At 39.8% G+C, this 576,716-nt stretch overlaps 2 protein-coding genes across 24 annotated transcripts; both read right to left on the reverse strand.

Annotated features, from left to right (window-relative positions):
• Window positions 1-15,133: 15,133 nt before the first annotated feature.
• Window positions 15,134-314,277, reverse strand: ASPH (aspartate beta-hydroxylase). 23 transcript variants are annotated; one of them, XM_064267738.1, is made up of 27 exons: window positions 273,365-277,352; window positions 271,696-271,751; window positions 245,209-245,358; window positions 244,115-244,159; window positions 242,681-242,749; window positions 214,842-214,970; window positions 211,299-211,373; window positions 206,101-206,226; window positions 202,540-202,572; window positions 201,610-201,666; window positions 201,081-201,128; window positions 200,428-200,460; window positions 180,189-180,227; window positions 179,785-179,820; window positions 174,702-174,746; window positions 158,520-158,561; window positions 93,652-93,737; window positions 85,151-85,237; window positions 76,581-76,731; window positions 75,163-75,299; window positions 72,119-72,217; window positions 67,922-68,011; window positions 62,716-62,853; window positions 37,936-38,071; window positions 30,173-30,264; window positions 29,681-29,814; window positions 15,134-17,736 (listed from the first exon to the last, which is right to left on the reverse strand). In XM_064267738.1, exons 3-27 carry the CDS (start codon window positions 245,285-245,287, stop codon window positions 17,586-17,588), a joined length of 2,157 nt encoding a protein of 718 aa, XP_064123808.1. In that variant the 5' UTR covers window positions 245,288-245,358; window positions 271,696-271,751; window positions 273,365-277,352; the 3' UTR covers window positions 15,134-17,585. The 23 variants fall into 23 exon arrangements, with proteins under 23 accessions (XP_064123808.1, XP_023401475.1, XP_064123800.1 ...); XM_023545707.2 differs by lacking the exons at window positions 271,696-271,751; window positions 273,365-277,352 and adding an exon at window positions 314,203-314,277; XM_064267730.1 differs by lacking the exons at window positions 271,696-271,751; window positions 273,365-277,352 and adding an exon at window positions 305,715-305,961.
• Window positions 314,278-511,396: 197,119 nt separating this feature from the next.
• Window positions 511,397-512,458, reverse strand: LOC100671738 (glycoprotein-N-acetylgalactosamine 3-beta-galactosyltransferase 1-like). The gene has a single exon (XM_064267688.1). The coding sequence runs from the start codon at window positions 512,456-512,458 to the stop codon at window positions 511,397-511,399; it is 1,062 nt and encodes a 353-aa protein (XP_064123758.1).
• Between the last annotated feature and the right edge of the window lie 64,258 nt (window positions 512,459-576,716).

Consider the following 576,716-nt stretch of genomic DNA (forward strand, 5'->3'; position numbering starts at 1 on the left):
CTCATCTGCCCCCTTTCTCCAAATTTCCATATTGACTGTGGCAGTCCAGTACATGACCTTTCAGGAGTTTGGGTGAACACTGGACATTTGGAAAAGAGGATCTTCGAGTATATTTATATACTGTTTTAATCATTATAGATTAAGCAATGACTGCATAACTTAAAATTTCTTAGAACACTTTTTTTCTTAATGAAAGTCTACTATTTTTTTTTTTCTGATTTCATGGGCTGTATCTAAAATAACCTTTTTATAAATAATAGATGATCATATCAACTATTGACTCATCAACATCAATGTGAGAAATGCTTCTATGATAACTTAAATATTTCCTGATATGAACATATGGATTCATGTCCTTTGGTTTCTTACCAAATTGTAGGTATTTCTTACACAGCATAACACGGTGTTTAAGAATGTAGATTACAGACTCAGGTCTGGGTTCAGGTTCTACTTCCACAACTACCTGTGGAATCTTGAGCAAACTAATCAACTTTTCTAAGCTTTGGTTTTCTCATCTGTAAAAAAGGTTATAACATCCACTTTATAAGATTATTGTAAGCATTAAATAAAGATGTCGTTACATGCCATCGGTCAGTTCAGACTCATAGCAACTTTATGTATAACAGAACACAATGTTGCCCAGACCTGAACCATCCTCACAATTGTGGCTATGTTTGAGCCCATTGTTGCAGCCTCTGTGTCAGTCCACCTCGTTGAGGGTCTTACTCTTATTCGATGACCCTCTACTTTACCTAGCATAATGTCCTTCTCTAGGGACTGGTCCCTCCTGATAACGTGTCCACAGTACATGAGACTAAGTCTCACCATCCTTGCCTCTAAGGAGTACGCTGGCTATACTTTTTCTTTCTGGCACTCTGTGATTTATTCAATATTCTTCGCCAACAGCATAAATCAAAGGCACCAGTTCTTCTGACTTCCTTATTCATTGTCCAGCTTTCACATGCATACGAGGTGACTGAAAATATCATGGCTTGGGTCAGGCTCACCTTTGTCCTCAAAGTGACATCTTGGCTTTTTAACACTTTAAAGAGGTCTCCTGCAGCAGATTCGCCCAAGGCAATACATCATTTGGTTTCTGGACTGCTACTTCCGTGGTCTTGATTATAGATCCAAGTAAATGAAATCCTTGACAACTTCAATATGTTCTCTATTTATCTTGATGTTGTCTATTGGTCCAATTGTGAGGATTTTTGTTTTCTTTATGTTGAAGTATAATCCATATTGAAGGCTGTAGGCTTTGATTTTAAAATAAATATAAAAATAAAAAACCAAACTCATTGCCATTGAGTCCATTCTGACTCATAGTGACCCTACAAGACAGAGTAGAACTTTCCAAGGAGAAATGGATGGATTCAAACTGCCAACCTTTTGGTTGGCAGCCAAATGGTTAACCACTGTGCTACCAGGACCCCTAAATAAAGACATTAGAGGCTAAATACTTAGTGTAGGGCCTGGCATTTAGTAAATGTCCAATAAATGACTGTGGATGATGATGATACTGATGATAAACAGCTGTGGAGCTGTGAAACTGTCCTGTGGGTGATAATTCTAAAAATATTCAAATGAAGTGTGTGCAGAAATCTTTTCCAAAACAACCTCAAGGTGACTTCAAATGCAGCAAGCAAGAGTCCCTGAATGCTGATTGTAGTTTCTGTGCACATCTGGAAGGCTACAGATGAGATTTAAGAGAGGAGGGTGGGAGCTGGTCTCTGCAGCAGGAGACTGTGACCTTTGTAGAAATTTGTAGAAATAAACCACTTTAAATAAACGGAAACACTTTAGCAAGGACCAGGAAAGTGGTTATTAGGTAGCACCTGGCAGCTTTGAATGCAACATTTGGAAACTTACAGAAGTGAAAAATGTTTTTAAAAAAGTAAATCTTTTTGACTTGTGAAACCTAAATGTATTGGGCAAATATTAATTTCAGGAATGGCTTTCCATGTCCAGCTGAATTTGGGTCCATCCAGAGGCACCTCGGAAGAAAGGCCTGGTGGTCTGCTTCCAAAAAGATCAGCCACTGAAAACCCTGTGGAGTACGGTTCTATTTCCACACACGGGGAGGTCGCCGCGGGTTGGAGCTGACACGTTTCCACACACGGGGAGGTCACTGAGGGTTGGAGCTGACACGACAGCAACTTTTTTTTTTTTTGGCTTTTTTGCTTAAAAGGAGGTAAAAACAAATGCTGAGGTTGAGAGGTCCTTAGGCTATTTGAGCAATTTTTTTTTTTATGAATTTTTTTTTTTTGAATGCTGAATTTTTATGAATCCTGAATTGTAGAACTTTAAAAAATGAAGTCTAGTTATTTTAAAGGCCAGATGATGGTTGTAAGCAGTCTGGTAGAGTTCATGAAATCTTGGTGCTCAGTATGTCATCTTGTCCAAGACCATTATTTTTTGTGGGGTCCCAGAAGTTGAGTGTGCTGCCCCTATATCCACAGTGAGTAGTGACCGGCGTAGTGAACTACCCTTAGTCCACTCTGTCTCTCAGAGGGTCTGCTGCACTCAATAGCGAAACACAGTTTGTATTGTTGCATAAAGTTAATGTTAGTTTTGCTATAAAACAAACATACACACAAACAAACAAAAACCCACTGCCATCGAGTCGATTCTGACTCATAGTGACTTTATACATGGTCAAAAAGGAGCTTCTTTTTTCTCTTCCTGAAGTTTTATTCACATTATTTATTCCTTTACAAATAAAATAAAGGTCTAAATGATCACAAATCAGTGGACTCTAAACTAATGAACTTTCTTTCACGTTAGACTTCAAGCAACAACAGTGATACTCAGAAGACTGCGCTCATGTCGCACAGGTGCCGTGTGAGGATTGCATGGGTGAATGCCCGTGATGGCAAGGTGGTGATGCTGTTTACAGTGTCATTGCTGAGGCTCTTTAAGATGACCATAAATTTCTAAGCGAGGGTTAATATCTTATTCTAGGCTCACCCAAAAGCGCAAGGGAGTAAATGAGGTTCTGGACCAGTGCCGTCCAATAAAAATAGAATGTGAGTTACAGAAAACCAGTTGCCAGTGAGTCGACTCCGACTGGTGGCGAGCCCATGTGTGTCAGAATAGAACTGTGCTCCACAGAGCTTTCAGTCACTGAGTTTTTGGAAGTAGATCGCCATGCTTTTCTCCCAAAGAGCCTCTGGGTAGACTCAAACCTCCAGTCTTTTGATTTGCAGCACAGCACATTAAATATTTGTGCCACTCAGGGACTCTGTGAACTATGTATGTGCTTTTACACTATCCAAAAACCACAATAAAAACTAAAAAATAGGGGAAATTAATTTTAATAATATATTTTATTTAACTAAATGTATCTAAAATGTTATAAATTCAATATGCAATTATAAAAATTATTAATGAGATATTTTATTTTTTTCATAGTAAGTCTTTGAAATTCAGTAGGGCTATTACCTTTACAACGCCTTTCAATTTGGACTGGCTTAATTTCAAGTCCTTAATAGCCACATGGTGGGAGAGTAGAACTGCTTCATAGGGCTTTCAAGGCTGTGACCCTTCAGAAGTAGATCTCCAGGCCTTTCTTCTGAGGGGCCTCTGGGTGGCTTTGAATAGTCAACCTTCTTGTCAGCAGCTGAGTACTTAACCATTAGCAGCTCTTTACTGTGCAATGTTGCTCTAGTTCCCCTTAATTGTGAGCCCAAGTCGACTAAAACAACCTGCTTTCATTCTTTCTGAAGGTGCGTGTGTTTTCTCTTGGCTCCTTTTTCTTTGTGTTAAGATGGGGAGTCGGTGCCCAAGTCCCTCACATTTCAATAGGAATATGTTAGGTTTTAAATTTGAGCTATGGTGTATATAGTTAAGAGCTGTGAGTTGAATCTTTGGCTCACTCTAAAAATAGTTCACTTAAAAGACTACTAAACTACTTGTTTTTCTTAGATTGGTTTCTTTATATTTCCAGTTCAGTAAATTGTGGCAAGTTGTATTGTCAAAGTAGAGAGAAGTTTATTTTTTATTTGTTCACTTTGATAGGGAAAAGATTTGCTGCTTTATACGAGAAATACGTAGGATTATCTCCATTTTTAATTGATTCACTTCTCTGGTTAGTAAACATTCATTGCTCCCTGTGAGCACAATCATGACATCTGCCAGAACGATCCTGATGATGAAGAATCTGGCAGCTGAATGGAAGAGCAGGCATCTTAGAAGTATTCCTCATGACTCCATTTCAAGGGCATTATTGAGAGCTTTATAGTACAGAAAAAAAGAAAAAAAAAACTCACGGCTTTACACAGTTGAAAACAACTATAAGTATATTGGACTAAAAGCTATGTAAGTATTAATCAGATAGACATTTCTGTGTTGCTTCTAAAAATTACAAGCTATAAAGTAAGGTAATAAGGTTAGCTTTCCCATGGAACAGTCTCATCTCTTATTTTATGTGTTTGAAATATGAGTCTTTAATTCACCTCTGACGTGTTAGTCCTTCCCGCAGTGATAGGACCCCTGAGGCATCAGCACACACAGTTCTCTCGGGTAACTTTTATCATGGAGATGCGGGCCCTTTCAGTTACATTCATGCTTTGCAGCTATGTCCAGACCTTCATTTTCTTGTCTGTAAATGGGGAAGAATGATGAGCTAAAAACTAACAAGCACTTACACCAAGCTACCGCTAGTCCACCACACTCTCTTCCACGCTGTCCTGTGTCCATTTTACAGATGAACAAACGAAGTCCCCTGAGATCACAAAGGGAGAGGTGGAGACATCATTCAAACCCTGCCTGGAGATTCTCCGGGGAATTTCCTAGAAGCTTGATGTTATTGAGGGAGAAAAAGACTGAATAGAATTAACCAGTGAATCCTATACAGATATTATATATGTGTGTGTGTGTGTGTGTGTGTGTGTATTTATATATACAGAGGGTCCCTGGGTGGTGTGAATGGTTAAGTATTCTGCTACTAACCACCAAAAGGTTGATGACCAGTTTCAAGCCAATCAGAGGTGCCTTGAAAGAAAGTCCTGGCAATCTACTGTCAAAAGACCACAGCCATTGAAATTCCTGTGAAGCCTAGCTCTACTCTGAAACACGTGGGTTTGCCATGAGTCAGAACTGACTAGATGGTAACTGGCTTGGTTTGGTTTGCTTAAATGTGTACATATGTATACACACGTATGTATGTATATGTGCATATATACATGTGTATGTATGTGTGTATGTATATACACACATGCACACAGCCACACATATGACAGACACAGACATGAGTGGTATGAGCATCAGCTACCAAGCCTCAGAGGTGATTCAGGCAACATCCACCATCTTGGGACATTGCCTGAATCACCTCTGAGGCTTGGTAGCTCTGGTTCTAGGACTCTTGGTGAATGCCTGGGATTTAAGGGTGGAGTTCCTGTGTTCCTATTTGGGGTCCCCAACTGAAACCAGGCAATGAGAGTTCATTAATAAGAAGAATATGTGGCAGTTGTTAGCTGTTGAGATAATGTAGCTGCTTAAAACTTTGGAGATGAACCTCTGCCAGAGAAGCACAACTCTTGGACCAGCGTAATTCTATGCAGATAGACTGGTTCATCGCCAAAGCTTTCCATTTCCTTCCTGTTCTTCCCTGGATTTAATAGCCTTTGGAATCAGTGAAAATTAAACCATAGCCATAGATCCTTGATGATATACAGTAGGGAATTTCCAAATTTTGGGGAAAAAATAAGCAAAAGGTGGAGGGTGGGAGAAGGAGGAGGAGGAAAAAGAGGAGAAGCATAAGAGGAGGGGATGAATGAGAGAATAATAGTAGAAAAACAAGATGTGGCTATCAAGGCTAGAATGTGTCCTTTGTGAGGGCTGCCTGCTACACCATTGAGATAACCATGACTGAAATAACTTAAATCGCCCCCTTGTCTGCCCTTGGGGTTAAGCTGACTTTTCGTGTTGGAAAGAGGACCCAAGAGAAAAGTCTTAGACGTTTGTTTTAGCAAAAGGGTTACGGTCTTTGTGAGAAGGCAAAACCATTGGAGCGATTATCACCAAAAAGAATCTGGATAAGGAAGCCTCACGGTGAGTGATTGGAGGACGGTGAATGTACTGAAGGCAACGTCCCCCAACACTATTTAGCAGTGGGAGAGACATTATTATCAGTGAGCCGTTTTCTCAGAGGATAATCTGACTCAGCTAAACAAACTGAGGGCAAGATTTAAGAAAAGTGTTTCCCTTTGTTTTGTTAAAAAAAAGTAGTACAATATATATAACATAAAATTTACCATTTTAAGTATTTTAAGTGTGCAATTCAGTGACATTAATTATTAATTACATTCACAATTATGTGCAACATCACAACTATTTATTTCCCAAAGTTTTTTATCACCCTAAATAGAAACTCAGTACCCCTTAAGCAATAACTTCCCTTTTCTTCACTTCCTTATTTCCTCCCGCCCCTGCCTCCCTTCCCCCCATTAGCCCCTGGTAACATCTAATCTACTTTGGTCTCCGTGAATTTGCTTATTCTGAGATAATTCAGAAGGATCACACAGTATTTGTCCTTTTGAGTCTGATTTATTTCATTTAGCCTAAAGAGTGTTTAAGGTTTATCCGTGCCATAGCATGAAAAAAAAAAAAAAAAAATCAGAATTCCACTTTTCATTGTGGCTAAATAAAAAAAAAAATATCCCATTATATGTATGTATTACATTTTCTTTACCCGTTCATCTGTTGATGGCTAGCTACTTGGGTTGTTTCTACCTGTTGGCTATTGTGGATAATGCTGCACTGAACACTGGTGTCCGAGTATCTATTTGGGTCTCTGCTTTCAATTCTTTTGGGTGTGTACCTAGGAGTGGAATTGTTGGGTCATCTGATAGCCCTGTTTAACTTTTTGAGAAAGTGCCAAACTTTTTTCCACAGCAGCTGCACCATTTTATATTCTCACTAGTTAAGTACAAGGGTTCTGAATGCACTACGTCCTCACCAACACTTGTAATCTTCTTTCTTTTTTTTTTTGATAATAGCCACCCTGGTGAGTGTGAAGTGGTTTCTCCTTGGGGTTTTGATTTGCATTTCCCTAATGAGTAATGATGTTGAGCATCTTTTCATGTGCTTACTGGCCATTTGTATAGCTTCTTTGGAGAAATGTCTATTCAAGTCCTTTGCCCATTTTGTAATTGGGTTGTTGTTTGTCTTTTTGTTGTTGAGTTATAGGTTTTCTTTCTGTGTTCTGGGTATTAAACCCTTACCTGATATATGGTTTGCAAATATTTCCTCCCATTTTTAGGTTGTCTTTTCACTTTCTTGATAATGTCCTTTGACGCAAAAAAAAAGTTTAAATTTTGATAAAGCCCAATTTATCTATCTTGTCTTTTGTTGCTCTTATTTTTGGTGTTGTATCTAAGAATTCATTTTGAAATACAAGGTCCTGAAGCTTTATTCCTATGTTTTCTTTTAAGAGTTTTGGCCCTTATATTTAGGTTAAGAGATCAGCTGCTAACTAAAAGGCCAGCAGTTTGAATCCACCAGCTGCTCCTTTGAAACCACTGTCCTATAGGGTTGTTATGAGGTGGAATTGACTCAACATCAATAGGTTTTTTTTGTTGTTGTTATTTAGGTTGTTGATCCATTTTAAGTTGATTTTCATATATGGTGTGGGGTAGGGGTCCAACTCCATCCTTTGTGGTAAGCTTTGATATCAGGAAGTGTGAGTCTTTTTTTTTCCTGGCATGTTTTGGCTATTTGGAGCCCCTTGAAATTCAATATGAATTTAAGAATATGCTTTTGCACTTCTGCAAAAAAAGACTGTTGAAATTATGATAAGGATTGCATTGAATCTGTAGATGTTGTTGTTGTTGTTAGGTGCCGTCGGGTCAGTTCCAACTCATAGCCACCCTATGCACAACAGAATGAAACACTGCCCGGTCCTGAGCCATCCTTATAATCATTGCTATGCTTGAGCTCATTGTTGCAGCCACTGTGTCAATCCACCTCTTTGAGGACCTTCCTCTTTTCCGCTAACCCTGTACTCTGCCAAGCATGATGTCCTTCTCCAGGGATTGATCCCTCCTGACGACATGTCCAAAGTATGTAAGATGCACTCTCGCCATCCTTGCTTCCAAGGAGCATTCTGGCTGTACTTCTTCCAAGACAGATTTGTTCATTCTCCTGGCAGTCCATGGTATATTCAATATTCTTCACCACCACCACAATTCAAAGGCGTCAACTCTTCTTCGGTCTTCCTTATTCATTGTCCAGCTTTCACATGCATATGATGTGATTGAAAACACCATGGCTTGGGTCAGGCGCACCTTAGTCTTCAGGGTGACATCTTTGCTCTTCAACACTTTAAAGAGGTCCTTTGCAGCAGATGGGTCAATGCAATGCGTCTTTTGATTTCTTGACTGCTGCTTCCATGGCTGAATCTGTAGATAGCTTTTGGTAATATTGACATCTTAACAACATTAAGTCTTCTGATCCATGGACAAGGATGTATATCTATTTATTTAGATCTTATTTAATTTTTTCAGTAATACTTTATAGTTCTCAGTGTCCAAGTCTTTTACCTCCTTGGTTAAATTAATTCCTAGGAATTTTATTCCTTTTGGTGCTATTGTACATGGATTTACTTTCTTAATGTCTTTTTAGATTGTTAATTGCTGGCGTATAGAAATTGGCTTCTTTTTTTATGTTAGGTTTTTGTGAAGGCAACATTTGCTTTATATATTTTTTTTCTAATGAATTTCAAATACTACACAATATAGTGTGTTCTTATATCAACGATTATTGTGTGAGCAGGTAAATGCAAATATGTCATGTTGAAAGGAAACAGGCTGGTCTTCTCAGTCAGGAAAACGGAGGCAGAGAAAAAATTGTTGTTTGGTTCCTCATGCTCAGCACCTCAGAACTGTTCTATTTTTACCTGTCATTCACCCAAGACATACAGTTTATTGGCTGAGATAAGACAGCCTGGATTCTGGATCTCTGCTCTCTGTACATGTATTGAAAGAAATAACATAGATCCCCAATTTAACCCCCTGTGAAGGAGAGAGTCAAAGTCGATTACCTGAACAAGGACTACAAATGATGAAACTGTGTGAAACGTACATTTTTCCTTCCTTTCAGAGCTAGCACCCCACCTCCCGCAAACTGTCTCTCCACTTGGGTAATGGGACGCCTGTCATAGCACCCTGTGGCTGTCTCTGGATCTATGGCTGGAAAACTGACACAATGTTTTCCCAGTCCCTGGCATAGAGCCAGAGAAATTCACAAACACTTCTTAGCATGAGTGTGAATAAATACTTTTCATTTGAAAAAAACTCATTACTTATTTGTTGATTTTTTTTTTTTTCCCTTAAAGGCAGGGAAAGTTTGGAGACAAATCTGATGCTCATTAAAATCACAGATTATAATTTGGAGGGATAACAAATGTCAAGACCCGAGAGGATGCAGATAGGGTGGAAATACAAGGCAAATCCAACAACATGGAATTTAATGCTCAACCACACGCATTCAGGATGGGAGAGAAATGGCTTAGCAGCAGCATGTGTAAATATAGCCAAATTTTGCTTGGGCGGTATTACGTGAGTGCCAGAAAGGCTAGTGCAATTTTAGTTGACCTGAACAAAAGTGTACAGAAAAAGCAAAGGAAGCAATAATTTCACTCTATTTTGAGGTGACACAAGAAGTATTTTGTTCAATTGTGGGTAATTTAGTTGATAAACAGATTCAGACGCCTGCCAGGTAGTCTGTTTTAGAGACCTGGGCACAAGAGGAATCTGGTTGGTCTCGGGGGGTGGGGGAGGGCTGGAGGGAACCAGCTAGAACTGAATACCTAAAGGGCTGTTATATTATGTAAAAGGGACAGATGACACATACTCTAGGGGCTCCAGCAGGCAAAACCAGAAGCAGTATATGGAAGTTTCTGAAAGACAGATTTGAGTTTAGTGTAAGGAAGAACTTTCTAGCAAAGTTGTCCCTTATTGGAGATTTCCTATTAAGTTAATCTAGATGAGTCAGTAAGGTTCCTTCTAACCCTGTAGCTGAGATTCACTTGCCATGTTATAAAACAAAGTCAACTTCCATGAAAATCTGTTGCCATCAAGTTGATGCCGACATTAACAGAGTGAACTGTTCCATAGGGTTTTCTTGGCAAATGCAGTTTAATGTTTCTAAAGTGGGACGGCCATCAATATCCTCCATTGTCATAAGGATCAGTGGGGCAGAGCCCTTAGGCAGGATGTATGAGGAGCTGGAGGGGGTGGCCCGTGTGGGCAGGTGTGCTCCTCTGCTTACTCATGCTTGCTAATGTAAGGTATGCTTTGAGGCACTGGTTGTTCAGTGGTAGAATTCTAACCTTCTGTGCGAGAGGAACCAGGTTCGATTCCCAGCCAATGCACCTACTGTGCAGCCACCACCCACCTGTCGGTGGAGGCTTGTGTGTTCCTATGATGCTGAACAGGTTTCAGTGGGGCCTTCCAACTACGATAAGCTAGGAAGAAAGGCTTGAGGATCTGCTTTTCAAAATGAGCCAGTGAAAACCCTCTCGATCCAACAGTCTTATCGGCAACTGATGACAGGAATGGAGCAGGACTGGGCAGCCATTCATTCGGTTGTGCATGGGGTCACTGTGAGTGGGTGGCCTGCTCGATGGTAGCTAACAACGTTTGTTCCAATGCCTTTGGGTTCCTAGTTTTTGAGTTCTTTTATATAAGGCCCTCCTCCCACCTGATAAACCAGGCTCAACAAAAACAAAAAGGGAATTGTGTAGGAAGTACGTAAAAGACCTGAGGCTAAAACACTACCTGGGGGTTCCTCTACCCTGTCCCAGCAGCAAATGAATCCATTTCACTTTCAAAGGTTAAGATTGGCCCCTTAAGTTGTGCGGGATGCACGGACTGTTGGAACGGATTCATATTTAGAATATAAGCTACTTGTTCTGAGACAATTGTACTGATTTGCTTGTTGATTTATTTATTTCATGCTTTCTGCAGTACGTGCATATCCTAAATGTAAATCAGAATCTTAGGTAGAAAATTATTCCTATGGTAAGATGGAACCAAAAAAAAAAAAAAAAGCCAAACCCAGTGCGGTCGAGTCGATTCCAACTCATAGCGACCCTACAGGACAGAGTAGAACTGCCCCATAGAGTTCCCAAGGAGTGCCTGGAGGATTCAAACTACCAACCCTTTGGTTAGCAGCCGTAGCACTTAACCACTACGCCACCAGGGTTTCCAGGTAGGATGGAAGGAACACTGAATGTTTCAGCTAAATAGCTCTGTGGCCTAAAGTACACCCAAGAGCAGTGTTGGTAGGAAAACTGCTCTTCACTCTCTATCTGTGTCACTTCTCATATACTTGACTTATTGGTCTGGTCCCTTAGTTTTCTTTTCCATCTATAAAGTGGAGACAATACTAGCACCTCCCCTTAGGGTTGTTGTGAGGATGGAATAAGTTAATACCTATAAAGCCCTTAGAACAATAGTAGGTGTATATATAACTAGTATTAGTGTTATTATACATGTAAACTGTGCTCATTTGCACAATCTAACACCACTATTCCCTTAATGTTTTAAGTGATTATTTTTAGTATGCAAACATTTATTGAATGCCTATTGTGTGCAAAGCCTTTATCACCTTTTCTATAAGCAGAATAATAATTCCAGTTTTAATCCATATTATAACCAAACCTGTTGCTGTTGGTCAAATCGATTCCAACTCATAGTGACCCTATAGGACAGAGTAGAACTGCTCCATAGTATTTCCAAGGAGCAGCTGTTAGATTTGAACTACTGACCTTTTGGCTAGCAGCCTAAACTCTTAACCACTGAGCCACCAGGGCCCCACCCATATTATAAATCCAGGGAAACTAAAGATCACTACTGCTGTTGCACTGGTGAGAAGGGACTGCTCCACACACGGACAGATGGTCTAAGGATTCTTTCTCCTGCCCGAAAAGCCATTATACTCGTATTCTTTGTACTGGCAAAGGAATTTATTTTAGCCATCAAGGCTAATAAACCAAAGAAAAACCTGTTACTGTCGAGTCCATTTCAACTCATAGTGACCCAATAGGACAGAATAGAACTGCCCCAGAGGGTTTCCAAGGAGCTGCTGGTGGATTTGAACTGCTATAACTCTTAACCACAGTGCCACCATGTCTCTATTAAGTCTAATGGACTTATGTAATTCCACCATGTTTTCCAACCAAAGTTATAAAAAATATAAGAACTCCTGGCACACACCAAATATTTTAAGCACATTATTTGCTTTAGTCCTTATCAGCAACTGTGGAAGGTAGCCAGGAGTTCTTTCTTTTTACACTTCAGAGAATGAAGGCCCTGAGAAGATCAAGATTGCCCCCAAGGTTCCCCAGCCAGTAAGCGGCAGAGTCTACACTTAAGATCTGATCTGAAACCCTATGGTCCTAACATCATTCACGAGGTTCTTCCCATGACCCCAGGAAACAAAGGCTCTCACAAGTACTTTGAAAAATTAAAAATCCAACAAAGTTTGCCTCTACTCACTTCCAGATCTACAGAATGTTTAGACTTTGGGGCCTAAGACCACACAACTAGCAAGGGGCAGAGTTTTGGCTAGAACACTTGTATTCCTTTTACCAGCATAAGAAATTTCTGCAAAGAAGATTCTAGGATACCTCTTTCCATAGAAGTGTGGCACAGAAAACACAGAAGCATGAAACACTGAAATATAAGAGAAAAAAATGGAAAAACACCTCTATGTAGTTGTTTTGAATCTTGGTTCAAAAGCAAAGTGGTCTATAGGGTTGCTGAGTCAGAATCAACTTGACGGCAACGGGCTTGATTTTGGTTTATATAAGATCTGATTTCTCTCCGTATTAGTTTCCTAAGGCTGCTGCAACAAATTACTACATACTGGATGACTTAAGACAACAGAAATTCATTGTCTCACAGCTCTGGAAGCCAGAAGTCCGAAATCAGTGTCAGCAGGGCCATGCCCTCTCTGAAGGCTCTAGGGAAGACTCCTTCTTTGCCTCTCCTAGCTTCTAGTGGTTGCCTTCCATACTTGGTTGGCATTCCTTGGCTTGTGGCAGCATAACTCCAATCTCCGCCTCTGTCTTCACATGGCCATCTTCCCTCTGTGTCTGTCTGTGATCAAATATTCCTCCTCTTATAAGGTCACCAGTCATTGGACTAGGGCCCAACCTACTCCGATATGGTCCCTTCTTACTTGATGACACTTTTGTGGACTTTCTTTCCAAATAAGGTCACATTCACAGGCTCTAGGTTTCTTAGTTACCTAGTGCTGCTCCAACAAAAATACCACAAGTGGGTGGCTTTAAAGAATAGGAATTTATTGTCTCACAGTTTGGGAAGCTAGAAGCCTAAATCAAGGCTTCGGCTCTAGGTAGTCCCAGGGGTTCCTTGGCCTTGGCATCCGCCTTCTTCCAGGGTATGTGGGTCTGTGTTTATTCTGCTCTTTTTATAAGATACCACTCAGAAGGGATTAGTTTTAGGACCCATCACCCACCTTACTCCAGTATGGCCTCATCAATATAAAAGAAAATCTGTTTCCAAATAGGGCTATATTTACAGGAACAGGTTTGTATTTCAACACATCTTTTGGGGGTTATAATTCAATCTATCACATGAGTGGACATAAATTTTGGGGGGATACTTTCCAGTCCAGTACACCCCCAAGTTCCCGAATGGTTGCCACCATGAATTATTTGTAATGGTGTCTTTTTCCCACCCATCTTACTAGATCTCAGTCTGTGGTAGAAGCTGGGACGCTGAAACATGAGGAGAAGGGAGAGAGCGAGAACACCCAGCCACTCCTGGCTCTGGACTGAACCCGAGTTACCTAGATGCTCTGCACAGCGCCAGCCTTCAGTGGTTCCAGCACCCAGGAAGCACATGTGCAACTGGCCCTCACAGACACGTGCATCCGGCTTGACCCACACCCTCCACTCTGCCATCCAGTAATGACCGTCACCAGCCATCGGTCTGAGCAGCCAAAGTTGAACAAAGACTTGAGAGACGCTCTTTTTCAGTGAGGGGATTGGAGGATGAAGCAAGGCATTCATGTAAACAACAGTCCCTCCTTCCTTATTTATGGTATTAAATGAATTGAAGAAAAGAGAAGCTAAATTTGATGCCCATTCGGCTTTAGGACAAATATTTTTCTGAGGCTTTGCACAGGGACCTTCTCAGTTTTTGCAAATTAAGTGCATTTTCAAGTAAATACATCCGAATTAAACTGTGTAGACACAATTGTCAAGTTTAATGTAGTACAAAGGTAATTTCCATTCTTACTGAATTTTTTTCTTTGACCTCATCACCAGCATCAAATTGTCCAGCCTATGAGCATGTTCTCATAGCTCTATTTGCAGAGTGTGAATCCTGCAAAAATGATTTTGATGTCATATCATTAACTAAGCCACCGGATGAGTATAATGAGCTGACTTTAAAAGAAGACACACACAATTTGTAATAAGATTATTTCATCTTAACAATGTGATTTCCCACAGGCAGCCCCTGAACCCATTAGTCCAGTGTTTGTCTGCAGAAAGGAGAATCTCACTGAAAACACATGTCAGTGATAAATGAACCCATTCAACTTGTATCACTTGGGTCACTACAGCAAAGAAAAGAGCTACCAAACCATTTAACCCTCAACCCTCTAGCAACCAGTTAAATGTGTGGAGAAAGGGCCTGGTTGTTGCTGAGAGGGTGGATATTCAATCATGGAGGAAGGCTTACTTTTGAAGGAATGGCTACACACACAAGTACTGGAAGTAAGAGAGGACTAGGAGTGCAAGATGCAATGCCAAAGATCATTTTATTTATCTATTCTCCTTAGAAATGGAGTCCCCAACTACCCATTCAAAGGGAATTAGATATAAAATACACAGATATCATAGGATATGATATCCTTACTTGTTCCATGTTTCCTAAAACCAGTTGTATATTTTTGCATATCTCTTATTCTCCCAGCCATCTGCATGACATGGACATTTATTAGTATGACAAGTTGGTGGTCAATGTCAAAAATATTTTAGTTGATAATGGGCAGTAAAACATGATTTTTAAATTTTAAGCATTTGGGAGAGTTAAGCTGTTAGCTGAATGATTCAAAGAAACAGGTGATTCATCAGGTCATAGCCACCCCCAATAAATATTATTACTTATCTTAGCCGTTTATTTAATCTCTTTCTCAACAAAGCTGATGTTTAATTTTTTTCCTACTGCTAGACAATAATAACAGAAGTAATTTTTATTTTCCAATAGGCAATACAGTCTTGAAGAAATACAACTGAAGTGAAATTAAAAATACTTCTTGACCAATTGCATCACAGTACAAATGGAACTAAGTCATCTTGTGTAGACATTTCAAATCACAAAATAATACTGAAGTAATTCTACCAATGCAACAACTAAAATACTTTTCTTATATACCATGACTTAGGGAAGAAAGATTATGAATTACAGTGAATTAGAAAATCCATTTTATTACTTGTTTTTATACAACAGTTGTGGGGTCCAAGTATTTAAAATATTATTGGAGTTAATTATTGCTAACACCTTGCAACAGTGGTAATAATTCTGGCTTCTCAACTGGCAATATTTAGAGTCCTACTGTAGTGATCCAATTTTAAACACCATACTATACTTACTAATAAGAGCTAGTTTTTACTCTATTCCATAATTTCCATAAATGAATGTAAGATGATGGCTCAACAATGAAAACTTATGGCGTGCATTTTCCTTCTGTGTATGCAACATACACACAGGAACCAAACTCAGTAACTGACACGAATGTTACAACCGGAGCATTGGCTTGTATCGTCCTTTGTCCAGTCATTTCCTCTGTTCAATAAATACTCAAGGACACAAATACCTTTTTATTTTTCAAGAGTTTGCTTTTTCTTCGGGACTTTGGTGATTCATTTTGGTATTTTTCTTCCCACGCCTCTTCATCTACTTTAGTGGGATTTTTTTTTTTTTTAACATTGGCAAAACAGAAGGGAACAAGACAGATATTTTACAAACTCTTCTACTGGAAGCTAATGTCCTTAAGGTCGAGCAAAGCAAAAATGGTCAATTTCAATGTTATTATTTTTTAAATGAGAGAAAGAAAGCCTCCTCTTTGTCCTTGTTTGGAAAAGAAAGCACAATGTGTTCTCTACTTGTGAATGGAATCTGGTCATCTGTGCGTCACTTCTTCAGCATTTTTGTTCATACTGGCTAAGAGTTCAGTGCATGAATATCATCACATTCTTAAGGCTAACATTTCTAGTTAGCTCTCCTTTAAACAAATACAAAATTTAATGCATTATACTTTACTAAATTAATGACTTTGATCATCTTTGGAATGAGTAGGCGAGACCATTTTTCAACTGTTATTTCTATGTTGTGGGTAATATTAAAACTAAACTATGGATAAGAATTGCTATTTCAAAGTGTCACTTGATGTTTCAATGGCAGAAGTTTCTCAAGCCAGGGAGATGGAAGAGTCTTTCAAACTCTTCCAAAGAGGAAAGCAATCTCTATATCAGACACACAAGACAGATCCTACACTATCCTTAATACTACAGAGTTGTGATGGGGGTGCTCTGAAGGACCAAAGGGACTTTTTTTTTGTCACCCACATGCATCTATGGTAGGTAGTGACACTCTGGATTCAGGGTCTGATAAATGGCAAATATGCCAGAAGCCAGGTGCCCTGGCACCCTCTTATCTACCTGATCCTCAGAGAAAATTTTCACTCTGAGAAATGTTACTTTTCTCCTAGCCCTAATACTTGGTATCAAAAAAAAAAAAAAAAAAAAAACACGTGGCATTTTTCTAGTTTAATATAAAATGAAGTCATGTCCTTTTTTGGTGTAAAAATTCCTCTCAGAGCTTTGACACTCTATTTGCCAATAGCACAGTGAGGGGAGAAGTTAATTAAGACACTCACTCTCAGTGAAGACAACAAAGCAAAACAGACTCAAGGGGGAGAGATCGGTACAGTTCATAGACATTCACGTAATGACACCATTGCCCTTCGTATTAGGAAATTAAAACTGCTTCTTTCACTTGAGTGTCTTTTACTAAAAAGAATTAAAAGAGGAAAGTCTGTATTTACCAGGGAGGTTACCATTAAACAGCTAGAAGTAAAACCTGTCCACAGCTTGCCGTTAAAATCAACAATAAAAAAGTAGTGGTGCCTAACGACAAAATAGTCTAGCTATCCTACAAAAATATAATTGCATAGAAAAATGAAAAAAGTACAGCTCTCCATTCACAGTTTCTACATATATTCTCATTGTATACCAATTTAGACCTCTTCTAAGTGAAAGAAAGGTCTTTGGCTGGCAAGGTAGACGCTATCACGTATTCATCTTAAATATGGGCATCACACTTGTGCTGTCAGGAGATGAAATACAGCAGGACCCTTCCTATATGAATTGGAGCTAGGCGACGATCCATTTAGTGTCTTCTAACCCTAGGAAGAGGCTTGGTATTTTTCAGGCTGCGAGTGAAGAGAACTTAGAGCCTTGGTGTTTGAACTTCTCTCCCTGTACCCAAGGAGACAAAACCAGAAAGACAGCCTTTCTCCAGCGAGTCCTGGGCCTGCAACACGGGCTAAATTGCAGGAAGGCTGTGCCTCTGCTGGGGTGTCAGCTCTGGGTGCCACACATCCACAATGAAGATCAGCCGAAAAGACGAGGCATCCTGCCACACCTCATGCTCAAAGGAGTCATCAAAGATGAGCACCTTGCCTTCTTCCCATGTCCTGGAACAGAAAACATGGACTCTTGAGCACAGCCTTGAATGGTTCAGATAGAAAAAACAATAAAAAAAACCTACCGCTGTCGAGTCAACCCTGACTCATGGCGACCCCATGTGTTACAGAGTAGAACTGCTCCATAGGGTTTTCTTGGTTCCAAACGTTTTGGAAGCAGATCATCAGGCCTTTCTTCTGAGGTGCTGCTGGCTGGGTTCAAACCTCCAAACTTTAGGTTAATAGACCAGTGCCAACTGTTTGTGCCACCTAGGGACCTCAGATGTCTGAGAATAATTCATGTCTATGTGCAGGAAGTCATTTTTATGACAAACTTTGGAATGTAAACAAATAAGTGGAACCTCAAGCCAGAATTTATTCTTATCTAAGTGATTTAAACAGTCATTTCGGGATTCTTGCTATGAACACCAATTTTCACTTTTCAACACTAAAGATGTATGAAGGGCAGGGGGTTGGTGAGGAAGGGATCCTGATATTGTTACATGTCCTGCCTTTATTCTTGATCAAACCCTAAGAGAGGCTTGCTTAGCCACAGGCATGGCACGCAGGCCCTGCAGCTCATGCCCGTTGACTAGGAAGGCAAGGACTCCACAGACAGGCTCTCTTCCATGGCCTTTCAGACACTGGGCTTCCAACTGGTTCACTTCTGTTCCAACTCCTGCTGAGAATATGCATTTCTAACAAGTTTCCTGCGGAGAATTTGCATTTCCATCCCAGACATACTGAATCAGAATCTACATTTTAACAAAATCCCTGCATGATTCTTATGTATAACTTCCAAGGAACTTGTTAGAAATGCAAATTCTCAGCAGAGGTCCAAACTGGAACAAACTAGTTGGAGGCCCTGTTCAGACCTTGGGTTAGACCTCTGGGCAGCGTCCTGTCTTGGGCGTCTCTCCACACCTTGGGCCACCTACACAGTGCCTGCACATCTCCAAGACATTCTCCTTACAACCCATTCCATTTGCTCACGTTCCCTGTGACCAGGAAGCAGGTAACCAAATTAAGTGTTTCCTAGCTAATATTCCAGCTGAGGAAAATGGGCAGACTGGGAATCAATTTTGTTTATATTTTTAGGGTCACCTGCTATGCAAGTGAGATGTCTAAGGAATAGTTTTAGTCAATGCTGCAAAACACCTTTTAAGGTCTCTAACACTACCTCACATGATACCTAGAGAGGGTCTAAGATCTGCATATAGTGCTAGCCTAAACAAGGCAGTCAAGAAAGGATATGTAAGTGGGTAATTTCACAATGCTTTCCAAATCCAAGGACACTGTATTAGCCATGCTAATGTTCTCTTTTAAAAATAGACACTAATCAGCAATCTATTAAATGCTGTTATGATTTTAAATGAAAATTTTACTAGGAAATCTTTAGGTATTTAAATTCCGTTTACACATTTGACATTTTATATCCTGGATCAGAAAAAATAATGAAAATTATAGGATGGAAAATGATAGCTCAATTTCAAGTTACTGCATTATTGTAAGGTAGTTTACCTTGAGAAATCTATTTCTACTCATTACTAGGGAACTGATCAACATTAAATTAGGTAATGTAACATACTGTGAGGTTTCTCAAACTCAGCACTAATTGACATTTTGGGCCAGATAACTCTGTGGTGAGGGCTGTCCTGTGCACTGTAAAATGTTAGCAGCATCCTTTCCCAATTATGATAACCAAAATTATCTACAGCCATTGCCAAATCCCCCTTGTTGGGGTTGGGGTGGGGAAGCATGGTCCACATTGAGAATTGCTGACATATTAAATGAATTTGATGTTCAAATTTCCAAATTAATCAAAGTAACTGGTACAGTAACTAGCATTTAAAGCTGTACTCAGCTCCCCCTCCCATCTTTGTGTTGTCTCAAGTACCCAGCCTAACATCTCACATTTGGTAAGCACATGTTGACTGACCCTTTGATACAATTCCTCTGGAGCTTCTAGAGGTTCAAAGGCAATACAGTTCCATCCAACTTAACAAAGGACAGAAATATATAGACTCAGGAGCAAATGATTGAATAAGTCAACCATGTATTCATTTGCATGCAAAAAGAAACTTGAAAAGAAAGGCAAAGCTAAGAAAAGAAAAAAAATGACAGTAAGAAAAAGAAGGAAACGGTCGATAGCTTACGCAGAGTTGGCTGTCAGCTGCCGCAGAGCCGGCCTCTGACCCACAGCAGCCCCATGCACCACAGAATGCAAGCTGTCCTGGTCCTGGGCCAACCCCGCGACCGGCTGCGGACTGGACCACTGTGATTCAAGGGGTTTTCATTTTTGGAAGTAGATCACCAGGCCTTTCTTCCTAGTCTGCCTTAGTCTGGAAGCTCTACTGAAACCTGTTCAGCATCAGAGCAACATGCAAGTTTTCGCTGACAGGTGGGTGGTGGCTGTGCATGAGGTCTACTGGCCAGGAATCAAACCTGCACGGAAGGAGGAAATTCTACCGCTGAACCAACACTGCCTCTCCCTGCAGATTAGGCAATCATTTTCTAGATTTTGGTGGTGTTGGTGGAATGTCATTGGGTACCACGGATAAGCCTACAGTACAGGCAGAAGAGAAGGGGGAAAGAGTGTATGGAAAGGGATGGCAAAGGAAAGTATGATGGCTGATACTGTGTGTCAGCTTGGCTGGCCATGAGTCTCAGTGTTTACATGTGATCACTCCCATGATGAGAGCGTCTGTAAGCAGCCAATCAGTTGAAGGCGAGTTTGCTTGGGGATGTGGCCTGCATCTGAGAATATAAGCAGACATTCTGGCTATTTGCTCGCTCTGGATCCTGCAGCTACCTCTTGTTCATCTGACCTCCAGCTCTTGGGACTTGAGATACCAACTCATCTGCTGATCTCGGGATTTGCTGATCTTCACAGCCTGGGAGCAGGAGACCTGCTCTCCAACCTGCCAATCTTGGGTTCACCACCCCCTGCAGCTATGTGAGTCAAAAGAAGCCTCTATCCTGATCCTTGGACTTGGGATGTTCCAGCCTCTACAATCTTGCGAGCTGTTTCCTTGATATAATCTCTCCCTATATATATTTATACATTTCACTGGTTTTGGTTCTCTAGAGAACCCAGCCTAAGACAGGGAGTATGTGGTAAGAGAGAAGGGGAGAGGAGTGGCCTAGCACAGTGAAAAGGTTATGGTCTTTGAAGCGAGGGCGATTAAACCTCTGCTGTTATTTCTTACGTGAATGAGATACTTGACATAGCTGAGTCTTTGTTTCTTTACCTGCAAAGTAAGTGTGAGGATTAGCATAGTGGTTGACTATGCTAATATTGCTAATATTCAGATATTCAATTAATAGCAGACATTCAATTAATCATTGAGATGATAAAAGAGAAGAAGAAAAACAGAAAAAACAGGAAAAAGACAGAATATAGAGGTGATAAAGTTAGAAAGTGGTATGATGTTACTCCAGATTACAGGGGCATTGCTCCAGATGGAATCTGCATTATCTGAGAACAGTGAAAACTTCCAAGGGGGTGAGATGTCAAAAATCTTTAGTGAATTTGTGAAATATACTCATGGAGCAACGATTCTTCAAAAAAAATTTTTTTTTAGGTGGTAGAGAATCTGAAAGCTACTTAAAACACTGGAGGTACTTAAGAAAACTAAATAGAAAACTCTAGGTTGCACGAAACAACATCTTTCATTGGATTCTGATATCTTTCACTAGATAGGTCTAGCAAAGCCAAAAATTTCAGAAGGCTTTGTGGGAGAAAAACCTAAAGCTGAGCACTCTAGTCATTAACTTGCATTCCCCGTGAACTGAGAAAGCTTCCAGATCTAGAACATGGTAGTTCACTCAAGGGACACTGGTTCCTGTAAGAGTGGAATTTGAGAACCATTGGTTTGTGGCTTTGCAGATATGTTATTAAGTCAAATATTGACAAGTATAAATCATTAATTAACCAATTTTTTAACAAAAAATCTGAAAGGTATTCCAAAAGGTTGTTAAGAAGATCTCTTTAGGGCCACGGTGGCACAGTGGTTAAGAGCTCAGCTGCTAACCAAAAGATCAGTGGTTTGAATCCACCAGCCACTCCTTGGAAACCCTGTGGGACAGTTCTACTCTGTCTCGTAGGGTCCCTACGTGTTTAAATCGACTTGATGGCAACAGGCCTGGCTTTTTTTTCTTTCTTTTCCTTTAGGGCCATAAAACCACATGGGGAGAAATGTTCTATTTGATTCCTATTTGCTCATTCTTTTTCTGTCTTATATTTTCCCCAGAAAACAGCAAAGATGCTTAATTATCAATTACTTCTTAAGTGTAGGTTGCTTCTAAATACTTAAAAATAAGTGGTGTCTTTCATTCAGTTGTAAGAGCTAGAATGACTAAAAATGTAGCCCTGATTGATCTAAAAGGGGAAAAGGGAAGGACGATAAAACTTCATCCCAGTGATGACCTGACTAGGATGGACGTGGCTCCTGGGATAAACCAGTGATACATCCCCTGCCTGGGGAAGGATAAGAACAGAAGGAGACAGAAGCATAAATGTGTCAAAGGTCTTCAGACCTCTTCTGTTCTCAAAACAAAGGTATCACTGGAGTGCCAAGAAACAGTTTTCAGGCCATGTGATTTATGAGCAAATATGAAAAAAAAAAAAAAAATTTTTTTTTTTTTATGATTAAGTTAACCTCACATTATAACATGGAAAGAGACCTCTGGCGCAAAGCTTTTTAGAGGCGCCTTTGAGTGGTCTTCCTGTGCACTGAGAGTTCATGGGGTGCACTCCTATTCCATTTAGAATCTCATCTTGGCCTTACAGGGAAGAAGGACTATCCCTGGTTTGCCAAAAGATAAAATAATATCTGACCACAAGATACAGCAATGGTATATTATCTCTCAATTTATCAAATTATTATAATTAATGAGAATGATATGATGGTGGCAGCATATACTTAATAAGTCTAATTTCATCTTAGAATTACCATCAATTTTAATAATGCTAATAATGCTTATAGAGCCTTATGCCTAAGAACTTTATAGGTAATACTTCAGTGATCTTTCCTAAATGTTCTGAGATAGGCAAATGACGTGGTTCCAATTTTCTATCAAATGAATCATATGGAAACAAGCAGTCTGCAGTGACTTTGAGCTTTAGTGGAGGAGCAGGAAGTCACTAGACTTTGACTTCCCTCTCTTGGTCTTGGGACACCCAGCAGCAGAGGGGTCTGTAACACAGAGGAGAATGCCAAAACAGGAGGAAAATGTAAGGGAAAGGGAGGGAAAAGCTCAAGGGGCCACAGATGGGAGAACCACTGCTTCTCGCCCCCAGTGTACCTAGCTACAAGGTGGAGGGATGCAGAGAAAACAGGGAGAGGGGAGGAAGGAAAGAGCACTCCACTGCACTCCCGTGGCACCTCCTCTTCCCCAACACCCCTCCCAGCCCAGGCCTTTGATAAGCAGAGTATACTCTGCACCATCCCTTCACCAGCCTGGCACTTCCTTTCTTCTCCTCCTATTGGGCTCCTCTTTCCTCACCCTGTAAAGCTCCATCCTCACCCCTATCAAAGTGCACACTCCAGGTTGCACCTCTGATGGAGTGGGAAGGCTTAGCTGTACCCCTGGAAAGGAGGAGATAGAAGTTCCCATTTTCATAGCCTCGAGGGAAGAGGACAAGAGCTCAAATTTACTGAGTGCATTTGCCACAAAGCACTTTGTAAATGCAGTCCCTGAGTGTGGCAAAAGGTGCATGTGGTTGACTGCTAAATGAAAGGACAGAATTTCTGGTCCACCAAGAGGCACCTTGGAAGAAAGTCCTGGCAGTCTGCTGCTGAAAAATCAGCCATTGAAAACCTATGGAGCACAGTTCTACTCTGACACACATGGAGTTGTCATGAACTGGAGTTGAGCCGATGGCAACTGGTTTACCAGTATTATGTAAATACAGCGCTGAGTAGATTTTATATGGATGACTTTAACAAGCAAAACCACACACAGACATACTCTTACTCTTTCCGTTTTACAGACGAGGAAACTGAGGCTTAGTGAGGTTATGCAAGCTGTTTAAAGCTACACTGTTAGTAAGAATGGATGACAGGATTTGAGCCCAGGTTGTGTGACTTTAGTGCTCTTAATCTGAAATCTGAAGTTAAAATTGGATGCATTTTTCCATGAAAACATTATTACAGTCACTGGTTTCTGTTGTTGTTGTTAGTTGCCGATTCCAAATCATAACAACCCTATATGTACAGAGTAGAACTGTGCTCCATAGGATTTTCAAGGCCGTGAACTTCTGGAAGCAGATCACTAGGGCCTGTCTTCTGAGGTGCCTCAAGGTGGGTCTGAACCACCAACCTTTCAACAAATAGTCGCGCGTTTAACTGTTTACGCCACCCACGGATTCCACACTACTGGTTCTAGAGTCCTATTAATAAACAGTCTGAGTTAAGAAGGGTCTGGGGGTCTAGTCCAGGAAACTCCACATTAGTTATTATTGCCATCGCAACAGGCATTCCTACTTCTTCACTACCCGTCTAACAGACAAATGTTTGGGACACAATTCTTTCTCACTGTGGGAGCTGCCACCCCTGTGAAGGTGGATCCATTCATGGGTACGCGTGTTTGCGATGTATGATCTGTGCGTATGAAGAGCCTTTAGCACACACCATACTAGCCAGAAAGGGGTTAAGAAACTTTGTTGACATTTCTAATTCACTAAGTTTCACAGATGAAAGAAGATGGGGGGCAAGATGCTACCATTCAGTAACAAACAAACCTCCAGGAAACATCCCATCAAGTTAAAAAATGCCATTTTTGTTCTACAATGGCAGACAGGCAGGCTTGCGTGTGACCTGTGGGTAACATCACATCACAACTCACATGGAAGACAGGTACATTTTGTGGAATGGAGATCTATGATTTCAGGGAAACTAGCCAAGAAAGATTGAAGAAGGAGAGAAAATATTTGATTCTTTATGATTTGGTAATTTGCAGCTTTCACATGCAATTCAAAAATGGTAAGACTTTATCTTTTTGGATACTGTATAAAAACAAAACAAGACAAATATTGTCCTACTATTAATATTTCAGTATGACTGCCACAAAGTCTCCCTAATTGGAACCTTGAGAGATTAATGAAAAAATGCTATAAAATAACTGAGGTCTGTGGGAAAAGGACATGATTTCTACAACAATGGAGAGAGAGGAAGTGGCTGGGTGCTACTTCATCTCTTCAGCTCCTGGCCCTCAGTGATACGATGCTGTGGCTTCCTGGCTACAAGCAGGTCTTGTCCAGCATTTCCGGCTGACAAAGCACAGGCAGGAAGGCCGCCTCTCCCAGGAGCTGCGTGGCCACCGCTCTCTGCCAGGACGGTTCCCTCACACTGTGGGAGGCCTTCTAAGAGCCTGGAAGAATGGATCCCCTGTGGGCTACCTAAGGCTCCTTTTCACAACTCACCCACTATCTACTGACTGAAGTCCATTCAGCTCAGGATCAAGATAGGTAAAAAAAATGGCCTGCCTGGGGGGACACAAATAAACAGCCAGAAATCAGGATGCCTCAATTGCTCTCTTTATTTGCTGTCCAGTTGTCTGTAAATGAAAAGCAGCAATCAAAGCAATCACTTTATAAATATAGCATGATTCTAATTTTATAGACAGCAACAATAACAATCCCCAAAGCCCCAAAGCTTACATATAGCAAAACTAAGGGATTATGGCTAGAAGCACAGAATATCAAGCAAATCTGCCTGGGATCAAATCCCAGTTCCAATATCCACAATTACTAAGCTGAGTGACCTTGGGCAAGTTACCTGGCATCTTCGTACCTCAGTCCCTTCTGCTGAAAAATTGAGATTTTAATAGTCCCAGTTACACAGGACTGCTGTGAGGATCAGTGAGTTGATACACGTAGAACACTGATCACAGAGGCTGGCACACAGTAAGCACAACATGTATGGTTACTATCACCATCATCATGAACATACATATACAGGCATTGGGGAGTGGGCAATATATCTGGTATTGGGATCAAAGATAATACTTACTTTTTTTATTATGCATCTCTGTGCCTTGGAAATTATGTACAAGGGACTTGTAGCAGCTTTGTAATCAGAAAGCACTGATTAATCTTAAATGATCATTTTATTTATAGTGATGCCATGCTGTGAACTTGCAAGCCTATCTTCAGATCAAAGAGCTGTGGTAAGTTTTGCAGAGATGGGACACTTAAGCCATCCACATGCACGGTGGCAGGAATCTCACAGCTCTGAAGAAACAGCAATTTGATTATTAATGCCTGAGAAGGACAGTGCATGAATTGCTACAACTGCCAAACTGTCTTCTGTTTGTAACCTGCTGTTTTGCAAATGGAGCAGCTCAGAAAAGTTGCTTCCTATTCCACAGCATGAGGACACCTGGCTTCTCCGTATGCACCTTTCTCTTTTCATACTAACTGTTCTACCACAATAACAGCATGAAATGTCCAGGTTTCATCCTATACTCGCTCTTCCCTCAGATATTTATACGCTGACTATCTCCTATTGAGATATCCAGCTCTTTTCACCCTAAACATGGCATGCAGTATTTTAATTGACCCACTTTTCTTACAAAAAGCCCTATTTTTGTAATAAAGTAGTAAACCTGACCCAATCACTCGAGTCAAGGATTGTTCATGATGAGAATATAGTAGAACCTAAAGCAACTATGGTCTCTGCTTGCTGGGCCTGGAAAAGGATGACAGACAGGCAAGCAGGATGTGGTGGAAGGAGACTGGTGCCCACTGACTCTTCAGGGATGACAGGACATGAAGCATTTCTTCCTCTACAAAATGACCTCACTGGCCCAACATGTAAGTGCGGGGCAAGTACTCCTACCAATCACTGTGAATGGGCTGCCAAGTTAATGTTCTTATTCAAGATTATCCTGAACGTGAATTGCAGGGTTGGGGTTTATGACAATTCACTACCTCTGGTAGGTGGAGTCAGTTAACTAAACTTGAGGGGAGGAGTTAGCAGTCATTTCTAGCTGTTAAGCATAGCCAGTCAGGTGTTTGCTGGGAGCCTGCTGGTAGAGACTGAGCCTGTGGGCTCTCCACGATTTCTTCTTTAAGTCTCAGGCACTTGCCGTCAGCTCCCCATTCCCCAGTGGCCTTCTCTTACCCCTGAGGCCACTGACGAATAGGATCAGTTCCTTACCTTTTCCTCTCCCATTCTGTTCCTAAATGGATTTTTGTCTAGTGATTCTGCCCCAAGTATCTATGAGCAGAACAGACAAGAGATGAAAGAAGGAAGGAAAGAGGGAGAGAAGAAGAGAGAAAGAGAGAGGGTGGGAGGGAGGGAGGAAGGGAGGAAAAAAGAAGACAGCAGGGAGGAAGAAAGAAAGTTTTTAAAATCCTTAGGTAGTACTTATGAAGCTACCAGGATAACTGTCAGGATAAGGTCTGCTGCTCTTTTCCATAGTCACCGCCTCATCATTCTTACTTGATCTCTAAGGAGTTGGCCATGGCAATCTCAGCCTCCCCCATCATTCCCCCACCTCCTCTCTATAGTCTCTGCCTCCCCTCCACCCATGTCCCTCGTTGGACAAGACCCTGCAGACCCAAAGAGAGAACAATATTTGCTAGTAGTTGTCAACGGAGTTCCCAAAAGCTCGGCGAGATTCGTTCCAGCTCAGAAGAAACTTCTACCTGTCCAGCCATCTCTAATTCGGCCTCCTGGTCTTTCCAACTCTGCCCTCTCCTGCCCCATCTCTCTCTTTGTTCTTCCACCTCTTTCTGCTTCCTAAATGTGGGTGTGTCCAAGGATTCTTTTCCTTCCTTTCATCACTCAACTATCTCTAGCTTCTTCTAGAACCTTTTGCTAAGCCTGACTCTCAAATCTTTAGCTCTAGACTTTATTTCTCTCCTGAGGTCTAGGCCTGTATTTCCAGCTGCCTCCTGGACATTTCGCAGCTGTGTCCCAACGGGAACTGAATTAAGACGTATGCAAAACTGAACTCATCATCCTTTCGCCTGAACTTGCCTCATTCCTCCCAGGTTTCCGATATTAGCTAGAGCATTACCATCCTCCTACTGACCAAGACTGAAACTGCAGGGTCATGTGGGACTGCCCATTCTTTGCCCCCACACACTCAAGACTCACTTGAGTCAGTCTTCATGGTACGTCCTGTATTTGCTCTCTCCTCTCCGTTTCTTTACGGCTTCCTAGCTCCAGTGTTCCTTTCTTCTTTGCTGGGCCACAGGGACAGCTTGTTCACTGTCCTTCTCATCCGCTCATCGGATTCCACCCATGGCTGGCAGAATCATTTCCCAACAAAGGTCTGATCCCTTCAGTCTGGTGTTTAAAGTCTGCTATGATTTAGCTTCTAATTGACTCTTTCACTTTCCTATCTTACTCTTTATATACCCTACTCTTGGAAGGTGAAACCACTCACTATTCCGCACATGTGGCCTATAACTGCTGGCCTTGTGCCTTTGCAGATGCTGTTATTTCGACCTGGAAGGCCCTTTCTCACAGCATCCGGTGTCCAAATTCTACCTGTCTTTAAAAAGCACTGCTTGCAGGGTTTCCAGACCTCAGCTCTAGGTGAGCTCTTTGTCCACTGACCTGTCTGTAACATTTGACTATTGCCTCTCTTATGACCTGCGTGGCATCTGATCTTGTCTTAGAATGGTTTATATCACCGGGTGGCGCAAACAGTTAACTGCTCAACTATTAGCCAAAGGTTGGTACCCAGAGGTGCCTCAGAAGAAAGGCCTGGAGATCTGCTTCTGAAAGGTCACAGCCTTGAAAACCCTATGGAGCAGTTCCACTCTGCACACACGGAGTCACCACGAGTCAGAATTAACTCGACAGCAACTGACAACAACACCTATCTTCTAAATGGACACATCTGGCAGGGGAAGGCCCCCCATCTGATTCCTCTTTGCACCTCTCACGGCACCTTGGCTGCTGCACCATGGGTGGGACAGGTACCTGCAGTGACCAAATGAACGACCCCGCTGACTTCCAGACCCTTACCTGCCACTCAGACCTCCCCCGTGGACAATGAGAAATGAGTAGGACCATGACTCGGTTTCCGCTCAAGGAACTTACAGCTCAGTTGTGGAGATCTGGCTCATAGATATTACATAATAAAGAGCAGGAAAAGGTAGAGGCTAGGCTTACTGACATACACGTTCTAAGAAGTCAGAAGAGAGGTTCCATTCTTATGGAACTAAGTTGGACCTCCAGTAATAGGTTTGTTTTAGATAAGTAAAAAGAAGGGCGATCCAGGTGAAGGGAATAACCCTAGGCACAGAAGCCAGAGTGAATGTAGTTTGTTCACAGGATCATGAATAAACCCAGGGTGATTAGGGAAGGAGGAGGCAGGGTGAGGAAGGGGTGCCCTAACATCTAGCACACGCCTACTGATCCTAGGACCTGGGCTTGGTGCCTTCCCTACATATTTCATTTTACCATACAATAACCCTGCAAAGTAAATATTCTCACTGTCCATTTTATAAGGAAGGGGTCTGATGCTCCCAGGGATTAAGGATCTGGACCAGGTTCATGGGCTCAGGTGGTAGAACTGGGATTTGAAAAAGTCAGCTGGCTTCCATTGCACCATGCTGTCTTGTCTAGAACACGACACGCAAGTATCAACAGGATTTTCTTCAGGAATGGGGAGCTCCTATATATAAGGTGTGTTAGCTGGCTCTGAATACAAGTCTGTCACCCTGGAGAGAGAAGCCAGGAGGCTGGTCAGCCAGATGAGTGCGTGCCAGGGACAAGTTAATAAGAAGGGCAGCCCTAGAGTTGGGCAGTCTCTCCAGACTAGCAGATAGCATGGAGAAGGGATGCGCTAAGAATCTGGATTAAATCCCTTCCTCTCAGTCTATTTCAGTTACAAAGGAAGATGAACAAGCAACAACACAGAGCTTTGTCATCCCTGAACACCCATCCTCCGAGGTGATGGACGAGGGTGGAAATGATGGGAAGAAACATACTTGGTCTCGCCGGCGCATCGGATCTTGCAGCCTTCCTTGGGGATCACCAAGCCCAGGTGCATTCGAAGCCTGCAATTTGTGGGCCCTGTGTGTGGCCACACGTGCGTCCCCGGGTGCATGACAGAATATTTGATCTGCGTAAAAAAATACAACACTCTGACACTCAGCCATTTATCAAGGGTGGAGGAATTGCTAAATTAAAGTGACAGTACAAAATTACTGTCAATTTGAATTAGAGCCTTTGTAAGACTCAGAACTTATTCTCATCTTATCTCTTTGTAAAGGAACTAAAAATAAGCACTCACATTTTCCACCAGGCAATAAACACGCAACATTTTCCACCCTCCATCGTGATGTCAACCACATGAAATTGTTTCATTAAAAGGGAAGTGAAAAAAGGAGGCATTCGTTGGGCCAAGAGAAATAATGTCAGCACCCCTTACCCCCAGTAAGTAACCGAGTTATTTCCAACATCGCAGACACCACCAGTACCTGGCCTCTCCTGCATCCTGTTGTCTCGGGGAATTTTTCCAGTAAAGCACAGGTTTTTGGAGCTCCTTTACAAGCATTTTCATTTTTTCTTCCTAGAACAATATTTTTTTTTTTTTTTAGAACAATAAATGATAAAATTGTTAGAGACAAATCATAGTAAGGCCTTGCCTCGTCCAGTTTTGACCCCATGTGATCTGTTTTGTCATCCTCACTTTAGGAATGAGAAGGTTGAGTAAACACAGGAAGGCAAAGTTGTTGCTCAAATAGATAGCGGTTGGCAGAGCAGGACCGGAGTTCCCCACTCGGTGCCGGACTATGTGACTAAGGACGGCTCATCTACACAGCCCGAGTGGAATGCTTTATTCCCTGCCCCCCTGCACCCCACCCCCACCCTGCCACCCCATGGTAGGCAGAGCGATGTCCCCCCAAACAAAGAAAACATGATGTCTATGACCTACTCTGTGGAACCTGTGAATATGTTGTTATAAGCAAAAGAAATTAAGGTTGTTAATCAGCTGATGCTGATACTGGGAGATTAGCCTGGATTATCCAGGTTGGCTCAACATAATTACCAAGCCCCTTAAAAGTGGAAAAGGGAGGCAGGAGAGTCAATGTCAGAATGATGCGCATGAGAAAGACTCTACCGGTCATGGCTGGCTCTGAAGATGAACCAAAAACCAAACCAAACCCATTGCCATCGATTCCGACTCATAGCGACCTCATAGGGTTTCCAAGCCTGTAAATCTCTATGGCAGCAGACTGACACATCTTTCTCCCACAGAGCTGCTGGTGGTTTCAAACCACCAACCTTTCAGTTAGCAGTCACACACTTTAACCACTGCGCCACCAGGGCTCCTTTGAAGATGGAGGAAGGGGCCAAAGCCAAGTAATGAGGGCAGCCTTTAGAAGCTGGAAAAGGCAAGAAAATGGATTCTCTCCTAGAGCTTCCAGAAAGAACACAGCCCTGCCAACACCTTGATTTTAGCCCAGTGACTCATTCCAGACTTCTAAACCCCAGAACTCTAAGATAATAAATTTGTGTTGTTTTAAGTCACTTCTTGTTGTTAGTTGCTGTCAAGTCCACTCCAACTCATGGAGACCCCATGTACAACAGAACAAAACGTTGCCCGGTCCTGCACCACCTTCACAATGATCAGTATGCTTGAGTCCATTGTTGTAGCCACTGTGTATTTTGGGTGCCTTAAAACCTAGGGGGCTCATCTCCCAGCACTGCAGACAATATTCTGTTGTGATCTGTGGGGTTTTCATTGGCTAATTTTTGGGAGCAGATTACCAGGCCTTTCTTCCTAGTCTGTCTCAGTCTGGAAGCTCTGCTGAAGCCTGTCCACCATGGGTGACTCTGCTGCTATTTGAAATACCAGTGGGATAGCTTCCAGCACCACAGCCACATGCAAGCCACCTGAGTATGACAAACTGATCAAAAGGTGGTAGTTAAGTCAGTTTGTAGTAATTTGTTCAGCAACAATAGGAAACTCATACACTCCCTGAAAAAGAAAAATAGCTTGTATTATATTTTTAACCAAAAATTTCTAGGACTATATTAAAGAGTTATCTTAACTGTTTTTAACTGGAATTGGATGTCTTTTTCAACGTATGCATCATCCCTTCTATGCTGATAAAGAACAGGATTGCTGGCTTTGAGAGATGAAGGGCCATTCCCATTCTCTCACACCAGAAACCTGGGAAAGCTACCACCACAGAGACGTCTGCTTCATTCAGGAGGTGTCCTCTAGTGGCGCCGCTCGTCCTGCACCCACTCCTGCTGCCGTGCTGATTTCAGGCAGAGCAGTCTCTTCACCCCCGCCTGTTCCCTATGAGCGACTGTGTCAGGAACACAGATTTGGGGGCACAGCCTTAAGCATCCCTGGACTATTTGAAAATCTTCCCCATCTGCAAAACTACTGCTTATTAGAGAAGACGTGCTCAGGAATGTAACAGCATCATTTGCTCTCCTCTAAACAATGGAGTTAAAAAAACAGAAACATCTAAATTCCCTATTTGAAACACCTACGGGGATTGCGGCATCGAGAGGCTGAGTTTATTTTTACGTAATTCATGTTAGATAAACGATATACTGGGAATCAGAGTCATAAGAAATGCAACTTAAAGGTATTCTCTTCATAAAAAATGGACCTCAATGCACTGGAAAACAACTGGGATATATTAGCTTTTTCTAAGTAATGTTTTAGCCTCTTAAGTGTTGGTTGCTATTTTTAATTATTAACGGAGTATCCAAAATGAGCTGAATGAGAAATGTCACTTTGAACAATATATTCCTGCACAAGCCAGCATAAAGCATGTTTGAAGCCACAGAGCTGCATGTCTTCTTATACGACAGGGTCTGGGGAAGGCTTGGCAGGAGTCCCTGATTCTGGGTTCTCATGCTGTTCACCATGGCTTAGAGCAGGCAGCTGGTAAGTGAAGCCTGGGGTCTTGAGGAGCAGACAGAGGTGGCTAGGCTTCCCATAAGCACAGTGGTGAGGGCTGAGAACATGCCATTGAGAGAACAGGTGTGCCTTACCTGAATGGTGGGGTAATGGGTAAATGATGGGTAATAGACAACCAAGGGGATAGTGCCACTGGGATTTCCACTTGGTCAGGACTAGAATGGAAAGCACCTCTCGTTACTCACCATTTAGACTCATGTATCTTTTCTGTTCTGTAAACACAGTCGGTTTTCTTCAGAAGAAAAGGGCTGTGTCATAGATGCTTGTTGCTCTTGGACTGCATTTGCAGTTTCAACTATTCACTAAAGGTCCAGGACATGCAAAAATAGTTTCATGGTGCTCGCCTGGGCCAGGAACCACTCTGTGTGCTTAGGGCGACTCACCTGATGTCCACAGCACACAGAGGGAGGCACTAATAGTGTCATATTTTACAGAAGAGGAGCTGAGGCACAGATAGGGTGCAGTCAGTGAGTGGCAGAGCTGGAAGTTAAACCCAGTGAGACTGGACCCAGAGTCTATGCTGTAAGCCATGACCATAGACTGCTTCGCCATTACTGTTATTAAAACATAATATACTATTACTGTTATTAAAACATAATATACTAGTATTATGTAATACAATTGTAGTATCACATCATTTACTGGACAACGGTATGTCAGGCCCTTCACCAAGTGCTCACTGATTCTAGTGACAACCCCACACTCGAGATAGTATTTTCACTGCCATTCTTCAGATAAGGGATCCGAGGCTCAGAGATTCAGGAACCTACCCTCATCACAGCTAACAAGCAGGGCAGCCAGGACTCCAACCCAGGTGTGCTGGTTTCCAAAGTCTATGCTTTAAAGCATAACTGGTCATTTTGTCACACTGTGGATTAGAAGGTGGAATGCAGAAACAGGAGCCCTGATGGCATACTGGTTAAGAGCTTGGCTGCTAACCAAAAGGTTGGCAGTTCAAATCCACCAACTGCTCATTGAAAACCATATGGGGTAGTTCTACTCTGTCCTAAAGGGTCACTATGAGTTGGAGCCAACTCGATGGCACCTGACAACAACATGCAGACGCAAACCATTCAGCAACTGCCCAGCCACTGCAACTCAATGTGGCTTTACTTTTGTTTGACCTATCAGCACGTTTACAGATTCTCAGAAATGATCGACTTTGTTTCTTTAGGTAAATGGCCTTGGAAGGAGATCTACCTACCAATGCTTATCTGAAGGAATCACTTGACTATTTCATTTACACTTGAATATTATGCTTTATGAGGGCAATTCACGGAGCTGGAGATTTTTAAAGGCTTTGGGCTCTATCCTTAAATTTCAACTTACTGTTGGGATGGAAAGAGGCTCTATTTTGCATGACAACTCTGATCAATTGATAACAGCTGCCTAGAATACTGTGTTGAGAAGGATTCAGAGGTTCAGCTTGAGCTCATTCAGGAAGGCTAATGGGACCAGTCAGCACCATCTCCTATGGCCTGTGGAAAAAGAATGACTTCCATATGTGTGGTATCTTTGCTGACCCTGCCTCACCTATATATTTTAGAGTTCATTGCTGGTAACAATTATTAAAATGTGGAGTCCCTGGGTGGCACAAATGGTTAAGCACTCAACGATGAGCCGAAAGGTTGGTGGTTCGAACCCATCCAGAAGTGTTCTGGAAGACAGGCCTGACGATTTGCTTCTGAGAGGTCACAGCAGTTCTACTCTGTACGCATGAAGTTGTTATGAGTCAGAATCTACTCAAAGACAACTAACAACAACAACGTTCACGTAGCAATTTAAAAACATTTGTGTGGGAAAATCACTCTTTAGATTTGCCAATTCTGTCTTTTCCCCTTAACTCTAGAAAGCTGAACATTTAAAAAATACAGTTCATACTGATTATACTTCTATGAGTCAGAATCAATTGATGGCAACGGGTATACTTCTTAGAGACCCGCCATGATTCCCACCTCCCATTTGGATACAAACAAAACTTCCAACTACAGCTTCAAGGTCTTCTACTTCCTAGCAGCATCTTTTCCCAATTAGATTCAAAAACCTCCAAGTCTTCACTCTACTATCTGCCTATCAGTTTGTCACACTGTGGTGGCTTGCATGTTGCTGTTATGCTGGAAGCTATGCCACTGGTATTTCGAATACCAGCATGGTCACCTATGATGGACAGGTTACATCAGAGCTTCCAGACGAAGACAGGCTAGGAAGAAAGATCTGGGACCTACTCCTGAAAACTAGCCAATGACAATCTTACGGATCACAACAGAGTATTGTCCCACACAGTGTTGGAAGATGAGCCCCTAGGCTGGAAGGTACTACACAACAACCACAACAACGGCCTCAAACATGCCAATGGCCATGAAGATGGCACAGGACCAGGCAACGTTTCATTCTGTTATACGTACAGCTGCCGTGAGTCTGAGCCGACTCAGCGGCAACTGACAAGTCTTCGCTGGGTCGGCTGTTCACTGGCCTCCTCGTCTTGACCGGAGCTCTCCGTGTGTGGCTTAGCAAACTCTCCTGCTGCTTTCTCCTTTCTGCCTTTCCCCCTGCTACCCTACCCACAAGGACTCTGTCTCCACGCTGATGGTTCTGAAATGTCATCTGCTTTTAGGGATATCGTCCTGTTTCTACGCAAGCTACAATACTACTTGCCTTCCAAATTATTGAAAGCTAATTTGTTTCTGGAAAATAGTGGATCCCTCTTAGAAGCCTGGAACCACAATTAGAAGGCTACAAAGAACCTTAATAAAACCTCCCAAGAGAGAAACTAAGTGAGCTATATTCTCTCATGATAATAAAATAAAACTAGAAATTAATGTAGAAAATTGCAGTAACTCCAACTTACTAAAATACACTTGCTCATGCTACAAACACATGCACGTATGTGCACACAGGGGCACACGCGCATACACTTCTGAATTATTTGGAATCAAAATGGAAATCAAGATACAAATGCAATTTTTTTTTTGGTAATAACATAGGTGAAAATATCATACAACTTATGGGATATGTCCAAAGCTGTACCTCAATGTCAGTCCATAGTCTTAAATAGGTTTATTAATAAGGAAGAAAGAATCTAGATTAATTTACTAAGGAGCTCAATCAAAAAGTTTAAAAGAACAATAAAGGGTGCAGACAAGAAAAATATAAAAGCAGGGATCAGAAAATATAATAATAACTGAGAAGTAAATTTATGAGTGTTGTTTTCTTAAGTTTGACAGAGTTCTAACGACATGGTAGAACTCTGTCAAACTAAGGGAAAAACAACGACAAATTCCATTCAATGGGAAGAATTTAACAAAGAAACCAAGGCGGGGGCGGGGGGCAGGGAGACAAACGAGATTACTCTGCATAGTTCACAGAAAATTGGGGATAATCAAAATATGTGACAACTTGAAAGTCGAAATGTTGCTGCCAAGCAAATTATTTTGCTCCATTATTTATTGTTTCCTTTTTATACATTTATAACACTTAGCATATTTCAACTTGAAGCATCAGTGGTTTTTTTGTTTGTTGTTATTTAGCAGCTGTCTGGAAATCACTCTGGGATGCCTGCTATCCTAAAACATTGTTCTAAGAAACCCAATAGCTTCTATAACACATAGGGTGTTAACGAAACTGAGGTATCAGATGTAGTGGTGAACTCTCTTTTTTTTTCAGTTGTAGTTTAGGTGAAAGTTTACTGCTCAAGTTAACCTCTCATATAAAATTTTAAACACATATTGTCACGTGACACTAGTTACAATTCCTACAATGTGACAGCACACTCTCCTTTTCCAACCTGGGTTTCCGGTGTCTATCCAACCAGCTCCTGTCCCTTCCTGCCTTCTCATCCTGCCTCTAGACAGAAGCTGCCCATTTGGTCTCATGTATCTGCTTGAAATAAGAAGCACACTCTTCACGAGTATTATTTTATGTTTTATACTCCAGTCTACTCTTTGTCTGAAGAGTGGTCTTCGGGAATGGTTTTAGTTCTGGTCACAGCATCTGGGGGTCATGGCTCCAGGGGTTCCGCCAGTCTTAGACCATAAAGTGTGGTCTTTTTACATGAATTTGAGTTCTGCTCCACACGTTTCTCCCACTTCATCAGGGACTCTCTGTTGTGTTCCCCATCAGGGTGATCACTGGCGGTAGCCGGGCACCATCTAGTTCTGGTCTCAGGCTGATGGAGTCTCTGGTTTATGTGGCCCTTTTGTCTCTTGGGTGTAGTGGTGAACTCTTAAGTGCCAATAGAATGATTCATCTCAGTGAGATGCCGAGAGGTAAATAGCACGTTGCTCACATATTGACCCTATAGCTCCATTAAGAAAAAAATCTTGTTGGCAAAAAACTGACAGTCACTTGAAAATATAAATGTGATCTCTCCTCTGATGTACATATCCTTGCAAGTATTACTGACATAGTTCTTCTTCCTCTAAGTGTAAACCATTCTGAAAGCATAATTGAGATCAAGCTGCTGTGCTTATTTGGCTATTAATGTAAGCTGATCGCTTACCATCCTCTCAATTTATTTTGTGTAGCCCAAGAAGTACAACACATGCTGCTTAGTTCTCAAAATGGATTTACTTTTGTACAGATATTTGTTAACCTAGGTTAACTTTGATTTTTCAAAAAGAGAATTGGCAAGAGCCTTAAAGATAAAATTCAATGCTTCTCATTTTAGAATAGATTTATCTATTAATCCATTGAGCACACATGTACTGGAGCCCCTTATGCCTGTAGGTTATCCTCATGGCAAACAAAGTTGAAGAGGAACCCTCCCTATTCTCAAAGAGCTTGGACACTAGTCACTGTTGAATTGTTGTTCAGGTGTGTTATCATGTCTAACAAGCCTCACACATAGTGATAAATTTTTGGCATGCAATATCACGTCCATTTCACAGGAGCAAAGGGAATGCAGGAAGCGTCTTCCGAAGACACTGTTGGCACATGGTGGACCTTTCAGTTATGCCAAAACAGCAGGGTTCCTGTCAGAAAGGTATCATTTAACACGACAGAGCAGGAAAAACAAAATACTTTTTATGTATATTTATTCAAATACATGTGTGAATATATACACACAATATATATCCACGCATACATACACACACACACACAAATAAGTTTTCATATGTAGTCTTAAAAAAATGTAAAAATGCTTTAAAATGGGCACTTCCAAAATCTGGGTTTTCTGGGGAATCTCTATTAATTCTGAGAATCCAGGTCTCTAAGTCTGGGGACTATCACCTGAAGACAGGTGCTTGCTTCTCATCAGGTCTGACTGCAGAGAACGAGCCAGAAGTCAGAGCTCACCTTGCTGCCAGAGTGTGAACTGGCTCCAGTCACCCTTCTCCCTCAGGTTTTCGTCCTCGGGCAGGAAGAGGCCTCTGGCTGTGTCCATCACTGCGAGGCCTTCGTCGCGAATCAACTTCCAGTTTCTTTCTAGGGACTAGACGGAAGACTGGTTTTAATGGGCTGAAAATATACCTGGCAGGACATCCTACAATGAGTTTCAACTTTGTTTTGCTTCATAAAATTACATAATTTTTGCTCTCACCTAGATTGCTTATTTCAATTTCTTCTGAGACCTCTTGTCAAAGAAAATAATAATAAAAAAAAACTTATTTTTCAGAACTAAATGCTTTTGCATCATAAAAATTTCACAAATTCTTGGAAACGTCAGAGAATATCCCCCTTCATAATCCGTATTTAGATTTGCCTGAAGTTTTTTTTTTTTTTAAATCACAACCACCAAGGATGTTGAGCTTCCCGACTATGTTACATCACTAATATGCAAGTTTGTCAGCAGTAATTACATCACTACTACAGTAAACTCCATGTCATAATCACAACACCCACACTGGAACACAAATCACTGACTTCGTTTTACATTTCAGTCGAGTTCCTTATAAAGATGCCATTCAGCATGGTAAACATTAGCTAAACTTTCAAAGACATTGGAAAAGCATCTATTGGAACATTTGATGTAGCAGAAAACTAAAACAAAACAAAACAAATAAAGGCCTTTGTGCTTAGAATTCAGCCAAACACAAATATTTCCTTGGCTTTTCATTCATGCAGGTGCTATGCCCATTTCAGAAAGAGGGGTTGCAACCAGCAGAGCCTGAGAGTGGCTGGGCTCGGATCAGAAATCTGGTGGAAGAGTGAGCAACCCTGACCATCTCCTGCAGTTCTCACTGCCACACTCTGCAGGTGGTTGGGGTGGGAGTGCAATGGGGAGGGAGCAGCAGGGAAAGCATGCAAGGATGAGCCTACAGAGAGGTGGGCTGCGAGGAACTGCTCTTAGGAGAAGAGATTACAAACTGTTATCCCACTCTATGAAAGGGAATGAACTGCAAGATAAAGCAGGATTTGGAAATGTTCGTAATTTCAAACATTGTGACGTTCAATGAGAAGAAGACAAAATAGTTGAGTAGATGAGTACACAATAGCTCACTTCTACAAGAATCAAGGGTTGGATACATTTGAAGTGGCTCAGGAGCATGTAACCAGAATGTACAAGTTACATCCAAAGAAAAAGATTTTGACTCAAAAAATAAAAACAGCAGTTAGAGCTTGCTGAAAATGGACTGACTTGCCTTGTGAAATGTGGCTCTCTATCATTTCAACGAGTTAAGGGAAGGCCGGATGACCAGTTATTGGCTACAGCAAACCATAGATGTTGTGGAGAATGTTTTTACCAACCCATGCTTCTTGAGTTTATGACTCTACGTAGGAAAACAGATAAGGAGCCAGGATGACTGAACAGGCAGCAGGCCCTGCTAGAGATAAATACACTCAGAAATTTGTGTGGGATACAGTGCTAACCCCAGCCAAACACAAGGAACACTCTTGATAGCGTGTGAAAACAATAGGTTTATTAAAATGTTCTAAAACAAGAAATGGATTTTAAGATTAGATATTGATTTTACAATTCTATTCCTGTGAAATCCACTATTAATTCGTGCCAAAATCTGCATCTGTTTCTACCCATCGATGCCTGGCCACTGGAAGTACAGTCATTTGTCCAAGTTCAGCGCTCAGTCCACCAACTAGCGTCAATGCTATTTCATCCCAAGTAGGAAGTTCTTAGGAAACCCTGGGCGGCGCAAACGGTTAGTGCGCTTGGCTGCTAACCCACAGGTTAGAGGTTTGAATACACCCAGAGGTGCCTTAGAAGAAAGGCCTGGTGATCTGCTTCCAAAACACCAGCCATCAAAAGCTCTATGGAGCAGTTCTACTTTGACACATGTGGCTTAGCCGTAAGTTGGGGGTCAGCTTGATAGCAACTGGTTAGTTTTTGGAGGTAGTTTTTAAACAGCAAGTCAAAGATTATTTTTCAATAACGAAGAGATACTCATCAAGTCCCCAAGTGAGACAACAGGATGGTCTGTCAAGAATCCCAAGAAACCCCAAGATCACGGAAAGGAAAAAAAAAGCATCCTAGGATTTTGCAGTATATTCACGTCTTCAAAAATGCACCTAAATCGCCAACAGTCACTGTGGTTACCGTTAACTTGTTTGAGTTGCTAGATAAATCTGTTAGATTCTCGTTAAACTGTCACACACACAAGGGGAGAATTACTTCTCTAACACATGAAATTACTTTCTAAATGAGGTTATTGGCGCCTCATATAAGCAGGCTTTTCGCTCTTCCTTCGGGTTTCTTTCATTAAAAAAAAAATTTTTTTTTTTTTTTTAGTAGCTGATTTAAGGTGCATCATTGGAAAAAGGTGATTTTTTGTTACTGAAATAGGGCACGAAGCCCTAGGGAAATAAAGTGATTACATTGCAAATGGGGGTGGGGGGGACTTTAAATGTTACTTAGTAACAGTCTGTCTTTTGTAGGTGAGAGAGTCATTCCTCCCTCCCCACCGGCTTCCTGCAGCCTTCTTCCCGGAAGTGGGGCTGAGGGGCTTCTGCAGTACTGGTTTTAAAAAAAATGCTTGTTTCTGTTTGCCCTTGTTATACAGGGCACACATGTGTTAGATGACAGACTCACATTCCCAGGAGCAAACCGATCTCAGAGGAGTCTCCCCAGTACCCGACTCCAAGCACATGTGCTAAATGCGCGGGCAAACGTCCAACCCTAACCAGCACTGCCTAGATTTCCAATTTATTTTCACTATGAACAGCCACTTGTCAATTTCTCTTTTGAGTTTAGTACTTTGCCATAGAATTTTAGAACTGGAAGGATCCATAATGTGATTCTAGTGGAAACTCCACTTCAGGGACGATGAAATAGCTCTGATTCTGATATCTCATAGTCTAGTGGCCAGCAGTGCAAAGGCCAGCAATCAGCTCTGCTGTCTTATGCCTTGATTATTTAGGGGCACTGTATGCGTGTTGGGGGACAGGGGCATGCGACCAACAGGGCTTTCTGTTGTGTGCTGAGCTCCGTGGTGTGGGCTCTGGGGCCCTACTCCCTTCTAGAGCCTGCCATGTCCCCTCCGAGGACCAACTGTGCATTCCCACACTCACCTCTGTATGGCCATTTACTGGGCTCCTACCAGGGGCAGGCACCTGTGAGGCAATGGAGAAAACATGCTCCCCACTGTGCACCATATAGACAGCATACCCCAAAGACAGCTCACCTCCTCAAAACGTCGGTTAAACCTACTGGCATTTCTTTATGGTGACATAAAGAATACAAACATAACAACAATCGTGATCTCTTACATGTTTAACGTAAATATTTCTAGACCAAAGTAATGACTACACTTGGGGTGTTCTCCAACTTTGAAAAGAAATACTCCAGTTACATTTTTGGGTTTAGGGAGAAATCTCTAGGGATGGGACCTGGGAATGTTATTTTAAAGAACAAACCAAGGAGCTACATTATATAAGATTCACAGGAGGATCACAGGAGATAAAAAAATAAACTTGATTATGTAAGATTGTGTGTGTGACTGAGACAGAGAGTATGAATTTTCTCCACCGTAGTATCATTCAGTTGTTTGAGATGGCAAAGAGTTCTGTTGGCTAGGAAATCCGACAGGCACTTGGAGGGTCATATAGAGCCTACATTTTTAAGGGTCTTCTCTGAAATATTATTTCCTTGACCCTAAATTCATCCATTTCATAAATCTGAAAACAGAAACTGATAGCGCCTGTATTTCAGTTGGTTGCCAGAAGACAACAGTTTCTAATTCACATTTCTTCTTGTGGCTACACAGACTTCAGAAATAAATGGTTGTAGTTGTTTTTACAGTACCACATGCCTCATAACCCATCCTCAGCACTTGCCTTCTGAGTTAAACCTCAGCTATATTTGCACTCTGGGCATCTATAAATGGAATTTCCAGCTGGATCTGCCAAGTCAATTATTTCTTCTGTTTTCCGTTTTCAAAAAAACCTGCTGACATTGTTCATCTGCTGTTGTCTCTCATGTTTCTTTTTTTTTTGCTTTTCTGTATTTGATTTGTAGGTTTATACCCTGTGTATCCTTTTATTATTATTTATGTGAGTTTTCTCAAGGGGAAGGTTTAAATGATTGTTCAATCTGTTCTTAATTTTTCTTCACTCGTATTTTCTATATATCTCTAAAAGTTGGTTATTTTCACTGTTTCTCTTCTTTTCTCCTAGACTGGATGGACCTTGTAATATGTAATCCAGCCTTCCAGTGAAATTCAGAAACAAAATCCTATTAGCCCTCAAATCCTCAAAATCCCTTACCAGTTCCTCAAATGTGTCTTCAACGATATGTCATATGATAGGAATATGTAGTAGAGAGAGAAAAGTAAGAAAAACATTCTCAGCACCACATTTCCCATTTTAAATGAAACTCTGGAAGCCTACATATTGATGTATTTTCAACCTAACTTCTTTAAGCCTCTTGTCCTATGCACTTTCCTTGCCTTACTTGATTGGTATAACTGTCATGGACTGAATTGTGTCCCCCCAAAATAAAAATACAGATTAATTTGTCTGGGCCATGATTCCCAGTATTGTGGGACTGTCCACCATTGTATCATCTGATGTGATTTTCCTATGTGTTGTAAGTCCTGTCGCTATGATGTTAATCAGATGGGTTAGTGGCAGTTATACTGATGAGATCTACGAGATTAGATTGTGCCTTAAGCCAGTCTTCTTCAGACACAAAAGAGGAAGCAAGCAAGGGGACCATATACCACCAAGAAAGCAGCACAGGGAATAAAGTGGGTCCTTTAGACCCGGGGTTCCTGTTCTGAGAAGCTCCTAGGCCAAGAGAAGAGTGATGACAAGGACCTTCCTTCAGAGCCAACAGAGAAAGAAAGCCTGGAGCTGACGCCCTGAATTTGGACATCTAGCCTACTAGACTGTGAGAGTATAAACTTCTGTTTGTTGGAGCCCTCCACTTGTGGTATTTCTGCTATGGCAGTCCTAGATAACTAAGACAAACCCCAATTCCACGATGTGCTCAGACGATGATAAAAGTCATTACGAAGCCTTAACCTTAACACAGAATCACTTCAAGTCTGTTCTAATCAAACAAAATTGGTCTAACTGAGCTTGAAATTTTCTTCTTCTTCAGAGAAAAGTTTTTGCTGAGGCTGTTGGTAAACACTGCAGATGGCTAAATAAGGGAAGTTGCTAAGTAAAAGTCACTAATGTAGAGTCAAGTTAGAATTAGCTCCACCCAGGAAGCAAACAACACATGGAAGAGGGTCAGAAATAAATTTATATCAAAATGGAAAAAGTAAATTTATAGGAGCAAAATAAAAACATGGTCATGGAAAAGGTGGGACAAGCTAAGCTTTTTGTTTTAATATTCAAAGAGGTGGGTTTCATTTGCAGCCTTCTCACCATGACTGAAAATGTCACGTTCATTAATTTGTCTTAATATTGTCATAATGGGGATGAACTCTTTGGTTATTACCAAGTAGTATTTATGACTGATTTGAAAACTGGAGTTCTGCTGAGGTTAAGGAATCTCTTTTTTTTAAATTGTGGTGAAATACATATAACTAAATATTTGCCATTTTAACCATACGAGAACAATTCAATGACATTAATTGCATCCACCGTGTTGTACAGCCATCACCTCCCTCCCACCCTTGGTAACCACTAATAAATTTTTGTCCCTGTGTATTTGCCTATTCTGGATATTTCATGTAAATGGTATCATACAATCTGTGCCTTACTTATTTTGCTCAGGATAATGGTTTCAAGGTTCGTCCATGTCATAGCATTTATCAGAATGCATAGCTCTTTACGGCTGAGTAAATCACATTATATATGTATATGGAGCCCTGGTGGTACAGTGGTTAAGAGCTTGGCTGCTAACCAAAAGGTCAGCAGTTCAAATCTACCAGTGGCTCCTTGGAAACCCTATAGGGCAGTTCTACTCTGTCCTAAAGGGTTGCTATGAGTCAGAATCGACTCAATGACGATGGGTTTGGTTTGGTATATGGACATATCACATTTTATTTATCTATTCATATGTTGATGGGCACTCCGGTTGTTTCCAACTTTTGGCTACTGTGAATAATGTTGTAATGAATACTGGTGTATATGCATCTGTTTGAGTCTTTGCTTTCAAGTCTTTTGGGTATATAGCTAAGAGCGGAATTGCTGAGCCATAATTGTAGTTCTATGTTTAACTTTTTGAGGAACCACCAAACTCTTTTCCATAGCGGCTGCACCATTTCATAATCCCACCAATAATGCATAATTCCAATTTCTCCATATCCTTGCCAACACTTGTTATTTTCTATTTTTTCTGATCATAGTTGTCCTGCTGTTGTTGTTAGATGCCACTGAGTTGGTTCTAACTCATTGTGGCTCTGTGTAAAACAAAATGAATCATTGCCTGGTCCGGCACCATACTCACAATTGTTGCTATGTTTGAGCCCATTGTTGCAGCCACTATGTCAATCCATCTTATTGAGGGTTGTCTTCTTTTTTGCTGACACTCTACTAAGCATGATGTCTTTCTCCAGGGACTGGTCCCTCCTGATAACAGGTCCGAAGCATGTGAGACCAAGTCTCGCCATCCTCGCTTCTAAGGAGCATTCTGGTTATACTCCTTCCAAGACAGATTTGTTCATTCTTCTGGCAGTCCATAGTATATTCAATACTCTTTGCCAATACCATAATTCAAAGGCATCAATTCTTCTTCGGTTTTCCTTATTCACTGTCTAGTTTTCACATGCATACGAGGCAACTGAAAATACCATGGTGTGGGCTGGCCAGGAACACCTTAGTCCCCAAAGTGACATCTTTGCTTTTTAACACTTTAAAGAGGTCTTTTGCAGCAGATTTTCGCAATGCAATTTATCGTTTGATTTCTTGACTGCTGCTTTGATAGGTGGATCCATGTAAAACGAAATCCTTGACAACTTCCATCTTTTCTCTGTTTATCATGATGTTGCCTACTGGTCCAGTTGTGAGGGTTTCTGTTTTCTTTATGTTGCGGTATAATCCTACTCAAGGCTGTGGTCTTTGGTCTTCATCAGTAAGTGCTTCCAGTCCTCTTCACTTTCAGCGAGGAAGGTTGTGTCATCCGCATATTGCAGGTTGTTAATGAGTCTTCCTCATGATGCAGTGTTCTTCTTTATAGAGCCCAGCTTCTCTGATTATTTGCTCAGCATACAGATTGAATAGGTATGGTGAAAGGACACAGGGCTGATGCACCCCTAGTTGTCCTAGTGGGGATGAAATGGTATCTATCTCATTGTGGTTTTGAGAAGCTATGCTTTTAATATGTGGACAAAACATAAGAACCTTAGGTGTCGCAGTCACATAAGCAAGACTAGGTAAGTACCTGTGTGATTAGCTGCTAATAAAAGGCCATTGAGAAAACAGCCATTGGTAGCTGAGAAAAGTCCCAGAGATGTATATGTAACATGAAAGGTTCTAACTCTACATTAAGAGAAGTGTGTGGCCAGAGGCTATTCTGGGCAAAGTTCAGGCATTAAATTGGAGTTAGATTGAACTGAGTAGGATGGTGAATTGTAAGACGTAGACCAAATTTAGCCTAGTTGGATACAGTAGATACTTGCTATAGTTAATTCTTTTAGAAATTATATATCTTATTTTTAGGAATAAAATCAGCTTATTAAATCTCAGCCAGAACAGGCCTCTACTTTACACCACAGGGACAGGACACGGGCAGCAGTGTACTCTGCTTTAGGAAGAACCCTGGCTGGTGCGGGGGTCCTCCTGAGCGCTGAGCTGAAGTTATGAGGTCAGGGCAAGCACCACAGTGAGTGTGATGCCCTCACAGAAACTCTCTTTGCGATAATTTTAATAAAACCCCCAAGGAAACTTGTAGCATTAAAGGAGCAAGCTGTCATTGGGTCTAATGAATTTGGATCAGAGCTCTTTGTTTTTCAAGGCTGGATAAAGAGAAAAGGAAAGCATCTGGCATTTCCTTACTGCAGGAAAATAATAAGGTGCCTTGCACGGGGGCAAGGGAGGAATCCAAGAGAACTGAATTTTGCTCTTTCTAGACAGTGTGGGGGAAAAGATTCTTCTCCTAGGAGAAAGAATACAGAGGACAGTCCAGGCTGTCAGGAGAAACGCCAGCCACGAATGAGCGAAAACACAAAAGTTCCTAATTTCACTGGGCTGAAAGTCTAAAGAGGAGACGTTCTGTGATATGTAAAATCAATCGCCTGACAGAGAAAGGAACGAGTTACATATGTGTGTGTGTATCGGAGTCTCTGGGTCGCATAGCTAAGCACTCAGCTACTAATCAAAAGATTGGTGGTCCAAGTCCACCCAGAGGTGATTCGGAACAGTCCTGGTGATCTTCTACGGAAAAGCCACAGCCATTGAAAATCCTGTGGAGCACAGTTCTACCCTGCAGACACGGGGCTGCCGGAGTCAGAGGTGCCCTGACAGCCGCTGTTTGGCATTTTTTTGTATTGTGCGTATGTATATTTAAGTCATGAATCTGTGTGCACGGATATTAAAACATAAAAAGCGTGACCTACTGGATTAAAAATTCTGGAACCCCAAATGGAGTACCCAATTGACAGGGAAAGTTTGCAATTATTCTGAAATGTCAAATGCTATACTGTTAATTTCCAAAGAGGATCACAGACAAAGTCAATCTTTAGGCTTTATTTTTTTCCCCCACGTTGACAAATAATTAAAAGTTACCAATTTTGCTGTGAGAAAGAAAATGACTTTTTGGTTTAAAATAACTTAAAGAATATAAAATACTGTATGCTTTCGGAATGCTGCCATATGTTACAGAATTATTCCTTTGTTCCTATAACCTCAGTGGAGTGCTGGCCCTTCCTAAGGGCTCCCATTTAAACAGCACACGGGAGCGTCTGTGATGGGCTCCGTTTGTTTCAGCCTTACTAAAACCTTGGAGGAGAGGAGGAACTGAGGTAATTAGTTTGAATTCAGAAATTAAAAACAAACAAACAAACAAAACTGAGTCTCAGAGAGGTAAAATGACTTGCCCAAGGGTGAAGAACCCTGCTTCTAACGGTGGAGACCCTTTTAGGAGTTTCTCCTTTGAATCACGTCTTCACCAAACTCCCTGAGTTCTCTGGACGCCCATTGTTCAGCTATCGTTTGTAGTAACAGTATTACCAGAATCCAAAAAGATTAAATTTTGATTTAGAAATATAGGATTAAACTATTCTGTTAATCTTAAGAAAGTGCTTTTAAACATTTCTTTGTACTAGGATACTTGGTTTTATTATAAATTGCTAATCCTCTTAATTACAGCTTAATCCCTCTGTAAACTCTGAAATTTTTTGCTTCTTTCTCAATCCATCCATTTCATTTCAAAAGCAGTTCAGTGAAAACATTCAAATATTTAATGACACGGAGAGAAACGTTGAACCACTAATGTATTACTGTGTAAGTCTTATTTTGTTCAGGTGACATTATTCATACTCAATGGATTTCTTAATTAATAAAAGCCACAGACTGAAGGAAAATGACAGAGAGAGTGCCGTTCTAATCCATCATTCCTATTCACTGTGTCCAGCTGGCAAAGTCTCACTGGGCACAACTCTAAACGTCATAAAATTACACTATGAGAAAAGGTAAACTTATCTACGATGCTCTTCGCTTACATTGGAGTAGCTGCTCAGAAAAACCCAGAAAAAGGGTGGAAGAGTATTCCTTTTTTCCAGAGTAAAATGCAAAGAATTACATAGTTTGGAAAGCCACCACAAAATGGGTATTTTAAACTGTAGCTTTCAATTGCTATTGACTGTTGCCCTGGTACCACTGTTACTGGTTTCTATACATGCACGTTTATATCAAAATTGGCCACAGAATTAAAAAAGAAAAACTTGTTGCCATTGAGTCGATTCCATCTCATAGTGACCCTATGGTACAGAGTAGAACTGCTCCACAGGGTTTCCAAGGAGCTGCTGGTGGATTTGAACTGCTGAACTGTTGGTTGGCAGCCAAGCTCTTAACCACTGTACCACCAGGGCTCCTCACCACAGGGTAGTGGGAATCAAAGAGGTAATCTCAAAAAGGAAGGGCAAAACCCTTAAGGTATGGTGGCTTTACTCTAGGTAGAAGAGATCTTTTACAATCTTAATCCATTTTTGTTTCAATTTCCATGTTAAATACCCCCAAGGCACTTTGGGATTTGATATTTGTGATTTGGGGAGCAATACATTCAATTTTAATGAAAATGAGCCTAAAGGAGAAAACTCCACTGGAATGTTTTTCTCTAAAATTCTGCATTGAGTTGCACAGTCTCTTAATACCCCCAGTTCACAGAGCTGCCAACTGGCAAGCTACACGATAAGGGGCAGCAAGGACAATTCAACAAAAGAGAAAAACACAGATGAGGAATTCGCTGAACACTGTCCCAGACCTTCAGGAAAATTGCTCTTTATACCTCACTGGATGTACAGTAGGAATAATTTAGTGTAAAAAGTGCTGCTAATAGTCACTTAAGGGCCAGAATCTGGGCAATTATTCTAAAAGGATTTTGTCCAAACATGGCAGCTATAAGATGTAGAAGACTTCCGCTTCAAGATGTCAATGCCTGGGTGTGGTCCAAGGTCTGATCCATAGTATTCAAATCTGTACACTGGAAAAGGAAGAAAATCTCGTAAAAGTTTGTCAACTAAACGGTCAATGGGTCCTGGCATTTCCTAACGTTGTTGTTATTAGGTGGCATTGAGTCAGTTCTGACTCATAGTAACCCTAGGTACAACAGAATGAAGCACTGCCCAGTTCCGCGCCACCTCACATCATCGCTATGCTTGAGCCTGCTGTTGCAGTCACTGTGTCAGTCCACCTCGCTGAGGGTCTTCCTGTTTTTTGGTGACTCTCTACTTTGCCAAGCATAATGTCCTTCTCCAGGGACTGGTCCCTCCTGATGACATGTCCAAAGTATCTGACACATAGTTTTCCCATCCTTGCTTCTAAGGGGCATTCTGGTTGTACTTCTTCCAAGACAGATTTGTTTGTTCTTTTAGCAGTCCATAGCATATTCAATATTCTTGGCCAACACCACAATTCCAAGGCATCAATTCATCTTCAGTCTTCCTTATTCATCATCCAACTTTTGCATGCACGTGAGGTGTTTGAAAATACCATGGCTTGGGTCAGGTGCACCTTAGTCTTCAAGGTGACATCTTTGCTTTTCATCACTTTAAAGAGGTCTCTCAAAGCAAATCTGCCTAATGCAATGCATCTTTTGATTTCTTGACTATTGCTTCCATGGGTGTTGATTGTGCATCCAAGTAAAATGAAATCCTTGACAACTTCAATCTTTTCTCCATTTGTTGTGATATTGCTTATTGGTCTAGTTGTGAGGATTTTCGTTTCCTTTATGTTGAGTTGTAATCCATATTGAAGTCCGTGGTCTTTGATCTTCATCAGTAAGCACTTCAAGTCCTCTTCATTTTCAGCAAGCAAGGTTGTGTCATCAGCATAACGCAGGTTGTTAATGAGTCTTCCTCCAGTCTTGGTGCCCTGTTCTTCCTCTACATTTACTTCGTCACGCGGTAGGCTCTTTTTTGTCAGTCATTATTGGCAAATGGTCACCTTGAAATTACTTTTTTTTTTTTTTTTTAATGTCATAACCAGATACAATATTAACATTCCTATAAATAAAGGTAGTTAGCAAAAGTAAAGCACATCACACAGCACTGAGCTGAATACAAACTGTGTGGAGCGCTTGAGATTCAATGTTGCAGGACTGTGGTTAAGGTCCAGGCCTTGTTCCTTCCTTTCCTAATGCACAGCTTAGTCCCTGGGAGGTACAAATGGTTAACTCTCGGCTGATAACCAAAAGGTTGCAGGTTGGAGTGCACCCAGAGGCTCCTCAAAAGAAAGGCCTGGTGATCTACTTTTGAAAAATCAGCCCCTGAGGTCCTTAAGGAGCACAGTTCTACTCTGAACACACATGGGGTCACCATGAGTCAAACATGTAAGGACTACTGCTTTTTTTTTTTTTTTTAATGTATAGCTTAACACAGGCAGAGTTAAAATAAAGAAGACCAGGGGAAAAGAACGTTGAAATGAACACTTGATTGACAAAAAGGAGAAGGAGATAAGACATAAAAGCAGATACTAATAATGTTGAGGGCACTATTGAGATACTACTAAATACTACTTGTTGCCATCGGGCCAACTCCCACTCACAGCAGCCCTATAGGACAGGGTAGAATTGCCCTATAGGGTTTCCAAGAAGTGGCTGGTGGATTTCAACTGCCGACCTTTATGGTTAGCAGCCAAGCTCTTAACCACTACGGCCACCAGGGCTCCACTACTGAGACACTGACTAGGATATGGAATTTGAGGACAAGGACACCTTGGTTCAAATCTCAGCCTTGTCACCATCAAATATGTGATCTTGGGAAAATTTTTCAACTTCTCTAATCCTTAATTTACTCATAGATAAACAGGCACAATAACGGCTATCTTGCAGAGTAGTTGCAAAGATTAGAAATATATACCAAAGTTCTCAGCATGCTGATGGTAAATAGGAGGCATTTAATCCATGATAGCTGTTATATTATTCTTTTAATAAGTATTTCAAAATTGTCTTTCCAAGTCATTTTTTAGAAATTAGGAAATATACATATTCCCATGGAAATAAGATAATAAATAACTTAAAATTATAAATCATCATAATAAATAATAACAATAACTAATACTTACTGAGCATTTTCTATTTACTTATTTAATCTTCTGAACTACCCATGAAACAGATATTATTACCATAGTCATTTTGCAAATAATGAAATCAAAACATAAAGAAGTGTCACTCAATGTCTTACTCAATGTCACAGAGCTAGGAAGGGATGAATAAAACATACAGAACCAGCCAATGTGGCCAGGAAACCTGTGTTCTAAACAGCTTCACTATATTGTTCCACTGATGATTACATTAGATTCTTCATGAACCCCCCAGAAGTCTGTTTATTTATGACACACATGAACTATAAGATACTATCGTAGTTTCCCATTTTTAACAGATTTATTGAGTTACAACTCACATACCATAAAATTCACTCAATTAAAATTTAATTTCCCCTTTCTCTCCTTCCCCAGTCCCTGACAATTTGTAATTTACTTTTTGTCTCAATGGGTTTGCCTTATCTGGACATTTTATATAAATGGAATTAAATAATACGTGGTCTGTCACTGGCTTCTTTCACTTATCATAATATTTTTGAGGTTCACCCATGTTGTACCATTTATCAGTACTTTTTATTGCCATACAATATTCCATTGCATGGATATATCACATTTTATTTATTCATCAGTTGATAGATACTTTGGTTGGTTCTATTTTTTGGTTATTATGCATACTGCTGCTATGAATATTCATGTACAAGTTTTTATATGAACATGTATTTTCATTTCTCTTGGATATACACCCAGGAGTGGGATTGCTAAATCGTGTGGTAACTCTGTGTTTAACCACTTCAGGAGCTGTCAAACTTTCTTCCAAAGTGGCTGCGCCATTTTACATTTCCGCCAGCCGTGTACATGGGTTTTACTACAAGAAGTTTTGTTATGCTGTTTTTGTTTTTCTTTATCCCAAAGCATTTTCTAATTTCTCTGGTGATTTCTTCCTGGACCCGTTGGTTATTTAGGAGTGTGTTGTTTAATTTCCACATATTTGTGAATTTCCCAAATTTCCTTTGTTAATGATTTCTAATTTCATTCCACTGTGGTGAGAGAACATGTTTTTAAAATAGGAGTCCTGATGGCACAGTGGTTAAACTGCTCAGCCGCTAACTAAAACGTAGGAGGTTCAAACCCACCAGCCACTCCACAGGAGAAAGATGTGGCAGTCTGCTTCTATAAAGATTACTGTCTTGGGAACCTTGAGAATGTTCCATGGAAACGTGAAAAGAATGTATATTGTAATTATATAGAGTGTCTATCGATAGGTTAGTCCAGTTGTTTTTTAATCCTGTTCAAGTCTTCCATTCCTTGTTTTTATTCCCATTTTTATCCTTGTTTTGTCCATTATTCAAAGTGAGATATTAGAATCTCCAACTATCATTGGGGAATTGTTTATTTCTTCTTTCTATCCATTTTTGCTTCATGCATTTTGGGGTTGTGTTACAAGGTGCATGTATGTTTATAATTATATGTCTTCTAAAGAATTGATCTTATCATGAAATGTTCTTCTTTACTTCTAATAACATTTGTTGTCTCAAAGTCTATTTTGTCTGATATTAGTAAATCCACTGAAGCTCCCTTTTGGTTTTGTTTGCATACTGTATCTTTCCCCATCCTTTTACTTGCAACAAGTTTGTATCTTTAATTCTAAAGTGTGTTTCTTATTGACAGTATATAGTTGGATCATATTTTCTTTATCTAGTCTGCCAATGTCTCTCTTTTAATTGGAGTGTTTGAACCATTTACAATTAATGTAATTACTGATAAAGTAGGATTTATGGCTGTCATTTGCTATTTCTTTTTCATGTGTCTTATGTCTTTTTTCCTGTACTCTTCCATTATTTCCTTCCTCTCTATCAAATAGATATTTATCAGTATACCATTTTAGTTACCTGGTTGTCCCTTTTTGTTATTTTCTTAGTAGTTGCTGTGGGAATCAGAACTAGCACACTAAATTAAAACAAATTTAGCTTGGCTTAATACTTAATTTCAATATGATGCAGAAATTTTGTTACAATATAGCTCCTTCCTCTCTCCCTCCTTTGCGCTATTGTATCTTTAAACATTATAAGCCCATCAGCGCATTTTATAATTATTGCTTTATGCTTTTTTTACAAAGTCAAGTAGAAGAAAAGAGTAACATACATTATGGATGTTTTTTATTCTCTTTTTTTATTTACTCATTTAGTTATCTTTAGCTCTTTATTTCTTCATGTGGATTCGAGATACCATGTAGTGTCCCTTCTTTTCAGAGTGACGACTTTCCTTAGTATTTATTGTAGGGTAGGTCTCCTCCTGACAAATTCTCCCAGCTTTTATTTATATGAGAATGTCTTAATTTCTCCTTCATTTTTGAAGGAGGGTTTTCTAGGATATAAAATTCTTGGTTGATACTCTTTTTCTTTCAGCATTTCAATATCATTCCACTGCCTTCGGGTTCATGGTTTCTGATGAGAAATCAGCTGTTAATTTTATTGAGGGTTCCTTTTATGCTATGAGTCTTTCTCTTGTTGTTTTCAAAATTCTCACTTTGTCTTTGACTTTTGATATTTTGACTACGATGCGTCTATGAATTTCTTGAGTTTATCCTACCTGAAGTTCGTTGAGCTTCTTAGATGTGCGGACTAATGTTTTTCATCTAATTTAGGAAGTTTTTTGGCTATTATTCCTTCAAATAATCTTTCTGCCCTCTTTTCTCTCTCTTCTTCTGATAGTCTTATTACACATGTTGGTATGCTTGATGGTGTCCCACAGGTTTCTTTTTCCTTAGAGAGGATAATCTCAATTGAAATAGCTTCAATTTCGATGATTTTTTTTTCTTCTACTACCTCAAGTCTGCTGTTGAGTAGAATTATTTAACTTACTGTAGTTTATGACTCCAGAATTTCTATTTGGTTGTTTCTAGAATTTCTATCTTCTTATTAATATTCTATATTTAGTGAAACTTCAGTAACATACTTTCCTTTAATTCTTTTGACATAGTAGACAGTTTTGTTTAGTTATTTGAACATATTTGTAATAAAATATGTAAAAAAACCACTGTTGTTGAGTTGACTCTGACTTATAGTGACCATATAGAGTAGAACTGCCCCATAGGGTTTCCAAGGCGCAGCTGGTGGACTTGAACTGACAAGCTCCTTAACCACCACTGTGCCACTGTGTCTAGTAAGTCCAACATCTTGGCCCCTCATAGGCAATTTTTATTGACTTTTTTTTTTCTTTGTGTATGTGGCATACCTTCCTGTTTCTTTGTGTGTTGTGTAACATACATATTTTTGAAGCTGGGTATTTTCGGTAATATGACAACTTTTGTATCAGACCCATTTCCCCATTCCTGGCATTTCTCATTGTTGATTTTTGTTGTTATAGCTGTTTGTTTGTTTAGTGACTTTCCTGGATTAATTCTGTGTCGTTTCTATTAGCTGTAGTGTATGGCCACAGAAGTCTCTTCATGGTTAGTATCACGGATTGAAATGTGTTTCCCAAAAATATTTGTCAACTTGGCTAGGCCATGATTCCATGTATTGTGTAGTTGTCCTTCATTTTGTGATCTGATATAATTATCCTCCATTTGTGATGTGCTGTAAATCTTAGTCTCCAAATGTTAATGAGGCAGGATCAGTGTGGGGTACATCTTGAGCTACGCCTTACAAGAGAGTGTGACTCAAGCCATATCCTTACTTAAGCCACACCCTTCCTCAAGTCACATCCTTGTTTGAGTCACACCTTTTATCTCACAAGAGATAAAAGGAGAGAGAAGCAAGTAGAAGAGGGAGGGACCTTACTATCATCAAAGAAGAAGAACTGAAAGTAGAGCATGTTCTTTGGACCTGGGGTCCCTGTGCTGAGAACTTCCTAGTCCCAGGGGAATATTGATGCCAAGACACATGGATATCTCCAGGGAACAGTGGGCCCACAGATTTTGGAAGAAGACAAAGACATTCCTCCAGAGGCAGCAGAAAAGCTTTCTTCTAGAGCCAGCACCCTGAATTCAGACTTCTAGCCTTCTAAACTGTGAGAAAACAGATTTGTTTGTTAAAGCCATCCATAAAGCCACCTGTGGTATTTCTGTCATAGCAGTACTAGATGACTAAGACAGTTAGCTTCCTGGTCAGCTAATAATTGGACAGAGATTTCCTTAAATGCCTTGAATCAATATTTCTTCCTCCCTTTGTTGAGGGCCTCCGTGGGCATGTTGGAGTAATCCTTGAATGTTGTAGCAGTTTACAACTCTAGTTTACAGCTTGTCTTAGTCATCTAGTGCTGCTGTAACAGAAATACCACAAGTGGGTGGCTTTAACAAAGAGGAATTTATTCTCACAGCCTAGTAGGTTAAAAGTCCAAATTCAGGCTGCTGGCTTCACAGGAAAGCTTTCTCTCTCTGTCAGTTCTGGAGGACTGTCCTTGTCATCAATTCTTCCCTTGGTCTAGGCACTTTTCCACACAGGAACCTCAAGTCCAAAGGACACACTGCGCTCCTGGCATTGCTTTCTTGGTGGTATGACGTCCCCAACTCTCTGCTCACTTCCCGTTCCTTTCATTTCTTGTAAGATAAAAGGCAGTGCAGGCCATGCCCCAAGGAAACCCCCTTTACATTGGATCAGGGATGTGACCTTAGTAAGGGTGTTACAATCCCGCCCTAATCCTCTTTAGCATAATCTAATCTTGCCTCATTAACTACAGGCAGAGATTAGGATTTACAACACATAAGAAAATTACAATCACAAAATGGAGGACAACCACACAATATGGGAATCATGGCCTAACCAAATTGACACATATTTTTGATGGACACAACTCAATCCACGACATTTCACCTTTTGGCCCCCAAAAATTCATGTCCTTGCTATATGGAAAACATATTCACCCCATCATATCATAGCAAAAGTCTTAACTCTAAGCCTGAAATCCAAAAATTCTTCTTCAACTGTGCCTTAGTTATCTAGTGCTGCTATAATAGAAATATCACAAGTGATAGTTTTAACAAAGAGAAGTTTATTTTCTCACAGTAAAGTAGGCTAAAAGTCCAAATTCAGGGTGTCAGCTCCAGGGGGAGGCTTTCTCTGTCAGCCTTCTCATCAATCTTCCCCCAGACTAGGAGGTTTTCTGCCCAGGGACCCCGGGTCTCTGCTCCCAGCACTGCTTTCTTGGTGGAATGAGGTCCTCCTCTCTGCTACCTTCCCTTTCCCTTTATCTCTTGAGAGATAAAAGGTGGTGCAGGCCACAACCCAGAGAAACTTCCTTTATACTGAATCAGGGACGTAACATGGTAAGGGTGCTACAATCCCACCCTAATCCTGTTTAACATAAAATCACAATCACAAAATGGAGGACAACCACAGAATACTGGGAATCATGGCCTAACCAAGTTGATACACACATTTTTGGGGGGACATAATTCAATCCATGACAAACTGTGAAATCCAGAATATGAGTTATCTGCTTCCAAAGTACAATGGTGGAACAGGCAGGCACAAGCTAGACATTTCCATTACAAATGGGAGAAACTGAAGGGAAAGAAGGAATAACAGGCACCAAGCAAGTCAGCAGAACACATTACTTTAGCCCTCAAGGCTTTGAAAATAATCCTCTGCTCTCTGAGACCCTATATACAATGTCCCTGCCCTCCAGACTCTAGGTACTGGCTACACTAGCTGAATTCTGAGTGGAGGCCCCTTGGCTCTGGGCTTCAGCTCTGCCTTCCAGGCCCACTGGAAAGGCAACTCCATTCTCTTGGCTTTAGGCACACAAGTTTCCTAGTCCATCTGAGTGGTGACTTCACCCTTAGAAACACCAGAGGCCATGGTTCCACCCTTTTAAACCCCAGAGGTCACAACCGTATCTTTTGAGACTGAGGCACCTCAGCTTCCTGTGTTCCTTGTGTCTTCAGCTTCTGCTTCCTGGTTCCTTGGCCTCTCGGCCCTGGGGCCTCACACCCACATCTGCCCTGCTGGGGCAAGTGTTCCAAAGCTCTGTAGCTCCACCAATAAGTGCGTGGAAGTACCCCACTGTGCCAAGAAGCCTCCTGTGCACAGGCACTCAGCTCTCTTGCTCTGTGGGTTGGCTCCAGTGCTGTCTGGCACTGGTCTCCTTGTTCTGGTGCTGCCGGCCCTCTGCTGCTGCTTCTTGTAGTCTGTGCTGCCTCCAGTGTAACAGCTCTCCTCACTTTCTTCTGAGTCCTCTATCCATTCACAGTTTTAAAACCACTTCTGCATTTTAGGTATCTATTTTTTTTTTTATTATTAGAGCAGTGGAAAGCCTGGTGATGTAGCGGTTAAGTGCTACGGCTGCAAGCCAAAGGGTTGGCAGCTCGAATCTGCCAGGCACTCCTTAGAAACTCTATGGGGCAGTTCTATCCTGTCCTATAGGGTCGCTATGAGTAAGAATCGACTCGATGGCACTGGGTTTGGGTTTGGGTATTAGAGCAGTACCCCACTCCTGGTACCAAATTCTGTCTTAATCATCTAGTGCTGTTGTAACAGAAATACCACAGGTGGATGACTTTAACAAAGAGAAATTTATTCTCTCACAGTCTAGTAAGCTGAAAGTTCAAATTCAGGGTGCTAGCTTCAGGGGAAGGCTTTCTCTCTCTGTTGGTTCTGGAGGAAGGTCCTTGCCATCAATCTTTCCTTGGTCTGGGAGCTTCTCCACGCAGGAACCTCAAGTCCAAAAGATGTGATCTGCTCCCGGCATTGCTTTCTTGGTGGTATGAGGTCCCTAATTCTCTGCTCGGCTCCCTTTCCTGTCATCTCTTGTTAAGATAAAAGGCCATGCAGGCCATACCCCAGGGAAACTCCCTTTACATTGGATCAGGGATGTGACCTTAGTAAGGATGTTACAATCCCACCCTAATCCTCTTTAAAATAATCTAATCCTGCCTTATTAACCACAGGTAGAGATTAGGATTTACAATACATAGGAAAATTACAATCACAAAATGGAGGACAACCACACAATACTGGGAATCATGGCCTAACCAAGTGGACACATATTTTGGGGGGACACAATTCAGTCCATAACATAACTCTAACCTTTACTTCCTACTTCTGTAAGGCCTCAAGGTCAGGCAGAAGTGAGAGACTGTGGCCCTCTCAGGTACTTCCTGGGCATACACGCTGCCCTGTAAATGCATGTGACCTCATATATCTCCAGAAATACGTTAGGTCTTTTCAGATACCTTTATGGACATATTGTTCTCAGGTCCTTTTTTTTTTTAGTTTTTCATCAGCTCTTATTTGCCTCAATTAGTATTGTAGCCTCAGGTAGCTGTGATTAAAAAAAAAAAAAAAAGCCACTGACTGTTTTGACAAACACCCTGGAGATAGAGTGTTTCTCTCAAATAAGGTCAAATAACAGAGTCCTGAGAACGGGGCTTTTCGGGGAGTGTGAGGTAGTGTAAAGTAGTGACAATGGTTTGCAGATGGGACTTTTTGAGCAGCCCCAAACCTGATTTACCTCCTCTAGTGACTGCTTTTAGTGACTGCAAGGAAACCCTGGTGTTGTAGTGATTAAGTGCTATAGCTGCTAACCAAAAGGTTGGCAGTTCGAATTCACCAGGCGCTCCTGGGAAACTCTATGGGGCAGCTCTACTGTGTCCTTTAAGGTCACTGTGAGTTGAAATTGACTCAGTGGCAGCAGGTTTTAGTGGCTGCAAGGCTGTTGGTTTTTAAGGCTCAGTCCAGTTACTATACCACAGACTTTTCTGTTTTTAATGAGATTCAACACTTTATCGTCAATAAATGCTCCTTAGATTTTTTTTTTTTTTGGGTTTTGATTGTTACAAGCTTTTGGATAACTTACAGAGTTAAAAAAAAATTTGATTTTGACCATTTTTGCCAATGTTTTAGATGGTTTAATGGAGGGGCAACTTTACAGTGATATTCCCTCTATCATTCCAAAGCCCTACCTCATCTGTAGTGTTTTTATAAGCAACTGTGTGTTCGAATTTTCAAAGGAAACACTGGACATTCTAAATATTCTTCCCTTATACAGCAACAATTTCCAGGAAACAATGCCCTTGGTGCTTGCTCCCGAAATAGCTAAGAGAAGGGAAGTTTTTCCTCCCTAGGCCTCCCTTCCACAGTGCAGTAGCAGGAATAATTTCCTCAACATTCAGGCAAGGCCAAGAAGGATACCAACTGCAGTAACTGTTCACACGTAAAGGATGCTAAATAGTAAGACTTTTATATTCCTACAACTTCTAACGCTCCTATGAAACAACTAGAGAAAAGAAGGTTTGTAGAAATTCACATGAACTCATACAGAAAATCTAATTTTTAAGCTCCTATTTTTTTTTTTTTTTTATTACATGTTAGATTCCATGCTAGACCCGCATAAGATGACACGGTCCCCTTCATCTTAGAGAATACAATGTCATGAGGCTACGGAGAAAGAATACAGTGTGTTACGCGCTTAAAGAGGACGCATAAGGGGCTTTTGGATATATGCAAGGAGGGACACTCAATTTATCTTGCTAGAAGAACTTACGTTCTTATCTAACATCTGAAGGATGACTGTGAAGGGAATAGGAGAGAAGGAAAAGAAAAAGAGGCAAAGGAAGAGTCTTCCAGGAAAAACGTAGTAGCATATGGAAGGTCTGCTGGAAGGAGGAATTTTGGCTGGATTGAAGACAGTAAAGAGCACTGGTAATAGATAAAAGACTGGTCAACCAGGTCTTCTGGGTAAAGCTGAATCATTAACCAAACACGTTAAGTTAGAAAAGAGCATTAGCCATGGGATTCCATGGTGAGTTACTTTTTCACATTGAGTACAATGCCTTTATGCAGCTAAATAAAGAATAGAAAAGGAGTTAGAAGTCAGCTTGGGGAGCATAGCTGTGGTTGAAATTTTCACAGTAGTTGATCCAGAGTGGAAAAAGCTTTCTTAGAAAATAAATGACAAGAAAAGGAAAAGAGAGAGCAGAGAGCAATGCCTGGTTCCGAGTTCATGTCCACAGGTGGCAGGGTTACTAAACACTGTAGGCTGCCTTCCCTAAGTCCACTGTGTGCCTTCCTCCTTCCTGGCAGAACCCTAGTTTTGTGTGGGCACCCACCCTTCCCCAGGTACTCCACGTAATTTAGAGGAAGTAAATCCTTTCACAGCCCCAGGGCTTCGTCCGCTGATTTAAGGATAATCTCATAGCTCCTTGCCAGTGATTAACCCAGGACGGAAATATGACTTAATTGGGCTCAATCAGCCCTAAGGAAAGATTTTTGTTCCTTGGTTGATGGAGAGGTATGTTCCCCCTTTTTCCTCCTGGGTACCCTGTTGTCCCAGTTGCTGGCAGCCACCTTGCAATAAATCAGCATAAGGAGAAATATGATCAAGGATGAAATGTAGAACCAAGGAAATCTTCCTCCTGATCATACCATACCCGAAATCTACTCTACTTCTGGGCTTCCGGTAATGTGCGACAATCAAGTTCCTTGTTGTTTCAGCTAGTCTAGAGCTGCATTTCTGTTACTTGAACTTAAAAGCATCCTAAACACTGCAATAGGATGAAAAACCTCACAAAGAGACCAAGAAAAGAGTTTAGATGGCAGAGGAGAATCAGAAGAGCTCAATGTCATGCGACCTGATGGAGAATGTCATACGGTCTCTACAAAGCAGAGAATCACTGGCAGGGCTAAATGCAGCAGCCTTACCAAGGAAGATGCTGTGCCTGCACTAGTTCTGCTTTAGACATGGGACCTCTTTAAACCATTGTTACCACAGCAGGGTTTAAAGACTATCATAGGGTAACTGAAGGCAAACCACTTTACACCTAGATTATGATAATTATAAACTGTGCCTTTATAATGAAACGCGGAATAAACAAGGTCAAGCAAGACCTATTTAACGAAAGTACATTAAAACTAACTTGTAACTTCTCTCTTCTCCCAGGAAACCAAATTAATCAGTGAAGTCTTTTAAGTCTTAGACATACATTATATTCGAGATGCTCTTTATCAAAAAAGTATGAAAATTTTTAAATAATGTCTTAGTTATCTAGTGTTGCTACAACAGAAATACCACAAGTGGCTTTACAGATGGCTTTTACAAACAGAAATCTATTTTCTCACAATTTAAGAGGCTAGAAGTCAGAATTCAGAGCACCAGCTCATGGGGAAGGCTCTCTCTCTGTCACCTCTGGAGGAAGGTCTGCGTCGATCAGGACAGCCTCTTCTCAGCCGTGTCCACATGCAGGCCTCTCTCTGGCCCTTGGCCCCTCAGCCAGACCTCTGCCCTGCTCAGCCAACTGTTACAAAGCTCTTTAGCTTTGCCTATTAGTGCCCAGAGGCACCCCACTCTGGCAGGAAGCCTCCTGCTCAAAGGTGCTCAGCTGTCTCTTGCTCCATGAATTGGCTCCCGTGCCGTCTTGTGCTTGTCTCCTGGCTCTGCTGCCACTGTTTCTTGCCATCTTGCCCCACCTCCGGTGTTATAGCTCTCTTTCTCTGTCTCCTGGTTCTAGTAGGTTCTCAGCACAGGGACCCCAGGTCTAAAGGACATGTTCTGCTCCCAGCTCTTCTTTCTTAGTGGTATGTGGTCCCTCTCTCTACTTGCTTCTCTTTCCTTTTATATCTCTTAAGATAAAAGGTGATGTAGGCCACACACAGGGGAACTCCCCTTACCTCAGATCAGGGCTGTGACCTGAGTAAGGTGTTGCATCCTACCCTAATCCTCTTTAACACAACCTAATCTTGCCTCATCAACCACAGGTAGAGATTAAGATTTACAGTACATAGGAAAATCACATCAGATCACAAAATGGAGGACAACCACACAATACTGGGAATCATGGCCTAGCCAAGTTGACACATATTTCTGGGGGACACAACTCAATCCATGACAACCATCTATCCAAAGGAAGAGAAAATAGTATAATAAACCTCTATATACCCATCACCCAGATTCTAGAATTACCAGTATTTTGTCACTGTTGCTTTTTCCTCCCTCCATTAGATGTAAAATAATTTATTTGAAAATCAGAATATTTCCCAATATAGACAATGCATAAAAGGCAGGTACATTCTCAGGCCAGACTACTGAAGCCAATTTAATTTGTAAGATGGGTGACATCTCTAACATTTTGAGCAGAAAACAATGTTATTGAAACTATGAGTTAATTAACCTCTCATTTTAATAATGTGTCTAAGAAGAAGGGGCTTACCTAAGCAAGGTAAACTTCAGATCTAGCATAATCATTAAAAAGATGGCTGAGTTACAGTTTGAATTTAATTTACCAATCTGAAGGCTTCCATTTTTTGTAAGCCATTAAGTTGTTCAAATCACCTAGTTTCTCTTTACCACAAACCTACCAGAACGTTTTCTAAAAATATTTGTATCTAATTTTTTTCATAGCCTCAGGATCAGTGGTTCTCAGAGTGGTTCTGGGACACCTGGGGGATCCCTGGACCCTTTCAGAGCGCCTAGGACACCAAAATTGTTTTCTCAGTAATATGAAGAAGTGATGTGCGCTTTCACTCTTACTCTCACACAAGCACACAGTGGAGTTCTCCAGAGGTCACATGATGTGTGGTAACACCACCATTCTGATGTGTGTGGTAACACCACCTCGTGGAGGAGGTACTGACCAGCTGCCTTCCGCTAAGCCAGGAATTAAAGAGGTTTGCAAAATTGTAAAACAATGCCAATCTTCTCATTGCATTTATAAAATTTTGAAGTTATTTATATTAACATATTATCTTTTTAAAGAATTCATAAATATCACATTTTTTTCCATTTTAATTTCTAACGCAGTAAATATTGACAAATATAATCTATAAACAAATGTTCCTTGGGGGTTCTCAATACTTTTTAAGTATGCAAAAAGGTCTTCAGGCTAAAAAGATTGAAAATTGTTACTCCAGACAATTCCCTTCTCCTCCATCTGAAATAAACGTTTGCCTAATGGGATGAAAAGGTCCTTTTTCAAGTATCAGTGGAAAGAAACGTTATACCCTCTCTGACATTCCCTACCACGATAACATTCTCTGACAACAAGCAGGACACAGACAAAGACGCAGGAAGGCTGGTGTCCGAGCTAATCCTCACCTTCACCAATTCTGTGTAGCCCGTTTCCTTCGTGGTCCACCACGGCTGAGCTTTGAGTCCTTTCACGTTGTAGAGGGATCGCTGCCAAACAGATGCAAAGTGTCCTCTCTTGTGCCCAAGCTCGTACCACTTATATGCCTGAAGTGACAGAGAGGATGAGCTCCAAACTATTCTCTAAATTCAGCATTTTAAAAAAATTTTAGAATAAAAAACACTCACAATAAGCTGTGACTTTGAGACATTTCAATAAAAAACTTGCCAGTTAGGTGCCCAAATGTATTCCACTGGTATCAATACTGTTATTTCCTTGGGCTTCTGATTATGATCTATTATAAATAAATGTGTGAATGGTATTTTCACTCTCAGGTTATAAACTCTCTGTACACAGGACTCACTCATTTTGGTCTTTCCCAGAGTGTCTAGCACAAAGAACATTTAGGACATATTTGTTGAGTGGATAAATACTTGAAGACAGCAAAGGGAGAAATATTTATATCTTAGCTTTCATTTCTTAAGTTCTAACTTTATGTTTTAACAAGAAAGAATTATAATTTTAATAATTTCTTCAAAGATATCTACATTTGTGAATTTAGTGCTAATGTACAGAGCAATTTCTTTTGACATGTGCATTATCTCCATGTCTGCTCGGAAGAAGACCACGAGGTGACTGTAAGTCATCCACCAAATTAAGCAGAGAGAAGGGAAATATTATTCTGAGTTGGCAATAAATACAGTGATAGCCTACACTAGGTTTTTTTTAAAGGAAACTTCCAAAACATTTTCTTTTGCCGTAAGGGATACCGTGTGACTCCAGGCCAGCTGTAACATGGTACAGATTGGGTCCATGCTGACTGGCCTTTTCAGGGACAGCTGGCTGCAGAGCACGCTGCCCCATAAGTGTGCCTCCAATGACACCCTGACCATACGCTCTCAGAGTCACCCTCCCCCGTGTTTCCTGCACCTTGCTGGGTCCACTGTTTCCAGAACAAAAGGGGTTTCAAGCGGCTCACTTACTACTCCTCCCTCCATTACACAAGTCTGATCTAATCATTACTTTTGAGGAATTACTTCAAATATATGTCTTCATCAATAAAAATAGATATCTCATTTCAAGCTGACTACTGCCCTTATAAAACTCCAAAAACACATTAGATGTAAAAAAAAATTTAATTTTTAAAAGTCTAAGTTCAAAGCTCAAATTTTCCTTCAGTAGAAAAATGAAATGTGATCGCAATGCTACTTGTTTTCACGTACATAATCTCAGCTGATTTTTCTAATAATTGCAAATAGCTCTATCTTACAAATGCTGAGGCTGAGGCTCAGAAAGGCTGAGTATACCCACCTAGAACCCCAGGTTCCGGGAAACTTATTCTTTGTATCATTAAAAAAAAAAAAAATCTATTGAAAGTAATTTTCTCATTTAATCTTCTTTCTCAATGATATTCCAAATTACTAATGTATATATCGTTGTTGTTAGGCGACTTGGAGTTGGTTCCGACTCATAGCGACCCTATAGGACACAGCAGAACTGTCCCATAGGGTTGCCAAGGAGTGGTTGGTGGATTTGAACTGCTGACCTTTCGGTTAGCAGCCAAGCTCTTAACCTCTGTGCCAACAGGGCTCCTAATGTATAGACTATTCATTCTCAGAAGTTTTCTTTGAAATATACGTAAGTTTTACCCACAAAGTAGTTTCCTTTAAAACTAGAAACTGGAAACAACTAAGCATTGTCTGATTTAAAAAAAAAATAGCATTTTACCTTTGAAATTTATTTGACTACCGTTGTTATTTTTGTGCAATTTAAATTTAGGATTTTATTTTCTATACCTTCTGTTGTTAAAGTCAATAACAATATTAATGGCAACAGATCAATTTTTGAAACTCTGACAGTCCATTAACTTTTGAATCACTAGAAATTAATTTTAAGGACTAGGGTTATTGTTCTGAGAGTAAGAAAAAATGACAGGAAAACAGCAGAACTTGTAGCTCTAGTTCAGGAGTTATGAGTCTTGGGTTTTAACATTCACTATGCTTGCTGTCTGGGCAAGTCACTTAGATGCAACGGCATGTCCGAACCATCTATAAGGTCTTCCCTGAGACTCAAAGGGAGCATTACTGCATCAAACGGTCCCCTTAGTTCTGCATCCCTCTGTCGTTTAACTTGCAGAACAAAGAAATTCTTGACAAATGGTGTATCAGAAATCTGTAAAAATCTTATTTAATGATAAAGAGGGAACTCAATTAATCTAGATTACTCATTTTATTCTTTTTTAATCTAAACCACCTCACAATAAAAATGGCTCTAAAGTCAATGATTTAGACTCCTCTGAAAATTTCCTCTTTACTATTTCCCTTGGAAACCCTGGTGGCGTAGTGGTTAAGTGCTATGGCTACTAACCAAAGGGTCGGCAGTTTGAATCTGCCAGGCACTCCTTGAAAACTCTATGGGGCAGTTCTACTCTGTCCTATAGGGTCGCTGTGAGTCAAAATTGACTCGATGGCACTGGGTTTGGTTTGGTTTCATTTTTTTCTATCCCTAATCAGCAATACTAACATAGGCAGTAAGCATACTGGGACACCTTAAGTCTGTTTTTTATCAATGCATTCTACACTTTCTTTAACTTATTGTCATCCACGGTTTTGACACACATACACACACACACTCAGAAACACCCAGGCTATGTCCAAGGACGGGCTTGTCCCACGTTGCCCCTGCTGGAGTCCGCTCTGCCTGGAGTATGGTGGACAGTGAGGTGTGCAGTGAGAAAATGGGAGACACAGTTACTGTGAGAAAGGCTGGTGGTGGTTTGCCTGTGCAGACAGTAAATGCCACTGCCTGGAAACGAGACTTTATATTTCCTCTGCACTGAGCATGGGGTGGACTGGACGAAGGTAAGACTAAAGTAAGAGACAAGAGCAGAGTCTTATGTCCATCCTTGAGGTGGAAGGTAACAAAGGCTGGAATTAAAAGACCTATGAAATAGAGACAAAAGACACAAGGAAGCTGAATCCCCAGAATGTGGCTCAGACTAGACTGGAGCTTTCCCAGGAGAGGGGAGAGCTAAAGGTGACCCAAATTTTGATGCTCAGCGGTTGACCACATCATCAAAAGAGAGAGAGAACCGAGGGGGAAAGACAGTTTAGAGAGGAAGACAACAGTGAGTTGTTTCTGTGACCGGCATGTGGTACACCAAGCAGGCAATAGGTTACAGGAGTCTGTACTTTGGCAGGGAGAGCGCCGGGCTTGGGAGTTATGGAAACACCGGGCACAGCTGAAATGGAGCTGATGCTCATAGCTGTATTCCTCCCTCTTCCTGTCCATACTAACACATCTGCAAGAAAAATCTTCCTCAAAAACTGTTTTATTGTCAACCTCTGTAGCACAGAGGCGTTTGCTTCTGATGCACCGATGGCCTTTGGAGCGGAAGCAGAACTCCCACACCAGAGCAAGGAGGATGGTCCTTCCCAGGACGGCAAATGCAGGCAACAGCAGTCAGCTCAGTTTCAACATATACTATCAGGGATAGGCTAAAAGGGGGTTTCTACAGACTCAATGGCACTGGGTTCGGTTTGGTTCTGTATAGGCTTGTTTTGTTATTTTCTTTGTCTCCTGTAGGGACGAATCCTTATGAACTCTTTAAATTCAAGAACAGTGCTTTTCGTTGCATATTCATGATAATTAAGCTTGCAGAACAGTCCCCTAGGTTTAAATCCCAGGCCCTCAACAAGTGTTCAGTAGTGAATTCTCTGCCCTTGAAGTAAGAGCTGTTTTCATGTAGAATGGGAGATAAATTATAGACTTTTATCTGTCTTTGCCCTGGACTCCGAAATGTTCAGAGGTAAATTAATTAGTGACAATTACATTTATACTCATCAGACCTGAGCATCTATCCAGTGTTACATACTGTGGCAAATCGTTATCACCCTCCTTCGAAGGAGGTACGGGGTGGTTTACATCTAACAGAATGGAGGGACACAAAAATGATTCCTAATCAGTAATTTCTTCTCCTTCTTTCTCCAAACACCTAATGTCTCATGCTATTTCAGATGACTGACTGGTTGGGGAGAGGGAGAAAGATACAGATAAACAGAACCATATAAAGAAAACAGTGTCAATTACCCAAATCTCTATTGCCCCCAAATGGTTTACGTCTCTAGCTGGCAATTACCCTGTTGCAAACCCCCTTGCTTCCTGAACTCTTAATTGTCCAAACGGTTCCATATTTTTATTAATTTTAGAAACCTGAAACTGTGCTTCCCTTAAAGTGACTTGATTATGTACATGGAATGTAATGATTATAAAGATCCCACTTCTCCACTTTATCAACCCACTCTTTTTTTTTTTTTTCCTAAGGAGAGCCCAGCCCAAGAGGCACTACAGGGGTGCAGGATAGAAAACTCTGCCACCTAGCAGAGTTGCCTAAGTAATGGAGGATCATTTAACAGTCTGGACATTCATAGTACAAGATGCCACGATTAACGATCAAATGTTACGTGTAAAGAAGCTGGCGTACTCAGAAAAAAGGAATAATCACAAAGAAAACACAAAGCCAGTTTCAGCTACTATATCTTTTGTGTCAGAGCTTGTCAAACGACAATCACTACATTTGTCCATCTTGAATATGCTTTTAAATATTTCAGAAGTCTATTATCCAGTAGGCCCAGGGTGTATAACAATCAGCTGAATAAATAATGCATTCTAAAGATAACTACTTTTAAAATTTCCAAATACACAAATCAGGTAAATAATTAAAATATTTTCGATAGTTAAAGCAATTTCATTGGCATCTCGTCATTTTGTAATTTATGAAACACTTTTTCAAAGAAACACCTCTCTCTACACACATACCCACAGACACACACGCACAGACACACACACAGATACACACAGACACCCATGCACTGATATACACACACAGACACTCATACACACTACCCACACTGATTTCAAGGCCGACCTTGTGATTACTCAGCTACTTTCTTGAAAGAAACTATAAAGTCAAATCCCAAAAGTTCTTTATAGGAGTAAGGAGGAATTTTTGGGGCATTTTGAAAATAGTTTAACTATAATAGTTTAAATGGTTAAGTAGCTTAAGTCACCACCTTCAAATGTTTATGCTTAAAATACTTTTCAATTGTACCTTTTTCCTAGAAATATAGTTTTTCTACTCTACCCTCTGTTAGAAGAAGTTCAGAAACCAGTTACCTCTTTGTCCCCAACCCTCTGCATGGCATCTCCCAGGTGGAAATAAAATCGTCCATCGTCAGTGCCGGGTTGGCCAGATTCTATCCCTTCCTGTGGGAACGTTTACAAGAAAAGCATTGAGAAGGAAGGGGCAGTGTGAGGATGTGTGAACAAATTAGATACCAGATTTAATTCACTGGTTTATTTAATCTTTATATGATACGTGAGCATCTAAGAATCAGAAAAACACATCTCAATATTACAGGTTGACAACTGGACAACATTTCCAATGAAAAACCAAAGCTGGTGATAAGGCTAAATTTACCAGTGTGGTTATAATTAACTAGTGGAACAGCCTGTAAAGTTAACATGATATTTTGCGAATATTCTCTGTGGGAGCAATCATATTTCAATAGTCCAAACAGTTCTCTGGCCATATATCTATCGCATCTATTTTGTTCTTCAAATCTGACCATATGGCATCTAGAGGCTTTTATTCCTGAATCAAAATGTTTAACTGCCCGTAAGATGTTTGAAGCGATAGACACCCAGTTGCAAGTCATGTTTCTTTCAACTTTAAAAAAAAAAAAAAGAACAAAAAAAGTTATCATCTTTTAGTAAAATCTTTAAAACATACAATAGGATTAACTCAATTTGAATCTTTAAAAATATAATTCTTATTAAACAAATCCTACCCAAAAGATTTAACTATTTTTAGTTAAGATTTAAATTAAAAAAAAAAAAAAGAAAATGCTAAAGCAAGGGAATGAATGTAGAAAAGCTAAAGAAGGACAAAGGTCAAATGTATTTAAATGCCAAGGAATTCTGTCTGAAAATCTGCATGTCTGAGGCTTCATCGAAAAAAAAAAAAAAATTCTTTTTTTTTTTTTTCATCACAAGAAGCCCGTTATTTCTCCTAGGACATTTTACTGCAATAACATTGGAAGCGAGCTTGATGGAATGGGAAAGCATCACTCAGAAGAGGAGAGCTGCATTCAGAGCTCTTGACTGACACTCAAATGTCCTCCCTCATAACTAACTCACTCTGCTCTCCATTTTGCCACCTCTGAAGCAGGAAGAGTACAATTAGCCTCTTATTATATCTGTGGAAATATAAGTGGAACAGTTTAAATAAGAGAAACTTACATGCCACGGGGTTCTGGCAGGTAAAGAAAGGTTTGCAGCTGCCTGAGGGCAGGAAGGACAGATTGGAGGCTGTACACCCACCTCAAGGGTGCCACTGTTTGGTTCCATGTGTGGGCATGAGGGCCAGATAGAATTTTCAAGAGAAACTAGAAATCTGCATTTTTATATAAAATGTCCAGATTCTCAAATAAGGCAAGTAATTAAAAGTATTTTTAAAAACTGCTGGCCAAATAAAACATTTGAGACAGTATGCAAGTTCAAGTTGAAGCCGAAGCAAATTAAAACAAGTCCACGAGAGCCAAAATACGACCTTGAGTATATCCCACCTGATTTTAGGGACCACCTCAAAAATGGATTGGATGCGTTGAACAGTAATGACCAAAGGCCATACAAGTTGTGGGATGACATCAAGGACATCATGTCATTAAAAAGACAAGAAAGAAAGCAAAGACCAAAATGGATGTCAGAGGGACTCTAAAACTTGCTCTTGAACATAGAGTAGCTAAAGCAAATGGTAGAAATGATGAAGTAAAGAGCTGAACAGAAGATTTCAAACAGCAGAAAGAGAAGACAAAGTAAAATATTACAATAAAATGTGCAAAGAACTGGAGTTGGAAAACCAAAAGGGCAGAACAAGCTTGGCATTTCTTAAGCTGAAAGAACTGAAGAAAAAATTCAAGCTCCAGTTGCAATATCGAAGGATTCTATGGGCAAGATATTAACTGACACAGGAAGCATCAAAAGAAGATTGAAGGAATACACAGAGTCATTGTACCAAAAAGAATTGATTGATGTTCAACCATTTTAGAAGGTAGCAAATGATTATAAAGAAAAAAAAAATTTTTTTTTTGTTTATATGATTAAGAACCGATGGTACTGAATAAGAATAAGATGGTACGAGTCTCATTGAAGGCACTGGTGAAAAAAAGACTTCAGGAATTGATAGAATACCAATTGAGATGTCTCAACAAATGGATGGAACGCTGGAGGTGCTCACTTATCTATGCCAAGAAATTTGGAAGACAGTTAGTTACTTGGCCAGCTGACTGGAAGAGACTCATATTTGTGCCCATTCCAAAGAAAGGTGATCCAACAAAATGTAGAAATTATTGAAAAATATAATTAATATCACACATAAGTAAAGTTTTGCTGAAGGTCATTCAAAAGTGGTTGCCAGAAATTCAAGTCAGATTCAGAAGACGACGTGGCGCAAGGGATATCATTGCTGATGTCAGATGTATTGTGGCTGAAAGCAGGGAATACCGGAAAGATGCTTACCTGCGTTTTACTGACTACGCAAAGCCATTTGACTGTATGGCTCATAACAAATTGTGGAAAACGTTGTGAAGAATGGGAATTCCAGAAAAATTAATTGTGCTCATGAGGAACCTGTACATAGAACAAGAAGATACTGCATGGTTTAAAATCAGGAAAGGTGTGTGTCAGAGTTTTATCCTTTCACTATACTTATTCAATATGCATGTTGAGCAAGTAATCCTAGAAGGTAAACCATATGAAGAACACCACATGGTGAGGAAGACTCATTAACAACCTGTGATATGCAGATGACACAACCATGCTTACTGAAAGTGAAGAGGACTTGAAGCACTTACTGATGAAGATCAACGACTACAGTATGGACTATGCCTCAACATAAAGGAAAAAAACCATCACAACAGGACCAATGAGCAACATCATGTCAAGGATTTTACTTGGATCCATGAACAACGCCCACAGAAGTAGCAGTCAAGAAATCTGCTGGAAAAAACATATTAAAAAGCAAAGATATCACTTTGAGAATTAAGATGCACCTGACCCAATCCATAGTATTTTCAATTGCCTTATATGCATACAAAACTGAACAATGAATAAGGACACCAAAGAAGAATTGATGCTTTTGAATTATGGTGTTGGCAAAGAATACTAAATATACCATGGACTGCCAGAAGAATGAACAAATCTGTCTCGAAAGAAGTACAGCCAGAATGCTTTAGAAGTGAGGATGGAGAGACTTCATCTCACGTACTTTGGACGTGTTATCAGGAGGGACTAGTCCCTGGAGAAGAATATCATGCTGGATAGAGTAGAGGGTCAATGAAAGAAAGACCCTCAACAAGATGGACTGACACAGTGGCTGCAACGATGGGCTCAAAGAGCAATAATTGTGAAGATGGCGCAGGACTAGGCAGTGTTTTGTTTTGTTGCACATAAGGTCAGAACAACAACCATTTGGCCAGCACAGTGGTTACTATTTGGGATCTCTGATTTAAGCCATGTGAAGACAGAATCATAAAATTTAATATACTGCTCCTTAAAAAAAAAGTTTAAAGCCAATCAAGCAGCTATCTATGCTGTCCAAAATGATAGCTACGTGTTACTCCTTAAGTTGAAATTAAATAAAATGAGAAATTCAGTTCCTCAGTCATACTAGCCACATTTCAGGTGCTCAGTGGCCACATGTGGCTAGTGGCTGCCATATTGGATGGTGCAGATAGAGAAAATTTCCATCATTGCAGAAAGTAGTATTGGATAGTTCTTAGACCAAATGTGATCAAATTGTCAAGTATTCAATAAGATATGTGAGAAAAAAGTAACAGCATATTTTAACCTGAACATTTTGAGCTATGAGGATTTGGGGGTTTCACCTGTGTGTCTGCATTTGTTACCTCACTTTACATGGGTAGTCATGATCCCTGTTTAAAGTAGACTCAAGTCCTAAGTCATCTGTAAAAGGAAAATTTAATTCATTGTCCAAACTTTAAGTCCTGTATCAATAATTCTTCTTGTCATTTAACAAGAGAGAAAACTAAAAATAACTGCAGTTTTAGGCATTCCTTCCTAAAGTGTCTTCCATATAGTCTCTGCTCATCAGGTTGGTATTTCTGTACATGATGCTCTCCATTGCGGGGTGGGGTCCCCACTTTATATAGAAGTCATGCTCAGAGGGTATCCATGCTGCTGATGAAGAGACTCAGCAGCGCATACCAACCAATCCACAATGCATAATCAAGGGTGTCCAGGTCAGTCAGAGCAAACAGAAGACGGAAGAAGAGGAGAGGCAATGACAGTTACCTTTAAGTAAGGAATGCTCTCCGCAATCTTGTTCTGTGCCTTCAGGATGAAGCCATAATGCACTTTAGCGAAGCCATCATTGGGTGTCACGTTCAGAACCTAAATTGAAAGGAAACCGAAACATATGATGATTGACTGAAGCCTACAAATTACTGTTGAAACGAATTTTAATTAGCTTTGCTGTACTTGGATCAGATTATGATGTTATAGTTAAAAAAAAACTAGTGTTCTCTCTCATTGCAATGGCCCCATTTCCTCTCAATTCATACTGCTTTCACGTCTAAACACTGGGTCCTCAAGAATTAAGAAATGAATGAAAAGGAAATAACCTTTAAAGCATTGTTTCAACAATGCAAATCAGCAACACATCTGTCAATCCGTAGGACTTCAACAGCTTTTAGTGTTTAGGGGAAAACTGCTCTAAATTTGCCAGACTTGAACACAGTTCTGAATGGTTATTAATACATTGCTTTATACATTTCCTTAATTAAGAGAAAATCTGCATATAAAAATTTCTTCAGTGCCCAGACTATTTTACGCACTGAAGATAAAATAGTGAGCAAATCTAATATTCTGTGACAAACCCGAGATAAACATTTAAAATAAATCACAGCATCGTTTATTATTACATGCATTTATTATGGTTAAAGACAAATTATGCAAAATATTAGCAGTGAGTAAATAAAACAGCAACATTTTCAACCTGCAAAGCTGCTTAGACAAAAATACACAGAACAAAGGAGAAAGATGAATAGGGTATGAGTTGGTTGTACGTAGAGAAAAGATGAATGCCTTGTATCATGCCTTCACCCTTGAACCTGAATAGAAAGGAAATTCACATCCAACATGGAATCCTTAAACAGACGGAGCACGTGTATCTTATGTCCTCGGGGAGTCTGCACAGCACACCCTGCCTGTACGTTAGCAATTTTGCCAGCTTCATCAACAAACCCTGCCAAAACCATCTTCAAAATATATTCAGAATGACAAACTACAGAATGGGAGAAAATATTTGGGAACCATATATCTGATAAGGGTGTAATACCCATGAGAGGGAAAGAACTCCTACAACAACAACAGAAAGATAAACAGCCCAATTAAAAGATGGGCAAAAGAATTGAATAGATATTTCTTAAAATAAGATATACAAATAGCCAACAAGCACATGAAAAGATGCTCAACATCATTAGTTACTAGGAAAATGCAAAACAAAACCAACACGAGATACCACTTCACACCCACTAGGATGGTTATTATTATCGAAACACCAGAAAATAACAAGTGTTAGCAATGATGTGAAGTAAGTGGAACTCTCGTTCATAGCTGGTGGGAATTTAAAATGGTTCAGTCTCTGTGGAAAACGATTTGGCGCATCCTCAAAAAGTTAAACATAGAATCACCATATGATGTATACCCAAAAGAATTGAAAACAAGGACTCAAACAAATACTTGTGCACCAATGTTAATTGCAGCACTATTCACAATAGTCCAAAGGTGGAAACAACCCAAGTGTTCATCAACAAATGAATGGATAAACAAACATAGTACATATGTACAATGGAATACTACTTAGCCATAAAGAGAACGTTCTAATACACGCCATAGCATGGATGATACCTTGAAAACTTTATGCTAAGTGAAATAAGTCAAACACAAAAGGACGAATATTGTATGATCCCACTTATACAAAATATCTAGAACAGGTAAATATACAGAGGCAAGTTTATTAGTAGTTACCAGGGGTTGGGAGCAGCAGGGAATGGGGAGTCATTGCAAAGGGTATGGTTCAAAATCTCCCATGGGTCCACTTCACTCAGAGTGAAAGGTAAAGTCCTTGGAAAGGCTTCCGAGGTCTCCCTTGAACTAGGCCTCTCTACCCCTCTGGCCTCCTCACCTACCACCAAGCCATCCAGGACTCCTTGTTGTTCTACAGCAAGCCAAAGCTGCCCCTACTTCAGCATGTTTGAACCCCTTTGCCTCAATCTCTCCTCTGTGGACATCCAAACAGCTTACCACCTTACCACAATGAAGTCCTTGGTCAACGCTACCACCTCAATGAAGCCTGACCCGAGCGCCCATTATAAAACAGATCTCCTGACCCCCATCATCCATCACTCTAACTTCGACTCAACTTATAGCACGGATCGCATGTGACCTTATTATAGTTTATTTTCCCACTAAAATGTAAGGTCTGTAGGGACTTTGCCCATTTTGCTCACTGCTGATCCTCAGTGCCAGGACAGTGCCTGGCAGGGAGCAGGTGCTCAACAGACGTGCAATGGATGAATGAATGTGTGCCTGCCAGTAGTTTCTTCCAAAATAGAGCTCGGAAGCATGGATGTGGCTTCATCCACGTCTTCCATGCACCTGTCGCTGAGCTAGGCTCTGTGCAGGAGCTCAAGAAATTCCTCCGGAATTAAAGTGAATTGGTCCTGATCCCATTTCTGCTGGCATAACTATGGAGTGATGATTACAAGGATCACAACCACACAGATGACATCTCTGCTTATTCCAGGGACACAACTATCATCTCAATTAATTAACACATCTATCCATTTAATAGGCATTTTAGAACATGCAGGACTCTTTGAGGCCCTGGACAAATAAACATGGATAAGTTCTCTTTTCTAAGGGGCTCTCAGTCAAGTCAGGGAGGCAGATTCACATGTGGCCAATTCTAAGTGCAACACAGGAACAGGCACCAGGCATGCCAGAGAAAGACCTGGTGACCTGCTCTTGTAAAGGTAACAGTGATTACAGCCTAGGAAACCCTATGGGGCAGTTATACTCTGTCATAGAGGGTCACTAGGAGTCTGAATTGACTCTATGACACACAACAACTAAAATTTAAATCTGTTTCCGATGAAGAAAAAAAACAATGTGAAAGCAAAATTTATAATATGTCAACTACAAAAATACTTAGTGTTTAACTTAATTTAAAGCAAACAGAGTGAGAGACTGGGCATATTAAATATAATCTATAAATAATAATATCGGAACTCTGTTCAAAATTACTTGACTTGGTTCACAGGAAATCTGTTTACCTCTTCATAAACCTTCTTGGCATTGTCATTATCTCCTATCAAGAGGTATCCCACGCCAAGGTCATTCTTTAAGGAAGTATCATTGGGGAAGAGCTGAACCAATCTCTTCAGGGTCATCAGGGACCCCCTCATGTGACCTGATTTGTTGGGAAGGAAAAAAAAACCAGATTATGTACATTTTCATACTGCAAATATAAATCACCAGAGACTTCAACAAGCCTAAATACCAACTTAACTCTAACATAGGGTATGGCACCCTGTAAATCTCGAAAGGGCACTGAGGTACGCAGGACAGTGTTTAACTGCTGACACCTGTTTCCCACAGGCGTGCACGCGCCTCTCCGTAATGACCCAGTTATGGAGCAGAGGATACATCATCCAGTACTATGGGGCCCTCTGGTGGACAAGAGGATAACATGCACTGCGTGAATCAGGAAAACCCTAGCTTCAATTCTGGGGCCCACTGCCGTTACTTCCTGGCAACTGGACCCTGAAAAATACTTACATGACCTTCCCATACTGACACTAACAAATCATCCAGGTACCCATCCAGCTGCTGACCACCCACCTGAGCAGTTACATGTAGCTTACACTCCTCCCTCCTGGTTTACTCACAACCTGTTAGGTGGGAGAGTCACACGCCTGGCTCAGCTGAAGGTAGGTAACAGCAAGTCTTACTTGGTCCTGGCACTGGGGATATGAGTCAGTCAGAGAGGAGGGTCTAAGCTACTCTCTTCAAAGCACTTGCAAATGTACTTTGTGATTAAATTTTTTTATCCAGCATTTTTCTTGGTGTAGAATTAAATCTTACAAGCAACATTTTCAGGGTGACTGGAACGCCTAAAATTCCTTCACAAAAATTGCTCTGCTGATAATTTCAACTTTCATTCATTTGTTAGGTTTAAGAGAGAAAATGATTTGGCATGGCAGGGTGCGCTTTTGATTCCAGACCTATTAACGTGTTAGCTGTGGTTGCTTAGGCAAATCATCGCACCTCTCAGCATCTCACTTGCCTCAGCTGTAAAAAAAACAAAAACCAAACCCATTGTCGTCAAGTTGATTCCGGCTCATAGCAACTCTATAAGGCGGAGCAGAACTGCCCCATAGGGTTTCCAAGGAGTGGCTGGTGGATTCGAACTGCCGACCTTTTGGTTAGCAGCCAACTGCTTAACCACTTGGTGCACGGGGCAGGGGGCGGGGGTATTGCCATCTACCCCTTTGTAATGATTAAGGTTAGGAGTGCTGTTTCATTTTAGAGGTAGTCAGTCTAACACATAGTTGGGTCACGTTTACCAAATGAATTAGTTATAAACCCAGGTCTCCTCCGGTGTAACTCAACTCTAAGCGTATACACGACCTCAGGGTCTTCAAGATAAAGCGTACAATTCCCTACTGACTGAGCTCTCATTCTGCCTTACCTAGAAATTGTTGTCTTTCTGACCGCCGCTTCAGACTTAGCTTCACCAGGTCTGCTGGGACATCGGGCAAACTGGCCACCTGCTGGTAGGTCTCGATGGCCCCCCGAAGCACCTCATTGCTTCTCCTCTTCTCAGCTAAATCGTCTTCACTCTAGAGGAAGCCCCAGGCTGGATAAATGTCACCTGGCTAGCTAGGTTTGTAATCACACCAAGGATTCATACACAGTCAAGTTCTGAACATGCTTTTGAAGTAATTTAAGACAAACATGAAATTTTTCCCTTATTAAGAGATAAAAAGATCAAGCAAAAGAAAGCAATACAACACACTCTTTTAATTATATGAAGAAAGGCTAGCTACTAAACTACAGATGAGAAAGACTATTACAAAAGCAAGATTAATATATACTAGTGCTCTTGGAGGCTTATATCACATTATATATTAACATTATAGAGAGAGGACTCCAGTCCACAGCTCCCGTTCTTTCCTTAGTTGACTGGTTCATTTATTTGCTCAATAACTATTTTCTGGAGGCCTTCCTCAAGCAGGACACTGTTCTAGGCATGTGGAAGACAAATGGAACAAAACAGGCAGAGCCGTTTTCTCATTTTGCTTACATTCTGGAATGGAGGGTAAGACACTATACAAATAAAGGTAACATGTTTGACAGCCATAAGAGCTGTGGATAAAAATAAAGCAGGCTTAGGAGTACTGGGGAATGTGAGGAGACATTGCTGGCTTAACCAGGAAAATCAAGGAGGGCTTGAAAGAAGTGAGGCCACAAGGCAGAGGGTATCCAAAGGAACAGCATTCCAGACAGACAGAGAACAGGGAAGGGAAAAGCTCTGAGGAGGGGTGCGGTGAAGAACAGAGTTCAACGTGGCGGAGTGGAGGGAGTAAAGGGGGGAGTGATGGACATCAGACAATGCAGGGCCTGGTAAGCTGCTGTCAGGAGGCACAGATAGTTCAGTGGTGTAATTCTCGGCTTCCATGCTGGAGACCCAGGTTCGAATCCCAGCTAATACATCTCATACACAACCACTGCTTGTCTGTCAGTGGAGGCCTGAGTGTTGCTACGATGCTGAACAGGTTTTGGTGAAGCTTCCAGACTTAGACGGACTAGGAAGAAACTTCAGAAGTAGGCTTGGTGATCCACTTCTGAAAACCATCCAATGAAAACCCCATGGATCATAATGGTCCCATGTGCAACTGATCATGGGGATGGTGTAAGATCGGCAGTGTTTTGTTCCATTGTGTATGGGGTCACCATGAGTTGGAGCCAACCTGACAACAGCAAACAATAACAAATAGTTATCAATTCTTTGGCACTAACTCTAAGTGAGATGGAAAGCCACCAGGGTGGTTGGCATGGTCTGATTTATGTTTCAAAGAGATCACAATGGCAAGGAAAACAGACTGAGGGAGTAAGGCCGCAGGCAGGGAGCCAAACTAGGATGCTCTGGCAGGAATCTAAATATGAGGTTATCGTGGTTGGACTGGGGTGGTAGCAACAGAGGTGGTGAGAAGTGGTTGGATTATAGATATATTAGGAGGGTCACAGCAAACAGATTTGTGGACAGACTGTAGGATATGAAGAAAGGGAGGAAAGTAATGGATGAATTCAAGGTTTTTGGCTTGAGCGATGAGTAAATGGAATTGTCATTCACTGAGAATGGGATGATAAGAGAGAATCAGGCTTGCTGTTGTTGTTAGGTGCCATTTAGTTTGATTCTGACATGTAGCAACCCCAAGTAACAGCAGAACTGCCCCATAGGGTTTTTTAGACTGTCATCTTTACAGGAGCAGACCACCAGGTCTTTTCTCCTGTAGAGTCGGTAGGTGGGTTCAAACTGCCAACCTTTCGGTTAGCAACTAAGTGCTCAACTGCTGTGCCACCAGGGCTCCTTGAACCAGGTTTAACAAAAACAACAAAAAAACTCATTGCCATCAAGTTGATTCTGACTTATAGTGACCCTATAGGACAGAGTAGAACTGCCCCACAGGGTTAAAGAGTATGAAATGAGGAATTCCATTTGGGACTTTGAAATTCAAATGCTTATCAGACATCCAGTGGAGACGCTGAACAGGAAGTGGCATATATGAGTCTGGAGTTCAAGGGAAAAACCAGAGTTAGCGATACAAATCTGGGAATTGCCGAGCACGTAGATGGTATTTAAAGCTACGAAGCTGGATGCAGTTGTGACTGTAAATACAGAAAAGAAGAGGCGCATGTCTTTAGCGGTCAGGAAGACAAGGCAGGGTCAGGAAAAGGAGAGAGAAGGAATGAGGTAGGAAGAAATTAACAACAACAAAAAGTGGCCTTCTGGAAGGCAAGTGAAAAAAAGACTTCAAGAGGGAGAGTGATCAGCTGTGCTAAACGTGGCTGTCAGGCTGGGCAAGATGAGAACCGAGAGTAGGTCCTGCTGTGTCAGACAGAGTGGCACCACCAGTGGCCCTGACAAGAGGATTCCATTGGACTGCTGGGGACCCAAAACTGAATGGAGTGGACACAGGCGAAAAGGAGTCAGGGACACCTCTTTCAGGAGTTTCACTGTGAACGGTCAGCAGAGGGATGGGTCAGTAGCGGGAGGGAAATGTGGACACAAGGGAGAGTTTTCATCCACAGGAAACATCACAAAATGTTTCTATGTTGATGAGAATGATCCAGTAGAGAGGGGACATCTGATGATGCAGAAGGGCACGGAGTTAGAGTGATGCCCCTCAGCAGGTGAGAGGGGCTGGGAAGAGGGCTGGGAACAGCTCGTCTCGGGCAGCAGGAGGGAAGGCAGAGCGCAGGGCCGCAGGGACAGGCGGGCTGTTGGAGGAGTGGTGGTAGCCTGTCGGGGAGCTACTTTGGATGCTTCAGTTTTCTTTGTGAAATAAGAGGCATGATTTCTTAGCTAGAGATGGAGAACAGGGCATGAAACACTGAAGGCAGGAGGAGAGAGGAGGGGTAAAATGGTCATCAATATCTAATCAGATTTGGTAGATTACAATTTAAAGATTACCATCTAAGGAAAAAGTATACCCGTTAGATGCTAAAAGTAGCATATACAATATTTTCCCTTCAGAATATCCTACTTAACATGTGTCATGGATTGAATTGTGTTCCCGCAAAATATCTGTCTACTTGGCTAGGTCATGATTCCCAGTATTGTATGATTATCTACTATTTTGTCATCTGATGTGATTTCCCTGTATGTTGTAAATCCTATCACTATGATGTAATGAGATGGATTAGTGGCAGTTATGTTGATGAGATTTACAAGCTGAGATAGTGTCTTAAGCCAACTTCTTTTGAGATATAAAAGAGAGAAGCGAGCATGAGGACCCCATACCACCTAGAAAGCAGCACCGGGAGCAGAGGCCGTCCTTTGGAAGTAGGGTTCCTGTGTGGAGAAGCTCCTAGTCCAGGGAAAGATTAATGAGAAGGACCTTCCTCCAGAGCTGAGAGAGAGAGAAAGCCTTCCCCTGGAGCTGATGCCCTAAATTTGGACTTGTAACCTACTAGGCTGTGAGAGAATGAATTTCTCTTTGTTAATGCCATCTACCTGTGGTATTCCTGTTATAGCAGCACTAGATAACCAAGACAACGTGCTACTTTGTTAAAGTGTTTGCGGTAGTCAAATACTGAAGAACAAAAATAAAGCATAACTCAGCAATTTGAGGATATGGTCAGAAAATGATCCATCCCTTTTCTACCTCCAAATGAAAAAAAATAACAAGAATTAATACCAATTGATAAAATATCTGTGGGAAGCTTTTCAGAAAATAAGACACCCAAAAAATAACTCGTCAATATGTACCCAATGAGTATAATTTTCCCAAGATGAAGAGGGCTAGAATTGAAGCAATGGGGATAGAGAAAAGTGGATAGATTTACAAGGCATTTAGAAAGTAAAATTGATAGGACAGACAGTCTCTAGATTAGAAAAGAGTAATTTACCGTGGCATGATGGAAATATGCTTCCGACCACTCAACTACCTTTTAAAACCTGTAAATGGCCTCTGGAATGGACTTATCTACTCCAAGAGAAAGGTCACTGTCAACAGACCATGACTACCGGTTATTTTGCCTGTGTGACCTTCCATTGTACATTCATACCCTGGCTCTTCTGTTTAGGCCGCGGTTTCTTATGAGTTGGGCTATGGCGAATTAACTCCCCAGATTATGGTCATTCATAGATGAATTGGCAGAATCACAGAGTTCTAGAGCTGACAGCATTCTTTTGAGACTATCAAGTTCAACCTTATCATTCTGAACCTACAACACTTCCAAATAGAGTCTGGAACTGAAGGGGCTCTGCATGGTTAATGGAAGGACAAATGCCTACCAAGAACATACGTCTATGTAGAAACCCAAAACCCATTGCCGTTGAGTTGATTGCAATTTGTAGTGACCCTATAGCAACCCTATAGGACAGAGCAGAACTCCCTCATAGGGTTTCCAAGGAGCACGTGGTGGATTTGAACTGCCGACCTTTTTATTAACAGCCATAGCTCTTAACCACTGTGCCACTAGGGTTTCCCATCTATGTAGAGATAGCATCAAATACGCTTTACCAAACTCAGTCTAAAAAGACCGCGTGATAATGCCTTGTCTCCCCTCCCCCCCACCCAAGGGCTCTCATTTTAACAAAGTATAAATATTTTACAACTTCCAGAATTGGGAAAAGATCAGCTTTAAAATGGTATATAATTCTTTCGAATCCCTTGACCAAAACTGATAGGCATTTGCTTTGAAAACGAAAATTGTGCAGATTGATTTTTATCAGTCTAACATCTGTAGCTAAAATGAGCTGAGCTGAGACAGAACACTTGTTACAGGACGTTAACACTGGAAAGCCTTTTGTTGACTCTAACTAATTCATCCACCCACCCTTCCTAGGAGAGGTGTCAGTTTCTGCCTTAGAGGCATTAATGGTTTGTGTAAGCCAATAAAGTGAATTGGGTTTATAATTCAAGATTTTGCATGTGATGTTCAGGGAACTTGGTCAAAATTGATTTTCCCAGTGAAAATCTTGCCTGTTCCCCAAGAACAGGCAATCTCAGTGCTACTTTAGAAACGACAGATACTCCAGTTTGTATCTAACTCAATGTTGTTAACTTTTAAAAAATATGTTGGGATATTCCAAAGTAATTAGTAAATCTGCTAAAAAAGAATGAAGATGTCAATTTTTTTCTTCCCTATAACACCCACCTTCTGCCTATTTTTTATACTTAAAACTCCTATGAATTTAAAGCTTCTTTTAAATTATTCTATTAACATTTGGAGCCCTGGTGGTGCAGTGGTTAAGAGCTTGGCTGCTAACCAAAAGGTCAGCAGTTAGAATCCACCAGGTGCTCCCTGGAAACCCTACGGGACAGCTCTACTCTGCCTGACAGGGTCGCTATGAGTTGGAATCAACTCCCAGAAAAGGGGATTAATATTTCACACATACCTAACTTTTGCTTTATGCCATATCACTGTTAATATCAATAACACCTCATTGCATAACAGTTTAGAGATTAAAAAATATTTATTGAAGACTAAATCTTAAGTTTTCACTGCCAAAAAAGGACATACATACAGCCATCACCATGTTTCAAAATCACTTCATTTATTTAGACTTTGATATCCACCGTTAATATCACATATAAAGAAAAATGCTAAAGTAGAAAACATTTTGCCATAATTAGCATTTACGTCAATCATTTTTCTCTGTAGGTAATATGCATTCCTTCATGAAATGACTATTAATACTAATGGCAAAATGCATCACTTATTTGAATAGGGATAATCTTCTTGTGACAAACCTGTTCACTCTGCTTAATAGTGATGTAATTTAGTAATTTTGGAGGATTACTGACCAAATCGATTTACAAAAATGGAACAGTCATTGCCTCCTAAGCCTGGCCTCTACCATGGAGAAGTGGGACTTATCTGCATTAATTTTAAAACCTGTTGACGTTGTGGTTAAGGGCTACGGCTGCTAACCAAAGGTCGGCAGTTGGAATCCACCAGGTGCTCCTTGGAGACCCTGTGGGGCAGTTCTTTTCTGTCCAATAGGGTCGCTATGAGTTGGGATTGACTCCGTGGCAATTGGTTTCAGTTTTTTTTTGTGGTTTATCTTGATATTTATTCAACTCTTTTTCATATTTCACAATAAATTCTGTTTACATCATACGGATCCTAACCACTTCTTCGTAGGGCCCTTTCTTAAGATTTTTATGTCTTTGGTAATTGTCAGTGGATTTTTTTTTTTTTTTTTTTTGTCCATTAAATCTTATAAATGGTTATTGTTAGGGTATTAACTCTTCTGAAACTTAATTTATTACATTTTAATTAATAAAAATTTAATTACTTTTTAATGGGGAGATAGGGAGAATATGAGCATCTGGCTCTTGAGTGGCTGCTCCCGTGCAGCCACAGTGAAGCATTCTTGCTTCATCCATAGTAGGGCCGGTGCCTGTGTAGGTGTCATGCACAAATGCCTGCGTGGCCCTCCCTCCAAAGGGGTGTGGTGAGCCCCTCCTTGGTTCTGGAAAATTTCTGTCGCTCTGCATTCATTGTGTCCTGGGAAGAGGCTGACAATCTCATCCCCCTGGCAGCGCCAGAGGAGCTTTACTACCTGACACATATATAGATCCAGCCCTGATTTTACTCTGAGATCCAGACTCTGTAAATCCCATGGTCTACTTGATATTTCCACAAACTCAACCAGACCAAAGAGAATCTTGATTTATCCAACTCCCCAAACATGCTCCTCCACCAGTCTCCCTGGTTAATAACTGGTACCATCATCTCCTCTGTTGGTCAAATCAAAACCCTAGGAGTCATCCTGAGTCCCCTCTTTCTCTTCCCCTTGCATCTCATCCATCACCAAGTCCTTTCAGCTCCATCCTCTGCCCATTTCTCCCCATCTCCCAGGCCATGACCCTGGTCCATACTACCATCATCTCCTGCAAACACTTGCAACGACCTCCTATTATTCCTGCTTCTATTTCTGCCCCTACAATCCATTCTCCACCCAAGAAACCAAAGCAATCTTTATAAAAAACAACTAGACAGGTCACACCCTTGCATAAAATTCTCCAGTGGCTTCCCGGTGCACTAGGGATAAAGTCTGTAAGAAAAAAACCTGTAAGACTTAAGTCTGTAAGCAGTCCAGTCTGTAAGGCCACTGTGCCTTCCCTTACCATGCCCTTCCTTCTGCCGAGCTCACGACAACAAGATGCTTCCATGCAACACAGCATGGCCTTTGCCCTTGCTCTTCCCTCCACCTGCACAGATGGCTCCTTCTACAGTCTGTCTCAGCCCAGATGTCGCCACCTAGAAAGGCCTTTTGTGACTACCTCATCTAAAGTGCTGTCTGCCCTGTCATTTGCAATCACATTAATTGCAGCCAAAAAATATTAAGAGGTATACTCTTTATGTTATTTTCTTTTCTTTATGGCATGCATTATTTTGCTAAATGATATACTTATTTTTAATGTTTATAGTATTTTCTAAGTATATATTTATTTACAAAGAATTTCAGGGCTTTACTCAAATGTCACCATTGCAGTGAGCCCTTTCACTGCCATTCCAATCCCCTCACACATGTCCCTGCATTATGTCTTGTTCTTTTTAGAGCTTATCACTAGCGAGTATGTCTATTTCCTTACTTATCTGATGCAATGAAAAGCCCATATGGACAGGGATTTTTATGTGTTTTGATGACCGTTGTGCCTCCAGTGCCTAAAACAGGGCCTGGCACATAGGAGGCTCTCATTACATATCTTTTGAATATTTGATTTTTAAAATGTTTTCCATTGGAATCTATGAACTCTAAGGGAAAGGGCCTCTCTAGTGCTCATTGATATTCCCAGGGACTAGAACAGTACCTCCACACGGGAGGCTTATGTAGTTCCAGGTGAATGTGGAAAAGGTTTACAAAAGATGGAGATAAGAAAAGAGATGGCAGAAGTGGGAGGTGGTGAGAAGATAGCTGGGTAAGAAATCAATCAGCTGAGAGAAACTAGAGAGAAGACAAAGTACATTTCACTTTAAAATTTTTTTAAGTCTTTCCTGAGGATAATTTCCAGTTATAAAATTGAGGTTCTTAAATCTTTGAGAAAATTGTTGAAATGGCATATGTCTTGCTATGAATATTTTCACTGCACACACACAAACTTAACAAAAGGAAACAGACATATATATTAAAATATATCACTAATTAACTATTTAAAAAATGATCTCTGAGGAGCCTCAACTAAAACCACGTGGTGAGCCTAAATGAAAAGAAGGGTTGTGGAGGTGGATGAAAGGAAATTTATCACCAAAGTGTTCACCTCCAGTTTCTTTTCAAAGCCAGAGAGACGCCATATGGAGGCGAAACAGAAAAAAAAAAAAAAAAAATTACTAAGTTCAGCAGAAAACAGGAGCAGTAATTGTCTTATTTTAAAAAGTTTTTCTTCGGTTTTATGCATATACATAAATGAGACAGGGATTCTGTAAAGAAATTACAGGAGGAAAAGACAAAATACATAAAGTGTGGAGTGAAAAATTCAATTACATAAAACACATGGACAACAAATAAACCAAGTTTACCTGCGCCTTCCCGTATCTCGCACGTGGACTATGTGGGTACTTGCGCACTAGTTCTTCAAATGCATTCACCGCTTCCTCGATTTTTCCCTGTTAGGAAGAGACAGTGACATAAGTATGATAAAGTCAAATGCGTAATGTTACACAATATTCACCAAGCAATGATGTCAAAATTTCCTGGATACCGTCTGGAGATTTAAGACAATTTTATCTAAGATTTTAAAAAAATTCACTGTATTATGGCAATCATAAACCTAGAAAGGGATATAAGCATATTTTATTTTTGAAAAAGTAGACACCTGACATACAGTGTACTGTATGTTTTTGTTAAAGAAGAAATTACATTTTCCCTTTAATATATAAGAACAGTTTCTACATGTATTCCTAAATAAAATATTTAAATTTTAAGTAGAGAAAAAAACAATACTGCTTCCAGCTAGAATGTCTTGGAGGGGCAATGAGAAATCTCATAGATGCTCAGAAGCACCTGTTAAAACGGTGGGAGATCAGCATGAAGGAAGCACGGTCCGCTTGGTTCTGGCATCTGTCACCCACCGAACGTCAAGGTTGATTCAGCTCATCTGGCTGATGGGAGCTGGCTGACTGCAGCGCCTACTGCCTCTGTGTCGTGTGAGCCCTCCCCCACCCAAAGCCCACGTGAGTTCTTGAGAAGATGACTCTTTGACCGTTACTGAATGAAAAGACATGGAGGAAGCGCCACAGGTATTCTTGGTAGAGGTCTTGGTATTGGGGTGAAGAACCCTATCCTTGCCTCACCCCTTTCAATGCCATTCCACAGCATAAAGCAATGTCTCCTGGTTTCTAATAAATGGGAGCAGTTCAAGGATATTAGGAATGATGGGGTAGAGACAGATTTTTTTGCAAAATGAATCTTCCTAGATACATTGGCTATTTATAAATTGGTGAATCCATTCATTCACAGGTAAATGTAAACTCATTGTGATTCATATACTTTGACCTTCACTGAGTGAGTTTTTACACAACAAAATTTACCTTACAAAACTAGCTGTAAAAAGCAAACCGCAAACTACTACACAACTGTTACTTTCACTTTCTTCTGAAAGCCTTGATTAAATAGTAAGAAGTCAGGCCACATGTTATTAAAGTTCTGTAAAATCATTTTTTTTTTTCCAGGTAGGTCATCTGAGGTTTCCTTTTTGTTCCCATATGCCTCCTGGTGCAAACCACAGCCAGGATGACTGGCTAGGATCTGGGCTCTACCACTCATATGAGGTATCTGACTTACAGTAAGTTACTTGTGACTGCCTCAGGTACCTCATCTGTGAAACGGGGTGCCTTAGTTATCTAGTCCTGCTATATCAGAAATACCACACGTAGATGGCTTTAACAATAGACGTTTATTCTCTCACAGCCTAGACGGCTAGAAATCTGAGTCAGGGCACCAGCTCCAGGGGAAGGCTTTCTCTCTGTCAGCTCTGGAGGAATGTCTTTGTCATCAATCTTCCCTTGGTCTAGGAGCTTCTCTGCACAGGAACCCTGGGTCCAAAGGATACACTCTGCTCCCGGAGCTGCTTTCTTGGTGGAATGAGGTCCCTGTGTCTCTCTGTTCACTTCTCTCTTTTATATCTCAAAAGAGTTTGGCTCAAGACACAATCCAATTTTGTAGACTGAGTCCTGCCTCATTAAGGTAACAGCCACTAATCCCACCTCATCAATATCATAGAGACAGAATTTACAACACAAAAGAAAATCACATCAGATCACAAAATGGTGGACAATTGCACAATACTGGGAATCATGGCCTAGCCAAATCGACACACATATGTTTTGGGGACACAATTCAATCTATGACACAGGGATAATGATAGTACCCAGCTACCTCCTGAGGTTGTTATGAAGATTCAATATGATAATATACATAAAGTGCTTGCAGACACAGCAGAGAAACTATTGAAAAATGTTACCCATTATTATTATTGTGGAGGGTGGGATGTACGTGTGCAGGCACAGGAAGATGGGGCCAGCCATGCAGAAGTCTCTGTTAAAGACAGGCGGGATAACGGAAAGAGAATGGATAATGGAAAGAGAATGAGAACTTGGACACAGAGATAAATCAAGCCAGATACATATTCCCTAAGTTATATTTATTGTCAAAAATAACTATATCACTATTTAAAATATACTTCCCTCTCACAATATTAGTTTTTAAAATCACCATTTTCTTATATGGAAGATTTTAAGAAGTGCTGAAGAATTCATGTTAACTATCTTATCTTTGTGGGACTTTCTTATAAATAACCTGTATTAGTTTCCTGAGGCTGCTGTGATAAATTATCACAAACTTGGTGGCCTAAAACAATAGAAACTTATTCTTTCACAGTTCTGGAGTCCAGAAGTCCAAAATCAGTATCAAAGTGTGGAAATCAAGGTGTCAGCAGATCCATGCTCCTTCTACAGGCTCTAGTGGAGAAGCTGTTCCTCGTCTCTTCCAGCTTCTGGTAGCTGCCAGCATTCCTTGACTTATGATCACTTCGCTCCACTCTCCGCCTCCATATTCACATGAGTTTTTTTCTCTGTGTGTGAGTGCCTTCTCATCTTCTGTCTGTATCAAATCACCCTCCGTCTCTCTCTTATCAGGACACTTTCAATTGTCTTTAGGGATTACCTGGATAATCCAGGATAATCTCCCCACCTCAAAATGCTTAATTTAGTTGAATCTGCCAAGATTCTTTTTTTCCCGAATAAGGTAACATTTAAAGGTTCTAGGGATTAGAATGTGGATATCTTCATGTTAGCCATTTTTAAGTCTACCATAGTTTGCCTTTTGGCTCCCAAAGATTCACATCCATCATACTTGCAAAATATTTTCAGTCTATCCCAACATCCCCCAAAGTCTCAGCCCATTAGAGCATCAAGTCTAAAATCTCAGGTAAATATCATCAGCTCAAAAGCCCTAAATCTCATCATCTAAATCAGGTATGGGTGAAACTCTGGGTTTGATCCATCCTGGGGCAAAATTTCTTTCCATCTGTGAACCTGTGAACCTAGAAAACAAGTTATATGCTTCCAAAATATAACAGTGGGGTAGGCACAGAATAAGACTTATATACATTCCCATTTCACAAGGGAGAAAATGGAAGGGAGGAGTCATTGATCTCAAGGAATTTTAGTTTCCAGCAGGGCAAATTCCATAAGATTTCCAAGTTTGGGAACAATCCTCTGTGGCTTGAGGCTCGACCCTTTGGGCCCATGGCTCTGGCCTCTCCGCCTATGATTTTGCCCTCAGTACTCTTGGCTCTGGCCTCTGGACCCAAGGCTGTGCCCTAGGAGTTATCTTCCCTTCTTCTTGAAGCATAGTGTCATGGATTGAATTGTGTCCCCCTAGAATGTGTCAACTTGGTTAGGTCATGATTCCCAGTATTGTAAGACTGTCTGCCATTTTGTCATTTCATATAATTTCCCTATGTGTTGTAAATCCTATCACTATGATGTTAATGAGATGGATTAGCAGCAGTTATATTGATGAGATCTACAAGATTAAATAGTATCTTAAGTCAATCTCTTTTGAGATATAAAAGAGGGAAGAGAGCAGAGACAGAGGGACCTCAAACCACCAAGAGGGCAACGACGGGAGCAAAGTGCATCCTTTGGACCCAAGGTTCCTGTGCTGAGAAGCTCCTTGACCAGAAGAAGACTGATGACAAGGACCTTCCTCCAGAACCGATAGAGAGAAAGAAAGCCTCCCCTGGAGCAGAGGCCCTGAATTTGGACTACTAGCCTACTAGACTAGATAATAAATTTCTCTTTGTTAAAGCTGTCCACTTGTGGTATTTCTGTTATAGCAGCACTAGATAACTAAGACAGGTAGCACATAATTGAAGCTGAGTAGTTTTGTCAGCCTATTTTCTGCTTGGAAACCCTGGTGGCATAGTGGTTAAGTGCTACAGCTGCTAACCAAAGGGTCGGCAGTTTGAATCCACCAGGCACTCCTTGGAAACTCTATGGGGCAGTTTTATTCTGTCCTATAGGGTCGCTATGAGTTGGAATCGACTTGACAGCACTGGGTTTGGTTTTTTTGGTTTTATTTTCTGCTTGCAAAATTTTGGAAGTCTCTCAGCCTTCCTTTATTTTATGCTGTCTCCGTCCTTTTCAACTGGCAGTGTTTCTGTTAGTATAATATTATCAAAAGCCTTGTGGCTTTCCTGTGTATATAATGGGAATTCATGCCATAAGACAAGAGGATCATCCACAAGGCCTTCCTGGATAATCAGCAAGAAGACACTAGGCCACATCTTGAACACTTTACTCGGAAATCTCCTCAGTGAAATATCCGAGTTCATTGCCTCTAAGTTGTGCATTCCACACAATTTTAGGACATAATTCAGGTAAGTTTTTGCCACTATATAACAGGATCATCTTTCCTCCAGTTTCCAATACCATGTTCATGTTTTCCTTCTGAGCCCTCAGCAGAAGCACCTTCATATATCTACAAATACTCTGTTTATGATGACATAGGTATTCTCTAAAATGATACAGGCTTTCTCTACCATATTCCTTAATTCTTACTGAGCTCTCTCCAGAAACACCTTGAACATCCACATTTCTACAGTCTGTTTAAGGGAATCTAGCCTTTTAAATCATATTCCTCAAAATTATTCTGGCTTCCATCCATTACCCAATTTCATAGTCACTTCCACATTTTTAGATATTTGTTATAGCAGCAACTCACTCCCCAGTACCAAAATCTTTATTAGTTTCCTATGGCTGTTATAACAAATTACCATAAACTTGGTGACTTAAAACAACAGAAATTAATTTTCTCACAGTTCTGGAGTCCAGAAGTCCAGAATCAGTTTTCAGTGGGTTGAAACAAAGGAGTCAGTAGGGCCATGCTCCCTCTGGGGGTTTGGGGGTTGAATCTGTTCCTTGCCTCTTCTACCTTCTGGTTGCTGGCAATCCTTGGCAATTGTTCGTTTGTGGCTATATCACTTCAATGTATGCCTTCATCTTCACATCACCTTCTCCTCTGGGGGGGTGTGCCTTCTCCTCTGTCTGTATCAAATCTGCCTCTGCCTCTCTCGCATAAGGACACTTGTGATTGTCTTTAGGGCTTGCCCAGATAATCCAGGATAATCTCTCCATTTCATGATTCTTAATTTAGACACATTTGCAAAGACCCTTTTTTTCAAATAAGGTAACTTATATAGGTTCCAGGGATCAGGACGTGAATATCTTTTGGGTTGCCACTTTTCAGCCTACTACATGCCGTATGCAACTTAGATTGCAAATGTTGATACTACTTTTGTGATAATCATACTGCATGTAACATTACCATATTTAAAACATGGGAATAACAATATTCATAACAAATTTGCTAAAATGTTTTGTTCCTGCTTGACACTCCACTAGTTGCCCACCAAGGCTATAAAAATGGCAGCTTCCTTTAGCTCTGCCCTAAGCACTCCTTTTGGTCCCCTCCACACACTGGCTGTGTGGCTACCCAAGGGGCCATGAGCTCTTCTCTCACCTCAGCTGGCAAAGTCAGTGTACCTTCTTTTAGTTTTAAAAAATTTACATTTCTGTAGGCCCTTGATAAAAAATATTGCTCTAAACACTACTACTGTTCAGTTCTTATTTAAAAAACTCAAGTACAAGGTACAATATTTGAGAAGAATTGCCTGGACAGTATCTTTTCCTCAATGTAACTTATATTTAATCCTAGGACAGTTCACAGGAGATGCACATACTTGGATCACACTGTTAGGTGTGATGCCCCTTGGGCTGCACTGAAGGACAGTAAGAAACATCCCTGGAAGTGTGTTACAGAAGGTGTCCAGTCATTCAGTACACTCTCTGGAATCCACAGCAGGTTTCTCTCTGGACTTAGTGCAGAACAGCTATGCTGATGAACACTATTATTCTTACAGCAGAAGTCTGTTCCCTTTGTTCTGCCCATTAGGAAGAGTAGAGCTGAAATCACTGCTAGCACTGTTTAGAGTCTATGGTAGGAACTGTCACATGTTGCTCTTACTCTAGCTATATCAGGTTTTCTCTCTCCCCTTTTTTTAACTTATAATACAATGAACACTAAATGATTCAATAACCTAATATATTTAGTATATGCCTTCATATCTTTTTTCTTGGGATGGGAAGGTATTTTTAAAAAATAAATACTATTTAAAAAAAATAGATGATTGAAATGTGTGAATAAAATAGACAATCGACACATTTTTGGGAAAAAAAACCAACCAGTGACCATATTCTCTCATGCAGTGTCATACTTGAGCCTGAGCCTGGACAGCTGTGACTAGGGCACGTCTCCGCATGGCTAGCCCAGGCCTCAGCAGTCCCACATCATTTGAAAGTACCAGCTGTAAACATACCCCTAAAAGGCTTCATTATGCTGATGATTCAGTCCATAATACAGCTCCCCGCTGTTTCAGAAGCAAGAATTGCCTCCGTGGCCACTTCTTCCTCCTTCGTTTACTCAGTTATAGATTCAGGGCGCTCCTCAAGGAAAACATCGTAATTTCTCCCAGTAAGTAAGTAAAAACTGGAGGACATCCCGTGGACTGTTGCAGTGCATTTCCGTCCCACTGAATTACTGACCCTTCATAACTGGACCCTTCTTTTCATGCACAGTCATGACATAAAAATCCTTCCCTGAAGCTGTTTGTTCTTTATCCCCAAAGTCACCTGTGACATAGGAATCTTACATTTTCAGATACGGCATTTCATGCAGAGAAAGTGGAGGATGCCAAAAAAAAAAGATAGGAAAAAAAAAAGGAATCTTGCCTAATTTCTATTAAGAAATGCAAATTTCCCACAAGTGGAAAATGCCTACACTTCAAAAAGTTAAACAAGATAGACTTAAAAAGAAATCATTCCATATGGTTAAACGTAGGGACAGTGAAAAATGCCTTTGTTCCAATATTGTTTGGAGTCAGTACGTTTTTATCTGCTTGGGGATAGTGTGAGTCAAGCCTTTGCTCCGGAGTCGTCTTCAGCGCTTGTTACGGAGGCTTTATATCTGTTAGTACATTTTCAATAACCGTGTGGGAAATACATTCTTCTCTCATTGTAGTTACTAACCTGAGCTTTTTTTATTGCTGTTGTTTTCTACTAACAGCCCTCCTTTCTGTTTTTGCAGCCAATGTCTACTTGATACAAAAGCATGTTACGGGAAAACTAACGAGCAATACAGAGTCCAAATTCAAGAATGGAGCAGAGAAAGAAATTTCTATGAAAAATAAGTCGATGATTAAGAGACGACGTGACTGAACACATTATAATAGAAATGTTTCAGCCTAATAATCTGATGAATATGACTGAGTCAAGGAACCAAATAACTTAAATCTGGTGTCAATTCATTGCAGACAAAACTGTAACATGTAAAAGAGAATGCAAATAATGTTTCGAATTAACTGATGACAAAGTAAGACATACAACAGTCACCCTGGACACTAGGGATGCGTGAGTAAAACTCTAAGGGAAAAGAAGTTAAATCTAATATTATTTCATCTAAAAGTAAGAATATTCCTAAGGATACTGGACTGACCTTACTTATTCTTTTTGCTTCAAGGTGCTATAAAATTAACAATTTCCACTTGGGTGGTACTTGACAGTGTTGATGCTTTCTTTTTTAAATCTCAGTTGATCTTTTTTGCCCATTGTGTAATTGGGTTACTTGTTTTCTTATTGCTTGTTTCTTACTTTACGAGTTCTTTGCATATTTTGAATGTTAAGTCCTTTTTCAGATGTGTTTTGCAAATATTTTCTCTCAGTCTGTGGCTTTTCTTTTCATTCTCTTAATGGAGTCTTGCACAGAGCCAAAGTTTTCAGTTTTAACCAAGTCCATCTTATCAATTTTTTTCTTTTATGAATCATGGTTTCGGTGTTGTGTCTAAAAAGGCATTGCAAAACCCAAGGTCACAGAGATTTTATCCTGTTATCTTCTAGGAGTTGTATAGTTTTGCCCCTTCACTTAAGTCTGTGATCTATTTTGAGTTAATTTTTGTGATAGATGTAAGCTGTGTCTAGAGTCATTTTTTTCTGTATGTGACTGTCCAGAACCATCTGTTGAAAGACTATTCTTTCTCCATTAAATCCCCTTTGTTCTCTTGCCAAAGATCAGTTGACTAAGTTTGTGTGGGTTATTTTTATTTTTACAAAAACTAAGTAAGAAGTAACAAGAGAACCTATTATCCTCATTTCTTAAATAAGGAGATGGAAGCTCAGCATCGGTATGTGATTTGCCCAAAGCCACACAACTAGAAAGTGAAAGAGGTGGACTAGAACCCAAGTCAGCTGGCCTGGAAGTAAGCTCTATTTCTATTTTGCTATGCGGCTGCAATTCTTTTCAATTTAATTCATTTCACAGGGAATGCTGACACACCTGGGGTAAAATCCACTCTATTCAAAGATTGTTTCTCTTGTATTTATTTTTTAAGAAAACAATAATACTGGAGTTTCAACAACTAAACCATTGCACGTTTCTGCACAAAACAAAAACATCAACCTACCCTTTTACGAAGTTTTTCTGCAGCATCGAGTTCAGCTTTAATAGTCTTATCAAATTTATTTAAAAGTTTAGGCTTCTTTTTCTTAACTGAAAGAAAAAAAAGGAGGTTTTTATTTTTTGTCTAGAAATAGTTATTTAGAATAGTGTTTATAGGTAGTGAGAAACCCAAATATATAACTGAGGGAGCAAACATATCCCAGCTCACCTGCCCTGTCTCCCCCCCACCTCCCAGCAGTCTGAGGAGGTCAGCAATCACCAAACTGTAGGAGACCACTGGGCACAAAGGCCTTCTTGGAAAACTGGATGGATACTGGCCTCCTAAAACTCTCAAGCCTATTGGCTTAGTTTCTGGAACGAAGGTGGTAGGTATGATTTCTAAACTCTCATAATCTTTTTCTTAGCTAAGTCCAAAATGACTGCTTAAAATCACTTTTGAATATGTCTACAAAATCTTCTGATACTGATACTGATAAAGATAAAAATGGAAGATACTACCATGGGAGTCAAGTAAAACGGAATTTCTTCGTCCAGCATTCCAGGTCTTTCCAGCGAACCACTGACCTGCTGCCCTGGCGATGTTCCGTAGTTCAGCCGACCTGGATTGCCCTGTGCTCCACAGATAAGCATTGTGCCATTTCTTATCCTACTTTCTTGAAATAAAATGCCTGTTCTTTATGTTTGCCAGTCAAAAATATGCCCATTCTTCAAGGACTAGCTCAAGACTACACTCCTTATAAAGCTTCCCCTGATGTCACTCACACAGTACACGTACTCTCTGTTTCCCTCTCACCTCCCCCTTCACAGTACCCTGCACATCTCTATACTGTGGTACTGTCCCCATATGTCTGTTATTATCTGTGTACTTATCCTGTCCTTTGCTAAACCATAACCTCCTGCAGGGTGCACCTATGTGTTAAATACAGGCTGAATGATTCATGTACTTTACAACCATTTTTTGAATACATATTATGTGCCTGGCTCTGGGTAAGACCCTAGCGAACAATGAATAGGAGGCCTCTTCCCCGAAGCTCTGAGTGGGCAGGGCCTGCTGGTACTGGAGTGGACAGCGCCCAGGAGCCTAAAGCAAGGGGTCCTGCCTGAGGAGTCAGGACAGTGATGACAGGCTGAACCTTGAGGGGAAACAGGATGTTCCACACAGAGCAGAGACTGAGGATGGGGAAGGAGGAGGAGTGGGAGGAGCGATGGAAGGAACTGAGGTCAGAGGAAAATTTCCTCAATTTTCTAGAACAAATCCACAAACTTAATTGCTTCTGCCCTATCCTGCCACAAAAGAAGAGGTTACACTGACCCCCTCCACACACACCTGCCCTCTGCTTGCTACATTTCTGAATGCCTCCTTCCTGAGCCCTCATCAGCTTAAAAATGTTAAGTCTCTGCCACTGTAAAACAAACAATACAAACCTTTGGCCTGCCCTCCTCTATCTGACTCTCAATCTCTTTCCCCTCAGGTCACACCTCTTCACAGCCTCACCCTCTCCTGCCCTCTCCCCTGGCTCCCTCTCAACTCACAGCACTCAGCTTCCAGCCACCATGAGGACCATCACATGTCTTCTGGAAGGAAGGAGGGCTAAGTGGTTAAGAGTAAGATGACAGGGGTCCGAGTCCCAGCTCTATCACGTCCAAACTCTGTGACTTTAACCAAGGTGCTAATTTTTCCGAATCTCACGTCCCTCATCTATAAAATGGGGATGGTGTTTTGTGAGAGCTGAATGCAGTGTTGGATGGTGAGTGTGGAGTACTTAGCACGGTACCTGGCAGAGTGAGTGCTCCATACAGGATAACCAAAAATGGCTCCCATCCTCACTTTAAGTCCGTTTGGTCCTTTTTCATCCTAATCTTACAGACCCCTCTGTAGCATCTGACACAACCGACAGCTTCCTCCTTGCTGCGGTGATCCTTTCTCTTGATTTTCGTGGTGCCTCGTCTCCTGGTTTTGCTCCTTGCTCTCTGGCCTGTCTTGTCTCCTTTCAGCCTCCTCTGTGGTTCTGTCCCTCTGCTGAATCCAGAGATGTTATGTTCTTCAGGGTTCAGTCTTTAGCCCTCCAAAATGCTTTAGCTACTCAATTTTCAAACTGCACTAGGAATGAACTAGTTATTTTCTTCTGGCTTGCAAAATTGTAAACCTAACTGCCTACTATATAAAAGAAAAAAAAATTTTTTTTTTGATATCTCAAAATCGGTATATCAGAAATGGAATTTGCTATTCCTCACAAATCTATCCTTCCTCATATTTATCCTAAGCATCTAAATCAGAAACCTGGCTGGGGAAGGCACGTAAAATGAGGGCAAAGAAGGAAGGTATGGAATCACACAGGAGAAGACAGAAGGGAATAGCTACTAATTATTTAACACTTTACTCTATGCCAGGCATCATCATGCCAAGTGCTTGACATAAATTGCCTTTTATTCTCTCACCATCCTGGATACAGTGAAGTTGAGCTTCACAGATGAGGCCATTGAGGTTCCGAAAGGGTTAGCATCTTGATACTTGCCCTCTCTTACCCTCATGGAAGGAAGGAAACACCTACTACTCAGTATGGTTTTCAAGAGGAAGAAAGTTTCCTAAAAGTTCTTAGGCTTTTGCCTCTCCCCTCACTCACTGCCTTCACCCCCTTTCTCCAGGGGAGGTGGTGTGGCTCATCTGATTGGTGAGCTGGGGAAAGGCGCAAGCTTGGGCAGCTCAGTGCCACTCCTCTCCTCCCTGAGCAGACGCTCCCACCACCCCTCCCACAGGGACAGGCCCCACATAGGAGAACTGGGGTGATTCTGGGCTGCCTGTTGTGTGTGTGGAGGTCAGATTCTAGGGTTCAGTATTAAGACACCTACTATCCCTGCTCTTCTAAGCCCCATCCTTCAATTCAGCTCTTACCAGTAATGGAGCTGACACGTTAATCACCTTTTTCCTTTGCTTCATTACACTTTTAGGCATTTAAAAAAATGGGAGATGTTCTTTTGTTTATTACAACTTCCTCTTTCCCCCTCCTCAAACTCCCAGTCCCTCCGTTGTTGCAAATATATATGTGTAAAGCAGGCACTGAAAAAAGAGTGAATAATGGGCATTTTCAGCTGTGTGTCATTACATATTTGCATATATGCTGAGAACACAGAAATGAACTGACATGTGACCGAGATGTAGATGGGGTGGTGGGTGTTGGCTTCCTGTCACTCCTCACTGACTGACGTCTCCCAGTTGCTCCCTCTGCATTTGCAGCAGCGTCTGTCAGCTGAACGACAGCAGGACCTCAAGGAAAGCCCAGCAGACACCTGACCAGAGAGTTTTACTACCGGTATCATCGTTCTTCCAACATGGCGCCATGTTATAGAGTTAAGGCTAACAGGAGATTTATTTATAAGAAAAAGATGTTCACAGTTTAGGACATCCAAAACAGTCAACCATAAAATAATTTTTGTTAAACAACCATCCTGTAAGTCATCTCAGTGTCAAAATATTACAATAATATCACAAAAAATAGACGAAATATTAAAAAAATTTTAAGAAAATCGCATAGCATCTGTTAGCAGGGAAATTATTTTGTCCCATCTTTTCATATATCTTCCTATTTAATAACTCTTAGCTTTTGCTCCCCTCTTTGAAATTCCCCATGTTTTATCCTATCATTACTATTTTTATTTTAAAATATACAAAATGCCTGAGGCGATTTTCTCAATTGTGAGAAAATATAGACACATCTCTTCCTTCTTGTTCTGGGAGGAACATGGTCCAGCTGTGGAAACAGCAATAAATTGTCATTATGACTCTGGCACCAACTTGTCAGGGGCCCTGGTGCACTCCCCAAGCACACTGGGCCTCAGTATTCTCTTCTAAAAAAGTAGAGTCTTGGGCTGTATCCCTTGAAAACCCTGTGATTCTAATTTTTAGCCTCGGTGGCACAATAGTTAGGTGCTTGGCTGCTAATGGAAAGGTTGACAGCTCGAACCCACCCAGTGGCTCTGAGGGAGAAAGACCTTGCTATCTGCCCCCATAAGGACTATAGCCTGGAAAATCGATGGGGCAGTTCTACTCTGACACATGGGGTTGCGAGAAGTCGAAAATTGACATGATGGGACAGAAAAAAAAAAAAAAGCAGCTAATTTCTAGTAATTTAAATAATGTTAATAATCCCTTCAAAGTGGACCTTTAAGGTACTGGAAGTTTATTAATTTTGCTTTTTAAAAAATGGTTTCAGAGTAAGCTGTTTATGCTATATTAATCTTTTTAAAAAAATGAATCGCTGCCATTACAAATGTTTTACTCTTTACAAAAAACACAAAGAACAACAACAAAAGGACCAATTGCATTTCAAATTCTTACTTCCCTTGCCATGCTGAGGGTGAAATAGCAAGAGCAAATGAAATGGCAAAGGAAGGAAAAGCAAAAGAATTAAAGACATGAAAAAGCATTAACTGTATATACTTAGACTGTATAAGAATTAATGTTGACTCTCTTTCATTTCCGCTTGGTCCATAGAAGATACAAAATAAAAGCTAAATTGCTTAGAATGACATCCTAGCAATCCTACTCCTAGGTACATACCCAAGAGAATTGAAAACATATGTCAACATAAAGACTCATATGCAAATGTTCATTGAGGCATCGGTCATAATAGCAAAAAAGTGGAACGACCCCCATGTCCCTCAAGTGGTGAATGGATAAGCAATCAGTGGTACCAGGCAATACAGCTCAGCAATAATACTGATGCAACAACATGGATGAATCTCAAATGCATTATGTTAATTGAAAGAGGCCAAAGTCAAAAGGGTAACCACCATATGATTCCATTTATACAGCATTCTGGAAAAGGAAAAACTGTACAAATAGAAAACGGATCAGTGGTTGCTCGGGCCTGGGGTTGAGCAGAAGGGTTGACAACAAAGGGCACAAGAGAATTTTGGGGGATATAATAAACATATGCATATGTCAATACTCATAGAACTACACACTAAAAAAGTTGAAATTTACTGTATGGAAATTATACCTCAAGAAGCCCTGGTGGCACAGTGCTTAAAGAGCTTGGCTGCTAACTGAAAGGTTGGTGGTTCTAACCCATCAGATGCTCTGTGGGAGAAAGATGTGGCAATTGGCTTCCGTAAAGATTACAGCCTTGGAAACCCTATGGGGCAGTTCTACTTTGTTCTATTGGGTCACTATGAGTTGGAATCAACTCGATGGCAACGGTTTTGGTTTTAGGTTTTAAATTACACCTCAATAAACCTAACTTAAGAAAAGTTTATAAAGAAGGGACAGGCCCCACGATTCTCAGTAAAGACTCTTATTACAGGTTTAACAGGTATAAAAAGAAAAACATTTGGACATAAAATCACATTTTTTAATAATAAATTTAAAAACATATCTTTTTAAAACTAAGTTAAAACTTGGTCCTCAACCTTCTGTGAACCTGTTGGGATGTAACTCAAATTTAATCATGTTTCTTCCTGCTACAGAAAGGAGGGAATGAAGGGAGGATGGAGGGAAGGAGGGAGGGAAGAAGAGAGGGAGGAAGGAAAAACAAAAACCCATACCATTCTAGGCCTAACTAGGCACTAACTAAACCATCCAAAACCCATTGCCATTGAGTCAATTCCTACTCATAGCAAGCAACTCTATTAGGCAGTCACTAGTATCTATATATACATTTTGTTTAATATCCCACCTGCCATTTCTACTCCCAACCCTCCATCCCTTCCCCATCCATTCAGCCCTCCCAGCACCCTACTGTGGAGCTACACCAAATCACTGGCCATTCTTCAGTGTGGGGTTCTGTAAGCAGCAGAGATGTCCTCAGACTTTGGATTGAGACTGACTTTGTGTATTGGTTTGTGCACTCATTTGAGTGTTTATTAAAATACTACTATGCTCCCGGGATTGTGCCAGGGGCCAGGGATTCAAAAGTACCTTCCTCAAGGAGGCAACACTCTTGACGGTGGGAAAAAGATGCAAACGGATAATTAAGATTTAGAGGAAGGAGGGTAATGATAGGGACTAACCAGGAGTGGTAGTAATCCATATGGGAGGGAAAGGAAGTTTCCTGTGGAAACTGAGAACTTAGGTACATCTATAATGGCATTCTGAGCAGAGGAACAAGTCTTTATTTTGTAATTCAATCCCAACTGGGAACTTGTACAATTATCTTGGTTCTTTCTCTTACAAATGAAAGGCTAAAAATCTCCTGCTTGGGTGCAAGGATTTGGTGCCATATATAAAATTTTCTTATTATGGGAATCTGGGCACTCCAGAATTTTGGAAAGTGTGTGAGTATGTGGACTGAAGAGCCAAGAGAGTCCAGAAACACACAGTAAGCACACACTGGTTTTGGAGGGGATTCCATCCGACTATATAAGGGCAGTGGCATAGCAAGAACTGGGCTTTAGACAACATGCAAGTCAAAGAGTGAGCAGCTTGGGGCTCCCCACTCCACCCAGCTGAGTGGCTCCAAATGCCGAGAAACCGCACCCCAGAAGGCTGTCCTGAGCTGCTACTTTGCCTTTGATACAATTTTGTATGGCTAATTAAATAAGGATATTAATTTAATTTTGCTCTCTCTGTGTGTGCGCACATGTATGAATTTCACCTACCAACTCCTCACCCACCTGGAATGTTACAGTGATTCAAGGGAAATAAAGTTCTTTACTTCCTGAGTTCTTTCGCAGTTGTGTTTCCTTGAACCAGCCCTCTAGCTTCCTTTTTCATCTCTTGTTACTTAGCTGGAAAGCAGTTTACATTCCTTTCATACAGCCTTTTCACTGCCTGGAGAACCCTTCCTTACACTTCTACCAAGTTATACTCTGTGTTTCCACTTTTGAGATCTAGTTTAAATGCCATTTCCTTTATCATGTCATCTAAGATATCCTCATGCAAAAAAGAGTCCCTTCCTCTCCTGTGCTCATGTAAGTTTAGAATCAGCAAACTTGCCATGCTGTGTTTCACTGAGTTTTATACATAGCTCACTCTATCTCTCTGTTGTTACACTGTTAATTTCTGAGAGTCAAGGCCTGTGTCTTACTCATATTTTATTTCCAGTATTTAGTGCACTGCCTGTCCTATAGAATGTTCTCAACAAATGTTTCTGAAGGTATGATTGAATACATGCTAGCATGAATGAATCAAGTCACTCTAGAAAGAGACAGGACAACGCCAATTTGTAAGTCAAGTGTGTCCCTTCAAAAAAAAAAAAAAATCAAAATTTTAAGCAAACAAGATAGTGAGAGACCAACTGAGAATAGCTTGCTTTATGAACAAGCTTTCTTCCAAAAAGTCTCAATGGACAACAATGGAAAGGATAGAGGAGAAAGATAAGAAAAAGAAATGAGGTACAGTTACGAGACAATCCTTGTGAAGACCTTATATAGAACACTGATATTTATTTCACGTCTTCTTCCTTTGAAGTTATTCAATATACTTAGCAATTTAGAACACAAATATCAGAATGCTAGTTATAAATATTCTGTAAGTTCTTGGACTGCAAAGTTCAGCTAATTTTGTTGTTGTTAGGTGTCCTCGAGTTGGTTCTGACTCATAGCGACACTACGTACCACAGAACGAAACACTGCCCGGTGCTGCGCCATCCTCACAATCGTTATGCTTTAGCCCATTGTTGCAGCTACTGTGTCAATCCATCTCATTGAGGGTCTTCCTCTTTTTTGATGACCCCCTAGTTTACAAAGCATGATGTCCACCAGGGACTGGTTCCTCCTGATAACGTGTCCAAAGCATGTGAGACAAGGTCTCACCATCCTTGCTTCTAAGGAGCATTCTGGTTGTACTTCATCCAGGGCAGATTTGTTCATTTAGCTAATTTTAGTAGAGCATAAAAACCTCATAAAGCAGCCTGCTTTTATGTTCTGAGTCAATGCTTAATGGCTTAACAAATTCTTTGCTGATGATAATAATTGACATTTATTGAGCTCCTACTCTGCCAGACATATGTGACTACCCAGGCTACACACATTGTAAACAGTAGGAGCCAAGATTGGAGCCTGGGGTTGTCTAGACTCCAATGTTAACCATTCTGCTATTTCTCTGGAGGCTGGCCCAGAAGTTAAAAAAACTAGGGTGTTCCGAAGCACTTGAGAATGATAACAGAGTGGAATTATGTATCAGTATAAATATTACAGGAAACGCTGGTGGCGTAGTGGTTAAGTCCTACGGCTGCTAACCAAAAGGTCTGCAGCTCAAATCTCCCAGGCACTCCTTGGAAACTCTACAGGGTAGTTCTACTCTGTCCTATAGGTTCGCTATGAGTCGGAGTTGACTCGACGGCAGTGAGTTATAAATATTACAGTGTGTAAAGGAAGTAGGTGAATTCTGTATTACTTGTCTCTCAGAATAAAGGTAGTTAAACGACCACAGTACTTTTCCTTCATTTTGTATCTCAGAGATCCTGTGTTTACATGTTACACAGAGACAGCCTGGTGGAGGAGGAAGGTCACAGGGTATGGACTCTGGAGGCCAGGGTCTGAGCCTCAGCTCCTTTTGAGGTGACTGGCTTCATCTCACTGGGCCTGCATCCTCATCCATGAAACAGGAATAGTATCTGTTCCCCCATCTATCTACTATAAAGGATAGTCGAGGAGCATAAAACACCATAAAATGGTTAATGATGACTTCCATCGCTAATGTCTTATTTTCGCTTACTTTTAAATTCTGCCCTCTAATGAAATGAAATGGGTAATGCATATGGCACACCTAGTTAGTAAATGTTTGGGGAATTGTTAGTATGATCACTCTCAGATGTCAGATATGCCCTTTGGTTAAACACTTCCCTCCCTGGGAGAGATTTTGGGCAACTAAAAACTTTACCACCACTACCTCTGCATCCAATTTGTATTTCCCAAGCTGATGAAGGACCGAGGAGCTATGGGGACAGGCCATCTTTATCCTCCCCAAACTCTACTATGTGTTTTCAAGCAGGACCACATAAACTATGAAAGATTTCTTCTTGTTACAGGTATCCAAAAAGGTGGAATTTGATTAGCAATAACCCAAAAAAGGTAGAATTTGATTAAAAAAAAAAAAAACTGAATGAAAGAAAAAATAAGACCAAAATAAGATACTGAAGGAAAAAACAATATGCTCTGTATCTGAGATCCAATCTGAAGCTTAGAAACAGCCAACTAATGCAACTTTACTGGAGTATTATTCATATTAAGTAACAGTTCCAGAGCCTATCTGTCGTTTATCATACTGTAGTGGCTTGTGTGTTGCTGGAAGCTTTGCCACAGATATCTTAAATACCAGCAGGGTCATCCATGGTGGACAGGTTTCAGTGGATCTTTCAGACTAAAACAGGCTAGGAAGAAAGGCCAGGCAATCTACTTCTGAAAATTAGCCAAAGAAAACCCTCTAGATCAGAACAGAATGCTGGAAGACAAGCCCCGTAGGTTGAAAGACACTTAAAATACACAATAGCTCCAACAATGGACTCAAACATACCAAGAATCATAAAGATGACGCAGAACCAGGCAATGTTTCCTTGTGTTGTACATGGGGTTGCCACGAGTCAGAGTCAACTTGAGGGTAACTAACAATAACAAAAATTAACAGTTAACCCTAAACAAACCTCACTACATATTTTAATCTCTACATATTATAATTGGAAACCCTGGTGGCATAGTGGTTAAGTGCTACAGCTGCTAACAAAAAGGTCGGCAGTTCAAATCCACCAGGCGCTCCTTGGAAGCTCTATGGGGCAATTCTACTCTGTCCTATAGGGTTGCTACTAGTTGGAATCGACTAGATGGCAATGGGTTTTTGGTATATACTATAATTAGAAGTAAATTTTTCTGTCCTTTAAAAAAAATCAATGATAGACATGGATTGGACTGGACAATGGGTTGGAGAGGGATGCTGATGAGGAGTGAGCTTCTTGGATCAGGTGGACACTTGAGACTATGTTGGCATCTTTCCTGCCTGGAGGGGAGATGAGAGGGTGGAGGGGGTTAGAAGCTGGCGAAAAGGACACGAAAAGAGAGGGAGAGAGCCGGCTGTCTCATTAGGTGGAGAGTAATTGGGAGTGTGTAGCAAGGTGTATATGGGTTTTTGTGTGAGACTGACTTGATTTGTAAACTTTCACTTAAAGCAAAATAAAAATTATTAAAAAAAAATCAATGATAAATTTCAATATATAAACAAATCTCAACTCCTCCCCAAGATGATGTTGTAAGCAGAGACGCATCCCAACTCCCTCGTAATAACTACAGGAAAAAAATCGCAGTAAAAAGACGGTAGAAACACAAATATAGAACTCTGAAACCAACCTAAAACTTAAAGAAATAAGCTGTAATCTGAAGAAAGAACAGGCACCCTACAAGGTATGAATCTTTTTTCTTTTCCTGCCTTTGGCACTTGGGAAACTGCCCACCCAAACCCCACCATTATAGAGCCAGCATCTCTCAAATGGGAGGCAGCCTTGAAGAGAGGCAGACTAGGAACCGCAAAATAAAATTAGTAGGCTGTACTCCCTAAAAGCAGGAAAGCAGCAGTAAGGCTTAGCTTTGGCTGACAACCATAAACAAAAATTAACTAAAAATGGACAAAGGAGCTAAATGTTAAACTTAAAACCATAAAGATCTTGGAGGAAAATATAAGGGCAAAGCTATGGGACCTATTTATCTATTTATTAATGATAGAATATCAAATACAACAACAAATGCTCAAGTAGCAGAAGATAAAATTGATAATTGGAACCTCATAAAAATTAAATACTTCTATTCATCAAAGGACTTTATCAAAAGAGTAAAAAGACAACCTACCAATTGGGAAAAAAAAAAATCTTCAGGAACCATATATCTGATAAAGGTCTAATAGCCAAAACATAGATAAAACCTCTACAACTTAACAAAACAAAAAAAAAGACAAATAACCCAATCAAAAAATGGGCAAAGGACATGAATAGGCATTTCAAAATGTATCGTGAAGTACGATGTTGTCAGCGATAGATAATATCCATACGCCTACCTCGAAGACCGGTTAATATGACTATTCTTAAAGTTTACACACCAACTACTAGTGCTACAGATGAAGAAACTGAAGATATTTACCAAATTCTACACTGTAATTGATAAAACATGCAGTCAAGACACACTGATAATTACTGGTGATTGGGATGAGAAAGTTGGAAACAAAGAAGAAAGATCAACAGTTGGAAAATATGACCTTGGTGACAGAAATGATGCCGGACATCACGTGATTGAATTTTGCAAGACCAACGATTTTATCATTGTAAATACCTTTTTTCAATAACATAAATGGCGACTATACACATTGACCTCACCAGATGGAATACATAGGAATCAAATCAAATACATATGTGAACAGAAATGATGGAGTTCGATATCATCAGTCAGAGCAAGGAGAGGGGCTGAATGAACAGACCATCAATTGCTCATATACAAGTTCAAGGTGAAACTGAAGAAAATTAAAACAAGTCCACAACAGCCAAAGCGTGACCTTGAGTATATCCCACCTGAATTTACAGACCATCTCAAGATTGAACACCGATAACTATAAAGACCAGACTAGTTGTGGGATGACACCAAGGACATCATACATGAAGAAAACAAAAGGTCATTAAAAAGACATAAAAGAGAAATGATCAAAATGGATGTCAGAAGAGGCTATGAAACTTGCTCTTGAATGTAGAGTAGCTAAAGCAAATGGAAAAAAAGTGATGAAGTAAAAGAAGTGAACAGAAGATTTCAAAGGGTGGCTTGATAAGACAAAGTATTATGAAATCTGCAAAGACCTGGAGTTAAAAAACCAAAATGGAAGAACACTCTCAGCATTTCTCAAGCTGAAAGAACTGAAGAAAAAAAATCAAGCCTTCATTTGCAATACTGAAGGATTCTATGGGCAAAATATTAAATGACGCAGGAAGCATCAAAAGAAGGTGGAAGGAATGCACAGAATCACTGTACCAAAAAGAATGGGTCACTGTTCAGCCATTTCAGGAGGTAGCATGTGATCAAGAACCAATAGTACTAAAAGAAGTCCAACCTGCACTGAAGGCACTGGTGAAAAACAAGGCTCCAAGAACTGACTTGCTCTGATTTTCTTCAGTTTCAACTTGAACTTGCATATGAGCAACTGATGGTCTGTTCCACAGTTAGCCCCCGGCCTTGTTCTGACTGAGCTTTTCCATCATCTATTTCCACAGATGCAGTTGATTTGATTCCTGTATATTCCATCAGGCAAGGTCCATGTGTATAGTCACCTTTTATCTTGGTGAAAAAAGGTATTTACAGTGAAGAAGTTGTTGGTCTTGCAAAATTCTATCATTCGATCTCCAGCACTGTTTCTATCACCAAGGCCATATTTTCCAACTACCAATCCTTCTTCTTTGTTTCTGACTTTCTCATTCCAATCATCAGTAATTGTCAATACATCCTGATTGCATGGTTGATCAATTTCAGACTGCAGAAGCTGATAAAAATCTTCAATTTCTTCATCTTTGGCTTTAGTGGTTGGTGCATAAATTTGAAGAATAGTCGTATTAACTGGTCTTCCTTGTAGGTGTATGGATACTATTCTATCACTGACAACGTTGTACTTCAGGAAAGATTTTGAAATGTTCTTTTTTTTTTTTTTATTAACTTTTATTGAGCTTCAAGTGAACGTTTACAAATCAAGTCAGTCTGTCACATATAAGTTAATATACATCTTACTCCTTACTCCCACTTGCTCTCCCCCTAATGAGTCAGCCCTTCCAGTCTCTCCTTTCATGAAAACTTTGCCAGCCTCCAACTCTCTCTATCCTCCCATCCCCCCTCCAGACAGGGGATGCCAACACAGTCTCAAGTGTCCACCTGGTATAATTAGCTCACTCTTCATCAGCATCTCTCTCCCACCCACTGTCCAGTCCCTTTCATGTCTGATGAATTGTCTTCAGGGATGGTTCCCGTCCTGTGCCAACAGAAGGTTTGGGGACCATGACCTCCGGGATTCCTCTAGTCACAGCCAGACCATTAAATATGGTCTTTTTATGAGAATTTGGGGTCTGCATCCCACTGATCTCCTGCTCCCTCAGGGGTTCTCTATTGTGCTCCCTGTGAGGGCAGTCATCGATTGTGGCCGGGCACCAACTAGTTCTTCTGGTCTCAGGATAAGGTAGGTCTCTGGTTCATGTGGCCCTTTCTGTCTCTTTGGGTCTTAGTTGTCGTGTGACCTTGGTGTTCTTCATTCTCCTCTGAAATGTTCTTTTTGATGATGAATGCAACACCATGCCTATTCAAGTTGTCATTCCTGGCACAGTGGACTATGTGACTGTCCAATTCAAAATGGTCAATACCAGTCCATTTCAGCTCATTAATGCCTAGGATATCAAGGTTTATAGGTTCCATTTCATTTTTGACAATTTCCAATTTTCCTAGATTCATACTTCGTACATTTCAGGCTCTGATTATTAATGAATGTTTGCAGCTGTTTCTTCTCATTTTGAGTCATGCTACATCAGCAAATGAAGGTCCCGAAAGCTTTACTCCATCCATGTGATTAAGGTCAACTTCACTTTGAGGAGGCAGCTCTCTTCCCCCATCGCCTTTGGAATCCCTTCCAACGTGTAGGGCTCATCTTTGGGGACCATATCAGACAATGTTCCACTGCCATTCATAAGGTTTTCACTGGCTAGTTCTTTTCAGAAGTAGACTGCTGGGCCCTTCTTCCTCGTCTGTCTTAGTCTGGAAACTCAGCTGAAACCTGTCTGCCATGGGTAATACTGCTGGTATCTGAATACTGGTGGCACAGCTTCCAGCATCACAGAAACACGCAAGCCCCCACAGTACGACAAACTGAAAGACGGGGTGGTGGGGGGAGGAATCAAAGCAAGTCCATGAGAGCCAAAATATGACCTTGGGTACAACCTACCTGAATTTAGAGACCATCTCAAGAACAGATTTGACTCATTCAACGCTAATGACCAAAGACCAGACAAGCTGTGGAATGACATCAAGGACATCATACATGAAGAAAGCAACAGGTCATTGAAAAGATGACCAAGAGGGATGTCAGAGGAGACTCTGAAACTTGCTTTCGAACGTCAAGCTGCTAAAGTAAAAGGAAGAAATGATAAAGTAAAATAGCTGAACAGAAGATTTCAAAGGGAGGCTCAAGAAGACAAAGTAAAGTATTATAATGACATGGGCAAAGAGCTAGAGACAGAAAACCGAAAGGGAAGAACACGTTCGGCATTCCTCAAGCTGAAAGAACTGAAGAAAAAATTCAAGCCTCGACTTTCAATCGTGAAGGATTCTATGGGGGAAAATATTAAATGACGCAGGAAGCATCAAAAGAAGGTAGAAGGAATACATAAAGTCATTATACCAAAAAGAATTAATCGACATTTAACCATTTCAAGAGGTAGCATATGATCACGAACCGATGGTACCGAGGGAAGAAGTCCAAGCCGCCCTGAAGGCACTGACGAAAAACAAGGCTCTAGGAATTGACGGAGTATCGAGATGTTTTAACAAATGGATGCAGCGCTGGAGGTGCTCACTCATCTATGCCAAGAAATTTGGAAGACAGCTACTGGCCAACTGACTGGAAGAGATCCATGTTTATGCCTATTCCCAAGAAAGGAGAGCCAATCGAATGTGGAAATTATAGAACAGTATCATCAATATCACACACAAGCAAAATTTTGCTGAAGATCATTCAAAAGCAGATGTAGCAGTAGATCAACAGGGAACTGCCAGAAATTCAGGCTGGATTCAGAGGAGGACATGGAACCAGGGATACATTGCTGATGTCAGATGGATCCTGGCTGAAAGCAGAGAATACCAGAAGGATGTTTACCTGTGTTTCATTGGCTATGCAAAGGCATTTGACTGTGTGGACCATAACAAATTATGCATAACATTACAAAGTATGGGAATTCCAGAACACTTAATTGTGCTTATGAGGAACCTGTACATAGATCAAGAGGTAGATGTTAGGACAGAACAAGGGGATACTGTACATTTCAAAGTCTGGAAAGGTGTGCGTCAGGGCTGTATCCTTTCACCATACCTATTCAATCTGTATGCTGCGCAAATAATCTGACAAGCTGGACTATATGAAGAAGAACAGGGCATCAGGATTGGAGGAAGACTCATTAACAACCTGCGTTACACAGATGACACAACCTTGCTTGCTGAAAGTGAAGAGGACTTGAAGCACTTATTAATGAAGATCAAAGACCACAGCCTTCAGTATGGATTACATCTCAACATAAAGAAAACAAAAATCCTCACAACTGGCCCAATAAGCCACATCGTGATAAATGGAGAAAAGATTGAAGTTGTCAAGGATTTCATTTTACTCGGATCCACAATCAACACCCATGGAAGAAGCAGTCAAGGAATCAAAAGATGCATTGCAAATCTGCTGCAAAGGACCTCTTTAAGGTGTTGAAAATCAAAGACGTCACCTTAAAGACTAAGGTGCACCTGACCCAAGCCATGGTATTTTCAATTGCATCATATGCATGTGAAAGCTGGACAATGAATAAGGAAGACTGAAGAAGAATTGACGCCTTTGAATTGTGGTGCTGGCGAAGAATATTGAAAGAACAAACAAATCTGTCTTAGAAGAAGTACAGCCACAATGCTCCTTACAAGCAAGGATGGCGAGACTGCATCTTACATACTTCGGACATGTTGTCAGAAGGGATCAGTCCCTGGAGAAGGACATCATGCTTGGAAAAGTACAGGGTCAGCGGAAAAGAGGAAGACCTTCAACGAGATGGTTTGACACAGTGGCTGCAACAATGGGCTCAAACATAACGACAATTGTAAGGATGGTTCAGGACCTGGTAGTGTTTTGTTCTGTGATACACAGAGTCACTATGAGTTGAAACCGACTCAACGGCACCTAACAACAAGAATTGACAGAACATCAACTGAGATGTTTTAAGAAATGGATACAACGTGGCAACGGTCACAGATCTATTCCAAGAGATTTGGAAGATAGTTACCTGGCCAACCAAGTGGAAGAGATCGACATTTGTGCCTATTCCAAAGAAAGGTGATCTGAAAGAATGTGAAATTATCACGCAATATCATTAATATCACACGCAAGTAAAATTTTGCTGAAGATATTAAAAAAGGTTGCAGTAGTACGTCAACACGAAACTGTCAGAAATTCAAGTCAGATTCTGAAGAGGTCGTGGAACAAGGGATATCCTTGCTCATCCCAGATGGGTCTTGGATGAAAGCAGAGAATACCAGAAAGAGGTTTACCTGTTTTATTGACTATGCAAAGGCATTTGGTTTGTGGATCATAACAAATTATGGATAACGTTGCAAAGAATGGGAATTCCAGAACACTTAATTGTGCTCACACAGAACCTGTACATAGACCAAGAGGCAGTCATTCAAATAGAACAAATGGATACTTACTGCGTGGTTTAATATCAGGGAAGTGTGCAAAATGGTTGTATCCTTTCACTATACTTATTCAGTCTGTATGCTGAGCAAATAAAATGAGAAGCTGGACTTTATGAAGAAGAACATGGCATCAGGATTGGTGGAAGACTCATTAACAACCTGCGACATGCAGATGACACAACCTTGCTTATGGAAAGTGAAGAGGACTTGAAGCACTTACTGATGAATACCAAAGCCTATATAGCCTTCAGTATGAACACAAAGAAAACAAAAATCCTCACAACTGGGCCAATAAGCAACATCATGATAAAAGGAGAAAAGACTGAATTTGTCAAGGATTTCATTTTACTTGGATTCACAATCAACACCCATGGAAGCAGCAGTCAAGAAATCAAACAACTTATTGCACTGGGCCATTCTACTACAAAAAATCTTTTTAAGGTGTTAAAAAGCAAAGATGTCACTTTGAGAACTAAGGTGTGCCTGACTCAAGCCATGGTATTTTCAATCGCCTCATACGCACGTGAAAGCTGGACAATGGATAAGGAAACCAAAGAAGAATTGATGCCTTTGAATTATGGTGTTGGTGAATAATACTGAATATACCATGGAGTACCAGAAGAATGAACAACTCTGTCTTAGAAGAAGTACAACCAGAATGCTCCTTAGACGCGAGGGCAGCGAGACTTCTTCTCACATACTTTGGACATGTCTTCAGGAGGGACCAGGCCCTGGAGAAGGATTTCAAGCTTGGTAAAGTGGAGGGTCAGTGAAAAAGATAGATTGCCTAGATGGATTGACACAGGGGCTGCAAAAATAAACTAAAACATAGCAATGATTGTGAGGATGGTGCAATACTGGGCAAGTATTTCTCGTTCTTTGTACACAGGGTGGCTATGAGTCAGAACCAACTCGATGGCATCAAACAACAATGGCTATCAGTGGTTACCTGACATAGGATCAGGGAGGTAGAAAGGGAATTATTCTTTGGGAAGTAGTGGGTTTATGGTGATGGGAAAAATGGCACTGATTAAGTGTAATGGTTGCACAACTTGATGAGTGTAATTGGTATTACTAAGCTGCACACCAGAAAAAGGGTGAAATGGCAAATACTGTGTTATATATAATTTTACAACAACAGCAACCAAAACAAAAGAAAGAAAGAAAAAAAATTCTAAAGCTGCTGATACTACTTAGGTACATCCAAACACCCCATGAGATTAGTTCTGTTGGTTTGAAAGTTCAGGATTATGGCTTGGTGGGACTATCCAGTCAATTCGACTAACTCTGTTCCACTCCCGGAAACCCTGGTGGTGTAGTTGTTAAGAGCTACGGCTGCTAACTAAAAGGTCAGCAGTTCGAATCCACAGGCGCTCCTTGGAAACCATATGGGGCAGTTCTACTCTGTCCTGTAGGGTTGCTATGAGTCGGAATTGACTCGACAGCAGTGGGTTCGGTTTTTTGGTTTTGGTTCCACTCTCTGTTCCATGAGTAGTGTCTGAAGACTTAAAAGTTTCCGATTGGCCATCAAATATATAACAATGGGCTTCTATTTGCCTAGAGCAGTAGAGGAAGAAGGAGACCCAGGAACTGGAGAAGGAAATGGGCTACAGGTTTAACTACCTCCATGAAGTACTGCTTCCTTTGCCATGAGACCAGAAGATCTGGATGGTGCCTGGCTACCACTACTGAACATTTTGATAAAGGAATCAATAGATGAATGCTGCCTGATTAAAGGGAGAAAAAATGTAGAACAGAGTTTTAAATTCTTCAAGAATCCTGACTTACTGGACCTAATGAAACTGGACCAAACCAAAAAATGAAACCTGCTGCGATTAAGTCAATTCTGACTCTCAATGACTCTATAGGACAGAGTAGAACTGCTCCATAGAGTTTCCAAGGAGCACCTGGCAGATTCGAACTGCCAACCTTTTGGTTAGCAGACATATCTCTTAACCACTACGCCACCAGGGTTTCCCCTGAATCTACTGCTCTGAGAAAATCTCCAAACTGTGAACCAAAATTATACCCTGATGGCGTCTTTAAACTGAGCAACAGTTTAGTTAAATTAGCAAAGAATTCTTGACAAGAGAACTCCGATCTTTCAAAGAATGACCTATGTGAGATCAAATTGACAACAGTAACCCTAAAGCATAAATGAGAAGTTTAGGGGGTAGTGAGTCTAAATCAATGGTGGGGAAACAATATGGACAGAGATAGCGAGAACGGTGACACAATATGAAGAGCGTAGCCAATGTTATTGAATTGTACATGTAGAAATTGTTGAATGGATGTGTGTTCTCCTGTGTATGTTTTCACCAAAAAAAAAAAAAAAAAAAAAAACTCCTAAATTTTTCTGGCAGTGAGGCAAATCCTTAAATAAAGGCAAATGATAAAAAGAGGAAACAATAGCATGAATTGTTCAAGAATTTGAGAATTAGTACTATAGTGTTTGATGAAATTCTAACTGCTGGGTAGATATGCATAGCAAGTGTTCTTCCAAGTGTCCCCAGGCAGGCGACACTGGTGGGAGTCTTCCGTTGTTTTTTCTTTCATTTAAAAGTGGGAATTATGTGAGTTATTTCCTACTGCTATGCTTCACACTGGGGTCAGAAATAAATCTGCTATCTCATCAGGAGAGAGTCATACTATTTGTGGTTGGGAAACCCGATAAGCACACAGCCAAGTAAGTGCTCAGGCAGGAGTCTTTGTTTGTACTATCACTATATGAAAAAGAAAATTATTGTGTTTGATCTAAATGTAATCCCTTCTGAGGCTACTTTCTCTAGGGCTGTCTACCTTTCAGTTAAACAGTAGTGGGAGAAGAGGTAAATTTGGGCAATTCTGGGGAGATGCTCTTCCTGATCAGCATTTTACTGAGGACTGGTGGGAAGATGGAAGGTGTGCTTCACCCTTCCGTTGCTCCTACAGCTAAGGAATAACAGACTTTTGTTCTCCTCAGAATTAAATACCAACTACATGCCAGCAAGATTTAAACATTCAGCTCTTAAACCGAACAGTTAACATAAATATTTTTCAGCTGAGAGACACTAACTACTACCACACAGTAAACATTATATAAAGGGCGATTGTTTTCATCTGCCACCTCTGTTGAAACGATGTGGGATTCAGCTGGGAGGATTCCGTGGAGCAAGCAAGTATTTCAGTTTATTAAATGTAGTCTGCTGCCTCCCCATAGGGCTATTTTAATAAATTATACATCACTCCTCTTCTAGAGTAATAATCCTTTAACAGATGTGACCCCATATGTTAAATGAGAAATCTCAGAGACGCTAAGTGATCTGTTTTCAATACATAACACAAACCCCTTCAGTCCCAATGAAGTCCACAGCCTTACCAAAAGGCACTAAAGAGATTATGAAATTTCACCTCTATGCACGATGTTCCACAACCAACCCCAAACCTCACCTTTTGCATGACCTCCTTACTGATTAAATGGAATGGAAGTAATTTTCCCCCTTGTTCAATTTAAAGACTGACCCCTTCGTTTTGAAGAGGGATGGCCTCAAATCTCAAATCCTAATGGTAACATCACATTTATCATGGGGCTACTCTAAAGTGCAACTTTCTCTATGTCACATTGCAACTTTCACTATTCCAGGCACAGCTGGGGACTTGGAAATAAATAAATCAAATCCTCCAACTAGCCAAACCAAAACAAACAAACAAAAAAATAAACCCATTGCCATCAAGTTGATTCTGACTCATAGTGACTATAGGACATAGTAGAACTACCCCATAGGGTTTCCAAGGAGTGGCTGGTGGATTTGAACTGCCGACCTTTTGATTAGCAGCTAAGCTTTTAACCACTGTCCCACCAAGTAGCCAAACAGATGTTACAAAATCCCTACCCCACCAAGCATGTACTTTCTTCCTGGGAGACACCTGAGGGGTGGCAGACAGAGAATAGCCACTCTTCCCAGTTTTTGTTTTGGAGACAATTCTAACAATCTTGGTCATCTGGTTTTCTAGCCTTTGACTTGTTAAACTCGTTGCCATAGAGTTGGTGCTAACTCATAGTGACTCTATAGGACAGAGCAGAACCGTCCCATAGCCCCATAGGGTTTTCTAGGCTATAATCTTTACAGGAGCAGACTGCCACATCTTTCTCCCACAGAGCGGCTGGTGGGCTTGAACCGCCAACCTTTAGATTCCCACCAGGGAAACCTGAGACAAAATAGAGATTACCAAGCACCATCAAATAAGAGCGAGGATAAAAGCAGGGGCAAGAACTCATACTTAAAAAAAGAAAAAAGCTACAAGTGATTCTGCCATGTAGCCTTTTATATATGAAAACCCGTAGCTGGAAACCCTGGTGGCGTACTGGTTAAGTGCTATGGCTGTTAACCAAGAGGTTAGCAGTTTGAATTCAACAGGCGCTCCTTGGAAACTCTGTGGGGCAGTTCTACTCTGGCCTATAGGGTCAGAATCAACTTGACGGCAATGGATTTCTATGGGATTTTAAACCCGTTGCTGTCGAGTTGATTCCAACACAAGGTGACTCTATGTATTACATACACACACGAGAATATATTATATGAATCTAGTTATTTGTAAGCTTGGCTTCTAATGTTATTTTTATTTGGTTGTTCATACGTCAACAATGGTCTATATTTTAACTGATGCTTGTCAACACTGATATTGGATGGTTCTGGTGATTATTATATCATTTATGACAGAGATTACATCTGGTTAATAACGTTTTTAGACATCATCAGGGATTTTACCAAACACAAGTGAAAATCTTTAAATACAATTTGATAATCACAATGAGAGAAATGCCAGGAGTGCTTTAGAGTTTCTCCCTGTGTGATAAGAAGAAAAACCTAGCATAAAAGAATTTTTTCAACCTTGATTTACAGGAGTGGTAGTAGACATGATGGGACAATCGTCCACTTTCAACGACAACCCAATGATAAAGATCTGAGTCTCAGAGAAAGGTAGTTGAGCATACTTGGGTGATGGCAGGATGTTAAAGTGATTTCGTACTCTGATAGAGTCTCAGAGAAAGGTAGTTGAGCATACTTGGGTGATGGCAGGATGTTAAAGTGATTTAGTACTCTGATATTTCAACAAATGGAGAAAAGAGTTGTTTAAATGGCAGGCTTTTCACTGCAGAGAAATGTGACAATGGGTCAGCAATGGAGTACAGCTCTGCTCTGACACATGGGATTGCCTTGAGTCAGAGTCAAGTTGATGAGAACTGGTAAAGAGAGACATAAACCTGTAATGTAATATACTGATAACAAAGTCATTGCCTTTCTAAAATAGATGTAGTGGAATATAACAACAAGGAAGAAGGGAGATAGTATCTTCAAATACTGAGGTTGAAAGCATACTTTAAAAATGAGATCGATTTTCTAAATATTTCCATATCAAGTATGAAACAGCCTAAGACACAGTAAGTACATCAGGCCACGAAGGACAGTGATCCCTGAGAGACAGGAATCAGATTTCTGAAAACCAGTGACAAAAACCATACCCTAAAGTAGACAGAATGTACATGTTACCTACAGGGAAACAAAACTAAGAATGACTGCAGATTTTTTGTTGGAAATAAATGGAAGCGTGAAGACAGTAGGTGACATCTTAAAAGTATTCACAGAAAAAAATGTCAGTCGAGGATTCTATATCCAGTAAAAATATCTTCCAAAAACAAGGGAGAAATAAAGGCTTTTTTAGGCATAAAAAAGCTAAAAGAATTAATGATCAGCAGGCCTGTAGTACAAGAAATCTTAAATGACTTTCTCCAGGCAGAAGGAAAATGATACCAGCCAAGCTGAACAGGAAAAAGAGAAAAAATACAAATTACCAACATAGAAATGAGTCAGGTGATATCATTACAGGTCCTATAGATACTAAAAGGATAATAACGGAATATTATGAATGTTATATCAATAAATTCAACAAATTAAATGAAATAGGCATAATTCTTGAAAGACACAAACTACCAAAGGTTATTTAAGAGGAAAGAAATACCTGAATACCTTATACCTATGAAGGAAATTTAATTTGTATTTAAAGACTTTCCCATAAGGAAAATTCTAGGCCCTGGCACCTTCATTGGTGAGTTCCACTGACCATTTACAGAGGAAATAATATATAATACATGAATTGTTGAAAAGGAGAGCTACTTCCCAACTCCTTTTATGTGGTCAGCATTACTCTAAAACTAAAATCAAACAAAGACATTACAAAAAAAAAAAAAAAAAAAAAAACAACTTACAAACATATCCCTCATGAACACGGATGTAAAAAATTCTAAATGATAGCAAATCATATCCAATCCCATATATAAAGGATAACGAATCATACATAGCCAAGTGAGGTTTATCTAAGGAATGTACATACTTGGTTTCACATTTGAAAATCAACCAATGTAATTTATCAGATTAATACACTAAAAATGAAAAACCATATAATTACCTCATTAGACAGAGAACATCTTTTGACTAAACTCAATATTCATTCCTGACAAAATCTCTCAATAATGTAGAAACAGAAGGAGACTTCTTCAACCTGATAAAGGGCACCTATTAAAGAAAATAAAAATCTACAGCTAACATCATCAAGACTGAATTCTTTGCCCCTAAGATAAGGAAAAAGATGAGGATGCCCACTCTCAAATAACTTTTATTCAGTATTAAACTAGAGGTTTTAGCCATTGTAATGAGGCTTTTTTAATGAGGCAAGAAAAATAAATAAAAAGCCCTCCTGATTATAAAGACAAAAGTAAAACTGTCTTATTCACAGACAAGCTGAACACCTTTGTGTAAAATGTGACAATCTCCAAAAGAAGCTAATAGAACATATAAGTGAGTTTATTAAGGCTGCAGGATACAAGGTCAAAATACGAAAATCAATTTTATTTCTATATACTAACAACAAACAACAGAAAATTGAAATTCTAAAATAACATCACTTGTTGTTGTTGTTAGGTGCCATTGAGTTGGTTCTGACTCATAGCGACCCTATGCACAACAGAACGAAACACTGCCTGGTCCTTTGCCATCCTTACAATTGTTGTTATGCTTGAGCAAATACCACTTAGCATCCAAAAATACATAATACTTATGGATAAATCTGGTGGAACACTGGATATCTCTCTCTCTCATCCATCTATCTATCTGTCCGTCTATCTATCATCTACCTATCAATCTATCATCTATCATCTTTCTTTCTTCCTTCCTTCCTCCCTCCCTCCCTTCCTTTTTTCTTTCTTTCTATCATCTATCTACCTACCTACCTACCTACCTGTTTGTCTGTCTATCTATCCATCTATTTATAAGCGGTAGTCCATAATTTTACTATATACGAAAATTAACTCGGGAGGCAGGGCCAAGATGGTGAGGTAGTCAGATGCTTCCATTGATCCCTCTTACAACAAAAACCCGAAATAACAAGTGAATCGATTATATATATGACAAGGTAGGAACCCTGAGCATCAAAGGCAAAGTTAAGGGATTGGACTGAGTGATGGGGGAGGGAGAGACAGTGCAGAAGCAGCAAGGAGTTGCCGAGCCCACAGCAGTGCCTCGTCTCTGATTCCTTGGTGTGTTCCTTGGCCTGACTGCAGCAGGGCTGATGGTAGTTTCCTGGGACATGGCAGCTTCAGTGAAAGAAGGCAAGCAGAGTGGCACACCCCTGATCCTGTGCTGTGTCTACAGTGGAGCTGGCCGCGGCATTTAGGAAGCAGCTGCTTCAGGGAAAGAAGGCATCTGAAGTGCCAGCACCCTTACCCCCTGGTGTGATGGCCGCTGGACTGGCTGTGGAGTTTAGGACATAGCTGCTTCAGCAAAAGAAGGCAACCACAGGATGCAGCCCTAATCCCCTGTGGAGATCTCAGTGGGGACCAAGCCAGCACACACAGGCTATACATGCCTCTGGAATCTGAGATGAAACAGCACTCTTGGCACAAAATAAGTGATTTTGTCTAATTTACTGGGCACGCATCTAATAACTTCTTCTTTTGAAAGAACTCTCTCCTATTTACCTGATCCCTCCTCCCTCTGCCCCAGCCGGCTTCATTAACAATTGACTTTTCTGGGCCTGAGATAGGCCTGCCGTGCTCCCTGAGCCATTCTCCTGGCTTTGGAGAAGGAGCAAATTAACAAATAGGGGAAAAATACTCTGCCAACTCCCCTAATCTCAAAGCTCAGAGTAGAAGCAGGTCCAGCCCAGGCACAAGTGATCCACAGACTTTGTCTTTCACCCCTGCATGGGTCCAGGTGGCTATTATGTTGCAAGGGCAAATCTGTTTGAGGTCTGACTGTAACTGTTTCAGCTGTGCAGTGGAGAGACAGGTTTTGGAGGTTTGATACCATCCTGCCTATTAAACAGGGCCTTTTCACCTACCCACAGCAGGGGCCTGAGGACTGGAGGCTCCATCCACGCCACCTAGCCACCCAAGAAAGGTGTGCAAGGATAGTGGTGCCTACCAGCTCTTACAGGTATAAGCACTAGGTGCCTAAGATACAGCTGCAGAGCCCACCCACTAGAGCGCTCTAGAGAACAGGGATGCTCCTTCCTCACTGACACTTGAGGAGAGGCTGTCAGCCCCCTGCCTTTCTCAGAGTGTGACTCCCTGCTGCCACCAGAAATCTGTGCATACACCCATCACCACTGCTCCTCTAAGACAGTAGGTGAGGGCCTACACCACACACTAGGTGACCAACTATCAGGACACCTAAGCCAAATCTATATAAGAATAGTGAGTGGACTCCTACGCTTATATACCTGGTAACAGTTCTAGCCACCTGGTAACAGGACATTATTAGGACAAAAGGCTCCAATAATCAAGTTAGCTCACTCTATTACCCTATTTGGGTATATCAAAACAAAACAAAGCAAGAAACTAGGACACAGTGAGCAAACATAAATTAGTACAATAACTTACACATGGCTCGGAGAAAACAGTCGATATCAAATCACATAAAGAAGCAGACCATGATTGCTTCAACAAACTTGCAAAACAAAGATCGAGGACACTCCCAGATGAAGATGTATTCCTAGAATTACCAGATGTAGAATACAAAAGATTAACATACAGAACTATTCAAGACATCAGGAACAAGATCAGGCAACACAGAAAAAGCCAAGGAACACACAGACAAAGCAGTTGAAGAAATTAAAAAGATTACTCAAGAACATAATGAGAAATTTAATAAGCTGCAAGAATCCATAGAGAGACAGTAATCAGAAATTCAGAAGATTAACAATAAAATTACAGAATTAGACAACTCAATAGAAAGTCAGAAGAGCAGAACTGAGGAAGTGGGATGCAGAATTAGTGAGATTGAAAACACTTGGCAACAATATATTTGAATAAAAATCAGATAAAGAATTAAAAAAAAGAAACCCTAAGAATCAGGTGGGACTCTATCAAGAAGAATAACTTGCGAGTCACTGGAACACCAAAACAGAGAGGTATAACAGAAAATACAGGGAGAATTGTTGAAGATTTGTTGGCAGAAAACTTCCCTGACATCATGAAAGATGAAAGGATATCTATCCAAAATGCTCATCGAACCCTAAACAAGGCAGATTCCAAAAGAAAGCCACCAACACATATTATAATCAGACTTGCCAAAACCAAAGATAAAGAGAAAATTTTAAGAGCAGCCAGGGATAAGAGAAAACTCACCTACAAAGGAGAATCAATAAGTTCAGGGTACTTGGCAGAAACCATGCAGGCAAGAAGGCAATGGGATGACATATATAGAGCACTGAAGGAGAAAAACTGCCAGCCAAGGATCATATATCCAGCAAAACTCTCTCTCAAATATGAAGGCAAAATTAAGACATTTACAGATAAACACTGAAGGAGAAAAACTGCCAGTCAAGAATCATATATCCAGCAAAACTGTCTCTCAAATATGAAGGAGGAATTAAGACATTTACAGATAAAGAGAAGCTTAGGGAATTTCCAAAAACCACAAGAAATACTAAAGGGAGTTCAATGGTTAGAAAATCAGTAATATCAGATATCAACCCAACACTAAAACACAGAACAGAGCAACCAGATATCAACTCAGATAGAGAAATCACAAAAATAAATCAAGATTAAAAAACACTCAAAACAAGGAACCAGTGATGTCATCATGTAAAAGATGACATTAAATCAATAAAGAGGGACTAAATAAAGTAGACATAAATCTTACATGGAGAGGAAATCAAGGCCATATAGGGAGGTACAAGTTAGGTTTAAACTTAGAAAAATAGGGGTAAATATTAAGGTAACCACAAAGAAGACTTAACAATCTCACATTTCAAAATAAAAAACAAGAAAAACATAAAGACTCAGCAAAACAAATTCAACCACAATGAAAAAGAGGAACACACAATTTACAAAGAAAAACTCAGCGCAAAAAAGTAAGTGGAAAAATAAAACTGTCAACAACACACAAAAAATGGCATCAAAACGACAGTACTAAACTCATCTATAACCATGATGAATGTAAATGGACTAAATGCATCAGTAAAGAGACAGAGAGTTGCAGAATGGATAAAAAAACACAATCTGTCCACATGCTGCCTACAAGAGACACATCTTAGACTTAAAGACACAAACAAAACTCAAAGGATGGAAAAAATATATATCAAGCAGACAACAGTCAAAAAAGAGCAGGAGTGGCTATACTTACTTCCAACAAAACAGACTTCAAACTTAAATCTACCACAAACGGTAAGGAAGGACACTATATAATGATTAAAGGGACAATATACCAGGAGGATATTACCATATTAAATATTTATGCATGACAGGGCTTCAAGATACATAAAACAAACTCTAAAAGCTTTGAAAAGTGAGATAGAGAGCTCCACAATAACAGTAAGATACTTTCATACACCACTTTCAGTAAAGGACAGAACATCCAGAAAGAAGCTCAATAAAGACACAGAACAGCTAAATGCCAAAATTAACCAACTTGACCTCACAGACATATACAGAACACTCCACACAACAGCAGCCAAGTATACTTTCTTTTCCAATGCACATGGAACATTCTCTAGACTAGACCACATATTAGGCTATAAAGCAAGCCTTAACAGAATTCAAAACATCGAAATATTACAAAGCATCTTCTCTGACCATAAAGCCATAAAACTAGAAGTCAGTAACAGAAAAATCAGGGAAAAGAAACCAAACACATGGAAACTGAACAATACTTTGCTCAAAAATGACTGGATTATAGAAAAAATTAAGGACAGAATAAAGAAATTCATAGAATCCAATGAGAATGAACATACTACCTATCAGAACCTTTGGGACACAGAGAAAGCAGTGCTCACAGGTCAATTTATATCAATAAAAGCACACATACAAAAAGAAGAAAGGGCCAAAGTCAAAGAATTACCCCTACAACTTGAACAAACAGAAAGAAAGCAACAACAGAAAACTTAAGGCACTAGAAGAAAGCAAATAATAAAATCAGAGCAGAATTAAATGAAATTGAAAGCAGAAAAACAAAACAGTTAACAAGATCAAAAGCTGGTTCTCTGAAAAGATTAACAAAATCGATAAACCACTGGCCAGGCTGACAAAAGAAAAAAAGGAGAGGAAGCAAATAACCTGAATAAGAAATGAAATGGATGATATCACAACAAACCCAACTGAAATTACAAGAATCATAACAGAGTACTATAGAAACTACTCTAACAAATTTAAAAACCTAATGGAAATGGACAAATTTCTAGAAACACACTACCTACCTAAACTAACACAAACAGAGGCAGAACAACTAAATAAACCTATAACAAAAGAAGAGATTGAAAAAGTAATCAAAAAAAACTCCCAAAAAAGAAAAGCCCGGCCCTGACGGCTTCACTGGAGAATTCTGCCAAAACTTTCAGAGAAGAGTCAACACCACTACAACTAAAGGTACTTCAGATCATAGAAAAGGATGGAATAGTCCCAAACTCATTCTATGAAGCCAGCATAATGCTGATATCAAAACCAGGGAAAGACTCCCCCCCGCAAAGAGAGAATTGCAGACAAACATCCCTCATGAACTTAGATGCAAAAATCCTCAACAAAATTCTAGCCAATAGAATTCAACAACATATTAAAAAATAATTCACCATGGCCAAGTGGGATTCATACCAGGTACACAGGGATGGTTCAACACTAGAAAAACAATCAACGTAATCCATCACATAAATAAAACAAAAGACAAGAACTGCATTATCTTATCAATTCATGCAGAAAAGGCATTTGGCAAAGTCCAACACCCATTCATAATAAAAACTCCCAGCAAAATAGGAATAGAAGGAAAATTCCTCAACATTATAAAGGGCATTTATACAAAGCCAACAGCCAACATCATCCTAAATGGAGAGAGAATGAAACCATTCCCACTGAGAACAGGAACTGGACAAGGATGCCCTTTATCACCACTTTTATTCAACACTGTGATGGAGGTCCTAGCCAGAGCTCTAAGGCTAGATAAAGAAATAAAAGGCACCCAAATTGTCAAAGAAGAAGTAAAAGTATCTTTGTTTGCAGATGACATTATCTTATACACAGAAAAACCTAAAGAATCCTCAAGAAAACTACTGAAACTAATAGAGTTCAGCAGAGTATCAGGAAACAAGATAAAGATACATAAATCAGTTGGATTCCTCTAAACCAACAAAGAGAGGGACAAAGAGGAAATCACCAAATCAATACCATTTACAATAGCCCCTAAGAAGATAAAATACTTAGGAACAAATCTAACCAGAGACATAAAAGACCTATACGAGGAAAACTACAAGACACTACTGTAAGAAACCAAAAGAGACCTACATAAGTGGAAAAACATACCTTGCTCATGGATAGGAAGACTCAACATTGTAAAAATGTCTATTCTGCCCAAAGTGATGTATAGATACAATGCAATCCCAATCCAAATAACAATGACATTTTTTAATGAGATGGAGAAACAAATCACCAACTTCATATGGAAGGGAAAGAGGCCCTGGATAAGTAAAGCATTACTGAAAAAGAAGAACAAAGTGGGAGGCTTCACACTACCTGATTTAAAAAAAAATTTTTTTTAGAACCTATTATATCGCCACAGTAGTCAAAACAGCCTGGTCCTGGTACAACAAAAGAAACACAGACCTATTGAACAGAATTGAGAATCCGGACAGGAATCCACCCACATATGAGCAGCTGATATTTGACAAAGGCCCAAAGTCTGTTAAATAGGGAAAACACAGTCTCTTTAACAAATGGTGCTGGCATAACTGGATATCCATCTGCATACCTCACACCATGCACAAAAACCAACTCAAAATGGATCAAAGACCTAAATATAAACTCTAAAACGACAAAGATCATGGAAGAAAAAATAGGGACAATGCTAGGAGCCCTTGTACATGGCATGAACAGTATACAAAACATTACTAACAATATACAGACAACAGAAGAAAAACTAGATAAACAGGAGCTCCTAAAAATCAAACACTTATGCTCATCCAAGGACTTTACCAAAAGAGTAAAAAGATTACTTCCAGACCAGGAAGAAGTTTTTAGCTATGACATTTCCCATCAGCGTCTGATCTCTAAAATCTACATGATACTGCAAAAAATCAACTACAAAAAGACAAACCACCCAATTAAAAAATGGGCAAAGGATATAAGCAGACAATTCACTAAAGATGACATTCGTGTAGCTAACAGATACATGAGGAAATGCTCACGATCATTAGCCATTAGAGAAATGCAAATTAAAACTACAATGAGATTTCATCTCACTCCAAAAGGCTGGCATTAGTCCGAAAAACATAAAATAATAAATGTTGGAGAGGTTGTGGAGAGACTGGAACACTTATACACTGCTGGTGGGAATGTAAAACGGTACAACCACTTTGGAAATCGATTTGGCGCTTCCTTAAGAAGCTAGAAATAGAACTACCACATAATCCAGCAATCCCACTCCTTGGAATATATCCTAAAGAAATAAGAGCCATTACATGAACAGGTATATGCACACTCATGTTCACCGCAGCACTATTCACAATAGCAAAAAGATGGAAGAAACCAAGGTGCCCATCAACAGATGAATGGATAAATTCATTATGATATATTCACGCAATGGAATACTATGCATCGTTAAAAAACAATGATGAATGTGTGAAACATTTCATAACATGGAGGAATCTGGAAGGCATTACGCTGAATGAAATTAGTTACAAAAGGACAAATATTGTATAAGACCACTATTATAAGAACTCAAGGACTAGTTTAAACAGAGAAGAAAATACTCTTTGATGGTTATGATCGGGGGAGAGAGGGACGGAGAAAGAGAGGGGTTCACTAATTTGATAGTAGACAAGAACTAATTTAGGTGAAGGGACAACACACAATACAGGAGAAGTCAGCACAACTGGATTAAAACAAAAGCAAAGAAGGTTCCTGAACAAACTGAATGCCTCAAAGGCCAGCGTACTAGGGGCCAGGGTTTGGGGACCGTGGTTTCAGGGGACATCTAGGTCAGTTGGCATAATTAAATCTATTAAGAAAACATTCTGTATCCCATTTTGGAGAGTGCCATCTGGGGTCTTAAACACTAGCAAGAGGCCATCTAAGATGCAACAATTGGTCTCAACCCACATAGAGCAAAGGAGAATGAATAACGCCAAAGAAACAAGGTAAGTGTGAGCCCAAGAGTCAGAATGGGCCACATAAATCTGAGACTACATTAGCCTGAGACCAGAACAACTTGATGGTGCCCAGCTACAACTGATGACTGCCACGACAGGGAGTACAACAGAGAATCCCTGAAGGAGCAGGAGAGCAATGGGACGCAGACCTCAAGTTCTCATAAAAAGACCAGACTTAATGGTCTTACTGAGACTGGAGGGACCCCAGAGGTCATGGTCCCAGACCTTCTGTTAGCCCAAGACAAGAACCATTTTTCCAAAGCCAACTTTTCAGAAAGGGGTTGGACTGGACTATAAGACAGAAAATGATACTGGTGAGGAGTGTGCTTCTTGGATCTAGTAGACACATGAGATTATGACCTCTGGAGGAGAGGTCTGAAGGCCACGGGGGACAGAAGCTGACTGAATGGACACAGAAATACAGGGTAGAGACAGGGCGTGTGCTATCTCATTATGGGGACAGCAGCTAGGAGTATATAGCAAGATATATATAAGGTTTGTATCAAAGACTGACTTGATTTGTAATATTTCACTTAAAGCACAATAAAAATATAAAAAAAAATTAACTCAGAATGGAACAAAGACCTAAATATACAACCTAAAACTTTAATAATTATAGAAAAAAACAAAGGACAAAATATTTGTGACCATGAATTAGGCAAAGATCTCCTGACCATGACTCTAAAAGTATGATCCATAAAAGAACAAATTCAGAAACTAGGCTTCATCAATATTACAAGCATCTGTTCTTCGAAAGACACTAAGAAAATGAAAAGACAAGCCATAGACTGGGAAAAATATTTAAAAATCGTGTATCAGATAAAAGTGCTATGAAGAACTATCAAAACTCAAGAATAAGACATCAAATAACCCCATTAAAAAAAAAAAAAAAAGATTTGTACAGATATTTCACCAAAGAAGAGATAAGGAGGGGAAAGAAGTTCATGAAAAATGCTCAACATCATTAGTCATTACGAAAATACAAATTAAAACCAAAATGAGATACCACTGTGTACCTATTAGAATGGCTTAAAGAAACTAACCACACCAAGTGTTGACAAGGACGTGGAGTAACTGAAACTCTTACACATAGTTAGTGAAATGTAAAATTGTACATCTAGTTGGGGAAACATTTTGAGAATTTCTTAAAATGTTAATCATGCACATACCATATTATCTAACCATCCCTTTCCTAAGCACTAACCAAGGAAAATGAAAGAATACCAAAACCAAAAAACCAAACCCATTGCCATCAAGTCAATTCTGACCCATAGGGACCCTACAGGGCAGAGTAGAACTGCCCTATAGCGTTTCCAAGGAGCAGCTGGTGGATTCAAACTGCTGACCTTTTGGTTAGCAGCCAAGCTCTTTAACCACTTTGACACCAGGGCTCCAATGAAAGAAGAGGTCCACAAAAAGACTTGTACATGAATGCTCACAGCAGATTTACTCGTAATAGCCCAAAACTGGAAAAAATCCAAATGTCCATCAACAGAAGAATGGATAAACTGTGTAATACCAATAAAAGGATATTACTCATCAATTAAAAGGAATGAACTATTAATATATACTACAATATAGATGAATCTCTAAATATGTCAAGTGCAGCTTCACTGGAGAATTCTACCAAACATTCAGAGGAGAGCTCACACCAGTAGTACTCAAACTATTTCAGAGCATAGAAAAAGAGGGAATAGTCCTGAATTCATTCTATGAAGCCAGTATAACTGTAATACCAAAGCCAGGCTAAAACACCACACAAAAAAGAAAATTACAGATCAATATCTCTCATGAATATAGATGTAAAAATCTGCAACAAAATTCTAGCTGATAGAATTTAGCATCTTATATATAAAAAAAAATACAACACAACCAAGTGGGTTTCATGCTAGGTATGCATGATTGGTTCAACATTAGAAAACCCATCAACATAATCCACAAAAGAAAAGAATCATATGATGATCTCAATCGACACAAAAAAGTCATGTGATGAAGTCTAACACCCATTCCTGATAAAAAACTCTCAACAAAACAGGAATAGGAGGGAAATTCCTCAACATAATAAACGGCATCTTTTTTTATACAAAACCAACAATCAACACAATTTTCAACAAAGAGAGGCTGAAAACATTCCCCCTGAGAACGGGAACTAGACAAGGACGTCCCTTAGCACCACTTCTATTTAACGTTGTGCTGGAAGTTAAAAAAAAAAATTTTTTTTTTTGGAAGTTCTAGTTAGAGCAATAAGGCAAGAAAAAGAAATAAAGAGCATCCACACTGAAAAGGAAAAAGTAAAATTATCCCTATTCGAAGATGATATGATCCTATACACAGAGACCCCCAAAAGATTCCACAAGAAAACTACTGGAACTAATAAAAAGATTCAGCAGAGTAGCAGGATATAAGATCAACATATGACAATCAGTTGGCTACCTATATGTCAACAGAAAGAATTTTGAAATGGAAATGAGGAAAATAATACCATTTATAAATGCCCTTACAAAGATAAAATACTTAGGGATAAATATAAACAGGGACATAAAAGACCTACATAAAGAAAACCACAAAATACTATTGTAAGAAACCTACACAAATTGAAAAACAAACCATACTCAACGGTTAGGAAGACTCAAGATTGTGAATATGTCAACTGTACCGAAAGGCATCTACAGATACAATGCAATCCTGATCCAAATACCAACAGCATTGTTAAACAAGATGGAAAAGCTAATCACCAACTTTATAAGGAATCAAAGAGGCCCCGGATAAGCAGAGCATTACTGAAGGAAAGAATAAGTAGAAGGCTTCATACTACCTGATCTCAGAACCTACTATGCTGCCACAGTAGTTAAAACAGCCTGGTACTGGTATAATGACAGACACAGAGACCAATGGAACAGAATCAAAAACTAAGATGTAAATCCATCCACCTACGGTCAGCTGATCTTTGTCAAGGACCCAAAGTCCATTCAATGGGGAAAAGACAGTCTTCTTAACAAATGGTGCTAGCAAAATTGGGTGTTCACCTGTTAAAAAAAAAAAAGCAGAACCCATTCCTCACACCATACACAAAAACTAACTCAAAATGGATCAGAGAGCTAAATATAAAACCTAAAACAATAAAGAACATGGAAGAAAAAACAGGGACAACACTAGAGCCCTAATACATGGCAAAAGTACGATACAAACCATACCTAACAATGCACAAACACCAGAAGATAAACGAGATAACTGGGAGCTCCTAAAAATTAAATACTTATGTTCATCAAAGATGTCATCAGAAGAGTAAGAAGAGAACCTACAGACTGGGAAAATAATTTTGGCTAGACAAGGGTCTAGTCTCTAAAATCTATAAAATACTTCAATACCTAAACAACAAAAAGACAAACAACCCAATTAAAAAAATGGGCAAAGAATATGAATGGATGCTTCACCAAGCAAGACATTCAGGCAGCTAGCAAGACACATGAGGAAATACTTGCGATCATCAGCCATTAGAGAAATGCAAATCAAAACTGCAGTGAGATACCATCTCATCCTGACATTCCTGGCACTAATCAAAAAAGAAAATAACATATGTCGGAGAGGCTGTGGGGAGATTCAACTCTTATGCACTGCTGGTTGTAATGTAGAATGGTATAACCATTATGGAAAACAATATGGCACTTCCTTAAAAAGGTATAAATATAAATACTATACAATCCAGAAATACTACCCCTAGGACTACATCCTAGAGAAATAAAAACAATCACTTGAGTAGACATATGCACTTATGTCCATTGCAGCATTATTTATAACAGCAAAAAGATAAAAAAAAATCTAAGTGCCCATCAACAGATGAGTGGATAAACAAATTATGGTACATCCACACAATGGAATACTATGCATCAATAAAAAACAATGATGAATCAGCAAAACATCTCACGACACGGATGAATCTGGGGGGCATTATGCTGAGCAAAACAAGCCAATCACAAAAAGATAAATATTGTATAAGACCACTATTACAAAAACTCAAGAAATGGTTTACACACAGAAAAAAAAAACAATCTTTGATGGTTACTAGGGGAGGGAAACGGGATGGGGAGGGATAGACAGTAGACAAGTGTCAACTTTGGTGAAGGGAAAGACAACACACAATATAGGGGAAGTCAGTGCAACTTGACCAAGGCAAAGTCATAGAAGCTTTCCAGACACATCCAAACACCTTGAGGGACCAAGTTACTGGAGCTGAGGGCTGGGGTCCATGGACTCGGGGGACATCTAAGTCAACTGGCATAACACAGTTCATAAAGGAAATGTTCTACATCCTATTTTGGTGAGTAGTGTCTGGGGTCTTAAAAGCTTGCCAGTGACCATCTAAGATACATCTATTGGTTCCATCCCGTCCAGAGGAAATGAGAATGAATAAAGCCAAAGACACAAAGAAAATATCAGTCCAAAGGACTAGTGGACAACATGAACCACAACCTCCACCAGCCTGAGCCCAGAACTAGATGGTGCCAGGCTACCAGGGACCAAGTGCTCTGACAGGGATCACAACAGAGGGTCCTGGACAGAGTGGGAGAAAATGTAGAACAAAATTCTAATTCACAAAAAACAGACCAGATTTACTAATCTGACTGGAGGGACCCCCAAGATTATGGCCCCCAGATACTCTACTCAGAACTGAAGCCACTCCTGAAGTCCACCTTTCAACCAAAGATTAGATAGGCTTATAAAACAAACAATAACACATGTGAGGAACCTGTTTCTTAGTTCAATCGAGTATATGAGACCAAATGGGCAATATCTGTCCAAAAGCAATGACGAGAAGGCAAAAAGGGACAGGTAAACTGGACGAATGGACAAGGGGAACTCGGGGAGCAAAGGGGGGAGTGCTGACACATTGTGGGGATTGCAGCCAGTGTCACAAAACAATTTCTGTATAAATTTTTGAATGAGAAACTAATTTTCTCCATAAACTTTCACCTAAAGCACAATAAAATTAAAAGAAGGAAAAGGAAATATTTATAATTTCTCGCCAGCAAAATTTCAATCCAGATAAATCTATTTTCATTCAAATAAAAAATACTTATATTAATGTCTTTATGTTTATAGATGATCATTTTTTAAACATTTTACATTACTGAGCATACTGTCACTTGGAGAGACAGTGGTGACATTCTAAAATATCACAGACTATTGCCAGCCCAAAAGATATGATGTATGTTGTGATTATTACTGTGAATAATGTACAGTTTATTTTTATGCAACTTGCACGCCACATGTTCTGGTTTTTAACAGATGGCAAATTCTTTTTACCAGGCTTTTCAACTTGCACACTGGGAATGAAAACTATTTATACAGTAAACACTTTAGCTGATCCTGTCTTTGGATAAGTTTAATTAAGGAAAGAGATACCAATTGCACAATAAAGCAGACTCATGGGAGGAGGAAGGAATTTGCCTCTTTGCTGAATACATTACTTTACCCCAGCAATTTAAAGCATACATGTAAATTAATGGGACTATTGAGTTTTGTAATAAATCCCTTAAGCATTTAGCTTTTTTGTTAGTCGTTTTCAAAGTCGGTATAATAAAGCTTTAACACCCAAGGTAGAAAGAAAGTATAATTTACTCTTTAATGAAATGCTACTATGAGCATTCTTCAAACAGCTCACCGGTATTCCTCACACCTTATTCAGGTTGGAGATGTTCCCTTTCTGCATATAAGCACTTTCTAGCAAAATATCCCTGAAAAATCAGTATTTTTTTTTTTTTTAATTGCATTTAAGATATCAACTACATTGGGATGTCAAGAGATTTACCAGTTCATCGGGAACCTCTTAGGAAGGTGCAGACCCAAATAACTGGTATTAGATTATTTTACTCTTTATTGCATCAGGGTTAGGGAAAAACCTGCATTTTACATCAATCAGTAACAGGAGGAAACCTTAAGATAATACTTGCTGGTATCTATATAGCATGTTACCACTGACAAAGCAAAATGATCACCTGACCTACAGAAAAACTCATGAGCGTAGGTAATACCATCTCACTATTGGCACTGGGTTTTTTTTGGGTATTTTACAGGTGCCACCACGTTTCTGTCAATTTATTGCACTGTGGTGGCTTGAATGTTACTATGATGCTGGAAGCTATGCCACCAGTATTTCAAATACCAGCCGGGTCATCCATGGTAGACAGGTTTCAGAGGATCTTTTAGACTATGACAGCCTAGGAAGAAAGGTCTGGCGATCTATTTCCAAAAATTAGCCAATGAAACCCTATGAAGCAAAACACAGTATTGTATGATACAGTGCCAGAAGAGGACACCCCTAGGTTGGAAAGAACTCAAAATACACAATGGCCACAACAATGGACTCAAGCATACCAACTACTGTGAAAATGGCACAGGACCAGGCAACGTTTCATCCTGTTGTACAGAGGATCGCCACGATCCGGAGCCAACTCGTTTGCAGCTAACAACAACTATTCTACAGATGAACAGAGAAAAGCTCAGAGGGGCTAGAGGAGACTTTTTCCAGCCCAAACAGTAAGTATTAATTGGTAGAGTTGAGACTAAAACTCAGGGTGAAGGACCCCTTCCACTGCACCGTAACCATTTTCTAGCTTGGTTCAAGTGACTTCATACTTAGTAAGGGGAATATTAAATGTCTACAAGAAAATGCTCATGGATTAAAAAAACAAAAAGGATGGCTAATTTAAGGGCTGACACAGACTGATGAATAGTCATGCCTTCAAATTTCCTATAATATCAATATGGGCCTCAGCCTTCAAATGCCACATTCAGCCACATGATTTAATCTAAAACCAAAACAAAAGCTCAGGAGAGAAAGTGTTAAAAATCACTGTATCTGTGTTCCATGAGTGGAAACATCACGTGACTATTTCCATCACTCCAATTCAAGGAGCCCTGGTGGCACAGTGGTTCAGTGCTCAGCTGCTAACCTAAAGGTTGGTGATTCAAATCCACCAGCAGTTCTCTGGGAGAAAAGACCAGGTGATCTGCTCCTGCAAATTTTTAAGGTTTCCTTAAGGGGTAGTTATACTCTGTTCTATACAGTCAGTGTGAGTCAGAAGCAACTCAAAAGCACACAACAATACCAATGTACTACGTATGTTTGATACTTTTAATTTAAAAGGCGATTTAAACACACTCCTCATTTTTCTTTCTAACAAGTCTCTTCATTTGTATTTTACAGTCACAGGGAAAGACCCCAGGAAGCGCATTGTCAAGCTATTATCATACTTCTCAGGGGGTAAAAGGCAATCTGCCTCTGGCCTCCCTTCCTCACCACACACAGAGGTATGCAATTAATGGCACAAGAACACAAACCCTGCTGTGTCCTCTGCTGCTTGAATCTCCTGTCTGGAAATGCTATGAAAAAATATACTGCCAAGGAAGGCGCACGGGGGCTCAGGGCAGTAGTTAAGACGCACGATGCAATATGAATCAATGTGACAAGGCAGAGAAATAAAAAGCTCATCCAAGTTCATTGGTTTTATGTTGAAGCTCTAATTTGTGATTAATGCTACTTCCACCCTATGACTAGCTGAATGGCATTAGTAGTAACATTACCAATATGATGGTACGAACGCACAAAGAAATCAGGGAGCCTCGGAGAGAGGAGCCAAATTTCCAGGAAGCACAAAAATCAACGTTATTACCTGAAACACATTTATATTAAACCTTGCCTTTATCCCTGTAAAGGGTATCAGTTAAAGATATCATGCTGTATAAATAGACTTCATCCACCTTTACTCCAAGTTTCGTTCTGAGGGTGTTTCACACAATTTGAGCCAAGTTGGTATTATAGTCATGGTAGCTAACTAGCCCTGAATACTCCAGATAAATAATATCTGCAGCCTTAAAAGTAGGCTCTAATTAAATCCATTCCATGAAACAGGAAAGGAATAGGGGAAAGTGCCTTCGATGGTATTGAAGAATCAAAGGAGCAGAAATGCTGAAAATCACTGGATGTTAGGAAGATATGAATTATGGTAATTTTCACAAATGGCAGTGGTGTAAAAGGTTTCAAGTCAGGACTCTAATCAGTTTAACCTGGTTTATACAGAGACTCTCCCACGATACTCCAGTTATTCTGCTTCTGGAGTAAAGATGAGCTTGCTGTGTGCAGAAAACACCAAACAGCTTTTTCCATATGTGTCAACCTGTTACCGCTGTCATTAAAAGTAATTGATTAAGTACCTGAATTCAGTCCCTGGGTGGTGCAAACAGTTAATGCATTTGGTTGCTAACCAAAAAGTGGGAGGTTTGAGTCTGCCTACAGGCACCTCAAAAGAAAGGCTGGGCAATCTACTTCTGAAAGGTCGCAGACTTGAGAACCCTGTGTAGCACAGTTCTGCTGACACACATGGGCTTGCCAGGAGTCAGAACTGATTGACGGTAACTGGTTGGTTATGCAAGAAAACTACATTAATATATACCCTGCTCACCACTTGAGGACCAGCTATAATGTCATCCCTTCATGAAGACTTTCCATCTCCCCCCAAGTTCCTTATTCTCAACTTGATACCCACCCCCCCAACCCCCAGCAGTTTGTTCATAGCTTTTACTTCCTTTAAATTGTAGTTAGTTATTTGCTTTGTCTTCATGGCCCCACACGGAGCATGGCACACAAAAGCAGCTCAATAAACATTTGATAAATAAAGGACTATTCCCTCTTAGTTAGACATGTGTGTCTCGTTTGCTCTGCTCCCACTTTCATTCTTTAAGAAGGGCTAACATGCAGAGGGTTGGCTACAGTCTCAGGAGATGGCGAAAGAGGCTACTCCTCCATCTGGCACAAATGAATGCCTTGTAAAATAAAATGTGTTAGAACGAATGTAATTTGTACTCCTACCCCTTCATGTCCAGCACTGACTTCTTAAAAATTAACCAAAAGGCAAAAATCACTGTGTTGTCTGATTCTACCATAACCAACCTGACAAATCCAGTTAGAATTTTAAATTCTTTTAGAATTTAGCATATAAAAAAAAAAATAAGCTGCTGCAAATTCACCTTAAGAGATTAATATATCTAAACCAAGGCGGGGGGGGAGGGGCGGAATTCCATTGCCATCGAGTCAATTCCCACTCATAGCAACTCTATAGGACATCGGGTCTCCAAGAAGTGCCTGGTGGATTCGAACAGCTGACCTTTTGGATAGCAGCCGAGCTATCCAGTGCATAATTTGTAGAGGGGAGGAACTGTGAAATAGATGCCTTTAACCACCTTAGGGATGTTTTCTAATTACTTTTTATGACAAAAGTCGAATAACAGTTCTCCCTGGCAACCCCAGAATAGGTCTATGGCAATGACCCATTAGATGCGGAATGCCTTCTGTGTGTTGGGCACAGCCAGGGCCTGTTGGGAGAAGCCAAAAAGTAGACCAATAAAGCAGAATACCTTTGCTTTTTGCTATTAGGCTTATGTTTTTCTGAAAAAAATCTTTATCCCATATAGGAATATATTTCCACGTAAATGATTTGTCTTAGATCCCCAGATATTTTGTAATCCAGGTATGATGAGGGACAAATTAGTTGCCTCAGTTAAGGCACAATAACCCCAGGGAAGACAATTTCTATCCCTGGCTGTTGTGACGAAGATGGATAAAGAGTACAACCGGGAGATGGACTGAAGCAGCATTTGCCCAGAGGTGGCTGGCTCCTAGTCAAAAGCCAGCGAGCCAGTCGTGGTCCTTCCCAGGCAGCATATTCGCAGCACTGGAAAAGGCTCTGTGTCATGGATTGAATTATGTCCCCCCAAAAATGTGTGTATCTACTTGGTTAGGCCATGATTCCCAATATTCTGTGGTTGTCTTCCATTTTGTGATTGTAATTTCATATTGAGAGGATTAGGGTGGGACTGTAACACTACCCTTACTCCGATCCACTGTAAAGGCAGTATCCCTGCACCACCTTTTATCTCTCAAGAGATAAAAGGCAAGGGAAGCAAGCAGAGAGTTAGGAACCTCATACCACCAAGAAAGCAGCACCAGGAGCAGAGTGTGTCCTTTGGATCCGGGGTTCCTGCGCCTGAGAAGCTCCTCGACCAGGCGAAAACTGAGGACAAGGACCTTCCTCCAGAGCCGAAAGAGACAGAAAGCCTTCCCCTGGAGCTGACACCCTGAATTTGGACCTGTAACCTAGCAGACTGTGAGAGAACACATTTCTCTTCGTTAAAGCCATCCACTTGTGGTATTTCTGCTATGGCAGCACTAGATGACCAAGACACTCTGCTTTCATCCAACACTCGTGGCATCAATACAACAGTACCTCACGGTATCAGAAAAAGCTAGACCTATGAAAAGATCACTGATAAAAGTCAGGTTCTTTAATGTCTGAAGTTTGAGTCTATGTAGAAAGCAACTGACATCTTATTAAAGTTATTCTCCTAGTCTTGATTCCAATTTGCCAGGTTTAGCAATGAAATGGAGCAGTATGAGTAGGAAGGGAAACTGTGGAGACAGGACACAGGCAACGAGAGGAGAAGTGTCCACACCAAGATGCAGACAGAGGTGTCTTTATGAGCCCAGCTGACGACTTCTGCCATATCCTAATGAGGTGGCAGCACATTCCCTCAACGCAGCTGTATTAGCTTGGCTGTCACTGTTGGTAGTTGCCACTGAGTCGGTTCCAACTCATGGTGACCTCACGTACAACAAAACAAAACACTGCCTGGTCCTGTGCCATCTTCATGGTTGTTGGTATGCCATCATTGTGGCCACTGTGTGTTCTGAGTGCCTTCCAATTTAAACAACAACAACAAAAAAACCCCAGTGCCAATCTAGGAGGCTCATTTTTCAGTACTATGCCAGACAACATTCTGCGATCCATAAGATTTTCATTGGTTAATTGACTGAAGTAGATTGCCAAGCCTTTCTTCCTAATTTGTCTTAATCTGGGAGCTCCACTGATGCGTGTCTACCATGTGTGACCCTGCTGGCATTTGAAATACTGGTGGCATGGCTTCCAGCATCATAGCAACACAGAAACTGCCACAGTAAGACAAACTGAAAGATGGGTGGTAGATACGTATCTTTAAGATAGTTAGGAAACTCATGAGTTTTTTTTTTTTCATTACATAGTTTCAAGTCTCAAACAAGTCTTTTGTTGTCTTTATATTAAAAACAAGCCCTTCAAATGGAATTCAAATATTATCAAGGAATGATATCTGAACCAGGTGGTTCCAATAAAAAATCTCTAAGATGATCCTGGTACACAGGACAGACCGACCAGGTAAGCAGCATACTTACTCGCATCCTAGACCTGTGAAATCAGAACAGTTGGGGTGGGGTTCAGGGGATTCTAATATGCAGACGGGGCTGAGCAGTACTGCACTATGCACTGGGGCCTAAATGGAACCTACCCTAGTTTTGTTTGGGTGTGTCACTAGTTTATGCAGCAGTTAAATATTCATAAATTAGCTTCAGATGTTCAGACGGAGGGCCAGGAGGAAAACGGAAGGTTAAATACAAGCGATATGGCAGTATCATAAGGCCCATTCGTGGCTTACACAGTGTGCTGCCGCAGCATCCATTAATTCCTCCTAGGTGTCCATTCACTGAGTTTCTGACACGGCTGTTCCTATCTTTTCACCCAGTCTCAACAGGCGTGGGCTCTAACTAGCCCTCCTGGCCATGCGCCATATACTTCCCTGTGATAAGAACCATTACTACCTTGTAACCCAGTCCCTCAACTGCCATAGCTACCCTTTGCCCTTCCTGGCCATAACCCATGTGGTACCGATGACTAAAATGTCTCCCTTTTTCCACACTAATGCACCAGGAACTTTTAAACTGACCGATAAGACTTCAGCATGCACTAACTCCAAGGCTGCACCCTGCCTGCCATACTTATCCTTCGACAGTTCCTGCTAGTCGTGGCTTGTCCCCACGGTAGTTCTGTGTGGCCCTGAATCAAGATGTGCTAGTGTTTCCTGAGACTTGTGAGAACCAAATTCTATTTGTTTTCTGGTCTCCCTTTATGAGTCTCACTTCCTCATGGTGCACCTGACAGACAGACCACCTAAGATGCCCACCGACCGACTTTGGGTCAAACTTAAGACAGGCAGTTGATACACCACGAATGCTGCTGATATCCCTGCACCATCCCCATGCCCTCCTGCAGCCATCTTGGACCCTAAGCAGGCTTGGCATTGCAGGCCAGGGGGCCCTCTGGTATGCTGGTGCCTGTGCAGGGCCCAAAGCTCCTTCTCTAAGTGGAAATTCTGCTTTCTGCCAACAAATATCCTCCTGTTCACAGCTGGATCCCTGTGATACTAGGCTTATTCCCCTTTCTAAGATATATGTGACTGTTGTCTCCTGCCTGACCCCCCAGGCACCACTTGCTGTTCGTGCCAAATTTTCTATTCCAGCCCAAGAGTCTGCCTGATTCCAGGTCCCAGCCACCCCAACCCTGGTCTATGTCACTGCTGACCAGGTTCAATAACAGCAAAGGATTGTAGAATCTGAGTGGATGAAGAGGGAGGAAAAAAGAACATTCTAGCAAACAAAAAAGGCATGAAGAGCATCCGTCACACGGTATTAGGGAGAAGTGGCAGACTGGTTTGATGGGCACAATGTAATAAAACTGCCCAAGTGAAACCAGAGAGACTTTGACTTTCACTATTACTAATAATTCCTATTTTCAACACATTTGATTTTTAAGTGAAAAACATATATGGCAAGAATTAGTGCCATAAATGCCAGTACACTCTACCATTGTACTGGAAGAATGAAAAATGCTGCGGGAAGAGCTCTGTAATCAGACTAATGTAATGTTCAGTAATGTATTTTTTCAGAGTAATGTACTCTCCATTTTGTTTAAGGAAATGAATACATTGAACTACTCACAGCATTGCTGCTTAATAGCACATTTTTGAGAGATTAATTTTAGGCAGGTTTAGGCTTATGTGACTAGCGTATTAATCCTTAATTTGCCTTAATATACAAATAGACAATGTGTAATAAACAGTAAAGTAACTTATTCTGATTGAAAGACAGTGTCACATTTCCCATCATGGCAAAAAAAAAAAAAAAGTTTAACGATAGTTTTAAAACACACTAATATCAGAGTTTTTTCCCTTAAGAAACATATTTTACACTCCTGCTCACATTGTTACAAACATTTCACAAATTAGCTCTGTAAAATGTTGAGTGCTCAATGGGAAGCATTAGAATGGGATTTTAATGATAATGAAGAATTTGGTATTTTTGTCCTGTGGTGTGTTTGACTAAAGAGTCACTCTGGTGGAAACAGGTGTTCTGAATTAACACTTGTACTACAGTAGGGTTAAAATCATGCTGCAAAAAATAAAAACAAAGTGAATGTGTATTTCAATGCAGCACCCCCCCCCCAAAAAAAAAAACACTACACTTGCTGAGCCTGGTAATATATGCTGAGATTATTTAAATCTCTAAAATTACTGTAATTAAACTTTTCTCTAAATCAGACTTGCATAAGAGTCAGAAATCTCCTATAATTAACTTATCTGTAGAAGTAATCAGACAATAACTGCTGGCATATTTTAGGAACCCGTGAAACTCCTGTAGCTGTTGAGTGTAATGACTATAATAAATCTTTAACAGCAGTTGTCTCATAACCTTTTTTCACAGCTGCAAGGATGAGAGGGAGATGGCTTTTTCAAGGCTTTTTCCTACACTGGTTTAAATGTACTATTGCTATGTTGCTCGTCTACCATATGGAATATTCAATGACTAAGGTGAGGTGGAACCCTAGTGGTACAGTAGTTAAGGACTTGGCCGCTAACCAAAAGGTCCACACTTCAAATCCACCAGCTGCTCCTTGGAAACCCTATGGGGCAGTTCTACTCTGTCGCGATGAGTCAGAATCAACTTGATGGCAATGGGTTTGATGGGAAGGTGTAGTGGTATGGCCTGAATCAAACCATCAGCTTGTGCTACAGCATCTAGGTGGGCTGTTGGTACCAATAATGAGGAATACATAGTGTCTTAGCTACTACTAAAGACAACGAGTGGGACATTAGTGGTTCAGTGGTAGAATTCCCACCTTCCACCTGGGAGACCTGGGTTCAATTCCCAGCCAATACATCTAATGTGCAGCCACCACCCATTTGTCAGTGGAGGCCTGCATGTTTCTATGATGCTGAATAGGTTTCAGTGCAGCTTCCAGACTACAGGGACTTGGAAAGAAAGGCCCTGATGATCCACTGAAAATCAGCCAATGAAAACCCTATGGATCACAACAGTCTTACCAGCAACTAATCATGGGAAAGGCAGAGGACTGGGCAGCATTTTGTTCCATGGTGCATGGGGTCACCATGAGTTGGAAGCTGATTTGATGGCCGCCTACAACAATAGCAACTATGAACTAAAACAGCTGAAAGACAGAAGACCTAACTATATTGACCATGCAGTAATTATGTTCAAGGCAGCAATGACTTGGTTGAGCCCATGTGTGACAATGTAACAGACCCCCAGAGACTGAACGACTGCAGCTTGAAGACAGTGTCCCTGCATGCACGTACTACAGTTCTTATTTCAAAAAAATGAATGAATGAATGATTTGAGGGAAGAAGCATATTTCACAATACCAAGTTTCCCAGACAAAGCTATAAAGACCTATCTGAATCAGAGCTGTCCAATGTTTTCTTACATATTTTGTTATTTTGAAATTGAAAAATATATTAAAGCAATAGACATTGTGGGACCTGCTCAAAGTCCTATAACAGAGAACACCATTCTTTCATGTATCTACTCAGAAATACAGTTAATAAATAAATAAAGTTAATAGGTAAAGAACCAATAGGGAAAATATTTTGCAACATAAAAAACCAAGAAGGGAGGCGGGGCCAAGATGGCGGACTAGGTAGACGCTACCTCGGATCCCTCTTGCAACAAAGACTCGGAAAAACAAATGAATCGATCACATACATAACAATCTACGAACCCTGAACAACAAACACAGATTTAGAGATGGAGAACGAACAAATACGGGGAAGCAGCAATTGTTTTCAGAACCTGGAGCCAGCGTACCAGTCAGGTAACCTTTGGCGTCCGATTTAGGGCAGAGCCCAGGGGAGCAGATGGCGCAAACAAGGGCCCCAGCCCTAACAAGGGGCCCAGCCCTACCCCCCGAACTCACCCTGGGAGGGGGCCCAGCCGGTTCGCGCGGCGGCGTGGTGACGCAGCTGGTGGGAGAAGTCCCTGGGAGGCAGTGACTGGTCTTGGAGTGGGGAGAGCAGCGTCCCAGCCGGGGAACCGTCCCGCCGGGATTTTGACTGGGCGCAGGCACAGCACAAACACGGAGAGCTGCTCCACTCCCCTGAACTAACCCCGGGAGGGGGCCCAGCCGGTTCACGGAGGCGGCACGGCGACACGGCTGGCGGGACGAGAAGTCCCCGGGAGGCAGTGACTGATTTTGGAGTCGAGAGTGCACCGTCTCAGCAGGGGAACCTTGATGTTGGGCGTGGGGCTGGCAGTGGAGGATCTGACAGTGACTTCAGCGGGCCAGACCCCCCGGGGGCAATCTCCACACAGCCAGCACACATAGGCGACACGCCCTGCGGAAATCTCAGATATAATAGTCATTCCAAGCAAGACAAGCAACTCTGGCTATATTCCGAGGTGCTATTACTCTCCTATCTCTCTGATCCCTCTCCCACCCTCCCCAGGCGGCTTCATTAATGTCCAAATTGCCTGAGCCAGAGGGAGAACGGCTTCTCTGGCTCTGCGGCAGCTTTGCTTCCCTCCCCCCCTTTTTTTTTCTCTTTTGGTCTTTTCCTAATCCACTCTTTCGGCCTGAGAGAAGGAACAACAACAACAATAATAATAAAAAAAAAAATCCCAGGCACCAAAAATCCACCCCTAATTGGACTAAAAACACAGAACCAGCTACAGCCAAGCATATACGATCCAAACCTCAGACTTTCATCCTTACAGGGAACAAGGTGGCAGTTATAATCCAAAGGCAATTCTGACAGGGATCTGACTGCATTTTTTTTTGCAGATTTTCTGGAAAAACTAGTTTCCCAGTGATGGCTCGGAGACAGCAGTCCATATCAAACCACATAAAGAAGCAGACCATGACAGCTTCTCCAACCCCCCAAACAAAAGAATCAAAATCTATCCCAAATGAAGATACAATCCTGGAATTATCAGATACAGAATATAAAAAACTAATTTACAGAACGCTTCAAGACATTGGAAACGAAATAAGGCAAACTGCAGAAAAAGCCAAGGAACACACTGATAAAACTGTTGAAGAACTCAAAAAGATTATTCAAGAACATAGTGGAAAAATTAATAAGCTGCAAGAATCCATAGAGAGACAGCATGTAGAAATCCAAAAGATTAACAATAAAATTACAGAATTAGACAATGCAATAGGAAGTCAGAGGAGCAGACTCGAGCAATTAGAATGCAGACTGGGACATCTGGAGGACCAGAGAATCAACACCAACATAGCTGAAAAAAAATCAGATAAAAGAATTTAAAAAAATGAAGAAACCCTAAGAATCACGTGGGACTCTATCAAGAAGGATAACTTGTGGGTGATTGGAGTCCCAGAACAGGGAGGGGGGACAGAAAACACAGAGAAAATAGTTGAAGAACTCCTGACAGAAAACTTCCCTGACATCATGAAAGACGAAAGGATATCTATCCAAGATGCTCATCGAACCCCATTTAAGACTGATCCAAAAAGAAAAACACCAAGACATATTATCATCAAACTCGCAAAAACCAAAGATAAACAGAAAATTTTAAAAGCAACCAGGAAGAAAAGAAAGGTTTCCTTCAAGGGAGAATCAATAAGAATAAGTTCAGACTACTCAGCAGAAACCATGCAGGCAAGAAGGGAATAGGACAACATATACAGAGCACTGAAGGAGAAAAACTGCCAGCCAAGGATCATATATCCAGCAAAACTCTCTCTGAAATATGAAGGCGAAATTAAGATATTTACAGATAAACACAAGTTTAGAGAATTTGCAAAAACCAAACCAAAGCTACAAGAAATACTAAAGGATATTGTTTGGTCAGAAAACCAATAACATCAGATACCAGCACAACACAAGGCCACAAAACAGAACATCCTGATATCAACTCAAATAGGGAAATCACAAAAACAAATTAAGATTAATGAAAAAAAAATGCTCATAACAGGGAATCACTGAAGTCAGTATGTAAAAGATCACAATAATCAAAAAGAGGGACTAAATACAGGAGGCATAGAACTGCCATATGGAGAGTGATACAGGGCGATACAGAACAATACAAGTTAGGTTTTTACTTAGAAAAATAGGGGTAAATAATAAGGTAACAACAAAAAGGTATAACAACTCCATAACTCAAGATAAAAGCCAAGAAAACATAATGACTCAACGAACATAAAGTCAAACGCTACGAAAATGAGGATCTCACAATTTACTAAGAAAAACGTCTCAGCACAAAAAAGTATGTGGAAAAATGAAATTGTCAACAACACACATAAAAAGGCATCAAAATGACAGCACTAAAAACTTATTTATCTATAATTATGCTGAATGTAAATGGTCTAAATTCACCAATAAAGAGACAGAGAGTCACGGACTGGATAAAGAAACACGATCCATCTATATGCTGCCTACAAGAGACACACCTTAGACTTGAGACACAAACTAAAACTCAAAGGATGAAAAAAAATATATCAAGCAAACAATAAGCAAAAAAGGAGTAGCAATATTAATTTCTGACAAAATAGACTTTAGACTTAAATCCACCACAAAGGATAAAGAAGGACACTGTATAATGATAAAAGGGACAATTGATCAGGAAGACATAACCATATTAAATATTTATGCACCCAATGACAGGGCTGCAAGATACATAAATCAAATTTTAACAGAATTGAAAAGTGAGATAGACACCTCCACAATTATAGTAGGAGACTTCAACACACCACTTTCAGAGAAGGACAGGACATCCAGTAAGAAGCTCAATAGAGACATGGAAGACCTACTTACAACAATCAACCAACTTGACCTCATTGACTTATACAGAACTCTCCACCCAACTGCTGCAAAGTATACTTTTTTTTCTAGCGCACATGGAACATTCTCTAGAATAGACCACATATTAGGTCATAAAACAAACCTTTGCAGAGTCCAAAACATCGAAATATTGCAAAGCATCTTCTCAGACCACAAGGCAATAAAACTAGAAATCAATAACAGAAAAACCAGGGAAAAGAAATCAAATACTTGGAAAATGAACAATGCCCTCTGAAAAAAGACTGGGTAATTAGAAGACATCAAGGAGGGAATAAGGAAATTCATAGAATGCAACGAGAATGAAAATACTTCCTATCAAAACCTCTGGGACACAGCAAAAGCAGTGCTCAGAGGCCAATTTATATCGATAAATGCACACATACAAAAAGAAGAAAGAGCCAAAATCAGAGAACTGTCCCGACAACTTGAACAAATAGAAACTGAGCAACAAAAGAATCCATCAGGCACCAGAAGAAAACAAATAATAAAAATTAGAGCTGAACTAAATGAATTAGAGAACAGAAAAACAATTGAAAGAATTAACAAAGCCAACAGCTGGTTCTTTGAAAAAATTAACAAAATTGATAAACCATTGGCTAGATTGATGACTAAAGAAATACAGGAAAGGAAACAAATAACCCAAATAAGAAATGAGAAGGACCACATCACAACAGAACCAAATGAAATTAAAAGAATCATTTCAGATTATTATGAAAAATTGTACTCTAACAAATTTGAAAACCTAAAAGAAATGGATGAATTCCTGGAAAAACACTACCTACCTAAACTAACACATTCAGAAGTAGAACAACTAAATAGACCCATAACAAAAAAAGAGATTGAAACGGTAATCAAAAAACTCCCAACAAAAAAAAGCCCTGGCCCGGACGGCTTCGCTGCAGAGTTCTACCAAACTTTCAGAGAAGAGTTAACACCACTACTTCTGAAGGTATTCCAAAGCATAGAAAATGACGGAATACTACCCAACTCATTCTATGAAGCCACCATATCCCTGATACCAAAACCAGGTAAAGACATTACAAAAAAAGAAAATTATAGACCTATATCCCTCATGAACATAGATGCAAAAATCCTCAACAAAATTCTAGCCAATAGAATCCAACAACACATCAAAAAAATAATTCACTATGATCAAGTGGGATTTACACCAGGTATGCAAGGCTGGTTTAATATTAGAAAAACCATTAATGTAATCCATCACATAAATAAAACAAAAGACAAAAACCACATGATCTTATCAATTGATGCAGAAAAGGCATTTGACAAAGTCCAACACCCATTTATGATAAAAACTCTTACCAAAATAGGAATTGAAGGAAAATTCCTCAGCATAATAAAGGGCATCTATGCAAAGCCAACAGCCAATATCACCCTAAATGGAGAGAACCTGAAAGCATTTCCCTTGAGAACAGGAACCAGACAAGGATGCCCTTTATCATCGCTCTTATTCAACATCGTGCTTGAAGTCCTAGCCAGGGCAACTAGGCTAGAGAAAGAAATAAAAGGTATCCGAATTGGCAAGGAGGAAGTAAAGTGATCACTATTTACAGATGACACGATCTTATACACAGAAAACCCTAAGGAATCCTCCAGAAAACTACTGAAACTAATAGAAGAGTTTGGCAGAGTCTCAGGTTATAAAATAAACATACAAAAATCACTTGGATTCCTCTACATCAACAAAAAGAACACCGAAGAGGAAATAACCAAATCAATACCATTCACAGTAGCCCCCAAGAAGATAAAATACTTAGGAATAAATCTTACCAAGGATGTAAAAGACCTATACAAAGAAAACTACAAAGCTCTACCACAAGAAATTCAAAATGACATACTCAAGTGGAAAAACATACCTTGCTCATGGATAGGAAGAGTTAACATAGTAAAAATGTCTATTCTACCAAAAGCCATCTATACATATAACGCACTTCTGATCCAAATTCCAATGTCATATTTTAAGGGGATAGAGAAACAAATCACCAATTTCATATGGAAGGGAAAGAAGCCCTGGATAAGCAAAGCATTACTGAAAAAGAAGAAGAAAGTGGGAGGCCTCACTCTACCTGATTTCAGAACCTATTATACAGCCATAGCTGGTACTGGTACAACAACAGGCACATAGACCAATGGAACGGAATTGAGAACCCAGATATAAATCCATCCACATATGAGCAGCTGATATTTGACAAAGGCCCAGTGTCAGTTAATTGGGGAAAAGATAGTCTTTTTAACAAATGGTGCTGGCATAACTGGATATCCCTTTGCAAAAAAATGAAACAGGACCCATACCTCACACCATGCACAAAAACTAACTCCAAGTGGTTCAAAGACCTAAACATAAAGACTAAAACGATAAAGATCATGGAAGAAAAAATTGGGACAACCCTAGGAGCCCTAATACAAGGCATAAACAGAATACAAAACATTACCAAAAATGATGAAGAGAAACCAGATAACTGGGAGCTCCTAAAAATCAAACACCTACGCTCATCTAAAGACTTCACCAAAAGAGTAAAAAGACCACCTACAGACTGGGAAAGAATTTTCAGCTATGACATCTCCGACCAGCGCCTGATCTCTAAAATCTACAAAAAGACAAACAACCCAATCAAGAAGTGGGCAAAGGATATGAACACACACTTCACTAAAGAAGATATTCAGGCAGCCAACAGATATATGAGAAAATGCTCTCGATCATTAGCCATTAGAGAAATGCAAATTAAAACTACGATGAAATTCAATCTCACACCAACAAGGCTGGCATTAATCCAAAAAACACAAAATAATAAACGTTGGAGAGGCTGCGGAGAGATTGGAACTCTTATACACTGCTGGTGGGAATGTCAAATGGTACAACCACTTTGGAAATCTATCTGGTGTCATCTTAAACAGTTAGAAATAGAACTATCATACAACCCAGAAATCCCACTCCTCGGAATATACCCTAGAGAAATAAGAGCCTTCACACAAACAGATATATGCGCACCCATGTTTATTGCAGCTCTGTTTACAATAGCAAAAAGCTGGAAGCAACCAAGGTGTCCATCAATGGATGAATGGGTAAATAAATTGTGGTATATTCACACAATGGAATACTACGCATCGATAAAGAACAGTGACAAATCTCTGAAACATTTCATAACATGGAGGAACCTGGAAGGCATTATGCTGAGTGAAATTAGAGGCAAAAGGACAAATATTGTATAAGACCACTATTATAAGATCTTGAGAAATAGCAAAAAGTGAGAAGAACACATACTTTTGTGGTTACGAGGCGGGGAGGGAGTGAGGGAGGGAGAGGGTTTTTTATTGATTAATTAGTAGATAAGAACTGCTTTAGGTGAAGGGAAAGACAACACTCAATACTTGGAAGGCCAGCTCAATTGGACTGGACCAAAAGCAAAGAAGTTTCCGGGATAAAATGAATGCTTCAAAGGTCAGCGGAGCAAGGGCGGGGGTCTGGGGACCATGGTTTGAGGGGACTTCTAAGTCAATTGGCAAAATAATTCTTTTATGAAAACATTCTGCATCTCACTTTGAAATGTGGCATCTGGGGTCTTAAATGCTAACAAGCGGCCATCTAAGATGCATCAATTGGTCTCAACCCACCTGGAGCAAAGGAAAATGAAGAACACCAAGGTCACACGACAACTAAGAGCCCAAGAGACAGAAAGGGCCACATGAACCAGAGACCTACATCATCCTGAGACCAGAAGAACTAGTTGGTGCCCGGCCACAATCGACGACTGCCCTGACAGGGAGCGCAACAGAGAACCCCTGAGGGAGCAGGAGATCAATGGGATGCAGACCCCAAATTCTCATAAAAAGACCATACTTAATGGTCTGACTGAGACTAGAGGAATCCCGGCAGCCATGGTCCCCAGACCTTCCGTTGGCACAGGACAGGAACCATCCCCGAAGACAACTCATCAGACATGAAAGGGACTGGTCAGTGGGTGGGAGTGAGATGCTGATGAAGAGTGAGCTAATTATATCAGGTGGACACTTGAGATTGTGTTGGCATCTCTTGTCTGGAGGGGGGATGGGAGGATAGAGAGAGAGGGAAGCTGGCAAAATTGTCACGAAAGGAGAGACTGAAAGGGCTGACTCATTAGGGGGAGAGCAAGTGGGAGTACGGAGTAAGATGTATGTAAACTTATATGTGACAGACTGATTGGATTTGTAAACGTTCACTTGAAGCTTAATAAAAGTTAATAAAAAAAAACAAGAAGGAATTAATATCAGTAATATAAATTGAACTACTGAACACTAATATTAGTATTTAATTAAATCAATGAAATATCACTCAACATTCATTGGATTGGAAAAAATAAGAAAGATAAAGGGTAAGACAGTATACAATATTAGGTAAGTCAGCACAACTTGACCAACACAAGGTCATGGAAGCTTCATAGACACATCCAAACTTCCTGAGAGACCAAATTACTGGGCTGAGGGCTGGGAGGCCATGGTCTTGGGAGACATCTAGCTCAATTGGCATAACATAGTTCATAAAGAAAATGTTTTACATTCTACTTTGGTGAGTAGTGTCTAGAGTATTAAAAGCTTGCGAGTGTCCATCTAAGATACTCCACTGGTCCCACCCTGTCTGGAGCAAGGGAGATTGAAGAAAACCAAAGACACAAAGGGAAAGATTAGTCCAAAAGACTAATGGACCACAACTACCACAGCCTCCGCCAGGCTGTCACCAGCACAAATAGATGGTGCCCAGCTATCACCACTGACTGCTCTGACAGAGATCACAATAGAGGGTCCCGGACAAAGCTGGAGAAAAACGTAGAACAAAATGACTAACTCACACAAAAAAAGACCAGACTTACTGGTCTTGCAGAAACTGGAGAAACCTCAAGAGTATGGCCCCCAGACACCCTTTTAACTCAATACTAAAGTTGCTCCTGAGGTTCAACCTTCAGCCAAACATTAGACAGGCCCATAAAAGAAAATGAGACTTAATGAGCACACCAGCCTAGGGGCAAGGACGAGAAGGTAGGAGGACAAGAAAGCTGGCAATGGGAAATCCAAGGCTGAGAAAGGGAGAGTATTGACAAGTTGTGGGGTTGGCAACCAATGTCAGAAAACAATATGTGTATTAACTGTTTAATGAGAAACCAATTTGCTCTGCAAACCTGCATATAACCCAAAAAAACCCATTGTCATCAAGTTGATTCTGACTCATAGCAACCCTACAGGACACAGTAGAACTGTCCCATAGGGTTTCTAAGAGGTGCCTGGTGGATTCGAACTGGTGACCTTTTGGTTAGCAGCTAAAGCTCTTAACCACTATGCCACCAGGATTTCCAAACCTTCATCTAAAGCACAATAAAAAAGAAAGATAGAGGATACCAAGTGGTTTGTTGAAAATTTAATATGGATTGCAGTTAAGGTAAATAGTATTATAATAATGTTAACTTTTCCAGTTTGAGTAATTATACTGTGATAATGTGGAAAATGTGCCTGTTCTTAGGAAATACACATTGATGGGGTAACAGGGTATATTATCTCCAACTTACTCTTAAACACGCACACATTTACATACAGGTATAGAGGGAGAGAGAGACGATGGTAAATCAAATGGGGCAAAATGTTACCAACTGGTGCACCTGGGCAAAGGTTCTAAAGGGTAAATCGTAGCTTTTAGAACTATTCTTGAAGTTATTTTCTAAGTTTAAATTGTATCAGTATAAAAACTTAGAAAAAAAAATGGTAAAATGTTACCAGTTGCTGCATTTGTCAGGTGAGGACGTGGGTGCTTGCTTTTACCCTCTGTTATTCTTTGCATGTTTGAACTATCTCACTATAAACAGACGGATTGATTAAGACAAAGCTGACAGTCTAATGAGACAGACAGAGAGAGTACTAGGACAAATATCCTGGTAATCTGACACTAAGTGCTCCAAAATGTTTGCTGAATTAATCATCTATCTGCCTGAACACAATGAAAAGACTACTGGGTTTTTCTAGCTATGTACTAACTTTGTGATACTGACCAATTCTCCTGTAACCACTCTGAGCCTTAGGTTCTTCATTTTGTAATATAAGGATAAACATACTTAGCTCACAGAGGTAGGACATCTAGTAATATTAGATTGAGGAAGCTATGTGATTCAAATTAAAAAACTGGGCAAAAACATTAAAACAACTGTTTGAAGGCACCGGCAAATGATCAAAGGCAGGCCAAAACTTAAGAGTTAATTCTTGAAAGCCTGTTTCTACATTAGGTAAGAACAGCGAGTTTGTAGTTTTCTTGCCTGGGGGTGTTCCCCAAGCACCCCAGGTTAGGCAGTGAAGAACTATGGTCTTTCCCGCTGAAGGGGGCAGATGACAGCAGGAAATTCAAAGGAGAAATTTTGGAAGCAAGAAGCCACAGAAGGGCTGAGATCCAAAATCTGAGAATAAATGCTGCCTAAGCCCCTGGCTAACTGATTAACTTTCCGACTACATGGGTAAATCTTGGGAGTTTGGGGAAAAAGCTGACAGAAAGCAGAGGGGACGGATTATACATACTGCAAAACAAATTACTCCAAATTCAGTGGCTTAAAACATCATAAACATTTGTTCTCTCACATACACTCCTTGCTACATAGGGCTGAATATATGCTGGTGACATGGCAGCTGATTACCCCTGGAGCAAGTCATCCAAGGGAGAGCAAGGTGGATGCTACAGTGTCTTTTACGACACAGTCTCTTGGAGGTCACACTCTGTCACCTTTGCAGTATCCTATTGGTTACAAAGGTCAGCTGTATTCAATGTGAGAGTGGACTACACTCGGGCATGAATACCAGGGTGCAGAAACTATTGTAGGCTATCTTGGAGGCTGGTTGCCACAGGGATCTACCCTTTAAAGACAGAGCTGCACCTGGTGAAATTTATGAGTTGGCTGTGTTTTGCCTGAGTACGTTCTCCAATACTCATACCCTTTAGGCAACAGAAAGTGGAAGCCCTACTGATTTGAGGTGTAAGAGGCCAGAACTTGGGGCTGGCAAAGCAACTAGGAATTTAGATGGTGAATTCCAAAAGCAAGAGGAAATCCCAGAAGCAAACCTCAAAATCTGAGTATGAATTCTACCTAAATCTTTGGCTAGTCACTGAAGTAGACCAGTACAGGGTACTCACTCCAAGGGCTAGGTTTTAAAAGCTGAGCCAAGACATTAGCTGTTTCACACCATGGTGGGAGACAGACTATGTAGTTTGAGTCCAGGCAAGTTAATTATCTACTAGATGCCAACAATCCTCAGAAAATACAAAACAGGTTTCAGAGTTGCTGCAACACAATATATACACAATCCCACTTTCAATTAAAAAATTACTAGACTTACTCAGGGGAAAAAACTGCCTTTGAGTGTGCCCAGATATCAGGTTTATTAGAAAATATTTTAAATCGGTAATAATAAATAAAAGAATTCACAAAAAACATAGAATTAATACGTGAATGGACAGGGAATCTCAACAGTGAAATGGAAATTATCAAAAAGAAGGAAATGGAAACCTAGAGCTGAAAAGAACAGTAATGAAAATTTTACTAGATAGGTTCAAAGGCAGATTTTAAATGGTAGAAGAAATAATTGAACTTAAAAATACAGCAATATAGATTAAATAATCCAAAGTAAAGGAAAATTGAAGGGAAAGAAACAAAGTTTCAGAGACCTCTAACGTATTATCTAGCAGTCCAACATACATGTAATTGGAGTTCCAGACACAGTAGAGAGAGAGAGAAGAATGAGAAGAAAATTGAAGAAATAATGGCTGAAAAATGCTTAACACACAAGATCTTTTGGCAAGGATTAAATGAGAGCCCATGTGAAAATAATTTGAAATGTAGAACACTGTAGAAACTTAAAGTTCATTCATACTTGATTTTTCTGTTTATGAACTCTTCCTTCCCACTATTTAAGCTATTTACATCTCATTTATCTCATATTATCACCATCAAACGAAGAAGCAATTTCAGGGGAAAGGGATTCACCACATATTTTCATACTACAACTATTTATTTGGCACTGACTATATTTTTTTTTTTATGTTATAGTGCCAGAAGATGAGCCCCTCAGTATAGAAGGCACTCAAAATACTACTGGGGAAGAGCTGCCTCCTCAACGTACACTTGACCTTAATGATGTGGATGGAGTCAAGCTTTTGGGACCTTCATTTGTTGATGTGGCACGACTCGAAATGCGAAGAAACAGCTGCAAACACCCATTAATGATCAGAACGTGGAATGTATGAAGCATGAATCTGGGAAAACTGGAAATCATAAAAAATGAAATGAAACATCGATATCCTAGGTATTAGGGAGCTGAAATGGATTGGTATTGGCCATTTTGAATCAGGCAATCATATGGTCTACTCTGCCAGAAATGACAATTTGAAGAGAAATGGCATTCTGTCCATCATCAAAAAGAACATTTCAAGGTCCATCCTGAAGTACAATGCTGTCAGTGGTAGTATAATATCCATACGCCTATAAGGAAAGCCAGTTAATACGGCTATTATTCAAATTTATGCACCAACCACTAAGGCAAAGGATGAAGAAATTGAAGATTTTTATCAACTTCTGCAGTCTGCATTGATGATTACTGGTAACTGGAATGCGAAAGTTGGAAAAAAAGAAGGGTTGGTAGTTGGAAACTACGGCCTTGGTGATAGAAATGATGTCAGAGATTGCATGATAGAATTTTGCAAGACAAAGCAACTTCTTCATTGCAAACACGTTTTTCATCAACATAAACGGTTTTTATACACATGGACCTCACCAAATGGAATACACAGGAATCAAATCGACTACACCTGTGGAAAGAGACGATGGAAAAGCTCAATATCATCAGTCAGAACAAGGCCATTAATTGCTCATATGCAAGTTCAAGTTGAAGCTGAAGAAAACTAGAATAAGTCCATGAGAGCCAAAGTATAACCTTGAGTATATCTAACCTGAATTTAGACACCATCTTAAGAATAGATTTGATGCATTGAATACTAATGACCGAAGACCAGACAAGTTGTGGAATGACATCAAGGACATCATATATGAAGAAAGCAAGAAGTCATTAAAAAGACAGGAAAGAATGAAAAGACCAAAATAGATGCCAGAAGAGACTGTGAAACTTGCTCTTGAACATCGAGGAGCTAAGGAGAAAGGAAGAAATGAAGAAGAGCTGAACAGAAGACTTCTTCAAGAAGACTTTGAAGAAGACTTCAAAATGTGGCTCAAGAAGACAAAGTATTATAATGATATATGCAAACACCTGTAGATGGAAAGCCAAAAGGGAAGAAAATGCTCAGCATTTCTCAAGCTTAAAAAACTGAAGAAAAAATTCAAGCCTCGAAGGATTCTACGGGGAAAATATTAAACGACTTAGGAAGCATCAAAAGAAGATAAAAGGAATACAGAGTCACTATACCAAAAAGAATTGATCAACATGCAACCATTTCAGGAGGTAGCATATGATAGGAACCATTGGTACTGAAAGAAGAAGTCCAAGATGCACTGAAGGCACCGGCGAAAAACAAGGCTCCAAGAATTGACGGAATATCAACTGAGATGTTTCAACAAAAGGGTGCAGCGCTGGAACTGCTCATTCATCTATGCCAAGAAATTTGGAATACAGCTACCTGGTCAACTGACTAGAAGAGATCCATATTTATGACTAATCGCAAGAAAGGTGATCCAACTGAATGTGGAAATCATCAAACAATATCACACACAAGGATAATTTTGCTGAAGATCACTCAAAAGCGGCTACAGCAGTATATCAACAGGGAACTGCCAGAAATTCAGGCTGGATTCAGAAGAGGACGTGGAACCAGGGATATCATCATTGATGTCAGATGGATACTGGCTGAAAGCAGAGAATACCAGAAGGATGTTTACCTGTGTTTTATTGATTATGCTAAGGCATTTGACTGTGTGGATCATAACAAATAATGGATTATATCCCAGAGAATGGAAATTCTGGAACACTTAATTGTGCTCATGAGGAATCTGTACGTGGATTAAGAGGCAGTTGTTTGAACAGAACAAGGGGATACGGTGTGGTTTAAAGTCAGGAAAGGTGGGCATCAGGGTTGTATCCTTTCACTGTACTTACTCAATCCGTATGCTGAGAAGCTGGAGTATATAAAGAAGACTGGGGCATCAGGATTGGAGAAAGACTCATTAACAACCTGCGTTATGCAGATGACATAACCTTGCTTACAGCAGGTGAAGAGGACTTGAAGCACTTAGTGCTGAAGATAAAAGACTACAGCCTCTAGTATGGATTACACCTCAACATAAAGAAAACAAAAAAATCTCACAATTGGACCATTAAGCAACATCAAGATAAACGCAGAAAAGACTGAAGTTGTCAAGGATTTCATTTTACTTGAATACACAATCAATACCCATGAAAGTAGCAGTCAAGAAATCAAAAGACGCATTGCATTGGGCAAATCTACCGCAAAAGATTTCTTTAAAGTGCTGAAAAGCAAAGATGTCACCTTGAAGACAAAGGTGTGCCTGATCGAAGCTTTGGTGTTTTTAATCGCCTCATATGCATGTGAAAGCTGGACGGTAGGAAAGGAAGGCTGAAGAACTGACACCTTTGAATTGTGGTGTTGGCGAAGAATATCGAATATACCACGGTCTGCCAAAAGAGCAAATAAATCCATCTTGAAAAAAAGCACGATCAGAATGCTCAACCAGAATCCTCCTTGGAAGCAAGGATGGCAAGGCTATGTCTCACAAACTTTGGACATGTTATTAGGAGGGACTAGTCCCTGGAGAAGGACATCAAGCTTGGTAAAGTAGAGGGCCAGTGAAAAAGAAGAAGATCCTCAACAAGACAGATTGACACAGTGGCTGCAACAATGGGCTCAAGCATAATAATGAGTATGAGTATAAGGATGGCACAGGACTGGGCAGTGTTTCTTTCTGCTGTACATAGGGTTTCTATGAGTCAGAACCAACTCGACAGCATCTAAGGAACCTGTTATGGTCAAGTGCAACTGGGGAGAGGGGAGTCAGGATCCCAACTCTTAAGGAACTTTTTGTCTAGGACAAATTCAAAATACATGCTAAGAATCTGTAAGCATTGGTGTCTTGGGAATACAGACACGCACTTCTTCCAGTCTGGGATAGGAAATGGGGGTGTAGTCAAGGGGAAGCTTCCTGGACAAGGTTAACAGTTAAACTCAGTTGTAAGGAATAAGAGTTTGCCAGGTAAAAAGGAAGGCAAGGAAAAGCATGAGGGACAGAGGAAAGCCATAAGAAGGAGCCAGAACCTGAGACGTTTTATGTGCTGTACTAGAAGTTTAGATTTTATCTAACAGTGGGGATAATTGAGCAATACGAAATAAGTTTGCTCAAAATATGTTACATACAGCTGTATGAATCACAGGAAAAATTTCACAGGAGGTACTAAAAAAATAACAGGAAACTTCTGAATGAGATTTCATTATTACCTATGTTTGTTCATCCATATTTTCCTTTTGACCACAGAATACTAAGAATTGTCCACATGAGATATGAGTTGAACCAAACTGACTTACTGGCTATGATATAGACATGTCAGCCTTTTAAGGTGCATCACAAATGTGATGCCTGTTAGTGTAAATGTGACTTGTTTTCTAGCACCATCTGGTGTTTAATGAGAGCACTGATGATTACTTTTTAAAAGAATAAAAATAGTAACCAGGAAGTCTTTAAATGCATTTTTAAAGACAATATGTACCGCTAAAGCATATCCTTCATTGCAATGAATGACATGATGGGATATTAAGTATCAGTCTAAATCAAAAGGAAATTTCAGAGAAAGTTCACAATCCAAGTGCAATTTTATCTAACACACACACACACACACACACACACACAAGCAAAACGCACTTCCTTTTTGCAGGCATCGCATTCTGTTGCTTCTCAAATTTCCTTTAAGACTCACAAAGTACCAATTAATAACTACCATTTGATATATATTAAATCAGTAACACACTGGTTACTTTTGTGTTCAATGAATTTGTCAAACCACACATTTAGAACCTTCACATCTTTGAGTCCTCCTTCTCCCACACCCCATGTCCTGTCTATTAGCAAATCCTACCGACCTGACACCCAAATACACACATACTAACCAGCACTCACCACTTCTCCTTCCACTGCCCCAATCCAAGCTGTCGTCATCTCTAGTCTGAACTACTGCAGTAGTCTCTAAATTGGTCTCCCTGATTCCAATCTCATGCCCTTATAGGCACAAGCCTTTTAAAACATATGGCAGATCATACCAACCTTCTGCTCAGATCTCCCAGTGGCCTCCCTTCTTACTCAAGACAATACACGAAGTGTTTACTAAGTTCTGCAAAGCCCTGCAGTCTCACTCAGCTCCCACCACTCTCCCCTCATACTTTCCTCACCAGCCACACTGGCCTCCTGGCTAATTCCCAGACATACTCAGCCCATTCCACCTTAAGGTCTGAGAATATGTTTTCCCACCCCTGGAACGCTTCTCCCAGGTGGCTGTTTGGCTCACTGCCTTCTCTCTTCAAATCCTCTGCTCCAAAGTCACTGTCCAGAGGCCTTCCCTGAACTACCTATCCATATAGTAACACCCCCTGCCCACTGGCATTCTCTGTTCTCTTTCCCTTTTTTGTACTGCTTTTTATACTTATCAATGCCTACTGTATTCTAATTTTAAAAAATTACTTATTTACCACCCCCCAGTGTGGGATCCCATGTGTGCATATGTATGCACACACATACAACACACACACACTCTCTAAAATGTGTCACAAGAGCTGGGACTTTGTTTTATTGATCCTGATGTTTTGGTCCCGATGCATAAAACAGTGTCCCACACATAGTAGGTGCTCAGTAAATATGTGTTGGATAAACAGATGAATAAAAAATAATTATTTGATTTTGACATACAATGAGCCATTTTTACATTGCATTATTTTGTATTTCACACTCATATTTTGTGGTTGTGGAATATGAAATATGTGGGAAAAGATGACATCCAGTGGGGAGAAACTGATATAGCAATTTTGTCTAAAACAGACATAAGTAATCTGGTTCAATTTAAGAATCTGACATCCCCAAACGAGGGCTTATTTTGGAATAAGCCCTATTCCAAACTTATGACTCTATCGAAATAAACTAAATCTGATTCTCTAAGAGAAGGGATCATATAATTACTAATCCTGAATAAAAACGATGTCTTCCTACTCTTCACCAGTAGTTCCTTATCAATGTACTTGAGGGGGGATAATACATGTAGACAATTAGGCAACCTAGTTTTGCCTAACTAAACAAATCATAACTGTGATTCTAAAAATCTCAATTTGTTATTATGAAAGTAAAGCCTGACTATTAAACCATGCACGCTTTTACTGCATATTCCAAAAATGGGATATCACCTCTTTCCTAACAGTTAATAGCATTACATGAATCTATATGAGCCAAAAAAAAGGAATCCTCAAAACATAACATGCTGTAAGAGGACTGAATTTCAAGTAATTTATGGTAGTGTTGATTCATCATTTCTTTTAATTCTAAGACTCTTCCTCCGTTAAATCATTACTAAAATGCTTAAGTTATAAATATCCTTTGGTTGGTACTAATGTAAATTGCTAGTTTTAAATGATCAAACAGAGATAAACCAAATAAGCCAATCTGTTGCACTGATTCTCTCCACAGGTTTGATGAAGAAAACAGCCAAGAGACCCTAACCCCTGCACCCTCCTGGAAATTTCCCTTTAGGATCAAAACCTGAGGTTAGGCAGTACATAGCCCAATGAGATCTCCTCCCCATCCCAGGATCCTTTTAGCATCAAATAAAGGGTGTTTTCCTAAAATAAGGTGGCAGAATATATTTTAGTAACAAAAGAAGTAAAAGAATGAATGCCCAAGTCTGCTAATTGCTTCTTCTCAATATCCAATATTTCTTTCTTCCTTAGAACCAGAATCCTGGATTTTCGATTTAACAAAATTCTGTCTGTCAATGAAATACAGTACTTCTAAAGAAGGCCTTCTCCCTCCTGCCGGTTATCTGGATGTGGATAATAGCTGGAGCCTAAGCAGCCATTTTGGAACATGAGGCTACGTACTGAGGGTGGCCAAGTGGCAAGAGAGGAGTTGCCTCTCTAAGAGCCATAATAATGGCCCTCAGCTGCCTGTCTCTGAATTTCTATAAGAAGGTAAGCAACTTATTTGTTTAACCTGTTACCTTAATTAAGAGTTGATTGTGACTCATGGCGACCCTACAGGACAGAGCAGAACTGCCCCATGGGATGTCCAAGGAGTGGCTGGTGGATTTGAACTGCTGACCTTTTGGTTAGCAGCCTGAGAGCTCTTATCCACTGCACCACCAGCGCTAAAATATTTGTTTAAGGCGTTGCAATTTTGAGTTTTTCTATAATATGTAACCGATTTAATTGTAAAGAAAATGAGGTGGTTGGCAGACATATAAAGACAGGGGGCTGATAAGAGAATGAGGATTTTACTTAAAAGAGTTCATTTTCCTGACCAATGTAGGGCAGGAAAACAAGACTAAAGGACAAAGAGGATTTGTTTTTTTTTCTCCCTTCCCTGCTACACTCTGCAGTTTAGGCTACTAAAGAGTGAGACTCGAGTGAACTTGACCCCTGAGGCTGCCTCAGGCTGATACGCTAGACCACTGGGCTTTGCCTTGAAGTCACATAACAAAATGTTCACTGGCCCAAGGCAAGTGAGTGACAGAGATATTTTAGTGAGTTTTCCATAAAATTAATCAATTAAAAAAACTGTCTTTTATTCTTAAATTATGTGTTTCCTCCCTTTGGCAGTAAAAATAGCTTTGCTTTTAAAACTGATTATAATAGTCACTGTGGTTTTTTTTAAAAGTCCCGTTTTAGCAAAATAAAAAATTGGCACACTTGTGTTGAAACCCCCCAAAAGAGAAAGAGACACTGTAAAGTCTACAAATGTCTTATCCCATTATATTGTTTCCTCTAGGTAAAGCAACCTGAATTCCAGAGGTTTGGAGAATGACAATAGTAGCAGGCTGCATTTATTATCTACAGATATTATTTTCATTTTATCCTCATGCTATGAAGCACACCCTAGGAGGCACTGAGAATGATTATCCTCATTTCTGGATGAAGAAACTGTAGGCTGAAGTGTTTCTGAATAAACGTTTTCTTTTCCTTGTTAGTTCTGTGCTCCCAATAGCCTGGGTACAATGGCTCCACATGGATGCTGAGCTTAGATATGTTAAGTCACAGATACCACGCGATCATTCGGTTTCTTTAGGGGTGAGAGCAGCAGAGTCTCCTTATCCCAGTGGCACCCCCTCAAGTTTAGGGTTTCTTGCACAATTCAATCCAGGATTTCTACCTGGGTTGTAGCTCTTACTCTTATAATTTAGGTTAATAGAGCCATTGATGACTATTTGTATTAATTCTCATTAAGTAAAAAAAAAAAAAAAAAAAAAACCCATTCAACAAATATTTGCTGAGTACCTACTGTGTGCCAGGCATGGTTCTAGGCAGGGATGATGTAATGAGCAAAACAGACAAAAATGTGTCTTTACAGAACCTTCACCCAATGAGAGATTCAGACAATTTCTCTCCAGACACTTAGTTCTTAATGTTCATTAGATAGAATATTAGTAAATGTTCCTTGATAAAATCAGTGAAATAAGAAACCCATTGATAATTTAACTAGTGATATAAAATTAAACCACCATGCGACTCTCGGATGGTATGGCAACTTTCTCCTACGTTAAAGGCTGTTGATTTGATAATCTCACCTTTTTCTTTTTGTTCTGGATCATCTGCCTTTCTATTTGTTTCTGAAAATTAAAGATAAAACAAAATAAGCATTCTACAAGCCACCATTCAATAGCTCAAGGTATAAAAGTATATTTGAATTAATGTGAATAAACATAATTTAAAAACAGTATTTCTGGCCACATAATTTTATTGCAACTTGAATTCTTTATACATGGACTTTATTATAAAATGTTAAAACTTAGCTAATTTAAATGACTTACAAAAGTCACTGACCACTGACCACTGACTGGGTATCAGGTAAGATAAAAGAATTGGGAGTGAGTGATCTCCACCAACTCTAAGCATCTACACAAGTTCAAAGACAAGCTGGGATGGGGAGAAGCCTTCATCAAAGCGTGTTCAATATTTTAACTGTCTCCTAAAACCGTAAGACTATTTCTATAATAGCCACCATGTGCTTTAAGGAATGCAGCATGCCATTTACTTGGAACACTAGTCTCACCACTCAAGGACTCAACACACAGAACAATTCATCAGTGGCTCCTGTTGGTATATAGCTATCAGGTCACTTGTCAAGGAGCCTGAGAGCAGCAAGCTTGAGCCTCTCACTAAGTCAATCACAGTTTACATCTCTCCCACAAATGGGGCAGTGAAACCCAGCAAGAACACTCATCAGTCAAAGAGTGTCCACCACCACACGGGAAACAATAGCATGGCTTCACCTGTATTTATAACCCCATTTCTGTATTTAGAACCCTGCATCAGATCTAGTTTGACAGAGATTGTTGTTGTAGCTGTTAGCTGTCATTGAGTCGATTTCCCACTCATGGCTACCCCAAGCACAAGGGGGTCAAACCATTGAGATCCGCAGAGTTTTCACTGGCTGACTTTTGGACGCAGATGGCCAGGCCTTTCTTCCTAATCTTAGTCTGGAAACACCTCTAAAACTTGTTCAGCATCATAACAACATGCAAGCCTCCACAGACAGGTGGTGATTGTGCCTGAGGTGTACTGGTTGGCAGTCAAACCCGGGTCTCCCACATGCAAGGTGAGAATTCTACCACGGAACCACCACTGACCCCCTGATACAGGTAAAGATCTAATTTCCAAGTAGATCCAGATTAGAGTCTCAAGTACTGCACTTTCCTTCCTGGTTTTTGGGTATTTCTAGGAACACATGTGTACATGTATGTGCTGGGGTGTGGGTGGGGCAGAGTTTGGGAGACTGATTAAAACAAATCATAAACCCTGTCCTTCCCCCACAGTAGGTATGAACGCGTGTAGCTGCAGTCGGGGTGAGATCACTCAATTATGTTGGTCCTCGGATTCTCACATTCACTCCCATAAGACATTTCATTTTCAGGACATGAAAAATGAGGCAGGCTTCTGGAGTGGGAAATGGGTTTTTACAGATCAAGTGCTTTTGCTACTTTGAGACCCTAGATGAGAGGAAGAAAAGGGAACTGACTTTGAGACCTGCAGTATGCCAGGCTTAGTGTTAAGCCATTCCATGTGGATTCTCTAGTTTTCTGACACCCTCTGGGGAAGTATTATCACCCTCTTTATCCAAATGAGGAAACTATCGCTGAGAAAGTAGAGTACCCGAGGTCATCAAGTCAAGTGGTTCACATGATTTCTACACGCATGTTGTTCACACTATACCGAGCTGTACCTTTCTTGAAAGAGAAATGAATAGGTAGAGAAGTGAAGGTCTTGACTTTTGCAAAGGGCAGGTTCTATAACACACACTCCCTGGCCCGTGCTGCAGGACGTATGCAGGATACAAAAGACTTCCAGGCAATGTTCTACATCTACTTTGGTGGATAGCGACTAGGGTCCTAAAAGCTTGCAAGCAGCCATCTAAGATACAACTATTGGTCTCTTCTAGTCTAGAGCAAAGGAGAATGAAAAAAAACTAAAGACTCAAGGGAGAAATTAGTCCAAAGGAATGTACCACATAAGCCACAGCCTACGCAACCCCAAGATCAGAAGAACTAGGTGGTGCTCAGCTACCACTATCGACCACTCTGACGAGGATTACAACAGAGGACCCCAAACAGAACAGAAGAAAAATGTAGCACGAATGATCAAATTCACAAAAAAGACCAGGCTTATTGGTGTCACAGAGACTGGAAGAACCCTCAAGACTACGGCCCCCAAACACCTTTCTAATTCAGAACTGAAGCCACTCTCAAAGTTCACCTTTCAGACAACGATTAGAGGCCAATAAGAAAAACAATTACACACGTGAGGAATGGGCTTCTTAGATCAATCAAGTATACGAGATCAAATGGGCAGCACCTGCCCAAAAACAAAGACAAGAAGGCAAGAAGGAACAAGAAAACTGGACGAGTGGAACCGGGGAACCTGGGGTAGAAAGGGAAAGGGGAGTGTGCTGACACAATGCGGGACTGCAACCAATGTTACGAAACAATTCGTGTATACATTTTTGAATGAGGAACTAATCTGCTCTGTAAACTTTCACCTAAAGCACAATAAAAACATAAAAAACAAAAGACTTCTAGATCTCTGTTGAATGGTCTAGAATTTCTGACCTTTTTAATCATTACCTCCATGTCATAAATTTAGTTGGCTGAACTAGACCATTTAGTACCATGCACTGCATAAATATCAATTCAGCATCTAATGTCTACTTGACTCCTCCAGGCATCAGGGACAATACAGCAATGAAGAAAGTGGCCAACGATGTCGGTTCTCCAGGAGCTCCTTCCAGCTGCCTCAGTAGTGCCTGCAGGAAGAATATGGACCCTCCCCATTCTCTAGGAGTCCATTCCCTGGAACATGGTTGGTGTGATTTGGAAACTTAAATGCAAATTCTGTGTATAATACAAGTTCTGACTAGAGAGAACAGGTGGGAGCTTGTCATGAAGGCGAATTTAGAGCTGTCCCAGATCTTCCCATCCTTGGGGGGCATGCAGGGGAGGAGGAGCTGGTTGTAACAGCCACATTTCAAACAGGAGTGATACACACTGCTCCCAGTGTGACAGAGTCCTGGCCTGGTCTCTCCATGTCCTTTGGAATAAGTCTTCCCAGGAGCTCAGGGGATGGGTATGGCTGTCCCTGCCCCCAGGAAGAAGGGTTCCCATCTTTCTCTCCCTCCCATGCAGTGCCTGGGGTGGGGTGAAGAGCCTGAACTAAGAAGGCCTAGTCCAGACCACTCTAGGCCCTGGGGCAAAAGCTCTCCCCTCTTCGTTCTTGTGTCCCCTCTGTCCCGCACCTCCCATCAACAGGCTCAGATCTGAGACTTGTTTGGGTGTGGGGAAAATGCGCAGAGCAGGCATTTCGGCCCGCTTTTCAGTAACTAAAGTTAGTTATGAAATCCAGATTAACTCACTAGCATTCTGCACAGCTAATTATAACACATTACTTTGCCTTACTTTATTCTACGTAAGCATATTCTCTGTGTGCTTCCCTGGGAGAACTTAAATGGTCCTCACTGAGGCACAGAGAAAAATGACTGACTGAGCATTTACTACATGCCAGGCATTGTTCTAAGCACTTAACGCAGATTATTTCATTGAGCCCTTTCACCAACCCTGGGAGGTAGTTTTAATTTTAAAGATAAGGAAACTAAGGCTTAGAGGCTAAGGAATCATGCTCGGGGTTACAGATCAAATAAAACCCACTTGAGAGGCCATAATCTATAACAATACTGCTTTAATTACACCCTACATACCCCCACAACAGGCAGCCCATGAATTAAAGGGAGTCATAGATGCTCAGCCCAACTCTGAAAATTACAAAAGTACAAAAATAATAAGATTTCTATTTGTCAAGCTCACTTGTAACCCATATTCAGTATTTAAACACACATATGCAAAAAGAAAAATGATGGTACAAATTCTTTCTGTATTAACATTACTCTGTTTTTACTGCTCAATATTATTTTAAGAGAATAAGAAAACCTTGGTAAAAAGGATGACATCTTGATCTTTTAAAAATCGTCATGCGACCATAAAAAAAGAAAAAAAGTTGTATGGATTCAACTGTACTGAACCCTATTAAGTTCCGGCCTCTGTGCTAAGCTGCCTACTAAGCCATTCTGATTTCCTCCCAGGCCTATCTGTCCTTCTGAGTTCCTTACCATACTGGTCTCTGTCCATTCCCAAGACCCAGACCTGAGACTCTGCTTGCTGCCTGACCCCCTACACCATCTAGCCTTCAACTCACATCTTTCATACCTGGTCTCTCCTTCTCCATCTCCTACAGTATTTCCTTAGATGAGGCCGTGTCACCATCACCTGGACTATTACTAATTAGTCTCTGAACCAGTCTCCTGCCTGCTTGCAGGCCTCCCTCCAAGTTTTTCCGTTTTCCACACTGCCTGCTACCCAGCTGTTCTCTCTAAACTACTGGCCTCTCTGATCCTTACGTCTGAAGGCAGGCACTGGGGGTAGCACCCATCTGCTGGGAAAGCTCCGTCCCCTAACACACATGCAGTCCTCAGTAAAGTGAATGCACTCAATAAACGTGGATCTGCTTATGCTTACCTTCAAGTCTTTACTTTTATTCTTTCTTCTAGGCATGTTGGAGGTGGGGGGAAAAATCCCTTTCCAGAGCCCCAGGAACTTCTTCCCTACCTGTCTAGTTCTCCTTTTCTCCACAAAGAATTAAGATTGGAAATAAGAGAGAAGAAAGAGAATCTTTCATATGCTTTTCTGACAATCCTTCACCAAGACTCTTTAATCCTCTTCAACCACAAGGAAGTTTATATCCTCACAGTACGCTGGTCACGGAGGCTCTGAAACTTCTAGGTTCAGAACAAAAACCTCTTTTTCCAATGATGGATATAGGGGCTATTTCATTTTAACCCTGCCCCCAGAGGTGTCGTGTATCAGTAAAAGTTAAACAAAATAGATAAATATCACCCATTAGAAATATGTTAAAAAAGGGGCTGAAGTATTCCTTTGTGATTTTGGTCATATAAGATACTATAATCTTCTAAAATGCCAGGAGGTATAAAATGAACTGATTTCATTACGTAACAAAATAAAAAGTGCTTAATATAGTTCAAAAAATAATGACAATATAAAAAGAATTTGTCTGTATTTTATTGCACTCAAATAACATTAAACAGAGGACATTTACATCATTTCGAGAAAATCCACTGACATTACTCATCTTGGCACATATTTGTAAATACATGGCTCATTAATTCAGATATATGGAATTAAAACGTATTTGAAGTTGATCACAGCATGATGAATCCTCAATTTCCAGAGTTCTAGAGATCCTTATATACAAAACTCCAGTAAAACCTGTTTAACTCATTCATCAGTTCTATGCCACTACTAAGTTTCCCTACAAAAATATGGCTTTATAAAAAGTAGTGTTCTATAATTCACAATATGAACTAAGAGCTTTATCTGAATTTGAGTATCAATTCTGTATCACCATCTCACAGCTTGAGAAAATTATTGCTTTTCTTAGTATTATTTTGAGTTTCACTACACATTGATTCAGCATGCAGAACTCACTACATTGAAACTATAATCTATAATGATAAAAATATATAACTCTTTGATTTTACCTCTAAAAGCAGGGAAAAAAAAATCTTATCTTAAAATAATGTTAACGTAATCAAGAGCTACCCCAGGTTCATGTCTTATGGCTTTTTTTTATATAGCTCATGTCTCTTTCAAAACGATATTGTAGCTACCTTCTTTTCTAACAGATGAATATTCTCATCACAGCAACTATTTCTGAAACAAAAATAAACCATATTTTTTTTAAAAAAAGAAGTATATTTTCAGTGTTTATATAAAAGAAAAAAGGCTCATTCGCTGTGAAACAGCAGCAGGCTAACTCCACATCCTCCATCTACCCGCCGGGAAGCACGACCGGCCACTGAGTAAGAGCGCAGCGGCCACCAGGGCTGTGAGGCTACTACCTAGTCAGCCAAAGGCAATACAATCGTTAAGTTATGTGCCATGACCTCAAATAAGTCTTCTAAGATGTCAACAAATATCAAATAGACTGCTGCTAGGATAGGATGAACCTGAGGTGCCAAAAGGCGTTTCAGCATCCTAAGTCAGGCCATGCTCCCTTTGTCCTAACAAGGGATTTTAATTTCCCCTCCTCATTTTGAAAAATAAATTAACCAGGATAATTTACAATGTCTATTGAAATATTAGTTTTTTTATAATTAACTAATTGCTACAAAAATCTCAAAATTTGAGTTTTAACCTGAATACTCAAAGCTAATGCCGAAATTTGTGATAAGAATATCAGTGCAGATATATACAACTTAAACTGTCACAGCATATATATATTTTAAGAGTGCTACTGCCAAGCACTCTTAATGGCTTTTAAGTCAGGTTTACCACAGTCTGCACACACCAATTCAATACAGGTAGTGTTAACTTCTAACAACACATATTAAAACTCCGCCAAGACAACTGCTGCTACGTCATCAATAGTTGTCTTAACTATTGCCTGAAAAACACACATAAATGCAGGTAAACTGAAAAGCTGTGTCACAAAAAGAAAAAAAGGAAAGAAACCTAATGGATCCACTAATGCTATCAAGAAAGGACATGCAGGAATGTAAAGTTACATGTACTTTTTGTTCCTAAAAAAAGAAAAAAAATACTACAATGATGGTGAACTACAACTCATTCAAAACATCTTTAGTGTCCATTCCCAAAGATCCTGATTTGCTCAGTAATTACTTCACAAGATTTATCACAGCCATCTTTTGGAGCGTATGGTTAGGCTGGTCCTCCTGTGGTAGTAGGGGAGTCTGTTTTGAAGCTTTAAGTATCTGCAAAAATAAGGGGAAATCTAAATTAAAGGACCAACCGGAAACAGACTGTGAAATTCCTTCATCTTCATTCCACTCTTAAAAAAAACCCACCAGCAGAAATAAACTTTTTTTTTTTTTTTTTTAAGGGCAATTTGGTAAGAGACTGATTAAATACCTAGACTAGTCACTGGGGACTATCTGCCAAGTGGCTGATGAAAATGTGAGGTTCATGAGACCTCGTGAGAATTAAAACTGAACTGAAAAATTTCAGTCTTTGGAGAAATTCACCCCTCCCCTACCTTTTACAAATATTTTCTCATTCCAAACGTTGGTGTCTGATTTATTTTACTATTACCACACTGGATTTATGTTATGATTAGATTACAAAAGGTCAGGTGCATATATAGGCTTAGCCAATCTTTCACATAATGTCTAAACCTGGATTACGATAGGTTTCTTCCTCCTCCCCTCCTGAGTCCTTCCCTCTTTCTGTCCTTCCTTGCTCCGAGCCATCTATCACCTGCACATGTGTGCTGCCACATGTGTAACTGTAGTTCTTCTCCTGGCAGAATTACCTTTGGTGCTAAAATGGAGCAACTAGAAAGGATATGCCTACCTTGGTACAAACAACAGAAATGAGGGTTTACATCTACCATGAGAATATTCATAGCAGCTTTTTCATAATAGGCAAACTCTGGAGACCTTCTCTCCCTCCCCCCCATGTCCGTCAACAGTACACTGGATTAAAAAGAAATGTAGTATATTTGTAGAACACAATCAAATTATTATGTATAACAAGATGGATGAAACTCACAGACATGATACTGAGCAATAGAAGCCAGTTACAAAAAAGTGTGTGTATGTATATACGAGATTCTATTTATATTAAATTAAAAAGCAGGCAAAACCATCAATGAAAATACAAGTCAGAATAGTGGTTACCTTTGGTGGGGGTATTACTGGAAGGGAGCAAGAAGGACAGAGATCTGGGTGCTAGAAATACTCTAGATCTGAATCTAGGTAGTAGGTACAAGGGTATGAGCATATATGTAAACAGGCACCAAGCTCTATGCTCAAGATCTGAGCACTTCCCAATGTAAATTACACCTCAAGAGGAACAGTTAATTTAACAATTAATCAACTATTCCTTTAGAGAAACAAACATTTCTGTAACCTGTGGCAATCAAAAATTAAAAAAAAAAAAAAATCACAGTGAGACCATGGAAAGATGTTTAAAGTATGAGTATTAATTAAAAGGCAAATAAAATAAACTTTAGTTGCAATTCTGAATGATAGCAACATGTGCTCCTAAATGTTTAATCAAAGGACTCCACTCCAAAGTGGTCCTCAAAGTTGCAAACCCAACATCTCCCAAACTAAGCTAGTCATCTCCACTGCTTCTCCATCTCCACAGAGGTTCCCCCATTCATTCACAAGGACTCAAGTTAAAAATGCAGAAATCATCCTTGACTCCTCAGCTGCCCCCTTAGTTCCAACTCAAATCTCCATGAAATCAATCCTTCCTCTCCACCCACACCACCACAGTCCAGGCTCCCACCACTTCTGGCTGGCATTAATGCCCCCACCCCTTACTGGTCTCAGTGACTCCTCCTGGGAGTGATCTTTTCAAATGTGGATTTGATCCTGTGAATCCTGTGCTTGGAATTTTTCAAAGGTTTCCTGCCACTTGTAGGTCCAAATCCAAACTCTTGGACTTGGTATATAAGCCACTTCAAGACCTGATGCCTGCCGACTTGTCCACTTTATCTTCTTACGCCCCCAAGTAGCACACTTCTGGTTGTCTTAGCTCAATAAGCACTTGCTTCCTCTGTCCCCATCTGCCAACTCGAGTAACTTCTATCAGTGTTCACAAGTCTGCTCAGTGACATGTGGGAAGCCCTCTGAAACTGGGTTAGTTATCCCTCCTGTGTGCTTCCCTGTATATCATTCTGAGCAGTTAATGACATTGTCTTATTGCTTTACTCAGCGATATTCCCACTGGACTGGCAACCACTACAGGGCAGGGACTAAACTGCTCATTATGTATCTTCCTTGTCCAGCACAGGGCCTGGATCATAGTAGTTACTCAATGAATACTTCTTGAATAAACTGAGTCAACAACAATAATATATATAAAAAATAGTTATTAAACATTAGCTGCTAATAGCAATAAAGACAACCCCTGCTCCTGACTGGAACCTTGTGCTGCCAGCCTAAAGCTGACTAAGGACCTTACTGATCAATGAAAAATGTTGGGGTCAAAGGAGTCAAAGTTCTGGAAGGATGCAATAGAGTGAAACCACTGTTCTTGATAAAAGGATGATCAACAGAAGGGCAAGTTAGAAATGTTATCTCCATTTGCAAACACACAGGAGCAGCAGAACCACCCAGGTACAATGATGCTCAAATACCTCCATTTTGAATAATGTAATTCAACAAAACATAAAATTGATTTTTTTCCCCAGTATGGTATGGCAGAAAAACTGCTAATGGATCCAATCAGTCAATGGCCTTAAAAGTGTTGTTTGGTAGAAAATTTTACTCAGATAAATTTCATAAATGAATCCTTCACAAATCACTCAATTTGTGCTATGTATATTCATGTAATCCTACTGCTACAAATACAGTTGGATTTCAAGTAAAAATATGAGTTTGAGGAGAAAGGTGAAAATCTGATAAAGGAGTAGGGGTTCTAAAAACAATTAAAAAAAAAGAAACTGAGATTAAAATTTTACATCCTTGCCATAAGCATACCTGAAAAGCAGTTAAAATTTACAAACATAAAACATTGCAAAATTTACACTATCAGGCAATTTAACTTTTCTACCATGAATAATAATGAAATATTCAACATTTATGAGTTCCAACTGATGTACTAACGTATATTAAGTAAAAATGCCTAAGAATATAACATATCTAAGCTCATCACGCCAAAACAGCTCTAAAAACTCTCATCAGCTCTTAGGCCTTAATTTACGTAATGCCCTCTTCAGCACAACAGTTAAGAGCGTGGGCTCTGAAGACGGACTGCAAGGATCAATCCCAGTTTCACCACTTGTTAGCTCTGTGACATGTGGCAAGTTACTCTGCAAACTGTGTCTCAGTTTTCACATCTGTAAAATGGATGTACCAGCATGTGTGCCTCTTGGAGGATCGGGAAGATGAAATGCATCAATACATGCAACGTGCTCAGAACAGCACCTGACCCACCATCAGGTGGAACTGAGTCACCTTTAACTCGTGGTGACGCTGTGTGTGTCAGAGTAGAATTGTGCTCTGTAGGGGTTTCGATGGCTGATTTTTTGGAAGTATACTGCCAGGCCTTTCTTCCAAGACACCTCTGGGTGGATCTGAACCTCCAACCTTTTGGTTAGCAGCAAAGTGAGTTAACCCTTTGCACCTCCCAGGAACTCCACCTGGTCCATAAAGTTTAATAAATGTTAGCACTGACTGGCTGTGTGCTGGATACAGTGGTTAATTAAGACAGCCAGTTGGTGACTTGTAGAATTATCACACAGATAAATATATTACTATGAACTTTAATAAGTAGCATGAAACTGTATAACCTAATTATACACTGATGAAGGAAGGCAAAGTAATTACTAATTAGGTCCCAAGGGCCAGAAAAAAATGAACATCCAGCATTTTGCAGAAGTCCTCAGTTTGAGTTTTCTACTGAATAATTTTAAAGATTAAGAAGTAGTAAGGAGATGGACCCCACCACTAACGTTTCTGTAATCAGATACACAAACACTATTATAAAAGCAGTCACCTTATTGTATGAAAATATCACTCATACATATTTATTAACGGTTATTTTGTATGTCGTTGTTGTTAGGTGCCGTCCAGTCGGTTCCGACTCATGGTGACCCTATGCACAACAGAAAGAAACGCTGCCCGGCCCTGCGCCATCCTTATAATCGTTGTTATGCTTGAGCTCATTGCTGCAGCCACGGTGTCAGTCCACCTCGTTGAGGGTCTTCCTCTTTTCCGCTGACCCTGTACTCTGCCAAGCATGATGTCCTTCTCCAGGGACTGTTCCCTCCTGACAACATGTCCAAAGTATGTAAGACGCAGTCTCGCGATCCTTGCTTCTAAAGGAGCATTCTGGTTGTACTTCTTCTGAGACAGATTTGTTCGTTCTTTTGGCAGTCCATGGTATATTCAATATTCTTCACCAACATCACAATTCAAAGGCGTCAACTCTTCTTCGGTCTTCCTTATTCATTGTCCAGCTTTCACATGCATATGATGCGATTGAAAATACCATGGCTTGGGTCAGGCGCACCTTAGTCTTCAGAGCGACATCTTTGCTCTTCAGCACTTCAAAGAGGTCCTTTGCAGCAGATTTGCCCAATGCAATGCGTCTTTTGATTTCTTGACTGCTGCTTCCATGGCTGTTGATTGTGGATCCAAGTAAAATCAAATCCTTGACAACTTCAATCTTTTCTCCGTTTAACATGATGTTGATTATTGGTCCAGTTGTGAGGATTTTTGTTTTCTTTATGTTGAGGTGTAATCCATACTGAAGGCTGTGGTCTTTGATCTTCATTAGTAAGTGCTTCAAGTCCTCTTCACTTTCAGCAAGCAAGGTTGTGTCATCTGCATAATGCAGGTTGTTAATGAGTCTTCCTCCAATCCTTATGCACCATTCTTCTTCATATAGTCCAGCTTCTCGTATTATTTGTTCAGCATACAGATTAAATAGGTTATTGTGAAAGAATACAACCCTGACGCACACCTTTCCTGACTTTAAACCAATCAGTATCCCCTTGTTCTGTCCAAACAACTGCCTCGATCTATGTAAAGGTTCCTCAGGAGCACAATTAAGTGTTCTGCAATTCCCATTCTTCGCAGTGTTATCCACAGTTTGTTATGATCCACACAGTCGAATGCCTTTGCATAGTCAATAAACAACAGGTAAACATCCTTCTGGTATTCTCTGCTTTCAGCCAGGATCCATCTGACATCAGCAATGATATCCCTGGTTCCACATCCTCTTCTGAAACTGGCCTGAATTTCTGGCAGTTCCCTGCCGATACACTGCTGCAGGTGTTTTTGAATGATCTTCAGCAGAATTTTGCTTGTGTGTGATATTAATGATATTGTTCTATAATTTCCACATTTGGTTGGATCACCCTTCTTGGGAATAGGCATAAATATGGATCTCTTCCAATCAGTTGGCCAGGAAGATGTCTTCCATATTTCTTGGCATAGATGAGTGAGCACCTCCAGTGCTGCATCTGTTTGTTGAAACATCTCAATTGATATTCCATGAATTCCTGGAGGCTTGTTTCTCGCCAATGCCTTCAGAACAGCTTGGACTTCTTCCTTCAGTACCATGAGTTCCTGATTATATGCCACCTCTTGAAACGGTTGACTATCAACTAATTCTTTTTGGTATAATGACTCTGTGTATCCCTCCCATCTTCTTTTGACGCTTCCTGCATCATTTAATATTTTCCCCATGGAATCCTTCACTATTGCAACTCGAGGCTTGAATTTTTAATTCAGTTCTTTCAGCTTGAGAAACGCCAAGCGTGTTCTTCCCTTTTGGTTATCCATCTCCAGCTCTTTGCACATGTCATTATAACAATTTATTTTGTCTTCTCGAGAGGCCCTTCGAAATCTTCTGTTCAGTTCTTTTACTTCATCAATTCTTCCTTTTGCTTTAGCTGCTTGACCCTCAAGAGAAAGTTTCAGAGTCTCCTCTGATATCCATCTTGGTCTTTTCTTTCTTTCCTGTCTTTTCAGTGACCTCTTGCTTTCTTCGTGGATGATGTCCTTGATGTCATTCCACAACTCGTCTGGTCTGCGGTCACTAGTGTTCAATGCGTCAAATCTATTCTTCAGAAGGTCTCTAAATTCAGGTGGGATATATTCAAGGTCGTATTTTGGCTCTCGTGGACTTGCTCTGATTTTCTTCGGTTTCAGCTTGAACTTGCATATGAGCAATTGATGGTCTCTTCCACAGTCGGCCCCTGGCCTTGTTCTGACTGATGATATTGAGCTTTTCCATGTCTCTTTCCACAGACGTAGTCAATTTGATACCTGTGTATTCCATCTGGCGAGGTCCACGTGTATAGTCGCCATTTATGCTGGTGAAAGAAGGTATCCGGCAAGGAAGAAGTTGTTGGTCTTGCAAAATTCTATCATTCGATCTCTGGCATTGTTTCTATCACCAAGGCCATATTTTCCAGCTACTGATCCTTCTTCTTTGTTTCCAACTTTTGCATTCCAATCACCAGTAATTATCAATGCATCTTGATTGCATGTTTGATCAATTTCAGACTGCAACAGCTGATAAAAATCTTTTAATTCTTCATCTTTGGCCCCAGTGGTTGGTGCGTAAATTTGAATAATAGTCGTATTAACTGGTCTTCCTTGTAGGCGTATGGATATTACCCTATCACTGACAACACTGTACTTCAGCATAGATCTTGAAACATTCTTTTTGACGATGAATGTAACACCATTCCTCTTTGAGTTGTCATTCCCAGCATAGTAGACTATGTGATTGTCGAATTCAAAATGGCCAATACCAGTCCATTTCAGCTTACTAATGCCTAGGATATCTATGTTTATGCGTTCCATCTCATTTTTTATGATTTCCAATTTTCCTAGATTTATACTTCGTACATTCCAGGTTCCGATTATTAATGGGTATTTGCAGCTGTTTCTTCTCATTTTGAGTCGTGCCACATCAGCAAATGAAGGTCCCGAAAGCTTTACTCCATCCACGTCATTAAGGTCAACTCTAATTTGAGGAGGCAGCTCTTCCCCAGTCATTTTTTGAGTGCCTTCCAATCTGGGGGGCTCATCTTCCAGCACTATATCAATGTTCCGCTGCTATTCATAAGGTTTCCCCTGGCTAATGCTTTTCAGAAGTAGACTGCCGGGTCCTTCTTCCTAGTCTGTCTTAGTCTGGAAGCTCAGCTGAAACCTGTCCTCCTTGGGTGACCCTGCTGGTATCTGAATACCGGTGGCATAGCTTCCAGCATCACAGCAACACACAAGCCCCCACAGTATGACAAACTGACAGACACGTGGGGGGTTATTTTGTATAATTAATAAAAATTGTAGCAAAGTAAGACTAGGGAGATAACAGGAAGTAAGTAAACCAAGTGCAAACATTAAAAATAACTATTGCTGACTCTCAGCCCTCCATTCTCTCTTGGCAAGGTCTGGTGACAGCTGTGCAGCAGGCCAATCAAACTTTTATGGTGCCAAGTTATAGGTTCCATCTTTGGGAGCAGAGCTTTCAGAACGCAGCCTCTCTTGATCCACCTCAAAGATTAGTCTAATTAATAAACAATACTGGCCAGAGCTGCCATTTACTAGGAGCTTATTACGTGTGGAGTCCCTGTTTGGTGTAAAGGTTAACACATTAGACTGACAACCGAAAGGTTGAAGGTTTGAAGAAAGGCCTGGTGATCTACTTCTAAAACATCAGTCATTGAGAACCCTATGGAGCACAGTTCTACTGACACACACGGGCCACCACACGTTAGAATCGACCTGACAGCACCGTACATAACAGTTACATACTAGTTATATAACAGTAACTACCACTATTATTTGTCAGGAACTACGCATATTACCCAAATCTTCATTTTCATATGCTTCAATGTTTAAATGCCTCATACCCTTATTCCATCATCCCAACCTCTTATATTTATGTTCCAAGGAAATTACTGGGCTCCATTTATAAAACATTGAAAAAGAAAAGCACAGAATGTTTCTCCCAGAAAAAGAAAACAATATTAACTTTCATACTTTACCTAACGTTAGATCAATATTAAAAATCATGAACTGCGACTTGAAAGATAGCAATGTTATAGAAACTTGTTATTTTTTAAGAATGCTTACAAAAGTTTCCTTTAAGGGAACAGAAATCAAAATACCAATTCCATAACCTGCTCTGCCTCGCCAGATACAATCAGGCCACGTGGGAAGCACCGCTCGACAATAAAGGGGAAACTAACCGTGCGTAGTGCAAAAGATGAAGCACTGACTACTGATCAAAAGGTTGGCAATTCAAAACCACTCAAAGGCATCCAGGAAAAAAGCCCTGGAATTCTATTTCCAAAAGGTCATAGCCTGGAAACCCCTACAGAGAAGTTCTACTCTGCAGACATGGGGTCGTCATGAGTAGGAATTGACTTGAGGGCAACGGGTTTTAGCAAGAAAAGTAGGACATAAATATCAACTTTCTCTGTCCTGTCCATTTTTTTAAACACAAAATACATGTTTTCTCAGTAGTTATCATGTAAAAGACCCATTTCTCCACAGATTACTTTTCTCATTCATATTAAAGTACCAACACAGAAGAACTCATCGTCAAGTACTTTTTTCTACGTATTATTATGAATGTACGTGGTATGTCAACTATCAAAACCTGAAGGATTCCAATAATAAAATAAGCAGAAACAACCTGACATACCACTGAAAGTAATCTATGACCATAAAGGTGGTTTATTTTCCCCGAGATTCTGTATTTAATAAACTCTGAGAGGCACAACTCTTACTATCAAAATCCCCAAGAGCGAAGCTTACAATTGCTATGAAACTCACATTAAGCATAATGTAAAAAAATGAATAAAGATTGAACCAATTAAACACACCTACACACACAAAAAAATAAAAATAAATACAGAAACAAGATGAAATACATTTGGGAAAGAGGCAGGATATGGAAAATCCTCTCATCACTAAAACGTTCTTTCCCACTATGAGAACAGGAAGTATGTATGCCAATTTCCAACTGCTGGTGTAGTTAAGGTCATCTCTAAAATGCATTTGAAAGCGCAGGTCTTGGCTGAAATGCTGTTCCCATTCTTTTAAACCCATGATGACTAGAGAGAGCAGATGGTGGAAGGCAGGGAAAAGTAGGGAAATGGGTTTAATGTGACAGAGTGAAAGGAAGGCGTAGTCCTGACAGATCTTGGGAGCCTGAAATGCCACACGGGCACTACTGATGCTCTTGCGGACGACAGGAATGCGGAGAAAGAAGGCGAATGTCACAGGTGTATGCACTATTAAACTTCCACCTTAAAGCAACTCTGATTCCATATTCTCCACCAAATAGCTTATGAATCAAAAAGAAAAAGAAAAAAAAAAAAAAAAACGCTACCTAACTTCCACCCCTACCACCATCTATAATAGCCAAAATCCTATGGTCCTTTGACTGCTGATACTTCTCAAATTCTAGCTCCACCAGCATGTTCTACACTGAGCCTAGTGTGTATATTCTATTGCTGTGGCTCAACTGACCGAAACACAGAAAATATCCTTTTTCAATTTAGGCACAGTTAATCCTTCTCTCTCTGGACTTCTACCCTTCATAGATTTATTTCATAAAATTAGTGTTAATATCAATAGGAAATTTTAAAATTCAACAGCAAGGGAAAATACATCGAGGAAAATGTCATACCTGGTGGTACTTCCTGTTGCTCTTCGGCAGGGGGAGCAGTTACTTCTAAAATAAATAAAAGTGACAATTCATTACATATTGCCAACCAGCGTTTAAACACAGACTGCCAGTGCTTAAGTTACAGGGATTATTTTTTTTACAGGCTTTTAAAAAATTCAGCTGCAATTATCATAAAGACACTAGATTTTTACACCATCACAACAAAGAAGAATTAGATATAACTTCGTGCTTGTTCTGCAGAAGAGGCTTTCAAACATCATCTGCCTAACTGACTGAACTCAAACTCCACTGCTTATCAAAGAAGGTGTGGACTAAAAACTAGGGTTTCCACCACAGTGTTGCATCAGACTTGATAAGAGAGCTACGGAAAGACATTTAAAAACATCTTCTTTCTGCCTTGAAGTGTTTCTTTGTGGTTTTTACCTCATAACCTAGTTTTAAGATGAGTGAAACAATGCGAAAAATTTAATTTTACTAAATTTTAAAAATTACCGCTACTTTGGTGAAAAGATAACTCTGGTTTTTAAACTTTATTAAAGCATAATTTTCATACAATTCACCCATTTCGTGTGTACTTTTTTTTTTTTTTTCAATGAGTTTTGGCCATGTCTATACACCTATGTAACCTCCCCCACCATTAGAGAACATTTCCATCGCTCCAAAAATTCCGTCATGGCCCTTTGCACTCAAACCCCACCCTCCCACCAGGCCCCAGAAAGGTGCTGATCTATTTTCTGTAAGGACAGTTTTGCCTTTTCTAGACTTTCACATGAGTGCAATGATCCAGTACTTGGTTTTCTGTGTCTGGCTTCATTCATTTCATGTGATGTTTCTGAGATCCATCCACATTGTTTCGTGGATCAATAGCTTTATTGCAAAGTAATATTCCATTGTTTGGATGCATCACATTTTATTTATCCGTTCACCAACTGATGAACATTTAGGTTGTTTCCATTTCTTTGACTATCCTGAATAATGCTGCCATGGACATTCAGGTACAAATCTTCATGCAGATGTACTTTCATCTCTCTTGGGTACGGTAAGTACATGCTTAACTTTTAAAGAAATTTTCCCTAATTTTAATTTGTGTATCTTTGACTTATTGATGAAGATGATCGTTATTCTAGTTTTAATAACTACTACCTGTGTTGTGACTAGCTTGTTAATAGGCTTTCCCACTTATTTGGCTCCTAATAACTTACAGATATATTATGCTTTGTCAACCTTATCAGTATTTTTCTCAGAATCTTATTTACTTATGTCATTTGAAGTTTTTTTTTTTTTTGGTCCATCATAAAAGTATTATCACTTCCTTCGTTATTTCCATCACTGATATGTATTAAGAAAGCCCCACTGCTATCTTAAGATAAATGAAGTGTTCATTTAATTTTATTCTAGAAAAAACCTTGTATTTAAGTAACTCATCTAAATTTACTTTGGTATATGATGTAGTAAGAGGATATTTTGTTTTTAAGAAATAGCTAATTAATTGCCTCTGTATAACACAAAAAGCGGTCTCTTTATAGACCCTAACTCTGCTTTACTACAGAACTCTTCGACCCACTTCAGTGTGGTTTTCACTCCCATCCATTTACTCAAACAGCTTTGGTTAAGATCACCAACAATTTTTACTTTGCCAAATAGAATTTTTACTTCTCGGTCCTGAGATTCTTTGGACACTCTGCAGCATGGAACATATTCTTCATAAAAGCTTTTCTCTGCTGGCTTCCTCCTGTCTCACTGGTTGTTTATCCTCTACCCAACCTCACAATCCTGGAGCTCCTTAGCGCTCAGTCCTGGGACTGCCTCTCTACTCTCCCAGCCTCACAGTACTAGAGCTCCTTAGTGCTCAGTCCTAGGACTGCCTCTCCACTCCCCCAGCCCCACAGTACTGGGGTTCCTTAGTGCTCAGTCCTGGAACTGCCTCTCTCCTCTCCCAGCCCCACAGTACTGCAGTTCCTTAGTGCTCAGTCCTGGGATTGCCTCTCTGCTCTCCCAGCCTCACAGTACTGGGGCCCCTTACGGCTCAATCCTGGGACTGCCTCTCTACTCTCCCAGCCTCACAGTACTGGCACTCCTTAGCGCTCAGTCCTAGGACTGCCTCTCTACTCCCCAAGCCCCACAGTACTGGGGTTCCTTAGTGCTCAGTCCTGGGACTGCCTCTCTGGTCTCCCAGCCTCACAGTTCTGGGGCTTCTTAGCGCTCAGTCCTGGGACTGCCTCTCTACTTCCTCTGTACTCACTTCCCGAACGACTGTATCAGTTTCCCCAGTTAAATACCATCTTCATGATGACGGCTCCCAAATGTCTGTATCTATCCCAGGTCTTGCCCATCAGATCGGAATATCCACTCAGATATCCCACACTCATTCCAAACTTAAAATACCTAATACGAAGGCTTTGATTTTATCCCCAAACCAGTTTCCTCAATATCCTAGTCGTCTTCTCCGTAAATGGCCCTATTATGCAACAGTTATGCAAGCCAAACCGAAGCCTCTTACTCCTCTTTCCTTCACATCTATCAGAAAATTCCATTCATTGTAATTCTAAAATATACCTTAAGCTCAAAATTTTCCCTCTGCCATGATCTTATTCCAGGCCACCATGATCACTTCTCTGGATTAGTACACAATAATTTCCTAACAGGGTCACCTCTTTCATTCTTGCTCCATCTAATCAGTTCTCTAACTAGAGGTGAAGTAATTCCTGAAAATCTAAATCAGATCATGCCATATCTTGCTTCAGTGTTTCCACAGTTTCCCACTGTACATAAGAATATAATCCAAATTTCTTACTATGTCCTACAAGCCCCGAATAAGCTGTCCTGTGTCTTTACTGATTAAGGCAAATAGCACTGGGTTTTGTTACTTGCAACTGAAAGTAACCTTAATGACACAGATGAGGAGTAACAGAAGGGTCTAAGCATAGGACTAATATAGTCAAATACATATTTTCAAAGAGATTATCCTAATGGCATAGTGAAAGACGGATTTGAAGGGGACAAGTACAGCATCAAAAAGACTACTTCTATTTGTCCAGGAGAATGACGAGAGGCTGAATTAGATCTGTAGCGTGAGAAAACCAGCTGCCATCAAGTGAATTCAGACTTGTGGCAACACCGTAAGTACGTCAGAGTAGAACTGTGCACCATAGGATTTTCAATGGCTGATTTTTTCTGAAGTAGACTGCCAGGCCTTTCTTCCAAAGAGCTTCTGGGAGGACTTAAACTTCCAGCCTCTGGGTTAGTAGTCCAGTGTGTTAACTGTTTGCACCACCGAGGGACTTCCTAGTACAAGAGCTATAGAGAAAAGAATAGCTGTAAGAAATGTTGAGGGAGTCTATTCTACAGGATTTGGTATTAGCTATAGTGAGACAGAGGGAAAAGGAGGCCTCAGTGATGACTATTACATTTCTGGTTTGGGAAATCAAATGTATTTAGATGCAATCAGTTAGGATAAAGCAAAGAGATGGGGAAGAGGAGGCTGGAGGCTGGGGTGAGTTGAGTTTCCTCTCACTTGTCAGGTGCTGATAAGAGCCCAGCATAAAACCTGCAGGTTGGGCTGAAGGTACTCAGCCTAGTCTCACTGTCCACTGGAAGAAATCCCCTTAGTGGTCTCTACTCTGCTCTCTATAAGCTAATCAAAATGCCTGAAATGCTTTAAACGCAATCTTAGGAAAAACTCTATTTCTAATACGTAGTACTGACAGAAGCAGAAGCTGAAAGCAGGGGCTACAGTGTCATTTTATGACGTTAGTACTTTTACACAAAACAATATATGCAGGGGTGTTGGACGGAGTTCTTCCTTGGTTTCCATCTTCTGACTGTAACTGAATAAAAACACAGGCTCGGCCGTATTCTTCACAACATGCATATTCTTCATGAAGAACTGAGAAATGGGAGGTAGGACCTACATGGAGATGGATTCCTGCGTACACAGAGTGAGCCTGTAGTCCCCACTGAGGGGCTTCTCACAGCTAAGCGGACCAGAGGGCTTTTACCCCCAACCCCCACTCCCTCCACACCTGCTCCTGTCTTCTTTCCTTTTAGCTGAGTGCACTATTATCCAGAGTCTGCTCGAAAGCAGGCATGCTAAACCAGAAAACTGACAATTAACTACTCATAAACAACTTACATGAGTTAATCCTACACGCAAAATTCTCCTTGTTATGCTTTTTGTGGCAACCTGCTGTTGTTCAAATGCACACCCTACTCAAAAAGTCAACGTCAGATCCCACTCCTGGGTCCAACACTGCCTTAGCTGCTGAGCAGCCACGGGATCTTGGCAAATCCTTGACTTCACACAAGTTTCAGCTCTTAATTTATAAAATAAGTACAAAGACATTTGTCCTACTTCCTCCTCAGTGTCTACAGTGAGGAAAAATTGAATGAATATATATGAAAGAACTTTGTAAACTGTTAAGAACTATAACTGTTAAGAACTATATAACTGTATCTAAGTGGAGCTGAAGTATCCTTATTTAATGTATGTAACTGTTTTTATTATTCACAAACCATCCCTCAACTTCCAAAAACATTTCTTTCCAGCTGAATGATAGACAGCATAAAGGACCCAACTGTCATCCTTTCTCACCAGGCTACTTCTCAGGGGATGATGGCCCCCACCTATATAGAGTGGCCCTCCCTACCCTAATCAGTTAGTCTCCATTATGGTGCCCTGTTTATCTCCATTACCACACTTCTCATAATCTTCAGTTACTTTACCATGTGCTTCCCCACTAGATAGCTAGCTCCAACGAACACAGGAACTTGTCTGTCTTATTCACTCTATACCCCTAGCTCCTGGACACTGTATAGATAGCAAGTAAGTCCTCCATTAAATTTTTGTTGAATAAATGAACACACTTTTAATATGGGGAAACCCTGGTGGCATAGTGGTTAAGAGCTACACCTGCTAACCAAGAGGCTGGCAGTTCAAATCCAACAAGGGCTCCTTGGAAACTCTATGGGGCAGTTCTTCTCTGTCCTATAGGGTTGTTACGAGTCCAAATTAACTTGACGGCAATAGGTTTGGTTTTTTGGTTTTTAACATGGAAAGTAAACTGTTTTTATAAAATTAACTTACCTTCTGAAATTATGTTTGAATCTTCCACAGCATTATCTAAAATTATGGGGAAAAAAAAGCACGAACATCTTCCATTAACCCACCTCCATTCAGATCTCTATGTCTGGCTTTGTGTGAACTAGATTTACCTATAAGATAGACTTAAAAACATTTATACTAGAATATCAACTTTAATTTCTAAATTACATAAAAAAAATACATCAACTAGGCTGATATTAACCCTATTGACATAAAGCTTACTTCATAAACAGGGAATAATTATATTTATACCCAATTACTTTTTTGACAACTTGAAAATGTCTTTATTTCTTGGTAGACCTATTCTTTGTTCTGCAAGTTTTGACAATTTAACAAACACTGAAAGGCTGGTTTACAGGAAATATTTGCTCAGAGGAAAAATTTACCTGAAATTTCTATTCTTTCATTTTCCAGTGGTTCATATACTATAAAATAAAAAGAAAAAATAATCCATAAGCACTGTACAACTTTCATTATAATACAAATAGGACCACGGGCTTCATCTCTGAACCTCTCAGGTCAAGTCACTGGGAAACAGCAGGCTACAGAGTAGGGTTGTGAGGGGTTTGGCCTGAAGTGAACAGGCCCGGATTCAAATTCCAGGTCAGTCACATTCAGCGACAGGAGACACACACTTCCTTCCTATAAAACAGGGAAAGTAAAAGCTCCTCCCCAGTCGTCTGGTCTAAGGGTTAAACCATTCGCTTTGCTCCCAGGCAGCACTGAATTTCCTTTTTTGCTTTTCTTGCCTGTGGTGGAGGTTCTGAATTATGGGAAGCTCTGCCGTGTTTACAACTCCACATCCAAGTATTCAACAGACTCCCGGCTTTATTGAGGGAACGATTCGCAGATCTTTAACCTGGGAGCAAACACCCAGCTGCCAGCCCCTTAGAATTCGGGTTCTGCTGGCAGAACCTGAATTCACCACCCTAAACACGGATCACAGTCCATTTCTGCATCAGACTAAATCCTTCTCCATGCTGGAAAGAAAGGCTTCTGTCTGCCATGGTCCTTTGGGGGGCCTATGGGGTTGCAGCCTCCCAGTGAAGGTGATCCCTGCTCCCTCCATCTTCCCAAGAAGCCTCAAATTTCCTGACACGCTAAAAGCAAACATTCTTATTTTTCAAGCACTGTTATAAATGTATTCATTTTTATTCATTTAATAGAGAAAATTTTTGAGCACCTATCTACTATGTTTCAGTCACTATTCTCAGTCTTGGGAGGGACAAATTTAATATATCATTGTCCTTTTCAATGGCATTTGGAAGACAGAGGAGCACTAGGTGTGTGCCCACCATCACCTTGAACCCTCATCGACATTTATATATGCTGCCTTCCCTACGAACTTAACATCTTCTCACTTCCACTCCTCAATCTACTCTGTCTTCTGGCCTGACCACACAATTCTGGCCCACCAAGGAGCTCCTCATCTAATCTCATGAACATTTTTCAGCCCTTACAGTGCTGATCTCTTTCTATGTGAAAGCACTACCTTCCCTGGACTTTGCTGTGATCATACTCACTGGTCTTCCTTTTACTTCTCTCATTTGTTCTTCTTTAACTTCTTTATCGCTTCACCCTTTTCTTGTTGTTGTAGTTCTTAGATGCCTTCGAGTCGATTCCGACTCATGGCAAACCCATGCATAACAGAACGAAACACTGCCCATTCCTGCACCATCCACCCCTTACTGCAGTCACTGTGTCAATCCATTTCACTGAGGGTCTTCCTCTTTTTTGCTGATTTTACAAAGCATGATGTCGTTCTCCAGGGATTGGTCCCTCCTGATGACATGTCCAAAATACATGAGAGCTAACTCTCAGAATCCTCACTTCTAAGGAGCATTCTGGCTGTACTTCTTCCAAGACAGATTAGTTCATTCTTCTGGCAGTCCATGGTATATTTAATATGCTTCGCCAACACCATAATTCCAATACATCAATTCTTTCTGTTTGTTTTTTTATTGTGCTTTAAGTGAAACTTTACAAGTCAGTCTCTCATACAAAAGCCATACACACCCCGCCGAGCACTCCCAGCTGCTCTCCCCTTAATGAGACAGCATATTCCTCCTCTCCACCCTGTATTCCCTGTGTCCATTCAACCAGCTCCTGCCCTCCTCTTCCTTCTCATCTCACCACCAGCCAGAAGTTGCCCACATAGCCTCATGTGCCTACTTGAGCCATGACGTTCACTCCTTACCGGCATCATTGTCTATCTTATATCCCAGGCCAACCCCTGTCTGCAGAGTTGGTTTCAGGAATAGTTCCAATCTTGGGCTATCAAAGGGTCCAGGGACCATGACTGTCAGGGTCCCTCCAGTCTCATTCAGACCATTAAGCCTGGTCTTTATACGAGAATTTAAGATCTGCATCCCACTGTTCTCCTGCTCCATCAGAGATTTTCTGTTGTGTTCCCTGTCAGGGCAGTGATTGGTGCTAGCTGGGCACCATCTAGTTCTTCTGGTCTCAGGCTGATGGAGTCTCTGGTTTATGTGGCCCTTTGTCTCTTGGGCTCGTATTTTCCCAGTGTCTTTCGTGCTCTTCATTCTCCTTTGCTCCAGGTGGGTTGGGACCAATAGATGCATCTTAGATGGCTGCTTGCTAGCTTTTAAGACCCCAGACTCCACTCACCAAAGTGAGACAAATGCATCAATTCTTATTCAGTCTTCCTTATTCATTGTTTAACTTTCACATGCATATGAGGCAATTGAAAATACCATAGTTTCAGTCAGGTCCATCTTGGTCCTCAAAGTGATATCTTTGCTTTTTAACACTTTAAAGAGGTCTTTTGCAGCAGATCTGTCCCACGCAATGCACCATCTGATTTCTTGATTGCTGCTCCATGGGCATTGATTGTGGAACCAAGTAAAACGAAATTCTTGACAACTTCAATATTGGCCCAGTTGTGAGGATATTTGTTTTCTTTATGTTGAGGTATAGTCCATACTAAAAGCTTGTAGTCTTTGATCTTCATCAGTAAGTACTTCAAGTCCTCTTCACTTTCATCAAGCAAGGTTGTATCATTTGCATATTACAGCTTGTTAATGAGTCTTGCTCTGATCCTGATGCCGTGTTTTTCACACAGTCCAGCTTCTTTTTACTCAGCATACAGATTAAATGGGTACAGTGAAAGGAAACAACCCCGACCTTTCCTGATTAAATGGGTACAGTGAAAGGAAACAACCCCGACCTTTCCTGATTAAATGGGTACAGTGAAAGGAAACAACCCCGACCTTTCCTGATTAAATGGGCACAGTGAAAGGAAACAACCCCGACCTTTCCTGATTTCGAATATGTAGTTTCCCCTTGTTCTGTTTGAATGGTTGCCCCTTGGTCTATGTACAGGCTCTGCGTGAGCACCATTAAGTGTTCTCAAATTCCCATTCTTCTCAATGTTATCCATAGTTTGTTATGAGCCACACAGTCAAACGCCTTTGCATAGCCAATAAAACACAGGTAAACATCTTTTTAGTATTCTCTGCCTTCAGCCAAGATCCATTTGGCATCAGCAATAATATCATTCGTTCTACATCTTCTTCAGAATCCAGCTTGAATTTCAGGCAGTTCCCTATCAACGTACTGTTGCAACCGTTTTTGAATTATCTTCTGCAAAATTTTAGTTGAGTGTGATATTAATGATATTGTGGGATAATTTCTGCATTCTGTTGGATTACCTTTCTTTGGAATGGGCACAAATATAGATCTCTTCCAGTTGGTTGGCCAGGTAGCTGTCTTTCAAATTTCTTGGCATAGATAAATGAGCCTTTCCAGCACCGCATCTGTTTGTTTAAACGTCTCAATGAGTACTCCATCAATTCCTGCAGCCTTATTTTTCACCAGACCCTGGTGGCGTAGTGGTTAAGTGCTACGGCTGCTGACTAAAGGGACAGCAGTTCAAATCCCCCAGGTGCTCCTTGGAAACACTATGGGGCAGTTCTACCCTGTCCTATAGGGTCGCTATGAGTCAGAATCGACATGACGGCACTGGGTTTAGTTTTGGTTTTGATTTTTCATGAATGCCTTCAGTTCAGCTTGGACATCCTCATTCAATACCATCACGGTTGTTGATCATATGCTACCTCCTGAAATCGTTGAAGACCAACAATTCTTTCTGGTACAGTGACTACGTATTCCTTCAATCTTCTTCTTCTTCTTTTTTTTTTAATAATTTTTATTGTGCTTTAAGTGAAAGTTTACAAATCAAGTCAGTCTCTCACACAAAAACCCATATACACCTTGCTAAAAAAAAAAAAAAAAACCAGTGCCGTCAAGTCACACCTTGCTACACACTCCCAATTACTCTCCCCCTAATGAGACAGCCTGCTCTCTCCCTCCACTCTCTCTTTTCGTGTCCTTTTTGCCAGCTTCTAACCCCCTCCACCCTCTCATTTCCCTTCCAGGCAGGAGATGCCAACATAGTCTCAAGTGGCCACATGATCCAAGAAGCTCACTCCTCACCAGCATCCCTCTCCAACACATTGTCCAGTCCAATCCATGTCTGAAGAGTTGGCTTCAGGAATGGTTCCTGTCCTGGGGCACCAGAAGGTCTGGGGGCCATGACCACCGGGGTCCTTCCAGTCTCAGTCAGACCATTAAGTTGGGTCTTATGAGAATTTGGGGTCTGCATCCCACTGCTCTCCTGCTCCCTCAGGGGTTCTCTGTTGTGTTCCCTGTCAGGGCCGTCATCGGTTGTAGCTGGGCACCTCTTTCACACTTCTTAATTGACATTTTATACTACCCAGGGCTCCAGGGGTGGGAGAGTTGGAAAGAAAATAGAAGCCTCTGATGGTAGCACAAATTTAGCCTTTTTTTGGTGAGGTCTCTTGGCCTTTCTTGGCTTAGTGAACAGGATTCACAATGACTCCACATAGCGTCTCTTTCCCATCTGACTCGTATCTGGTCCATGGGAAACACACATCTCTTGCTGCAACAAATTCCGGAAGTGAAGACAGATCCCAGAGTGGCAGCATTCTTACTCCACTACCAAAGGTGCTTTTAGTTCTTATCAGTTCTTTTAGATATCATGGCACAGGCTACTTCAGCTTTCCCAGGCATTAGTCAGGCACTAATCCTCTGTGACTCCTAACTGCAGGAACATATTTACACTTGGGATTCTGTTCCTTTTTTATATCCCTTATCTGGTTGAGAGATTCATGTGACTTTCTTTGGCCAATGGGATGATAGGAAATATGATGTAAGCAGAGACTTAAAAAGCGTTTGCACACTGGAGCTTGACCTTTCTTTCTGTTCTTGGGAATCTTGTGATTACCACTATGTAAATAAGCCCAGGCTAACATGCTGAATGATGAGAGTAATATGGCCAGGCTCTCCCCATCACCCCATTTTTTTTTTCAAATAATTTTTTATTGTGCTTTAAGTGAAAGTTTACAAATCAAGTCAGTCTCTCATACAAAAACCCATATACACCTTCCTACATACTCCCAATTACTCTCCCCCTAATGAGACAGCCTGCTCTCTCCCTCCACTCTCTCTTTTCGTGTCCTTTTCGCCAGCTTCTAACCCCCTCCACCCTCTCATCTCCCCTCCAGGCAGGAGACGCCAACATAGTCTTAAGTGGCCACCTGATCCAAGAAGCTCACTCTTCACCGGCATCCCTCTCCAACCCATTGTCCAGTCCAATCCACGTCTGAAGAGTTGGCTTCGGAAATGGTTCCTGTCCTGGGGAAACAGAAGGTCTGGGGGCCGTGACCACCGGGATCCTTCCAGTCTCAGTCAGAGCATTACGTCCGGACTTATGACAATTTGGCGTCTGCATCCCATTGCTCTCATGCTCCCTCAGGGGTTCTCTGTTGTGTTCCCTGTCAGGGCAGTCATCGGTTGTAGCCAGGCACCATCTAGTTCTTCTGGTCTCAGGATGATGTAGTCGCTGGTTCATGTGGCCCTTTCTGTCTCTTGGGCTCGAAATCACCTTGTGTCCTTGGTGTTCTTCATTCTCCTTGAACCAGGTGGGTTGAGAACAACTGATGCATCTTACATGGCTGCTTGCTAGCATTTAAGACCCCAGACGCCACTCTTCAAAGTAGGATGCAGAATGTTTTCTTAATAGATTTTATTATGCCAGTTGACTTAGATGTCCCCGAAACCATGGTCCCCAGACCCCTACCCCTGCTACACTGGCCTTCAAAGCATTCAGTTTATTCAGGAAAATTCTTTCTTTTGGTTTAGTCCAATTGTGCTAACCTCCCCTGTATCGTGTGTTCTCTATCCCTTAACCTAAAGTAGTTCTTATCTTCTAATTAGAGAATACACCTCTTCCACCCTCCCTCCCTCCCCCCTCCTAACCACAAAAGAATGTTTTCTTCTCAATTTAAACTATTTCTCAAGTTCTTATAATAGTGGTCTTATACAATATTTGTCCTTTTACAACTAATTTCACTCAGCATAATGCCTTCCAGGTTCCTCCATGTTATGCAGTGTTTCACAGATTCCTCACTGTTCTTTATCTATGTGCAGTATTCCATTGTGTGAATATACCATAATTTATTTATCCATTCATCCATTGATGGGCACATTCATTGCTTCCATGTTATTGCTATCGTAAACAGTGCTGCAATAAACATGGGTGTGCATATATCTGTTGGTGTAAAGGCTCTTATTACTCTAGGATATATTCCAAGGAGTGGGATTGCTGGCTCGTATGCTACTTCTATTTCTAACCTTTTAAGGAAGCACCAAATTGATTTCCAAAGTGGCTGTATCATTTGACATTCCCACCAGCAGTGTAGAAGTGTTCCAATCTCTCCACAGACTCTCCAACATGTATTATTTTGTGTTTTTTGGATTAATGCCAGCCTTGCTGGAGTGAGATGAAATCTCATTGTAGTTTTGATCTGCATTTCTCTAATGGCTAGTGATCGTGAACATTTCCTCATATATCTGTTAGCTACCTGAATGTCTTCTTTAGTGAAGTCTCTATTCATATCTTTTGCCCATTTTTTAATTGGGTTGTCTTTTTGCAGTTGAGTTTTTGCAGTATCGTGTAGATTTTAAAGATCACGCGGTGCTCAGAAATGTCATAGCTAAAAACTTTTTCCCAGTCTGTAGGTAGTCTTTTCACTCTTTTGGTGAAGTCTTTGGATGAGCATTAAGTGTTTGATCTTTAGGAGCTCCTAGTTATCTAGTTTTTCTTCTACGTTCTTTATAATGTTTTCTATATTGTTTATGGCGTGTATTAGGGCTCCTGATGTTGTCCCTATTTTTTCTTCCATGATCTTTATCGTTTTAGATTTTATGTTTAGGTCTTTGATCCATTTTGAGTTCGTTTTTGTTGACTGGAGTGAGGTATGGGTCTTGTTTCATTTTTTTGCAGATGGATATCCAGTTATGCCAGCATCATTTGTTAAAAACAGTCTTTTCCCCATTTAACTGTTTTGGGGCCTTTGTCAAATATCAACTGCTCATATGTGGATGGATTTATGTCTGGATTCTCAATTCTGTTCCATTGGTCCATGTATCTGTTGTTTTATCAGTACCAGGCTGTTTTGACTACTGTGGCAGTATAATAGGTTCTAAAATCAGGTAAAGTAAGGCCTCCTAATTTGTTCTTCTTTTTTAGTAATGCCTTATTTATCCAGAGCCTCTTTCCCTTCCATATGAAATTGGTGATTTGTTTCTCCATCTCATTAAAGAATGTCCTGGGGATTTGGATCGGAATTGCATTAAATGTATAGATCGCTTTTGGTAGAAGAGACATTTTTATAATGTTAAGTCTTCCTATCCACGAGCAAGGTATGTTCTTCCACTTATGTAAGTCTCTTTTGGTTTCTTGCAGAAGTGTATTGTAATTTTCTTTGTATAAATCTTTTATATCTCTGGTAACATTTATTCCTAAGTATTTTATCTTCTTGGGGGCTACTGTAAATGGCACTGATTTGGTCATTTCCTCTTCGATGTTCTTTTTGTTGGTGTAGAGGAATCCAAGTGATTTTTGTATGTTTATCTTGTATCCCGATACTCTGCTGAACTCTTCTATTAGTTTCAGTAGTTTTCTGGAGGATTCCATAGGGTTTTCGGTGTATAAGTTCATGTCATCTGCAAATAGAGATACTTTTACTTCTTCCTTGCCAATCTCCATGCCCTTTATTTCTTTATCTAGCCTAACTGCTCTGGCTAGGACCTCCAGCGCAATGTTGAATAAGTGCGGTGATAAAGGGCATCCTTGTCTGGTTCCCGATCTCAATGGGAATGTTTTTAGGGTCTGTCCATATAGGGTGATGTTGGCTCTTGGCTTTGTATAAATGCCCTTTATTATGCTGAGACATTTTCCTTATAGTCCTATTTTGCTGAGAGTTTTTATCATGAATGAATGCTGAACTTTGTCAAATGCCTTTTCTGCATCAATTGATAAAATCATCTGATTCTTGTCTTTTGTTTTATTTATGTGGTGGATTACATTAATTGTTTTTCTAATGTTGAACCTTCCCTGCATACCTGGTACGAATCCCACTTGGTTATGGTGAATTATTTTTTGGATATGTTGTTGAATTCTATTGGCTAAAATTTTCTTGAGGATTTTTGTATCTACATTCATAAGGGATATAGGTCTATAATTTTCTTTTCTCTTGGTCTCTGTAACTGGTTTTGGTAATGGGAATATGGTGGCTTCATAGAACGAGTTTGGTAGTATTCCATCCTTTTCTATGCTCTGAAATACCTTTAGTAGTAGTGGTGTTAACTCTTCTCTGAAAGTTTGGTAGAACTCTGCAGTGAAGCCATCCAGACCAGGGCTTTTTTTTGTTGGGAGCTTTTTGATTACCTGTTCAATCTCTTCTTTTGTTATGGGTCTATTTAGTTGATCTACCTCTGTTTGTGTTAGTTTAGGTAGGTAGTGTGTTTCTAGGAATTCATCCATTTCTTCTAGGTTTTCAAATTTGAATATAGTTTTTCATAGTAACCTGATATGATTCTTTTAATTTCAGTTGGGTCTGTTGTAATATCGCCCATCTCATTTCTTTACTTGGGTTGTTTCCTCTCCTGTTCTTCTTTTGTCACTTTGGCCAAAGGTTTATCAATTTTGTTGAGTTTTTCAAAAAAACAGCTTTTGGTCTTGTTAATTCTTTCAACTGTTTTTCTGTTTTCTATTTCATTTAGTTCAGCTCTGATTTTTATGATTTGTTTTCTTCTGGTGCCTGTGGGTTTCTTTCGTTGCTCTCGTACTATTTGTTCAAGTTGTAGGTATAGTTCTTTGATTTTGGCCCTGTCTTCTTTTTGGATGTGTGCATTTATTGATATAAATTGGCCTGAGCACTGCTTTTGCTGTGTCCCAAAGGTTCTGAGAGGAAGTGTTTTTGTTTTCACTGGATTCTATGAATTTCTTTATTCCATCCTTAATGTCTTCTCTAATCCAGTCTTTTTTGAGCAGGGTATTGTTCAGTTTCCAAGTGTTTGATTTCTTTTCCCGTTATTGATTTCTACTTTTATGGCCTTATGGTCAGAGAAGATGCTTTGTAATATTTCAATGTTTCGGATTCTGCTAAGGCTTGCTTTATGACTTAATATGTGGTCTATCCTACAGAATGTTCCATGTGCACTAGAAAAGAGAGTATAGTTGGTTGCCGTTGGGTAGAGTGTTGTGTATGTCTATGAGGTCAAGTTGGTTGATTGTGGCATTTAGATCTTCCATGTCTTTATTGAGCTTCTTTCTGGATATCCTGTCCTTCACCAGAAGTGGTATGTTCAAGTCTCCTACTATTTTTGTGGAGCTGTCCTCCACTTTTCAGAAATTAATATTGTCACTCCTGCTCCTTTTTCATTGTTGTTTGCTTGATATATTTTTTTCCATCCTTTGAGTTTTAGTTTGTGTCTCTAAGTCTAAGGTGTGTCTCTTGTAGGCAGCATATAGATGGATCTTGATTTTTAATCCATTCTGCCACTCTGTCTCTTTATTGGTGCATTTACTCCATTTATATTCAGGGTAATCATGGATAGGTATGAATTTAGTGCCATGATTTTGATGTCTCTGCATGTTGACAGCTTCTTTTTACCACTTGATTTTATGTGCTGAGCAGATTTTCTTTATATACTGTCCTTTCCTCATATTTGTTGTTGTTGATTTTGTTTCTGCTGAGTCTGTATTTTTCCCTTGTATTTTATTTTGATAAATAAAATAGTAGGATAGTTTGCCTCTTTGCCTCTTTTGTGGTTACCTTATTATTTACCCTTATTTTTCTAAATTTATAACTAACTTTTATTTCTTTGTATCTTCCTCTCCATATGGAAGGTGTATGATTACATTTCTTAGTCCCTCTTTATTATTTCAATGTTGTCTTGTTTTATATAATAACATCATTCTTACCCTGTGTTGGACTTTTTTTTTTTTTTTTAATCTTGCTTTGTTTTTTTTTTTTTTTTTTGGATTTCCTTGTCTGGGTTGACTTCTGGTTGCTCTGCCCAGTGTTCTAGTCTTGGGTCAATACCTGATATTATTGATTTTCTAACCAAAGAACTCCCTTCAGTATTTTTTGTAGTTTTGGTTTGGTTTTTACAAATTCCCTCAACTTGTGTTTATCTGGAAATGTCTTAATTTCGCCTTCATATTTAAGAGACAGTTTTGATGGATATATGATTCTTGGCAATTTTTTTCCTTCAATTTTTTTAAAAAATAATTTATTTAAGTGAAAGTTTACAAATCAAGTTGGTCTGTCACATACAAGCTTATATACACCTTACTCCATACTCACACTTACTCTCCTCCTAATGAGTCAGCCGGCTCCCTCCTTCCAGTCTCTCCTTTCGTGACCGTTTTGCCAGTTTCTAACCCTCCCTACCCTCGTATCTCCCCTCCAGACAGGAGACGCCAACATAGTCTCAAGTGTCCACCTGATACAAGTAGCTCACTCTTCATCAGCATCTCTCTCCAACCCATTGTCCAGTCCCTTCCATGTCTGATGAGTTGTCTTCAGGAATGGTTCCTGTCCTGGGCCAAGAGAAGGTTTGGGGACCATGACCGCTGGGATTCTTCTAGTCCAGTCAGACCATTAAGTCTGGTCTTCTTATGAGAATTTGGGGTCTGCATCCCACTGTTCTCCTGCTCCCTCAGGGGTTCTCTGTTGTTTTCCCTGTCAGGGCAGTCATTGTTTGTGGCCGGGCACCATCTAGTTCTTCTGGTCTCAGGATGATGTAAGTCTCTGGTTCATGTGGCCCTTTCTGTCTCTTGGGCTCATAGTTATCGTGTGACCTTGGCGTTCTTCATTCTCCTTTGATCCAGGTGGGTTGAGACCAATTGATGCATCTTAGATGGCCGCTTGTCAGCATTTAAGACCCCAGACGCCACACTTCAAAGTGGGATGCAGAATGTTTTCATAATAGAATTTATTATGCCAATTGACTTAGAAGTCCCCTTAAGCCATAGTCCCCAAACCCCTACCCTTGCTCCGCTGACCTTCGAAGAATCAGTTTATCCCGGAAACTTCTTTGCTTTTGGTCCAGTCCAGTTGAGCTGACCTTCGTGTATTGAGTATTGTCCTTCCCTTCACCTAAAGTAGTTATCTACTAACTGATCAGTAAATAACCCTCTCCCATCCTGTATCCCTCCCCCGCATGTAACCACAAAAGAACGTGTTCTTCTCAGTTTATGCTATTTCTCAAGATCTTATAATAGTGGCCTTATACAATATTTGGCCTTTTGCATCTGACTAATTTCACTCAGCATAATGCCTTCCAGTTTCCTCCATGTTATGCAATGTTTCACAGATTCCTCACTGTTCTTTATCGATGCGTAGTATTCCATTGTGTGAATATACCATAATTTATTTAACCATTCATCCGTTGATGGACACCTTGGTTGCTTCCAGCTTTTTGCTGTTGTAAACAGAGCTGCAATAAACATGGGTGTGCATATATCTGTTCGTGTAAAGGCTCTTATTTCTCTAGGGTATATTCCGAGGAGTGGGATTTCTGGGTTATATGGTAGTTTTATTTCTAATTTTTTATGAAAACGCCAGATAGATTTCCAAAGTGGCTGTACCATTTTACATTCCCACCAGCAGTGTATAAGAGATCCAATCTCTCTGCAGCCTCTCCAACATTTATTGTGTTTTTTGGATTAATGCCAGCCTTGTTGGAGTGAGATGGAATCTCATCGTAGTTTTAATTTGCATTTCTCTAATGACTAACGATCAAGAGCATTTTCTCATGTATCTGTTAGCTGCCTGAATATCTTCTTTAGTGAAATGCGTATTCATATCCTTTGCCCACTCTTTGATTGGGTTGTTTGTCTTTCTGTGGTTGAGTTTTAACAGAATCATGTAGATTTTAGAGATCAGGCGCTGGTCGGAGATGTCATAGCTGAAAATTCTTTCCCAGTCTGTAGGTGGTCTTTTTACTCTCTTGGTGAAGTCTTTAGATGAGTATAGGTGTTTGATTTTTAGAAGCTCCCAGTTACCTGGTTTCTCTTCGTCTTTTTTGGTAACGTTTTGTATTCTGTCTATGCCTTGTATTAGGGCTCCTAACGTTATCCCTATTTTTTCTTCCATGATCTTTATCATTTTAGTCATTATGTTTAGGTCTTTGATCCACTTGGAGTTAGTTTTTGTGCATGGTGTGAGGTATGGGTGCTGTTTCATTTTTTTACAAATGGATATCCAGTTACGCCAACACCATTTGTTAAAAAGACTATCTTTTCCCCAATTAACTGACACTGGGCCTTTGTCAAATATCAGCTGCTCATATGTGGATGGATTTATATCTGGGTTCTCAATTCTGTTCCATTGGTCTATGTGCCTGTTGTTGTACCAGTACCAGGCTGTTTTGACTACTGTGGCTGTATAATAGGTTCTAAAATCAGGTAGAGTGAGGATTCCCACTTCCTTCTTCTTTTTCAGTAATGCTTTACTTATCTGGGGCTTCTTTCCCTTCCATATGAAGTTGGTGATGTGTTTCTCCATCACATTAAAAAATGTCATTGGAATTTGGATCGGAAGTGCATTGTATGTATAGATGGCTTTTGGTAGAATAGACATTTTTACTATACTAAGTCTTCCTATCCATGAGCAAGGTATGTTTTTCCACTTATGTAGGTCCTTTTTAGTTTCTTGCACTAGTACTTTGTACTTTTCTTTGTACAGGTCTTTTACATCTTTGGTAAGATTTATTCCTAAGTATTTTATCTTCTTGGGGGCTACTGTGAATGATATTGATTTGGTGATTTCCTCTTCGATGTTCTTTTTGTTGATGTAGAGGAATCCAAGTGATTTTTGTATGTTTATCTTATAACTTGAGACTCTGCCAAACTCTTCTATTAGTTTTGGTAGATTTCTGGAGGATTCCTTAGGGTTTTCTGAGTATAAGATCATGTCATCTGCAAATAGAGATAATTTTACTTCCTCCTTGCCAACAATCCCGATGCCCTTTATTTGTCTATCCTAATTGCTCTGGCTAGGACCTCTAGCGCAATGTTGAATAAGAGCAGTGATAAAGGGCATCCTTGTCTGGTTCCCGTTCTCAAAGGAAATGCTTTCAGGTTCTCTCCATTTAGGGTGATGTTGGCTGTTGGCTTTGAATAGATGACCTTTATTATGTTGAGAAATTTTCCTTCAATTCCAATTTTGCTGAGAGTTTTTATCATGAATGGGTGTTGGACTTTGTCAAATGCCTTTTCTGCATCTATTGATAAGATAATGTGGTTTTTGTCTTTTGTTTATTTATCTGGTGGATTACATTACTGGTTTTTCTAATATTAAACCAGCCTTGCATACCTGGTATAAATCCCACTTGGTCGTGGTGGATTATTTTTTTGAAATGTTGTTGAATTCTATTGGCTAGAATTTTGTTGAGGATTTTTGCATCTATGTTCATGAGGGACATAGATCTGTAATTTTCTTTTTTTGTGGTGTCTTTACCTGGTTTTAGTATCAGGGATATGGTGGCATCATAGAACGAGTTAGGTAGTATTCCATCATTTTCTATGCTTTGAAATGCCTTTAGTAGTAGTGGTGTTAACTCTTCTCTGAAAGTTTGGTAGAACTGCAGTGAAGCCATCCGGGCCAGGGTTTTTTTTTGTTTGGAGTTTTTTGATTACCTTTTCAATCTCTTTTTTTCTTACGGGTCTATTTAGTTGTTCTACTTCTGATTGTGTTATTTTAGGTAGGTAGTGTTTTTCTAGGAATTCATCCATTTCTTCTAGGTTTGCAAATTTGTTAGAGTACAATTTTTTGGAATAATCTGATATGATTCTTTTAATTTCAGTTGGGTCTGTTGTGATGTGGCCCACCTCACTTCTTACTCGGTTTATTTGTTTCCTTTCCTATATTTCTTTAGTCAGTCTGGTCAATGGTTTATCAATTTTGTCAATTTTTTCAAGGAACCAGCTTTTGGCTTTGTTATCCTTCAATTTTTTAAATATGTCATCCCATTGCCTTCTTACCTGCATGGTTTCTGCTGAGTAGTCCAAGCTTATTCTTATTGGCTCTCCCTTGTAGGTGACTTTTCTTTTATCACTCACTGCTCTTATAATTGTGTCTTTATCTGTGGTTTTGGCAAGCTGGATTTAATATGTCTTGGTGACTTTCTTTTAAGACCTACCTTATGTGGAGTTTGATGAGCATCTTGGATAGATAACTTCTCATCTTTCACAATATCAGGAAAGTTTTCTGCCAACAAATCTTCAACAATTTTCTCTGTATTTCTGTTATCCCTCCCTGTTCTAGTACTCCAATCACTTGTAGTTTATTTCTCTTGAAAGAGTTCCACATGATTCTTAAGGCTTCATTTTTTTTAATTCTTTTATCTGATTTTTCTTCAAATATATTAGTGCCAAGTGATTTATCTTCGAGTTCAGAAATTCTAGCTTCTACTTGCTCAATTCTGCTTCTCTGGCTTTCTATTGAGTTATCTAATTCTGTAATTTTATTATTAATCTTCGGAATTTCTGATTGCTGTCTGTCTATGGAGTTTTCCAGCTTATTAAACTTTTCATTATGTTCCTGAATACCCTTTCTGATTTCTTCAGTTGCTTTATCTGTGTTGCTTGGCTTGTTCTGCGTATTGCCTCATTTCCTTCCTGATGTCTTGAAGGGTTCTGTATATCAAACTTTTGTATTCTGCATCTGGTAATTCCAGGAATGCACTTTCATCTAGAAGATCCCTGGATTCTTTGTTTTGAGAGCCTGTTGAGGTGATCATGGCCTGTTTCTTTATGTGACTTGATATTGACTGTTGTCTCTGAGCCATCTATAAGTGATTGTATTAGTTTATGCTTGCTTACTGTGTCATAGCTGCTTGCTTTGTTTTGTTTTGGTATACCCCTTTGGGTTGCTTGAGTCAGCTAGGTTGATTATTTTCGCCTTTGGAGGTCTGGTGTCCCGTCCCCAGCTGGCTAGAACTGTTATCAGGTAAATCAGTCTAGGAGTCCATTCAGTTTTCTTGTATGACTTCAGCTCAGGTTTCCAGGTAGCTGATATCAAGTGTGTGGTATAGGCCCTGTCCTACAGTCTTAGAGGGGCAGGGGTGACTGGCGTATATACCGGTATCTGATTGCAGCAGGGGGTCATGCTCTGAACAAGGCAGGGGGCTGAGAACTGACCCCCAAGTGTCTCTGAGGAAAATGCATCTCTGTTCCCTAGAGCATGCTGGTGGGTGGGCTCTGCAGAGGGACCATGGGCACCCAAAGTTTTTGTTGTAAGGGCTGGGAGGTACCAGTTATCCCTGGACCCCTGTCACGGGTGGCTGTGTGACCCAAGTGGAGCCACCAGTCCTTAGGTTCCTGTTGTGGGTAGGTGAGGACCTTGTTTAATAGGCAAAGCGATGTCAAATGTCAAACACCCACCTCTCCAGTGCACCGCTGAAATGGTTGGAGTGTGCCAACACGGGCCTATTCTCCTGAAACAGGCCCACACAGGTCCATGCAGAAGAGAAAGGTGCTCAAGGTGCACGGACAGTTTATGCCTGGACAGGAGCTGCTTCTGTCCTGAGCTCCCCCGGTTAATGGAGCTAGCAAATTATCTTTTCCCCCAGTTGCAAATTTTTTCCTTGAAAAAAAAAAAAAAAAAAAAATTTTTTTTTTTTTTTTTCTTTTACCAAGGCCAGGAGGATGGCTCCAGTTGCTCACCAGGATCTATCTCAGGCCTAGGGATTCAGCTGCTGAAGCTGGCTTGGGGGTGTGGGGAGGCGTGGTAAAATATATGCAAGTACTTAGCTTTTGCCGAGAGCACCCTTCTCCTTGGGTTCCAGAGGTATGAGTGGGCTGTGTTGCTGGCTGCTTCTCCCTGAGGAAACTGCGGCCGAACTCTAGGACCACTCGCAGCCGCTGCCACTACCTCTCCGGGAATGGTGCCTGAGGGCTCCCTGCGATTCAGGTCCGGTAACTCCTCTCTACTTCTGAACAGTCTCTTCCTTCCCCTGCACCTCCGTTCATTGTCTGAGCTTGCCTTTGATGCTCAGGGCTCCCAGCTTGTCACAAATATACTCGTTTCACTTGTTTTCTCCGGTCTTTGTTGTAAAGAGGGCTCGATGGAAGCATCTGTCTATTCCGCCATCTTAGCTCTCCATCTTCTTTTAATGCTTCCCACATAGTTCAATATTTTGCCCATAGAATCCTTCCCTATCACAACTCCAGTCTTGAATTTTTTCTTCAGTTCTTTCAGCTTGAGAAATGCCAAGCACATTCTTCCTTTTTGGTTTTCTAACTCCAGGTGTTTGCACATTTCATTATAATACTTTGTCTTCTCAAGCTACCCTTTGAAATCTGTTCAGCTCTTTTATTTCATCATTTCTTCCATTCATCTTAGTTACTCTACATTCGAGAGCAAGTTTCAGAGTTTCTTCTGAATCCATATCAGTCTTTTTTTTCTTTCCTCTCTTTTTAATGACCTTTTGCTTCTTCATATATGATGTCCTTCATGTCATCCCACAACTCATCTAGTCTTCAGTCATTAGTGTTCAATGCGTCAAAACTATTCTTGAGATGATCCCTCAATTCTGGTGGGATGTACTCAAGGTCTTACTTTGGATCTCGTGGATGTGTTTTAGCTTTCTTCAGCTTCAACTTGAACTTGCATATGAGCAACTGATGGTCTGTTCAACAGTCAGCCCCTAGTCTTGTTCTGACTCATGATATTGAGCTTCTCCATCCTCTTGTTCCACAGATATAGTCGATTTGATTCCCGTGTATTCTACCTGAAGAAGTCCAAGTGTATAGTCGCTGCTTATTTTGCTGTATTTCCAATGAATAAGTCACTGGTCTTGCAAAATTCTATCATATGATCCCTGGCACCATTTCTATCACCAAGGCCATATTTTCCAACTACTGATCCTTCTTCGTTTCCAACTTTTGCATTCCAATCACCAGTAAATATCAATGTATCCTGATTGCATGTTTGATCAATTTCAGACTGTGTAAGTTGGTAAAAATCTTCAATTTCCTCATCTTTGGCATCAGTGGATGGTGTGTAAATTTGAATGAGTTGTATTAACTGGTCTTCCTTGTAGGTGTACGGATATTATCCTATCACTGGCAGTGCTGTACTTCGACAGATCTTGAAATGTTCTTTTGACCATGGATGCAACACCATTCCTCTTCAATTTGTCATTCCCAGCATAGTAGACCATATGATTGTCCAATTCAAAATGGCCAATATCAGTCCACTTGAGCTCGCTAGTGCCTAGGATATCGATCTTTATGCATTCCATTTTATTTTTGATGAATTCCAATTTTTCTTGACTTATAGTTCATAAATTTCACGTTCCTATTACTAAATAGATTTTGCAGCTATTTCTTCTCATTTTGAGTTGTGACACATCAGCAAATGAAGGTCCCAAAAGCTTTACTCCAACCACTTCATTAAGGCTGACTCTACTTCAAGGAGTCAGCTTTTCCCCAGTCATATTTTGAGTGCCTTCCTCGGAATCGACTCGACGGCACTGGGTTTTTTTTGGGTTTCCATACTATGTCAGACAGTGCTCCACTGCTATTCATAAGGTTTTCACTGGCCAATATTTTTAGAAGTAGATTGCCAAGTCCTTCTTCCTAATCTGCCTTCATCTGGAAGCTCAGCTGAAACCTGTCCATCATGGGTGACCCCGCCGATATTTGAAATACTGGTGGCACAGCTTCCAGCATCACAGCAACACACAAGCCACCACTGTACAACAAACTGACAGAGGTGTGGTGAACCCTTTTCTTACCAGACATTATCATGTTGGCTTCTTCAAAGTCCAGCCACAGAACCTCCTCTCCTCCCACTCTAACCTCTCTCAAGTGATCTCAGCATTTAATTATCATTGATATACTGATAATTCTCATTTCATAACCACAAATTCACGTTTACTTTTGAGATTTAAACACTATCAAAGGTTTACTTCACATCTCTTGCTTTGTCTCAAAGAATATTAACATCAGCATGTCCCAAGCTGATATCATTATCTTTTGCCCCATCAATCTCTCTGTCTTGCCTGTCTTAGCAGTCCAGCACTACTATTCATCAAGATGTCTAAGCCACAAACGTGGGCGTGGTTCTTGACCTTGCTCTTGCCAAAGCTACCTGCACACAACAAGCCCCATCAATTTCACCTTCCAAGTATTTGTCACATGGTTCCACTTTTCTCTACTTTCATTGCCATCACCCCAAATCAACTTACCATCATCTCCAGTCATCTGCTGTCCACTGATAACAGATCTCACTGAGGTCACCCATGAGGCCACTACATTACTACATCAAATGCACATTTTCAGAACTCATCTTACCTGGCCTCAGTAGCACTGGGCACTACAGAACACTATCTTTCTTAAAACTAGTCTCCTTTGACTCCTCGTTTGGCAGAGATGTAAATAAGGGAAAACTCAGGTTTGGAAGACTGAAGTAACCTATCTGGTCTCCCATACCTACTCTGGCCTTTCCTCAGTCTACCGGCTACCTGCTAGAGAAATCAATCTTCACAAAATGCTGATCCAATTATGAAGTGCCTCTGAACAGCACCTTTAAAAAAATAACTACAGGCATCCTTGAGACTTGAATCATCTCTGCCATCTCAGCCTACACCTCTCTCCTCACTCTCAGCACTCCAGAAACATTGTCCCCCCTCAAATACTTCACACTACTACCCAGCCATCCCTCCCCTTGCTTTACCTTCAGCTTACTCTTTGGGGAAGCCTTTCCTGGTCTCACAAACTAGGTAAGGTTTCTATTGTATACTCTTGTTGCACACTCTGCTTGTTCTCCACATACTTAGCATGCAATTGTAACTGAATACTATGAATTTTTAAAATTTATATCCTCCTATTAAAATAAAAAGTCCATGAGAATATGTGCCATGCATTATTTACTAGAATTACTCTAGTGCCTTATAATCTAAAAACAAGACACAAAATAAATATCTAGTATATGAATAAATAAATTAATTAGAGGGACTGAACTGTAGCTTCCTAGGTTTGTCCAGCGTAGGTCTGATGCATTTCAGGCTATCTATGATGTGGAAAGTTCATTCCCTCTAACAGCTCTATCAAGTCATACATCTACCACCAGGTTCTTAAGTTTGGGAAGTTTTGTACAGAATGTATTTCGTTCTCCTACAGAAAGTGGCTTTGTTTTCACTCTATTTTCATCTTTACTTACCTGTTAGTCACTTGCTTTCCCCAATCTGTTTCCTGAATTTCCACAAAGGTATCTGCTTAGCATATAGTGAATATTCCTCTGTTCTCTTAGGTCTATTTTGTTTGAAAAAGTTTATGTTCTATAGAAAGGTTGGCCAAATTATGTCACCAAATCTTGGTAACAACTTAGGCCATATTTATTGCCCTTCATTAAAATTTTAAATTACATTTATTATGATAATCTACATATGAAAAAAATATATATTTTATAACATCCTTTTTAGCATGGTACCTAAAATTGTTAAACACATAGAAAGTCCTCAATATTTGACTCAATTACTACACATCTCCTCAGCCTTCTTGCTTTACACCCAAAGTTATACTTAATTGATTTCTTTCCCTCTAAAGTCATCTTTGAAGATACTGGAACAACAATGGTACCTCACTGGCTCCATCATTTCTTGAGAAAATAATGACCTTGAACAAATTATTTACTGTCTCTGTATCTACATTTCATCTGAGAATTAGGGAAAATACAATCTACTTCATGGCACTCAATAAAACAGCACGTGACATGTTGGGCACAAGGGGACCTAAGGCTCCCTAAATCCGAATCTGATGCTGTTCATGCCACAGATTTGCCAGAACCATTTTCTTCACGTTGCCTTTAAACCTGGAACCTAGTCTACTGAACCTACTCAATGGTGTCAAATCATTGACATTTATTTGAGGGTGGGATTAATTTGTAGAAAGAGGTAGAAAAGCTGAATTCTACTAGCTGTTAAAGCAGAAGACATATGTAAGTCAAAAGAGATATAGCTATAAAGTAAAGAGATAAATAGTGAATAATTTGTAACCACTTCCTAAGGCAACTTTTAAAAAAGTTTAAGAAATAAACTAGGCAATGGGAATCACTGGAACAGGAAAACAATCTTCACAAGTGGAGTCTTTGAAAATTACCATTATGGATGTTTTAAGTTATGATACGCACAGCTTAAACCATCATTCGCCCTAATTTACAGTCCAATATGGAGAAATTTTAAAACAAAAAGGTTACTTAAGGCTGAGAAGCATTTTCAAACCTTGTTCATCAAAAACCTGGTATGTTACATCATCTGCAAAAGAGAGAACAGAACCAGAACTAAGTGTTAAATGAGTAATTTCATATAACTGCTTAGCTAAAAAAATACAACTTAATCTCACACACAGAATTCTATTACTTTAAACATTAATGTCTGCACAGTCTCTGATTATTGCATCTACTCAGAAGCAACCAAAAGAAAGGGCAAGTATTTTCACAAAATTTCTCAAATTGACACAATGCAAGATACACAAAAGTAGTCACTAACATGTGTTTTTGTAGTAGAGACAGTGGTAGATGAGGTGAAATATGAAAGCCTGAAATTCTTCCAGTAATCTCACTTTGTTATAAGGCAACAACAAAACCCACTGCCATCGAGTCGATTCCAACTCATAGCGACCCTACAGGACAGAGTAGAACTGCCCCACAGGGTTTCCAAGGAGCAGCCGGTGGATTCAAACTGCTCAACTTTTGGCCAGCAGCCAAATGCTTAACTACTGTGCCACCAGGGCTCCATAAGGCAAAAAGTCATCTTAAAATAACTTCTTTGACTCCTTTGAAAGAAAAACCACCATGTAAACATAGCACTGCAGTTGAAAAGCCCTAAATTATATTTTAAATTTAAATATATACATATAAACATTCATCTAATACCTGCAACATGGTGTAGTCTTTCCTCATCTGCTACTGGTTCACTGGAATCTAAAAAAAAAAAATTACCAGATACCAATCTATAAGATAAACATCTTATTTCTAATTCTTATAACCATGTAAGAATTATTGTTTACTCCTTTAATATTCTTTAATAAAACTTAAGTAAAGTTCCACAATTTGTTCTCTAATCACAATGAAAGTAGGGGAAATAGGATTTGTACCCATTCTGACTCTACTACATTATATGCCTCTTTAACTCCTAAATATTCTTTCCAGTATCCTACTTACAGAGACCAAACTCCCAATAATGATTTGAAAAACACATCTCTTTTTTCCCTCACTTCACCATGTGACATTAAACTATTATTTAGAAATTGCTATAAGTATCTGGGTAATCAAAATGATTTATGAGTATTATAAAGAGATCTCCGTGTTGACTCACAGTGAATGGCCAACCCTGGGTTAAAATGGCCTTGCATTTTAAAGTTTCGAGCCGAAACGTGTATCAATATGTTCAATATTCACAAACCTGGGTTTTCCTGTTCATATATTATCTCTTCCACATCCTGACTATAGTCCTGTGGAGCTATAAATTAGAAAATATTTAGGAAATTATAAATGCAGTTCAAATAAGAAGAAATATGATTGCTATTCAACACAAGGAAAGCACAAAGTTTCTAGAAATAATAGAAATGCAAAATGAAATCATAATGCTGTTCAAATTTACATTCACTCATGGAACAAACAGGTACTAAATGTGCTAAACTAAAGCTTAAAGATGAATAATACAGTCCCCATCATCAACAGTTTTATACTCCAATGACAAAACAGCGGAGTTAAATTCTTATTCAGCTTATGCAAATTCAACTATATTCGGCCAAACAAAACTGAGAGAAAAAACAGTACTGGTGAGTCCTCCTACCATACCATTCAGTAAGCAGATGCCAGCCAAGAGCCCTGAACAAGGAAGCACTTACCTTCCATCTCTCACTGAGACTCAACAGCTAAGTCCCTGTGGTGTTTCTCCTGAAGTAGAGTATAATTTCAGTGTTTACACACACATTTTTTGAAATAATATGGGTCCTAAATGCTAGCCAACTATATCATGTAGTCCTCAAGCACGGGAGGAGTGATCTAGTCCAACTCTGGAAGAAAAACTGGCCAACACCACACAGGCATGTTGAAAGATGATACATTAACCTCCGGTGTGGCCATACCACCTTCTAGAGATACATGACAACACATATTGGGGCCTTTCACTGACTTTGTCATTTAAGACTAAACAACAAGCAATCGCACTGTACCTTTTGACTCAGTAATCCCATTATTGGGAATTTATCCTCAGGAAGTAGAATTCAAAAGCACAAAAACTATATTCACAAAGATTTATTTATATAATATATATACACACTCTTTTATAGAAAAAAGATTCATTCTAATCAAGGAAGAATAGTCTCACCTGTCTCTTCTACTTGGTAACTGTCCTCGGTTTCTGAAAAAATAACAATGATATTACCATTTTCAGAAAAGGATATGTATATGTATACTGTATATGTATATTCTGAATCTATGTTTATCATTACTTTTATTTTAAAAGAAATAACCATTAAAATAAAACATGAAAATATCAGTTAAATATCTGCTAAAGCATTATATCTTCTATTAGAATGACATTTTGTAATGTCTCACATATTCTCTTACTTGACCCACTCAACAACTCAAAAGGTTACTAAACACCATTACTTTTGCTGAAAAGAGAAAGGCTAATTTATTCAGAGTAGTTTTTTTTTTTTTTTTAGTACAAAGGCTGGGCCTAGCGAAGATGCTAACTTCTAGTCCGTTTCACAATCCAGTATAGCATCCCATTTTCTAGACCTGTCCTACCATTTTCTAGAGCAAAAGTGCATTGTCTACAGATGGGAAACACAAAGGAAGAAAGGAAGAGACTTTCTAAGTCTGGGGGGCTGAAAGGCAAATGTGTTGATAACTTCACCCCCATCTCCCGGACAACAAAAGTGCTGCAACCAGAAGGGGCTGGGATGGCAAACTTTCTGTTGCATATATTTTATCACAATTGAAAAAAAAGTCCCACAACCATACGATCCTCATCGCTCTTATGATCTTTGTTAATTATATTCAACAGATATATAAAGTTGAAAAGGAGCCCTGGTGGTGCTGTAGTTAAGGTGTTCAGCTGCTAATTGAAAGGTCAGTAACTGGCAGCCGCTCCGCAGGATAAAGATGTGGCAGTCTGCTTCTATAAAGATTACAGCCTTGGAAACCCTACACGGCAGCTCTACCCTGTCCTATAGGGTCATTATGAGTCAGAATCAACTCGACAGCAGTGGATTTATAAAGCTGAAATATTTTTAATTTCTGAAGACTTCCAACAGGCAACTTTTAAGTTCAAACTGACTATTTGCTCCAAAAAAAAAAAAAAATTAGACCAGAAAATAAGGTTTCTTCAAACATGTGAACTTCTGAGAAGAGTTTCTTTCCACCCTAATCGATAACTCCTAACTTCAGGAATGTCAGCTTCCTCCTGTTTCTGATGATCTGAGTGTCTTAACTGCGTAAGTACACTTAAATGCACAAGCAGCATCTACAATAACCACAATTTGGTGCAACTGTGGATGCTGGAGAGCCAGCTGGCCACAGACAGGTGAGGCATCACGGACCCATGCGCGTCATCTCAGCAGCAGCCCTACTCAGAAATTAGAAACTTTTCTCCCATAGAAATCACGACACAGATGATTGTTCAAGTTCTAAGGTGAGTCTACAAATGCCTATTTTTAACATACAATGTCCTGAAATTAAATACATTTTCAAAAACATTTTGTGTATTTTTCACAGAAAATTATGCATTAAATTCTGTAGGCTGAGAGGGGAAGCAGCCATCACTTATTTCCGTGGGAAAATACACTTCCCGCTCTAAACCACAGGCATGAATATGAGCTCTGGAAACAAACCCATTTGGAAGTGAGGGTTGGGTTCCTTCAAAGGTAATTGTTAAAAATATCAACTATTCAGAGAGGTAGGAATATTTTTTGCTTTTATTACTTTTATGCTTTAAAAAAGTCCTTGCAACCACTGACCAGCTGTATTGTACAGAAGGCTACCTCTCCACTCAATTCTTAAGGGGGACAAGCCCTGCTGGGCTCCACCTGATTCCCTCTGGCTACGAGCACAAGCTTGCAAACCATAGCCCATTCACAGGCTGTGTACACATGCCACAAGGAAAAATAAAACCAACAGCCACTCTTTTTCTCAAGTCTGGGTCCACCTTAATATCACCTGGGAGCTTTTAAAAAATTACCCATTCTTGGGGTCCCATGTCCCATACACAAACATTACAATTTTCTTGGTGGGGAACAAGTAAAGGATTTTTAAAAGCTTTTCAGGTGACCTCTATTGCATCTAGGCTTGAAACCACTTATAGGAATATCAGATTATCTTAGTGTATCATGACCACAAGAGGTTCTAAGTTTATGGCTCCAGGCTTTCCTACCTTCACTAGTGCTATGGGTTTGATCTATTGCCCATCACAGTGCTGTCTACTGCTCTGAACATAATGTAGTCTTAGCTAACTCTGGAACCCAGCCAGGCACCACTGGTCTAGATGCTTTGTGCCTCATGCTATTGCTGTTGCATAAGTCTTGAGACAATTCCACCATATGCTCCGATGATTACTATATGGTGGAACATAACATGTAATATTGTGAATTTTGTGTTGTTCCATCAATGTCTCTCCCAGTTTCAGCATAGGTTTGTTTTCTTTCATTACTTTTCAGAACTGAAACATGCAATGTAACTAAACACTATTTCATTATTCAATTATATAAAATAATTTATGCTTTTATATATTTTAAATAAAGGACTACTTTAAAGTAAGAGGAGAGAGAATGATACCATAAAAACAAAGCATTATGTAGTTAATTTGGAAGAGCTTCATATAAGAGAGATAGTCCCACATTTTTTAGCATAGCAGAAACCAAAATACATGAATAAAGTTTTTTATCCTCACAGAAATTACTTGTCTCCATAGGGTCGCTATGGGTCGGAATCAACTCGATGGCAACGGGTTTGGTTTTTTGGAACTCAATACTGAATCTACCTTTCTATAATGGTAACTCCAGCTTGCCTGTTGCAAACGGGCTAAGGTAACCATTCATGTGACACTTGCGTAACCAGCATTTAATTTAAAATACTGATATACAATACCCAAAACCAAACCCACTGCCACTGAGTCGATTCCGACTCATAGCAACTCTACAGGTCAGAGTAGAACTGCCCCATAGAGTTTCCAAGGAGCGCCTGGTGGATTTGAACTGCTGACTTTTTGGTGAGCAGCCACAGCACTTAACCACTACACACCAGGGTTTCCCTGATATACAATAGGTACCAGCAAACCATGGGCTGTGCTGAAACCAGCTGCCTCCCTTTTTTGTAAATAAGTTTTACAGGAACACAGCCATGCTCAATAACTTAGGTATTGTCTATGGCTGCTTCTACAGTGCAATGACAGAACTGAGGAGCTGCAACAGAGACCGTATGGCCCACGAAGCCTAAAATGTTGATTACCTGGTGTTTTACAGAAAAAGTTTACTGACGCCTGCTATGTAAGCTAAAAACTGTGTCCTATGCACTGTCATTGTTACAGAGTTCGTGTCAAAACAAGAGTCTGTGATAGATGATCAAGTCAAACGTTTCATCAGTTCTTTGAGTTTCCTATAACAAATGGCACCCTAGGAAGGAGACTATAGTAAAAGTAATTTGTTGAAGTATTTCACTTACTTTCTGGAACATATTTATATATTCCGAGGGTTTCTATTAAACCACTTTGACTCAGAGTATTTATTTTAGGAAAAGGTTCACTTTAGTTGAACTTTTTAGCTTCGACTTAAAAAATGTCTAGACAAAAGATGAATATTGATGCTAAAGAGGTTTAAGAAAAACGTCAATAATTATAATTACAAACTGCCCACTGTATTTATGACTGAAACCAAAAAAGTTGTTCTACCTTCATGAAATGTTTCAGTTTCCAGGCTCTCAATTTTATCATCTACGTGACTTCCTGTAAGGAAGTCTTCATCTTTCAGCTGCGGATCTCTTGCTGGCTCATCCTCTTCTCGAAGCAGGTCTTCCCCTTCAACAACGATAATTAAACAAAGGAACAGCTGTCTGCATTATCAACATACACACATAAGCTTCCCTAGAATGGCTGCCACGTGCTCCCTCCCACCGTGTGGGGATGTCCCCACCCCACTCAGGCCACTGCAGACACTGCTGCACCGTCCAGACTTCGAAGCTGTTTTCTCACTCTGGCCAAGTGCTAGTCCATCTAAAGGAGGGACAGGTTTCCTCTCACTAGAATGTGAACTCCTAGAGGACAGGGACTTCATATACTTTGTCCACTACTGTATTCCCAGCACCTAGGACTCTGCCTAACCACAGGAAGTGCTCAGTAAACATTTGATGAAGGAATGAATCAATGAATGACTTAACCATTATTAACATATTTGCCTCTTCGATTCTCACTGAGTCAGAGAAATGGACACCGTAGGACCGTTCGTTGAGAACTGACAAAATTTCACCTAACAACTTTAAATGACTATGCAAAATGTATAGCAAAGAACAGCGAGCCACCTATCTAAACGGTACGGTAGTCACGGATTCACCTGTGTTATACTGGGCTCCCAAAGGTTCCTACGTTTCATCTTTAAGTTATGCGAAGATACCCATTTTCTCTTCTAAGATGAACTTTCATGATATACTGGGCTGTTCTGCCTCTTTTGTGTAATTGTTGGATATGCTACGTTAGCCCACCGCAATATGGTTTTAGCTTGTCATGGTGCTAAGAATCCTCCCAACAATAACTTGACACGGCTTCACGCAGAGTATCTCCTTCATGTAATACTCTAAAAGAAGAACTAGGGTGAATGGGCTTAGCTTGCAGGCCAGCACAGTGGTCAGGAGCATGGGATTTGGAACGTATGGCTCTGGGTCTAGGCTCTTCCACACACTGGCTGTGTGACTGTGGGAAAGTAACTAAAGCACTCTGTGCCCATAATTTCTCTTCCACAAAACGGGATAATAAGATTACCTACTTACAGCACTGTTGTGACAATCAAAGCACTCAGAGAAATGCCTGGCCCGTAATAAATATTCACATATTATTATCATTACTATTCCTATCCTGGTAATCACAGTGATTTTACTATTTCTACTGCTACTGAACGCTCCCCGCAGATTGCAGGTTTCCTTACTCTATCTTCAGTGGCACAGAGTAATGCTCTCAGATGTTTCTACCTTTAGTGTGGCAGAGTAATGCTCTCAGGCATTACTGAATTTTGTAGGTTAAATGTCTTCTGGCTGCTAACCAAAAGGTGAGCAGTTTGAAACCACCAGTTGCTCTATGGAAACCCTATGGGGTCACTATGAGTCAGAATCCATAGATGGCAACGGTGGTGGGGGAGGCGGGTATTTATGCCTACAGTCTTTGTTTTCTGCCATCTCATCACAGCCTGCTATGCGATTTCTTCTCATTTCAGATTTTCTGCTGCTCAGTAAACTAGTCCCCCATTCTGATTCCTCTTACTAACTTTACTTTTTCTTCTTGCCATATTCCTTCTTCTGGACTTACCTTTCACTCAGTCCAGTAGAGCTTTATGGTTTGGCATTTGCAGAATTTGTCTCTTGCCAAATTGTGTTCACTATTGTATTCCCAGCACCCTAGCCATCATGTTCAATAGAAAGTTTTCAGTAGGGACACCAATTAAACAGTATATTATCTTTCTGTCTTCACTATCCAGTTAGAATAGTGTGGTATGATGAAAACAGCTAGCCTTTCCCAACAGCTTACTAGACTAGCCTTGCTAAGTCCCTACATCCACCATGCCAATCCCATGAGATAGTTACTATCAGCTCACTTTGATAGATGAGGAAATTGGGATACTCTGCTAAGGTCACACGGCTAATAAATGGCAGGTACAGGATCTGAACCCAGAAGTGAAATACAGAATCATAGGGAGAGAGACATTACTTTAGAGATGGTAGCCAGGAAGGCCAGGTTTGGGCTGGTGAGTTGTGAAGGTCAGGAAGAAGCATGTTCCAGGCAAAAGATACAAAGGCCCTGTGGTAGCAATGGGCTTGGCAATCACGCAGGAAAAAGAGAAGGCCAGTTGGGCTAGAGAAAAGGAACTGAGGCAAAGAAATAGACTGGGACCAGATAAGGCAAAATTGGGTGGGAGGCCATGCCAAATATGGATTATAGAGGATCAAGGGTGGGAACAGGGAGCCCTGACTCTGATGTTGGCTGATGCACTGCTTATCCAGGTATGTGCTGGAGACTGGCAGGACCTGCTGATGAACTAGATGTGAGGAGGGCAGAAGAGGAAGGAATAAGGAAAACTCTCAAGTTGTCTTAAAGAACTACAATCCAGATGTCTTGAGTAAGTGCACGTTTATTTGTTTGTTTGTTTGTTTAGGACAGAGTGGGGGAAGGAGCTGTGAGATGGCAAGGATCAAGAGTTCTGTTTTATGTCTGTTCTAAGTACATCTGAAGTTTGAGATATCTATAAAACATCCAAATGCAGACATCAAATGCTCCGCTGAATGAAGCTGAAGGTTAGATGAGAGACCCGGGCCAGAGAAACCTTTTCAGATGTCATCAGCACGTAAGACATATTTAAAGCCGTGGACCTTAGGTGTTTTTGAAGGATAAAGCCTTGCTAAAGAAGAGGACAGGCCTAAGATGAAGCTCTGTGTCAAGAAACACGGTGTGAGACATGATTTCCCCCTCTTTGTCTTCCCCCACCCACCTGCCTGTCTCTACCCCACACTTACGCTTTCCCCATCCCCAGCTTCCCCTACATTCGGTGTGGCTAACCACTAGTTTTTTTTTTTTTTTTTTTTTAACCAGCTTGCTGACTCCCTTGCACTGACAGCCCATCCTCCCACCTGGTGCCACGGCGGCGTTGCACTGTCCCTCCCACCCATCTTTAAAGTGCTGCTGACAGAGCACACCACACTCAACACCTTTCAGTGGCTTCAACTACGCTTAGAAACAAGTAAAAATGTCTACGGAGCTCCTTCCTTCCTGACTCTCCACCTACAGATTCTGTGAGCCTCCATCCAGCACTGCTTTCAGGCCCCAGAAAGCTGTCTGCCTCCCTGCCTGCCTCCATCCTTCAACTCTGGACATCAAGTTCCTTGCTGCCTGGAAGCCTCTTCCAACCCCCAAGTCTGGGTAAACCCCACATAGCACCTGTGTCTCACCATCACAGCCTTTCCCTCATTACAGTGAAATTTTTTTTTCACATATTTAGGTTATCTGCATCATTCCGCGTTAGGTTAAAGTTTAAAAAAAAAAAGACGGAGGAAGGAAAAGCCTGTGCTTACCCATACGGGCAGCTTATGTTCAGGCAAGGTAGGCTTCCTATTGAGGAGAAGCTGAGAACGAAAGGACACAGGCTTCCATACCTGTCACAGCCATCAGTCAAAACCTCCAACTTAGCCCAATCCCGCCTCCCCAATGAGGCGCAGATGGATTTGGTTGAGAAACTTTACACATAACCCTAAGACACATAACCCTAAGACACGTAACCCTGTAACTTAGAGGACTGTTTAGTAGGCCCAATAAAGCCCAATTTGTTTTTAAGACAAACAAGTTACATTTTGGCATTAAAAGCCTTCTGCTTTTGTCAAGGAGCACTTCAAGACACAGCATTAAAAAATTCCTATATCATTTGTCACTAAACCTGTAAAAACAAACAAACAAACAGAAAAACCTATTGCCCACTGAGTCAATTCTGACTCATAACAACCCTACAGAACAGAGTAGAACTGCCCCATAGGATTTCCATGGAGCAGCCGGTGGATTCAAACTGCTGACCTTTGGGTTGGCAGCCAAGCTCATTTAATACTCTCTATACAGAACTTCGGGAACCTTGGTGGCATAGTGGTTAAGTGCTACGGCTGCTAACCAAGAGGTCAGCAGTTCAAATCCACCAGGCACTCCTTGGAAACTCTACGGGGCAGTTCTACTCTGTCCTAGAGGGTCCCTATGAGTCGGAATCAACTTGATGGTGGTGGGTTTGGTTTTTTTTTTTGGTTTATACAGAACTTCTGCCCTAATTGCGCAGTGGTTAAAGCTACGGATCGCTAACCCAGAAGCTGGCAGTTGGAAACCAACAGCAGCGCCACGGGAGACAGATACGGCAGCTGTTTCTGTAGAGATTTACAGCCTTGGAAATGCTAGGAGGTTGCTATGAGTCAGAATCAACTAGACGGCACTGCATTTGGTTTTTTTCATACACAACTTCAGAGCGCTGGTGGTGCAGTGGTTGAAAAGCTTGGCTGCTAAGCAAAAGATTGGCAGTTCAAATCCTCCAGCCACTCCTTGGAAATCCTGTGGGGCAGTTCTACTCTGTCCTATAGGGTCGCTATGAATCTCCTCAACAGCACAGGGTTCTGTTTTGGTATACTGAACTTCATGAGAAAGTTTTCAGATGTATAAGTGCTGGGGAAAATCTTCACATTCCCTGAGTGACCAGCATGTCTTTTTCCTCTCTGGTAGCATGACTATACAGTTTGAAAGTTTCTCCAGTTTTGCTTCCTTGACTAGCCAAGCACGAAGTAAAATTTGAGGGTCGACTGTAGCACCTGCAGAGCCCATTACAGCTTAGCCGGTTGTGCTCTGGTCTCCTCCTCCCAGTTCTTCCCTCTATTCTTCATGTAAAGGAGCCCTGATGGTACCGTGGTTAAAGCACTCAGCTATTAACCAGAAGGTCAGCGGCTGGGACCCACCAGCAGCTCCATGGGAGAAAAATGTAGCAGTCTGCCTCCATAAAGATGACAGCCTTGGAAACCCTATGTGGCAGTTTTACTCTGTCCTATAGGGTTGCTATCAGTCAGAATTGACTTGACAGTTGTGAGATTCTTCATATATCATTAATCTCATTTGTTTATTCTCACTTATTTCTACCATTGCTTTATTAGGTTTATACAATAAATTCCTTCAGAAATGAGGCGGTGTCTAGCTGAAATAAGTCTAATGCTATTTCAGAAACACTACCTATTCTCTAATAACTTTGAATAAAGTCATAGAAAGCCAACCAACACTGAATTAACATTTAAATTTAAAAATAATGTCTAAGTCAACTTACGTAATTTAACATTATTTTAGCAACTCGTGACAAAACAGACTTTAATTCATACCATGTTCTGTGTGTAGTGTTTCATGGAAAAGGGACTGAATTTGTTCTTTTACGTCTTCTTCGATATCCTGCGGTTCTAAAATAATTACAAAACGTAACTAAGTAAAAAGCTTTTCGACATTAATTCCAACACAATTTTCAACAAAAATGATATTCACATATACACAAAAAATGAATATATTTGGCTAATCAATTACGCATCTTTTTCATATTAGTTTAACCTTTTTTTCCTATATTGGGTAAGTACGGTAGATAGTTTTCAACTGGTTCTACTTTGTCAGCAGATAGAAATGTTAAGAGACATCTCAGTAAGATTTTTAAAGAAAGAAAACTATTTCAGGCTCAGATCCTTCCTTAAAAAAAAAAAAAGCTGCACTCAGAGAATAATTATTTCAGTCATTTTTCAATAATTAACACAATTCATGATGGTGACAAAATAACAAAGGGGAAAGATTAATAACATCAAACCTATTCAGAATACTTCCACTGGTCAATTACTGGTCCCATGTTAAGGACAGCTAATACCTAAATCGAACTTTTTGAAAACATTTTTCTTTAAAGCCATCAATAATACAAATATTCACTTTATAAAATGTTAACATGCAAGGAAGGACAAAGCTTTCACAAGAGATGTATAGGGAAATGAAGATACAAAATGAGGAAGACAGGTCAGCAAATGACCACAAATATTAAAATACGTGGTCACCGCTATCTTCACCGACAGCAGGAAGGCCTCACCTGACTGGTCTGGTGACTGGGGGATGGTCAAGGGACGATAAAAAACAGCCACATGTTGTTAACAAGCCTGAGTAGAAAACCTTCCATTATACCTGACAGCCCTGTCTTCTTTGGAGAGCCCTATCGGACAGTAAAGTCCACAGACTGAAATAAATTTGAATCACAAAAGTAAAGAACATTCTGAAATGACCATTGTGCCTATCAGATCATCAGAATTAATGGCTGCCTCACACAATGAAGTAGCAGCTATGGTTACATTGATGCTATTATACCCTTTGTCTAATAAACATAATTTCAGTGAATAAAAGTAAGGCTAGACTTGGCATTATAAATGCTCTCATACGAAATAATGCCAGTGACATCGATTATGTTGAAAGCTAATCTTTATCGAAAAAAATAAGCTAATTTGAACTTCTGGAAGGAAAAGTGTTTAAATGCAGCATTTATTATGCTAATTTAATCATAACATAAAAGTTTTTTAAAAATACAAACGTCTGCCTTATACTATTGCAGACGTTTGTGTTCCCTAAGCACTTCAGTGTAATTCTCCTGTCATTATAGAAGACTGTGTCGTCTCCATCTCTCCCTCATCATCTCTCTCAATGTCTAGGATCGATTCCTAGCTGGACTCCCAGCTTTACAGCTGTTCAAAGCACCTCTGCACCTCTTCAGGGAACACACTGTGAGTTCTGCAACACCGGGAGGAGGGGGGATGCACCTCACTCCTTTGCTAACCCTTAAATAATGGCTTCCTTTGCTATGAGACCGAATGGACTCTACAGCAATGGGTTTTGGCTTGCTCTAACAGATGAAAATGCAGGCTCCTTGGAACGGAATGTAAAATCTCCACAATCTAGCCTTCACATCTCCAGAATCTTCTCCTACAAGCACTGGCTTTGAACTCGGTAAATACACCATGCTGCTAGAGGTCCATGGTTTTGTTAATTCTCTCCCTTTCTCCTGGGTAGAGGTACAGGACAGACTGCAATGGGTTAAAGAGTGGATGGAAAATAAAGTGAAAAAAATAAGAGTGGATTCTTCCTTCAAAAGTTTGGCTAGCACAGTGAGGAGCCAGACTGGAGAGCAGACAGAAAGGAATGTAGGTATCACAAGAGGTTTCATTTTATTTCATTTTAACGAGACACATGTAACTATGTTTATACAACAGGTGGATGGAGTCAGAGAAGAGGGAGAAGTTAAAGACCTGGATAAGAGAAGGTTGAGAAGACAATATTTAAACCGAAACAAATTTTGTGAAGAAGCTGAGAAGATTATGGGCTGATAATAAATGGATCGATTAGGAGAATACGTCAGCAGTAATTTTCAAGAGTACTATAAACAAAAAAAGGAAGAGCGGAAAACAAATTGCAAGGCTTTTCAGAGTAGGTACTGGCTTTGAAAAATTCTATGAGATTTTTAAAATTATAAATGTATTCAGTATAAAGTAAAATTTCAGGCACTAAATCAGAATAGACATTTAAATTATATTATAAAGTTTAAAAAAATTGTTCAATATCCAGAGTCATGGGATGATTCTAGCAATTTTACAGGAAAGAGAGACAGTATATTATTCTGAGATTATGATTTGAATAAATAACAAATCAGAAGAACATTAAAAAAAAAAACCCATTGTCATCAAGTCAATTCCAACTCATAGTGACCCTACAGGACAGAGGAGAACTGCCTCATAGGGTTTCCTGATGGATTCGCACTGTCAACCTTTTGGTTAGCAGCCGTAGCTCTTAACCACCACACAGCCAACACAGAGAACTTAAGAGGAAGGAAAACCAAATGTTACTCATCAGTTCACAGCGATAAAAGCCTGCCACATTCTTTTCGGATCCAGTACTTGAAACTGCCAGTAATATGGAGCCCTGGTGGTACAGTGGTTAGGTGGCCGGCCGCTAATCAAAAGGTCTGCAGTTGGAATCCACCAGCTGCTCCTTGAAAGCGCTATGGGGCAGTTCTACTCTGTCCTCTAGGGTCCCTGTGAGTCAGAATCAATTCAATGGCAATGGATTTGTGAGTGTGTGTGTGTGTGTGTGTGCGTGCACACACACACACACACACACACAGGGGTTATGCAGTGTTGTACCTAACATTTCCAATAGGTGGCATAATGAAACCAAATTTCTTGAGTACAGGGTAAATGAAAATTTTGCAGAAACTAAATAGTGGTGAAAAAAAATAGTACTTTATAATAAATACCATAGTACAAAATAGTAAATAATACTGCTCAATTAGAATTTCATTTACTAATTAAAAGATTACAAGATTTCCCGACTTACTGGTCACAAGCGCTGGGGCGACTACAGAGCTACTTACAGACCTAGGAAAACATGCAGATCAAGACACGGTCACATGGATGTCTAGAAGTTTTTTCATGTGGAAAGGAAATCCTCATATTAAAAAAAAAGTTGGGAACCCGCTAGATCTACTGTGTTAAGTAATGTGCAATGACAACACTGATGTATAGTGTCTATTTTTACACTATACATGTAATTCGGCACAGCTGTTAGAACCGGAACCGAGAAAAGCACCTTAGTTCACGATGTTCCTAACAGTGTGATCCTGGACAGGGAATCTATGCCTTGGCTTCTTTATCTCAAACATTAAAATTATTCTGTGTAAATTTTTTTCTAGAAAAAAATCTCTGTTTACTATAAAATTTCAGAAGAAAACGTAATGCATTATTCTGTAAACTATGTGACACAAATTATGGGCAGCACATAATTCTGTAAATTGCAAATCAGCAGAGCTGCCAGGTGAGGACATTCCTGTTGCCCGGAGGACTAGTACGGCTTACCTGCCCCAGAGGGTGCCTGCTCCCTGGGTGCGCCCCGTGGCTCCAGCTCTTCCCACGGCACTGCTGGCTCTGAGGAGGAGCTTTCCTTAAGTCCTGCATTTCGTATGCACAAAGTTAAGCTTTTTTCTTCTTTTTTTGACATATGAAACCAGGAAAAATGATATTTTTAAACAATAATTCTTCCAAGTAATTCAAAGTTTCCAACACTATATACGACATGAAAAAGTTTAAGTGCTTACAACTTGGCATAGGAAAATAATTTAACTTCATGTAGGCCTTTAATATCCCTTTATCTAGGTATATCTTTAGTTTAAAAAATAAAACAAAAATCATTGCTTAAATATTCATCTCTAAATATATAGGCATGTTGATACCTGACAAAGGGAGCCCTGCTGGTACAGTGATTAAAGCACTTGGCTGCTAACTGTAATGTCAGCAGTTGGAACTCACCAGCTGCTACAAGGGAGAAAAATGTGGACCTTGGTTTCCTTAAAGATTTACAGCCTTGGAAATCCTTTGGGGCAGTTCTACCCTGTCCTATAGGGTTGCTATGAGGCGGAATCGACTCAAATGCACTGGATTTGGGTTTTGAGGATTTTATTTGCCAAAAGAAGTTCAGTATGAGTTCAAACTCCTCTCTTGTTCATACATATCAGATTAAGTGACTAATTAATTCCCATCCTGAACTCTGAATTCAGTAATAAGACAAGGAAGATGCACTTGAGCTCTTATTATCTCTTGTGCACTCCCTATTTTGGTTTATATTTACTATTATTGAAAAACTACAAATCGCTGAAGATGAGAAATCATACACATCTATTTAGCATTATCTAAAGGTAACACTATAATTAATGACATTATCCCGTAACAGCTAAAGAATATGAAATAAAAGTTCCTTTTTTTAAAATGTCTTAAGGAAAATATGACATCCTGGTAAATTAACATGAAAGCTACTTTTAAAGTCAATGCAAGTCTAAACTTTATCATATTAGGTTAGCTCATGTTTTATGTGTAGAACATTGAAACATATCCTCAATTAAACATAACTATTTAGAAAATGAACTAGGTTTGAGAGTTTGATGGTTTCATTTACTGAATTCTGGGGCTCTTTCCTCCTTATTGAAAATCCTGTGCCAATGGCTGTCACTAATGGGAGTAATGCAGGCTAACAGCCTAGAGTGAAAAGGTCAGAACAGTTGTTTTACGCACCTTTATACAACTCTTTTCATTTACATATACCATCACACATTGCTTAACCACCACTGTAAGTTCTGTGAAATAGGACGTTATGTGATTTGGATGTTGTATGAACACCATGTTATTTTCTTATGGCTACTTTGAGATAGCAGAATTGTTTCTTACCAAGGGCCAGGGAGGGCCTTGAGTTCTGCTCGCTGCTATATGGACCTGGGTTGGTGGCTGTGACCCAGGGAACCAAGGGGGTGGAGAGGGCACGCACTGAGCTGACATAGCCCAGGGACTGGGTCTTTAGTCAAGGCCCTCTGGAGGCCCAAACAGTCCTGCAGGCCCAGTTAGCTGATAAATGAGGTCTAGGGGCACAGGACAAGCCCAGGGTAGGTTCCCAAGCACAAGGCGGCCTGAGGCACAAAGGCGAAGAGGCTCCCTCCTGGCTACATCTGGTTACGTCCTCTATGTCCTGTCCTCCAGCCAGGGCTTCTCAACTTATGCACCCACAGGCATAAACGTGGTCAGACGTTGCCCTAACAGACGTTACGTAGCTCATGATTGTATACTTATGTAGCTTGGAAATTCTCAAGGTCTTTTACTCTTCTTGATTCTATTTTTCCCCTATCATTCCCTTTTCTGTACCTCTTCATTTCTCTCTGGTTGATAAAAACATTACAGCTGCTGCCTTCTCACAAATCCCAGAAAGACTGAGAGATACACAGGACCCCACCTCATCACTTACACTTCCTCTAGTTGCTTATTTCCAACACTACTAGAACAGAACGAGTACTGTCACACTTAGGTGTTCTACCCCTAAGGGTTTGTGAATATAAAGTACATTCCAAAGGGAATGTACAAAAATACCCATAGATCCTAACTGTAGTTCAGTTTCAGGTTGGGGTGGAAGGAATGTGCTGGGGATAAGGGCCTATTAAAACATCCTATTTAGAAGTCCAAATTCTGGGCTGAAAAGTAAGTACCCTGTCATTTCCCATTTAAATAATCCATTCTTACATGCCTCAACTGTTAACAGGATAGACATGGAACTGCCCGTTGCCAAATTCTGCTGAATGAACACGGCTGTTTTTAGGTGCCACTGAGTTGGTTCAGACTCATAATGACTCTGCGTACAACAAAAAGATACACTGCCTGGTCCTGTGCCATCCTCAAAATCGTTTTATGCTTCAGCTCATTTTTTGCAGTCACTGCGTCAATCCATGTCATTGAAGCCCTTCCTCTTTTTCACTGACCCTCTACTTTACCAGACATGGTGCTCTTCTCCAGGGCCTGGTCCCTCCTGATACCATGCCCAAACTACGTAAGATGAAGTCTTGCCATTCTCAGTTGTAAAGAGTATTATGGCTGTACTTCTTCCAAGACAAATTTGTTCATTCTTTTGGCAGTCCACGGTACATTCAATATTCTTCGCCAACACTGTAATTCAAAGGCATCAATTTTTCTCTGGTCTTCCTTATTCACTGTTCAGGCTTCCACACACATATGAGGCAAATTAAAATACCACAGCTTGGGTCAGGCACACCTTAGTCCCCATAGTGACATCTTTGCTTTTTAACACTTTAATTGTGTATCCAAGTAAAATGAAATCCTTGACAACTTCAATCTTTTCTCCATTTATCATGCTGCTACTTATTAGCCCAGTTGTGAGGATTTTTGTTTTACGTTGAGGTGTAATCCGTACTGAAGACTGCAGTCTTTGATCTTCATCAGTAAGTGCTTTAAGTCCTCTTCAATTTCAGTAAGCAAGGTTGTGTCATCTGCATATAGTAATCTGTTAATGAGTCTTCCTCAAGTCCTGATGCCACATTCTTCATACAGTTCAGCTTCTCAGATCATTTGCTCGGCATACAGAAAGCCCCTTGTTACACAGCTTTCCTGATTTTAAACCATGAGTACCCCCCTGTTCTGTTCCAATGACTGCCTGTTGGTCTACGTACAGGTTCCGCAGGAACACAATTAGTTGTTCTGGACTTCCCATTCTTCACAGTGCTATCCATAATTTGTTATGTTCCACATAAATGCCTTTGCATAGTCAATAAAACACAGGTAAACACCCTTCTGGTATTTTCTGCTTTTAGCCAAGATCCACCTAGCATCATTCCTTGTTCTAAGTCCTCTTCTGAATCTGGCTTGAATTTCTGTCAGTTCCCTGTTGGTATACTGCTGCAGCTATTTTTGAATTATCTTCAGCAAAACTTTACTTGCTTGTGATATTAATGATATTGTTCGATAATGTCCACATTCTGATGGATTGCCTTTCTCTAGAATGGGCACAAATATGGATCTCTTCCAGGCAGCTGTCTTCCAAATTTCTTGGCATAGACAAGTGAGTCCTTTCAGCATTGCATCAGGTTGCTGAAACATCTCAATTAGTATTCCATCAATTCCTGGAGCCCGTTTTTCACCAACGCCTTCAGTCTAGCTTGGACTTCTTCCCTCAAAACCATCAGTTCTTGATCACATGCTGCCTCCTTAAATGGCTGAATGTCAACCAGTTTTCCTTGGTACAGTGATTCTGTGTATTTCTTTAATCCTCCTTTGATGCTTCCTGCACCATTCAATATTTTTCCCATAGAATCCTTCATTATTTCAACTCCAGGCTTTAATTTTCTTCTTCAGTTCCTTCAGCTTGAGAAATGTTGAGCATATTCTTCCCTTTTGGTTTTCTAACTCCAGGTTTTTGTACATTTCATTACAAAGATTAGGGTAAACCTTACGAATCTTTGGAATCAGAATCAACCAGTTTATCTTTGTACTCTCAGCATATAACACCTGGCACACAGCAGATGCTCAATAAACACTTGTTGACGGGCTGGACACACCTAATGGTGAGTGTTCTGCTTTACTCTAAATGGCAGCAGAGATTCCTGCAGGGCCAGGGTTTAGTAGCTGCATGAGAGTGGCTTAGGGCTGTGAGATGGGACATGGGAATCACGTCAATTTCTCAACCACTACCATCTACAAAATTCCTCTCTCTGCCCCAGCACCCGGGATCACAGTCTCATGACTTCATCTACCTGGGACAGTCCCACTGTATGTCTGCTGTTCTAGTGTAATTATTTCATTCTCAAAAGTATCTCAGTCTGGATGAAAAATTAGCTGGCCATCCCTCGCTAATCCCATATGCAGCAGGCTTTCAAGCCGTGAAGGTGCTTCGGAAGTTCGGGAGATAATGAAGTATTTTACCACCGAACAATAAAGATTTAAATTGCCTGTAAACCCTACTCTTATTGGAGTTTGAGAAATGATTCATTTGAAAAAGAAGTTTTAAAAGTACTTGAAACTACTAGTAAACAGACATCAACATACAATGCCTCAACTCTCAGCTGGGGTTACATCAGCTGGATGTCTTGGTCTCCAAAATTAAAACCGTAAAACATGTGAAAACCTAACAGGAGAAAGCAAAAGCATATAAAAGGTGAAAATCCTGACCAGTTTTCTTTTCTGTCCAAACTGCTGGTGAATTCTAAATTTATCGATAGCTGGTCACAGCTATTTCCAGAAGTGTAATCAGAACACAGTTAAGTGACATTGTGGACTTCAGAGAAGCTAAGGATCACTTCAATAACACATCTCCTTCCCTAGATCCTTACAAGCTTTTTCAAATTTAACAAAAACACATTCTGAATTCATTATTATTCCTTTAATAATCCATCATGTCCAAGAATCAGTCCTATGAGCTTCACTCCAGTGGTTCAAAAAAAAAAAATTATTTTGCCATCCAAATTCACGTTGACCCATGAATAAGTGTCCCCCACAAAACAATGGTAAAGCCATGTCTCATATAAGATTTGTAGCAAAAAATAAATATTAGTCAAGAAAGATACATACGTATAAGGTCAATTCAGAACAAATGGAAAGGTTTTCAAATTGCATTTATTATGAAGAACAGATGGCAAGGATGTAGCACTGAAATAAATATTCAAAATTACTTTATGAAATGAGATGTATCAGTTTTGTTGCTCCTGGGGCTGTGTGTAACAAAACACCGACTGACGCTGTCTTGAGCAATAAGGAAATTATCTAACAACACAAACTGCAGGCGCAGGGTGGCTTGATCTCAGCCTTGGATTTGCTCAGCACTGGCTTCCTTCTTAGGCCCGCAACTGCAAGCTTCTCTGTCAGAGAAGATGATGTCCACGAGCAAAAGGACCACTTCTTTTTGCTTCTTTTTTGCGTTAAGAGACTCTTTCCCAGAAACTCCAGCAGTCTTTGCTTTCAATTTTAATATGCAGAACCAGGACCCACATTCATTTCTAAACCAATCACTGGCAAGAGAAACAGAATGACCACAAGTGCCTGGAGTAACTATCTAATTATCTAGGGCTGAAAGAATGCAGGGTGTCAACCACAATGGCCACTCCATGATTTGGAAAATAAATTCCCTTAAAATGTACCTTGATTTTAGTTATTTAGGCCCATCATATTAATTATGAATTTTTAAAATCATGTTTGCATTTAATAAATATGTAGTTATCCTTCTAATTTTAATTAAAAAATGGAAGTGATATAAAATAAATGAAATCATCCGCTTAAATCAACCTTTCATAGGAAATTTGATCACTTGACACAGGTACCTTAGCCTAGTATTAACCTACTTGAGGCACTGTTGCCCAACCACACTTGGCTACAATTTGGAAGAATAAATGTATTTTACTTCCATATATATAACAGCTATCATAGCTGTAAATTGACAAAACTGCATATTGCATTCATTCAACAAATATTTATTTGGACCTACAAGACACTGTTCCGGGTGCTGGGAATACAGCAGCAAACAAATGCACCAAAAGCCCTACTTCCATGGGAAAGAAGGAAACCTGGTGGCGCAGTGGTTAAGGGTTCAGCAGCCGACCAAAAGGTCTGCGGTTCAAACCCATCAGCTGCTCTGTGGGAGAAAGATGTGGCAGTCTGCCTGAATAAAGATTTCAGCCTTGGAAACCCTATGGGGCAGCTCTACTCTGTCCTATAAGGTCACTACGGTCAGCATCTACTCACAGTAATAGGTTTGGCTTTGGATTGGGTTTCTTGAGAAAGAAGCAATTAAAAAAAAAAAGAAACATGAAAATTCTACCATATATCAAATGATAATACATGCAATGGCAAAACTAAGCAATGATTTGGGACAGGATGTGCCAGGGTGATAGGGAAAGGGGGAGAGGCTTGCTATTTAAAATCAAGTGGTGAGGGAAGGACTCACTGATAATGTTGGAGCAGTCTCCCAAAGGAAATCAGCACCTAGTCATGTGAGTTATATTGGGGAAGAGAATTCCAAGTAACGAAACAAGCACAAAAGTCTTCATCTAGGAGTGTGTTGCGTGCAAGGACCAACAAGGTGGTCAATGCCAACTGGGGAGATGAGCAAGGGTAGAATGAAAAGTCCTGGGAGACGGACTGGGGAGTCCATTACCCTGCGTGAAAACTAAGGGCCCACATCTCATAAGCGTTATATAGAAACTGCTTCCTCAATACTACAAAAATATTCAGAAAAAGCAAGAATTTTAAATAGTATGTTGCTTTGTACAATTGTATATACTTAGCCCATAAAAGCTAGGAAACTTTAAAAAATTAGTTTATCAAACTTTGCTTTACTGATTCAATGGTGTAGAGATTGATGAAAATTTTTATCTCAATGGGTTTGGTTTTTTGGTTTATACAGGTTACTCCAGCTGCTATTATTCAAAAAGGGCAATTGCTCAGGCATGTTACTGCTTTATATGCAAGTAGTCTAATAGTATCAATCAATATACTCCAAGAATAACACTAGTAAGTACATGGAACTTGAGAAATATTCTAGGAAATCAATAAACCAGAAAGGCACGCATAATAATTGACCATGCTAATTCTGGTCATTTTTCCTGGCTTTTATAACCAGAGAATACAGATCTTAGCAGGTACACCAACGACAGTCCCAGAACAGATCAAAATTCTGAGATTCTCAGGAACTGAAAAGAGTAGACCCATGATATATAACAAGAGCCGCCCCAGCTTTAAAGCATCTTCACACAACCCAAGATGAACAGATAGAGTTCAGAATAAGGATGACCTCAATCAGAAATGAAGTAAAGGCTGCCAAGGTTTCAGGAACAATGAAGGGATTCCATACAGGAAAGGATGGGAATGGACTCACTTTTAACATCTTACAGAACTAAGTTAAAGTGTGTGCAATACAACATGGTATATAGGAGCTCAGGCTAGTGAACCAGATGGGCTGGGCTTTGGATCCTATCTCAAGCACTTTACAACTGCTAGAACTTCTTAGGTTCTCCCCCACCAAAAAATAAATAAATAAATAAAATAACCAGAATAAAACAGTATGTCCCTAGAAGAGTTTTAGAAATTAAATGGTATAACTTAAATCCATTAAATACACATTTTTGCACTAGTGTATATTTTCCTTTATTTCTTCTAAAAGGAACAAATTTACTCCGCACCCTGCATGCAACCCCGGGCATGTGCGCGCGCACGTGCACACACACACATACAGAGCAACATGAACACAATTTGAGGCAACTGTCAAGTTAGAACATATTGCAATTATTGAAGGGTCATCTAGGGTTTCCCTTTGTTGTTGTTTTAATTAACATTTTTCTTCTAATATTACTCAAGTTACAACAGAGATTACAGACCTGAAATATTTTAACTGTTTATATATTCATCCATAACTCAATTAACATGCACCGAATGCCTGTTACTCTGTTACTAGGCTTAGGTCCTGGTGATACATCATAGTTCAGCAGCAAGCCCATGATAACTGCAGTACACACAGGGTCCCTCCTACCAGTCGAGAGGACCAGGGAAGTGCAGGCGTGATGACTGAACTGAGTCCTGCAGGAGAGGCAGATGGCCCACCAGAGTGGGAGTGGGTTCTCAGCAGAGGGAATAAGAAACAGGACTAACCAAACCTCTAGTCTCATTATTGCCTCCCCAAGCCCCTTATTTCTAACCCTTCACTGCAGGCACTGGGGCTACCTTGATCACTTGTATCCCCAGTGCCCAGCATAGCCACTGGTACACTGTATGTACTCAGGAATATTTGTTGAATGAATAAATCAACAGAAAAATTAGATGACAAAGTGTATGGATGTTTAATATCAAAAATAACACAAAAGCTCTGAATTACATACATGTCTTTCCCTAATTTCTTAGGGTACAAGTGATGTTTGAGGCAACGAAGAGTAGATAAAAGACAGACCTCTATAATGTATCTATGCCCAACTTAACACATAAGCCAAACAAACCCACTGCTGTCCAGTCAATTCCGACTCATAGCGACTCCATTAGGTTTCCAAGGCTGTAAATCTTTACGGAAGCAGACTGCCACATCTTTCTCCCTCAGAGCAGTTGGTGGGTTCAAACCAAGGACCTTCTGATTAGCAGCTGAGCGTTTTAACCACTGCACCATCAGGGCTCCTTGCCCAACTTAAGAAAGAGTAATTAATACATAAGTGAAATCAAATGAGATACGAAATAAGAACAAAGGGAGACAGATGACTTTCTGTTCTATCGGGCTTATAAAATTAAAGCTTTTGCAGCAATTGATTTCTATGTAAAAATGATCTCCAAGCCAGTAAACCAGTAAATGATCTCCAGTTCATATGGTTATATCGTTAGATAAATGAAAGAGGAAGGGCTTTAACAATCAATCTATCGCTAAATTGTTAAATCTATTGTTAAAAGTAGGAGTAGGAGTTATAGCCCTAGTGTTTCCAAAATTTCAAACCACTGACAAACACTTTGCTTAGTTGTCACCATTATTCTTTCTATCAATGAAAAGAGAAACATGAGGTCCTACAATGTGCCAGGTACTTACACATATATAAGATCAGCTAGTTCTCATACCCACCTTGAGGGACAGGTATTACCTTCACTTTACAAATGAGGAGAACAAGCATTTCCAAGATGGATTTTATACTGAAAAAATCTGAGTATCAATTTCAAGAAGTGCTAGCAACCGGTGCTGACAGGAGAAGTAATATTGGGGACACAGGAGAAAGGAACCAATGTCAGGAGAGACAGCCTAAGTCATCAGACCCATTATTTGGGAAATGATTATGTTACCATTAATTTAAAATACCTAAAATTAAAAATCATACTTCTGTACTACCTTTCTTTTTTAATGGAAATACGTATCAGGAGCGCTTATTAGCCAAGTAACCATTATCAGAATCTCTGCTGTTACATGGCTAAGTAAACTAATCACCACAAAATATACTCCACGAATCCACCACTTGAAGAATTAACTCAAGACTTCCTCCTGGGTTAACGCAAGCATTCATCCCGACTGATTTATGTCCATTTCTTTACTAGTCTCTCCATCATTGTGAAATGCTGAGAGCACCATTTATAGACAAGGAAATCACCCATTAAATAAGACTGAAAACCTTGTTAAAAAGATTTCAAGAAGTTGTTAACACTGATGTTAGAAATAACTAAAAGTCACACACAAAGCCATTAACAAATGAAACATAGAATTTTGACAACACAATAAAGAAAAAATCCAATGACGACAGAAGTGCTTCAGAATAGTTATTTGAATATCAAAAGATAAAGGCTTAGAAAAACTGACAAACTCTCAAATATTCTTGTAAAACTGACCACCTTTCTGATCATGCTACTCAAATGTGAAATGCTATCGTACAAAGTTTAAAGAATAGTATGCCAATAATGTCATTATAAAAAAATTTTAAGTATCATCTCATAAATCCATTAAACCAAACTCGGTGCCATCGAGTTGATTCCAACTCATAGCGACCCTACAGGACAAAGCAGAACTGCACAGTAAGGTTCCCAAGGAGTGGCTGGTGGATTCAAAATTGCTGACCTTCTGGTTTGCAGCCAAATGCTTAACCACTGCCCCCCATCTCATAGTGCAATTAAATCACAGTTTTGTAATGATAAGATAAAATAAACAGTATTTAGTTTTCATTTTTCTAAGTTTTCTTCAAAACTTCTCCTGACTCCCAGCTATTTCACATTATGGAACTTTTGTCCCTATTTCTACTTGATTTATTTAAAAATGGTAGCCTGTTTGGTTTTAATTATTCTTAGGTAACAATACGAAGTGGAAGAATGTTGAAATAACTGTACCTACTGAATAAAAAGTGACTAAAACAGAGTACAAACATAATTTTAACAAATTAATCACAACCAAAAGCTTATCTTGTATTAAGTTTTAGCTGAATCCTAAGTGCCAATGCAGCAGGATAAAGCATAACCTCAACTTCAGCAGAATTCATCTGAAGGCTCATTTACTCAAAGAAAGAGAAAGGAAGACAAAAAAGGAGACAGAAAGAATACAAATCAAGGGTCCTGTCACAAGCATTCTTGAAATGTTTTTAAATATTTTAGTAGCACCTGGAACTACTGCAGTTCTGACAGTAATATTTCCCTTCAATTCTTGAGTTAATACGCACAGGAAGAATCAATGTTAGAACATTTCAAAAGGTTTTCCTTCCTAGCTACAGTAATGCTTATACACTTGGGCTGACTAAACATTTTCATTCAGTTGCTGAGAAGCTGGTATTTATGTACTTTCTGACCAATAACCATTGTCCTTCAAAAACCAAAGTAAAAACTGCCAGACTGCCCTCAAAAATTGCAATTATTCCTTTTCTTTATGCAAGGGAGAAAAAAAAAATCACCTGTTAGAGAAAGCACCACTTAATTTTGTACATAAATAAAATCAATCCATTTATTTCAGCAGCAAGATCTAAAATCAAGACATTTGTAAAAATCCATTTTATACGTGTGATGGATATGTTTTGCTTCTTGTTCTGTTCAATTCTCCGTCAGAGCCTCCCTCTTCTCCGCCTAGAAGCCTTCTTTCCTGAGGAAAATATTTCACGTATTTTGGTGGGACCAATTCAACCCCCACATCCAGCTTTCTGCACAGGAGCGAGAGGATGAGCCCAGCCCCAACCACAGGAATGGTTCACAGATGTTCACCAGGTCAGCCAGAATCCTCCCAGGGGTCTTCTCTGTCTCTGTGCGTAGGATTGCTAACCTCAAAAGGTTTGTCTGGAGTCGCTGCAGGACTTCTCCACGAAGTGGAGTACTGCCATAAAATGTCAGGGAGAAACCAGCAGAGCCAAGATTTTGGAGAAGGGCTGGGAAGAAATAGGGCTCTGATTATGGGGGAGTTTGGGTCCACTCACCTGAAGCCAGTACCCCTGTATTTGCGAAGCAAATGAACCATAAAAGCCCCTTTTTGGTCTAAGCTATCTTGAACTGTGCTCTGGTAATCTAGAACAGCAGCAACAAAATCCTGAGAAATCAACATGTTACAATTTCTTTGGGCCTATTAATCAATAAAAATAACAAGATTGGGTTAGATATTCTCTAGGGTTTCCCACTTGCTGTATAATCCTATTAAGTTGTCAGGATTTTTTGTCAGCCAGGCTTCTAAATGCTTGATTTTAAACAGTAAAAGGGGCCAGCATAAAAGTATGCAATACTTTTAGAAATATTTACACATAATTCTTACTCCTTTCTAATGTGAAATATCTTCAGCCACTTTGGCTTTGTTCTCAGGCAGGCAGCCCAGGTTGGGTCACATACACTCATCTTTAAATCTGGCCAAAAGTTCTTATTTTTCAAGTTCTTAATAGAAAATAAAAGAATTCCTTTTAAAAAATAAAATCTTTGCAGAGGCGCATATTGGTAACGTTACAAAAATCAGGCTGCTCTTGTCCAGATCAAAGAACTAACTTCCACCAGTGGTCACAATCAGCCATCTGAGACTTCACGCACAGAGCAGTACAAACCATCTCAATATACTTCTTAATAAAATTTTATTAAATGTTTTCTGATAAGCTAAATTCTGGCCTCTAATTAGATCTCAAATCTGAAATTCCTTAGAAATAGTAAACAATTATGATACAATGAAATATGAGAAACAGATGCCATCAACCAAAAGTAACTGGAAAATATGATATAAAATGAAATTATGCCCCAATTTGAAATAATTGAAGCCTTTCTTTCTGTAACTGTTCTGAGTCAGTAAAGGTGTGTCATAAATAAAAGTGTTCTAAAATGGATTTTCTGAATCAATTTGTCTCTTCTTCATGACTATATCCAGAATTCTCAGAACAGTGTGTCTGGAACATTAAAAAAAAAAAAAAATTGCCATCGAGTTGATACTGACTCATAGTGATCCTACAGGACAGAGCAAAACTGCCCCATAGGGTTTCCAAGAGTGGCTGGTGGATTCGAACTGTTGACCTTTTGATCAGTAGCCAAGCTCTTAACCACTGCGCCACTATGGCTCCCGGGCACATAGTAAACACTAAACATTTGCTGGGGGAAGAGAAGAGGAGGGGACTGGCAGGAAAAACAGGAGTGGTTGAGGACAGGTAAGTAAGGAGGAAGCATTAAGGGGTGAGGAAGGAAAAGACCTGGATGAAAAGACTAAAAAACTGGAAAGATAGGCTGAGAGGAGACGGAGAACCTGTAAAGAACTGGGGCAGTGGGAGGGACCCACAGAGAGCTGGGGGCAGGGGAAGAGAGAAAAGCAGACCATAGAGAGAAAAAGGAAGCGGTGAAAGAAGGGCATGGGAAGGAGAAGAAAGGGAAGCAGGAAGGGGAAAGAGGGAAGAAAACAAAGGGTCAATGAAGATAACTTCCTATCCACCTGAGTATCATACTTTAAAGTTGTAAGTCACTTTGCATATAAATGCCATTTAAAATCTTAATATTCTTATTTGTCAACTCCAATGAAAGTATTCATATATTAATAAATCTAATACAATGCACATTATACATATACCATTCATCGATATGAACAGATGATCAGTAAAAATGATAAAAATAAAAGTTATTACATCACATTTTATTACATAATTTTAAAAGACTTCATCTTTTAACTTTAGAAACAGGAGACAGTTTATTTAAATTTCAAAGCAAGTACTTGCTGAGCACCAACAAATACATTCAATGGCTGATTTACACATCTTTCCCAACCTGAGCAATACTAAATTCTCTATGCCCTCTAACAGCAAATTACAACCAAGAACAGTGTCATTTCCTGTGATAAAGTTGGAGCTTTAGTTCTTACTTTTCTGATTACTGCCCTTTGCTAAGTGTGCATGTCTGGTAGAGCTCCTGCCTTCCTTTCGGTCATCTTTGTTTCTGGGGAGCACTTTACTAGAGACTTCCTTTATATTTGTCAGTTTTTTCCTATTTTCCTTCATTTTGCCACTTTTATCTAGGCCTGCTTTCTCCTTTTCGCTGTCCTTTTTACCCTTAGTAGCCTCTTTCCTGGATATATCTGAATCCGCAATTTTCTTATCTTTCCAGTCAGCCTCTTTTTCCTTCTTCCCCTTTTTTCTCTCTTCACGCTTGCTTTCTTTCCTTGACTCAGGTTTCTCTTTTTCCTTTTTGATCTCTTCTTTAATGATTTCTTTAACTTTCAGGTTTTCCGACCAAAGGAAAAAATGTTTATTGAAGATATCTCATCTCTAAACTCATGTAGCAGCAATTCTGTGCAAAAGTACTGCCTTTTTACTTATCCCCCCGCCACACACACAAAATGCTCATTCAAAAAGTGACTTGAATCCACTAATTTTTAAGTTAGTTAAAAATAGATGCAAGCCTAGATAAAATATCAGCTAGAACCTTGCTGTATTTTTCCAGCTTGACATATGGTATGGCTCATCTTAAAACAAGTTTAACATGCTATATTATTAAAATGACCCTATCCGCAAAGGCAGTGCTTTACACAAAAGGCTGACACGTTTCACAACTCAAATGACATAGTTAAAGGAATATTGGCAGCTTAAAACAAATTTTTTTTATAACTTTTAAGTACTTACAGAAAGACAATTTTAAAAATTTAGCTCTAACAAAAACTTATATCCTTAAAATATCTGTGCTTACAATTCTTGAAAATATCAGTGCATGAAAAAAATGGTATCTACCATTTAATTTTCTTAGCTAAACAACAAAAAAATTTCCAAATGAGTATGAAATTTTAATTTAATTATCTATAGAGTTTAAAATGACAAAAAGAATTCCTTTTCTCCTTATATTCAACTTTATGAAATCAGTATTCCTTTAAGTATATTTCCCTGTTAACTTACATAGAGCCGCTCAAGCCAACATAAAGGATACAGCAGTTAAATGGAACACAGAGGTAATTCCAAGTATCATTTAAGATAATGTTTTCAACTTGTTTTACATAAAATTTAACAGAGTTGCTTGCTTCTTGCTCTTTCATTAGGAAATCAAAAGAGAAACAAGGTGTTTACTGTACAATGTAGCACTGACACAACAATAAATTAAAGGTATCATTAATGTGATAAAACGTGGAAGAGGTTTTGCCCGTTAAAGTCATGTAATACACTGCACAATGTGTCATTCGAAATGAGTATTTTTTCTGGTGCTCACTAAAAGAAGCACTGTATCTTTCTAGACAGTCTAATAAAATCTTGATTAACCAATAAATATATGACTTGGGCTGTCTCAATTAATTGAATTTCCTGCAAAGCAACCAGAAAATTCTTTCATTCTTCCTGAGAATCTTATTAAAATCCTATACAATATAAAACAGCATTCACACAGAATCTGCCCGAGTCTTCCTCCTATTCAGCACTCTTGGAGAGTTCCACAGGCAGAGACACTGCAGGGGCGGAATGCAGGGGCAATGCTAGCAAGTCATATGCTGCACACTGGCTTTAAAAGGTTCAATTTTTAATGTTTAATTTGCCTCTCATGGTCACATAGTAAAACTGTACATTACTGACCATTTGTTTCAATTACTTAAAGCAAGAATCAAATGGTGAAAATTCTGTTTTTATCCCAGGAATTACTCATGTAAGATGAAAAGTATAAACACTATAATTTCCTAATTCTAAAATTAAAGTACAAATTACAAAAACTCCATAAATCACACATTAAAAGGCTCATCCGTTAATGTTTCACCAAAAAAAGGGGAAAAAAAAGCAAAAACTACAAAACAATATGCTCAGCACTTGAACACAAAAGAATATTGTAAGTTTATTGTAAAGAAAAACATGCTCGTCCCCCATGCTCCTTCCCCATAAGGAAATAAATATTTACACATGAACAAGAAAAACCATACGGATATAAAGTAAGGCTGTTATAATAAGCTGTTAGCCTACATATAATAGTTAACAGGGACAGTGATATTTAAAGAATTAAAATACCAAACACAGCAAATTCTATGCCAAGGTAATGCAGTGCTCCAGGTTTAAGTTTCATTTTACTGAAATCAACAACTTTGATTATACTAGTTTTTTACTGTGCTATAAGACAACGTGCCATCTGAGCTTTTGGAGAAATAAAATCGATCACTGATGAATTCATCTTTTTTTCTAACAGTAATTCAAAAATTCAAACTAAGAAAGGTTTTACGTAGGAAGGTATGTAGGATGTGTATATGTGAATTTAATAATACAGTCTAATATACACTATATCATAACAGTAATAGTATTACATATTCATAATGTAAAGACTGTTGTAAGTATTGATAACACGAAAACAAATTACTTAAAATTATAGACTTGAGGCAGAAAATTCTTTAGAGAAGTTTTGATAAAACTATTTGACTACTGTGCACCCAAAATTAAAAAGCAGCAATGTTTAGTATTAGTAGCTGTATTTACATATCTAGAAAACATCATGCATTTTCAAGCATCAAACTTGATTCACTCAAGGCTAATTTGAAAAACAGAAAATACCTTTAGCCTTAGTTTTTCTCTTGGCTACCCCACTGGGTCCTTCTGTTGGTATTTACAAGATAAAAATAGGTTATGAACAAAAATATTAAAGAAATTCAAAAATAAGTTTTGATGAAATAGTTTAAATTAATGCTTCTACTAAGGAAATTAATTTACTTAAATTCAACATTTAAAAATACAGGTAGTCCCTGACTTACAACATAATCGAGTTATGATGAACCACACTTACGACGATCCTTTTTTTATGATTTGTATATTTTTATATGTATTAAAATATATCTGTAAGTTTATATATAATGTTTCCAACTCCCAAAGACAAATGAAGATCAGATTTATAAAGATACTGACATTAAAGGCATTAATAATGAAAAATTAAAAAAAAAAAGAAGTATTCGACTCACATCAGAACAGACTTATGACAAATTCAGCAGAAGGGAACCCCATCATATGGTGAGGACTACCTGTACTCTTCTTTCAACATCTAAGCATCTATTGTGTCATTTATATGTGATTTTAAAATATTAATTTTACTATCTGTAACAGAAAGATACGTTGTAATCAGTCTAGGATTTAGACAACTTTTCTTAGACCCAAAGAATCACTGGCTTCAGAAATACCTAATTACCCCTGGAAATGGAATTTCTCAATCGTGTCTTGTTTGACCATGTACTACTTCTCCAGCCACTGATGATAACCACCAGTAGTGAAACGGATCAAATGATCTGACTTCCCTGGTCCATCACCATAGCCATCCAAAAGCAGTATTGTATTTTGATAGAATTTTAATCTTTATCATTTGAATAATTATTGCTTTTTTCCATTACTTTAAAATTTCTGTATTAAAAAGTTATACAAGTATGTAAGAATTCTGCTATTACATGGGTACATATTAACTTTTTTTCTCTTCATCTAAAATCTTTGCAATTACTTTCTATTTCCACTTCTAATCAAGAGAAGTTCTGATAATGGGTTTGTTTTTGAACCTCTAACAAAGGTGAATACCATACACTCTCAGTATACTCTTACTTCTACCAAGCTGTATTCAGCATCCCACTCGACTGATCTTTGCAATTCTCTCTCTCCTAGTCACATAACGTTCGTTTATACTCAGACACTAGCTAACTTTCTAAAGTGGCATTCCCAGTTACTTCTTAGGCATATTACAGTGAGAGGTATTAGAATTACCGTTCATGTCCTGTCAGAGTTATTCCATGTGTAATCTGTCACAAGGTTGGAGGTGTTGTCACAAGGAAGCCCCACACCATTTTACATTTATTTCTGCTGTAAATTACAGAACTCACTCTACATATTTCACCAAACTATAATCATACTCCTTCTTCCAGTGCAAGGTGCTTATTCCTATCCTGTTGTATTGTTCAAGTCATCCCCTATTCCTGAATTCCCTCTCCCCTCTCCAAATGAGGTGGTTCTTTTGAGAATGTTAATTATTTTGGTTGAAATGTCACCATCATCATTCTGAAAAGAAAGTGTTACTATGTCTTATCACTAACTACATAAAAAAAGAAAATATGTGAATGAACAGTTCCATTTGGTTATATATGTCCAATTGATTGATGTTCAAGTGCTGTGCTTTCTTACATTTCTGTAACTTTCCCTCAGAGACTGAATATGAGAAAGAGGGAAATTCTGTCAAGCATCAGTTAGCACCCACAGAGGTTCGATTTAAGTAAATGTACAGATTTTTTTTCCAGCAATGGCATGAAGCCAAGTGGTAAAGAAAAGATTTAGTGGTGATCTAGGATTGGGATGGCAGGATGGAAGGGAGGAAAAAAAAAACGAGGTTTAGGGTATCAGAAAAGTGGCTTCAGAGGAAACCAAAAGGCAAGTATGTCAGACCTGCTTTTCTGTTTCTCCTAACTCTAGACAGAATTACATTCTCACCGTTTGCAGTGCCAGCTGATGTGTACTCTCCCTATAGTATCAAAAATCAGCAAATATGCACGGTTTTTCCCCTTTTCTCTCTTCACTGCCATAGTCAATGTCAGGAAAAACGGAACAATTTCATCAAACAAAAAACTCTTGACAACACAATGATTCCTTAAAAATAGTTTTCAAGCAGTATGGAGAAAATTCTATGGATTACAGCCTGAGAAGGGAGCATCTTTGTAATGCATTTGGGTAAGACTTGTTTTAAATTGACAGAATACATTCCAACATAAGGCAGTTATCACAGAAGTATTAGGATGCAGTTAAAGTTGGAGGGAACGGCAAGAAAGTGTTAACTTCTTTTTTAATTTGTATGTTTATTTGGATAGCTTTTAAAGTGATTAGTGTTAATATCTGTGCTGTTCGGGAATTTTTACATACAAATTTTTAAAAAGCAGGTTTATATAATCTTCCCTTAAAACATGAGCGAGATATTCGAAGGTAATCTATGTTGTTTTGGCAAGTGCCTTAGAGTCACTATCCCAGACACGCTTTCAAAATGAAACGTTCTGTATGAAATTAAAATGCCTACATCATTAAACCAGTGGTTGGACCTGTGGTTCCAAACATGCAATGGACATGATTTTAGAAGGCTGGGTTTAGAAAACTCAAGAAGCAACTGCAGCTCTTCAGACAGTCGGCTCTAGAACTGGTAGGCTGTGTCTCTCCTCATACTCAGGTCATTTCAGTCACTCCCACTAGTCACTGATGAGACCCGTGAGTCACGCTGAGCCTGTTTCTCATCTTCTGCCACCCCATACTAGAACATCATAATCATTTCAACCCACTGACTGCAAACAGCAAAAAGCGGTCTCAAATGGCAAAGTCACAGTCCCGTGAGTCAGCAGCTTCTCGTTCGAGAATAGGTATCCACTCCCGGTAAAATGCATGTCAGGACATAACCACAATTTCCTTTTTAATTTTAAAGAGATGATGTAACAAAAACATTGTTGGGGGGTTTTGAAAAAAAGGAGCCAACAAAACCACTAACCCTTCAAGAAGAGTGAGGAAAGGAGGAAGAAAATATAAGGAAACTGAAAGATTGAAAGAACAGGAGAAGATTAGGTCCAGAGACTAGATTTTGAATCAGGATAAAAATACAGATTCGAATGTATGTGCGCTATCGGGCAAGATCGTCTGCACATTTGTTAGCACAGTTCAATTTATTGTGTGACCTTCTATAAGACCTGTCATTTGTCCTATAAGAAGATATGTTCAATAATTTAAACTTGTTCACCTATTTAAACTGGCCTTTACAGTATATCAGTGTTTTATTATGTAAGTGGAGACTCCTGAGGCTCTCACTCATCAGGACTGGCCCCAGCCAAGCATCTAAGGAATATCACACACTGTGCTCAGCTTTGAGGAGGAGTTTAAACAAACACTAAGTCCTAGTTCCTACCTTCAAGGAGTTTACAATTTAGTTAATATCTGCTCCTAGGAATTATGTGGTTACCTCGCCAAACAGCAGTGGCAGAGTCTTCGGCATACTTGTTTCATCGATCAGTGTGTGAAAGTTAAGTTTGAGTCACTGACTCTTAAAAGTGCTCCAAATAGGCACTGTGACCCAAGAAGATTCCACAGCTCAAATTACAGAAAGCTTGTAGTACGCTTTATAGACTTAAATAACTAACCCAAAGTCTTACTGAGAAAGGGTCATGGAGTATTAATCCCCAAAATGTATAACCACCTGACTGAAACAATTGGGATTAATCCAAATTACCTATAAAGAGGTGTACCCATGAAACAGGGCTATGCCTACATCGGCTTTGAATATTCTCCAAAGTTACAAGCATCATGACAGACAAGCATTTTGTTCAAGTCTATCTAGCTAATTGTAAATAAAAACACACCAGAATTCAAGAAGAGAAAGTTTTTCTTACATGTCCAGATACAACTCTACAAGGTAGGATGATAATTTCTAGAATTAAGAATCAGGTACAAGATGACAGACCAGGATGACCCAGAATCGCATTACATCCAAGGCACCTGCAGGACCCCTGCCAGCAGCCAGCCGAAGCTGGGCCTCAGGAATTTTACACAGTTCAGTACCTAGAACATGCTTCGCCAAACGACTCACACCCCACCAATCATGTCCCCAAGAACATCAGGGCTGAAAGAAGCTAAAGAGCAGAAAAGAAATTCCCAGAGTGTCACTTCCTTGTTTTTGTGTCTTTTCAGTCAGGAAAATGGTAGCGCATCTGCAGAAGAAAGAACGGCAAGTGTGAGGAGACAGTACCACATACCAGACACAGAGTATATTCCATAAAGGTTCCTTGATTCTCCAAAATAGAAAAAGTACAGTGCTATACACTGCATCTGAAAATTCCACAACTGTAAGTAAACACTCAAATGTATAGAACACAATGTCGCCTTTTCCAATATGTGTCTAAGTTTCAAAGGTATAAGCCAGGAAAATATTTTCATTATGAAACAGAAAATTACAAAATAAATCCTTAGAACATTAAGAATTATACATCATAAATAAAACTTAATTTTTCTCAGCTTCAAAATGCTTTATACCACAGTTTTGCAAGAAAACAACTTTATTTTCTCTCATCAAAAAAAGCCCTAGGTGAACAGTTGAAGGAAGTCACAGAAGTCAGGGGTTCATCAGCTAGATGTATTTTATCTTTAAGAGAGGCTTTTCAATGGGGCTGGTTAGAGGTGGAACTAAATACTAAACGGTAATTACATCACATCCTTGTTTTCCATTTACAAAAACAAGGCATAATTAATTTCTGTATATAAATTATCCATTAGTATCATGACAAAAAACAAAGACTGATGAGAAATTAATGATTCCAAACATTTTCAACATACATATCACTATTAACTTTTCATAAAGTGATCAAGTATCTTCTAGAGTTAGTAATAATGACGCTTCCTGAAATAAGACTGCTTAAAAAACCTATCTCGGACATTTGGCTAAGTGAATTGCATTGGGGGCAGGGTCCAGGATTGTTTTTGAATTTAAATATAATGGACTTGGATATTTCACTGCACTCAAACTAATTCCCAGTGGAAGGCACCAAAAATACAGGCAAAGACTGAATAAACTTTCAGAGAGAACATTATTAAATCATACACAGCGACTGAAGAACAGTCCAAGTGGTAGCTTAGCTGAAGTGTTTGAATATTTCAAAATCAGCAGCTTTTGCCTGTCAGAAACATTCTTCCTAAGGAATTAAGGAGAGAAACACTAGAATTTTAATAGCCATTTAAGCTTCAGGAGATTACTGTCCAATGTCAATGAACAACATACTACAGAACTGTGATTTGTTTTTTACTAAAATTAGCAAGTTGGACAGTCTTCCCTGATAACGTAAATGGGGAATAGGACGGGCCCTGATGTGTCTTATATTCTGATTCAAGACTCTGACTTGCATGCTATTGTTTTGATAATCTATGAAGGATTTCTAATAAGGAAACCAAATTTGTCACATACCCTTCTGGCCAAATAATCGATTTACTGGAAAGAATTTGATTAAATATAAAAAATACGGAATATTTGAAAAGTAGAAATTATTAGTTAAAGAAAATGTTAAAATGTAAGAAAACATTTTTGAATTTTAAGCTCTATGGACATGCAAACCTAAGTAAAATTTAATAGATTAAAACATGAAACATCACTCCTTCAAAGAGTAATAAAAAAAAAATTTTTTTTTTTCTATTACTTTTTGATAGAAACCAAAAAGTCTTAGGCCTTATTCCTTTCGAGCTGTAATAATTTGTTTGGGGGGCGGGGGGAGATAAAATCTCACTTCCAAAAAACACATTAATATATTGTGAATAAAGGTGCTTTGGCTATTACTGAAGTAAACTCATTTTAAACCAATTTATTCAAAAGTGTCTTAAAAATATTTCCAAATATGTTTAATAGACACTTTCTAATGAGAAAAATTTATTCTCATAAAAAGAATTACCACCTTAATAAATTTAATTTACAAATATAAAAATCACTTTACATTTAAGCCAAATTGATGGACAGTTAATAAGGCAATGCAGGAAAAAATGGCAAAAGACTATTATTTAGGAATACTTTTAATATGCACATTATTTAAGATACATATTCACATTTTCCCTCAGATGGAAAGTGCCTACATTAAAAAAAAAAAAAAAAAAGGAAATTACTTTCTCTGGATGTCTATTTGGAAATTTGGAAATAAAAGTAAAAAGAAATTTTGTTTTCATAGACAGAAATATTCAGACATACTAACATCTGCATACAGTAATTTAAATACCATAAGGGAAAAACACAGGGTTATTTTCAAATTATTTTAAAAGCACCATTAATACAGAAATTTAAATTGAAATTTGTGTTAGCCTATCTGACACATCAGTTAACCAAAACAAATTACAATAAAAATATCGATTTTTTAAAGAACCACCATTTTACATATCAGTGTGTTAAAGGATCAACAGAGAAGCATTTAACTTATGAATCATGCCAGAAATATTTTTATAATCAAGTACATGATAATTATCTTAATAGCATGTTAGACAAGCATCAAGGGTTAACCACAAAAACAACTTATTAAAGTTTCCAAATCTAGTTCAGTGAATACATCAGTTGAAACAAAATGGTACAGAAACCAATTACACCACCAAGAACATCCTTTTCAACGTACTTTATGGACTACTACAAGAATGAGGAATGCCTTCGTGTTCACTAACAGTGGGAGACTAGTAAGTAGCTCTACTGGTGAAGAAGATCACATGGCAGACTTTTATTGTAAGATCATGACCGCCTCACTGAAAGTTAAGCCGTGGATAAGCAAAAGGATAAAAAAAGAAAAAGACTGCTTCGGGTTTTCATAAGCCAATGACTTCAGTCCCTGAATCAAAGTTACTGATTATGTAAATCCAAAATAACGCAAGTCTTTCCCTGAACCCCTTCATTCTGTGACGTACCATCAACACCATCTGCAGTTTCGCTTTCTTCTTCTTCTTCTTCTAGCATTTCAAAGGGAGTCATTATATCATAGAGAAATGAGAGGAAACCATAAAACCAATCAGAACTTTCCTCTGCTAAAATATTAAGGACTTCCTCAAGAGAATCAATATTTTCATTACTGCCATCTTTGGTCAGGCCTACATAAGAATAAAGGAAGAGAGAAAGAGAAAATAAGGAGAGCAGTTAGGTGGAAAAAAGAAGTTGAAGGAGAGTGAGCTCAAAAAGGGTGTGCATCATATCACAGTCATAGAGGTTCACAGAAGGATTTCCAGGAAAACAGATTGATTATGACACAGACCTTACAATCAACTCTCAATCAAATATACTAAAGAAAAGCCACAATTTGAGCTACCCGAGCCATTCTGACCAGCCCCTAATCAGGTTTTGCCTTTTTCTCATTGGAGAATCTTGAGTTGAAAAACTGACAAAATTTTATCACTCAAAATCAAATGGGATTAATGGGAAAAGTAAGTAAAAGTAGTTTGAGGGGAAAAAAAAAAAACATACTCCTGACAATCTTCAGATTTGCTCATTTACCAACCAGGTATTATCGAGAGTTGATTACACATTTACATATATCAATGAATATTCATGGACAACTAAAAGGATCACATTCTCAAAATTTCCCTGTTAGGACCTTTAACTTCTTAAGTTAATAGGACTAGCAGGATTACTGCTTACAGTACCCATGAATGGGTAATAGATTTACTCTAATTATGTAACTCAGATAATGAGCTTAAGTTTTAACACTATAAAATATGCTAGCTCTATAAAAGCTTCCTCTGGCAACTACCAGTCCTATAATTTAGGCTAATAAGAACAGTCAGCTACTGATAACAATTCACTCTACCTACCAATGTAAAATGTGATCGAGGACTTAGCCAGTCATTGGCAATACAGCATTCCAAACCACTCTCTCCGGTCCATAAAATTAGCTTATACTGCAAAGATCCCTGACTCCTGTTGCTTTTAAGTACTGATTCGAAAGCAGACCTCCATAGTGGAAAGAAATCAAAGTAGATACTATTTTTATCATTGATTTTCTCTGTGAAGAACTGGTTTTAGGTAGGAACAGCCTTTTGGCTCCAAACCCGTTGCTATCAAGTCGATTCCAACTCATAGCGATCCTATAGGGCAGAGTAGAACTGCCCCACAGGGTTTCCAAGGAGCGCCACCAGTAGGCATCAAATGCCAAACCTACACACATCCAGGTTCCATCATTGTGAGGAGTAAAAACAGGGTGAGGGTTGTGGCTGTAAGAAATGGAAACATCCATGACCACATGGTTTTTCAGATCATAGGCACCTTGCAATTCAGTCATTTCAAGTTCTGGCAACACACAAATTCTCAACATAGCATAACTGCCAGTGACTGAGATTGGCAGGTGGAGTTAATAACAAGATAACTAGTATAAATATTAAATCTTACAGTGAATTTCCTCTGCTTTAGTCAACAGAAGACTACATCATATCATTCTTCATATATTTGGGGGAAAATAACACAAAGTACAGTTTGTGTTTAAATTATTTTTCAACAGGCCCAGAGAGTCTTTTCACTGGATTTAAGAGCTGACAAGTGCTATAAAAAGAACTGCACTCCCACTCAAGTCTTTGTGTGAATAACATGTTTCTTCTTCCTGGCTTAAAACATTATAGCTGTACATTTAGAATAAACATTTTTATTTTGTTACATTTTCTAATACTTTAAGTACCTGCAAGTATTGAATATAAAACTGTACTGCCCTTTAGTACAACAGGCTGTGCAACAAATACATACACATACTTGAACAAAACTAACCCACCATGCAACCTTCCTTGAGTTTAAAACAAAAGCACTAGTCAAGAAAATATTCTGGGTACACAATTACTTCTTAGCCTGTAAGAAAAGGCCCCAACCAAAGAATAGGGGGTCAATGCCTTCAGCTGGGAAAGGCCCAAGCCTCTCCACCCCACAGCTGTATCAAGGGTCTAGCAATTGCTGACAGGCTTCCCTTCTGCTCTCCAGCCATACCTGGCGCAAGTTGTGGGGAGAAAGGATAACCGAGTGGCCGCTAAGGGACGTTACTCTACAATAACATTATCCTTGGCATTTAGTCCTCTGATCACTTTTTCTATTTCATTTGGGAAGTGAGTATTCAAAGAACATATTTACCAATGATGGAGTTTTCAATAATATAAACTAAAATCAAAGAAACTTCATTTTAGATACTTTGGCTACAAAAATAAGAAGTCATATAAACGAGAATAGGCTTAGTATATTTTGAAAGTGTATCATAAGGGTATTTGCCAGAAATAACAGAGTAATAAAATTAGTAATGGTAATTGATCTTGATTCACTCAACATATATTTAACTTTCACTACATATTTCATGAGAAAAGCTATAAAATGTAAAAGAAACATATTAAAGTGTATGTTTCCTCAAACTGATAAGGTTTACATATATGCAGATTTAAGAGTTCAGAACACTTATGGAATGTCAAATCTATGAAAGCTAAACACATCTCATCTCTTACCACAGCTACTATGCCAATATCTCCCTTCTCTCTGACTTTCTACTTTCATCCTTTCCTTTGTACCACCTCTGTCTTAACCCAAAGCCCTTACTTTGAGCTGCCCCTCCAATGAGACCATCCCCAGGGAGTCTAGTTCCTTTTTGCAATCACTGAGCGTCCTTCCTCTATTACCTCTTCCTAAACAAAGAACCCTGTACCCCAACAGTATCACTAGTCTCTTGTCTTTGCAATCATCCACCAGTAACAGAGGCACAACTAAGCTACAGTAAACTCACAAACCAGAGAAGAATTTTAGTCACACAGTTCCGTTCAAGTTAAGGATGCAACTCATGCAGAGAACTCAAACACTGAGTGAGACTAGTGGTGATGCATGACATTGACCATTGGCCTTTGGTTTGTTTCATCTTTAATAAACCCACAAGCCAACCATGAAATAGTGCAAGTGTACAATAAAATAGTTCCTCTATCTCAGCCTCAAACATTGTGCATTAAATAGGCAAATTATCAAAACAAACCCTAAGATGTACCAAATTTGGTTCTAAATCCAAGTATATAATTCTTATAAAAGGAGCAAGTTATGATCTGCCCACGCTACATATGTGTCCACCTGCAAATGGCAATCTTCAAAGTTACAATTAAATAACTCATTAATGACTAGTTAAAAAGTTTAATGGGAATAAATTTTTTAAATATGAAATATACCATATTGTTACGCAAATAATGTGCACCTTCTATGGTTTTTTGCCAACCACGCCCACTCCCCTGCAAGGTATTTTCATAAGCACCGCATACAGACATAATGTATAATGGCACTTACGAAAATACCTTGTGGGGAGGATGGGCGTAGTTGGCAAACAAACATAGAAGGCCACAATTTGAGTAAAAATACAGTCATACTAAAAATCAAGTTGCTATACAAATGGGTGCATTTCACAGAAGAAAAACTACTTTTTAACTTTTAACAGTTGACATTTCCTGCCTGGCAGACCAGAAAGGTGATTTTTAAGTTAAAAAAGAAATCAATAAAATACAGTAGATCAGAAGTAATATTATTTCTAAAAATCTGGCCCACTTGAAGTTATTTTTAAAAAGAAACCTCACTATTCTTCAAGTTGCTAAATTTTCAACATACTAAATAAGATTTAGAGGTTTATTAAGACAACATATTTGTTTATTATAAATCCGAAAGATTAGTTGTGCTAGGAAATTGGTATTTGATTTCAGAAGTTACCATCAAAAAAATATAATAAATATAATAAACCATTTATGGACAAACAAACTAGCATCATTCTGATATACTGCATTCTATGTAATTGTGTTTCCTTCACATGCCTAGGATGTGTCTTCTAAGGACAGATTTATTAAAACTCAATTTTAGGTACATAAAGACAGAATTGCATAAAAATTTTCACTAAAGTTAAGGGAAAGAATTTTCATGGACAATAGGCTTCTCCCTTACGTACCAAACACCAATTCCCACAAAGCAATAATAAGAAAACATAAACTTAGGTCAAAATTAAGCAGCCATATTATACTTTATCACAGCTAAAACCTTTTGCCTATCGAGAACTTATTGTTGCATACGGAGGTGAGAACAACCTTCTAAAGACAGTTTCACTGGTCACAGATGTCGTATCCTCCCATTTCTTCCTGTCCATAAAATAAACACAAGAGAGTATGTCTGGGAAGAACTCCTTGTGTCATTATTTTATAAAGCTGAGCATATAATACCATACCATATTAGCTTTCTAAAGATTTTAATATACAAAGTTGTAAGATATAGCGTGCTGTATACTAAAGTAACGAAAACAATGTTGTCTCACAAGAAGTACATGTCTCAACAGGTCAGATTTATATAAAACTTGTGACATCCTTTCCAGTAACACAGTATTTTAAGACAAATGAGGGTATACCACATTTTCTATTATGAGGAAGATCTCAAAGATAAAGACAAGGAACTCTGGTGACAAAAAAGAAAGGGTCCAAGAGTCCAAAATAACAAAACCTGGTCAAAAGACCACCAGGTCATATTTTATTGTGACCTTCAAAATATGCATAGGACACTTTAAGATGTCTAGAGTCACAATTTTATTTCAAAATGAATTTATGTAAAGCTTTTAGCCTTTAGATAAACATTTTTAAATGTAAATGAATTATGTCAAATGCTACCACAGAATGGCTGTAATTGCCCTACTTGAAAACAGACAAGGATGTTGTCTATATATTCAAATAGTATGTTCTGAATACAAAGTGCTTTAAATCTGAAAACAGATAAAATTATTATACTGGTTAAAAATATATATGCAAGAGCTACATACTTACCCATTTATAAAAGTAAAGTGAAATGTGAGAGTCTACGGAAAAGCAATTAAGTCATTTAACGTCTCAACAAGAAGGAAACGTATCATTTAAGCGGAAAAATATCTTACATAAAATGTATACAGTACACACAGGTATCACTGAAGTTGGGTTCCCAGCACTCTGCCACCGCAAACAAGAAATAAAACGTGTACTTGCCTAATAAAACCTTGGCATCATCCATATCAAAATCGCCATCCCCGTCAGCATCATAGACTCCTAGTTTTCCTATAACAGAGGAGGAATGATGGATATGGGAACAAAAGGGAAAACAAATACAGTAAGATATTACCACTTTCTCCAGTCCAGCACGCCAGCCATAAATGTTACCAATCAATGCATTCTGTATTTTTTTAATCCCTCAAAGCAGTGCCAAGTGAATGTCTTACGTAAAAATAATGGGTAATCCATTTAGAGATTCAGAAAATTTTCATCTAACAAATTCTAAGAAATATAACTGAGACAGTGTTTCTCTTAAAGGTTTAACAATATCCTGACCTAACCACTTCAGAATATTTTATTATATTGCTAAAAATATTTTTGGCAGAATTTTCAACATACACAAGGAACAGTATGGATCCATTTCTAATAGCTACATAAAATGCAGTGTTACTAAAATATGAAAGCGCCGCACATCATCAATACTCAAAACAACAAGATCACTTGCCAAGCCTCAAATAAAGACTGAATGTAAATAAAACAGCATAGACTATAAGAAATAAAAATAAGAGGACAGTTCATTTTTTATCTGGTAATAAGGATTTACAACAGAAACATCATGAAGCAACCTTTAAAAAGTAAGACTACCCTGGAAATAAAATATTCAAAACCAGAGGCTTCTATAACTACAAAGGAAAATTTATGGTTAGCCTGCATAAAATTTTATTAGCACTGGCCATCTATTAGCAAGAGAATTAAAAAAAGAAAAAAACAAGGCTTAAAATGGATATGCTAAGAAGGCAACACTATCAAGGCTTTTGAGACTGTGTTTTAAGGCTGTAATGCTTTATAATCCAGTAGGATTGCATTTTTAGCACTGCAAATATGAGTTAAATACATTCGATTCTTAAAATCCTTAATCACTGGACAATGGCTGTGAAGGAACACAACAGTAATGTATGGCAGTATTTTAAACAGCATTAACAAATACAGCACTAGTATAAAACAGCAGCACAGTTAGCATTTCTTTAATAAAAAGATTGCGGAAGTTCAGGTAGAAGTGCTGGAGTACGATAGTTTTGACCAATCTTTACCCTTCCAGAGCCCTTACACAACTTAAGACAATAGTTTAACTTGCTATTTAGAAGCCTGATTCAGAAATCATAAAATAATAGCAAAATAAAGAAGCTATTATTTCTAGTGCTAAGAAAATATAAATGAAAAGCACTGATGTGCAGGTCACGGTCCACATTACAGAGTTAAGAGAATAAAAAAATGGTATCAAATACTTTACTACCTGACAAACTTATATGGGGAAACAAACGGGTCCTGCCACTTACATTCTCTGATGTAGACAATAACTAAATTAGTAGAATACGAATGAGGTTTTAGAGACTAGCACAAGTATACTTAAAACGCATATCCAAGGCCTACCTTGAAGTACCTCTGATAAGTTATAACGGAAGTCCTTTGCTTTGGCTGCATGCATATAAAAACATGAAAATTGTTACTTGTGCTTAAACATACAGTTATTTTAAATCTCTTTTTTTTAATACCATTTCCTTAGCAACATATCACTGTAAATCAATAAAAGCACACATCTACCCTGAAGGTTCTTTCCAAACTAAAATTCTTCCTCTATGGTCTATCAATCTATTCAGAGACTTTTTCCTTAAAGTAAGAAGAATGAAAAACTGCAATGAAAGACAATGTAAAAATACTTCGTTTTTTTCTTTTGCCTTTTCTTCCCAAAAAGATGGCTATTATCTAACAAATAAAGTGGAAATACAGGAGGCCCAATGGATCCATAAGCCAACTGAAATTAGATGTAAAACTGTATATTTAGACGTGTGCATTTTTTCCAGTGACAGAAAAGTGACTCAGTGGAAGGTGGTTGTTGTTAGCTGCCATGAAGTGGGCTCCTGACCCATGACAACCCCATGCACAATGGGGTACAGAATCAATAATGTAAAGTATCACGAAAATCTGAGTGATTACGGGGAGAGAAAGGATAAAAGGAGGAGAAAAGGGAACACCATCAGAAGTATCTCAGCAACTTTCTCAGAACAGCTTATAGACCCCACCTACACACACACATTACCACACCTCTGTACACGCCCATTCCACCTAGATTCCCAAGAGAGCAACAGAGGAGTACGTTTTGAAACTCTCTAAGGCAGGGCTTTGCAAACTGTGGGCCCATAACACATTAGTTGGGTCCATAAACAAATTAAGTGGCTCATGACCACTGCTTTTAAGTCCATAATATAATGAAATAGAACAGAAAAAACTGTGTATCGCAAGTAGTGAGAGTGAATATTGTCTGATAAAGCTTCTCTATTTTTCACTATAAATCATGTTCAGAAAATTTCAAAGCCACTACCCTAAGGTAACCCTGATAACATCCCCGCTTTGTTCCCACCCTGCTGAGAACCACTGAAAAGATACAGAAATTAACATTACTATAGAGACGATTATGAATCTTCACGATTACAGATTCACGTAAGAAATACTATCAAAATTCTTACCTAGAACTTCCTCATAATCAACAAGATCAAACCACACGACAGCTACTGATGTCCAGACACCCAGCAAGGCGATGACCATAAACCAAGTGAAAAATGAACTTCCAGAGAGTCCTCCTTTCTTTCCATTCTTGTGTCCTCCATGCTTTGTCTCTGTTTAAAAATAAAATAAATGCAAAACGCCATTACATAAGAAATCATTTTATTTACTTGAACACCTCTTTTTGCACTGAGTTATTTTTCCAGTAACTGACAGTGGGCCTGGTGGTGCTCGGCTGCTAACCCAAAGAAAGGTTGGTGGTTTGAATTCACTCAGCAGCTCTGCTACCGTAAAGATGACAGCCTAAAAAACCCTGTAGGGCAGTTCTACTTTGTCACATGAGGTCACTGGGAGTCAAAATCAACTCAAGAGCACCTAACTACAACATAATGTGGAGGCTTCAAAATTAGTTTCACTTAAGTTCTCAAAACATGTCACACAAAAAGCTTTTAAAAACAGAAAAGCTGCTAAGTACTCAATGCCAAGTATGTAAAACCCTAATTTGGAAGTTATAAACTATTGCTGGGCTAATTAAGGGAGGGGGGGAAGGGGGTTGCTATAATAGGTATATCTCGTTCCTTTTAAGTTCTTTATCAAAACTACCTAAATAATCTTCAATGTTTAGAGCATATTAACAATCCTATGACATCATACAGAAACGTAGCCAAATACTTTTATCTGTCCCATTTAGTTTCTGAGACTCTTAAAAACCACTCATCTGATTCCATCTCACTCCAACAAGGCTGGCATTAATCCAAAAAACACAAAATAATAAATGTTGGAGAGGCTGTGGAGAGATTGGAACTCTTATACACTGCTGGTGGGAATGTCAAATGGTACAACCACGTTGGAAATCTATCTGGCGTTTTCTTAAACAGTTAGAAATAGAACTACCATACAACCCAGAAATCCCACTCCTCGGAATACACCCTAGAGAAATAAGAGCCTTCACACAAACAGATATATGCACATCCACGTTTACTGCAGCTCTGTTTACAATAGCAAAAAGCTGGAAGTAACCAAGGTGTCCATCAACGGATGAACGGGTAAATATATTGTGGTATATTCACACAATGGAATACTATGCATCGATAAAGAAAAGTGACGAATCTATGAAACATTTCATAACATGGAGGAACCTGGAAGACATTATGCTGAGTGAAATTAGAGGCAAAAGGACAAATATTGTATAAGACCACTATTATAAGATCTTGAGAAATAGTATAAACTGAGAAGGACACATACTTTTGTGGTTACGAGGAGGGGAGGAAGGGAGGGAGAGGGTTTTTTACTGATTAATTAGTAGATAAGAACTACTTTAGGTGAAGGGAAGGACAATACTCAATACATAGAAGGTCAGCTCAACTGGACTGGACCAAAAGCAAAGAAGTTTCTGGGATAAAATGAATGCTTCAAAGGTCAGCGGAGCAAGGGCGGGGGTTTGGGGACCATGGTTTAAGGGGACTTCTAAGTCAATTGGCAAAATAATTCTATTATGAAAACATTCTGCATCCCACTTTGAAATGTGGCGTCTGGGGTCTTAAATGCTAACAAGCGGCCATCTAAGATGCATCAATTGGTCTCTACCCACCTGGATCAAAGGAGAATGAAGAACACCAAGGTCACACGACAGCTAAGAGCCCAACAGACAGAAAGGGCCACATGAACCAGAGACCTACATCATCCTGAGACCAGAAGAACTAGTTGGTGCCCGGCCACAATCAACAACTGCCCTGACAGGGAGCGCAACAGAGAACCCCTGAGGGAGCAGGAGATCAGTGGGATGCAGACCCCAAATTCACATAAAAAGACCATACTTAATGGTCTGACTGAGACTAGAGGAATCCCAGCGGTCATGGTCTCCAAACCTTCTGTTGCCACAGGACAGGAACCATCCCCGAAGACAACTCATCAGACATGAAAGGGACTGGACAGTGGGTAGGTGAGAGATGCTGATGAAGAGTGAGCTAATTATATCAAGTGGTCACTTGAGACTGTGTTGGCATCTCCTGTCTGGAGGGGGGATGGGAGGATAGAGAGAGTTGGAAGCTGGCAAAATTGTCATGAAAGGAGAGAGTGGAAGGGCTGACTCATTAGGGGGAGAGCAAGTGGGAGTATGGAGTAAGGTGTATATAAACTTATATGTGACAGTCTGACTTGATTTGTAAACGTTCACTTGAAGCTAAATAAAAGTTAATGGAAAAAAAAAAAACCACTCATCTGTCACATAGGAAAATATTCCCACCAAAAGGCCACTCTATATTCTTAGCCAGAGAGAGAAGAAGGAAGGAAACTATAGGAAATAGCTGTCAGGGAAGGGATGCAAAATAGCTTAGCAATTCAGTCCTACTCTTCTAAAAGATTCACTGGGCCTCAAGAAGCAGGAAAGGCTCATTCAGACTTGGTCTCAGTGCAAGGAAAAGCTTTATAAAACCGCTGTCAACCAAAAGTTCCATTTCTGTACCACATCTGACATACTTCGTATAGCTTAAAATCTTTGCAAATACTCTTTTTACAAAAAAAAAATGAAGACAATGAAAAGTCAAGCGATATTAATACAGAACACTTAACACTGTCTTTAAAAGGAACTACAGTGGTAAATTTCTCTTAAAAAGGAATATAAGGAGTTAAATCCTCAAATGTCATTTAAGAGAAGCTTATTAACCAGGCAGAGAAATGGGATCCTGTTTTACTGTCTGCTACTGTCAAGTTGACTCCAACTCACAGCAAACCCCTTTTGTGTCTCAGAGTAGAACTACGCTCCACAGGCCGATGTTTCAGAAGTAGATCCCCAAGCCTTTCTTCTGAGGTGCCTCTAGGTAGACTCAAACCACCAACCTTTTGGTTAGCAGCTGAGCATTTAATCCTTTGCACCACCCAAAACCCAAAACCAAACCTGCTGCCATTGAGTCCATTCTACCCCTCAAGGACTCCTAATTATGGAATACCAGTTGTGATTTCTCAAAAGCTTAAATCAAGAACATACTGTGAATTCTTCTGGAAGAAAAAATAAACAAAATTCTTCTGGCTAAAAGGATATACACATTTTTAAACCAAACACTAGATCGACTTTGCAAAAGGCGTGTAAAACCTAAGTCAATTCCAGAGAGAGTCTGTGCGTACATGCTCAAACACACGTGCACATTTACCTATTTATTTGATTTCATAAAACTGTAATGACTAAATAAGAAAAAAATCCATTCTCAAAGAAAAAGTCAAGTAATTCTCTTTTCTAATATACTTTAAATTTTAATGGATCCATCAAAAAGACGCAGATTTCTAAATAATCATATGCTGAATTCACAAAAGTATATTTGCCAAATAACACGTGGCCATCTACACTTTGTTCCTAATATGATCTATATAAAACTCTAAAAGCCAGCTGTATAAAAACATAATTCATATGTTAAGAAAAAAAAAAAAAAAAAACCCTGCCAGGCACAGATCACACTGCAGTGTATTAAATCCACTTAACACAGGCTTCACGGTTTCACCACCTGAGCACAGCTATGGGGTAGGGGCAATTGGTTGAAGATCTGGCAATACTGGTGGGGGCGATGATGATTACTGTATTTTTATGTCTCTTAAGTGTACAGATTACTAAAGCACCACTAAAATAAAGTAGGTATACTTCTGTTGGCACAGGATAACACCAATGACACCTGTTGTGTGTTCAGTATCTGACACCTCTATGTACACTATCCTAAAACTATGTATTTTTAAAAAATGTTTCTATGTAACAGAGATATATGCATCCACTGCATACATGCCCATTTATATACAACACTAATTAGAATATCTTCTGGAATATCCCACCCATGAGTCCAGCTCATACTGACCCTATAGGACAGAACAGAACTGCCCCATAGGGTTTCCAAGACCGTGACCTTTACAGAAGCTGACTGCCACATCTTCTTTCTGTGGAGTGGCTGGTGGGCTCAAACTGCTGACCTTTCAGTTAGCAGCTGAGTGCTTAACCACCATGCCACTAGGAGTCCTTCCAAAATTTCCATATACTTCTAAATCCAAATATGGAAATAAAATTATTAATGACTAAGAATTTTCCTCCTTTGCCTACTTAGATTACCTCTAAGAATCAGAATTTAAATTTTCATTTAAATGAGTGTTAACACTGAGTTCTCATCTTATTTCCTCTTAGACATTTATTTCGTAACTGACATCAATATCCTATATTGTTCATTATTAAGTGGAGAACAGCAAAGCTAAATAAATACAGTTCATCCTCTTATTCATTCATTTAACATATTTATCCAGCACTTATGAGCCAGATATGATAAAATTTTTACCCAGTCATTAAATTTTCAAAATGTGTACATCAGAAAAAAAAAACTTGTAAAAGCACCCAATATGATATTATTTAAAGTAAGCCTATAATGAAACGAGGAGCACTGGTGGTACGGTGGTTAAGCACTCCTAAGCGAACCACAATGTCAGCGATTTGAATCCACCAGCTCCTCCCTGTGAGAAAGGTGGGGCAGTCTGCTTCCTTAAAGATTTAGTCTCAGAAATCCTGCGGGAGACCTTCTCTGTCCTATACGGTCTCTATGAGCTGGAATTGACTTGATACAATGGGCTTGGTTTTGGTTATAATGAAATAGCTAATAAAACAGATGAATAACTTGAATTCAAACTCAATTTTTTTCTCCATTTTTATCTCTTTTTCTTACAGCAAAAATGAGAAAGGAACATTTCTGAGTCTCAAAAGTATCATTCATCCAAATTAATTCAGTAATCTTCTCCTAAAATGAGTGACCTTCAACACGAAATATAAGAAAAAAGTGAGAATGTTTTTATTTTATTACTCTTAATATTATTATATAAATACACACACCAAAGCAGAAAAAAAAGGATTAGAAGGGGGAGGAAAAAGAAAGGCAAACACACAGTAAAGAATTCACCTTTACCTAGAATCTGCTTCCATTTATTTTAGACATAATTCTAAAGCGTCAATCCAGTTTCTTAACACTGTACAAACCTAAAGAACAAACTTTATAGACAACCTGACTCAAATGAGCGGAAGCAGCCAAGTGCTGACAGAGGGGAAGGCCAATAAAAGGCATAAATATCGGCAGCAAGAGCAGACATAGGAACTAGAAAAGTTTGGTGGAAGGAGGCCATTTAAACCCTAAATAGTCTTTAAAATAACCTTTAGTACAAAGTAATAAGTGATATTCATATCTATCATGTCATTTAAATAGTATTTTAATTTAAGAATTTAAGAAATGTATAATAAACATTAGAAAGATTTCCATTCAAAATAGTTTTATTAAATCAATTTATCACTTTAAAAGGTAAATGTTACTTAACTAGAATATTCACTTATTAGAAGACTTTACCCATTCTTTATGTCAAAAGAAATGAGGTGTTACTCTAGTATTATTAATCTTACTACTGTTATTTTTTACTAAAATCATAAAGAAACAAGACATTGGATTATACTAGGGAAACCTTCCTGAGACAACTTCTTTTAGGGGAACTTTACTATGGACAACAAATAGTACAGTCTGGATGTGTCACTTTGTAAATATGGTGTGCCTAGTCTCAAAGGGCAGATCTGTTTCTGTCTAATTAAACTTAAGAAAGCATTGTAAGACAAACTCTTCAAGAGGGTTTTAGACTCCCTAAGCAAACCTGAAACCAGTATATAACCAGTATATTTTTATCCAAGAGTATTCCGGAAGAATACCCATGTTTTCTGTGATCAGAATAAATCTAAGAATCTTCATTTCATGGTTCCATATTAGACCCAAAGTCCCAAGGATTAGTCAAAAACAGAATTTTTTTAAATTTAAATTGGAGTTAAGAATTAGCTAAGAACCATGTGATTCATTTTCTTCCATGTTGTCTCATCAAAAGCGCAGGACCTCCAAATGAGAAAACGCTGCTATGTACGACCAAACACAGGAAATTATGGCAAGCAACAGAATATGCCCCTCTCCAAATGGAAGACTGGGCTAGGAAGAATAAGTAATTTTATTCATTTGGTTGAGTAAAGGGTATACCCCAGCACCTGAACAGCAGCCAATTACTTTTTGGGTAGAGACTAGATAGACTACCACCAACTGAATTACAAATCAACCATTTACGAATTTTAGGTAGCATTATACTGTGCGATTTCCTAATCTATACATAAACTCTACACACTTAAAGTTTTAAAAGACCATTAAAACTGTCAAACAGCCAATCAAATTGTTTACATGCTACAAAATGTCGCTGTTTGGGGGCCAAGAACAGTTAAAAGTGGGTCAAAAGGAATAGCTGATTTTACCTCACCATGCAGAAGATGTAATCCACAGAAAGGGAGTCAAGTACCCCATACTGCACATTTACTAAAAACAGTATTCAAAGTGGGGACATTCTCTAACAGTAGGATCCTTTCAGTGGCTATTTAGACAGTTGGGAATTGGAAGTATCCATGTGTCTGTTATTGTTTCCTTATATTCATTTTGAACATAATCAGCAAATGCAGTTTGGTTTTAGACAATCTTAAAAAGAAAAAAAAAAATTACACAGAAAAAGGAAAGCCAACCCATCATTAAAGAATACTTGAAGGTTAAGGGCTCAATTTTTAAAATCCTAATGTCTCTTCCTTTGCATTTATTGCCTGCTTCACAAAAAGTAGGCCAGTTTCCATATATGGTTAAGTCTTTGCTTGAGGCCATTAATACAAGACTAGACTTACATATCCCTTAAATTTCCTATAATTTTATATGAAATCTGAATACATACAATTCATTGCAATTAATTCGAGACTAAGGAAGACTGCTTGTATGTTTTTCGAAATTAGTAAAAAGTCTGTTAGTGCAATATACTAAAAGAGATGCTAATTTAAGACAGCAAAACATATTCGGGTTAAAGACAAACAGAATATTCCATTAAAAGCTTCAAAACACTGCAAAGTCGATGTTCCCAGCAGTCCAAAATAGAACGCAGAGAAGACGCAGTCACAGCACTTAGCCAAAAATATTTTAACAGAATGCAACTGAAAACAGAGCTAAAAGTTTTCAGCTAGATACAAAACCACTTTTAAACCAAACAATACAAATATACCTTTATCATCAGCCATTTCGATTTCTTCAATCCATGAATAATATATATATATATAAATAACAAAACAAAACAGCTACGGGCCAGACTCAGGCAGGCTGCACGCCCTCCCTGCCAGCGCTTCAGAGCGCCCAAGGCCTGGCGGAGAGGCCTCCAGAGCTGAAATTGGACCTGGCCGCAGCCTCTCCTCACCAGCTATTTTTAGAGGACTCGTCCTCACGGCCAAGTGCTGCTAATCACTCGGCTGAGAAGCTCTCCTGACAATCAGACAGCCTTTCTCCCACTTAAGGGAGTTCTGTGTCAGTGGTTCTCTCAACTCCAAACCCTAAAATCAAGCATGCCAGAAAAAAAGGAAGCAAAACAAATTGTGCTGCCAGTTTTGTCTTCTTGGAATCAGGCCTCCGTGGCTTTAACCCCCGCACCAGATCATTTTAAACTGAAACAAAATGACTAAGACCAAGTCTTGCTATAAATGTGACCTGGGGCCTGGAAACAGCTTGACTTGGCCCTTCAGAATCTAATCAAATACCTACATAAAAAGACCAATACTTAGTTCCTTTGAATGAAAAAAGCAGACCATAAATGGTAAGACATTAATTAACGCTCTAGAATTCTGCACTGCAAACATTACCACCCCAGGAGTAATTCCTCCAACAGCAGTGCAGTGGTAAAGCAGCGGCGGCAGCAGCAGCAGCAGCAAGGACTGTCTCACTGGAGAAGGAAGCAGAGGGCTGGGGGTAGGACGGGAGGGGAAAGGAAGGGAAGGACCTGAAGGCAGATTGGGAGGGGCGGAGAGGGAAAAGAGAAAGCGTTTAGCTGTAAGAGCAGTGAGTTGGGGGATATCATCTGAGAAAGGGAAATACAGAGAGATTATACAACCAAATTCTGATTATTCTCTACTTTCCAGCACCCCTTTTCTGCAAATCCCTCTTCTGGGAACTAAAATCCATCCAATTTTAGGACCACTCATTCAGCAATCTAAGATTAGCAGCTCACACAATTCATTAGAGCTCTGATTAGTAACCCAGACTAATTTAGTACAGGCAATATCTAGAGCTAGGCAGCAATCTTTTAAAATTGTTTATAAGTTTGCTTTGTTTTTCTTCACGGAAATGTAAGCCTTTACATGCAAATTAAACTTGAAAAGTTCTGAAGAGGAGTCAGCAACCATCAGGGCCAAAAAACACAGCTGACAAGGGTCTTAGGTGTCTTCCAACCAAGCACCATTTCCCTCATTTCCTCAAGTATCCGATCCATCCCACTAAAGTTGTTAGTTGCTGGTGGGTTGACTCCAATTCATGGCAACCTTCTGCATAACAGAACGAAACACTGCCCAGTCCTGTGCCATCTTCTAGCACTACATTGCACCATATTCTGTTGTGATCCATAGGGTTTTCATTGGCTAATTACCAGAAGTAGATGTCACCAGTGGCATAGTTTCCAACATCAGAGCAACACACCAGTCATCAGTGTAGGACAGATAAGTAGTAGCCCACTTAAGTAGTGTGCTGTCGAGTCTATTCTGACTCATAGTGACCCTACAGGATGGAGTAGAACCGCCTCATACGGTTTCCTAGGTAGTAATCCTGACAGGAGCAGATTATCACCTCTTTCTCCGATGGAGCTGCTGGTGGGTTCAAACTGCTGACCTTTTGGTTAGCAGCCAAGCGCTTAACCATTGCACCACAGAAGTCAGCACTTGCTAAAATGTTAAATGACAACAAATCATCTGTCCATAGGGTTTAAGATGATCCACCATCCACCACCATACAAATTCACCAGACATATATTTAGAAAGCTTTTTTTTCTTTTGTTGTTTCTCGAGGAATGGTGAGAGCAACAGGAGACCCCTTATAGGGCCACCCAAAACCAAGCCACCATACACAGATGGGAGGCAGCCTTGTACGGTTTCAGGACCTGATTTCTCCAATAACTTTGATTTGGGGACAGTCCCTAAACATCTGAGATTCAACTCCCTCGCTTGTAAAATGTGTCTTGGCACAAATGAGGCAGGTGAGTATTTGTTGAAGTAATTCAAGAATCAAGTTTCTATTGAATCAATCAGAACTGGCACAGAAATCCCCTCATTCCCATTTCACAGCTCTTTCATGATCCTAGCCTGCCCCCAATTCTGCCATAGCTTCTAGAGTTTCTTCTCCTCTCCCCTTAACAGGCCTGCACAAGGCCAGCTGCATTCTAAATTGCAGGTCTGTGGCCAAATGCTGAACTGAAGCAAGCATCACAGCTATTAAATATGAGGGTGCCGCAGTTCCAAGGCATCTTCACCACAGCTCCTCATTTCACCTCAACAAACCCTTATCACACATCCTATAGTTAAACCTCTCCTTTTGGCTCTTCCAACAGCTGAATAGTCGTTTCAATAAAATGTCTCCTCTCCTTAGTTTCACTAGATGACAATGGGTTTTTGTTTTTGTTTTCTAATCAGCATAAACCTCTCTGAGCTATCATTTAATCTATTACAGCATGTTTTTAAAGAATTCTTAACTTCAAAGGAAAAACACTTTCTGAATTTCCAGCAACTCTTTCTTGTAATGGGCGGCAGTGGAAGTTCAGTGGTGGAATTCTTGCCTTCTAGTGGGAGACCCAGGTTCAATTTTCAGCCGACACTCCTCATGTACAGCCATCATCTGTAAATGGAAGCTCGCATGTTACTGTGATGCTGAACAGACTTCAGAGGAGCTTGCAGACTAAGACAGACTAGGAAGAAAGGCCTAGCAACTTACTTTCCAAAAATCAGCCAATAAAAACCCTACGGGATCACAATAGTTTGATCCCATTGTACATGGGGTCATATTGAGTCAGGGACTGACTTGGCAACAGCTAACAACAACAACATCTCTTACAACAGCAACACATTTTTATAATGGGGAATGTTTATGAAATGTTTAAAAATAAATTTAAATTTATACAGCAAATCATGTTTTAAAAAAAACACTACCAAACACAACTAAAATTAACTCTTCCTTGTAATGGCTGCTGGAACTAATAGCAACTCCTTGGACCAAGCAGAGACCAAAACTCTAACATGTGCCCTGAGGCTATGATTAAAAACCTGTCACCACCCGACATCACTAGAGCCAAGACCCATGTCCACTGAGCCCAGGGCTTTGTCTGCCTCCAAAGACTACCGGGTTGGAAACCTCCCGTCCCTATTCTTGTGGGTCAGTGCTGAATACATCCCTCTTCTCACTCTAATCATCTAACCCTTCTGCAGTGGTTTTCAAACGTTTGAGTGCATCTGACACCTGGAGGGCTCGTTGAAACACAGATCCCAGAGTTTCTGATTGTGTAGGTCTGGGATGGGGCCTGAGAATTTGCATTTCTAACACACTTCCAGGTGATGTGGATGTTGCTAGTTAAGGACCATACTCGAGGGAATTCACTGCACTACTACACTATTCTTCCTGAATTCTCGGGGTCTGGAACAGGGGGAAGAAGTAGCTCTTGCTTCCCACTACAACTTCCAGACCATCATTTCCCTACTCTCTAAAAAGGAATAAAACAAACAACCAAAAACAAAAACAAAACCCTGTTCCTTTGAGGCACATGCCATCCAATTATACACCCTCTACTCTGCCTTATCACTGTTACCCACCAACCTCCAGCGATTCCCCTTACTTGATGAAGTCGTCTTCTACACCTCAATTCCGGCCATAACCAAGGGATTTCAATATCCACGTGGCCAGCATCAATGTCACAGGTTCTCTTACCTTCACTTCTTCATCTCCAGTGACCTTTTCCCCTTTGTTCTGATCTTGTCATAAACCCAAACCTAATTAGCTTTCCAAATCACATCTTCATACATGCTGAAACATCTCTGTAGCTATCTTAGCACAAGAATTTTAACAGATTTCTGAATACATACAATTCATTGCCATTCACTCTTTCATTCCTACCACAGATTTCATAGCCCTTCTGTCTTAGTCATCTAGTGCTGCTATAACAGAAATACCACAAGTGGGTGGCGGTGGCTTCAACCAACAGAAATGTAGAAAGTCTGAATTCAGGGGGCCAGCTCTTAGAGAAGGCTCTCTCTCTGTTGGTTCTGGAGGAAGGTCCTTGTTGTCAAAATCTTCCCCTGACCTAATCTGGCCCACCTGACATGCACAGAAACATCAACCCCGTCCTTCCAAGTGACCCTGGAACTTTTCTCCCACCAGCGGAACCAAACTTTAGCAGACCAACATTGGGGACTTTCAGGAGAGAAGGGTCCAAGCCTAAGATCCAGTTTGAGAGACTCCCTTTTTTACTGAGCAGACAACGGAACCGCCCCAGGAACGTCTTTTTCAGGCTAGACCAAACAATGACCTTGCTCTGTTCCCCAGGACCGTTCCCTTAATACTATTTCGGCCATTGTTCAGGGAGCCATCTTGGCAGCCCAAGTCCCAGTGTGCTTCTTTGTTTGGCCCACAAAATAAAGCCTCTTCTTTCACTTTCAAAAAAAAATCATCCTTCAGTCTAGGAGCTTCTCAGTGCAGGGACCCCGGCTCCAAAGGACACGCTGCACTCCAGGTGCTTCTTTCTTGGTGATATTAGGTCTCTTTCTTCTCTGCTGGCTTCTCTCTTATATCTCAAAAAAGACTGACTCAAAATACAAACTACTGCTGTAGATTGAGTCCTGCCTCATTAACATCATAGAGATTAGGCTTTACAACACATAGGATAACCACATTAGATCACCAAATGGTGGGCAACCACAAAGTACTGGGAATCATGGCCTAGCCAAGTTGATACACATTTTGGGGGAGATAAAATTTAATCCATAACACCTGCTAAGAAAGCTCTGCTTGTTTGGGTCCATTTATAATGTAGAATATCATGAGATACTAAAAATGTGGTTCTTAAAAAAAAAAGTTTCAACGACCTGTAGTCTCCAAAGCAAATATATGAGTTAGACCGTCTAAACCCAGCTTTTAACAGCCAATACTACCAAAGCAACAAAGACAACTCAGCAGGCGCCGAGTGAAACCTGTGTGGGAGCAGCTCAAAGGCCGTTAAGGGGGGCATAATTACTCCCGTAGTTAATGTCAGTTATCACACCACAATCGTACAAACCATTTTCCTTTCATTAGTTGTGCAATAATGCTCATGTGCACCTGCATTTTCAAGCTTTTTTTGTAGCTATATTGAACTGTAAATGCAACTACTGTATTTTTGCAATACAGAAATAACACGATAATTTTTTTTTTTTTTTTTGCCAACCTCACCCTCCCCTGTGAGGTAACTTCAAAAGCGCACAAGCTAATCTGTACGTGCCCACAGGTAAAGTGGGCAGACGCGCATTGCTTGCGCAACTAATGAAAGGAAAATGGTTTGTACGGTCGTGGTATGATAACTGATATTAACGACAGAAGTAAATGCAACTACTGTATTTTTACAATACAGAAATAACACGATAATTTTTTTTTTTTTTTGCCAACCTCACCCTCCCCACGAGGTAACTTCTAAAGTGCACAAGGGTTTTTCAGGGAAGAATTACTGTCAGGAGAGGGAGACAGTGTAGGATTCTACACGCCCCAACTTTAGAGCATCCCCCCGCTGAGGCCATTAACACAAGACTGGACTTACATATCCCTTAAATTTCCTATAATTTTACCTGAATGAATGGGTGGATCTCTAGAGAATTTGCTTTCCCAGATGGCAGAGCAACAAGACAGAAGGAGCCTAGGCCCCAAGACTGTGGAGCCTGAGCCCCACAGCTGGACTCACGGCTCTGGGATGGCTGGAAGCCAGCACAGGCAGTAACATCCTTGGGGGCCGTCCCATTCACTCCCATCCTCAGCGCCCACTGTAAAGGGCAGCAGTGACGGCCGCATCTCCTAGCAGGCCAACGCCTGCCAGCAGCTTGGTGCTCCTTCAGAAGAGCATACCTGGCCTACAAGACCAGGAGCAGGTGACAGCTGGGGAGAGGAGGGCACCTGCAGCAGGCCCTGCCTGCCGGGGCTGGATTCATCTTGGCATCAGGGACAGCCTTGGGCTGCTTACACTTACTTGAAAGAGAGAGACAGCTCTGCCTCACTATTTTGGCTGTTTTCACAGGGAACTTGAGGCCAACCCCCCTGGCTTCTGATGCCAAGTATCCAGAGCTCAGGCTTGTTCTTAGTGGGAGAAGGTACTCTCCTTTGTTATTCCTGCCACAGGGATGGAGTGGGCAGTGTGAGGAGGCCAGCAGGGAGGGGTAAGAGGGCACCTCCACTTTTGTATCAACTTGCACCATGCTTTTCTTAAACATTCTCTTCCCTTGACTTTGATTACATTGCAATCTCCTGGCATTTTTTAACTCTCTAGGCTTTGTAATTCTCACTCTCCTTTGCTAACTTATCCTCCTCTACCCAAATTTTCAATGTGGAAATTCCATAAGGCTTGGTCCTATGCCATCTTTCCTAGTTGACTTCAGATACCATTTCTACAGTGTTGACTCTTTAAATTGTTCTCTTGTCTGAGCTCCAGGCCTGTCTGTCTACTCAGTATCTCATTTGAATGATTTATAGAAACCTCAAAGTCAGCATACAGAGAACTGAGCCCATGATCTTTCCCCACACACTCTCTCCTCTCCAGTGTTCTAAATCTTCGAAGCATTTTCAGCCAGCCACGTATACCAAACACCCGGATTCATCCCGGCTCCATCCTGGACTCTTCCTCTTTTCCCAAACACCAAGTTTGAATAATTTACCCACCCATCTCCCAAATCAGAGTTTCTCCATCAGGCTGTTGCAAATGGGTTACAGCTATACCAAGATATGGTGTCTGCTCAGCCCCGAGGTCATCCTTGTCCATTTACACTGGTATAATGTCTTGTAAAAGCAACTTTTGTGTGTGTCATGGCATGAAGATATGGGAAACCCTGCCTCAAACCACCCAAGTCTCTGCCTCTCTACCACAATCATACAAACCCAAGTTACCAGCATCTCTTACACTGCCATGACACCTTAACATAACCTAATTGCTCCATACAGCAGGCACCATCTTTTTTAAAAAATCTGATTATATCACTACTCTGTGAAAAATCCTTCAACAGTGTATTAGTTTCCTGGGCTGCCATATCAAAATACCACAAACTGAAAGGCTTATAAGAACAATTTATTTTCTCACAGGAGTCACATTCAGGGTTTCTGCAAGGCCAAGTTCTGAAGGCTCTAGGAAATTGTTCCTTGCCTCTCTCAGCTTCTATACCCCAGATATTCCTTGGTGAGTATATGTACCTTCACAAGGCCTGTCCTTTCTCTGTCTGTTTGTCTATGTCTCTTCTCCTCTTTTCTAGGAAACCACTCAGACCGGGTGGCATAGTGGTTAACTGCTACGGCTGCTAACGAAAAGGTCAGCAGTTTGAATTCACCAGGCAATCCTTGGAAACTCTATGGGGCAGTTCTACTCTGACTTATAGAGTCCCTATGAGTCGGAATCCATTTGATGGCAGTGGTTTTTTTTTTTTTTTTGAAGACTGGGTTAGGACCCACTCTATCCAGGTATGAGCTCATGTTAACCGATAACATCCTTAGCTACTCTATTTCCAAAAAAGGTCACTTTCACAGTTATCAGGAGTTAGGACTTCAACATAAACCTTTGGAGAATATAATTCAATCTATAATAAATGGGTTCATACTATTCTTAACGATAAAAAACAAAATTTTCAATGTGGCCTATAAGGCTGTACTTGACATGGCCCCAGTCAACCATGCCAGCCTTGGTTTTGAGTGACTTCCTCTCGTGTCTACACCCCAGCCACATGGTACATAGTCACCACGTTCTCTTCCGTCTCAGGAACTCTGCACAAGCTATTCCCTCTTCCTGCAATGTCAATGGCCTGTAGCCCAGGTATCTCCCCCAAGCCTACTAATCTTCTGCTCATTCTTTTTACATATCACCCCTTCAAGGAAGACTTCCCTGCTGTTACATGCTCTCACAATAGTCTGTACTTTTTCACTAGCAACAACTATTATTTTTTTTAAATTTTTTTCTACCTCTAGAATATAATTTTCATGAAAACAGGAACTGAATCTGCCTTGTTCATTATTGTATATCCACCTTACACCTAGTACAAACTCAATAAACATGTGTTAAATGAATGAATAATTTCCTTCTCAAATCCTTGATATGGCATGAGAACACAAGCCTCTTCTTGCCAACACATCAGAAATAAGGGAATAAAGTTGAGTCTATCAACTGCCAAGTCACTTCAGGATTCTCCATCCTCATGAATTATCCTAAAAATAATTCACAGAAGCCCTGCAAGTAGTTAAGAAGAGAGACCTCAAGAAAGGAATCCAGTGGTTCCTATGGACACAAATCAATCCGTGACTAAGCTTTCACTGCTCCACCTCAGATAAATTCCTCACTGGTTAATCTTGGGTGACTGACACCTGGGTGAATACGAGGAGCCACAAGTAGGAAGGGTCCAGTAGCCGCTTCATCTGTTTCAGTCAGACACCTAAAATTGCTTTAATACTGACCCATGTAATACAGGCACAAGAGCTTGAAGAGTGATGAGAATTTACTAAAGCAAAACTGAGAAACTTGCTCCCATTTCCATCCGTATAACTAAACGAAAGTGAAAAATTAGCAACAGCAATTTATGTCAGCCGCCAGGTTTGTTTGTTTGTGTTTTTTGGGGGGGGGAATTTTTATAATTCTTTGAAATTTCAAGTTTGAGAATAATGACTGCCCTAGCATATACCAATGTTTGTATTAACTACTAATTGACTACAGAGAACATCTGAATCAAAACACAGGTCACCAACACCCACTTTACGAATCTGTGATGTATCAAAACTCCTCTGGTAAGAAGCTAAAAATATAGTTTCCTTGAAATAATATAAATGATTTATATAATTTCACAAACTAGTTCCTCAAAGCAGGCCTAATGAGTCAGTTCCTTAATTAGTTCTCCCTACAGAACATTCAATAAAGAGAAGACTTAGTCTCAGAGAAAAAACCACTCTGCCAGGCTAGTCAGTCATCCGTATGTGTGGGAACAGTTATGAGCGCAGTGTTCAAATGGTCCTCTGGTGACCTGGAAGTGCCATAAGATACGAAGCAAGGAAGAAACCCTAAGTTGGGAAAGATAAGTTGCTAATACTAACAACAACAAAAAACAAGTTCTGAAGGCGGAGCCAAGAGGGCGGAATAGACAAACGCTTCCATCAAGCCCTCTTTACAGCAAAGACCCGAAAAAACAAGTGAAACGAGTATATTTGTGACAAGCTGGGAACCCTGAGCATCAAAGGCAAGCTTAGACAACAAACTGAGGGGCAGGGGAAGGAAGAGACCTTCTGTTCAGAAGCAGAGAGGTGGTACCCGACCTGAACCGTGGGCAGCCCTCAGGCACCATTCCCAGAGTGGCAGCAGCGGCGGCGGCTGGCACTAGCATTCGGCCACAGTTTCCTCAGGGAGAAGCAACCAGCCACACAGCCCACTCAAACCTCTGGAACCTGAGAAGAAGGGCGCTCTCGGCAAAAGCTAAGTACTTGCGTATATTTTACCGCGCCCTCCCACCCACAACCCAGTTTCAGCAGCTGAATCCCTAGGCCTGAGATAGACACTGGTGAGAACCTGGAGCCGACCTTCCGGCCTTGAGGAAGGAAAAAATTTGCAAACGGGGAGAAAAGATAATTTGCTAGCTCCATTAACCGGGGGAGCTCAGGACAGAAGCAGCTCCTGTCCAGGCATAAACCGTCCGTGCACCTTGAGCACCTTTCCCTTCTGCATGGACCCTGTGTGGGCCTGTTTCAGGAGAATAGGCCCTTATTGGCACACTCCAACCATTTCAGCGGTGCACTGGAGAGGTGGGTGTTTGACATTTGACATCGCTTTGCCTATTAAACAAGGTCCTCACCTACCCACAACAGGAACCTAAGGACTGGTGGCTCCACTTGGGTCACACAGCCACCCGTGACAGGGGTCCAGGGATAACTGGTACCTCCCAGCCCTTACAACAAAAACTTTGGGTGCCCATGGTCCCTCTGCAGAGCCCACCCACCAGCATGCTCTAGGGAACAGAGATGCATTTTCCTCAGAGACACTTGGGGGTCAGTTCTCAGCCCCCTGCCTTGTTCAGAGCATGACCCCCTGCTGCAATCAGATACCGGTATATACGCCAGTCACCCCTGCCCCTCTAAGACTGTAGGACAGGGCCTATACCACACACTTGATATCAGCTACCTGGAAACCTGAGCTGAAGTCATACAAGAAAACTGAATGGACTCCTAGACTGATTTACCTGATAACAGTTCTAGCCTGCTGGGGACAGGACACGAGAGCTCCAAAGGTGAAAACAATCAACCTAGCTCACTCAAGTAACCCACAGGGGTATACCAAAACAAAACAAAGCAAGCAGCTACGACACAGTAAGCAAGCATAAACTAATACAATCACTTATAGATGGCTCGGAGAAAACAGTCAATATCAAGTCACATAAAGAAACAGGCCATTATCACCTCAACAGGTTCTCAAAACAAAGAATCCAGGGATGTTTTAGATGAAAGTACATTCCTGCAATTACCAGGTGCAGAATACAAAAGTTTAATATACAGAACCCTTCAAGACATCGGAAAGGAAATCAGGCAATACACAGAATAAGCCAAGGAACACACAGATAAAGCAACTGAAGAAATCAGAAAGATTACTCAGAAAACATAATGAAAAGTTTAACAAGCTGGAAAACTCCATAGACAGACAGCAATCAGATATTCAGAAGATTAACAATACTATTACAGAATTAGATAACTCAATAGAAAGTCAGAGAAGTAGAATTGAGCAAGTAGAAGCCAGAATTTCTGAACTTGAAGATAAATCACTTGGCACTAATATATTTGAAGAAAAATCAGATAAAAGAATTAAAAAAAAAATGAAGAAACCTTAAGAATCATGTGGGATTATATCAAGAGAAATAACCTACGAGTGATTGGAGTACCAGAACAGGGAGGGATAACAGAAAATACAGAGAAAATTGTTGAGGATTTGTTGGCAGAAAACTTACCTGATATTGTGAAAGATGAGAAGATATCTATCCAACATGCTCATCGAACTCCACATAAGGTAGATCTTAAAAGAAAGTCACCAAGACATATTATAATCAAGCTTGCCAAAACCAAAGATAAAGAGAGAATTATAAGAGCAGCGAGGGATAAAAGAACAGTCACCTACAAGGGAGAGCCAGTAAGAATAAGCTCAGACTACTCGGCAGAAACCACACAGGCAAGAAGGCAATGGGATGACATATTTAAAAAACTGAAGGAAAAAAATTGCCTGCCAAGAATCATATATCCATCAAAACTGTCTCTTAAATATGAAGGTGAAATTAAGACATTTCCAGATAAACACAAGTTGAGGGAATTCGTAAAAACCAAACCAAAACTACAAGAAATCCTAAAGGGAGTCCTTTGGTTAGGAAATCAATAATATCAGGTATCGACCCAAGACTAGAACACTGGGGAGAGCAACCAGAAGTGAACCCAGACAGGGAAATCGAAAAAAAAAAAAAAAAGTCCAACACAGGGTAACAACAATGTTATTATATAAAAGAAGACAACATTAAAATAATAAAGAGGGACTAAGAAATGTAATCATACACCTTCCATACGGAGAGGAAGATATGGGGATACAAAGATATAAAAGTTACTTAAAAATTTAGAAAAATAGGGGTAAATAATAAGGTAACCACAAAGGAGACAAACTATCCTACTCATCAAAATAAAATACAAGGGAAAAATACAGACTCAGGAGAAACAAAATCAACAACGACAAATATGAGGAAAGGACAATATAAAATCTACTCAGCACATAAAATCAAGCGGGAAAAAGAAGCTGTCAACACACAAAAATTCATACCTATCCATAATTACCCTGAATGTAAATGGACTAAATGCACCAATAAAGAGACAGAGAGTGGCAGAATGGATTAAAAAACAAGATCCATCTATATGCTGCCTACAAGAGACACGCCTTAGACTTAGAGACACAAACAAACTAAAGCTCAAAGGATGGAAAAAAATATATCAAGTAAACAACAATCAAAAAAGAGCAGGACTGGCAATACTAATTTCTGACAAAATAGACTTTAAAGTTAAATCCATTAGAAAGGGTAAGGAAGGACACTATATAATGATTAAAGGGACAATACACGAAGATATAACTGTATTAAATACTTATGCACCCAATGACAGGGCTGCAAGATACATAAAACAAACTCTATCAGCATTGAAAAATGAGATAGACAGCTACACAATAATAGTAGGAGACTTCAACACACCACTTTCGGTGAAGGACAGGACATCCAGAAAGAAGCTCAATAAAGACACGGAAGATCTAAATGCCACAATCAACCAACTTGACCTTGTAGACATATACACAACACTCCATCCAACAGCAACCAACTATACTTTCTTTTCTAGCGCACATGGAACATTCTCTAGAATAGACCACATATTAAGTCATAATCATAAAGCAAGCCTTAGCAGAATCCAAAACATTGAAATATTACAAAGCATCTTCTCTGACCATAAGGTCATAAAAGTGGAAATCAATAACAGGAAAAGCAGGGAAAAGAAATCAAACACTTGGAAACTGAACAATACCCTGCTCAAAAAAGACTCGATTAGAGAAGACGTTAAGGATGGAATAAAGAACTTCAGAGAATCCAATGAGAACAAAAACACTTCTATCAGAACCTTTGGGACACAGCAAAAGCGGTGCTCAGAGGCCAACTTATATCAATAAATGCACACATCCAAAAAGAAGAAAGGGCCAAAATCACAGAAATATCCCTACAACTTGAACAAATAGAAAGAGAGTAACAAAAGAAACCCACAGGCACCAGAAGAAAACAAATCATAAAAATTAGAGCTGAACTAAATGAAATAGAAAACAGAAAAACAATTGAAAGAATTAACAAGACCAAAAGCTGGTTTTCTGAAAAACTCAACAAAATTGATAAACCATTGGCCAACCTGACAAAAGAAAAACAGGAGAGGAAGCAAATAACCTGAATCAGAAATGAGACGGGCGGTATTACAACAGATCCAACTGAAATTAAAAGAATCATATCAGATTACTATGAAAAGCTACACTCAAAAAAATTTGAAAAACTAAGGAAATGGATGAATTTGTAGAAACATACTACCTACCTAAACTAACACAAACAGAGGTAGAACAACTAAATAGACCCATAATAAAACAAGAGATTGAAAAGGTAATTTAAAAACTCCCAACAAAAAAAAGCCCTGGTCTGGTCCGCTTCACTGCAGAGTTCTACCAAACTTTCACAGAAGAGTTAACACCACTACTACTGAAGGTATTTCAGAGCATAGAAAAGGATGGAATACTACCAAATTCATTCTATGAAGCTACCATATCCCTGACACCAAAAACAGGTAAAGACACAACAAGAAAATTATAGACCTATATCCCTCATGAATGTAGATGCAAAAATCCTCAACAAAATTCTAGCCAAAAGAATTCAACAACATATCAAAAAAATAACTCACCATGAACAAGTGGGATCCATACCAGGTATGCAGGGATGGTTCAACATTAGAAAAACAATTAATGTAATCCACCACATAAATAAAACAAAAGACAAGAATCACATGGTTTTATCAATTGATGCAGAAAAGGCATTTGACAAAGTTCCACACTTCTTCATGATCAAAACTCTCAGCAAAATAGGAATAGAAGAAAAATTTCTCAACATAATAAAGGGCATTTATATATACAAAGCCAACATCCAACATCACCCTAAATTGAGAGAGCCTGAACACATTCCCATTGAGATCGGGAACCACACAAGGATGCCCTTTATCACCACTCTTACTCAACATTGTGCTGGAGGTCCTAGCCAGAGCAATTAGGCAAGGAAGAAGTCAAAGTATCTCTATCTGCCGATGACATGATCTTATACACAGAAAACTCTAAGAAAACTACTGAAACTAATAGAAGAGTTCAGCAGAGTATCGGGATACAAGATAAATATATAAAAATCAGCTGGATTCCTCTACACCAACAAAAAGAACATCGAAGAGGAAATCACCAAATCAATGCCATTTACAGTAGCCCCCAAGAAGATAAAATACTTAGGAATAAATCTTACCAGAGATGTAAAAGACTTATACAAAGAAAACTACAGTACACTTCTACAAGAAACAAAAGGAGACTTACATAAGTGGAAGAAGATACCTTGCTCGTGGATAGAAGACTTAATATAAAAATGTCTGTTCTACCAAAAGCGATCTATACATTTAATGCAATTCCGATCCAAATCCCCAGGACATTCTTTAATGAGATGGAGAAACAAATCACCAATTTCATATGGAAGGGTAAGAGGCCCCAGATAAATAAGGCATTATTGAAAAAGAAGAACAAAGTGGGAGGCCTTACTTTACCTGATTTTATAACGTATTATACTGCCACAGTAGTCAAAACAGCCTGGCACTGGTACAACAACAGATACATGGACCAATGGAACAGAATTGAGAATCCAGACATAAATCCATCCACATATGAGCAGTTGTTATTTGACAAAGGCCCCAAAACAGTTACATGGGAAAAGACAGTGTTTTTAACAAATGGTGCTGGCATAACTGGATATCCATCTGCAAAAAAATGAAACAAGACCCATACCTCACTCCATGCACAAAAATGAGCTCAAAATGGATCAAAGACCTAAATATAAAATCTAAAACGATAAAGATCATGGAAGAAAAAATAGGGACAATGTTAGGAGCCCTAACACACGGCATAAACAGTATAGAAAACATTATAAGGAAGGTAGAAGAAATAATTAGATAACTAGGAGCTCCTAAAAATCAAACACCTATGCTCATCCAAAGACTTCACCAAAAGAGTAAAAAGACTATCTACAGACTGGGAAAAAGTTTTTAGCCATGACATTTCTGATCAGCACCTGATCTCTAAAATCTACATGACACTGCAAAAACTCAACTGCAAAAAGACAAATAACCCAACTAAAAAATGGGCAAAAGATATGAATAGACACTTCACTAAAGAAGACATTCAGGTAGCTAACAGATATATGAGGAAATGCTCACGATCATTAGCCATTAGAGAAATGCAGATCAAAACTACAATGAGATTTCATCTCACTCCAACAAGAGTGGCATTAATCCAAAAATCACAAAATAATAAATGTTGGAGGGGCTGTGGAGAGACTGGAACACTTCTACACTGCTGGTGGGAATGTCAAATGGTACAACCACTTTGGAAATCGATTTAGCACTTCCTTAAAAAGCTAGAAATAGAACTGCCATATGATCCAGCAATCCCACTCCTTGGAATATATCCTAGAGAAATCAGAACCTGCATGAGAACAGATATATGCACACCCATGTTTACTGCAGCACTGTTTACAATAGCAAAAACATGGAAGCAACCAAGGTGCCCATCAACAGATAAATGGATAAATAAATTATGGTATAATCACACAATGGAATAGTACGCATCGATAAAGAACAGTGAGGAATCTGTGAAACATTTCATAACATGGAGGAACCTGGAAGGCATTATGCTGAGTCAAATTACTCAGTTGCAAAAGGACAAATATTGTATAAGACCACTATTATAAGAACTTGAGAAACAGTTTAAACTGAGAAGAAAACATTCTTCTGTGGTTATGGGGGGGGGGAGAGGGGTGTTCACTAATTAGATAGTAGATAAGAACTACTTTAGATGAAGGGAAAGACAGTACACAATACAAGGGAGGTCAGCACAATTGGACTAAACCAAAAGCAGTTTCCTGAATAAACTGAATGCTTTCAAGGCCAGCGTAGCAGGGGCAGGGGTCTGGGGACCATGGTTTCAGGGGACATCTAAGTCAATTGGCATAATAAAATCTATTAAGAAAACATTCTGCATCCTACTTTGAAGAGTGGCGTCTGGGGTCTTAAACGCTAGCAAGCAGCCATCTAAGATGGACTCAACCCACATGCATCAAAGGAGAATGAAGAACACCAAGGACACAAGGTGATTACGAGCCCAAGAGACAGAAAGGGCCACATGAACCAGCGACTACATCATCCTGAGACCAGAAGATCTAGATGGTGCTGGCTACAACCGATGACTGCCCTGACAGGGAACACAACAGAGCACCCCTGAGGAAGCAGGGGAGCAGTAGGGTGCAGACCCCACATTCTCATAAGACCAGACTTAATGGTCTGATACTGGAAGGACCCCGGTGGTCCTGGCCCCCAGACCTTCTGTTGCCCCAGGACAGGAACCATTCCCAAAGCCAACTCTTCAGACATGGATTGGACTGGACAATGGGTTGGAGAGGGATGCTGGTGAGGAGTGAGCTGCTTGGATCAGGTGGACACTGGAGACTATGTTGGCATCTCCTGCCTGGAGGGGAGATGAGAGGGTGGAGGGGGTTAAAAGCTGGCGAAAAGGAGAGGAAAAGAGAGAGTGGAGGGAGAGAGCAGGCTGTCTCATTAGGGGGAGAGTAATTGGGAGTGTGTAGCAAGGTGTATATGGGTTTTTGTGTGAGAGACTGACGATTTGTAAACTTTCACTTAAAGCACAATAAAAATTATTAAAAAAAATTATTTTTTCAAATCTAAACCAACAACAAAAACTTAATTTATAACTACAACTATGAGACAATGAGAATGGGTCTCAAGGCCACTAGGTATGACCACACTGATTCACAGCTTTACAGCTGTGTCCCTGAAGTTTGTTTGTTTGTTAAATTGTGCTTTAGGTGAAAGTTTACAGCTCAAGTTAATTTCTCATATAAAAATTTATACACATATTATTATTTGACACTAGTTGCAATCCCTATGATGTGACAGCAAACTCCCCCTTTCCACCCCAAGCTACCCATGTCCATTCAACCAGCTTTTGTCCCTTTCTGCCTTCTCATCCTGTCTCCAGACAGGAACCGCCCATTTGGTCTTTTGTATCTGCTTACACTAAGAAGCACATTCTTCACGAGTATTATTTTATGTTTTATGGTCCAGTCTAATGTTTGTTTGATAAGTGGGCTTCAGGAATGGTTTTAGTTTCGGGCTAACAGAACATCCAGGGGTGATGGCTTCGGGGCTTCCTCCAGTCTCAGTCAGACCATTAAGTCTGGTCTTTGTACATGAATTTGAGTTCTGCTCCACACTTTTCTCCCACTTCGTCAGGGACTCTGTCGTGTTCCCCATCAGGGCGATCACTGGTGGTAGCTGGGCACCATCTAGTTCTTCTGGTCTCAGGCTGATGGAGTTTCTGGTTTATGTGGCCCTTTTGTCTCTTGGGTTAATATTTTCCTCATGTCTTTGGCGTTCTTCATTCCCGAAAATTTTTTGGCCTTGGACCACTTAAACAGTGAAAGATCTACAGTCATCCTTGCCCCCCAGTTCATACTTTCCATGGTAAGAGGACTCGGCATTTACAACAAAATGTCATTGTAGATGCAAATGAGAGGGAAGAGAGAGAATATATGCAAACATTAGCACAAGACATATGGAAGATTCATGTATAAAATGCAAAACATGCATGTCTTAATTAGTTATGCCACCTGGGGACCTATTAGGAAGTTATAAGCCAGAAAAACAGTTGATGCAATTATGCATCACAAATCATTTTGAGGACAGCCAACAACTCTTTATTAAATAATGAAGCTGAGTAATAGGAATAAATAAAAAGCAAAAACAGCTGCAACTGAAAATCAAGGCCAATTCAACAAAATGATCCTGCAATGATGATGGTGCCCTTCCCCCAAACTGCATGTACTACAACTTTCTATAGATGCATGTAGGAGTTTTACGACTTTGTCAAAAACTGCATAATAACCACACTTCCGTAAAATAACACATCTAAGTTTTCAACAAACCTAGTAAGGTAGTTATACTCATTTATGAATTCTAAAAATCTCCTGCCTAAAGCCAAAGTGAGGGGTATTGTAAGGGACTCACATGGGACTCACATGTAGTGATTCAGGGTGCCCGCAGGAAAGGGAGACTCTGCTGGTTCCCCACCTGGGTGTCTGTGTGAGCATTGGACTCCATGACCTATCCCATGCCTGGTGGGAGAAAGAGTGCTAGAGAGGGATGGCTGTTCAGAAAAGAGGAAAACTACAGAGCAGCCAGCACTCCGGGCAAGGATGTCAGCTTTCCACAGATCAAAGTAGGCATCAAGGAAGGTACCAGGGCTTGTAACATGTTGCCAATACCTCACTCAAAGGGCCTGACTGCCAGGCAAGAGATGCTGGGAGCAAGCGGGTGTGAGGTATTCTACCAGGAGTAGAAGTCCAGGAAAGTTGGAAGGAGTTGTAGACCATGGGGGAGGTCCTCACCAGGAGCTGCAGAGAACTAAGAGGCAGGGTCTGAGTACCTGTCACATGCAGGTCACCATGGCCAGGTGATTTTATCAACCTGAGAAAGAAGATTCTGATAGGGACCTTGAGGCAAGAGAGGCCTTTCCTTCTCGTCCTCTCCAGCTCCAGCACTCCAGAGAAACCACTTGCTAGAAGAGGCAAGAAGGACACTGCCCCAAAGGCAGAGCACACTGAGAGAGCACAACCCCAGGCCTTCCCCACTTCAGGCCCCTCAAGTCTTGCTGTTGATGGGAGCCAAAAAATCCTACACAGAAAATGAGATCAGATTTAAACCGGTCAGACTTTAAAAAAAAAAAACAACACAGAGTGACTAGGATCTTTTCCTCAGATAGTTAAGGAACTCTCCTTCCCAGAGGAAATGGGAGATTAACATAGTCCAAGGAAGCACAATGTCTGGAGAACCTGTAACCCACTGCTGTAGAGTCAATTCTGACTCACAGTGACCCTACAGGACAGAGGTGAAATGCCCCACAGGGTTTCCAAGGCTGTAGTCTTTATGGGAGCAGACTATCACATCTTTCTCCTGAGGAGCGGCTGGTGGGTTCGAACGGCAGACCTTCAGGTTAGCAGCCAAGCATTTTAACCGCTGGGCCACCAGGCCTCCCTTTGTCAAATAGAGACCGCTTAAATAAAAGAGCTCCAAGATGTGGTTTGACAATGTTAGGCTTAACTGTAGGAAGCTGCCAATATTTGAACATTTTGAACCCAGAAAAGTAACAATTTCATGACTCCAACAAAGTATATTTTTCTAAACTTTACTACAAAAATTTTCAAACATAGAGCAAAGATGAAAGAATTTTGCAATGAATACCCATATTCTTACCACTTAGTTCTACTTAACATCTACATTGCTTAAGACATATCTACTCCGCCCTCTTATCTCCAACCACTTTATCTGTATAATACATTCAAGGTAACTTGTAGGCATCAGGACATGTCCCCTAAGTGCTTCCGCTTGCATAGCATAAACTACAGTTCGATACTTCTTTATAGCTTTTTTAAGTAAAATTTACATAAAATGAAATGCACTCACCTTAAAGGTACATTCCCTGAGTTTTAACCCATGTGCACACCTTGTGATCCAAATCCCTATTAAGATACAGAACATTTAACAACATCCCTTAAATTCTCTCATGGCTCTTCCCAGTCACATTCAAACTCCCAACCCCAGAGGTAATCCCATTGTTCTGTTTATTTTTCCCTGTCCATGAGTTTTGCCTGCTCTTGGAATTTCATTAAATTTTTTCCATTAAAAAAAAAAAACCTTCTTTAACTCAGCATTATATTCCTGAGTCATCCATGTTAGAGCAGGAGTTCATTCTTTATTGCAGGGTATATTCCAATGGATGAACAAACCACAGTATATCAGAGTGTATCCAGTCTCCTATATGATAGAAACTTGGGTCTCTGGTTTTGGACTATCATGTACAAAGCTGCTGTGCATATTCTTATACAAGACTCTTGTGAATATATGCTTTCATTTCTCTTGGGTAAATATCTAACAGCAAAATTGCTGCATCAGAGGGCACACATATATTTAGTATTATAAGAAACTAATAGACCTTCTGGTTCAAAAGTTTCAAAATAAAAAGTTGTGTTACCAATCACCAATCTGACACAAAGGGTCCTTGTCTTTTCCCGAGTAAGAATATACCCAAAAGACAAACTTTATCTTCACCAAGCTTTATTTTGCTTGAGTGAAGCAACAGGAGTCAGTGGGGAATGAAGCCTCTCCAAAAGACTGACTTGAAAAGGGAAGCAAGGCTAGGGCTTATATGGGTTTGGTGGAGACAATAGGGTAATGAACACTTAGTGGGCTTCTTTTAAGGGGCAGGTACTTCTCAGAATGGCAGTGCATGTTAATTAGGTTGCATGTGTATCTGGAATCTAAGATGGAACCCACTGATATTCAAGATGGAGTCCTCTCGGCAACCCTTGGCATCACTTATTATGGCATATAGTGCAAGCGCACTGATCTTTGGCACTACATTGCCATCTTTGGAGGGCTAAGGAAGGTTAAACAGAGGTTACGCTTTGTTCTGCATATGCAGGAGCCTGTAAAGGAAGAAGGGACTAGAAAAACACTAAGAAGGAGACAGCAATTCACAGGTTGTTTCAACATTATCTCTGTTGACAGGGTGTGGTTCCTGTTTACCCAACTTCTAGATGGTAATCTTTTAACAGCTCTTTTGTTCCACCAGCACTGTTAACCCTATCTGTCTCAATCCCTCCTGAGAGACTTCATACTCATGATTCTTTATGAGGGAGTAGCGGTGGAGGTCTCTTTTTCTGTAACTTCTTCAAGCTGACACCAGGTGGCTGGCCTGCGTAGCAGAATATGAATCTCTCCCTATCTGGTCTAAAGTTTTGTAAGGACTGGTGGCTTCACTTTCAGGAATGTGCTGGAAACCCGGCATCATCTTGGAATTGTAACCTAGAGGACACAAACTTTACCAGAAGTTTGAGGAGACAAGGCCCAAAATCAGAAGTAGAAGTAGAGCAAACTAGGGGGCCCCAAAAGGGTAGAAATCAAGTAATAGAGGGGAGTGCTTCCCTCACTGTCCACCAAATATTTTGGCCTCCCTCTCTGATTTCTCAATCTCACAGTTCTTTTTTTTTCACATTCTCTGTGTCTGTCTCTCTTTTCTTATGGGTTCTCTCGTCTTCTCACACCCTCTTTCAATAACTCTCCCCAGTCTCACCTTCTCTCTCTCTCTCTCTCTCCAATCTTTTGTCTCTTTTTGTCTCTCTCGTACTCATTCTCTTCTCCTCTATCCTCCTGTACCAGTTGGAGAAAACATAAAAATATATTAATCTTAAAAAAAAGAGAAAGAATGAAGTCAAGGGTCAACCTTCGTAAACAAGCTGATGAAAGAACATCTTAGTTAAGCTTCTGGTCTCAATAAAAGCCAAAGAAAAAATGTGACATTGTCATAACCCCCAAATCCAACTACTGGTCACATTTCCAACTGCTTGCTTAACATTTTCAACTGGGTGCCCTGAGTTTCACCTCAAATTAAACTGGACAGAATAAATCTCATTCCTCTGTCACATGATAGTCATTCTACACCTGAAGGGGGTCTGTCCTCGACAAAGACTCTTTTCCAGGCTAGCCATCCCCAAGGTTTTCAGTCCTTGCACACAACATAGTTAACATTCCATCACTAAGAGCCTCATTGCAAAGGTCCTCTCCACTCAGTAAGCTCCTCACTGCTCCTCCTAAACAGCCACACCCACAACTCAAACTGAGATTCCAGATGCATGGACCCAAGTGGGTGGAACTCTCACCTCCCTCGCTCTACTCTCTAGATCACTGTGTAATACCCAATGGGCCTCCTTGTCAGCTACATCATGCAGGCAACTCCTTCAGAGGGCAATCAATTAAAAACAAGAAAAAACTAGGTTTTCTTGAAAATACACAAATATCTACTACTTCAAGCCTCTTCCAGCTCATCCTAAACAGTGAATTAGCTATCCAAAAGTATGTTAATTCCGTATGCAAAAGCCCATCTTAACACCCTGACGCCATTCTTTTCTTAGCATCTCTTTCCCTCAGGGTACTAGCTTACCCTCCTAGCTTTGCACCAAATATACTTTTAATAAGCATTAATAAGGAGCCCTGGTGCTGCAGTGGTTAAGCATTCAGCTGCTAACGGAAAGCTGTGTGGTTGGAACCCAGCAGCTGCTCTGCAGAAGACAGACGTGGCAGTCTGCTTCCATAAAGATTACAGCCTTGGAAACCCTAGTCACTATGAGTCAGAATCGAATCGACGGCAGTGGGTTTGGTTCGTTTTTGGTTTAATTAGACAGGCCTCTCTTGAAAGTGACATCAACCCATTAATCAGCACCTCTGGATACAGCTGTGATTCAAACAATAGCACATGACCATCGTTTTAACATCTTGTTGTATGATGTATCATAAGCAACAGTCTTGAAAGCCTAACAAAATACGTAACAAATTTTGTGTGTGTGTGGTTTTTTTTTTCCTAATAACCTACACTTAGGAAAACTGCAGTGCCTCCTAGGGATCACAGCTTTCTTTTCCAAGTACTTAAAATAATTTTTAATTCTCTAATTTGCCGAGGATTGTCACGAGACATCGGGTTGTAGTTGCCCTGAATCTATCTTTCATTCCTTTAGTAAAAATAGAACATTTGTCTCTCGGGTGTCTTTGTCACCTCTTCTCATTTTCCTGATTTTGCAAAGGTTACATACACAAAAAGTTTCTGCTGGGGTTGTAGTTTTGAGACTTTTCAAAAACATCAAGCTCATTCTTCATCTTTGCTGTCTTTTCCCTGATTTCTACAAGTCCATGCCACATTTTTTGATTATGCACAAGTCATTCATTCAAAAAATATTAAAATATTTATTGTTCTCCACAGCTCAACCCCCAGTGAGATTCCGACACTGTCTTACTGCTAGATCCCCACCTTGACTCAGAAGGAACACAGTAACCACTCACTCACCTCACCAGTTTATATTGTATTCCCACGAAAATATAACATGTAAATTATTTTGGGCCCATCTAATCTAAGCAAATCTAACATGGATGGAGAATGAAAAAAAAAAAAATAATAAAGCCCACATAGCAGCTGAGGAAAGGGTGGTTAGAGCTAAAGCACAGAGTCTTAGTCATCTAGTGCTACTCTAACAGAAATACGACAAGTGGATGGCTTTAACAAAGAGAATCCTATTTCCTCACAGTAAAGTAGGCTAAAAGCCCAAATTCAGGGTGTCAGCTCCAGGCGAAGGCTTTCGCTCTCTGTTGGCCTTCTCATCTATCTTCCCCCAGACTAGGAGCATCTTTGCGCAGGGATCCTGGGTCCAAAGGACGTGCTCTGCTCCCGGCGCTGCTTTCTTGGAGGTATGAGGTCCCCCTGACTCTCTGCTCGCTCCTCTCTTTTATATCTCAAGAGATTGCCTCAAGACACAATCCAATCTTGTAGTTTGAGTCCTGCCTCACTAACACAACTGCCATCCTCCCTCATTAATATCATAGAGGCAGGATTTACAACATATAGGAAAATCACATAAAACCAGGAATCATGGTCCAGCCCAACTGATACACACATTTTCGGGGGGACATAATTCAATCCATGGCAGACAAGGATGGCAAGGACAGGTCAGCTTATAAGAACCCTGTGAGCTTGATGTACTCGGCTGCTCTGCTCCCCCATGCAAAGAAAGTAATGCCCCCTCATGCCTTTCCTTCTCCTCCCAAGGCCACCCCAATACAGAACCAAAGGGATGGTAAATGTCGCTACGTTCACAGATGTTCCCCAAACTCGTTTCGATCTGAACTATTTCTACACCCCTACCCCAGCTCGTTTCATCAGACTCCTACTTCCCCCAGCTGTACCCAAGCAAGCCATTAATCTGCCACTGGCAGGATGCACTGCTTCCCATGCTGGCCTCTTGGCAACGTTCCGGAACAGCCTGGTCTGCTGCTGAAGGTTCATAGGAATGTGAGCCCAAAAAGATCTGGGTCAGGCACCACCCTGACCAGGTCATGCCTTTGCCACAACAGTGGTTGAATATTTTGAATACCATCCTGGGTCTAAGTATTGTGCTAAATGGAACATTTCTTGTCAGCATATAATTCAGATCAGCGAAACAAGGTACTTGCAGTTCTATAACCAAAAACCAAACCCACTCCTGCCAAGTTGATTCTGACTCATAGCAACCCTACAGGGCAGAGTACGACTGCCCCATAGGGTTTCCTAGGCTGTAGATCTTTACAGAAGCAGACTGCCACATCTCTCTCCCACCAAGAAGCTTTTCACTTAGCAGCTGAGGCTTTAAGCACTGTGCTACCAGGGCTCCTTTTCAGCTCTATAGACTAATACAATTTTAAGACACAAAGTAAAAAAAAAAATCTAGGGTGATAATTTTTAAATGGTTTCCACATTTTTCTCCTGTCCATTCATTCATTCAACAGATACTCTTTAAGCCCCTCCCCTGTGCTACCACACCAAAGGAACGATAGGCTCCTCAGCTTATAGTCAGTCACTGGTGGAGAAAGACAGATAGACCACTGAAATTAACTTTGCTAAGTACTGTATTAGGGTAAAAAGGCTTATAGGACCCTCCAGACAAAAAATAATCATTGTAGAGAATCATAAGCTTGAACAGTAAAAGTTCAAACTGCCCCAAACTGTTCTTTATATCTGTTAGTGTCAGTCACGTCACAGTTTTATATTTTTTAAATCACCATTGGCAGATCTTCATCGCAAGCCAAAAAGAAAATACTCATAATTCTTACAAAGGAATTTAAAAAGCCAAAACCCAAAAGAGAGGAAGAGAAATTTAGCCAATTACGCTACACTTCAGTATGCACATGAGTAATTTCAGCCTGTCCCTGAGTCATGTTTAAAAATAAAGTGGGGGAAAAAACTGAAATCTCGCAAAGTCAGCAGAGTATTTCTAATTTCACAAAATGCAGAAGAAATAACATTCTGGCTTCTGCCTAACCCTCCTCCCAAAGAGAATGAACTAACTATGGATGAAAACATCAGGAATGCCTCTCCCAGGTTCATAAGAGCTTCCTATGGGTGTAACTGCAAAAGCTTACTATGTGAATGCAGCTAGCAAGAGGCTGAAGCAGCACCCATGACTTAAAGGGCTTGACCAATTTAAAAATGTTTCCAAATCAATGAAGGATAGGTATTCCTAATAGTTTTCCAGTTTACTTCTTTAGCTCTAACCCTTAAAAACATTAATAAGACTTTTTGATCCAAGTTCTTGCCTATAATATAGACCTAAAAAAAAAAAAAACAGAAAAACCACCCATGCAACAAATATTTTTGAGCACTTATTACATTCAGGGTAGTGCATGAGACACATAAGCCCATATGGTCTAACAGAGGGAAGGAAGACGTTTACATGCATTTGTTCATTCATTTGTTGATTGCCTATATGGCCAGGAGAACATTTAAGCAATAGTGATAAAAGGAAAACATGGTGTTTACCTATACCAAACACTAGGAGTAGCTCCCCCAGTCCAAGCAATTACTTGAACCTGCTGCTGTTGCTGTTGTTGCTGTCGTTAGCTGTATTCACTCAGCCCTGAACTCACGGTGACCCCGTGCACAACAGAAGAAAATGCTGCACCATCCTGTGCCATCCCCATGATCCAATGTGGACTGGGCCCTTGTGATCCGCAGAGTTTTCACTGACTGACTTTCGGAAGCAGATCACCAGGCCTAACTTCTTAACCCACTTTAGTCTGGCAACTTTGCTGAAACCTACTCTACATCACAGCAACACCTCCACTGATAGATGGGTAGTGGCTGCACGTGAGGTACACTGGCCAAGGATCAAGCCCTGGTTTCCCAAATCTGAGGGGAGAATTCTTCTACTGAATCACCACTAGGGAACTGAAGTCTCTGGGCTAAATCTGGCCCACCTCCTGTTTTTGGATGAACCAAGAACTAAGAATAGATTTTACTTCTTAAAAGAGTACAGTTAGTCCTTGACTTATGACATATTTGAGTTACAACAAACCACACCTATGACAGCCTGTTTTTTTGTACATCTTATTCTTACTACATCTTCCTGTGAGAAAGTTATGGGAAAATGCACACAGAGGAAATGGGAAAAATTGCCGAGTTACCTGAACATGCTCCAAGCATTTGATCAGGATAATATGACGTAAGAAGTCACCCATACGGCAAGGATGCTGAATTTAGAAATTGGTGTTGCTAATGTGGGACAGCTCATAGATCACAAAGACAGGGAACTGACAGATCAGGACTTAATGGATTTTGAAGACGAAAGAAATGCTGAAGAAGAAATGATGAGGAAAAAGGAGAGAAGTTGTCAAAAATTTTTATGGTGAAAGGATTAGCTGGAGTTTTTTTTCAAAACTAAATCAGGAGCTTTAATTGCTTGAAAACATGGACCCAAATGTTGATGGCTTTGCTGAAGTCAATAGATTCGGGAAGCAGGGAGATGCTACAACAAAATATATGAAGCCAAAAATAACAGGGTCACTGTCATGGATTGAATTATATCCCCCTAAAAATGTGTGTATTAACTTGGTTAGGCCATGATTCCCAGTATTCTGTGATTGTAATTTTATGTTAAAGAGGACTAGAGTGGGATTGTAATACCCTTACCGGGTCACATCCCTGATCCAATGTAAAGGGAGTTTCCCTGAGGTGGGCCCCGCACCACATTTTATCTCAAGAGATAAAATGAAAGGGAAGCTAGTAGGGAGTGGGGACCTCGTACCACCAAGAGAGCACTGCCAGGAGCAGAGTGCATCCTTTGGGCTCTGGGTTCCTGAGCAAAGAAGCTCCTAGCCCTGGGGAAGACTGATGAGAACGCCGACAGAGAGAAGGCCTTCCCCTGGAGCTGACACCCTGAATTTGGACTTTTAGCCTATCTCACTGTGAAGAAATAAATTTCTTTTAGTTAAAGCCATCCACTTGTGGTATTTCTGTTATAGCAGCACTAGATGACTAACACAATCACATAGCTCGCTCTCATTAATTTTCTGACTAGAAACCCCATCCCCATTCCCAGGGATAATCTAGATGATTCCACAAGTGGAGTTATTACCACAATTGACAAAATTCCAACATCATCCAACTCTTCTTTATCATTGGAATAAATTTTTATGATCTGAGTATTTTTTTAATGTATGTACTAGAATATATCTGTAAGTTTTTATGTAATATTCCCAGTCCCTAAAGTCAAATAAGGATTGGATTTATAAGGATACTGATTTTAAAAAGCAATAATAGTAACAATAAAAATGAGGTATTTGACTTATATCAGAACCGACTTAGGACAGAGTTGTCAGAACGGAACCCGGTCGTAAACTGGGACCGTCTGTAGTTGAAAAAAACATCAAGGAAGAAAACTTCTTGACTTCTTGACATATGAAAATTACATGAAATTCAAATTTCAGTGCCCCACAAGTAAAGTTTTATTGGAGCACAGTCAGATGTACTCATTTATGTATTATCTGTGGCTGCTTTCACACTACAATAGCAGAGCTGAATAGTTGCAACCAGGGCTTCAAACTGGTTAGTTCCAGTTCACACCCTTGTTGATCATTTGCATTTCTAACAAGGTACCTACCAGGTGATGCTAATGCTACTGGTTCGGGAGTAGGGACCAATTCTGATAACCAGCGGGTCTCAAAACTTATTATACATAAGAATCGACTGGGGATCAGACTGAATCAGAATCTACATTTCAACAAGATCCCCAGGTGATTCTTATGTATTATAAATTTTGAGACCCACTGCTCCCTTACTGGTTACCAGAATTGGTCCCTACTCCTAACCAGTACTATCAGCATAGCCTGGAACCTTGTTAGAAATGTAAATTCTCAGCAGGGGTGAGAACCTGACTGAACTGGTTCAAAGCCTTGGTTGCAACAGAGGCTGTATGGCCTGCAATGCCAACCCCTGATCTAAACAGTCATGGTAATTCCTCCCCAGCCCGTGGCTGGTTCAGACAGGCCTAAGTTAAAATAAATTAATGAGAGGCAAACAATCTTGCTCTAAGCAAAAGAGAAAAAGAAGCCCCTTCTTTTCCACTAAATGTGAACAAGGATGCAAGTAATCCCAATTGCCACTGGCTGCCATCTTAGACAGGCGGATCAGCCTTAGGATAACAGCCACACTGAGAAAAAGAAGAGAGGAACAGAAAAAATATAAGTCCTTGGTGATATTCCAGCTGCTGATCACACCGTATCTGGAGCCAGCCCTACATCTGGTTTTCCTTTAAAGTGAAATAAATTTCTTAATTGTTTCTGTGGGTTTGAGTAAGGTGTCTGTCACGTGCAAAAAAAAGGCAGCCTAACTTGGATATGCCCTTAAAGAGGTCTGATGACTTACCTAAGATCAAAAATTAGCAAGTGGCAGGGCTGGTACTTGGAACCAGTTAAGTCTGATGCTATTTTGTTATCTAATGTCATGACTGGCTCACACTTTCATCTGCTGAAGCAATCAATGAATGAATGAGACTGCTAAACAGTGATCTGCAGAGGCTGCTAGAGAAGCACATGTTGGGAGTGACCAAGCCACCAATATGTAGGAGCCAGACAGAGAAAGACAAGATGGGGGGCTGTTGTAGAAGGAGAAACAACACATGCAAACACAGAGGCTACAGAGAATGTTTTCATATCGATGGAGCAGAAACATAAAGAAGGTGAGGCAGTGTCATGGATTGAATTGTGTACCCAAAAAATTTGTGTGTCAACTTGGCCAGTCCATGATTCCCAGCGTTATGTGACTGTCTACCATTTTGTGATCTGACGTGATTTTCTTAGGTGTTGTAAACCCTACCTCTACGCTGTAAATGAGGCAGGATTAGTGGCAGTTATGTTAATGAGGCAAGACTCAATCTACAAGATTAGGTCGTCTTGAGTCAATCTCTTTTGAGATATATCAGCGAGAAGAGCAGGGAGCAGAGAGACATGGGGACCTCATATCACCATGAAACAAGAGCCAGTAGAACAGCGCATCCTTTGGACCTGGGACCCTGTGCTGAAAAGCTCCTCGACCAGGGAAGATTGATGACAAGGACCTTCTCCCAGAGCAGACAGACAGAGAAGGGCCTCCCCTGGAACTGGCACCCTGAATTTGGACTTCTAGCCTCCTAGACTGTGAGAGAATCAGTTTCTGTTTGTTAAAGCCACCCACTGTTACAGCAGCACAAGATAACTAAGACAAGCAGGGAAGGGCGGGAGGGTGTAGGAGGCGCAAGATCACGAGAGGCCACCCAAATCATGTTACGAAATGTGAACTGTAGCTTGATTACTCTGGGGAACTACTCCAGATTTTCAAATAAAGAAGTGGACATGATCCGATGTCAGCTTTACATAGGTGGTTGTGACAGAAGGATAGGTTACGACCAGTAATGAGTAACCTAAGCAAGAACTAATGGGATCTAAAATGTTCAACTACAGTTGCTTTGAAGTTGGAACTGGAATCCAAATTCCAGTTCTGATTTTTAATAGCTCTGTGATCTTTGGCAAATTAATTTCTCTAAGCTTCCTTTTCTTTGTCAACAAAAACAGAATTTAGAGAATTACTGTTTAAGTATTAAATGCTAAAAGATAATGGAGTAAACATACTTGGCACTGAGTATGTAGTATGTAGGTTTTTCCTCTATTATTGCTACTACTTTTTTTTTTTTTTTTTTCTAGACCAGGAGAGTTACTGAATTGGGAGCCATCGATAGATAGTAGTTAAAGCTATGGAGTGTTTGTAGACTGAGATGAGAAGAGGGCCAAGAAAAAATCCTGGGGAATAATTTACTGTTTGGATCAGATAAATCTGGGAAGGAAGAAAGGAAGGGTGGGAAGGAGTAAAGGAGTAAAAGAAAGCACTGGAGGGCTGCAAAGATAAGAAAGTCAGAAAAGAATGATGTTAAGACAGAGAAGTTTCAAGAGGGAGGACTTCTGTGCTATCACAGAAATACCACAAGTGGATGCCTTTAACTAACAGATATTTATTCTCTCATACTCTAGGAGGCTAGAAGTCCGAATTTAGGATGCCAGCTCCAGGGGAAGTCTTTCTCTCTCTGTCTGCTCTTGAAACTGTTGACACTGGCCAGAAAGACCTGGAAGGAAAAAGAAAAGAAGCCCATACCGCTCATTTATAATCTCTGGCTAGGGATAAGGAACTAGCCAAGAGAGTAAGTTTTTTTGTTTGTTTTGCTACATGGGGGAGGCTAAAGAAGAAAAAAAGAGCCAGAAAGTAGTACAGGTATATGCCATGTGCATCTGGGGCTAGGCATGAAGGTGGCAGGACTCCAGGAAGTAGATAAGCAAGGGCTCCAGGCCGCTAAGCACAGACTAGCTTTCTCAGACCCTTTGTTCTTCCCTTATGTATGCGGGGATCCAAAGGCCCCTAACAGCTGTGACTGAAGAGATTTTAAGTTATAACAGTAGCGCTGTTATAACTTAAAATTATAACACCAACATTCTCCCCTGGCCTCCTCTTAAGTCTAAAGAAAGAAAAAGCACTTTATTGAACCACACATTAAAGATACACAAGCTCAGTTGGGTACTTTTCAAGTCCAAGATAAAGCAGTATTATTCCAAGATTCTCAACTGTACTGGTTTTTGCAACCACCCTAGGTCCCAGACCCTGTTTAACCATTATAGGAGTAATCAGACTTACACCAGTTGGTTCCTCACCCATTGTCATGCAACTCAGAGGCCAACCCCTACCCACCATACAAGAGAAGAGGGTCTCTTAAAGGATGTCCTCTGGCTTCTCTTCAAAATGGGAAGGAACACTCTGCCAAAACTGAAAGGGAAGTGGTAAGGTATCAGGCTCAAAGAGATGAAAATCTGAAATAGGTGATGTTGAAAAAGTGAAGTAAAACAGCTAAGGGGGGAATGCCTGAATATACACAGTTCATCTCGCGATTATTCCAAACATTTACTGAAGCTAGTGAGCTGTGCTCTATCTTACTCAATATTACTTTATGCTTACTCAGTCACGTTTAAGGCCTCACTTATCACAAGAGAATTCTAAAAACCAGTTTGTAAGCTTATTAAACACAAATTTCACTACTACAAAAAGAAAAAATAAAATACAAGTTGCTTCACATACATTAACTTCACCTTAAAAATCTGCAGCCTCTATAATCTTACAGATAAAATGTGTAATTGAAACACTGGGCTATGTCTGGCACATACATCTACCAGTACCCCTCTGTGTTTGCACACAATCAGTCTATCACTGTGTCTTAGATCTGTGTCAGGCACCTAGGCCTCCAGGTGTATTTACTGGTTACAACTGAATTAACCGCTTAGCTAAAAGCCACAAAATAATAAAACAAATCCTACAGTTCAAAAAAATATATGCACTATGTTTTATTCATGACGACAGTAAATTCAATTCTGAATACTGTACCTAATGCTACTCATTACCATTTAAGGAGGAAAACAGGTACCATACCAAGTCGATCAAACCAAATTACCAGTATTAAAGGCTTACCTTCTCACAAATATTAGAATATCCAGTCTATTTTGTAAAGGAAGATTTTTCTCTTTAACGTATTCTGAAAACACTCTTAGTGTCTAAAAATCCACTATAATTTAAAGAAGCTTAATATTTGGTGATTAAAAAAATAATGTTACTTTATAGCAAGGTAATAGCAAGCATACAACTGCTATATTTTAGTTTACAAGAGGCACAGCTGAAACCATAAATAATTTTTCCCAGTAGTCTGAAAACTCGAAGACAGAAAACATAACTTAGACAAATGTGACTAAAGAAGAAACAAATAATAACTTAGCAAACCTAAGACAGAACAGAAAACTTAAGTAGTCCTATGCTGTTGCAGTTAGTTGCCCTCGAGTTGATTACAACTCATGGCAACCCCATATGTGTAAAGTAGAACTGCTCCATAAGGTTTACTAGGCTGTTATAAACATTAAAGAAAAATGAAGCAGTTCAACACCCAACTCCAGTCCCACCCGTACTTCTGGTATAGGGTAAATGATAAACAGGTTCAAATTAGTTCTACCAATGATCCATCCGATAGAAGCAATTCCAAAGAACAGAAAAAGAAGAAATACTCCTAAAATCACTTATGCAGCTAAAATAATCTTGGTAAAAAATTAAAAAAAATTTTTTTACATGTCAATTTCACTCCTGGATGTATTAACAAAATTTATCCAATATTGACAAATATATAACATCACCAGGCTGGATTTATCCCAGAAATACAAGGATGGCTTTAATTTAGAATTTATTATTATGATTTACCAATTAAAATATGGAAGGAAAAAAAATTCTACATCATTTTATTAGAAACTATGAATTGAAGCAAAGTTTTCAACCTTATAGAGAATACCTACCAAAATATAGCTATATTGGAAGGATTTTCTTTAAAATCAGGAAAAAGACAAGATTTTTACAAATATCAGCATTGGGCTAGAAGCCCTAGCCAGTATAATAAGGAAAGATAAAGAAATTACAGATATAAGTATTGGAAAGGAAAAAAAAAAAGAAACTAACATTTTTTATAGATAATGTAATTGCTCACAAAGAAACACCAAGAGAATCAATCAACAGAAAAATAATGAGAATAGGAAGATTTAGAAAGGTGAGTTAATATAAAATTATCATCTAAGAATTCACTGCATTTCTATACAACAGCTGAAAAACATAATTTTTAAAAAGATATCAGATACTTAAATAAGAAAATAAACCAAAAACGAAACCCACTGCTGTCGAGTTGATTCCCAATCATGGCAACCCTACAGGACAGAGTAGAACTGCTTCATTGGGTTTCCAGGGACCGGCTGGTGGATCGAACTGTCGACCTTTTGGTTAACAGAAGAACTCTTAACCATTGCACCAGCAGGGCAGCACCGTATTCCAATTAAAAGGCAAAAATTGTTAGGATAAAATAGAAAGACCTCATTATAAGCTATCTACAAGAAACAAACGTTAAACATAAAGACACAGGCTGAAAGTAAAGAATGGAAAAAGAAAACACCATGCACAGAGTAAACATAAGAAAGCTGAACAAAGATGTCAAGAAAAAGTGTCCCCAGAGATAGAGATATTTTACACTGACATATGGGGCATCTGGTCAGGAAGATACAACAATCATAAACGCCTATGTCCAAATAATAAGCCTTTAAAATACATGTAGCAAATGAACCAGCGACTAGATCATCCTGAGACCAGAAGAACTAGATGGTGCCCAGCTACAACCGATGACTGCCCTGACAGGGAACACAACAGAGAACCCCTGAGGGAGCAGGAGAGCAATGGGATGCAGACCTCAAATTCTCATAAGACCAGACTTAATGGTCTGACTGAGACTGGAAGGACCCTGGTGGTCACGGCCCCCAGACCTTCTGTTGCCCCAGGACAGGAACCATTCCCGAAGCCAACTCTTCAGACATGGATTTGACTGGACAATGGGTTGAAGAGGGATGCTGGTGAGGAGTGAGCTTCTTGCATCAGGTAGACACTTGAGACTAGGTTGGCATCTCCTGCCTGGAGGGGAGATGAGAGGGTGGAGGGGGTTAGAAGCTGGCGAAAAGGACACAAAAAGAGAGAGTGGAGGGAGAGAGCAGGCTGTCTCATTAGGGGGAGAGTAATTGGGAGTGCGTAGCAAGGTGTATATGGGTTTTTGTGTGAGAGGCTGACTTGATTTGTAAACTTTCACTTAAAAAAAGCACAATAAAAATTATTTAAAAAAACACACGTAGCAAAAACTGACAGAATTAAAGGAAGGAATACACAAACCTACAACCATAGCTGAGACTCTAACATCCACTTCTAGGTACTGACAGAGCAACTACCAAAAAAATACATACATATATTAAGGGCATGGAAAATCTGAACAACACAACAATCCGCCCTGATCCCTAACTGGTATTTATAAAACATCCCACCAACAACTGCAGAATTCATATTCTTTTTAAATGCATGTGGTATGTTCACTAAGATACAACCACAGGCTGACCTTAAAACAAATCTCAATTTATGAGATGAAATCCCCCAAACTATATTCTTTGACTACAATGAAATGGAATTAAAAATCAATAATAGACCATCTAGAAAACCCCAAATATTTGAAAATTAGCATAGCTCCAAATAACCTATGGATCAAAGAAGAAATCACAAGGGAAATCAGAAGACATTTTAAACCTAATAACAATTAAAATTATTGAAATTTGTATGTTGCAGCTAAAATAGTATACAAGAAAAATGCATAGCTTCAAATGTTTAAATTAGAAAAGTATAAAACGTATGACCTCAGGTTCTCCTTTAAAAAGTCAGGAAAAACGAAAGGTAAAGGGAGCCAGGCTAAGCCAGTTATGCTAATAAATTCAACAACTTAAATGGACAAATTACTTGAAAATACAACCTACCAACACTGTCAAAAGAAAGAGCCTTACATCTACTAGAGAAATTGAAATATATCTAATAGAGAAAGTGAATCTAATATTCCCACAAAGAAAACTCCAGACCCAGATGGAATCACTGGTGAATTCTATCAAGCATTTAAAGAGCAGATAATACCATTACTGTAACATTAGCAAATCGAATAAAGCAAGCTATAAAAAGGGTAATTTATCATGATCAAGTGGGATTTATTCCAGAAATGCAGGGTTCATTTAAAACTAAAAAAAAAAAAAAAGAATAAACATAATTTACCATATTAACAAAATAAAGGGGAAAAACCATATGGCCATTTCAATAGGTTAAAGAAAAAGCATTTGACAAAATTTTCAACCCAGAAATATAAAAGAATTTTCTCAATCTGATAAAGAGCATCTACAAAACACCTGTTGTTGTAAAGTGCCTTCAAATCAGTTCCAACTCATAGCAACTCTATGTACAACAGAAGGAAACAATGCCCAGTCCTGCCCCATGCTCACAGTTGTTGCTATTTTGAGCCCATTGTTGCTGTCACTGTGTCCATCCATCTCATTGAGGGTCTTCCTCTTTCTCACTAACCCTCTACCAAGCATGATGTCCTTCTCCAGGGACCAGTCCTTCCTGATAATATGTCCAAAGTAGGTGAGACAAGGTTTCACCATCCTCACTTCCAAGAAGCATTCTGGCTGTACTTCTTCCAAGACAGATTAACCCATGGTATATTCAATATTCTTCACCAACACCATAATTCAAAGGCTTCAATTCTACTTTGGACTTCTTTATTCATCGTCCAGCTTTCGCATGCATATGAGATGACTTGGGTCAGTCCTCAAAGTGACATCTTTGCTTTTTAACACTTTAAAGATATCTTTATATGCTAGCAGATTTGCCCAGTGCAGTATGTCATTTGATTTCTTGATTGCTGCTTTAGACTAAGACAAATCCATAGTTCTGGAAACTGCCAGTCCATAGATTAGCTTATGTACCCCATGTCTCAGGAACCCCAACCTAATATAAACCTCATGCAGATTTTTAGTTCCCAAAGGACAGAAAGGTTTGGAAAGGAGACCCCAGAACCAGACTCTTATAGACAACACAAGATAAGACTGAGGAAAGTTCTCACAGGGTTTTGATGAGTGACCCAAGGCAAAGTCTGTCCAAAGGACACAAGTCTGAGAAGAAATATGTAAACTTCCCCAGTTCCCACAGGCATTGACTGTGGATCCAAGTAAAATGAAATCCTTGACAATTCAATCTTTTCTCTGTTTATCACGACGTTGCTTATTGGTCTAGTTCTGAGGGTTTTTGTTTTATGTTGATGTGTAATCCATACTGAAGGTTCTAGTCTTTGATCTTGATCAGTAAGTGCTTCAAGTCTTCTTCACTTTCAGCAAGCAAGGTTGTATCATCTGCATATCACAGGTTGTTAATGAGTCCTCCTCCAATCCTGATGACACATTCTTTTTCAAACAGTCCAGCTTCTCAGATTATTCTCAGCATACAGATTAAGCATGGTGAAAGGAAACAACCCTGACACACACCTTTCCTGATTTTAAAACACACAGTATCCCCTTGTTCTGTTCCAACGACTGTCTCTTGGTCTATGTACAGGTTTCACGTGAGCACAAATTCAGTGTTCTGGAATTCCCATTCTTTGGAATGTTATCCGTAATTTGCTATGATCCTCACAGTAGAATGCCTTTGCACAGTCAGTAAAACACAGGTAAACATCTTTCTGGTATTCTCTGCTTTCAGCCATTATCCATTTGACATCTGCCAATGATATTCCCTGTCCACCTCCTCTTCTGAATCCGGCTTGAATTTCTGACAGTTCCTTGTCGAACGTACTGCTGCACCCATGTTTGAATTATCTTCAGCAAAATTTTACTCGCATATGATATTAATGATATTGTTCAATAACTTCCATATTCCATTGGATCACCTTCCTTTGGAATGAGCATAAATATGGATCTTTTCCAGTTGGTTGGCCAGGTAACTGTCTTCCAAGTTTCTTGGATAGACAAGTGAGAGCTTTCAGTGCTGCAACCCTTTGTTGACACATTTCAATTGGTATTCTGTCAATGGCTGGAGCCTTGTTTTTCACCGATGTCTTCAGCGCAGTTTAGACTTCCTTCAGTACCATCAGTTCTCAATCATATGCTGGCTCATAAAATGACTGAACACCAAGCAATTCTTTTTGGTAGAGTGACTCTGTATTCCTTCCATCTTCTTTTGGTGCATCCCATGTCATTCAAGGTTTTGCCCATAGACTCCTGAAGTACTGCAACTGAAGGCTTGAATTTTCTTCTTCAATTCTTTCGGCTTGAGATTATTGGGTGTGTTCTCCCCTTTTGGTTTTCTAACTCCAGGTCTCCGCACATTTCATTACAATACTTTTCTTCTCGAACCACCCTTTGAAATCTTCCGTTCAACTCTTTTACTTCATCATTTCTTCCAATCGCTTTAGCTACTCTGTGTTCAAGAGCAAGTTTCAGAGTTTCTTCTGACAACCACTTTGGTCTTCTCTTCCTTTCCCATCTGTGTTTTGCTTTCTTCATGTATGATGCCCTTGAAGTCATCCCACAACTCCTCTGGTTTATAGTCATTAGTGTTCAACGCATCAAGTCTATCTTGGAGATGGTCTCTAAATTCAGACGATATATACTCAAGGTCATTCTTTGGCTCTTGTGGACTTGTTTTCATTTTCTTCAGCTTCAACTTGAACTTGCAAATGAGCAATTATGGTCTGTTCTGCAGTCGGCCTCTTGCCTTGTTCTGACTGGTGATACTGAGCTTCTCCATAGCCTCTTCCCACAGATGTAGCCAATCTGATTTCTGAATATTCTATTCAGTGAAGTGTAAGTGTATAGTTGCCATTTATGTTGTTGGAAAAAAGCATTTACAATCAATAAGTCATGTGTCTTGCAAAGTCCTATCATGTAATCTCTGGCATCATTTCTATCACCAAGGTGATATCTTCCAACCACTGATTCATCTACTTTGTTTCCAACTTTCACATTGCAACAGCCAATAATTATCAATGCATCTTGATTGCATGTGTGATCAATTTCAAACTGAAGAAGGTAGTAAAAATCTTTCATTTCTTCACGTTTGGCCTTAGTGGTTGGTGCATAAATTTGAATGACAGTTTATTAACTGTCCTTCTTTGTAGACATATGGATATTATCACTGTACAACACTGTACTTGAGATGCTCTTTTGATGATGAATGTGATACTGTTCCTCTTCAATTTGTCATTGCCAGCATAGCAGACCATATGATTGTCCGATTCAAAATCATCAATACAAGTTCACTTCAGCTCACTAATGCCTAGGATATTGACCTCTATGGGTTACATTTCATTTTGATGACTTCTAATTTTCCTTCATTTGTATTTTGTACATTCTGACTAGCAATGAATGTTCGCTGACATATCAGCAAATAAATGTCCCTAAAGCTTGACTCCAACCACATCATTAAGGCTGACTCTACTTTGAGGTGAGCCCTGGCAGTGCAGTGGTTAAGAGCTTGGCTGCTAACCAAAAGGTCTGCAGTTCAAATCCATCAGGTGCTTCTTGGAAATCCTAGGAGCAGTTCTACTCTGTCCTATAGGGTCTCTCTGAGTTGGAATCGACTTGATGGCAATGGGTCTAATTTGAGGAGGCTCACCTTCTGGCACTATATCAGACAATACTCTGTTGCTATTCATAAGGCTTTCACTGGCCAGTTTTTTCGGGAGTAGGGAGCCAGATCCTTCTTCCCAGTCTGTCTCAGTCTGGAAGCTTCACTGAATCTGTCCACCACGTGTGACCCCAGTGGTATTTTAAATACCAGTGACAAAGCTTCCAGCATTACAGCAACATGCATGCCATCACAGTATGACAAACTGACAGACAAGTGGTGGACAAAACCACCTGAATTAAAATTATACTTAATGGTGAAACGCCAAACATTCTGCCATTAAAATCAGGAACAAGGTAAAAATGTACATTCTGACCATTTCTACTCAACATTATAGTGGAGGTCTTGGACGGTACAGTAAGACAAAAGAAAGCACAAAGATTGGGAAAGAAGTAAGACTAAGTTCGCAGATGACATGATATTTACATAGGCAGCTACTTAAAAAATAGTACTAGAATTAATAAGTGAATTTAACAAGGTCACGTGGAACAAGGACACACAATACATATATTTAAGCCTACATACTAGCAGCAAATGAGCGGAAGATGACATTTCACAAAATACCATTTATGAAGCATCAAAAAACATAAAATACTTAGGAAAAAAAATTTTTTTAAATGTGGAAGATCTCTACTTCAAAAACTACGAAAGGCGGCCAAAAGAAATTAAAGACCTAAGTAAATGAAGAAATATACCACCATAACAGATTGAAAGACTCAGAATCATTATGTCTATTCCCCCAAACTTGATCTATAGATTCAAATCAATCCTAAACAAATTCTAGTACACATTATCCTGTAGAAACTGACAAGCTGATTTTAAAATGTATATGGATAGACAAAGGACCTAGAATGTTCAGAACAATCTTAAAAAAAAAAAAAAAAGTTGGGAGATATACACTGTTATTAACCGTTCTTCCTTGTAGACATATGGATAGTAACTTACCGCTAACAACACTGTACTTTAGGATAACTTTGAAATGTTCTTTTTGATGATGAATGTGACACCATTCTTCAATTTGTCATTCCCCGCATAGTAGACCATATGATTGTCCGATTCAAAATGATCAATACAAGTTCATTTCAGTTCACTAATGCCTAGGATATCGACCTTTATTTGATATCTAGACTTGTTATATACCTAAAATGCAGTCCCTGAGTGGGGCAAACAGCTAAGCTTTTGGTTGCTAACTGAAAGGTTGGAGGTTTGAGTCCACCCAAGGGCAGCTGGAAAGAAATGCCTGATTACCCACTTCTGAAAAATCAGCCATTAAAAACACAGTTAACACAGTTCTACTCTGACACACATGGAGTCATCACGAGTTAGGACTGATTCGATAGCAACTGGGTTTGCTTGTTTTGTTTTGTATAGCTAATCGAGGCTTTGTTGTAATCAAGAAGCCACTGCATACCCACCAGAATGGCTAAAATTAAAAAGACTGCCATCACCAAAATGTGGGTCAGATGCAGAACAGCTGGAATTCTCACCTTTGTCAGTGGGAGTGTAAAACTGTACAATTACTTTGAAAATGTATGGTATTTTTTTTTGGTAAAACTAAGCATATACCCACCCAACAGTCGAGGATTCCTCTCTTAGGTATTTCCTCAAGAGAAATGAAAACCATGTGCCCATTAAAAAAGACTTCTAAAATTTCACAGCACCTTTCTTAATAGTAGTCAAAAAATAGGGATAGGTCAGGTGTCCATCAATAACAGATAAACAAATTTTGGTATAGTCATACAATAGAACACTACTTGTCAATAAAAAGGCATAAAGTATTGCCACATGCAACAACATGGATCAACCTAAAAAAATTATGCTGAGTGAAAGAAACCTTACTTACTATATGATTGGACTTACATGAAGTTCTAGAAGACAGTACCATATCATACAACCCATGGTGAAAACTTTTAGTAGGATGATTGCCTGTGGCAGCAGAGGTGGTGGCTGGGAAGAGGCGTGCGAGAACTTTCTGGGGTGATGGAATCATTCTAAATCTTGATAGGGTGTTGGGTTACACAGTTGTGCCCATTTACCAAAACATCAAATCATACACTGAGATTTATACAATTCACTATATGGAAAATTAACTATGGGGGAAAAAAGAACCATAAACAAATACAGAGCTCTAGTTAATGACAGGCATGCTTCAGTGTTTGTTGCTACTGAGTCGATTCCGACTCACAGTGACCCAATAGACAGAACAGAACTGCCCTATAGGGTTTCCAAGGAGCGGCTGGTTGATTCAAACCGCCGACCTTTGGTTAGCAGCCAAGCTCTTAACCACTGTGCCACCAGGGTTCCTTAAGTGTTGAGGGGTAAGATTAACTGATGTTTACAACTTACTATGAAATGCATAAAAAATAAGATTAATGGTGGATATTAATATATGGCAAATGTATCAAAACATTAATCAATGTAGAATTTAGGTGGTGAGGTCACTGTACAATTACTACATATTTTAGAATGTTCATAATAAAATTATATTCACAAATTTTGTAAATATGTAAAAAATGTGTTCAAAAACTGTTAAAAAGCAGCAACAATAAAAGTACCTATGGGTTTTTTTTAGACTAAATCTAATAAAAGTTGAACGCGACTTTTGGATAAAATTATAAAAATTAATTCTAAGACCTACATAAGTAAGAAACTATATATAAGAAGACTCAATATTCTATGCATGTGCATTTGTCCCAAATGGGTCTATAATTTCAATACAATTCCCATTAAAATCCTAAAAAGTTTTTCACAAAATTTGAAAAGCGGATTCTAAAATGTATAGACACGGATGAGGAAAGGTGCAAAAATAGTGAGGACAATGGTGACAAAGAAAAGGTAGAAGGACTTGCTCTATCAGACAGGAAAATTCGTGACATAACTATAGCGATCAGCTCAGTGTGATGCCATTCCTGGACTGCCGAACGCAACAGAGCCACCAGTGCGGGGACTTTCTGTATAACATGTGATGCTGCAGGTCGGCGCAGACAGGTGACACTTTCAAGTAAGGTTGGAGGAAACATTCATTATCCGTTTCTTTTAAGTATTCAATTAGATCCTTACCTCACAATACATACAATAAAAATTTATACTGGGTAGTCTAGAGATATAAATGTGAAGAAAAAAAATTAAGACCTTTTAAAGAAAATAAGAGAATATTTTATGATCTCTGTATTGGAAAGGATGTCTTAAACAACACGCAAAACCACAAACCATAAAGCAGAAAATGGAAAAAATTCTATTCATATAAATGAAAAGTTTAAAATTCTGTTGAACAAAACATGCCATAGAAAATAATGTGAATAATCACGGGCTGGAAGAAGACCTTTGCCACATAGAAGATCAGTGTCCAGAAAATAGAAATTTCACAAATCAAAAATAAACATACAAAAAAAAAAACCCACAGAAAAAAGCATAAAACAGGTAACAGGCAAGTCACAGAAGAAGAAACACAAATGGCCATTCTCACTAGTAAGCAGGAAAATGCAAATGTAAACCACAAAATACTATTTCACACCCATTAAAGACCAAAAAAAACCAAACCCACTGCCGTCAAGTCGATTCCAACTCATAGCAACCCCCCTATAGGGCAGAGCAGAACTGCCCCACAGAGTTTCCAAGGAGCGCCTGGCAGATTCAAACTGCCGAGCTTTTGGTTAGCAGCCGTAGCACTTAGCCACTACTCCACCAGGGTCTCCTCATACCCACTAGGCTTAACAAAAAGAGCCCTGGTGGCACAGTAGTTAAGTACTCAGCTGCTAACCAAAAGGTCACCCCTAGGGAGAATGATGTGGCAGACTGCTTCCGTAAAGATTACAACCTTGGCGTTGGGGTTCTTAAAACTTTACAAATGGCCATCTAAGATGCATTACTTGGTTCCAACCCACTTAGAGCAAAGAAGGATGAAAAGACACAAGGAAAATATTAGCCCAAGAGACAAAAGGACCACAAAAACCAGAGACTCCATCAGCCTGAAACCAGAACTAGATGGTACCCAGCTACCACCGATGACTGGCCTGACAGGGAACACAACAGAAAGTCCCTGAGGGACCAGGAGAAAAGCGCTTAGCGGAACTCAAACACGTAAAAAGACCAGACTTAATGGTCTGATTGAGACTAGAGGAACCCCTGAAGCCATGGCCCCTGGACACTCTGTTAACCCAAAACTAAAATCATTCCCGAAGCCCACTCTTCAGACAAAGATTAGATTGGACTAAAAACATAAAACAATACTCGTAAAGAGTGTGCTTCTTAGTTCAATCAGATACATGAGACCAAACGGGCGACTCCTGCCTCGGGGCAGGATGAGAAGGCAGGGAGGGACAGGAACTGTTCTCATGAACACAAGAAACCCAAGGTGGAACGGGAGAGTGTGCTATCACATTATAGGGATTGCAACTAATGTCACATAACAATACGTGTATAAATTTTTGTAGAAAAAATTAACTTGAGCTGTAAACTTTCACCTAAAAAAACACAATTAAAAAAAAAAAAAAGACTACACATTGGAAACCCTGTGGTCAGTTCTACCCCGTCCTATAGGGTCACTATGACCCTTAGGATCACTGTAAGTTGGAATCAACTCAACAGCACACGAAACAATAACACAACAAATTTAACAAGGAATCCTGATGGCGAAAAGGTTAGGCATTCCTCTGCTAATTGAAAGGTTGGTGGTTCAAACACACTTAGCCTCTTCCAGGAGAAAAGAGGTGTCAATCTGCTTCCCTAAACACTACAGCCAAAAAAAAAAAAACCCATAGGGCAGTTCTACTCAATAGTACCTAACAACAAATTTAGCTTTCCCTTTGCCAAGCGCGGGTAATGCCGTGGCACAAAAGGAAATTTTATACAGTAATGGTGGGAGCAGAAAAGGCTACAATCACTTTGAGATTAAAAAACAGTAATATCTAGTAATGCTGAATACGTGTATTTCCTATAACCTAACAATTAATTCCAATTTTAGATATATGCCCCAGAAAAACCTTCAAACACGGTGTCACGGATTGAATTATGCCCCCCGCCCCCCGCCCTCCCCCCCACAAAATGTGTGTATCAACTTGGTTAGGCCATGTGTGGTTGTCCTCCATTTTGTGATTGTAATTTTATGTTGAGAGGATTAGGGTGGGATTGTAACACCAACCTTAACTCAAGTCACCTCCCTGATCCAAGGTAAAGGGAGTTTCCCTGGGGTGTGGCCTACACCACCTTTTATCTCTCATGAGATAAAAGGAAAGGGAAACAAGAAGAGAATTGGGGACTTCATACCACCAAGAAAGCAGCACCAGGAGCAGAGCACATCCTTATGACCCAGGGTTCCTGCACCTGAGAAGGTCCTCGACCAGAGGAAGATTGAGGACAAGGACCTTCCTCCAAAGCCGACAGAGAGAGAAAGCTGTCCCCTGGAGGTGATGCCCTGAATTTGGACTTGTAACCTACTAGACTGTGAGAGAATAAACTTCTCTTTGTTAAAGCCATCCACTTGTGGTATTTCTGTCATGGCGGCACTAGATGACCAAGACACAGGCGAGGGTACAACAACGTCTAGGGCAGCATTGCTAAGTGGCCGTCAACAGCAGGATGGCTAAATGAAAAGCAGTGCTTCATACAGTGAAAAACTAATACCACAATGAAAATAAAAGTCCAGAACTAAGTATCAACGTGGAGGAATCTTCAATGGCGTCAAACTAGCATGCCAAAAACCAGTTATGGTCCAGTGGATTCCGACTAAGGGCGACCCCATGTGTGTCAGACCGGAACTGTGCTCCACAGGCTTTTCAGTAGCTGGTTTTTCATAAGTACATCACCAGGTCTTTCTTCTGAGGTGACTCTGGGTGGACTCGAACCTCCGACCTTTCAGTTAGCTGCCAAGAACTTTAACTGTTTACACCACCAATATGCTAAAAACAAGCCTATTCATAACATGTTTTAACATATGCTAAACTATACATATTTCTACAGAGATATATTTCCTAAACAAGTTTTCATACATATTCTTCTTAAAAATAACACTATGTGTACATGTGTGTGTGTGTATACATGTACACATAGTGTATACACACACACACGCACACACGTGTATATGAAATGCATGAGAATGATTATCACAATGTAAGAGTGGTTGGGAAGCGGTGCTACAGGAGAAGAGAACCGAGAATTTTGTGATGCTTTATAGCTTCACCTATAAACTGAATATACAGGTATTCACTGTAATACTCTTTATACATACTTACAGGTCTGAAATATTTCTTAATTTTTCACACAGATACAGTTTTAAATAACAGGACATGGAAATACCATTTTCTTCCAGAAGTTAGAAGGACAAGTGAGTCTCTGCTAAAAAGCAAGACCATAATGCAATTTACAAAAATCTGTAAATGGCTAGTATCTCATTCAAACTGATTCAGTTCAAAGAAAGGAAAAGTAGAGTCAAATCCTAGATGTTTTTTCAGCAAACATTTACAACACAGATATTTATCTTCATGCAAGAGAAAATTAACTGCTTCTAAATAAAACTTGCATGTGAAAAAAGGGACTTTCCTATATGGCATTTCAGTAAAACTGAAAATTAAAAGCAAAATGTGAAAGATAAAAAAAGAAACGTGCACATTACCGGTACAATAAACAAGAAACAGAAGTCAGAAACAGGATAAAAGAGCAATGAGTCTACACTATGGGATGACAGCAAAGGCTGTCAAACCTGTGTAAAATAAGAGAAAAGGTGCTTACAACAATGCTGGTGGTGGAATAAAATAATTTTGTCAAACAACGTTCTCCCACTTTAAAATCAGGGCTGATCCTAGCTGGCACCTACACAGGCTGAGTCACTGGATTAAACCTGTGGACACACACACACACACACACACACACACAGAGTCACTGGATTAAACCTGTGGACACACAGACACACACAGTCACTGGATTAAACCTGTGGACACACAGACACACACAGTCACTGGATTAAACCTGTGGACACACAGACACGTACACACACACACAGTCACTGGATTAAACCTGTGGACACACACACACACAGTAACTGGATTAAACCCGTGGACACACACACGCATACACACACACAGAGTCACTAGATTAAACCTGTGGACACACACACACAGATACACACACACACAGTCACTGGATTAAACCTGTGGACATACATACACATATACACACACAGTCACTGGATTAAACCTGTGGACACACACACACATACACACACACAGTCACTGGATTAAACCTGTGGACACACACACACAGACTGAGTCACTGGATTAAATCTGTGGACACATACACACACACACATACACACACACACACAGTCACTGGATTAAACCTGTGGACACAAGGACACATACACACACACAGTCACCGGATTAAACCTGTGGACACACACACATACACACAGTCACTGGATTAAACCTGTGCGCGCATACACACATACACAGTCACTGGATTAAACCTGTGGACACACAGACACATACACACACACACAGTCACTGGATTAAACCTGTGGACACACACACACATACACACACAGTCACTGGATTAAACCTGTGCACACACACACAGATACACACACACGTAGTCACTGGATTAAACCTGTGGACATACATACACATATACACACACAGTCACTGGATTAAACCTGTGGACACACACACACATATACACACACAGTCACTGGATTAAACCTGTGGACAAACACAAACATACACACACACAGTCACTGGATTAAACCTGTGGACACACACACACATACACACACAGTCACTGGATTAAACCTGTGCACACACACACAGATACACACACACGTAGTCACTGGATTAAACCTGTGGACATACATACACATATACACACACAGTCACTGGATTAAACCTGTGGACAAACACAAACATACACACACACAGTCACTGGATTAAACCTGTGGACACACACACATACACACACAGAGTCACTGGATTAAACCTGTGGACACACACACATACACACACATGCACAGTCACCGGATTAAACCTGTGGACACACAGACACATACACACACGCACAGTCATTGGATTAAACCTGTGGACACACACACACACACACACACACAGTCACCAGATTAAACCTGTGGACACACACACACATACACACACACAGTCACTGGATTAAACCTGTGCACATACATATACACACACAGTCACTGGATTAAACCTGTGGACACACACACATACACACATGCACAGTCACTGGATTAAACCTGTGGACACACACACACATACACACACACTCACTGGATTAAACCTGTGGACACATACACACACAGACTGAGTCACTGGATTAAACCTGTGGACACAGACATACACACACACACACACACACACAGAGTCACTGGATTAAACCTGTGGACACACACACACAGAGTCACTGGATTAAACCTGTGGACATACACACACACAGTCACTGGATTAAACCTGTGGACATACACACACACAGTCACTGGATTAAACCTGTGGACACACACACATACACACACATGCACAGTCACTGGATTAAACCTGTGGACACACACATACACACACATGCACAGTCACTGGATTAAACCTGTGGACACACACACACATACACACACAGTCACTGGATTAAACCTGTGGACACACACACAGAGTCACTGAATTAAACCTGTGGACACACACACACATACACACACACAGTTACTGGATTAAACCTGTGGACACACACACATAACACACACAGTCACTGGATTAAACCTGTGGACACACACACAGAGTCACTGAATTAAACCTGTGGACACACACACGCATACACACACACAGTCACTGGATTAAACCTGTGGACACACACACATAACACACACATGCACAGTCACTGGATTAAACCTGTGGACACACACACACATACACACACAGTCACTGGATTAAACCTGTGGACACACACACATAACACATACATGCACAGTCACTGGATTAAACCTGTGGACACACACACACATACACACACAGTCACTGGATTAAACCTGTGGACACACACACATATATACACACACACACACAGTCACTGGATTAAACCTGTGGGGACACACACACACACACACACATACACCCTGTGGACACACACATACACACACACACCCTGCCTGGAAGGGAAGGGCTGGAATTTCTCCAAGCACAGCAACAGCCCTCTCCACTACCAAGGCTGTCCTTGGAAACCTGCTCTCACTGGACCCCACCTCTAACTTTGATTTCATTTATTCACTCTGTGGAGTAGTGGTTAACTGCTACTCCTGCTAATCAAAAGGTCGGCTGTATAAATCCGCCCGACGCTCCTCGGAAAGTCTATGGGCAGTTCTACTCTGTCAGACAGGGCTCCTATGAGTCAGAATCAACCGCAATAGGTTTGGTTTGGGGTTTTTATCCCCTTTAGGGCACAAGAAGAATCTATGGCCGATGATGTGGGGCGTACCACAACAGGAAGGATGGATAAGCCACCTAGACCTCGTAAGGGGCTGGTTATGACAAAGAACAGCCCAAATCCTTCAAAAAGATCTTACGTAACTATTTTTTTAAGAGATTTATTCATCAAGTAACTCACAATTTCCTGAGTCTAACAGGTTTTTTTTTTTTTTTTTAAACAGGTTATCTATGTCAAATTTGTCCTCAGCCATCATCATTCTGATCACAGCAAAATTACATTTAGTGATTTGTCATTAAAAGACAATCAAGTCAGCCAGATATAACCAAGACACATCCCTGAAAAACAATTATCAAATGTGAACCAAACGCCTGAAGCACTCTGATCGGGGAAAACAAAATATAAAAAAATTATTAGTGACAAGAAAATACCACCCGTATAACCAGAAGAAAATAAAAGGTTCAATACAGCACTGGACTTCAGGATATGCCCCGTACAGTAGTACACAGGGAAGAAGACTAGAAGGGAATGAACATCCTTAATCTCTAGTCCTCTAACAAAACTGGCCAGAGCTGCAGGACAGACACACAGTTGACCCAGATGGATCGAGCCCATCCATGTATGCAGTGTGGAGGGGACACAGGGCAGCGGACACTGAAGCATACAAGTGAGACGGCCCACCTCCATGTCTCCAACAGATGGCTGAACCTTTCCCCCAGAGAGTCAGGTAAGTTGTAGAAGGATTCTATGTCCATACCAGTTTCATTAAAGGGAGGTTAGTTTAAAAACAAAACAAAAACATTTTGCACCTTGATATAGAACCATCACCCTCAATGTGAAGCTGTTTACACTTGGGGTCACTGCCATGAGTCTGAATCAATTCCAGGGCAACAAACAATAACACACATGGAGGAGATGCAAAAATATCCAAGGCAGAAAGTTTCCTAGCTGCATGATATTAAGACAGTGTACTGTAACAGCATCAAAAGTTTAAAATGTATCTGGGCTCTAGTAAGACGAAATGTTACAGACATCTGAGAGAACGGAGGGTAAATCAGCAACTTGAAGTCTGAGGTGCAAATGGGAAACATACCCACAGAGGTAGGCACACCTGTGTCAGGTGGTGCTCAAAGCCATAGGATCAACCTGACCTCCAAGCAACCCTTTTACTTAAAACACAGACACCACAGAATAGAATATAAAATGCACACTTCTTTTTTTAAAAATAAAAAAAAAAAAAAAATCAAGTACACAAGGTCTACCAGATATACAACTTTAGGCAATAGATCAAGAGTAAATATAATACACATTTATATGTTATAAAAAGGGGGGAAGGCTTCCATGAAGTCATATCATGTCTCTGAAAGGAAAGCGAGAGACCTGGAATAGAGATTTTTTAGTGACTTGCCACATGGCTCTTAAGTGGACATGAATCTTGGCCACCAGACTCTTTCTCCAAACTACACCGCTCTCCTAGAGGAAACGGTTTTCTTAATTGGGATCGAGCTCAGGGGTTAAATTTCTAATACTAAGAAAAAGTAGGGTGGTTAGCCCGTTCGTGGGCTTTTATCAGACTCTGTGGGTAACCAGCTGAAATTAGGGACCTCACTGATTCGTTTTCTCATCATCTCTAAGAGGCTGTTGATTTTAACCAAGATGACACTACAGGTCTTTCCTCTTACTTCTAGAGCCCATCCCTGGTCACACACTTGGTCTGTCTTAAATTGTTCAAAAACTCCCGCAGAACATTTATGAGTACTTTGTTTCATACGATCTGGCCCACTTGGACAAAAAGTTGTTCAGCTAACACAAAACAGCACACAGTTTTACAGTGGAAGAATTCTGACCTTCCTATCTTTTCATTCTAGAATGATTAATGCAACATTAAGCAACTGGCCCTGAGTCTCTGCCTACAGAACACGGATTTCACCAGAGCCTCTTCGCTCAAGGGAACCAGAATGCAATTAGTATTCTAAGTACTGTATCACTGACTTATTAATCTAAGACACTGAAAGCAGAAAGAGAAAACAAAAACTCAGAAGTATGTTTCCAAATGAGCTAATACCCATCAAATGAATCTGCTCATACATCTATCTTACAGGTAGTATATTACATAAATGCTTCTAAGTACACTAAATAAGGCTGCTACCTTATTGCTAAATTTCAAAATCTGCTATCAGAGACCATGAGAGAACTAAACAGCAGATACAAGGAATTTTAGGTAGCTGTCCATCAACAGTTCTGATTATGTACAGGGCTAACTTTTTTTTTTTTTAAAAATTGGTATTATATAATCTGAAGCCCAACATTAAAAGGGAAAAAGGTGTTCCACAGTGACACCTACTGGTAAAGGATAAGGTAGTAGGTAGCAGGACACTACTAGAATTAAACATTCAGATGGAAAGCATTTAGGAGCTACCGGGAAAGAAAGCAGGTAGTACTCGAATGGGAAAAGCTAAACAAATAAAAAATCATTACACATATCAGTGTCTGTGTACTACAAAATAAGTCATGAAAAATCACGATCATTCGTCACCAAATATTTTTCAAAAAAAAAGAGGGTTTCCTCACCCCAAATGGCAATGGCAAGTCACATTTTCATACGTACATTAAAGATAAAATGTCCAACTTATTCACATTCCTTTTATATTCTAAGAAGCAAAACTGAACTTTATAGAAAACTCGACATTTTATATTTTTTCAATTTAATCAAGGCATTAAAAAATAGCAGCAACTGGCTAAAAAAAAGAAAATGAAATGTTGTATCAGTCTCTAGAGTTTTGGTTTTCAACATCACTTTTCGACAAAATGACCACCAAGATAAACAGTCTGGCTAGATAATCATCACCTTTTTCCTCAAATGCATGCTTCAGAGGACTAGGTCTTTTCCCCCTATACTTTCACAAAAAAACTTAAGAAATAATGTTTAATGTGACCAATGTTATCACCAGATTGGGACTCTCGGTATGAAAGAAACATTTCACAAACGTTACTATGCAGACCCATGTACAGTCTGTCAGTTTACCACACTGTGGTGGCTTGCATGTTGCTGCCATGCTACACGGGAAGTAATGCCACTGGTACTTCTAATACCAACAGGGCTATCCATGGTGGACAGGTTTTAGCAGAGCTTCCAGACTAAGACAGGCTGAGAACAAAGGCCTGGTTATCTACTTCCAAAAATCAGCCTATGAAAATCTTACGGATCAAAACAAAACATTCTTCAACTTGCCTGCTTTGGCCATATAATCAGGAAGGACCAATTGCTGGGGGAGGATATCATATAGGGGGTCAGTAAGGGCAAGGGAGACCCTCAGTGAGATGGACGGGCATGAGAGACGCCATGATGGAATCAAACACACCAGTGAGTGGGAGGATGACACAGGACCAGGCAACATTTTGTTCTGTTGTACATAAGGTCATCATGAGTCTGAGTCAAGGGCTGCTATCTATCTACCTCTTCTCAAACCAACATTTTCAAATGCGGTATTTCAAACTTAACTTCCGTCAGAGAAATTTAATTGGTGATACAACAAGAGCACGCCTTCTTAAATAACTCAGTGCAGTACGACATGAAGAGAGCCAGAAGCATATTTAAAAAACAGTGAATTCCAACTCCCCGGTTCCCATAAGATCTTACAGATTAGAAAACCTAAAATTCAAGTCATACAGTTTAAGACATGAAAAACAGAAAACCTAGGTTCTAGACTTGGTTCTTCTGGTAACTGGCTGGCTTTCCACAAATCAGACATCATCCGGGCATTAATTTCCTCACCCATAACACTACAGGATGGAATTAGATGGGTCTCACAGTAATGCCACCACTAAAATTCTTCAGTACCTGATTACCCCAACAGATGGGCATCAACGTGCACACCTCAATGACCAGATAAACAAAAGAACACTTAGCTTTACCTTGCAAGTATAAGAAAGCAACATAAATAGAATCACACTCTCACACTATTATGTAAGTGTTTATAAAGGAAAGAATTCTCACATCTCCAGCCCCTTCTCAAGTGTCTGGTGCACAGTTTGAACTTAGACTTACTGAAAAAAATGGTAGGGGGGAGGGCAGATAAACAGTGATGTACCATGTAGGACTCCAACATCGTTGTCGTTGTCAGATGCCCTCAAGTCAGTTCCGACTCAAAGCAACCCTATGTACAACAGAACGAAACATTGCCAAGTCCTGCACCAACCTCATTCTGGCTAGATAATCACCTTCCAACAACACAGCAACTCGCAAGCACCCACAGTGCGACAAACTGACGTGTGCTGGGGGCAGGGGGACTCCAATAGCAACTTATTATTATTAAAACAGGTATGTCTCTCTTTTATATAATTCTCCTTCATGGTAATTCCGGAGTGACTGTGTAAAATGCTTAAAAGGCTGTAGATTCTCAAATACGGACAGTTTGCTCTAAAATGTTTGAATATGAAAATCAGCATAATTTAGTTTGTAACATTTCTTAAACTTATCACCTGCCTGGTACAAAACCAGTTTAATTATTTCTTGATGAGGGTAAGAATACCATACACATTTCCCAATACCAATTCTTAGCAATAACAGGCCATCTAAGTGACTCCCTGAAATGCAATCAGTTCCCTCCACCCAGGATCAAAAAGATTAACATGAAACGAAGATGCACTTCAACTGCAGACAGCCACAGAAAATTTTTTAAAACAATTAACATTAAAGTTTGGTTCATAAGCTTTTTTCTGCTTGGTGCCAAAGCAACACAATGGTGCTTCTCACTTAGGTTAAACAGTGTGGCTGGCTGGAGCAGGTGAAGCAGTTCCTTTACCTTCTGCCTGCCCAAGTGACTGGCATTTAAAGATAGGGGGAAGGGGAACACAAATCTTTACTTATGTCAAAGGCAAACTAATACGCTTACTTGGAACTTCAAACAGGACTCCGCTATAAGCAGGTTGTAATGTATTTCCTTCCACTGAGAATACAAACATTAGTTCTCAGAATGTAAATTTGTGCAATAACTTTAATTGCACTACTTTCACTGTTTAAATGCTTTCATTTGCTAATCAAATGTTTATTGAGCAACCGTTTTGGGCCAAGATCATTCTAGGGCTTGGGTAAGGAGTGAACAAGAGTAGGAGAGGAGACAGAAAGAAAACACACATAAAAATAAACTAAAAAATTTCAGATTGTGATAAATGATAAAAAATAAATACTTCATTAATGTATGGCTATTATGACCTGATTTATTTTCTTTACACATATGAATACGCTATTTGTAGATCCAAGCAAACAAAAAGAAACAAAATTATTTTTAAAAAAGTGTACAGTTCAAGTTCAATGCACGTGTTATCACATTCTAAAAGACTTCGAAAAGAAACCTAGAGCCGCTGAAATATGAAAAGAAACAGATCTAAAATATCCGTTCTCTCTCTTTCCTGGGTAGGCACAAGCAGGAAGAGAAAGGTGGATATTCAATATACACATATTTTTATATATATATATATATAAAAGAGAGAGAGTCGTTTAATATCTTGCGGCAAGTGCAATATATGTTAACAAAGCTACAGAAAATCAAAAATACTTAAAATAATTCCCAAGAACATTCAAATCACTCCCAACCTCCTTTTTCCCCTTTGCAGAGTGCTCTCCTTTGAGCTGTTCTTAAAAGCTGCCGGTACACAGGAACTGACTTTCCCTGACTTTGGCTCATTTTCAAACTCTGCAAAATAGGCAAAGCAAAGGTAACTAGTCTCTGTGGCTCCCCCTCTTCAAACCCCCATAAAACCAGAGAAGTCAGCCAACTGCCTGCATCTCGGCTGCGCCAGGCAGGTGAGGGAAGTGCCGGGAAGGGGCTCCCCCGCTCCACCGGCTTTCTCGGGGCGGCCACGGCCCCCGGGCGCCGACCCTGCCCCCGCCCGGCCCCTCCGGCCCCCCGGGCCCGCCGAGCGGCCTCCGCCCCGCGCGCAGAGGAGGGGCGCCGCGGAGGAGAGAGGCGGCGCCCGGCGGGACCCGGGGACGGTGACCGTGGAGACCAGAGCGCCCGCCGCCGCCGCCCCTGCCCGCGGCCCGGGCCCCCGCTCCTCCCCGCCCTGCAGCGCCTCTGACCTCTCCGGGCCCCGGGGCTGCTGCTGCTGCTGCCCGCGCTCGTGCTGCCGCTGCCGGAGCCGCCGCCGCCACTGCTGCTGCTGCTGCTGCTGCCGCCGCCGCCGCCGCCCTTGGCATTCTTGCGCGGGGCCATGGCGCGCACCGCCGGGACTGGCGAGGGTGGGAAGCCTCCCTAAGTGCACCGGGACGCGGGGGACGCTGACGGCGGCAGGCGCTGCAGCGGGTACGGGCCGCGACTGTCCGCAGCAGCAGCGCCTCCGAGGACTTCCACCCGCGTGCGGGCTGCGCGCTCGCAGCCACTCGCGCGCACCGAGCCTGTGACGCCCTCCGAGACGGGAGCGCGCGGCTCGCAGCCCTTCGGCCGCGCCCCCTCCCGCCTCGCCCCGCCTCCGGCCCGCCTGCGGAAGGCTGAGTGACGGCACGCACGAGCTAATCGCATGGGCCGCTGACGGGGGGCGTGTACATTGCGCCCTTCCCCACCCCTGCGGAACGCGGGCCGCTGTGGCGCGACGTAGCCGCCTGTGAGTGCGAGCCCCTTTCGGCTTTCCAGTCTTTCCTTCTGCTTTGGAACGTGGCAAACGCAGAAGCCTAGAGGGCTCTCGCGAGCGTTGGCGGCCAACCCGCTCGATAGTAAATAGGCGGGGGCGGGGCGCGGGGCGGGGCGGGGCGCGGGGCGCGGGGCGGGGCGGGGCGGACACGTGGCCGCGCCTGGGCGGAGCGCCCCGCCTCTTGGCCTATCACTCAGAATTTTATCCACGTTCTCAGCCCTGTCCACATAGACGCAGAAGAATGCAATACCGCTCCTTGCAAAAGAGATGTCTGTTTCTTATCTGTATTAATATTAGAAATTTCTGACATGCTGATACCAGGACTAGTTCAACGCGTTTAAGTCCAAGAGTAATAGATCCCTTCGGTTTAAAAGCAGGGTTTCCCTTCATTTGTGCGATTAATATTTTCACTGAATCAAACATTGCAACTGTAAAGGTGATACAAAAGTTCGTTTCCTTACTCTGGATGGTGCCCTTCATCTGAATCCCTGAGCTGGGCTGATGCCTACAGCCGTCTTGCCATGTGCAGTAAAAAACAGATCCACACCCAGACCCGGGCTGGAGGATGGGGATCTTGTCCTCGTCATCTTTTTATCGCCAGTAGCCAGCACAGTGCCTGGTGTGTAAGAGACAACAACTGCTGGGTAATCTTTCTAAGACTTCCCCCTATTTGTTGGCCAAGTTTCTGAGGTCCTTTTGAAGTGTCTTGGGAAGGCTCAGGAACCAGAGCGAGTAACTGTCGCATGGCATCTGATTTTATTCCTCTTCTCCAGCTCCAGGCCCGGCAATCCACCACCCATTGGCAGGTTCAGTGGCCTCCGGCCTCCTCCTCTGTGAACGGCTCACAGCTGCCGTGATGGCCAGAAGCCTGTCAATAGCCGCGCTGTAGGTGGATGAGAAGAAGGCCTCTCTTCCCTATTTGTGAAATAATCTGTTAGACAGTTATCGAGATGAGGGCGGAGCTCACAGAGTTTTTAATGAAGCAGCTTTCAGTTTTTGTCTTCTAGGATCTCCTTCTGCCTCCACAAACGCCTTCTCCCATCCAAGCCCCTATCCACCCCACTGTGGATCAGACATCATTTGCCACAGGGAGGGCAGGCTGCCTACAAGACAAATTAGACTGATGGCAATTAATATAAAATAATGACGAGCACTAACATGCAAAATAAATGCTGTCAGTGCTGAAAATATTTTAGCTCTTAAATTCTCATAACACATTATTATTTTTTTGGTCCATTTTTTAAGGAATGAGATAACAGGCCCAGAGAAGTTAAATGACCTAACTCAGGTCACAGAGCTTGTAAGTGATAGTTAGGATATGAATTCAGTCGGTCTCACTCCAGCATCTATGGTTCACATTTTCCTTCCTGAACAGGGCTTACTTTTGAGTGGAGACCATCTCACCTGGCTTCTCTTCCCTTAGCACTGACACGTCCTTGGTCCAAAGTGCAAATGAACACATACCAACATACCCTACCAGTTCACCTGGCACACAACACAGGGCTGAAACCCAGCGGTGGGTGCTGACCAAAATCCACCTTTCCAGAAAATCAAGTTTCTTTAATAATTGACTCCAGAATGCCATGAAGTGAATGCTTTGCTCCTGTGTTTCCAGAAATTGAGCTTGGCACAACTGTCAAGGTACATGGGTGTGTACCTGGGGCAGGACCAGGCCAACATAGAGGCTTTGTAAATACACATGACAGGATGTGAGATGTTACCTGATTCCTCCTTGTACCACAAGGAAGGAGCTACAATGACATTTATATAGTCCGTATTACAAAATAAAATTTCTAAGTATGGTAGTTCAGTGGGAGAATTCTCACTTCCATGCCAGAGATCCAGGAATGCTAGTGCATCCTATGCCACCACCTGTCTGTCATTGGAAGTCTGTTGTGTCTCTATGATGATGAACAGGTTTCAGCAGAGCTTCCAGACTAAGATGGACTAGGAAGAAATATCTGGCTGTACTTCTGAAAATCAGCCAATGAAAACCCTATCGATCAAAATAGTCCTACCCATAGATGATTATGAGGATGGTGTGGGACTGGGCAATGTTTCCTTCTGTTGTACATGAGGTCACTATGAGTCTGGGGCGGCCTGTCGGACGTAGCTAACAACAACAAAATCAGATACTATCTGCTATATCTAGTTTAGTTTCAGGGACCAAATTCCTCCAAGCTTGGTGTTATGGATTGAATTGTGTCCCCCCAAAAATATGGATCAACTTGGCTAGGCCATAATTACCAGTATTGTGTGCTTTCTACCATTTTGTGATCTGATGTAATTATCCTGTATGTTGTAAATCCTAACCTCTATGATGTTAATGAGGCAGGATTAGAGGCAGTTACGTCGATGAGGCAGGACTCAGTTTTCAGAATTAGGCTATATCTTGAGCCAATCTCTTATGAGATATAAAAGAGAGAATTAAACGGAGGAAAAGGACCGCATACCACTAAGAAAGAAGAGCTGGGAGCAGAGTGTGTCCTTTGGACCCAGGATCACTGCTCTGAGAAGCTCCTAGACTAAAGGAAGATTGATGACAAGAACCTTCCCCCAGAGAGCGACAGAGAAAGAAAGCCTTGCCCTGGAGCTGGTACCCTGTGAGAAAATAAATCTGTTTATTAAAGCCATCCAGTTGTGGTATTTCTGTTATAGCATCAAAAAATAACTAAGACACTAAGTTTCAGTATTGTGTTAGTTATCTAGTGCTCCTGTAATAGAAATACCACAAGTGGTGGCTTTAATGAACAGAAATTTACTTTCTCACAGTTTAGGAAGCTAAAAGTCTGAATTTAAGACACTGGCTCTTGGGGGAGGCGCAGCCCTGTCTGCGGGAGAATCCTTGTTTCTTTCAGCTTCTCTTCCTTGGTTCCTTGGTGACTGATCTCCATGTGGAATCAATCTTTCCCCATTTGTGCTTCTTTGCTTCTGTGATTCATAGTGACCCTGTAGAACAGGGTGGAACTGCCCCATAGGTTTCCTAGGCTGTAAATCTTTACAGAAGCAGACTGCCACATCTTTCTGCTGCAGAGTGGTGGGTGGGTTCAAACTGCTGACACTTCAGTTAGCAGCCAAGCTGTTTAACAATTGTTATGAGTCGGAATCAACTCAATGGCAGTGGGTTTGGCTTTTGTTTGTTTGTTTCTTTGCTTCTGTGCCTGGTCTGCTCTTTTTACATCTCAAAAGTGATTGGTTTAAGGCACATCTTATACTGATATAATCTATTAACATAAGGAAAACCCTATTCCCTGGTTTAAGGCACATCTTATACTGATGTAATACATTAACATAAGGAAAACCCTGTTCCCAAATGGGATTATATCCACAGGTGTAGGCGTTGGGATTTACAACACACACTTTTGGAGGACACAATTCAATCCATAACAAGTATTGCACCGCTGATGTTCCATTTATACTTCCCATTTTACGAGCATTAGTAAATACAAAACTTGCCTTGGATCCATGAATTTCTTTACATAGGACCTTTTCCCAGCATGGGAATGGGGAGGGTTAAGGAGTCACAGTATCTTTGAAATTAAATAAGAGTTAAAATATGCCCTGCTAGTCTGTCCTTGCTTCTGTGATTTCTGGGAAAGCTGTGATTGAAACCTGAATGAAGTAATGCTGAAAGGATCATAAAGACAAGACTTAATTAGGGCAATGTTTTAAAATACCAACTTAATAGGGCTTTTAAACTAGGCCAGAGGTGCCTTTCAGATATTTCCTTTGGCTTCACTGGGATTTGCAAGTAAGACTTAAGGACATGGTTTGTCCTAAATTTTTTATTTTCTTTTGTTGACCCTTCTTAAATGCTTTCCAGCTTAGGCATTTCCAGACTCATCCATACTAGGAGGATACTACTTTAAAGTTGCTTTTGAACCTGAGGGCAACAAAGTGCCTCTTATTTTCATGCAACCTTCCTAACGTCAACTTCCATTATTGAAAATCAAAAATAAATATTTCCTCTTCTTTATAACAGTAAGTTATGTCTTAGCAAAAAAAAAAAAAAAAAAAAGAATTTCAACAGGTCATGATTTCAACTTTATGTTTTCATTGTACAGTGATGTAATTTGATTCAATGAAGGTAATGCTAGTAAGTACAAAAGCACTTTCGAGTCATTCTCTATCCTAAGCGTTCTCAAAGCAATTATTCCTTTATGAATTATATCTCAATAAACTGTCATTTTCACCAACCAGCTTGACTTCATATCGTTGTTGTTGTTGCTGTTAGGTGCCATCAAATCAATTCCAACTCGGAATGACCCTATATGTGTCAGAGTAGAAATACACTTCATAGGGCTTTCATTGGCTGCTTTTTCATAAGTAAATGGTCAAGCCTTTCTTCCAAGGTGCCTCTGAGTGGACTCAAACCTCCAACATTTGTTTAGCAACCAAGCACATTAACTGTTTACTCCACCCAGGGGCCGTATTAAAAAAAATAAGCCTGGCTAATATCTATATAAGGAGCTTTTTTTAACAGTACAGTGGTTAGGCATTCAGAAAAATGTGGCAGTCTGCTTCCACAAAGATTACATCTTTGGAAACCCTAAGGGGTAGTTCTCCTCTGTCCTATAGAATTGCTATGAGTCAGAATTGACTCGATGGCACACAATAACAACAATAAATACATTATAATTACATAAAATAAATTTATAGGTGAAGTAAAATGAGCAAAAATAATACTAAATCTAGTCAAAGAAAGGATCAGAATTGGAAATATAGTGTTGTGATATGGAAAAATGACCCAAAAACATGTTAGCTAACATTGGCTAAAAGAAACTTACAATTTCTTTTTTCAGTTCAGTTCAGTTCTATCAGAATACGTATTTCTTAGTACCAAGATCCCTTTCTAATAAATAGTATTTAAATAATGTCTGTTGCTAGGTCTTAACAAGTTTCCTAGCATAGGGAACTGATAAAATGCACTGACTCAAACTTAATGATAGCAAGAACCTTAAGCATGGAGAAAAAGCTGAGTAATTAAGAGTACCAGCTGATTACAGGCATGGTAATTCTGTGGTACATAAAAGTAAATACTGACGTGATTTAGGGTCGCTGTGAGTCGGAACCGACTCGACAGCACCTAACAACAACAGTACCTTATGGAGAGATCAAGAAAAGAAAAACAAACTTGAGGATTCAATTTGTTTGCAAGACGTATTTGCTTTAAGGATCTAATAAATTTAATAAATCTCATGTATGTATATAACTAAGATAGTATATCTACATCTTTCATGAAAACACTCATCCTCTTCAGGTGCAAACACTTTTCTTATACAAAGATTACTATTCCTGAAACTAGCTTCTAAGATCGTCTAATTTCATCAAGCCTAAACACACAAAGCAGATGTATTTGCCTTACAATGAATAGTGTTATCGCAATATGCAAAACTCCATCAATTAGTCAGCTTGAAGCCTTGATTGTTGATATGGAATTGTGTATATCCTTTAGAAAATTAGTGCTGACTCAATCCTTTCTACACTGCCATCATTCTGACTTGACTCTATTCTGCAATTTCATAAGCACATGATAAACATTACTGAGACTGTTTAAAAAAAAAAAAAAGCCTAAGAGATTTGGCCAGAAATCTTGCTAGCATGAAAAATAGGGAGGTTCTCCCTGTATCATTGCAACAAGATTGTATTAACCGTTGCTAATGTATTCAGAATTCTACAGTCTTTCTCTAGTTTGAAAAATAAGATATCTATTACTTCTTAAATTGCTTAGCATTTTATTGTAGCTAGAAACAGTGGTTCTGAATATGTTGTCATTCTTCATGGAATTGTTACAATGCTGACTTTATCACTTGATGAATTTAAACTTCTGTTTGCAGATGCCTTGGCGTTAGACACAGGCAGCAATAATATCTGGATGCTCACTGAACCCACAGCCCTCAGCACCACAAAGCATTTCATCTAGTAAACCTTAGTGGGAATTGTTTCTAATAAGCTTTCTCACATACCAACATGATTCTATTTTCTGTGCTTCAAGCTACCCATAATAGACTTAGTTATTCTAGCTAAAACACAAAAGAAGACTTGAGGAATGCAGCTACCATGATAGAAGCAACTGAGTCTCTGGGTAATGCAAATGGTTAGTATGCTTGGATGCTAACTGAAAGGTTGGAACTTCAAATCCACCCAGAGACCCCTCAGAAGAAAGGCCTGGTGATCTACTTCCAAAGAGTCAGCCCTTGAAAATCCTGTGGAGCACAGGTCTCCTCTGACACACATGAGGTCATCAGGAGTCAGAATTGACTCAAAAGTAACTGGCTTGGACTAACTGGTGTAAAAACTTAAATACAGAAGTTTGGGCCAGTTAGACATAGCCCAAAGGATTTTTTTTTTTATTCCCTTTCTCAAATTTGAGAAAATTGAAATCAAACAGGATCAGCTTGATATAGTGCTAAGACTTAGGTGAAAACAAATGAAGTTACCAACAATATTTAGGAAACTATGTGCAGAGTACAGGCCAGGGTCCACACTGTGACATCATCATCTGCGTGTCTCTGACGAACAGCGTCTAGTGTGGAGTGGGTGTTATATACGTGTTTTCACCTCAGGCTCTTTCCACTTGCTGTCCCTCTGCCTGGGGAGTGCTTTCCCCAATTAGTCCAGAGGGCCACAGGACTCTGCTCACAGGCCACCCTCTCAGTCTAGCGAAGCCCTGTGGTATCTCTCAAGTGGAAATATTCTTGGTGAGCACTCTACGCATAGGTATGAAATGGTTAGTCATTAAAACACTGGGTAGCTTCTAGTAAGGGTTTATATTTGATAATAATGCAGAAGAAGAAACATAAAGTTAATGACTGTTTGAAAGAAGGAGAAACATTTTCAACTAGCACTCAACCTAAAAGTAATTATTTAAAAAAAAAAAAAAAGGTAAGGGCAACCCGTTTAACATTTATTCTATCATACCACTGTGGGAAGTCATGAATAGCTGAATTAAGAAATTAGAAAGCAAATATAGGAAGCCAGTGAACTATTGCATGAAACTGTGCAGTAGTCACTTAGGAAACAATGTGTCAGTGATAGCAATAATGATGTGACTTCCAGAGCAAACAAGCGTGGGACAGAGAAGAGAATTTGTGAATGACCTAAAACTAGGTTGGGGGGAAAAAAGGTTTGTCCCGTCAGCTGAGTCTATCTATTCTATTTCCAAATGAGTAGAGTACCAGATTAAAACGATTGCTTCAAGTATTAAAGATACGGACTCATCAGACCCAATGTCAGGTTCTCAGTTAAGATCTGGCTGCCCAGAAGGAGCAGATTTATAAGCAGCAATCCTCATTGAATGTGCTTCGTTGAGTCCATTTTGGTGGGTATGCAGGATAGCCCATAATATATGCAGTTACCGAAGAGGGGTGGCCCTCACCAAGCACTATGATCTTTCATCTCTTTCATCATCCTTTCTTTCAAAGCATCAAGGAAAGGTGTGTGACATCCTTCTGCCACTTCCCCTGCCTCTATTCTAGAACGACTTTTCCCCTTCAAAACCTGCCTGGATGTTAATTAACCCCCTGTCACTCCAGGTGGGCAGAAGAAAAAGGACAGATTTAGAGTGTGGTTGCCTTCTGATCCTTTACCCTCTGGTCCTTCCTCCCTGGCCTGTCAACAATGGAGGCCTAGATTTTTTAGCCTGGGAAATACTGTGGACTCAGAGCTAAAATATTTTCCATGGTTGAGGCTAGAAAAAAAAAAAAAAAGAAAGCAGGATAAAATTCATATAATTCTTGGGCAAAACCTTCACGAATCGACCTCTTTCCTTCTTTCCCCATTCTTAGGACTCCCAGTAAAAATGCAAGTTATCAGAGTGGAAGAATGGCAGATTCAGTATGACTGGCAAAAATTTGGCTTGCGGCTGGCTCTGGTCCTACAAAATAACAACTCTGCAATAAAGCGGGTGCTGTGCCAGAGAAACTGGCCAAAAAAATTACCTCGAGGGGGAGGGGCACTTCCCCGCTGGCAGGAGTGCAGGGCCTTCAAGGGGATCATGACTGGTACAATCTCATCTCTCTGGAGCCACTGCCTTCCCCAAGGCGACCACAGCAAGCATCTCAGAAGCCCTCGCTCTGGACCAGGCGTCCCTCTTGTTTATTCTAGGAGGAGTGGAAAGGGCTTTCCTGACGTTGCTACCATATTCGGGCATGATCAGATTTTAAGACAGGGAAAAACCCCATGTTTCCCCTTAAGTTACCCTCGCAGCACTAACACAAGGCCTGAAAAATAGTAGTAGGTCAGCCCTTGGGTCAGTAGTGGCTAATGAAACAAACCTTTGTGACACATTTGTTGAAAGCTTCCCTGCTCTAAAAGGACTACCAGTCCTTAAGGCCCTAATTCTTTGGCTTCTCTGAATACCCTTCTACTGTTTTCTGGATGGTCAAAAGCTGGAACAATAATGGGAAGAAGGAAATAATATTTCCCCCAAATTTTAGGGTATCAGTCCTATGACAGTGATTAATGGTTGGCTTCCCTACACACTTTCTGTAACTCTTCATAGCCTGTCCCCACCACCAATTTTTTACTTCCTTATCTCCAAACACAGAGCCCAAATACAGTTAGAAGAACTGTAAAGAAGGTCTCCAGAGGTCCTCGCCCTACCCTGTGGATCTACAGGCAGCTGGCATTGTCAAACCCTTCCTTCTACATAGCAGGGCACAGCCCCAGCAGCCCACCCCTCACAGGCCCAGTTCCCTCTCTGTCTCCCTGTGCTCAGGAGTCTTGGTGTCGGAGGCCTCCTGTCTTCTCCATGTCTGTCTCTCCATGCTCCAGGGTGATCAAGGAGGCACCAGACGAATGAGCAGTGGTGCCTCCTGAGATCCTTGGGGGAGCGTTGTCCGCTGCCTAGTAACCACAGAAGATGCGCTCACTGTGTCCCCTTCTTTTTGAAGTGGGTGCTTCCTTCCCCAGCAGCCACACTCTGACTGTTCTCGCTCTTTTCAGAACCGTGCTATGCCAGAAAGTATTTGGACATCTGATCATATTTGCTAATAGGATAGGTAACAAATGCTTTTTGGTGTTTGTTTCCTTCAGTTTTGAGATTTGGGAAGTATTTGTCATATAGATATCATACAATTGTCAGGACTTTATCTCTTAGTATTGTGACTTTTTTGGGGGGGAGCTTGTTTTGATGGACGGAGCCCTGGTAGTACAGTGGTTAAAGCTCTGGTCTGCTAAATAACCCAAAGGTTGGCGGCTTGAACCCACCAGCCACTCCTCAGGAGAAAGATGTGACAGTCAGCTTCTGTAGCGATTACAGCCTTGGAAACCCTACCGGGCAGTTTTACTCTGTTTAATAGGGTTGCTAGGAATCAGAGTCAACTTGATGGCAATGGATAGTTTTGATGGGAAGAAAATATTTGGCATGAGGATTTGAATGGAGGAAGGATCAGGAATAAGGGGTGAGGACAGATGAGCTAAACTGGCTACAGTTTTTTCACTCTTTTTTATACAAGTTAGGCATCCAAATAAATGCTTATCCTTGGGTGATATTTTTGCTGATAAGGAAATTTTTTTTTTTTAATATAAATGCTATTCAGATAATTTGGGGCAATTCCCCCACACAAAAGCATGTAATTCTGCTTATATTTCCTATCTTCCCACTTTTAACTTTGACACTGTCATCTTTCAAAATTTTTGTCCTTGGTTTTTCCATAATTTTGATAAGCTTTCTCCAGCATCTTTACTGCTGCTGTTTATATGTAAGCATTAAGGCTGTCCCAGTCACAAATTAGATTTGCTCTCAATTTTTAAATTCTTAAGTAGTGTCCTTTGCCCTAACCATTTCCAAGGAAACTGAATAGATGTGTTAATCTGTAATCATGTAACATTACCAGTTCTAGTCAAATTCTAATGTGCATCAAATTTTCTGCTTGTGAAAATGACAGCTTTTATGCAGATTTTATGAGATCGTGTAATTAAGGCAATGCTAACTCATCCAATTAAATTCTGGGTCCCCTTTTTAAACGAAGCAGGTCTCTGCAAGGCCCTTCCTTTCAGATTCTAACTTCAGAGACATACGGATATTCTCTGATCAAGGTAAAAAAAATTCATGTCACTTGAAGGCACCTGAGCAACAGGAGAAGACAGCTGGTCTTGCCTTTCCTGAGCTGTGCTGTGAAAGTCTGAGAAACTCACTTGCCTTCTCTGGACCCAGTTTCCTTACATGTAAATAGAGGTTGGCATCATGGAGCCCATCTACCCTGGTAATGTGGTGAAAACTCTGGATCATCATGAGAAGCATTCTCATGGGCATAATGTGTTCTATTCAATTTTAGGAATTCATATACCAGGGAAGAATATCTGCTCCAAGTGATAAACTTCTTCTATCCCTCCCCTTGGCATTCTGTGATGTTAAATCTTAATAACTGCTGTTAGGAATTTTCCATTCCCATTGCTATAGAGACCAATTGATTCTGACTCATCGTGACTCTATAGGACAGAGTGGAGCAGCCTCATAGGGTTTCAAAGGCTGTAATCTTTACGGGAAGCAGACTGCCAATCTTCCTCCTGCGAAGCGGCTAGTGGGTTCGAATTACTGAACTTTCAGTTAGCAGCCAAGCACCTGACCATTGCACTACCAGGGCTCCTCACTATTAGGAATAGTCTCTGACATTTTCTTATTCACAGGGTGGGTGGCTGAGGGTAGAGAATGGCAAATGGACTCTATAGTTGTTTTGTGTCCATGGCAACTTTGAGTACTATCAACTAGGGTGTGAAGGAAATGTTTACAACATCTACATATGATATAAATACAGTGGGCAAGGGCAGGATCCTATTGCTGGCTCAGGGGATTTACTTAAAGCTTTTTGCACTCTATGATAAAGTTTTCAGGAGTCTGCAGTAACATAATTAATGTGAAAATCTCCTGAAAATTAGAAAGTGCTTTATAAACATAATGAATTGTTTACTTTTTAATTTGCATGGCATAGATTTATACTGTAAGCATAAAAAATTTCAATGGCAATATCCCTGCATGTCTAATTTTGACCAACTCATTAAACCTACTAACTGAAGGTTACTAGGGGGTTAGAAGAAATGTAAAACTAGTAGCAATATGTCTGCTCTAAGCTTTCCTTCTCACTTACTCTCAAATTCCTTTCTTTTTTTTTTTTAATAATGTATTTTGTTTAGCCTGAATATATTTAAAATCATACTTCCAACATGTAATCAATACAAAAGTAATTAAGGGGTTATTTTACTTCTATTTTGTCCAAAGTCTTCAAAACCATGTGTACAATTTATACTTCAGCACATCTCACTTGGTGCTGGCTACATTGCAAGCACTTGACAGCCTATGTGGTACATAGCTCCCATACCCGACAGTTCGCTGTAGTGCCCAGTGACCTGGTAACACATTTCTTTAAAGTCCATTCTCTTGGCAGCTTCAAACAGAACTCGTCTAACCCAAACTCTGCTCTGTTTCAACCAGGGCCAGCCTCTGAATACCTCTGTGGCTTACAGGGACCTGGAGACAGTGCGGTATCTGCTCACTGAGAGGTGAGTGGAGCTGCCGATGACAGCCCCACAGTGGTGGCCACGTGCTTTGGGCACACCGTGGTCGTGCAGGACCTGTTTGAGTCTCTAACAGGTGAATCGTAAGTGTGAGCACCTTACTAATTCTTGCAGGACTGTCAGGTTCAGGCAGGCTTTGGGGAACTTACCCCCAAAATGCTTGTTTCTTTAAGTTTTTCTTTTTTTTTTTTATTCCACATTAGGTGAAAGTTTACAGAGCAAATTTGTTTCCCATTCCACAGTTTGTACATAAAGTATTACATAACATTGGTTTCATTCCCCACAAAGTGTCAGCACTCTCATGATTTCTGTCCATGTTTCCTTGTTTCCTTTTGTCCTGGTTTTCTACTCCTTCCTGCCTTCTCTGTTTTTGGGCAAATGTCACCCTTCTGATCTTGTCTAATTGAGCACGTTTCTCTCGAGTGTTACTGTTTATTTTATGGGCCTGTCTATGGTTTGACTAAAAGGTGGTCTCTAGGAATGGCTTCAGTTCCAGTTCAGAAGGGTATCTTAGGGCCATACTCTTGGGTGTTCCTTCAGTCTCTGTCAGACCAGTAAGTCTTGTCTTTTTGTGAACTTGATTTTTTGTTCTACAATTTTTCTCCTGCTGTATCTGGGACCCTCTGTTGTGATGCTAGTCAGAGCAGTCAGCAAGGGTAGCCATCTAATTCTTCTGGTCTCAGTCATGTAGGCTGTGTTCATGTGGTCCTTTAGTCCTGTGGACCAATTTCTCCCTTGAGTCTGGTTTTCTTCACTCTCCTTTACTCTGAACACTAAGAGACCAATAGTTGTATCTTGGATGGCCACACACAGGATTTAAGATCCCAGACTCTGCTCACCAAAATAAGATACAGGACTTTGTCTTTATGAACTATGTTATGCCTGTTGATGTAGATGTCCCCCTGGTTTATGATCCTCTGCCTTTGAGCCTAGGGACTTAGCCCTGCAAGGTGTTTGGTTATGTCTAAGAAGTTGTCCTGAATGTGGCCCTTGTGTGCTCTATTGTCTATGTTAACATATAAGCAGCACCTACAGTTAGGTATGTAGAAATATCCACCACCAAACCTGTATGTTCATGTGTGTGTGTTCCTTAAAGCCTACCACACCTATCGGGTTGTCTTTCTATATTCCTAAACTACCCAGACCCAGTGCCATCTAGTCGATTCCAACTCATAACGACCCTATAGGACAGAGTAGAACTGCCCCATAGAGTTTCCAAGGAGCACCTGGCGGATTAGAACTGCCAACCCTTTGGTTAGCAGCTGTAGCACTTAACCACTACGCCACCAGGGTTTCCTATATTCATAAACTAGTGTTTGTTAATACTATTGTTGCAGGACTGTCTATGCTATTGTAATTACTGTTGCCCATTGTTCTTGCTTTCCTCTCAGTGTCCTCCCATGTCTTGGTCATGTTTGCTGACCGTGTTGTGTATTGCCTTTCCCTTCACCAATATTAACACAGTCTTCTATTTGGTAATTTTCCCTCCCTCCTCCCATTCTTGAGAACCATCAAAGAATTTTTTTTTCTTGTGTGTAAATCTTTTCTGGTTTCTTCATAATAGGGGTCTCATACAATATTTGTCCTTTTCTGAGTGACTTATTTCACTCAATATAGTGTCCTTCAAATTCATCCATGTTGTGAGATGTTTCTCGAGTTTGTCATTATTCTTGATCATTGCATAGTATTTCATTGTGTGTGTGTGCCACAGTTTGTTAATCCATTCATCTGTCGATGGGCACTTAGGTTGTTTCCATTTTTTTCTATCGTAATAGTGCTACAATGAACATGAATGTGTACATGTCTGTTCATAACATAGCTCTTATTTCTTTAGGGTGTATACCTAGAAGGGGGATTGCTGGGTCATATGTTATTTGTATTTCTAGCTTTTTAAAGAAGTGCCATACTTTTTCCACAGTGGTTGCACCATTTTACATTGCCAGCAGGAGTGCATAAAAAACAAGTTGTTCCAATCTCCCCACAACCTCTCCAACATTTGTCATTTTCTGTGTTTTTTCTTTTTTTGATTAGTGCTAGTAATGTTGGAGTGAGATGGTAACTCATTGAAGTTTTGATTTGGATCTCTTTAATGACTAATGATCATGAGTATTTCTTCAAGTATTTGTTAGCCATCTTAGTGTGTTTGGTAAAGCATCTGTTCATATCCTTTGCACATTTTTTAGTTGCATTTTTGTCTTTTTGTTGTTGAGGTATTGAAAGTTTCTATAAATTTTAGGGATCACACCATTGTCGGATATATTGTAGGCAATTTTTTTCCCCCCAGTCTACACATTCTCTTTTTAGTCTTTTGGAGAAGTCTTTTGATAAACATAATGTTTAATTTTCAGGAGATTTCATTTATCTAGTTCATTTTCTGCTGTTCGTTCATTTCAGTTATGTTTGGTGTTCCATTTACGCCATATATTAGGGCCCCTAGTATTGTCCCTATTTATAGCTTTAGGTTTTATAACTAGGTCATTGGTTCACTTTGAGATAGTTTTTGTGTATGGTGTGAGGTATGGGTCCTGTTTCATTTTTTTTTTAATAAATGGACATCCAGTTTTGCCAACACCATTTGTTAAAGGAACCAACTTTTTCCCATTTAATGGACTTTGGCTCTTTGTCAAAGATCAGCTGTCCATAGGTGGAAGGATTTATGTCTGAGGTGTCAATCCTGTTCCATTGGTCTATGTGTCTGTCGTTGTCGGTACTATTTTGACTACCATGGCTGTATAGTAGGTTCTGAGATCAGATACTGTAAGGCCTCCTACTTTGTTCTTCTTTAACTTATCTAGGATCTCTTTCCCTATAAAATTGGTGATTAGTTTTTCCATCTCATTAAAGAACGCTGTTGGAATTCGGATTACATTATATCTGTAGATCACTTTAGGTAGTCTTGACATTTTCATAATGTTGAGTTTTCCTATGTATAAGCATGGTATGTTTTTCCATTTACGTAGGTCTCTTGGTTTCTTGGGGTAGTGTTTTGTAGTTTTCCTTGTATAGGTCTTTTACATCCCTGGTTAGATTTATTCCTAAGTATTTTATCTTTGTAGGGGCTATTATAAATGGTATTGCCTTTCTGATTTTGTTTTCAAAGTCTTTTCGGTGGTGTATAGATATCCAACCGATTTTTGTATGTTGATCTTGTATCCTGCTACAAGAGCAACAGAGTAGCTGAATCTTTCTATAAGTTCCAGTAGTTTTCTTGCAGAATCTTTGGGGTTCTCTACGTATAGAATCATATCATATGTGAACAGGGATAGTTTTATTTCTTCCTTACCAATTTAGATACCCTTCATTTTTTCTTGCTTTATTGCTTTATCTAGGACTTCCAGCACAATGTTGAATAAGAGTAATAATAAAGGGCATCCTTGTCTTGTTCCTGTTCTCAGGGGAAATGCTTTCAGTTTCTTTCCTTTGAGAATAATGTTGACTGGTGGTTTTGTATAAATGCCTTTTATTATGTTGAGGAATTTCCATCCTATTCGCATTTATCAGGAATGGATGTTGGACTGTATCAAATGAGTTTTCTGTGATGATTCAGATGATTTTCTTTTGTTCTATTTATGTGGTGGGTTATGTTGATCTTCTAATGTTGAACCATCCTTGCATACCTGGTATGAATCCTAACTTGGTTGTGATATTTTTTTTGTTGTTGTTATGTTGTTGAGTTCTATTGGCTAGAATTTTGTCGAGAATTTTTCTGTCTGTGTTCAGGAGGAATATCGGTCTGTAATTTTCTTTTGTGTGTGTGGTATATTTGCCTGGCTTTGGTATCAGGGTTATGTTGGCTTCATAGAATGAATTCAGGAGTAGTCTCCTTCCTTTCATATACTCTGAATTGGTTTGAGTAGTAATGGTGTGAGCCCTTCTCTGAATATTTGGTAGAATTCTCCAGTGAAGCTGTCCGGGCCAGGGCTTCTCTTTGTTGGGAGTTTTTGTTTTTATTACCTCTTCAATCTCTTCTTTTGTTATAGGTCTGTTCTGTTTTCCGATCATTTTTGGTGTTAGTTTAGGTAGGTTGTGTATTTCCAGAAATTTGTCCATTTCCTCTAGGGTTTCAAATTTGTTGGAGTATAATTTTTCCTAGTATTCTGTTATGGTTCTTCTTTATTTCAGTTGGTTCTGTTGTAATGTCACCCATCTCATTTCTTATTCTGGCTATTTTCTTCCTCTCCTGCTTCTTTTTTGTCGAGTTCACCAATTGTTTGTCAATTTTGTTGATCTTTTCAAAAAACCAACTTTTGGTCTTATTGCTTCTTTCCATTTTTTTTTCTCCCTTCTCTATGTCATTTATTTCTGCCCTAATCTTTATTATTTCCTTTCTTCTGGTGACTGTGGGCTTCTTTTGCTGCCCTCTTTCTATTCTCTTGATTTGTAGGGTTAATTGTTTTGATTTTGGCCCTTTCTTCTTTCCTATGTGCGTTTACTGGTATAAAGTGACCACTGAGTACTGTTTTTGCTATGTCCCAAAGGTTTTCAAAAAATGTGTTTTCAGAGGCGGAGCCAACATGGCAGAATAAACAGACGCTTCCGTCGAGCCCTCTTTACACAAAGACCCAAAAAAACAAGCGAAACAAGTATATTTGTGACAAGGTGGGAGCCCTGAGCAACAAAGGCAAGCTTAGACAACGAACTGAGGGGTAGGGGAAGGAAGAGACCCTTCAGAAGCGGAGAGGAGTTGCTGGACCTGAATCGCGGGGGCAGCCCTCAGGCACCATTCCCGGAGCGGCGGCAGTGGCAGTGGGCTGGTCCTAGCGTTCGGCTGCAGTTTCCTCGGGGAGAAACAGCCAGCCACACAGCCCACTCACACCTCCGGAACCTGAAGAGAAGGGTGTTCTCAGCAAAAGCTAAGTACTTGTGTATATTTTACCGAGCCCCCCAACCCCCAAGCGAGCTTCAGTGGCTGAATCCCTAGACCTGGAGCCGTCCTCCCGGCCTTGGGGGGGGGGGAAGGTAATTTGCTAGCTCCATTAACTGGGGGAGCTCAAGATAGAAGCGGCTCCTGTCCAACCAGGTATAAACCGTCCGTGCACCTTGAGCACCTTTCCCTTCTGTGTGGGCCTATTTCTGGAGACTAGGCCCTTGTTGGCAGACTTCAACCATTTCAGCAGTGTGGTGGGAAGGCGGATGTTTCACGTCTGACATTGCTTTGCCTATTAAACAAGGTCCTCACCTACCCACAACAGGGACCTAAGGACTGGTGGCTCCACTTGGGTCACCCAGGCACCCGCGACAGGAGTCCAGGGATAACTGGTACCTCCCAGCCCTTACAACAAAAACTTTGGGTGCCCATGGTCCATCTGCAGAGCCCACCCACCAGCAAGCCCTAGGGAACAGAGATGTGTTTTCCTCACAGACACATGGGGGCCGGTTCTCAGCCCCCTGCCTTGTTCAGAGCGTGACCCCCTGCTACAATTAGAAACGGGTATATACACCAATCACCCCTGCCCCTCTAAGACTGTAGAACAGAGCCTGTACCACACACTTGATATCAGCTACCTGGAAACCTGAGCTGAAGTCAAACAAGAAAACTGAATGGACTCCTAGACTGATATACCTGATAACAGCTCTAGCCATCTGGGGACAGGACACCAGAGCTCCAAAGGCAAAAATAATCAAGCTAGCTCACTCAAGCAACCCATAGGGGTATACCAAAACAAAACAAAGCAAGCAGCTATGACACAGTAAGCAAGAATAAACTAATACAATCACTTATAGATGGCTCAGAGACAACAGTCAATATCAAGTCACATAAAGGAACAGGCCATGATCACCTCAACACGCCCTCAAAACAAAGAATCCAGGGATGTTTTAGATGAATACATTCCTGCAATTACCAGATGCAGAATACAAAAGTTTAATATACAGAACCCTTCAAGACATCGGAAAGGAAATCAGGCAATACACAGAACAAGCCAAGGAACACACAGATAAAGCAACTGAAGAAATCAGAAAGATTATTCAGGAACATAATAAAAAGTTTAATAAGCTGGAAAACTCCATAGAAAGACAGCAATCAGAAATTCAGAAGATTAACAATACAATTACAGAATTAGATAACTCAATAGAAAGTCAGAGGAGCAGAATTGAGCAAGCAGAAGCTAGAATTTCTGAACTCGAAGATAAATCACTTGGCACAAATATGTTTGAAGAAAAATCAGATAAAAGAATTAAAAAAAATGAAGAAACCTTAAGAATCATGTGGGACTCTATCAAGAGAAATAACCTACGAGTGACTGGAGTACCAGAACACGGAGGGATAACAGAAAATACAGAGAAAATTGTTGAGGATTTGTTGGGAGAAAACTTCCCTGATATTGTGAAAGATGAGAAGATACCTATCCAACATGCTCATCGAACTCCACATAAGGTAGATCTTAAAAGAAAGTCACCAAGACATATTATAATCAAGCTTGCCAAAACCAAAGATAAAGAGAGAATTATAAGAGCAGCGAGGGATAAAAGAAAAGTCACCTACAAGGGAGAGCCAATCAGAATAAGCTCAGACTGCTTGGCAGAAACCACTGAGGAAGGAAGGCAATGGGATGACATATTTAAAAAATTGAAGGAAAAAAATTGCCTGCCAAGAATCATATATCCATCGAAACTGTCTCTTAAATATGAAGGTGAAATTAAGACATTTCCAGATAAACACAAGTTGAGGGAATTCGTAAAAACCAAACCAAAACTACAAGAAATACTAAAGGGAATTCTTTGGTTAGAAAATCAATAATATCAAGTATTGACCCAAGACTAGAACACTGGGCAGAGCAACCAGAAGTCAACCCAGACAGGGAAAACCAAAAAAGAAAAAAAAAAAATCAAGATTAAAAAAAAAAAAACCCAATACAGGGTAATGGTGACGTTATTATATAAAAGAACACAACATTAAAATAATAAACAGGAACTAAGAAATGTAATCATACGCCTTCCATATGGAGAGGAAGATATGGCGATACAAAGAAATAAAAGTTAGTTATAAATTTAGAAAAATAGGGGTAAATAATAAGGTAACCACAAAGGAGACAAACTATCCTACTCATCAAAATAAAATACAAGGGAAAAATACAGACTCAGCAGAAACAAAATCAACAACAACAAATATGAGGAAAGGACAATATATAAAGAAAATCCACTCAGCACATAAAATCAAGTGGAAAAAGAAGCTGTCAACACACAAAAAAAGACATCAAAATGACAGCACTAAATTCATACCTATCCATAATTACCCTGAATGTAAATGGCCGAAATGCACCAATAAAGGGACAGAGAGTGGCAGAATGGATTAAAAAACAAGATCCGTCTATATGCTGCCTACAAGAGACACGCCTTAGACTTAGAGACACAAACAAACTAAAGCTCAAAGGATGGAAAAAAATATATCAAGTAAACAGCAATCAAAAAGGAGCAGGAGTGGCAATATTAATTTATGACAAAATAGGCTTTAAAGTTAAATCCATCAGAAAAGATAAGGAAGGACACTATATAATGATTAAAGGGACAATACACCAAGAAGATATAACCATATTAAATACTTATGCACCCAATGACAGGGCTGCAAGATACATAAAACAAACTCTATCAGCATTGAAAAGTGAGATATACAGCTCTGCAATAATAGTAGGAGACTTCAACACACCACTTTCGGTGAAGGATAGGACATCCAGGAAGAAGCTCAATAAAGACACGGAAGATCTAAATGCCAGAATCAACCAACTGGACCTCACAGGCACATACAGAACACTCCGCCCAACAGCAACCAACTATACACTTTCTTTTCTAGTGCACATGGAACATTCTCTAGAATAGACCACAATTTAGGTCATAATGCAAGCCTTAGGAGAATCCAAAACACTGCAATATTACAAAGCATCTTCTCTGACCATAAGGCCATAAAAGTCGAAAGCAATAACAGGAAAAGCAGGGAAAAGAAATCAAACACTTGGAAACTAGACAATACCCTACTCAAAAAAGACTGGATTAGAGAAGACATTAAGGATGGATTAAAGAAATTCAGAGAATTCAATGAGAATGAAAACACTTCCTATCAGAACCTTTGGGACACAGCAAAAGCAATGCTCAGAGGCCAATTTATATCAATAAATGCATACATCCAAAAAGAAGAAAGGGCCAAAATCAAAGAACTATCCCTACAACTTGAACAAATAGAAAGAGAGCAACAAAAGAAACCCACAGGCACCAGAAGAAAACAAATCATAAAAATTAGAGCTGAACTAAATGAAATAGAAAACAGAAAAACAATTGAAAGAATTAACAAAACCAAAAGCTGGTTTTTTTGAAAAACTCAGCAAAATTGATAATCCATTGGCCAAAGTGACAGGAGAGGAAGCAAATAACCTGAATAAGAAATGAGATGGGCGATATTACAACAGACCCAACTGAAATTAAAAGAATCATATCAGATTACTATGAAAAGCTATACTCAAAAAAAATTGAAAACCTAGAAGAAATGGATGAATTCCTAGAAACACACTACATACCTAAACTAATACAGAGGTAGAACAACTAAATAGACCCATAACAAAACAAGAGATTGAAAAGGTAATCAAAAAACTCCCAACAAAAAAAAAGCCCTCATCCAGAGGGCTTCGCTGCAGAGTTCTACCAAACTTTCAGAGAAGAGTTAACACCACTGCTACTAAAGGTATTTCAGAGCATAGAAAAGGACAGAGTACTACCAAACTCATTCTATGAAGCCACCATATCCCTGATACCAAAACCAGGTAAAGACACCACAGGAAAAGAAAATTATACACCTATATCCCTCATGAATGTAGTTGCAAAAATCCTCAAAAAAATTCTAGCCAATAGAATTCAACAAACATATCAAAAAAATAACTCACCATGACCAAGTGGGATTCATATCAGGTATGCAGGGAAGGTTCAACATTAGAAAAACAATTAATGTAATCCACCACATAAATAAAACAAAAGACAAGAATCACACGATTTTATCAATTGATGCAGAAAAGGCATTTGACAAGGCTCAACACCCATTCATGATAAAAGCTCTCAGCAAAATAGGAATAGAAGGAAAATTTCTCGACATAATAAAGGGCATTTATACAAAGCCAACAGCCAACATCACCCTAAATGGAGAGAGCATGAAGACATTCCCACTGAGATCGGGAACCAGACAAGGATGCCTTTTATCACCACTCTTATTCAACACTGTGCTGGAAGTCCTAGCCAGAGCAATTAGGCTAGATAAAGAAATAAAGGGCATTCAGATTGGCAAGGAAAAAGTAAATATATCTCTATTTGCAGATGACATGATCTTATACACAGAAAACCCTAAGGAATCCTCCAGAAAACTACTGAAACTAATAGAAGAGTTCAGCAGAGTATCGGGATACAAGATAAACATACAAAAATCAGTTGGATTCCTCTACACCAACAAAAAGAACATCGAAGAGGAAATCACCAAATCGATGCCATTTACAGTAGCCCCCAAGAAGATAACTTAGGAATAAATCTTACCAGAGATGTAAAAGACTTATACAAAGAAAACTACAGTATACTTCTGCAAGAAACCAAAAGAGACTTACATATACCTTGCTCGTGGATAGAAGACTTAACCTTATAAAAATGTCTGTTCTACCAAAAGTGATCTATACATTTAATGCAATTCCAATCCAAATCCCAAGGACATTCTTTAATGAGATGGAGAAACAAATCAGCAATTTCACATGGAAGGGAAAGAGGCCCCGGATAAATAAGGCACTACTGAAAAAGAAGAACAAAGTGGGAGGCCTTACTTTACCTGATTTTAGAACCTATTATGCTGCCACAGTAGTCAAAACAGCCTGGTACTGGTACGACAACAGATACATAGACCAATGGAACAGAATTGAGAATCCAGACATAAATCCATCCACATATGAGCAGTTGATATTTGACAAAGGCTCCAAAACAGTTAAATGGGAGAAAAGACAGTCTTCTTAACAAATGATGCTGGCATAACTGGATATCCATCTGCAAAAAAATGAAACAAGACCCATACCTCACTCCATGCACAAAAATCAGCTCAAAATGGATTGAAGACCTAACTATAAAATCTAAAACAGTAAAGATCATGGAAGAAAAAATGTGGACAACGTTAGGAGCCCTAATTCATGGCATAAACAGTATAGAAAACATTGTAAAGAACGTAGAAGAAAAACTAGATAACTGGGAGTTCCTAAAAATCAAACACTTATGCTCACCCAAAGACTTCACCAAAAGAGTAAAAAGACTACCTACAGACTGGGAAAAAGTTTTTAGCTGTGACATTTCTGATCAGCGCCTGACCTGCAAAATCTACATGATACTGCAAAAACTCAACTGCAAAAAGACAAATAACCCAACTAAAAAATGGGCAAAAGATATGGATAGACACTTCACTAAAGAAGACATTCAGGTAGCTAACAGATATTATGAGGAAATGTTCACGATCATTAGCCATTAGAGAAATGCAGATCAAAACTACAGTGAGACTTCATCTCACTCCAACAAGGCTGGCATTAATCCAAAAAACACAAAATAATAAATGTTGGAGAGGGTATGGAGAGATTGGAACACTTCTACACTGCCGGTGAGAATGTCAAATGGTACCACGTCTTTGGAAATCGATTTGGTGCTTCCTTAAAAAGTTAGAAATAGAACTGCCATACGATCCAGCAATCCCACTCTTCGGAATATATCCTAGAGAAATAAGAGCCTTTACACAAACAGATATATGCACACCCATGTTTATTGCAGCTTTTTAAAATAGTAAAAACATGGAAGCAACCAAGGTGCCCATCAATGGATGAATGGATAAATAAATTATGGTATAATCACACAATGGAATACTACGCATGGATAAAGAACAGTGAGGAATCTGTGAAACATTTCATAACATGGAGGAACCTGGAAGGCATTATGCTCAGTCAAATTAGTCAGCTGCAAAAGGGCAAATGTTGTATAAGACCCCTATTATAAGAACTTGAGAAATAGTTTAAACTGAGAAGAAAACATTCTTTTGTGGATATGAGAGGGGGAGGGAAGGAGGGTGGAAGAGGTGTATTCACTAATTAGATAGTAGATAAGAACTACTTTAGGTGAAGGGAAAGACAGCACACAATATAGGGGAGGTCAGCACAATTGGACTAAACAAAAAGCAAAGAAGTTTCCTGAATAAACTGAATGCTTCGAAGGCCAGCGTAGCAGGGGCAGGGGTCTGGGGACCATGATTTCAGGGGACATCTAAGTCAATTGGCATAATAAAATCTATTAAGAAAACATTCTGCATCCCACTTTGAAGAGTGGCGTCTGGGGTCTTAAACGCTAGCAAGCAGCCATCTAAGTTGCATCAATTGGTCTCAACCCACCTGGATCAAAGGAGAATGAAGAACACCAAGGACACAAGGTGATTACAAGCCCAAGAGACAGAAAGGGCCAGATGAACCAGCGACAACATCATCCTGAGACCAGAAGAACTAGATGGTGCCTGGCTACAACCGATGACTGCCCTGACAGGGAGCACAATACAGCACCCCTGAGGGAGCAGGAGAGCAGTAGGATGCAGACCCCATATTCTCATAAGACCAGACTTAATGGTCTGACTGAGACTGGAAGGACCCTGGTGGTCCTGGCCCCCAGACCTTCTGTTCACCCAGGACAGGAACCATTCCCGAGGCCAACTCTTCAGACATGGATTGGACTGGACAATGGGTTGAAGAGGGATGCTGGTGAGGAGTGAGCTTCTTGGATCCAGTAGACACTTGAGACTAGGTTGGAATCTCCTGCCTGGAGGGGAGATGAGAGGGTGGAGGGGGTTAGAACCTGACAAAAAGGACACGAAAAGAGAAAGTGGAGGGAGAGAGCAGGCTGTGTGTAGCAAGGTGTATATGGGCTTTTGTGAGAGGCTGACTTGATTTGTAAACTTTCACTTAAAGCACAATAAAAATTATTTTAAAAAAAGAGAAGAAAAGGGAAGTGTGGCCCCAAGATACAGGAAACTGGTGAGAGACAGACCAGTGCGCTTGCTGGTCCACAGAGTGGGGCAGCTATAGTGGGCAGGCCGACTCACGGAGCAATAGATCTGAGCATCTTTGGGCAGGCTTGTTGGCGGAGTGGGGTGCCTCCGGGCACTTGGCAGAGCTAGGCTTGCAGACACATGGAACGAGAGGGCTGAACTCCTTCAGGCCGAGGCTTACCGGCAGAATGGGGTACCTCCAGGCATTTACTGGCACTTGCTCAAGCAAGGCAGGGGCCAAGGGGCTGAAAGGTCAAGAGGCCAAGGACCAAGGGAAAGGCCTGACTGTAGGCACAGCTGAGGAGAAGCTGTCCTGGCTGAAAAAATATATTCTGAATCATTCCCGACCCTGAGTTGTAACCTGTGTCCTTGGAAACTCTATGGGGCGGTTCTACTCTGTCCTATAGGGCCGCTAGGGGTCGAAATCGACTCGACGGTACTGGGTTTTTTACTTCCCTAATAAACCACATGTCATGAATTGAATTGTGTCCCTCCAAAATATCTGTCAATTTGGCTGGGCCATGATTTCCAGTACTGTGTGACTACCCACCATTTTGTCATCTGATGTGATTTCCTTTGTGTTGTAAATCCTGTCTCTATGATGTTGATGAGATGGAATTAGCAGCAGTTATGTTAATTAGCAGGACTCAATCCACAAGATTGGATTGTGTCTTGAGCCAATCCCTTTTGAAATATAAAAGAAGCCAGAGGAGAGACAAGGGGGACCTCCTACCACCAATAAAATAATGCCAGGAGCAGAGCACATCCTTTGGATCCAGGATCCCTGTACCAAGAAGCTCCTAGACCAGGGAAAGATTGATGACGAGGACCTTCTGCCAGAGCCGACAGAGAAGAAAAAGCCTTCCCCTGGAGCTGATGCCCTGATTTTGGGTTTGTAGCCTACTAGACTGTGAGAGAACAAACTTCTGTTTGTTGATGCTAAAAAAAAAAAAAAAAAGTGTTTCATTCTTATTTGATTCTGGGAGTTTTTTAATTCTGTCTTCGATTTCTTCTATTACCTAGTGGTTTTTAAGCAAAGTATTATTCAGTTTTCGTGTATTTGATTTTTTTCCCTTGCTATTCCTGTTGTGGATTTCTACTTTTAAGGCATGTGATCTGAGAAAATACTTTGTTTTATTTTGATGTTTTGGATTTTGTTAAGGCTTGCTTTGTGGCTTAAAATGTGATCTATTCTAAAGAATGTTCCATGTGCATTTGAAAAGAATGTATACTTTGCTGCTCTCGGGTGGAATGAGTTGGTTGATTGTGGCATATAGATGTTCTGTATCTTTGTTGGAAACCCTGGTGGTGTAGTGATTAAGAGCAATGGCTGCTAACCAAAAGGTCAGCAGTTTGAATTCACCAGGTGCTCCTTGGAAACTCTATGGGGCAGGCCTATTCTATCCTATAGGGTTGCTATAAGTCGGAATTGACTTGATGGCAAAGGTTTTGGTTTTTGGTTTAAAGGACTTATATTTATCCTAAGACAATGGTAAGGGTCAAGTATCTACTGCATCAAGGTTTTGTTGATTCCTTCCACAGGCTTATTTCCTCTTCCATGTTTCCTGTTTCTCCATTCACCCAGTTGTTTGAGTTAAAAAAAACAAAACAAAACAAAAAAAACAGCATCTTCTTTGTCTGTTGTTTTTCTCACATCACTCATTTAATTCACCAACAAAATCTTTTCACCTGTAAGTTGCAAATATATTCAGAATCACAGCTCTTGTAGTCACCTCTACCAGTACTTCTCAAACTACCACCATCTTCTGGAAGAAACTCCTGAATGATCTCCCAGCTTCTATAGAATGTCCAGTACATGGCATCCAAAGTGACCATTGGAAAGTATAAGCCAGATCTATGTGAAAAGACAAAAGTCTTCAGTAGCTTCCCGTCTGACTTAGAATAAACATAAGGCCACGCCTGATCTAGTCTCTGCCCTCCCCTCTGACTTTATCTCCCTCCCTTCTCACTCACTCTTGTTAAACCATGCTAGCTTCTTGGCTTTCTTGAACATGACAACCGTGATCCAGCCTCAGGGCCTTTGCACTTGCCTAGAACGCTATTCTACTATCTTTCTGTTAAGTCTTCTCTCTTCTATAGGTGTCTACCAAGAGGTCACCATCTCAGAGAGGCTTTCCCTGAAAAACTGATGACCTCATCACTTGTCAGTCTCCACTTCCTTTTTCAGCTTTACTTTTTTCCATTGTATTTATCACTATGGCATTGCAAAAATGGCTTGGGGGCAGTGTCTGACCTCCTCCAGCCCTACAACGGGGAAGGAGACCTGAGATCAACAGCCCAAGGCTGATTCTTATGAGGTGGAGGTCAGACATGCTTCTTCTCTCTGCCGTCTCTACCAGTTATGACACTAAATGTCTTTCCCACAACACTCTCTATTTCTCTACTGGGTTCGATAATTCATTGCAGTGGCCACACAGAACTCACAGACCATACTCACAATTATAGGGTTTATTAGAGAAGTAACAGTTACAGTTCAGGCTCAGGAACACTCAGGATACAGTTCTTCCATGAGGATAGCCTCTTCCCAGATGTGCTCAAAGGATGCCTCTCCCCAGCCCTCAGTCTCTGACCAAAGGCGCTCAGCTTTTTCTCTCCATGGGCTGGGAGACCCACTGTGCCACCTCCTGCTGCCAGATCTCTGCTACCAGCCTCTGCTGCTGGGTCTCTCCTTCCTTGGTGGTGGCTCCCTTTTAAGGCAAAACTGACCAATCCCCTTGGTAGGCCACAATTACCCTATCACACAATCACCTGGGTGGGAGTTATAAGATCATGGCTAGAAAGGCCACATACAAAAGTAATTAATCGCACCACAGGCATTATACTATACATCTGTATATCTTCAACCTTGTAAGATTATTTATCATCTGTCTTTCAAGATGAGGATATAAGCACCACTGCTGTCCTCCAAACAGCTAAAACAGTATCTGGCGCGTGGTAGATAATAAATATTCATGGAATAAATAAATAATGAATGAGCATCTGGACAATGTTGTGCCCTGCTGTTAGTCATTTAGGATAAGCAAACACTGTGAAGGGGTTGGAAATTCTGTGGAACAGCATGGTGGGCTTGATCACAGGGGCCATTTCCATCTCTGTTCTCTTGAGGCGAGCTTGAGGCTTCCCTGGCCCTTGGAGGGACAGGATGTGGCAGGGCAGGCATTAAAGACCCTTCCTCCACACTGGGATTCATCCTTTTGGGGTGGTTCCTGTGAATGGCAGGGAAGAGGAAGGTGTGGGGAGAAGAAATTAGGCTGTGGTTCAAAGCAGGCTCCGAGTCAACATCACATATTATTAACAAGCTGAAGATTCCGGATTGTTGAGGAATGTGCCTACTTTTCCTGAATACCTTCTGCACTGCATTATATAAACAAGAGCATTTTATTATTCCCCAAATTTCCCTTTCTATTAAAGTTTCCATCACATTCAAGACAGATCTATACTCTGCACATCGCAACTGTTCATTCTAAACAATGAAAAAGACATTTTACTCTTAGTTGTATAAAATGTTAGCAGTAACTGAAAATAACACAGACTTAAATTCTGTAAGAGGTAGCAATATCTTTATCCAGAGATAAAGCTATTATAAACATTCACACATTAGAAGCCAGTGAACATTCTATTTCTGCGCATTTGGAATGTCTATTGCCTATATGTAATTTGGCACACAGAAACCGCTGACAGTTAAAGAGAAATATTAATTCATGGTTTAAAGAATAATCATTAAGCAAGGACACTGCAGTTATCTGCATTCAACTTTCTCAAGGCTTTTTTTTTTTTGGAGTTAAGTGGATTATGATTCCCAATCAACATAAACCAGTTGGATATTGCTTTTAGAGAAATTGTTCATTCCTATCACCAAAATGGAGATCCTGGATAGTGCAAATGGTTAACACGCTAGGCTGCTAACTAAAACGTAGGAGGTTTGAGTCCACCCAGAGGTACCTCAGAAGAAAGGCCTGGCAAGCTACTTCCCAAAACACAGCCATTGAAAACCCCATGGAGCACTTCTACTTTGACACACATGGGGTTGCCCTGAGCGGAGTCCATTAAACAGCAACTGGTTTTTCCACCAAAACCTGAACTCAGCTCGGTTGCACAAGTCATATAGAAGCTTGTACTGAGTGACAGGATCTATTTGTTTTGAACTTGAGAGGCCTTTGTATAGAGACAACCTTGAATTTTTAAGCCATATTTAGTTTAGCATTCTGTGTATGGTAGAGGTCCAATTATATAATGTCAGGAGACTGCTAATATCAAAAAGAAGTTCTGCCTTTCTGGGCTGCCCTTGTCCTGGTCCGTTGGCTAGAGACAGCAGGCTCGAGGTATCCATAGGATTAAAAGGAGTAATGGTAGGGGGTCACAGCAAGAGAAGTCACTTATAGATCAACCACACAACTGATTTCTTCTTCTCAAAGTGGTGGTAGTTGGGAGACTTCTGTTTCTGGATAGATGTAGGAGATGCAATCTTCCCTAGTCCACCTACTAAGTATAGCAAATATCCTTGGATGTTACATATAAAGCAAACATAAGAAAATGCCTGAAAGGTGGAGAGAAGACAGACCAGCTAGAGACCACAGCACCTGAGGAACAACCCAGCGCTGATTTCCCTGGGTTTGTCTTTTTGCTCCATATGTCCTAAACAGGAAGCTGAGGAAGCTAGCAACCTGGAAATGCCAATGGATGATTCAAGAAAAGTTCCAGAAAAGCCTGCCTTCTCTAGCTAATGGACCAGAAAAGGGGCAGCTTAGCAAGACAGAAAAATTTTGGACAATAGCTGCTCTAGTCCAGCCAAATACCACAGGGAAAACCTGGGGGCCCACCCACATCTCCACCAACAAAGGGTGTGTTGGGAGCTTAGACTTCTATTCCTACCCAGCTATAAGGAGGTGCTCCACCCTAGTAGCAGTGTCAGCAGTGACCATGTGGGGAGCCTGGACTTCTACCCTCACCTGGTGGTAATGAGGTGTCCTGCCCCTCCCTGCTGGACAGGTGTCTGAGGAGGCCTAGAGGAGGGTCAGGACTTTCACCACCACCTGGCAGTAATGAAACCACTTCTTTGCTGTGTCAGGGAAGGTCACCTGGGGAGCAGTGATGCACCCCACCTCTGCTATCCAAGGTGGTATTAACAGAGGTAAGGTGGGAGGCCTGAACTCTCACCCCTGCCGGGTAGTAACGGGGTGCCCCTTTAGTTGAAAATCACTTGTCATACCATGAGCCAGGACAATCTCAACTATAACGAGAAAAGACAATCAACAGATGCCAACAGAGAGATGACTCAGGTTTTTAAAGCGTTTTAAAGCAACCATCATAAACATATTTCCATGAGTGGTTAGAAACACTCTTCAAACAAATGAAAAAATAGAAAGTATCAGCAAAAAATAGAAAGTCGCAGCATGGTGCATGACATGATCCACACATGTGATAAAATGGCATAGAACTATGCCTACACATTGTACCAATGTCACTTTCCTGGTTTTGAGATTGTCCTCTAGTTCCGAAACATACAACTATTGGGGGAGAGGCATATGGGACCTCTCTGTGCTATCTTTCCAACTTCCTGTAAATCTATATTTCAAAACAAAAACTTTAAAAATATCATGCAGGTTGAGAAAGTAATTTTTTAGGAGGGGTTTATATCAGCTGAATTCATTCATCCTTAGTAGCCCCATATGCTGCGGTTCCACGATCCCAGGTAAAAATGTGTGAAAGCAACCCTCTCTAAGTTCTATCAGCTGTCGCTCCATGATCCCTTGGGAACCTCCTTACAGCACTGCTCTGTAAGCCCTGCCTGCCGTGGCTCTGTGGTCACCATTAAACATTTTAAGCAGTCCTCTACAAGTTCTTTTTTTTCTTTTTCTACGAGTTGTTGCGGGTGTGACTTTCAACCCGAGGTGTTTCTTTCATTTTGCCTTTTTGAATTACCTAAAGATATGATTCACACTTAATTACTTTTTAAAGACATTTAAGAGTTTACTTGCTTCATTTTTATTTGTTGGTTAATTTAGTAAAGTTTTCCAAAACAAAACTAGAGACTAAAAGGGAAGACACGGGGAATAGGTACATATGGGTTTTTACTCTGGGTGATAAATAACTGAATAACTAGGTTACTCAGGATGACTGAGACATCTAAGCTGACCAGGATGTTAGCAACCACGTGAATGTCTTGATACTCATGGAACAAGGGAGCAAGGATCCAAAAATTTTATTGTGATTGTACAGGCAGTTCCCAGTTGTGAATGAGATCCATTCCTCACCGTGTCTTTAAGTCAAATTTGCAGGTGAGTCAGAACAGGTGCACATGGCTCATATTTAGCCTTATGTGAGAGTGAGAAAAGGCTCGAAGCCTTTTCAATGATTTAAAACCTGCATGTACAGCAAGGGAAGGTGATTGTGATGAAGACTTTATTTCAGGTAGGCGTTGGTGCAGTTGTTTCAAAGTGAGGGCAAATTTAGGTAACGTTAAAGGGCAAGTAGGAGTTGTCTAGTAAGTTGGACATTTTTAACCTGGGGACAGCCTGTATGGAAAACTGTCTGCTCATAAGAATCTCCATGGGAGCTTGACAAATTAGCAATGTCCACATCTCCACAGACTAGGCCAATCATAATGTCTGATTTAACATGTACCAAAGATACATGAGTATACGAGAATGTCTATATCAGATTTCACATACACCAGTGGTATAAATTTCACTATCAGTGGTATAGATAGTGGGCTAATAAGTGCTAGGAAGGGAAATAACGTTGACAAGGGGGCTAGGAAATACAAGTGTATGATCGTTGGAGAGGTGGCAAGTTTAAATGGGGTAGCCAGAGAAGGCCTTTTTTTCCTGCTTTCTTTCTTCTTTTACTCTTTCATGAAGTTCTTTTGATACAATATACAACCCTCAGAAGAGGAAGTCTGATAATACATCAGTGACATCTTGCAGTTATTAAGTCAACATTATCAACTTAAGAAACTTGTCTTGAGAGTAAATATTTATAAGTCTCACTAACTAGACCTGATTGCTATCTCATAGTTTAAAATGTGCTGGGAAGAGAGTGACTCATTGAGATCACTGTTTGCCTTAGGTGCTCTATACTAATACATCGCAATATGTTCTGCAGTTCAGAATATTACTTCCTTTAAAGACTCGGGCATGATTTTGTGTGCTGGAAGAGTAAAGTTCATTTTGGGTAAACTGTCTCCTTTTTAAATTAAAAAAAGTATTTCCTTTTATGGTTATAGAAATATGATTTCATTATTGTACAACATTTGGAGAGTACAAGGCCCAAAAAACTAATCTATGATCTCACTCTAAACAATTTGATTGCGTCTATCTAGTCATTTTATCCATATATTCACAGGTGAGGTTTGTCTTTTCTTTTCTCCTTTTTATGTTTTCTAAATATGTGGGGCATGCTGTACAAACTATGATTTAAAGTATGAGTAAAATTCACTAATTGAAATATTTGGCAAAGAAGATATTCCAGAAACTGAAAGTTCTTTTCTAGCCTCCAAGTTACTCGGTCTCATCAATTCTGATGTTTTTTCTCCTGTTTTGCCTTAGCCATCCACACCCTTGACTGTACCTAGACCTGCTTATCATCCAGTTCTCTCCACCTCTGAAAAATTAAATTCCAATACGTACTCTTGGTGTTGCAACAGTTAAGAGCTCAGCTGTTAATGGAGAGGTTGGTGGTTTGACCCCACCCAGAGTAAAGATTATACCCTGGAGAACCCTATGGGGCAGTTTTACTCTATTACATGGAGTCACTGAGTTGAACTCAATTCGATGGCACTTAACAACTCTCGGACTACAACATTCTAAGCGTTGCATTCTCTCACTCTGTTTCTCTCACTACATTACTTTTCTTGAACTTTCTATTCTCTTCCCCCTAGCTCCCTTTGTTCAATTTTGTTCAAATTCTATAATCCACAGGTTCAATTCCTTTGATCTAAAGTGTTTCCATTGTATGTTTCCAATCCCCCAGTTATGGACCGATCTAATTGTCCACTTTGACAATCTGGCAAACCTGGGTTTTAACACTGCTAGAGTAAGTCACGAAACCATTTACAGCCTCAGGTGGGTCCTCTGCAATGTCAGAAATTCTGCTTCAGCTCCTATTACAAGGGACCATTCCAACCCTTCTCCGTCCTCCTTGCCACTCCTCCCTAACTTCTCCCCTGCCCCTCAGCTTTCTTCCTACCTCACAGAGAAAATACAAACTGTCTAACATGGAATCCTTGATTTCTTTCCATGTTTCAGCCATAAACTTACCTACTTCTGACTCTATCCTTTCCTCCTTTTCTCTTTTCCCAGTAGAAGTGTTTCTCCTCTGTTAGGGTAAATCCTCCACCCATGCTTGAGCCCTTCCTCTGCCCCAGATTTGATGATCTTTTCTCTCATATTTTCTCTCTCCCTGTCTTCTAGATCCTTGCCTTACCGGTGGTTCCACATCTGGCTCCACCTCAGAATCACCTAGGGAGCTTCCAGAAAAGTACTGAGGCCTGGGTCTCACCCTAGACCAATGAGAATACCTATGGGCTGGGTCTGGCTTTAAACATTTTTGAAAACTTCGCAGGTGACTTTACTTTGTGGTTGGGGTTGGAAACTATTGCCTTAGTCATTTGAGCATGTTCAAACCTCTAATATACCAGAAACAAACAAATCAGAAAAATAAATAAGTAAATAAAAACCACAGGTACCACTGAGTTGACTCTGACTCATGGCGACCTCATGTCAGAGTAAAGCTGTGCTTCACAGGGTTTTCAGTGGTTGGTTTTTCAGAAGTAGACCACCAGGCCTTTTTTCAAAGGCACCTCTGGTTAGATTCCTACAACCAACTTGTGATTAGTAGTCAAAAGCTTAGCCATTTGCACTAATCTGGGACAGCAACAGTTTAATATATAGTTTTAATCCCATTTCTTCCCTATATCATCCACTTTACAATCAAACTTCTAGAAGTAGTTGCCCACACTTAGTGCTTCCACTCTGTCACTGTCAAAAAAAAAAAAAAAATCACCCCTAAATTCAATTTTTTAAAAAAATATTTTATTGTGGTAATGTATATAACAAAGAGTTTGTCATTTTAATCATTTTTAAGTGTACAATTCAGTAACATTAATTCCATTCACCGTGTTGTGCTACCATTATCATAATCCATTTCCAAAATTATTTCATCATCCCACACAGAAACTCAGCACCCCTTCAGCAATAACTTCCCATTGCTCTTCCCCCTCAGACTCTAGTAACCTCAAATCTACTTTCCGTCCCTATGAAGTTGCCCTTTAGACATATTTCATATAAGTGGGATCATATAGTATTTGTCCTTTTGTGTCTGATTTATTTCATTTAGCACGATGTTTTCAAGGTTCATCCGTGTCATAGCATGTATCAGGACTTCATTTCTCTTTATGGCTGAATAGCTTCTATTGTATTGATATACCACATTTTACATAACTTCAATTTCACCTTATGCTTTCAATGCTCTGAATTCTACAGTCTCCTTGTTCTTAACATCAGATACTTCATTCCTGATTGCTCTTGCCCTGACTGTGGCATTAGATGCTTGTGGCTATTCTTTCCTTCCTGAGAGACTTGATTTTCCTGGGTCTACAGTCCTTCTTTGTGGGTTCCTCTCCCCTGCCTGCTCCAGGATTCCATCGTGCTCTTAGCACCAGCCTTCCTACTTCTTACTCTGTTAGCCTCTCTCACTAACTTCCTCTGCTGCGTGCCTCCCCCTGCTGTTTGTAAACTGATGACACCAAACACCCCTCTGGAGCTTCAGATCTGTATAGTTTAATGCTTTCTCAACAGCTATATTGTTTGTTTTTTAAAGTCCTTTTTTATTCTTTCTGTATACTCTGAAATAAGATTGTATGCCTCATAAGTATTAGAAAAGAAGGTGAAATGTCTCATCCAAATAATAGGACCTTCAGGTTTTACTGGACCAATATTAATTCCTGCTCAAATAGCTCCCTGAAGTTTGCTATCTTATAACTAAAGAGTATTATTCCCCTCTCCTGCTGAGAACCCTCTGCTAAGAATCATTAGGGTTTCTCTCCCCTTCCTGGCCCTTCTTTTTCTGCTGGCACAAGACAAGTCCTTTATTGTACTTGAGTATAAAAGCAAGCCTGTAATATTGACATATTAAGGAACTAAAGGGATCCAGTTTCAGTTTCTACCAAAATGCTGATTGAGCATGATCGCTAAGGTCCTCTGTGCAAGATCAACCCCGAAGTATGATAGAATGCAAATATCAAGAACTGAAAAAACAGAAACTCCCACGCTGTGCAAGAACTGTTTTGAACTAGCGTCACATGGGGAATGGCTTTGGTGCGTGGCAGGAGGTAGCGGTGGGTAACAGAGTGGGAGGTTAAAATAGGAAGGAAGCAGGAGAGCCCTGCTGTGTTCTCCTTGCTGTTGCCTTGAGGCAGACAGTGCCCAACTAGACGCTTGCAGAAACTCAGAGCTCTGCTTCAAGGGAGGGGAAAAAAGGAGAGCACAGAAGTCCTTGAAAGGAGCAGAGAAAAACAAGTGGCAGTCCTTTCCCCACCTGTCTCCCTCCAAACCCAGACAGAGTGTTGCCTAGTGGGTGAAGTGGGAGGGGTGAGTAAAGGGTACTGCTCTGAGCAGAAGGATTGTTTTTGTGTGTGCAGGGTGCTTGACTGCTCTGGTCGAGTGGTTAGAGCTTTCCACCTTGGGGCTAATCCGCACCTTCTTTTCTGAGCTCATTGGACTTACATGCTCTCTGGGGTCTTGCCTGACAGACTGGCCAAACATCTAGGACAAAACAGCACTCATCAACCGAAATAACAAGACATTGGAGGAACATTTCAAAAAAACCAACCAATCAACAAACATACTGTGTTACAGTTCCCGTAAGAAGCAGAACTGTTAGAACAGATGAGCTAAGAATTTAAATATAGCCAGATAAGAACAAAATGAGATAAGGAAAGGTATTAGCAATAAGTACAGGAAAGCAAAAATGAGAACCATGCAGAAATATTAGATATTTCTACAAGTATATTTTTTTTAAAAATAAAAGACACAATCAATGTGATAAATTACAGAATGGATACAGCTGAGGAATGAACTGGCAAACTGGAAGATCAGATGGAAAAATCTAGAAAGAAGGAAAAGGCAAAGAAATAAAGCACATAGAAGACAAGTTGTGGGATATGGGAGTTTCTAAATAATAGAAGTTCCAGAAAGGGAGAAAAATAAAAGCAGAAATTAGGAAATATTTGAAGAAATAATTGTGATAAATTTCACAGAATTAATTAAAAAACAAAACAAAAACAGTCCACAAGAAAACTTTTAGAGCTTATAGAGTAATTAAGAAAAGTTGCAGGGAATAAGGTCAACAAACAAAAATTAGTTGGATTTCTATACACCAGCAGTGAGAAATCTAAAAGGGAAACCAGAGAAACAATTCCATTTACAAAAGCATCTAATAGAATAAAAATACCTAGGAATAAATTTAACCAGGGACATGAAGGACTTATACAATGAAAACTATAAAACACTGCTTAAAAGAGATTAAAGAAGACCTAAATAAAAGGAAAGATGCTCCATGTTCATAGATTGCAAGGCTTAATATTGTTAAGATGTCAATACTACCCAAAGCAATGTATAGATACAATGCAGTCCTAATAAAAATTCCAACAGCCTTCTTTATAGAAATGGAAAAACCAATCCACAACTTTACAGGAGATGCCAAGAGGCCTTGAATAGCTAAAGCAATGTTGAAAGAGAAGAACAAAGCAGGAGGACTCACATTTCCTGATTTTAAAACATACTATATAGCTACAGGAATCAAAACAGCCTGGTACTGGCATAATAACAGACACATAGACCAATGGAATAGAACTGTGAGTCCAGAAATAAACCCACACATCTATGGTCAACTGATTTTTAACAAGGATGCTAAGTCCATTCAATAGGGAAAGAAGTCTCTTCAACAAATCGTGCTGAGAAAATTGAATTTCCACAGGAAGAAAAGTGAAACAGGATCCATGTCTCACACCATACACAAAAACAAATTCAGAAGGGATTAAGGCCCTGAATGCAAACTAAAATGATGAAATTCTTAGAAGAACAAGCAGAGGCAATGATATTAGGCTTAGGTTTTAACAATGCATTATCTAACGTAATAACAACAGCACAAACAGCAAAAGACAAAATAAATGTGACATAAAAAATTAAAAACTATTATTCATCAAGAAAAAAAGTGAAAAGGCAACCATACATCCAACAAGAATCTAATAACCAAAATACATATAAAATTTAGAAAATGTAACAACAAAGAGACAAATAAACCAATTGTAAAATAGGCAAAGGACTTGAATAGGCATTTCACCAAAGAAAACATTCAAATGGCCACCAAACACAGGACAATATGCTCAGTGTCATTAGCCATCAGAGAGATGCAAATCAAAACCACACTGAGATACCATTTCATTCCTACTAGGGTGGCTAAGATATTCAGAAAAGAAACAATGACAAAAAAAAAAAAAAGAAAGAAACTCAGAAAATAACAAATGTCGGTGAGGATGTGGGGAAACTGGAACCCTTTACCCATTGCTGGTGGGAATGCAAAATGGTACAGCCGTTGTGGAAAACGGGGTGGTGGTTTCTCAAAAAACTGAAAGTAGAACTACCATATGACCCAGCAATTCCACTGTTAGGTATACACCCAAAAGACTTGAAAGCAGAGACTCAAACAGAGTCTTCCCTGTACACCAGTGTTCACTGCAGCACTCTTCACAATAACCAAAATGTGGAAGCAACCCAAATGCCCATCAACAGATGAATGGATAAACAAAATGTGGTCCATACATACAATGGAATACTACTCCGCCCGTAGGAGAAATGAAGTAAGTCTTGGTACGATATGAATGAAGTAGAAGACAATATACTGAGTGAAATAAAATCAGTCACAAAAGGACATATATTGTATGACCTCACTTATATAAAAAGAGAAGAATAGACAAATGCATAGAGAACAAAGTTTATTAGCAGTCACCAGAGATGGGAGGCGGGGCAAAGGAGGGATTAGTGTTGACAGAAATATCAGATTGATTAAGGGTAGGGTTGCACAGGCAATTACTGTATTGCTGCTGTAAATAAATTGTACACCTGTAAAAGCTGAATTGGCAAAAACAAACAAACAAAAACCCAGCTCTAACCCAGCCCCTAGCCCCAACTGGCAGATGGAGAAGCTCAGGTCAAAGGAGGCTGTGGACTAACTTATTCAAGAGCACATGATGAGAATCCTGGCCAAGCCTCCCGAACCCCAGGCCTGCTACTGATTTGCACTTTTGCTTCAAGCCACTCAAAGTGTGCGTGGACCACTGTTACTTGAACAAGCTATGCAATTCCAGCTGCCCACTTCCAAAGAGCATTCTTAATAAAAAGTTTTGTTTTGTTTTTTTAATAACAACAACAACAAAACTGGCCTTAGATTGAAAAGACAGAGTCTTAAAAAGGTAAGAAAAACACCCACACTTCATAATGAAATTCAATCACACCAAGGACAAAGAGAATGCTCTAGAACTACATATACAGAGAGAAGAATGAAAAAGAGTATAAATAAGAGTACTATAGACAGGGAGAGTAGTGTTTTAAAGATATTGAAAAAAAATTAAAACAAAATTTCATATCCAGGCAAATTATCATTCCTGTGTAAGAGCACAACAGTTAAGCACTCAGCTGCTAACTGAAGGGTTGGCAGTTCTAACCCTCCCAGCAGCTCAGCGAGAGAAAGACCTGGCCACTTGCAGCTGTAAAGATTACAGCCAAGAAAACCCTATGGGGCATTTTTACTCTGTTCTATAGGGTCACTGTGAGTTGACTGAAGGTACACAACAACAACAACATGTGAGGGCACAATAAAAATATTCTCATGCATGCAAGACTTCAGACACCTTGCCTTGCAAAACCTCTCATTGAAAAGACTTTTGTAGGGAATATTTAAATACGACAAACAAATCTAGGACATATTGCAAGAGATAATATGAAGAAAAGATGATCAAATATTTTGATAAAGTTTGTTGTCTTAAAAGATTGATGTGGCCACCAGTGTTTTGAACAGAACTAATTTGATGAGTGTTGGGAGGAGGGGCTTGGCCAACGGATATGTGAGCATGGCCAAATTCTTGTCTTTTGGGGTGATTAAAATGAAGCATTGAAAAAGTGAGGACAAATGGAAATAATAAGTAGAGATGGTAAAAACTGACATCCAAACACAAAAAAAACCCGACGTCATTGAGTTCATGTCGGCACATGACGACCCTCTAGGAATAGGACTGCGTCATAGGGTCTGCGAGGTTGTAATCTTTATGGAAGCAGACAGCCACAGCTTTCCCCCGTGGAGCAGCTCGTGGATTTGAACCATCAGCCTTTCAGTATGTATATCAGTAATTACAAAAAGTAAATGAACTAAACATACCGGTTAAAAAACAAATATTGACATATATATGCTATTTGCAAAAGACACACCTAAACATACTGGATACAAAAGTTGAAAGTAAAAGGATCGAAAAAGCACATTGGAAATATATTAACCAAAAGAGAGCTGGTGTATTTGTATTAATAAAGATTTTAAGACAAAGGAATGAAGAGTGTAACTCAATAATGATAAACGGTTCAAAGCATTAAACCTTCAAAATAAGTGAGATAATTTTTACACAACTGTAGAAAGAAATGGATAAATTCACCATCATAATGGGAGATTTCAACTCACCTCTCTTAACTATTGAAGGTTAAGCAGACAAAAAAGAACAAGTAAATAGAAGTTTTAAACAGCAAAAATAATAATTTGAGCTAGAGGACATTTATAGAGTTCTGCATCTAACAATAATAAAATATATATATTTCTCCAGCAAACATAAACAAAAATTGATCATATACTGAGCCGTAAAGTAAACCTAGAAGAGTTCAATGTGTAAATGTTACTTGGACTATGATTTTTGACCACAATGCAAATAAGGCAGAAGTTATAAAAAGATAAATTAAAAATTTGCAAATATTTGGAAATTAAAAATCACATCATTGAATAATGCATGGATTAAAAAAGGAAATCATAACAAAAATTGAAAAATATCTTGAACAAATAATAAAAATACTATCTATGTATCTATACATATCTATCATCTGTCTGTCTGATCTGTTCAAATTTACACACCAGCCACTAATGCCAAAGATGAAGAAATTGAAGAATTTTACCAGCTTCTGCAGTCTGAAATTTTTCAAACATGAAATCAAGATGCATTGATAATTACTGGTGATTGGAATGTGAAAGTCGGAAACAAAGAAGAAGGATGTATAACTGGAAAATAGGGCCTTGGTGATAGAAACAACACAGAGATCAAATGATAGAATTTTGCAAGACCAACCACTTATTCATTGCAAATACCTTTTTGCAACAATGTAAAGGGCGACTGTACATGCGGACTTGGCTGGATTGAGAACACAAGAATCAAATCGACTACACCTGTGGGAAGAGATGATGGAGAAGCTCAATATCATCAGTCAGAATATGACCAGGTGTTGACTGTGGAACAGACCATCAATTGCTCATATGAAAGTTCAAGTTGGAGCTGAAAAAAATTAAAACAAGTCTAGGAGATCCAAAATCCAACCTTGAGTATATCCCACCTGAATTTGGAGGCCATCTCAAGAATAGTTATGATGTGTCAGGGTTGTATCCTTTTACCATACTTATTCAATTTGTGTGCCGAGCAAATAATCCAAAAAGCTGGACCATATGAAGAAGATATGCAGATGATGTCACAACTTGCTTGCCGAAAGTGAAGAGGACTGGAAGCCCTTACTGATGTAGATCAGACACTATAGCCTTCAGCATGGATAGTACCTCAACATAAAGAAAACAAAAATCCTCACAACTGGACCAGTAAGCAACATCATGATAAATGGAGAAAAAATTAAAGTTGCCAAGGATTTTATTGTACTTGAAATAAAAGCATGGAAGCAGCAGCCAAGAAATAAAATGGCATATTGTATTGGGCAAACATGCTGCAAAAGACCTCTTTGAAGTGTTAAAAAGCAAATGAGTCAATTCTTCTTCAGTCTTCCTTTTTTATTGCCCAGCTTTCCCACACATATGAGATAAATGAAAATACCATGGCATGAATCAGGCACACCTTAGTCATCTAAGTGACACCTCTGCTTGGAAGACATACAGCGAGAATGCTCCTTAAAAGTGAGAATGGAGAGACTGTCTCACTTACTTTGCACCTGCATAACGGTACCATGTTTGTTAAAGTAGAGGGTCAGCCAAAAAGAGGAAGACCCTCAATAAGATGGATTAACAGTGGCTGCAACAATGAGCTGAAACATAGCAATGATCGTGAGGATGGTGCATGACCAGGCAAAGTTTTATTCTGTTATACACAAGGTCACTATGAACCGGCACTGCCTTGGTGTCACCTGAGAACAACAACAACAACACTCTTGGGAAGGAAGTTACTATGTGCATCTAACCCACTTAAAGTGGGAAGTTAAAACATTATGTTTTAACACTATACCAAAAATGGTGTTTTTAGGGAAATTTATAGCATTAAATACTTCTATGAGAGAGAAATTAACAATCAAAATTAATGAACTAATTTTCCATCTCAAGAAATTAACCATGAACAAAGAATAAACTTAAAGGCTAGAATAAAAGAAATAATAAAAACAAATAATAAAATAATAAAATAATGAAAACGAATAAAATAAAAATAAATCAATAAAAGGAAAACAAAGATAACGACAGCTATCGATGAAACTTAAAGTTGTTTTTCTGAAAAAAGTAACTAAAATAAATAAAAATCTGGTAGCGATGACCAAGAGAAAAGACCATAAGTAATACTGAGAAAGAATTGGAGTACCATACTTTTATGCAAATAATATACCTGGCCTCTGTGTTTGTTTGCTGGCTGCGCTATCCCCCCAGGAGGCACCCTCGCAAACACCCGCCATGCCAATCCTCTTCCACATGTTGCTGTAAAAAAAATAATTAGCATAGTACACTTACAAAAATACCTCATGGGGGCAGGGGTGCAGCCAGCAAACAAACCCAGCAGGTGCACGTTGTTTGTGTAAAAATATGATATTACGGTCTGTGTGGTAGCCCCCACCTTCTAGCACTTGAATACAGTGTTTTCTTCCTGCAGGAGTTGTTGGGCAGCTCAAATGCTCTGAAAGGTTGGTGATTCAAACTCACTCAGAGGTGTCTTGGAAGAAAGACCTGGCAATCTTCTGGAAATTTACGACCTTGAAAGCCCTGTGGAGCACACGTCTAACTTGTGCACATGGAGCTCACCATTAGTCCATACCAACTTGACGGCTACGTTTTCTCCCTCTGCCTGCAGTTCTTAAACTAACAAAGCTGTGTTTTATATTCCTAGTTTGTGGACATTTTTTGACCGCAATGTTCACCAAAGCACGAGCCACTTCTCATTAGCCCTATAAGTAAACAGACCCTTGCAGTCAATTTCTTAGCACCGAAACCAGGAGAGCACCAGGTGTCTGAGATGGGTCTTGTTGCAGGTTGGGTTCTTCTGCAGCAAATGCTGAGATAGAGATTGGGGTCTACACCTGGGAAAGAAAGGTGGCAGCAGCAGGATTGGACAGAGGAAGTAGTTAAACAACTATACAGTCCCGACAGGCACAAATTATTGATAATAGGAATAAAAACCTGAAAACACTGAAGATGCTATGGACATTAAGAGATAATGAGATGTTATCAACAACTTTCTGCTGATAAACTAAATAATTTAGATAATAATGAAAGATTTTCAGAAAATCATAAATTCTCAAAACTGACACAAGAAGACTTAGAAATCCTGAAAAGTTTTACACCTGTTAAAGAAAAAAGATGAAAAATCTTCCCACAAAAAATCTTCTGGCTAATATAACTTTGCTATATGTATAAAAGAAATAATATTAACACTACGCAAACTTTTGCTGTGGGTGGAACAAGAGGAGACACTTTTTAACTAGTTTTTTTTTTTTTTAAACTAAGCATGAGTATGATAGCCAAGGCTGTCAAGGACATTAATGAAAGGAAATTCACAGGCTAGTCTCTTGCATAAACACAGATGCAAGCACTCCATTAAATATATTAGCAAAGTAAATCTTATTGTTGTTAGGTGCCCTTGAGTCCATTCTGACTCATAGAGATACTATGTACAACAGAACTAAACACTGCCAGGCCTTGTGACAACCTCACAATCATTGCTATGTTTGAGCTCAGCGTTGGAGCTGCTGTGTCAATCCATCTCATTGACAGTCTTCCGCTTTTTTGCTGACGCTCTACGTTACCAGGCATGATGTTTTTCTCCAGGGTCTGGTCCCTCCTGATAACATGCCCAAATTACGTGAGGTGAGGAGCATTCTGGCAGTACTTCTTCCAAGATGGATTTGTTTATCCTTCTGGCAGTCTATGATACATTCAATATTCTTCACCAACACCACAATTCAAATACATCAGTTCTTCTTTGGTCTTCTTTATACATCGTCCAATTTTCCCATGCATATCAGGCAGTTGAAAATACCATGGCTTGAGTCTGATGCACCTCGGTCCTCAAAGTGACATCTTCATTTTCAACATTTTAAAGTTGACTTGACTGCTGCTTCCATGGGCATTGGTTGTGGATCCAAGTAAAATGAAATACTTGATAACTTCAATCTTTCCTCTGTTTATCATGATGTTGCTTATTGGCCCAGTTGTGAGGATTTTTGTCTTCCTTAAGCTGAAATGTCATCTATACTGAAAGCTGTAGTCTTTGACCCTCATCAATCAGTGCTTCAAGTCCTCTTCACTTTCGGCAAGAAATGTTGTGTCATCTGCAAATCTTCTAATCTCGATGTTGAGTTTTTCTTCATATTGTTTACCTTTTCAGATTATTCAGCATACAGATTGAATAAGTATGGTGAAAGGATACAACCCTGACACACATCTTTCCTGATTTTAAATCACCCAATATCCTCTCGTTCTGTTCCAAAGACTGCCTCTTGATCTATGTTCCACGTGAGTGTTCTGGGATTCCCATTCTTTGCAAAATTATCCATAATTTATTATGACCTACACAGCTGAATGCCTTTGCATAGTCAATAAAACACAGGTAAATATCCTTCTGGTATTCTCTGCTTTCAGCCAGGATCCATCTGACATCAGCGATAATATCTCCCTCCCCCTGCCCCCCCCACCTCGTTCCATGTTCTCTTCTGAATCCAGCTTGAATTTCCGCCAGTTCCCTGCTGATGTACAGACTACAGGTGCTTTTGAATTATCTTTAGCAAAGTTTTGCTTGCGTGTAATATTAATGATACTGTTCAATAATTTCTGCATTCTGTTGGATCACCCTTCTTTGATATGAGCACAAATATGGATCTCTTCAGTTGGCCAGGTAGGTGTCTTCCAAATTTCTTGGCATAGATGAATGAGCACCTCCAGTGCTGCATCTGTTTGTTAAAAAATCTCAACTGGTATTCTGTCAATTCCTGGGGCCTTGTTTTTTGCCAGTGCCTTCAGTGCAGCTTGGACTTCTGAATACCATCTGTTCTTGATCGTATGCTACCTCCTAAAATGGTTAAACATTGACCAGTTCTTTCTGGTACAGTGACTCTCTGTACTACTTTAATCTTCTTTTGATGCTTCCTGTGTTGTTCAATATTTTTCCCATAGAATCCTTCAAAATTGCAACTTGAGACTTGAATTTTTTTCTTCAGTTCTTTCAGGTTGAGAAATGCCAAGCATTTTGTCTTTTTGGCTTTCTAAACATAAGACTTTGTACGTTTTATTAAATTACTTTACGTTGTCTTCTCGAGCTGCCCTTTGAAATATTCTGTTCAGCTCTTTTACTCCATCATTTCTTCCATTCACTTTAGCTACTCTATGATCAAGAGCATGTTTCAGAGTCTTTTGACATCCATTTTGATCTTTTCTGTCTTTTTAATGACCATTTGCATTCTTCCTGTATGATGTCCTTTATATTATCCCAAAACTTATCTGATCTTTTGTCATTAGTGTTCAGTACATCAAATCTATTCTTGAGATGGTCTCTAAATTCAGGTGGGATATACTCAAAGCCTTACTTTGGCTGTCGTGGACTTGTTTTAATTTTCTTCAGCTTCAACATGAACTTGCATAGGATCAGTTGATCGTCTCTTCCACCATTGGCCCATGGCCTTATTCTAACTGATGCTGTCGAGCTTCTCCATCATCTCTTTCAATAGATGTAGTTGAATTGATTCCTCTGTATTCCATCTGGGGATGTCCACGTATATAGTTATCACTCAGATTGTTGAAGAAGGTATTTTCAGTGAATAGGTCCTCAGTCTTGCAAAATTCTAACATGTGCTCTACAGCATCATTTCTATCACCAAGGCCTTATTTTCCAACTACCGATCTTTCTTCTTTGTTTCTGACTTTCACATTCCAGTCACCAGTAATTATCAATGCATCTTGACTGCATGTTTCATCAATTTCAGCCTGCAGAAGTTAGTAAAAATCTCCAATTTCCTCATCTTTGGCATTAGTGGTTGGTGCATAAATTTGAACTGTAGTTGTATTAACTGGTCTTCCTTGTGGGCATGTGGATATTATCCTATCACCGCCAGTGTTGTACTTCTGGATGGATCTTGAAATGGAACTAGATCTAGTGACTTAAAAAGGACACTGCATCATGCCTCAGTGGGGTTTACTCCTGGATAGATTTAATTTAATATCAATCATTGTAGCTCACCACACTAAGAGCTTTTCCCTTGAAATAGTGAATGAGAAAAAGATGCCTGGTATTACCACTTCTATCTACTACTATTTGGGAGGTTTTAGTCAGTGCAGCTTTCACATTCATTGCCCTGCTTTAGCACAGTGTTGGTGAAGAATGTTGAATGTACAATGAATGGACTTCCAGAAGATGGAACAAATCTGTCTTGGAAGAAGTGTAGCCAGAATGCTCCCTAGAAGTGAGGATGATGACATTCCGTCTCTTGTTCTTTGAAAATGTTATCAGGAAGGAACCAGTCCCTGAAGAAGGACATCATGCTTGGAAAGGTAGAGTCAGAGAGGAAAACCCTCACTGAGATGGATTGACACAGTGGCTACAACAATGGGCTCAAGCATAGCAGTGGTTGTGAGGGTAGTTTAGGACCGGGCGGTGTTTTGTTCTGTCATACATAGGCTGCTGTGAGTCGGAACTGACTCTATGGCACCTAAAAACAAACAACAGTCAGTGCAGTAATTCAAGTGAAAAATACATAAGGCATTGGGCTTGGAAAGAGGGACTAAAACCCTTTGAAGATAATCTGGTTGTGTACGTGGTAAATCCAAAAAATGTTCAGAAAAATCACTAGTATTAATGAGAAAGTGTAGCTAGGTTGTTAAATAAAGTCCAATATAAAAAACTCAATCATATTATGATATACCACCAAAAAATAATTAAAATGGAATTTAATTAAAAAATACTATTTACAGTAGCATCAAATATGTCAAATATTTAGGGGTACGTTTAGCAAAAGGTATACAAGACCTTTATATAGAAAAGTACATAATGTTGTTGAAAAAAACTAAAGATATAAAGGAATATACTATGTTCAGTACTGGAAAAGATACTATAAGCATGTTAAAAAACCCGTTTCTGTCTAGTTGATTCAAACTCATGAACCCCATGTGTTACAGAGTAGAACCGCTCAATAGGGTTTTCTGGGCTGCAATCTTTACAGAGCAGATCACCAGGCCATTCTTCGATGGAGCCACTAAAAAAAAAAAAACACTAGGTGTGTTTAAACCCTCAACTTTTAGGTTAGTAGTCTAGTGTGAACTATTTGTGCCACCCAGGGACCAAAGAAAATGGAAATCATCTATTTCAGCTGACAGTGTAACTAATATAGGGAAGGTAGTAAACAAGTGTTGGAGAGTTGAAATGGTGAAAAAGCAGTTAGGTAACACAGAGATAGTATTCAGGAAGCAGCTGCCACTGCTAAGGCTTAGCAGAACAAAAGGAAGAGTTTGTGGTTGTTAGAATCTGGAAGTTTGGAGGAGTGACCCTTCAGAGCTGGGACCCAGACTTCTGAGGAGGGGGTACTGGCTGGCTGGTACTGGAGTGTGGGAAAAACCTGAAACTTGAACAACTGCTATTGGTAATAACACCATCGCTGTGCCAAAAAGTCATTGCAGGGAAAGTCAAGAAGGTAACAGATGGGACAAGTCTCTGGTCTATTTCAAACTTTTAGCCTCCCTCTAGGGCCCCCTACTGATGGATGGTAATAGCTGAATGGCAAAAGAGACATGTGGCTGGTTGAGTTCCAATTGCAATCTCACAAAGCAGCGTATAAAAGAGCAGATGGGTTTGTAGCCCAGAAAATAGCTTAATATCCAGCACTGACATCCCAATTGAAAAAAATGAATCAAGATGTATGTACCATAATACCACATACAAAAACCTATGTCGGTAGATATTGATTAAATGTGAAAGGTAAAACAATTCATCAAGAAGAAAACAGAGAATATAGAGAAATAGCTTCAAGAAAAAGAAAGTATGCACAAAAGTGACAAAACATTAACACGTGAAGGGTATAGTTGTGTTTATTGTACTATTTTTAAACTTTCCAGAGGTTTGAAATTTTTCAAAATAAAAAAATGGAGTCAAATAAACAAAACACAGTGATCAATAACAACTAAAAAATCCGTGACACCTTCTAAATGACTTCCCAGCCTGATGCACAATTGGAAAGCAGATACTGGTAAACACGCTTGTTCAATACAAGCGTCTTTGTCTTACTTCCTTAATGCTGCTGTAACAAAGAAAAAAAAAAAAAACACAAATGGGTGGTTTTAAAGAACAGGAGTTTATTTTTTCATAGTTCAGGAGGCTCGAAGTCTGAACTCAGGGTGTGGCTCTAGGAGGAGATCCTTTTTTGTCTATCTCTGCTCCCAGGAACAGGCAATCCTTGAAGTTCCTGGTCTTGTAGATGCATCTTTACATCTGTTTTCACATGGCTTTTTCCCACTATTTGTGTCTCTGTGTTTATTCTGATCTTTTCATAACTCAGAAGTGATTAGTCTTAGGATCCACCTTCTGCTGGTATGACCTCATTAACATAACAAAAAAACCCCTATTTCCAAATAGGGTCATATTTATAGGTATAAACCAAAAACCCATTGCCACTGAATTGATTCCTACTCATATCGACCCTATAGAACAGAGTAGAACTGCCCATAGGGTTTCCAAATAGCAGCTGGTAGATTCGAACTGCTGACCTTTTTGGTTAGCAGCCTAAGCTCTTAACCACTACACCACCATTTGCAGGTATAAGGATTAGGATTTCAACACACATTTGGTTGGGGGGATACAATTCAATCCACAACAACTGGTATGACTACACTTTACCCAACAATTAGCTTCAAAAAAAAATTTTTTTTTTTGCCAATAGAATAAAATTTAAAACTTGAAAGCAATTTAATAATCTTAATGCCAATGCAAAGTAATATTTATTTCGTTCTTATGAAAATATATGTAAGATGATTTAATTTGACTGCTTCTAGGGCAGTCACCATTAACATTCGCATGGTGGCCAGTAATGATTGAAAAATATTTCAAATCTTTACAGTCTTTAAAAAAAAGTTCAAAAGGAAAGCAATCAAAACTAACAACTTTTAAAATGCACTTTCTCCACTTCTTTCTCTGTCTACCATACATTTTACAGTGGCCAAAACCTCACCTTGAGCCTGAAACATCTCTTCTTGCTTAACTTCAATGAAAATCTGTTTCTTCTCCTGCAGTTTCTTCGTCTTTAAATTCCCCATTTTATCTCTCTGTTACTTGTATTCATTTTTAATGTATAATCCTACCTTCTGACTTGCCCCAATTTTGTCATTCTTTCCACCCTTCCTAGTTAGGATTAGGGGCTAACCTGCTGTAACAAAGAGATCCAACAATTCAATGGCTTAAAGAAGAAAGACTTTTTTTTTTTTTTCCTCATATGTAACAATTCCAATCAGAAGTCTCCCCTGGGGATTGTTCATAACTGATCTGAAGAAAGAGAACCCTTTCCCCTGGTTACAGAGCTAATAGGAAGTGAGCTGTGAGCAGCTAACAGCCATGTCGCCTGCCCTGTGAAGAACCCTATCTGCAGTCATAGACAGTAGACAGGCATGCAACACGCAGGGAAAATCAGAAATAAGAGGCAGAGGTAACTTCCTGATGAATTGCCAGTCGATCATCTTCTCTAAAGCCATGTGAGCTAATAAAATTCCCCTTTTGTACTTAAACTCATTGGAGCTAGGTTTCTATCATTTGCAATCAAAAGAGTCCCAAATAGTTCAGCAATGGAATCCATATATGGCATAATGTTTTTCAGGGCAGAATTTTTCTAGGGATTAAAAGTATTTAGAATTTTGAAGTAAAGATAAAATGAAAATAAAATGCTGTTTTAAAAATGGAAAAGAATGAATATAAATATGAATGACATAAATATATCAAAGCAAAATGGGAAGCTTCGGTATTCATTAAAGGTCTATTTTAAAATCTGAAAACTTACCAAAAGACCATATGAGAAGACACAAAATGCAAATTAGTCTTTTAGATATTAAAAGTGGGAATTTTATTTTAAGTCAACTTTGAGGCACTAGATTCTATTTTTTATAGTGTTAAGAGATGATTCAGTTCCAAACTCTTTGTCCTTTTTTTATACTAGTATTGTGATAGCTGAAGAAAAACAGATGCAAAAAAAGGACGTTTTAAACTTGCAATCCCGAGCCAGCCATGTGTTAAATATTATATTGTGGTAAAGTGAAAAACGGTGCTGTATTTTACAATATATGTTTATAGACAAGTTGAAAAGATAAACAAATTCTGAAACAAAGAGTGGAGAAGTATTTTACAAGGTAATTTCTCTGTCCTTTCCTGCTGTCTGCTTTCACGTCCACACCCATATTTAATGTTCTCCTTGGCTCTTACTTCTAGAACAACCAGCTAGTCTGGAGGCGTCTTCCAGTCCCATCTTCAAAATACTCTCAATTCTTTCCCCAGAGCCCTAGCCTCGATAAGCTAGGTTGGGCCATCTTCCACTAGACTATGAATGCTCATACATTGGAAACTCTAGGTCGGTAGCAATCTCACACAATTTTATACTTTGCCCTGCAAGGCTATTTGGAAAAGTTATCAAATGGAAATGCCTAGTCACTGCTGTAGAAACTGGCTTTCAGATAATGCCTGGAATATATAAAGTGGCTTTTAATGTCTTTGAACCCTGGCTCCTACCTTCCCCCTTGCCACTTTCTTTGTCCTTTCTTTGGCTCTTTTGTCTTGCTTGGACAACCTTCAAATGTCATCTTAGCCCTTGCTTCCTCAAGGTGACCTTCCCTCACTGCTCAGACCAGGTTTGGTGTCTCTGTTACACTTAAATTATCACAGATTAATTTGAAGCCCCGGCCCTATTTCTCTTTCTCCTTGGAGGTAAAAGTCAAACTCAGGATAGAATATTTTTCAGACACACACGTTTGTATTTATACTTATATTAACCTGTGAATGTATGCACATACACTATTGATTTGTGTGTTTCAAATTTTTCATATAAATGGTATCATACTGTATCATTCTGAAAGTCTCACCTTTATCAACGTGTTTAAGAATTAATTATTCATGTTAATACATCTACCTCTAGTTGACTCAATTTTTTACTGCTGAAAACATTCATAGTATAACTATGCCTATTTTATTTATCTATTATCTGAGAAGATGGAGTATATGAAGAAGAACAGGCATCAGGATTGGAGGAAGACTCATTAACAACCTGCATTATGCAGATGACACAGCCTTGCTTGCTGAAGGTGAAGAGGACTTGAAGCACTTACTAATGAAGATCAAAGACCAAAGCCTTCAGTATGGATTACACCTCAACAAAAAGAAAACAAAAATCCTCACAACTGGACCAATGAGCAACATCATGATAAAGGGAGAAAAGATTGAAGTTGTCAAGGATTTCATTTTACTTGGATCCACAATCAACAGCCAGGGAAGCAGCAGTCAAAAGATGCATTGTATTTGGCAAATCTGCTGCAAAAGACCTCTTCAAAGTGTTGAAAAGCAAAGATGTCACCTTGAAGACTAAGGTGCACCTGACCCAAGCTATGGTATTTTCAATCGCATCATGCACATGTGAAAGCTGGACAATGAATAAAGAAGACTGAAGAAGAATTGACGCCTTTGAATTGTGGTGTTAGTAAAGAATATTGAATATACCATGAGCTGCCAAAAGAATGAACAGATCTGTCTTGGAAGAAGTACAACAAAAATGCTCCTTAGAAGCAAGGATGGTGAGACTGTGTCTTATATGCTTTGGACGTGTCGTCGCGAGGGATCAGTTCCTGGAGAAGGACATCATGCTTGGCAAAGTACGGGGTCAGCAGAAAAGAGGAAGACCGGTGATGAGACGGATTGACACAGTGGCTGCAACAGTGGGCTCAAGCATAACAATGGTTGTAAGGATGGCGCAGGACTGGGCAGTGTTTTGCTCTGTGGTACATAGGGTTGCTTGAGTCGGAACTGACTCAATGGCCCCTAACAACAACAACAACATTATCCTTATAATAAAGTAATAGTGATTTTAAAAACAAAACAAAAAACTTGTATTCTGACTAGAATGGAAGCTGCCTCATTCTTTATTGGGTCCCCAGTGTTCAGCATGGGGCCTACCACAATAAATACCTGTAAAATCTCTGAATTAAATGCTCCAGAGACTGAACTTTGTGAAAGAGATCCAATTAACACAGGAGATCTGGAAATGTATCCCTGACAGTACCATAATTCAATAGGAACTCTTTTCTGAAAGAATTGGTGGCTTAAAGTTTCTTGTTCTAATTATTTAGTTGCCACAATCCCAGGGAGAAGAGCGAATTTACAGCTTTCACCTAGGCCACTGAGTGGTAGAACCAAAAAAATGAACAGTCCTAAATCCTATAGCCAAGTGTTTGCTTTAACAAGGGAAATAAGCGCAATCGCTAAATATGAGCTATTTTCAAATAACCTGTATGTTACTTAAAATATTTACTGAAGTCCTAATAGTAACTGATACTCAAAAGAAGATGTGAATAAAAAGATAATGCAATGCACATGAGGTCTTAAAAATGTCTAGAGAAGTTATCTGTCCATCTAGGACACTGGCTTTAAATATTTTTGACCTTAAACCACAGTAAAACAGCCATTTTTCATTGTTACTCTGTATATATGTGTATATGTCTCTGTGTGTGTATTTCTGACTATATCTTCAGATATGTGTGTTTGTGTGTGTGTATCTGAAGCAATGTTTCACAAATAATGCTTATCCTTACTATATATTATACACTGATATTTTCTATTGTGTTCTGTTCTGTTTTATTAAAAGTAATACTGATTCCTAGATGACTAAATTGTTTTTTCTACCCACATATAGGTAATGTCCCCAAGTTGGAAAAACACTGATTTAGAGTACTTTGCCTTTTCCAAGGCTTGCTGATTTCCTATCTCCTCCTTTGCCATTAATCCTTTATACAAACATTCTCAGGTTGTGTAATCCCATGGAAAACCATTTTAGATGGAATAAAATGCTGTCACTCTTATCTACTTGGGGACTTGAGACTGTCATCTGACGGGAATAACAATGTCTCAATGACTTTTTTGCCCTTCCCCATTTTGTTTTTTCCCATTTGTTTCCATTTGGACTTGTTCTTCTATGAACTTTATGTCTGTAGCTTTTCCAAGTTTTGTAACAGCTTGTTTGTATTTTCTTGTCGATTTTTAAGGACTTTATGTAAATTACAGATATTAAAGCTTTCTTTGTCATCTGTGTTAGAAGTCTTTTCTCCAGCTCTCTCTGGAACTCTTTCATCTGCTGAACCAGATGGAGTCTGTCCCTGCTCCTGACTCTGCTACCGGCCTCAGGCTCTCTCCTCCTGATTTCATCCCACCAGCCCCTTGTTGGACCTACCTCCACGTAATCTTCAACATTAAAAAAAATGTTTTTCTTTTCTTCGCTTCAAAAGATTGCTCTGATTTAGGGTTGTCAGATAAAATATAGGACACCCAGTTATATCTGAATTTCAGAATACAGGCCTCGTGGTATCTGGTATTTTTGTTTGCTAAATCTGACAACTATAATTACTCTTCTCACAACAAGAAAGACTAGCAGGCATTTAGTCATATTCAGGTAGGGTATATAGCTGCTGCATGCCAAACACCACCAATGTTTAAGTCCATAGTGACTTTGGTTTTCAACTTGAAATACTAGTCTTAACATTGAATTTAATACCAAATATTGGAATTTTAAAATAGACTAGAAGAGATTCAAGGTACATTTTTTTTTTATCTAATTGTCTTTAGTATTTTGGATCCTAAAATTTTTTTGTTGTTGTTGTTAAGTTCCTCCCCCCCTACCCCGCCAATTTTTACAAACACAAGGTGAAAGCAGGCTGCATCCCCAATGCTGGCTATCAAATATGACCTGCCCAAGCTCACACCATCACCCAAAGATTCACCCAGGAATGAATGGCAAGTGTCTCCTCCACTTGATCAGTGAAGTAACCACCTGATACTGGAACTATTAGAAGGCCCTTAGGGTGTACTTGGCCCAAACAAATTCACAGTCAGTGTCAGCTAAGCCCCTTCCCAGAAATCACAGACCCCTTGCTGGACACAGTGTGGTCCTACCCAGTAACTGCTTCTCAGAGGCAGGGACTGTGTGTGTCTTCTTCCTTTGTTTTAAACAAGCAAGGACTGTGCGATACTTTGAGGGGAGTAAACGTTCCATGGCCTTTCTGTGGCTGGAAGTTTGGCTGTTTTCATTTTGCAGATCTTGGAGAGTAAAGAAAGAGGAGTCAACGAATGTTCTGGTTCCTGAGGGATCGTGAAGAAGGATAGACCAGGAGTAGTTCAGGAGGTGTGGCGTGCTTCTTGGAGCTGACACAGGATAGAAAAACTGCTGCTTATGGTCTGTCAGTTTGTATTAAGCTTCAGAAAGAAAAATAGAAGCTACTTTGATCTCTTCCTGGTCATGCATGATAATAAGGCTGAAAATCCTTGTCCCAGTTCAGGGACACACCAGCTCCCAAATCAAATGAGTCAGATGCACAAACAAGACAGACGATAGTCAGGGGTCACATGAAATAATTTAGAACCAAATGACCTATTTTGTACATATCTCTAAATGAATAAGGACTTTTACAAGGGTTTTGTTCAGAGTTCGGGTGCATATAAAAGTGAGAATTCAAAGTTATAAAGATTTGACTTGATAGCATTTGTTAGGATTTTATAAGACCGTGTAGTCAGCATCTTAAGGCAGTTACCTCATTGAAGCTTCACAACAGTACTAAGAATTCCGTATTAATAACCTCATTTTATAGAAGGTAATAGGCTCAGAGAGGTAGGTGACTCTCTCGATGTCACACAGCTAATAGTGATAGGTCAGAGTTTCAAGTCTGCACTGTAACCACTCCAGGCTACCCACGATGTCTGTGTTTTGGGGGGATTAAATGCTGCTTGGCTGCAATACCATTGGGGATGTTGCATTTATTGATTTATTTTCATGCCTAGAAATGCCAAATTGATGTTGGTTCTGAGAACCAGTCAAATTTGGCTGTTTTGAATACCTCTGGAAGTAAAATTAATCTCAAAATTAAATTGTTGTCTTAGCAATGCAATGAGTATAGGGACAAAAAAAGAAAAAAAAATTTCAGAAAAAAGAGAAAAGTTTTTGTTCTATTAAAGGCCATACAAAGATGTGACAGTCTGCTTCTGTAAAGATTTACAGCCTTGGAAGCCCTACGGGGCAGTTCTACTCTGTCCTACAGGGTTGCTATGAGTTGGAATCAACTCCATGGCAATAGGTTTTACTGATCCAGTATGGGCAATTCATGAGAAAAAGCCACTTAAGCTAAATTTAGTTTCCTTGATTTTTGGCAATGGTTGGGGAGTAAGGATGAGGAAGAGGAAATAAATATGAGTGGATAGAAAAACAAAAGAATTACAACTCATCGTAGGAAATAGAAACAAGAAACATAACTTGTACAATAAAGTGCAGATTAAAATACACACACATATACACACACATTTCAGGTCCATGTTGTGGCCAGTTGAGACAAAGACACATGGAGCCAGAGAGGCCAACAGATGAGAGTAGCAGGAATGGTTAACCAGAAGCTTCCATGATCTTACACCTCCCCAGTTTCCTCTCAGAGTCTCCGGCTGACTACCATCAACAGCAATAACAACATCTGCTGACCTTTAATGATCTCTCACTGTGTGCCAGGAACCCTTCTACTCATATTCTATTCACTCAGTACTGACAGCAATCCCATGTAATAGAAATGATCATTATCCCCATTCAGAAAAGGAAACTGAGGCAGACATGGATTAGTTCATCTGCCCAAGGCTTCACTCCTCATATTCATCCTGTCATTTCACCTCTCCAAAACCATGTGTGTATACATTGTTATTTCCCCCATTTTACAATGGAGAGTGTCAGTGAGGTCGGGTAACTCGTTTTTGGTCACTGGGCGTATTGTAAAACTGGGACTCAAAACCGGGCCCTATGGTGTAAGTCACCTCTTTTTCTGGCCCAACCTCTTACCCTAGACTCAGATTGGCCTGGTGCCTGATGTCCCATGGGAGGGATTTCTTCCTGGCCTTAGGGCCCCATAACTCTCTCCTGGCCTCTGTAGTGGATTCCTGGCCTTCCTGACTCTGGCACTCACAGGGTCCTGCTGCCAGCCTTTTCTGCCTTGGCCTCTCGGATCCCTCCATGCTGAACCGCCAGGCTGCCCCTCCAGCCCTCCCTGGCCACATGCTCGTGTCTCCTCTCTTGGGCTTCAACTACTCACCCTTGGCCTGGTGTCCTATCACCTCCTGAGAGTCATGCTCAAGAGAGACATTCAGTTCCAAGAAAAGGAGAGAAAAACAAGTCATCTTATAAATACGCATCTATCCGCCCACCTCAAAGAGACCTGCTGAGGGCAGAGACTGTGTTCTCATTTAAAAAACAGCCAGTATATCACGATCGTTAAGAGTATAAACTTTGGACTCAGAAAGACCTGGATCTGAATCTTAGCTCTGCTATCTGATCTTGGAAAGGTTACTTTCACCCCTCTGGGTGTTAGTTTTCTCTGTAGGGGACACTGAGTGTAATAATGCCCATTTCTCAGGATTTTCAGAGGTTTAAATAATAAGATATTATAGAGTTAACAGAGTTTGGCACATAGTAATTTCTCAATAAAAAGTAACTATTATTTATTGTTGTCTTTTCTAACCTTTTTAACATTATATCAGGGAAAAATTTTAAGCCTACTAAAAAGTCAAAAGAATATTATAATGAACACCCATATACCAACTCTCAGATTCTATAGTTCCCATTTACCACACTTGTTTTATCACCTGCTGTGGTCCCTCAATGGCGAAATGGCTAAGCACTTGAAAGGTTGGTGGTTCAAACTCAGGGGCACCTTGGAAGAAAGGTCTGGTAATCTGTTTCCACGAACATTACAGCCACACACAGAAAAAGCTGACAGCCAGAAATCCCGTCTAATCCATTGTTTTTGCATTTCACACTAAATTGCAGACATCAATACATTTTCCTCTAAGTATTTCATCATGCATATTATCAATTAGAGTTCAACATTTGTTTACACTTTTCATTTCTTTGAAGTAAAATTTACGTAGAAGAAAATGTACAATCTTAAATGTACCATACTATTGGTTTTGACAGGTGCATAAAGTTGTGTAACTCAAAATCTCATCAAGATACAGAACTGTTTCTTCACCCCAGAAAGGTCTCTCTTGCCCTTTTCCAGTCAGTCATCATCCCTACCACCACCACCATCACCTCCACAACCACACAGCCACTTAAAACATTTTTTTTTCACTATAGATTAGTTTTGCATGTCCTAGAACTTTGTCTAAGTGGAATATGTTGTGTTCTGTTTTTGTAAGACTCCTTTTACTCAGCATAATATTTTTATATTCACCTATTCTATATATGGAAACACTGTGTGTGTAGTGGTTAAGAGGCTGCTAATCAAAAGGCTGGCAGTTCAAATCCACCAGGCACTCCTTGGAAACCCTATGGGGCAGTTTTACTCCATCCTGTAGGGTAGTTACGAGTTGGAATTGACTCAAGGGCAATGGGTTTGTTTTTTTTGTTTTTTATGCTATATATATCAGCATATTTACCCTTTTAATTGCTGGGTAGTCCCTGGTTGGTACAAATGGTTAACAAGCTAAGCTGGCAACACAAAGGCTGGCAACCGAAAGACTGGTGGTTCAAATTTACCCAGAGATACCTCGGAAGAAAGGCCTGGCAATCTACTTCCAAAACATCAGCCATTGAAAACTCTATGGAGCACAGTTCTACTCTGACACATGTGGGGTCACCATGAATCAGGACTGACTCGGGAGCAACTTTTTTTAACTGGTAGTTGATTTGGAAGGTGATCTCAGGAAGCAGGGGTGAGAGAGTTGGGCATTGCTCTGTGATGGATAACTTTTATATGACCTTTCTTGCCATGGTCTTGTAAGTTCCACCCAAGTGATTGGGTGAGACTATAAAAATAAGGCAATTATGGCCCATCAAGGGAATTGGGTAGCTTGCTAATAATGCAAATAAAGTTCATGACACCTGTGTGTGGGTGGGACCATGCAAATAAGGTCTATGGAACCCTAACAAAGAGATTGGTCAGTTTTGCCATCTTCTAGGCTTAAAATGAGCCATCCCAGAGGCTGGAGAAGAAGGTCTCACCATTACCAAGAAAGAAGAGCCAAGAGCAGAGTGTCCTTTGGACCTTGGATCCCCATGCTGTGAAGCTCCTGGAACCAGGAGATTGTGAGAGAGAGAGCTGTAACACTGAAGACAGCAAGAAGCAGTGGCAGAGAAACAGTGGCAGCAAAGACCGGCAGGAGATACCAGCAGTAGATGGTGCAGTGGGCTTCCTGGTCCACTGAGCAAGAAAGCTGAGCGCCTTCAGACAAGAAATTTGTTGGTGGAGCTAGGTTTGCCCATCCACAGAGCTAGAAAGATGACCGCCCTCAGGCCCAGGCTTACTAGCAGAGTGGGGTGCCTGAGGGCACTTACTGGCAGAGCTAAAAGAGCTTTGAAACACTTGCCCGAGCAGTGCAAAGGCCAAGGGACCAGAGAGAGGCATGCCTGCAGGCGTGGCTGAGAAGAGGTTTCCTAATCAAAGAACTGTATCCTCAGCACTCCTGAGCCTGAACTGTAACCTGTTACTTCCCCAATAAACCCCATAATCGTGAGTATTGTCTGTGAGTTCTGTGGGGTCATTGCAACAAATTATTGAACTCAGCCGAGAAGTAGAGAGTGCCGTGGGAGAGATGGTTGGTGTCAGAATTGGTAAGGATGGCGGAGGGAGGAGGTATGTCTGACCTCTGCCTCATAGGGATCAGGCTTGGGCCATTGATCTTGACTCTCCTTCCCCCTTTTTTGAAGTTAGAGAGTTCAGACACCACCCCTGTGCCATTTTTACAGGGATGTGAGTCAAAAAAGGAAGAAAAATCAAAACAGTGCATTATCAAGGTCACTGCTGTAGACAACAAGGCTCCGTTCTGCCAGAACTTCTGAGAAACGTACAAATGCCTCCAAGAATTGCCCAAGACACGACATTCATCCTATGACTGCAGGAAGCAGACAATCCTCTGCACACCCAGGCCCCAGAAGGCCTCGTGGACTGTTGTGGCTTTGCAGATGTCAGGACGGAGGTCTAAGCTCGCACAGATCTGTCCAGCCAGAGCTGGCTGACACCAGAGGGGCCCAGGGGATGGGCATGACTTAGATCACCAAGAGTGCGTGCTCCAGTGAGCACCGAAATCCTTACTGAAGATTCCAGAGGGGTGGCGGTGGAGGGTGTCACATCTCTTCCCATGCAGAGAACAACTTAAAACTCCCCATTAGTCACTGCTATTTGCCTGCAAAAGTCACTTCCTGCCTCTGACCACAGATGTCTTTTTTTCTGCCTCTTCCAGTTCTTAGTGGGCCACCTCCCTCCTGCCCTCTGGATTCTGCACCAGGTCAAATTTCTCTCCCTTCCCCTATGCAGAGTGGCTTCCTTCGTTCCCCGAAGCTGGCCTTCCAGCTGACACCTCGCCCTGGGGCCCAGCTTCTACCCCAAAGTAGACTTATCCACACATCCCCTCAAAAAAGGCAGGAAAGGGAATATTTCTGCTCATTCTCACACCAGACTGGCACTTGCCCATCCTGTTCAGGTCGTGGATGGGCTCTTCAGCCGCAAAAGCTCGTGTTCTTGCCAGTCACCGTCCTGCCTACTCCATGCTTCTCTGTAATGCATGGGTCACCCCGCTGGGGACAAGACCTCTGGGCTTTTGAGGGAGACAATTCGGTCACTTGATGATCAACTCTGTTAAGAGCAGGGGTTTAACTGCACCCTCTATCCATCAACCAGCTCAGATTTACCCGAGCCAGCTCTGGGCCAATCACTGGCCTACTGCCATCCTCTTTCCCCCTGATTTTCCTTTACTTGGACCTTTGCCTCCGCCAAACCACAATTTTGCCTTTCAATTTTGCCTATATTGTCTCTTTATATTTGCTTAAATATAGCAATTTTCTGATCTTTGCTTCCTTTTTATTCTCTTATCTGGCAGCCAACTCCTTCTATATTTAACTGAACTAAGCCATTTCAAAGGCATCGCTGAGTGTAATTATAATGGTGCTCTCCCTTTTTCTTGCTGCCAGCATCTGTTTCAAATCTTTATCATTCCTGACCCTAGACATTCCTAACTCCTTAAGACCCTGCTTCTTTGTGGCTTCCCCACTGTCTGAACAAACCACATAGGAGTTGCTGCGGGCTCTTCTTGCACCTCTCTGGCTGGTGCAGGACAAGACTGGCAAGAACTGGAATTCTTCCGAAGCAGAGCAGGGAGCCATATTAGCTGGAGGGAAGCCGAAGTGTACCAGACGCCAACAGCAATGTGGCAGAGTAGTGAAGCACACGAATTCTGGAATCAAGCTGAAAAAACAAGCACGTTGTCGTGGAGTCGGACTCATAGTGACTCAACAGGACAGAGCGAAACGGCACCACAGGGTTTCCAAGGAGCAGCTGGTGGATTCAAATTATTGACCTTTTGGTTGGCAGCTAACCCCTTAACAGCTGTGCCAACAAGGCTCTCGGGTCCAAGACTCTGGATCTGTGAACTACTAGCTGGGTGACTCTGGGCAAATAAACTAACCTCCATGTAACCCTGGTTCAGTGGCGTCATAAGGTTGGTGTCACCCTCCCTGGGTGGGGGTGGCCAGCCAGTGGAATGCCCCCCCGCCCCGTGAGTGGGTGAAGCAGCCCGGCTCTGCCCTACTTCCCTGGCACGAGGCTGAGTGCGATGCGGCAAACCCCGCCCCTCCCAACCCTGCCTTCCGTGGGCTCCCCGCAGCTCTTCCCCTCTCTCAATGGTCAAGGCAGAGGCCTTCCTTTCCACTCTATGGCGGACGGTGTGGCTCAGCTGCAGGCACCCTGACTGGCTGGGGATGGGGGGCGGCAGGGAGGGGGAAGTGGGTGGTGCCGAGTTATCACACTGCGTGACACTAGCCCTACTGACTGGCAGGTGACGGGGGTGGGGGAATGATGAGTTACCTCACTGGGTGATGGGTGACGCCAACCCTAGTGACACCACTGACTTGGCAGCCCCTCCTCCGACAGCACCAGTCTGCCCACCACTGCGACTGTCATGGACCTTGGAGTCATTTTGGTGTCACCACCTCTGACAGTTTTGGGGTGCGGCTCACACAACCCTACACCCCCTAGTGACTCCACTGCCTTGGATTTCTCTCATCTTCGCACTGTGCATGGTGTCCTTGGGTAGCACTAACAGTTAAGTGTATGGCTGCAAACCAAAAAGTTGGCAGTTTGGGTCCACATAGGGGCACTTTGGAAGAAAGGCCTGGTGATCTACTTCCAAAAAATCAGCCATTGAAAACCCTGTGGAGCAGTTCTACTCTGTCACACATGGGGTCACCATAAGTCGGAATTGACTCAAGACCAATTTTTTTTTTTTTAAGAGTAGGCATAACAATAGTACCGACTTCACAGGCTTGGGTGAGCATTAAGTGAGCTAATAGATACTTGGTGCATGTGTTTGTTGTTATTAGCACCATGTTGCTCCATGAGAGAGGTACAGACACCACCTATAGGATCTGTTTGGCCCCTTTGCTGTCTGAGACTTTGTGTTTTGGGGTGGAGCTGGCTTAATAGACATTTTTACTCATTCCATTAGCAAGTGGGGTGATCAGACTGCTCTGTGAGGTGTTAAACATGGAGAGAAAGTACCGATACATCCCACTGAGATGTGCTACCCCATATTCCAACTTGGAAGCCTGACACCTTTCTGTCCCTCGGGTGGGGGTAGGAAGGTGGTACACAAGTCTCTAGAAGTCTTGTGATCTCGGACCCTGTGGTACAATGCCTCTAATGCATTGGATGCCACTAGTTTTTATTTTATAGGATCTGTCTGTTCATTTTTTACAAAAGTTATGATTTTACACATTGCACCTTCAGAGATCTTCTCGAAGTCAGGCAGAAGCAAAACATCCTGTTTTCTCTTAACTCTCCATTCCCATTGAATTTTAGGTTTTTTTTTTAATTTATTTTGTTGTTGAGAATATACACAGCAAAACACACCCCAATTCAACCATTTTGACATGTACAATTCAGTGACAGTGATTACATTCTTTGAGTTGTACAACCGTTCTCATCCTCCTTTTCTGAGTTGTTCCTTCCCCATTGACATAAAGGTTCCTATCTAATATTTAGAGTTGCTGATGTCATTTTGATCCCCGCCAAAATCGTTCTTAAAAGGGCATCATGCTCAAGGTAGACATTTTTAATTTTCATAGTTTAATAATAGCAGCTAACATTTATTGATGATTTATCAAGGGACCAAAGGCTTTACATGTGCAGATGATTCTTGCCTTTTTTTTTTTTAATGAGAGTTGTGCCCTATAAAGTCACCACAAACACTGATTTCCAACACCTGCTGCTGTTGAGTCGATTCTGACTCATAGTGACCCTATAGGACAGAATAGAATTGCCCATAGGGTTTCCAAGGAGCAGCTGGTGGATTCAAACTGCCAACCTTTTGGTTAGCTGCTATAGCTCTTAACTATTGTGCCATCAGGGCTCCAGTAAATATTAAGCCATTGCTTCTAGGGGAATTACAAGGTTAGGTTCCTGTGAACCTCTGGTCACAACATTTTTGTCAACTGAATAACACATAACCTTGCTTTACATGTATGTCTGTTTGAAGACACCTTATTTAATATATATTGTTGATTAGACACCATTGAACCCACAGCCAACAGCACTACTCCTCATGCCAGAATGAAGCTTATCTAACGCACGTATTTTCTCCATAAAGCACATCACAGCCTTCCTGTGCTTAGAAACACCAGATAGCGCTTCAGCATTATTCTCGGGGGCCATTTTAAACAGTGAAACCACCAAAAAAGCACAAAAATGTCAAAAAATGTGGCACTTAAGAGACCACAAAAAGGATACTTGTCTGCAGTGTGAGAGATGAACTACTAAGGCACAGCATCACCTTGGTCAACTTCAACTGGGAATGTGCACATTGGGTGACCCACATTTTTCACCACGCTGCGCATGGCCATGAATGACAGATAAAGTGCTGTATTAATTTTGGGGTTGTAACTAAACTTTAGCAAGTAGGTCAGTTCGGGATCCATGAGTAATAAGGGCTGACTGAATTATCTTATTCAGTCCTCCCATTGATCCTGTAGACAGCAGCATAGCCAGGTGATTAACTGGGCAGTCTCTGAAATCAGTCAGCCATGGTCCAAATTCTGGCTCCCCACTTTCTTGTGCCATAATGGGCAAGGTATGTAACCTCTTTATTTCAGATTCCTTATTGGGCAAAGGGGATCCAGAGTGTTTTTCTCATTGGGCTGTTGTAAAGGATTAAATAAAATACTTAAAGCAGCGTCTGGAACACAGTAAAAACAGATCAATAAATACAAGCTATAAGAATGCATACGGGAAGACTGAGGCTAAGTAAAGCTCATTCGGTGGCCCAGGCTACACAGTTAGTAAGATACGGAGATGGGATTTGAAAATAGGCAGTATGACTCCACAGCCCACACTCATAACCTTTATGACATTAAACCCAAAAACCGAAAAGCTGTTGTCGTTAAGTCTATCCTGACTCATAGAGACCATACAGGACAGTGTAACTGCCCGTAGGGTTTGCAAGGAGCAACTGGTGGATTTGAACTACTGACCTTTTGGTTAGCAGCCAAGCTCTTAACCACTGTGCTACCAGGCCTCCTTTATGGCATCATGAAAATACAAACCAACATAGTTTTTGTTCCTGTGTTAAACAATTCTGCAAGAAGTATACTAAACAATACTGGGGTCAGGAAGAAATAATTGTTCCTGGAAGATAAGACTGTGAACCAACTCAAATTGCTTATTTATCAAGAATAATTGCTTTTTTCTCAATAGTCACTTCAACTAATTTCCTACTTTGCAGAAAATCCCTAAGCGCAGCCCTGCAGGACCCTAGTCATAATACCCACCCCTGAGCTGCCCCTCCGATTGACGAAGACTCTGTCAAGGCACTGCTCTCCCTTCCCGCAGTCAGCAGAATGAACAGCTTTGTCTGAGCACCAGGTATTCCCGGTGGTATTTTGGGGAGTCAATAGCTGACAATCCTGAGTTTCACAAACATCCACTCAAGGCTAAGGCAAGTCACTGTGGGGATCAATCCCACTGTGAGCGTAAGTGGAACGCAGGTTCCATCTAAACTTCTGATATTTTATTTGTTGTTGCTTAGCTTATTTCCAAATAAGTGTATTTTGTCTCCTAGCAACAAGGAACCATTTAAGAAATCTATCATTATCTGATTAGATTTCCATATTATTATCCATAGAGAAACACAACCTTGCTACACACAATTTCACTATTTGTCTGTCTGTCCTCATTTTCTGTGGTAGAAAGTCCCCAGGGGGAAGCCTGACAGGAGAGGACAGACACAGGCTGGAGAAGTTAGTCTTCCAGTCAACCCCAAGGACTGACCAGCTCACAAGGTCTCATCAGACTGGTGTCTTCTAGGCGAACTTTGGCTTGGGTCACCTAGTCAAAAACTTGTATGAACTTTCCTTAGTCTTGTCTTAATATCCCTGAGAAGTGTTTTATTTAGTTTCTTCTGCCCAAAGTTGGGGTTTTCCTTGGGCCTCCCGTTAGTGAAGACTAGCCTTCCATTAGATGAACTTACACAGGGGCCCTTCTAACTGCCTAGGGCAGTTCTCATGGAATCTTCTCAGGATGTTTGACCCCCTGGGGCAAACACCTGCTCCCTTCAAGCTTTGTATCTCTCCAGCTGGCATAATTACACCATGGCCAAACCGAAATTGCAATGACCACTTTGAGAAATTTTGACATAAACATAAATCTTCATTTGAGTTATACATTATTAGAACAAAAAAAATGGGAAGGGACCCTCAGAAGGAGATCATTGGTCTTGTCTATCTAGAAGAGAACTCACTTTATTTAAAATAGAAGACCTCTTTTTACTTTTTCTAGGAGTCCCTGAGTAGGTTCAGTTACCATGTTCTGCTGCTAACTAAAAGGTTAGTGGTTTGAGTCCACCAAGAGGTACCTCGGAAGAAAAACCTGATAATCTCCAGAATATTAGCCATTGAAAACCCTGTGGAGTTTAATTCTGTTCTGACACACATGGGGTCACCATGAGTCAGAACCAACTCTATGGCAACTCTCTTATTTTTAATGGTTTTTTACTTTCTGTACTTCAGGGATAAAGACCTATGCTCCAGCTTAGGCTGGACAGTTTGTCTTTCCTTTTTAGCTGTTTTCTCTTCTAGGCCCCCATCATCAAGACTTTGCTCCCTGGCCCTCTGCCACCATCCCTAGCCATCTATTTATGTATGTATATATATATATGTTTTGTTTTTCAATCGGAAAAAAACTCTTCTGGCTATACTGTGTTCCTCAGGCTGTGGGTAACTTCCAGAGTGACCACTATTTAACCTGAGAAATGAATATATAATCACAGAAGGCCAGTGGTTACGCTTCCTTTTCAGGAAAAACCTGTATTTTATCAGTGGCCTTCTGCACACTGCACTTTTTGTTCACTTGCTGATGGTGGCAATTTCCTGGGGTATATGTAGGAGGACCTTGCCTTGGCAGATTGGTGGGGGTGGTACTCCTGGGTAAATACTTCAAAATGCAACCCTTATGAAATGTCTTTCTTGTGAGATTTTCCCTGAACTTTTTCTGGAAATTATGTAACATACATTTGGATACCCAAAGTAAGATGTGTGTCTGGGGAATTTCAACTGTTTCCATTAGGTGGCTCTGGTTTTGACTTGGAAGAGCCCTTGAGGTTATCTGCTCTAACCTCCTGGGCATCTCACTGTTAACAACTTAGGACATGAAAGATCAGAGAGGCTAAGTGATTTGCCTGTGGTCACAAAGCTATGTAATAGCAAGAAGGAGGCTAAAACCCACATTTGCTGACTCTAGCGCTCTTTCCACTGCGTTCCTCTACTTTGGAGGGGAGAGGAGTTTACTCACACTGTGAGAGCAGTGATGGAGTGTTTTGTGGGGCAGTGGTTACATGCTTGGCTGCTAACCAAAAGGTCAGAGGTTTGGACCTCCCAGTCACTCCAAGGGAGAAAGATGTGGCAGTCTGCTTCCTTAAAGATTACAGCCTTGGAAACCATATGGGGCCAGTTCTACTTGGCCCTATAGGGTCACTATGAGTTGGAATTGACTCATGGTACACAAGGGCAGCAACACGAGAACAATGAAACTCAAAGTCTTGGTAAAATGTTTAGAATAATACTTTTAGAGATAAAGAAGCTAAACTGGGCTAATTGCATTATCTGATCAAGCCATACAGGAACTAATTAGATTTCTTAGAAGGCTAGAAAATTTATTAGTGGTTATTGGCAGTAATATGTTCTTGTTGTTAGGTGTTGTCGAGTTGAGTTTTGGCTCATAGTGACCCCAAGTGACAGAGTAGAACTGCCTCATAGGGTTTTCTTGATTGCAAAATTTGTGGAAAAACTTTTGGGCCACCAGGGCTCCTTGGCTGTAATAGAGACACACAGAAATTTTAGTTTCTTTTAACCTACGTTCACTTCTTAAATTTTATAAATCCAAGGTAAATAAAGTAACAATGGAAGCTGTTGCCTATATAATTTTAGCCGAACGCTCCCTCACCCCGCCCCACCCCCCATTTGAAATTCTTACTGGAAATATCATCTGGGAAATTCTTACTGGAAATATCATCCGGGAAATTCTTACTGGAAATACCATCTGGGTAATTCCATTAATATTCCTTCAATGCAACCAAGTTGTGGGAAGGTCTTTCTTTTTGAGCGTATCCTAAAAACTTGTCCTTAAAATGGTCATAAAGAAACATGCGTTTGTATCAGTTTGTGATGCTTTTGTTGATATTTCATTTTGTAATAATTTAAAACCACTCCCTGTCAGTTTGTCATACTGTGGTGGCTTTCATATTGCTACGACATAGAACTATGCCACCAGTATTTCTAATACTAGAAGGTTATCTATGTTTGGCAGGTTTCAGTGGAGCTTCTGAACTAAGACAGACTAGGAAGAAATGCCTGGCAATCTACTTTCAAAAATTTGCCAAAGAGAACCTTATGGATCACAATTGAACATTGTCCAACTCAATTGCTTTGGATATATCATCAGGAGGGATCAATCACTGGAAGAGGACATCATGTTTAGTGAAGTAGAGGGCCAACAAGGGCAAAGGAGACCCTTGGTGAGATGGATTGGCACGTCAGCCACAAGGATGGATTTAACCATGCTGACCATCGTTAGGATGACTCAGACTGGGCAATATTTCATTCAGCTGTACATAGGGTTGCCATGAGTTGGAGTCATCTTGACAACTATCTACCTACCTACCTACCTAATCTATCTATCTGTCTGTCTGTCTGTCTATCTGTCTATCTATCTATCTTTCTATCTATCTATCTATCTATCTATCTATCTATCTATCTATCTATCTATCTATCTATCTATCTATCTATCTATCTATCTATCTATCTATCTATCTATCTATCTATCTATCTATCTATCTACCTACCCCTTTAAAATAATGAATTTATGAGACGTTAGCACTAAAAGACATGTTAATCATTCCCTATATTATATATCTCATTTATTGATAAGGAAACGGGATCAGAGAAATTAAAGCACTCACCTACAATTGTTGTTGCTGGGTGCTATCGCACTGGCCCGATTCATAGTGACCTGAGCTCACGGTGACTCCATGCACAACAGAAAGAAACACTGCTCGGTCCTGCATTACCCACATGATTGGTTTGGTATCCGACAATGTTCCATTGTGATCCACAGGATTTTCATTTGCTGATTTTTGAACATAGATTGCCAGGCCTTTCTTCCTTGTTTGTCTTAGTCTGGAAGCTCTGCTGAAACTTGTTCAGCATCACAGCAACAGACAAGCTTCTGCTCAAAGACTGTTGGTGGCTGCACACGAAGTGCATTTCCAATGAATAAATGGTAAGACTGTGTTTGTACCAAATTCAGGCTTTGCTTCCAATCAGGTCCTCTTTCTATTACGTTAGAACCCATGAGCTAACTCAATTGAAACAATCCTCGTTTAATTCTGTATGGCATTACATGTAATCTATTTTTTAAGTGGATTAAAATCCAGTAAACATGGCTATCCTGAAAAAATACCTTACAAAGTAGCATATGTTACAGAAAAGGCTGCTTCTCTCTCTGTAGTATCAAACCAATTCTGGTGACTTTTCCATAGTAAGTATAATCACCAAAGACACAAGGAAGAATCTAGTGTTATTAGTACCAGTTGCCATTGCATAGGTTTCAACTCATGGTGACCCCATGTGTGTCAGAGCAGAACTGTGCTCCATAGGTTTTCAAAAACTGATTTTTTGGAAGTAGATTGCCAGACCTCTCTTCGGAGGCACCTCTGGGTGGACTGTAACCACCAAACTTTCGTGTCGAAGCTGAGTGAGCTAACTGTCTGCACCATCCAGGGACTCCTTGGAGCTCAGATTCTCTGTGGCTACTGAAGACCTGGAATTTACCTGTCACCAAAAATTCTCTGTCAACCATTCATATGAGCTCGACTAAGATACTGGTGTGTGATGGCTCCAGCTGGAGTAACCTCAAAACCACATTGTGGGGAACTGTGAACTAGCCTTGTATTGCTGCCTAAGTTAGCAGGCCATTTTTCTAGTTCTTTACAGGCTATATCACTCCGGAGGCATTAGCAACGAAATGGTGCATAAATATTAATTCCAAAACAGAATGGATAGAGCAGTTCGACATCTGTGCATTCTGAAACACACAGAAATGACCTCCATGGTCAGGTGATATGAAGTGTACATATCGATAGCTTGTGTGGTTTTTAATCACATCTGAGAAACTCTCCTTTAAGAATTCAATCCATTCCTGGAAAGCTATTATCTTCTATAATAACCTAGTGAGAGATTAGGCAATGAGTCTAGTGGAAAGAAGGCTAGTCTTTGTTTAAAAATTAAATACTAATAATGGAAAAACAAAACCTTTTCTTTTCCTGAGAATAGAAAGAAGCAGATGGATTAGTTCATCTCTTTGTTCCTCCTCTTCCTAGTTCTTACTTTAAGTGTGCTAGTATTTCTGAGCCTCAATTTCCCTATCTGTAAATAGGAATTCCTATTTGCTCACATGATTATTGATAAAATAATATTAAAAAATACATTTTAAAATACTTTATAAAGGGTAAATGGCCATAGAAAAGCTAGATTTTTAAAAAATATAATTGATATAAAAGCTGCTAAGATTATTGAGGAAAATTTTCACCAAATTAGTCTCAATATAATCAAGACATGACATATATGATATTTAACCCATTTTTAAAAATTTTTACTCCACTAGAGAGATCTTTAGACCTTTATTTTATGTATTTTCCTAACTGTGATAATATATTAGTTGTTGTTGTTGTCAGTTGCTGTCAAGTTGATTCTGACTCATGACGACCCCAAGTGTGCAGAGTAGAACTGTGCTCCATAGAGTTTTCAAGGCCGTAACATTTTGGAAGCAGATTGGCCAGGCCTGTCTTCTGAGACATCTGTGGGCGGGTTTGAGCTGCCAACCTTTGTGCGGTGGAAAAATAGATGAGATCTTTGGCCAGATGTTTAAAACATATACAGTAGCTGACTTCATAAAATTTTGGAATTAATTTTTCAAAAAATTCTATTTCCCCATGAGCAGGCCAAGCAGAATTCCCTGGTGATGCCAAGTCTGGATAAAATGATCCAGGAAAGTTAGAACTTTCTTTCTTCCTCCCCTTAAAATAAAGCACAAAGTGTAAGGAACCCCGGTGGGGTGATGCACTGGTTAAAAGCTCGGCTGCTAACTAAAAGGTCGGCAGTTTGAATCCATCACTGTCCTTTGAAAACGGTTTGGGACAGTTCTGCTCTGTCCTATAGAGTCACTATGAATTGGAATCAACTCAATGGCAATGGGGATTTTTTTGAGTCGCCATTAAGGGTATACCTGGTGTACCTGAATCTAGTATGAAGTGGCCTGGTCTTTATAGTGGACCAAAATGGGAGACTTCATTCACTCATTCATTCATCCAAACTATTTTTATCATCATCTACTCTGTGTAATGCTAGTAAGGTCTGGGGGTACAATAAAAAAGAAGACAGCATAGAATCATCCTTGTGGAAGTTATGTTCAAGCAGGACAGACGCTAACAACTCACTACACTGTTAGAGCAAATAAGTACCCTTTTCCTTGGCATTTTATTATTCCTATTGATGACATCTTGTGACTAGAATATTTAAAGACTCTTTATCTGAGTGGGACAAAAAACTGTTTTTTTTATTGTCTTTCCCTACACTGTCCAAAGAGCTGATTTATTTGCCAAGTTTCCTGATTGTTGAAGTGAGGTCCGCTTCAATGATTCGGTTATCCTCATTAGATATTTATAACTCTGCCTCCACTGGAAAAGGCTAAATTCATAAAACCTTTTATAAATTTATTCATTTTATTATTTTGGAATATTTATAGGAAAGTAAAACAACAGTCTGAAGTATGTCAGTACTTAATTAACATAGTATTTATAAATATTTTTCTCCAGTAAAAGCTGATATTTGAATATTTGAATGTCTGGTTTAAGAACTCTGCATTTTAATGAGGTACTTCGGTCACATAGGTTCAGCACATTAATGTTTTATATGTTTTCCTCTATAAAATCATAATTATGAATTTGTATGCTTCTCCTAAGCCAAGGAATCCATTTTCCCAGCAGTGAACTTTGAATGCTGTTGAAGAATGAATTTGAAATGTATGGATTTTTGAAATGGGAAATAATTCCAAAGAAAGCCTTGGGCTAAGCTTCCAGATACAAATGAAAAGCCTGGGAAGGATGCACCGTAAACCCTTAAAGTGTTATTAACCTTGGGAGGTAGAATTGAGGTAGGAAATACTACTTACTTTAGTTAATTTTTTCCTTGGTGGGTTGACAGGTTATTTTTAATGTTGTATATGTGTTCAAACTAATTTTTAAGAAACCTAGTGTAGGAGAAAACATGAACAGGTCATCTTAGTAGCTAGGCACTCCTGTGTCTTCAACTCTGAGCTCTGCATACATACATGCCTCCCAAGCCTGTCTCTTAGCCTCTCTCCCGAGTCCAGTCCTACGTTCACTCTGAACATTTTCACCCAGATAACACATGGTTACCTTGAACACAATATATTCCTAAGCTCATCATGCTTTCAGGCATAATCCAGTTTACCTTCCATATTTCTCATTTTTCCGAACAGCATTACCATCTTTTTATTCACCTGGATTTGAACTGTAAGTATTCTCTGGCTTGCATTGCCTCTGGATTGCCCTGACCAGCTAACCAGAGACCAAGAAACATTGGTTCATTTGTATATATTTCCCATAAAACCTACTTTTCACTCAGGTTCTCAGGGCCTTCTGCTTGGAGAACTTCTCTGCTTATTCTGCTCTCACACTGTCCCCATCCATCCTGGGCCCTTCAGTCAAAGGAATCACTTCTGCTTGTGGTCCAATCCTTTTGTTCTTGTTCTCCACTACTATTCCCACTCCAAGCCCCTAGCTCAGAAAACTTCAAAGGTTTCACATTATATACTGGAAGAAACGAAAAATATTTTAAATTGCCTAACCTAACATTCAGGTTCTCCATGATATGCCTTTCAGTGCTATGCCCTCCCTCCTTTTCTTACTCCCTCCTTCCCTCTCTCCTTTCCACAAATGATTATTACTTATTATAAAAGGCTCTGTATTAAGTACTGGAGATAGGCTGATGAGCAAGACAGACTCTATTCCTGCAGATAAAGGGGAGAGAGACAGATAAGTAATTCAAGTTAAGTGTGATAAGTGCTTGATATGGAAGTGTGAAGACTTTGGGAGGATTGACAGAGAGTGCCAACTAATTGAATAGGGTTGTGAGGGCTAATTTTATGAGTCAACTTGGCTAGGCTATGTTGCCTAGTTGTTTGGTCAAACACTAGTGTAGTTATTCTGATGAAGTAGTTACATACGATTTAATCAGTTGGCTTTAAGTAAAGCAGATTACTTACCATAATGTGTGTCAATTAGCCTTGAAGTAAAAAGAGAGTTTTCTCTAGGGTGTATTCTACTTCTGGACTATAAATAGACCATTTACTAATTTGGGGACACAAGAAGTCTCCAACCTGCAGCCTGAACTATGGATATTGGGCTTTCAGCCCCACAATTGTGTGAGCCAATTCCTTAAAATAAATAAATCCTAAAAAGAACAGTGAACATACCTCTATTAAAAAAAAAAAAAAAATTGAAGGAAGTTAGGGCCTTGCTCTGGATTAGGCTTTGGCTTGAGGGAATGTTATGGCTGATTTGATCTTCTATCTAGATCACTAAAACTGTCTCCATGTAAGAAATGAGGCTGTTTTGCTTTCTTATCATTTGTGTGTTGACTGGAGTAGCACTTTTAATTTCCTTCAAGAACTTTTCCTTTGCATTGACAACATAGCTAACTGAGGCAACAGGCCTAGATTTTGGCCTGTCTCAGCTCTCAATATGTCTTTACCACTAAGCTTAATCATTTCTGGCTTTTGATTTGAAGTGCGAGATGTGCGACTCTTCCTTTCACTTGAACACTTAATTAGAGGGTTATTAATTGGTCTAATTTCAATATTGTTGTTTCTCAGGGAGTACGGAGGCCCCACGACGGGAAGAGAGATGGGGGAATGGCAGGTCCGTGAAGCAGTCAGAACAGATACAACATTTATCGATTAAGTTTACCATCTTTTATAGACGAGGCTCACGGTGCCCCCAAACAATTACAATAGTAACATCAAAGATCACTGATCACAGATCACCATGACAGATATAATAATAATGAAAAAGTGTAAAATATCGTGAGAATTACTAAAATGTGACACAGAGGTATAAAGTAGGCACATGCTGGTGCCAAAAGACTTGCTCAACGCAGGATTGCCACAAACCTTCAATATGGAAAAAATGCAACATCTGCAAAGCGCAATAAAATGAAGTGCAATAAAGCAACCCAGGCCCATATATTGTGTATAGGTATATGCGTGTTTGTGCATGTGTATATATGTATATATGTATCTTATATATGTATATGTAAGATATATATATATATAGACACCTTACTAGTTCTGTTTCTCTAGAGAACCTTGACTAAGACAAGGACGATTCTTCTGAAGAAGAAACAAATAAGCTGAAATATGTGGAAATTAATCAGCAGAAGAAAGGGCTTCTAACATCATACATAACTCTGAGAAACTAGATGCTTTCCCCCTAAGATTGGGGACAAGACAAGGATGTCCCCTATCACCACTCCTTTTCAACATTGTGTTCGAAGTCCTAGCTAACTCAATAAGAACACAAAACTAAAGGTATATACATTGGGAAGGAAGAAATGAAACCGTCTTTGTTGCAGACGATATGATTGTGTATGTAGAAAAGTCCAAAGGAGAAAGGGCTTGATCTAATTAGAAGGCGTGCTCAGTTTGCAATGTAGAGAAATGATCCAAGGTAAGTGGCTCTCAAACTTGAGTGTGCATCAGAATTCCCTGGAGGGTTTGTTAGAACACTAATTGCTGGATCCCACCCCTAAGCAGATATGGAGTGAGACCTGAGAATTTCCATTTCTAGCAAGTTCCCAGAGGACGCTGTCCCTGCTGGTGCTGGGTTCACACTTTGAGAACCACTCTCTAAGGGAAGAAAGATTAGCATTTATTAGCCCAGGTGAGAGATGGTGGAGACCTGAACCAGAGTAGAAGCAGAGGTGATAGAGAGATGTATAGAGATTTGAGAGATGTACAGGAATCGGGCCCATATTTGGTGGTTGACAGAATGTGGAGATTGAGGGGAGGAAGAAGACATGGATGGTGCCCAGGTATTTGACTGGGTGGGTGGGTACTGTTTACTGACATAAGGCATCTAGGAGTAGAAGCACAAAGGAGGTTTTGAATTCAGTTTGGGGTAAAATATGTCTGTTAGTTTAATAATACAAACTCGGTCTTCCTGGGTTCAGACACTATCATTGACCCTTACTAGCTGAAGAACCTCATAGAAGTTCTTTAATTTTCTTGTGCCCTGTTATTATTATTTTAGGTGCTGTTGAATTGGCTCTGACTCCTAGCGACCCTATGCACAACAAAATGAAACACTGCCCGATCCTGCACCATCCTCACAACCATTTTTATGCTCGAGTTCGTTGCCGCCACTGTGTCAATCCATCTTGTTAAGGGTCTTCCTCTCTTTCACCAACCCTCTACCAAGCATGATGTCCTTCTCCAGAGACTGGCCCTTCCTACTTATATATGCAAATACTGGAGGTGAAATCTTGCCATCCTTGCTTTCAAGGAGCATTCTGGCTGTACATCTTCCAAGACAGATTTGTTCATTCTTCTTGCAGTCCGTGGCCTATTCAATGTTCTTTGCTAACACCATAATTCAAAGGCATCAGTTCTTCTTCAGTCTTACTTATTCATTATCCAGTTTTCCCATGCATATGAGGTGATTGAAAATACCATGGCTTGGGTCAGGCGCACCTTAGTCCTCAAACTGACATCTTTGCTTTTGAACACTTTAAAGAGGTCTTTTGCAGCAGATTTGTCCAATGTAGTGTGTCTTTTTATTTCTTGACTGCTGCTCCCATGGGCACTGATTGAGGATCCAAGTAAAATGAAATCCTTGACAACTTCAATCTTTTCTCCATTTATCATGATGTTACTTATTGGTCCAGCTGTGAGCATTTTTGTTTTCTTTATGTTGAGGTGTAATCCATACTGAAGGCTGTGGTCTTCGATCTTAATCTGTAAGTGCTTGAAGTCCTTTTCCCTTTCAGCAAACAAGGTTGTGTCATCTGCATATCGCAAGTTGTTAATGTGTCTTCCTCCAATCCTGATACCATGCTTTTCTTCATGTAGTCCAGCTTTTTGGATTATTTGCTCAGCATACGAATGGAATAAGTGTGGTAAAAGGATACAACCCTGACGTACACCTTTCCTGACTTTAAACCATGCAGTATTCCCTTGTTCTGCCTGAACAGCTGCCTCTTTGTCTATGTGTAGGTTCCTCATGAGCACAATTAAGTGTTCTAGAATTCCCATTCTTCACAATGTTATCCATGATTTGTTATGATCCACACAGTCAAATGTCTTAGCATAGTCAATAAAACACAGGTAAACATCTTTCTGGTATTCTCTGCTTTCAGCCAAGATCCATCTGACGTGACCAATGCTATCCCTGGTTCCACATCCTCTTTTGAATCCGGCTTGAATTTCTGGAAGTTCTCTGTGGATGTACAGCTGCAACCTAGTCTCCTCATTTTAAAATTGCAATAAAAATACTACTTACCTGATGGATGCTGTAAAGACTAAGTGAGATACTATATGTAAAATGTGTCAATGGCTGCCATGTAGTTAATACTCAATATTAGCTATTTTGAGTCATTTCCTTCATATACACTGGCTTTTTCCAAACTGATTTCATTGTTTTCTAAAGAGTATCCACCCCATGATTTCTTATTTTTGTTGTTTTATTTATTCTGACTCCCCTGTCTAGAATTTCTTTCTCCCATTCATACCTAACTTTACATGACCAAATCATAGTCATCCTTAGGGTCCAAATCAAATGCCACTGCCTCCATAAAGCCCTCCTGATTGCCTGGAGGAGTAATGGTTTTTCTCTTCTCAACTCCCACCACCCTTAATTTATAATTTCATTTTAAGAAGTAAGCACTTTCAATCTTGTGTTCTGATTATTTCTAAATGTTCCTCACTTCCCCAGGGCCTGTCCAGTTTATGACTCATTTATACTGCCGCCCATCTGTTGAGTCAATTCTAAAGTTAGTTTGTAAACACTGTAAGTAGCTGCTGCTTTTAGTTTTCGTATACATTTGGATTTGGAGTTGGGAACATTGTGATGATTTCCTTGTGTTTTATAAATCACACCTGTGAACTCAGAGACTAGGTTTATTTGTGGCTTATTAATTCAATAGTAATTCATTACATGAGCAAATGGTCTATTTCTTTTCCTTGGGGGAAATGATTTAGTGGTAAATGAGAACATTTAAAATCAACACTGCTTTTTAGTTCTAAAAGAAAATCCACAATTTTTTCCTGAGTAGGCATATTTTTTTTCCCTACACTTAACCACCCCCCTACACCCCCACCCCATCTTCAAAGTACTTTACAACACTTGGTTCTGTTCTGATCTTCTACCTCAGTGCATTTCAACATGTTGTACATGCCCTTGTTAAAGAAGCTTATCCTTGCCGTCCCTGCTTCATTTTTACCAATTAATATATTTCAGAACTTTTTTTTTTTTATTGCAAATCAAGCTGGAATAAATCCAAAGCATTTACCAAGGACTATCCCCTGATTGTCTTTTTTCCGAAAGAGGGTGTAAGCCAAGTAGCACACTGAAAACAGGAAATATTTTGGAAGTTGCTGAAAATGAATGTAGGAAAATAATAGCCCAAAATGTCACTGTTGTAAAGTTCTTTCTGAAGATCGTGCTTTGTGGAAGGAAACAAAAATATTTTTCATCTTGAGTTTTAGTTATTATATTATTCCTTTAGAATGATAAACTTACCCCAACAATTGCAAGCTCTTCCTTCCCTTCTAGTGAAAAGGAAGATTAGACAAAAAAAAAAAAAGTAAGGTGTGATCAATGAAAATATTTTACTATTAGACCTGTGCCACATTACTGGTTGCCATCAAGTCTATTTTGGTTCATGGTGACCCTGTGTATGTCAGAATAGAACTGTGCTCCACAGGGTTTTCAATGGCTGATTTCTGGAAGTAGATTGCCAGGCCTTTCCTTTGAGGCATCTCTGGGTGTACTCGAAGCCACCACATTTTTGGTTAATCCAAGCACATTAACTATGCCCCATCCAGGGACTCCTGTGCTACAATAGTTATTCAAACTATGCAGATGCCTGATGTTATTACTAATATGCTTAGAGACTGTTCTTACCTTTTACATCTGGGATAGGCTCTAACCCTGTACTTGCCCCGGCATGAAACGCTGGGTCTTGCTCCCTTCACGATTTTCTAATGCAGCAGCTCTCCTGCTCATTTGCACCAGCAAATATACATCTTTCTTCCAAATTATTGGCTTTTCCTGTTAATTAATTATCATAAATAGGGGGTCCCTGGATAGTACAGTTAAAGTGCTCACTGCTTGACCGCTAACCAAAACATTTCACACAAGCTGTGGAGCACAGTTCTACTCTGACACACGTGGGATTGCCATGAGTCAGAATAGGCTGGAGGACAGCTGGTTATCATAAACAGAGTTTCTCCCATTTCCGACATGTTCTTGCAGTCTTTATGAGTTCAGACACCTCCACACAGCAGCTCCTGCATGTCTGCAGTCCAGGCATGCAGTGCAGCGTGGACAACATAGCAGCTCCTGCATGTCTGCAGTCCAGGCATGCAGTGCAGCGTGGACAACATAGCAGCTCCTGCATGTCTGCAGTCCAGGCATGCAGTGCAGCGTGGACAACACAGCAGCTCCTGCATGTCTGCAGTCCAGGCATGCAGTGCAGCGTGGACAACACAGCAGCTCCTGCATGTCTGCAGTCCAGGCATATGCAGTGCAGCGTGGACAACACAGCAGCTCCTGCATGTCTGCAGTCCAGGCATGCAGTGCAGCGTGGACAACACAGCAGCTCCTGCATGTCTGCAGTCCAGGCATGCAGTGCAGCGTGGACAACACAGCAGCTCCTGCATGTCTGCAGTCCAGGCATGCAGTGCAGCGTGGACAACATAGCAGCTCCTGCATGTCTGCAGTCCAGGCATGCAGTGCAGCGTGGACAACACAGCAGCTCCTGCATGTCTGCAGTCCAGGCATGCAGTGCAGCGTGGACAACACAGCAGCTCCTGCATGTCTGCAGTCCAGGCGTGCAGTGCAGCGTGGACAACACAGCAGCTCCTGCATGTCTGCAGTCCAGGCGTGCAGTGCAGCGTGGACAACACAGCAGCTCCTGCATGTCTGCAGTCCAGGCGTGCAGTGCAGCGTGGACAACACAGCAGCTCCTGCATGTCTGCAGTCCAGGCGTGCAGTGCAGCGTGGACAACACAGCAGCTCCTGCATGTCTGCAGTCCAGGCGTGCAGTGCAGCGTGGACAACACAGCAGCTCCTGCATGTCTGCAGTCCAGGCGTGCAGTGCAGCGTGGACAACACAGCAGCTCCTGCATGTCTGCAGTCCAGGCGTGCAGTGCAGCGTGGACAACACAGCAGCTCCTGCATGTCTGCAGTCCAGGCATGCAGTGCAGCGTGGACAACACAGCAGCTCCTGCATGTCTGCAGTCCAGGCGTGCAGTGCAGCGTGGACAACACAGCAGCTCCTGCATGTCTGCAGTCCAGGCATGCAGTGCAGCGTGGACAACACAGCTAATCAACTTTCATCTTCATACCAGCAGCAACAAGTGAAATGTCCTCTGATGCCAGTCACATACTTAAAACGCAATAAAATAAGTATATAGGTCGTACCATTCAAATACATTCCCCCAGGATTAGCTAAATCCTTTCCATTGCCCGTTGTGGGCTCTCTTTGCCACACTGAGTCCACTGACTATGCGGCCGGCTCCTCACTGCCCTCCCTAGCCAGACTTGCCGCACCCAGAGTCGGGCTGGACGTTGTGCTTGGCCCCTTCCCCTTTCTCACAGCTGCAGCCCCAGCCCAGGCCAACTTTTCTCTCTGGTCCAGACCCTTCCGCCTACACACCTTCCCTCCCAGTATGTCCCTCAAGTGGCGCTGGAACGCTCACCCACGCTGCTTACTTCTTTCCCTTCCGTTCAATGTCCCTCCAGCCTTCTACAGGGGGACCTCTGCTATGCTCGTTCCTGGCTCTTTTCGCCCTCCGGCTGCACCGCGCCATCTCACTTTCTTTTTCCTGGGACACAGGAAGTTTACAACTTTTCGAAAGGTAGTGCCTCCTTTATCCTGTTATTATCATCTTATCTTTGAATGATTCACTAGTGCTTTTTCCCCTTTCGCTTAAACCAAAAAACCAAACCAGTCACCATGGAGTTGATTCTGACTCATGATGACCCCACCTGTACAAAGCAGAACTTCTCCATAGGGTTTTCAAGACTGTGACCTTCCAAAACCAGATCGCTAGGCTCATCTGGGTGGGTTTGAGCCATCAACCTTTAGGTTAGCAGGTGAGATAACTGACCATTCGCACCAGCCAGGCACTCCATATTCAACACGTGTTGTTGTTAGGTGCTGTGGAGCCGATCACAATTCTTAGAAACCCTACGTGACAGAGTAGAACTGCCTCATAGGCTTTTCTAGTTTTTTTTTTTAACCTTTACAGGAGTAGATTGCCAGGTCTTTCTCCTGCAAAGCAGCTGGTGGTTTTGAACTGCCAACCTTTCAGTTAGCAGCCAAGTGCTTAACCGTTGAGTCACCAGGGCTCCTTATATTCAGTATAAGAGAGGGGAAAAGGAGGAAAACAGGGACCTTGAAGTATCACTTGTCCTTTTGGGCAAATTACATATAGTACTAAGTGCCTACCATTGTTCATCTGCTGGGGACTCAAGATGAATACACCTTGTTCTTGCTCCCAAGGAGCTGGGGGTTGTCAGGGCAGAAGGAGAATTAACAAAAATTATCAAAGATGATGGAGTGTGATAGTTTCAATAATAGAGCAAAGGGCAAGGCGTAAAAGCAGCCCACACAGGTAGCCCACATGAGTAAATGCTTTCCCAGGGGGAGAAGCCATGTCAGGCTTGGGCTGGGTCTTGATGTGAAGGACTTGGACGGGAGCCTAGAGTGCAGCTTCCAGATTCACCACAAGCCTCTCTTTTGCTGGTTTCTGCTCTGTCTCTCTTCCAAGTAAAAAGTAAACCAAACCCACTGCTGTTGAGTCAAATTCTGTCTCATAGTGACCCTCTACGACAGAGTAGAACTGCCCCATAGGGTTTTCAAAGCTGTAAGTCTTTAGAAAGCAGACTGCTGGATCTTTCTCCTGCCAAGTAGCTGGCGGGTTTCAACTGCCAGCCTTTTGGTTAGAGGCCAAGCACTTAACTACTGTGCCACAAGGACTCCTAACAAGTACTTATTCCCTAAATCTGTCCCTCAGGCCCTTTCTGAGAATGAGGCCCTGCCTTGTGCTTGTCAGTTTCCCCGTACCCATAAACTGACACTCCTACCCAAATCCTAACTCAGTGGCTGGTTTCACCAGGGAGGTCTGTCCTTCCTGGGAGCAAGGCCGTCCCTTTTCTATTGCCACCTCTGCTGCCTTTATGGCCCATCCCAAGAGCAGCCTCTCTGATGTCTGATGATAACCAGATGCTTGCATCATGATTGAAGCCTGTATCAGTCTAGGTTTTCCAGAGAAAGACACCAATAGGATCCATATATGTTATTGCTGTTGTTAGCTGCCATTGAATAAGTTCCAACTCATAGGGACCCTACATACAACAGAATGAAACGCTGCCTGGCCCTGCACCACCCTCACAGTTGTTTTTATGTTTGAGCCCATTAAAATATTTCTGTCATAACAGCTTATTAGGTATTTGAAAAATAATACACATAAATTGAAAGGAAAAAATAAATATTTTCTTTTTATTTTTAAATAACCACATTTACTTAGAAAGGATCCCTGGTGGTGCAGTGGTTAAGAGCTTGACTGCTGCCTTCGTTATCTACTGCTGCTATAACAGAAACACCACAAGTGGATGGCTTCAACAAAGAGAAATTTATTCTCTCACAGTCTAGTAGGCCACAAGTCCAAATTCAGGGCATCGGCTCCAGGGGAAGGCTTTGTCTTCTCAGCTCTGGAGGGAGGTCCTTGTCATCAGTCTTCCCCTGGTTGAGGAGCTTCTCAGTGCAGGGGCCCCAGGTCTAAAGGACTCATGCTCCTGCTCTTCATTTTTGTAGTATAAGGTCCCCATGTCTCCCTGCTCGCTTCTCTCTTTTATATCTCCAAAGAGATTGGCTTAAGATGCTGTCTAATCTTGTAGCTCTCAGCAATATAACTGCCACTAGTCCATCTCATTACATCATAGTGATAGGATTTACAACACAAAGGGAAATCGCATAGGATAACAAGATGGTAGACAATCGTACAATACTGGGAATCCTGACCTAACCAAGTTGACAGATAATTCGAGGGGATACAATTCAATTTGTGACAGCTGCTAACCAAAATGTCAGCAGTTCAAATCCACCAGGCATTCCTTGGAAACCCTATGGGGCAGTTCTACTCTGTCCTATAGGGTCGCTATGAGTCTACATCAACTTGATGGCAGTAGGTTTTTTTTTTTTTTTTTTAACTTACTAAATGCATGTTTGTTCCTGATGGTCATTACACAACTTTCCAGAGCTTGGAATTAGACTGGACACTGCCACCCTCATTTTCTGTCCTACACTGATTTTTTCACAGTAAGTTATTTTTATCATAGCAACTGCAGAGAACAGATTCCCAGAGATATGATACCATCTAAAGGAACGTAGCACAATCTAGTACCGAAGATGTGAACTACTGGAGCTAGTAGTTTACAGGCATCCAAGAGAGATTGAGCAGCACTGTGTTTTCCTGGAAAGTTTAATATATCTTGCACTATCCCTGAGTTCATTGTGGCACCCTGGGTGCCTCACTAACAGCTTGGGAACCATAAGCATTTTAAATAAAACCAAATTATCATGACTATATACTTCTCAAAAGTCTTAAATCTTTGTGTGTGTGTGTTGCTACTTAGTGGCCAACACCAACTTGCTATCCAGTTTAAATGTATGATTCTAACCTGCTTATGTATACTTAAAATGTTTTAAATTTATTTACAATACTCCCTTCTACGTGCAGAATCCTTGGAGGCAACCAACTGCTGCTGTGAGTGTTAAGGCAGAAAGCACCATGCTTCATTTTACTATTTTATTCACACAACTAACTATAAAGCAGTATTTTTTCTGGTTATCTGTAGTAAAGATTGTCTATCAGGTTTTTTTGTTATTTTATTTATTTATTTTTACTGTGGCCAACTATTTTTAGATTTCAGAAAAGGATTGCATACACAAGATATACTAATTTTCAGCTGTACATTTTCCATAGTATAGATTTTTATGCATTCTTTATAAAAGTAAAATCATAATTTTATATTCTCTGGCCTTTGCTTTTAGATAAAAGGCCAGATTTTCAAGAATCAGGTTTTCTTTTGCATCCTGGGGAAGTGCAGAGGCAAACATTACATGTGCAACTTAGTGGAGAAGCCATAACCTACCAACGCCAGCTGAGAACTGCTGCTTGTGACCAGTGAGAAGGAAGACTTTTGGCAAATGGTCTCCAGATACATGGTCTCTTTCAGTCTTCAAAAACTTACCTGTTAGATATCTATATTCCTGGGGTTTTGAATTTTTCAACAGAATATCATTTAAATCTTTAACGGCTCACACTTCATAATGACGTGAACTGTTACTATGGGAATCAGACTTCAAAGCACCAATCATGGAAAGATCTAGAAGCTGAAAACAGCCTATTTCGCAATTGAATATCTCGCCTGGAATTTGCTGAGTGAATTCTGCTTAGGTGTGGTGAAAAGAATGACTTAGGGTTTGAAAAATTTAAGCAAATAACAAAGAGAATACAAATGTATAAATATTTTGTAAGAAAGATTTTGAAAGACATACATTAAGAACATTTCCATTTAGTTTTTAAGAGAGAGAGATTTATTGTAAATTGTTTTTAGATACTGTGATATGCAGATGGTCCTCCAAAGATGTCCAAGTTCTAATACCTGAAACTTTGCAAATGTGTTTATGTTAAGGATTCTGAGGTGGGAAGATAATCTGGGTGGACTCAGTAAGGGTCCCACAAGATTCTTTATAAGGAGGCAGGAGTGTCAGTGGGAGAAAGAGATGTGATGGTGTAAGCAGAGGTTGCAGTGATGTGCTTTGTAGACGGAGGAAGGGGCCACAAGCCAAGGAATGCAGGTGGCCTCAGGAAGCTGGAAAAGCCAAGGCAACGGATTCTTCCCTAGAGCTTCCAGGGGAAACTCAGGCCTGCTGACAGCTTGATTTTAGCTTAGTAAGGCCTGTGTTGGACTTCTAATTTGTAGAGCTGTCAAATAGTATATTTAAGTTGTTTTAAGCCACTAAGTTGGTGGCAATTTGTTATAGCAACAATAGGAAACTAGTACAGATTCAGTGTTTTTGATGACAGGAAATATATTTTTAAAAGTTTAATAAAAAATTTAAAACTCTTTGGAAAGTGATGGGAGAATGATTTCAATCAACTGCATCCCCAGGCAGATAAGTTTGATGTGCTGCTAAGCACCTGCAGTGGGCATGTGGCTGTCTTAGTCCTGTGGGTGGCTCTACCTGCCATTGTAATAGAAGTGTATTATTTAAATGCTGAAGTTTTAATAAATATACATATTTGTAGGGAAACAGTGACTAGTAAGAAGGAAGAAGGACTTTTAAAATTTCTTGTAAAATCTACTTGATGCTCAGTAGAGGTCAGTAATGGAACATGGCTGAAAAAGAGAAATAAATGAAAACTGAACCTGCAGAATTTGGGAACATATTAAAGTTTTACGTATGATTTTCCTAATTAAGTTAGAGATATACCTTGGTTTAAAGTATATATGGAAATGTGGTACATACCTTTGTATATATTTTTAGCCATCTTTTAGTTATCAAAATTAAGTATAATTTACATTCAATAAAATGCACCCCCTTTAAATGAAGAAAACCTGGTGGCGTAATGGTTAAGTGCTACGGCTGCTAACCAAAGGGTCTGAAGTTCAAATCTGCCAGGCGCTCCTTGGAAACTCTATGGGGCAATTCTACTCTGTCCTATAGGGTCGCTATAAGTCGGAATCGACTCTATGGCACTGGGTTTTTTACTGGGTTTTAAATGAACAATTTAGTGAGTTTTGACAAATGTATGCACCATGGAACCACAAGCCCAATTAAGATATAGAAGATTTTCAACTTCTCCAAAGAGTTCCCTTGGGCCCCTTTTCAGTTCTCTTCAACATCCATACCTCAGCCAAGGCAACCCCTGATCTTCTTGCAAGCACTATGGGTTAGAGCTGTCCTTTCCAAAGTTCATATAGATGGAGTTGTATTGCACCTTTTACCTCAAATAGTATTTTAGATGTCATAGGAGAGCCTTCTATAGAATGATGGCATAAATTCTAAGTGAAATGTGTAGTAGTTTTTTGATATGAATAGTCCTCTCTGAATTCTTATTTTAGGAACTAAGGTTCTATTAATTTAAAAAAAATAAGTAGATATATTTAAATCTCACTAAAATAATTTACTAAACATGAAATTGTTTTTTCTTTTTCATAAGTAGAATAATATTTTAAAGCTTCTAGCAATGTCTTAATAGAATTGACATTTTTCTTCTTATTTTCTGACGAAGGAATCATTTGGTCACGTTAGAAGCAAATGGGGAGTTTTTTCTGAAGCAAGTAGTCACGGATGTTTACATAGTAGAAGTGATCAGAAGTAAGCAGAACAGAACATTTTGGAAAGATTCCCAGCTTGGGCACAGGAAAAAGATTTTCAAACAAGTCCTGACATTTCCCAAGAAATATTGCCTAAAAAAGTTAATAAAAATAATGTAGTAACAGTCCAGCTATATGGACTGTATTAAAAATGCACTATGTTGATAAAAAGGTAGAATTTTTAAATTTGTTCATACTATGTACACACAAACCCTGGGGGCACAGTGGCTAAGTTCTATGGCTGCTAACCAAAGCGTCGGCAGTTCGAATCCTTGGAAAATATGGGGCAGTTCTACCTTGTCCTATAGGGTTGCTATGAGTCGGAATCAACTCGACGGCAATGGGTTTCGGGTTTTATTGGGCTTATGTACACATATACTTTCCCTTCACATTTTTCGGCTTTCATAAATGCTGACCATGGTAAGCACTGATGCTCCATTTGGCTGTTACTGGTTCAAGCCGTGTTTGGGCAATGGAATCCCGAGAAGAAGGTTATGATATGTGTCTCACATGGGGTATCATTGTGAGCTCCTTTCTAAATTTCTTAGCAAAGTTGCACATCTTTTACTAGGATTTGTTTGGTCAACTTAATCATGGGATTAGAGAGAAAAAACATAAATGAGTGTGCACGTGTATTATTGGATCTTGTATGATTTTATCCTACATTTGCCAAAGACTGTCATTTGGGGGTACAGGAAGGAGGGTTGGTGGCTTCGCTACGCTAAGAACTGCAAGTGCCAACACAGCTCTAGAAAATAATCACCAGGACAGATCTCATCAACAAGCCATAGAAAAGCGCCTTTATATGAGCTCGTCGAATAAACAGAGCTAAATCCCTTTGGCTGTCACTGAGAGTCTGAGCTACCATCATTAAACTGAGTTCTCAAACGCAATGTGTAAATTTCAGCATCAAAGAAACTGGCCATCTCCCCATCAAATGTCAGAAATGCTGAAGTTGAGAAAAAGCAGTGGAAATAAAAATAGAGGCTGAACTAGGCCACTGAGAAACATGAATGACAGAAACGTCGAGTAAAACATTGAAAATCTCCCAGTGTGTTGGGCTGAATAAAGACAAGATAAGGTCAGTGCTGCTTGAGAGTGCCTCGGTACAGACAACTGGAAACCTGCAGGAACCACATTGGGATAGAGACAGCCCCAGTGCCCTGGGTGGGGAGACTAACTCTGGGTGGTAACCTTGCTGGGTCAAACCATGTAGGGGCTCTGGGTGGGTATGTATGTGTGTAGTAGATAGCCTACGCCAAAACGTCTCTTTGGGAAAATTTCCCACTCCTGGCCCTCTTTCTGACAGATTATTCTCAGTAGCAATCCAGCTAGAGAATAGAAGACCAGCATTTTTTTTTTTCTTTACGCGTTGGAAGCTGGGCAAAAGGGTGTTCTACTCTCAGTAGAATGAAGACGTTGGTGGTTTAGCTGTACAATTCTCACTTTCCATGTGAGAGGTCAGGTTTCAATTCCTGGGTGATGTACCTCATGTGGAGCCACCATCCACCTGTCTGTGGTGAATTGCATGTTGCTGTGATGCTGAACAGGCTTAGCTGAGCTTCCAGACTGAGACTAGGAAGAAAGGCCTGGTGATCTATTGCCAAAAATCAGCCAGTGAAAACCCTATAAATCACAATGGTCAGTTTCCCATTTTGCATGGGGTCCCCAGTGAGTTTAGGATGACTCAGTGGGAGCTAACCACCATCCCTACCACAACAGCTATCAGTAGAAGTGACACTATGACCTAAGCTCAAAGAAGTAGGGGGGGAGCTTGCTCCAACTAAACAAAGGGTGGGAAACCGTCCAGGCTATGGGACCTTCCGACACTGGCATTTCTGTTATTTTGAATTTGTCATGTGGCACCTTATACTCTGCAGAGGCCTTTCATATACAACATTTGGAGGCAGCTTTGTGAGTGAGTGGTTTTCACTTTGTTTCACAGGTTCTCATATAACACGAGCTAACTTTGTCAATTTTATTTATTAGAGATCTGGGTAAATTTTAATAAGTGGAATCTGGTTAATATTTAGAAAAAAAGGATCTGCTTCTGGAAAAAAGTTTGAAAAACACTAACACAGTGTGTTAAACTTTGGATCTGGATTTAAATCTTGGCTCTACCACCCTCTAGCAGTGTGACCTTGGGTGGCTTAATTATCCACCAGTAAATAAAGGTAGTAATACCAAAGAGGGTTGATTTGAGGACAAGGGTCTATGAAACATAGAGTGCTTAGGATAGTGTCTGACTTATAGGCAGCACACAACACATGATGGCGGTTGTAGACTCCATTGTTTAGAAACTGAGGAAGGCTCTGGAACGGTCTGCAGCATTCTGGAGTCATAGTGATCCATGTGTCTGGCTCTAGTACACAGCAGAGTCTGATCTGTAACATGTCCGTAGGACCAATCACAGACGCTTTTGAAAGAGGCCTGGGTCCTTGAGGCAGCATTGCTGTTGAGAAAGTGGTCTGGTGGACATCCAGCATCACAGGTCAGGAGTCAAGAAGTGATTTTTAATGATAGTGGACTCTTTGGTGTTCTTTATTCTCCTTTGATCCAGGTGGGTTGAGACCAACTGATGCATCTTAGGTGGCCCCTTGCTAGCATTTAGGATCTCAGACGCCACTCTCCAAAGTGGGATGCAGAATGTTTTCTTAATAGATTTTATTATGTCAATTGACTTAGACGTCCCCTGAAACCATGGTCTCCAAAACCCTGCCCCTGATACGCTGGCTTTCAAAGCATTCGGTTTATTCAGGAAACTTCTTTGCTTTTAGGTTTAGTCCAGTTGTGCTGACCTCGCCTGTATTGTGTGTTGTCTTTACCTTCACCTAAAATAGTTCTTATCTAGTATCTAATTAGTGAAAACCCCTCCCCCTTCCTCCCTCCCTGCTCTCATAACCATCAAAGAATATTTTCTTTTCTGTTTAAACTATTTTTTGAGTTCTTATAATAGCGGTCTTAAACAATATTTGTCCTTTTGCAACTGACTAATTTCGCATAATGCCTTCCAGATTCCTCCATGTTATGAAATGTTTCAGGAATTCATCATTGTTCTTTATCGATGCGTAGTATTCCATTGTGTGAATATACCATAATTTATTTATCCATTCATCTGTTGATGGGCACCTTGTTTGCTTCCCTCTTTTTTCTATTGTAAACAGTGCTGCAATGAACATGGGGTGTGCCTATATCTGTTCGTGTAAAGGTTCTTATTTCTCTAGGATATATTCCAAGGAGTGGGATTGCCGGATCTAATGGTAGTTCTATTTGGATCAGGAGAAAGCCTGGGTCTGGGGAGAAATCTGGTTACCAGTGGTTCAGGAGACAGCCCGTGTCCTGGAGAGAGAACTGGTTACCAGTGGAGAACAGGGCAGTGACTGCCACTGTCACCGCCACCTGCAACAGTTTGCTGCCACTGGCTAGGCTGCTCCGTACACAGGTGCAGTCATTATGATTGGGAAATAATTCCAAGTAGAAACCACCCTGAACTGCAGCAGCCAGGGGGCAGGACAGAGGTGTGACTCTGGAAGTGCCATGTCATCATTTTCACCTGGGATCCCAATCGCATAATGATTGCTTCTACCGAAAAGAGCTTGAAACGACTATTATTTCCAGGGTATCTTGGAAATTAATGAAGGAAGAATGTCTTCATGGAAGATTATAAACTCAGGTCAAAGAGCAGTCAACTTGTAAAGATCACTAGAAAACTGAGTAAACAGACAAGGCTACTCCTAGGATAATAAATAACTATACAACAGTTGGTAAAGAGCTTCCTTAACATTACTGTTGATTTTTTTTTTTTATTTATTGATGTAAAGGCTAAGAGCAAATAGTAGTAAAGGCCCTAGTGGAACATGGATGGGGGGGGGGAGGTTATACCTTTGTGTTCAAGGTAGTTTCACAATTATTTTTCCGTAATGTAAGTTATTATTTTCCACAGCTGCTGCTTCTTTTTTCTTTGTCTTCAAAAAGTCCCAAGTTAAAGTATTATACTGAACCCCTCCCTGAAAAGGCAAGGGCCCTGGGTACCATGTGTCCCAGGAACCTGGTCAGGTTCAATGGGAAGTGATGGAGGTCAGTCCCTGTGTGTTGCTTCACATGGAACCAAAGGGTTGACCCCAGTGATAGCGACAGGTCCATGGGAAGAATTTCAGATGAAAATCAGGCAGATTATCCAACGAAGGTATTTGTCTAAGGGAGTTGGGCAGAGAGAGTGAATCTGGTAAAAGGAAAGGGCATGGAGTGGGAGGGAAACAGGTGAGGCCAAGTGGATAAAGAGCCTGAGGAACATGCTGATCTGAGAAAATAGCTACAGTCCTTGTTATAGGGACCTTTGGCTCAGGCATTGGTAGGAGGAGAGCCACTGAAGACCTAGATCAAAAAAAGCATGGGGTATTTCCGTTATCTATTGCTGGGCAATTGGCTCTCTAATAAGTAACAATGACTGATTATTCCTTATGATTGAGTTTTCAATACAGGTGATTCTTGTCATGGCTGGGATCACTCATGAGGCTGTAGTCATCTGACGGCTCAACTGGGGATGAAATGTCCACAATGGCTTCACTCGAATATCTGGCAGTTGGTGCTGGCTATTGGCTAGGGCAAATTTGTTTTCCTCCATATGGCCACTAGACCCAGCTCCTTCACAATGTATTGGTCAAAGAAATGAATAAAGTAAGTCCATATTCAGGGAGTGAAGAAAGACAGTCTACCTCTTATTGGGAAGATCAGCAAAAACACATTGCAAAGGAGTGTGGGCACAGTGAGGCATGATTCATTGGGGACCATCATTATAACAATAATCACACGGAGTTTTTGCCTTAACATAGCTTGTCTCTATTGTGGGTATGCGTTATATCATATAGATAGTGCTGATTCTTCCTTCTTATTATCTTGATGTCATATAGGGCTTTTAAAATGTGTTCAATAAGTATTTATTATTTTTTTGGCATTTTGCTAATGATAGGAATTTGATGATGATTAAGACCAATTCCTGTCTTCAATGAGTTTTCTTTTTCCAACCTATAAAATTGGAAGAATAAAATATGGGTGGGGTATGTTCAGAAGAGGGAAACCCTGGTGGCGTAGTGGGTAAGAGCTACAACTGCTAACCAAATGGTCGGCAGTTCAAATCCACCAGGCACTCCTTGGAAACCCTTTGGGTCAATTCTACTCTGTCCTATCCGATTGCTATGAGTTGGAATTGACTTGACTGCAGTGGGGTTTATGTTCAGAAGAAAGACACAGTAGCCTGGTGGGAAGGATGACAGTAGAAAGCCACAACAAAACAAGGTGAGTTGGAAGGGAAGTGGAGTTACATACTCCGAATTTTCCAAAAGCTGCCTGTAGGGAAGGATTTTGTTCTTCCTGACATACACTTTTTTTTTTTTTTTCCCAGGAATATCTTACTTTCAAGAAAATAAATGTTGGGCCTGGGAGTTCTTGGTTCTAGTGGAAAGTAGCTTTAATGCTGTGGGATATCTCCTAGAGAAGGGAAATGCCCAATGATATCTCAAAACTAAAGTATCCAATTGCAGTCACCCATGACATTTCCCAAACTAAGAGTTAGTGCCAGGCAAGTCTATCCAAACAGCTGTGCCCCAAGCTTAGCCTCCTGGAGCAACTTCGTATGTACATGTGGCCTTGGTGTATTTCCCGGATATGGTGGTGGGTGGGAAGCCTCCTGATCTGGCAAACCTGAGTGTTGCAAACATGCTGTCACTTGCCTGGACCATGATGACCCATCAAGTATGGAGGCATGGAATGAAATACAGAAAACAAAGCCCACTTAATCCTCCTTTGTTCCATTTCCAGTGGAAATAGCTGGCAGGGTGCCATCTACTCAGCTATGAACCATCAGGGCCTAAAACAAGCAAAATCTCATAGCTCCTCAAATCTCATTCCTTGTGGTTTGTAAAAATATGCTGTCAGCTGGAGCAATGGAGATCTAAGTGGTTTTATTATTTTTTGATGAGAGTAAAACTCTGATTATAATAAGCTTCTGTTTCCATAACACTTAAATTTTGGAAAGCTCAAGGTTTTTTGACTACCTTTGTGAATTCTGTCAATATTTTTCTGAGGCAAGTGGAGAATGAGTACTGTCAGTACTGAAAGCAGAGCAATAATAGATATGTTATACTGAGTTATATTAAGAAATGATCCGGGACATCTCTTGATCTACAAGTGCCTTCATGTACCTATACTGTGTCAGGATGATCAAGGTGGGACCCCATTTCCTATGAACCAGCAACGGCATTTTCACAGCCTTTCAGAACTTCTGCCAGAGCTGCCCAAACAAATCCTGGTACAGTTAGGCAGTTCTAATGTAAATGTTTAACAGATGCCTGGGATTCTCATCTGAGTACTTTGCTGCTGCAGAGAAATGGGACCTCATTTAACGTGAAGCCTGTAATTAGTGAATAGTGCTCTTTTGCTGGAGTAAACTAAATCTCTTCCATTTGATAATGACTTGTATTCAGAATCGAAATTAAACTAAGCTACAAAATCATAATTCTACCTTCCTGTAGTGCATTAAAGGAGCCCTGGTGGCGCAGTGGTTAAAGGGATCACCTGCTAACTGAAAGGTTGCCAGTTTGAAACCACCAGTGTCTCTGCTTCCATAGAGATTTACAGCCTGAGAAACCCTATGGGGTCGCTATGAGTGGGAATCAACTTGATGGCAGTGGGTTTGGTTTTGGTTTTGGCAGTGTGCTAAGTCAATTTCATACAGACTGCTTGTTGTTGCTGTTGTGTGCCATCCAGTCAATTCTGACTCATAGTAATCCAATATGGCAGAGTAGGAATGCCCCCTAGAGTTTCCTAGGCTGTAATCTATTAAGGGGGTAGTCTGCCAGGTTTTTCAGTAAGCAGTCAAGCACTTAGCCATTGTGCCACTGTTGCTGTTGTTAGGTGCCGTTAAGGGCTCCTTTTATATACTGTTTACAAAAAGTAAATGAAAACCATAATATACTGGAGTTGACATTCCCGGGGGAGCTGCAACTTTTATTCCCCTCGCCCCCCATATTGGGGGCTCCAATTCCTTCAAGCTTATTTATTTATCAGTGTGTTCATGTATGTAATTATTAAAATGCACTTTTTTGGAGTGTGAGTGGATATTAAATAGTCTATGTGTTGTAGGTTTCTCAATCTTGGGAAACAGGGCACTGTGTCTCTCTAGCTGCTTCTTGCTGGATAGGGGCGTAGAGGCCTAAAGGTTAGAGAAGTGGAACTCTTGTGTTGTTGGGGTTAAACTATTATATCTCTCTTGTATTTATAGTGGCCCTTTACTGGGCTGTTGTTTCTCTTTTTGATGGGAGATGGGCTGAAATGTCTGAGCAACCATCATTTGGAGCTGGAACTTTTGAATCACTTGAAATGACTCTACCCTTCGGGGAGAAGGCACCAATCTTTAAGGCTTACACCAAGACACATAAGCTTGTCTAGAGAGAGGAACAACACAAGCAAAGGTTAAAATAGAAATTAGTAAAAGGTCTAGAATAGAAACAATTCTTAATACCTCTACAACACTTATTTTTGACACTTTTTGTCTCTTGAATAGCCACTTACGTGTTTTAATTGGTTCATATATTTAAAAAGGCAAAAGTTGGAAGCAGACAACCATGCTGCTAGAGTCATGTCTTTTCAAGTCTTAAGAATATTACAGGGTATAAAATGGGCAAAACCATTGAAAGCTTCACCTTTTCACAAATTGGCTAGAAACTGTGATCTTATATTTTGAATTGTCTTTTTTAACAATCATTGATACGAGTTTCAGTAAGTGACAGTCAGGAGGGTCTTCACTGGTCCAACAAGCTTTCTGTTCACTGTAACATTTAGTAAAAAAAGAAAAAAAATGGAGTCTTTTGTGTTCTGGCTTATGTGAAAGGTTCCCAAAAAGATTTTTTTTTTTCTTAAAAAGTAATTTTTAAGATTGTCCAGCCTATTGCCTTTATTTCAGGGCTCAGTTGATGTGTCTTAGTGAGTCTTTGTGAGTCCTTGTGAGCCCCCCTCCAGCTGGGTCACATTCTCAATGTTCAAGGACAGGGAATGATAACGCCGATATTATTTCTTAAATCATTTTCTCCTTTTGATCAGAGATTAGAGATAACACATCGATGATCAATACCTGGACTTAATCGAGTTCTTAGGTGGCGGCCATTGCAGGCTCTTTAAACTCACAGTGCTGGTTTTCCACCGGATACCATTTGATTCTTCACCAGGATTGTAAGTAAGAGCACAGTTTTTATCAATTGCAGACTCAATGTACATCAACATTTTAGCTCGAGGCTTTTTCCTCTGCCTTTTTAAGTGTGTAAGACAATAGAGGATACATTTTATTATGTCTAATACTATCAGGACTATCTCTTGCAATAGCGATCTAGCTCATGTACTTAATTTTGATGGTAACCAACCAAATAAATCTGGTGTCTGTAAGGGTGTTACTGTGTGTAACCAAGTAGCTTGCTGTCTGGTTTTATGTGTTCTACATCTCCTGTGTTACTTATCTAAATGCAACAAGAGGTATTAGTTATAGCACAGATGATACCTTTATGGGGGGATAAAAAATCTCAAGTCTCTTTCTTTACCTCACGTCACCTCGGCTTAATGAGGTCAGAGACCGTTGTGTTTTTATCCCAGTAGCAATTTTTTCTGTTATTTGTCCCATAATGATTGATAAATTTCTTAAAGATTTCTCTAATTTAGCTATATCATAAAAAAATAAGTAGGAATTAAATCTACCAACTGCACCCTGAGTGTTGGACCAATGAGCTTTCTTCTGACTCTTGTTTTTTAATGGGCAAAAATTTAACATTCCCTTTCTAATATTTACTAGCATTATTATTATGAACATCTAAAGGTAATCTTAAGGTTCTCAAAGCGCATTGTCTCATGCATTCTTCAGGACTCTAAAAAAGAGATTACTCACGTAAATTTGCTGTCAGTTAGAAAAGGATTATTTAAATTAGTTCAGTTGAATCTATCAAACAAAAAACATGTATCTATTAAGTACACAAAGTTTGTCTAGAGAAAACATAAGGTATAGAAAAATATACATGTGACAAGCAAGTTTTTATTAAAGAATACGTGATTAGCAAGATAATACAGAATGGACTTCTGTTGGAGGTTTCCAGTTATTTGCTTAAAATATACTAAGTGTTCTTCTCAAGGGCAAGTTGCCCCTCATTGGTTTACCTGTTAACAGTCATAGGTCACTTTTTCAGAAACGGAAGTGAAACATAAGACAGAATGGAGTCTGAGCCATGAGGTCGATTTCTTCTGACAGCCTGGTTTCTTTAAGATACATAATTTTCTATATAGCAAGAGAGTGAGAGTTTGATTACAAACATTAGGTATTTCCCACAACACTGTTTTGAAGGCTGATTAAACCGATTACTCATTTACTCTAAATATAACTCTATTTACTGATCTTTGGAGTCAGCTTCTCAAAACAGACTGAATTCTTTAAAAAAAAAAAAAAAGCACAATACCCAGAGCAAAATGATCTTGCTAGCTTATCTAGACAATTGTTTGACTTGAAGTAGCTTCAGGAGTCAGTTGTTTCTTCAAAGCTCAAGGTTCAAAAGGATACCCAAAGGTGATGGCCTGTGTAGGTCACCCCAATCTCTATGAAAGCCAGAAATCTGGATTCTAGGAGAATTACGTACAACTCTCTCATGGTTTCCCCCTTTGGATCATGATCTTGTTATAGAATCTTTGATCAAAAATGTTCAATAAATGGTAATTGGGCAGTGTCTGGTTTTTAAGATCCCAGGCACCCATATAGCATATCAGGAGGTAGAATAGAAACACTAACAATAAAAAAAAAAACAAAACAATAACATTAGGCCAATTGTCTGAAAAAACTAATTAAACCATGACTCTAAGGCCTTTGAACCAAGGAAGCAAATCTTATTAGGTATTTGTTTAGGCATAAGCAGCATCAGTACCTGGTCTTCATGTGCCTCAGCAGCAGCTATATTTTGCAAAACCTCAGCTTATGTATGAATATAAATACAGCAACAAGTATCTATTAAGGCACAAAACTATTCCAAGAGAACTAATAGGAAAATCTAATGTTATTTTGATTTGTAAAACCATAGGTCAGATTTCAGACACTTCTCTGGTTATGATATTTACAACTTTGTTAAATTTATCAACAGGAACTTCTAATTCAAGAGTTATAATATTTAAACCCACTTTTTTTCTTTTTTTAATTAGATAATTTAGGAGAAAGGAGCGTGACCCTAATACTCTCCAACATGTTTTTTCTTTTTCAAGATGGGCGACTGAGAGGTTGACATAACTAATGCCAGTATAAACATGTAAGTTTTTCTCTTTCTTTTTTTTTTTTCTGCCTGCCTCCTCTTTCACATACCTCTGTTAACGACTTTGTTCTTTGTTTCAATCTGATGCAAACAACCTTGTTTTGTTCTGTCTACCTATAGGGTCGCTATGAGTCAGGAATCTACTCCACGGCACTGGGTTTGGTTTGGTTCACCTGTGATTTACAATCCCCACATGGAGCTTAAAGCCCAGGTGTCTGATACACATGCCCTTAGTCCGATAAAGAGAAATATGCATGCCCTTAGCCCGACAAAGAGATGTTGTGGCATGTGTCTCTTCAGTCCGACTGAGACCCCTGTCACTATTCTGCAATGAAAAACTCTTCCGGCCACCTGTGGGCTACAAAGACACTTCTAACTCCTTTAAAACCCCACACAATGTCTAATGCAAAATCGCTCCCTGGAACTCCACAGAGACAGCCGGTGCTGCTGCTGGGTCCCAGGTGATGTAAGCATGACCTAAACAAACCTTTTCACTCTTTCTGACTTGGAGTACATTTCATTGGCTTGACTGTTCCAGGGCATGGACCTTAATCTGGTGGCAGGAGGAAAATGGTTTCTTATACACCTTTTTTTTTTTTAGAAAGTAGGACCTTAAAGTATTTCTTATTTTTAGAAAGAAAGACTTTAAAACATCAGCAATATTTCCATTGCACTTAACCACTATGCCACCAGGGTTTCCAATAAAACCCATAGTTTCTTTTTATTTACTTAGTCTTATATAATTTCTAAATATAACCATTAACGATATTTTTAAAGAGCTTCAGGTATAATACATAATAATCTTGAGACTTAAAAAAAAAAAAATGTCATATAGTCAGGATATATTAAGAACATATCAAGATTATTAAGTCTCTAAATACCTGAATAGCAATAAAAATAACTTCATAGGTGAATGATGTGAATTCTCCAATCAAACCATTGCCTTTAATGATGCTAGCTAGATTAAAAAAATAAACTTGCAACCAAGTTAGCAATAAAGACATAATAATAAAATTACGGCATAATGTTACATGTTTGTTGTCTAATATTAGGCAAAAAAGCAAGAGGAAATAGTAACAAATTTTAACCCAAAGAGAAAGAATCAGGCACTTCTCATGATTTTAACAACACGTTCTATGTAATTTGTAACATGTTCAGTAAACCTTTTTAGCACTTTTTCTTTATCAAAATTTTGTGGCTTCCCAACTTGTCAGGAGTTTATCATAACTTACCAAGAAGCAATACTTTATTTAACCAAAAATCTTAAAGTAAAAACCTTAATTTCTTTTTTTTTTTTCCTAAAGCCACGTGGCTTGGTTTCTGACTCAGGAATCTTATTCTAATGACAGACTGAGCCTTTGTCTTTGAGGCAGATTACACAGAGAAGAGATAAACGCTTTAACTCAGTAATCAAAGAAAATTGTTATTTTAACAGCAAGAAACCTAATTCTTTGTTTTATATGTTATTTAACATTAAACCTCTTAAAAAATCTCATAAATTAAACCATTAAACTTTAGTCAGACAGATAAAATTTTTGACCATTATTAAGTATATTCCTTTTTTAATAAAACTCTTAAACATTCTTTATTGTATATCTCTTATAGTACATCCCTTTAAAGGGCAAAAATGAACTCACTCATTAGCAGACCCAAATACACACACATATATATTTCTTTTTTGCTTTTTAAAGTTCTCTTACAATAGAACTTGTTCACAGTTTTTTATGGTTGGGATCCATCCAATTTCTCATAATTATAGTAAAATAGCAATTTTCTTTATCTTTTATCTTAAAAGGATCTCCACCTAGTTGAAGGGAGTCTTTGAAAAGCTTCCCTACAGTTATACGACCCTGGAGACTAGGGCCTGGGAGCTGAGAAGGCCTAATCTTGCCCTGCCCTACCTACCTGTTAACTCCTGGTAGAAGATAAGATTAGGTCATCCTAATTCATTTGCATATGTTTAAGTCGACCTAGACATTTTTAAAAGGCAAAAGATAGCTAATTTCTTTCCCTTGTACTGTTCTGGAACTGTTACTTTAAGATAAAATTATTCTTTGCTGTTGTTGTTATTGCTTGGTATTTTGTACACGCTCAATTTTAGTGCCGTTTTTTCTTACACCAGCTGCAATGGTCTCTTTTTAAGGGGTATGGGGCTTCTTGGCTCCTGTGGCACTGGTCTCCCACCTTTCTTTGTTTTCTTGGGGGATGGCCTTTAGCCTGCGACGCAGCAGTTAGGAATGCTGCCTAGCATTTTTGGGCTGTAATTTTTTTTTTTTTTTCCCTTATCTCAGTTAGAGTAAACTTGGCAGGTCAGTTCTACTAGCCAAGAGATTTTTAACCCTATACTTCACTCAGTTTCTGAAGCTTTTTTTTCTTTTTTTTTTGATCATAAGAAAAGAATTGCCAATGTTTAAGAAGGCACCCTAGGGGTGAATCTCCTGGTATGTTATCTTGAATTTTCATTCTGTCCAGTTAACTGTTCCCAAGAACCTAGCTTTTTATTTTTATGTGTAGTTGATACCACCAGCTTTTTCTTTTCGTTCAATAGGAAATTATTTGTCTCTTGCACTGCAGCCAAGAGTTTTTTTCAGCTCTGGGAGAGAGCCTCTTTTAAAATCCTAACACTCTGCCCAGAGTGTTCTCTGTGTTGTGATTCAAATCCCAGTCTAGACTGAAAATCTGTTCTTCCCGTGCATATCTTTTTTCAGCCCAATCAATAAATTCTCAGGAGTCTCTGTAAGTATGTTCTAATTCAGCCTGAATTTTTTTCTGCCAATTAATTTCTATGTGTCACACATAAGTTACATATAAGACACAGACAGAGGTGACGGAGATAATCTTGGCAGCCTCAACCTCCCAAACTGCCCCAGTCACACGTGAGATTCACCCATAAGATGAACAGACAAACAGAGAGCTCTCAGACCATTCAGGCCAGAAAGGAGAGGGGGAATGAGGATGATCTTAGTGAGGTCTAACACATTACTAGGAATGTCTGTATCTCCACTTCAGTCCTCCAGATACCTCCTATACCCAATACCAGACGGAAGGGCTTCAATCTTCCAGTCTAAACAGATAGAGATGTCTACATCCACTCTCCAGAACCAGGGTGAACCAATCAGAGAAGACAACATCCAGACACACAAAAATGATGGCCACCACACACTCATACACCTGCCCAAAGTCTAAGTCACCAAGAGTCCTTCCTTGCAATCCTACTCACGGGGACGGCCATTTAAGGCGCCACTTGCCTTAGAAACCAAGGGCCCAGGGCCCAGTTCTGGAAGCCATGCTGGCCCGCCCTATCTGCCCCTGCCCTGAGTGCCACAGGGAGAGGCTCACGGACTCACCTCAGGATCCCAATTAGGCCTTGCCTTCACCCACCTCTTTGGCACAGTTGGAGACCAGTGGAGCTGCAGGAAGCCCGGGTCCAGGGACAGCCTCCAGGGCCAAACGGAGTCCCCTGTGGCTGCTTGGTAGGAGAACTGTCGATCAGGCCCGGGCCCTGCCATGGGGCCACTGCGTCTCAAATGGCTAGAATCTCCGTACAGACCACCAAATTGTTACCACTATTTCGTGAGTTAGAGCCACCTGACACAAACAGCCAATTCCTGAGACAGGGTGAAGTGAGTAGCAAGAGCTTTATTATATATACCAGTATATGGAGACAGAGGGGAATGATCTCTTCCCAAAGCTGTCTGTCTCCAGGAACTGCATTCCAGCTGGGGTTTTATAGGGAAAGGGGACATGGGTTTTAGGAACTTGTGGAATGTCTATTCTCTTTCTGTTTGGTTTTGGTGGTCATATTTCAAACATGGTGATCTTTTCTTACCATTATCCCATCAGCCCAGGGGGTGGCTGGCACCATCCTTCCTCCTGTTTGACAGGCTTAGATCGATATCACTTTTTTTTTTCACAGTCTTAGGGGAAACATTAGTTAACATTTAACTTTTAGGGGAGTTAACAGCAAAATCATACTTGGAGACAGAGACAGGCTAAGGAAAGGAAAAATGGCACAGGTTCTGTTCAAGATATGGCTGAGCAGCCTGTTTCATATGTATTTTATTTATTTAAAATAGCAGTGGTGTAACTAATATAAACAGGTCCCCTTTCTCATCTTCGAGTTAGCCTCTCTCCAGAGAACAAAAAGACCCTTCATCTTTTATTTTCCAAATAGGGGAAGTAGGTTTGGCCAGACTGGTGCCACAAAGCCCCTGGGCATTTATTCCTGGGTTTTGCTGTAAGGGCTTTTGTTGAGGACCAGGGCAGCTCTCTGCTCATATAAACAGGTCTGCAGATTGAAGTCCAAGCAGAGGTCACTGTCCTGTTGTGCAGTTACTAGTAATGACAAAGTCAGGATATCACCATAGAGGGAGTGGGTAAGGTACTATGTGCAGACAAGGTTGTTGTAGAGAAAAGATTAAGGAACTGAAAAGTCAGGGTGTTGTATGAATTATCTTTCAATTGAATTTAAATCTTCAAAAATGAAGTCAGGAGAGAGTTGCAGTCTTTGGGAGGAAACAATAGTGAGCCAGGAGCTATAATCTTCGAGAAATGTAGGAAAATGACCTGGAAAGCATAGGTCGACAGCAACAATTAGGAGCTTTGAATGGTACTATTCCATGGCAGCAGCCCTGGTGGCTCAGTGGTTAAGAGATCGGCTGCTAACCAAGAGGTCAGTGGTTTGAATCCACCAGCCACTCCCTGGAAAATCTATGAGCAGTTCTAGTCTGTCCTATAGCACTATTATGAATTCAAATCAACTCCATGGCAACGAGTTTGGTTTTGGTTGGTGGAATTCCATGACATGATCTTCAAAGTTAGAGGGATTTAAAGGAAAGGGAAGGAGAATGATCTAAAAGGGGGAAAAAGGAACAAGAAGGACATCTACCCCACCTCTGAGTGGACTAGTACAAGGATGGTAGGAGAAAATACAGATGAAATATTGCCTCCAGGGGAGCCCAGTATTTGTTAGATACAGGAGGTGAAAGTAAAGTTTAGAGACAAGGTTGAGAATATGGGGGATTTTGCTGTTGATGGCTGGTGAGTTCCAAGGGGCACAGTGGAAGGATTTCTGGAATTAGAGATGGAGAGAAGTGAGAGAAGGAGAAAGAAAAGTGTGAATCCTTACAGGGATTAGAGACTAGAATGAGGGATTCTTAGGAGTCTAGTGCGTCCAGTCCTGGCTGACAAAGGGCATGATGATTTCAGTTTCTGTAGATAATCAAGGCAGACAGTGCAGCGTTGGGGATTGGTATGTGCGTATTTCTGGGCCTCCCTCTTCATGCCTGACAAGGTGGAGAAGGTCTAAAGGAGTCCTACTTCGAGCGTGTTACTCCACTTATTATCCCTATTGGTGGAAGGAGAGGTGCGTGTCCTCCATTTTGACCCCTACTGATGAAAAGGAAGCTCCAAGCCTTTTCAGTTCTGATGATGGAGATAGAGGTCTTATGTGGGTGTTAGCCTTGTCCTTATGCTCTGATTCATTCCAGAGCCTGGGGTACCATGCTGTGCTACCAGAATTGTCCAGAATTTGAACTATTCTTCAAATTCACAAGAATATAGACTATTTAAGGTATAATGGACCTAAGAAAATTTCTGATTCAATCCCTTAGTTTTACAAGTGAGAAAATTGATGCTAAGAAGTGCTATGTGGTGAGGTCTCTCATAATAATAAAGAGAATTATAACTCAGATATCCAAATTTCCAACCTACCACTTCCAAGTTCTTCATTGGTATGTAAATGCTTATAGTTTTAATTATTTTTTAAGAAAATGTTTTCCAGTTAGAAACTATGAGACTGTGTTTTATACAAACTAAAACTTTTCTTTTAAAATTTGTTACTATTCTGATAGCAGGAATAGAATTTGCTTATATTTCAATGATGTTTCACAAAATATGAAAAACTACTCCATAGACAATATTAGCGGGTACCCAAGATGATATTTATCCAGGGCACAAAGGCAGAAAGCAGACTGTGAAGTTGGGGTTTCCATGGAGACTGCACCTTAAGAAGGCCTTCTAAGCTGCTGAGGGTAAAGCAGTGCCTCTCTTTCAATATCCCTGGAGGAAGAAACACAAGGCAGTCAGCATCCTGCACTTCATAGCTACGCCTCTTTAGTCAGTAGCTTCTGAACCTTGTGAGGAACTCTTTCCTGGGTGACTTGGGACTCCGGCCCATTTATCTAGAGCAACAATGGATAGTCATTGGCTAGTACACTATTATACAGCTGAAACATCAGGGTAGCTACATCATTAAATTTCACCGGTTATTGTGGTTTTTTTTTTACTGCAAAACTCCATCTTTTCATTGATAGAATGCTTTCTTTGAAGATACTCAATTGTTCCTTTGTAGGAGGAATTCAAACATGGGTAGAGAGACACAGGTTATCAAAGAATACAAGGATGATAAAGAATCTGTGGAACAAGTTATGAAGGCTGCAATGATATGTTCTTAATAACAATTTTACTGAGATATGATTCACAAACCATAAAGTTCACCCATTTCAAGTGTACAATTTGTGGGTTTTTATATTCACAGAGTTGTGTAACCTTCACCACTATCCTAATGTTAGAATAGTTTCATCACCCCAAAAAGAAACTCCATATCCATTAGCAGTTACTCCTCATATACCTCTCCTTCCAGCCCCTGATAATTACAGACCTAGTTTTGTCTCTACGAATGTCCTATTCTGGACATTTTATATAAATGGAATCATACAAAGTGGCCTTTTTGGACTGGCTTCTTTCACTTAGCATAATGTTTTCAAGGTACGTCCACATTGCAGCATGTATCAGTACTTTATTCTTTTTATTGCCAAATAATATTCCGTTGTAATGACATACCATATTTTGCTTAGCCATTCTTCAGTTTATGGACATTTGGGTTGTTTCCACTCTTTGGCTGTTACACATAATGATAGTATGAACATTTGTGGACAAGGTTTTGTGTGGACATATGTTTTCTATTATCTTGAGTATATACCTAGAAGTGAAATTGCTAGGTCTTACGACAACTCCAGGTTTAACATTTTGAGGAACTTTCAAAATATTTTCCAAAGTGGTATCACCATTTTATATTCTCACCAGCAATGTATGTTGTTGTTGCTAGGTGCCATTGAAGCAATTTTCAACAGTAGCAACGCAGTGTGACAGAGTAGAACTGCCCCTGTAATGTTTACAGGAGCAGATTGCCAGGTCTTTTTTTTCTACAGAATCACTGGGTAGGTTCGAACTGCCAACCTTCCAGTTAGTAGCTGAGTACTTAACCATTGTACCTTGAAAAGACTAGTTTAGATCAATATCACCTTAATATCAATAATATCAACTTAAAATCAATAATATACAAAAAATTTACTCATTTTCTTCCCCATCCTTTTTACTATTTTTGTCACACAAATTATCTTTATACACTATAAGCTTAGCAACACAGTTATATAATTACTGGTTTATGCAGTCTTCTTGTACATTAGATAGGAGAACAAAAGCATTACAGGCAAAAATACATTTATAAAGTCTTTATTTTTACCTATGTAAGTACCTTTAATGATATTATTTATTTCTTCCCGTGGCTTTGTTTTACTGTCTAGTGTCCTGTCATTTCAGCCTGAATTAATATTTATTGTATGCCAAGTTTGCTGACAATGAATTTGCTTAGTTCTTGTTTATCTAGAGGTATCTTTATTTCTCCTTTATTTTTAAAAGATATAAATATATATGTATTGAATATATATATAAAATGTTCGGTTGACAGTCTTTTTCTTTCAGCACTTTGAACATGTCATCTTACTGTCTTCTGTCTTTCATTGTTTCTGATGAAAGTCAGCTATTAATGTTTTTCAGGAATGTCTTGTACATGATGAGTTGTTTTTCTCTTGCTGCTATCAAGAGGTTTTTTTTTTTTTTTTTGCCTTTAGCTTTTGACAGTTTTACTATATGTGTCTAGATGTGGATTTCTTTGAGCTTATTCTCCTTGGATTTTATTGAGTTTCTTGGATTTATAGATGAAAAGTTTTCATCAAATTTTGAAATTTCTCAGCTATTATTTCTTCACTTTTTTTTTTTTTTTTTTTTTTTTGCCGTGTTTTCTTTCTCCTCTCCTCTTGAGAATCCCATTTTTTATATATCGGTAGGCTTGAGAGAATCCCACAGATGACTGAAGCTCTATTCATTTCTTTTCCCAATCTTTTTCATTCTGTTCTCCAGGTAGATCTATCCTTGAGTTTACTAAGTCTATCTTCTATCAGTGCACATCTACATTTCAGATCCTGTAGTGATTTTTTTTTTTAATTTCAGTTATAGTAGTTTTCTACTCTAGACTTTCTATTCAGTTTTTTTTTTTAATAATTTCTATCTCTTTATTATTATTCTCTATTTTTTTTTTTATTTGGTGAGACATCATTCTCATACTTTCCTTTAATTCTTTAGACACTCTTTTCTTTAGTCTTTGAATGTTTTTGTAACGGCTGATTTAAAGTTTTGGTCTAGTAAGTCTAACATCTACGTTTCCTTGAGGAAGATGTCTATTGACTGTCTTAATTTTACCCCTTGTGCATAAGCCACACTTTGCGGTGTCCTTGCATGCCTCATATTTTTGTTTGTTTGTTTAAAACTGGACACTTTAAATAATATTGTGGCAAATCTGAAAACCAGGTTCTTCTTTCCTATGGTTTTTTGTTGTTGCTATTTGTTTAATGACTTTCGTGGGCTAATTCTGTTAGGTCTGTGTCTTAGGCTGGGTTCTCCAGAGAAGCAAAACCAATAAAATGTATAAATATATAGAGAGATTTATATCAAGGAAATGGTTCATGTGATTGTAGAGGTTGAAAAGTCCCAAGTGAATAGTTCAGGCTGGATGCTTCTCCTGATTCATGTATCTGCAGGGATTAGTAAACTTAAGATCTGCAGGCAAGACAGCAGGGCTCTGGCTCACAGGCTGCAGAGACCAATGAATCCTAAGATTGGTAGACTAGTTGGCAAGTAAGCTGCTAGCTCTAGTTTCAAGAACTGGAGGTCAGATGAAGAGGAGCCAGCTGCAGGATCTAGAACAAGCAAAAGCCCACGAGCCTTGCCAGGAAGTCCACTTGTACTGGTTGCAGGACACAGTGACCTTGTTGAGGGTTGTCTATCTAAGAATCATCTAGAGCATTTTCTGTAGCCTTTATGTTACCATTTTGTGTGAGCTTCCAACGTTACGTTAACCATCACCTTTAGAGGCATCGAAGCACTTAAAAGTTCTTATTTCTGTTATCCATTTTTAATTGAGGTTATTGCTGGGGGCAGAAACTCTCATTGCCTCCACAGTATTCCAAAATCATATTTTATTCCAAAGGCAGACCTGCTATTAGTGTTTATTTACATTCTTTTATCTTTTGCAAATTGACAATTTTTGAGCCTGGCCCTCTCTTGTCTCTGGGGTTTTGCACACATGCTATTTTCTCTCCCTGAAGCGCCACTCCTCACTTTCTTATCTGGCTAATTCCTATCATCCTTCAGGTGTCTTTTAAGTTGTCACCTTCTTGTCTTGGTCCTTTACTCCTCTACCCTGATTGGGTTAACTGCACTCTGTATTTGTTTTTCTTGGTCATTCACCACACTGTATTGAAATTTCCCCTTTCCTTCTCTGTCTCTTTTGTGACCGACAAGTCCTTGGAGGTGGTGTTATATCTTGTTAACCACTTATCAACAATAACCCAGCACAGTGACAGACATATAGTATTCAGGCAACAACTACAACATAGAGGTAAATTTGAGAACAGATGAATTTATTTAAGAAAATACGATGATTGATGACCCCTTTAATAAATGCCTAAACATCTTAATACTTCCATGCTCAGTGGTAAATGTAATGAGAGCAAAACAGTTTTTGTCATTTCTATAAGAAACTATCGAAACTAAAATATACAGTAGTATATTAAACTATATTTGGTGCAAATGTTTCTAGTGTAAGTTAGAAATAATTCAGTATTTCCATATGATATTTCAAACCACTTCTGATGTCTCCCTCATCAGTTCCCATATTTTAACATCCCTTTTTTTCAGGAGATAGTTAGGGGCAATATGGAGGAAACTGCTCCCTGGCCAACTCTGAAGGGCTTGGCTGATCCCTTGGAAAACTTCAGCTGTTGAAGTTGTATGTGGGACTCATCTGTCACTAATCCGGTGTACAAACATTCCCCTGATGCCTTTGTCAAGGGCGTGTATGGTGCTTTCAGGTGTAAATGTTTTCAAATTTGCATTTTATGCTTTGCCAGGATTTAAATAGAAAAAGCCGTGTAGAAAGCAAGAATACAGTTTTAGCTGGTACATGTCTTATGATGGTCTTCAAATAAAATGAATGAGTGTTTCAGGCTGTATCTTTTCTTCTCATTTAAACTCCAAATTTACTTATTTTCTAATTCAAAATTTGCCTTTCTGTTATTTTCATGATGGATATAAAAGCACTTACACACTAGCCTGTGCCTCAGCCTCAGACAAATGCAACGTAAAGTTTCGTATTTTTCTTTCTATCAAATCACTGCTGTAACTTGAGTGCGAATTTCCATCTGTATGGGAGGCATTTGTCATTATGGAAAAGTGGAAGGCATACTTTCTCTGGTGCTGATATGTTTGGATAACATTTTTGAGTTCAGTTCCTGAACCGATGGAAAATAAATTCACACATATATACTATGTCAAGAAGCTAAAATCCTGTTTATGTCCATTGCATAAGTAATCAGTTCTATTTTAGAGGAAATATCATGAAAAACAAAAACCAAAACAACAAAAAAACCCTGCACTCCTTAAATGTTCTCCGTTTCTCAAAATCTTCATGACTTAAAAAAAAATCAAGTCATAAAATTTCTGTATTAGGACCAAAATTGTGTGTAGTTTTATATTAATCTTGTGAGACGTAAGCCCAAAAGTCCTCCTAATGTATAGAGAGCTTTTGGTGCCCTGGAGCCAGAGAAGTTGTAAGAGAAAAGAGACTATAAAATATAACCATAGGACTGGCATCTTACTCCATCAGAAATGAAGCATAGTATCAGTAGTCTGATATTAACGTTTATTTGTACAGCATACTTTATGCCACTATTAATTCTCAAAGTAGACTATGACTTAACAACACTTAAAAAAAAAAAAGAGTGGATGGTTATTTAAGGAGGAAAAGTACCTGTTTAACATCATTTAAAAAATCTATTGTTGATGGCTTATTTTTCTTTTTCAGTGGCTTGTTATATTATTATATAATACCCATGAGATTAAAAAAAAAATCCACTGGGAAAGAATTCTAGGAAAGAAAAGGAAATTAATGCTTAATGTCTTAATTTAATAAATGACGTGACAAATTAGCAGGAAAATACCTTGGACAGAGTGTTGCTTTATTCCTCTCTTTTCAGCTGCCTCATTTAATGGTTCCTGTCAACAGCAAAGAGTCAGAAAACATGGAGTTCAGGCACATAGGCTTGGGAGACATATTGTGGTTAGGTGCCATTGAGTTGGTTCTGACTCATAGCGACCCTATGTACAACAGAAGGAAACACTGCCTGGTCCTGCACCATCCTCACAATCATTCTTATGTTTGAGCTCATTGTTGCAGCCACTGTATCAATCCATCTTGTTGAGGTTCTTCCTCTTTTTTGCTAACCCTCTACGTTACCAAGTGATGTCACTTTCCAGGGACTGGAGACATGTTGACTGGGTTTAAAATGCAGCTTGTCTACTTACAAGCTGTGTGACCTTGGGCAAGTCACTTAATCACTTTATGCTCAGTTTTTTCATTTTAAAATGGGGATGATTGTGGCTATTTCATAGGGTTGATATGAAGCAGAAATGAATTTACATATGAGAAGCACTTAGGACAGTGTTTGGCATGTAGCAAGCGCTGTGTAAGCATGTGCCAACATTATAAATTATAATTTAGAATAATAAAATAAATAAATAATAAATTAATTTATATGACAGAACATGTTAGAAATTTTAAGAATAATTTATTAGTTATCATTACTAAAGAATATCATTATATATTGCTTTTACTTCAATAATCTGTTCAGCATGAAGTGTACAGAACAAATGCTCTTCATACCTCTTCAGAACCTCTTACAGAATAGAAACATCTGAAATGTTTGTACCAAATAATTCATCAGAAGGGACCATTACCATAAGTCACACTAATGGCCAATTGCACCATTAGCGTAAATCAACTAATGGATAGCAGAAATTTCCACAGTCTTTTTTTGTGAGGGATTTTTTTCCTGCTTGGACACTAGGACAACAGCGTCCTTGGATACTTTAAGTCTAAAAGAGTGATTAAGGGTTTCTTTCTCTACTTACGTATCTTTAAAAGTTTTGAAAGGTTCTCATACATTTCATGCTGTAGGTTCAGTGTGTATCTTTTAAAAAGCTATGTCCTGAAGAACAGAAGGAGGAAAACCCAGCTACTGGAGGATGGAGAGAAACAATGCTTTTCCAACTGCATGTTGCAAAATACCAGCTTTAATTTTTTTCTTCCAATTTCCACTTTGTTGTTGACCAATATTTTTATCAAATACAATAAATTTGATCTTCTAAGCAAAAGAATCGTGCAATGGATGGCATAGTAATGTCAAATTGATATAGAGTCTATAAGCCCCTACTCTCAAGTTCTGTTAGTATCTTGAAGTGAGCTGGTCACAAACACTTGGTGGGACAGCCCTTTCTACTGCACATACCTCGTGTAGCACTGACATAGATGACATTGAGAATATCAGGTAGACATACCCATGAGGGCTACTTTAAGATATCAGGCTTGGTTTCTCAGATGAGTGGTAACAAATATCCACCATCCTGCCCCGATCTGGCCTTTTATAATTACTTTTTTCTCATTCAGTATTTGGATTTGAAAACTGATCTATAGTAACAGAAAGCAGCCCAGTATTTGCCTGGGGCCAGGGCTGGGGGTATTGACTGCAAAGTGTGACAATGAACTTTTGGGGATGCTGAAAATGCTCTATGTCTTGTTTATGGTTGTGGCTACATGGGTGTATACATTAGTCTAAAGTCTTTGAATTGCACGCTTGAAATGGATGCACTCACTGAACGTAAATTAGACCTCAATTTTTTTTTTTTTTAAAGTTGGTTCAAACACAGATTTTAGAAAGTTTTTTGCTGTTGTTGGTTTTTTACTTTGGAAGCAGTGGAGAAATCAAGGAACGGACCTACTTTTGCCGTAGTGTTATGGCTTCATGGGCACACACCTTTCTCACTCTGCCACATTCCATACCCTGGCCACCATGTACACTAAGTGGCACTGCTTGGTGACAAGAACTTGGAGTTTTTGGGGGGGTTGGAAGCTCTACAAATGATAAAAGTGTCCTTTGTGTGTGTTGCTTCATCTTTCTTGCTTGGTCTGGGAAGTCTTTTTTCATTTTGGCAGAGGCAGTCTCTTTAAAATAAGAAGATCATAAGTTCCTTCACAAGAAAGTCTGGACTCCTTTTAAAACTTATTGTTGTTCAAGGGTGAAACAAGCGCTTGTTTAAATTTCATTATGGTAAAATAGATTTAACAAAAATGTTGCCATTTTAACTCATTTAAAGCACAATTCAGTGACATTAATTACGTTCGCCTTGTTCTGCAACCGTCACCGCTACCTATTTCCAAAAGCTTTTCGTCAGCCCAAACAGAAACTTGGTCCTCCTTAACAATAACTGCTGTGTCTCCCTTCTCCCACCTCTGAGAACCACTAGTAAACTTTGCAATCTCTATGCATTTCTGTATTTTAGAGATTTTATGAAAGTGGGCTCCTACAAACATTTGTTCTTTGTGTCTGACTTATTTCACTCAGCATAATGCTTTCAAGGTTCATTTCTCTTTATGGCTGAATAGCAATCCATTTGTATGTATACACCACATTTTGTTTATTTATTCATCTGTTGATGGACACTTGCGTTGTTTTGACCATTGTGAATAACACTGCAATGAGCATTGGTGTACAAGTATCTGTTTGAGCCCTGGTTTTCGATTCTTTTGTTTATATAACCAGGAGTGGGATTCTTGGGTCATACGGTGATTCTGTTTAACTTTCTGAGGAACTGCCAAACTGTTTTCTGAAAAAGCACTTTTTAATTTTTTTTTTAAAGTCCAAAGAAGGGTTTAGCACACTATACAAAATATAAATTGTGCATCAAAATACTTAAATTTGAAATAAATCTACACAAGATATCACTGACTAAATACACAAAGCCTCTTCATAGTCTTCATATTACATTTCCTTATTTTATTACTACGATAAAACTCTTTTAAATCCAAGCTGATGGTACTGACTGATTACTCAAGGAGAAATCAGAATAAATTTTTCTCTACTGTAATTACCAAGTAGGCAATTCCAAACTTTCCACTGGATGAGCAGTAAAAGTGTGTTAACTTACAAAAATATATATATTATAAATTACCTAGAGCTTCAGACTAGATGGGAAAACCATTTTTCCTCCAAGCCTCTTATGTGAATGCATATTTGAAGTTGCTCAAACTTCCTATTTCTAAAAATAGAAATAGAAATTCCACTCCTAGTTACAAAAAACAAAGACTCAAGCAGACACTTGTATACCAATATTCACTGCAGGATTATTCACAGTAGCCAAAACAACCCAAGTGTCCATCAGGAGATGAATGAGTAAACAAGATGTAGTATAATAGGTACAATGGAGTATAGACAGAAATAGAAAGGGAATTTGACCAGCCTCAAATATGCATTCACGTATTTCTACCTATCTATCTGGGGTGCCCTGGTGGCGCAGTGGTGAAGAGCTCAACTGCTATCCCAAAGGTCAGTGGTTTGAATCCTCCAGCCACTCCTTGGAAACCCTATGGAGCAGTTCTACTCTGTCCTATAGGGTCGCTATGAGTCAGAATTGACTCAATGGTAATGGTTTTTTTTGATTATCTAGTTATCTTTCTTTCTTTCTTCTATCATCTATATAGGCATGGGAGAATTATTTTCTGTATTTATTTTGTGCAATAACTGAGTTTCTTATTAAAAATAATATTTACTTTCTTCCTGATTATTATATAGAAAAGTGTGAAAAAAATATCACTGTTAATCCACAACAGAGATAACCATTGTTAATATTTTAGTGTGTACTTTTTTAGTTTTCCACAATGCCCACATATACATACAGAAAGCAGACCTAGTTGTGATTGGCTTGAACACCCTAATCCATGCTTTTGTTTTATTGTTAAGTCATTGTTTAAACTATTACCTCCTTTATTTTACTTGATTAAAAAAAAAAAAAAACCTTTCCAAAGTTTTGTTCCCCTTACACACACAGCTTTAAAATGAAATACGAAAGAAAAACAACAAAAAATGACAGAATGATGAACCGTACACAATATAAAATGATTCAAAAAGTAGAGAAATGTGGCTTAATCCTTTGGACAAACCCACTTAAAAGAACTCTAAAAAAGTAGAGAAATATGAAAAAGCATCATTTTACTGCATCATAAGAGCCACTTAAAATGAAAACCAAACCCATTGCTGTTAAGTTGATTCTGGCTCATAGCAACCTTATAGTTCTTTTAGACAGGGAGAGATTACCAGAGAAAGTGAGAATTCAGAGAGATAAGCTCCACACTCAAAGCTACTTTTGCCAGGAGAAATTTTGCCAATAAAAAGAAACCTACAATGCTATAGCTTTGAAAGTAAAAGGGATTGGAAGTCAATTACTGGGTTCTTTTTTTTAAGCTAGGGAGTCAGATAACCTCCCCTCCACTATAAACACATTCCCATTAAGCTGGGACTCTGAAGGGCTACACTCACAGTGTAACAGTGGACCAGAAATAAAACATCCCTTACTCTGGCTTCTAGTCCATCTTTTCATTACCAAAGGACCTTTAATTTGAATAAAGCTAATTCTAAATTGTAATGCCATTTGGTTCCTAGGAAGGAAAAAAAACAAAGCAAAACAAACTTCCTGGAAGAAAGCTTCAATTTATTTCCAAAAGTAATAAAAAAAAAAAAAATGCAATGATATCACATAATCAAGGAAATCCAGCTATGCTAAGAAATGAGACATCATAAATAATAAACAGCATAAACAACAAAGTAACAAGCCCCCCGAAATGTAGATATAAGAATTATCAGACAAAAATTAAAAACAATAAGGCTTTCTAGGTTTAGCTATATAAAAGTAAACCTTGAAATTATTAGCAGAGGATGTTTTTGTTCAGTGCCGTAGAGCCGATTTCAACTCATAGCAACCCTACGTACTACAGAACGAAACACTGCCTGGTCCTGCGCCATGCTCACAATCATTGTTATGCTTGAGCCCATTGTTGCAGCCACTGTGTCAATCCATCTCATTGAGAGTCTTCCTCTTTTTCACTGACTGACTACTTTACCAGGCTTGATGTCTCTCTCCAGGGACTGATCCCTCCTTATTACACGTCCAAAGTATGTAAGACATAGTCTTGCTGTCCTTGCTTCTAAGGAGTATTCTGGTTGTACTTCTTCCAAGACAGACTCGCTCATTCTTTTGACAGTCCATGGTATATTCCATATTCTTCACCAACACCACAATCCAAAGGCATCAATTCTTCCGTCTTCTTTATTCATTGTCCAGCTTTCTCATGTCCAGTTTAGTCTTCAAGGTGACATCTTTGCTTTTCAACACTTTAAAGAGGTCCTTTCCAGCAGATTTGCCCAAAGTAATCCGTCTTTTGATTTCTTGACTGCTGCTACCATGGGTGTTGATTGTATATCCGAGTAAAATGAAATCCTTAACAACTTCAATCTTCTCCCCATTTATCATGGTGTTGCTTATCCACCCAGTTGTGAGGATTTTTGTTTTCTTTACATTTAGGCATAATCCACACTGAAGGCTGTGATCTTTGATCTTTATCAGTAGGTGTTTCAAGTTCTCACTTTCAGCAAACAAGTCTGTGTTATCTGTATAAGGCAGATTGTTAATGGATCTTCCTCCAATCTTGATGTCCATTCTTCTTCATATAGTCTAGCTTCTCAGATTATTTGCCCAGCATACAGATTGAATAGGTATAGTGAAAGGGTACAATCCTGATGCACACCTTTTCTGACTTTAAACCATGCAGTATGCTCTTGTTCTGTTCAAACACCTGCCTCTTGATCTGTGTACAGGCTCCTCATAAACACAATGAAGTGTTCTAGAATTCCCATTCTTTGCAATGTCATCCATAATTTGTTATGATCTACACAATCAAATGCCTTAGCATAGTCAATAAAACACAGGTAAACATCTGCTTTCAGCCAGGATCCATCTGACACCAGCAGTGATATTCCTGGTTCCCAGAATTTCTGGCAGTTCCCTGTCGATACAATGCTGCAGCTGCTTTTGAATGATCTTCAGCAGAATTTTTCTTGTGTGTTATATTAATGCTATTGTTCGATAATTTCTGCATTTGGTTGAATCACCTTTCTTGGGAATTGGCATAAACATGGATCTCTTCCAGTTGGTTGGCCAGGTGGCTGTGTTCCAAATTTCTTGTCATAAATAAGTAAGCACTTCCAGCGCTATATTCATTTGTTGAAACATCTCAGTTGATATTCCATCAATTCCTGGAGCCTTGTTTTTTGACAAAACCTCCAGTGCAGCTTAGACTTCTTCTTTCAGTACTATTGGTTCCTGATCATATGCTACCTCTTGAAACAGTTGAAGGTCGACCAATTCTTTTTGGTATAATGACTCTGTGTATTCCTTCCATCTTCTTTTGATGCTTCCTGACTCGTTTAATGTCTTCCCCATAGAATCCTTCACTTTTGCAACTCGAGGCTTGAATTTTTTCTCCAGTTCCTTCAGCTTGAGAAATGTCAAGCATTTTCTTCTGTTTTGGTTTTCTTTGGCCGTCTGTTTGCACATGTCATTGTAATACTTTACTTTGTCTTGTCAAGTCTCCCTTTGAAACCTTCTGTTCAGTTCTTTTACTTCATCATTTCTTCCTTTTGCTTTAGCTACTCGAAGTTCAAGAGCAAGTTACAGAGTCTCTTCTGACATCCATTTTGGTCTTTTTTTTCTTTCCTGACTTTTTAATGACTTCTTGCTTTCTTCATGTATGACAACCTTGATGTCATTCCATAACTTATCTCGTCTTTGGTCATTAGCATTCAACACTTCAAATCTATTCTTGAGATTGTCTCTAAATTCAGGTGGGATACATTAAAGGTCATACTTTGGCTCTTGTGGACTTATTGTGATTTTCTTCGTTTGGAATTTGATCTTGCACATGAGCAATTGATAGTCTGTTCGGCAGTCGGCCCCTGGCCTTGTTCTGACTGATGATATGGAGCTTTTCCACTGTCTCTTTCCATAGATGAAGTCGATTTGGTTCCTGTGTGCTCCATCTGGTGAGGTCCACATGTATAGTTGCCATTTATGTTGGTGAAAAAAGTTATTTGCAATGAAGAAGTTGTTGGTCTTGCAAAATTCTATCATGCTATCTCCAGCATTGTTTCTATCACCAAGGCCATATTTTCCAACTACCAATCCCTCTTCTTTGTTTCCAACTTTTGAATTCCAGTCACCAATAATTATCAATGCATCCTACTTACATGTTTGATCAACTTCAGACTACAGAAGCTCATAAAAATCTTTAGTTTCTTCATCTGTGGCCTTAGTGGTTGGTGTGTAAATTCGAATAATATTTGTATTAACTGGTCTTCCTTGTAGTTGTATGGATATTATCCTATTGCTGACAGCGTTGTATTTCAGGATAGATCTTGAAACGTTCTTTTTGACAATGAATGCAAGGCCATTCGTCTTAAAGTTATCATTCCCAGCATAGTAGACCATATGATTGTCCAATTCAAAATGGCCAATGCCAGTCCATTTCAGCTCACTAATGCCTAGTGTATCGATGTTTATGTGTTCTATTTCATTTTTGAGGTTTTCCAATTTTCCTAGATTCATACTTTGTACATTCCAGATTCCGATTGTTAATGAATGTTTGCAGCTCTTTCTCCTCATTTTGAGTTGTGGCACATCAGCAAATAAAGGTCCCCAAAGCTTGACTCCATCCATGTCATTAAGGTCAACTCTACTTTGAGGAGGCAGCTCTTCCCCAGTCGTCTTTTGAGTGCCTTCCAACTAGGGGGCGCTCATCTTCCAGCACTACATCAGACAGTGTTCCACTGTTATTCGTAAGGTTTTCACTAGCTAATTCTTTTCAGAAGTAGACTGCCAGGTCCTTCTCTTTAGTCTGCCTTAGTCTGGCAGCTCAGCTGAAACCTATCTGCCATGGGTGACCGTGCTGGTATCTGGCATAGCTTCCAGCATCCAGCTTCCAGCATCATAGTAACACGCAAGCCCCTACAGTACGACAAACTGACAGACGTGAGGAAATATAAATGAGTAACAGTTGATCTGAAAAAGGAACCAAGAACTCAATGGGCAGATTAATAGCAGATTAAGCAGAATTGAAGAGGTTATTAATAAACTGAAAGATAGATCAAACAAAATCATGCAGAATGAAGCATGGAGAGAAAAATAGATGAAAATACAGAGAAGAGTGATCTGGCATAGATGATAGGATGAGAGGGTTTAAATTTAAGTCTCTGAGAGAAAAAAGAGAATGACCAGGATAGAGGCAGTATTTGAAAATACAATAGCTGACAATTTTCCTGAATCAATTTATGGGTTAAACATGCACACAAAAAAATCTTAAATAGAATACACACACACCACAAAGCACATCATAATAAAATGGTAGAAAATAAAAATTAAAGAGAAAAATCTTGAAAGTATCCAGAAAAAAAGATAAATTTCTTTCAAAGATGTAGCATTTAAACTGAAGAAGAGAAAGAATGCAGCTAAAAGTTTGAGGAACGATGTCTTAACCCATTGATGTAGAGTCCATTCCAACTTCTAGCAACCCTATAGGACAGAGTAGAAATGCCCCATGGGGTTTTCTAGGCTGAAATCTTTACAGGAGCAGATCACCAGATCTTTTCTCCCATGGATCAGCTGATAAGTTCGAACCACTGATCTTTTCATTAGAAGCTGAGCGCTTAACCACTGTGTCACCAGGGCTCCTGAATGATATCAAAGATATGTTAACAGAAAAAAAAAGATTTTTCTTGGCATAAAATTCTGGAAATTTTGTGTGAGAATCCTTTTAAAACAGGGCAAACAAAGGAAAACAAACAAAAAGTACAAAAAAGTTTTGCCCCAGCAAATCCGTGCTTAATGAAAATGATCCAAGATGAAATTCTGGTCACTGCAACTTGGACTAGATAAATTTCTTCTGTTCTCTTGATCTTGGCCCACTTCGATTTTTGAGGTACACAATCCAGGGCTGAGAGAAACACATCAACATATATTTTATTGTCTTTAAAATTCAAAAAAGACCATATTTCCTTAGTGGAAAGAGCCCAAGATACAATTTTTCCCTTCTTTTTTTTTTTAAAATAACTTTTTTTGAGGCATACTTTATATGCCAAAGCTGTAAGTTTACTAAAAATCATTGTAAACTCACCATTTTACACTGCTTTTTAGTAAATTTACAGCTTTGCAATCACCAATCCCTAGTTTCAGAATGTTTCCATCCCCCTAAAAAGAAACATCGTGCTCACTGTCCTTTACTTTTACATGATCTAGACCAGGGTTTATTAACCTCAGCACTATTGACATTTTAGGCCAGAAAATTGTTTGTGGCTGGGGGTATTTTGCAGCATTCCTGCCTTCTATCTACTAGATGCCAATAGCACTTCCCACCTCCTTAGCTGTGACAATCAAAAATGTGTCCAACCATTGCCAAATGTTCCCTGGGGTGAAGACAGGGCAAGACTGTCCCTGCTGAGAACCACTGTTTTAGACTAAAATATAAATGAAATGGCCCACTCTTTGCATCTTGTGAAATTCACCCCATACTCTCTAGAATATATGTGTCTTACTAATGAATCTTGGATTCTTACTACTACCTGCACTGAAGCTTGATGTCATCAAGGCAGTAAATCTGTGTTACGTCCTATGTGTTACAGAAAAGATCCAAAGATCTTGTGGAATAAATTATATCTCTGAGGTTGGACAATAATGGTTTACTGCTGACCTTGCCTGTTGAAAGCAAACCGTTTAGTAATTTTGATATGTAATAAAAAAGAGAAGAAAATACTTGCAAGAGAAATAGCCATATGGCAAATATTAAGGTTTGAGCAGATTTTCTTCATAGAGAGGATAAAATCTGAAATAGAAGCTTTAATTTGTGTCACTACCTGATTAAGTTTGTGATGATCTACTGTCATTCTCAAAAACCCATCCATTTTTGGTGTCACTATATTGAAGAATTAAATGGGATGTGAGAGAAATAACTACCTGTGTCCTCAAAGTTCTTAGCTCTGTCCCTATTCCCTATGATTATCCTAGGAAGGTAATACAGTTTTTTTTTTTACACTTTTTTTATTGTAAAAATATAGATAATGCAATATTTGCCATTTCAACATTTTTACAGTCCAGTGAAACCACATACATCAATCGTGTTGTACAACCATGTGACAGTTTTTAATGTACTCTTTAAGAGAAACAGGGAATTCCAGGCACTTCCATTTTGCATTTCCTACCACAATAGCCTTTAACCTGTGGATCAAGTAGTCAGTGTGGGAGTTCGACAATTTCAAAGTACATACACATGACGGGTTTTTGGCAGAGTTCTTCCTGAAGAGTACCCAGTCTCCTTTTTACTCAAGGGACTCTTTGTCTATGAACCATTCAGCTCTAGCGGTTGAATGAGAACTACGACCCTCTATTGTGGTTCCTCAAGGAAGACTTCTGTTCTCAGGTCTGGATTGTTTCATACAAACAAAGCAGAATGCTATTGGCTATTTATCTATACTGGTTCCAGGAAATCCATGTTCAATTCACCATAACCAATATTGCTATGCTTCCATCGTGTGATGACCACGTGGTTACCTGCTGCTTGTTAGGATAACCATACCTACTTGGTCTCTTTTATATAACTGGTGCATTTGACTTTTAACAGACTGAGGTCCTTGAATTCTTCATGGCAGCAGCAGTGCAGTCTCCATTCTCCCAAAGCCTTAAAAAGACCTTGATTTTGGGTAACCATAGATGAGAATTTAATTTACTTTTGTAACCATTTTATTCCATGGAGTTCTAGGTTCCCATCCGGGATTATTAATGGGAATATCACTGCCTCCTCCTTCATCCTCGACAGATGACTAGTTATAAATTCCCCTTATTTCTCTGAGAGCCTATTTTCTGTAATTCTCTCTTTAGAAATAGTTTTTGTATCATATGGGGGTTTGGAATGCAATCAGCAGAAATAATCTCTTAGCAAAAAAAGAGGAATTTGTCAGAGCACGATTGGAAAACTTCACAGAATGGATGGGGGACTGCAGCAGCAGGCTGGGAACGTGGGCTGGGACCAAAAAAGCCCAGGAGGGCTGGGAAGGGCGATGACATGATGCTGGGGCAGGAACATGAACGGCAGACTTCACTATGGTTCATGGTTTGAGAACTAGGTACACACATATATGATTACCCATGACATGAATTTAGTTCTTTTGATCCTGGCAGACTTTCAAACACAGCAAACAAACTTAAATGTGTATGTTGTTAGTTGTTATTCAGTCAGCTCCGACTCACGGTGATCTTACGTATAACAGAATGAAATGTCCTGTGCCATCTTCATGACTGTTGATACGTTTGCATTCATTGTGGCTATTTAAGTGTATATGTTGTTGTTGTTGTTAGGTGTTGATGAGTCGATTTTTGATTCATAGTGACCCCATATGACAGAGTATAACTGCCCCAGAGGGTTTTCTAGGCTGTTATCTTTATAGGAGCAGATAGCCAAGTCTTTGTTTTGCAGAGCATTGGGTGGGTTCAAACCACTAACCTTTCAGTTAGCAGCCGAGCACTTAACCGTTGTGCCACCAAGGTTCTTTGAAGTGTATATATACCCTGAAAAATTTCTAGAGAGTTTTATTCCATTATTTCAATACCTCTGAACACAGTTTTTATATTCAAAATATTCCATCTAGCAGCCAGAGGCACCAGAAAGCAAAGAGACTAATAATTATCCTATCTCTAGCATGAACTTCTTTGAACCGTTTACCAGTAATTCCAGTGAAAGGAATGAGTGGTGACTGGAGCACTATATAGCCGGACTTCTGCTAAATAATCAACCTGAAAGGTCTTGTCTTGTATCTTAGAATACCAGAGGGACAACTTCCTGGTTTAGAACTAGGTAAATTAATTTGGACAAATGTTCTTCTTAATTTGGTATTTGAAAAAAAATTGAGTTATTTGGAGATCTAAAAGTAGACAATCATCTTTGAGAAAATTTCTACAAACTGACTGAGGTCAGTATCTAGTGAACGGAGAGAATATTTGAATAAAGAATGTCTTAGAAGGCAGATCTGGGGAATTAGATGGAGGACAGTACTAAGCACGAAGGGGCAAAGGAACCAAAATCAATGGATGTTTCATGTCTTGCTGGGGGGGGACCCCAAAACCCCAAACAAACAGACCCATTCTCCCTTTCTGTTTCTGAAGCCATGGAAAAATAAAGTAAAATAAAACCTGCCAGTTGATAATTTCATGTGGTATGACACTTCATGCAGATCCTCGGAGTGATTCCAGCTACAAGAAGAGATAATCCTTGAACAGATAAAATGGTGAAACAAATTTAATTGGCTGAATTCTCAGGAGCTAAGTTTTAACAACGAAAGCCATGTTAAGTGTGGTTGCAGTTACGAAGAGGTTGTCTCAATTTACCGTAAGAAAAGCAGGAAAGTGTAAACAACCAGTGGGTTTATAAAGGCAGAAGCTGGTGCCCTCGCCGGTCCTGTCTTGCACTTTGCTTGAGTAACATCTTTTTGTCCTGACAGCTTCCGGGAGAAGAGAGTACCTGTTTCTTGGGAGGGTGAATGTTGTCGTGGTGATAGTGGCAATACTGTTCAGGGGTGGCAGGACAGTTGTGGAAAGGACTGAAAACCCAAAGATTCTCGTCTTATAGTTGAGAGACAGATTCAAGATCAGAGGGTGAGAATAAAGGAAGTGCAGCCCCTCAAACTAACCCCAACGACACTCCATGATCCAGGAAGCACTCTGCCTCCAGTTTCCCTTCCATCAGAGGCAGGAACTGACTGAAGAAAATATCAAGTTCCTTCTAGATTTTGGTTTCTGTGCTAAGTATATGAATTACCGAGGGTGAATTATTTTATTTTGAAACAATGTTTGTTTTTTTTCTCCGTGTTTGGAATTAAATTAAATGCCATTTCTTAAAACAAACTGCCCAGTTTTCCTTTCGTATTTTCAACTCCACACTTATTTTCTGTGAACACTAGAGGTCAGACTAAGAACAGCTCTATTTTCCAGAAGAATTTAGATTTCATTGGCTATTGCCTTACTTCGTGTCAAGTCTGGATTCTAAACTAAGCCATATTAGATATTATACATATGTTGATATTTGTATGTGTGTTTTTTTTTTTTAATTAAGCCTTCTTAATTCCCATTTTTATTGCTTTAACATATATTCGCAATGGTCCTTAATGAAAAGTTTCTCCCGAAAGCTCAAAAATTATGGCTGCAAAAGAAGCTTCTCCGCAGATAAAATTCACCCCTGACATTATATGAAAAGATCCTCTAAAGTGAAAAAAATTAATTAAAACTATCTTTTCCCTTTAAAAAATACATATATTTTTTCCACTTAATTTAATTAGATTATGAATTATTATGAAAGAATAGTCACTAAGTCATTTTGTACTTTGCCAACATAACACCACACACACCTGGGTCCTTCCTTAGAAGTCTGCACCCCTCAAAAAGGGAGGATTTATCAAGAAAATGTTCTTGATTGTCCAGTTATATTAATTATAATGTATTATTATATTAATTATATTGGACCAATATGATTTACCATCTCCAAATCGGAGTACCTTTACCTTAGGAATCATTACATCATGCTGAATTAAAATAATCAGACACAAAAGGAAAAATATTGTATGACCCCACGTATATGAAATATCTGGAATAGACAAGTGAATAAAGCCCAAAGTTTATTAGTGGTTCCTGGGCGAGATGAGAGGGAGGGGGAAAGGAAGACTCATTGCTTAGGGGACAGTGAGCTTCTGTTAACGTGATGGAAACAATTGAAAACCAAGGTGATGTTGCACAACATAATGAACGCAATGAACGCCACAGCATTGTACTGGCAGAGAATGTTGGAATGGCAAATGTTACGTATGTATTTACCACAATAAAAAAAGAAGAAAAAGTGTTGAGTCATTGTACACAGGGAAGGTTTTTCTTAAGTAAGGTTCTTGGAATTGAGACAAACAATCTGAGTTTGTCCACAGAAAATTATAACTTTCCCCCAAACTCAGAGGTGGGGATGGAAGTTCTGGGATGGGAACCAAGAAAAGAGCTGGCATTCCCTCCCTCTTTCTGATGCTGCTGATAGAGAAAGAAAAACCTGTATATCCTTCTTCTTTTTGGCAGGAGGACTCTGTCTTTTTTATCCTAATGATTATAATTCTAAATATATATCTATATGTATGTACACACACATATATGTATATACTCACACACATATGTATGTACATACTAGCCAAGAACACTTCTTTTAGCACCCTCTCCACACTTGTTTTCTCCCCAAAATACCATGACCAGGTTAGGCACTTTTCTTTTCCTCTTGTTCCTGAACAGTCACTCCGCCCTGCCCTTCTGAGTCTTATGGGGTTATACTTCTCTCTCTACATCTCTGGGGTGACCTGCAGCCATTATACCACAGCAAAGGAGAACTCGTACTCCCAGTGGTAAGCAGAAATCAGAGGAAAGTGCTTTGTAAAAATTTTCTTCCCTGAACCTGCGTAACAAATCTTTAGCAACTCTGAAAATATCAGGTTGGATTGTTGACATCAACAGTATGACAAGAGATCAGAGCGTGTAATAAATGCTGACTCATTCCTTTCCTTAATCCCCAGCTTTCTTCCAAGAAGGATGGACTCCTGGTGGACAGATCTATCGATCTATCGATCTGTCTGTCTGTCTGTGACTTGGTGCCTCTGCAAAGTAAGCCAAAGAGCATTCATTCAGGTCATAAATCTTACTGTCCTTGTTTCCATCTGTCGGTTCTCCCATATTCCTCTTCTCACAAAATGAGCATTATTTTCCATTCTATCTCCCAGCATAATTCCTCTCCAAATTTCTCCTCACCTGAGTTCCTAGAGACCTTTAGGTTAACATCAATGTTTATTTTTACTCTTCCCTCCAAAATGTAGGGACTGCATATAGTAAACTACTGCCCAGCCAGTCAGATACCTCCAGTAAAACCTTGTCTATGCCTCAGCGTAGCCCTACCATAAGAGTACCGTCTTTTAACAATAATCACATAGCCACAAATTCCAAGGATTTCTAAAGCAAATGATATATGTTGCTGAGATCTGGCAGACTTCCAGACTGTATCTCCCAGTGAATAAAATTTCAGTTGCAAAACCCTGATTTCCTGTGTCCAACAATTGTTTCCTCCAAGATGCCTTGGTTTTAGAAAATAAATCCCTTCTGTTTCAAAGCTTCAGGCCTCTTCTCCCTCTACTAGGAAGGGGGGAGATGGTAAGGGTAAGGGGCTTTGGCTATAGTAGTAAGTTGAGTTGAGGCCAACAAAAGGATAGGTCTAAGTCCTAACCCCGGATTCCTGTGAGTTTGACTTTATTCGGAAATAGGAACTTTCCAGATATAATTAAGCTAAGAATCTCATCATGATATGATCCTATTTAGGATGGATGCAAAACCCAGTGACAGTTATCCTAATAAAAAGAGAGGAAAACACAGAGACATACAGGGGAGAAGACCATGTGAAGACAGAGGCAGAAATTAGAGCGATGCATCTACAAGCCAAGGAATGCCAAAACCAAAACACCCAGTGCCATCTGGTCGATTCTGACTCATAGCGACCCTATAGGACAGAGTAGAACTGCCCCATAGAATTTCCAAGGAGTGTCAAGGATTGTCAACAACCACCATAAGCTAGGAGACAGGTACAGAAGGGATTCTCCCTCAGGGTTTCCAGAAGAAACTAACTCTGCTGAAATCTTGATTTTAGACTTACGGCCTCTGAAACTGTGAGAAAATACGTTTCTGTTGTTATAAGCCACCAAGCTTGTGATGTGACTCCAATTGGCACATACTTGACCACCTTCATCAATAAAGTTTAGGCGTTGGCAATTTTACATACTGACCTTACTGCAGTTATATGTGCCTAGATTTCTTTCATGTGAATAGATTTTAGTTCTTTGAACAACGATGTCATATATTTTTGTACCCATACACCCCCAACAGCACTGGACATAAGATCTTGCAGATAGCACATACTTAGTGGGTTGTGAGATGCAAATGACTAGACCCTTTAATGTTTAGCAGCAGTACTAAGCCAAAAAAAAAAAAAAAAACCGTTGCCATTGAGTTGATGCTGACTCATAGCAACCCCATAGGACAGAGCAGAACTTCCCCGTAGAATTTCCAAGGAGCGCCTGGTAGATTTGAACCACCGACCGCGTGGTTAGCAGCTGTAGCTCTTAACTACTATGCCATCAGGGTTTCCTAGTAGCAGTACTCTCAGGAGAAAAATGTTTCCAATGGGTTCAAAGAAGCAGGGATGTGAAAGTAATCAAGGAAACCAAATTCACACCCCCCATTACATCCTCTAGGGAACCATCTAGGAAGCTGGAATGGAAGACAAAAGCAAATGCAAAGATAAGAACTATCTACCCTGGCTTTGCCTCACCCGAGCCCCCTTCTCAGGTTCCTCATGCCCGCCTTCACTTATGATCTCCTGTGCAAAGTCAGGCCTGGCTATATTTCTTGGCTTATACTGACCCATCCCTTTTTTTGTCTTTCTGCCATTTACCTTCTCCTTCAAATTTGTTACCTTCAAATGAAGTTGAGATCTAAAACCTGCTTGAGAAGTGACCTATTCCAGAATATGGGACCTTTCTCTTCTCCCTGACTCACACAAGAATTGAGCACTGGGCACTCACTCATGTGGCCCCAGACTCAGCACCTCCATCCTCCCAATGGTTCTCACTTAAAGTAGTGGCATCTTCCAAGGCTCCCAGCCTGGCTCTACATCTAGAAGCTCATCTTGAGCTTCCACATACTCACCTACAGCTTTAGTTCCTTGTCTAGCCCTTCCCTGGCCCTTTCCTTATTCTGCCTCTGCTTCCTCAATTAGCCTTGTACGGCCAGTTTCCTGTAAGTACACCCGCTCACCTGGAGCCCAGTATGCTGATGGCTACTTTATTCTGAGTTCTGATACTGACAGTCTCCAGAACTGGGCCTGAGAATCTTGTAGTCTCTTGAACATCGAAGAAATAGATGTTGTCTGCTCTGGGACCAGACTCTAAGTCACATCAGCTCTCCAGTTCAAGGAAAAATATCTCTATGGAAATTTGGATCCCTCTCCCTCATGCTGACATTGGGTATCCATCTTATATGTCACGAAGCACTTCCAAGTTGTAACAAGCACTTAGATTTTGAAAAGGGCTAAACAAACCAATGAGACAAAGATAAAAAGTCGTTTGGGTACTGAAGTTATAGTGCTGTGTGCTAATGGGAACATTTCAAATAGTAAATAAGAAAAGCTAGTCATTAATTAATGCCCAACTAGAAACCAAAAGAAGTAAGTCTTAATAAAAAATGTGGTCAAATACCTCTACTCAAAGAGAAATCATAAAGATGATATTGACAGTGTGGTTTTAGGATGTAAAAAAGGAGTGTAAACTTTTCTTGTGCTTACTCACCCTTGGTATAAGTGATGCTAAGTGCATATACTGCTAAATGAAGCTCGAGTTGAACCACCAGGTACACTCTATTTATCCTTGTAAGAATCCCAAACAATTGCAGCATATTAGGAAGACAAATTTCCAACAGCCTTGCAAGGAAAGAACCCAGTATTAGGAAAGATATGGAATTGGGAGATGAGACAACAGATAAAGGCTGCTGTGGATAGATTTATGTTCATGAGTTTGAACAGGTCAGTAGAAGTGTGAAGAGAAACACAAGACTTCTCCAGCTCCATCATTCTAAGTTTAGAAACCTAATGCAGGTGTTTGAGAAAAATGGGTAAAAGTCTTTGATTACGGGAGGGAGTTTTTATTGGGAAGAAGGAAGCCTTACTAATGATGTTTCAACAGGGATTAGTATTTGTGAGCTCATTTACAAGGCTCAGAATTGACGGATTTACATTCACCAACACCATCTCCATAGTTCAGCTCTTACTAAACTCATAGCCCAGTAATGGGGATTCGCAAATGCAAGGCTGTAATACTTGAAATGCAATATTAGTATGAAGGTATAGGGTTGGAAAGCAAGAAAGTAAACAGGTATCCGAGGAAGTGGTCTGAAAGAAGTAAACAGATAACAGAGCAAAAAAAAAGCCCTTTCACAAAATGCTGTTAGGAAGGGAAAAAAGTAAAAGTTTTCTCAATAATTATTTTGCAAAATGTATAGAATCTTAAAAAAAATTATACCACTTAACCCAATAATTCTGTTCTCCCAGAATCTAGTCTAGTTTGAATAAATATTTAAGTAAAAATAATACAGATTAATATTTAGTGCAAACATGTTTATCATAGTATTGTTTCTAATAAAAAGGGAGCAACAATAAAAGGTACTGGCATACAGAGCAATTAGGCTAGACAAAGAAATAAAGGGCATCCGGATTGGCAAGGAGGAAGTCAAATTATCTCTATTTGCAGATGACATGATCTTATACACAGAAAACCCTAAGGAATCCTCCAGAAAACTACTGAAACTAATAGAAGAGTTTGGCAGAGTCTCAGGTTATAAGATAAACATACAAAAATCACTTGGATTCCTCTATATCAACAAAAAGAACATAGAAGAGGAAATCACCAAATCAATACCATTCACAGTAGCCCCCAAGAAGATAAAATACTTAGGAATAAATCTTACCAAGGATGTAAAAGACCTATATAAAGAAAACTACAAAGTACTACTGCAAGAAACTAAAAAGGACCTACTTAAGTGGAAAAACATACCTTGCTCATGGATAGGAAGACTTAACATAGTAAAAATGTCTATTCTACCAAAAGCCATCCATACATACAACTCACTTCCAGTCCAAATTCCAATGACATGTTTTAATGTGATGGAGAAACACATCACCAACTTCGTATGGAAGGGAAAGAAGCCCCGGATAAGTAAAGCATTACTGAAAAAGAAGAAGGAAGTGGGAATCCTCACTCTACCTGATTTTAGAACCTATTATACAGCCACAGTAGTAAAAACAGCCTGGTACTGGTACAACAACAGGCACATAGACCAAGTGAACAGAATTGAGAGCCCAAATACAAAACCATCCACATATGAGCAGCTGATATTTGACAAAGGCCCAGTGTCAGTTAATTGGGGAAAAGATAGTCTTTTTAACAAATGGTGCTGGCATAGCTGGATACCCATTTGCAAAAAAATGAAACAGGACCCATACCTCACACCATGCACAAAAACTAACTCCAAGTGGATCAAAGACCTAAACATAAAGACTAAAATGATAAAGATCACGGAAGAAAAAATAGGGACAACATTAGGAGCCCTAATACAAGGCATAAACAGAATACAAAACATTACCAAAAATGACGAAGAGAAACCAGATAACTGGGAGCTCCTAAAAATCAAACACCTATGCTTATCTAAAGACTTCACCAAAAGAGTAAAAAGACCACCTACAGATTGGGAAAGAATTTTCAGCTATGACATCTCCGACCAGCGCCTGATCTCTAAAATCTATATGATTCTGTTAAAACTCAACCACAAAAAAACAAACAACCCAATCAAGAAGTGGGCAAAGGATATGAACACGCACTTCACTAAAGAAGATATTCAGGCAGCTAACAGATACATGAGAAAATGCTCTCGATCATTAGCCATTAGAGAAATGCAAATTAAAACTACGATGAGATTCCATCTCATTCCAACAAGGCTGGCATTAATCCAAAAAACACAAAATAATAAATGTTGGAGGGGCTGCGGAGAGATTGGAACTCTTATACACTGCTGGTGGGAATGTAAAATGGTACAACCACTTTGGAAATCTATCTGGCGTTTTCTTAAAAAGTTAGAAATACAACTACCATACAACGCAGAAATCCCACTCCTCGGAATATACCCTAGAGAAATAAGAGCTTTCACACAAACAGATATATGCACACCCATGTTCACTGCAGCACTGTTTACAATAGCAAAAAGCTGGAAGCAACCAAGGTGTCCATCAACGGATGAATGGTTAAATAAATTGTGGTATATTCACACAATGGAATACTATGCATCGATAAAGGACAGTGATGAATCTGTGAAACATTTCATAACATGAAGGAACTTGGAAGGCATTATGCTGAGTGAAATTAGTCAGAGGCAAAAGGACAAATATTGTATAAGACCACTATTATAAGATCTTGAGAAATAATATAAACTGAGAAGAACACATACTTTTGTGGTTATGAGGGGGGCAGAGAGGGAGGGTGGGAGAGGGTTATTTACTGATTAGTTAGTAGATAAGAACTACTTTAGATGAAGGGAAGGACAATACTCAATACAGGGAAGGTCAGCTCAACTGGACTGGACCAAAAGCAAAGAAGTTTCTGGGATAAACTGAATGTTTCAAAGGTCAGCAGAGCAAGGGTAGGGGTTTGGGGACTATGGCTTAAGGGGACTTCTAAGTCAATTGGCAAAATAATTCTATTATGAAAACATTCTGCATCCCACTTTGAAATGTGGCGTCTGGGGTCTTAAATGCTAACAAGTGGCCATCTAAGATGCATCAATTGGTCTCTACCCACCTGGATCAAAGGAGAATGAAGAACACCAAGGTCACACGATAACTATGAGCCCAAGAGACAGAAAGGGCCACATGAACCAGAGACTTACATCACCCTGAGACCAGGAGAACTAGATGGTGCCTGGCCACAACGGATGACTGCCCTGACAGGGAGCACAACAGAGAACCTCTGAGGGAGCAGGAGATCAGTGGGATGCAGACCTGAAATTCTCATAAAAAGATCAGACTTAATGGTCTGACTGAGACTAGAGGAATCCCAGTGGTCATGGTCCCCAAACCTTCTGTTGGCCCAGGACAGGAACCATTCCCGAAGACAACTCATCAGACATGGAAGGGACTGGACAATGGGTTGGAGAGAGATGCTGACGAAGAGTGAGCTACTTGTATCAGGTGGACACTTCAGACTGTGTTGGCATCTCCTGTCTGGAGGGGAGATAGAAGGGTGGAGGGGAGAGAGAAGGGTAGAGAGGGTTAGAAACTGGCAAAATTGTCATGAAAGGAGAGACTGGAAGGGCTTACTCATTAGGGGGAGAGTAAGTGGGAGTATGGAGTAAGGTATATATAAGCTTATATGTGACAGACTGACTTGATTTGTAAACGTTCACTTAAAGCTCAATAAAAATTATTAAAAAAAAAAAAGGTACTGGCATAAACAAACATGCATAGTGTTTAGAAAATTATTTTAGGGCAAAACTTTCAAAATGTTTAGATGCCTGGCTGACCCTAAGAAGGAATTTGAAACATTTGGATTTGGGTTATTATTTTAACCTGACTGAAATTATATCAACCAGCCAGTAAAATGTGGCCAGGGCTTCTATACCGCACACTCCCAAGATTTTCATTGACAATATGAATATCAATCAGGGTTAAACCAGGTCAACAAAAGCAGTGGGAGATATATATTAAGAGACTTATTGCAAGAATTGCCTTATGGGATTTTGGCAGTTGGTTGACTAGAAAAGCCTGAAATACATACGGCAGGCAGTCATAAAGGTTGGAACTCTCGGACACGAGCTGAAGATGCTATCCACAGGAGGAATTTCATATCTTTTCGGAAAGCCTCAACTCTGCTCTTAAAGGCCTTTTTACTTGTGGAACCAGGTCCACCCAGATTAACTAGGATGATATGCCTTACATAACGTTAACTGATTACCGACTTTAATCACACTACAAAATACCTTCAGAGCAACACCTAGATTATTGCTTGACTGAATACCTGGGAACTGTAGCTTAGCCAAGTAGACATAAAAACTGACCATAGTTCACCCCTTGACAACTTGGCAACCATACACATGTCCTTAAGCCATATATAATCTCTAAATAGAAACAAGAGCAAAGTCATACAACCAAGATAATGAAGCTATCCTAGGCACAACGAAAAACATGCCTATTAGAGGTAAAGTCCTTGGGTGATATTCTCTCTTCTTCTTTGATATATTGTAACTTAAATTCTGTGATATAAAGTTAATTACTGTTAATACATTTTACATTAGATAATAAGCAGATAAGAGAGGGAAGAAAACAAAAATATTGAGCTAATACATATACAAACATTTCTAACAAAATAAGGACTAAATACACATAAATATTATAGTCCTCATTTCTGCAACCAGTTACGTGATTATAACTGGTATTTACAACTACATTCTTCTACCTATTCCATATTCCCATTGTTCTCAGAAAGCACCTCAACTGGTTGTGGTCCTTTGCCTAGTAGGGTGACCCAAAACTTCACTCTAAAAGGTCTGGGCCATTTGCAGTTCTGCCTGAGTTAGGTTGTTATAGTTTTCCACTGACTTTAATCACAGGGTGTGGCAGTGCTAAGAGATGCTCTAAGGGGTCTCCTGTATTCCAGACATACTCTTCCTCATCTCCATTCTATAGTAGCAATCCAATTTCCCCTTGGTAACGGAGATCAATTACCCCTATCCAGTTCAGTAACCCTCTGTGATGGTTAAGATTATGTGCCAACTTGGCTGGGCCATGATTCTCAGTGTTTGTATGTGATCACCCCAAGGATGAAATCTGCTGTGAGTAGCCAATCAGTTGAAAAGGAATTTCCTTGGGTGTGTGGCCTGCATCTGAATATAAGTGGACATTCTGGCTTTTGCCCTTTCTGAATCCTGCAGCTGCTTCCTGTCCCTCTGACCTCTGGTTCTTGGGACTTGAGCTAGCAGCTTACCTACCAATCTTGGGATTCCTTCATCTTCACGGCCTGTGAGCAAGAACCCTGCTCTCTAACCTACTGGTCTTGGGTTCGCCAGCTCCTGCAGCTATGTGAATCAAGAGAAGCCTCTATTCTGATCCATGGACTTGGTATGTTCCAGCCTCTATAATCGGATGAGCTGTTTCCTTGATATAAATCTCTATATATATTTGTGTGCTTTGCTGGTTTTGCTTCTCTAGAGAACCCAGCCTAAGACATCCTCTTTGAAAAAATAGGTAAAGAAGAGGATTACTAGACTGGTAGGGGTAATTGATCCAAAGTGGCCAAATGGCCATCTTAATTTCAGTTCAATTGGAATCATTGTTTTATATCTTTGTGGAACATTTTTTTCCTTAGAAGCTAAGACTTCTAGGCCAGCAGAATATAGGGTGTTGGGGATAGGCAGCAAAAATTTTGCAGGTGGGTCACTAGGGGTAATAGCTAGTGGTATCACTCCCCTTGATTCCTGGATTCAAGATTCAGGAATCTTGGCTATTGGAGAAATAGCACCATATATTGGACACTGATTTAAAGCATATACAGCCTCCAGGAGAATGTTGCTCTGAAAGGTATTGTTACCTAGCAGGCACTGTAACAGTCTTCAGAAGGTCATTCCACTATTTTATTAAGACAGCTGAAGATGCTATTCACATGATCCAGGAAAATGGTAAACATGGAAAGACTCATGAATTCCATGAGCATGGGCCCACTGCCACACTTCATTTGCTGTGAAGTGAGTTCCTTGAACAGAAGTAATACTCTGTGGAATATCATAATGGTGGATATGGCATTCTAAAAGTCTACAGATGGCGGTTTTGGCAGAGGCATTGTGTACAAAGAAGGTAAATTCATATCTAGTTACTGTCCATTCCAGTAAGAACAAAGCAGTCCAATGTGGTCAACCTGGCACCAGGTTAGCTGGATGATCATCCCAGGAAATAATGTCATATTGGGGTCTTTGTTGCTGGCAGATTGGGCACTCAACGGTGAATGTAACCAGGTCAGACTTGCTGAGTGAAATTCCACGTTGCTGAGCTCATTCATAACCTCCATCTCTGCCACCATGGATGGTCACTTTATTCATGAGTACATTGGGTGATGACATAATTGACTGGAGAAAGAGGTTGACGAGTATCCACAGAATGAGTCATCCTATCCATTTGATTATTAATCTCCCCTCTGCTGAGGTCACCCTTTGATGAACAGTCACATGAGACATAAATAGCTTCATATTTGGTGCCCATGAGGAGAGTTCCACCCAGGAAATTTCTTCTTTAGACCTAGTTATCACTAATTTCCAACTCCCTGACAATCCAGTCAAATCACTGGCTGTAGCCCATGAAGATGCATGCCTGTGTGTACCTATTTTTTGTACCTATGGCTATTTCCCATCCAAGAAAATTGAACAAGCACGTGCACTGCTCAAAGTTCTGCCCACTGGGAGGAATTCCCTTGACCACTGTCGTTTAGGGATGCACCAGAAAGCAGTTGAAGTATTGCAGGTGTTTGAGGTGGTGCCTACATATTGTGCAGAACCGTCTGTAAACCAGGCCAGAGATTTATCTTTCCTCAGTCAACTGGTCATAGGGAAAACCTCATGAGGCTATTGGTGCAGGCTGGGAGACAGAAGGTAATGTAGCAGGAGTAGGGATCATGGGCATTTGGGCCACTGCTCACATAACTTACTTGTGAATTCAGGGCCTGCTCAAGGCTGATCTCATATACACCACTGGAATTTGACGATGTAGTGTTCTTTTGTACACTAAATTTATAGTTTGATGGCTCAGACAGCATCCTGTGTATGAGGGACAGATCAGGGTGCATGGTAACTTGGTGACCCATGGTTAAGAATTCAGTCTCTACTAAGGTCCACTAACAAGCCAAAAGCTGTTTCTCAAAAGAATAGTTATCCACAGATGATGGCAGGTATTTACTCCAAAATCCTATGTTTGCTCTGTGATTCACCTATAGAGATCTGCCAAAGACTCCAAGCAACATCTCTATCTGCTACTGACTTCAGACACCACAAAAAACCCACTGCCATTGAGTCGATTCTGACTCAAAGCAACCCTATAGGACAGAGTAAAACTGCCCCACAGGGTTTCCAACGAGTGCCTGGTGAATTCAAACTGCCGACCTTTTGGTTGGCAGCCATAGCTCTTAACCACTATGCCACCAGGGTTTCCCAGACACCACTGGATCTCTCAAATATTACGACCTAAGTGGCAGAACAGCTTGAAATTGAAACCTGGATGTGTTTCAGAGTCTTCTATTGTTTTGGACCCACTTAAAACTAGCAGGTTTTTGGGTCACTGAATTAATGGGCTGGAGTAATACACACAAATAAGAAATGTGTTTCCTCCAAAATCGAGAGAGGCCCTCTAGGCATTGAGACTCATGTTTGATTGTGGAAGAGGCCAGATGCAACAACTGATTCTTCACCTTAGAAGCGATATTTCAACATTTCCCACACCAGTTGACTCATAGAAATTGCGCTGAGGTGGAATGCCCTTATATTTTGGTGGGATTTTTTCCCACCCTCTGACATGCAAATGTCTTACCAATATGTCTAGCATAGTCATTACTTTCTATTCACTGGGTCCAATAAGCATGATATCATCAATCTAATGGACGAGTGTGAAATCTTTTAGAAGAAAATGCGATCAAAGTCGCTGAGGACTAAATTACCACACAGGGCTAAAGACTTTATATACCCCTGAGGACAGTGAAAGTATATTGCTGGGTTTGCCAACTGAAAGCAAACTGTCTGAGGTGGTATTTACTAACAGATATCAAGAAAAAAGGATTTTCGTGATCAATAGCTGCATACCAGGTACCATAAAACATAGGAAGTGTTAATTTGGTCAAGCATCAAAACCACATCTGGGACAGCAGCTGCAGTTGGAGTTACAGCCTAAGTTTCTGATAATACACTGTCATTCTCCAAAGATGGGAATCACTACCCCTGCATCTTTCAAATCCTTGATGATGACATTAATCTCTGCATCTCCTACAGGAATGTGGTAATGCTTTTAATTTGCTAGGGGGTAGAGTTAGTTCTAGTGGCTTCCACGGATCTTTGCAATAATACCTCTCATTCTACATGTCAGGAAACCAATGTGGGCTTCTGCCAGATGTTGCCTATGTCTATTGCAATTATGCTTCCAGGAACTGGGAAAATAACTATAGATCAGTTCAGGAACCCATTGGACCCACAGTGAGATGGATCTGTACTAAAAATCTACTCATTATCTGGTCTCTGTAGCCCCTACTTTGACTAGTAGGTCACAGTGATGTTTTGGGTCTCCAGAAATTAGTGTCAACTCAGAACTACTGTCCGATAATCCCCAAAGGAGTTAACATTTCTGTTTTCCCAGTGCACAGCAATGATGGTAAGTTCCTTCAGGGAAGGCTGAGAGAATGATTTAACAGCATAAAGTTTCAACAGTGTACTGAGGTCCTTCCTCAAGGTGACTTGATCTCCCCTTTATCCAAGGAGTTCTGGATCTGTAAACTGGTTCAAGTCTGAGAATTTGTTGTGGGGCCATGACTCTGTGTTTTGGTGATTCTAGTTAGACTTCCATTCCTTTGACTTAGTGCTCTTCCACTTATACAGATAAAGTAAGAATTTAGTAGACTAGGTCTTTTTCTGATCAACTATACAACACTATAGGTCTCTATGAGTCAGACTATTCTGATTATTGCTTTAGCTCTGCTGCCCATTAAGGTAATCACACCCCCCTTATCTTTGATGATAAAGTGCCATGAATTCATTCCTGCCGCTCTGAGTTACCATTATCTCCTTGCATTTAGCAATCCCAGTTCGGTGGTACCAATTCTCACTGTAATTTCTGACCCCCAGAAAAGAGTGACTACAGAGCTCTTCAGGGATGCTAGGCTTCCTTCATAAATATATTTCTAACAGTTGTGATGAGAGGTGTGTCCTCTAGAAGCTTTCAGAATGGACAAGCAGTCTTACATGATAAACGTACTCTAACGTTCTAACCTCTCTAAAATTTTGGCTACCTTCCTCTACAGTATACTAAAGGAATTCTGACCTTTCAACTTCCTTTAGTGTAGACCACTTTTGGTTCATGTTTCAGCCAATGAACAAGCCAAACAAACTGTTAGAGTACTTTCTAATCGCTCCAGCTAAGACACTAAATCCAGAATCTCTGCTTCTTGGGCCCAAATAAATAAATTCTGCCTGATTCAACTTTAAATTCTTTCCACAGTGACCTGTCATTTTTAAGATGCATTCTCACACATATTCCCCAGATTCCTGTCTGTAAAAGTGGGAAAAAGCATGCAGTTCTTTTAGAGTAGAGCACACCTCTCATGGGTCACACTTTGTACCTCATATTTGGGGCCTGATACAACTTGAGTACCTTTATAAGTCTAGAAGCAAAGAAGAGTGGTTGGGCAGGTCCTAAGGAGAATCAGCAGTACCTTAAAAGGCAGCTACTTCAGGCGAGGCCATTACAGTTTCTTTGGACAAAGTAGTGTTAATCTCTTCAGGCAGGAGTGGGAGGGCTGCTTCTATTATCAAAGAAATTAGGGGTTCCATGTCCCCATTTTCATCAGGATCTGTCCATATGTCATCATTTCAATTTTCAGGATCCCATTCCTTCCCAATCAATGACCTCACTTTAATATTACATGCTCTGTGAAGTTGGGAATTCAATTTGTGTTGTAATTCAGCCACTCGTGGGATAAGACTCTGGGCCTGCTTTTCAGAAATCTGGGTCCTATGGTTACAGGATATAAGAGTTTCTTTCAGGGAAGACATAGAAACATTCAGGTTATTTATGTGGAGCTTGAGCTGGAAATTTGTAGCTCTGAGCTCATTCTTTTCTTTCCCTGCTTTCTCTAGCATAGTTTGAAGCAATCAGCCAATCACATTATACTCCTTGGTTTGACTAAAATATCCTCAGATAGCAAATACATGGTCACTCCGAACCTCGTCTTCTACAGGTATTTGATTAGGAGTATCTAATGGTTATATTTTGCTTATCTCTATTGCAACACCACACTAAGGACAATCAACAGCCTCTTTACCTTTGGAAATAGAGCCATAATTGACTTTAAATCTAATCAGAATACAGAACTAATTCCAAAAAATCCAGAGCCAATTCAGAAAACTCATTTTAAGATTCCGATCCTCTAGAATAACTTCTAGTCCCAAAATCTGCATCAGCCAGGCTTCAGAAAGAGAAAAAGAAGATGTATATTGGCTTACACCCTTGTAGGGGCTCGCTAAAAAGGTCTGAAATCTGTAAAGCAGGCTGCCATGAAAGATAGGCTGGAGTGCTTAGGCACAGGCTGAAGCTCCTGTCCACAAGCAGAATTTCTTCTCTTCCTGGAAGGCCTCAACTCTGCTCTTAAGGCCTTTTAATTGATTAAATAAGGCCATTCCAGATTATCTAGGATAATATCCCTTACTTAAAGTCAACTGGTTGTGGACTTTAAGCACATCTATAAAATATATTTGAAGCAACATCTAGATTAGTGTGTGATTGAATAACTCTACACTGTAGCCTAGCCAATTTTACACATAAAAGTGATCATCACAGTGCTTATTGGTGTTCCCTGGACTCATGCAAAGTGGCTGGCCTCCCTTCTATCCTATCCTGGTAATACTTGTGAGAGAATTGGGAATCCGAGAGATTATACAGACAGTGGTTGGAACAGACCAACTCTAAGATGACTGTCAGTAATTCATGCCGCTGGTATTTACTCTTGAATAATCCCCTCCTCTTTAGTTTTACGAGTTTTCTTTAGTGTGGCAAGACCTATGACTTTCATCTAACTAATAGAATCTGACAAACATGCTGAAATGTCACTCCTGCAATTGTTATGGTATGTAAGATTCTGGCTCACTAGCAGATTCACTCTGGAGTCTTGCTCTCCTTGCTGGCTTTGAAGAACAAGCTACCATGAGATCCACAACTTCAAGGAAATGAATTCTGCCAACAACTTGCATGACCTTGGAGGTAGCCTCTTTCGAACTCAAGCTTTCAGAAGAGAATCCACACCTGGCCAACACCTTGATTGCAGCCTTGCAGAGGACCCAGTTAAAGCTGCATCTGTACTTCTGATCTACCGGAACCGTGAGATGAATTTGTGTTGTGTTAAGGCACTGGGTCTGTGGCAATTTGTTACAGAGCAATAGAAGAAGAATTTAGTGGTAGTACATTTCTGTCATTTCTGGCCCCAAACCTTTTTGTTTGCCTACTAAGCTATATAGTATATACCAAACAGAGTACAGACTGATTGAGATGAAGGTGATCAGGGTCAGATGCAGGGATCAAGGACACGGTGCCTGCTATCAATGGTGCTGAACTAAAAATATTCTTCCATTGAAAATTTGAGCAAAATAGCTGAGAGGTTTGTGTCAAACTTGAATTCTGCAGTTAAAATGATTCTGCAGAAGCAATTGGTTTTAACGGTGTTAAAGATGACTGGAGGCAGAGATGGCAGAGAAAGATCAAGATAAATGATCTTGCTTTACAGCAAAGAGGCATTTAGAAAATGAGAAAAGGATAGTTTCTATGAACTAGAGGGAGATAAGTTAGATTAAATCAGAGACATAATGATGAGGTGTCCAATTTAATGTTTATCAGTATAAGAACATAGACATGTGAAGGTTCAGGAAACTGACACTGGAGACTTAATATGGCTTTTACTTGTAAATCATACCTTTTTATGAGATTTAGAAAAACCAAACCCATTGCCATTGAGTGGATTCTGACTCCTAGAGACACTATAGGACAGAGTAGAACTGCCCCATAGAGTATTCAAGGAGTTCCTGGTGGATTCAAACTGTGGACCTTTTGGTTAGCAGCTGTAGCACTTAAGCACTACACCACCAGGGTTCTGTATACACACACACACACACACATATGTGTATATAAATATGTGTATCTATATATAGACAGAGACCGAGATTTATATTAAATAAATGGCTCACAAGGTTGTAGAGCCTGAGAGGTCCGTGGGTCAGGCTGGAGACTTCTCCTCACTCACATAGTTGCAGGGGTTGGCGAACCCAAGATCAGCAGGTCAGACAGCAGGTCTTTGGCTCACAAACTGTGGAGGCCAGCAAATCCCAGGATCAGCAGGTAAGCTGCCAGCTCAAGTCCCAAGAACCAGAGGTCAAGTAAGGAGCCAGCTGTAGGATCCAGTGCAAGCAAAAGTCAGTGAGTTTTGGCAGAAAGTTCACCTATATTGGATGCAGGACACACTCCCAAGGAAACTCCCTTTCAACTGATTGGCTACTCAAGGCAGATCTTATCATGGAGATGATTACATTATATCAGATTTCATTATGGAGATGACTACATCATTACATAGTTGCCAAACTATATCATAATTGCATAACCACTAAGAATCATAGCCCAGCCAAGGTGACACACAACATTAACCATCACACCCAGTGAATGAAATGTGTTTGATGAGACTTGGAGACCCTACTTGAGGGTTTATGCTAATGAGGCATCTCAGGTAGAGGTTAGCCAGGCCAGAAAGACCACTGATGATATCACCTGGCTTCAGGGGGGCAGGCCATGATTCAATCAATCTTGCCTATGTAATGAGGCCCCCAAAAATGTTCTGAACATAGAAACTCAGTGGGCTTTCTGGTTGGTGAAAGGCATTGGTGGGTGTGGGATAGTAGTGTGTCTCTTTCTGGGACATGGAAGCTGCACATTAGGAACTCTCCCAGACCTTGCCCTATGCATCTCTTCATTTGAATCCTTTTTTGCTATAAAACTGTAATCATAAGTATGATGTTTTCTGTGAGTTCTGTGAATCATGCTAGCAAATTATGTAGTGAGAGTCAGCAGCAGGCCAGAAGTGAGAGGAAGCCCTGGGGTCTCCAAATTTATAGCTGGCACTCTAAAGGCATAGAGAAAAGCCTGAATTTGTAGTCAGCAAGTCAGAAGTGAAGGTGTCATGGGGACTTCAAGCTTGCGGCGGGCGTCTGAGGTCTTGGGCGTATTGGCAGCCTGGAGGATTGTGCCTGTTCACTTGTGAGGACTGACCTAGCTCCAGGAGGTTAGGGTCAGAGGAAGAAGTACTGCATGCACAACTCATGCCGTTACAGAAGTAGAACAGGGGGAACAGAACTGACAATAGATTGTTTTGAGATTGCAATTCATCTTTATGATTTGGTGTCAGAAAAGCAGGATTTGATCTGATTTTTCCACTCAAAAGGTTAAAAGGAAATGGGCAAATAAAAGATCCTATTCTTTTTTTATTCTTCTGTCAATGTGGTCAAGAGCAGGAAAGGAGGGTTAACTGTGCAGTCAGTGAACCAGTGTTGAAGGGCTCTGCTATCTTAACGATGTCAGAGGTCAGCTGGACCCTAAACACCAACAAGGTGACCAGCTTGGGAACAGAGGATGAGAGTAATGAGAACACTTTCCAAGGGTTCCACTCTGAGGCCTCAGAGCCTGTCAAGCAGTTTGGGATAGGAAAGTCAGTCCCAGGTGTGCACCCTGGGAATACACCTGGAGCAATTCACAGGTGTGCTCCGAAATTGCAATCAGTGTGTAAAGTTCACTTTGCTTCCACAGAAGACACAGTCTGTTATTGCAATTTTATATACAGCCCTGAGCTGAGGGTGTTGGAATTTAGATCAGGGAGCTCTTCTTACAATTCAGAGATTAAAAGGGATAATTTTTTTTTATTGTGCTTAAGTGAAAGTTTACAAATCAAGTCAGTCTCTCACATAAAAATTTATATACACCTTGCTATATACTCCTAGTTTCTCTCTCCCTAATGAGACAGCACACTTCTTCCCTCCACTTTCTATTTTTGTGTCCATTAGGTCAGTTTCTGCCCCTCTCTGGCCTTTCATCTCTTCTAGAGACAGGAGCTGCACACACAGTCTCATGTGTCTACTTGATCCTAGAAGCTCACTCTTCACCAGTATCATTTTCTATCCATAGTCCAGTCCAATCCGTATCTGAAGAGTTGGCTTTGGGAATGGTTCTTGTCTTGGGTTAACAGAAGGTCTGGGGACCATGACCTCTGGGGTCCTTCTAGTCTCAGTCAGACCATTAAGTCTTTTTACGAGAATTTGAGGTCTGCATCCCACTGCTGTCCTGCTCCCCTAGGGGTTCTCTGTTGTGTTCTAAAGGGGATAATTTAAGCCCTCACTGACATCATAGAAGGACTGAGTGTTTTCCGTAACCAGGGAGAACTTTGCCTCTTGCTTCTGTATTAAACTACATGAAGTCATTAATCACTTGAACAAAAACACAGTACAAGCGGTCTCTAAGTGGGTAAAGTGATAACCATATTTTTGAAAGTTTTATGAAATATTCTTTACATTAAAAAAGTTTTATTATAAAAAGTTTCTAACAAAAACAAAAGTAAAGAGAATAGTAAAACAAAACCTAGCTTCAACAACTATCAACTCATATCCAGTCTTGCTCCACTTATAATATAGAACCTGCTTACCTTGACACTTGGATTACGTTAAAAAAAAATTCCAGATATTATTTCATTTCATTGATAAATATGCAATGCGCATAAAAGTGATGTCCATATTTTAAGCCTCTGAAATGTACCATTAAAATTTTTAGAATTTGAAAATGATCCAAGAATCCAAAAATGTAGGACCTTGGTCGTATTGTGTAGTGTAATCCTCCTCTTCCCTAAACTTTCACACAAATGAAATAGCCTTGAATATATATCAAAGGAAGTCTAAATGTGAAAAAGAAGCCAGCAAACCTAAATCTAGATACATCTAGTATATCTGCAAGATACCTTATTCTTTTTCTTAACTTTGGCTCAGGATATTTGCGGTTGATTGTGTGTGTGTTTGCGTGTGTAATCTTCCTTCCTTCCTTCTTCTTTTTCTTCTCTTTCTTTTTCTCTCTCTCTTTTTTTCCAATATCAGCATTTTAACTTTTATGTCAATGAGTTACTCATCTCTATTTCCTCCCCTTGCCACATTCCTAGACACTCTTTCTAGCTCATGAGGGCATGCACAACCAAGTAAACCTCTGGGTCAAGTCAGAAATGTGGATGATAAACAAGAAATCTGTAACTGACCCTAAGTACAAGGGGAGCACAGAATTGGTTTTGCTGCCTTAAACATTCCAGAACTCTTGGTTATATGCTGGTGTTCATGCGTTTACTCATAACTCTTGTAGTGCCATGGTGCTTTATAAGTCCATGCCTCTGTACAGTCCACCCCCTCCACAAGGAAGCCTCTCCCTTGGGTATTCCCACAGGTAACTTCTATTTCTTTCTTCAGCCTCTGCTCAGAGCTTGGAATGCATTTCAAACACCTCTCGGTTTCTCACGAATATTTCTATCAAAGGACTCCTCCCCCTATATTGAAACGAAATTTTATAGTGCCTTTTCCTATCCCATGGGTGTTTTTGTACTTGTAAGGTTTTGTTTTTAACATTCATTTCTCGTATTAGTTGGAATTTATTATTGTATATGGTATGAGTTATGGATCTAATTTTATTTTTTCCAAATGGCTTCTTTGAATATTTTGTGCCAATAATTTGAGATGCCCTCTTCATTATACATTAAATTTCCATTTATTCTTGGGTATATTTCTGGACTCTCTATTCTACTCCATTGGTCTGTCAGTCTATTAAAGCACCAGTACCATAGTGTTTTAACTATATAGGCTTTGAAATATGTTTTTAAACAGAGGTACACTCTCTCGAAGCTCTTTTTTTTTTTCCCCCAATGTTGTCATAGCTATTCTTGTATTTTATTTTTACATATGGACTTTAGTATTGACTTGTTTTGTTCCTGAAAATGCTTGTTGTATTTTATTGATCGCCTTAAATTTATAAATCAATTGAGAGAGAACTGACATCTTAATGATGTGTTGAGATGTCCTATCTCAAAGGTCAAAGGTTGTCTTTCTATTTGTTCAAACTAACTTTTGTCTGCTTCAGAAGCAATTAAAAGTTTTCTTTATATTGTGGTTGTTGTTGTTAGTTGCTGTTAGTCAATTCTAACTCATGGAGACCCATGTATGCAGAGTAGAACTGCACCATAGGGTTTTCAAGGCTGTGACCTTTTGGAAGTAAATCATGAGGCCTGTCTTTCAAGGCACCTCTGGGTGGGTTTGACCCACCAACCTCTAGGCTAATAGTCAAACGCTTAACCACTTGCATCACCCCAGGACATTTTCCTTACATTATTTTTGTATGTCTCTTGTTAAGTTTATTAGTATTTTTTATTTCGCTATTGGAAATAGGGTTCTCTCTAATATTGTTATTTTCTAACTGGTTATGGTTTGTGTTTATGAGGGCTATAGATTCCTGTATGTTAATGTGATATCCTTCTTTGTACTGAATTTCTTTATTGAATATTTTAATTTTGTTTTTGAAAAGTAAGGTTAAAGAATAATTTCTTTCATTGCAAATGTACAATCTTTTTACAATATTATGAGTTAAATAAGCTTTTGGAGGATAGTCCGGCTATAAAAAATCATTGTTTTTCAGGAAAGATGCATTTTCATTTCCTAACAGCTAAGTTACAAATAAACTTTTAGAGCACAACCCATGCATAAAGGATAACTGCTTTTATATTCTAACTATGAATATAAAGATATAAAAAAAGTTACTTGCCATATAAAAACAGTATGGCATGGTATTTGTCAGCCTCTTTATATGTTAAAACCTGTTGCCATTGAGTGGATTCTGACTTGGCTGCTAACCAACAGGTCAACAGCTCGAATCCACCAGGTACTCCTTGGAAACCCTGCTGGGAAGTTCTACTGTGTCCTACAGGGTCGCTGTTAGTCAGAAGTGACTCGATGACAGTGGGTATTAATAATTATTATTAAACAAGGACATTCTCAGAGTTATAAATGAAGTTTGACATGATTTTCTCTATCACATCAAATACAATACTGAATGTTCTGTGTATTTATACTTTTTCCCCAAGTTTGTTGCATTTCTGTATTCTTCGCAATCAACGAAACTAGGTAAATCTCCTCCTAAGGTAGCAGCATTTGTTTAGTGCACAATAAATGCTTATCTAGAATATTTTAGGCTGGTGTTCTTCACAGACCCATAAGATGTAATTTCCCTCCACTCAGTAGTTTGATCTTATAGCCTCTGTCATAGACTGCCGGGCCGGGAGGCACCCCAAGAAGCAGCTATTCAGCACCCCTGGCTCCATCGAGAACCAAGAACTTGGCACGAAGAGAGCCTGCAATTTCCTTTTGAAGCACATAAATCAGCGTTCAATAACCTATAAGACTCTCAGAAATTTTTTCTGATAAAAAACCCAGTGTCGTCGAGTCGATTTATGTATCCATCTAAATTATCATTGGTACATATATTCTGAATTTCCATCCTAAGTAACTGGGGTAAATTACCTTTCCAAGGAAACAGATAGCCATACAGGATCTGAAATATGTTGTCCGTGAGAAATAAACTGAAAAAATTGCCCTGTGTGAGTGGTTTTCAATCAGCTGTCCCAATGCCACAAAGCGCGTGTGCCGCAGCCAGCTGGGACATTGCCGCCCTCTTGGGCTCTCCTGAGTAATGTTAGCCTCAGAACCGAAGCTGACAGCACAAGATGAGGGGTGACTGAGTCAGATAAGTCGTGGTCGTGCTATCGGGGTGAAGGTTTACACAGGCTGCGAGGGGACCTCGGTAAGCACTGGGTCTGAGCAGGGGAGGACAGGCTGAGCCTCGCTTCCTGGTGGTGCTTGCTCCGCCTGAGCCCGAGTAGGCGTCAGCCACAGAGCCTCCCTTAGCAGCAGGGCTCCCTGCAAATCGCCCAGGCATTTTTAGAGGATTTCCTTCCTTTTGTTCGTCCTCTCAATGGTGGTTTGTCTGACGTTTGACTTACACACTTCTGAAGATTTCTGATTGCAGATGGCCACCTGTTTGCAGTAACAGGCACAATCTCTAGCGGCCGCGCAGCCGCTAGAGCTGTTGTCACCAGCGCGGGGCCTCAGCGCTGCAGCAGCGGTCAGCCAGGTGACAGACTGAAATCCGCGTCAGCTGCTCCTAAGCCACACGCTCTCACGGGCATTTTTGGTCCGCCCTGCATGACTCCTGCCTCCCACTGAAGTTTTACAGCTGCAGAGGGTTGAGACTCGGCGGAATCAGGAATCAGATTCGCACCGGGGTGAAGAAGTGCTGAGAAGTTAAAGCCCCTGAGAACTTGACCAAGGAGAGGTGGAAGCCGTGGATACATTCCTCTTCCGCTGAGATGGACAATCTGAAATGCTTATAGCTTCGCGGAGCCGCTCTGAGGACCCTTGGCGAAAGCAGAGCCTGGAAGTGTCCCCGAGCTGGGGCATTCAGTTGGTCCTCACTCCTTCCCTGCCTCTCCACGTCCTTCGCTTCCTTTTGCTGGGACTAAGCTCCTCTCAGAGTACGTAGCACAGGAAGCTTTGCTTTACAGGGAACCTAAACTATAAGGATTACTCTTCTTTGAAATACCACTGGAAAAATAAAACCAAAAGCCTGTTAAACTGCTCTTCTTTATATTAGCACTTCCATGCTACTCTTACTATTAAACGTGGTTAAGCATGTTTAACCTGATTCAAACTAAGTTAACTGGCATCACTAGAAAGCGTTTGGATTTGTATACCTAGTTTAACAGAGGCTTTTGAATGCTCCCTAAGCACTAGGGATATACTTTGTGCCTGTAACCAGCATACCCTGAAAGGGAGAGAAATATAATCACCCAGGAGATACAAAAAAAAAAAAAAAAAAAGCAATTATGTTAGAATGTTAGATGACACTGGCTTAATTCATTCCACTGCCAGGATAACCTATCTTCTGTCTAGAATCTTTTTTTTCTTTCTTTTAACACCTGATCTAATATATATAAGTAGAGAAACAAGGTAGTATATTTTATATTAAATTAATAAATAAATTATGTTAAATATAAAAAGCACAAATATAATACATTTTGCTAATTAATGGCTCTTACGTTCCCTGAACAGGCAATTTATTACTTAGGGCTTAAAAGTAAATCTAGGAGGAAATGAAAATCCTTTATAGTGCTTGTCCTGTAAATGTAAAGCTTTTTAATTATGTGGAAAATGAAAGTATCAAACAATTTTTACTTCATGATCTTGCATAGCTTTTCCTTGCCAACCATTTAAATCGTGTGGCTTTAACCCCAATCCTTGATGTGATGGATAGGGGACATGCATTAGACCCTTAGATCCTTAGACTACAGGAGGAAAAACTGAAGGTAGTTTGTCAGGCAGCTGTGACTAAGACTAAGAAATACCACTCATCTTTAAATTGGAGGAAGAAAGGATTGCAGGTTGGAATTATGGCTTGGGGGTCTCAAGTCTGGTTATAAGGCTTTCAGTAGAACGTATAATATTTATGATCGTTATGTGTCTGCAGAAATAAGTCTGAAATTGTATAGAGAAGGAAAAGTTAAAAAAAGACCAGAGGTGTTGATGACTCAGTATGCGGTAGGTTAGCTCTCTCAGTATTATTAGGAAAATGCAAGAGGATTAGAGTAAAAGGGATGAGAATTAAATTAATTATGAGTTAAATAGATACTTTGTGCTGAGACCCAGTCAATTCTACTATAATGCAAAAATATGCATTCCTAAAAATCATCACGTTACACAGAATCATGTACTAAAAACATAACCCACAAGGGTTATGGGGAAAATGAGGTTAGAGACATAATACCCAAAAAACATGGTCAGTGACATGTAAAAAATGACAGAAACTGGATAAAGATTGTAGCACTGCCTCACACATGCCAAATGGTTAGAAAATATGTACATAGTAAGATAAACCTAGCACTTGACTTTGAAAAAAGTCTGAAGTTTTCCTGTGGAAGTGGGTGTTGGAAGGGTTGCTGCTTGTGAGTTCTTGTGAGGTAGGGTTATTTAGAAGTGTATTGTTTAGTCTACAAATTTTTGGAGGTTTCCAGCTATCTTTCTCTTACGGATTTCTATAATTCCACTGTGGTCCAAGACCATACTTTGTATCATTTCTATTCTTCTAAATTTGTTCTTTTTCTGCCTTTCATTGTTTTAATCGAGCCTTTTATAGGATTCCATTTTCTCTCCTCTCTTAGCGTGTCTATTTCACTTCCTTTGAAAACGTGTTAGTGGCCGCTCTAGAGTTTGCAATATACGTTTACAGCTAATCTAAGTCCACTCACAAGCATGGCCCGTCGTGGGGTCTATCTTGGCAAATGTGCCATGTAAGCTTCAGGAAAATATGTATTCTGCTGTGATTGGTTAAAGTATTTTATAAATGTCAGTTGGATCAAGTGAATTGATTGCGTTGTTCAGGTGACTATATCCTTATTGAATTTCTGTCTACTTGACATATCGGTTACTGAAAGAGGGGTCTTGACACCTCCAGCGATAATAGTGGATTTGTCTTTTTCTCTTTGCAGTCTGTCAGCTTTTGTCTCACATATTTTTGATGCTCTGTTGTTAGTTCCGTGCATGTTTTAAGGATTTTTGTCTTCTAGGAAAATTGATCCTTTTAAGAGTATGTAATGCTCCTTTTTATTCCTGAAAATTTTCCTTGCTCTGAAGTCTGCTTTGCCCGAAATTAATACACAAGTAGTCCCTGACTTTCTATGAATTTGAGTTGCGATGAACTGCACTTACGACCCTCTGTTTTCTTTTTGTACATCTTACCCTTAGTAATATGTACTACATACAATGTTGCAGCAGCAGGGTGTAATTTGCTGATGTTACCATTCTCACAAAGAGGTGAAGTCCATGCCTGGTTTCAAGGCACTTAAAGAGAGAATCATGCTGATAATAAAAGGCAAAAATAATGAAAACTAAAAAAAAAAAAAGAAGAGGTATTCAACTTACGTCAGAACGAATTTATGATGGAGTTTTTGGAATGGAACCCAAATGTAAGTCAGGGTCTACCTGTACTACTCCACCTTTCTTCTGAGTAGCGTTAACATGGTCTATCTTTTACCATCCCTTCTTTTTTTTCCTTTTAATCTACTGTGTCTTTATATTTAATGTGGATTTCTTGCAGACAGCATATAGCTGGGTCTTTTTATTTATTTTTTAAAATTTATTCTTACAATCTCTGTTTTTTAATTTGTATAACATTTATATTTAAAGTGATTATTGGTAGTTGGCTTAGTATCTATCAGGTTTATAACTTTTTTTTTTTATTCATTGCAATTGTCCTTTGCTTCCTTTTTTTCTTCTACTCTTTTTCTACCTTTCATGGTTTTAATTGAACATTTTGTAGGATTCCATTTTCTCTCCTCTCTTAGCATATCAATTATACTTCTTTAAAAATTATTTTTGTGGTTGCCCTTGTTTGCAATTTACAACTAATCCAAGTTCACTTTCAAATAACACTATACCACTTCAGAGATTGTGCCAGTACCTTATAACAAAGTATTCCCAATTCCTCCTTCTCATCCCTTATAATATTGCTGTCGTTCATTTCACTTATTCATATACATTATATAATCATATACATGTATAATTACCCAATACATTATGATTACAATTACTTTGAACAGTCATCTAGTAGATCAGTTAAGAATAAGAAAAATAAAAGATTTCTTTAACTCTTTGACCATATTTATGACAGTTGATTTAAAGACTTTGTCTAGTAAATTCAATGCCTATGCTACCCCGGGGACAGTTCCTGCAATTTTTTCCCCATGAATGTGTCACATTTTTTGTTTTCTGCATGTCTTGTAATTTTTTGGTGAAAATTGGAAATTTTTCATGTTATTATGCACAAACTCTGAAAATAAGGATTACACTTTCCCTGGATTTTTTGTTGTTGCTTACTGTGGACTATGGTTATTTGTTTTGTGACTTTTATCAACTAGTTTTGGAAAGATTATATTCTTTGTCATGTGTGATTTCTGAAGCCTCTCTTCTTTTAGTTTAGTGGTCAGGTAATGGTTTGTGAAATATACCCTTTAATGCATGCAGCCAACAAAAAAATAAATAAAATAAAAGGAAGAAAGAAAAGCAAAAAATACCCAGTCTTTGTACTTTGGCTTTTTAATGATTAGCCAGTCCATTTACAACTCTGCTTTACCCTTCGCTTCCCGCTAGCGCGTATGGAAAAGTTTATGGTCTTTTCAGGTCTTTTCTGTGCATGCTCCTGCCCTGGGCATGCATGTGGCTTTCTAGATTTCCCAGGACATATGAGAACTTTCAAAGCCATTATTCCACAAGATACCTTACTCCCCAGCTTTTCTTCTTAGGTTTTTTGTGTAACTGTTTTTGTTCATAACTATTGTATTTTGTCCTAGACAAAAAAAAAAAAAAAGACAGCAGCAACTTATTAATTGGACTTTCAATACTTTCAAGGAATATCCTCCGCTTAGCCCCTTCTCGACCCTGAGAGTTTGAAGTTAGGCAAAATAAAGGCAAACTCCTCACATTAGTCCTTCAGTGAACCTCTAGACAGGTCAAAAAACAAATAAACAAAAAGCAAACCCGTGTTCTGGGAACAAAGTCTGCTTAGTTCCCCCTGTAACAAGCTAGCTACAACAGGAATTTAGGCTTTCATCTCCAAGACTGCCAGTACATTAGGGAGAGGGATGGGCAAGGGTAATTTAAAATGCCACTAAGATCTCTCACCATGTTTCAGTGTCTTTTCTACTGCTAGGAATCCTTGGTTTCTGTAACCCTTTGAGTATCTTCTAGAGTTCTGAGAAGTTTGATTCTGAAAGTTTTTGCCAGGTTTGTTGGTGTTTCTGTGAAGGAACAGGCCCCCAGAGTTCCCTATTCTGTCTTTTCCCCAACATCCTATCCCTAATGAAGTTTGACAAAAGTGCAAAAGCAACTCAATGAAGAAAAGAAAGCCTTTTAACAAATGGTGCCAAAGCAATTGGACGTACTTAATTAAAAATTGAACTTTCAGCTATATTTGATATCTTTTGTATAAATTAACTTAAAAAGGATAATTGATTAAATGTAAAACTATAAAACATTTAGACAAAAGCATAGGAGAAAATCTTTGGGACCTAGGATTAGGCAAAGAGTTCTTGGACTTGACACCAAAAACATAATCCATGTTGTGGATTGAATTGTGCACCCCCTCTCTCCCAAATATTCATCAACTTGCCTAGGTCCTGATTCCCAGTATTATATGATTATCCACCATTTTGTCATCTGATATGATTTCCCTACATGTTGAAAATTCTATCTCTATGATGTTGATGAGATGGGATTAGCGGTAATTATGCAAACTCTATCTACAAGATTAATCTACAATTTAAGCCAATCTCTTTTAAGATATAAAAGAGAGAAGTGAGCAGAGAGGCAGGGAGACGGCACACCACCAAGAAACAAGAGCCAGGAGAATAGAGCATCCTTTGGACCCAGGGTCCCTCACTGGGAAGCTCCTAGTCCAGGGAAAGATTGATGATAAGGACCTCCCTCCAGAGCTGACACAGAGAGAAAGCCTTTCCCTGGAGCTGATGCCCTGAATTTGGACTTCCAGCCTACTAGACTGTTAGAGAGTAAACTTCTGCTTGTTTAAGCTGTCCACTGGTGGTATTTCTGTTATAGCAACACTAGATAACTGAGACAATCCATAAAATGAAATATTGGTAAACTGAAATTCATCCAAATTAAAAACAAAAAACAAAAAAAAAGGAGGCAGAGCCAAGATGGCGGAAGAGACAGACGCTTCCGTCAAGTGCTTCTTACAACAAAGACCCGAAAAAACAAGTGAAACGAGTGTATTTGTGAAAAGCTGGGAGCCCTGAGCATCAAAGGCAAGCTTAGACAACAAACGAGGGGCAGGGGAAGGAAGAGGCCATTCAGAAGCAGAGAGGAGTTATCAGACCTGAATCGCAGGGAGCCCTCAGGCACCATTCCTGAAGCAGCTACAGCAGCGGTGTGCTGGCACTAGCGTTCAGCTACAGTTTCCTCAGGGAGAAGGAGCCAGCCACACAGCCCACTCACACCTCTGGAACCTGAGGAGAAGGGTGCTCTTGCCAAAAGCTAAGTACTTGCATATATTTTACCGTGCCCCCCCCCCAACCCAACTTTAGCTGCTGAATCCCTAGGCCTGAGATAGACCCTGATGAACACCTGGAGCCATCCTCCTGGCCATGGGGAAGGAAAAAATTTGCAACTGGGGGGAAAAGATAATTTGCTAACTCCATTTTTATTACTGGGGGAGCTCAGGACAGAAGCGGCTCCTGTCCAGGCATAAACCATCTGTGCACCTTGAGCACCTTTCCCTTCTGCATGGACCCGTGTGGGCCTATTTCAGGAAAAACGGCCCTTGTTGGCAAACTCCAACCATTTCAGTGGTGTGGTGGAGAGGTGGACGTTTAATGTTTGACATTGCTTTGCCTATTAAACAAGGCCCTCACCTACCCACATCAGGGACCTAAGGACTGATGGCTCCACTTGGGTCGCCCAGCCACCCGCGACAGGGGCCCAGGGGTAACTGGTACCTCCCAGTCCTTACAACCAAAAACTTTGGGTGCCCATGGTCCCTCTGCAGAACCCACCCACCAGCATGCTCTAGGGAACAGAGATGCATTTTCCTCAGAGACAGTTGGGGGTCGGTTCTCAGCCCCCTGCCTTTTTCAGAGCGTGACCCCCTGCTGCAATCGGATATGGGTATATATGCCAATCACCCCGCCCCTCTAAGACTGTAGGACAGAGCCTGTACCATACACTTTATGATCAGCAACCTGGAAACCTGAGCTGAATTCATACGAGAAAACTGAATGGACTCCTAGGCTGATATACCTGATAACAGATCTAGCCAGCTGGAGACAGGACACTAGAGCTCCAAAGGTGAAAATAATCAAGCTAGCTCATAATCAAGCAACCCGTAGCGTATACCAAAACAAAACAAAGCAAGCAGCTACGACACAGTAAGCAAGCATAAACTAATACAATCACTTATAGATGGCTCGGAGACAACAGTCAATATCAAGTCACATAAAGAAACAGGCCATGATCTCTTCAACATGCTCTCAAAAAAATAATCCAGGGATCTTTTAGATGAAAGTGGATTCCTGGAATTACCAGATGCAGAATACAAAAGTTGAATATAAGAACCCTTCAAGCCATCAGAAAGAAATGAGGGAATATGCAGAACAAGCCAAGGAACACACAGATAAAACAACTGAAGAAATCAGAAAGATTATTCAGGAACATAATGAAAAGTTTAATAAGCTGGAAAAATCCATAGACAGACAGCAATCAGAAATTCAGAAGATTAACAATAAAATTACAGAATGAGATAACTCAATAGAAAGTCAGAGGAGCAGAATTGAGCAAGTAGAAGCTAGAATTTCTGAACTCGAAGATAAATCACTTGGCACTCATATATCTGAAGGCCATAAAAGTTAAAATCAATAACGGGAAAAGAAATCAAATACTTGGAAACTGCACAATACCCTGCTCAAAAAAAACGATTATAGAAGACATTAAGGATGGAATAAAGAAATTCATAGAATCCAATGAGAACGAAAACACTTCCTATCAGAACCTTTGGGACACAGCAAAAGCGGTGCTCAGAGGCCAATTTATATCAATAAATGCACACATCCAAAAAGAAGAAAGGGCCAAAATCAAAGAACTACTGCTACAATTTGAACAAATAGAAAGAGAGCAACAAAAGAAACCCATAGGCACCAGAAGAAAACAAACCATAAAAATTAGAGCTGAACTAAATGAAATAGAAAACAGAAAAACAATTGAAAGAATTAACAAGACCAAAAGCTGTTTTTTTGAAAAACTCAACAAAATTGATAAACCATTGGCCAAACTGACAAAAGAAAACAGGAGAGGAAGCAAATAACCCAAATAAGAAACGATATGGGCGATATTACAACAGACCGAACTGAAATTAAAAGAATCATATCAGAACACTATGAAAAACTATACTCAAACAAATTTGAAAACCTAGAAGAAATGGATGAATTCCTAGAAACACACTACCTACCTAAACTAACACAAACAGAAATAGAACAACTAAATAGACCCATAACAGAAAAAGAGATTGAACAAGTAATCAAAAAACTCCCAACAAAAAAAAAGCCCTGGTCTGGATGGCTTCACTGCAGAGTTCTACCAAGCTTTCAGAGAAGACTTAACACCACTACTACTAAAGGTATTTCAGAGCATAGAAAAGGATGGAATACTACCAAATTCACTCTATGAAGCCACCATATCCCTGATACCAAAACCAGGTAAAGACACCACAAGAAAAGAAAATTATACACCTATATCCCTCATGAATGTGGATGCAAAAACCCTCAACAAAATTCTAGCCAATAGAATTCAACAACATATCAAAAAAATAATTCACCATGACCAAGTGGGATTCATACCAGGAATGTAGGGCTGGTTCAACATTAGAAAAACAATTAATGTAATCCACCACATAAATAAAACAAAAGACAAGTATCACACGATTTTATCAATTGATACAGAAAAGGCATTTGACAAAGTTCAACACTCATTCGTGATAAAAACTCTCAGCTATATAAGGAAAATTTCTCAGCATAAAAAAGGGCATTTATACAAAGCCAACAGCCAACATCACCCTAAGTGGAGAGAGCCTGAAAACATTCCCATTGAGATCGAGAACCAGACAAGGATGCCCTTTATCACCACTCTTACTGAACATTGTGCTGGAAGTCCTAGCCAGAGAAATTAGGCTAGATAAAGAAATAAAGGGCATCCAGATTGGCAAGGAAGAAGTCAAAGTACCTCTCTTTGCAGATGACATAATCTTATACAGAGAAGACCCTAAGGAATCCTCCAGAAAACTACTGAAACTAATAGAAGACTTTAGCAGAGTATTGGGATACAACATAAAAATACTAAAATCAGTTGGATTTCTCTAGACCAACAAAAAGAACATCGAAGAGGAAATCACCAAATCAATTCCATTTACAGTAGCCCTCAAGAAGATAAAATACTTAGGAATAAATCGTACCAGAGATGCAAAAGACTTATACAAAGAAAACTACAGTACACTTCTGCAAGAAACCAAAAGAGACTTACATAAGTGGAAGAACATACCTTGCTCATGGATAGGAAGACTTAACATTATAAAAATGTCTATTCTACCAAAAGCGATCTATACATTTAATGCAATTCTGATTCAAATCCCAATGACATTCTTTAATGAGATGGAGAAACAAATCACCAATTTCATATGGCAGGGAAAGAGGTCCCGGATAAACAAGGCATTACTGAAACAGAAGAACAAAGTGAGAGGCCTTACTTTACCTGATTTTAGAACCTATTATACAGCCACAGTACTCCAAACAGCCTGGTACTGGTACAACAACAGATACATGGACCAATGGAACAGAGTTGAGAATCCAGACATAAATCCATCCACATATGAGCAGTTGATATTTGACAAAGGCCCCAAAACAGTTAAATGGGAGAAAAGACAGTCTTTTTAACAAATGGTGCTGGCATAATTGGATATCCATCTGCAAAAAAAATGAAACAAGACCCATACCTCACTCCATGCACAAAAATGAGCTCAAAATGGATCAAAGACCTAAATATAAAGTCTAAAACGATAAAGATCACGGAAGAAAAATTAGGGACAACGTTAGGAGCCCTCATACATGACATAAACAGTATAGAAAACATTATAAAGAAAGTAGAAGAAAAACTAGATAACTAGGAGCTCCTAAAAATCAAACACTTATGCTCATGCAAAGACTTTACCAAAAGAATAAAAAGACTACCTACAGACTGGGAAAACGTTTTTAACTATGACATTTCTGATCAGCGCCTGACCTCTAAAATCTACATGATACTGCAAAAACTCAACTGCAAAAAGACAAATAACCCAACTAAAAAATGGGCAAAAGATATGAATAGAGACTTCACTAAAGAAGACATTCAGGTAGCTAACAGATATATGAGGAAATATTCACGATCATTAGCCATTACAGAAATGCAGATCAAAACTAAAATGAGATTTCATCTCACTCCAACAAGGCTGCCATTAATCCAAAAAACACAAAATCATAAATGTTGGAGAGTCTGTGGAGAGATTGGAACACTTCTACACTGCTGGTGGGAATGTCAAATGGTACCACCTCTTTGGAAATCGATTTGGCGCTTTCTTAAAAAGCTAGAAATAGAACTACCATATGATCCAGCAATCCCACTCCTTGGAATATATCCTAGAGAAATAAGAGCCTTTGCACAAACAGATATACGCACACCCATGTTTATTGCAGCACTATTTACAATACCAAAAACATGGAAGCAATGAAGGTGCCCATCGACAGATGAATGGATAAATAAATAATGATATATTCACACAATGTAATACAACGCATCAATAAAGAACAGTGAGGAATCTGTGAAACATTTCATAACGTGGAGGAACCTGGAAGGCATTATGCTGAGTGAAATTAGTCAGTTGCAAAAGGACAAATATTGTATAAGACCACTATTAGAAGAACTTGAGAAATAGTTTAAACTGAGAAGAAAACATTCTTTCATGGTTATGAGGGGGGGAGGGAGGGAGGGTGGAAGAGGGGTATTCACTAATTAGATAGTAGATAAGAACTACTTTAGGTGAAGGGAAAGACAGCACACAATACAGGGGAGGTAAGCACAATTGGACTAAACCAAAAGCAAAGAAGTTTCCTGAATAAACTGAATGCTTCGAAGGCCAGCGTAGCAGGGTAGGGGTCTGGCGACCATGGTTTCAGGGGACATCTAAGTCAATTGGCATAATAAACTCTATTAAGAAGACATTCTGCATCCCACTTTGAAGAGTGGCGTCTGGGGTCTTAAACGCTAGCAAGCAGCCATCTAAGATGCATCAATTGGTCTCAACCCAGCTGGATCAAAGGAGAATGAAGAACACCAAGGGCACAAGGTGATTACGAACCCAAGAGACAGAAAGGGCCACGTGAATCAGCAACTACATCATCCTGAGACTGGAAGAACTAGATGGTGCCCGGCTACAACCGATGACTGCCCTTACAGAGAACACACCAGAGAACCCCTGAGGGAGCAGGAAAGCAGTGGGATGCGGACCCCAAATTTTCATAAGACCGGACTTAATGGTCAGACTGAGACTAGAAGGACCCTGGTGGTCACGGCCCCCAGACCTTCTGTTGGCCCAGGAGAGGAACCATTCCCAACGCCAACTCTTCAGACATGGATTGGACTGGGCAATGGGTTGGAGAGGGATGCTGGTGAGGAGTGAGCTTCTAGGATCAGGTGGACACTGGAGACTATGTTGGCATCTCCTGCCTGGAGGGGAGATGAGAGGGTGGAGGAGGTTAGAAGCTGGCGAAAAGGACACGAAAAGAGAGAGTGGAGGGAGAGACCAGGCTGCCTCATTAGGGGGAGAGTAATTGGAAATGTGTAGCAAGGTGTATATGGGTTTTTGTGTGAGAGACTGACTTGATTTGTAAACTTTCGCTTAAAGCACAATAAAAATTAGTTAAAAAAATAAAAACTACTTTTGTTCTGCAGAAGATCATTTTAAAAGGCTGAAAAACGAGCAATAGACTGGGAGTATATATTTGCAAACACATTTCTGACAAAGGATTAGTATCTAGAACGTGTAACCAAACCAAAAAACCAAACCTGTTGCCAGAGAGCTAATTCTAACACATGATAACCCCATAAGTTATAGAGTAGAACTCTCCGTAGAGTTTTCTTGGCTGTAATCTTTATGGAAGCAGATCATCAGGCCTAAAAATTAACAGGAAAAACAAATGAACAATTCAGTCAGAAAATGGGCAAAAGGTATGAAGACTAATTTTACAGAGATATACAAATGGTAAATATGCACTTAGAAATATACTCATCATTATTAGTTACTAAAAACAAGACAAACAAAAAAAACCCATTGCTGTCAAGTCAATTCCAACTCATAGTGACCCTATAGGACAGAGTAGAACTGCCCCATAGGGTTTCCAAGGAGCAGCTGGTGGATTTGAATTGCTGACCTTTTGGTTAGCAGCCATAGCTCTTAACCACTATACCACCAGGGCCCCTATTAGGAAATGTAATTTAAAACCACAATGAGATATCACTACTGTTTTCGTTTCTTAATACTGCTGTTACAGAAATACCAGTGATGGGAGGCTTTAAAGAACAGAAATTTATTTTCTTGTGGTTTGGAGGCTAGAAGTCTGGATTCAGGGCGTGGCTCTAGGGGGAAGCCGTTCCTTGTCTATTTCAGCTTCTAGTAGCTGACAATCCTTGGAGTTACTGGGCTTGTAGATTCATCAGTCTCTGTTGTCAGATGGCATTTCTCTTCCTCCTTTTATGTGTGTGTACACGCTTGTGTGATAGCATGTGTGCCTCTGTGTCTAATCTGCTCTTTTTATAATTCAGAAGTGATTAGATTTAGAACCCACCCTACTCTGGTATGATCCAATTAGCATATCAAAGAAAACCTTATTTCCAAATAGAATTACATCCACAGATATAAGGGTTACGATTCCAGCACATACTTCTGGGGGACACAATTTAATCCACAACAACTACACTCGTATCAGAATGGTTAAAATAAAAGAGAGTGATAACACCAAATGCCGACAAGGATGTAGAGAAACTGGGTTCCTCATGCATTGCTGGTGGCAATATAAAATAATACAGCGTCTCTGGGAATAGTTCGGCATTCTTTTAAAAATAACCAAACACGCAGTTACAGTACGATTCGACAATTACACTCCTAGGTGTTTTCCCCAGAAAAATGAAAATTTATGATCACACAAAAACCTGTACACAATATTTATAGCAGCTTTATTTGTAATAGCCCAAACTGGAAAAACCCATGTGTCCTTCCTCTGATGAAAGGTTAAATAAACTGTGGCTTGTGTGGAATACTACTCGCCAGTGTAAATGTTAGATAAATCTTTAAAGAATTATGATGAGTACAAAAAGCCATTTCTAAAAGGTTACATATAAGATTCAATTTAAATAAATTCTTTTTTATTAATATCTTTATTGAGATAAAATTCATGAATCATAAAATTCATTTATTTAAAGTATATGTTTCAATGGTTTTAGTATATTCAAAGAGTTATGCAACCACCTCCAAAATTTAGAGTATTTTTATTACCCTGAAAAGAAACCCTACCTATTAGCAGTCAGTCTCCATTCCCTTGTCCTCTCAGGCCCTGGGAACCATAAATCTGCCTTCTCTGAGTTTTTCTTTTCTGGACATTTCATATAAATGGAATCATATTATATGTGGTCTTTCATGACTAACTTCTTTCATTTAGCATAATGCTATCAGGGTTGTAGCCTGAATTAGTACTTCATTTATTATTATTGCCAAACAGTATTATATATTGTATAAAAAAAAAAAAAAATTGTATAGATACACCAAATTTGGTTTAGCCATTAGTCGGTTGATGAACATTTAGGTTGTTTCCCATTTTGACTACTATGAGTAATGCTTATATTGACATTTGTACACAATTTTTTTTTCAGTTCATATATGCACAGGTTTATTCCAAACAAAACATGTTTAAACATGTCTTTGCGACCAGTGCATGGCTGCAGACAAGTTCTGTCAGTAACACACTTGTCTTAGTCTCATCAGGGTACCTTCAAAAGGAAGGACACTTTTTGTGCCATGGAAAAAACGATTTTGAGGTCAGGGGTAATAGCAAATTTTTAACAAAGCTGAAGTGGACATCTTTTCAAATCATTGAAAATTTACAATAAGTTTATAGAAATGTTGCCCCACATAAAACAACAGTTCTTAGATGGATCAAGCGTTTTTGTTTTTGTTTTGTTAATTGTACTTTTAGATGAAGGTTTACAGAGCAAATTAGTTTCTCACTAAACAATTAATACACATATTGCTTTGTGACACTGGTTGCCAACCCCACAACATGTCAACACTCTCCCCTTCTTGATATTGGATTCCGCGTTACCAGCTTTCCTGCCCCCTCCTGCCTTCTCATTCTTGCCTTTGGGCTGTGTGCCCATTTAGTCTTGTTTTATGTTACGGGTCTGTCTAATCTTTGGTTGAAGGGTGAACCTCAGGAGTGTTTTCAGTGCCGAGCTAAAAGCGTGTCCAGGGGCCATATTCTGGGGGGTTTCTCCAGTCTCTGTTAGACAGTAAGCCTGGTCTTTTTTGTGAGTAAGAATTTTGCCCTACATTTTTCTCCAGTTCTGTCCAGGACTCTCTATTGTGATCCCTGTCAGAGCAGTCAGTGGTGGTAGCTGGGCACCATCTAGTTGTACTTGACTCAGTATGGTGGAGGCTGTGGTAGTTGTGGTCCATTATTCCTCTGGACTAATCTTTCTCTCGTATCTTTTGTTTTCTTCATTCTCCCTTGCTCCAGACAGGGTGGGGCCAGTGTAGTGTCTTAGCCACTCACACAAGCCTTTAAGACTCCAGATGTTACACACCAAAGTAGGATGCAGAACATTTCCTTTATAAACTATGTAATGCCAATTGAGCTAGATGTTCCCTGAGACCATGGTCCCCAGCCTTTGGCCCAGTAATTCGGTCCCTCTGGGAATTTGGATGTGTCTATGGAGCTTCCATGACCTTGCCTTGGTTAAGCTGTATGCACAGATTTTTGTGGGGGTGTATGTTTTAATTTCTCCTGGGTATATTCAAAGTAGTAGAATTGATTTTGAGGATCTTCCAAACTGTTTTTTCAAAGTGGCTGCACCATTTTACAACCCGACCAACAATGTATCAAGGTTTCAGTTTGTTCTTATTCCCCAAACATTTGTCGTTATCTGGCTATTTATTATTATATGGGTGTGAAATGCTATCACACTGGCTAATGATGTGTCTTTTCTTGCACTTATTGTCCATTTTTATAACCTTTTTTTTTTGGCTAAATGTCTGTTAAAATACTTTGCCCATTTTCTAATTGGGTTATTTTCCTTTTATTGTTGAGTTGAAAAGTCTTTATATATTCTAGATACCAGTTGCTTATCAGACATACGACTTGTAAATATTTTATAAGAGTCTATAGGTTGTCTTTTCCCTTTCTAGGTGGTATGATTTTCAGTACACAAGTTTTTAACTTTGATGAAGTCCAATTTATCTACTTTTTCTTTTGTTTCTTGTGCTTTTGGCCTCATATCTAAGAAACCATTACCTTACTAAGACTGAGAATATTTAACCCAACCCAGTGCTGTCGAGTCAATTCTGACTCATAGAGATCCTATAGGACACAGTACAACTGCCCCATAGAGTTTCCAAGGAGTGCCTGGTGGATTTGGACTGCTGACCTGTTGGTTAGCAGCTGTAGCACTTAACCACTACTCCACCAGGGTTTCCTGACAATATTTACTACTATGTTTATCCTAAGAGTTTCAGAGTTTTAGCGCCTACATTTAGGTCCGTGATCCATTTTGAGTTAATTTTTGTGTATAGTGCAAGAAATGGGCCCAATTTTATCATTTTGTATGTGGATAACCAGCTGTTCCAGAATCTTTTGTTGGCAATCACTGAAAAAGGATAACATGGCTTCATTTTTATACCCTCTAAAATTGCCTTTCTGAAATAAATCAGTTATACATGTAAAAGTGATGGAAGAAATTACTACCAGGCTAGAGTGATGGAGACAATAGTTGCATACTCTACCATGTATGCCATTGTGGTGGCCTCCAAGAGCCTAGTCCGCTTCTTAGGAGTCCTTTATTATTCTCTTATATAGGAAGAAATCCCTCCTCTCTTCACTAACCTCCCACTATATACCTACAGCATCTCTCATTTTGTGGGTTTATCTTTCTACTCACATTGTTTTCCTCATCAATTACCGTTTTAATGAAAATACCTAACATTCATTTGGAACTTAGCATGCTTGAGATACTTCCAAGCATTTTACAAACATTATATTATTGAATCTGGAAAACAATCTACATGGTAAATACAAATATTAGCCCATTTTATAGACAAAGCAAACTAGACCACAGGGAATAGAAAACTTACTCAAGGTCATGTAATTGCCAAAATTAAAACATGTCCCTTAGTAGGGGATTTAAAGTTGTTTTCTAATTATTTAGAAAAATCTTTAATTTTCCAGTGTCTCTTATGGCAGAAAATTTGTCTGTATTATAAAAATCTGCAAAGATCCAGTTTTACAATACTGATTTTTGACAGGCCACCTCCCCACCTCCATACACCGTCATCACCAACCCAATATCCATGCCATTCAAAGAGAAACATGAAGTCTGGCCTACATATTTGTTTTTGTCCAAAAGGGTTATAATGAGATGCTCTGTAACAGAGGGCTGGAAGAATTAAATTTGAGGTATTTTTATAAGTGTGTAAGGTAAGCAACTGCATATCAACCTTAGTCTAGGACACAGCCCAAAAGACATACAAAATAGTGAAGGAAGTCTAATCAGAAGTCACACTTTTTTTCTCTCTCTCTCTCTCTTTTTTAGCAAGGAAGATGAAAGGGGGAAAAGTCTAATCTTTATCCAGTAATCACAAAGGGCTTTCTCAGATGTTCAAGCGTTTATTAATACTGCAGCTATAGATGAAAAATTTAAGTCAACAGCATTCTATCAATTTTTTTAAATTTACATAAAGAATTAGTGTAAACTTATGTGAAAAGGATCCTATTCTTGTTATTACAACCTGCAAGGGTGGCTGGAGTGTGGTTTGATGATAGGAAGGGCACAGGTCAAAGTGACACAGGTGAAGCCGATGTCCTTTTTGAAGCAATCTAATTTTAACTTTGTACTTAACCAAATGCAAACAAACGTGCTCCTCTCCAGAAAACTTTTGGAAATGTCTAGAACACATGGAGTCATTCAACTCTTTAAAAAATCCACTTGCCCACATGAGTTTCTTCTATTACCGTGCCTAGAGATATAGCCAGTACAATCAATTATACTTGAATGGAATTAAGCAAGAAATATATAGTAAAATTTTCCTTACCATCTGCCTACCCCAGAGCTCTATTAAATTTCTGAAATTAGATTCTAAAGTGGAGCCATGGAGAAAGCAAGACAAAGCCCATTTAAAATAAACTCATATGACTTCCATTTCCACTTAAGATGTAGGATCGAAAGGTGTGTACCCTTAGGGAAAGGCAGGGAATGTGTTGAGGACCAGTATCCTGCACTGCTACAAAAAAAAAAAAAACTAAAGCAGAGATTTACTCTTGCTGGGTTGGGGACATGAAACACATGTCTGCCCGGAAACCCCCACAAATATGAAGAGAGATTTTTGCCATGATCTGAACACTGAGCAAGCTGCACGCCAAAGGTCCAGATGCACAGGGCTTACGGAAGACTGAGGCTGGACCAAGACCGCTCAGAAGCCCCCTCCCTCCATGACAAACCTCAAGTTGACTGCTGAGTGAGGGCTAAGAGTGTGGAGAGAGATCCCTCTGTGGCCAGACATTCAGGGCATTCTGAAAACTGAAGGTGGGGCAGCAGCATCAGGGATAACCCTCCAGCTCCCCAGACTCCACACCAGCTCAAGGAAGTAGCAGCTCATCACTGGAGTAATTTGAAATTTGCGGTTCAGTAAAGGTAACAACAACAAAATCAAACCCAAACTCAATTCAGCAACTCGCTAGATTGACTCCCTGTCCACACTAACGGCCGGCCGGACGAGGCACGTCCATTTCTGGGCATATTTTCTATTCGTTTTATGCTCTACTGTTTTTCTGTACCAATATCTGGCATTCAGTCCCAAATTATGAAGTACACAAAAGCAATCTGTGCAAGGGTTCCAAAACTGAGGTACCTGGCATACCTAGGCTGGTGGCTCAGTCGTAGGGCCAGCTCCATTTTGTGGCTGCTGCTTCTGCATTCCTGAGAGTGGAACCCTGACTTCTTCATATGCATATGGCCCTGGGCCTCTGGCTGAGTGGAACCAGCAGATTAACTTCTCTCCATTCATGTGCATATGACCTTGGGCCTCTGGCTGGGTGGAATCAGCAGACCCTGAACCCCTAGCAATCATCTTGTGACCCCTTTGCAAGCATATACTTCTGCAATTTTGTGAGTTTTTTACCCAATCCCCTTAACCCACATATACTCTGTTAGCCAATCCCAGCTGAAGCCCCACTTTGAGATAGCCCACCTTCTGCTTTACTGATTACTCAGCTATCAATCAGAATATTGTAAGCTCAGTTCCTGATTCAACCCTATAACTGCGCTCACGTGACCACAGCTTTTCAGAGCACTAGTTTTCACTTTCGACTCCACAGCACTGGGCTTGGTTTTTTTTTTTTAAGTTTTCACTTTGTGAGATTCAAAGTTTCACTGGCTGGAGCTGCCTTTGTTACCAATCACCAATCTGACACAAAGGGTCCTTGTCTTTTCCCGAGTAAGAATACACACGAAAGACAAACTTTATCTTCAGCAAGCTGTATTTTGCTTGAGTCAAGCAGAAGAAGTCAGCGGGTGACTAAACCTCTCCAAAACCCTGACTTGTAAAGGGAAGAAAGGCTAGGGCTTATATGGGTTCGGTGGAGAGTATGCCTTATCATGGTGTAATTCCAGTCATTTACTTGTCCGCTTCTATTAATAAACAGGAACTAATATTTTTTTAATATCTAGGGAGATACTGCGTGATTTAAAGCCAGGGAAGGTGAGAGTCAGGGTTGTATCCTTTCACCAATACTTATTCAATCTATTAAACCAAAGTATGCCCTATCACAGAAACCCTGGTGGCATAGTGGTTAAGTGCTATGGCTGCTGACCAACAGGTCAGCAGTTCAAATCCACCAGGCGCTCCTTGGAAACTCTATGGGGCAGTTCTACTCTGCCCTATAGGGTCACTGTGAGTCGGAATTGACTCGACGGCAGTGGGTTTGGTTTTTGGTTGGTTTATGCCCTATCATAAACTTTCTGTTGTTGTTAGTTGCCATGGGGTCAAATCTGGCTCATGGCAACCCCGTATGTTACGGGGTAGAACTGCTCCATAGGTTTTCTTGGCTGTAATCTTAATGGAAGCATGTTATCAGGCCTTTTCTTCTGTGATAATGCTGGGTGGATTTCACTACCAGTTACTATATCTATAATTTACATGTTATCTTTTAAAGGTAAAAATATTTTTATTTTAGAAATGAAAAAACCTAGGCTGAGTGAGATTTTTTGCAGTCTTTCACCAAAAACTAATTAAATATGGATTCTATTATTCATGATACATTGACATGTTAATGAAAATAATAAAAATCCTAGAAACAGTTTTTCAATGTCTTTATAAACTAACCATGGAACTTGTACCTTTGTATTAAGAAAAATATATCGTTTTAAGAGAATTATTAAGTCTCAACTGTACATAAAGTCTGAGCTAGTTAGGCTAAAGTTACTTCGGAAATTTCACTAAGGCTTGGCAAACCAATGATGTAAACTACTCTCTATGTTATTGCCATTGGGTTGGCTTCGCTTAATGGTGATCTTATAAATAACAGAATGAAATGTTGTTTGATCCTGCAGCATACCCACGATCTTTGATACATTTGAGCCTGTTATTGAGGGTGTTGTGCCCATCCATCTCATTGAGGTTTTCCCTCATTTTCACTGACCCTGTATTTTATAAAATATGATGCCCTTTTCTAGCAATTTTTCTTTCTGTTTTTTTTTTTTTTATTGCAGTTTAGGTAAACATTTACAGCTCAAATTAATTTCTCATACAAAAATTTATACACATATTGTTATGTGACATTAGTTGCAATCCCTATAATGTGATAGTACACTCCCCCTTTCTGTTCCAGGTTTCTTGTGTCCATTCAACCAGTTCATGTCCCTTCCTGCCTTCTCATCCTGCCTCCAGACAGGAGCCACCCATTTGGTCTCCTGTATCTGATTGAACTAAGAAGCATGCTCTTCACAAGTATTATTTTATGCTTTATAGTCCAGTCTAATCCTTGTCTGAAGAATGGGCTTCGGGAATGGTTTTAGTTCTGGGTTAACAGAGTGTCCAGGGGCTGTAGCTTCAGGGCTTCCTGCAGTCTCAGTCAGACCATTAAGTCTGGTAGTTTCATGTGAATTTGAGTTCTGCTAAGCACTTTTCTCCAGCTCTCTCAGGGACCCTCTGTTGTGTTCCTTATCAGGGCAGTCATTGGTGGTAGCTGGGCACCATCTGGTTCTTCTGGAGTCTCTGTCAGGCTGATGGAGTCTCTGGTTTATGCGGCCCTTTTGTCTCTTGGGCTAGTATTTTCCTTTTGTCTTTGCTCCTTTATTTTCCTTTGCTTCAAGTGAATTGGGACAAATTGATGCATCGTAGATGGCCATTCGCAAGCTTTGAAGACCCCAGACACTACTCACCAAAGTGGGATGCAGAACATTTTCTTAATCAACTTTGTCATGCCAATTGACTTAAATGTCTCTGGAAACCGTGGTCCCCAGAACCAAGTCCCAGCTACTCTGTCCCTCAAAGTGTTTGGTTGTGTTCAGGAAGCTTCATAGCTTTTGCTTCAGTCCAGTTGTGCTGATTTCCCCTGTATTATGTGCTGTCCTTCCCTTCACCTAAGATGATTCTTGTCAATTATCTAGTTAGTGAATTCCCCTCTCCATCCCTACCTACCCTCATGACCATCAAAGAATATTTTCTTCTGTGTTTAAACTATTTCTTGAGTTCTTATAATACAATATTTGTTCTTTTAAGACTAATTTCACTCAGCATAATGCCCTCCAGATTAATCCACATTGTGAGAGTTTCATGAATTCATCATTTTTCTTTATCTTTCTGTAGTATTCTATTGCATATATGTACCATAATTTGTTTATCCATCTGTCCATTGATGGGCATCTAGGTTGTTTCCATCTTTTTGCTATTGTGAACAGTGCTGCAGAGAACATGGATGTGGATATATCAATTTGTGTGACGGCTCTTATTTCTCTAGGATATATTCCAAGGAGTGGGATTGCTAGATTTTATGGTACTTTTATTCCTAGCTTTTTAAAGAAGCACCAAATCAATTTTCAAAGTGGTTGTACAATTTTATATTCCCATTAGCAGTGCCTAAGTGTCCCAGTCTCTCCACAACCTCTCCAACATTTTTTATTTTGTGTTTTTTGGATTAGTGCCAGCCTTGTTGGGATGAGATGTTATCTCACTGTAGTTTTTGATTTGCATTTCTCTCTCTCTTTTTTTTTTAATGGCTAATGATCTTGAGCATTTTCTCACATGTCTGTTAGCTACCTGAATTTCTTCTTTGGTGAAATGCCTCTTCATATCCTTTGCCCATTTATTAATTGGATTATTTGTCTTTTCGTTGTTGAGGTATTCCAATATCTTGTAGATTTTAGAGATTAGACCCTTACTAGATATGTCTTAGCCAAAAAAATTTTTCTAATCCCTAGGTTATTTTTACTTGTTTGGTGAAGTCTTTCAATCTGTGTGTTTGATTTTTGGAAGCTGCCAGTTATCTAATTCCTCTTCTGGTCTTCATGCACTGTTAGTTATGGTTTGTATCCTGTTTATGCTATGTATTAGGGCTCCTACTGTCATCCTTATTTTTTCTTCCATAATCTTTATTGTTTTAGATTTTATATTTAGGTCTTTGATCCATTTTGAATTAGTGTTTGTATATGGTGGAAAGTTTGGGTCTTGTTTCGTTTTTTTTTGGAGATGGATATCCAGTTATGCCAGCACCGTTTGTTAAAAAGGTATTCTTTTAACTGACTTTGGGCCTTTGTCAAATATCAGCTCTTCATAGGTGCATGAATTTACGTCTCAATTCTGCTCCATTGGTCTATGTATCTGTTTTTGTACCAGCACCAGGCAATTTTGACTACTGCGGAGGTGTAATGGGTTTTAAAATCGGGTAGCGTGAGGCCTCTCATTTTGTTCTTCTTCTACAGCAGTGCTTTACTTATCAAGGGCCTCTTCCTTTCCATACGAAGTTCATGATTTTGTTTCTCCTCATTTAAAAATATCATTGGAATTTGGATCAGGATTACGTTGTATCTGTAGATTGCTTTAGAATTGACATTTTCACAATGTTGAATCTTCCTATCCATGAGCAAGGTATGTTTTTCCACTTATGTAGGTCTCTTGGAGTACTGCCTTGTAGTTTTCTTTGTGTAGGTCTTTTACATCTCTGGTTACACTTTTTCCTAAATATTTTATCTTCTTGGGGGTTATTACAAATGGTATTAATTTGGTGATTTCCTTTTCAAAGTTCTCTTTGTGTAGAGGAATCCAACTGGTTTTTGTATGTTTATCTTGTATCCTAATACTTTGCTGAAATCTTGTATTAGTTCCAGTAGTTTTCTTGCAGATTCTTTTGGTTTTCTGTATACAAGTTCGTATCATCTGAGGATAGGGATACTTTTACTTCTTCCTTACCAGTTTGGATGCCCTTTATTTCTTTTTTTTGCCTTATTGCTCTGGCTAGGACCAGTACAATGTTGAATAAGAGTGGTGATAAAGGGCATCCTTGTCTGGTTCCCGTTCTCATGGGGAAAGGTTTCAGACTCTCTCCATTTAGGATTATGTTGAATGTTGGCTTTGTATAAATATCCTTTATTATGTTGAGGAATTTCCTTTCCAATCCTATTTTGCTGACAGTTTTTATCATGAATGTGTGCTGGATGTTGTCAAATAGTTTTTATGCATCAATTGATAAGATCACGTGTTTCTTCTCTTTTGTTGTATTTATGTGATGGATTACATTGATTGTTTTTCTAATGTAAAACCATCCCTGCATACCTGGTATGAATCCCACTTGGTCATGATGAAATTTTTTTTTTTTGATGTGTTGTTGAATTCTATTGGCTAGAATTTTGCTGGGGATTTTTGCATCTATGTTCATGAGAGAGATTGATCTGTAATTTTCTTTTTTTTGTGGTGTCCTTATCTGGCTTTGGTATCAAGGTTATACCAGCTTCATAGAATGAGTTTGGGAGTATTCCGTCCTTTTCTATGCTCTGAAATACCTTTAGTAGTACTGACGTTAACTCTTCTCTGGAAGTTTGGGGGAATTCTCCAGTGAAGCCATCCAGACCAGGCCTTTTTTTGTTGGTTTTTTTTTTTTTTTTTTTAATACCCCTTCAATCTTTCCTTCTGTTATAGTTTTCTTTAGTTTTTCTACTTCAGTTTGTGTTGGTTTAAGTAGGTAGTGTGTTTCTAGAAACTTGACCATTTCCTCTAGGTTTTCAAATTTATTCCAGTACAACTTTTCATAGTATTTCTGTTATGATTCTTTTAATTTGTGTTGGGTCTGTTGTAAACTCTCCCGTCTCATTTCTTATTTGGGTTATTTACTTCCTCTCCTGTTTTTCTTTTCTGAGTTTGGCCAATGGTTTATCGATTTTGTTTATCTTTTCAATGAACCAGCTTTTGGTCTTTTTGACTTTTTCAATTGTGTTTCTATTCTCAATTTCATTTTTTTCTACTCTAATCTTTATTATTTCCTTTCTTCTGGTGCTTGAGGGCTCCTTTTGCTGCTCTCTTTCTATTTGTTTGCATTGTAGGGGTTAATATTTTGATTTTGGCCCTTTCTTCTTTTTGGATGTGTGCATTTATTGCTACAAATTGACCTCTGAACACTGCTTTTACTGTGTCCCAAAGGTTCTGGTAAGATGTGTTTTCATTCACATTTGATTCTGTGAGCTTCTTTATTTGGTCCTTGATTTCTTCTATAACCCAGTTTTTTGGACGGTGTTGTTCAGTTTCCACGTATTGATTTTTTTCCTTTGCTTTTTGTGTTATTGATTTGTACTTTTATGGTTTTATGATCAGAAAAGATGCTTTGTAATATTTTGATGTTTTCGATTTTGCTAAGGCTTGCTTTATGGTCTAATATGTGGTCGATTCTGGAAAATGTTCCATGTCCATTGGAAAAGAAAAGTATACTTGGCTGCTGTTGGGTGGAATGTTCTGTATATATCTATGAGGTTAGATTGGTTCATTGTGGCATTTAGATCTTCCATGTCTTTATTCATTTATTCCTTGCCACTCTTAAAATTCTCTATCTTTGGTTTTGGCAAGTTTGATTATAATGTGTCTTGGTGACTTTCGTTTGGGATCTACCTTGTGTGGGGTTTGATGAGCTTCTTGGATAGATATCCTCTCATCCTTCACTATATCAGGGATGTTTTCTGCCAACAAATCATCAACAATTCTCTGTATTTTCTGTTATCCACCCCATTCTGGTACTCCAATCACTCATAGGTTATTCTTCTTGATAGTGTCCCACATAAATCTTAGGGTTTCTTCATTTTTTAAAAAATCGTTTTATTTGATTTTTCCTCAAATAAATTGGTGTTGAGTGCTTTATCTTCGGTCTCACTAATTCTGACTTCGATTGCCTCAATACTGCTCCTATGACCTTCTATTGATCTGTCTAATTCTGAAATTGCATTGTTAGGGTTTTGGAGTTCTATTTGCTGTCTCCCTATGAGTCGTGGCAGCCTTTTAAATTTGTCATTCTGGTCATGTATTGCTTTCCTGAATTCCTCTATTGCCTTGTCTGTGTGTTCCTTGGCTTGGTCTGAGCTTTGCTTGGTCTTCTTCCTGATCTCTTGAAGAGCTCTGTATATTAATCTTTTGAATTCTAACTCCAGTAATTTGTCTGGGAGGTACCCTGGTTCTTTGTTTTGGTCACTTGCTGGAGCCATCTTGATCTGCTTTTATATGCGATTTGATATTGTCTCTGAGCCATCAATAAGTTATATTTATTTGTTGTATGTTTGCTTATCGTGTTCTAGTTTTTTGTTTTGTTTTGATATGCCCAAATAAGCTGGGCATGTGAGCTGCTTTGGTTATTGGCATTTTTGAAGCCCTCATGTCCTGTCACCGGGTGGCTAGAGCTGCTACTAGGTGTGTGAGTCCAGGAGTTCGTTTATTTTTCTTGTGTGGATTCAGCTCAGGTGTCCAGGTTGTCGGTCACCAAGTGTGTGGTACAGATTCTCAACTGCAGTTCTAGATGGGCAGGGCTATGTAGGGGTGATTGGAGCAGTCACAGGCATCTGGCTGCAATGGGGGCTATGTGGTGATCAAGGTAGGGGGCTGATGGCTGCCCCTGAGTGCCTAGGTGGAAAGCGTGTTCCTGTCCCCTAAAGTGTGTAGGTGGGTGGGTTTTGCCGCCAGACTTTGGACACCCAGTGCTGTTGGCTATAAGGACTAAGAGGTAACACTTAAGCTTGGATTTCTGTTGTGGGTAGCTTACTTGAATTGGTGAATCTGCCAGTCCTCAGGCCCCTGAAGTGGATGGGTGAGGACCCTGCTTAGTGGGCAAGATAGTGTCTAATATCATGAACCTGCCACTCTCCCTTGGCTGTTTTAGTTGAAAATAGGCTTCGGGTAGGTACCCTATTGTTCTATGCTAATGAGGGTCTATGCTGTTGAATTGGCTCATACAGGTCTAGACAGGGGTGAAGGGCATTTGAAGTACATGGACCCCTTATGCCTGTGCCTAGGCAAAGGGGCACTGGATGCCCTGAGTTCCTGGCTTAGGGGGCACAGTGATTTTTTAAAGCTGCAAGGCTGGTTTGGATATGCTTAGTCCTGAGTACCCAGCTTAGGGGAGTTGGCTGGCTTGGTTACCACAGCTCCTATTTCTGGCTTGGGGGTGTGGCAATTGTTGAATACTGCTGGACTGGAATCGGAGTGGAGTGGGGAGGGGTTGGATGAGGGAAAAGAGGCACTTCTCCATTACAAGGGTCCCAGAAGGGAGGGGTTATTTAGGTTCCATGAGATAGGTCAGACACTTGCACTTAACATTTGCAGATCCAGCACCGCTTCCCCCGGTTCCAGAGGCGTGTGCAGACTTTCTGCCGCCTGGTCTCTCCTGACGTGGTGAAACATGTCCCAAGTGCTACTGCCTGCCTCAGCCCATGTACATCAGTCAATCCAGGCCACATGGTGCTGGCTAGCTCAAGTGTGGCACTTCTTCGCTGCTTCTGAACTGCCCCTTTCTCCCCCTGCTTCTCAGTCTGACTCCTCAACTTTGTCTTTGATGTTCAGGGCTCCTGGATTATCATATATAATCAATTCACTTGTTTTTTTTTTTTTGAGTCTTTGTTGTAAGAGGGACCACAGGAAGCGTCTTACTATTCTGCCATCTTGGCCCCATCTCTGTGATTGGTATTTCTTAATGATGTGTCCAAAGTAAGCAAGAGGAAGTTTCACTATCTTCACTCCTAAGGAACGATTTCTCCAATATTCTTTGCCAACACCACAATTCAAATACATCAATTCTTCTGTCTTCTTTTTTTATTGTCTGGCTTTCACTTGCATGAGGAAATTGAAAAGAGCATGGCTTGGGTCAGTTTTGCTTTAGTCATCAAAGTGACAACTGCGCTTCTTGGAACTTTAAAGAGGTCTTTGCAGCAGATTTTCTCAATGCAATATGCCATTTGATTTCTTGAGTGGTGTTTCCGTAGATGTTGATTGTTGATTCAAGTAAAATAAACTGTTTTCAACTTCAATTTTGTCTCAATTCGTCTTGATGTTGTTTATTATCTATCACCAATTGCATTAAACTACAACCACACAATTATAGGGGAAGAGGAAAATTTTACTTTTAATGTAGCAAATGCTGTAGTGTTCATCCCAAATTTCTCCCAGTGCCATTTCATTGTAGAAATGTTCATTCCCTAACTGCTGGTGATGTAGGAATTGACAGGTCAGGGCTGTATACTTCTTTGAGAATTGTCTTCTGATGAATAGGGCCGCCTCATTCAAGGTCATATCCAATGACTAGCCCATGAAGATTATGAAAATCTATCACCTTAGTCTCAATTTAGGACAACTCTGAGGGGTCATCTTCTTTATAGGATAACCGAATTCATTTCAACTTCTCTGTGGTAAGCAGAATAATGGCTCTCTCAGAGATGTCCATGTACTTCCTAATTGCCTGAACCTGTGACTATGTACTTCATAGGACATTAGGGGAGTGTAGATAGAATTAAGGCTGCTAATCAGATGACTTTAAGATAGGGAGATTATCCTGAATTGTCCATATGGGCCCAATGTGATCACAAGGAAAGATGGAGACAGAAGAGGAAGTCAGTGTGATGTGGTGTTGGAAAGACTCAACTCATTCTGATGGGTCTTAAGATGGTGTGGGGGACTGTGGTCAAAATGGGACTAGATGGGAGAAGGCCGGCATGTACACAAGTCAGGTGAATGAGAGGCTGAATCAGTCTTGGCAAGGAGGTGCGGGCAAATCCATGGGCCAGGTCAGCTAGAACCCATATTAGGGAGGCTCTCCAAGGCTGGCTTTAGGAGCCCAGTGCAGAAGACTAGTAGGAAGAGGATTAAGAACCAAAAGAATCTGGTCAGCAAATTTCCTATGTGCATATACCCAGTCCTGGGCCTGGCATGTAAGAGGCAACTAATGAATGTCAGTTCCCTATTTCTGTCCCCATGAGAATATCTGAGAAACCCCTCCTTTGCTTAGTAATCTTCAGGCTATAATTTTCTGAGTACCAGCAAAATGCATTTTTTTGTTTCTGTGTATTTTAAAGCAAATAAATATAGAAGGCAAAAGGCGGCGGGGGGTGGGGGGGGAAGGTAGCCAAGTTCTCCCTTTTCTAATTTAAAAACAAAACCAAGATAACAAGACCCATATGTATGTTTGAACACAACTATTGACTTGATGGCAACTTTTTTTTTTTTTTTTTAATAGGACTAAAAGGAAAACAACATGTGCTCAGCATTGGCACCTGTCAGGGTGTGCAGTGGGAGACAGGATAAAAGCTGCCATTACTGTTACCGCGTCTGCACTTACCCGTGAGACGTAGGAAACACATTTGGCACAAGATGTTCCCATTAGAGCATTTTACTGAAGATGTGATGAATTTTTTTCACGTTAGTCGGTGTTTGAGGCCCACAACCTTCTGAGCTATCTCGAACAGAATCACCAAATGGGCCATGGTGATGACTAATTCACTTCATCCACGTTGTGTATTAATTTCAAGGTTCGAATTATCCCCATCCCTTAGGGTGGGATGACAGCTGTGTCATTTGCTAAAAGAGGTCCAAAGAAAGAGATTTCCTTTCTCTGTGCCCCCTCCTCACAGCTGTTCTCATTCTGTCATGTCATATGCTTGTGAGCATACACTCATTACCTAATAGTTTGAAGGCACCTCAACATGAGGGTCTGAGTCTGATGATTTTTAAATTTAATTCTTGACACCATCAGGCAATATTGCAAAAGCATATTGAGTAAGTCCTCACCCAAGAGGAACAACAGTTTCGGTAGAAAAGTGTAGTTACCAGAAGAATGGCTGGCCAGACTATGGTCTCTATATAACACCAGGCGGATTTGGTAAGCCTCTACATGACAGGCCTACTTGATTCCATAGGGAGCTCCAAACAGGCCACTGTCACCTTTTGTATCACCGGTGCCCCATTGCCTTCTGGCCCTGAGAATTTATCTGCAGCTTTTTGATGAGCGAGAGAGCAAAACCACAGCGGCTGACCAGAGTTCACTTCTTTCCAGCTCAGCAAAATTTTAGCATCTCTAGCTCAAAGTCCAGCAACAGAGATTTTACAGGCATCTGGTCAACACCTGACTGCTCTTGCACTTGGTATTTCCTGTTGCCAGCATAAATGAGGACACAAAGATGCATTTTGGAACTCTGTTATCAATGGCATACATTGTTATGCCCTTTTGAGGAATTTATCCCTTTGTCATTATGACAGATGTCATTTTTTCCCCAATAATAGTCCTTGTTCTGAAATCGAATTTTGGGTATTAATATAGACACTCCATCTTCCTTATGATAGGCTTTGCCTGGTATATCTTTTCCCAAATGTTTTATTTTAACCTATCTATGTCTTTTTTTTTATGTCTTTATACTTAAAGTGAGCTTCTCGAAGAAAGCATATATTTGAGTATTGCTTTTTTTTTTTTTTAATCCAATATAGCAATTCTCTGTGTTTGGAGTATTTAAACATTTTTGATTAATAAAATAATTGATGTGGTTGGTTTTAAATCTAACAACTTGCTATTTGTTCTCTGTTTTTTTGTTGTTGTTGTTGTTCTCTTTTTTTCTGCCTTCTTATTATTTAGTTTAATATTTTTGTGATCTTTTTTTGTCTTTACTCTTGGCCTATTAAGTATGCCTCTTTGTTTGTTTTTAATGAGTATGCTAAGATTTAAAAAAATACATCTTACATCAATTGGTCTCAACCCACCTGGATCAAAGGAGAATGAAGAACACCAAGGTGATTACGAGCCCAGGAGACAGAAAGGGCCACATGAACCAGAGACTACGTCATCCTGAGACCAGAAGAACTAGGTGGTGCCCGGGTGCAACTGATGACTGCCCTGATAGGGAACACAACAGAGGACCCCTGAGGGAGCAGGAGAGCAGTGGGATGCAGACCCTAAATTCTCATAAGACCAGACTTAATGGTCTGACTGAGACTAGAAGGGCCCTGGTGGTCATGCCCCCCAGACCTTCTGTTGACCCAGAACAGGAACCATTCCTGAAGCCAACTCTTCAGACATGGATTGGACTGGACAGTGGGTTGGAGAGGGATGCTGGTGAGGAGTGAGCTTCTTGGATCAGGTGGACACTTTGGACTATGTTGGCATCTCCTGCCTGGAGGGGAGATGAGAGGGTGGAAGGGGTTAGAAGCTGGTGAAATGGACACGAAAAGAGAGGGTGGAGGGAGAGAGGGGCTGTCTCATTAGTGCGAGAGTAGTTGGGAGTGTGTAGCAAGGTGTATATGGGTTTTTGTGTGAGAAACTGACTTGATTTGTAAACTTTCACATAAAGCACAATAAAAATTATATAAAAAAAATTACATCTTAACTTATTGCATTCTACCTCCAAACAATACTGTACTACTTCACATATACTACTTTATAGCATACTTCCATTTTTCCCCTCTCAAGCTTTGTAATATTGTCAAACATTTTCTTACATGTTTTACTCGTAAATCCTACAAACATGCTTATTATTTTTGCTTTAAACAGTCTTTTATCTTATAAAGAAATTTAAAAAAATAAGACAGTATAAGATAAATTATGACTTTCATATCTACCCACATACTTTCCATTTTTGATACTCCTCAGTCCTTTTTGTAGACCCATATTTCCATGTAGTATCATTTTCTTCTGCCTGCCATGTTTTTCTTCAATATTTTTTTTCTGTGTGAGTATGTGGTGCAAGTCCTTCATGATTAATTTTCTAAGCTTTTGTTTAGCTTAAAAGTCTTATTCTCTTTCATTATTTTGAAAGCTGTTTTCACTTGTTTTAGCTTTCTAGGTAGTCTTTTTTTTTTTTTTTTTTTAATACATATAAAGATGTTGCTACATATTTTGTGGCTTACATGGTTTCCAACTAGAAAAATGCAGTCATCCTTATCTTTGTGACTTTGTACATATTGTACCTTTTTATAGCTGCTCCAATTTTTTTTCTTTTTATCACAGGTTTTCAGCAATTTTATTATAATATGGTTTGGTTTTCTTTATTTTTTTTTCTTGATTTTTTTCTTTTTGTGGAGCTGTGGTAAAATTTTTTTTTTTGTGGTAGTACAGTGGTTAAGAGTTTGGCTGTTAACCAAAAGGTCCTCAGTTTGAATCCACCAGCGACTCTTTATAAACCTTATGGGGCAGTTCTATTCTGTCCTATAGGGTCACTATGAGTTGGACTCAACTTGACAGCAATGGGTTTTTTGAGGGGTTTTGGTTTTTTTGTGTGTTTTGTTTATTTAGTTTTTGCATTTCTTGGATCTGTAGGTTTATAGTTTTCATCAAAGTTTTTGATTTTTCAGCTATTATTACTTTAAATATTTTTTCAAACCACTCTCCCTAACTCTTTCCTTTCCTTCTGAGACACATCAATTACACATAGATTATTTAATATTGTACCACAGGCCATTTTGTTTCAGACTTTTTTTCTCTGCTTGCTTTATTTTATGTTGTTAAGTCTTCATGTTCATGGATTGTTTCTTCTGGTGTGCCTAGTTTTCCACCACTATCTTCCAGTGTGTTTCTTGTTTCAAATATTGTATTTTTTCTCTGTGGAGGTTTGAGTTTTGTCTCTTTTATGTTTTTCTTCCTCTGCTCTTGTTTATGTTTCTCTCTATCTTGTTGAAACTTTGGAGCATATTTATGATAATTGTTTCAGTGTCCTTGTTTGCTAATTCTATCACTACTGTCATTTTTGAGTTTGTTTATATTGCCCGATTTTACTCCTGTTTATATTGATTTATATGGCTCATGTTTTCCGCCTAATTTGTATGTTTGGCCATTTTTATTTGAATTATAGACATCGAAATGTTTAGATTATTTGGTGCTGGGTTTTGTTGTATTCTTTTAAATGTTATTGGACTTTCCTCTTGTAGGCAATTATTTGTGATTAGCTTAATCCTTCGAAGGTGTGCTTTTAAACTTTGTGAGGACAGATCCACAGCTGTCTTTAGTATAAGACTAAGCTAGCTTCATTCTTAAAGTGATTCTCTTATGAGGACTCTTTCCACTTTGGTTCTATAGGAAAACTATTTCCAGTCCTGTGTGAACTCAGAGAGTTGTTTATGCCACTGTTTTCTGTTATTTGTTTTTCCTCAGCCTCAGGTAGTTCCCTCTTACAAATATGAGGTCTCTAAGGGACCTGGTGGCACAGTGGTTAAGAGCTTGGCTGCTAATCAAAAGGTTGGCAGTTGAAATCCACTAGTGGCTCCTTGGAAATCCCACGGGCCAGTTTCACTCTGTCCTAAAGGGTTGCCATGAGTCGGAATCGACTCGATGGCAATGGGCTAAGGGACCTCTCAGCAGATCTCTGGATCTGTCTCTCTTTCTCTCTCTCTTTTTCTATGGTTCCCTCCTTTCTGGCACTATTCCCTGAACATTTTAGCTGGCTTCCTTGGCCTCTCTGAATTTGAATCTCTGACTTTCACCTCACCAAGAATGCTGGGCTCTGCTCTGGTTCCACTGCTCTGCTCTGCAGCCTGGAAACTGCCTCCAGGAAGTAAACTGGGGAATCTTGATGCTTATTTTAATTGTTCCCTTATCTCAGGGATCACATTTCTGCACTACCTATTATCAAATGTCTGAACACTGTGGCTTCATATTTTTCCATGTTTCCAGTAGTTTAAGATGAGAGGCTAAGTGGTGGTCAGAAACAGAAGTCTGTATTTATAACTTTTTATCCTACCCTATGGTCGTCATTTAATTAAGCATCATAGTTATTTCAGCTCTTATTGTCCCGTTGTAAGATCATAATGTGCATTTTTTTTTTAATTGTAAACTATAGAACACAGGGGCTTGCCATATGTGTGTATGGAGCCCAGGTGGCACAGTGGTCAAGTGTTAGGCTGCTAACCAAAATGTCGGCAGTTTGAATTTACCAGCCACTCCTTGGAAACCCTATGGCGCAGTTCTACTCTGTCCTATAGTGTCGCTGTGAGTGGGAATCAATTCGATGGCAACAGGTTTTTTTTTTTTTTTTTAGGGGTTTTGTATATGTATTATAACACTTTCCAATACAAAGAGAAACAATAAAGAATTTTCATTTTCTCTAGCTAGGTATCTGCATCTTCATAGTTTTAGAAATAATGGGCAAACACAAGGTTCATCTTAATATGCCCTCCTGGCTGATATATATGTTTAAAAGGCATTGATTTTAGAATCACAACAACATGGTGTTAAATCTTATCTCTATCACTTATTAATTAATAATTAATTGAATAAGTTGTATGACCTTTTTGACCTTAAGTGTATGTTACTACAAAATGAGAATCATAGCATTTGCCTCACATATTTGTAGGTATGATAATATCGATTAAATATCTAGCACTGTGCAAGCAGTTGGTACTCAATCAATTAATTACATGTTCTTTAATGAATTAAACCCTGGTGGCATAGTGATTAAGAACTACGGCTGCTAACCAAAAGGTCAGCAGTTCAAATCCACCAGGCACCCCTTGGAAGCCCTATGTGGGCAGTTCTACTCTGTCCTATACGGTTGCTATGAGGTGGAATTGACTCGATGGCAATGGGTTTGTTTTGTTTTGTTAGTTAATGAATTAAAAAGAAAATGCTGGCGATAAAGTGTTTGCATGATACATTGGGGAAAAAATAAGATTCTATCCTATTAGGTTGGCTTTGACAATTTCAGATAGGCAGATTGAATCCTGAGCTAAAAGGTTTGATTGAAGATAATTGTCTATCTAAAGAAAAAGTGAGTCATTCAGGAAGAGGGTATTAGTCAGCCACAAAGCAGAGATAAAGGAGAGTTGCTGGAACAAACTGAGCGGCACACACAAAGCTTTCTTCTAGAAAGAAGGTAGCCTGGCTGAAGGAGATGCAGGAATCTAATAGCCTAATGTCACTAAACATCTGAACCACAAAAAAATCACCCGGTCCTAGTTCCATATGGACTATGTAACATCTGGATAATAATTTGGCTCTCCTTGTAGCTTGCTTATAGGGGAAGAATCAGGTGTTCAAAAGATGCAAGTACTCAGCCCTCTTGGCCAATAACCTTTCCATTTTTAAAAATAAAATGTCTTTTTGAGTAACACGTCAATGTCATATGAGCTCCGTCTGCATGGATCAGTATCTCTTGTTCCAGTAGCTCTGGGGTACTCACAAGACCAAAATTCTGAGATTGTAGATTAAGAGTAAGAGGCTAGAATACAGAAAATTCAATGTCAGTTCATCTCTCCAGATAATGCTATAATCTTGACAGTATAACTCATTCCACTCAACATTCTATGGCTATGAGTGGAGGAAAATAGAAGTCCCATTAAATGAAGAAGAGTTTAGAAATGTTATACTGCCTACTACTGAGAAGAGGTGAGAAATAGACACAAGAAGAGAATTTGAGACAATAATTATTGAAAGCTTCAATTCCCATCTGAAGGATAAGATCACTTATCAGCTTATAAAACAGTATGAAACTTGAGATATGTGAAACTATGCTGAGTCTCATTCACAGCCAATTTGTTTTGTGTTTCAGATTGTGCATGGTAGGTTATTCCCAGTTCATGTAGGTCAGTGATGACAAAAGAGAAGAGAAAGTTTTCAGCTGAGTGGCCCCTGGCTCTGAATATTATGGCCTTGATATTGACTAAAATGCCTCAGGAATATTAAAAACAATCATATACTTACCATATAGAGCTACAGTCAATCTACCCCATTATAGAGCATGCTTTTATTAGTTCATATCCTATGTCTTGTGTACAAAGTTATGGATGGTGAAGACAAACTTTCATGAAACATGTAGACGTCATTCTCATTCCCTTAAAATAGCAATGTAATGGAGGATGGCTGAATACTTGTTGCTTGCCTATGAAGTTTCCTTTCTCCTATCCCCGTTTCCGAAAACTCCTGATTTCCTTTTGGGGACTCAGGTACTTCTCTTTTTTTTTTTTAAATTGTACTTTAGATGAAGATTTACAGAACAAACTAGTTTCTCATAAAACAGTTAGTACACATATTGTTTTTTGACATTGGTGAACAACTCCATGACATGTTAACACTCTCCTTTCTCAAATTTGCATTCCCTGTTACCAGCTTTCCTGTCCCTTCCTAGGCTGGTGTGCCCCTTTAGTCTCGTTTTGTTTTATGGGCCTGTCTGATCTTTGGCTGAAGGGTGGACCTCAGGAGTGACTTCATTACTGAGCTGAAAGGGTGTCCGGGGGCCATACTCTGATGGTTTCTCCAGTCTCTGTCAGGCCAGCAAGTCTGGTCTTTCTTTTTGAGTTAGAATTTTGTTCTACATTTTTCTCCAGCTCTGTCTGGGACCCTCTATTGTGAGACCTGTCAGAGCAGTCAGTGGTGGTAGCCAGGCACCATCTAGTTCTACTGGACTCAGCCTGGTGGAGGCAGTGGTAGATGTGGTCCATTAGTCCTTTGGACTAATCTTTCTCTTGTATCTTTAGTTTTCTTCATTCTTCCTTGCTACTGAAGGGGCGAGACTAGTGGAGTGGGATTCAGGTACTTCTAAGGAAGATGAGTGTACCACCATGGCTGCAAGAGTGGAACAATTAGCAATACATCTGTTACTCTGGCTATAGTGATTGATTCAAGGGTAAATGTGTGATTTGATTCAATTAAATTGGAGTCAACCCCCACACTTTTCCTTGGGCTTGTGGGACATGGGTATTACCTCCCTCCAAAGGATATGGGGTACAGCTGTGAGGCCTGGGTCTGTTGACATCATTTTTAGTAATACCAACAAAGAGAAAGGAAGAATCAAGAGAACTGGAAATCCCCAGAGACATCAAAATCCTAAGGATTAAGGTAAGCTTGAAGGTGGATTTACCTCTGCACATCTCAGTTATGTAAGCAATATAACATATCCACGCTAACAAAGAGGTGTACTGTTCACTCTGCTTAATAGCACTTTATTATAAATAGATAATTATTTTCTCACTCAGTAAAAATAAAAACACTCAGAAGATGACTAAACTTTTTGTAAACCCACATCAATTTCTAGTGTGTAATTTCACTGAAAAAAAATTTTTTTAAAGAGAAGACTCTAACACAGTTTGAACAATCTTCTAATATCACAAATGCTAACTTATCTGTATCATCGAATCAATAAGATCTTGGCACTATAATTTCAGTTTTACATGATTTAAGCTTAAACCATTGTGAAGAGCACCTGAAGGAAAAAACAGAATGTTCTTGGCCATCAATAAATTTCTGAAAGGTACAAAGTTTCCAGGCAGGCTCTCAAAAGTAAAGAAGATAAAAGAAAAAACAAAAAAAGGAAAAAGACATAAAACAAAAACTCAATTCATCAGGAAAGTGGAATTAGAGGAAACCTAATTTTATTTGCTTTCATTCTGGCTGACCCCTCTCTATATTTCTCACATAGACCTAAATGTTTCAAATGAAGGCAGCATATTAAAACATTTCATATAAAGAAGAACGTCTCAAAGAAAATACGATTGTATCCTAAGACACCACACAGCGTTTTTTTTTTTTTACACTAAAACTCGTGTCATTCCATAGTTTTGTTATTCACAAACTTAATTGTGAAAGTCCAATTTTTGAGAACTGGGCTAAATACCTCCATGATTTTGGTTATCCTCTTTTCTATAAGATTTAGAATTATGGTATCAGTATCAATTAGGTTTTTTTTTTTTTTTTTTTTTGCTACGAGCAACAGAAATTCATTCTAACTTGAGCAAACTAGATTTGTTTCTCAGAAAGGATGTTGGTGTGTTTGTGAGTGTGTGTGTGTGTAATTGCATGCGTGAGGACTCAGAATAGACAAGAAGCTAAAATAGTAGGGTTGGAAACAGGAAGAAGTGAAGAAACTGGCTGGAAACAGTAAGAAGCAAATGAACCTAAACACACACATGTGCACCCGTGCGTACAACATAAAACAGGAAGCACAATGACCATCTGTAAGCTTTAACAACCTGGACAGGAATCTTGCCCTCTACAAGAGCTATGACATACTTCCAATCCCCTTTCAGTACTTTATTTGGTCAAGATGCAAATTCTCAGGAGATGAGGATCATTTCTTTAGAGGGAGGCAAAGTGCAGAGAAATGAGAACAAAACAAAACAAAAATCTGGTCTCTTTGGCTTCAGCTTCTGCAATGACAAGTGGACACCTGAGGTCCCTCTTACTGAAGGAAATGGGTACAGTTAGGAAGAGCATGGATTCTAGCCAGACAACATGAAAGAGCTAGCAGCTATAGAATCTACAGAAGACGGATTATAAGTAATTCTTAGCTCCTCAGATTGACAAAGGACACTAAAAAAGTGAATGGCAAGGTGACTTGTTTGTTTGTTTTGTTGTTTTTGACTGCTCAGGAGATAAAAGTGTTGTTTGTAGAAATACATGTCTCAAGGGTAAAATAGCGCCACTTTCCTAGGCACAACTGTGGGGAATCAATTACTTAGAGACCATACTTGTAAATCCTGCTGTCTGACTGAATTGTAGTAGGAGGCAAAACCTTGAGATTGAAATCCTGCAAGCTATGTTCTGCCACTTAGAGACTGGCTCCCTTTAGTCCCCTGCAAGTAATGAAGATCAGCCTTCCTGAAAGAGAAAAGGGATGACTTCTTGAATCCACCTGTAAGGAGAATAACAGAAAAAAAGTCATCTAATTCATGATAAATGCTTTTATTAGAAATATCACACTGAGCAAGAAATGAGGTACTGTATGTCTTTCAAGTCTTTATTCTCTAGGTTTCTAGTCAGCAATGGTGGCTTATTCTTCTAGTCTATAGGCTCTGGCATGATGAAATTAATTTCTAAGTGTGTTGCCTTTGTTATGTTGGGTTATTTGAAGCTAGCTGAAAAAGAGAGAATTCATTCTTAGACTAAAAGCCTGAGGACAAAAGCTTTGGGGTTTACTTCACTTATCTTTAAGCAATACAAAAGAGATGGTACAAGGAGTAAAGAACAATACCTCATTGTATCCTCGCTCTTTAACTACCTGCCCATTTCCTTAACACGCAGAATATTCAGGAGAGAGTAATCGCACTTCTCTGTAAAGCAGCCCTTTGTAAAAGTAATTTACTGGTGCAGTATCTAAATACTCAGTGGGTTCTGACAGATCCATCCATCACAATACAGGCCTCCCTCTGTCACTGCCTCGGATGGATGGATACAAAACGACAGCCGTTCCACAGGCCCAACAGAGGAAGGCAACGAAAATGCAACGTGAAGTCACTTAGGCCCTTGGGTATAGCTTCGCAAGGTGCGCTTTCTGTCTCTGTTTTGTTTTCTGTTGAGTGCGGGTACCCACCAGGGTGATTACTCACTACCCACACATTTATCCAACAAAACTTATTTCCCTAAAATAGAAAAAAAGAATATGAATTTAGAAAGCAATTCAGATTCCATTATGACCTAAGCAGGATTAGAGATTAAGGTTGAAAAACGACTGCTACCTCTTCACTTTGTCTTTTTTTTTTTTAATTACAAATGAGGACAGCTTAAGATTTGTAGGCAGCTTGAGTATAAAAGCAAGGCTCAGTTACAGCAATTATTCTATTTTTCTTTTATGCAATACCTCTACAAAAATATTGACTACATTTATATGCACATTTAAGTAATGAGTTAGAAGTTCACTGAAAAACAGGTAATAATATGGCTGTGTACAGCTACACCCAAAATGAAAAAAAAGATTGCTGTTAACTTGATTCCAACTACAGGACAGCACAGAACTGCCCCATAGGGTTTCCAAGGAGCAGCTGGCGGATTCAAACTGCAGATATTTTTGGTTAGCAGCAGAGCTCTTAACTACTGCACCACCAGGGCTCCATACAGCCATATAAATGTAATTTAAAAAAGAAAAAAATTGAGCTCCCATCCTCTCACCTTCCTTTTCTTGTTTAGATTTAAATAAATTGTACCATGAATATCAATATTTAATGTGATCAGGTGTTGACTTAGTAAAAAATCTTAATTTTTGACCAAGGTGTCTTCCTGTGTATTATTCAATAAGTGCATGCAATCTCAAATAAACACATTTTTATTTAACATATTATCTAAGTTCCCTAGTATTCCGTAACAGAAATACCACAAGTGGGTAGCTTTGAAGAACAGAAATTTGTTTTCTCCTAATTCAGGAGACTAGAAGTCCGAATTCAGGGAACCAGCTATAGGAGAAAGCTCTTTGTCAGCTCTGGAGAAGATCCCTGTCTTAGTATCTGTAGTTACCGCCAGCGTTCCCTGGTTCCTTGACACCTGTCTTCCCCCAACCCCCTGTTTGTGCTTGCCCCTGTGTCGAATCTGGTCTTTTTATAACTCAGGAGTGATTAGGTTTAGGACACACTCTACACTGGTATGACCTCATTAACATAATGAAAACAATCCTATTCTCAGAGGAGATTATATCCATAGATATAGTGGTTAGGATTCAAACACATAATTTGGGGGTTCACAATTCGTTTTTTGGGTTAATTCAATTCATAACACAGTATTCAAAACCAAAGAGAGATTCATTCTCCTCAGGGTGTGAATGTAGCTAGAGAAAGCAAAGGGCTGAGATTGAAGTACTCAGTCATTTAGAGTACATGAGGAGAAGAATGAACTATTCAAGATGCCCTAGATAGGCCAAGAAGTTTGGAACGAGATGAGAAGAAAGTGGCTTCTTGGAAGCAGAGAAAGAAACTGTTTCAAGAAGGAGGAATCAAATGTATCAAATGCTGCTAAGAAATCAGCTACCAAGAGAACAGAGAACTAATCCTTTTGTTTTATTCGTTTTCAGATTGTGGTCGCTGGTAACCTTGACAAGAGGGGTTTTTGGTGTGTGTGTGGGGAGGGGGCACAGAGTCTGAAGTGGATTCAGGACAGAATGAGATGAAAGGCAGTGGACACAGAATATGATCTACTCTTTCAAGAACAGTGACAAATTGGCTATAGGTGGAGGGAGTTAGGAAGGTTGTTTATTTGTCTAAGACAGGAACATATGCATTGCTTTTGGATGGTATGCAAATGCAATAAAAGAAGAAAAAATGATGATAGAGAAAGGTCATGATTGTTGGAGCAATTGGCCTAAGGTAGGTGACACAGAATGGGATCCTCTGGGGTAAAGAACTGAACTTTACCCGAAGAATTTGGTCTGTGTCCTTGGTTCCAGAGAGATGACTTCCAAAGCCATGAAGTTTTCCCAGTGATTGAAGTGTATTTAATGAGGCCTCCAGACCATACCTGAGAGTTTATGCTAATGAGGTGACTCTTCAATGGGGCCTGCCCTTCCGAGAATGGCCCACTCCCTGATATCAGCCAACCTCAGGGGAGGAAAGGCGTTATTTAGTCAATCATGCCTATGTAATGAGGTCTCAGTGAAAGCCCTAGGCGTGGACACTCCATGGGCTTCCTGGTTGGTGAAAGACATCTGTGCACATGGGAGGGCAGTGCATCCCTTTTTGGGACATGGAAGCTCCACACTGGGAGCTCTCCCAGACCATGTCCTATGGGTGTCTTCATTTGTATCTTTTTCACTGTAATAGAACTGTATTCATTGAGTACAGCACTTTCTGTGAGTTCTGTGAGTCATTCTAGCAAATTATTGGACCTGAGAGAGTAGTGGGAGCCAGCAGGTCAGAAGTGAGAGAGGCTGGGAGACCCATGAGTTTACCACTGGCATCCTGCAGGGGTAGAAGGAACCCCTGAATTTGTAGCTAGTAGGTCAAAAGTGAGATTGTTGTGGGGATCCCCAAGCTTGCAGCTGGCATTTAAGGTCTTGGACTGACTTGGCAGTCTGGAATATGGTGTACTTTTAACTTGTGAGATCTGACCTAGCTCTGGTGGTTAGGGTCAGAGGAAGAAGTACTTCATATACAGTTGAATTGGTACTGAACTGAAGAGATTTGAATTGTAGTTGATCATCACAGATCCACTAGAAAAGTGCTTTTGACAGGGCAGGGCAGTGCATACACTATCACAGGAAGGGAAGAGAAGTGTGTGGATCATGTGTACGGTGAAGTAAAGGGAAGTACTGAAATATCAGTAGAAAACCCATGCTTCTTCTGTGTCTTGCAATTCCCTTCAGGCTGCATGCACATTGCTTTGTAAAACTACTAAGATTCTCATATCTCTATCAGTCTATCTATCTATCTCTGTTTTTCACAGTTAAATATCACTATTTTTTTAATTGTGTTAAATATATAGGTAACAAAACATTTTCTATTTTAATAATCTTCTTCACATGTATAGTTCAGTGACATCAAACATGTTCCTCATGTTATTCAACGGTCACCATTCCTGAATCAGTATTCTTTGAAGGCAAGATTTATCCATTCCTGAACATTCCTCTAATCACACATATAAACAATACCTCTGCATGTGCTTTGCACACAGTAGATACTCCATGAATTCTGCATAAGTGCAGGAATCAATTAGTCTATTTTTTAAAATTAAAACATAAAAAATAACCAGGATCTGGCTATCCACTAGAAGGACATTCCATGAGGGTGGGGGCTTTGACTGTTGGGTTGACTGCTCTATCGTCAGCATGCATAAGAGAGCCTAGCTCATTAAATATTTGCCGTGTGCATAAATTACTGACTGGATGTCATAGATTGGATTATGTCCTCCCAAAATATGTGCATCAATTTGGCTAGGCCATGATTCCCAGTATTGTGTGATTGTCCACCTTTTTGTCATCTGATGTGGTTTTCCTCTGTGTTGTAAATCCTGTCTCTGTGATGTTAATGAGGCAGGGTTACAGGCAGTTATGATAATGAGGCAGGACTCAATCTACAAGATTAGATTGTGTCTTGAGCCAATCTCTTTTGAGATATGAAAGAGAGAAGCAAGCAGAGAGATAGGGGGACCTCATACCACCAAGAAAGCAGCGCTGGGAGCAGAGTATGTTCTTTAGACCCCGGGTTCCTGTGCGGGGAAGCTCCTAGTCCAGGGGAAGGTTACTGAGAAGGACCTTCCTCCAGAGCTGACAGAGGGAGAAAGCCTTCTCCTGGAACCGATGCCCTGAATTTGGACTTCTAGCCTACTAAAAAAAAAGCCTACTAGACTGTGAGAAAATAAATTTCCCTTTGTTAAAGGCATTCACTTGTGTTATTTCTGTTATAGCAGCACTGGATAACCAAGACACTGGATATGTAAACTTTTAGGACTATTATATATTAGGTCCACTTAAAAGGTAGGAGAAAAGGATGATTCCTGTGAGGGAATTAATAAAGTAAAAGAATGTTAAAGAAAAAGGGAATTAAAAACAGTAGAAATGTGGACTTGGTTACTAGTTTAGTACTGGTTGGCGTGTCTAAAAGAAATACCTATTTCAAAGAAACTGAAAGGAATATTGTAAGAGTCAGTCCTAGCCAGGAAGGGTGGAGGCGGGGCTGTGAACAAGGTAAGATTGTTGAGGGAAAAGCTGAGAGCCATGGGCGTTTGCCCACTCCTCATTGCGTATTTTCTAGTAAGCCTGTGGAGCAGGCCTGCAATTTGCAGAAACCAGACTGTGGATTGTCCAGAAAAAGGTGTCATCATTCTTCACAGTCATTATGGTCCCAAGAGAGCTGAGATGGACTGGGCAGGGGCTGGAAGAGGGAGAACCACAGGAAGAGTCAGATTATAGCATGATCATAGCGTGTGTTTGCTTGTTGTTGTTTTTAGCTGCTGTTGAGTTCACCCAGCTCATGGTGACCTCATGCACAATGGAACAAAACGCTGCCTAGCTCTGAGCCATCCCCATGATCTCTTGCAGATTGGGCTGGTGTGATTCGTAGGGTTTTTGCAGATTGATTTTTGTAAGTAGATCCTAGTCTGTCTTAGTCTTGTAGTTCCACTGAAACCTGTTTAGCATCATAGCAGTACACACGCTTCCACTGACAAATGGGTGGTGGCTTTGCAGGAAATGCATTGACTGGGGACTGAACACGGCTCTTCTGCATGGAAAGTGAAAATTCTATTACTCAACCACCAATGTCTCCCCATGAGCTTGCTTACCAACGGCACAAGCCAAATCAGCTTGGAAGAATGAGATCTGTGCATTAAATCTGCCTTAAACTAACTGAACAATATAAAAGTATGTTTCTGTAACTATCCTAAATTCTGGAGCTCTGTCTCAATTGCTGCTAAATTGTTGTGGCAATTTTACCACCCTAAAAAAGGTGGTAAGATTATATAAGTGAGGTCATACAATATTTGTCCTTTTGTGATTGATTTATTTCATTCAGCGTAATATCCTCAAGCTCCATCTATGTCGTAGCATATATCAAGGCTTCATTTCTCTTTCTGGATGAGTACTATTACACTGCATGTGTGTACCACGTTTTGTTTATTCTTTCAACTGTTGATGGGTATTCAGGTTGCTCCCACCTTTTGGCCATTGTGAATAATGCTGCAATTAACATTAGTGTACATTTGTCTGTGCTTGTCGCTGCTTTCAAGCCCCTTGGGTATAATTATATAACCACACTTATATAAAAAGACAAGAACAGGTAAATGTATAGAGACCAAAGTTTATTAGTAGTAACCAAGGATGAGAAGGAAGACAAAAGGGGGTTTTACTCAATGCTAATGTAGCACTGAGTTTTGGTTTATAGTGATGAAAAAGTTGCATTGATTAAGGGTAGGGTTGCACAGTCGATTAGTGTAATTGATGTCAATAAGTTGTACACCTGTAAAAAGTTGAATTGGCATATGTTGTGTGATAGACATATTTACTATCACACAACAATTGCCAAATAGATATATATTTATTTACAACAACAACAAAAGAGCATAAGTTGAGGCTGCTTGTACAAAACAAAACACCCCATGGGTTTTGGCTTCTTGGTTTGGGGGTTTAGGGGCATAGCTCCATGGGACATCTCAGTTAATTGGCCTAATATTGTGTTTAGGGTTTCTTTCCTACCTCCTAGTTCATTGCATAATACCTGTGATCTTAAAAGTTTGCAAGTGCCCATCCAAGGTACAATTGGCCTCTATTTGTCTGGAGCAACAGAGGAAGAAGAAGAATCAGGAATAGGACGAAGAAATAAGAGATGGCTAACTGCCTCCGTGAACAACTGTCTCATTTGCCATGAGATCAGAAGAACTGGATGGTGCCCAGCTACCATTACTGAACATTTTAATCAAAGATTCTACAGAAGAATCCTGACCCAAAAGGGGAAAATGCAAAAGAGAATCTCATATGCTCATGGTATACATACTTTCTGGAGCCACTGAGGGTGAAACTATTGCCCTGAGATAATCTTTAAACTGTAAACCAAAAATATCTCCCTAAGTCTTTTTTTAAACCAAACACTAGTTTATCTTAATTAGTAAATAATATCTGCCTTGAACATTATGCTCTCTTAAAAACTCTCTATATGGGATCAAATTGACAATAGCAACTCCAAATATTAAACAGGAAATTTAGGGGACTGTGGGTTTATGTTAATGAGGGAGAAACAATTTGGAAAATGAGGGTAAGAACGGTTATACAACTTGAAGAATGTAATCAATGTCACTGAATTGTACATGTAGAGACTGTTGAACTTGTAAATGTTTTGCTGTGTGTATTTTCAACAACAACAAAAAATGGTAAGATTAAATCATGCACTTTATAGCATGTTCTACTATACTATTCTCAAGGGGTGTTGGGTTGGAGGGGTGAAAGGGGGAAAGGTTGCAACAAATAAAACTGCCCTGGTGCCCACCCAGAGGGTTACACTGTAACAGTTTCCCAAGAAGGCCACAAAAGAATGAGGCTCTTCTCCTTGGAGCTGCCCTTGTGATTACTTCAGGCCTCCTCACTCTGACCTCCATGAGGAAGGTGGATGTGGAGGACACGAAGGGTGAGAGTTTCTCAAATGCCCATATCCAGAATTGGGTTAAGATCCCAAACCTTTAGTCTTTAAATGCCCTGGATCTCTTTTCTTTGTGAATTAGAAGATCTGGATATCTTTTGCTTTTAGTCCTGAACATCTGATCTGCTCCTATCTGGGGATCCGTGTTCCTGGTTCTACGCAGGAAACTCTGCTGGCATTCACACCAAATGCCGCCATGGGCCAGGGCTCCATTTCAGCTAAGCACAAACTCCTCCCAAGAAGTTCTGCTCACCAGAAAGGCTATGATCCATCACATGGTCAACTCTGTCCCTGACCTTAGACCAAAAGTAGCACATCCTAAAGGAATTACAGGATGATTAAGAAGCAGCTTCAAATCTCCATCTAGAGCAACACACCGTGCCAGAGAACCCTCACCTTATACATCCTTTGTCATTAAGACTACAGCAAAAAGCGGGTGCCATGCACCGGCTTCTTTTTAAGGAAGTGTTTAATGCATGCAAGACACTGAACTTATTACTTCACCAGTGTTATCTCATCTAATCCTTTAAAAGTCTTGGGAGCTACATGCTAACCTAGTGTCACAGATGAGAGCACCAGGACACAGAGCAATTGACTAACTTACTTGCCTGAGGTAACTCACACAGCCAGTAAGTACAGAGACAAGCACTCCTGTTTCAGACTTTTTCATTATTCAGTCTCCCATCACCATCAGGAGCCAGCAGGAAGGCAGGTCCTTACTGAGCAGTCAGTGCTATTCCTGAGGACGGGAGAGCACGTCTGAGTAAACCACTCTCAGAAACTGGCTCAGTAGAGACCAGGAGATAAAATGGACTGTGTGTCTTCTTACCACTTCCTAGCTGTGGTACCAATTTAACACTGTGACCTTGGCACAGTTAATTCTAGTATTGAAAAGACTCCATAGAAAGATGAATGATTTTTAACCAAAATGGATGCTGGGAAAGTGGAATGATGATAAATACCCATATGAAGGAGAGAATACATGGCCATATGTCTCTCAGCTGGGTGTGGCCTCTCACTTTTCATCCATCTTTCAAGGCATCAGTGCTGTACCCCACCCCCCAAGACATTGAACAATCACTACTTCCAGGCACACTCAAGTATAAATATGCAGTATATTCTTTTTTTTAAATAAATTTTCTTAATAATTTTTTAATGCCAATTAACCTAGATGTCCCCAAAACCATGGTCCCCAGACCCCAGTCCCAGCTACTCTGTCCCTCAAAGTGTTTGGTCGTGTTCAGGAAACTTCCTAGCTTTTGGTTTCGTCCAGTTGTGCTGACCTCCCCTGTGTTTTGTGTTGTCCTTCCCTTCACCCAAGATGATTCTTGTTTACTATCTAGTTAGTGAATTTCCCTCTCCAACCCTCCCCACCCTCCTAACCACCAAAAAATGTTTTCTTCTGTGGTTAAACCTTTTCTTGAGTTCTTATTGTAATGGTCTTATATAATATTTGTCCTTTTGCAACTGACTAATTTCACTCAGTATAATGGTTTCCAGATTCGTCCATGTTGTGAGATGTTTCACGTATTCTTCATTGTACAGTAATTCTGAAACTTAAAAATACATCATCCAAACTAGGACAGGTTGGAATTTAAGTGTAACCAGTAGGGACAAGGAAGAAAAATGAGTTGGTAATATGTTATTCCTTAAGTGTAGGATGAATGGCTCTCCAGACAAATGCTATGTAACTGGGTGTCTCAGTTATCTATTTCTGTGCAACAATCCACCCCTGAGCAACCGTTTTCTTAGCTCATGAATTTGTGGATTAGCAATATGGAATGGGTTCAGCTGAGAGGTTCTTCTGTTGTTCTGATCTGCGTATCTTTAGCAGATGCCTGTCAGCTAGGTGGCTTGCCTTCTTGAGGTTCGTGGGGCTGGCTGTTTAGCTGGGGTGCACGTAGTGATAGGACCATTGTTTCTCATTATCCAGCATGCTAGCTCAGACTTCTTCACATGATCCCAAAAGCAGCAAGAGAGCAAACCCCAAAGTGTCTGCACTTTTCAACCCTCTGCTTGCCTACAGTTTGTTTCTATTCTATTAGCCGAAGCAAGTAACAAGGTCAGCCCAGACTCATGGAGGCTTCTCTTGATTAGAGGGGCTACAAAGCATTGTAGACATTTTTGCAATTTACCAAAGCCTTCCTTCTAGCCTAATATATTCCTCACATCAGTTTCCCCCAAATTCTCATATGATTATGGCATTAGATTTGAAATTCAAGATCTTTGAATTTCCTTAAATGTGGATCCTTTTGGTTCAGAAGTCAATGAACTAATAAGACAAGGTATATGTCCCTCACCCCACATGCTCCATACAGACATACCATATAGATACACAGCACATACTACAGCATACGATATCGTACCATACCAAGCCGTTTCCATCTAGTTGATTCTGACTCATAGCAACCCTATAAGACAGAGTAGAACTGCCCCATAGGGTTTCCAAGGAGTGGCTGGTGGATTCGAATAGTTGACCTTTTGGTTAGCAGCCATAGCTTTCAACCACTTTGCCACTAGGGCTTGCATACCATACCATGCAGATGTAAAGTACCGTAGCAGACACTCCCAATCCAAAAGGCAGTCGCCAGTTCATAATAATTCTGAAATTCTGTTGGAAAAATATGCAAGATTTCCCAACCTAGAGACAGAAAGTGTCCCTTGATTAGAGTTTGTTTCTGTTCCCTGTGGGTGCTTCCCCAGGCCGTTTTCTCTGTTGCACCTTAGGAAAGGCATCCTAGACCATTCCTTTTGGCAGTTGTTGGCTTTATTCCTTGGGATTTTGGTTTCTTCTCTGAGATGTCCTTTTCTATTCTTTAAAAAAAAAAAAAAAAGCCCATTTTTGCAGCTGAGTGGTTGTTTCAACCTGCTTTCTGACATGCAATTTTGGGATAGATAATTTTATTCTCATTTGGTGAATGGAATCGACTCGACGGCAGCAGGTTTAGAGACCTTTTTCTTTCAGGTAGCACAGTGGTTAAGTGGTTGGCTGCTAACTGAAAGGTCGATGGTTCGAACCCATCAGCGCTCTGTGGGAGAAACTGTGGCAGTCTGCTTCCATAAAGATTACAGCTTTGGAAATCATATGGAGCAGTTCCACCCTGTCCTGTAGAGTCACTGTGAGTCGGAATCAACTCGATGGCATACAGCAATAGAGATATTTTTTTGCAATTTTAGCAGTATCAATCCTTCTAAGACTGCAGTGGTTAAGAGCTATGGTTGCCAACCAAAAGGTTGACAGTTTGAATCCACCAGCCACCACTTGGAAACCCTATAGGGCAATTCTACTCTGTCCTATAGGGTCGCTATGAGTCAGAATCGACTTGATGGCAGCAAATTAGGGTTTTTTTTTTTTTGGCAGTCCAAGCTGCTTGCTCTTTTGCTTGAATAAAATCCTTAAAAAATTTCCTTAAGTATCTTAGAAGCCCTTGTTCCTATTTAAAAAGGTTTTCGAGGCACCACCTTAAATCTTTCAGAGGTCTTAACAACTGATTTTATAGACAGACTCTTGATTTTTTCCTTGCCATCAATTTTTTTATTTGCTGGAGAGGCTGAACATGAGAAACAGTTTTATTTCTAACTCAGCAAGCCCTAGCCCTTTTAAATTCTGCTTGAAATTTAAGCAATTCTTTAACTCATCTATCTCTTCCCATACCTTATCATAAAATAAATGAAATGACACTTTTCAATATTCTGTCTGGTGATCTCCTTAGCAAATCCAAAAGTTCTTAAGTCCTGCTCTTTTCCAAGTTACTGCATTTGTTACTTCCCTATGTAACTCAGGCCACCATTTTCTAGACTGCTGAAGCAGATTTTCCACCATTTTCCCAGCCTCCCATAAAAGTTGCTCACCATTTTTTTCTGCCTTTGTAAACTGCTTTCTCATTATTTTCCAGCTTCTGCCTGCTCCCTGGTCTCAAATTCAATGCCACATGTTTGGAGTTTTTCTTTTGCCTGCATCCCACATCTAGTTCCCAATCTCATTATCACTTATCTTATGCTGCATTAAATCTACTCCAAAACTCAGTTGCTTCAAACAATAACTGTTGATTTTGCTTGTAATTTTCTGAATTAGCAATTTGAGCTGGGCTCAGCCAGGCTTTGTTTTGCTCATTTCAGTCACATTCACTCCTGCATCTGAGTGCCATTCAGTTAGGTCCTGCACTTTTGTGGTTAGCTGGCTGGGCACGCAGAGCGTGGGCGTGATGAGGCCAGTGGTTTTCATCATCCCACAGGCCAGCTCTGGCTTCTCCATGTAGCAGGGGTGGCTGGGTCCCGAGAGGAGCACCAAGGAAGTTCTAATGCACAGACACGTTTCAAGCTTTGGCTCGTGTCTCTTTCGCTACTGTTCCATTGCCCTCAGAAAGCCATAAAGCCTGACCAGATTCAAGGGATGGAGAAATCATTTTTTTTTTTTTTTTTTATGGGAGGAGCTGCAAAGCATTGTGGAGATTTTTGGAATCTACCACAGGAAAGACAAAGTGATCAAGCAAATAAATAAATACATAAGCCCAGACACAAATAAATTATTTAAAAAATAAAATATTTCAAAAATACAAGTTTAATTGTTGATAAATCAAAGAGTGGAAGTGTGGCTATTAATACTTACATTAAAGATTCAATATATGGCAAACTTGTGGCTGTAATACATTTATTTAAAAACATATCATTAAAATATTTGAACAAGTGAAATTCCTTTACATGCAAAAGCTTGCCAAAAAAGCAATACATTAAACCCACAAAAATCCACTGCCTCAATTCTCCAATGATAAACTCAACCAATGTCTCCTGCCAAAAAAGCAATGAAATAAACACAGAGCTTGTTACTGAAGTTTACTGAAGGACCCTGACCTTCATCCTAACTGTTAAACTTAATTATGCCAAATGAAGAGTTATGTCAGGTTTATTACGTTCCTTATCATAACAGCTTTATCATAACAGCTAGGGTAAGTCCTCTTTCCTGGGAACAGAAACTGTGTCATGGAAAGATCAAGTGGTGATTGTCCTGTTTACCACCAATTCAGTGCTGCAGAATCAGGTCTTTACAGGTGACTTTATTATTTCATTAGCATATGCCTGCAGAATACTACATATAGCAGATTCAAATTTGATTGCAAAGCCAAACATAAACACTTGCCTTTTATTGATACAAAAAGTTAAGAGCTGGCTATATGTATTGTCAGATCTAAAATTTCAAGTGCTGACTTGACATCATCAAGTCTCACAGGAGCCCAAAGACCTAACCATGAATTTGCCTGTTGTTGCCAGAAATGCCTTCCTTCTCCCAGCCTCCCAATGGGAAAGATTCCCCACCCAGCTAGTTTCCCTCTCAGCTGGACCAGCTATGCTCCACCTGCTCCTCAACCTAACATGTCTCACTTCCCTGCCAACCAGAGAAACTAGTCAATCAAGCCAATCAAATCATCCTGAGGGAGCCAGAGGGTACTCCTCCTTCTTGTTACTACAAAATCATAGTCCCTGCTTTTTCACTCTATTCCCAGCTGCAATGTCTATGTGGTCCTGGATGGTGTGTGGTGTCTTCCTCCCCTGGTCTGTGAGTATATGTGGCTAATAAACTGTTTCAATCCATCCAGTTTCAAGTGCAGTGTGTTCAGCCATCTTGTGATATTTAGGTGGGGGACCCCTCCTTCACTAATGTGGTGAGTAGGAGGTGGTCACGAGCACAGGGGCAGGTGCACAGCTGAGACAGACTAAGAAATCTGCATTATTTTCAGACATTATTATTATTATTATGCTTTTGGTTATTTGGAAGTTTACAGTTCATAAAGCATTTCCCACTTTCTCTACTTGATACTTTTTGAGCTAGATGGGTTAGGTAATTTTATTCTCATTTGGCAAATGAGAAACTTCAGGCAGTGAGAGTCAGACTTTGCCTAGGTCATACTGAAAATGGCAGGCACTGGAGCCAGTCTGCCCTGCTTTCTACTTGTCTTAGTTATCTAGTGTTGCTATAATAGAAATACCACAAGTGGATGGCTTTAACAAAGCGAAATTTATTCTTTCAGTCTAGGAGGTTAAATGTCAAAAATCAGGGTGCCAGCTCCAGGAGAAGGCCTTCTCTCTCTGTCAACTCTGGGGGAAGGTCCTTGTTATCAATCTTCCCTGGTCAAGGAGATTCTCAGCAGGGGAAACCTGGGTCCAAAGGTCTCTAGTTTCTTGGTCATATGAGGTCCTCCTGTCTGTCTGTTTGCTTCTCTCTTTTATATTTCAAAAGAGATTGGCTTAAGATAAAATTTAATCTTGCAGGTTGAGTCCTGCCTCATGAACATAACTGTCACGAATTCTGCCTTATTAACAGATAGAATTAGGATGTACAACACATAGGAAAATCACATCACATGACTAAATAGTGGACAAGGGCACAATACCGGGAATCGTGGATTAGCCAAGTTGACACATGTTTTTGGGGGGACACAACTCAATCCACAGCACTAGTCTAGTGCTGTTTCCATGGTACCATCAGAGTAGCTCAGTTTACAGAAAGACCGAGAGTTGACTCTCTTCTTCCATTGATCCATTCATTCACTCAGCAAATATTTTCCAAGAGCCTACCTGACTCAAGGACAGTTCTAGATATGAAAGGGAGAGTAGTGTGAAGGAAAGACAAAGACCTTGACCGCATGGTGCTAAGGGGTTGATAATTCAATTTTGAACATACTTTTTTTTTGTCTTGTTCATTCATATTTCAATCTTTAGGATGAATTGTCAGCAATTAAGAGATGAAGGATTGAATACAAAGTTGGTATGAGTGAGATTTCTAGTTCATTTGTGAAAGTCCCTGCTTTCTTGCATATGCTTGGGAACTGGCTAAAACCAAGCAGGGTAGATTATCATAGGATGCATATTTAATTTCTAAGGGCTGCTGTAACAAAATACCACAAAATGGGTGGGTTATAAGAACAGAAATTTATATTATAATTCTGGATACTGGTAGTTTGAATTCAGGGTGTCAGCGGAGCCATATTTTCTCTAAAAGCTCTAGGGAAGATACTTCCTTATCTTTTCCAGTTTCTGGTAGCCCCAGGAATTCCTTGGCTTGCATCTGCAGCATAACTGTCCATCATCCCTCGGTCTCTGTTCTCCTCTTTTATAAGGACACCACTCAGATTGGATTAGAACCCACACTACTCTCGTATGACCTCATGTTAACGTAACTGATAACATCTTCAAAGACCCTGTTTCCAAACAAGTTCACATCAACATATCTTTTTTGGGGGGCACAATTCAATTCATAACAATGCTTATGTAAACTAGATTCAAAGGAATATAATCAACATAGAGTATATTCAAGCCAGCCTGTCAATTCCTCTTTACTCATCCACTCACCAAAAGCCCACATGGAGCTTGAAGATAGCAGACTTTGTATTATGGGCTCCTAGCCATCAGCCTCCCCAGACTCATTTTTTGTATTCTCATTCCTCCCCTACCATCCTTAGTTCAAAGTCTTTATTTTGCCGTATATGAATGTTCTAGAGGGAAAGATGACTGCAGACGTGAAACTCTGCTCTATCCTTAGCCACTGCTTTTCAGGCCAGCTTCATTCTGGACTCTGATCCCCACTCCTGTGCATGGCATAATCCACGGGCACCATAATCCAGGGGTTACCTAGATTCTCTGCTGTTTGCCATCTCCTGCTTCCTGTATTCCATGAGTTCCTCTTTTTCTTTTCTGTTCTCACATTTCTCTCTTTTAATAAACCACAGCTTCTTAAGAAAAGGTGCTATTTGAGATCTTTCTTGTTTGAAAATGTTCTAATTTTGATCTTGATTGATTTATAGTTTGGCTTGATGTATAGTTTAAGTAGGGTACGGTCTTTTCTGCCAAATTTTAAAGTCTTTCTACCATTGACCTCTATCTTCCACCATGACAGTTGAAAAATATAAAGAGATTCTAAATTTTGGTTCTTTGTTTTTGGCCTGGGCTCCACAACGGCAAAACAATGACTCAATTTCCTCCTTTGTAAAGAGGTACCATAATCCCACCTGCCTCAAAGCGTTATTTGGGACAACATAAAAAGATAATTTCTTTGTGTTGCTGTGATACAAATACTATAAATAGGTAGCTTTAAAGAACACAAATTTATTTTCTCATCATTCAGGAGACTAGAAATCTGAATTCAGGGGTGGGGCCTCTAGGGGAGGTCCTTTCTTGTATATTTCAGCTTCTAATAGCTGCTGGCAACCCTTGTAGATGCATCTGTCTCTGTTGTCTGTCTTCTTCTCCTTGCGTGTCTGTCCATTCTTCTCTTTTTATAACTCAGAAGTGATTAGGTTTAGGACCCACTCTACTTGGGTATGACCTAATTAATATAACAAAGAAAATGTTATTTCCAAACCAGATCATAAGTATTGTTGTTGTTGTTGTTAGGTGTTGTGAAATCAATTTCAATGCATAGTGACCCCATGTGACAGAGTAGAACTGATTCATAGGGTTTTCTAGGCTACAGTTTTTATGGGAAAGAGCTCTGGTTATTGCTGGATGAAAACCCCAGATTTTGCTTGGCATGTCTTGTTACAGTCAGTAAACAAGAGGTCAAGGTGGGAGATCAGAAAGACACCTTTATTTTGTTGTACAAGGAAAGGAGCAATCTGGGCTGCTGCCTCCAAGGCAGCTTTAGGAGGTGGGCTTTTATGGAGAGCAGGCAAGGAAATGCAAATTAACATGAATATTCAGGATTGACCTTCTTGCAGGTGCTCAGAGCTTGGGGGTGATTATGCATTTTCTCTAGACAAGGGTTCAATTCTCCAGCAGGATGGTTATACGTATTTTGCACTTACTGAGCTAATAGTTCACCTCCAGTGTTGAAATAGCATAGAAAGCCTGCTAAGACCAGCTGGGGCCCACTCTGGCTGTCCTGTGGTTATCTTGTCTAGGACAGTTCTTGGCCCATTCTATAGCTATCTTGTCAAGGACAGTTTCAGAAGAATGGGTAGCCTATTTTGCTCAGTGTGGGAGGATAAGCCAGAGCAGGTGTCTCGTAGAAGTGCTGAGCTCTGAGGCTGCCTTTATCTCTTTGCAGTGTTGAGCTCTGAGGCTGCTTGTCTCATAGTGGCTCATTGGTTGGAGCTCTCGGGTGCTAACTGAAAGGTCAGCAGTTTGAAACCACCAGTGGCTCCGCAGGTGAGAGACGTACCAGTCAGTTTCAGTACAGATTCACAGCCTTGGAAGCCCTGTGGAGTCGCTGTGAGTCAGAATCTACTCCATGGCGGTGGGTTGGTCTTTACTGGAGGAGATTGCTAAACCTTCCTCCCATGGGGTCACTTAAACGAGAGCTTAATTGTTGTGCCACCAGGGCTCCTATTTTTGGTATAGGGCCTAGGATTTCAATACATATATTATGGGGGGGGGGAGCACAATTCAACCCACAAATGTGTTGAAAAGTGCTTAGCAGAGGTCTGGCGTATAGTAATTGTGACCAAAAATGGTAGTGTGATAGTCAACATTCACTCTATTCTATCAGGATAATTCTAAACAAAGAACCAGGAATTGGCATATATCAGGCCACTCCTCATCATCCCAAGTTACCAACCTCTTCCAAACATCCTCAGAAATACTTTGCAAATAGACTGACTGAAAAGGGAAAATGGTGGTTTTGGAGCTTATTTTTGGATGAGCTGTAAAGATTTCTTTACCCTTCCAAAAAACTTTTATGTCTTTTGAGCAAGAGCATTAGTTCTGTGTGAAAACAGAACTGCAGGATGAAAAGGTAGAGGAAGCTTTTGGATCACACGCCAACCAACTGAATGCTGACTTGTGCTAGGGAAAATCTGGATAATTATTCTCGACACTGAAGGCCCAACTTACATTAAAGAAAAGGAAAAAAAAAAAAAAAAAGGGTGAAATATTATTAAGCGGTCATGACAATTTGGAAATTGTGAAGAAATACTCATTCCAAACCTTCCGTGAGGAAGACAGTTCACTGCCACTGCTAATTAGTAATGGATATTAGACGATTAGGGAAATGGATTCACTGTGAAATTTAAAAGTTCCTGTAGTATTTTACTCCTGAGCACTCCCTCTTTAGCAGCTCCTATGATAAAGAGATGTTTAAAAATAACATAGCATTTCTTTATTATGAAAATATGAATAAAAATTAGCTCACAGGTTATAAGTTCAAGAAAAACTATAAAACACATAAGAGTTCCGAAAAACCCACTTTTCCCAGAGGAAATTAATCTGGCAAATGCATTCCCTTTTCCTTTCAGAAGTGAATTATTATTTTGCAGATGCAGATGGGAAATCAGAAAATCAAATGAATTTTAATGTTAAAAATATATATATTATTATTTACCTAGATATCATAGATATTCTCTGAGTTTTATTCTCTCAGGAAGTATAAAGTCTCAATGAAGACCTTGTGAGAATACAAAGCAGAAAGTGACATTGTGCAAAATAACTTTTCTTTTAAAGAAAATATTTCAGTCAATCGTCATCCTTAGTTGTGCTCCTACCAATTTTTCACTATCTAAACTCATTGTTATTGAATTTGATAAAAATGTAGTGTCAGGACTGAAGAGTCCATCTTTACCAGGTCCAGAAAGAAAATAATAAGTAAAACAATTGCAATTCTTTGCCAATGCTTCCAACAGCTAATTTAGAACTCAGAATCTATTTTACATATGCTGGAGTTTAAGGAAATCCCTCTCCATGTAATTCCTTGTGCTACTAGACATGAGCTGAAGTCCAGTGAATCATCATCCTCTTATCTCAAAAAACTATACTATCGTTTAGGGATGACTGACAATATGCAGATAGACACAGATCCCTACCACTAATTGTAGTAAAAGCAGGGTATTATAAGTGCTATAACAGAAGTATAGCTGCTCTGTAGATATGTCGTTAGGTGCCATCAGCAACTTGTATCTGATTCATAGTGACCCTATGAATAACAGAAGGAAATACTGATCAGTCCTGGGCCATCTTCATAATCATTGTTAGTTTGAGCCCACTGTTGCAGCCACTGTGTCAATCCATCTCCTTGAGGGTCTTCCTCTTTTTCACTGACACTCTATTTTGCCAAGCATGATGTCCTTCTCCAGGGACTGGTCCCTCCTGATAACATATCCAAACTATGCAAGGCAAAGTCTTGCCATCCTTGCTTCTAAGCAGCACTCTGCCTGTACTCCTTCCAAGACAGATTTGTTCATTCTTCTGGCAGTCCATGGTATATTCAATATTCTTCTCCAACACCACAATTCAAAGGCATCAATTCTTCAGTCTTCCTTATTCATTGTCTAGCTTTCACATGCACATGAGGCGATTGAAAACACCATGGCTTGGGTCAGGTGCACCTAAGTCTTCAAGGTGACATCTTTGCTTCTCAGCACTTTAAAGAGGTCTTTTGTAGCAGATTTGCCCAATACAATGCATCTTTTGATTTCTTGACTGCTGCTTCCGTGGGTGTTGATTGTGGATCCAAGTAAAATGAAATTCTTGACAACTTCAATATTTATCATCACGTTGCTTATTGGTCCAGTTGTGAGGCACAAAGACCAATTAGGATGTTGTTACTTTACTCCAGGCTAGTGATGGAGTCCCTGGGGTGGGGCAAATGGTTAATGCACTAGGCTGTCAACCCAAAGGTTGGAAGTACAAGCCCATCCAGAGGTGCCTCAAAGGAGAGGCCTGGAGATCTACTTCTGAAAAGTCAGCCATTGAAACCCCTATGGAGCACAGTTCTACTCTGACACACACGGGGTCATCATGTGTTAGAATCTACTCAACGGAAACTGGGGGTGGGGGGGAGGAGGGAGGAGGGAAGGCCAGTTACAGTGAGCACCTGACTGGGAATATAGCTTGAATAGGAATGAAGGAGTGGATATAAGAAATATCGTGAAGGAAATCTGAGGTTTGGGTAACACATGCGTTACCATCTTATCTAAGGAAAAGAGTTGAGATGAAGGAAAGGATCATAAAATTAATATAAAAACTTCAGCATCGATAGTCTCAAGAGTGATCAGGCTTTGGAAATTTAACCAAAATATAATACTGTTCACCCGTAAGAAAAAAGGACTCTATCTTCTGGGAAAGCTGCAGATTGAGTAACTACTCTGGGCTTATTCAGCCTGGTCAGGGGTCTCAAGTGAACTTGTACTTAATTTGCTCTGTACCTGGCAGAGTCCCAGGGTGTCATAGACAGTTAAATATGCAGCTACTAACTGAAAGGTTGCTGTCTAGAACCTACTCAGGGGTACCTTGAAAGAAAGGCCTGGTGATCTGCTTCTGAAAGGGCACAGCTTTGAAAATCCTAAGAAGCAGGTCTACTTTGTACACATAAGGTCGTCACGAGCTGGAATTGACTCGATGGTAATTTTTTTAAAAAAATTTTTTAATGTATCTGGCAATTTGGTCCCTGGTTGGTGCAAATGTTATGTGCTCAACTACTGACTGCAAGGTTGGCAATTTGAACCCCTCCCGTGGTACCATGGAAGAAAGACCTGACAATCTGCTTCTCTAAAAATTACAGCCAAGAAAGCCCTATGAAGCTCAGTTCTACTCTGTAACACATAGGGTCACCATGAATTGGAATTGACTTGATGACAACAGGTTTGATTTTTTTTTTTTTTTCATGTATGTGGCACAGGATTAGGTACTGGGGAAATATAAATTTAAGGCAAAATTATGTCTTTGTTATCGAGACCTTCTAATCTTTAACACTCGTGGGGGATTTGTTGTGTTCTGGTGACACTTGAGAGCTCAGAAAGGGGCAAAACATCTACCCCAGGTAAGGTACAGAGAAAAAGCTCAAAGGTGCCAAGCACACTGTGTTTTTTATTTCTGCTTCCACTTGCAGGTGCTCTAAACACTGCTCTCTCAGTCCTTTCACAAGTCGGTGGAACAGCGTTTTACGGGTTGAGGAAAAAGGATGACCAGGCAGTGGGAATAACTATCAGCTTCTGCCAGCTTCCACCCACTGCAACTATCCTCAGCAAGGTCACAAAAGTCTCTGTAATCAAATCCCATGGACACTTCTCTGCCTCTGCAGTAACCAGGAGATTGCTTGACAGATGTGACATGATGACAGAAACGTAACTCAAACTGACTTGCAAAAAGAAAGAGCATTTATTGGTTCACACAGTTTAAGAGACTAGGCTTAAAGTGCTTTATCAGTCCTCCCACCAAATTCCCCAGCATGGAGTCCCATTGGCTGGGTTGGGCCACATGCCTTCCTGTGATCAAGGAGATCACAGGCGCCTCCTCTGCACCTGAGCGGCATACTAACTCCAGGAACTATTGGGTGGGGTTAACTTGCCTCAAACCAAATGAACCAGGAAAGGAGAGATGTGAGTTCCAAAGGCAAACTAAAGTGTGTTACAAGAAGCCCAAGGAATTCATACATATCCACTTCAGTTTTTATTTGACTTGACAGAAAATTTGACAACAATGGCCCATTCTTGAACATGCTCTTTTCTTGTGATCTTCACTCTTATTTTGTCTTTTTCCCACTTCTCTTACTATTCCTTTTCAGTGTTCTTCACAGGCTATACAAGATCTGGGTTAGTCACTGGATTGAACTATGTCCCCCACAAAGGATACATTGAAGTTGTAATCCCTATACCTGTTAATGTGACTCTGGAAATAGGGTCTTTGAGGATGCTATCAGTTGGGTTATTGTGTAGGTGTGTCCTAATCCTATATGACTGGTGTCCTTATAAAAGAGAAGAAAATGCACAGAGACAGGGATACAGAGGAAGGATGCCATGTGACGCTGTACCTACAAGCCAAGGAGCACTTGGAGACACCTGAAGCTGAAAGAGAGGCATGAAACAGATTCTTCTGCAAAGCCTCAGAAAAAAATCAACATGCCCGACACCCTCATCTTGCACTTCCAGTTTCTAATACTGTGAGATAAGAAATTTCTGTTCTTACAAGCTACCCAGTTTGTGGTATTTTGTTATGGCAGCTCTAGAAAACCAATACGTCCATTATCCCAAATTTGTTCAGACCATCGGTGAGGCCCACATCATGTCATCGTTTGCAAAACTCCAGCTCCTGTTGCCAGTGAGGCATCTCTTGACACTGCCACCTGTCTCAGGTCCCCCACGGGTTGTGTTTATGCCAACCCCCTCCATTGTGCCCATACTGGGAGAAGCATTAAAAATTCTAGTACCCAGAGTAGACCTAAGAGGCTTTGCCTTCCACAGTATCTTCTTGGGACAGATGGTTAGCACAGTGGGAAGTGCAGGGAAGTTAGTACACTATGAGGCAAAGAGCTATAAAACCAACTACATACCCTTCTTCATCCTGAAAAGGGCAGTGTTTGCATTTGGTGTCTGTAGAGATGTCCTCCAAGGCCCTGGTTGGTACAAACGGTTAACACATTTGACTGTCAACCAAAAGTTTGGTGGTTTGAGTCTAACCAGAGGTGCCTTGGAAAAAAGGCCTAACAATCTACTTCTAAAAAATTAACCATTAAAAACCCTATGGAGCTCAGTGTCACTCTGACACACATGGAGTCATCATGAGTTGGAGTCTACTCAATGGCAACTGGTTACTGGTTAGAGATGTCCTGTGACTAAGCACCAGGCTGTGTTTCTTGTGAGGCTTTGGCTAGAATGCACCACTGTGTGTTTGCTTCCCCTCCTTTTCTCCCTGACTTCTATTTCTCTCTTGTACTTACTGTTCATATGGCACTCCAAACCCCCATATAGTGTTAGCATATAACTTTGCTTCAGATCATTGGTGAGGTCCACATCATATCCACCATTTCCTAGAGACGTTAAGATACAGGATGACGTTTCTCTGAACATCAAAATTTATGGTGTTGTTTCTGGTTCCTCCTAGCTCTTTTCTCTTCCTACAATACACATTCTTCTAGGAAAACATCACCCAGTCTCATGACTTCAATCACCAACTGTAATCTGAGGACTCCCAGGTCCCTGTCTCCATCCCAGGCTCCTCTCCTGGGCTTTGAGTCCACGGATCCAGCTCTTACTGGACACCACTACTTGGATGGCTCATGGGTATCTCAAATTCAACATGTCCAAATCTTATTCCATCCAAACCCCAACTGCTCTTCCCTTGACTAGTCCTTTCTTAGTGTATGTACCACCATGCAACCCAGTTGCCTAAATCAGGAATCTGAGACTCAGTTTTGATTCCTCACTCTCTCTGACTCCTTACTTTTCATGTCCAGCTTCTCAACAGGCCTAAGCAGTTCTTCCTCTAGGTACATGCCAGCCTCATCACCTTCATTCCATCTCCATGGCTACAACCTCTCCAAGCCATACTCCTGCCTCTCCTGCCTCCTCCAGTCCATTCTTCACAGAGGGAGCCCTGCAAAACATACATCTCAAAGGTTTTCTGTTGTTCTTAATCAACACTCCTTACTGCTATGTAGTGTGTGTTCTACTCCTTTGTTCCTGCATACCCCTCCATCTTTATTTCTGATCTCCACACAATCTGAGCTCCAGACCTACTGACCTTTTATTTCCTCTTGCCTCCATGATCTCTCTTACCTCTAAGTCTTCACATAAGCTGATTCTTCTTCTTGAAACAGTCTCTTCTCCCCTCCTAACCTAGCTAACTTCTACTCATCCCTCAGGTCTCAATTTAGAGGTCACTTACTGCAGGAAGCCCTTGTAGATTCTCTCCTCTCTCCCCAGTTCATGTCAGGGGTTCTACTCTGGCTTATTGTTATTGGTACGTCTCTCTCACTGCACGTACAGGTCAGAGGTGCTGTTTAATTTTCCTTCTCTCTGTGCAAGAGCTTAGGGCAGGGTCTCTGCCTACCTTGCTTGTAATTGCTTTCCCCAGAACGTGGCTCAGTGAATGCCACGCAGTCAAGTGCTTAAAATATGCTTATAAACACATTTGTAATTGTTTTTGTCTCCTCACATTTTGCTGAGTCTAGAACATCCAGCTTTCCCTCCCAAGATTTTCTGAAAACCGGCATGTACCATCTTGTCTTTGCAGACTCATCTGACAGCTTTCCTTACAGAATTACAGCAGCTGGTGTTATATTGACTTTTAAGAAATTGACCTTCTAGCCAGTTTACATCATCGACTAGTTCTAAGAAATAATATCACACTGATGTGGATGGCTCGTTTGCTTTCTGCTTTACATTCTGGTTTTGCTGAAATATAGAACTTAAAGTCCACAGTTTTGAGGAATTGATTTCACTTTGGTGAGTGAGTAAATTAAGCCCTCATCTCTACTGCTGTCGGGCCTATCACTTGTGCACAAAGAGGAACACAAGTCTCATTTTCATGTACTGACGTTAGGGTGCTGACGTTTTGTCCTTGTCTTTCTTGGAGGTTTTATTTTGTGATTGGCTTAATCTACCACAGATACAGCTTTATTTATCATGGTAATTTATTTTATGCAGTTGTCTAAACCTTTTGCTTAAAAATGCCCAAAAGGCACTTTAAAAACATTTATTTATTTTACTTTAAGTGATCACTTGAAATAAGCCAGGCTTTTTAAAAAACCATTTATGCCACTATTCCACTAGAGGACACATAACACTCTTGCCTTGCATATTTTAAAATTCCATCACATAAACATTCCCTGTATAATTCAACACACTGTTCAGCGGTAAGATTAGTTTCTCTTTAACAACAAATTAATATGGACTATTAATTTGCAGGGTGCTGAAAACTTATTGAAACGGAACAAACACAAACTGATTACTAGAGGTAAGGGAGTCAAAATACAGCACTCGTTAACTATAAAACCGGTTTTAGTTAGCGTGAGTTCCTCTAGCGTGGAGCCCTGGCGATGCAGTGGTTAAGAGCTCGGCTACTAAACACAAGGTCAGCAGTTTGAATCCACCAGACATTCCTTGGAAACCCTGTGGGGCAGTTCTACTCTGTCCTATAGGGTCGCTATGAGTTGGAATCTACTCAACGGGTTTAGTTGTTTTTTTTTTCTGATTCTCTAAAGAGAATTTGTAAAATTTCTTATACCAACCTGTGCTAAAATTCCTATTTCCACTTTGATATATAAACTTAACTCATTTATTTAAATCAGTAGAGATGCCATTTGGCATGAATACACCAGAGGCTGTCCCCTTAGATTTGTAAAGTATGTTTCTATCAGCCCTAGTATAACAAAGTAGAGAGGTGAGGCGAGCAAGTTTTTTTCAAGAGAAGAGGGAGGCAGAAGGAATGAATCCAAATAACTTTAATGTTTTTTTACTTCATTTTTTAAATAGTTGTAAATCTAGAATTAGTTTAACATTGTGTATTTTTAAGAATAGAGAAAATATCTTGAAGGCTAGCAGACATTATTCTTAGGACATACAAGCAGTCCCTGGGTTATGAACATCCGACTTATGTACAACCCATAGTTACGAACCAACCCCGTAAAGCCTATTATATTAAAAATTCAAGGTACATCCAATGGTTCATAATAACAGATGGGCGCTACTTTGTGACATGCATCAAAACATTACTATTACTGTATTATTATGCTAAAGATGTTTCGTGTGTCTGGAAGTGTTTCATTTTTTTTTATGTGTAGAAAGGTACGTGATATACTATATACTAAGACAAACATTTGACTAACTGATGTTAGTTATGAAACTTACCTAACTGTTCCAATTTATGTACAAATTCGACTTAAAGGCAGATTTAGGAACAGAGCTCTTCATAATTTGGGGACCGCCTATACTTTTACTTTCAACCTTCTAGGGAAACCTAAAGCTAGTAGTTATGAAGTTATCAGTAAGTGATACAAATTTTAGCCTCGTTACTAGCACCCAAATTGGCCTTGTAAGGGTAGTATTAAGAGTAGCTGGAAAACGGAAGTTAATTATGAAGGAAATAAAGGAGGCTAACAAACAAACACATTTAAATAATATTAATAGTGAACCAAAAACATAAAAAAGGAATAAAAAGCTAGGCACGAAAAAATCCAGTCAGTCAAGTGAGGAATTCTTTCATGTGCAATAGTGCCTCGATTCGGTCTTAATAAAATTTGATAGGTTCAAGGAAATGCAAAAATACCACTCAAACAATAAGGACATAACACTTCACAATATAATGCTCAAGACTAATGATCATATTTAAAAAAATATTGAACCCTGGTCATTGGTTTAGTTTTGAATCTTGTTACAGAAAAAAAAAAAAAAAGATCTCTTCTGGAATTTAGGGTATTTGAAAGTAAATAAACTCTGGGACCAAAATCTGCTTTTTATTCACGCCCTTTCCACCGAAACACAAGACAGCAAAAGCCTTATACCTTAAGAGCACAGTAAAATCATTACTGAAATGAGGAAGACCTTAAAATGATTTGTTTCTGAAAGATGCTGAATGAAGTATCACTGTGAGGAAACCTGGTTTTCTGTGCTCCATTGGTTCCAATGACTTTTTGTTTTATTAGGTTGTATAAGACAGCCAGCTAATTCTAGAAACGATGAAATTTGTAGTTGATAATATGAATTAGCAGGAAAATATCTTCCAAATTATAAATCAGCCTTTTTCTACCTCTGTTTAAACGTTTTTACTAACAGCAATGGGCAATTTTAGATGAAACTCATTTACATATGCTTTTAATGAAACAGTCTGTGATCTTCAACAAGCCAACCAATCTGGTGCCCTCAAGTCGATTCTGACTCAAAGGACCCCACGGATGCCAGAGTAGAACTGTGCTCCACAGGGTTTTCAAGGCAGAATTTGCAGAAGTGGATCATCAGGCTTTTCCTCCAAGGTGCCTCTGGGTGGGTTCGAACCTCTAACCTTTGGGTTGGCAGCCAAGTGCATTAACTGTTCTCACCACCCAGGGATTCCTACTATATACTTAGTACTTAAATGCTGCCTGCCTCAAAGTGGAAATACTAAACTTGGAGAAATAAAGATTTTACTGGGGGCCCTGGTATTAGTTATTCTAGAGATAAAATCAACATATTGGCTGAGGGTATGGGGGTGGGGAGTGAGAAGCTAAATAATTTTACTAAAATAAATGTTCCCTTGACCCTTTAAATTAAATTATCTTTTAGAGTCTTACATTTAATATAGTATAATCTTGATGACATGAATTTAAAAAGTGTTTTATCTAAGTCTTTGAAAAATACCTAACTTATTGGTCAGTATTTGTCAACATGATGTAACAACCATTTGCATCAGACTTCCCTGGGGCCTTGGTTCTCATATTTCAGCAGGATCAAGACTCACATGGAGGGCTTTCTCAGAGGTGAGGGCTGAGTTCTCTCCTACTTTCCAAGCAATGGTGTTGGGTGGGTAGTTTAAACAGTTCAGCTGCTAATAAAAGGGTGGACGTCAGCATCCACTCAGAGGTAACTTGGAGGAACGGCCTGGAGATCTACATCTGAACAATCAAACGTTGCTGCACACTGGAGCACGGTTCTGCTCTGACACACGTCCGGTTGCCTTGAGTCAGAGTCAGCTTTTATGGCAATGGGTTAGTACTGGGGTGGAAGCCACGACTTTGCATCTCCAACAAGATCATTTTGAAGAAGTATTCTACTTATTATTCACTGGCAAAACTTAATCACTCAAGATAGTAAAAATCGGCAAACCTCAGGCCATTATTCATAAATTAAGCATTTGGTTTTTCAATTTCTGACATTTTAGTTTGTTTAGACACTTAATGTTTTTAGTTATTTAGGGTCGAGATCCTGCATTCAAACTATGTTGCCAGTATAATGGCCATATCAGATACTAAAAAGGATTTTAAAACCACCCTAAGTCATGAAAGACAAAAACACATTCTCACCTCTCATTTAATAAGAATAAAGAACAGTATAATTAGGTAGTTGGAAAGATTTTTAATTGATCAATTAAAAGGTCGTCTTAGAATTTCTGAGAATGGCATTTACAACGTAAGAGCTTCAGAGTGTCATTTATGTGGCAGTAATAAGAAATAGCAAGAATTTATGATTTGTTACTGTTTACAATGGGTAAATTGGAACATTCTAAAATGTATGTTTATAGAATGTTCTTAATGCTTTGAGTAAACATTAACAGTGGAAAACAGCACTCAACGGTAGTTAAAGATATTTCCAAAAGAGACAACAGCGACTCTGAATATTCTTCATTCTAATAAAAGATTAACTTTTGTATAACAATTATGTAACGAGCAAATAATATATTCAAGGCTTATGCTAATTTCAAAATATGATTTTATTCCCGCAGCTTAGCGTAAGTGTCATTCTCATTCTACCTTTTTCTGGAAGAAATACTGCCGATTATAAATAATCACAAAAAATTTCATTACACAGGAAGGACATGTGTGGGAGGGAGTTTAGTTCATTTATGTCATACTGAAATCTAAATTCATGTTTTGAGTTTAAAACCAATGCTGACCATCAGTATATCTTCCTAAAATTTTCTTTAAGGCAGATCTGTTCAGCATTATATGTGTGCTCCTAGGATGGATGTGGAAGCCCTGGTGGCGTAGCGGTTAAGGGCTACGGCTGTTAACCGAAAGGCCGGCAGTTCAAATCCACCAGGCGCTCCTTGGAAACTCTACGGGGCAGCTCTACTCGGTGCTGCAGGGTTGCTATGAGTCAGAATTGACGATGGCAACGAGCTTGGTTTTTTTTGGTAACATGGATGCAGTGTAAGTGTGGCAAGTTCAACTGCTTTCTTTCCTCATGGACACTAACACATGAGGGCAGGAACAGACAAGAAAATCTCCATCTTTTTAAAAAGCAAATTCAAAGCTCATATAGTGGGACTGCTCCATAGGGTTTTCAAGGCTGTGCCCTTTCGGAAACAGATTGCTAGGCCTATCTTCCTGGGCATCTCTGGCTGGGTTCCAACCACCAAACTTTTGGCTAGTAGTCGAGCACTTAACCCTTTGCATCACCTCTGGATGAATATATATGTATACACACACACATACTTATGTATATATGCACACACACAAGTTTGTACATGTATGTGTATATATATACCACTGTATCAAACTCACACACATACATATTTCACTGTATGAAAAATGCATTTTAACAAACTTCACTGCTCCTGTTAGTTACTCTCAAGAAAGATCTCTAATATGGAAATTTCACTTAGGACGCATTGCTTCCTGAGACCCCACTGTCCTCTACAGAACTGCAGTGTTCCTTCTCCAGTGCGATGGAAGACACTCTACCTTTGTTCTTTCCTGGTTTTCTTCCAAGGGCTCTCTAAGTTTAATTTTGGATCTTCATTTTTGTTTGCTTTGCTTGTTTCCTTTTTGTGGACTCTCAGGTAAGGCAGGTTGATATCTGTACAAGTAACCATAGGGACGAAGGTGATACACCAGGTATTCTAACTCATACATGAATGTCAGGGGCACACCATGAAAAGAAATGGCAAAATCAGAACAGCAACCCGGACCCTCTACAGGCAGGTAATAGTTATACCTCCAGTACCAAAAGGTTCTGGGCAGAACGCCTTTGCTTAAATGGTATTCTGGCAAAAAAGGATGAAAAGTTTCTTTGCCAGTGGGATCTCTGGAATCTTCCGCGTGTACCTTTACGATTTCCATGCATATCCCCAGTTCTAAGTCTTCAACGGGCGTGGCAGGTGTACACGTGTTCGTTTTAGAGGCGTGCACAAACCTCTTCAAGGCTTCCTTGCTGAGCACATACCCTGCCCCACCGCTCATGTATCCCTGCTTTACAAACGGCCGGAATCTTCTCCCAAAGTAAATAGGTTCTTGGGGATCATAATTTGCGAGAAGCCATCTCAAATTGTCTAGTATGACATATGTGTCGTCATCTGCTTTCATAAACCAGTCTGCCTCTTCTAAACAATGGTCATGAACATACTGAAAGGCTCGGATTGTTTTCCAGGACAGTTGGTGTCTCCCTTCTTGGGTGTTTAGTCCCACGGTAGGAAAGTCTTTATTTTCCTCTGAACTCATAAACAACACCTTATTACAACGCTGGGCCCACGTGGCTTTGACGTGTTTGGCCCTTTGCTCCAGATTTTGAGGCCCCGTCATAACCCAGCAAAGGATTTTAACTTCTCGATAGAGTGTTTCAGCGACATCAGCGTTCTCACCTGTACGCTGGTATGGATCTGCGTGGAACATCATCTGTCTTTCTAGAAAATTCTGTCCAGCACCATCTGGATGCCTGGCAAGAGGATGATTATTAAGAATTTTAAGCTGGGTGTCACTCTGTTCTTCCAACAAAATACTGAAGAGTTGAGAACATAACAAAAATCCAATTGCAGATCCACAGAGGAAGGGTAAAAAATGCAGCCAAGATTTGAAGGTCATTTCTGAAAGGAGGATTTCTGACGTCCGTGGCGGTTCTCTCTCTCTCGCTCCTCCTGCAGGGGCGGAGGGTGCGAGGACGCGGAGCCGGGACCGACCGGTGTGGCCCTCCGAGCAGCCGCAGGTGGGCTCTGGCTGCCGGCTGCCGCCACCCAGGTGCTCCCGGCGGTGGCGGCAGCGGCGCAGGTGGAGGCGGAGGGAGGCGGCCCTTAGCGCGCTCCCGCCCGCGCCGATCCCTCCAGACTTTCTGCTAATCCCTTTGTGTGCGCGCCTATGTGGGTGTGATTCTGTGTTATTGTACCGGAGCATGTCCATTATTTCCGTTACATTTGCTGCTCTGTATGCGGTTTAGCATCTGTTGAATCCAAGTTGCTGATGGCAGTTTTCATTATTAAATGTAATATGGGCTTATGTCATAAATGAGAATTTTTTAAATGGAATAGATTCCCAAGGGGAAAAAAAAATCCACTTAGAACAAGCTAAGTCTGTTAATAATGAAGAGTACAGTTACTTTGCATAAGCATCAGAAATACGTAACTTTTCGCCTTTCCGTTTTAGGTTCAAAACGAGCTATTATAGGCTTAATTTTTACGTCTGTTATTTTCAAGGAGCCCTGGTGGCTCAGTGGCTAAGAGCTAACTGACAGTTGGCAGTCTGAACCCCCCAGCTGCTCCACAAGAGAACGATGTGGCAGTCTGCTTTGGTAAAGATTACAGCCTAGGAAACCCTATGGGGCAGTCCTACTCTGTCCTATAGGGTCACTATGAGTTGGAATTCACAACGGCAATGGTTTTTGTTTATTATTATTATTTTTTTCTAAACAGTTTTTTTCTTTGGTATTTTAAAATTATTTAATTGACAACTTGGTGAGTATATATGTACAGAAAGGAAGAAGTCTAGGCTCTGCAAGATTCGTCCAGAACCTTACCATGTGCGTTGTGTGGCAGCTTGGAATATAAATGGATGTCTCCTACATTATATGTTGCGTTGGACTAAGTCTCTGAAAATCCATTTCCAAGCCTTAAATTCTTTAAAGGTGTGAATTAAGTATGGGGGAGGGGGCGCTATTAAGATGTCTCGTAGATACATGTGCAAAAAAAAGAGTCCAGCAAAACTTCATCGACCTTTCTAACAAGATAAGAAAATCAATATTTGATTTTTAAGCCATTGCAGCTACAAAATACAGTAACAAGTCTTGGGCTGCCAATGTTCCCTCCCAAGAGCAATTCAAACTGCTGCTTTCTTCAATTTCCTAGTGAATCTGCCTCCTCAGCTCCGAAGCTGGGTCAGATCCATAGATTTGCCCCTTTAGACCTAGGAAGTCACCGCTATGATGGCACTCGCAGCATTATAATGTGTTCGCACAACTTTCTCTACCGTTTAGACTGTGGAAGAACCTGATTTTCATTTCTCTTTGTAGCCTCAAGGTCTCTGAACCTGCTTGGCACAAAGTAGGTGTTCACTGAAGATTTATTGAATGGAGATGTTCACTGGAGTCCCTGGGTAATGCAAAGGGTTAGTGCTCAGCTATAAATTGTAAAGATTGGCTGTTTGAACCCACCCGGAGGTGCCTTAGAAGAAAAGCCTGGTGATCTGTTTTTTGATGTGCTTTGGAAAAGTCACAGCCTTGAAAACCCTGTGGAGTGCAATTCTACTCAGCAACACATGGGTTTGCCGTGAGTTGAAATTGACTAAGTGGCAACCGGTTTGGTTATTGGTTTTAGATGTTAATTAGAAAGACCTCTCCTATAATTCATTGTCTGGAAAAAATAGGACTAAGATTATTAGAAATTCTTATTAAAGTAGGATTTTAAGCATAGGTTATTTCCTGGCCACATGGTCATCACTGATTTTGTACTCTGAGTAATTACAATTGACTGAAGTATGTCTAACTGATCAGATGCTTTATCTTTAAAGGTTTTTTTTTTCCCTATTACATTTTATAGTAATAAGATTGAAGAATTATACAACAAAAAACAGCCTTTAAGAACAATAATGTCTTCAGAAAATAGAATATTAATATCATGTAAATAGACCCTTGGATTATCTAGAAGATATGATTTTTGAAAATTGTTTTTGAGATTGTGATGGTTAAGGTTGTGTTCCACCTTGGCTGGGCCATGATTCTCAGTGGTTTGGCAGTTATGTTGTAGTTTGGCAGTTAGGTAATGTTGTAATCACCTCCATGGTGAGATCTCCTATAAGTAGCCAGTCAGTTGAGAAGGCTTTTCCTTGGGGGTGTGGTCTGCATCCAATATATATGGACTTTCTGGCAAAGCTCACTGAGCTTTGCTTGCTCTGGATCTTGCATCCAGCATGTCATCATCTGACCTCTGGTTCTTGGGGCAAGAGCAAGCAGCTTGCCATATTGTCTGCCAGCCTTGGGATTTGTTGGCCTCTGCAGCTTGTGAGACAGCAGCTTGCTGTCTTACCTGCCAATCTTGGGGTCATCATCCCCTGCAGCTAAGTGAGTCAGGAGAAGCCTGGAGCCTGACATCTGACCCATGGACTTGGAACTTGCCAGCCACTACAACCACATTAGCCATTCCCTTGATCTCTCTCTCTCTCTATGTATATATATATACCAAAGACCAAAACCATTGTGGCCTAGTCAACTTCGACTCATAGCGACCCTATAGGTCAGATTAGAGCTTCCTTATAGAGTATATTTGACTGATACCCTACTGGGTTGCTATGAGTCAGATTCAACTTGGTGGCAACAGGGTTTTTTTATGCTTTTGTCTATAGAGTTTCCAACGAGCAGCTGGTGGATTCAAATTGCCTACATTTTGGTTAGCAGCTGAGCTCTTAACCACTGTGCCACCATGCTTCACTGGTTTTGCTTCTCTAGAGAGCCAGCCTAAGACATTTGGTACCAAGAGTGGTTCTAGAGAAACAAAATTGTAAGGATGAATTTTCTAAATTGGTTCTTAAGTCTGGTTGGTCTTAAAGATGTTGATGACTCTGCTTCAAGTAGAAAAGAGGACACTGTTAATCCATCTCTGTCGTAGATTGAATTGTGTCCCCCCAAAATACGTGTATCAATTTGGCTAGGTCATGATTCCCAGTATTGTGTGATCGTCCACCATTTTGTCATCTGATGTGATTTCCCTATGCGTTGTAAATTCTACCTCTATGATGTTAACAAGGCGGAATAGGCAGCAGTTATGTTAATGAGGCAGGACTCAATCTACAAGATTGGATTGTGTCTTCAGCCAATCTCTTTTGAGATATAAAAGAGAGAAGCGAGCAGAGAGACTGGGGACCTCATACCACCAAGAGAGCAGCACTGGGAGCAGAGCACATCCTTTGGACCCGGGGTCCCAACTCCTGAGAAGCTCCTCAACCAGGGGGAGATTGAAGATAAGGACCTTCCTTCAGAGCCAACAGAGAGAGAAAGACTTCCCCTGGAGCTTACGTCCTGAATTTGGACTTCTAGATTACTAAACTGTGAGAAAATAAATTTCTCTTTGTTAGAGCCATCCAGTTGTGGTACTTCTGTTATAGCAGCATTAGATGACTAAGAACCCCTCTAAGTCATGCTCCTGACTCTCCTGCATCCTCCAGTCTATTCTACACAGAGGAAGCCTTGTCAAACACACCTTCAAAGGCATTCTGTTGTCCATAATTAATATTCCTTTAGTGCTGTGTTCCACTCCCTTGCTCCTGCGTACCCCTCCATCTTTATTTCTGATCTCCACACAAATCTAAGCGCCATTCCTACTGACCTTTTATTTCTTTCTGGCTCCATGATTCCTCTTAACTCTGAGTCTTCACACAAGCGACCTCCTCTTCTCGAAACAGTCTCCTCTTTTCCTAACCTCGCTAACTTCTACTCAAACCTAAGGTCTCAGTTTACAGGTCACTTCTGGGAAGCCATTCTAGCTCCTTTCTCTTCTCCCCAATCCAAGTCAGGGGTCTTGCTCTGGCTTTCGGTGACACCTGTACTTGTTCTCACTGCACTTATGGGACTTGGTCAGAGGTGTTACTTAATTGTCCTTCTCTGCCCTGTGCAAGGGCAGGGCCTCTATCTTGCTCATAATTGCTTTCCCAGAGCCTGGCACAGCGGCTGCCATCCAGTAAGTGCTTAAATAGATATTTAATAAAAAAGGAAAATTAAATGCAACAACAACAACAGCAAAAAAAAAAAAAAAAAAAAAAACTTATTTAAAGTTTTCTAGTGTCAGGAACCCTGGTGGTGTAGTAGTTAAGTGCTACAGCTGCTAACCAAAAGGTCAGCAGTTCAAATCTACCAGGTGCTCCTTGGAAACTCTATGAGGCAATTCCATTCTGTCCTATAGGATTGCTATGAGTGGGAATCAACTCAATGGCAACGGGTTTAGTGTTTTTTTTTTTTTTTTTTGGTTTCAATATCAAGTCCTCAGAACTTCAGAAAGGTAATGTGTATAGTCTTGCCTTTTCAGATTATTTTAACCGCAATCCTTACAGAATTATAAGAGTTGGCATTTTAATGACTTCTAAGACATTGAGCTCTAAGATAAACCCAAAACCAAACCCAGTGCCAGCGAATCGATCCCGACTCATAGCGACCCTATAGCGACCCTATAGGACAGAGTAGAAGTGCCCCATAGAGTTTCCAAGGAGCGCCTGGTGGATTTGAACTGCCAACCTTTTGGTCAGCAGCCGTAGCACTTAACCACTACGCCACCAGGGTTTCCGAGCTCTAAGATAGAACGTATTATTGTCTGTCTAAGAAATACCACCACAGAATTGGGAATGCAATTTCTATTAAATGTTTCAGCAATTTTCTGCTTTCTGTTTTACATGCTGCATTTTACAAAATATAGAGTTTAAAACCTACCATCTTAAAGCAGTTTTTAAGAATTGATTTCACAGCAAGTGAATGATTCAAGCACTCAGAGTGGATTACTTGCCAGGGTGTGGTCCTCTCACTGGTGCAGAAATTGCTGGAGGTACACTGCACCGTTACACTTATATCTCTTAGTGTTGACAATCATTGCTGTGTATGGTCATGGTACTCTTTAGTTTTTTATTTTATGGTCGAGTTGAATGGGGTTAACCCAGTGTATCTTTTTGACAAGTTTTTGAGTGTCATTATTATTATTCATTTTACTGGTATTAAACTGAGTGTGCTTATTTTTGATGATCTTGTTTTTGTGCTTCTGTGCTACTTTATGTGGACACAAATGTTTTATATGTTGCTATATTTACAATTTATCACCCCTCGAATGGAAATTGCTAATGGCTATCGGTAGGGTTATGAAATCAACAGAGGCTCATAATAAAAATGTAACATATTTTTGAAGAAACCAAAATTAATAAAATCTAAGTCTGTTGACAATGATAAATATGATGCTGTACTATAAAACTTTAGAAACATATAAATCAATTTTCATCAGTGTATACAGTGGGGGTGGGGCAGGGGCATAGTGTAGGAAGTAGTTTGCCAAGGCAGGTACGTTCACATTTCAGTTTTATGTCTAGAGCAAACAACTATTTGCTTAGCAAGGGCTTTCTGAATATCTAAGCATATTATCTTCTAGAATTGCTTTCTCTTTAGTATTTAAATGCCTCAGTTGGCAATTCTGTGAGTAAACGGGAAAAAATGCACCCTAAGACGTATATAACACCTTGTTCTGTGCACTGATTTGAGTTTTTAATGTAAATAGATGTCTCCTATATTATGAGGAGAGTTGGCTTAAGTGTCTGAAAATGATCTTTAAGCTGTATTTTATTTATACCTTTTTCTGCATTAAGTTGTTACAGAAATTAAACAGTCTAGCAAAAATACATCTGCAAATGTCTTATCAGTTAAGAATTTCTATATCTACATTCTTAACAGGATGCAAAAAATGACTCTGGTTTCTATTCCATTGCAACTGTAAAAAGCTGTGTCAACAGAGTTCTCTGTGAAGAATATTTCAAATTGGTATTGAGAAACAATTTTAATTCCCCTGGAATCCAGATTTCTGGGTCCATGAAGTTGGGATGACCCACCCAGACCATTTGCCCTTATGTGTCCCTTTGAACCTTGAGTCTTTAAGGAACTGGTATTCTTGGGGTGACTTCAAGCCAAACAATAGCCTAGTAATCAGCTTAGCAGAGACCATTTTGCCTTAGGCATTTGTTGCTGGATTCTGCTCAGTGTGACTCCGTCAGGGCCAAAAGGACAGAGATTGAGTTGGGGAGAGCAAAAGGTTGACCAAACAAGGAGACAGTCAGGGCTCAGTGCTCTCTAAGACTTCCTCATAGGCAGCTTGTTGAGCCTGGTTTATATAGGCAGGATCAGTTTCAAAATACAAAATGGAGTGCATGCAGGCTTGGAGCGTTTTAGAATGACTAAGCATTTTCTAAGGCCTGGATTCGATTCCCCGCACAGGAGGAAGTTAGCCATTTTTTTCATTAGCAAGTTAGCTGTTCACCCAGGGGTGGAGAATTTACCGTGCATGAGGCAGTTAATGAGCTAAAGGTTATCTGGAATGTCAAGATGGGGGGCAGGACCAGTTTTAGTTGGCTTAGGCCAGCCTATGGCTGTTTCTCTTCAAGGGAGTTCTGAGGAGGAAAAGAAAGAACTCTAGGAAATGGGCTGGGTGAGGGGCCGTCTTGAGGCTAAGAAAAAATTGGTGTATGGCTCTAGCCCTGTTTTACATTGGGCACTTTTGGACAATTATCTGTGCGCAGCCAGTTTTGAGAAGCAGGAACTTCAGAGTCTGACTGGAAGCTGTGTTTTAGGATATATGGCATGTCCCTATTTTCATAACTGATGGACCCTGAAGCCCTGCATGTTGTCTGGGAAATCAACATGGAAGAACTTTACAATGAGCCTCGTAGACCACCCTGACTTGACCCTGCTTATATAACCTGCATTCACTATCCCCTCTTCAGAGTGCCTTCCTGATACCTCAGCTTGATGCTGCCCCATTCCGATTGTATCTATTTACGATAAATATATTCTCTTTCACTAATTTCTGGTGTTTCTCTGTGTATTAGGTTTTTGACAGTGTATGCAGTTTCAAGAGTCAACTTCCTCTTCTTGGGCAGCTCAGCTTTTTGTGTACCTGCCTGATCTTGTTTCCCCAAGCCAATCTAGCTCCACAGTTCCTCTCCCATAGCCCTTGGAAACACCACTGTTAAAGCATTCATGGTACTGTAATTGGAATAATTTGTACGTCTATGATAATTGTCTTCCCTTTTTAGACTGGGAGTTTATCAAGGGTTGTTATTGTTACCATCCAGTTAGCTCTTGCTCATGGTGGTCCCTCGTAGAACACAATGAAACATTAGTCCTATGCTGTATTCATGATTGTTGTTGTGTTTGAGACCATTGTTGTGGCTATTGGATCAATCCATCTCATTGAGGGCCTCCCTCATTTTCCTTGGCCCTCTACTTTACTAAACATGATGTCCTTTTCTAGTGATCGGTCTTTGCTGATGACATATTCGAAGTAAGAGAGTTGAAGTCTCCCCACTTTCACTTTTAAGAACATTTTGGTTATATTTCTTCAACTGCAAATTCGAGGGTAGGGGGCTGTATTTTGTTCTTCCTTTCTGCCCCAGGTCTAGCACAGTTCTAGGCACATTTTAGATATTCTTTAAATGTACACTGACTGGTGTATGACAATTAAAAAGACTATTCCTAGAGTCTGCTTACTGGGAAACAGAAGATGGAGATGACTACAGTGCCATAATGATGCATGTTTTAAAATATAAGACCTTTCTAAGCAATGGCTTCATTATTTTATCTGTGTTGTATTTAGTTTTGATTGACTGAAATGTGTCTATCATAGCAGATGATTTATCCCAACAGATCTTTCAACTCATTCCACAGTAACGATTTTTAAGAATTAATCATAAAACAATGAAAAGCTTTGAAAACAATAACATATAAGGAAAGTATAATGTTAACTTCTTGTACATATATAAACGGGTTTTACATTAGCTGGGAAACACAATATGTGTAAATCATCTTGGTACAAAACATTTATACTTAAAATTTGAGCTACAGATGATTTGCACTGTAAAATTTGTCTTACGGAGTAATAACGAACTTTACATTGGACTTCTGGGTGGATTTACTTAAGAGAAGGTGATCTTTGAGCTTCCAGAGACTCTAGCTCTTCATATCACTTCCATATTTAGCAAATACTCAAAGTCAGTATATTCTTTATCGTTATTCTAGGGAGGCATTTGAAAAACTAGGATTTAAAAAGTGTGTGTGTGTCTAGACAAAATCTTTACCTCTTCAATATTTAAATTGAGTTACTTTCAATCATACTTAAATAAGATCCCATTCAGATCAACCACGTTTTCTCCTTACCACCACTAACCTCTACTCAAAAATTAGCACAACTCCATTATAATTATCATATGTATAGTGAATTAGATGTATATAATGTGTATCAGATAAATAAACATATATTATTTGGTAGAATTTACCTCTCTATTAAAAAGTATATGATTATAAATGAATAATTTTTGGTAAATGCAGGGCTTTAGGAAACATTCTTGCTAAGTATGAAGCAAACAACATTCTCAAGAAATTGCAGAATCTGCTTCTCCCCAGAACTATCTTTGGTTTCGTGATACTCAGCTTAGTGGTAAAAAAGCATTAGGAGCGAATGGCTGTGAGTGGTCGTTACCCAAGCTCTGTTCATATACAGGTTAGCCCCAATCCATTCAGCTGGGTTTTAATCAGCATTGGGAGCAATCAAGATTGCTATGATTTGAGTAACATATCTTACTCAAACAAAGAAAGTGGACCCTTCCTGTAAGTATCATATAGTATTGTCTGGTTGTTATCTTAATTTACCCAGTGAGAAAATAAGTAGCCCTGGTGATATAGTGGTTAAGCACTAGGCTGCTAATGGAGAGGTCATAGGTTCGAACCGACCAGCCACTCTGATGGAGAAAGATCTGGCAGTCTGCTTCCAAAAAGATCTTAGAAACCCTATGGGGCAGTTGTACTCTGTCCTATAGGGTCACTATGAGTCGGAATCAACTTGACAGCAATGTGTATAGTATTAGAAAATTAGAAAAAAAAATCAATTTTTCAAACATAATAAAACTGTGAATGTCAGCCTGCATGTCCTGGTGTATGCAGACACTTATATGAATAATTATGTAAACAAATCAGTTATTCATTAATCCTCGGCCTTATGTCTACCACTATACTACGTGCTGTGAATGATGCAGAATAAAGGCCTTTAAAATTTATGTTGATTTCTGGGAAACTATTTTATATATATAACATAAAATCATTCAGAAAGAAAAAGGCAAGATCAATATTTAGAATCGATATGCAGTCATTATGTTGTTTTCATTATTGACTGTCGGGGCTGCTTTATAGCTGTTCTTTTCCAATCCTCTGACTTTATTAGGTGAACATCTGACTCACTTAATCTTTCAAAAAGTCCTAGATGCTATGAACCCGATGTCTAGTAACTGGGACAGACAGAGAGGTAGAAGATGCTTGTCTGGGAATGCCATTTTGAAGGATTTAGCTGGTGAACTACCCACTTTCAAAACAGAGGAACAAGCACACACCAAAAAATGTCATGTACTAACGGGAGACAGACGGATCTCAGTATTCCCCAGTAAAGATAATGGTATAACACTTTGACATTTGTATCGGTCAGGCTTCCAAGAGGAAATAGTCATGACATTGACACTAGAATTGTGAATGTACTGTATGTTGTTATAGGCCATGTATGCCTCCTTTCACATTTACTAACAAACCTTTGTGTTTAGAACTGGTTTCCCTATGAAAACCAACCAGTTGGCACCAAGTTGATTCTGACTCATGGTGACCCCCACGTGTGTCAGAGTATAATTGTGCTCCATAGAGTTTTCAGTGGTTGATCTTTCTGAAATAGATTGCCAGGCTTTTCCTCTCAGGTGCCTCTGGGTGGACTTGAACCTTTAACCTTTCCTTAGCAGCCAAGTGTGTTAACTGCTTACATCACCCAGGGCCTCCTTTCCTATGAACTACTTAAGAGAAATGGGAATATAAGGCTTCTAAGTCAGCTCTGAATATCAGGCTGGATAAATAGGAGGAATGTAAGCTTGTAGAGAAGGCTTGACTCTTGTTGATCTGAATTTAACATGATCTTTGATGAAATAAATTGCCTACTTCCTCTGTATTTAAAGAGACTATAAAAGAAGCTAAAAGAAGAAATGGAATTGCAAAATCTCTTTAAATGGCTTTTAAGGTGTAAATAAAGTAATGAAGATATTCTGATTCATCAAAATATTAATGATAACTAATTTCTATATCCATAGGTTGAATGTACTTATCTCTGAGGGACAGGTTTTAGCATGAGCTTTATAATTTTCTGAATTTCCAAACTTTCTCGGGTGAATTTGATTTATCTTTATTTAAAATAGTTACCATTCTCCTCACAGTACAGTGTAGTTGCGGGTCTCTCGGCACTCCACACACATCCAGGCAGAAATCCTTGGCCCCTTCTGCGCTAATAATAGCCTGCTGTATGGCTTCAGTAATTTCCTCACATGCGCTTACAAATACAGAGATTTCTGATATCGAACTTAGAATAACGTATCACAAAGCAAAGCAGAAAATACTTCTTTAAACAGAGGAACTTAGAAGAAATTTGTAAGATTTGTAGCGTAGAGGAAGGCAGTATCTGAAGGCTTCAAATTACTAGTCCTCCTAAAAATTTTCACGAAAACAATTCTGTGATTTCCACATTCAAAAGTGAGCTGCATAGAGATCTCTTCTTAGACTTGCATCTCAGTCTATCCTACAGACACTTCCCTGTGCTTAGGGACTGAGTGCCCATGTTAGCCTTTAAATGACCGTGACGGAGTTTTCCCGGATGCCAGCTGTTCTTGGAATCATTTATCACAAGCCTCCAAAGAACAAACGGCCTGCAATGCATTCACAGAACACTGAGAGCATTTCTGTTATTGTGATTCCGTATCTCATGACTAATCTCTTGGCTGCAAAGATCCACTCCTGTGTTAGCCCATTTAACCAGGGTTCAGCTAGTCTGATCATTCCTTTAAAAATATCCCTGTTTTCTTAAGTCAGTATTTATCTAATGGACATACAGCACTACTTAAGAACATTAATTAAAACAATCATTAAATATTTCAAGTATTAGCATAATTGTATAATCTTATTGGGGCTCATCTCTCATCTAGAATCTATTCTCTTCAATTCTTAGTGCAGTCTATGGCTTTTTCTGCATATTGGTGAGTATTGGAAAAGAATTGGAAACACTGTGATAATAACACTCAAAGGAAGTAAATTAGAAACAGACCCTGACGCTGTTTCCTTAGCCTCCAGAACATTACGGTGAGCAGAGAGCATATCTGACAGTGGAACTTGGACCAGCCTCAGAAGTCTTCAGAAGGGTCCCAGTGTATTCTGTTAGTAACACAAATGCCTGGCGCATAGCCAGAGCCCATGCTCTGAGTTTTCCAGGCTGGGTGTGTGCAGTGGCAAGACAGCAATGATTTATATAGACATCAATGGTAATAAGGTACAGGGCAAAGGGAAGAAGTGCTAAAAAGAAAAAAAAGTTGCCTGAAGTATTTCACTCAATTTTTCATTTCTTAAATTCCAAGAATGCTCGTGAGGCTCCTGTTGCTAAGGGTACTAAACTATGCCCTGGAGAAGATACCAAGTACTCTGACCCTGCTGCCTTTGGGGAGCATGTAATCAACCTGGGAAGACATGATTTTCACAAAAGAAATGGTTACTAATAATGTGATACAGAAGATGCTGAAGTCAAATTAGAGAAAAGGACTACATTTTGGATCCCTAATTTCAAGTGGGGAAACACTGGTAGCATAGTGGTTAAGAGCTATGTCTGCTAACCAAAAGGTTGGCAGTTCGAATCCAGCAGGTGCTCCTTGGAAACTCTGCGGGACAGTTCTATTCTGTCCCATAGGGTCACTGAGTCGGAATCAACTCGAAGGCAATGGGTTTGGTTTGGGTTTGGAATTTCAAGTGGATACAGAGTATAGCTCAGTGATCTCATCAAAATTCCCTAGTAAATTTTCTTTCCTGTTCTCCAACATGATTTGGCAGTTTCTTTTCTCTCCTAAAACCTCCAAATACCTTTCTCATTCTCAGCTGGTGACATTATCTTATTCATCCTTAAGTATATAAAACAAGGAGAAAAGAATAACCTCATCTTCCCATCCCTGAGTCTAATCCCCGACACCCCCTGTACTTGTATTCTCTTCCTTCATCTTTTTAAATGTCTGTTCCTGCTTCCTTTAAACCCCTCAACTTATGCCTTAGCCTTCGTCACCTCTAGGCTACTCAAGACCATGCTTCTGCCATTTTCTCCTTTCTCTCGTGCAAAACGATTCTTTCTCCCAATTAGATCATTCTCATTGACATGCAAATACACTTCAATATTTTCTAGATTTCAAAAAAGAAAACCAAAAATCCAACACGCCTTTCACCCTGTATCTTCCTTCAGCTACAGCTTTGCTTTCCTGTTGACCTTCGAGAGAGGGTTCGATTCCCAGCCAATGCATCTCATGTGCAGCCATCACTCACCTGTCAGTGCAGGCTTGTGTGTTGCTATGATATTCAACAGGTTTCAGAGGAGCTTCCAGACTAAGAAAGACTAGAAAGAAAGACCTGGCAACCTACTTCCAAAAATCAACCAATGAAAACCTGATGGATCACCAAGAACCTGTTCAGAAAGGATCCTGGGGAAGGAGCAGGACTGGGCAGCATTTCATTCTTTTGTGCATGGGGTCACCATGAGTAGGGGCCCACTCAATGGCAGCTAATAACAACAGCAACAATTAAAGACATCAGCGATTTCTGTTTTGTCAAAACTAGTAATCAATTTTCTTTTCTGATTTGAATTCTTGGTAGTATTTGGACAGGTTCATCATACCTCTCCCTTTAGAAGACTTTCTCAGATCCTTTGTTGGCTTCCCTTCCTCTGATCAGACTTTACAGGTTGGAACTCTTAGGCCCCAAGCTTGCATCCCTTTCTCTTTTCTCTCTATCCTCAAACCCCAGGTAATCTCATCAGTCCATTGGTTTTAAACACCTTCTTAAATAGAATTGTGTGGAAGCCTGGCTGAGATTTTTCCTGGCCCTGGAGATGACAGAATAGTGCAGAAATTTCATCTGAGAAAGCACACCGTTGAGAACAAATGCATTAACTTCTGCAGGGCCAGTTTCTAAGGAAGCCCCGTCCTGGGGCGAGACTGTTCCATACTACAGGGCAAAAGTGTTGGAACCACTTTAGCATCAAGAGATTTAAAAGCAGAACTAAAAACGAGGAAGAAACAGGCTTTGAGGGAATATGCAGAGATAGATTTATGGAAATCTAAACTACCCACTAAATATACCACTATAGTGAGGGTTGGTGATTGTCTCTGTGTGAAAGTGGTTCTACTTTTGAGAAAATGGCCAGATAGCATTTGATTGTGGAGCCTGGGAAGAATTAGTAGCATATGATAAGGAGCCTGGTACGGGACAATAAGAACCGGACTGCTTTGTGTTATAATCATTAACTTAAGGAAAAGATACAACATCAGAAACATTACTGATGTTGCCACTTTTTAGCAATCAAAGCTGGGTACCACGCATACTCTGTAGTCCTACTCTGGAAAGCACCTAACAGCAAAACAACAATCCATTAAATCTACTGCCATGGGGACTTAGCCAGGTGCTCTTATCTGCAGATCATCATGTCCTCTCAAGCAACTTAGAGGCTCACCCTTCTGCACCCAGGACATTTTGAGGTGAGGTATATATAGTTGATAGGCATGACACACACTGTATCCTGTCCCCGGCTCTGTCTGAATCGTTATATGTCTCTAGTTGCCAATGGACCAAAAAAACCAAACCCATTGCTCTCTGGTTGATTCCGACTCATAGCGAGGACAGTGTAGAACTGCCCCATAGGGTTTTCAAGTACCAGATGGTGGATTCGAACTGCTGAACTTTTGCTTAGCAGCTGAGCTCTTAACCTCCAGGGCTCCAGTTGCTAATTATCCTCTCTTAATTCCAGTTCCTGAAATGCAGGTGTGGAAGACCTACATATATTCACAGGAAGAATGGAGGAGAGAAGGGCTTTTTAAAATGATAAAGTATGTCAGATGAAGTCTGTGTGTGTGTGTAAATTCAATCCCTCACCCATCCATCCTCAGTTTACAAAATTTCGTGTGGGGCCCTTTCATTCCCTAAGGTTTTAGCAGAGCTTTTTAGGATGGGTAACCCACTAATTTTTTCCAGGCACCTCGACTAAGGGTTAGGCTTATCTGGAGGTAAGCATATTGCTGAGACTTTACAGAGTTGTGAAAAGGCAGAGCTTGTTATTACTCTACTACGTCGTGTCTTACATTTTAAAACATTCATGACATTGTCAGCAGTTAGTTACATGTACTGGGAATTCCTACACCTGCCGTAAGCACATCTCTATACCTCTCCAGCATGGCAGTTATCATGTGTCTTAGGCTGAGAGGTCAACATGATGTCGTTGGCGTATTTCACCTCGGAGAAGACTGACCCCTTAAACTTCACAGTTGTTTTCTACCTCTCCCTCTTTGGTGGGCCTCGATGTTTTGCCCAAGACAAGAAGACCTCATGCCCAGACCCCAGTGTGACTCCCTAGTCCCAGAGGCTCCATCCAACCTCGGGAAGGACTCTTTCTGCCCTACTATTTGCACTGTCATTACGCACCTTGACCCTCTATATTGAATTAACAACAAATATCTGGGACTTACAGGACATCTCCTTGGGTGGAATAGCAAGGTGTGGAAGTCCATCCAAGCTCAACAGGAGACCAAAGGACAAGGGGGTAGACACAGAGGATTCCTTTCGTTGTTGTTGTTGCTGATAGCTGCATGGAGTCAGCCCCCGACTCATGGCAACCCCATGCACAGGGCCTTTTAAATCCATGGTCTATTTAAATTTTTTTGTATCATACTTGTGTTAGTGGGTACTTTGCTCTTCAAACTCCTATTCAATTTAACAATATGTTTTCAGATCCACAGAACTAAAAGAAGAAAGCATGTTAATATACTCAAAAGGAAATTTGGTATTTTCACTTTATACCCTCGTTCAGCATGTCAGAAAATGTTAATGGATGATGTGATTGGCTGCTAACCAAAAGGTTGGAGGTTTGAGTCACCCAGAGGCACCTCAGAAGAAAGGCCTGGTGAGCTACTTGCAAAACATCAGCCATTGAAAATCCTCTGGAGCACAGTTCTACTCTGACACACATGGAAATGCCATGAGTCAGAATTGACTTGATGGCAACAAGTTTGGCTTTTTTTTTTTTTTAGTGTTTTCTAAAAGCTATTATTATTATTTTTTTTAGCTATAGGGTTGCTATAGTGTCACTATGAGTCAGAATCAACTAGAGGGCACTGGGTTTGTTTTAAATCAATAGTAGTGATTTTGTTGGGGTCGGGGGACTATGCTAGTGATATATATGTATACTGTACACACACACACAGACATCCATCCATATATAAAATACAGAAACTACTAAACAAATTCACCTTGTTGTTTTTACTTAGGTGGTGGTTTGTTTTTTTAAAAAAGAAGTGTCCTGGCAACAGTAGCATCACTTGAGAGACCCTCTGATGAAGATGCATGATGTCCCCTAGGTGAGAGTCCTGGCAGCACTTCCAGGACTTCCTAAAAGTGGCACAGAGATTGTGTTTTCACTGTACAGGGCTTCTATATGCATGATTGCATAACTGCGTTATACTGTTTTTTTAATTTCAACACATAATTGTGACTATTTGATGTCTTCTCTGTACCAACCACTTGATATGTCCCATGATTATAAATACAAATAAGATATTGTATCTGCCCACAAAGGCCTTGCAGCTGGCCGGAGAGATGCAAGTCAGCCTATGTTGAAGCACAGTGTCATCAGCGTTGATGTGCAGATAGGCCCAGAGTGCAGATTGAGAGACACTGGATTCTAGTGGCATCTTGAGGAGAAGTAATGATTGAGCAGGATTTAGAAGGTTAAAGATAAGCTAGTCGTGGAAGAGATCAAACCAAAAATCCAAACTCATTGCTGTCGAGTCGATTCCGACTCATAGCCACTCTGTAAGATAGATAGAAGGGCCCCATAGAGTTCCTAAGGAGCGATTGGTGGATTTGAACTGCCAACATTTTGGTTAGCAGCCGTAACTCTTAACCATTGCACCACCAGGGTTCTGGAAGAGGTGAAAGCTGTCTCTGAGTAAGTCAACATTTCCTCTCTAAAATTACATCTTTTATTTTACATTATAGATATAAATAAATCCTTAAGCGAGGAATGAATAATAAAACCGTATGATTTAACCAGTTAGTCCTCAAAGTCAAGTTTGTATAAAGGATTTTAGAACATTCCTCTTCGTTATTTTAAGAAGACTAAGTGTTACTGCAAATTGTGGGTTCGAGCCGTCTACCAAGCCAATACTGAGAAAGGAGGAGGTAAGCAGTAAAAAAAAAAAAAAAAAAGCAGTAAGAAGGCTTTATGGACTACCGATATTCAAGAGACAGAGGGCGTTAAATTTCTCCCAAATTCTGTCTGCCCTAAAGAGTTGATGGGAGGGTTTTTACGGGAAAGATCAGGGTTACCTAATGTTTTGAGCACGTAGTCCACAGATGGTCTTATACATCACAAAACAACTACAAAAACTATTTATTAAACTAAAGACAAACAAGTCAGGCACCTTGGACTCTAATCAGTATATTTAAAACAGGCCGAAAAACTCTCATAAGAATCTCTCGTGTAGTGGGGCTGTTTTGCCAAGTCCACTGTGGCTGAGATAGGGAGCAAGAAAGAAAGCCTTCCTGTCCGTTTGCAGGCTGACGCCATTTCTCAAGAGAACAAATAGAGAAGAAGAGAGACCAAGGCCACAGGACCTGAGATAGCTCCGCACCCCTCTGGAAGAGACCAGTGCAGCTGGTGCAATTAAAAAAATGTTTAGAGATTACTTAGAGCATCCTTATGGCATTAGTCATGTCAAGATCTCAATCACCTATTTCGAATAGGGGAAAATATGTTGTAAGGTATTAGGGTGTTTGTCATATTGAAGAGTGGAACAGGCTGCTCAGCTATATTTTGAACAGAGCCTGCACCATTTTCCAAGGACTAGAGATTATTTTATTTTTTTTATACAGCTATATTAAAACAAATGAGAAAATATATTCTTCCTAATATTAAAATGGGCAATATTAAAACCCTAAAGAAAATGCATTTTTCGCTACTTCATAAGTAGGTTTTATGGAATGGAAATTAAGCTTAGTTAGCTGTCATTGTAGATGCTTGGTACTGTATAATTGAGTTTATTTAGAAAATTGAACGACATTGCCAACAGCCATTCCAAAACTACGCTTGAGTTTTTACCCAGTGTAACAGGAGTATGCCAGTAATGTACCACCTGAAATCTGTCAAGATACAGCCCAATATGGCAAAATAAAAGCAACTACTGAGACAATTTAGAGCTGAGTTTGTCAGTTTTCAAAATAACGTGTTAAAAGTAGATCCCAAACCTCAGCCCGTTCATAGTGCCTCTTGTATCTTTGTTCTATTTCTCCACCTATCTGGTGTGTAATCCATCTTGCATAGGGTGTTGTCAACTCTGATGATTTGCCCTAAACAAACAACTGCATCTTCCTGGAAGAGCAAGCAAAAAAACAAAAAGAAAAAAATTCTAGATCGAGTCAGGGTAACGGTCTAATGATAATTTCTATTCGCAAATGACTTCAGTGTTTCTACAACCCAATTCTACTATTTTACATTTTACCCTTGAAAATTAAGATCAAAGATAAAAAAAAAAAAAAAAATTCAGTGAGCAGTCTGCATTTTTTTCCTTTTTGAGAAAAACTGTAAGGGAAAAGAAGGATTGAAACAAATCATCTTGCACATTAAACTGTACAAGAAAGAAGAGGCTCTAAGCATGACTCTTCAGATTTATTTTATGGCTAAACAAAAAGGACACCTGCCTAGTTGCTCTTACGGAAAACTGAAGTCGAAGACTTATTTTAAATGATGGCTATTGGCTTATGCAATTTCAGAGTAGCAATTACAATAAAAATTCTGGTTTGTAAGATTTAAAATTCCTAGGAAACATTGAATAGTGTAATAAATTAATGTAAACAACAAAAATAAATTTTAAAATATACACTAAGTTTTTTGTTTTTTCTAAGGCACAGAGAAATGATCAACCACAGACAGTATCTCCATTGCATTTAAGTCACAGAAACTTTGTCCCGTAAATGCTTTCCCAGTAGCCACCATACTTTGGGGCATCTTGGAGTTCACAATTTCTACTGGAAAATTAGTTTTGTTTAGCCTTCTTAAAATTCAAGGAAAAATCAGTTTTGTTTCTAACTGTAATGCCCATAAAAGAGACTGAAATAACTTTAGTAATAAAAAATGTGGATAGAAGCTTACAATAGGTCTCCATTAACCATTGTATTTTTTATTTTTACTTTTTATGTTGAAATAACTTTAGAAGTATGGAAAAGTTGCAAAGATAATAGAGAGGACCCCCAGCTTCCCCACATGTTCACAACATTCATAATCATGGTTCATTTAATAAAACTAAAAACTTGACAATGGTAAAAATCATATTAACTAACCTAGAGATTTGACTTGTATCTCACCAGTTTTTTCACTCATGTCCCTTTTTTACATCAGGATTCAACCTAAGATACTGAGTTGCATTTAGTTATCATATCTCCAATCTGTGACAATCTCTCAGACTTGGTTTTTGTGGACTTGACAAAGAGACCTTAGAAGAATACTGGACAGGTATTTTGGAAAATGACCCTCATTTGGTTCTTTTCTGATGTTTCCTCCTGGGTAGGCTGGGATTAAACTTTTTTGGGAAGGATTTCACAGAGGTGAATTGCCCTTCTTATGGCATCATATCAGGGGTACATAATATCAGCACAGCTTATTATTGGTGACACTAACCTTGATCGTATGATTAAGGTGGTGCCTGCCAGGTGTCTCCCCTGTAAAGTTATTGTTTTCCTCTTTCCATGTGCTGTTCTTTGGAAGTGAGCCACTAAATCCAGCCCACACTCAAAGGGAAGAGAATTAAGTTACATCTCCTGGAGGGCGAAATATCAAGGAACTTGTGGACATATGTTAAAACCAACACAGTCATTGTTAAATATTTTGGGAGAAGGACTTTGAGCCCAGGCAGGTAACCTACTTCTCCGCACAATTTTGCCTGTTAGCTTATCTAACCTTCATCAGTGGCTCTTACCATAGCATTTGTTATTGCGGTGTCTACTGAGGATTTTGTATTTTGCTCATATCATTTTCTTTTTAAAAATCATCTCAAAAATAATCACTCTGGTGCAGGATTAAAGTGGCTATAGCCACAGGACAGTTTAGGACTAAAAACGTATTTACAGCCTTTTCTTTTTTAATAACAACAGCTGTAAGAAATCAAAGCACAAGTACCATGCTTTCTCATGGAAGCCAAGTGCAGAGAGTACCAAGAAATACAAAGGTGCTTAGTGGTTGAGAGGAGATGCCTTCTCCTCTCTGCCCATGTTTATATCTGCATATAGGTGATACCATCCCAGCAGGAGGTGTGCATTCAGAAACACAGACTTTCTCAGTAAAGCAACCCTTCACTAAACTTCACAACCTCATTCCAAACTCCAGTTGTCAGTTAACAGCTTTCCAGGATGACATCTTAAATCAAGAAAATGTCACACGTGTACAAAAATTGGCCTAAGCTTTTCTGTAAATTGCTGTCCATAGTTCTCAAAAACTCAGTAAATCGCTGGCAGCTGACAAGGCGTCTTCCTGCATGGCTAACTTCACTTCCACACAGTTAAGAAGTCAGTCTTAAATTATTCATGCAGATCACCCGAAGTGTAGGCTTTGATTGACAGCCACTGCTTTCAGGGACTGCAATTCTATCTTTTATATGGAACCAAATTTTGTCACCTGATTGTTTGCATTTAATTTTAAATGTAAAATTAAAAATGTAAGCAGGAAATCACAACCCTGCCCTCTGTCTCAGCCTCTCAGTTAACAGTGAGTACAACTCTCTGTACAATCAGGGCATCTGCTGGCATCTGCCCTGTACCAGGATGTGGTGTTTTCTGACTCCGGTGGTTTAGTGGTAAAATCCTCCCCTTCCATGTGGGAGACCAGGGTTTAATTCCTGGCCAATGCACTTCATGTGAAGCCATCACCCACCTGTCAGTGGTAGGCTGCATGTTGCCATGGTGCTGAACAGGTTTCAGTGTGTGTCCAGACTAAGATGGACTAGAAAGATCTGGCAATCTATTTCTGAAAATCAGCCAATGAAAACCTTATGGTTCCCAAGGGAACATTGTCTAATTTGCAATCAATCATGGGGATGGCACAGGACTGACTGGGCAATGTCGTTCCATTATAAATGTGGTCATCACGAGTTAGGGGCTGACTCGATGGCACCTAACAACAACCACTGCAACAATACTTAAAACAGCCTTCATATCCCCTAATATTTCAAATACCCAGAAGATGTGTTTTCTTTATTAATTCTACAATTACAGGACAAGAATAAAATGATTAGTTAATGTGCAAACTAAACCATCAGATAGCCATTAAGAAATAGTGCTGTCAAACTATATTGCACGTTGTTCTAAAAACAGGGTCAAATCAACTCCCCAGACAGCTCAACCAAATAGAATTTTTGTCTCTAAAATAAGTGTGGGGATATAGTACCTGTTTGGAAAGACTTGAGCTCAGCATTTTTTTTTTTTTTTTTTAGCAGCATCCCTTCTTAAGGGGATTTTGCAGGGAGTGTATATACCATCATAGAAATGTGTTTTTGAATCAGCAGTGGCTCTTAGCTGAATAATAAAGTTGTGCTATGAAGGCACCTTATATTTGAGGAACACATTTGTATATATTTGCTCAGGAAAGCTAGCTTCAGACCACCTTAGAAGGAACCCCAGCAAGAGGGCACATCACAGCTGCTGTCGTCTATAACTTTATAGGTCAGGGGTTTTGTTTACAGCACGTTTTTATAAGACCACCTTCCAAAAGCAGTGACCCACGCTCTGATCCATGATAACATGTAACCTCATATATTGGCTACAGGCAAAAAGGAACCCAGGGAAAAGTGTGTGTATGGAGATGGATGGATTAATGTAAATACATCACAAACCCAAAGCCCGTTACTGTCGAGATGATTCTGACTCATAGCAACCCTATAGGACAGAGTAGAACTGCCCCATAGGGTTTTCAAGGAGTGGCTGATGGATTCAAACTGCCAACCTTTTGGTTAGCAGCCAGAGTTGCAGTTCACAGGGAACAGAAAAACAAATGGCTTTTCTCAGGTTTCATAGGTCAGGAACATTGTCCTCCTGCATGAGATCAGCAGTACTCAATATTAGGGCTGTAGTCTCCTGATTCTTACATATGCTGTTGTTGTTAGCTCTGTTGAGTTGGCCCCCAAGTTATGGAGACCCATGTACACTGGAACAAAATGCTAAAAACCTGATCACTGTGATTCATAGGATGTTTTCACTGGCTATCAGAAGTGGATCGCCAGGCTTTTCTTCCTAGTTCGTCTTAGAGTGGAAGCTCTGCTGAAACTCGTTCAGCATCACAGACACACACAAGCCTCCACTGAGAGATGAGTGGTAGCTGTGCTGAGACGCCTTGGTCAGGAATTGAACCCAAGTCTCTTGCATCGAAGGCGAGAATTCTAGCATGGAACCACCGCTGCCCTCAGTTCTTACACATACTAAGGCATAAACTGATCTCATTTTCCTCACGGAAGCCTTCGTCCATCCTGCTTGTGTTTAACACTCCTGCTTTATGGACCCAGAATTCAAAAGAAAGTCCATTTCACTGACACTTTCACATTCTAATTCGATTATTTGTTAAATTCTCTGCCTTTCCCATTATACAGAAAGCTTCATGAGAACAGAAGTTGACTATCTGGTGTATTCTTATGTTCCAATGTTTATGCACATACTTATAAAGTTTGTGCACCAGTTTGGACTAGGTTTGGTTGTAGCCTGTAGAAAAGCCCCAAAACAAAGATTAAAAGATACTCCGTCACACGAAAGAACTCTAATCTCAGGCAGTCTAAGACTGGTATAACCACCCCCAAAGGATGTATGGTACCAGACGCCTCTATTTTTCGACTCTATTTATTATACTGGTCAATGACGATATGCTCAAGGTTATCTCGTGGCCCAAGATGTCAGTCCATGCTCCACCCTATCATTTTCCTCATGTTTCCCTATATAATTGGTTTATTTGCTCATCATTCTGCCTGATCTGTACTCTCAGGCTTATCCTTTTTAAGTAAAAAATCTAGAACTTGTGTGCTAAGTTTAAGGTAGCCTGTGGCCATCCTGTGACTGCCAAGTCAGTAAAATCACAAATGCACAGCTACTCTGTGCACTACGACACTTATGGTCAAGGTCATATCCAAGTCCAGTGGTAAACCTCTAACTTACAATCGCTCACGGCATCAACAATAAGGTGTCTCTGTGCAAAGAGAAAAAATTTAGCTATGCCTATAAGATAAATGTGATTTTTGTCAAACAAGTTACATAGACAAATTTGTGAAGCAATTCAATATTTGTTTGTTTCTATAATATATCAGAGCGTAGTGTTGCGTATTTGTATGTAAGCTCCTCTGTTCCTTCAAGGCTGTTCAGCTAAACGTTCATCAGTTATCACTTAATTGTGTTGTTACTATTCCGTTTTATTATGGAAAACTACCTGGAGGTGTAAGTTGCTATTTTGTTAAGAAAAACATAAAAAAAAAAAAAACAACCCAAACCTCTTGCCATTGAGTTGATTGCAACTCATAGTGACCCTTTAGGACGGAGTAGAACTGCCCCAAATGTTTTCATGGATTGGAACTGCCAGTCTTTTGATTAGCAGCCATAGCTCTTAACCACTACGTTACCAGTTTTTGAAAAACATAAACGACATGCAAATAAACGTTTACCAAGCTCTCTTTTATAATCTTACAAGCCATTGAAAATGTCACCTGAAATTCTTCATCTAGATTTTACTCTTAACTGAAGTTTCTCAACAGTGAGATTGTATCTAATTATGATTACAGCAAGAGAATCCAAAATCTTAATGGCATTTGCTTGGTGTTCAATTTGTTGTACACATTGTTATTCAAGAGTGACCTCATGTTCCATTTTCTCCATCAAGGGTTCCGCCCCTGGTATGTTTGAATTTCTTTTAAAGAAATACAGAAGCAATTTCACTAGAAGTTATTAACGTTGTTTTTTCCTGGAGTAAAATTCTGCTTTCACTGAAATTTAGCAGCCGTAGTCTATTCACAGTGGTTTAAGTTCTGCAAACCACTGTGAGTAGGCTATGGCTGATAAATTTCAGTGAAAGCAGAATTTTACTCCAGGAAAAAAAACTTAGTGGCTTAACTAAATCTTACTTAGTGAAATAAGTACAGATTTATTAAGAAAGAAATGTTGTTTCTGTTGAAGCCTCTAAGAGAATTGGACAAATTTGGAGACCATCACATCAGCTCAGACCCCAGGCTTCCAGAGAAGCCAAGGGAGGTCAGGGTCTCCTCTCCACCTCCAACACCCCCAGGGTCAGGCTGGCTAAGATGCCCACAACTGCCCTTCACTGGCTCCCTTGGCTGAGAGGAAGAGTTGGGAGGGGGTAGAAACCTTCAAGCCACAAGCATAATTCGCTTTGTAGAGGGGAGGAGACAAGAGACTATGTTTTAACAACTGAATTTTTAACACTAAAGTTGATACAGAATCTGTGCAGGATGTATTAAGGAATTGGGAGGGGACTTGGCACAGAAGAGATGGGGAGAAAGTTATTGGGGAAGATTAATCATTTCACATTTGCATCCCTGAATTGAAACTACAAAATCAACTGATGACACAGGTAAAACATTCACTTTTCTTTTAAAAATTTGTTATAGTCATCATTTCATTAGGAGAATATACTATTAAAAAAATTGCTTAGACAAAGTATTTCTGTGTAGTCCTTTGATTATGTTTGCACAGACCTTACTTAATACAGTGAGTCTAAATGTAGAACAATAAATAAATCTACAGTTGATAGAAAATTATTCCAACTGTCCTTAAAAATAGAATAAAATAAAACCAATTTGTAACCACCGAAGAGGGTATACGATTGTTACACAAATTTCTGATTAACAACTACTATTTTTTTTTTTTAATACAACATAGGTCACAGTGATTGTTTTAAAGTTTAGATTATTGTTTCTGTTTGTCATTAGGCTGCGTAACCTAGCAGAAAATTAAATTTCCCAGTTGTTTTCTAAGTAAGGATTTCTAAATGTTCGTGTTTGCATTAAACATCATGATAAAATACAATATTTATTTCAAATTACATAGAATTTTTCTTTGTCTTAGAAAAGTTACAGAGGGAATAATTTGCTGAAAATATAGATGAAAGAATATTAAACTTTTATTTTTCAGAAATTATATTCACTTAGAATTTTAAAATCTTTGAAATAAGAAAAAAAAAACTATAAATAAGCTGACTTGTCTCATTTTCTTAAACATAATTGTATTCCTTGGGAGTGTATTGTAAAGCAAAACCAAGAAAACCAAACCCTTTGCCCCTGAGTTGAGCCTGATTAATAACAACTGGGTTTTGTTGTCTATAGGACAGAGTAGAACTGCCCCATAGGGTTTCCAGGGAGTGGCTTGTGGATTTGAACTGCTGACATTTTGGTTAGCAGCTGAGCTCTTAAGAACTGCACCACCAGGGCTCCATGGTGAAGCAACAAACATAAAATCAAGCATCTATAGACCTTTAGGTTTCTTCAGAATTAAGGCTCAGAGGCAAGTTTAACGATAAAGATCTTCAGACCTGGATAGATAATTACCTACATCACTTCCTTGATTTCACTCCCTCCCTCATCATTATGTGAAAATAGAAACAGAAGAGCAGAATATATAAAATGGAATGCATCAGTGCTTCACTTTTTTTAAATTTGATGACTTAGAAGTGTTTATGCATTTAAAAAATTCCTAATTAAAAACTATTTTAATATTAAAGAGGAAACTATTCTTTGAGCTCCTGAAAAAAAGTCATAGTCTTTGCTAGGTTTCTAGAATGTTATTTCTACAAAGGCTTTTTAGATCATTTCATTGACACATTATTGTTGAATATAGGTATTAGCAGCCTTCAGTCCTTCATAAATATCGTATTTTAAGATTTCTTTTAATAGTTACCAAGTAGAAAAAAAATCATCCACAGGAAAAGATAAAAACAAGCTTAAAACTTATTTAACAGATTAAGTTATATCTGTTTAAATAAGTCAAAATATACAGAGTAAAAAAAATAGAGTTGTCTAAATTTGGTCTTCCAAAAATAGAAGAAAATTATGTAGCATAAGGCTATTTAAAAATCTTATGAAATATGATGGATTACAGCCATCTTGAGGAAACTGCAATTTTGGTTTCCAATATTTAGAATTCTTATTTGACTCTCTAAAAAATTTCCACTTCAAAGTACCACGCCAAACAGAAAACAAAGCTTGAAAACTAGAAAAAAAAAAAAATTGTATCCAAAGCAAGACAAAATGTTCTCCCAGCAATGTCCAGAGGAAGAATTTAAACTAGACATTAAGAATGACTTTGAAAAAGAATTGTTTCATTGGCTCTGCCTACCTTCTCAGGTGAAATAGCTGGAGTATTTCATGGGAAGAGCAAACTCTCATGGACAATGGTGTCAAGTTCAATCTAAATAGGAAAATAGGGTTTTATCGCTGCTATTTTGAAAGACTAAGTTTCTAGCAAAACAGGGCCACTATAGAAAAAATTCAAAAGCATAACAAACAGAAATGCTTAAAAATACATTTAGAATGTATGATTTGTGGAATGAATCTCTGTAGAAGGTAGTGTGGTGTGTCAAGCTTTTTCATCAAGACCTGGGGATAAAGTCCACCTTACCTGTTTACCACATGTGTCTTCTTGGCAAGTTACTTAGGCTCTTTGAGCTGAGGTTTCTCATAAAGAAAACAATATTTACCTCAAAGGGCTGCCTTAAGGATAAAACCAAAAATACCAATATAAAATAACTGGTGTGCAGTAGGCAATCAATAAATATTAGTCATCTTTCCCATCTTTGCTTTTGGAAAACCTGTGATCAAATTCTTGATTAATATAAGATAAATCTTTACAGAATTTTTTTACAGTAATGCATCCTATTTCCATGTCTAAATGTATTTATGTATAATTATGCATATTCTGAATGTTTTGAAATTTGACACTTCGAAAACTCTCTAGGATTACTAAGGTAAAGCTTCCACACATCTCTCAAGAGAAACAACTAATAAGGAAAATTAGTTCACAGTGCTCATAACTTTACTCATCACAACGATGTCACTGTAACGTCAGGTAAACTCCTTTGGAAAATAAAATTACCATCTAAATTTTCAATAGCTTTCTTGGTATCTTACATGTGCTGGATAAAACAGGCATTCATATTAGCATGCTGCATGTATTACTCAGAAGTCATGAAATTTCCGAAGAAGCAGCAATGACTTAATTGTGCCCTTGTTGATCTTAAAGTTTAGCATAAAAAATAACCTTACAGACTTTCAAAGATTCCTAAAGTACTCCTAGAAGGAACAGCAGAGAGGCCAGAAGAATCTGGCTGCAGACGTATTTAAAAAAAGGCTGTTTACATGTTGAAGGGCAAGATTTAATTAATAATGTGACAGCTGTGAAGTTAATATGCAGATCTGGGTCCTATCACAAGGGACCACTATATATATTTAACATATCACTTAGTCTTACAATTTCCTCTTTTACAGGGCATGCATAGTCATAAATACACATCCCAACGGATCTCTGTGTGAGCGTTTGATGACTGTTAATAATAACAATAATAATGAACATGATGAAAGCCATCATTTACTGAATGCTCTCAATATGCTGGGCCCTTTACTAAGCATTTCCTATGAGTTATCTCATTTAATTCTCTCAATGGCCCAATTAAATTGATTCTATCATCTTGCAGAAAAAGGAAACCAAGGCTTTAGTTAATTTGCTAATTTTCTATGCAAGTACTTTAGGTTAAATATGCAATATCACCCTTGACCACGTCTCAGAAACTTATTCCTTGCCAAAGAACATTTTTTTCCTCCAACCATGAAAGGGTTTGGAGAGATTGGTCATTTTCCAACTCCAGGGTCTGAATCTTGCAGAGTCTCATTGCATCACTTTCTGTCACACATTCTATCCCCTTGTGATTGTTCTAGCCTGAGACAAAAGTGTCCAATAGAACTATAAAAGGTATTTTGCTGCAGGACTTATGGGAAAATTTTCTCACTTTTTAAAAGAGTCAAAAGAAAGCAGTATTCTACCTTGTGGACTTTGGTGTTATGAGGATGTAATGCCTGGATCTGTAGTCATCCTCTCGTCACCACAAGAAGAAGAATGAACCTGAAGACAAAGTTCTCAATGCCTCCCCTAACCCTCCATGCTGACTTCCAATTTCTCTTATTAAATTGCTCTGATTTTTCCTGTAGAATTCACCACCTTTTAGTATGCTATATAACTTCCTTTTTGTTATACTCATTATTTATATATGCTGTCATATGTTATTATTGTATTCATGGTTTGTAACTTTCCTCCCCGGCAACAGTGCAAGCTCCACAAGAGCAAGGGTCTCCGTTTCACTAACTTATCCTGAGTACCTAGAACGGCACCTACCATACAGTGGGCTGTACTGAGGAAGGGAAAAAAAAAGGGAGAGCAGAAATATTAGAAAGAACTTGCCTCACTGAGGCACTGAAGCAACCAACCTTCCTCTGGACTTCCTATTTTGTGAGTAATAAATCCTCTTGGAGTTAGAGTTATTTTGGGTTGGGAATTGGCTTACCTAGAGCCTAAAACATCATGCAATATACATTTATCAAATTGCTTGGCTGAAAAATACCAGCTATGAGATTCAGATGTTTGTCTGCCTGATTTTCAAGACCATATTCTTTAACCAAAATGCTCACCTCCATTAAAGATATATTACTGGGAGATGATATGAGATCACTTTGAAGTTGGAGGAGGTAGTGATGAAGAAATTGTTGACCACTCTGTGCTAAGCATGGTGGATGGGCTCTAGAAATGCAATGACCTTGCTCCTCTCCCTAAGACTATAAAAAAAAAAAAAAATACATATATATACAGGGTGAAAAATAACAAACTTGAGGGAAACAAGAGCCCTGGTGGCAGAGCAGTTAAGAGCTCGGCTGCTAACCAAAGGTTGGCAGTTCAAATCCACCAACTGCTCCTTAGAAACCCTATGGGGCAGTTCTACTCTGTCCTATAGGTTTGCTATGAGTCAGAATTGACTCAAAGGCAACTTTTTTTTTTTTTTTAACCTATAGTAATAAGAATTATTTCAACAGTAAACAACAGAAAATCTCAATTAAATCCAGCTGTTCAAACCACATGGAACTTGTCTCACAAGTCAAGGAATCTGGAGGTCAGGTGGCTTAGGGTTGATTCAATTCAGAAGTGCAGTAGATGTCATTAAGGGCCCAGATTCATTCTGTCTTCCTGCTCTGCCACCTTCAGTTGGCTGACTTCCTCATGACCATAGCTTCCCACACCAATGTCTAGTAGCAGGAATAAAACAGTGGACCAAATCTTTTTTCTCTCTTTTTTTTTATGAGCTAAGAAAATTTCCCTAAAAGCTTCTTTTATTTGACTTTTTTGTCTCATTAGCCATAATTGTATCATATGCCCCTTTTTAGACAGGCAAGCGGAGTATAATGACCGTGAATAAGTTAGGCAAAGACAGATTATGGTCATAAATCTCCAGATACTTGGCATGGTTGTGCATTTTATATAGCACAAGACCACACAGCAGGGTCCTGACATTGGAAAAAATCAGGGTTCTCTTAGTAAGAAGAAAAGGGTCGCAGCTACTCAGTTTGGTAAATGAGCAATATTCAGGCATTGAGTAAAGCAGAGAAAACCATTTAGAAAAGAAATCAAAATGACATTGTCTTAGTTATCTAGAGCTGCTGTAACAGAAATACCACAAGTGGATGGCTTTAACAAAGAAAAGTTTATTTTCTCACAGCCTAGTAGGCTGGAAGTCCAAATTCAGGGTGTCAGCTCCAGAAGAAAGTTTTCACACTCTTTCAGCTCTGGAGGAAGGTCCTTCTCATCAATCTTCCCCTGGACTAGGAGTTTCTCCGAACAGGAACCCTGGGTCCAAAGGAAATAGTCTGCTCCCGGCACTGCTTTCTTGGTAGTATGAGGTCCCCCTTCTCTGCTTGCTTCACTTTCCTTTTATCTCTTGTAAGATAGAAGGTGGTGCAGGCCATACTCCAGGGAAACTCCCTTTATGTTGGATCAGGGTTGTGATCTTAGTAAGGGCGTTACAATCTATCCTAATCCTCTTCACATAAAATTACAATCACAAAAAGGAGGACAATCACACAATACCGGGAATCATGGCCTAACCAAGTTGACACATATTTTTGGGGGACACAATTCAATCCGTGATAGTCATCATTACATCAAATCTGCAGTAGACACACAAAGACACAGAGGTGGGATATGAAGGCAAAAGAAGAGTCATGGGATTACAATCAATCCCTATAATAGACTAAATGTATGTTGCTGCATACATACAAGAATGTGATTAATAGCTAATAAGAACGGTAGTTAGTGATATGTGAAAAGTCATCGACTTTTCCTTTTCGTAATACCATCCCAATTTATTTTATTGAAATTTGCTTTTCTCCATTATGTGAAATATGGTAAGTCTCTAATCTGGGATCATATTCTCCCTTATCAAAGAAGTAGACAGTTGATCCATGCTAAGACAATCCTATATTCACCACCACCACCACACCCTGGTAATTTAAACCTTGAACAGATTGACAACCATCAGATTCTCTTCCTATTTAATAGTCTTGTAACTGCTTCCTGTTTTCAAGGGTCTGCTTAGTTCCCAACTCTGCCAAAACCCAGTTCTTCAGCCTCTCATGGATTCACTGAGCCCTTTACAACTTTCCAATGCATCCCCTGTTGCTTAAGCTGGGTAGAGGTTGAGTCTGTTGCTTATAACTAAAAACCCCCAAGAGACACAATTGCTGAGGACTGATTTACAAGTAAGTGATTGTATTTTTGAAGTAAAGCATAAAGCATAGACTTTGTGACTTTGGTTTATTTTCCCATGGGCATTTGACATAGTTGCTCAAACACTTTTTTCAGGAGTTCTATGAAACAACTTTCTGTCAATCATTTTGTAATTAACGCAAAGGCTAAATAGAATGAACACCAACAAAATATCAATGGGATATTCTTTCAGGCAGTATGGTTGCATAAAAAAAGCAAAAGCAATAACTCCTGCTTACTAGGATGTGTGCAAGAGCATACCTTTATGTTTGTATCATGGCAAAGAGCATTGCTGGCCCTTCTGGCTGGACTTAGTGGCTCAGCAGATGTGGATGTACAAGACCATTCTTTTAAAATGTATCAGAGACCTGTTATCTATTAATATAATTTGTCCTTGCCCAGTAACTCTCCTGTTGGATCCAGTTGCATACTGGATGAATGTAGCAAGAGTTAGACTCGACTGCCCACCCCTACCTTGTGTTTATTAAAAGAAATAGTATAATCCCCAGAGACCTGCCAATATAAGGAGTTTTAATTACACAGGAGGGGACCATCGGAGACAGCTGTCAACGAAGGTGTTGAAGCAATAGAGTCTTCATAGCTTAAACAATTAACATCCTCGTGATGCTATGTGACCTTTACTTCTGACCGGCACAGTCTCACACACTGGAGCTGTTATTAATTTCATTTAGTGCTTTGCCAGTTCCCTTCTACTGCAGCACTCGATTTTCCTTGTGTCCTTTTTGCTTGGAATCTGTGGGTCTTTGCTTTGGATAACTGGTGCCCATTTTGTTGATATCCTAATCACATGCTTACCTTGCTTAATGGGTAAACTGTCCTTGGTTTTGGTGCTTTGAGAGAACAGATGAAGTGAGTTTGAAGAAGTACACTATCCCAGGAGATCGAGAATGACGATGAGGAATCTAATCACACCACAAAAACAGCCACCATGTTGCCAACTCCACAGGAAATACCTTTGATAGTCTAATTGACAGTCTATCTCAAATTAGGGTAAATGGAAGTAAATAAAGATAATTTCTCCCAGTCCATAAAAATACTATTTAAAATGACCATTCTGATTACAAGACACAAATAGTTTGAAACAAAAAAACTTAATAGTCATAATCATTTTATTCATAAAATCTGAAGTTATTTTATAATCTGCATATGATAGAAGATAGTTGGGCAATTATTGAAATAATAGCATACTATTAAAGACAAATATTATTTATAGGCATTGGACTTTGTGTGGGGAAATGAATGTATGGTTCATTAACATTCACTGATGTGATAAAAAGATAACAGGTCCTAACAATAAAGTTATTACAAATGTAGAACAAGTAGAACCACCTCTGGAGGTCTAGAGAAAATTCTCCAGGGATTTCTTGCTGCTTGACTGAATCAAATGCTCTCTGTCACAAAATGGACCTCACTCTAGCTTTTGCTAGCCACATTCTAAAAGCATCCATGGTGATCAAGGCAGTTGGTTTTTAAACTACCAGTGCAAGCAGATGTCCTTAATGGTATTCAGGGAACTTTGAGAGTGACGTAAGACAACAGAATACATGTAAAAAGTATAGTCGGTAATGAGAAGTTTGAAAAATAGATATGGCTTTTTATTTAATTATACTGTTTAAGTTCTTCCTTACAATAGCCAATTAAGCTGCTTACAAGAAGATGTTTACGTCACTTAAATAAAAATTTAGTGCAAGTGGCTCTCATGTTTGGATGGCAATCAACACAATGCTTTGGCAGGAATCATAACGAATTCCTGTGCTTCACCAGCATTGCTACTAGCTAGAGAAACTGAGCTCACTGTTGTATGAGGTCCAATCCAGACAACTCTTTGTTGTCGGATCAGGAATCAGAAGTAGGAGTCACCATACAAAACATTTAGGTGTTTGTAAACAAGCGTTCCACTAAAATATATGGAGGTGCCATTCTTTGTGATACTCTTTTCCCCCAGAATTAGTATTCAAACTGATACCAATTTGCTATGCATGTTGTTACATCAACATTCTCCATCAATTCTTTTTCCTGCTTTCAAAAGAATGTTTAAAACAATTTTTCACCTATGTATTTGGAGCTGTGGTCACTGTGATATTATTCATTTAAAACATATACTTAAAGATATATTGGAAGGCAGGGGCTCTCAGCATAAAAAACAGAAGCACAAAGCTATTGTGAAGTTTTATTATATTTACATATTTCAAACACCATTATATACTGTTTAAATTAGTATTTCCTTTATCATATGATCTGGATTATAATATTAATGATAATGTGTAAGGCACATTTTTATACCAACAGTAAAAACATGATAAACTCACCATAGAGAGACTACCTACTTCCAGATCAAAATAGATAATAAAAACCTTCCAGAGGTGGGGCCAAGATGGCAGAGTAGTAAGATCCTTCCTGTGGACCCACTTAAAACAAAGACCCAAAAAAACAAGAGAATCAATTACATATGACAATCTAGGAACCCTGAACATCAAAGGAAAAGCTGAGGAATCAGACTGAGCAGCAGGGGTAGGGAAAGACAGCTCAGACACAGCAAGGAGTTGCCAGACCTGACCCGGCAGGAACCTACACCCTGCAGGCCAGATCCGCTGGTGCAAATACAGTGAGGCAAGCAATGGTGTTCACGCATTTTCCACATTGGGAGAGATCAAATGGTGGAGAGTCTACTTGCTCCTCCAGAATCAGCGAAAAGTGGTGCTCAATCAGCAAAAGACAAGTACATGTGTCTAACCTACTGTGCAGATCAAAAAACACCCCTTTCGGAAAAAGCCCTCTCCCATTTACCTGACCCTTCTCTGCTCTGCACTGGGCCCTGAGCCAGCTTCAGTGATAGCTGCTTTCCCTGGGCTGGAAGTAGGACCTATGGCATGCCCTGAGTTATTTTCCTGGACTTGGAGAGGGAACAAATTAACAAACAAGGAAAAAATAAACTGCAGACTCCCTTAGGCTAGGAACTCAGGGCAGAAATAACCCCTTTCCTAGGCACAGGTGTAAGGGGTCCCCATGAATTTTGAATGCATTTCAACCCTTCATAGACCTGTGTGGGTCCATTTCAACAGTGTAGGCCCTCATTAGCACAGTACAACAAGGCTATACCTGAAGTAAAAATTCAACTGTATCAGCTGTATGGTGGAAAGGCAGGTTCATTATGTTTGACACAGCTCTGCCTATTATGCAGGGTCTTCACCTACCCACATCTGGGGCCTGAGGACTGGTGGCTCCACCCACACCACCTAGCCACCCACAACAGGGGTCCAAGGACAAGTGGTGCCTCCCAGGCCTCATAGCCAACAGCATTGGGTACCCATAGTCTGACTGCAAAACACACCCACCTAGGCACTCTAGGGAACAAGGACACGTTTTCCTCACAGACACTCAGGGGAAGTTTTCAGCCCCCTATCTTGCTAAGCACATGACCCCCTACTGCAGCCAGGTACATGTGCCTACACTAATCACCCCTGCTCATCTAAGACTATAGGTGAAAGCCTGCACCACACACTTGGTGACTGACTACCTGGACACCTGTGTTGAATCCACAAAAGAAAAGTAAATGGACTCCTGGGCTCTTATACCTAAAAACAGCTCTAACCACCTGATGACACGATGTCAGAGCTTCAAATGCACCAATAATCAAACTAGCTCACTCAAGCAGCCTATTTGGACATATCAAAACAAAACGAAACAAGAAGCTAGGACACAGTAAGCAAACATAAAATAAATAAACACAATAACATTGATGGCTTGGAGACAACAGTCAATATCAAATCACATAAAGAGGCAGACCATGATGGCTTCTGCAAGCTCCCAAAACAAAGAATCAAGAAATCTTGTGGAGGAAGAAAATCTCCTGGAATTCCTGGAGGTAGAATACAAAAGATTAATACACAGAATTCTTCAAGAGATCAGGAAGAAGATCAGGCAAAATGTAGAACAAGCCAAAGAACATACAGAAAAAGCAACAGAGGAATTTAAAAAGATTAGACAAGAGTATAATGACAAATTTAATAGGCTGCAAGAATCCATACAGAAACAGCAATCAGAAATTCAGAAGGTTAAGTATAAAATTTCAGAATTAGACAACTCGATAGAAAGTCAGAAGAGCCAAACTGAGGAAATGGAAGTCAGAATTAGTGAAATTGAAGACAAAACACTTGGCACCAATATAAAAAAAAATTTTTTTTTTAGTTGAAGAAAAATCCGATAAAAAGAGTATTAAAAAATGAAGAAACCCTAAGAATCCTGTGGGACTCTATCAAGAGAAATAACCTACAAGTGATTGGAGTACCAGAACAGGGAGGGATAACAGAAAATACAAAGCGAATTGTTGAAGGTTTGTTGGCAGAAAACTTCCCTGATGTCATGAAAAATGAGAAGATATTATCCAAGATGCTTATCGAATCCCACACAAGGAAGATCCCAAAAGAAAATCAGCAAGACATATTATAATCAAACTTGTCAAAACCAAAGATAAAGAATTTCAAGAGTGGTTAGGGATAAACAAGCTTCGAAGAGGAAATCGCCAAATCAAAACCATTTACTATAGCCCCCAGAAGATAAAATACTTAGGAATAAATCTACGTAGAGACGTAAAAGACTTATATGAAGAAAACAACAAGACACAACTGCAAGAAACCAGGAAAGATCTACATAAGTGGAAAAACATACCTTGCTCATTGGTAGGAAGACCCAACATTGTGAAAATGTCTATTCTACCCAAAGTGATTTATAGATACAATGAAATCCTGATCCTAATTCCAATGGCTTTTTTTTTTTTTTTTCATGAGATGGAGAAACAAATCACCAACTTTGTATGGAAAAGGAAGAGGTTCCGGATTTGTAGAGCATTACTGAAGAAGAAGAACAAAGTGGGAGGCCTCGTACTACCTGATTTTAGAACCTATTACACCACCAAGAAAGGGGAATTCCAGAACACTTAATTGTGCTTATGGGGAGCCTGTACATAGACCAAGAGGCAGTTGTTTGGACAGAACAAGGGGATACTGTGTGGTTTGAAGTCAGGAAAGGTGGGTGTCAGGGTTGCATCCTTTCACCATACCTATTCAATCTGTATGCTAAGCAAATATTCCAAGAAGCTGGACTATATGAAGAAGAACGGGCACCAGGATTGGAGGAAGGCTCATTAACAACCTGCATTATGCAGATAACACAACCTTGCTTGCTGAAAGTGAAGAGGACTTGAAGCACTTACTCATGAAGATAAAACACCACAGCCTTCAGTATGGATTACAGTTAAATATAAAGAAAACAAAAATCCTCACAAGTGGACCAATAAGCAACATCATGATAAACAGAGAAAAGATTGAAGTTGTCAAGAATTTCATTTTACTTGGATCCACAATCAACACCCATGGAAGCAGCAGTCAAGAAATCAAAAGACACATTGCATTGGGCAAATCTGTTGCAAAAAAACTCTTTAAAGTGTTTAAAGCAAAGATGTCACCTTGAAGACTAAGGTGCGGCTAACCCAAGCCCTGGTATTTTCAATTGCATCATATGCATGTGAAAGCAGGACAATGAATAAAGAAGACGGAAGAAGAGTTGACACCTTCGAATTGTGGTGTCGGTAAAGAATATTGAACATACCATGGACTGCCAAAAGGGTGAACAAATCTGTCTTGGAAGAAGTATAGCCAGAATGCTCCTTAGAAGCAAGGGTGGCGAGACTACATCTCACATACTGTGGACACGTTATCAGGAGGGACCTGTTCCTGGAGAAGGGCATCATGCTTGGTAGAGTACAGGTCAGCAAAAAGGAGAAAGACCCTCAACAAGATGGATTGACACAGTGGCTGCAACAATGGGCTCAAGCATAAGACTGATTGTGGGCATGGCACAGGACTGGGCAATGCTTCATTCCATTGTACATGGGGTCACTATGAGTCAGAACCGACTCAATGGTACCTAACGATGACAACAACATTATGCTGCCATGGTAGTCAAAACAGCCTCATGCTGGTACAACAACAGATACATAGAACAATGAAACAGAATTCAGAATCCAGATGTAAATTCATCCACTTATGAGCTGCTGATATTTGACAAAGGCTCAAAGTCTGTTAATTGGGGAAAAGACAGCCTCTTTAACAAATGGTGCTGGCATAACTGTATATCCATCTGCAAAAAATGAAACAGGACCCATACCTTACAGCATGCACAAAAACTAACTCCAAATGAATCAAAGACCTAAATATAAAACTAAAATGACAAAGATCATGGAAGAAAAAATAGGGACAATGCTTAGCAGCCCTAATACATGGCATAAACAGTATACAAAACATTACTAACGATGAACGAACACCAGAAGAGAAACTAAACACCTGGGAGCTCCTAAAAATCAGACACTTATGCTCATCAAAAGATTTCACCAAAAGAGTAAAAAGACAACCTACAGACTTGGAAAAAATTTTTGGCTATGACAAATCTGATCAGTGCTTAATCTCTAAAATCTACAAGGTACTGGAAAACCTCAACAACAAAAAGACAAATAACCCAATTAAAAAATGGGCAAAGGATATGGACATGCTCTTCACCAAAGAAGACATTTGGGTAGCTAACAGATACATGAGGAAATGCTCACTATCATTAGCCATTAGAGAAATGCAAATCAAAACTACATTGAGATAACCTCTCACCCCAATAAGGCTGACTTTAATCCAAAAAACACAAAATAATAAATGTTGGAGAGGTGGTGGAGAGACTGTGGAACACTTATCCACTGCTGGTGGGAATGTAAAATGGTACAACTACTTTGGAAATCGATTTGGCGCTTCCTTAAAAAGTTAAAAGTACCTTATTGTCCAGCAATCCCACTCCTTGGAATATATCCTAGAGAGATAAGAACCCTCCCATGAATAGATATATGCACACCATGTTCATTGCAGCACTGTTTACAATAACAAAAAGATGGAAATGACCAAGGCTGTCATCAACAGATGAATGGATAAACAAAGTATGCTATATTGACACAATGGAATACTATGCAATGGTAAAGAACAATGATGAATCCGTGAAACATCTCATAACATGGATGAATCTGGAAGGCATTATGCTGAGTGAAATTAGTCAGTTGCAAAAGGACAAATATTGTATGAGACCACTATTATAAGAACTCAAGAAAGGTTTAAACACAAAAGAAAACATTATTTGATGGTTACAAGGGTAGGGAGGGAAGGAGAGGGAAATTTACTGACTAGATAGTAGACAAGGGTAAAAGGAAGGACAGGCACAACTGAACTAAACCAAAAGCCAAGAAGCTTCCTGACTACACTGAAACACTTCGAGGGATAGAGTAGCAGGGGTAGGGTTCTGGGAACCACACTTTCAGGGGACATCTAGGTCAATAAGCATAAAAAAGTTTGTTAAGAGAACGTTCTTCATCCCACTTTGGTGAGTGGCTTCTAGGGTTTAAAAGCTAGCAAGCGGTCATCTGGGATGCATCAATTGGTCTCAACCCACCCGGAGCAAAGGAGAATGAAGAACACCAAAGACAATGAAAATATGAGCCCAGGAGACAGAAAAAGCCATGTAAGCCAGAGACTCCATCAGCCTGAGTCTGTCTGGAAGAACTAGATGGTGCCTGGCTACCACCAATAAGTGCCCTGATAGGGAACACAACAGAGAATCACTGGTGGAGTAGGAGAAAAGTAGAATGCAGATGTCAAATTCTAGTAAAATGACCAGAATTAATGATTTGACTGAGACTGGAGGGACCCCAGAGGACTTGGCCCCCAGACTCTCCGTTAGCCCCAAACTGAAACCATTCCTGAAGACAACCCTTCAGACAAAGATTAGACTGGACTATAAGACATAAAATGATACTGGTGAGGAGTGTCCTTCTTAGCTCAAGTAGACACATGGGACTATGTGGGCAGCTCCTGTCCGGAAGAGAGGCGAGAAGGCAGAGGGGGACAGGAGCTGGTTGAATGGACACGGGAAATACAGAGTGGAGAGGAGGAGTGTGCTGTTACATTTCAGGGGGAGCAACTAGGGTCACATAACAACGTGTGTATAAGTTTTTGTGTGAGAAACTGACTGAATGGCAAATTTCACTTAAAGCACGATAAAAAAAGAAAAAAAAAAGTCATTGCAAAAGCAAACAAACAAAAAAACCTTCCAGGTGACTCAAAGGTCAGTTCACACTGTACACAAGACAGAGAGAAGAGAAACATGGAGAGGAAAAAAAGGTCAGTTCACACTGTACACAAGACAGAGAGAAGATAAAAAGAGAGAAGAAAAACATGGAGAGGAAAGAGGCCAATAATAAAGGGGATAATAAGCCTAAGTCTTCCGGGAAGAAAGAGACAAAGAGCTCTCAGAGAAGTGAGCTCTTTGTAAGCTCTGCTAATATCTTTAAATCTTAAAAGTCCAACAGTTTCTATCGTTCCCAGTACCTGCCAATAAAATTAGACTTATTTTAAAGTGCTTTGCTGGCCTGAAGATGCAACTTATCCCTGGATGCTAACTTTGATTACCGTTATCTGAGCATTCTCATTTTATAACAAATAGTATTATGCAAATTTGCTGGAAGACCACCTGTAATATAAAATATGCTAGTAATTTGTCAAGATTAGAGACAGTAAATGACAGCCTTTCTATAGTCTTGACAGAAAGTTAGTTCCAAGATGTGGAATTAAGTAAACCAAGTTTATTTTTCTTGACCCACTTTGCAAGAGTAGACAATGTGCTTTCTGTGGATAATATAGTAAAAAGTACTAACTAAAACAGGCCATAGAACTTTAATGTATAGGATTAGGAATGAATAAATTAACACCAGATTTCTGCAATAAGGGAAAGCCTTCCAAATAAATCCAGAAATCTATAAATCTACTGGCATCACAGATTAATTGGTCTTTATTAACTAGTCTTTTTGTATTAGAATTGCCTTAATTATTGGAGAATGTTGATTCCCTGTAACTGAAGTTGTTAGTCCTAGACTTAGATGCAGATCGTAGAGATCACCTATCTAGTCACTTTCAGTGGCGACAAATAACCTGTGTCCGGAGAACCTAATCACAGTTTGGAAGATTGACAATGACCATGTCCTTGGGAGAAAAAAAAATTACCACACTAAATATAATCGTTTATCCATTTATTTTTCTTTATCATAAAAATCCATGCTTGTATTCTGTCATTTTCATTGTACATGCACACTAGTTGTGTTAGTGCTTTCTATCCATGATGATAATAAATGACTTTCAAGTAATACCAAATTATAAAGAATATTATATTTGTTTCTTTAAGATATTTTATACTCTACCCAATAATGGAATTATGCACCAGAGGCACCCATAAAATAGCCACAATCATTACTAGAAGTCTTCTTAGAGGTTCATGATAGCCACATGTGCTTTTTTTCATTTATTATTTTTAAAAAGTATAGTCTCAGAAGTGGTTACATTTGAAGTCACATCACTCATCTTTCGTTTGAAGAGGAGGTCTCTCTAGTATAACTTATTTTTAAAGGACCGTAAAACTGTAAAAATGACTTAGAGATTGTGATTCAGGAGATTTAGAAAAGCTGAATGATGTAAATAGAAAGTTAAAAATAGGTTGAGGTGACTTACACTTTCAGCTCTCACATGTAATGGGATGAGAAGATGTCCCTCACATCCTTACAACAAGAAAAGCTGGACACACTGATAATCAATAATTTTATTGGGCCCATCAGAGAACTGAGGTTCCAGGGCAAAGAACCACCATGAAATCTGGAGAGGCAGATGCACTCAGAGGCTCACAGGGGAGACGCACTTACCTGGGGCAGAAGCTGCTAGAGCCACAAACGAGTAGCAACACTTAAGGTGATTTTGATGAATTGCTGAAGGCTGAGTATGGACTTAAATGGACTAGTGTGAGACTGAGTCACACCTTTAGGGCCACAGTCTTGGCTGGGAGCCCACACTTCCACGGGCTTTCTCTCTAGGAACAATACCAGGTTCTCATATGAGGATCAAAGAAAGATCCAGAACAACATAGTCAACAGCAGTCAGGGTTTCAGGAAATACATCAGGAATACTGCAGCCAGGAAAGGGATTAGGCAGTAGGAAGAAGGGTGAGTTTGGGGCAGGGAGCTCTACCACCGGAGAAACAGTTGTGAAGAGCACAGCCCTGAGACAGGGGCTCACTAAAAAACTGGGATTTAATTGGAATATTATAAAACACACACACTCCTTACCACAGTACCAATAGCTCTACAGTATAAGAGCAGTGGAATACACCTGAAAGACCTGCAAGAGAGACTATTTGAGACAGAGCATGGGAGTGGGGAGAGTAAAGAAGGGAGACACAAACAAGACACTAGAGAAATTAAAGCCTCTAGTAACTATACCGGAAACCCTGGTGGCGTAGTGGTTAAGTGCTACGGCTGCTAACCAAGAGGTCGGCAGTTCGAATCTGCCAGGTGCTCCTTGGAAACTCTATGGGGCAGTTCTACTCTGTCCTATAGGTTCGCTATGAGTCAGAATCAACTCGACACACTGGGTTTGTTTTTTTTTTTGGTTTAGTAACTATACCTACAATGAACCGTAAACAGCCCAACTCCCAGCCAAACTGTTACAAGATATATATATTTTTTGAGCATTTCTTTTTATTGTGCTTTGGTTTATAAAGCAAATTAGTTTCCCATTAAACAATTAATATACATATTGTTTTGTGACATTGGTTCCCAACCTCGCTATGGGTCAACACTCCTCCTTCCTTGATCTTGGGTTCCCCATTTCCATTCGTCCAGCTTTTCTGTCCCCTCCTACCTTCTCATCCTTGCCCCTGGGTTGGTGTGTCCATTTAGTTTCCTGTACGTGTTTGAGCTACATATATTATTGTTTGTTTTATGGGCCTGTCTAATATTTGGCTGAAGGGTAAACCTCAGGAGTGACCTCAGTACTGAGTTAAAAGTGTGTCCGGGAGCCATACTTTTGGGGTTTCTCCAGTCTCTGTCAGACATAAGTCTGGTCTTTTTTTGTGAGTTAGAATTTTGCTTTACATTTTTCTCAAGCTCTGTCTGGAAACTTCTATCGTGACCTCTGTCAAAGCAGTCAGTAGTGGTAGCTGGGTACCATCTAGTTGTGCTCGATTCAGTCTGGTGGAGGCTATGGTAGTTGTGATCCATTAGTCCTTTAGACTGATCTTTCTCTTGTGTCTTTGGTTCTCTTCATCCTCTCTCACACCAGATGAGGTGAGACCAGTGGAGTATCGTAGATGCCTGCTTACAAGCTTTTAAGACCTCAGAAAATACTCACCAAAGTAGAATGTGGTACATTTTCTTTATATACTATGTTATACCAATTTAGCTAGGGGTCTCCTGGCACCACGGTCCCCAACCCTCAGCCCAGTAATTTAGTCCTTCAGGGAGTTTGAATGTTTCTATGAAGCTTTCATGACCTTGCCTCGGTCCATTTGTTTTGACTTCTCCAATGTTGTGTATTGTCTTACCCCTCACCAAAGTTATCGCTTATATATTATCCAGTTAGTGTTTTTCCTTTCCCACACCTCCTGTCCCTCAAAACCATCAGATTGTTTCTTTCTGTGTAAACCTTTTCGTGAGTTTTTATAATAGTGGTCTCATGCAATATTTGTCCTTATTTCACTCAGCATAATGCTGTCCAGATTCATCCATGCTGTGAGATGTTTCACAGATTCATTATTGTTCTTTATTGTTGTTTAGTATTCCATTGTGTGCATGTACCATAGTTTGTTTATCCATCATTTGTTGATGGGCATTTACGTTGTTTCCATCTTTTTGCTATTGTGAATAATGCTGCAATGAACGTGGGTGTGCATATGTCTATTTGTGTGATGGCTCTTATTCTCTAAGACGTATTCTTAGGAGTGGGATTGCTGGATCATACGGTATTTCTATTTCTAGCTTTTTAAGGAAGTGCCATGTCATTTTCCAAAATGGTTGTACTATTTTGCATTCCCACCAGAGAGCATAAGAGTTTCAAGCTCCCTGCAGACTCTCCAACAGTTATTTTCTTTTTTTTTGATTCCTGCCAGTAATGTCAGAATGAGATGATATCTCATTGTAGTTTTGATTTGCATTTCTCTAATGGCTAGTGATCATGAGCATTTCCTCTTGTGCCCGTTAGTCACCTGAATGCCTTCTTTGGTGAAGTGTCTGTTCATATTCTTCATCCATTTTTAATTGGATTATTTGTCTTTTTGTTGCAGAGGTGTTGGATTTTCCTATAGATTTTAGAAATTAGGCCTTTGTCGGATTTGTCTTAGCCAAAAATTTTTTCCATTCTGTAGGTTCTCTTTTTACTCTTTTGGTAAAGTCTTCTGATGAGCATAAGTGTTTAATTTTTAGAAGATCCTAGTTATCCAACTTATCTTTTGGTGTTCGTATATTGTTAGTTATGGTTTGTATGCTGTTTATGCCCTGTATTAGGGCTTCTAGAGTTGACCCTATTTTTCGTTCTATTATCTTTAGAGTTTTTGGCTTTATATTAAGGTCTTTTATCCATTTTGAATTAGTTTTTGTGTATGGTGTGAGGTAAGAGTCCTGTTTCATTTTTTTACAGATGCACATCAGGTTTTGTCAGCACCATTTGTTAAAAAGGCTGTCTTTTCCCCATTCAATGGACTTTGGGGCTTTGTTGAAGATTGGGTGACCGTAGGTGAGTAGATTTGTATCTGGGTTCTCAATTCTGTCCCCTTGGTCAATGTTTCTGTTGTTCTACCAGTACCAGTCTGGTTTGACTACTGTAGCTGTATATTAGTTTATGAAGTCTGGTAGTGCGAGTCCTCCTACTTTATTCTTCTTCTTCCGTGGTGCTTTACTTATCCAGGGCCTTTTCCCTTTCCAAAATAAAGTTAATGATCAGCGTTTCCATTTCATTAAAGAATGCTCTTGGTATTTGAATTGGGATTGCATTGTGTTTTAGATTACTTTGGGTAGTACTGACATATTCACAATGTTGAGTCTTCCTGTCCATGAGCCTGGTATGTTTTTTTCCATTTATGTAGGTCTCCTTTGGTTTCTTGCAGTAGTCTTTTGTAGTTTTCTTTGTATAGATCCCTGGCCAGATTTATTCTAAAGAATTTTGTTTTTTTAGAGGCTATAGTTTTTTTATTATAAATGGTATTGCTTCCTTGATTTCCTTTTGTTAGTTCTCTTTGTTGGTATATAGGAATGTAACTGATTTTTGTATGTTTATCTTGTATACTGCTACTCTATTGAATGTTTCTATTAGTACCAGTAGTTTTCTTGTGGAGTCATTTGGGTTCTCTACGTATACTATCATATCATCCATAAATAGGGACAGTTTTACTACTTCCTTACCAATTTGGATGCCCGCCCTTTTTTTTTCTTGCCTTATTGCTCTAGCCAGAACTTCCGCACAATGTTAAATAGGAGTGGTGATAAAAGGCATCCTTGTCTTGTTCCTGTTCTCAACAGGAATGTTTTCAGCCTCTCTCCATTAAGAATGACTTTGGCTGTTGGTTTTGTATATATGCCCTTTATTATGTTGAGAAATTTTCCTTCTATGCCTATTTTATTGAGAATTTTTATCAAGAATGGGTGTTGGACTTTGTCACATGCCTTTTCTGCATCAATTGATATGATCATGTGATTCTTTTGTTTTATTTACATGGTGGATTATGTTGATTGTTTTTCTAATGTTGAACAATCCTTGCATACCTAAGTATGAATCCTGCTTGGTTGTGGTGTATTATTTTTTTGATATGAGTCTGAATTCTATTGGCTAGAATTTTGTTGGGAATTTTTGTATTTATATTCATGAAGATATTGGTGTGTAATTTTCTTTTTTTGTGTGGTGGGTTTGCCTGGTTTTGTTATCATGGCTATGCTGGCTTCATTGAATGGATTTGAAAGTATTCCTTTTCTAAGTTCTAAAATAGTTGAGTAGTACTGTTGTCAGCTCTTCTCTGAATGTTTGGTAGAATTCTCCAATGAAGCGGTCTGGGCCAGGGTTTTTTTAGGAGAGGGTTTTTTTCTGTTTTGTTTTGTTTTTTTAAATTACCCTTTCAATCTCTTCTCTTGTTTTGGGTCTGTTCAGATTTTTGACCACAATTCGAGGTAGTTTAGTTAGGTAGTATGTTTCTAGAAATTTTTCTAGTTCTTCTAGGTTTTCATATTTGTTGAAGTATAATTTCTTATAGTACTCTGTTATGATTCTTTTTATTTCAGTGGGGTCTATTGCAATGTCCCCCATTTCATTTCTTATTTGGGTTATTTGCATCTTCTCCTGTTTTTCTTCTGTCAATTTGGCCAATGGTTTGTCCATTTTTCTGATCCTTTCAAAGAACCAACTTTTGGTTTTGTTAGTTCTTTCTACTGTTTTTCTATTTTTTTTCATCTATTTCTGCTCTTTATTTTTTCCTTTCTTCTGGTGTCTGTGGGCTTCTTTTGCTGTTCTTTTTGTATTTGTTCAAGTTGTATAGATAATGTTTTGATTTTTCCCATCTTCTTTTTTGATGTCTGCACCTATTGCTATAAATTGAGCTCTGAGCACTGCCTTTGTTTTGTCATAAAGGTTTGGGTATGATATGTTTTCGTACTCATTTGATTCAAGGAATTTTTTGATGTCATATTTAATTTCTTCTATTATCAAGTGTTTTTAAAGCAAGGTGTTATTCAGTTTCCATGTAGTTGATTTTTTTTCCCTTGATCTTCCTGTTATTAATTTCTACTTTTATGGTGTTGTGATCAGAGAAGATGCTTGGTATTATCTTAATATTTTGGATTTTATTGAGGTTTGCTTTGTGGTCTAAGATGTGGTCTGCTCAGGAAAAATTTCCATGTGCTTGGAAAGGAATGTGTACTTTGCTGCTGTTGGATGAGGTTTTCTATATATGTCTATGAGATCAAGTTGGTTGATTGTGGCCTTTAGATCTTCTGTATCTTTGTTGAGTTTCTTTCTAAATGTTCTGTCCTTTACCAAGAGTAGTGTGTTGAAGTCTTCTATTATCATGGAACTGTTGATTTCTCTTTTCAGTGTTGTTAAATTTTGTCTTATGTATTTTGGAGCCCTGTCATTGGGTGCGTAGACATTTATTGTGGTTATGTCTTTATGGTGGGTTGTCCCTTTAATCATTACATAATGCCCACCAATAAAGAGAATGATGAAAAGAAATCAGGAAAACAATACCACTTATAATAGCCCCTAAAAACTAAAATACTAAGGAATAAATCTAACCAAGGATGTAAAAGACTTATACAAAGAAAACCACAAAACACTACTGCAAAAAAAACAAAAGAAACCTGAGTAAATGGAAAAGCATACCATGCTCATAGATAGGAAGATTCAACATTGTGAAAATGTCATCTACCCAAAGCAATCTACAGATACAATCCTAATAGCAACAGTATTCTTTTAAGAGAGGGGAAAACTAATTGTTAACTTTATATGGAAAGGGGATTGGCCCCGGATAAGTAAAACACCACTGAAGAAGAAGAATAAAGTAGGAGAACTCACACCACCTGACCTCAGAACCTACTATACAGTTACAATAGTCGAAACAGCCTGGTACTGGTACAACAAAAGATACGTTGACCAATGGAACAGAATTGAGAACCCAGATGTAAATCCATCAATCTATGGTCATCTGATCTTCAACAAAGTCCATCAAATGGGGAAAAGACAGTCTTTTTAACGAATGGTGCTGGAAAAACTGGATGTTCATCTGCAAAAAAAGAAAAAGAAAGAAACAGGACCCATACCTCACACCATACACAAAAACTAATTCAAAATGGATAAAAGACCTAAATATAAAATAAAAAAAAAAACTATAAAGAAAATAGAATAAAAAATAGGGTCAACTCTAGAGGTCCTAATACAGAACATTAATGGAATACAAACCATAACTAACAATACACAAACACAAGAAGATAACCTAGAGAATGGGGATCTTCTAAAAATTAAACACATGCTCATCAGAAGACTTCAACAAAAGAGTAAAAAGAGAACCTACAGGCTGGGAAAAATATTTTGGCTATGACAAATCCAATAAATTTCTAATGCCTAAAATCTACAGGAAAATCCAATAACCCTACAACAAAATGACAAATAATTCAATTTAAAAATGGACACAGGATATGAACAGACACTTCACCAAAGAAGACATTCAAGTGGCTAACAGACACATGTGGAAATGCACAGGATCACTAACCATCAGGAAATGCAAATCTAAACCTCAGTGAGCTGCCGTCTCTCCCCAACATTATTGGTATGAATCAAAAAAACAGAAAATAAATATTGGAGAGGCTGCAGGAGATTGGAACTCTTATACACTGCTGGTGAATGCAAAATGCTACAACCATTTTGGAAAATGATATGGCACTTCCTTAAAAAGCTAGAAATAGAAATACTATATGATCCAGCTATCCCACTGCTAGGAATATATCCTGGAGAAATAAGAGCTGTTACATGAATAGACACATGCACATCCATGTTCATTGCAGCATTGTTCACAATAACAAAAAGATAGAAACAACCTAGGTGCTCATCAACACAAAAATGGATAAACAAACTAGGGTACATACACACCTTGGAATACTACGCAGCAATAAAGAGCAACGACAGACCTGCAAAGCTTCTTACAGCATAGATAAATCTGGAGGCCATTATGCTAAGTGTAATAAGTCAATCACAAAAGGACAAATATTGTATGAGACCAGCACTGTAAAAACTGATGAAAAGTTTACACACAAAAAGAAACAATCTTTGATGGTTATGAGAGAGGGGAGGAGTGGGGTGTAAAAATACTAAACAGACAATGGATAAGCGATAATTTTCGTGAAGGGTAAGGCAGTACACAATACTGGGGAAGCAGCACCACTTGCTCAAGGTAAGGTCATAGAAGCTCCATAGACACATCCAGACTCCGCGAGGGATGGAATTGCTGGGCTGAGGACTGTGGGGACCATGGTCTCGGGGAACATCTTGTTCAACTGGCATAGTTTATAAAAATGTTCTACATTCTACTTTGGTGAGTAGCGTCTGGGGTCTTAAAAGCCTGTGAGCGGCCATCTAAGATACTCCAATGATCTCACCCCTTCGGGAGCAAGGAAGAATGAAGAAAACTAAACATACAAGGGAAAGATTAGTCCAAAGGACTAATGGTCCACAACTACCACAACCTCCACCAGACTGAGCCTGGAACAACTAGATGGTGCCCAACTACCACCACCGATTGCTCTGACAGGGATCGCAATAAAGGGTGCCAGGCAGAGCTCGAGAAAAATGTAGAACAAAATTCTAACTCACATACACACACAAAAAGACCAGACTTATTGGTCTGACGGAGACTTGGAGAAAGCCCAGGAGTATGGCCCCTGGGAACCCTTATATCTCAGTAATGAAGTCACTCCTGAGGTTCACACTTCAGCCAAAGATTAAACAGGCCCATAAAACAAAACGAGACTAAATGGGCACACCAGCCCGGGGGCAAGGATGAGAAGGCAGGAGGAGGCAGAAAAGCTGGTAAAAAGGAGCCCAAGGTCAAGGGGAGAGTGTTGATATGTTATGGAGTTGACAACTAATGTCACAAAACAATATGTGTTGTTAACTGTTTAATAAGAAACTTGTTTACTCTGTAAACCTTCATCGAAATACAATTAAAAAATTAAAATAAAACAAAAAACCTAGAAACAGAACTTAAACCTTATACAAAAATTAACTCAAAATGTATCATAGTCCTAAATGAAATTTCAAAACTATAGAATATAGCACTTTTTGAAGAAAATACAGGGGCAAATTTACATGGGCTTGTATTTGGGGATAAGTTTTTAAGACTACAGACAAAAGGAACAGTTCACAAACATTGATAAAGTTGTTTTCCACAGGCGTACGGTTAGAAATCCTGAAACCAGTATGCATGGATACTGAAATTGAACGATTAAGTAAATTCATAGTGGATGGTTTCGGTGCAGGGTTACAGAAAAGCAAGCAGATAAATCTGTAACAATCCACGTGGTTCAGGCTTAGAGTTGAAGCCACCGGTATGAAGCCAGCAGTATGAACACAGGCGTAGCTTAAGAAAAATACAGCTGGGCCAGGAAAGACTATTGTGAGCTATTATTTTTACTTCATCCTGTTTATAAAAAGGGGGTAATGAATAATTTTAAGCAAAGGAATACCATGATTTAGGGAAACAATGCAAACATGCATTGTAGGCGGAACAGTGCTAAAGGCAGACAGAGGTCACAGTCTAGGAAGGAAATGATGGAAACCGAATCCCAGGCAGTAGTTGTGGGCATACGGTGAAGGGCCGAAATTCAGGAGGTAAAGCAGTAAGACTTGAGGACAATACTGTCATGTACATGCTGTATCCTGAGCAATTGCTTCCAGAGTCATTGGGCATTTTGTGACTGAGCAGAACACCAGCATGATAAAAGGCAAAGGTCCTGGCAAGTGAGTATACTCTGTGCTCATGGCAACATACTAGGACAGATTCGGAATTCTCTCATAGGTCGATATGGCGCAAAGCGTCATCATGCTGGTGAATCCAACACCATGGGGCGCCTCTTCAGAGGATTATGCAAAGCCTTGCAAAGGCTAGCTTTTTACTGAAGAAAAACGGAGGCCAAAGCTGCTCAACCCCAGAAGCAAGTCACTGATGCGGACTCGCCGGTGGCGCCCGGGACAGCCGTTGTGAGCACACTGTTCTGTGGTCCCAGTTATCATCACCGCTGTGACGGGAAGGAAAATATATCTATTTTGAGATTTAGAGAAGAAATTTTTATGCTTTTACAAATTTAATCGCAACTATATTTTTAAATATATGGAAATAAATTTAAATCAGAACCAAACATGGGCATGTTTGGGGGAGAAAAAAAATTCTCAAAGGCAATGGGACTGCAGAGTAAAAAAAATACAGGAATTCTGCAAACAGACTGAGTACTGTACGTTCAAGTGGTTTCACTGGGGATTTTTAGGTGTTTATACATGTATCTGCAGGTAGACAGAAGGAGCCCCGGGGCTGCGACTGCTAGCCCAAAGATCCCACCAGCCACTCCACAGGAGAACGATTTGCCAACAGTCTGCTTTCTTAAGAAATACAGCCTTGGAAACCATATGGGGCAGTTCTACCCTGTCCTATAGGGTCATTGTGAGTCAGAATTAACCGGACGGCATGGGTTTGTTTTTCGTTTTTTAGGTCTAGGTAGACGGAAGGAGCCCTGTTGGCACAGTGGTTAAGCGATTGGCTGCTAAACCAAAAGGTCAGCGATTAGAACCTGCTAGCTGCTCTGTGGGAGAAAAATACGGCAGTCTGCTTCCGTAAGGGTACAGCCTCCGAAACCCTATGGGGCAGCTCTACTGTGATGGATGGATAGCATCTCTATGAGTCAGAATTGATTCAGTGGCAGTGGTGTTTTTTTAATAGATGGTTAGCTATCATCGAGTTGACTCTCACTCATGGCAACCTTCCATACAACAGAACAAAAATGATGTCTGGTTCTGTGTCATCTTCACGATCGTCAGCATGCTAGAGTCCATCATTGCAGCTATTTACCAATCCATCTCACCAAGAGCCTCCCTTGCCCTCTTTGGCCCCGTAGGTCACCAAACATGGTATCTTCCTCCATTAATCCTTCTTGATGGTGTGTCCAAAGCAAGCAAGTCAGACAATGCTCTGTTGTGATCCATAAGGTTTTCGTTGGCTAATTTTTGGAAGTAGATTGCCAGGTCTTTCTTCCCAGTCTTAGTCTGGAAGCTCCCCTGAAACCCACTGGTGACCCTGCTGGAATCTGAAATATCAGCGGTATAGCTTCCAGCATCATAGCAACATTCAGGCCACCATAGAATGACTAACACACAGTTGGTAGCATCTATCTACAGCACTTGCCATTTCGCACAAGTAAGCTTAAATACCATCTTTATAGAAAAAAATAAGTGTAATTGATAAATTTTATTAAGTTGTAGCTCATAGCGTATGTTCTTGCTATTGGCCTAGAGGAGAATGTGAATCGACCATGTTTCGGAGATTTAGAATATGGAGTCTTTGCATTTTTTGCCTAAAAATTAAACTAATGATTTGGAGAAATGTTTAATAGTATGTAAGATGACATTTATTATGATGTGTCAAAAATAACTTCAGTATGTATTGGTAATTTATTAAATCAATTAAAATTCAAATTACATTGGTATTTTCAATTATCAAACAGGAATGACTACAAATAGGATTTTAAGCTTTTTACATTTATCATTTACGTTATAAGCAGCTCCATATTAATTTCTTTTTTATTATAACATTAAGGTCAAAGCCTGACCTCTTGTTCTGGCCAGACTCCATTTTAAATTTTCCTGGTAAACTTTGGATTTAGATGGATTGGAGAAAATGTCCTCGCACTTGGTGTCATGCTGACTTGCTCTCCTTGTAAAATATTCAATATGTGCAAGACGTTGTTACTGCCTTCACAGAATCCTTTCTTAATGTGAGGTTCAATATTTGAGCTCTGGAACAGTAATTCTGCAGTAACATGTCAAAACAAATAAATTATTTTATTCATCCTTTTGTAGTAGTTTGGTACTGTTTTATGAAAAGACATGATAAAAAATAAGACACGTACAACCACTGTGTCAAGAATTATACAAACCTATTCTGAACAAACCTGTACAAAAATTGTTACATGTAGAAAATTACCAATAAAAGGAGTCCACTGGAAGCCAAGGAAATCAAAGATGTGTATCTTACAAGTGGCAAAGAGTTCCAATTCAAAACAAAACAATCTAGTAGTGTTTAATTTATATGCACACATTTATTTCAACATTTCTTTCATGGTTAATGTGGCAGATTATATTTTCCAAAAATGGCCACAGCTGTAATTCCTGTCCCACATGCTTTCAGAACCTCGCCCCTCTCTCATTAAGAGGTGGAGCCAGTTTTATCTGCCCCAGAAATTGGAAAGGCTTTATGGATGCCTTGACAAAGAGAATGCGGCAGAAGTATTGTTGTATGACCTCAAAGGTTAGGTCGTAGAAAGTTACGTGACTTCTACCTGGTTCCTCCAACTCTTTGATGTTCTCCCTTGACCCAGCCACCATGTTGTGAGGAAGCCTATGCCATGTGAAGAGGCTTATGATAGGCGTTCTGATATACAGCTCCAGCTAAGGTCTCAGCTGACAGCTTACAGCAGCTGCCACATACGTGAGTGTGCAAGCCTTTAGATGTTCAGTTTCCAGCCTTTGGTCTTCCAGCTGAAACCGCAAACATCAAGGAGATGTGTGCCCTGACTTAATTTACAAACCAAATTTGCAAACATAATAATGGTGTCTTAAGTCATTAAGTTGTACAGAATCTTAATAACTGGAACAACTAGTGAGGTCTGCATATTCAATTTCAGCATCATAATACGGGTATCATAATACACGTTAGTTACCAAGTTCATATACATACTGCTTTTTGCCCTTTCTCCCAAGGTATGCTAAGAATCTTTTAAGGATTATTTTTCTTGTTGTTAGGTACCCTTGAGTTGGTTCCAACTCCTAGCAACCCTATGGACAATAGAACAAAACACAGCCCAGTCCTGCGACATCCTCACAATCATTGTTATGCTTGAGCCCATTGTTGCAGCCACTGTGTCAACCCATCTCTTTGAGGGTCTCTCTCTTTTCTGCTGACTCTCTACGTTACTTTTTTTTCTCTACTTTACCAAGCGTGACGTCCTTCTTCAGGGACTGATTCCTCTTGATAACATGTCCAAAGTATGTGAGACGTAGTCTTGCCGTCCTTACTTCTAAGGAGCATTCTGGTTGTACTTCTTCCAAGACAGATTTGTTCATTCTTTTGGCAGTCCATGGTATATTCGATATTCTTCGCCAACACCACAACTCAAAGGTGTCAACTCTTCGGTCTTCCTTATTCATTGTCCAGCTTTCACATGCATATGAGGCGGTTGAAAACACCATGGCTTGAGCCAGGCATACCTTAGCCTTCAAGGTGACATCTTTGCTTTTTAACATGTTAAAGAGCCCTTTTGCAGCAGATTTGCCTAATGCAACGTGTCATTTGATCTCTTGACTGCTGCTTCCATGGGTGTTGACTGCAGATCGAAGTAAGATGAAATCCTTGATAACCTCAATCTTTTCTCCATTTATCATGACGTTGCTTATTGATCCGGTTGTGAGGATTTTTGTTTTCTTTATGTTGAGGTGTAATCCATACTGAAGGTTGTGGTTTTTGATTTTCATCAGTAAGTGCTTCAAGTCCTCTTCAATTTCAGCACGTAAGGTTGTGTCATCTGCATAACGCAGGTTGTTAATGAGTCGTCCTCCAATCCTGATGCCCCGTTCTCCATACAGGCCAGCTTCTTGGATTATCTGCTCGGCATACAGATTGAATAAAAGTATGGTGAAATGATGCAACCATGATGCACACCTTTCCTGACTTTAATGACTGCCTCTTGATCTATGCACAGGTTCCTCATGAGCACAATTTAGTGCTCTGCTTGAATGACTGCCTCTTGATCTATGCACAGGTTCCTCAGGAGCACAATTTAGTGCTCTGGAATTCCCATTCTTTGCAATGTTATCCATAATTTGTTATGATCCACACAGTTGAATGCTTTTGCACAGTCCATAAAACACAGGTAAACATCTTTCTGATACTTTCAGCTTTCAGCTTCAGCCAGGATCCATCTGACATCAGCAACAATATCCCTGGTTCCACGTCCTCTTCTGAATCTAGCTTGAATTTCTGGCAGTTCCCTGTTGATATACTGCTTTTGAGTGATCTTCAGCAAAATTTTACTTGCGTGTGATATTAATGATACTGTTTGATAATTTCTGCATTGGTTTGGATTACCTTTCTTGTGAATAGGCATAAATATGGATCTCTTCTACTCGGTAGCTGTCTTCCAAATTTCTTGGCATTGATGAGCGAGCTGTATCCGTTTGTTGAAATATCTCAAGTGGTATTCTGTCAATTCCGGGAGGCTTGCTTTCTGCCAATGCCTTCAGTGGTGCCTCAGCTTCTTCCTTCAGTACCATTGGTGCTTGCTCGTATGCTCCCTCCTGAAATGGCATAGCTTTCAGGATCTTAGCAACATACAAGCCCCTACAGTACTGACAGACGTGTGGGGGTGAAAGATTATTATTTCAGGTATAAAATAGATTTTGAAACTATATGGGGACATAGATATATACTTAAGTTACTGTCTATAGTTACAAACTCTGGGAGGACTTATGATTTAAATTTCCTACTATGCTTAATAAAATAACTGGCTTATTATTCTCTCTGAACAATAGCTTCAGGCCTGCAATCATGAAGCTTTTTCTCTTATGAAGGAAATGATTTCACACTCTTGTCTCCATATGTGCAAATACACACAGTTTTTGTTTTTGTTTTCTCAAAAGAATGGCAGTTTTGATGCGTATGAACCACTTATTAAAAGTAAAGCTTTCCCATGACTTACTATGGGCTCAAGGCCTTACTGTAATACTAGAGGGAAGCAACCCCCTTAAAGCACATTTTGTTGAAGCCTAACCACTATGAGAAAATTTCTCTTAGATTAACTCAAATCGTTTTTGAAAAATCAAGTGAAAATTACAGAACTATAAAGGTTTTCAGGTATGTCAGTGTTAGTAGATTTTCATTGTATATGCATAATATTGTCAATTATCGAGTGTACTAAGATATGTATTTTTTACAAGTACAATATGATTTAATCTACGCAAATTTAAAAACACAAACAATATTATATATTGCTTATAGATATATGTGTATGTTAGTAACATAAAAAGTATACTGGGCCAGTACAAACATCAGGAGAGTATTAATTTTTATATTATTTTTAATATTTTTATTTGATTTATTTTATTATGATTATTTTTGGTGAAACTATGCACAGCATTTCAATGTTTTGTGCATGTATAACTCAGTGATATTAATTATCATTTGTGATGACGAAACTGAAGTTCAAATCTACCAACAAGGTCCTTATGTATAAATGACACTTTTACAATTTTGTTTTAAATAATTTTTATTGAGCTTTAGTGAAAGTTTACAAATCAAGTCAGTCTGTCGCATATAAGCTTATACATACCTTACTCCATATTCCCACTTGCTCTCCCCCTAATGAGTCAACCCTTCCAGTCTCTCCTTTCGTGACAATTTTGTCAGTTTCTAACTCTCTCTACCCTCCTATCTCCCCTCTAGACAGGAGATGCCAACACAGTCTCAAGTGTCCACCTGATACAAGTAGCTCACTCTTCATCATCATCTCTCTCCAACCCATTGTCCAGTCCCTTCCATGTCTGATGAGTTGTCTTCGGGAATGGTTCCTGTCCTGGGCCAACAGAAGGTTTGGGGACCAGGACCGCCGGGATTCCTCTAGTCTCAGTCAGACCATTAAGTCTGGTCTTTTTATAAGAATTTGGGGTCTGCATCCCACTGATCGCCTGCTCCCTCAGGGGTTCTCTGTTGTGCTCCCTGTCAGGGCAGTCATCCGTTGTGGCCAGGCACCATCTAGTTCTTCTGGTCTCAGGATGATGTAAGTCTCTGGTTCCTGTGGCCCTTTCTGTCTCTTGGGCTCATAGTTATCGTGCGGCCTTGGTGTTCTTCATTCTCCTTTGATCCAAGTGGGTTGAGACAAATTGATGCATCTTAGATGGCCGCTTGTTAGCATTTAAGACCCCAGACGCCACATTTCAAAGTGGGATGCAGAATGTTTTCATAATAGAATTATTTTGCCAATTGACTTAGAAGTCCCCTTAAGCCATAGTCCCCAAACCCCTGCCCTTGCTCCGCTGACCTTTGAAGCCTTCAGTTTATCCCAGAAACTTCTTTGCTTTTGGTCGAGTCCAGTTGAGCTGACCTTCCCTGTATTGAGTATTGTCCTTCCCTTCACCTAAAGTAGTTCTTATCTACTAACTAATCAGTAAATAACCCTCTCCCACCCTCCCTCCCTCCCCCCCTCGTAACCACAAAAGTATGTGTTCTTCTCAGTTTATACTATTTCTGAAGATCTTATAATAGTGGTCTTATACAATATTTGTCCTTTTGCCTCTGACTAATTTCGCTCAGCATAATGCCTTCCAGGTTCACTTTTACAATTTTTATCAATAGCTTTTACAATCCCACTTGCTGTATTAGGATGCTACCTGATACGTTTTCAGGGATTTTACCCTAGATTTACATAATGAAGTAATAATTTCAGCAAAACAAACTAACGGCTAGCCATAGTGATGACATTAGAAGCTGCAGACTAGAAATGAAAATAACACCCAAGGTGTTTTGCTAGAGGCAGGTGTTTGAACAGCTTTAATCTCCTTTGATGGAAAGAATTGGCCTTCAGCCAGAAAACTGAAATGACCTTGGTTAAGATTCACCTTCAGTAAGCTGTGGAGAAGAGAAAAGGCCAAACGCCTGAAGACATCCATGCCAGAAACATATTCATTTCATGGTTCTCCTGATGACTAAGTGATTTGTCACCATCTCTCATATTTTTTTTTCTCATATCTATATATTGAAAGGTATAGAAATGACCGAAAAAGGAAATGACCAGAATAACGTAAATAAAAAGGCAGCTTTATTAATTGCCTGTTTGGCTCTACTTGTGACTAATTAGTCCTCAGGAACAATCCACTAAAAAATCAGAAACTTGTTTCTTGATCCATCTCTGGCATGATGTGCAAACATGTGCAAACACACTCAGAGAAAAATATCCTTGAACAGCAGCCACGGGAAATATAATCTGAAAAAGCAACTTTCTTTTAACACTGTCCTGTACAACAAAAACATATTTAAGGTAAAGTTTTCAGACAGACAAAAACACAATTTCCTTTTCTGTAAGAAAATGCATGTATAGCATTCCATTTATTATGTCAGACAAAAAGTACGAAAGGAAAAAGACTCCAAATTAATGCCACTTATTGGGATATCTGTATTCTTTACTACCATCTCCTGTCTGTCAGTTTGTAGCGCTTGGTGGCTCGTGTGTTGCTGTGACGCTGGAAGCTATACCAGCATTTCAAATACCAGCAGGGTCACCCATGGTGGACAGGTTTCAGCAGAGCTTCCAGACTAAGACAGACTAGGAAGAAAGATCTACTTCCAAAAATTAGCCAATGAAAGCCTTACAGATGAAAAAAGCATCTTGGCCTAGACAGTGTTGGAAGATGAGCCCTCTAGGTTGAAAGGCAATACACAATAGCTGCAATCGATTCAAACATACCAGTGATCATGAAGGTGGTGCAGGACCCGGCAGCTTTTTGTTCTGTTATATAAAATGTCGCCGAGAGTAGGAGCCAGCTCGATGGCAACTAACAGCAACAACATCCTTTACTGAAAACGGCTATTATTTCTTTACCTGCCTATCTATTCCTTCAATACTCAAAATAACTGACCTGAGGTGGTTTGAAAGAAGAACACAAATAAAAGCTCACCTAAACTAATTCATTCATAAGAGACCAAACTTAATAGACAAGGAAGGGAGCAAATAATATGAAGAAGCAGCCTAGCCTAGGGTAACCCGTAATGTTAAAAAAACAAACCAAACCCACTGCCGCTGAGTCGATTCCAACTCACAGCGACCCCATAGGACAGAGGAGAACTGCCCAATAGAGTTTCCAAGGAGCTCCTGGCGGATTCGAACTGCCGACCTCTTGGTTAGCAGCTGTAGCACTTAACTACTACGCCACCAGGGTTTCCACAATAATAGCTGCTATAAAGTCTATGAAAAGTATTATTGAGCACTGTACTTTAAGAAGCATTGTGCCAACAACAGAAAGGAAACAAAAAATTTGTTTTTAAATACTTTGGGCTATTTACCCCAGCATAAATTTCATAATCTGTGTAAAGATATCATTTTACTACATTGGAGGAAAAAAAAAATTACATTCCTTTTGCTCTGTTAGCTCAGAAAGAATTTGAAATACAGTTGGAAACATTTCTGTCAAAACAGTTATAATAAAAAGTTTGGTTAATGACTAAGTTTAACCTACAATGAAAACTAGCTTAAGTTTACCAACTGACTACTTACCAGCAATAAATAAATACTGTTTTCTTGTTTTAGAAATTTCCTGCCAATAAGTAAATATTTCCAATAAACATATATTTTCAAAATGTGACACTTAGAACATCACCAGAGAAATACAGAATGTGATAAGAAGACGGAAATAAAATTTTATAAGTTTAAAACAATTTAAGCTCAGATGATGACTAGTTAAGTCTGTAAAAATACTGCAGCCATCAACTAAAGGAAGATGAACTCTTATACACTCTGGACAGAAAAGCCTGAGATACAGTATTCTTCTAATTTTCAAAGCTATGTATTTCCTAGGGCCGGAATTTTCTTGTGCTGGAAGATAAGGTAAAGAGTTGAAATTCAGAGAAAAATAAAAGTTTTAAAAAATAGTTATTTACATGTTGTGTAAATAAATACTAGATGACAAGTAAAACATCCAGATAATTTACAGATAAACTCATTTCCCAGAATCATGAGTCTTCTTAGCCAGGCATAGATCACAACACCGCTCTTTCTGAAACCCAGTTTAGTAAGAATTGGAAGCTACTACAGAGACACTGAGGCTGTTACAAGTGTATCACTAGGGCTCTATAGGGCACAAATTAAGGACTACTAATTAGAAACTTCCAGGTGTTTTTTTCTCTTGTATCTTTGTAGTGCAACTCTATTTGGTTCCACAGGAGAGATGCAAAAATTGGGGTTTAGTGTTTGCAATGTGCTGACTCTGGACACTGATCTCTGTAGCATAGACATTCAAGATTAAGCAATTGGAGAACTAGTTCAGAATGAGCCTGATAAACTCTCCTGGTCTGAGAATGATCTTTAAAAGGGGCAATATACTTGGAGGGCAAAATAAATTTGCTAATTTTTAAGCTATTAATGATATATCATTTTTTTTGCCCATCATCTTGGCTAATGACTTCAAAGATATCTCATAAATTGAAAGACGTAAGAAATGGGCACTTTTATACACTGATCATAAAAGCCTGGATTGTAAAGACCTTCCTGAATCTTAAAATTTTAATGCAGTTTTCTAGTCAGTATTCAAATGGAGGTTGGGTATTTGTAACTCAACCTCCCCAGCAGTTACCAAAATTTGTGTAGGAATTGAAAAAGTGTACTCTGGCAGCAGTGAAGAGAATGGTAGGAATGTCCACTTGCAGATGTAAAATTTCTCCCAATAACTAGAAAGTGTAAAGCAGAAGTGATGCTAACAGATGATAAGATCTGGCCAGGGAAACCCCTAAGAGTCCAAGATGCAAAACAAGTACAATGGAAAGTGGCCATGAAAAGCCACAGGGTGAAGACAGGAGACTAGACTAGCAAGTGGTCAGTACACACAAAGTCTCCCCCCTCAGCCTGCACACAGAATCCAGGCAGCCAGACCTTCACCTACTTCTCCTCACATTTATCTTGTTCTCTCTCTGCATCTTTCTTTCTGTCTCTTTTTAGGAGGCTAGAGAACCAGTTCAGAATGAGTTTCTCTCTCTCTCTCTCTCACACACACATACACGGAATTGTTCTCTGAAGAAAGAATGAACTCTATGATGGGAACTGTAATCACCAGTGTGGTTGGTAGCATCCTAGGAAAAAACTGTCAGTGCTGAATCATTTTTGATATGAGAATGACCAGATACTGCATACTCAGCCCCCAAGCCACGCATGCCAGGTGACACAGTGTGCCCATGTGAGCCAAGTCCCAGTCCATTTCTCTGTTGCCCCATTGTGTAGTGATGAACAATCAAGGCTCACTTGTCAACGGAGGAAAGCCTGGAGCACAGCAGAGCAAGACCAAGTACTCAAAGTGGAGAACGGCACCAAAGGAAGCAGAGAGGTCACAGAAAATCACTTTCTAGAGAGTTCCTAGTATCTGCAGAGAGTGCTGGAAAGATGTTCCTGGTCCTCAAGAATAATAAGGAAGTGTGAAAAATGAAGAGTTGAGAAATATGAAAGGACTCTTGAGTACTAGAAGTATGCTGAAATAAGCAATCCAAATATTTGGGAGTTAAACTTGTGGAAATCTTCCTGAACACAGAGCAAGTTGATGGGGATTAAAATTTTAGGATAATCCATGCTATCCTGCCTGTAATGCACTCACACGTAGTAAACGTGTTGTCTGTATTTGCTGAATTCGCTTTATACTTACATCTATAGCTACAAAAACTCCAGGTAACAGAGCGTGTTGCTGAGCACTTATGTAGGCTGGGCTTATAGGATACATTTTGAACAAATGAAAACTGAGTAAGAATGTTCCTTTTTTCACAATTGAGTGTTTCTGGGGAATTCAAATTCATTATAAATAATCAGCCTTTTATTCTTATTCTGCAAGCTGACTAGAGGCAGAAACAATAACAAGTTTGCAACCAGGCGGATCAACACAGGACCACCCACAGCTGCATTTGCAGGCAGGAGTCACAGTGTGAAGTGTAATCACATCGTGTGAACTGGCGCTCTCTGAACAACTGCAATTCGGTAGCTTAGGAACCCATGTTCCAAATTATTTTACAATCTCTAAACTATGAAGGCTATACTCTTTTAAAATGAGAATTTTAAAGCTCTAACTGAAATTCACATAGGTTAAGCTCATAATTTTCCAGACAATTTCAAATAACAGTTTTGGTTTACTAATATAGTGTATCTGTATACCCAGTAAACACTTGTAGGCCACAGACCGATCAACAAGGGCAAAAACGTTTCTTCTTGTATTCCAAAGTTTTTCAATGTCTAGCCATCTCCCCCCCCCCAAGTGTCTGTCAGTTTGTGTTGCTGCGATGCTGGAAGCTATGCCACCGGTATTCAGATACCAGCAGGGTCACCCATGGAGGACAGGGTGAGCTTCTAGACTAAGACAGACTAGGAAGAAGGACCTGGCAGTCTACTTCTGAAAAGCATTAGCCAGTGAAAACCTTATGAATAGCAGCAGAACATTGTCTGATATAGTACTGGAAGATGAGCCCCCCAGGTTGGAAGGCACTCAAAAGATGACTGGGGAAGAGCTGCCTCCTCAAAGTAGAGTCAGCCTTAATGATGTGGATGGAGTAAAGCTTTCGGGACCTTCATTTGCTGATGCGGCACGACTCAAAATAAGAAGAAACAACTGCAAACATCCATTAATAATTGGAACTGAAATGTACGAGGTATGAATCTAGGAAAACTGGAAATCATAAAAAATGAGACGGAATGCATAAACATCGATATCCTAGGCATTAGTGAGCTGAAATGGACTGGTATTGGCCATTTTGAATCAGACAATCACATAGCCTACTATGCTGGGAATGACAATTCGAAGAGGAATGGTGTTGCATTCATCGTCAAAAAGAGCGTTTCAAGACCTATCCTGAAGTACAACCCTGTCAGTGATAGGATAATATCCATACGCCTACAAGGAAGACCAGTTAATACGAATATTATTCAAATTTACCCACCAACCACTAGGGCCAAAGATGAAGAATTAGAAGATTTTTATCAGCTGCTGCAGTCTGAAATTGATCGGACAGGCGATCAAGATGCATTGATAATTACTGGCGATTGGAATGCGAAAGTTGGAAACAAAGAAGAAGGATCAGTAGTTGGAAAATATGGCCTTGGTGATAGAAACAATGCCGGAGATCGAATGATAGAATTTTGCAAGACCAACGAATTCTTCCTTGCAAATACCTTCTTTCACCAACATAAACAGTGACTATACACATGGACCTTGCCAGATGGAACACACAGGAATCAAATTGCCTACATCTGTGAAAAGAGATAGTGGAAAAGCTCAATATCATCAGTCAGAACAAGGCCAGGGACTGACTGTGGAACAGACCATCAATTGCTCATATGCAAGTTCAAGCTGAAACCGAAGAAAATCAGAAAAAGTCCACTAGAGCCAAAATATGACCTTGAGTATATTCCACCTGAATTTAGAGACCATCTCAAGAATAGATTTGACACATTGAACACTAGTGACCGAAGACCAGACGAGTTGTGGAATGACATCAAGGACATCATCCGTGAAGAAAGTAAGAGGTCACTGAAAAGACAGGAAAGAAAGAAAAGACCAAGGTGGATGTCAGAGTAGACTCTGAAACTTGCTCTTGAGTGTTGAGCACCAAAAGCAAAAGGAAGAATTCATGGAGTAAAAGAACTAAACAGATTTCAAAATAAAGTATTATAATGACAAGTGCAAAGAGCTGGAGATGGAAAACCAAAAGGGAAGAACATGCTCGGCATTTCTCAAGCTGAAAGAACTGAAGAAAAAATTCAAGCCTCGAGTTGCAATAGTGAAGGATTCCATGGGGGAAATATTAAATGATTCAAGAAGCATCAAAAGAAGATGGAAGGAATACACAGAGTCATTATACCAAAAAGAATTAGTCGATATTCAACTATTTCAAGAGGTGGCATATGATCAGGAACCAATGGTACTGAAGGAAGAAGTCTAAGCTGCTCTGAAGGCATTGGTCAAAAACAAGGCTCCAGGAATTGTTGGAATATCAGTTGAGATGTTTCAACAAACAGATGCATCGCTGGAGGTGCTCACTCATCTATGCCAAGATATACGGAAGACAGCTTCCTGGCCAACTGATTGGAAGAGATCCATATTTATGCCTATTCCCAAGAAAGGTGATCCAACTGAATGTGGAAATTATAGAACAATACCATTAACATCACACACAAGCAAATTCTGCTGAAGATCATTCAAAAATGGCTGCAGCGGTATATCGACAGGGAACTGCCAGAAATTCAGGCTGGTTTCAGAAGAGGATGTGGAACCGGGGATATCATTGCTGATGTCAGATGGATCCTGGCTGAAAGCAGAGAATACCAGAAGGATGTTTACCTGTGTTTTATTGACTATGCAAAGGCATTTGACTGTGTGGATCATAACAAACTATGGATAACATTGCGAAGAATGGGAATTCCAGAACACTTAATTGTGCTCATGAGGAATCTTTACATAGGTCAAGAGGCAGTTGTTCGGACAGAACAAGGGGATACTGATTGGTTTAAAGTCAGGAAAGTTGTGCATCAGGGTTGTATTCTTTCACCATACCTATTTAATCTGTGTGCTGAACAAATAATCTGAGAAGCTGGACTATATGAAGAAGAACGGGGCATCAGGAATGGAGGAAGACTCATTAACAACCTTCGTTATACAGATGACACAACCTTGCTTGCTGAAAATGAAGAGGACTTGAAGCACTTACTAATGAAGATCAAAGACCACAGCCTTCAGTATGGACTACACCTCAACATAAAGAAAACAAAACCCCTCACAACTGGACCAATGAGCAACATCATTATAAACAGAGAAAAGATTGAAGTTGTCAAGGATTTCATTTTACTTGGATCCACAATCAACAGCCATGGAAGCAGCAGTCAAGAAATCAAAAGATGCATTGCATTGGGCAAATCTGCTGCAAAGGACCTCTTCAAAGTGTTGAAGAGCAAGGATGTCACCCTGAAGGCTAAGGTATGCCTGACCCAAGCCATGATATTTTCAAAAGCATTATATGCATGTAAAAGCTGGACAATGAATAAGGAAGACCGAAGAAGAGTTGACGCCTTTGAATTGTGGTGTTGGGAAAGAATATTGAATATACCATGGACTGCCAAAAGAATGAACAAATCTGTCTTAGAAGAAGTACAACCAGAAAGCTCCTTAGAAGCAAGGATGGCGAGACTGGGTCTTACATACTTGGGACATGTTGTCAGGAGGGATCAGTCCCTGGAGAAGAACATCATGCTTGGCAGAGTACAGCGTCAGCAGAAAAGAGGAAGACCCTCAACAAGGTGGATTGACACAGTGGCTGAAACAATGAGCTCAAGCATAACAATGACTGTAAGGATGGCGCAGGACCGGGCAGTGTTTTGTTCTGTTGTGCACAGGGTCGCTATGAGTCGGAACCGACTTGACGGCACCTAACAACAATAACAGCCATCTCCCAGAAGATATTTCATGTTTGGAGTTGGTGACTCTTGGCATAGACATGGCTTAGAACAAATCATGATCTTATGCTGCAAGCTGTGCCCCTGTGAATATTGTTTATGGCTCTGAAAAGCAGTAGATACAATGGCCTCATATGAACGCTCTACCTCATAGTGAGTTGCTACTAATAGTTCTAGTTACTTGGAGATAAATAAAAGAGAGATGTTAAAATGGTGTTACGGATTGAACTGTGTCCCCCAAAACATGTGTTGGAATCCTACCCTTATACCTGTGGAAATAAAGTTTTTCTTTATTATGTTAATTAAATCATACCTGCAGGGTGGGTTCTGAATCTACTTACTTAGGAGTTTTAAAAAGAGCAGATTAGACTCAGAGGCACAGGGGAATCTCCAAGGAACCAAGGAACATCCAGAGCTACCCATAAGGAAAGAATCAACACAGTTGAGACCATGATTTGGAAGTCTAGCCCCCAGAGCTGCAAGAAAATTAATTTCTGTTCTTTAAAGCTACCCATTTGTGTTATTTGTGTTACAGGAGCGTTAGGTATCTCACCTAGGTGGGTCTACACCTGAAGAATCTTCTATATAAAGACTCTACATAGATATCTCTAGGTATCCAGAAACTCTGTGTTTGGGCTGCTTATAATTTGTTTCATATAAAAAAGGTAGTGATAGTGTTAAGGACTTCACAGGCTGCATGGCTGTATATTGTTTTTCCTTGGATTAAAAAAAAAAAAGCTATGTCACTGAAATGGGAGCCAATAATTGGGTAAAACTACATAAAGTAAATAAAGGGAAAACAATTTAATATAGCAAATGTTTTTTTTGTTTGTTTCTTGACTTTTAGTATTACCTCTAGTAGCTGGAATAGCCATTAGTACTCATGTAATGTTTATGAGTGTGGTGGAGCTGTGAAGACTTGAAAGAGGTGATTTTTTGTCAATACCAAGTATACTTGTGCAAATTTTTATTTGAGCTCTCATTACTAAGTGAAGTAATCACCTTTAGAATATTTTGGATAGGTTATGTAAATTTTCTGTACAATGTGACTTCACCTACCTTTAAAGGGTTGAATGGGCATATTCTGCTCTTGGGATTTAATGAACCACTCATGAGAGATGTGTAAATTACTCGATCCTGGTAACAATTTTAGAACCTGGAGAAAATGAAGTATTGTAAATTTGCTCTCTGTGGAAATAAGAGTTGGGAATAATATATTTAAGAAGTTTTTCCATTGGAAGCACATATTTCATTGTGAATGGACAGATTTATGGAGG

Source organism: Loxodonta africana, chromosome 14 (genome assembly GCF_030014295.1).
Source record: "Loxodonta africana isolate mLoxAfr1 chromosome 14, mLoxAfr1.hap2, whole genome shotgun sequence".
Classification (NCBI taxonomy): Eukaryota; Metazoa; Chordata; class Mammalia; order Proboscidea; family Elephantidae; genus Loxodonta; species Loxodonta africana.

Excerpts from the sequence above, each read along its gene's own strand:
- ASPH (XM_064267730.1), bottom strand. The coding sequence starts at position 305,847 with ATGGCCCCGCGCAAGAATGCCAAGGGCGGCGGCGGCGGCGGCAGCAGC. Across the intron at positions 211,374-214,841 it reads GCAGGCACCCTCTGGGGCAG|AACCGCAGGATATCGAAGAA; the intron begins GTAAGCCGTACT and ends TAATTATTTTAG. Across the intron at positions 38,072-62,715 it reads GCTACACAGAATTGGTGAAG|TCCCTAGAAAGAAACTGGAA; the intron begins GTGAGGATTAGC and ends TCTTCCGTCTAG.
- LOC100671738 (XM_064267688.1), bottom strand. The coding sequence starts at position 512,458 with ATGACCTTCAAATCTTGGCTGCATTTTTTACCCTTCCTCTGTGGATCT.